The 576716-nt window shown below is 40.6% G+C and overlaps 4 protein-coding genes, 1 long non-coding RNA gene, 2 other non-coding genes and 2 pseudogenes across 22 annotated transcripts; 5 read left to right on the forward strand and 4 right to left on the reverse strand.

The window, feature by feature from the left end:
- Nucleotides 1-8704: 8704 nt before the first annotated feature.
- On the forward strand, nt 8705-450979 carry Erc1 (ELKS/RAB6-interacting/CAST family member 1). Of its 10 annotated transcripts, none has more exons than XM_074076350.1 (19): nt 8705-8826; nt 38239-39062; nt 98945-99361; nt 122590-122664; nt 128635-128790; nt 129915-129998; nt 133558-133725; nt 150325-150492; nt 170328-170465; nt 171536-171676; nt 172508-172648; nt 182634-182827; nt 219577-219712; nt 240067-240198; nt 267957-268117; nt 348165-348309; nt 376522-376620; nt 413282-413470; nt 445801-450979. In XM_074076350.1, the coding sequence occupies exons 2-19, from the start codon at nt 38394-38396 to the stop codon at nt 445936-445938; spliced, it is 3351 nt and encodes a 1116-aa protein (XP_073932451.1). In that variant the 5' UTR covers nt 8705-8826; nt 38239-38393; the 3' UTR covers nt 445939-450979. The 10 variants fall into 10 exon arrangements, with proteins under 10 accessions (XP_073932451.1, XP_073932454.1, XP_073932457.1 ...); XM_074076349.1 differs by having other exon boundaries at nt 8718-8985; XM_074076357.1 differs by lacking the exon at nt 445801-450979 and adding an exon at nt 378500-378566 and having other exon boundaries at nt 8719-8985; nt 413282-413420.
- Nucleotides 30505-36714, reverse strand: LOC109683365 (small ribosomal subunit protein eS24-like). The gene is made up of 2 exons (XM_074077848.1): nt 36704-36714; nt 30505-30944 (listed from the first exon to the last, which is right to left on the reverse strand). The coding sequence occupies exons 1-2, from the start codon at nt 36712-36714 to the stop codon at nt 30560-30562; spliced, it is 396 nt and encodes a 131-aa protein (XP_073933949.1). The 3' UTR covers nt 30505-30559.
- LOC109683377 (small nuclear ribonucleoprotein G pseudogene) lies at nt 103611-103949 on the reverse strand (annotated as a pseudogene).
- Nucleotides 141583-141689, forward strand: LOC141424398 (U6 spliceosomal RNA). Its single transcript, XR_012449335.1, has one exon. It is a non-coding gene; the product is annotated as a U6 spliceosomal RNA (small nuclear RNA).
- On the forward strand, nt 144760-144889 carry LOC141424349 (U1 spliceosomal RNA; annotated as a pseudogene).
- LOC141424430 (U6 spliceosomal RNA) lies at nt 350244-350348 on the reverse strand. The gene has a single exon (XR_012449364.1). It is a non-coding gene; the product is annotated as a U6 spliceosomal RNA (small nuclear RNA).
- Nucleotides 450980-472017: 21038 nt separating the features above from the next.
- Wnt5b (Wnt family member 5B) lies at nt 472018-566529 on the forward strand. 6 transcript variants are annotated; one of them, XM_074076372.1, is made up of 5 exons: nt 472018-472097; nt 552358-552494; nt 554208-554455; nt 558655-558947; nt 564284-566529. In XM_074076372.1, exons 1-5 carry the CDS (start codon nt 472092-472094, stop codon nt 564740-564742), a joined length of 1143 nt encoding a protein of 380 aa, XP_073932473.1. In that variant the 5' UTR covers nt 472018-472091; the 3' UTR covers nt 564743-566529. The 6 variants fall into 6 exon arrangements, with proteins under 6 accessions (XP_073932473.1, XP_073932476.1, XP_073932472.1 ...); XM_074076375.1 differs by lacking the exon at nt 472018-472097 and adding an exon at nt 507534-507729; XM_074076371.1 differs by lacking the exon at nt 472018-472097 and adding an exon at nt 551130-551342.
- Fbxl14 (F-box and leucine rich repeat protein 14) lies at nt 517570-524235 on the reverse strand. Of its 2 annotated transcripts, none has more exons than XM_074076369.1 (2): nt 522697-524235; nt 517570-519625 (listed from the first exon to the last, which is right to left on the reverse strand). In XM_074076369.1, exons 1-2 carry the CDS (start codon nt 523893-523895, stop codon nt 519550-519552), a joined length of 1275 nt encoding a protein of 424 aa, XP_073932470.1. In that variant the 5' UTR covers nt 523896-524235; the 3' UTR covers nt 517570-519549. The 2 variants fall into 2 exon arrangements, with proteins under 2 accessions (XP_073932470.1, XP_020014755.2); XM_020159166.2 differs by lacking the exon at nt 517570-519625 and adding an exon at nt 521155-521367 and having other exon boundaries at nt 522697-524233.
- LOC141424085 (uncharacterized) lies at nt 524660-526587 on the forward strand. The gene is made up of 4 exons (XR_012448921.1): nt 524660-525395; nt 525509-525580; nt 525960-526065; nt 526437-526587. It is a non-coding gene; the product is annotated as an uncharacterized lncRNA (long non-coding RNA).
- Nucleotides 566530-576716: the final 10187 nt, after the last annotated feature.

The following is a 576716-nucleotide window of genomic DNA, read 5'->3' on the forward strand; positions in this document are numbered from 1 at the left end:
CAATGTATATGTCCGTAGTTTATCTAACCATTTTTTCAGTATTTTGCTATTATAAGTAATGCTTCAATGAATAACCTATGTATATGTTGTTTAGTGTTTGTGGAGGTGTCTATTGAGGTAAGTATCTTGCTATAGTTTGGATCATAACTGTCCCCCAAGACCCATGTGTTAAGGGCTTGGTTCCTATGGTGACACTATTGGGAGGTCAAAGAACCTTTAGGAGGTGGGAGCTAGTTGGAGGTTCTTAGGTCATTGAGGTTGTGCCCTCAAAAGGGATTGTGGGATCCCAGCCCCTTCTTTTTTCTCTCTTGCTTCCAACCTCTGAGATGAGCAGTTCTTCTCTGCCACACAGTCCTTGTATTGCCACACAGCACCTTCCACAGAGTCCCAAAAGCAATGGGTCAGTGCAGTCGTGGACTGGAGCCATTAACACCATGAACTAAAATAAACTTTTTATGGCTTTAGAGCCTTCAGTCTATAGTCACTTGGCCCCACGCACTTGGGCAGAACATCATGACAGTGGGAACATGTGGAAGAAGAGAGCTGTTCACTTTATGGCAGACAGGAAGCAGAGAGGGGGATACAGGAAGTGGCCAGGGCACGCCCCCAGGGATGTACTTCCTCCAACTTGACTCCACTTCCCATCTTTCACACTTCCCAATAACGCTATCATATTATGCATCCATGAAGGGATTAATCCATTGATTAGGTTAGAGTGCTCATGACCTAATTTAGAAATCTTCTCTTTACATGCTAACATTGCAGGTTATTTGGTTATAGTGACAGAAAGCTGCCTAACACATCCCTGGGAAGGAAACAGTTGGGCCCAAGGGTACATGTGTATGTGGTTTTGTTAGAAAATGCCTAATAAACCTTCAAAGGAATTGTATTATTCCACACTCTCACCAATGATGTGTGAGAGTGCCAGTTTCCTCACTGCCTCCCTAACAGTGTGTTGTCAAGCTTTTGAATTTTTACCAATCTGATGAGATATTTCATGTAATTTCAATTTGTATTTTATCATAAGTTGAGCATCTTGTCATATGTTTATGAATCATTTATATATCTTTTTCACTGGATATCATTATAAAAATTACACTTTCTAACGAGGATGTACATATGCTTGGCTTTTGTTTATTTATCTTGTATCTACCTTACTTACTAAATTTTTGATTAGTATTTCTGTTTTTTGAGACAGGGTTTTAAAATGTAGTCTAGGCTGGTCTTGAACTCACTGTGTAGCTAAGGCTGGCCACTAACTCACACTCCTCCTGCCTCAAGCCTCTCAAATGCTGGGATTATAGTCATGCACCACCATGTCTGGTTTTGATTATATTTAATTGTTAATAGATTCTTTAATATAGAAAACTCTAAAGATAACAATAACAATCATATCATTTGTGAATAATACCAATTTATTTCTTCTCCTTTTTCTTTTCTTTTCTTTTTTTTTTTTTTGGGGTCTGGAGATTGAATCCAGGGCTTCATGTATGGCAGGCAAGTGCTCTACCCCTTGAGTCACATTTCCAGTCCATTTTGTTCTGGTTATTTTGGAGATAGGGTCTGGTGAACTGTTTGCCTGGTCTGGCTTGGAACTGCGATCCTTCTGATCTCTTCCTCCTGAGTAGCTAGGATTACAGGTGTGAGCTACTGGTGCCTGGCTTTTGTTTTTTTTTTTTTTTTTTTTTTGGTGGTACTGGGGTTTGAACTCTGGGCCTCACGCTTGTTAGCCAGGTGCTCTGCTACCTGAGCCACTCTGCCAATCCTTTTTTGGGTGGGTTTTTTTTGAGACAGGGTCTTGCAAACTATTTGCCCAGGGCTGGATTTGAATCACAATCCTCCTGATCTCTGCCTCTTGAGTAGCTAGGATTACAGGCATGAACCACTGGGCACCTGAACTACTTTTCCTTTTTGATGTATACAAATATGTTTCATATGTTAGTTAGGACAAGAATAGAACACAGAGTGGAAGAGGTAATACTGACTTTGTCTTGTTCCTGATGTAAAAAGGAATACTTTGGAGTTGGGTGTGGGGGTAACATGCTCATAATTCCAGCACTCAGGAAGCTGAGGCAAAAGGATTTCCAGCTCTATGCCAACCTGGGTCACATAGCAAGACTGTCTCAAAACAAAAACAAAAAACCCAACAACAATAAACAAAACAAATACTTTAGCTTTATATCAGATTAAGGAAATTTTCTTCTTTATTTTGCTAAGTTTTTATTATAGATGATACTAAACTTTTATCAAAATTTTTTCCTGTATCTATTGATATGGTTAGATTCTTTCCTTTAACATGTTAATGTGAACTACGTTTTCTTTTTTTTTGTGGGACCGGGATTCAAATTTAAGGCTTTATACTTGCAAAACAGGCGCTCTACCCCTTGAGCCACACCTCCAGTCCATTTTGTTCTGGTTATTTTGGAGATGGTGTCTCGTGAACTATTTGCCTGGGCTGGGCTCAGACTGCAATCCTCCTGATCTGCCTTTCAAGTAGCTAGGATTATAGGTGTGAGTCACTGATGCACAGCTTGATTTTCTAATATTGTCATATTTGTACATCCAAGTAAATCCAATTTAGTTATAATCCACTATCATTTAAATACACTGTTGAATTTGGCTTGCTACCAACTTCATATTTTTGCACCTTTCCTCTGAAGTATGATCATTCTACAATTTAATGTTCTTATACTGTGGTCGTCTAACTTTGGTATCAATATTTTATTAACTTTCACTGAATGGTTTGGAATGGGACTATTCTTTCTCACCCTTTTTCTTTTTTAAAGTTCTCTGCAGGAGTTGCAATAAGTTTAAAGTGAACTATTCCTTCAATATTTTATAGAAGTAATCTGTAAAATCACTTACACTTTAAAAAATGTTTTTCTTTGACCTGGAGTCTTACGATACAACCCAGGCTAGCCTTGAACTTTCCATCTCCTATCTCAGCTTCCCAAGTAGCTGTGCCCAGCTTAAACCTTTTAAAATGGAATATTCTTTTTTGTGTGTTTTGTTTTGACACAGGGTCTTACCTCAAGTTGTGATCCTCCTGTCTTGGCCTCCTGAGCGCTGAGATTACAGGTGTGTGCCATCATGCCCAGCTTTAACAGAATATCTTTTATTATCATTTAAATTTCTTTGTTATAGAACATTCAAATTTACTATTTCTTCCTGGGTCAATTTGGGAAGGTGTAAACAGACAATGTATACTTAGATTTACTTATGTGCTCACTGATTGTCTTGGTCATCTTCGTGTCTTTCACTCCTTCCCTCCTTCTTCCATGTGGTGCTGGGGACCAAACCCAAGGCTTTGCCCATGCTAGGTAACCACTCTATCACTGAGCTACTTTCCAGACCATGGTTTTTTGAGAGGGTCTCACTATGTAGCACAGGCTGACCTTAAACTTGAGATCCTACTATCTCTGCCTCTTGCCTAGCTTTTCACATCATTTTCTAACATTATTTTTCTTTTTCTGAAGCATCATTTAGATTCTTCTTTAATGAAAACCAACTACTAATAAAACTGTGCTTTTGCTTATCTGAACATCTTCATTTGCCCTTTATATGACCTTTCACTGGGTACAGTGAAGATGACAGTTAATTTTCATTCAGTATATGAACATGTTATTTTACTGTCGTGTGGCTTCCCTTGTCTGTTAGTAAGTATGCTGTAGGTGTTATTGCTGTTCCTTTGTAACTAAGCTGACCTGTTATTTGATTGATGTAATGGGTTGAATTGTATCTCTCAAAAAGATAAACTGAAACTGAAAACACACACACACACACACACACACACACACACACACGGGAAAAGAGATCCGGATATGTCTGTGGGAGCATACGACATGATGACAGAGGCAGAACTTAAGTGCTACAAATACCAGTCAAGGAACAGCAAGGACATCCATCAGATCACCAGAAGTCAGGAAGACACAAGACAGGAAGGACCCTCTCTTCCAGGTTTCACAGTGGCATAGCTCTGTGACACCTCTAAAACTGTTTTTTTTTTTTTGAGGGGATGGGTGGGTGGGTGTTGGTCATTGAACCCAGGGCTTCATGCATACTAAGACTATGCTCTACCACTGAGTTACATTCTTAGTCCCAGAACTGTGAGACAAGGCATCCCTATTGGTTTGTGTTATGGTCTGTGGCACTTTGTTATGTCAGCTAATAGAACCGATTTTAAGATGTGGTTTTTGAGGCTGGTGGATTGGCTGAAGCAGTCGAGGGCCTGTCTAGCAAGCATGAGACCCTGAGTTTAAACCCCAGTATTGCCAAAAAAAAAAGTGGTCTTTGTCTTTCATGTTCTATTTTAGTACAACAGATCTAGGCTGGATTTCTTTTCACTTTCCCTGCTTAGTATTCTTAGTGATTCCTGACTGGCAGGAATCAGTTTGGAAAAAACTTTGACAATAAACTCACCTCCATTCTCTTGATTTTTTAGGGTTCTAATTAAATTTAAATTAGGAAACTGTTTTTTTCTGTCCTTATTTTTTTCTTTCTTTTCATTTTCCTTTTTTTGAGACAAGGTCTCACTATGTAGTCCAGGCTGGCTTCGAACTTGTGATCTTCTTGTCTTGTCCTCCCAAGTGCTGGTATTATAGCAGTGTCTCACGATGCCTGGCCTGTCATATTTTTATCTTCACTTTCTTTGTGCTGCATTTTAGGCATTTTCTTCAGTTGAATCTTCTATTTCACTTGTTCTTCAGATGTATCTGAATAGATGTGTATACTGTTTTAAAATTTTAGTAAGTTGTTTTAGAGATAATGGCAGAAGTTTTTCTCCCAATAGCAATTTTCTCCTTCTTTCAGCAATAGATCTTAATTTTTTTTGAGACAGGGTCCCATTATGTAGCCCCTGCTGGTCTCAAACTCAGCCTCCCAAGTGCTGGGATTATTGGTAATGTGCACTGCTGGGCTAGACCTTAATTTTACCTAGGTGTATGACCATCCAGAGTAAAGGCTGTATTTCTAACCTGCCCTCAGGCAAGGAATGATCATATATTAAGTTCTTTCAATGAGATATATGTATTATTGATGTGCTGAATTTGTAGTTTTCCTAAAGGCCCATGTCTTTCTTTTTCTTCTTTTCCTCTACGGGGAAAGTGTTATTTCCCCACACCAGCATGTTAGACCTGACTATATGGCTTGCTTTGGTTAATAAGATGTGAGTATGCAGGACACACACATAACACGTTGGACCAGAGGCTTCTGAGTTTCTGTAGGTTGGCCTCTTGTATGCTTGACGTCTTTCACAAAGGAAATATAACCCAGTGACTACTGCTCCTTTACTCTGGGTCCTTGGTGGGAGACATGTAGTACTGACTTGAATTTGACTTGTATTTAGAGGATAGCCAGGGCAACCATGCCTTGACTCTCACTAGCTTTCAATTTCTAACTTACTGAGAAAAGAAATTTGTTGTTTATAGGTCACTGAGTCTTTGAGGACTGCTCCTTATTTTCTTGGAAGCCAGCAGTGAAGTAAAGACTTTGAGATTTACTCATAATTTAGTTTTCATGGCTTATTTATTATTAATAATGTTTTTATAACATATATGCACCAGTTTTTGTGTGGATCTATGTTTCTCATTCTCTTGGCTATTCACCCAGGAGTGGAATTCCCGGGTCACACAATAACTGACTTTTCAAGGGACTGCCAGATTGTTTTACAAATTGTAGCTCCCACTTTACATTCCTATCAGAAAAGTATGAGAGTTCTACTTCTTTTTTTGGTGGTACTGAGGTTTGAATTCAGGGCCTCATGCTTGCTAGGCAGGCATTCTACCACTTGAGCCAGTTTGCCAGCCAGGGTTCTTGTTATTGTCTCCGATTTTAATCAGCCTCGTGGGTTTGATGTGTTAGATCATTGCAGTTTTGATTTGCATTTTGCTAAAGACTCATGATGTTGAAGAACTTTTCATTTTCTTATTAGCTATTCTTTTGAGATCCCTTCAGATTCCTTTACACAGGTTTATTAATTTTACTTTTTTAAAAAGTTTTATTTTTCAGGTAGGGTCTCATGTGTTTGCCCGGGGCTGTCCTCGGACTGTGATCTTCCTACCTACAGCCTTCTGTGTAGCAAGAATCATAGGTGTGAGCCACCGCACTTGGCTTCTTGGTTGAGATGGGGTCTTGCTAACTTTTTGCCCAGGCTGGCCTGAAACCACAATCCTTCTACCTCAACCTGAATAGCTGAGACGACAGGCGTGAGTCACCACTCCTGGTTCTCCTTTACTCATTTTTAAGGGGGGCTGTCTTTTTATTGCAGAGTTTTGAATTGTCTGTATATTCTAGATAGAATGTAAGAGGCATGGTTTGCCAATTGTTTTCCCTTCTGTGCTGTCTTTTCACTTTCCTGATGGGGTGTACACTAGTTTGCTAGGGCTGCCATGTCAAAGTTGCACAGGCTAGGTATGATCTCATTGGGATTAAAATTTCCAAGGAACCTAATCCAATTCATGCCCCTCTTCCCTCCTGACGTCCAAATTCGCGCCTTTCTCACATGAAGAATACACCCACCTGTCCCCATGCCCCAACTCATGACATGGCTGTGTAACTCTAAATCTCAGCTCTTACCTGAATACAGGTTAAGTGTGGCGCGGCGCCGCACATCTGTGTCCCAGCATTTGGGAGCCTGAGGTGGAACGCCCATATGAGCCTCGGGGTTGAAGACCAGTGTAGGCACCATACTGAATCCCTCCACCTGCATGGCGGCGGAAACCCCCTCCCAAAAGAAACAACCCCAAAACAGGAAAAAATAAAGACAAGTTAAACATCCTTAATCTTAAAATTCAGAAATGTTTTAAAATCTGAAACTTATTTTTTTTGCGGTACTGTGGTTTGAATTCAGGGCTTGCACTTTGAGTCACTTTTTTGTGATGGGATGTTTCCAAGATAGGGTCTCATGAACTATTTGCCTGGGCTGGTTTCGAACTGCAATCTTCCCGATCTCTGCTTCCTGAGTAGCCACGGGCTTAAAATCTGAAACTTTTTGAGCTGATGTAATGTCACGGTAGAAACTATGACATCATGAAACTTCGTTTTATTAAGAATATTGTATAAAATTATCTTTATAAAGTGCGTATGAAACAAACTTCATGTTTAGACGTGGGTCCCATGCCCAAGATCTCATTATGTATATGGAAATATTCCAACCCCCTCAAAACATCTGAAACTTCAAACACTGGTTTGAAATGCTGGTCCCAGTATTTCAGATAAGGGATACTCAACCTGCATTATCTAAATCAAGTATGGGTGAGACTTAAACTGAGTCATCCTGAGGCACAACTGCAGCTGTGACCCAGGCAAGCTATTTGCTCCCAGAACAGAATGGGGGCACACATAGGACAGAAATTTCCCTTCCAAAAGAGAGAAATTGGAAAGAAAGGGAGATAGATCCTAACAAGTCCAAAACCTAGCAATGCAAATTAAATTCCATTAGACTTTGAGGCTCAGATGAGAAATGTCTGGAACAAGTCCAAGAATGGCTTTTCCTGGGTAAGTACCTGCGTGTCCAAGAAATGAGCTATTTTAGGATGCTCGTCTGGCAATGGGTAGTCCTATACTGGAAGTACTGAAGGGGGAAGACTACACAGCAGACCCAGGAGCTGCAATGATCCAAGTGTCTCCTGAGAAAGAACAATTAGAAAACCTGGGCAGAATAAACCAGAATCTGGTGAATGAATGAATGTGAACACTGAGGAGAGGCTGGGAATGTGAATGCGATTCAAGGGGAGGCGGGAACTGGTTTATGATCGTGGGAGGCAAGTCTGAGTAGGATGACGAAATGACGCATCCTAACTCCTCTCATCTCAAAGGCATTTTAAATTATGTTAATAGACACCAGGAGGCTGGGAATAAGTATAATTCGCGCCACTCTTAGTTTCTTGGTTTAGAGATAGCTTATCTACATCCTTAAATTCATGGCTACTGTTATCACCTTTCCGTGTTCCCGACACAAGGAAACCGACTGCGATTGGGCGCAATAACAAGGCAGCCGCTGCCGGGGAGCAAAAGGACCAGGTAGGGCCAGGCGGTCCTCGGCCCCGCGCGTGGCGGCACGTGGCGGAAAGAACGCCCACGCTCTCCTGCCCTGGCCCAGCACCCTGGCGGCCAGGGGTTTCTTTTGCCGTGCCCCTGCGGACGGACCGACGGTCCCTAGCATCACAGCACTACTTCCCCCGGCCACATTTCTCAAAGGCCAAGGGCGAGGGAAAACCCCAACTTCCCTTGGACAAAGGGTGGCCGCTGCAGCCATGACTCAGTGACAATCTGAGCTGCTCCCTTGGGCGCGGCGGTCCCAGGCTTCGGGTAACGGGCCCGCGACAGAGGGGGTGGGGCGACTCCAAGGTTTGGGAAGGAGGCGAGTCCGCGGTCGGGGTTTCCAGCGGTCCACTTCCTACGGCGAGCAGAAGGAGACAAACGCCGCCGCTCTTCGCTCCCACCTACCGCCTCTCGCCACAGTGGCCCTGGCCTTCCCTCCCGTGACCGCAGGGGCCGTGATACGTGTGTTCTCTCCGCGTTGCGACTCTGCCTTGGCGCCGAGTTATCGCCATCTGCCCTGCAGAGGACTGGGAGGTGCTGCCGGGCCCTTGCCGCGTTCCCAGGAGAGCGAAGTGGCCAGGCAGGAGCCGGGGGAGGAGTCCGGGCGTCCTTCGGCCGGCAGGGGGCGGGGCTAGGTGTGAGCGCAGGGGGCGTGGCCCGTGACGTCACGGGCGCCCGCCGTGCTGTGGCTGTGGCGGCGGAGGCTGTGGTAGTGGCGACGGCGGCGGGGGCGCCCGGGCGGCAGCAGCAGCAGCAGCAGCAGCGACAGCAGCAGCCCTGAGGAGGGTGAGACGACCGCGGCGGCGGGAGCTCGGAAGTCGGGCGGGACCTTGGAGTGTCCCGCTTTTTGCTGGCGCCGAGGCGTTTGCTGTTTCCTACCCGGCTCCTTGCTCCCGGCCCTGGCTGGGCAGGGTAGAGCGCCCCCGGGGAGGGGCGGAGCTGTAGGTGAGGCTCGGGACCCCCTCCCCCTCCTCCGCCGGTCGGGGGGATGGGGAGGTCCGGGAGGGCGGACCCCACCCCACCCCACTCCACCCAGCCCACCCCACCCCACCCCAGCCCACCGGCGAGCTCCACCCAGCCGGGCTCCGGGGTTGGGCGGGAGCCGGGGCGGCACGGCGGGGACCTCGGGCTGAAGGTGGGAGGTGGGGGCTCTGGCGCTCGGATGAACCCGGGGTGGCCGGATTGTGAAGCGTGATGTGGCGGGCGAGATACCGGGGACACGGAGGGATTGTAGAGCCCCGAGGCTGGCGTGCAGTCAGGGTGGGTCTGTGCGTGTCGGTGACTGATGTAAAAAATATTGAAGATGAACCTTTTTCCTTCTTTTTTTGGAAGTGCTGAGATAGACGATGAAGGGTTGTATTTCAAAAGGAGGATGAGCTGTGGAGGTTGCTCTCCGGGCGCGTGGAGAAGCTGTGGCACTAGATCTCCCATTCCCACTTTAGGGTTTTGGTTCTGTTTCTTTTTTCTTTCCTGGCTGGGTGAATGCAGGGTCGAGGAGGGAAGAGACTCTGCTTTGGCTCGGGTGGATGAATCTGAAGTTTCACACCCAGTAAGAGAGAAATCTCGGTTTTAGTTAGCCAACTTCATTCTGGCAATAACCATTAGGGAATAGGTCTTACACCAGCTTTTTAAAGGCATTGTTTTCCAGTTTTCTTTTAATTTTCTTTCTGCACCTAAAAGATCTCTTTATGTTATCTTGATATGTATTTTTAACAGGCCCATAAGAGAAGGCTTGAGACTCAGGTGGTTGCTTTGGAAGGTACATTTCTGAGCAGTAGTTGCAAGTGGTTGTGATCCACTGTTTTGGGTGGATAAAATGAACAAATTGAAGAGTATTGTTGGAGTTGTCTGAAAAATAGTTAAATGTTTTAAAGCACAGCTGTTTTTTACATCTCATTTTTTATTGGACCTTGACATCTAGACATTTTGTGTTCAACACTGAATTCTGGGAGGTGATTTTCCTCAATTGCAGATGTATTTATTGCAGTCTTTCAAACACTTTCAAAATGAAGGTTTTTTTTAGGTAGGCCCCTCAATTTCCACGCAGTGTTCCTAGAGTCAAGTGCACTTAAAATGCTTTTAAATAACATTTTGGGAGAATGTGTCTCACTTTGTTGGGAAATGTTACCCAGAGTAAACTGTGTTTCACAGTTTAGCTCAGTAAATCTGTATCTTCTTTTCTGGATTCCTTCTTCTTAGTAGATTATAGTATCCACTGCTACTACCTATCAATGTCTTTTGTCCGTTTGTTTGTTTCTTGGGGTGCTGGGGATCATGCCTGTGGCCTGGAACATGCTAGGCAAGTGCTCTGTCACAGAGTCACATTTCCAGCCCCAGTTAGTGTCTTAATTGAAGCTGTTTCTTGTTCAGCAAATAGGTCCTGTGATGGACATGTGTTATGTAATGGATGGAAGTAGGCATGATTCTCAATAATTCATTATGGAGGAAGAGAAGCTGTCATTAAATGGAATTTAAATAGTAACTTTCTCAAGGCTTACCCAAAATTGATTTGGGAAAATAGCCAGGGGAGTGCTTTCCTGTAACCCGAGAGATAAATAAATAGATTAGTTTCAGTAGTTGTAGAGTATTTCCCTTTTTACATACTTGTTTAATGAGCAAACTATTATCTTCCACAAATGCTTCTGCTTGTAGAACTTAGAGGAAACAGAAGATGTAATATCAAGTGAGACACTGTGCAGGCCGATTTATAGCTACAAATAAAAGATTAAATTAGCTGTATTCAGACATTGAATTATGGGTTGGTACCATGAATAGTTTTGATTTTGGATTTGTTGGAAGGAAAACTAAAAAAGATCTACAGATTTAGTTTTGGCTTTTCTTTTTGCGGTACTAGGGTTTAAACTCAGGGCCTACACTTTGAGCCACTCCACCACCCTTTTTTTTTGTGATGGATTTTTTCAAGATAGGGTCTTGTGAACTGTTTGCTCAGGCTGGCTTTGAACTGTGATCCTTCTGATCTCTGCTTCCTAAGTAGTAGTAAGATTGCCGGCGTGAGCCACTGGTGCCCAGCTAGTTTTGACTTTAACATTATATTTTGATTTAATTAATTCGGACAAATATGAACCAAGATACTGGATGAAATTTGTGCATGTGGACTCCTAAAATGACATTCGCATATTAACAGTGAGATGTGATTCTTATTTATAGGATTGAAGTTGTGTAATTTGGGGGAAAGCTAAGGGAGAAGCAACCTATTTAGAGACCTGGTTAGAATTTCTTGTTCCTGAAAAAACCTCTTATTTTTGAAGAAATGTTGCTTGCTGGTCATTCCTTGTGATATCCTTGTTGAGTGTACCAAGTTATTCTTTTTTTCTTTCTTGCTAAAGTCATAGAGAAATATGAGAGTCTCTTAATTCAGCATTAATACTGGAAACTTACAAGTGAAAGTTCTCAGAAATAGCTACTGTGTTTTACATTACACTTATGTTTTTAGAAGTAGTGTGAGAGCTATTAACTTTGTGTTTTATACAGATTGTATCAGAAACATTGATGGAAAAACATCAGAACAAAGTATTATGGCTAATTAATAATCAGAACATTGATTATCAGTTTTCAGAGCAATACATAATGATATGTGGAAGATAATTTATTCCTATGGCTCTTCATGTCTGACTGCCTTGGAATGTGGGCTCTGGAGTCAGAGTGCCTGAGTTCAAATCCTGGCTTTGCCATTGTATGACTTAGGGCAAACTTAATTTCTTAACCTTAACCTGTACCTTAAGTTCTTTATCTGTAAAATGAGAATAACAACAGTAGTACCTAACTTCTTAAAAATGATTAAATGAGTTAATTCATGTAGTTAACAACAGTTACGGCACATAATTAGCTGGTTTGCTAATATCTGTTGAATTTTTTTTAAGCCATGAACAGTATTTATTCGTTAACTTAATAAATACATATTGGGTATGTACTATGTGCCATGGGTTTTAGGTGCTGGCACATAATAGTGACCAAAGCAGACAAAAATCTATGGAATCCTAGTTGAGGAGACGTACGAAGAAATAAATACATGAATAAATTACACATATATTAGGTGTTGATAAGTATCATGAAGAGAAATGAAATAAGAAGAGGGTAGGGAATGTGGGGATGAGGATGCAGGAGGCTTGTAGATCATTGGAAGGCCTCTGAGTTTTATTGTGAGTAGGGTAGGGGAGCCACTGGAGTTTTTAGCAGAGCATTTCATAATCTGACTTGTGTTTTAAAAGAATGACTCTACTGAGGTCTTAGATCATGGATGCAAGATAGAAATAAGGACACTAAGCAGGAGGTCACATAGCATTGTTCTGAGTGAGGGTGGTTTTTACCAAGTGATAGCAAGGTGAAGTGGTGAGAAGCTGTTGAATTTCATATATATTTAGGGTAGACTTTTTGTTTGCTGATAATTTGATGTGAGATGTAAGCAAAACAAAAGAATAAAGAGTAAAGTTTTTGGCTTGAGTGGCTAGAAGAGTGATGCTGCCTTACTTGAGGTAGAGCAGTGGATGGAGCATATTTGGGGAGAAACCAGTAGTTCTGGGGAGATGTCTAGGAAGAATGAGAAATTTGACTATTTTTAACTGTTATGTAAAGTTATGAGATGATGAGCTCATCAGGGGAGTGAATTTAGGTAGAGAAGAGATCCAAGCATCTGAGCTTTGGGGCACTGATTCATTCATTTATTCATTCAACAGCTATTTAGTAAGTATGGTTCTGGGTACTTTTTTTAGGCATTGGGGATATAGTGGTGAACAAAGCTGACACACATCTCTATCCTCACGGTCCTTCCCTTTCCAAGAAACTGGAAGATACACTGAGGAAATGAACCTGGCAGACTGATAAGAGGCCACTGAGTAAGGAGGAAAACCAGAAGAGCCTGATGTTCTAGAAGTGAAGGAAAGGGAAGTTTAGGAGGAGGGAATGATCAACTGTGGCCATTGTTTAAAGATGTGTCAGAGTGTTGGGTAAGAGAATTCTGTTCAACGATAATGTCTGGTAACAGAGAGATGACTAAATATCTTGGTGTGAGACAGATGAGACAAATGTAAAAATCATTTCAGTTTTTTACCTCCCTGGATTGACTTTTAAAAAATACTTTATTCTTTTTAGAACAAAATAGGCAAATTTGGAGGGTCTACTTGTATGAAGGAGATGTATGTGACCTTTTTTGTTATTAATCTTATGTATATTTACTTTTTTTAAATAGATAATATGTGTACCCAAATCAGAAGGCATAAAAGAATATTCAGGGAAAAGTAAGTCTCTTCTCTCTCATCCTATTTTTTTCTTGAAGACAGTCACTGTTTCCAGTTTTTCATATCAGTGAAATTCTGTGGAATAATCTGGCAGTTAGTTTGTTCTAAAATTGCATACATACAAGAAGTATTTGTATCTTTTAATCTAATGGTGAACTCTGGCACTATTTTAGAATAGATTATTTAAATGATAAGTTTAGAACCCTTTCTAAGAGAAATAGTAATCAGTAGGATCCAATATGGATTCACTAAGTCACATCACAGTAATTCTAGTTTCATAGAATCAACCTGGTCACTTGACTGACAAGTAAAAGCTATTCAGCAGGATTTCATATAGCTAGACTTCAGCTAGATCTTTTCATGCTATCTTTGTGGAAAATATGAAAAATTGTGTCCTAGATTTCATGAGGACAGTGACTGTCATGTTCTCTACTGAACAAATAATAGGTACTTAATAAATAGTTGATGAATGGTTGGATAATAGTACAGTTAAGTGAATTCATAACTGGTTGAATGGCTGGACACGGAAGATAGAGTTGTTAACTGAGGATTAAGAGTTTGAGGAATCAGTGTTAGAGGACGTGTGTGTGTGTGTGTGTGTGTGTGTGTGTGTGTGTGTGTGTATTGAAATGACTAGAATGGTAGCAGGAATGGTGGCAGAGAGGAGAGTGGCAACTCTACACTAGTTGATATATAACCTCACTGAATGTAGGGGTGTCCAGCTTGTTATTAGCTGATAGTGAACAGGGGAGGTAAAGACTGTGCTGTTGAATAGCGGGAGAATCAGAGTAAGGATTTTCATGAGAATTCAGGAATAATGGTCTGGTAGCAGCATTGGGAGAAAGTATAGTACCAGCCTTATTTCCCAATATTTGGTGTAGCTGAGAAACTGAATAGCTTACATTCGAAAGGGGTAAGAGGTGTCCTGACTGAAAAGCCAGTTTTTGGTTAAGGCGAAGAGGTAGGAACATTTCAAGGAAGTTGAGGGTTTCTGTGAAAGTAAATTTTTCTTGGCTTCTTACTATCATCATTTGAACTTAAAAAGTGTCTCTTGTCTTAACAAAGAAAATCTCCCACCTCATACTTTATTGTTCTGAGTTGCTCTCTGCTTTATAGCCAGACCTCTTTGAAAGAGTTGATGTTCATTTCCTTTTCTTCACCTGTGATTTTAATCTCAACCTATTTCTGTCTTGTGTCTGCTTCCACTATTTCACTGAAACTGAAAATAGCCAATGAAAATGAGATATGAAAATAGACAGTGGCTCTTTTTCGGTTCTTTTATTTAGCAGCTCTTCTAGTTGTCTGTTGCTACCTAACAAATGACCCTCAAATTTAGTAAACAGCATTTATTGTTTCATAGTTTCTATGGGCCAGGAATCTAGGTGTGTTTGATGTCTCTGATTCAGGGTCTCTTGTAAGGCTGACAGGTATTGACCAAGACTGTGGTCATCTCAGAGCTCCACTGGAGGAGGCTCTGCTTCCAGGCTTACTCACATGGCTTTTTGGCAGGCCTCAGGTCTTTGTTGGCTTTTGCTGGAGAAATCAGTTCCTTGCAATTTGGGTTGTTGCATAGTTTTACTTATAGCGTGACACCTTTCTTCTCTTGTATCAAGAGCTCTGTGGGGATGAGGGGAGAGTCTTTTTGTAACCTAATCTTGGAAGTGGTGTGCTATTACTTTTGCTGTATTCTGTTCATTAGAAGCTTGTTACTAGATCCAACACACTCTTTGAGATTTCATAATGGTGTGAATACTAGGAGGCAAAGATCATTCAGAGCCTTGTTGAACACTGCCTACCATAGCAGTATTAGACAGTTGATTTCTCCTTCCTTTGTAAAGTTCTTTTTTCTTGGGGGGTTTTACAATAGTATACTTTCTGCTTTTCTTGTTAGTTCTCTGGCCTCTTTCTCAGTTACCTTTTGAATCTGTGTCTGCCCTTTCATTAAATGTTTGAATTTCTCTAGGGCACCTCATCTCCTTCTGGTTAATTTTTCACCTTATGCTGAGTATTTGGTTTTCTGTCTTCTTAGTCTTAAGTACCAATATATCCATTTGGTCCTCAATATTTCCATTTGAATGCTCCCAATCTGAATATATGATTCCAGCTTTTCCTCTGGAGTTTCTTAATTCATTAAATGACATCACCAGTTACTTACACAAGAAATAAGCATGATGTTCTTGATCCTTCCCACTCTTGTATCTTCCATTTTACTCTTCTCTATTGATTTTATAAAAGTCATTACTGTTCAGTGATGGTATCAGTAGTTTTATGAGGTATTGGATCCCCTGCCAGGTTTTAAGCGTTGGATGTATATTTGCTAAGGTTTCTTCCAATCTGTATCTATAGCTTTTGAAGATTTTTGATTAGGAGACATATGATCAGAGGTGTGCTTCAGAAGTATACTGCTTTTGAACCATCTGTTTTAAGTGGTTCACCAAAGAGTAAAATTAAGCAACTATATTCTTTCTAATTTACTATGCTATTCTATGTGATGAATAGACAATTTGCAGCTGACTGCCCTCTTTATATATATTAATTTCATTTTTTCCCTTGATTGCTATTCTTTTTTTACTTGAAAACCCTTTTATTAGGAAGTAAGATAACCAGTGGGGGAAAACTGTGAAGTTCAGTTAAACATCTATGAAATAAATAAACTTTTGGACCCTAAACAAAATAGCTTTTTTTTTTTGGCAGTACTGGGATTGAACTCAGGGACTTGAGCTTGATAGGCAGGCACTCTACCACTTTAGCTACATTTCCTGACCACAAAATAGCTATTTAAGTAGCAAGATATGTAAAACAACAAATTGTTGTGAAATAAACAAGTTAACAAACAAATACTTGTATAGTCATCAAGTAGGTCAAACTTTAGGACCTTGCTAGCATTCTAGAAGCTTTCCTTATTCTTTCCCAATCACAATATACTCCTACCCTAAAAAGATAGTCACTATCCTGACTTGTGGAACCATGTCTTGCTTTTCTTTCTTTTTTTGTGATAGGATCCCGCTATGTAGCTCAGGCTGGCCTTGACTTGCTATGTAGCCCAAAGCTTGTCTAGAACTTGTGATCCTCCTGATTCAGCCTTCAAATAATGGGATTACAGACATGTATCACCCAGTGTGGCAGAGGTTTTTTTTTGGGGGGGAGAGGGGTTAGTAGTGGAGATCAACCCAGGGCTTTGTGCATGCTGGTCAAGAGCTCCGTCACCCCTTGCTTTTCTTTATATAGTAGGTCCCCCTCATCTGGGGAGAATACATTTAAAAATACCTTGTTGGAGTCGAGTGATGGCACCTTCAGGAGGCTGCAGTAGGAAGATCATGACTTGGAGGCCGGCCTTGGCTACATAGTAAGTTCAAGGCTAGCCAGAGCTATGTATTGTGACCTTGTCTCAAAAAAACAAAAACAAGACTACTAAAAAAGAAAAAAGCAAAACAAAACAACGCCCCCCCAAAAACAAACAAACAAAAAGAAGCAACAAACAAACAAAAGCCCTCCGAGAATGTCTTTAATGGCTCATGCCTATAATCCTAGCTACTCAGGAGGCAGAGATCAGAAAGATTGTGGTTCAAAGCCATCCCGGGCAAATTGTTTGCAAGACTCTATCTTGAAAAACCCTTCACAAAAAAAGAGCTGGTGGAGTGGCTCAAGGTGTAGGACCTGAGTTCAAGCCCCAGCACCACACACATACACACAAAAGTTACTTTTTGCTTTTTTGAGACAGGGTCTTGAATTCATGATCCTCTTGCCTCGTGTTCCCCAGTGTGGGATTACAGGTGTGAGCCACCCAAGCCCAGCTCAGTAAGAATGTCTTTTTGACATTAAATGTCTGTCAGTGATTGTCGAGGTTAGTAATCAAGACAGTGTGGAATTGGTATAGGGATAGATATTCAGATCTAAGGGGCAGGAAATCCAGAAATAAACCCACACATTTATAATTGATTGATTTGTGATGGAAGTGCCAAGATAATTAAGTGAGGGAAAAGATAGCCTTTCCAACAAAAGTAATAGAAAATTATATACCCATATGTAAAAAAAATAAATGAACCTCAAGTCTTATAGAGAGATGTTTTCAGTTCTTGGATAAAGAAAAGTTTTATTTGTTGATGAGATGGAATCTCATTATGTTGCCCAGGCTGGTTTCAAAACTCTTGGAGTCAAGTGATTCTCCCCCTACCCCTCTCCGTCTCCTGAGTAGCTAGAATTACAGGTGAGACCCACCATGACCACCTAGGATTTCTTAGATATCATACATAAAAGGGGAGGAAAAAGAGACAGTTTGGCCTTTATCAAAATTAAAAGTTTTGCTCTTCTAATGACATCATTAAGAAATATATACAAACTACAGATGGGAGAAAGTACTTGCAAATCATACAGCTGATGAAGCTCTTGTGTCCAGAGCATGTGAAGAACTCTTGCCAACTGAAAAATAAATCCAAAGAAAATAATGTGCAAAATATTTGAATAGATTACCAACATGGTAAAATGTACTTGAAAAAGTTGCTTACCATCATACTTTGTTAGGTAGGAGATGCCACAGTGAAATACTGCCACACCCACATCCAGTGGCTTGAATCACAAGATTGAAATTGTATTGGCAAGGATGTGCAGAAACTGCATTTATTGTACATTGCTGGTGGAAACATTAAATGTTATAGTCATTATTGAAAATAGTTTGGTTTCTACACTTGATCTTACCTGAAAGGCTGAGAAGCAATAGTTTGATAATTTAAGTTAAACATATGTTTTCTATATGTCCTTAGCCTTTGGACTCAGGTATCTACCAAAGAGAAAATGAAAACGTATCCATACAAAGAATTGTGTACAGCATGATTAGCAGTAATGAAACTGGGGATTAGTTCTGCTGGTGAGCTGATGATAAAAGGAACAAATTACTGATAGATGTAACAACATAAACCAGCCTCAAAAACTTTATGCTAAATGAAAAACTCACTTTTTACAGTTTTATTATGTGAAATTTATAGAAAATGCAAATCATGGTGGGGTGGAATTGAGGATTAACTGAGAATGTGTATAAGAAACATTTTGAGAAAGTTGAAGTATTCTGGATCTGGATTGTGGCAATGGTTGTACAACTGTATCAATCTGTACACTTAAAATGGATAAATTTTATGGTATGTAAATTGTGATTTTAATAAAGCTATTTACAAAAGGAAAAATTTTTGGTTATTAACCTCTTGAATCTTCATATAAATTTTAGAATCAGTTTGCCAATATAAGAACTATTTTGGGGGCTGGAGGTATAGTGTAGCTCAGTGGTAGAGCACTTGCCTAGCATGCATGTGTCCCTGGGTTTGTTCCCCACATTGCCACACGCACAAAAAAGGTTGACTTGTAGATTAAATTGAGTAAAGTTGATTCTTTATAATTTTGAGTGTTTGAATTATTGAATATAGTGTTTCCATTTATGTTGCATTTCATATCTCTCAGCAGCGTTTTATAATTTTTTTTTTTAGTACTGGGTTTGAACTGGGGGCCTTGAGCTTTAGTTATTTTTTAGGTAGAGTCTGGAGTTTTTGCCTGGGGCCTGGCCTCAGACCATGATCCTCCTATCCTATGACTCCCAAGTAGCTAGAATCACAGGTGCACACTGCCATGCTATTTTGTGGTTGAGATGGGGGTCTTGCTAACTTCTTGCCTGCCTGGGTTGGTCTCAATCACAATCCTCATATCTCCACCTTGCTGAATAGTTAGAATTACAGGTATGAGCCACTGCACCAGCTCTTTTTTTTAAGAGACATGGTCTTGTTATGTTGTCCAAGTTGGCCTTGAACTTCTGATCTCAAATGATTCTCCTGTCTTAGTCTCCTGAGTAGTTGGAACTACTGGCACACACAGCTATTCCTGATTTTTAAAAAGTTTTAAAATTTATTGTTGGTATATGGAAATAAAATGAATTTTGAGTATGGAGTATTTTTCTTAATTTTGCCACAGTCTTATTCTAATAACTTTATAGATTCTCTTAGATTTCCAACTTACATAATCATGTCATTTATGAATAATTACTGTTTTGTCTCTTTCTGCTTTTTTTTCTTTTTTTAGTGGTGGTACTGGAGTTTGAACTAGGGCTTCATGCTTATCAGGCAAATGCTCTACCACCTGAGCCCCTCCGCCAGTTTTTTTTTTTTTTGCATGCTGAAGATCAGACTGGCTTTAAAACTTGATCCTCCTGATCTCTGCCTCCTGAGTAGCTAGCATTACAGGTGTGAGCCACCTGCATCTGGCATCTTTGCAGTTCTTGTGCCTTTTTCTTCCCTTACTTCACTGGCCATGATTTCTGGCATGTTGCTGAATAGAGTGGGGTAAGAAGATGTCCTTGTCAGTTTCTCATCTCAAAGGAAATTGTTCAACTTTTCTCTATTAAGTACGACGTTGTCAAGCAAACACGCAAGATAAGGCAAAGCCTAGGCCTGTGTCTGTCTTGATTTGACTGGTAAAGATAAAATGAATCCAGACAGTTCGTCACTTACATAGTCAGCAGAAAGAAGAATAAGCCAAAGGTGCTGGTACCCTGCAGCCTGTCCTACCCTTCAAAAGGGATATCTGAGCCAGACAGAGAGCAGGAAGATCGTTGTTTGAAGCTAGCCCAGGAAGAAGTTCATTAGACCCTATCTCAAAGATACCCAGCTAAAAATAGAGCTGGTGGAGTGGCTCAAGTGGTAAAGCGCCTGCTTAGCAAGTGTGATGCTCTGAGTTCAAATCCCATTACCGCAAAAAAAAAAAAAAGATATCTATTGCATTTTGACCTATTGATCAAATTTAGTTTTTTAACATGTTAAGATGGTTAACTATGCCTGGATATTAAAATTCATTTTTACTAGTTAAATAATTTCTTAACGTTCTTGTTTCTGTGATTGTTTTTTCAAGATAAGGTCTCACAAGGTATTTGCCCAGGGCTGGCTTCGAACCATGATCCTCCTTATCTCTCCCTCCTGAGTAGCTAAGATTATAGCTGTGAGCCACTGGTGCCCAGCTTTAACTTTTTTTTTCCTTTAAAAGTTTTCACTTACTTGAAAAAAATTCATAGATGATTTTTCTTCTTGTTGGCTGCCTGCCTTTTTTCCCCTCGAGTATATATGTAATTTTTTTCCTTGTCTGTATAGAATTTGTTTTTGTTGAATTTCTCAAGGGAGAAAAACTACATTGAACCTTTGATTAATCAGTGACAAGTTATTAAAGATTGAAGAGACTCACGGTTTCTTCTAAAACAAGAAGTACTTGTATTTTACATCTTTAATGCATATCCCTACAGATGTTACATGAGTACATGAGTGTCTTTTCTGCCTTCATGGCAATGTTCATTTTATTTTCATTAATGGCGGGTAATTTTGAGTATTTCAAATAGATTTTTGTCTCTTTTCTGCAAACTTATTAAATTGAGATTGAACCTTAGCTTCACGTTGGTTCTCCCCTGCATTTAAGTGGAAAGTTATTAAGTAGAAAAGTTACTGAAGATAGACAGAGTTACTGTCTATTTCAGTGAGTTTTCTTTTTTCTTTCTGGTGGTACTGGGGTTTGAACTCAGGGCCTTACTCTTGCTAGGCAAGTGTTCTTGACTTTATTTTTAGATAGGGTTTCAAATTTTTGCTTGGACTGGTCTCAGATCTCCATCCTCTAGCCTTTTGAGTAGCTGGGATTACAGGTGAGAACCATCATTCCTTGCTTGTTTTTTTTTTACATAAGGTCTCACTAACTTTTTCCCTGGGCTGACCTTGGAATGAATGCCTGTTTTTCCTGCATCAATCTCCAGAGTGCTGGGGTTATAGGTTGTGTATCAATATATGCCCAGTCTTCTCTGTGATTTTTGTAGTGGTTAGTTGTTAGTCAGTTTTTTTAATGTAGCCAAGTTTTCGAGCCCATTCTGAAATAATTTGTTTTTATCCTTAGGGCCTGATAACTCTTTTTTATTTTCCTTTGTGGTGCTGGGGATTGAAGTCATGACCTTACACATGCCAAACACTCTACCACAGAACCACATCTTCAGCCTGTTTTATTTTATTTATTTATTTTTGAGATGAGGTCTTACTCTGTTGTCCTGGCTGACTTTGAACTCGTGTCCTCAGGTGATCCTTCTGCCTTAGGCTTCCTCATAGCTGGGACTCCCCAGAAGTGGGTGCCACAGGACCTGACTGGTTGATAATTATTAATTTAAATAGAGTGGTAATTTTTATCAGCTTTCCTAGTGGTTACTAAAAATAAGTTAATTGAAAATGAGCATAAACTGTTAGATTTAAACTGACATTTGCCAGTAAAATATAAATATAATGCTATTGTATTTTTATATAGCCAGTATATATGTGTATCTTTTATTAATCATTCAGAATATTTTTCAAAAGTTGAAATTTAGAGATTGATTCTCAACAAATGAACATTAAGATTATTTTAAATACTATATATATATATAAAGGAAAATCAGCTTGACAAAGATTTTATTTTCATAGTTATTCAAGAGTATATACCTGAGCTGAGTGTGGTGGTACACACCTGTAATCTCAACACTACCAGTGCTTCCAAACACTTGGGAGGTTAAAGCAGGAAAATCTTATGTTCAAGGCTAGCCTGGGTTACATAGGAAATCCTGTTTCAAAAATCAAAACAATAAAAAAAAATCTAAAGTGTGCACATGCAAGCCAGGTATGGTGATGCCTGTAGTTCCAGTTCTTTGGGAGGCTGCAGTGGAGAATTGCTTCAATCTATGAGTTCGGAACCAGCCTGGTAACATGGTGAGATCCTATAGTAACACAAATTAAAAAACAAAGTGGCAGTTGTTTCATTAAAAATAAAAATACAGGGTTAGGAATATGGCTCAATGGTGAGCACTTGCCTAGCACGTGTGAGACTCTGGGCTTCATCTCCAGCACCACACACCTATTTCATGTTTTCTTTTTCCCTTACCTCTTCTAAAAACTAGGGAACATCTAAAGTACTTCATTTGTGTGCTGTAACTGTGTATTGTGCTCCAGCTAGGCAACATGCAATGTTTGAGTCATGTCTCTGCCCTCAGGATGCAGGTGACGGGGGAGGGAGGCAAGTAAACAGGCAGTTGTTCTAAGTGTGTGATAAGCCTTAAAGGTGTGAGCAAGAAGTGGAACGAGAGTGATGAAAGGTGAGGCTGGAAAAGGGTTAGGTGAAGAAGAGCTTTGTAAACCATGTGAAATCTGAATTTTTACCTCAAGGCAATGACAAGACTTCAGAGAGACTTCTGAATAAAGGAAATAACAGATTTATCTTTTAATTTTACAAAGAGTGGTAGGAGGAAGCAAACTAGAGGATGTGAACTTATTCCTAGTGAACCCTGAAAACTGAAACAGTGACAACGGGGCAAACAAGCACACAGAATTGAAAGCTTTCTGATGGGTTGTTGCAAACTGTTTGCCCAGGCTGGCCTCAAACCATGATCCTCCTGATCTCAGCCTCCCAAGTAGCTAGGCTTGCAGTTGTGAGCCGTTGGTGCCTGGCTAGAAATGTGTATTTTGAAAGAGGATTGTGTTACTGAGAAGTGCTTATTATGAGCCAGATAGTATGTTAAATGCTTTATATGCTATAAAATATTTTTAAGAAGACAGGACGGTAAGTGAATGTGGCGGTACACATCTGTAAATCCAGCACATGGGAGGCTGAGACAGAAGGATTTCAAGTTCAAGGTCAGTCTGGGCTTTATCGTGAGACCCTGTCTGAAAAAGAAAAACAAAACCTGAAAATTTTCAGTCATAACCAAAAGGCAAAAAACGAATGTGCAGTGTATTTTTGTATCAGTTCACACTGGTTTTGCCACCATATTAGTTACAAAATTTTTGGATTTTCAAAGAGTTTTAGAATTTAGATTTGCAGATAAGAGACAGGGCTTCACTGTTGTAGAGGCTGGTCTTGAATTCCTGGATCCTTCTGCCTCAACTTCCTGAGTAGCTGGGAGTACAAGTGTGTCCCACTATGCCTGGCTTGACCTTTTTATTTTATTTGCTTAGCTTAATTATGTGATAGGATTTGTTGAAGTTTGTGTTGAACTGATCATGATTTAGGATGACGTTTGGTATAAAATATGAGATATTGAAGTTACGATTTAATATTTTAGCATTAAAAAATCAGGATGTCAGTGGGGACTGGAGTCATTGGGAAAGGCAACCCAACCAGAATTTATCTTTCTTGAACTATGTGGCACAGTAGAGAACAACTATGATTTGCAACCTTGTGTTTATTTCTAAGTATCTACTTGACACCGTGAGAACATTTATAGAACTTACAATTAACTTGATTAACCGATTGATAAGAATGATTGAAACCTGCAATTAACTGGATTGTAACTGGGTTTCTTACCCTTCCATAAGAAAGGATGAACTGGTAACTGGGGCATATGTTAAGATTGCTTCTTTAAATTGGCAGTGTAGCTCCTAGCAGAAATGCTGTTTAAGGTAATTGCCAGTGAGACATTTCTGCTTTGGGCACTGTCCTTGTCAGTATTGGGGATTCAGATTAAGATCCTGTAACTAGATGCATGGTATTAGCGCATATGTAGTATTATTCACTTACATGTTGAAGGTGGAGACATCTGTGCTTTCTTTAATATGTAGATTTTTTAGTTTTTTTTCTTAAGCCTTTTACTACTCACAGAAATCTAAGCAAGCAGCATCTGGGGCTTGCCCATTCATTACTGGGTAAGTTAGTGTTGAATGGAGAACCTGACTTAGTTTATAGTGAGGTTTTTTTTTTTTTTTTTTTTTTTTTTGAGACAGTCTCACTATAGCCCATGCTGGCCTGGAGTTCAATATGTGCCCAGACTGGCTTCGAATTCACATTCCTCCTGCCTCAACTTCCTGAGTGCTTTTTTTCCCTTTAGTATATAAGCAACAGAAGAAGTGGCTCTATCTGACCTTTCAGAAATAGCTTGTTACCATCCAAATCATTCCTATGTGTATGCAAACATGTGTATATTGCTTTATATACAAATGATTGTGTTAAGAGCGTTTTTTTGTAACTGGCTTTCTTTTCTACTTCACAATATATTTTAGATGTCTTTGCATGTCAGATATAGATAAACATTGTATTTTATAGTTTGGAGACAACGTAATTTATTTAACCAATCCCTTGTTGGAAATTTAAATTTTCATCTTACTGGTATAAGCAACACAAAAATTGAACATGAGTGCATGTGTATCTTGGAACCAGTGAACAATTATTTGTTATTTATTTGAGGCAGCATCTCATTCTAGCCCAGGCCAATCTCAAATTCAGGATTCTCCTACCTCAGCTTTCTGATTGCTGGGATTACAAGTATGCACTCCCACACCTAGCTTGGGAATATTTTTAAAAAGTGAAAGTTTTACTTCAAATGGTACGTACATTTCAAATTCTGATAGATTTTGCCAGAATGTACTTCAATGTGATTTTTAGATTTTTAGTCTATTGTTAATTTTTTCATGGAGAGCTTAGGATGGCTGCATATTTCTTGCCCTCAGTAATAGAGCTTTTTGAGAAAATGAACAGAATCTTTAAAAAAAGATTGAAATACAGTGTTTAAAACACTTAACTCATTTTCTGGTAATAAATGCTAATTACTGTTGAGTATAACCCCTTAAAGCAGGTTGGACAAGTAATTTTGAGATTTAGGTTAGAATTTTATTTACAATGCTTTAAAAAGCTGGTGAGTGGTGTGTTGCTTCACCTTCTAAATATGTCATAGCACATCTATATCAGTCTGATCAATTATAATTAACTTGAAGTGGGTTGTTGTGTTTTATTAAAGGATTTTCTGGTTTCATTTGTCTTATGGATATTTGGTGCTCCTTTGGAGACTCAGGGTGTAGAAAGCTATTATTATCCTTGTAATCTATGAGGAAAGAGCATGAGGCTGCTGTCTGCAGTTACATATTATGCTTGTGGCTGTTTGTGGGAAGAGTGAGACTAAAGGCTGCATACAATTATTGTGTGTAGAATTATTTTTATTTTTGACCTTTGAGCATACTCCAAGATTCTGACTGGCTGTATAGAGGTGTAGGGGGAATGGGGGCATTTTGTTTCTCAGTATGTATAGAATTATTGGGATCAGTGCTTTTCTTGTAGGGAAAAATGACTGTAGAATTCTTGAGATTCTTGTATTTTTCATGACCTAGCTGGCAAGCTTTGCATAGAATAACAGTGGCTGGGTTTGAACTCAGTTTTGTTGTTCTGTCTTAGGAGTTCATTATTAGGTAATGAATATGAAAAGTGGCATTTAGGGTATTGAGCAACACTCTAGATGGGAAGGAATTGACCCCTTCCTCTTGGTGGAAGCGATTTCTCTTCCACCTTCCATGAAAGGTCACATGCTGTATGATTGCATTTATCTATCATGTCCTGAATAGGCAAACCTGTAAGACAGGAAATATAGTATTGGATGCCAAGGCGTGAGGACTGGGGAATGGTAAGTGGTTGCTTATGGTTCCTGTGGGGTTTTTTTGCAGTGATGAAACTGTTCTGCAGAAGATAGGGGTGATGGCTGTACAGCTTTGTGAATACACTCAACCCTTGGTTCTGCATTTGCTGACTGAACCAACTGCTGATCCAAAATACTCAGAAAAAATGAATTTGTATGGAACATGTACAGAATTTTTCTTTTCATCATTTCCTAAATAATATAGCATCAAAACAGTTTACATAGCATTTACATTGTGTTACTTATTATAAGTAATCTAGACAGGATTTAAAGGAGAATGGGAGTAGGTTATATGCATATGTATCATTTCTATAAGGAACTTGAGCATTGTACACTTACGTATTTTGGTTTCTGCACTCATGTATTTGGTTTCTGAAGACACTGCGGTATGACTGTATACTAAAAGCCACTGAAATATACGTTTTGAAAAGATAAATTTTATGGTATGTGGCATATTTCAAAAATTGCTCAAGCAAAGATAAAAAGACAAAGTAGGCAGAGAAACTAACGCAGAAACTTTAAAGCGACAGAGGCCAATAGGAGAAGGGGACCAGGAACTAGAGAAAAGGTTAGTTCAAGAAGAATTAACCTAAAAGGTAACACACATGCACAGGAAAGCAATGCAAGTCAACTCCCTGTATAGCTATTCTTATCTCAGCTAGCAAAAACCCTTGGTCCTTCCTATTATTGCTTATACTCTCTCTTCAACAAAATTAGAAATAAGGGCAAAATAGTTTCTGCCTGGTAGGGAGAGGGTAGTGGGGAAGAGAGAGGGGGCGGGGGAGAAGGGGGGAGAAATGACCCAAACATTGTATGCACATATGAATGAATAAAGGAAAAAAAAAAGACAAAGTAGGGGGAAGAGAGAATATCAGAAAATGGGGCTTTTTTCAAATTAGAAATATTTCTCTGGAATTTCTAATATGTCCCCAATGTCGCTCTTGAGCTCAAGTGGTCTTTCTTCAACCTCCTGAGTAGCTGGGACTATAGGCATGTGTCTCCATACCTGTCTTAAAATTTCTTTTTTTTTTTTTTTTTTAGCTAGGATTGAATTTAGAACTTTGAGCATGTTAGGCAAGCACTCTGCCACCCAGCTACATTTCTAGCCCCAAATTGTAATTTTTTGGGGGTGGGGGTACTGTACTGGTGTTTAGACTCAGGGCTTTGCACTTGCTAGGCAAGTCTGTTGTGTGAGCCACTGCTCTAGCTCGCAGATTGTAATTTTTTTGTTTTTTGCAGTACTGGGGTTTGAACTTAAACACTCCACCAGCTCTTTCTTCTGAAGGGTTTTATCGAGATAGGGTCTCATGAACTATTTGCCCTGCCTGGCTTTGAACCGCCATCCTCCTAATCTCTGCCTCCTGAGTAGCTAGGAATTACAGGTGTGAGCCACCAGCGCTTGGTTGCAAATTCTAATTTTTAAGTGGGAAGATGGAAGCATGTATTGATGGTAGAGCTAGGTTATTAATAAGTAATTTAAAGTAAATCAGATTTCTGGTAATGTTCTTATTACAATTAGGTGTTAGGAAATTTCTCTAAACAGAAATTCTGAGAACTTTTCAGAGATTACTTATTAGCATATTGTAGTTGTTCCTTGGGTACATTGTGACATTTATGTTCTGATTTTTTTGTAGTATTTTTAAAAACTCCAAATATAGGGTACAAAAACTCATTTTTAAGTACTTGGTGGATTGTTGCCTATAATATTGACAGATAATTTAATAATTATCAGTCTGGGGATGTGGCTCGGTGATAGAGCCTAGTGTGCATGAGACCTTGGGTTCCGTCCCCAGCACCGCAAGTAAACAAACATCTAGAAATATTTCTCTGTTGAGAGAGCTGATTTGTACCCACAGGCACAATATTTTCTGTATATAATTGCTCCGTGTTATGTGTGTGTATATGTATGTTATGTGTACATGTGAAATTTTTATTTCTTCAAAAATGAGACAGCAGTAGTCTATTTTGGCTGAGCCTATGCCATCTTCTTAGATCTAATATTTAACTAAAGACTTTCCTGTTTTTATTCATGTATGCAGAATAGTTTGTTTTTTTAAAAATTGAAATCTTGCCTGTTAAGTAAATTTCTTTACTATTTTCAGAGGAGAATAGAGTACAGAAATAAATAGCACAACTTGTAAAGTAGGAGGTTGAATTTCTCAACATGAGGAAAATACTAACAAATTGCTTCCATTAAACTTGTTTTAGATCAAATTTAGTTGCAGGTTCCATAAGCTAATTAAAAGATTACTACCTTCTTTTTTTCCTTTTTCTTTTTTGAGACATGGTCTTGCTGTATATACCAGGCTGCCCTCAAATTTGCCATCTTCTTGCCTAAGCCTTGAGAGTGCTGGGATTGCAGGTGTGCCCCACCATGCCCAGCTCCCACTTTTTTTTTTGGTGGTACTGGGGGTTTGAATTCAGACCTTTGCACTTGCCAGGCAGGCACTCGGCTGCTTGAGCCACGCCTCCAGCCCAGTACCACTTTTTGAATGTATACAAACTATCCAATGAATTTTACTTGAATTTAGGTTAATTGTGGATTTAGCAAACATTCATTGCCTGCTTGATTTTGTATTATGTATTGTGCTAGGTTTTAGAGATAGAGGTAAGACCTTCGCTTTTAAAGCAGTGGTTTACTCACACACAGTATGTTATCTTAAAGCCCCTGTTACCTAGGAGAAGTGCTTCAATTACACAATTAGCGGGGCTTATGGGTTTTTGTAGGATTATGATTGTTGAGCTTAGTTTGTAGTGAGTAGTAGTTAGCCAGTGGATGGGGAAAAGGAAAGTTTTAGAGCAAGAGAAAGCACATTTCAGAAAATTGCACATATTTGATTATGACTGTCACATGTAGAAGGAGAGTGGTTTAGAGATACAAGGAGGGCCAAATCATGAAAAATGTTACATGCATGACAAGGGAATTTAGATTTTTATTTTGAGAAGCCACCAAAGGTAGTTTTATGTAGTATGTAGGGGTGTGTATGATTATACTTACAAAGTTCTAGAGCAATGGTTGTTAACCTTTTTCCCCTCAGCATCTCCCTACTTTCTCTTCCTCTTCCTCCTCTTCATTGTTGTTGTTGTTGTTATTATTATTAGAGTTTGGGTCCCATTGTGGCACTCAGGCTGGCCCCAAACTCCTGAACTCAAATAATCCTTTTGCTTCAGCCTCTTAAGTAGCTGGGACTTGAGGCACATACCACTATTCCTGGCTACACTTGTAGGATGAATGAAGGAAGAGCCCAGGTAGTGTTTTTTTTTTTTTTTTTGAAGGCTATTACTATTACTATTTACCATATTTGAAATCTGAGAAAATTTTAACATGCCAGCGTCCAAGCACATATTCTATTAGCTTTCTGTGGGATAATATTACATGTCATACATTTGTGAGAGAGCGATAATGGAAAGGTCAGTAATATCATACGATAGCATGGAAATAACTTTGCCTTCATGCAAGGGTCCAAGACCACCTGCAAGAGTCTTGGGTGCCCCTCGGGGTTACTAACCCATTTGGAGATTGGAGGATCATTCTGGCAGTGGTGTTGGTAATTGTTTAGAACCCACAAAAAAAAAAACCACATTGAAATTGTGATCCATTATACAAAGTGTTTCAGAAAACAATACTGTATTAGTTATCTCTTGTATAAAAATCATCTCATAACTTACCTGGATGAAGAAACATCTCAGATTTTATGTAGATGTATCTGGTAGCTTCAGCTCATAGTATCTCATGAGGTTGCAGTCATTCCAAGGCTGGAGGGGTTGGAGGATTCTCTTCTGGCTCTCTCAAACTGCTTTTGGCAGAGGCTTCAGTTCCTGGCTGTGTAACTCTTTGGAGGGTAGTTTGAATAGCCTTATGACATGGCAGCTGACTCCCTAGAGCAAGTAAGGTGAGACAATGATTAAGACAGAAGCTGCAGTGTCTTTTTGAGTTAGTCTTGAAAGTAATGCAATCATTGGAAGCAGGTTGCTGAGTTCAGTCCATATTCAAGAAATTTTGCTCTCTCTCTCTCTCTCTCTTTTTTTTTTTTTTTTTTTTATTTCTTTTTTCCTGAGACAGGGTTTCACTTTGAGCCCAAACTGGCCTCAAACTCGTGATCCTCCTGCCTCACCATCCTGAGTGCTGGGATTACAGGTGTGTGTCATCACACCTGCCTGACTCCCCCACTCCTTTTTTTTTTCAGTGCGGGGGATTGAACCCAGTACCTTGCACATGCTAGGCCAGTGTTCTCCCTATTGAAGGGAGAAGTATCAAAGCATTTACTACCATACTTTAAAACTGCCACACATAATTGTTAATAGAGTGAGTCTTTGACTGGTCTCTTGTTTCTTGCACACCTTGCTGAGTATACCAAGATGAAGGTGTGAAGGTCCTGCATTAACTGAGGCTATTTTTCAGGATTGTGTTTGCAGTGAGATACCTTGATGAGTGATGAGATAATGTCTCTCACTGGGACACAGAGCACTTTGCTTACTACTTTATATAACAAAGTGGTAGATTTCCTAAATTAGGTATTCCTCACTTGTGAGGTAAACCAGGGCATGTGCAGCATCCTTTGAGCCCCTCCACTCACCTTGTGAAGGTTGGGGTAACAGGGCCAGTGCAAACATACTCATGCTCTCTGTGCTTTGATCATCAAGCTTTTGTGTCTCACCGAGGAGACTCAGATTTTGTCAGTATCCACAAATCAGTCATAGGTTAATGTATGAACCCGTAAGTCGGGCAAAATAAAATTCCAGATCCTTCACATTCTTTTTTTCCCCTAGTTTTTACGATTTATTAATCCTCATGAAAAATCTGCAAATCACCGCAGATAAAGTTATTATAGAATCCTTATTCCTTCAGCTTTTTGCCAGCACCAGCATTGGCCTTTGCTATCCCGCTAACTTTCTTCATCCTATTTTTGTGTTCCTTTCGTTGTTTCCATGAGGTCTCTTTTGTCTCATACAGGCCATGTCTTGGAAGACTGTTTTTGGGCTCACTTTTCTTTGCATGATCTAAGGAATCATAAATCATGGCAAAGCCAGTTGTCCTTCCACTACCAAAGTGGGTTCTGAATCCAAGAACAAAGATGACATTTTGTATGGTCTTATACATTTTAGCTAGTTTTTCATAAATTTCTTTCTTAGGTACTGTTGCCTTCCCAGGGTGAAGGACATCCATGACAATTTGCTTTGTCTGAAGTAGTTGGTCATGAATTTCCTGGTCTGCATAGTTACTGTGTCATTCACAATGGTGGCTGATCCTCAGGCAACCAGCTTTTCCCTGGCCAGTTATGTCGCCTTCCTTCCCAGTTCTTGGACATTGCTTATGTTTAGTATGATTCACTCTGAAAATGAGCTATATATTTTATTTTCTATTCTCTTCTCGTTTACATTTGGTCCACTGTATCTGTGGGTTCCACATCTGAGGCTTAATCTAACTGTGAATTAAAAATATTTGGAAATAGGTGGGCGTGCCTGTAATCTCAGCACTCAGGAGACTGAGGCAGGTGGATTGGGAGATGGAGGCCAGCCTGGGCTATGTAGGTAGATACTGTCTAAAAAACAAAACAAAACATAAAAACCAAAACCAAAGCTGGGGGCTTGATTCAGGTGGTAGAGCACCTGCTTGCTTGCCTGGTAAACAGACTGAGTTGAAACTCCTAGTACTGTCAAAAATTAAAACAAACAAACAAACAAACGAGACAGAGGGAAAAGAAATGATATCAGTAATGAAGATGTTTTCCCTTTGTCATTATTTCTAAACAATAAAGTACAACAATTATTTACTCACATAGCATTTGCAGTATGTTAGCTATTATATCTAATGCAGAGGTGATTTAAAGTATATGGGAGACTGGGTACAGGTTATATGCAAACACTATGCCATATTATGTAAGGGACTTGAGTATCTGCAGATTTTGGCATCTGGGAATTTCTGGAACCAATCCCCCATGGATACTGAGGGATGACTATTTTATTTTATTAAAAATGGAAACCAGACTTGGTTGTACTCTACTAAACTGATTTCGTAATCTACTCTTGGGTTAAAACTGAAAGTTTAAATACACTGATTAGAGGACTGTGGCCAGAGGCAGGGTTAGAAAGTCAGGATAGAAAGTTATTATAATTCAGATAGGGCATGATGGTATAAAAATGGAGTGAGAGGATTGATTTAAGAGATAGAAGTCAAATAGGTAGGAATTATATTTTTTTGATTGTATAGTATATGAGGGAGATTCAGGATTTAGGAAGGGCTCTTTTTGGACTTCTGGCTTGAGCACCTAGTATCATGCATTTGAATAGATGTCTTCCACCCATGATGATCTTTTTTATCCTTCAGGAGCAGATTTGGCTATGGAGGGAGGAGACCTAGGTGTGTGCGATGGTTTGGGGTACAACTGAAACTGTCCAGACAGTGGGAGATAGGGTTCTGATTGTTGGAAGATTAGGACTTAAGATGTAAATTTGGAGTCTTCATTGTACCAATGATAGTTTTACCTGGTGAGTATAGGGAGAAGTGATCACCCAAAGATAATGTTGTTGTGTGAGAGTAAAATAGAAATGGAGATCTGAAACATTTAATGGAAAATGAACAGAGGAGGAGGACAGAAAAAAGGAGAGTGATGAGAAGAATGTAAGACAGACATTGTCAAGAAGTTGAGAGTGCTTAAGATGGGAGACTATTTTATATACAGAAGTTAAAAAGGCATTAGAGAAAAGGCAGTCATTAAATAAGGATTCTCTGAGGAAGGAAGGTACACTGAATGGGAACTAAAGGATCCGTGGAAGGACTAGCTATAGCCTTCTTATCAGAGTGGAGGAAAACAGGTTAAGGTTGGGTGTTGATGTAAATTAATGTGTAGTGAGAGGACACCGATAGGTCCTGTTTGATTTCTGTATTTCCCTGTGAAGTAGTAGGTAAGGTGTATTAGTTTCATAGAGCTGCCTTTAGAAAGACTGGATGGCTGAAATAACAGCGATTTATTATCCTACATCCCTGGAGTCTCTAATTCAGGATCCAGTTGTCCGTGGAGTTGGTTTCTTTTGGAGCCTCTGTTGGTAGCCTGTAGATGCCAACTTCCTCTGGTGTGTCTGTTGTCTTCACATGGTTCTTTTTTTTTTTTTTTTTCATTTTTCTTTTATTATTCATATGTGCATACAAGGCTTGGTTCATTTCTCCCCCCTGCCCCCACCCCCCCCTTACCACCCACTCCGCCCCCTCCCTCTCCCCCCCCCTCAATACCCAGCAGAAACTATTTTGCCCTTATTTCTAATTTTGTTGTAGAGAGAGTATAAGCAATAATAGGAAGGAACAAGGGTTTTTGCTGGTTGAGATAAGGATAGCTATACAGGGCATCGACTCACATTGATTTCCTGTGCGTGGGTGTTACCTTCTAGGTTAATTCTTTTTGATCTAACCTTTTCTCTAGTACCTGTTCCCCTTTTCCTATTGGCCTCAGTTGCTTTAAGGTATCTGCTTTAGTTTCTCTGCGTTAAGGGCAACAAATGCTAGCTAGTTTTTTAGGTGTCTTACCTATCCTCACCCCTTACTTGTGTGCTCTCACTTTTATCATGTGCTCATAGTCCAAACCCCTTGTTGTGTTTGCCCTTGATCTAATGTCCACATATGAGGGAGAACATACGATTTTTGGTCTTTTGGGCCAGGCTAACCTCACTCAGAATGATGTTCTGAGGCTGCTATTTCTCCATCATATATTTTTAGCTCCTCTGTCAAAGATAAGTTGCTTATAGTTGTGTGGCTTCATATCTGGGTCCTCTATTCTGTTCCACTGGTCTTCATGTCTGTTTTTGTGCCAGTACCATGCTGTTTTTATTGTTATTGCTTTGTAATATAGTTTGAAGTCAGGTATTGTGATACCTCCTGCATTGTTCTTTTGACTGAGTATTGCCTTGGCTATTCGTGGCCTCATGTGTTTCCATATAAATTTAACAGTAGATTTTTCAATCTCTTTAATGAATGTCATTGGAATTTTGATGGGAATTGCATTAAACATGTAGATTACTTTTGGGAGTATCGACATTTTTACTATGTTGATTCTACCAATCCATGAGCATGGGAGATCTCTCCACTTTCTGTAGTCTTCCTCAATCTCTTTCTTCAGAAGTGTATAGTTTTCCTTGTAGAGGTCTGTCACATCTTTTGTTAGGTTTACACCTAGGTATTTGATTTTTTTTGAGGCTATTGTAAATGGAATTGTTTTCATACATTCTTTTTCCGTTTGCTCATTGTTAGTGTATAGAAATGCTAATGATTTTTCTATGTTGATTTTATATCCTGCTACCTTGCTATAGCTATTGATGATGTCTAGAAGCTTCTGAGTAGAGTTTTTTGGGTCTTTAAGGTATAGGATCATGTCGTCTGCAAATAGGGATATTTTGACAGTTTCTTTACCTATTTGTATTCCTTTTATTCCTTCTTCTTGCCTAATTGCTCTGGCTAGGAATTCCAGTACTATGTTGAATTTCACATGATTCTTTCTGTGTCCTTTCTGGCCTAATCATTTCCTTCTCCTCAACTCTATCACTTGGCCTCAGCCCTTCCTCCCCTCTGTTTTTTTTTTTTTTTGGCAGTATTGGGGTTTGAACTCAGGGCCTTTAGCTTTCTAAGCAGATTCCCTACTACTTGAGCCATGCCCCCGGTCTATTTATTTATTTGTTTGTTTTAGAAATAGGGTCTCTTTTTTTGTCTCCTGCATATCTGGGATGACAGACCTGCACCATGACACCCAGTTTATTAGTTAAGGTGGGATCTCAGTAACTTTTTGCCTGGTCTGGCCTTGAACCACTGGTCTTGAACTGTGATTCTCTTGATATCTACCTTCCAAGTAGCTGGGATTAAAAACATGAGCTATGTCCCCCCAGCCTTGTGTTTTGTTTTTGAGACAGGTGCTACCCTTGGATTTGACAGTTCTCCTGCTTCTGCTTTCTGAGTAGCTAGGATTACAGATGTACACCATCATGGCAAGCTCTTCTTATAAGGACATCAATCCTCTTCTTATAAAGAACCAATTATATTGGATTAGAGCCCATTCCAGTGAATTCACTTAACCTAAAAATCCGCTTTAAAGACCTATGTACAAATGCAGTCACATTCTGAGGTGTGAATTTTGGAGGTGGATACAATTCAGCCCATAACATGCAGTCATTCACTGAAAAAGTAATAGGCAGAAGGCAAAGGTCTGGAATAATGACAAAGGATATTGGCTAGAAAGCTAACTAAGGCACTTGTGGGAGTTGAGAGGAACGTTCTGGAATCATCTGAGGTTGGAAATCAAGCCAAATAGCTGCATTATGATCTCCAGGTATAGAATCTGGAAAGTGGTATCTTTGGATTAACCAAGGGCAAGGGATCTTGGAATGTGAGAAATTATTTTTTCAGACTTTTGTGTTGTAATTTATGTTTAAAGAAATTAGTTTTTAAAAACACTTTTTCGGTCATGAGAAAACGGTCATGAGATTGAAAAGTTAAGTGAGGGCTTCAAACAGAGTGAGTGCGTTTCTTTTCCTTCTGCTATATGTGAATATAGTTCTGGTAACAACAAAGACTCCCTATATATGCCATTTTGGTCTGAAAGGGACTTGAATATTAAGAGTGCTTCTACTAATGTTGAATACTTCTGCGAACTTTGGTTATTGGATCTTACCTTATTTAGTGGGATTTACTTCTTTTACTACATGAGCATAGAGTTTTGCATAGTTGGGAATTTTTCTTTTCTTTTTTTTGAGGCAGCATCTCACTATGTTGCCTAGGCTGGCCTTGAACTTGCCTCTGCCTCCCAGTAATTAATTTTTTTCTTGATTTTTGGCAACCTTAAGTTCTGTTGGCATGGGACTGCTCAGCAGGATAGTGCTTGTCTGGCTTGAGTGAGGCCCTGGTTTTGGTCCCTAGTGCCACAAAAGAAGAACCGAAAAGTTTTGATGGCATGATTGCTGAGATTTAGTCATATGTTGCTTAATGTTGGTGATACATTCTGAGAAACAAATTGTTATCCATTTTGTTGTGCAAACATCAGAGTGTACTCACATAAACTAAGACGACTGTGGCACGGCCAAGTGATAGAATCTTATGGTACCAGCCTTGAATGTGGAGTCTGGCATTGAATGAAATGTCATGTGGCCCATGTCTGTATTACTTCTTATTTTGTTATTTTGTTTTGTTCTTTTGCCTCCCATCTTTTAAAAAAGACTTTCTCTCAGTAGGAAAATAAGTATGATTGATTATTTGAGATTTACACCTGGGAAAACCTAAGATATACTCTAAATGGTAAACACTCAATAAATGTTAGCTTTTGTTTTCATTATAAGGATTCCAGCTAACGAATAGCTCATTTATTTTAAGCAATATTCAGATTACTTAAAATAGAACAAAACATTGTGTGTCTCTTTGATTAAAATGGAATTTATATCCAGTAATAATATGTAGATTATTTTGCATATATGTATGTATGTATTTATTTTGCAGGGCCTCACGCTTGCTAGGAAAGGTGCTCTACCACTTGAGCCACTCCGCCAGCCAGAATCTTTACCACAGAGAGGTTAAGTTACTCTCTCAAAGCCACACAGCTACTAAGCAGAAGCACAGGCTTTGCCTGGGGTTTGAATTCAGGGCCTCCAGCTTGCTAGGCAGGTGCTCTACTGCTTGAGCCACTCCTCCGGCCCTTATTTTGTATTTTAGAACCCAGAATAATCAAGAAAAGAAATTTTACTTCATGATGAGGTTAGTCTTGGAAAAAAATTTTCTAACAGCATTAGCAGAACATTGCTCGTTCTGAGATGGAGGGGGAGTTGGAGTCTTTTTTTACAGTTCAGACGTAGATCCTGGTGTGTGCATTGTTACTCTAGGGCTGTCTTTATTGGCTCTCTAGTGTAGAGATGAGACTGTTAGTGTGTTCACACTTTTGAAAGATTTTAACATGACTTTGACCAGTGTATATAGTCACTTTAAACTTTTATTTTTGACCATATTACTTACTTGGATACCATTTTCAAGGAAGAAACCCATGTAAGCATACATTCTATGATTAAGCCAGTTCTTTGGAAGAGTGATGTTAGGAAGTCAGAGAGCTAGTTTAGATCTGCAAGTGCTCTCAACTTATGATGGGATTGTGCCTGGGTAAAGCCATTGTAAGCTGAAAACATTGTCAGTTGAAATGTGTTGAATGCATGTAACCTAGTTTGTGCACGGTGTACTGCAGACTTTTGGTGGTTTTCTCTCACAGTTGGGGCTAATTGGGAGCTGTGTTGCACTGCCACTGCCCAGAGTTTTGAGAGAGTCTTATCACATATAGCTAGTTTGGGCAAAGAGCAGAATTCAAAGTATGGTTTCTACTGAACGCATACAGTACTTATACCATTGTAAAGGTGAAAAAACTACTAATTGTGTGCGGTGGTGTGTACCTGTGCCCCCTAGCTGCTCAGGAGGTGTGGGAGGCAGAAGGATTGCTTGAGCTCAGGAGTTTTGAGGCCAGCCTGGGCACATAACAGGACCCCCTCTCTAAAAAACAAGAAAAGTATGAAGGAAAAAAATTAAAAAAAAAAAAAGAGGGACCCATTGTAAGTTGGGGACCATTGGTATGTTGATTTATTTGTGAGAGAGGTGTGGAAAGTAATAGGTTTTTAAGTTTTTTAAAATTTTATACTTGTATATTAGGAACATATTTCTTTTTTAAAAAGGTTTAAGCTTTGTGGTAGGTAGAATTAAAAAGCTTTACAAGTGAAGCTAAAGCGTACTAAGACCTTTTCCTCCCAACCTTCTTTTTAATGTTTCCTTCCCTCTAATGTTTGCTCTTTCAAATTGGGTATTTCTCATGTAGGAATTCTGTGTATATTCCATTTATAGATCTTTATGTATATGGTGAGTATATTTTCCATCTAGTTTTTGGTTTATCTTCATTTATGATAGTTTTAGGTGTATTTTACCATCTTAACATTAAGTATAGAGGTGTTTTTCCTTTCTGGTTCTTAAGAGAAATTATTCTCCTGATTTTCTCTTAGTATTTTGAAAATTTATATCTTAAGGCCAGGTGTGGTGATATCATGTGATATCATGATATCATGATATCACATGCCTGTGATACCAGCTACTTGGGAGGCAGAAACCAGAGGATCATGAGTTCTAGGCCAGCAGGGGAAAGTTAGTGAGATCTTACCTCAAAAACAAACTAAAAACAAAAGGGCTGTGGGTTTGGCTTGGGGCCAGTACAATAACAATAATTAAAAAAAAGAAAAGAAAAAATAATATGTTCAAATATTAAGTTATCTCTTCTTAGTTTCTATACCTTTTTTTCTTTTCCAGTTGCATGGTGTATTTTTGGTGTTCCATTTTAAGACATAAGATATTTTTATAATGGTATTTACTGTGAAATGCATTGTGCCATAATCACATTTTAAGTCTATGAGTAAACAGATGATGGAAGGGAGATTTTTCTCCAGTGGGGGTAATGGAAAGTTTCTAAGAAGGGAAATGCTTATTATTGAATAATTTAATGTGTGATCCTTTTATTACAGGTATGGTGTAAGATATTTCTTCAAGATTGGACAGCTGGTGACTTGGTATTTCTGATAGTCTTAAGCTGACCTATAGCCATAGAGAAACCTCACGGAGTTCCGTATTTTGTTTTCTGCTTTACACATTTCCTGACATCGAAGTTCAGCTTGCAACCATGTATGGAAGTGCTCGATCAGTTGGGAAGGTGGAGCCAAGCAGCCAGAGCCCTGGGCGTTCACCTCGACTTCCACGTTCTCCTCGCTTAGGCCATCGTCGAACCAATAGTACAGGAGGGAGTTCTGGAAGCAGTGTTGGAGGTGGCAGTGGGAAAACCCTTTCAATGGAGAATATACAGTCCTTAAATGCTGCTTATGCTACATCTGGCCCTATGTACCTAAGTGACCATGAAAATGTGGGTTCAGAAACACCTAAAAGCACCATGACACTTGGCCGATCTGGGGGACGCCTGCCTTATGGTGTTAGGATGACTGCTATGGGCAGTAGCCCCAATATAGCCAGCAGTGGGGTTGCTAGTGACACCATAGCATTTGGAGAACATCACCTCCCTCCTGTTAGTATGGCATCCACTGTACCTCACTCTCTTCGTCAGGCCAGAGATAACACCATCATGGATCTGCAGACACAGCTGAAGGAAGTGCTAAGGGAAAACGATCTCTTACGGAAAGATGTGGAAGTAAAGGAGAGCAAACTGAGTTCTTCAATGAACAGCATCAAGACCTTCTGGAGCCCAGAGCTGAAGAAGGAGAGGGCCCTGAGGAAGGACGAAGCTTCCAAAATCACCATTTGGAAGGAGCAGTACAGAGTTGTGCAGGAGGAAAACCAGGTCAGTTCTCTATGCACATCTGCTGTTACTGGCTGAATTCACGTGTATATATATAAAGCAAGCCATTCCTTTTCTTAGACTTTTCCCAGCTTAGTTCATTTAGTTTTCTTTGTCTTATTTATTTTAATCTTGTCTCTCAGCCTTTTACAGACTTGGTCCTTTGCCTTATTATTAGTACTTTTTTCTAGTGTTTGCCCTCGTATGTACTTGTTTCTTTTCCCTGGTTTCTCTTTCTCGTCTTATATTTTCTTATAGTATATATATATATATATATTTTTTTTTTTTTTTCAATTTTTTTTTTTTTGTGGCACTAGGGTTTGAACTCAGGGCCTCACTCTTTCTAGGCAGGTGCTCTGTCATTTGAGCCACTCCACTTTCACTCACTATACTTTCAGTTCTTGTGAGAATATGATTTTAGCACAGATTATCACATTTATTATCAAAATTATTTAGAGTATGTAACTTAAGGTAAGGTATACCATTAAGATGTTTCATAATAGCCGGGTGGCAGTGGCTTATGTCTATAATTCTAGCTGCTCAGGAGGCAGAGATCAGGATGATCATGATTTGAAACCAGCCTGGGGAAATAGTTCTTAAGACCCTGTCTTGAAAAAACCCAACACAAAACAGGCCTGGTGGGATGGCTCAAGTGGTAGAGTGCCTGCCTAAAAAGTTAAAAAATCCCAGTACCATCAAGAAAAAGAATAAAAAAAGTATATCACACGGTAAATCAATGTTACTAGCTACATTGTTTTTTCTTATTTAATTTTTTTTGGGGGACTTGAACTCAAGGCCTTGTGCCCTAAGCAAGTGCTCTACTACTTGAGCCATGACCCCAGCCCTTTTTGCTTTTAAGTATTTTCGACTACACAAGACCCTTCTTGTGTTTATGCCTGGGCCGACCTGGACCAGGGTCCTCCTTTTGTGATTCCCACTGAGAAGACAGGCATATGCCACCATGCTCAACTTTTTATGGCTGAGATGGAGTCTCACTTTTGTTGCTTGGGATGGCCTTGAACCATTCTCCAGCTGATCTCTACCTTCCAAATAGTAGGATTACAAGTGTAGTTACCACCTGGCTCAGATATTTACTTAAAATTAGCTAATTTGAATACATAATGGGTTATATATTTATATATGAATTTAAATTACATATTTAGATAATTTCAATATATAATAGATATATTATTTTAAGAAGCTAAAGCTGGGTGTGATGGTACACACCTGCAGTCCCATCACTGGGGAGGGTGAGACAGGAGGATAATGAGTTCAAGGCCAGTGTGGGCTTCATAGTGAATTCCTGGCCAGCCAGGGGTTATATAAAGGCTCTCCACCCCAAAAAAAAAATACCCTCTTAGGAAGTTCTCTGAGTTTGAGTCATTAAGAACTCAATGTGAAAAAATAGGGTGGCTTCCACCCCCCCTTTGGTGGGACTGCAGTTTGAACTCAGGGTTTCATGCTTGCAGAGCAGGCACTTTACCATTCGAGCCACACCTTCAGACTCTCAATGTGAAAAATTAAAACTGAAATAAACCTCAATGATAGATCCTAAGCCATTACATCAGGCTACCTAAGTGGTGACTCAGATACATCAGTATCAATGGGTATATTTGTTTAAAAAATAGATTCCCAGGCCTTGCTTAATACCAACTAAGTAAAAATCTCAAGAGCTGGGGTATAGAACTTACATTTTTAAATAAACTTCTCTGGTAGTTCTAATGATAAACCAGTTTTGGGATCTTTAGAATTTAGTACATTCATCTTGCCTTAAACTTGTCTACTGCCCATCTGGCATAAAGAATTGTGATGGTTTTATATTGTCAGTTTTGAGCTCATATTTTCAGTTTTGCAGTGCTGGGGTTGAACCCAGGGCCTTGTGAATGCAGGGCAAATGCTCTAGCTACATTCCCGGTCCTTGAGCTCAATCATGAAAGAAGGGAAAAAACTCTAGGACCCATTGCTTAGTGCTTCTTGTCCTATTTTCTGCCTTGTTATACCTTACGTATGTGACGTAACTTTTGTTCATTATGATCATTGAGTGTGACAGTGGTCCTCAATAGATACGATATGCCAAGAACAACTGCGTGTTTAAAATCTTAAATATGTTTAGTTCAAAAGAGCCCTCTACATGATTTTGATATAGCCCAATCGTATGAATCATTGATACACAGGTAAATGTTGAAATGATACATGACAGTAGTATGGGGAAATACTTTTAATTGACATTTAGTTATCAGAAAGTGAAGCATAACACCAAAAATATTATTGTTTTGCAGTTACTGGGATTTGAACTCAGGGCCTCATGCTTGCTAGGCATGAATTCTACTCCTTGAGCCACTCCGCCAGCCCCGAAATAGTTTTCTTAAAAATGTAGTACATTGTCAGTTTTTATAGTTTGGTGTTGAATTAAAAATCTCAGAAAAGGAAAACATGAGTTTGTGTTCTTTAGTCTTGTGATGAAATGTGAAGATAGTGTAGGTCCTGGAAACCATGTATGTGTCTTAGAGTATTAGTTCCTGTTCTTTTTTTTGGGGGGTGGGGGGGGTGGACATTATGTAATTTTGGAGTATGTACTGGTGGTATATCAATGACCAAATATAAAGTCCTTTATTTTTATTTCTTTGTTTATTTAGACAGAGTCTCACCATGTAGCACAGGCTGGCTTTTAACTCTTTTTCTTCTTTTTTCTTTTCTTTTTTTGGTGGCATTGGGATTTGAACTCAGGGGGTCATGCTTGCTAAGGCAGGCACTTTTACTGCTTGGGCCACTCTGCCAGCTGGCCTTGAACTTTTAATATTCCTGCTGCAACCTCCTCAATTTTGGACTTCAGATAGGGGCTGGGAATATAGCATTGCTGTCATGCACAGCAGGGATTCCCTTTGTAAGCATCATACTGCATTGTATGTGATTATTCAATCTCAAATGTGTTGTTAGTAAAAATCACAATTCCACTGAACTGTAAAGTGACTAAGACAACTTATTATTAGAAATATCGTGGAAAAATTGTGCACGAGTAAACACTTCCTTTTAATGGCTGTACCTCCCTTCCATCCTCCCTCCCTCCCTCTTTTCCTTCCCATGCTGGCCTTCATTTTTTTTTTTTTTTTTTTTTATGGTACTGGGGTTTGAACTCAGGGCTTCACGCTTGCTTGGCGGGCATTTTACCACTTGAGACACTCTTCCAGCCATTTTTTTGTGCATGTGTTGGATATTTTCAAGGTAGGGTGTTGAGAACTATTTGCCTGGGCTGGCTTCTAACCATGATCTTCTTGATCTCTGCCTCCTGAGTGGCCAGGATGACATGTGTGAGCCACTGGGGTCTTGCTGGCCTCCAGTTCTTGATCCTTCTGCCTGTACTTAAGGGTGCTGGAATTAGCTGGGCATTGGTGGTGCACGTCTGCAATCGTAGCTACTTGGGAAGCTGAGATTGAGAGGATCTAAGGTTCAAGGCTAGCCCAAGCAAATAGTTTGTGACACCCTATCTCCAAAATAACCAGAGCAAGATGGACTGGTACCGTGGTTCAAGCAGTAGAGTATAAAGCCCTGAGTTCAAACCCCAGTCCCACCAAAAACAAATTGCTGGGATTACAGGTGTATCCTACCATGTTCAGCTAAGGCAATACCTTTTAAGAATATGTTGACTCCGTGTGTGTGTGTGTGTGTATAAAAATATATAAAATTTAAAGTGGATTTGGGGTTGCTGGGTATATTATTGAATTAGCTAGCCACCAGTATACCTGTTTTCAGCTAATTATGCTGAAAACATAAGATGTTTTTTAAATTTATTTTTTTAATCAGGTGATTTGGGAATATCCATTTTATTGAGCAAAAAGTTATTAGCATACTTTTTTTTATTTTGAAATAAGTGAGGCATTTGTTTATGTGTGTAGTTTAGAAACTATGTGGAAAAAAACAAATGCAATATCCTTCCAATTATTAAGTTACATTCAAATACAAAATATTTGAAAAGACAATTGTGGGTACTTTTCACTTCAGTAGAAGAGAAACAGTCTATGGGATTTTCTTGCCAAAAAAACCATATGTGCTGAAGAAGGGTGAATACTGCTGTATCTAGATTCCGCCCCTTGCCCTAATTAAACACCAATGCTGGCAGGAATATATTCTTTCTGCACCCACTATAATTACCACACAATCCTAAAATTGTATAACTTTGGTCCAAAAAACAAAGGATGCAATTTTAAAGTAAAGTGAAACACTGCAATGAGATACAGAGACTGAGAATACTAATTAATAGATTATAGTCAGCCAGCAGTGAGCTCTAATTAAACTCTGCATTCATTATGTCCTCCATAGCTTTCAGAGGTCAGACATCTTCCACTTTATGAAGAAGATTGGTTTAATAGGAGTTACAGTAATTAAATAAACTTCTCTATTTCAGTTTGACACTGGGATTTGGGTCCATTCTAAATGTTTGATCTGATTGGACTACAGAGATCTCAGTCTAGAATCCTGTCAAAATGTGAAAATACTCATGCTTAGGATTGCCTGATACGCATTTTTTAAATGGAATGCTTATAGAAGATTGTTTCTAAAATAGAAATACCCATCTGTTTTTATGTCTCACATTCCTTTTGTTACTGAACTTTCAAAGAACTGGTGATTGGATGTATCTGTATATACTTCTCTCTGTTTCTCCCTGTTTCTCTCTCTCTCTCTCTCCTCTATTATAAATACAGAAGGCTTTTCCTTTTTTAAAAATTAAGAATAAGGAAGGCTTTTAGTGTATGTTTGTTAGAGAATAAAAATCTAGTTGTTAGCTTGGTAGAATTGCAGAACTTTGGATAAGTTATGTTTTTTGTTTTATTCTAAATAGCAGCCAACCTGCGATTGTTGTACTTCTTTCCTGATTATGCTTTGCAGCAGTTGTGTATGTTGAATTTAGGTGAATGCTTATTCCAGAGTATATTGGAGGTTTTTTTTTTTCTCTTTTTTTTTTTTTGTGGTGCTAGGGATCAGACTCGGGGGCTTGTACATGCTAGGCAAGTGCTATTTAGGGATCAAGAGAATTTCAAGTTCATAAATTCAAAAACATGAGCTTACCCTGTATAAATCTTTATTTTGTCATTTGTTCTTACTATTTGGAGACTGCTGACAATTACATTTATATAATTTTAGGTTGTTCTTGGATTTGTCACTTGGTAAAAGTCATTCTTTGTGTTATGTCAGCTTTTTCATGAGCTTGCTAATTATTTCACTGTCATTTAAAATATGATCTTAAAGTTTGTGATCTGTATCTTGGCATATTTAATTTTTTGATAATTCTGTTTTAACATTAATTATGATCAATAATAATTAATGTTTAATTAATGATTAAAATTAATAATTAATAATGATCAATAATTAATGATTAATTATGATTGGTCATTAAAAAGTACTATGGCTAAATTGGTATTCTAGTTTATTTTCCAGATAGATTTAAGCTATTCTGTTGCTTCAGAACTTGAATGTGTTAAAAGCATTATTCAGAGGACCCAGAGAAAATGAAATCAAATGGGGAATCAATCATTTTGAGAAGTAAAATTTGTGCATATATGGCTTATGATCTTGTCATATATGAAGGTATATAAATGGGCCTGGGGAATTTGCTTCTTGTAGAGTTTTTAAATTTGTTTACCTGGAATGTAGTGGAAAAATATGTATGAAAAATAATTCAGTGAATAAAATACTTACACAGAGGGGGGCACCTGCATCTCAACTACTTGGGAGGTGAAGATTGGGAGGATTGTGGTTTGAGGCCAGCCTGGGCAAAGAAAAATGTTAGTGAAATCTCTATCTCAACAAAACAGTTGGGGTGGTGGTGTATGCCTGTCTTCCCAGATGTTCAGGAGGCTTAAGTAGGAGAATCACAGTCCAGTCCAGTCTATCCAGCCTAGGGAAAAATGTGAGTCTCTACCTGAAACATAACTAAAAGGGCTAAGAGTATGGCCTAAGTGGCAGAGCACCTGCTTAGCAAGCACTAAGACCTGAATTTAAACCTCAGTACTATCAAAAAAAACCCCAAAAAAGACAGGAAAAATTGAGACTGCCATTCTCTAGAAAATTTTATCCTTATTTCCTCACAAATCATCTGTGTTAGATATGTATCTGTGCAAATTTTTTTTTAAATTTTTTTAATTACTTGAACCATGTCCTCAGCCTCGTTTTTGCTTTAGTTATTTTTCACATAGGGTCTTGTGTTTTTGTCTGGGTCTGGCCTCAGACTGTGATCTTCTTATTTAAGGCCTCCCACATCGCTGGGATGACAGACACATACCACATACCCACCATGACTGGCTTATTTGTTGAGATGGGGTTTTGCTAACTTTTTGTCTGGGCTGGCCTTAAACCTTTGTCCTTCCATTCTCCACCTCCTGAAAAGCTAGAATTATAGGTATGAACCACTGGTTTTTGGGTTTGAGACAGGGTCTTACTATGTTGTTCAAGCTGGTCTGGAAGTCTCTGTATAACCCAGGCTGGCCTTGAATTTGGGATCCTCCTGTCTCTGCCTCCCCAAGTGCTGGGATTATAGGCATGTAGCACTTTAAATTTTATTTAAAAAAATTTTTTTTTTTTGTTTTCTGGAATGGAATCTCACTACCTAGTATAGAATGACCCTGAAATCTTGAGCCTTCTGCTTAAGCCTCTTCAGTGCTGGGCTCTACCACTGAGCTCCCTAGTCCTACTTATAATTTCCTTTCAGTGAAACAGAATTGTTTTTGGAGATTTGCCGATTTACCATAAATTTGCAAACATCAACTTAACTTTGATTTAGGAGACCCATTTTTTATTCTCTTGTGCAAAAGAAACAAGGAAATTAATTTACCAATTTTTAGTTAGAGTAGTTCTTTTTTTTTTTTAATTACAGGTACTGGGGCTTCAATCTAGGGCCTTATTCTTTCTATTCAAGTACTTTGCATTGAGAGCTCCACTCCTAGCCCTAGTTATATTAATCTCCATCAAGGAAGGCTGTAGTTTCATTTTGCCTTTTCAAATCATACCATGTTTGGAACTTGACATTGTTTTATGGGTGCTGTGTGTGCCCAAAAGTATATTAGAATTGTCTAGAAACCATACTTTATAAACAGTGGTTAAAAACACTAAGGAAGAGACTTGTGCCGTTTTTGAATTCTGTGTATTTGCACATTCTGTGCAATGTGGGAGGAGGTTTTTCTTTTCTTTCCTGGTGTTTTTTGGAGGAACAACACTGGAGAAAAAGAGAACAAATATTAGGGTTTTAGATTTTGATTCCCTGGATGAATTATTTTCTAAGAAAGCTTTATCGATTTGATGAGTCAGTTTCGTAATAATGCTTCACCATCATTAGAAGTGGTCACTGGGAGGCTAGATACCATTCTGACAGCTGTGTGTGTTCTCAGACTCATTCAGCTTTTCAGGATGCCTGAGGTGGAATAAAGTGGTACTTACGGAGTTTTTTCCTTTTTCCTGCCTCCTTTCCTTCATGACAGCTTTATTGAGATATAATTGAATTCACCCTTTAATTTTTTTTCTTTCTTAATCTAACTTACTGGAAGAGGAATTTGAGGAAAGTAAGTTGGTCTAGAGAGTTCTGGAACAATGGATTGTCATCAGAAGTGCTATTGAGCAGTACTGGAGTTTGAACTCAGTGACTTGTACTCTACCACTTCAGCCACACCCCCATCCCAAGAAGTACTATTAGGAGCAGCTTTTGTTGCTGTCAGCAGAGGGCATTGAAGGAAGAAAGACTGGAAAAGCTAGTGAGTTTGTTGTAGAAGACTTGGATTAACTTGGGTAATGGGCATGGAGAGGAAGGTACACATCCTTGAGATATTTTCAAAGAAATATTTGAATATAGACTGTGATGGACAGCATGAAGACTGCAATAAACCATGGTTATTGAGATGGAGGGAGTGTTTTTGCCATTGATTAACTAACTATGGAGAGGGATTTGAAAGTTGATTTAGATAAGACAATTTTTAATAATGATTTGCAAACACAAGATTAATGACTGTGACTTTAGGTACAAACATGTGGATGTTACATATGCTTGTTAAGGTTGGAGAATTTACTGTGGTAACTCACTAAGTATCAGAGGCTACATGTCCCTGCTTGTGGCATAAGGAGTAGAGAAGAGTGGAGAGCCATCAGATAGTATGTGCTTTGTATTTTCTCACCCAGCTGTTCTAGTGTTTTGTGTTTGTCTTCTGTATTGTTTTCCTTTTTTTTTGTTGTTGATGGCACATAACTTGAGTTAATTTCTGAAAGTTACTATTCATTAAAAAGGGTTAATAAGTTTATGTGGTGCCAATAAACAAATTGCTGCTAATAGATGCCTTTTACTTTAGTCAACAAGTTCATTGGAGTTCATGTGTCTTTGTATGGTGAATTAGGAGTGAATTTCTGAAAATGAAAAATAATGTAGAAAATGTGCTTTCAGTCTTGAAAATGTTCTGTTCTTCCCTTATGGACAAGATTAGACTGGTTTTTATGAACTATTTGTGCACCCATCTGCATCTGTAAAAATACTCATTTTTTTTCTAGAGTTGGAAAGTTAGTTCTTAACATAGATTAATTCCTTTTACCTTTCCGTATTATTAGCAATAGTACTTTTTGAGGGCCTTCTCCACTCTGTATGTATGTGTATATACACACATATATATATATATATATATATATATGAAGATTATGATATACATAGTATATATGATACAGAGCGTTTTCAAGAGATGAAGCAGATAAAAGATGATCTACTTAAATTTTTGGATTCTCTTAGTATGTTTGATGGCATTAATTTCACAAGATACTCTGCTGGCCCCCAGTTGCTGAAAAGCTGTGAGAACATGGGCCAGTAGACTAACTGTGGGCAAAAGGTGTTTGTAGCATTTATGGTGAGAGGTTTAGGATTCCTAGATATCCTGTCCTGCCTAGGGTAGGTCTTACACACATCCCATAGTTCTTCCACATTCCATGTGATTTTTAAATGTTTTACCAGAAATTTGTGTAGGTGAAAAAAATATGTTCATGGTGATCTAAGCTTAGATCCTGACTACTTAAATGTACGTAAGTACATTACCTTTACTCTCCCTCCCTCCCTCCCTCTTTTTAGTCTGAGACTGTTTCACTATGTAGTCCAGGTTGGCCTCAAACTTGGAACCCTCTTGCTTCAGTCTCTTGAGCACTGAGATAACAGGAGTGTACCACCATGCTTGTCTCATGAGTATTTTTTGAATGACTAATATACATTACTGTGTAAGTTGGTGGAAGATGGTACAAACTAAGTAAGTTTGGAATTTACCTAGCATTGTAATTATTTTGGACAATCACTTCAGCAGCAGTATCATTACATTGTTGTTTGTGCAGTCTCCTGTTGAGCCTTTGTCAGGTTCAGTGTGTTTTGGTGTAGCAGTGCCTCAGTATTTACATAGGAACCTACATATTATTTTGTTATGAAATTCTTTCATAGAGCATTACCTTTTTTTTTTTTATGAGAGTTACATGTGACAGTGGGTTTATTTATACTTTCCAGCATTGAGTCTGATAAGTTTCACTAGCAAAAGATGGAACTCTTAATTTTGACTCAGGAGACCTGCATTCTTTTTTTTGGTTTTTGATGGTACTGGGGTTTGAACTTAGGGCGTTGTTCTTGTTAGGCAGGTGCTCTACTACTTGAGCCATACCTCCAGCCTAGGAGACCTACATTCTTGTTTTGATCCTGGCTCTGCCAGTCAGGGTTAAGCTATGTAACCATGGTACAGTGCTTAATCTTTCTGGACCCCTGTTTCCTCATCTGTAAAACCACAAAGAGTTGGGCAAGATGGTTTCTAGAGATTCTTACGAAATTACCTGATTTTGTTTCTGTTAATTATCCTAGGAGAATTCTTTAAGAGCCTGTTCATTTTGATTGCAGTGCCCAAGAGGAATATTATTGATTCATGTAATCAAATTTGCCCTTTTTGAGAACAGGAACTACATGACTATTGAAGTTCTTTTCAAATAGTTGGCATAAAATCAGAGCTTACATAAAAAGGGCAGAGTCTTCATGTAAGTTCCATCAGTTCTTCAATGGGGATAATAGTGTTTTTGTTGTTACAATAGTTAAATGAGATTAAAGGAGGTAATATGTATGAAATTATGGACAAGACTACTTGATGTAAGTATGCCATGCAATATGAACACCAAGTTAAATATTTCATAAACACAAATACATTTTAGAGCATTTTTTGAAGTATAAATATACTTTATTACTTGCTACCAGAAGGCAAACAGGCGCATAGAACCCATAGGTCTTTTTAGAAAGTGGGTCACGATGAAAAATAAGTTTTATGTGGATAACCAGTGACTACCAGTGCAGTCTTAATATTCCTGAAGGAGTTACCAGGAACTCTTGAGTAGATAATTAGTTTGCAGGATTCTCAGTTACAGTGATACTCAGTATTTAACATTTTTATTTCCATAATGACTCATCTGTGAATTATTGAGTGCTTTCCTAAAAGGAATGCAGTCTAGAAAAAATTTTTTAAACCACTCTATTTTCTTTCTGTGGTAAGGGGTTTTTGGCTGGTTACAGAGGCCAAAAACTCTCTGCAAATAATTTTAACTTTGTATGAGGAGGACTTACATTCATAAGGTAGTGGAGATTTCTTGAGAATGGGCAATGTAGAGTGCTTTTATTTACTGATTCTGCAAATTTAAACTATTATTTTTGTATTGTACTTTCTTCCCTCAGCTGAAATCTTATATATATAAGTGGGTGTCATGTAAAACTACATGATACACATATTACTCCTATTATTTACTCCACTGACATTAAAAATGTAGCATTACATCTTACATTCCCTTTGATTTTTAGGTATCAGCTACTGTTGTACCCATGTAAAAATTTGCAAAAAGGCAGGCGAGGTGGCACACAAAACAAATACAAAAAAAAAAAAGGGTAGCGTGCTTGCCTAACATTGTTGAGGCCCTGGGTTCAATCCCTAGTACCGCTAACAAAACAAAACAATAGTTTTGTCAGTGAAAATGTATAATGACACTGTTAGCACATACATCTCTGAGTGTTAACAATAACTAGTAGAGATTCTAGTAATGACTATTACAGAGCATTTACGAATACCATTCTAGATGCTTTCATATACATTATTTCTGATCCTAACAGCAGTCCTGTAGGTAAGTGATCTATCTTGTCCTCAAATTAAGAAGTTAAGAGAGACACTTGTTCAGGTCTCTTATCTAGCGAGTGACAGATATTTAGTTACAAAGCCAACTAAAATGTCATTGTAGTGTTCTCAACTAAGGATGATTGAGTGAAATGTAGACACTTTTTAAAATATTGATTACAGAACTAATGTTTTTCCAGTACTTATTAAATGTAAATGACTATATTAAAATTCCTCTATGTTTTAGTTGGAGAAGGAAATCCAAGAATAGGAGTATCACAGAATCCCAGGGCTTCTGGGAAGGGGTTAAAATTGAGAGAAGGGCAGAAGAGAGAGGATAGGGGATCAGTTGAGATGATGGTGAAATGTAATTCAATTAGTTTAAATAACCAGTCTATATCAGCAGGGGTCAATAGCACATGAAAATCACGAATGATTTACAGACTTGATTTTACACAACAATAAAATTAAAAAGAAAGGAAGCAAAGGGCTAGGAAGAGGACTGGCATGGGGATTGTCAAATCAAAATAATTAAAAAATAGATTTGTTTGAGAAGAGACATTATAACACCAGAGGAATTAAAATTGCACAACCTCAGAATAAAGGATAGTTCTTTCCAAGAAAATAGCTTGTAACTTTACAGTGCCAATTTTATTTATGGATTGGTAGAAACTTAGTCATGGATCATCTTTGAGAGACATTTGTTTACAATAAGAGTTTATCTTAAAAAAAAGTTTATTTTATTATAGCCTGTGGGTCAAATTCTTCCCATAGAATCTGTACATCTGCAAACTAAGAGTGTTTTTTACATTTACTTGATTGAGAAATGTAATATATTGTGATATAAACAATGAATGAAAATTTCAGTGCCCATAAATAAAGTTTTATTGGAACAAAGCCATGCTTATTCATGGGTTCCTACTACCCTGCTAGAGTTTAGTTGTGATAGTGTGTATGATCTGCTAAAGTTGAACCATTTACTGTCAGGTCCTTTGCAGAGAAAGCTTGTTGATACCTGGTTAGACAACAGGATAAGTACACTTACGCAGTGTTTGCTAAGAGACAGTGTAGTTCTGTGCTCTTCTTATGTTGTTAATCATCCTGACAACTGTATGGGGTAGGTACTACTGTGCTTGTTTTATTAAAGAGGAAATTGAGGCTTTGGGTGATTTGCTTAGGGTCATACAGCTGGTAAGGGGCAGAGGTAGCGTTCCAGTGCAGTGTCCCTGCACAGTTAGTGTTGCACAGACTCAGGACACTGAACATATTCTTTCCCTTTAATTGTTTTAGAAAAGAGGGAAGTGCCTTTATTTTGTACTTGCCCACAATGTTATCATTGAGTACTTGAACTGAAATTATTTACTTCATGATTTATGAACACCTGATATATTTTTTATTTGACCCTGGCTTTTTCCCAGAGACTAGTTGATGGAGATGTCTTCCTTATTGCTGTCCTAATTACTGAACTTTTGAGCAAATAATCTGTCGTTTCTGAACCATTGAGGGCCTCATTTTTGGTATCATTGTAATAATAAGTTAAACTATTAACGTGGTGGAGGATAACCTTATTCTTCACCATCCTTATAATTTATTATATTGTTTTTAGAGTATAGGTATATATAATTTCCATGTTATTGGTTTAATCTAAAAATAAAAACATAAACATTTTAATTAACACATTTTAAGTGGTGATTTTTTTAAATTTTATTTATTTATTTCTTGTAGAATAGGTAGAGGTTTGTGTGCCAAAGTCAGAAGGTAGAATTAGATTACCGTTGGTTGGGTATTTAGATGGATCTATTCAAGAGGAAATCTATTTTCTTTTTAGAGAAGTCTTGGTGTGTGTGTGTGTGTGTGTGTGTGTGTGTGTGTGTGAAAAACTGCTGAATGAAAGAATATTTACAAGTAAGTGAATAAACTAGAATTAGTGTAACCAATTTGAATTTCACAAAAAATGTGTTTGAAAGCAGCTTTCCTACATTCTCATAATTATGTAAATTGCTGATATAAATAACTAGAGATCTACCAGCTTCACTCTTTCTGTATTACACCTCACTGTATTTTGATATTTAAAAATAATAGGAACTAATATTCAGTTAATTGTTGGGTGATTTTACCTTATTAAAGGTGAAATTCCAAAGAAGGACTTGAAGGATGGGTTAGGGTGAGTGCAGGGTGGGGGGAATTGAGATGGTGGTGAAGGCTGATTTTTGATTTGTGGTTCACTTCGTATTGGGAAGTTGCTTTCTTGGTACATTTTGAAACCTTGGGCAAATGTTCAGTGGTTTAGAAACACAATGTGGATGAAACTGCCAGTGGTTTTTCCCTCTCATAGGGAATTTGTCAGTGTTGGTCACTTTCTGATTTTTTTATATTTCTGTGGTTTCTGTTTGCTGCTATGTCTTTGCTTTTCCTAATAGAGAGCTAGGATTACAATACTATTTTCTTCCTTCCTTTTGCCCATTCTACTCATAATTTGACACTAGTAACTTTGAAAACTGTTGCCCATTACAATAGAAATTAAAATCTAAAACTTACCTCTGCTTGGGTTGAGGTGGCATGTTACAGTTCTGGGTAGCTACTGCTACCTCTTTGTCTCGTGACAGATGGCTTCTCCTCCTGGTTGTAATCTGCTGTTTTTTTCAGAGAATGAATACCATGTGTTCCCCCATTTTGGCTCTGGTTGTGTTCTGCCCACTCACTGGCTTCATAGGATCTTGAAATTGGATGTACTTGCTGCTGGCATTTATGGCAGGAAGTGGATACAACTGTGCCTCTTTGTGTCAAGTATTCATTTATGAGAAAAATTGTAGCTTCCTGATATTAAATGTTAATTCTTTGTCACATTTAGAATAAATATAAATTTTATTACTTTTTTAGAACATGCTTTTCAGCTGATATTATATAGTAAATATATTTTGGTGGCATATTTATTACAAAATAGGCTTCTACATCTGAATTTCACATAATCAGAGACTTATAAACCAGGCACCAGTGGCTCTCGCCTATAATCCTAGCTCCTTAGGAGGCAGAGCTCAGGAGGATCACAGTTTGAAGCCAGCCCAGGCAAATGATTTGTAAGACCCTATCTTGAAAAAAAACCCATCACAAAAAAGGGACTGGTGAAGTGGTTCAAGGTGAAGACCCTGAGTTCAAACTCCAGTTCAGCTGAAAAACAACAAAACATAATCAGAGATTTACAATATGTCAGACTACAGTATGTTTGCACAGGATATTGAATGAGTAGGCCTGATTGCACTCACTAATGAGTATAATCACGACAGGGATTTAAACAATATTTTAAGATAAAATTTAGAGACAAGGTATGTAGCTCAGGCTGCTCTCAAACTCATGATCCTCCTCCTGCCTCTCCCAAGTGCTGGGTTACAGATGTGTACCACTATACCCGGCAGTGACAGGGATTTATATCACAGAGACTCCAAAAATTATTGAATTTGTGATGTGTGGAATTAAACTTTGAACTTAAATTCGAGTATGCTTTGCAGTACATATGGACAATAGCATTTGTCTTATCTCCTCCTCCTCTTCTTCCTCCTCCCTATTCTTCTTCCTCCCCCTCCCTCCCTCTTTCCCTCCCTCCCTCCCTCCCTCCCTCCCTCCCTTCCTTCCTTCCTTCCTTCTTCTTTCTTCTCTTTTTTTTTTTTGAGATATTCCTGTAATTGTCCAGGCCAGCTTCAAGTGATATTCCTGCCTCAGGCTCCCGCCTCAGCTTTCCAAGTATATAGGACTGTAGGTGTTTGTCTGGTTGTCTGTCCATCGTAACTTTCTTGCTTATGATCACTCCTGCCCATTGGTGGATATAAATACCATCACCTTAGGCCTTGAAGAAAATTCTGAGTCTCCATCTGCATTAATTTGATTTTGTACAACTACTATACATACCAGAGCTATGCTGTTTGTTTTTTACAAACACCTGTCAGGTCAGAATAACCAAATGTTCTTTATTTTTTTTTGTCATATAATACCCTAATTAAGATAGATGTAAACAAATACTTGCATAGTACCCTCATTTGTTTTAGAATTTGGGATTTCTGTCCTCAGAAATTACTTTCTCTGAAATCTGAGTCTCCTGTATTTGGCTGAGTGAATCTAGTGTAGGAATGGTAAAAATGTTGCCTACACATGACAATCTCCACTAAACCTGTCTGTCTAGCTGAACCCAGGTCAGTGGTTCTCAACCTTGGTTACATGTTGTACCACTGAGAAATGTTTTAAAAATCCAGTGCTTCGCTTCCAATCTCAGGTAATCCAATGTAATTGGGTCTGGGGGTCTGGCCTTCATGTTTGAATTTAGAAAAGCTCTGCAGGTAATTCCAGTGTGCGTCAGGGTTGAGAAGTACTGGTACTGATGGACGAGAGGTGGTATAAACCAAAACCTATTTGCCATCCTCTGTGGTGAGGAGGTTTATAGCTATGCCATAAGATCTGAGCAGTTTGGATTCAGGATAGTTATTGTTGGAATTGGAGATCTCCTGTGTGACCTGGAATGGTTGGGTTGTGCAGTGTTGTGTGTCATTTTAAAAGAATTATCTTAAAAAGGTAGCTGGAAAGGTAAATAAGTATGGGACAGAGGTTGTCATTTTAGGGTGAAAATATTCATGGTATGTGGGGAGCAGATTATGAGAAGCCTATGAGAACTTGACATAAGCACAGCTGTGCCCAATAATCAGCAGGCTGAGTTTGGCATGGCCCCAGCCTCAGAAGAGAGCGAAGTTCGAAATTCAGCACAGCTGCTTTTCCTAAGTTGTTTACCTTCAGAGAAGTAGGAATGCAAGTTTCTCCTATTACAATGTCATGCCCCTCCCTGAGAACTCTTGCTCCACCTTCATGTTTACCACTGGATATGAAAGACTTGCTGAAGGAGGACATAAGGTTTTTTGATGGGGGATTTTGGTTGGCTGCTGCTGATGCTGGCTGTTGTGTCTCCACCAGAGCAGCTTTCTGAACTAAGAACTTTGTACTTAGGCTTTAGAAAAGCTAAGCTAAAGAAAAGCTAAAGAGAACATGGGACAGTGCAAGTCTAAGGACCAAGACTTTAAGAGTTACGCTAATGCAGTTTTTAGACGTTTGTCTGCATGTCTGAGGGCTGAGACTTTAAGAGAGACTAAAGAAAACATGGGGTAGAGCGAGTCTAAGGAGAGACTTTAGAGACTAGAAAAGAAGCCAGGTTTTAATGAAAGACTTTAGAAGTAAGGCCTTAAAGAATAGAGAAGAAAAGAAGCAAAGTAAATTAAGAGAATAATAGAGAAAAGAATTAACGAGGCTGTTGTGCGTCTCCATCCAAGCACCCAACACACCTGGCCCCAGCTTTAGGCATGTTTGTCTTTCGTTCGTCCTTTCTGCATCTCCCATTGCTCCCAGTTAGGTCAGGAGAACCAGGAGTGAGAGAAAGCTTGCTCCAGTGATGTAGGGTTTTATTAAGGGAGATGAGAGGGGCAGAAAGAGCAGGGGTTATAACTCTTGAAGCAAAAGCTGTGCTTGTTCATCATACAGGTGTAGCTGGATTTGCCCTTCCCTGAGATCAGGAAGTGATGGTAGCAAAACTGATGAGATGAAAAGATCCCCTTTATACTAAAAAACTTGCTCTTTGCTTAATGGCAAAAGACTCAAATTCTTCTGTATTAGAACATGTCTCGAGCTTTAGTTTGTAAGAATCACCTTGAATATTGGGGGCCATGTATGGTGATTTATGCCTATAATCTCAGCTACTTGGGAAGCATAGATCAGGAGGATTGCAGTTTGAGGCCATCATGGGCAAAAAGTCAGTGAGACCCTTTTTCATAAAAACAAGCTGGGTATGAGGGTTCATGCCTGTAATCTCAGCTACTTGGGAGACGGAAGTAGGAAGGAAGATTGGGGTCTGAGGCCAGCCCTGGACAAAGTGCAAGAACCTGTCTGAAAAACAAATAAACAAAAACAACTAAAAGTAAAAGGACTAGGGGCTCAAGTAGTAAGGCCCTGAGTTAAATCCCCAGTATTGCCAAAAACAAAACCCAAAAAGAAACGAACTTTGGACCCCACTCCCGGACTTTCTGCTATAGGAATGATAGGGTGGGTAAGGCCATTTGACAACATTAACCAAACGTTTTTTCCTTACCATCTTAATATTTCTCCTATCCTTAGTTCCATTACTTGTTTAGTAATTTTTGTTTACTTGTTTGTTAATTCACTCACTTAAAAAAAACAAAAGGAAAGCTAGACATGGCAGTGCACTCCTGTAATCATAGCATTCAGGAGGCTGAGGTAGGAGGCTCTCAAGTTCCAGGGCAGCCTGGGTTACATAGTGAGACCCTGTCTTAATAAACAGCTGGCTTCCCTGTTAACTGTCCCCTCTCCTAAAAAACAAACATAACTACAAAGGAAAGAAACTTATTATCATATGTAGAAAACTTGTATAACTTGCAATAAAATAAAATATAAAAACTGTAGGACTGCTGGGCACTGGTGACTCACACTTATAATCCTAGCTACTCAGGAGGCAGAGATCAGTAAGAATTGAGGTTCGAAGTCAGCCCAGACAAATAGTTCAAGAGACCCTATCTTAAAAAAGGGCTGGTGGAATGGCTCAAGGTGTAGGCCCTGAGTTCAAACCCCAGTAATACAAAACAAAACAAAACAAAAAACAAAAGCAAAAAACTCCTAAAACAACAACAATAAGAAAAAACAAAAGAAAAACAAACAAAGCTGTAGGACTGGCCTGGTGACTCTGTAGTGGCTAGCTCATGCTTGTAATCCCACTTCTTAGGAGGCTAAGGCAATAGTGTAAAGTTCAAGGCCAACCTTGAGACCCTGTTTCACAAAACCAAAACAGGGCTGGGATAGTTTAGTGGTAGAGCGCTTCTACCACTATAGTGCATGCTATGTGCAAGGCCCCAGGTTTAATCCTCAGCTCTGCCAAAAAAAAAAAAACAAAAACAAAACAACATGAACTGGAGGTATGGCTCAAGCAGTAGAGTGCCTGCTTTGCAAGCCAGGAGCTCTGAGTTCAAACCCCAGTCCTACCAAAAACCAAACCAAAACAAAAAAACCCAAATAAACTTTAAAAGCAAATATGTAGCTATTAAGAAAAAGGTCAACATGTGTACCCCTGAAGATCATTTTGAATATCAGTCTGGGAAATAATGTGATATATCATACTTGAAAGTAGAATGAGTGGAAATATTTACATAGAAAAACTTTCATTTTCTGGTTTCGTTATTGACTTTCAGCTCTGGTTGCACAATAGAATTGCCTAAGGATCTTGTAAGATACTTTGGGATAGTCCCTGGGCATTATTATTTTTAAGATACTCCCAGGTAATTGTATATTCTGGGTTTAAAAATAATATGATTAGATTAAGCATAAATTCATGATTTTTTTTTTTTGAGGCAAGGTCTTGCTTTGTAGCCCAGGTTGTCCTGAACTGTGAGATCCTCATGCCTCAGCCTTCTCAGTGCTGAGATTACAGGAATGTACCATAACACCTGGGTTTCATGAGTGTTAAATGAATTTATTTTGGTAGAATTAAAAATAAAGATGATAGGGACATTAGGGGATGTGAGCAGGAGATGGGGAAAAGAAGGTGAGCTGGCAAAGCACCCAGGTGCTCTCTCAATATGATTCCCTCTTGCTTTAGGGTTTTGGTGAATGCCAAGTCTTTTATCTAGTCGTATAGCCCTCACACTTAAGTGTGTGTCAAGCCCCTAGAGGGCTTGTTAAAGCACGAATTGTCCGGCCATCCTCAGAGTTTTTGAGGGAGCAGACTGGGGGTGGGGCCCAATAATTTGTGTTTCTAACAGTTTCCCAGAGGCTGCTCATGCTGCTGGTCAGCGAATCACACTTGAGGAAACTCCTAATTTGTCAACCAATGTGGGTAATACTGAGTGTCAGGCTAAAATCTGTTTCCTCTATTTTATATTTATAGGTGGGATACTTAGCAAAGGTTAAAGGTGTGTGGAAAAATATATTATGACTAAGTATTCCCTTTTGGTGATAATAGGCTGTGGTAGCTTATTTCACACTTGAGTATAAGTATGGCAGTTTTTCTGGGCTTGGAATCAATGCTCTTTAGGCTAAACTACAATCATTGAAGAGACAACTGTGTTCCATTAGCTTGCTAAACCAGACTTCTAGGCAACAAACTGAAATTTGAAAAGGTAAAAAGATGCATCTAGATTACATGGTCAGTCTTTAAAAAGCATTAAAATATTGTAGATACTTTAAAATGAAATTGTCAGGTTGGGTGCTGTTGCTCACACCTGTAATCCTTGCTGCTAGGAAGGCAGAGGTCAGGAGCATTGTGGTTTGAAGCCAGCCTGGGCAAATAGTTCGTGAGATCCTATCTCAAAAATACCTAACACAAGACAGGGCTGGGACTGGGGCTGGGGTTCAGGTGTTAGAGCTCCTGCCTAACAAGTGTGAGGCCCCGAGTTCAAGTCCCAGTACCACCAAAAAAAATTTTCAGATGCAATTATTTTATCCTGTGTTTTTCTGAATAGTTCATTTGAATAGGTTGTAGGATTAATTAAGCTGTATTTATGCATGTAGAATCCTTTGGGAAGAAAGGGTAAGTTGGTATGTATGATGTTATAAAAATTAGACAATATTGTGAAAACATTTATTCAGTTCTAAAACATTTGTTCAATTATAAAACAACTTGTTTCCTCCCCTCTAAATGTAACTGATACTCTGCACAAATGTATGGGTCATGAAGTAAAAAAAAATTAAATTATCCATTCAACAAGCATTGAGTTTTGTATACAGTTGCAACTTGATTTTGGTACAGTTAATGCAGTTTTGATTAGTGCTTTAAATAGATGCTTCGTTAAGAAAAGACTGCCCCTCCCAAAGTAGGTTTTGTTGTTGTTTTTGGTGTTGGGAATGGAACCAAGGCCTTATGCCTTCGAGGCAGGCAGGTTCTCTACCACTGTGTTATATATCTGGCTCCCATGTTGTTTTTACGTTCTTTTGAAGGTCATTATTAGTAATCTCTATGTGTTTTCAGCCTGGAGTTTAATATCAGAATTCTCTGAACCTGATAGCTTCTGTCAGTTTTCCTGACCATTCTTTTTTTGAAGTGAGAATTTGTACATGACTTTGGAAAATAAGGATTCATTGTTTGTTGAAAATCCTTCTATGGCTTCAGATTGACCTCCCTTTTCCCTCCTTTCCTCCCTATGTTATATATTTCCTGTAATTATCCTACTGACACACTTGTTTTACTTTGAGTTTTGAGACTGTTTTTCCTGTTTGCTTTCCTTCTTTGATTATTTGTTCTCTCTTGCGAGACCTCTTTATCTTTACTCATGAACAAGACTTTTGGAAAAATATTCCTTTCCATTTTTCCTTGAAAAACAGTTCACATAGTGGTAGAAGACAAATCAAAGCAAGGGCTTTGTTAGGCAAGCGCTCTACCACTTGAGTCTTGCCTCCAGCCTTCCAATTACTGATATTGTTTGCATCAGTGTTCATTCTGGGAGTTTGGTATTTTCTTTGGAAAGCCCCTTCTTTTTTGTCTTGCAAATGAGTGTGATTTTTTTCATTTTTTAAACTGCAATGCTGGGGATGAACGTAGTGCTTGTGCATACCTGCAAGGACTCTCCACCAGTGTGGTGTTTAAGCTGGCCTTGCCTAGGGAGCGTGTGCTTGTCTTTCAGGTGTTTGCAGTGATCAGGAGCAGCTTGGCAAAGCACATTTTCTGTTATCTGTATTGTCCTGGTCTTTTCGATTCAGAAAAGTATAGGTTACTATGGGTATTTTTACAACTGGTGTTCTGTATTCATGGATAAGAATCTGAAAACTCACAAAGAGGAAATTATCTTAAAAGTTATATATAAAATTATTTATTTAAACCCCAGTCCCACCAAAAAAAAATTAAAACCATTTATTTAAATTTGAGCTGTCTGGGGGCATGTCTCAAGTGATAGACTGCTTGCTTAGCATGCCCTGGGTTCAGTTCTTGCCTGGTACTGCAAAAAAAACCAAAAAACCCAAAAAACCTGTCACTGTTCTCAATTCATGAGGATTTGCCACACACTCAAAATAGAGACCCAGGAGTGACTGACCTTTCCTTTGTAGAAGGCTATTTTAAGATCAGATGCTTTCCATGGATCTGGGCACATTATGTAGTAGGAACTGTACATAGCCATTCCTCTAGGATTTTTGGTTTTCTTCATCTGTGTTTCACTAGGATTCTTTTTAAAAAAATTTACCTTGTACTTTGCCTGTTTTCATTTACTTGACCTTACAGAGTTCACAGTTCAGCATTTAGGCAAAATGGGTGTCGGTGTTAGTTGGTTTTCTTGTGGCATATCACGGTATTATCTGGGAATGCTTTGTGAGTGTGTGTGTGATTTTCTCATGAGAGTAGCGAGGAGTTCTGGCTGCATTCCCTTTCACACATGACCTTTGCTTCTACATATTCTCTACTTCAGCATAGCATTGTCTAGTCAGTCTATTGATAAATACATATTAGAATGCCTGCTATGAATGTTCAGTGGGATGCTGAGTGTTTTGAGGGACTTAACACAAAAGGGGACAGGAGAAAGAAGCAGAGACATGTATTTGAGGAGTCTGAAATGATGTTAACATGAAATAGACATACCGTGTGGTTTCATAAACATGAAATTTTGAAGGGATGGCATTCTAGAGTGTTTTGGCTCAGACTGGGTTCAAGAATTGAATTATTCGTAAGATCAAGCTGTTTCCTCACTGAGGTGAAACTTGTTCATGTAAGTGAAATATTTAATGTGAAAGATATCCTTAAATTTGGTGGTTTGCATATACATTTACAAAATTAGTGTATCTTAAAATGTGGCTTTCCTTCAGTTTCAGCATTTAAAAATTATTGGAATATGAAGATGTTTGTTATATATTAGGGGAAATACATAGTGTATATATAATCAATTCTTAGAAGCAGTATACACTCTTTCTAGCATCTTGCTGAAAGCATACACTGTGCAGTCAGACTGCTGGGAGCTTTTGCTACTTCTATCCAAGGGACCTAGGAGAGCTTATTTTGCTCTCTGTGTCCTTTTTTGTAAAATGAAGGTAATGTACATCTTGAGGGAGATGTGGGCATTAAATGAGATAATGGAGGGAGCATTTAAGAGCAGGGGCTCGATGTGGTATGTACCCTTGTTAGGTGTTAGCTAGTTTTTCATTGAAGTCTTCTTTTTAAGGTGAATATTAGCATAGGAAAATATTTTAAAAGATACTCACCAAAATTTCTTTCAGTGGTTTTTCTCAGTGTGTAAGATTATTGATTAAAAAAAAATTATCTGTAAATCCGTCTCCCCCATGTAATGAGCATGAATTTCTCATATAATAAAGTAAAAGATAATGAAAAATAAGATTTAGTTTGAATGTTGATACAGATCATTAAATGATAAAATCTAGAATTAGTTGCTAGGAATTAAGTAAATATTTGAGTGATATTGAATGCATTACAGTGTTTACAATCTACTATGGCTAACATGATAAATGGAAAAAGTCTTATAGACTGTTTTGTTCAAATTTACTTCCACCTACTTCATAGTATTTCTGACAGATCATGCAGTAGTAACATTAAATTTGCATTTACTGTGTGTTTACCCTATTTTAAAGAAATCTATTCTTTTTTTTTTTTTTTTTTGTGGGACTAGGGTTTGAACTCAGGGCTTCACAGTGGCAAAGCAGGCACTCTATTGCTTGAGCCACATCACCAGTCCATTTTGCTCTGATTATTTTGGACATGGGGGCTCAAAAACTATAACCTCGAATTGTGATCCTCTCAATCTCAGTTTCCCCAATTGCTAGGATTACAAGCATTAGTCACTGGCACCCAGAGTAGACTTCTAAGTGTTAGAAAACTGTCTTGAATTGAAGTAGACCTGCTTTTGTGTAAGTACTTGACATCTATCCTAGGATTTCAGTATGGTGCGAGGCAGAATAATTTAGCCCTTCTTGCAGAGTGATATTTAACAGAAGGATAGTTTTTGGAATGCTATTTAGTGGTTCAGTGAATTGTTCGTAGGGCTGGAGTTAGGCTTGAGGTTAGCTTCTTAATGCTTGACACAATGAAGCAACATGAACAGAACACTACGGGAAGTACTCCCCTAGTTCTGGTACCACTGGGACACTGCTGCTGTCTCCTTAAGTTGGATTCATTTGTCACCATCAAGATGGTCCATAGTGCTCACGGGATCTGTCTGATGGGCCGAATCTGGATCTCATGTCTGTGTTCCAGGTGTAAGCGAGTGTGGGAACTTGAGTTTTCACTCTTTCATTGGGGAAGTAGGACTCATAATGAGGGATTTCTTCACATACAGAGAAAGCCTACTTAAAAAGATGCTCAATACTATTCACCATTTAGGGAAATGCAAATGACACCTACTGGGATGGTTATTCTAATAATAATGAAAAAGAAAGGGAAACCTGCATGGTGGTGCATACCTGTAATCCTAACACTTGGAAGGTTGAGGTAGGAGCATTGCAAATTTGAGGCCATCCTGAGCTAGAAATCAAGACCCTGCCTAAAAAGACAAAACAAACAAAAAACCTAAAACAGACAAAAGGGAAAGTCAATGTGGGTGAGAATGTAAAATGGTTTAGCTGTTGTGGAGAATGTTAGTTTTTCAAAAAATTAAATCCTACGTAGTTAACCATCTGGTCTTGCAGTTTCTCTCTTCTCCCCAAAACAAAAAAAGGGCACACAAACAAGTACAAGTATAAGCATGTTTATAATGGCATAATTCATGATAAACCCACAGGAAGAAATAGCCCTTATGTTCACCAGTGGATAAATGGGTAGACAAAATGTGTTTTTATATACTATATCATTATTTAGCCCAAAACGAGAATGAAGCTCCAGTAGTGTCTCTAAAGCTTTATGCTGACTGAACTAAGCCAGTGCCTTTTGTTTTAGGTTATTGTTCAGCTGGGTGTGATGGTACAAACCTATAATTCTGGGCCCATGGGACACATAGCAGGAGGGTCAGTCTGAGTCGAGGCTTTTGCCCTGGGCAAAAAAGCATGATGCTCTGTATAAAAATAACTAAAGCAAGAAAAGGACTGGAGTTGTGGCTCAAATGGTAGAGCACCTGCCTAGCAAGTGGAAGACCAAGTTGAAGCCCCCAACCCCAAAAGAAAAAAGATTAGTTTTAGCCAGGTGTGGTGGTGTTCTTACGTAATCCCAGCATTTGAAAATCCCAGCATTAGAAGGCAAAGGCAGGAGAATTACGAGTTTGATGACATCCTGAGCTATACGTGAGACCCTCTCTCACAAAAAAAAAAAAAAAAAGACAATTTAATTATCTTAGTTCTATCTCAATAATTATTTTTAAAAAGTTCTCTTGGTAGCCATTGATAGCAATATGTTCATATTGATGATTAAAATGGTTAGTTGAGTATTTACTTGGGGGAGAGGTTTCACAGGTATTGATTCTAATCCATTCAATAGCATTGCAAAACATAGGTATGGGAAAACAAAGAACTACATTAATGGATTTTAAAAAATATTTAAAGTTTAAATTATTGACTTTAAACTGCTTTGAATGTAATTCACCAATCAATCTGAAGAGTAAGCTGGTGGAATTGCATCAGGGACTGGCCAGTTGTGAGCACGCTTCACTCACGTGCTCTGGTTTTGTTTAGAGTACCTTATGTCATAAATTTCCATTTGTTGTGTCAATTTTTTCTTTGGAAATTGCCAGCTAGACGTACCTTATTATATAAACTTGCAGTTTTTGAATTCTGTGTTTTATCTTCCAGTAAGATTAAAGCTGGGTTTCTTTTTTTTTTTTTTTTCAATTTTATAGTTGAAAAGGTGTTCTTTGTGGGCTGGTGTAGCTCAGCATTAGAGCGCTTATCTAACGTGTGAGCCCCAGCACTGCATAAAAAAAACTAAAAGAATTTGTAACCTATGTACTTGAAATTTGATATTGTTTATTTAAAAGAAACTATGATAGTTATACTTGAAAAAATTTTAAAATGTTATATAGTTTAAATGAGAGACTTCTTTAAAAGAAATAATAAATCAGTTTTTTTTAACTTGGAAAGGAATTTTCTGTTTGATAATCTTTTGATAGCAGAAGCACCTGCATTCTATATTACTAATTTTTCAAACTGTCCTGTTAAATGTGGAAATTTAACTTCTTAAATTTTGAAAAAAATGCTTGGTTAAATAGACTGTTGGGTTTGTTAGATGTTAGTATTCTATAAATTTTAAGATTTCACTGTTGGAAAGTTTAAGAGTTTGGAGGAGACCACTCTCAATATTTGTAACTTTGTAGCCAGAACCCTAACAAAAGATAAATGATACCTCAGTAGATTGCTTGGAAGGTCCTAAGACTGCAGATCATCTGTTGCTGCTGGCTGCTTCCCCAGATGGGGGATAACTCACAAGAAAATCATTGAGTAGAAATGCTTGCTTGCTGTGTGGAGATAGTGTGGTGGATGCGGTTCTCATATTGCAGGAGATCCAGCCTGTCTTGAATAGGGCACCAGGAGGAGTGCTTAGGGGTGTACTCTGTAGGAAGGAAGCCTTGCCTACAGGTGTGTGTTTTTAATTTTCTTAAGATAGAGCTGGAAGTATTTCTGTTTATGCAGCAGCCAAGCTTGAGGGCATTTTCCTTTCTTACCTAGGAAAAATTGCTTATGAACCAACACAGTGGGTTTTTTTCCCCCTCAGCAATGGGGTTTGAACTTAGGGCCTCACATTTGCTAGGTGGACACTCTAGCACTTGAGCCACTCTTCCAGCCCTTTTGTGTGATGCTTTTTTTTCGAGATAGGGTATTGTGAACTATTTGCCCAGGCTGGCTTTGAACCTTGAGCCTCCTGATCTCTGCCTCCTGAATAGCTAGGATTACAAGTATGAGCACAGTTCTGATGTTATGATAGTCTTACATCTACCAGGGTCATGTGTGAATTAATTTTATTTTGAAAACACATCTTAGAGTAAAACTATGTGTGTACCGTTTGGAGTGTGTTGCTTCTGTATTTCATTTTAGCCAGTTTTTTTTTAAGAGTAATTTCCATAGCTGATATGTCAGTTTGACATTTTGATTTCAAAGATCCTATTATAATCATATTCCAAATGTCACACAGTGACTTTGAGTTCCTGAATGATAGGCGTACTCTCTCACTGATGCTTTGTTAGAGTACAAGATGATTTTACAGATTCTTTGTTTTTATGTCTGTATGTAATTCATTTGTCTGTATGAGAGCATTTCTGTTGCCTAATGGAGCTTTTAGGTTATTTCAGGTTATTTGCTGCCTAAGTTAGTGTAAAACTTAGTGAACTTTGAACTTGGTTACAACCTTGATGATAGGGAAAGTGATTTTCAAAGCTGACAGATTTTATGTACTGGGCATATATCAAGGAAAACTATTACTTAATAACTTTTAAAGCCAGACATTGTGGCTCACATCTTAAATCCCGTTGTCTGTGGAGATGGAGATTGGGAGGATTGTGGTTCTAGGCCAGCCTGAGCAAAAAGTTAGCAAACCCCTATGTCAGTCAATAAACTGGGTGTGCTGTTGCATTCCTGTGGTCCCAGCTGCGCCGGAGGCTGTAGTCCAGGAGAAGAGGAGGGAATGCAGAACGCTATCTAAAAAATAATGTAACTTTTGATGCGGATAGCCCTCCGGTAATCATGGTTAAGTTCCTAAAACCCACTGGATTTTCTGTAAAAGTATGATAAGCACCAGCTTCACAAAGTGACACAGTACAAGAAGGACAAGGATTCTCTGTATGCCCAGGGAAAACAGCATTATGACAGGAAGCCGAGTGGCTAAATAAGCCAATTTTCCAGAAAAAAGCTAAAATTTCAAAGAAGAGTGTGCTGAGGTTTGAGTGTGTTGAGATCTGTAGATCTAAGAGAAACTCTGGACGCAACATTTTGAAGTGGGAAGAAGTAAGAGAAAGGGACAAGTGATCTAGTTCTCAGCTCCATCTTTTGTTTTGTTCTAGAGACAGTAAAATCATGAGGTCAGTTTCACCCAAACAAAACACCCGAACAAATTTAAAAGTAAAAAGAGCTTGAGGTGTGGCTCAAGTGGCAGAGCACAAAAAAAAAAACCAAAACTTTAAAATGTCCCTCATTGTATGTTTGAAAGATCAACAAATTTCTAAGTGTTAGTGTGCTAACTCTAGTCCATTTAATTTATGGGATGTTCATGTAGTGGTAACCTGTTTTCTGAGTGAAGACTATTCCCAAGGAACTAGATTTGGAGTGTGTAGAAGAGAGTATTCTTAGAGGAACACTGAGAAGGATGTTGAATATTTTTTTTAATCTTCTTTATTTTATAAGCACACTTATGTCATCTTCAGAATGCAGACATTGTATCCTAGCAAGCACAGTGTATATAATACAATAATTTGTAAAGTCATTTTAGTAACTTTTTTTTCCTCATTGAAAGTTAATAATTACATAGAATAAACTTTTAGGAACACAAAAAAATGTATGTTGGAGGAAAAAAAAACTGTGATTCTGTCTGCCATAGACATACACAATTGGGATTATATTTAGATGTTTATGTGTACACACACACTTTATATGTATATATATACTTATGTATGTATTTGGTAGTGCTGGGAATCCAACCTAGGGCGTTATGCATGTTGTGCTCCCTCCCCAGCCCAGCACACTCTTTTCAACATTCTACTTTTATGTATAATTATGTTATACTTTTAACCTTATATTGTTGGAGGGTAGGACATTTCTGTTTTTTCATATGGAATACTGTTATGGCTGTCTTGGTTGATACAGCTTCACATTTCTGATTATTTTCCTATGGAGGATTGCTAAAAACATGGAATCTATTTACCAAAGATGATCAAAGGAATTTTAGCAGTTTTTCCCCCATCTACATTATGTGTTCTTAAAACGCTTAACCTCTCTATACATGTTATTTTGTAATGAGAAAAAGTTCTGGAAACAAGTCTAAAAATCATTATATTATCTACCTTGTTTTTGAAAAGAGAAGCAACACTGGTAAAACAGAGTACTATCTGCTGAGGGGACCAATTGTGCTTATAAATAAAAAGTATTGGGGCTGGGGTGCAGCTCCATGGTAAAGCACTTGTCTGGCATGCACAAGGTCCTAGGTTCAATCCCCAGTCCTGGGGAAAAAAAAAGTGCAGTGTGTATATGTGTGTGTTGACTTTTTTCCTCCTCCTAATGTCTCTACTTCAGCTGTTCTCAGTTGGGATTTTTTTTTGTGTGTGTGACATTGGGGTTTGAACTTAGCCTCACACTTGCTAGACAGGTGCTCTTACATCTTGAGCCACTCCAACAGCTCAGTTGAGTTTTAATTTGCATTTCTTTATTCATATTTTTTGTTTGTTTATTGGCTATTTGCATATTATCTGTGAATTACATTTTTTTTTTGCTAATTTTTTTTGGGAAGAGAAAGATCTTGGTATTACATTGATTTACATGGACTCTTTCTGTTTTTCTAAATTTTAATTTTTTTTTTTGTTTGTGTTTGAGACCAGATTTTGCTGTGTAGTCCAGGCTGGTCTTGAACTCAGCCTTCTAAGTGCTTTACAGGCAAGTACCACCATGCCTGATGTGAGTTTTCTTGAAGGAGAGATTTTTTTTTTTAACTAATAAATATTTTATTTATTTACTTAATCATTTTTACATTTACTCACATGTGTATACATTGTTTGGGCCACCTACCCCCCCACCTAAAGGAGAGATTTAAAGAAAAATAGCTACACAAGTGTCTTACAAAGCATTCTACTAGCAACTAACAAGGAATTTATTAGGCTATCACTAAAGACAGTGCCTCTCTTGTTTTTTGGTACATGTTATAAATCTCTAGAAAACACTACTTATAAATAGTCCTGGGTAGTTCTGTGCTTGAAGCTATAATGTAGAAAAGGGGCTACCATTTGTTAAGCTCTCATTACCTACCTAGGATCAGTGAGGTCATATTATTTTCTTAGGGACAAGGAAATTCAGACTCTGAAGACATTAATCACTCACCCAGAGTGTTGAAGACTTGTGCTGTTCCAAAGCCTATACAGTTTAGAAGCATATGTAAAATAATGGGTATTGTTCATTGACCTTATCAATCATCCTACTGATAGAATTGCATCTGGTGTTTAAGTGTTCAGATAGGTAAACGTAGGTTGGACTGAAATAGTCTGATCATTTAGCCATTTAAACTCTTGTTGGGGGTAGAAAGAATGTTTTCTGGTTTTGGTGACAACTTTTTTTTTTTAGCAGTAGTAGGGTTTGAACTCAGGGCTTTACACTTGCTAGGCAGGTGTACTTCCACTGTAGCCATACCCCCAACCCCTTTTCCTTGTTATTTTTCAGAAAGGATTTTACTTTTGCCTGGGACTGGCCTTGGACCACAGTCCTCTTATCGCTGCCTCCCAAATAGCTGGGATTATGAAATTCATACTTTTAAAGACCTCCCTTAATATCCTTTCCTTTTGCTTTTTTCTTTTTGGTGGTAGTGGGCACTTTACCACTTAAACTACACCCTTTCTGCTGTGGTTATTTTGAAGATAGAGTCTCACTTTTTGCTTAGGTCAGTCTAGACCACAATTCTGTTTTAAATTTCCTACATAGCTGAGGTGGCAGATGTGTACCACCATGCCCAGCTTTTTGTTAGTTGAGATGGAATCTTGCTACCCCCTCTTTTTCCTTCTCCCCTAACCATGGCCCTCCTGATCTCCACCTCCCCAGTAGCTAGAATTATAGTCATGAGCCACTGTGCTTAGCTACTGTCTTCTTCCTATGCTACTGACTCTGTTTATAGTTAATTACTTTCAGTGTTGTCATTGTGCATGGTCCTCTGTGTGGTCATTATCTGAGGTGTTCTGTAGTTTGTTGAGCAGTTGACCATGTGGTGCAAATGACCCTTCTCAGGGATTCTCATCTTGAAGCTCTGTGGCAAGCATGCCCCAATAGTTCTTGTTAAAATGTGGTAGTTTTCACAAAACCTCACAAATTTTGTGTTCTGAGACACTGACTGTCTTTTTCCATTTAGGTCATAATTAAATATGCACTTCGTAATATCCTTTTTAAAATTATAAGTTGACAAATTATAATTATAAATTTATGGAGTACAAGTGATATGATTTATGAATGTAATGTAGAATAATTACATCAAGATTGTTAGCATATCTGTTACCTCAAATACTTAACATTTTTTGTGGTGAGAACATTTGAAATTTCTCTTAGCAGTTTTGGGATGTACAATATTATTAACTATATTTGCCACACTATGCAATAGAATTTATTTATTTTTTATTGGTGCTCTGGATTGAACCCAAGGTCTATGCATGCTAGGCAAATACTCTCCCATTGGGCTACATCCCCAGTCCTGTGTGATTGATTAAAAAAATTCTTCCTGTCTGACTGAAATTTAATAATAACCTTTATAACTACAAGTATTAAGTCAGTTCTCTTAAATGTTACCATTTGTTGGTACTAAAAATTTATAGTGACAGCAAATACTAAGACAACTTTTAAAAAGGCTTAATGTATCTTCTTTTTAAAAAAAATTTTGGTTTTTTTGAGATAAGCTTTCATAACCCAGACTGGCCTGGAACTTTCTATGTAGCCTCCGCTGGCCTTGATCTCTCAATTCTTCTTATTCCACCTCCCCAGTGCTGAGACTACAGACGTGTGCTGCCATGCTTAGCATGTCTTCTTTTGTATGTTTTAAAATTGCGTGCTTTTGAATTGTATATTGTTAATGCCATATGAAGGAGATTTCGAGCAATTAAATAAGAGCTGATGGTGGATAAATAGCTGTTCTCATTTTAACAACTCAAGAATGAGGAACATGAGATCTGGATTTGGAAGATTTGGAGGATTTGGTATGAAAAAGAAATGACCGCTGAAAAGATGACTTTTTTTTTTGTGCTATACTGGCAAATAAAGAAATATGGTGTTTATAAATACATTTTTTGTGACATCTCACACAGCAAATCCATTAAATTGTGTTTGTATATTTATAGGAAGATGGGCCATGTTGTTTCCCTCCGGCTTCCAATTTTCACTTTTTAGGAGATAAACGGAGCTAATTGATCAATGCCCGTTGTTGTAATAGAATAGTTCTCATAAATCACAATGTTGAGGATTATGTTGTCTATGGATTGCTTTGTCCCTGACTCACAGTTTACTTTGGTGACCAGGTACAAATTTACTCAGATGAATTGAAGGGATATTGAGGTGATCCAGGCTGTGATTTTATTTATTTATTTGTTTTGGTAGTGCTGGAGATGGAAATTGGGGCCTTGTGTGTGCTAGGCAAGTGCTTCAGGACTGAGCCACACCTTAGCCTTCCACTGTGGTTTTTGAAAAAAAATTTAAAGCTGCAAAAGCAAATATTCTGATATATAAGTAAAACTTATTTTGAAAGGTAGAATAAAAAATAAGGCAGGCCTACTGTGGTTAAGATGGGAATGGGGTGACAGGTGTTTTCCAGAATCCATGGGCTTGACAGAGCTTGGTTCCAGAAAGTCAGTGACCATACCTCTTGCTTTATAAATAACAGCCATAGTAACTGCCATTTATTGCTGTTTACAGTGTAATACGTGCTTGTTCATATTATTGCTAATTATTGTAATAGCCTTGTATGTGTAGTTGGATAATGCTCAGATTACAGGTTAATGGTTAAAGGTTGGTGTTTAAGTAACTTTACTAAAGCCATCCTGGTGAAACCAGGAGTTGGATCCAGAGCCAAATCTTTCTTGGTCTGTATTCTCCCCTTTGGTTCGAGAAAGGGTTCTATCCCATCTTTGAGATTCTTTGACACTGTGTTTCCTATTTCTACCCACTTCCTGGCTACTCTTGGGTCTCCTTTGCCAGCCTCTTATCTTTTTCTGTTAGTTCCTGTAGAATGAATCCTGTTACTGTCTTCTCTTTTCCTAGAGAGACCCATTCACTATTGAGGCTTCAGTTAACATCTGTGCATCAAGACCTGCACATTTATATTTTTAGCTCATGCCATTTCTCCAAGCTGCAGGCCCACATGTGGAGCTTCTCACTTGAAATTCTTCCTCAGTGTTTCAGAGCACCTTCCGTTCAGTTGTGGGTCATTCCTTATTTTTTTTCCCATTTTCACTTTTTGACATCACCACCTGTCTAGGACATTAAAATCAGAAGCCTTGGCATTTTTCTTGACTCCTTCCTGTATTTCCCATCCAGCTAATCAATCCTCATAATCATTTTCCTCTTAAATCTTTCTGTAAGCCATCTAATTTTCCATCCCCACTGCAACTCTCATAGTTTGGACATCACCATGGTTAGCTCAGATCACTGCATATCTTCCTGTTGCCTCCAGTCTACTTTTTTTTTTTTTTTGTCTTTTTTTGTTTTGCTTTTTTTTTCTATTTTTTCCTTTTTTTTTTTTCGGTGCTGGGGACCGAACTCAGGGCCTTACACTTGCCAGGCAAGCGCTCTTCCACTGAGCTAAATCCCCAACCCCTCCAGTCTACTTTCTTAATGTGAAGCCACTCCTCAGCCAGCCTCAGTCTTAAAGTGCACATGTGATGTGTGTGGTGGTGATGGTGACAAGACCCTGCTCCAAACTCCTCAGTGTCTCCCACTGCCCTTAAAGTCTGTTAAAACTCTCACCACACTTAAATTCCTGTGCTTCTGCTCATTTAGTTCCTCAAATGTGTCATCATCCCTCTACTCCCCTCTTCAGAGACTTTATATGAGCTGTCTTCTCTTCTTAGAATGATGTTTTTAAATAAGTGTCCCTTCCCCCCCACACATGTTTTTGCATCCTGAGATTTTAGTTACACAGGGTCTGTTGCACTCCAACAGTTATATAGAAAATTCCAGAAACAATTAAGACATTTTAAATAACTTTCATTGCAGTATAGTTATGATTTCTTCTTCTTCTTCCTTCTTCTTTCTTCTTCTTCTCCTTCTTCTTTTATTGTTTGGGTGGGACTGGGGTTTGAACATGGGGCTTCATGCTTGTAAAGCAGGCTCTCTACCACTTCAGCCACATATATCCAGTCTGTTTTTGCTCTGGTTATTTTGGAGATGAGGTCTCAAGAACTATTTTCTGAGGCTGGCCTGGAGCTACAGTCCTGATCTCATCCTCTCAAGTAGTTAGGATTGCAGGTGTGAGCCACTGGTTCCCTGCCTGTTTGATTATTGTTATTATTATTTGTGTACTTGAGATTCAGCTGAGGGTCTACACCAGCCCTTTTTTGTGAATTTTTTTCTTTTTTTCCTGCAAGATAGGGTCTTGCAGACTGTTTGCCTGGGCTGGATTTGAACCTCGATCCTCCTAATATCTGCCTCCTGAGTAGCCAGGATTATAGGCATGAGCCACCAGGCCCTGGCTGCCTATTTGGTTAGTTGCTATTAATTTCTAATGTCTAACTTATAAGTTAAACTTTATCATAGGTATGTATGTATATTAGTTTTTATGTTGCTGTGACCAAATGCCTGAGAGAATAATTTAAAAGGAGGAAAGAGCTCTTTCTCTCTCTCCTCCCACCCCCCATGCTAAGGATTGAACTCAGGGTCGCCAGTTTGTGCCATGCGTCCAGTCCTTTGGCTTTTAGCTTGTTTTTATTGTTATTTTTTATTTTTTAAATTTTTATTTGTTATTATTCATATGTGCATACAATGCTTGGATCATTTCTCCCCCCTGCCCCCACCCCCTCCCTTACCACCCTCTCCGGCCCCTCCCTCTCCCCTCCACCCCCTCGATACCCAGCAGAAACTATTTTGCCCTTATCTCTAATTTTGTTGAAGAGAGAGTATAAGCAATAATAGAAAGGAACAAGGGTTTTTGCTAGTTAAGATAAGGATAGCTATACAGGGAGTTGACTCACATTGATTTCCTGTGCGTGTGTGTTACCTTCTAGGTTAATTCTTTTTGATCTAACCTTTTCTCTAGTTTCTGGTCCCCTTCTCCTATTGGCCTCAGTTGCTTTTAAGATACCTGCTTTAGTTTCTCTGCATTGAGGGCAACAAATGCTAGCTAATTTTTTAGGTGTCTTACCTATCCTCATTATCTCCCTTGTGTGCTCTCGCTTTTATCATGTGCTCAAAGTCCAATCCCCTTGTTGTGTTTGCCCTTGATCTAATGTCCACATATGAGGGAGAACATACGATTTTTGGTCTTTTGGACCAGGCTAACCTCACTCAGAATGATGTTCTCCAATTCCAACCATGCTTTTTAGTTTTATGATGTTCCATTTATCTATGCTATCTCTTTAGCATAGCAGCTGTGCTGCTGGGGTTCCATTGAGAAAGTTCTTACCTATATCTACTAACTCCAGAGTATTTCCTACTCTTTCCTGTATTAACTTTAGAGTTTGTGGTCTGATATTAAGATCCTTGATCCATTTTGAGTTAATCTTGGTATAGGGTGATATACATGAATCTAGTTTCAGTTTTTTGCAGACTGCTAACCAGTTTTCCCAGCAGTTTTTGTTGAAGAGGCTGTCTTTTCTCCATCGTATATTTTTAGCGCCTTTGTCGAAGACAAGTTGGTTATAGTTGTGTGGCTTCATATCTGGGTCCTCTATTCTGTTCCACTGGTCTTCATGTCTGTTTTTGTGCCAGTACCATGCTGTTTTTATTGTTATTGCTTTGTAATATAGTTTGAAGTCAGGTATTGTGATACTTCCAGCATTGTTCTTTTGATTGAGTATTGCCTTGGCTATTCGTGGCCTCTTGTGTTTCCATAAAAAATTCACGGTAGATTTTTCGATCTCTTTAATGAATGTCATTGGAATTTTGATGGGAATTGCGTTAAACATGTAGATTACTTTTGGGAGTATAGACATTTTTACTATGTTGATTCTACCACTCCATGAGCATGGGAGATCTCTCCACTTTCTATAGTGTTCCTCATTCTCTTTCTTCAGAATTTTATAGTTTTCCTTGTAGAGGTCATTCACATCTTTTGTTAGGTTTACACCTAGGTATTTGATTTGTTTTGAAGGTATTGTAAATGAAATTGTTTTCATATATTCTTTTTCAGTTTGTTCATTATTAGTGTATAGAAGTGCTAATGATTTTTCCATGTTGATTTTATATCCTGCTACCTTGATGTAGCTATTGATGGTGTCTGGGAGCTTCTGAGTAGAGTTTTTTGGGTCTTTAAGGTATAGGATCATGTCGTTTGCAAATAGGGATATTTTGACAGTTTCTTTACCTATTTGTATTCCTTTTATTCCTTCTTCTTGCCTAATTGCTCTGGCTAGGAATTCCAGTACTGTGTTGAATAGGAGTGGAGATAGTGGGCATCCTTGTCTGGTTCCTGATTTTAGAGGGAATGGTTTCACTTTTTCTCCGTTAACTATAATGCTGGCTGTAGGTTTGTCATATATAGCTTTTATAATGTTGAGGTACTTTCCTTCTGTTCCCCGTTTTCTAAAAGCTTTTATCATGAAATGGTGTTGGATCTTATCAAAGGCTTTTTCTGCATCTATTGAGATGATCAAGTGGTTTTTGTCTTTGCTTCTGTTAATGTGGTTTATTACGTTTATTGATTTTCGTATGTTGAACCACCCCTGCATTCCTGGGATGAAGCCTACTTGGTCGTGGTGAATAATCTTTTTGATGTGTAGTTGAATTCGGTTTGCCATTATTTTGTTGAGGATTTTTGCATCAGTGTTCATTAAGGAGATTGGCCTATAGTTCTCCTTTTTGGATTTGTCTTTGCCTGGTTTTGGGATAAGTGTAATACTGGCTTCATAAAATGTGTTAGGCAGTTTTCCTTCCCTTTCTATTTTGTGGAACAGTTGAAGGAGGGTTGGTATCAGTTCTTCTTTAAAGGTCTGATAGAATTCAGCAGAGAATCCATCAGATCCTGGACTTTTCTTTTTGGGGAGACTTTTTTTTTTTCAGAGCTGGCATGACTCCCAAGATTGGGGAGACTCTTGATTGCTGCTTCAACTTCATTTTGTGTTATAGATTAGGTGATTAATATCCTCTTGATTCAGTTTTGGATGATCATATGTATTTAGAAATCTGCCCATTTCTTTAAGATTTTCAAATTTATTTGAATATAGATTCTCGAAGTAGTCTCTCATGATTTCCTGGACTTCCGAGGTGTTTGTCGTTATCTTCCCTTTTGCATTCCTGATTCTACTAACTTGGGTTTCTTTCTCTCCTCATTTTAGTCAGGTTTGCCCGGGGTCTGTTGATCTTGTTTATTTTTTCTAAGAACCAACTTTTTGTTTCATTAATTCTTTGTATGGTTTTTTTGGTTTCTATTTCGTTGATTTCAGCTCTTATTTTTAGTATTTCTCTCCTTCTATTTGTTTTGGGATTTGGTTGTTCTTGTTTTTCTAGGAGTTTGAGATGTATCATTAGGTCATTGATTTGGGATCTTTCAGTTTTTTTGATATGTGCACTCATGGCTGTAAACTTTCCTCTCAGGACTGCCTTTGCTGTGTCCCATAGGTTCTGGTAGGTTGTGTTTTCATTTTCATTGACTTCCAGGAACTTTCTTTTATATCATCAATGACCCATTGTTCATTAAGTAATGAGTTATTCAGTTTCCATCTGTTTGCATGTTTTTTGTCTTTACTTTTGTTGTTGAGTTCTAGTTTTATTGCATTGTGATCATATAATACGCCCAGTATAATTTCTGTTTTCTTACATTTGCTGAGGCTTGCTTTGTGCCTTAGGATATGATCTATTTTGGAGAAGGTTCTATGGGCTGCTGAGAAGAATGTATATTGTATAGAAGTTGGATGAAATGTTCTGTGGACATCACCTACGTCCATTTGATCTATTGTATATTTTAGATCTAGGATTTCTTTCTTGATTTTTTGTTTGGATGACCTACCTATTGATGATAAAGGGGTGTTAAAGTCTCCCACAACCACTGTGTTGGAGTTAATATATGCTTTTAAGTCCTTCAGGGTATGTTTGATGAAATTGGGTGCATTGACATTGGGTGCATATAGGTTGATAATTGTTATTTCCTTTTGGTTTATTTCCCCTTCTATTAGTATGGAATGTCCTTCTTTATCTCATTTGATTAATGTAGGTTTGAAGTCTACTTTGTCAGAGATAAGTATTGCTACTCCTGCCTGTTTTCGGGGGCCATTGGCTTGGTAAATCTCCTTCCAGCCTGTGCTTATTTCTGTCGGTGAGATGGGTCTCCTGTAAGCAACAAATTGTTGGATCTTCCTTTTTAATCCATTTAGTCAAACGGTGCCTTTTGATGGGAGAATTAAGTCCGTTAACATTAAGTGTTAATAGTGATAGGTATGTGGTGATTCCTGTCATTTAGTTGTCTTAGTTGTTTGTGTATCTAAGATGAGGTTACTGTCTACTTTCTTGGTTTTTCTTTTCCTGTAGTTTGGTGCTGCCTGGCCTTTCATGGTTATGTTGGGTTTCACTTTGTGTGTGCAGAATCTCTTGAAGAATCTTTTGTAGTGGTGGCTTTGTGGTGACATATTGTTTTAGTTTCTGCTTATCATGGAAGAGTTTTATTGCTCCATCTATTTTGAATGATAGTTTTACTGTGTAGAGTAACCTGGGGTTGAAGTTTTTTCATTCAGTGCCCAGAAGATCTCACCCCATGCTCTTCTTGCTTTTAATGTTTCTGTTGAGAAGTTTGATGTGATTTTGATGGGCTTACCTTTGTATGTTATTTGTGTTTTCTGTCTTACAGTCTTCAATATTCTTTCCCTAGTTTCTGAACTTGTTGTTTTAATGATGGTACATTGTGGGGTAGTTCTATTTTGATCTGGTCTGTTTGGTGTTGTGGAGGCCTCTTGCATCTGTATGGGACTAACTTTATCTAGATTTGGGAAATTTTCTGTTATTATTTTGTTGAATATATTACGCATTCCCTTTGCTTGCACCTCTTCTCCTTCTTTGATGCCCATGATTCTCAACTTTGGTCTTTTGATGGAGTCGGTGAGTTCTTTCATTTTCTTTTCATAGGTCTTGAGTCATTTAATTAATAGTTCTTCTGTTTTCCTTTAATTACCATTTCATTTTCAAGTTCTGAGATTCTGTCTTCTGTTTGTTCTATTCTGCTGGATTGGCCTTCTGTTTTGTTTTGCAGTTCTGTTTCATTCTTTTTTCTGAGGTTTTCCATATCCTGGGTGGTTTCCTCTTTAATGTTGTCTGTTTTTGTCCTGAGTTCATTTATCACTTTATTAATTGTGTTCTGTGTTTCACTTTGGGGTTCATACAGTGCTTCTATTGTTTCCTTTATTTCTTCTTTTGCTTTTTCAAATTCTCTATTTTTGTTGTCTTGGAATTTCTTGAGTGTCTCCTGTACATTTTGGTTGACCCTATCCAGTATCATCTCTATAAAATTCTCATTGAATACCTGTAGTATGTCTTCTTTCAATTTATTCTTGTGGGCCTCATTGGATCCTTTGGCATAGTTTATCTTCATTTTGTTGGAGTCTGGATCTGAGTATCTGTTTTCTTCATTTCCCTCTGGTTCCTGTACTAATTTTTTGCTGTGGGGAAACTTGTTTCCCTGTTTTTTCTGTCTTCCCGTCCTTGCCCTTGGTGTTGTTATTGTCTCTATACTGTGTGCAATTAAGTATTTTCTGTCCGTAATAATAGCACTAGTGATATTTAGAATGGAAGGGTGAGAGGGGATAGAAAGCAAAGAAGTTAAAGGAAAAGGGAAAAACAATCAAGTAGAAAAAAAAAACAAAAAGCAAAACAAAGAAACAAACAAAATAAGTTTCAAAGATATAAACAGGGAGAGACAGTGTACTAATCAACAGTAAGCTGAAAAGGCATTAGAGAGACAGAGAGAGGATTGAAAATAAAAAATAAAAAGAATAAAGATAAGAATGAAAATAAAAAATGTGAATGAAAGAAAAAAATGTATCTATGTAAAAATATAAAGTAAAATATAAAATAAGAAATAAAAATATAAAAAATAGATAAAATAAAAAAAAAAACCAAAACCTCCATGTTCAAATGCAGTGAAGTTTCAGTCTTAATAATTTTGGTGTTCGTCCCTCAGTCTCCAATCCTGGAGATGGTGCCTCAGATGTTGTTCTGTAGTTGTCTCATCAAAGGGGTAACATAAGAAAAACAAAACAAAAACCAAAAAAACAAAATAAAATTAAAAAACCCACAACGTGTTCCAAGTTCAAATGCAATACCGTTTCAATAAGTTTTTCAGCATGCAGGTGTAGTTCGGTTGTTTTCTCATCAAAGGTAGGGAGACAGAAAAAAAAGATTCTGGAGACAGTTCTGAGAGTGGTATCTGCAGCTGTGGTTTGCCTGCCCGCTGCTGTCAGCCTGCTGTTGCTGGAGGCGTTATTTATGCAGATCTGTGGGGTGAGCTTAGCACTCACCTGGCCCAGTAGGCTTTGTTTACTCAGAGTTCTGTGCATGATGCCACTTGTACAGGCTTTTCCCTTTCCAAGCACTGGGGGAGGTGACACTGCACCCGCTTTCTCAGGCCTGCGTGTTTGTTTACAACTCATGTGGGAGGTGGGTCTTACCCCCTCTCCTATGGAGTTTTCCTCCCTCCACCTCCATCCTGGTTTCTGCCCCCTCCCTCCCCACCAGCCAGGCCTGGCTTGTTTATTTACAGTTCCAGGAGGGATTCCCCTCCCCTTCTCCTCGGTGCTCAGGGCGCCCCACCTTCTTTGCTACCTGTCTTTATTGTTCTTATTGCTTATTACTCAGTTTCTCTTTTTTCCCCAGTGGGAGTTGGTCTGTCCAGGGGGCTATGCTGATCTGTCCCAGGGTTGACTGTGGGCGTACCGCATACCACTTAGCTCACCTTGTCTACATCTTCCCAAGCTGTCTGGGTGCAGGCGACTGTCGGTGGCCCCAGGCCCCTCCTGGTTTCTCCATTCAACATGACGTGGAGATGCTCTGTGCAGGTTGGAGGTGTGGAGGGGTCAAAGTTTTGCCTCTTCTCGGTGGCCTTGCCTGCAAGGTGTGTCTCCAGCATCTCTCCAAGATTTCACTTTAGGAGACATGCTTTCTGCTTCCTCCCTCTAGCTGCCATCTTGGAAAATCTCAGTGGCTTGTTTTTAGATAGGGTCTTGAGGGTTTTCCCAGGACTTGGAGCAGAATTCTCCTACCTTTACCTCATGAATAGTTTGGATGACAGGCATGTATCACTAAGTCCAGCCCTAAGAAAGATTTATTTTAACTTATGGTTTCAGAGATTTCAGTCCATAATGCTTGGCTCCGTTGATTCTGGGACCATGGTAAGGTAGAGCATCATGGTGGCGGGAACACGTGGCCGAGGCTACATGCTCATGGTGGATAAGAAACAGAGAGTAAGCATATAGAAAGATCTGCCCTTTGAAAAAAGCCTGCAGTGACCTCATTCCTCCACCCTTCCACTGGCTCCACCGTCTCCCAGTCATCTATTTAGATTTTTTTTATCCATCACTGTATTAAACCAATGAAATCATAGCGTTCATGAACTAATCTTCTTTGGAAACGCCCTCAGAGAAATATCAAGAGGTGTACTTTACCAATCCCACCAGACAGCTTTCAATCCAATCAAGTGGACAATGCATAGAGACAATCACAGCATGTACAGGAAGAATGTTGGTAATGTCTTATAGTGTCCTTTGCAGATGAGGGTTGGATGCTGCAGCTTACAGAAGTGAACTCACTCTTTAAATCTCACCCAGTTCTCACTTTCTCAGGAAAGCTGTCCCTAACCCTCCCACAGTTGGTCAGGTCCTATTGGGACAGTCTCTCTTAGTACCGTGAATTTGTAGCTTTATCATGAGTGTTCGATTAATGATTATCTTATCAACTCTTAATAACCTTTATGTGGAGAGAGGCCATATTTATTTTGCTGTTGTATCTCTAGCTAGGAGCATAATGCCTGTCAGATAGTAGGTATCAAAAATATTTTTTCAGTCAATGTAGGAAAATCCTTCCATTCTTCACCCTTTGATTAAGATTGTTTTTCAGCAGTAGTTCTGTCTGAAATTATTATCTGAAATGAACTCTTTCATATTAATTACTAGTCATTGTCAGTGATGGTGGAACTCCCAGAGTGGCCAGTGTCCTGCCAGAATCTCATTCTCCAGGCTTTAACATAGACTGTGGAGTTAGTTTTTCTCCTCCAGGATAAAGTGAAATTCTCGGGCTGTTCTGTAATTTGGAATTCAAGTTTTCTTTTGCTTACATTTACATTAAATAAAAATGAAATATTTTAGGTTAGGTAAAATTATTAAGTCATTCCTGTGTGAACATCTTATTTAATCTTTCTTATTTATTCACTTTCCTTTGCTGAGGATCATACCCACGGTCTTATCCATGTGAGGCAAACGCTTTACCACTGAGCTATATCCCCAGCCTAAGTTTTCTTGTTAGTGTTTAGGCACCTTTAGGTTAAACAGGAAACTGCATTTAAAATAGTAATTTCTCCTTTAGGATGGGTACTAATAAATTTATTAAAAATTGTCAGAAAAAAAGAATTATGTAACCATGTCTTCCAACTCATATATATTTGGTTTCAAAAACTGTGAACACCAGTAACAACTCAGATATACCTGTATGACTACTGCTTTTTATTCAGATACTTAATACAACAAGGAAATTTTATTTCGTGCAGTAAATACAAAAAGACAGAGGGAAGCTTAGTTATTGTGGCTTTTAAATCTTCAGCGTCCTTAGATATTTTCTAAGGTAATTTTATAGGAATCTTTGAGATCAAAATTTTGGCACCAAGATAGGGAAAAAATGCTGGGCACTGGTGGCTTACATCAGCCCTTAAAGCTGTGATTTTAGTGATAAGTTTTTTCTTTTAAAAATTTTTTAAATTAGCATATTATGCTAATTATGATGATTTTATTTTTTAAATGAACAAAACATCAATATACACCAGCATTATAAATTAATTGATTTCTCTTTCATATGCAATTGCTTTTTTTGGCTCCTTAGTCTAAGAATAATACAATTAGATAGACTAATTTTTTAAATGGAGTTTTCATCTTCTTTTGTACATAGAGGGTGAAGGTGGTCTTTTTATGTACACCTCCTTAAGTAATCTAAAATATTTGAAAATGACATTAAGTAACAAAACACAAAGGATTATTTCTGTTGAGGGGATCTTTGTTTATATGGAGACTCATAAGGTATTGAGAAGGTTTAAAATTCCATGAGTAGTAGTTGTTCTTTTAAGTATCTTTCATTCCTCAGAGCTAGGTGTCAGGGCCGCTGAAGTAGTTCATAATTCACAGCTTTCTTTGAGAACACCTTGCTTTATTTCTTTATTTTTGAGACAGGGTCTCACTCTATAGTCCAGGCTGGCCTCCAACTTGTTGAGGAGCCTCCTGCCTGAGTTTCCTGAGTGCTGGGATTACAGGTGCCACTATGCTGTTCTGCCTTGATTCTTTATTGGTGGAATTAAATGCAGGGTCATTTGGTTTATTATGTTTTATTTTATTTATTATTATTTTTGGCAGTACTGAGGTTTGTGCTTGCTAGGTAGTCACTGTCCTCCTTGAGCCACACCCCTAGTCCCTTTTTCTTTTGTTATTTTTTGGGTAGAGTCTTGTGGTTTTGCCCAGGCTGACCTGAACCACAATTCTTCTTATGCATCCCACATAGTTTGGAATTGTAGGTGTGCACTACCATGCCCAGATTATTGGTTGAGATGAGGTCTTGATAACTTTTTGCTGGGGTTGGCCTCTTGATCTCTGCCTCCCAGTAGCTGGGATTACAGGTGTGCCTTACTGCACCTGGCCCATTTGGCTTATTTTATTTATTTTAAGTTACTGATTAATTTATTTTGCAACAAGGTCTTACTGTGTTGCCCAGGTTGGTCTCGAATTCCTGGGCTCAAATGATTTTCCTTCTTCAACTTCCTGGGTTGCTGGGACTATAGCATTTGGCTTATTTTAATGAAATAGCATCTATATCCTTTTCTACCAAATGTTCATGCTACATGATTAATGCTTCTATAGATAAAAATAAAAGTCCAAAGCTGGATATCTGACCCCATTATGTTGTATTAAATTAAAAAAAATTTAAATGACTGGTAGATTTGAAGATACACTGCTGTCTGTCACTTCCATTTATTTTTATTTTACTATTATTATTATTTGTGGTACTGGGGTTTGAACTCAGGGCCTTCACCTGACCCTTTCCACCAGCCCTTTCTTGTGATGGGTTCTTTCGAGATATGGTCTCATGAACTATTTGCCTGGGTGGCTTTGAACCACGATCTTCCTGATCTCTGTCTCCTGGGTAGCTAAGATTACAGGTGTGAACCACCGGCTGTCCCTTCAATTTCTTTGTGTCTCTTTTTTGAGGTCCTGGAGTTTGAATTTAGGGCCTCAGGCTTCTATAACTTGAGCCATGCTCCCATCTGTTTTGCTTTATTTATTTATTTATTTTCAGATAGGTTCTTGCAGTTTTTGCGGGGGTTGGTCTCAGACCTCCATCCTTCTACCTCTGCTTCCCACTTTATTGGGATTATAGGTTGTACCACCACACGTAGCCTTTTGTTGAGATGGTGTCTCACTAACTTTTTCTTTGTGATGGCATTGAAATATGATCCTCTAAATCTTTCTACTAAATAGCTGGGAGTGCAGGCATGAGCCACTATGCCTGGCTCTTTTCTTTTTAATTATGTTTTGAGGATTTGTTTCTATGTAGAGAAATGGAATTAAATTTTACATGTTGATCTTTTATTCATCAGTCTTTTCAAATGCTTAAGGATTTTGTCCTTAAATTTTGTCCACAATTTCTCCTTATTTTTCATCATATCATCTCTATGTAATGATTGTCTTCCTTTCTAGTTCTTATAGTTTTTATTTCCTTCTCTTATCTTGCCACACTGGTAGAAGAATGTTTAGCATGATGATGATCGCTGATAGCCTTGTTCTATTCCTGATTTTAAAATGGATACTTCTGCTGTGGCTCCACTGGTGGTAGGTCTGGGGTAGGTACTCTTAATTAGGTCAGCGAACTGAACTTGTAGTCCAGTTTGGACAGGGTTTTTTTTGTTGTTTTTTAAACCACAAATAGATGTTGAGAAATTTCCCACTTTTCTGTGTCTTTTGAGATAACTATAGGGTTTTCCTCTTTTATTTTTAATTTTTTGGCAGTACTGGGTTTTGAACTCATGGCCTTGGTGTGGGTTTTCCTCTTTTAATTTAACTTTACATCCCAGGTAGAGGTCTAACATGGTCATGATGCATTTTTTTTTAAACCATTGTATTTTTTCCTCATTTGAGTATGTTACTAAGTCACATTGACATGTATCTGACTCTCTCCTACTTTTCTTTTTTTACCCGTTTGATACAGTGTCTCAGTGTGTAGCTTAGGTAGGTCTCCAACTCACTGTGTAGCTGAGGCTGGTCTCAAACTTGAAATCCTCCTGCCTCAGCCTTCTCAGTGCTGGGATTACAGGCATATACCACCACATACAGCTTCTACTTTACTTTTCTGCCTTAGTATCAAAGTTATTCCAGCCTCATAAAATCTGGTGAGGCTGTTACCTTATGTTTACTTGAAGAGTTTGTATTAACTTGGAATTGTATGTGTGCTGCAGAATTTGCAAGAAAAATTGCCAGTTCCTGGTGATTTCTTTTTTGGGGAAGATTAACTCATCATATAATCTCTAGAGGCTGTATATTTGCTGTTTTTTTTTGTTTTTCTTTAGTCTCTTTTGGTAAATTTTATTTTTCTAGGAATTTGTCTATTTTGTCTAAGTTTTCAAATTAATTGGCATAAAGCCAGTGATTACATTCTTAAAAATGGGCCATGTTTGGTGGTACATGTATATAGTCCCAGCCTCAAAGAGTGACTGAAGCAGGAGGATCTCAAGATCTGGGTTAGCTTGGACTATATAGGGAGACCCTGACATAAAACAAAACAAACAAATGGTATGCTCATTATGAAAATTCAGTCATCACAGAAAAGTACGAAGAATAAAGTAGAAAGCACTCAGTTTCCCATTTCTTGTAGATAGTTACTATAACATTTTGTCTATCAGTATCCCATATGCTGACCTTTTCACACCTTTTCTTCTGTCATATATATGCCCGTTTACCAGAGATGGTGGAGAAAAGTAGGTGAGGATGTGTAGAGTTGGAGATTAAGAGGCTCTATTAAGAGATATTAAAAGGAAAATTCCTTAGCATTAAATTAAATTTAGTAGAGTTTACATGAGCTAAACAAAACAAGAATTGACACATTGGGTAGCCCCCAGAACCAGTGTTCCAACTAACAGTGTGATCCTTACAGCTTAACTCTTTTTTTTTGTGGTGCTGGAGTTTGAACTCAGGGGTTTGAACACATGCTAGGCAGGTGCTCTGTCACTTGAACCATTCCTCCAGCCCACAACTTAACTCGTTAACTGTTTGTTTGAGACAGGGTCTCCCTGTGGAGTCCAGGCTGGCCTCAAATTCATAACCCTCCTGCAGCCTCCCGAGTGCTGTCGTTACATGTGTGTACCACCACACCTACCTATAAACACTTTTTCTCTTTGATGGGACTGGGGTTTGAACTCAGAGCTTCATACTTGCAAAGCAGGTGCTCCACTGCTTGAGCCACACCTCCCGTCCTCAACAGCACTTTTAATGAAAGTATGCGTTGGTTGGAAATTCTTCATAAAATTTTCATGAGTACTAATAAGCTAACAGTTATTCTACACCAGACTTACATTAGAAGAACTAGCTGGCGGTTTATTTTGTGTACTAGTAGACTGCCTCTATTTTACTTATGTAGTGGGAATTCATGCAGTACCATATATTGGCAAGCATGTTTGTACACTATGTACTAATCTGCAATCAGTTCATCTTCTGTAGTGGATTACCTGTTATAGTCTGCTAGTGCCCTACTGAAGTCACTTTCATTGGAATTGTTTTAATAGCTGGATTTAACTTTTATAGAAAGGCATGTTACTAAAAATGCTATCTTGAAAAGTATGCAAATAATTTTGGCCAGCTTATTCTGGTTTACTGATGCTCTTTAATTCTTTATGATAGTTTCTTCCCCAGAGAGAATTATTTTTATAAGTAATTTTGTTTGGCTTCACCCTTATCATTACTATTTTTGGCATAATAGTTATGTGAATGTACTGTAAACACTGCCCTTTGTATGAATGCTTTTCTGTGATACTGTCATGGTCTCTGTATCTTCCCTTAGTATCATGTTTCTTTGTCTCTTTTCAATGGAGGGCTAGGGGTAGGGCAGAACAATTCCATAGCTTCCAATAAGCTCTGAGTCCATAGTGTCTTCAGTGTTGATATACTCTGCTGGGCTCGGCCCTTGTCACCTGCACAACGTGTGCTGCAGCTCAATGTCCCCCCCCAGAAAGTGAACTTCTTGCCTCCAGTCTGTGTTCATTTGCAAAATCCATTCCCAGTAACCTCATTGTCAAGAGATGGGCTGTTAACCCTTTCATAGCAGATTCTTACCACCTAACTCTTCTTTTGCCTCCTTTTCAGATACTATTATTTTAGTGAGCAGATGTGGAACTCGTGTACACCTCTTTTTACCTCTGTTACAGATGCTTGAAACTTTTGAGAATGAAGGGAAAAATAAAACCGAACCCGTTAGAGCCTGAGGATGTAGCCTGTTTGAGGACCACTTGCTTAAGCGTGCATGAAACCTTGGGTTCAATCTCCAGCACCATAAATGAATGAACGAAAGTAAATAAATAAAATGCTGCAGGAAAGAGCATTGTCTTTCTATCCCCTGTAGTTTCTGCCCTTGCTTGTTACTGCTGGGCATCCTGAAGCTAGTACCTATGGAAATGATTGCTATAGGACCTTTATGGAGATTGGTTTTGCTGTTAAGAATTTTTACAAAAGCAATTTCAAGATTATTTTTAGTGGACTGAATCTCATAGATCTTGACCTTGCTTAGAATGAGATTTTTACTATTGTGATTTATGGTTTGGGATAATGTCCTCTTTTGTTTCTAAACTTCTTCCATCAATTCTTTCCTCTCTCTTACTGCCTTTTCCCCCTAGTTTACTCTTGTATTAGCAGGACTCTCCAATGGTTAAATCGAGCTAATTTCTAGGAAGGATATACTAGCAAATTGAATCCTGTTGCTACTCTTGAGAAGACAATGCCTGTGTGGTCATCCTGACTGCCTGATGCTTTCTGTGATTTGTCACAAGATCAGTGTGTTCTTTCTTCTTACTCAGAAATCAGGAAAAAAGATATTCTCAACATACCTCTTGCCTTATGACGCATGAGAACTATGGATGAATGAGCTCAATGTAATAAATTTCCTAGAATCCTAGAAACTGGTTTGAACTGGTTTCCCAGTTCAAGCCTTTTGATAGACGTTAAAGGAAAGGCAACATGTGAAAGGTGATAGGTAGATGCTGTGCATGTGTGAAGAGAATGAAACCCCTAACACATCCTAAATCTAAAAATTTCTTATCAGTGTAGCTAGGAAAGTGGCAAGATGAAACAGGATTAATAAAACAAATTAACTATATTGATTTAGTAAACATTAAAACATTTTTTTGAGGGCCACCTGTGTGCCAGACATGGCGTTGTATGTTGAGGGGTTCAAACGTAAGTAGGAGTTAGTATCCTCACAGGTACATAGTTTGGTGGAGAAGTTAGAGATAAAAGTGATTATGTGATGTAAGTGCAGCAGGAGAGGCATGCTGAGAGCATACGGAGAGGAGTGAGAAGGCTCACCTCATTCAGCATGGGGGTGCAGAGCACACTGCCCCAGGAGGTGATGCCTGATCTGGGAAGGAAGGACTAGGGGATAAGTTAGGAGTGAAAGAAGGAGAGAATTCTCACATTCTTATTTATTCTTTTGCTGGCATAAAGATGAATTATGTCTAAACCTATCTTCCAGATTTTGCTGCTACCCTGGGATATCTTACATGCAGGGTTCTCAGAACACAAAGATAGATACTCTTATTTTTCCTGATTTTAGTAGCAGCGAGTAGTTTCTAGAACTCTAGTATAATTGCTTAGTAATTTTCTTGACTCTGACATCATTTTTTTAGAAGATAATAACTTTTCTCAATAACCTTAAAATACACAGTGAGAATGTTGCATAATTTAATGCATCCATTTGAGCTCTGGTATGGTTCTTGTATGTTCATGTGCCTCTTGTTGACATGTAGGTCAGTCTGAGAACTTTGATTTAGTATTTGAGAGCTGGCAGTGTGCCTTGCTGTGCAGAAAACAAATCCTGTCACCAACTGAAAAAAAGCACTGTTGTAACAATCGCAGAGAGATGAATTATCTTAGAGACACTTCCTCTATTTTAGCTTCTGGGGTTCAGGCTGGCCAAGATGGCCTTGAACTTGTGACCCTCCTACCTCAGCTTCTCCAGTGCTGGGATTCTAGGCCTGTGCAACCATGCCAGCTCACTCCCATTTTTATGTATGTATGTATGTATGTATGTATGTACGTATATATTTATTTATTTATTTATTGCGGTACTGAAGTTTGAATTCAGGGCCTATACCTTGAGCCACTCCACTAACCCTTTTTTTTGTGATGGGTTTTTGCGAGATAAGGTCTCACAAACTATTTGCCTGGGGCTGGCTTTGAACTGTGATCCTCCTGAGTAGCCAGGATTATGACATGAGCCACCAGCACCCTGCTCTTACTCTTTTTACATGTGTTATTTGGTACTAAAAAAATTACTGTTGATGGTTAATTATCTGAGAATGCTTTTCTTTGTGTCAGAGCAAATATTGAATAAACGTGGAATATATGATTAACAATTTTATTAGTATTGTTTTGTATTTTGGCCAGTCTGGATTTAAGATCAAATTACTTCTATTGGCTGGTGTAGAACAAATTGTTGCAGAAGAAGAGTAATTCACTTATTTTTGGTGGGGGGAGCACTACTGAGGTTTGAACCCAGGGCCTTTGCTTGCTAGGCAGGTGCTCTGCCACTTAAGCCATGCCTCCAAGATCTTTTTTGCTCTTAGGTTAATTTTCAGATAGGGTCTTGTATTTTGTCCAAGTTGGCCTGGTACTATGATCCTCATGTCTCTTGCATAGCTGGGATGACAAATGTGCACTACCATGCCCAGCTTGTTTTGAGATGGGGTCTTGCTAACTTTTTGCCTGAGCTGACCTCCAACTGTGATCCTCCCAAGTAGCAGGGATTACAGGCATAAGTCCCTGCACTTGGCTAAGTGAATTTTTTTTTTACAACTAGATAAAATGTTCCAAATATTTGAATTGCAGCTACTTTATAGTAGCTATTTACTTTCAGAAAAATTTTTCAAAATTTGATTTTAGTTGATCTTTGTCAGAAATTTATTGAACACTTTTGTCAAGTACTCTGTTATGCCCAGGATAAAAAGATGATACTCCTAGGTCCTAGAAAGTTAACTGAAGGCAAATACAAAGATAAATTGCAATCATTTGGTAAGTGGTATTTTAGGAATATGCACAGTGCTGTGGCAGCACAAAAGAAAGAATGAAATAAATTGCCTGGTGGCCCAGGCCTGTAATCCCAGCAGAGGCAGGAGGATTGTGAGTTCATAGCTAGCCTTGGGTCAACAAAAAAACTAAACAAAAAGTAAACACAAAATAGCCTGAGGAAGCTGGGAGCTTGACCAGGGTGACTTCAGTAAGTATTATAAACCCTTTTCATCTTGTATTGTTAAAATTCCCTTAATTTGTATGTTTACATGCTTCAGAAGGACTTATTATTAGCCAGGATATTTAAAAAAAAAAAAAAAAAGAGTTAAGGAGTCGGGCAGCCAGTAACGGTTACAGAGTAGCCTACTGGGGACAACTGAAGGAATGGTGATGGTGATGGTGTCGATGACAGGCATCATGAAATGAGGACATAAAGACAGAAAAGCAACATGAATAGGTATTTCCGTGTAGTAAAAAGAATTCCATGCTGAGGATTAGAAGGCTTGGGTTTTCGATTTGGCTTTGCCCCTTAACTTGCTTAGCGATCTGACTACTCATGTGGCTGAAATTAAGATGATCCTCTGAGGCAGAAACTTCTATGATCCTGTAGTCTAAATTTTACACTGATCTTAGAAAAAATGGAGTAACTCAGCCAGATGAGGACCCATGAGGTCAAGATTTGAAGAGATGATTTTTTTTTTAGTTTTGGTAGTACTGGGATTTGAACTCATGCCCTCTCGCTTGCAAAGCAGGTGCTCTACGACTTTGAGCCACACCTCCAGTCCATTTTGCTCTGGTTATTTTGGGAAAGCAGTCTCGAGAACTGTTTGTCCCGGCTGGCCTTGAACTACAATCCTCCCTATCTCAGCTTCCCAAGTAGCTAAGATTATAGGTGTGAACCAGTTGGCGCCTGGTGTAGAGATGAATCTTCAAGAGAGATTTGGCCTGAACTCGGGGCCTCCCACTTGCTGGGCAGGCGCTCTACCACTTGAGCCATGCCCTAATACTTTCTGCTTTTAATTTGTTTTTCAGGACCTTGATCCTCCTACCTGTGCCTCCAGAGTAGCAGGGAATAGAGGTGGCTCTGGTGAAAAGGAAAAGGCCAGGTTTGGGGTAGTAGAGACAGTAGTTTAGGAGTAGGAATGAGAAGTATGATGCTAAGAAGCAGACCTGGACCAAGTTCAATCTAGACAAACCCTTTCTCTATCATAGGTCTCAGCTTCCTCCAACTCTATTTTCAGAGGAGGAAAATGCACAGAGAAAGACAGAAATCAGGCTTTTCTAGCTGAAACAGAGTCTAAGTTGAAGTGTAAAAGAAAAAGTGAGTTGGCGTGAGCTGGTGAGGTTTGTTGACACCTGTGTTAAGGAATTCCCCTCACTTAAAGCAGGACAATTAGTTATTGCCAATAAAATCTGCCTTGTTGTTAGCGCTAAAATTCCAAGATTGCACCCCTCTCTCCCTCTTTGTAAATGGTGGCTCACTTACTGGGCATAACTAGTGTCTGGGGAAAGGAGCCAAGGGTAGAAGAAACCATTCTACACAATGGCAGTCCCAGCAGGTCTGCAAGGTCACTCCAGCAAGTTTATGATCAGGAAGACCGTGCTTCCTGATACAGATGAATTGTGTCAGTCAGTTTTCCATTACTACAATGAGGTTCCTGAGACTGGGCAACTTTATGAAGAAAACAGGTTTAGTTAGCTTATAGTTCTGGAGATTCAAGGGTATGGTGCTGGCATCAGCTTGCCAGCATCATGGCAGGAGCACATGTGGGAATCAGAGAACCTTTTGTAAGACCAGAAGCCAGAGAAAGATTGGGGTCCTACATTCTTTCCAGAGGCACACCCCCAGATGACTTCAAGACCTACTTCTTGTCTGTGCTTTTTTTTTTAATTATTATTATTATTTTGGCAATAGTGGGGTTCGAACTCAGGGCCTCACATTTGCGAGGCAGGCACTCTACCACTTGAGCCACTCTGCGAGCCCTAGGACCCACTTCTTAATGATCCTAGCACCTCCCACCTCCCACCGTGAAGACCAAGCCTCTAACGCGAGGACTTTTGGGGGACACACTCAAATCATATCCAAACCGTAGCAGGAACCCACACAGGCAATTTCAGAGGGGAAAACCCTTCCAACCTGGAGAATTCAGTCTCTGAACACAATAACTGGGCTATGTTTGATTTCATTGTCTGCACAGTCAGGATGAAGGCTGGCAAACTGAGGGCTGCATTCTCCCTTAGCTACATCTGGGTGCTGGGAGGGCTGGGTGGCAGGACCTTGTACTCACCCATTGTTCAGAGAAAACCTTGAAGGCCCCTAACAAGACAAGTGAAAGGAATTCTTAGTTAGTTCCTTGGGAGAAGACACTGTGGAGTAGAAGGCAAACAGGCAGAATGGAACGAGTCCAGAGGACTTGGTTTTTAATTGTATATCAAGATGAAAGAACATAGTGAAATATTCTGAGTTCCTCTTTCAAAGGCATTGGTGTGTTTTGTTCCCTGGAGCTACACGAAGACCAGAGTATTAGCCTTACTTTGTTTTTGGTGGGACTGGGTTTGAACTCAGGCCTTTTTGATTGCAAAGCAGGCGCTCTACCCTGAGCCACACCTCCTGTCCATTTTGCTCTGGTTATTTTGGAGATGGGGTCTTGGGAACTATTTGCCCAGGCTGGCCTCAAACCCAGATCCTTACCCCCTCATCCTCCCAAGTAGCTAGGATTACAGGCATGAGCCACTGGTGCATGGTTCCAGCCTTTCTTATAGGTAGAGAGAGTAATGATGAAACTGATAGTAGTTGTTTCTTCTGGGTTGGCAGTGTGGTGCAGTGGAGAGCCCTCATCTTGCATGTGTGAGGCCATGGGATGGATTCCCAGAACCATAAACAAATAAACAATTTACTCTGAGATAAAACCCTAAATTCTATTCTAAGGGAGAGAAAAAAAGGTCCCTCTAGGATCATGGCCAGCCTGAACAAAAAATTCACCCATGTCAACAAACAAGCCAGGTGTAATGATGTACACCTGCGGTTCCAACTACATGGGAGGCTGCAGGTAGGAGGATGTGAGGCTGCACCTGGGCAAAAAATGAGACCCTATCTAAACAAATAACTGAAGCAAAAGGGCTGGAGGTGTATAGTTCAAATGGTAGACTGCCTGCCTCAAAGCACAGGCCCCTGAGTTTGAACCCCAGTACTGTTAAAAACAAAGCAAACAAAAACCTAGTTTTTCTCCTTCCCTTTCCTATCTTATTCAGTAAGGAATAATGAAAGGGAAAGAAACAAAGGATGCCAGCATTTACTGAGGGCCTTTTGTACACTAGGCACTTTCTCATCACTATTTTTTTCTGTTAATCTGCACATTTTTACAGACAGAAAGTGGAGGGGCAGAGGACTGAAATAACTTAAAGTTTCCTTGTTACAGAAGGCAGGAATGAGATCCTACTGGCTAGCCAGCCTGGCTCTGTCCTCCTGTGGGCCATCAGCCATGGGCGGGACCACCTCAATAGGGTGGCTTTGTGCAGTGTCCTAGACCCTGGGCCTGCACAGGCTGCCCCTCCCCCAGAGTTTCCTGAAGGGCTAGAGTGGGGTTGTGGAGTCTGCATTTCTGACTAGGTGATTCTGATGCCATTGCTCCAATAGGACCAGGCTCAGCGTTAACACACTGTCACCAGGAAGTGCCCTAATGACAGAATGTTGAAGGCTGTCACATCCCAAGGTGCCCTTAGAATAGGGTTCTCCATGTTCTGAGAGCTTACCGAACCATGCTTTCCTTCCTGTTTATTTATTATGGGCACTGGGATTTGAACTCAGGACCTTGTGCTTACAAGACAGATGCTGTACCACTTGAGCCATGCCTCTAACCCTTTTGCTTTGGTTATTTTGGACTAGGGTCTCATGTTTTCCCTGGCTGATCTTTACACTTCATGCTTCACATCTCTTATCTAAGCAGTCAGGAGGCTGAGGCAGGAGGATCAAGAGTTCGAGGCCAACCTGGACTATACTGTGAGTTTCAGGCCAGCCTGGGCTACATGGTGAGATCTTGTCTCAACCTCTTCTCCCAGATGGTCCCCAATTGTAGTGGAAAGGGCACCAGATGTCACATTTTTGAATGGAAAACGACTGATATGCCTAACAGAGAAAACACACGTGTTAAGTAAGCTTCATTTTACTTTAAGTCATCATGCTATGGTACATAAGTCCAATATTAAAGAATCCACATTCTAGCCTGGTGATGGTGACTCACGCCTGTAATCTTAGCTACTCAGGAGGCAGATATCAGGAAGATAGCTGTTTGAGGCCAGCCCAGGCAAATAGTTTGAGTGAACCTATTTTGAAAATACCCAACACACACATACACACACATACACACAAAAGGGCTTGGCAGAGTGGCTCAAGTGGTACAGTGCCTGCCGAGTATACGTGAGGCCTTGAGTTCAAGCTCCAGTGCCCTAACGTTCATAACAGGCTACTACAGTATTGGCACTTTCTCTGAATTTGGTCACTTTAAAATGTTACACTGAGTTGTCTGTGTTTGTGATGACCATTTTCATGTATCCATAATGCTCTTTTCTCTTAAGAATATCTCTAAACTGCATGGCTTAGTTAGTTCTGGAATAGCATAAACAGAATCAAAATATTCTCTTGTTCCAAAAGCTGTAATGATAGTTCATTAGTTCTGCCTCAGAAGAACTTCTCTATTTATCAAAAATATATGAGGGACTGTGATCTAATGTTGTTTTTGCAGATAAATTTTTTTTTTTATCAGGAAACTACTTTTTAAGCCTTTCCAAATCAGGTTCACTGTTGGAGCAAAATGTGGACTTTAGGTTTTGGCATAAAATTTGAAATGTGGGATCATTTTGCAGTGACAGGAGCAGAATTTCACAATAGAAATTTTAGTATTTTGCAACTGAGATCGTTCCACTGAATTCAGGGAATCTTTTTAAATGTACTTGAGGTGTGTAAATATGCTTATTTTTTCTCTTCTCCTTCTTTTTATTTTATCTTTCTAGTTCCAGTGGTTGAACCCAGGGCCTGGGTGCTTGTGGAACAAGCACCTTCCTGCTTGAGCCCTCATTTTACCTTCTGTAAAAATATGCTGGGAAAGAAAAACATTGCTGTTTCTCTGCTTCTTTTTTCCTCTTCCAAGGTCATTGGCCACAATTTTTATAAAATAAAGCTAGCTTGATTGTAATCTAAAGAAGAGGGTAAATTGTTTTCTGTTTCATTGGAAAAAGTAGGCTATCAGAACACTGTTTTAGATCTGTAGTAGCTGGGTGTGAGCAGTACTTCCTTTTTCCACTGGGATAGGAAATGGCCATGGTATTTATTTATTTGTTAGCATTTATTTAGTCATATGTGTCAGTGAAACTATTAGTTTTAACCAACATATACTCCTCCCTACTTCAGTGAGTCAATGACAGTGTTCAAAACAGGAGGAATACTTGCTCCTAGAAATCAGTTTCCCTGTTGAATTTTTCTGATATTTTCCTTTGGGAATAAATTCACTGAACAATGCCTGGAGTTTTTGAATATCAAGGGTGAAAAAGGAAAATAGGTTTCAGAGAATCAGCTTTTTTTTTTCTTTCTTCTTTTAATTTTTTTTAAGACATGGTCTCATGTGGCTCAGACTGACTATGAACTTTTGTGATCTTCCTGCCTCCGCCACCTGAGTGCTGGTATTACAGGGATGCACCACTGTGCCTGGTAGAATCAGCATTTTGGTACATCTATTATTGAATCTTAACAGTTGCTGTTAAAAATCTTAAGATATATTGGCAGTTAAATGGTTTAAAAATCATATTTGTAAATTAAAATACCTGATAATTTTACTATAAGTTTTTTCTTGGTAAGAAAAAACAGTGCTGCCAGGTGCTGGTGACTCATAGCTACTTGGGAGGCTGAGATTAGGAGGATCACATTTCCAGGTCAGCCTGGGCAAATAGATTGAGAACCCTCCATCTACAAAATAACCACAGCAAAATGGACTAAAGTGTGGCTCCAGTGGTAGAGTGTCTGCCTACCAAGTATGAAGCCCTGTGTTCAAATCCCAGTACCATCAAAATTTATAAAAAAAAGAAAAAAAAAACCAAAATCATAGAAAAAGTGGTGCTTTCAAGAGTTTGAAAAGTACCAGAAATAAAAGTTCACTGCTTGCTAAAAGAATAACACTCAAAAGTATAAAGAAAGGGTGTAGATGTCTTTGCATTTAAATAAAAACAGGGACTGGGGTTGCAGCTCAATGGTACAGTGCTTTTGTAGGTTGTACAAGACACTGGGTTCAATATTCAACATTATGAAAAAACATACATGTAAACCCCCAAAACTCTCTTCAAAGCAACTTAAAAGTCATCATAAATGATCCTAAAAGAAAAATGACCAGGTTGGAAAAATATTTGTAACATGTTCAGGAAGTGAAAGATTATTTTCCTAATAGAAAGAATTCTTAACATACATTAAGAAAAAAGTCCCAGTAACAAGAGTCAAAGAACTAGAACAGTGTAGTCACAAAAGGAGGAATACACAGCACTAATTGATACAATAGAAATTGGGCTGAAAATACGTAAAATACCCATAGTTGTCAAGCATATGGGGAAATGGCCTCCCCTAGACATTGTTTGGTGGAAGTTTAAACCTGTACAGACTCTTTTGGAGATAATTTGTATGTCCTAAAATTGTAATTGTGCATACCTTTTGGTCCAGCAAATCATAGTCATCATAAATGATGGTGATAACAGTCATCATTTATGTATTTTCTTAGAAAAAATTGGAGAAATATGCAAATAACGCCTTTTGCAATAGTGAAAAATGAGCACCAACATACGTGGTTCTCAGTAGTATTATGAAGTAAATTATTTAATACCCATAATTAGAATTCTATGGGAGGTACCTTCCCTCTTCCTTAATTTTTTTTTTTCTGGTAGAATACTGATGACAAAATTCACCATCTTAGGCATTTTCAGGTGTACAGTTTAGTGGTTTTGAGTACATTGATGTTGTGAACCTGTCAACACCATCTGTCTGTACAACATGCATAACTGATGTTACACTCATTGAGTAGTAGTGCTCACTCCTCTCAGCCCTTTGCAATACCTGGTCTGCTTTCTCTCTGTACGTTTGTCTAGGTTAAGTGGGATCATGTCATTTTTGTCTGGTATTGTCAGCTCATTTTGCTTAGCTTAATAACCAAAAGGTTCATCCATTATAGCATATGTCAGGGTAGGCAAGCATTCTGTCACTTGAGCCATACCCGTAGCCTTTGGTCCTTTGGTTATTTTTGGTATAGGGTCTCATGTTTATGCCTGGGTTGGCATGGACTATAATCTTTATTTATTTTATTTATTTATGTTTGTTTATGGTTCCCGTGTACCTAAGTTGATAGGTGCAAACCACTATGCCTAGCTTTGTTGTTGCTAGAGATGGAGTCTTACGAGGTTTTGCCTGGTTTGGTGTCAAACCGTGATCCTCCCCATCTCTATTTCTGAGTAGCTAGGATTATAGGTTTAAGCCATTGTACTCAGCTTTTTTTTTTGGTCTTTTCTGTTTTGGTTTTGGGATCAAACCCAGGGTCTCACACATGCTAGGTAAGCGCTCTACCACTGAGCTACATCCCAGCCCTCTTTCTTTCCTTTTTAATGCTGATAAACATTGGCAGGCATTTTTCTTTTAATTTTTTTAATAAGTAATACATCCACATGGCTCAAAATTTAAGAGAGTTGCCAGAGTATCTCTAAGGGCTGATGAAAGTGTTCTAGAATTAGTGGTAATTGATGTACAGCTTATAGTATGTTGAAAGCCACTGAATTGTGTACTTTGAACAGGTGAACTTTGTGGTATGAGTATTATATCTGAAAAACTGTTATTAAAAAAATTCAAGGGTTGGAGTGTGGCTCAGTGGTAGAGTGTTTGCCTAGCATGCACGGGGCCCTGAGTTCCATCCCTAGCTCAGCCAAAAAAGAAAGAAATTCAAAAAGCATCAAAATATTATAATAAAGTCTTTTTACAACCTGCTCCTCAATTATTTGAGTACTTTTTTGTTTTCCTTTGCTTTGTTTTGTGTTTTGAAACAGTCTCAGTATATAGCCTAGGCTAGCTTCTGTAGCCTAGGCTGGCCTCAAACGCATGATCTTCCTGCCTCAGCTTCCTGAGTGCTGGGATTACAGGTGCATACCACCATACATATTTTTATTCTAGTATTTTTAAATGAACTTTACCACTAGCCATTTCCTGTATAACTTTCAAGGAATAGTTTTATTTTTAAAAGAATAAATAGTCTTTCCTCTATTTCTACAGAAGTAGTAGCAAATTGTAGTGTATCTCTGAAGTGTAGTTCTCTTTTTTAGGTGAAAATAAGATTATATGATATTACAAAAGATTATCTGCTTATTGTAGGAGATTTAGGCAGTATAAAAAAACATAAGAAAAATCAGAAGCCACACATACACAGAGATAGCCATTGGTAATTGTTTACATCTTTTCAGGCTTTGTGTGTGTGTACACTTTTAATATCATTATTGCCAACATCCTGTTCTTGCTGCTATATAATGTTCTTTTTTTATACTTACAAATAATATATATGACCATAGTTTTTATGAATAAATATAAGTATGTAATTTTTTGTCTTGTTTTTTAAGTTAGGGTCTCACTATTGTAGCTCTGGCTTGTCATGCCTGAGCCTCAGTGATCCTACTGCACAGCACCACACCTGGCAACAATGAGTATCTTTGTGTATTCATCTTTGTGCATTTGCTAAGTCATTTCCCTGAGACCGTATGTCACTGCTTTCAATTTGCCCAAAATTTTAAGCAGTATATGTTTTTAAACATAAACCACAAAGATTTCCTGATTATCAAGTCTGCGAAAAGGAGGTACAGGTATTTATAATGTGTTTTTAAATAGGAAGAAACAGAAATCCAGAAATATGACTTGCCTTAATTTCAGAGCTAGTTGGTGTGAGTGCTAGAATGTAAACTCATGTCTTTGGATTGTTGTAGGGTTCTTTCCACTATCACACACTGCCAAGGCCTCAAATATTAAGGAGTGAAGGTGTTTTTTTTGTGGTACTGGGTTTTGAACTTAGGGATTTGCCCTGCTAGGCAGGTGCTCTACCACTTGAGCCATGCTTCCATCCTTTTTTGCTCTGGTTATTTTGGAGATAGGATCTCATTTTTTTGCCCAGGTCAGCCTGGACCATGGTCTTCTTAAGATCAGTCTCTTGCATGGAAGAAATGATCTTTTATTGTTCCATTTGCATTCCTAAAAATAATATTCTTAATGTAACAGCCCTTTGGAATTCTTTGTGTAGTATGGTAGAATTTCCTTACTTTACTTGGACTAAAGGTGCACATACCTTCATTAGAGATACAGTGAATTGCCCTCTCCGACATTTAGGTAGTTGAACCAGATCAGCATCTTTGTTTAATTACTCGCTGGTACTGCAGTCTTCACCTGTATAGCACTGTTACATCTTTTTTAGGCCTCATGTTACATTCTCACCTCTTGGTAGTCCTAATGTCAATGGGCTATGAAGATCGCTTTAATTTCAATGTCAGCTCTATCATCTTGTGATCTTGGGCAAGTTACTTCATGTGCTCTGAGCCCAGTGTCCTTGTCCCTAAAATTGAAATTAATAGTACATGTGTTAAGTATCTAAAATATTCAAACTCACAGAATCAGAAGGTGTAATTGTGACTGCCAAGGGCTGGGAGGAAGGGAAGAGGGAGAATTCCTGATCAATGTGCATGAACTTTCAGTTAAGCAGTATAAATAAGCTGTTGTACCTGCAGTCAACAGTAACATGTTATGCACTGAAAGTATGTAGGAAGATAAGAGTTTGTGGTAAGTGATTTTTGTTGTTATTTTTGAGACAGAGTTTCAAAACTTGATTCTCCTGCCTTAGTCCTTTAATTGCAAGGATTATAGGCATGTATCACCACACTCAGATAGTGTTTTGCCACAATATAAAAAAAAGTAGATATTCATAGTGAAGATTAAATGAATTAATTGCACAATTCTTATAATTCTAAATTATAAATTTATATATAATTATATATAAATTATATATAAATCTTATATAATAAGCACTTGGCAAAATGTTTGCAATAATTATGTCGTTTTGTGTGGTGAATTTTTAAAAATGGATTTTGTTCATATCCCTGTAGATGTCTTGTGTCTTCCCCCTTCACACAAGGTACCTTCTGTTAAAATGAAAACACAAAAATTAAAAATGATACCTTACCTTCTGTTAATTTTTTGAACCATCTCTTAAATTTTATTATGGCTTATGCAAGGTGGGGGACTGCCATACTAATCTTGTTTCCTGTTGGGAATAAACACAAGTTAAATTCTGGTATTGTGCAGTGCATCTCAATCATTTCTTAAAAAAACGTTAAGCAGAAAAAGTTCTTCTCAGATGCTCTGTCTTTGCCACTGGAAGGGAGCACTAATGTGTGTTTTGTGTGTTGGTTCTAGCACATGCAGATGACAATCCAGGCTCTTCAGGATGAATTGCGAATCCAGAGGGACCTGAATCAGCTGTTTCAGCAAGATAGTAGCAGCAGGACCGGGGAACCTTGTGTGGCAGAGCTGACGGAAGAGAACTTCCAAAGGCTGCATGCTGAGCATGAGCGGCAGGCCAAAGAGCTATTCCTTCTACGGAAGACCCTGGAGGAAATGGAGTTGCGTATTGAGACTCAGAAGCAAACCCTGAATGCTCGGGATGAGTCAATTAAGAAGCTTCTGGAGATGTTGCAGAGCAAAGGGCTTTCTGCCAAGGCTACCGAGGAGGACCATGAGAGAACAAGACGGCTGGCAGAGGCTGAGATGCATGTCCACCACCTAGAAAGCCTTTTGGAGCAGAAGGAAAAAGAGAACAATATGTTGAGAGAGGTGAGTGACTGCTTTTTTCAACTCCTAGCATTTATTGATCATCTTTTCCATTGTTAATCAGAATCTTGGCCTAGATAAATTTATATATTCTACTGTGCTACTGGATGGGAGTTCTGTCTTTTGTATTTCAGTTCTTCATGGATTTTATTCTGATTTGCTCCCTTGTATGAGATAACATCATCTGGCTTATATGTTGCTTGATAACTGTCCCCCTCTTCCTCTGATTTCTAGGGACTCATTTGTTGGTAGAGGGGCACAGAATTTTCTTGGTTTGTTGCTTGTCTCTTGTTTGTAGAGACAACACAAAAGAATCAGAGTAGCTTACTACTGTGTAATTTTAAAACATTAGTAAGAGAAAGCAAGCCATTACTTCAGTTTATGTGTGTTTATGAAGTCCTTGGAAGCACAGGATGTTTGCCCTGTGGTTCCCTTGGAAACTGTTGCCTTACTATAAAAGATAGATGATAGAAATTGTTGGCTACCATGCAGGTGCAGCTAGGAAAGCTTATATTTTAGAGGAAGCTCTGACTTGAGCTGACCCCTGGGACTTTTCTAGATAATGGCTCATTGTAAGAAAGGAAGAATTCATCTTATTTTGTAATTATGGTCAGACTTTAAGGTAATATTTGTATGGGGGATAATCCTCAAACTATAAGTACAAATCTGAGTAATCCTTTTTTTAAATGATTGTGAAGAAGACTTAAAAAAACTGATATATTCCCAAAGCAGCAAAATAGTAATTGGAAAAAAATACCTCTAAGTTTGTAGTTTGTTCCATAATTTCTCCTTTTGTAAAACAGTCTGAAATATTTAGTTACAGCTGGGGCATTTTTATTTTTGAAGAACTTCATAGTTTTTTTTTTAACATGATTTTATTACACAGGAAATCCATTGTAGTAAACTTAGAAAATAGATGGCAAAACTTAAAACATGCTATTACCTCGTCATTTTTATTTACATATTCTTGTATTATTTCTTTTTTAAATTAATTTTTAATTAAATTTCATTTAATTTAAATTTAAGTGTATTTTGGTAGCTAGTGACTAGTGTTAAGATAGTACAACTATTTTCTCTCTCTCTGTAGCTGGGAATTGAACCCAGGTACTTATACATGCTTGGCAAGTGCTCTACCACTGAGCTACATCCCCAGCCCTGTCACCTACTTTTCTTACTTCATAATTTGCCTTGGCTACCTTTCTTTGTCAGTACTTACAGATTTTTTTTTTGGAGGGGAACAGTACTGGGGTCTGAATTCAGGGCATGATGCTTGCTAGACAAGCGCTTTACCACTTGAACCGTATCTCCCCCAGCCCCATACCCCCAGATTTTGATGATTTTAAATGACCTTATGATATCCCCTGTCATGTATTTGAACATCTCTTACTGTTGAAAATGTAAATCACTGTTAACCTATTTTAGTATTATAAAACTATGCTGCACTGAATATCCTTGATCATATACGCATGTATATTAAGTTTTTTACTTTGCAATAAATTCCTAGAAAGGAATTTGCTCAAAGGCTGTGTGTATTTTTAAAACTTAAATAACCCCTCTAGGAGTGGTTGGACCAGTTTATCCTCCTAGCAGTATATACTGCCATTCGTATGATTAATCTCAGTTGTGTACGCATCACATTCTTCAAATTACCAGTATGTACTGTTTGAAAAATTTTCTGTCAAATGTCATATTACAGGCGCATCCTGACTTTCTTTCAGTTTAAAGAGTTTATTCCGTTTTTTTTTTTTTTTTTTTGGTGGCACCGGGGTTTAAACTTGGCCTCATGTTTGCTAGGCAGGTGCTCTTACTTGCTGGAGCCACTCCGCCAGCCCTTTTTTGTGATGGCTTTTTTTGAGATAGGGTCTTGAGAACTGTTTGCCCAGGGCTGGCTTTGAATTGTGATCCTCCTGATCTCTGCCTCCTGAGTAACTAGGATTACAAACGTGAGTCACTGGTACCCAGCAAAAGACTTTATTTTAATAAGTATCCCAGAGCCTAGCCATGTATCACTGTTGGAGAAGTTCTAATAATCTCAAAGAGCATGCACCATGGAAACCATACCAACGTTATGATGAGCTGTAAATGTTAAATTTTGCTGCTGCTTTTGAATACTTCGACCTATGACAATTCCAGCGTGGAATTAATGAATGCTGCATAGCTAAGGATTGTGGAAAGCCGTAGTATTATTCTGGCAGAGAACAATCAGAAATAAGGTGAACTTGATAAAGTAGAGGGAAAAACCCTAAAAGAATTTAAGGCTGATTTTCAAAAATCAAGAAGCTGTAACGATATCTAGTCTTAACATACACATTGTGTGTGTATGCGTGTGTGTGCATGCATGCGCACAATTCAAGGCTTTCATTAGCAACATAGCATTATTGGAAAGGAAACATAGTCATACTTAAAACTATTTGAGGGCAAGTGGAAATGCTGCTTTCAGAAAAAAAATATTTAGAGTACTTATTCCCCTCTCTGCTTCTCCTACTCATCTTTAAGACTTAGCTCAAATATCAATCCTACTATGGTTTACCTTGTATAGTTTTGTCTGTATGTGTAGATAGCACCAATCATATTATAGTATACTTGCATGTATGTTTCCTCATTGTTCACTTAATATTTTGCATCAAGGATATATATTTTCAGTCTTAGTCTGTTTGAGCTGCTGTAACAAAAATAGATTGGGCAATTTATACAACAAACATTTGTTTCTGTAGTTCTGGAGGCTGGGGAGTTCAAGATCAGGGTACCAGAGCCTAGTAAAGACCTACTTCTTGGTTCATAGATAGCCATGTTCTTGCTGTATCTTCATATGGTAGGAAAGGGAGAGAGAGCTCTCTGGGAACCCTTTTGTAAGAGCCAGAGAATGGGATTACCCTCAAAACCTGATAATTACCCAAAGGTCCCACCTATTGCTACCTCATGTTGGGGATTTAGGATTTCAACAGGAATTTTCAGGGGACATGTTTTATTTGTATATTGCTAGTGTCTAGCAAATATACAATATTTATTAATAAATGTTAGTCAAATAAGTTGAAATGTTGGCAAAGATATTTAAACCTGGAGTTTATAAAAAGAAGGATAATACACAATTCTCTGTCTCTGTCTGTGTCTCTCTCTCCTTCCTCTTCCCCTCCCTGCGCCCTCCTTCCCCAAAAGCTAATGAAGGCAGTGGGGTGTATCTGTAATTCTAGGTACTTGGGAGGATCATCTAAGCCCAGGTTTTTTTTTTCTTTTTTTCTTTTTTTGTAATTATCATATTGTTGTACTGGGGGTACATTGAGACATTTACAAAAATTCTTACAATATATCATAATTGAATTTACTCCTTCCATCATTCTCCTTTATCCCCCTTCCCCATTCCTGGAATAGTTTCAACAGGTCTCATTTTTCCATTTTTATACGTGAGTATGTAATATTTCCTCCATATTCACCTTTCTTTATCCTTTCCTTATATCCTCCCCTGTCCCACTGATACCAACCCCAGAGAAGACCTGTTTTACCTTCCTGTTCTCCATTTTTGAAAAAAAGACTTTTTTTGTTGTTGTTTTAAGAAAGCTACACAGGGAGTTCCATTGTGACATTTTCATGTATATATGTATTATAACCTGAATTGGTTCATTCCCTCACGGTGATTTCAGCAGGTTTAAAAATTCTATGTTCATTCTTGTATAGAAAGTACATCATCCTTACTCATCTTCACTTCCTTCTTTTACCTTCCCCCTCCCATTAGTGACTCCCCTTAGTGTGACCTGTTTTTTGTAATATTGCTTGTATTTGTATTGGGCCTATGTTTCACATATGAGAGAAAACGCTGCCTTTGGCTTTCTGAACCTGGCCTAACTTCACTTAAGATGATGTTCTCCAGTTCCATCCATTTACCTGCAAATGACAAAATTTTATTTTTCTTTATAGCTGAATAAAGTTCCATTGTATAGAAATACCACATTTCTTAATCCATTCATCAGTAGTGGGGCATCTTGGCTGTTTCCATAGCTTGGCTATTGTGAATAATGCTGCAGGAAACTTGGATGTGCAAGTGTCTTTATTGTAGCCTGACTTATATTCCTTCTAGTGTATCCCTAGGAGTGGTATTGCTAGATCTATTTTTAGGGTTTTTTTTTTGACTGTTACAAAAGTTTATTTAACAAAAAGGTTAATGTGAAAGTGTACACGACCCAATTTTTACTTCATAGTAAAATAGGCCCTTTGGAGAGGGGACATGGATTTCTCTGCTGAACTATCATCATTTAACTCATTCCAAAGCTTCTAACATGATGATGCTATTTCCTCGTATTACCACCATTCCAATATTGTTCTGTTGCCCACTAGTTGCCATCTCCACACATTCATCTATCACACATTCATAAAGAGATCAAATCACTACAGCATTCCTTGGACATGTCTGCCACCATTTAATTTCAGTGACAGCTTCTTGTCCATAAATTTTTTTTTTTTAGCTTGAGAGGGTGTACTTTACTCATGGTGTCTACTCGGTGGGCTCACTGATGCTTTGAAATGGAACTTGTAGCCTCCCTCATGCTCCCCTATTTTTAGTTTTTTGAGGAGCCTCCATATTGTTTTCCATAGTGGTTATACTAATTTACATACCTACCAATAGTGTATGAAGATTCCTTTTTCCCCACATCCTCGCCAACTTTTGTTGTTGTTTGTATTCTTGATGATAACTATACTAACAGGAGTAAGATGAATCTTAACGTGGTTTTGATTTGCATTTCCTTTATGGCCAGGGGTGTTGAACATTTCTTAATGTGTTTTTTGGCCATTTGGACTTCTTCCTTTGAAAAAGTTCTTTTCAGTTCATTTGTCTATTTCTTCATTGGGTCATTGATTTTTTTTGGAAGGTTAGTTTTTTGAGCTCCCTGTATGTTCTGGTTATTAATCCCTTGTCAGATGCATAACTGGCAAAGATTTCTCCCATTCTTTGGGTTCCCTCTTCGATCTGGTGACGATTTCTTTTGTTGTGTAGAAGCTTTTTAGTTTCTCATAGTCCCATATGTCAATCCTTTCTTTTAGTTGCTGAGCCATTTGCGTTCTATTTAGGAAGTTACTGCCTTTGCCTATTCCAGTGTATTCCCTGTTCTTTCCTGCACTAGCTTCAAAGTTTCACGTCTTATATTCAGATCCTTAATCCACTTTGAGTTGATAATTGTACAGGGTGAAAGACATGGATCTAATTTCAGTTTTTTGCATTCAGTTTCTCAGCAACATTTGTTGAAGAGACTGTCTTTTCTTCACTGTGTGTTTTGGAGCCCAGGGTTTTTGAGGCTAGCCTGGGCAACATAGAAGATCCTGACTTAAAAAAAATAACTAAAAAGAAAAAAAAAACCAAAAAACAAAAAACAGGGCTGCTGAAGCTGGGCACTAATGGCTCATGCCTATAATGCTAGTTACTCAGGAGGCAGAATCAGGAGAATTGCAGTTCAAAGCCAGCCTGGGTAAATAGTTTGTGACACCTTTTTTCAAAAAAATCCATCACTCACACGAAAAAAGAGCTGGTAGTGTAGGCCCTGAGTTCAAACCCCAGTACTGCAAAAACAAGACAAAACAGGGCTGCTGGGGCTGTAGCTCCGACTTAGGGTGCTTGCCTAGCATGATCAAGGCCATGGATTCAGTCCTCAGTACCAATGGGAAAAAAATTTCTAAAGTAATAAGATGGCAGAGACATTTACTACTCTTTCTTGCCCTTTCTCACTTATTCAACAGTTATTTATTAAGCTTGAAATATATATTTGATCTTGATGTAAGCACTGGGCTCCTATCAGGACACATGGTCTGTGTCCTCCTAGTACTCAAAATTCTGGTGGGAGACAGTCAGGCATAATTATGAGATGAAGTAAAGGAGTTGGGTAGAGTGCTAATTATATTGGAGAAAGGGATATTTTTTTTGCTGTACCAGGGTTCAGACTCAGGGTTTTGAGCTTGCTCTACCACTTGAGCTACACATCCAGCCCTGGAAAGGAGATTTTTTAAGCAGGGTAAGTATATTGAAGGTGGTGCCCTTAAAGTGGTGATCTGAAAAGGTAGAAAAAGGCAGCCTTGGGGAGCATTTGGGTAAAATTGTTTCATGAAGAGAGTAAACAGTTTCAAAGACCTGGTAGGAAGGATTTTTGAGGGAACAGAAGAGAGGCTTGAGGGCAAGAGCATGCTGTGCAAGGGAAGGCATGATGAGATGAGAAGTTGGAGAGGTAGCCAGAGGCAGATTCATTCATTCCCTCCACTGATCAGATACAGGTTGGACACAAGCCATGTGCAAAGCACTGAAGATAGAGCAGTGAGCAAAACAAAAATCCATGCCCTCAGAGGAGACAGAGTTCCTGCCTTCATGATTCTTGCAGATAATGCAACAGTTTTATTGGAAGTGCAGAAGAAAACCATTCAGGAGAATTATATGAGCTGATGTAGCTTTCAAATATTCTTTTGTGTTAAGACTAAATGGAGGTGGAGAGTCAGGAGTGAACTAGAAAGTCTAGTAAGGAACTTAACTTCCTTACCTACAAGTATTGGCTTGAAATGCTGTTGATGTGACTTGTGAAAATGATATTATATCACTAGTGCATCAACAGAGGATAAAAGAATTATATGTTGGCAAACCAGGATATCCATAGATTTTAATATTTATGGAATTGCTTTCATTTAAAAAAGTTCTAAAACTCACAAATTTTCATCACTTTAACAACTTGAAATTGGGTTAATTCTTACACTTGGAATATTTTACAGTCACTGTCAGCAAAGCAGCAGCCCTGGAATATTGGCCTACATTTTCAGAGTTGTGGTTGTCTGTGTTGCCACCACTCCAGTGGAGGTGTGAGCATTGTTAGTATGTGTCACATTGACTTCAGTATCTTCAGAAACATTCTGAGAGTCAGCACTGAAACAAAACTACTGAATGTAGAGAAAGTTAAAACACAGTTCATAATAATATGTGATTTAACCATGTTTAAATAAGTTTTAAAAAGGAACTCTTACAGTGGATATTAAATTAAAAATCTTATTGAAAAAGCTTTGTGTCAGGATTTATTGAAAGTCATTTCTTTCCATTTCTTCCCAGGACTTATAACAATGGTGTATCTTACAGTCAATGACATCTTAGATTTGGTAAAACATTTAAATTACATTTGTATCTAGTAACAGTTGTAGTATTACTCAATTGTTTCCTGTTTTGTTTATGAATGTGATCCTGTAGGTGGAGGAAAAAAATTCCCCCAAAAAAACCAAAGAAGAAAAACTAATATTTCAATTAAGCATTTTTTTTCTGTCTGTACTGGTTACATTGTTAGGTTTCCTATTGTTTTGCTGTAGCACCTTTCCTTTGATAGATGAGTGAGGACATCTGTTGGACAAATGCTGGATTACAGGCTAAATTTAGTGTTTATAATTTGGGCAGATGGAGTTTTGACAAGCTTTGCAGTTGATTCTGTTATACACTAAAGCTTGAGACCCAAACTTTGTGTCGGTCTGTTGGCAGAATCCTAAATTGGGCATGGAATTTTTTGATCTTAGATCTATATGCATACTAAGCATTGTCCGTAGGCAATTCAATGATGTATTTCAATCCTGTATGTATTATTATTTTAAAAAATGTAGACAGATGCCCTTGTGATGAATAAAGAACAAATTTAGTTTAAAGCATTATTATATTTGGCTAGTTTTTTGTTCCTATAATATTTTAATCAACAGCCCTTATAAATATAACTGCTATCTTGTTAGTGTTTGCAAAAATGTTTAAAGTAAAAAGTGCTAATGTTTAAGTAAATTCTAGTCTAGGAATTCTGACTAACTGGCACATCTAAGGAGTGTTTGTTGGTATTATTGGCAGTTTGAAAGTATAAGCATAGGAGATTCGAGAAAAAAATAGGTACAGATAATGAGACAAGTAGACAAAAATGGATTGGAGTAATTAAAAAAAAGAGTTCCTAGGTTAGTTTGATCTTTTGTAGTGATTTCAGAAAATGAAAACAGTTGTATACCTCATTATTTATTCAGCCTCTTTTTGTTGTATCATTTGTTCCTACTTTCTATTTTGGTAAGAAGATAATTTTTCTCAGCATAAAAAGATGGTAAATGATACTATGTTGCTCCTCGTTGACCGAATTAGGATTCTTTCCCCCTATTTCTCCCTTCCTTGTTTCTGTCTCCTCTATTGTGAGTACAGCAAACCCACGACTTGTGTGGAGATTTTTTTTTTTTTTTTTTTTTTGCGGTAGTGGGGCTTGAACTCAGGGCCTCCACCGCTCTATTTTTGTGAAGGGTTTTTTTATGTTTTGTTTTTTTTTTTTGTATTTCATACAATCCCTTATAGCACATTTTATCATTAATTAGGAATCATTCATTACATAGGCAATCCCTCAAACAAAAGAGTCAGACAATGATTTTTAAAATGGAAAAATTGATAAACTTAAATCCCCAATCCAGTAAGAGGATGAATTTTAGCAGATTTTTTCAGGACTATTTTTGTGAAGGGTTTTTTGAGATGGGGTCTCATGGAACTATTTGCCCGGGCGGGCTTCAAACTGTGATCCTCCTGATCACTGCCTCCTGAGTAGCTAGGATTACAGGCGTGAGCCACTGGCATCCAACCTTGTGTGGAGAATTTGATCTGTGAAGGGACTTTACAGACATTTGCAGTTTTTTCCTTACACAAGGGTGCTGAAAGCTAAAATCTGAAACTTGAAAAAAGAAATATCAGACCTAAGAGCTACTTTTCAGCTGCAAATGCTCTTCTCTCTCAGATGTTTAAGTAAAAATTGGCTTATTTTTAAAAAGACTACTGAAGAAAAGGAGAAACATAAAATTTTGTTTCTAACTTGTTTTCTAACTCTAGATTATTCTGTAATAAATTAGTGAGAAAAAATGGACACGTTTTCTGCTGCCTGCAGTAGAAAATATGTTGGCAGTATGACAAAACCCTGATTTTTCTTTTTTCAAACTTTTTTCTTTTCTTTATTTTGAGATAGGGTCTTGCTGTGCAGCCCAGGCTGACCTTGAACTTCTGAGTCTCCTGCCTCAGCCTCCTGAGTGCATAGGCTTGCACCAGCATGCACAGCTAATTTTTTCAAATGAAGATTTTTTAGGCCAATAGGAGTGAAATGAAGTGATAGTATAGAATATTGTTACACTTGTTTAAATAGTACATTCACTTCTCTTTCTAGTCTCTCCCCCATTGTTAACAGTGCATGAGGCAGAGGCATGATGTGTCATCTCATTCACTGCAAGATGTGTTCTTAATGAGCTTCAATGTGCAGTCCTCTGAATAGAAATTTGCTGTGAGTGATAGGTTTTCAGCTGTGTCAATAGGAAAGCTTTATGCCTGTGAGTGGTTTAGAGTGCATATTAGTTCCTTATTATAGGTAGAGAAGAATTTTTAAAATTCAGGTAGTTTCTATTTTCTTTATATTTTGTTTGCATGCTTGTTAGGGTTTAAAAATGAAATTATAGGGGTTGGTGCTGTGGCTCAAGATGGTAATCCTAGCTACTTGGGAGGTGGAGATGGGAAGATTACAGTTCGAGTCCAATATGGGCAAAAAGTTAGTGAGAACTCCCATCTGAACCAATAAGAACTTGGACATGGTGGCACGTGCATGCAATCCCATGAGCCCAAATGATCACCTTGTTTACAGTACGATGAAGATTCAGTGTGGACAAATAGGCTGATGAGTTTGTTTTAATACGGATGAGAGGTTATTATGGTCTGAACTAATGTGTTAGGTATTGGAATGGAAGAAAACATGTATTCAAAAACTTAAAAAAATACAATATAGAATGAGTGTAGAGAATATAGTTTAAAACAGAGTTGGGGATATGGCTCAAAGGTAGAATGCTTGCCTAGGATGCGTGAAGCTCTGGGTTCTGTCGCCAGCATTTCAGAAAAAAAATAGTGCAAATAGACAAGTAGCTTAATTATAAATTGAGCACCCTTATAAACCTACCACCCAGGTCTAGAAAGAGCTTTTAACAGCTACCCTGGAGCTATCCAGGTACACTATCCCAGTTAGAACTCTCTCCTTTCCCTCTAAAAGTAACCATGATTCTGGCTTTTGTGGCAAGCATGATTTTGCTTTTCATTTTATTTGCCATATGTATATCACTAACATTACAATGTTAAGCTGTATATTAAGTTAATATAATTCCTAAGTACAATCCAAAGTATTTGGCTTAGTTTTTCCAAAATGTGCTTTAAATTTTCTTCCTTCCTCCCTCCCTCCCATGTTATTTATTTATTTATTTATTTAGTGGGACTGGAGTTTGAACTCAGGGGTTTTGCACTTGCAAAACAGGTGCTCGACTACTGGAGTCATACCTCCAGTCCATTTTACTCTATAGTTATTTTGGAGATGGGGTTGTTTTGGCTTACAAGTGTTAATTTATTTACAGATTAATTTAGTAGTGATCCTTTCAATTGCTTTTTAATTGTGTTCGGGCTGGTTTTAGAATAGTCTTCCCTCTGGGGCTAAATCAGCTCTACTCCTAAGGCTTGACTTTTCTGTTAAATGCCTTTGGTTTTCTGTCCACTTTGGCTATTTGGAACCTGAATTTTTTTCAGTCCCATTAGAGTTTAGGTAGTCATAACTCCTATTATGGTCAGATTGTGCTGGTCTTACAGAGAGTGAGAAGTATAGTGGAGAATTCATTGAAGAATTTGAAACAGGTTAGTGTCATGATTGGTGATGTTCTGTCAAAATCACCTCAGTGTTCTCTTGAGAATGGACAAAGGAAATGGAAGGAAACTTAAGTAGTCTGTTACAGTTATTTAGGCTTCAACTCAACTAGAAGTGGTTGGATCCAGGAAGTATTTTGGAGATGGACCAATTAGGACCTGCCTTGGAATCGAGAAGGGCAGATTGAGAGGAGTGAAAGGAGATGCTCCAGTGTTTGTTTGAGCCACTGGGATGTCAGTGCAGTTTAATGATGGGAAGACACTCATAACTCCCTGAAGCAGTTATTTGGAGTCTTGCCCTGTGCATGTACAGCTTAGCATTAGCCAAAGATTCAAGAGAACCCATGTCACATTAGATATTGTTGCTTTTCTGGTGAACTTTCTTTTCCGTTGTTCTGCTTTGTAAATTCCCACTGCCCTTAGAAGTATTACTCATTGATTTGTCTTTTGTACTGTGCAAAACTGCTGTTCTGTGTTTGAGCTTCCTCTTCCTGCATCACATCTTGGACAGCAAGCCTGGGCCATCTTTCAAGGATTATAGTCTTGTACTGTTTTCTTCCATTCCAATACTTAACACATTAGTTCAGACCATAATAACCTCTCATCCGTATTAAAACAAACTCATCAGCCTCATTTGTCCACACTGAATCTTCATCGTACTGTAAACAAGGTGATCATTTGGGCTCACGGGATTGCATGCACGCCCCACCATGCCCAAGTTCTTATTGGTTAAGACGGGAGTTCTCACTAACTCTTTGCCCATATTGGACTCGAACTGTAATCTTCCCATCTCCACCTCCCAAGTAGCTAGGATTACCATCTCGAGCCACAGCACCAACCCCTATAATTTCAGGATTTTAGTTTGGGACATAGTAACAGTGTTAACAGTATGAGATGCACTAGATTACACACATAGAGATGCTACCTGTGGTTTGTACAAGTGTATTTTCCATCAGATGGTGAAAATTGGATGGTACTGAAAGTTCTAAGACTGGGTGAGAACACTGAGGGAGTGAGTGAAGATGAAGGAGAGAAGACGACAAAGGACTGATGCCTGGGGTTACTTCCAATGGAACAGAAACCAGTAAGACAGGAAGGAGAGCTTAGGGTGTCATGCTTTGGAAGTCTACAGAAGAGAGTGGGGATTAAAAATCTGTTTTTCCTATTAGACTAAAAGTTCCATGATAAAAGGAATCAAATTAGTTATTATCACAGACCTTAGAGTAGTTCTTGGATGTATAAGTGGGATAAATACGTAGGTTCCAGAACCCCTCAATGGAGTAAAACACTGGGCTCACTAGACACATAGCCAAAAACAGTGCCTTGAGTACATAAGGCTCCTATATTAGTTTAGTGAAGACAGTGCCACTGTTGCTGCATGGCACAGGCCCAGCAGTGTGTTTTGCTGTGTTGATATTGTGGAATTGGGCAAGGGCTACATTAGGTAGCTGTGTGTACAGTTTGTTCATCAAACGAGAGCTTTCTGCTGATGGAGCAAGTGGGACCTAAAATTCAGCACCCCTGCATTATGGGGTGCTTGCATTACCCTAGAGGGACTGCTCTTTTCTAATTCATTTGAAGTTACCCTTTCTTTACCCTAGTGAAGGCCTTGGACTAGGTCATGGAACCAAAAAGTGCTCCAAGGAAAGAAGCCTAGAAAATGCCTGTCTGGGGGTAGGAAATGGAAGGGGCAGATGATAGTATTTAAAGCTTCTTTAATGGGAGTCAGTTGGAAATTTTAAAGATGTTTCCTCCTTTAACTCTTTCAATGATTTAAAAAAACAAAAAGTTGATTACTTGATGGAGTTCAGGATGGACTCCAGTCTGGTTTTACAAGCAAGGCAGTCCTTTGCTATTTTAGAGAGTGGTTCAGTTAGATAGGTGAGGATGAAAACTGGCTGAGCATTCATCCATTCCTTCATCTAAAAAAAGAATAATGGATGTGGAAGAAAAATGATTTGTAATGATTGCTTACATGTCTGATAGCGTCTGAGGAATACACAGACAGTTGCTACCCGTTAAAGAGTTTGTATTCTGATATGTTGGAGAAGAAAATCATTCCAAATGTAATGTACTGAAGGAGGGCTATATAGCATGCAGTATGAGAAATGAGAGGAAGTGCAAATAATTCAGTACAAGAGTTGGAAGGGGTTGAAAGATAACATTTGTATCTAATTCTTGAAAGTTTAGTGGCCCTTCATCATTACCGATTCCTTTAATATCCCTTACCAACTTGTGTTCAAGCACTTTAGAGCCATCAGTGAGTGAATGAAACAAAGCCCCTTGTGAAACTTACATTTTTAATGAGGGAAACAGAAAAACAGTACATGTAATAGATCAGTCATAATACATTAGGATAAGTGCTACTGGAAAATGAAAAAGTAGAGCAAAGTGAAGACAAAGGGACCAATGTATCCTTTTTGGTCAGTCTTAAATTTTAAAGCAGGGTAGATGACATTGAGAAAATTGAAGGTTAATTTACTATGAAAGAACAGTGTAATGAATGTACACAATTATTCAGGTTAAAAAGAAAAAAGTTAAGACTGTTGAATAGGTTTTCTATATACTTATCACTCAAAACCACTTATAAAAGTTCCCCACACTTCCTTAGTGTATCCTTTTTTCTTCTTCATCGGAGATTTTAAAGCACTTTCCTGGCATGATGTCATTTTACCCCTGCAGACTTCAGTATACATCTCTAAAAGACATTTTCTTGCCTAACCACAATGGCATCATCACAGCTAAAAAACTAATAATATAGAAGAGACATTTGAGCCAATACCAGAAGAAGGTGAAGTCTTCCTATAGCAGCTGGGGAAAACGAGTTCAAGCAGCCTGTGCAAAGGTCTTAGGGTGTTGTAGGACAGCTCAGGCAGAGAGACTGGGCACCAAAGTGTTCAGGAAGATTGTTATTAAGTAGGTTGGCGGCAACTCAGTGGATGAATAAAGGGGGCTTTCCTTATATACCATTTAGAGCAGGTTACAGAAATAGGGGGTACAGCTTGTCCCATACATGGTCACATACTGTTTCAGTGCCCATTTTAACCTCTGGGGTGAGGTGACCCTTCTCTGGTCTCACCCCATGTGACATTCCTCAAATCATTTTTTTTGTTTGCTTGTTTCACTGTTGCCCTCATTATCTCCCTTCCCCCTCCCTGCCTTCCTGCCATAAGTGAACTAGAGCCACCCAGTGCATTTGGGGAGCAGCAAGGAGTCCAGTGTAGCTGAAGCATAGTGACTGAGGGAAGTGTGATAATGTTACCAGATGGGAAGTCTCTGGTCAGATTTCAGGTTGTTGCATCCTGCAAGAGAGGAATTCAGGCAAGACGCCCAAGTGTAATAAAGTTTATTGAAGGTGAGGGAAAGGCACTGCAGAAAAAGCAGTGGTGGGCGATGGAAGTGTGCACTGGGCTTTGTTTCAAAGACCTTTATAAATTGAAAGGACAGATTGTAGGAAAAATCTGGGTGTAAGGTACTGCTGAATAAAGACCACGCCATGTGTGGAAAAGAAAGATTAGGAACCAGACCGAAGGCTTCCCCCCCATTGCCAACATTCCTCCCTTTTTTGTTTGTTAAGGAAGGGGGGCATTGTGTTCGCTCTGGCTTCTTTGCACTGGCAAGGGGCGGCGTAGGGGAAGGGAAGGTTAGTTGGCAAATGGCATTGGGGTAGTGAGTCTCATAATGGCATACACCCAGGCTCCAAAGGTGAAAATTTCCTCCTCCCTGAAGTTGATGAAGGTCCCTTGTAGCCACAGGTCGTAAATGGCCTCGAGCCAATCCTCTGAGCCGTGAATGGCAGGTATCAGCCAACTATTCTGGTGTTTCGGAGAGATTGGTACCCCTGGAGGTACAACTGGTTAAATTTTTGATTAGCAATAGCAGACGTGTAGTATGATTCAAGGGAGGAAGCTTAAGAATAGGAGAGCAAGAACACAGGCATTAGGATGGGCATTGGCCAGGAGAACCACTGTGAAATGTTCTTCCCTAGACAATTTCAAGAGTCCTCCAATTCCCTTCTCCATTTTTCTAATTGTTTCTTGAGAGGTATAGCCATTGGGGGAACCCATTGAGCTTGACAGCAGTGGGTGTCATGAGAATGACCAGATGAGGGCTGGTCCATCAGAGTCCCAATGGAGAGGGTAGAATATCCTTTTTGGAGAACAAGATGCCCTGGTTTAACAGAAATTGTTATAGGGTGGGACAGGATCTGGTTTGCATGCTCTCTGAGAAGTTCCCTGAGAAGGCAGGTAGTCAGCCAGAGGAGCAGAGTCTGTTGGAGTCAAGTTTTCTAAGAGAAATGGGTGGCCATACATTACCTAAGACCCAAAACAGAATATTAGGAGGAGCATAAAAAAGTGTCTGTTCAAGAACTACCTACCTAGGGATCTAAATTCTGCAAAATCCTATAACTGCCAGGAAAGTTGTAAGCTGTCTTATGGTATGGGGGTTGGGAAACAGAAGATTGGGTTGATGCATTTATGACTCAGGGAGTGAGTCTGTCCCTTTAAGGCCACACCTAGGTAGGTGACCTGTGGGAGGCAGGGACTGTCAGGATTTAAAGAGAGCTTTAGCTCATTATTCTATATAAATTGACACTTGCAACCTTTTAAATGTTTGTACCATATTTAGATAAAGTATAACATAACACTGTTACAAGGTGGTCATTTAAGACACATAAGCAAATATGTAAATGAACTCTGATTTAGTATACTTAAAGCTTGACAAGATCAGCAGAAAACGCAAATAATTTCTTTGATAAAATCTTTCTCTGTAATGGTTTTTTGTAGATGTTACTCAGAGCAGAACAATGTTAAGATAACCTTGTTATTTCATAGACAGAGGATTTGACTTTAGTTTGACATGACCCTAAAAATCTTTTAGGCAACTCTTAGATTATATTCAACTTTAACTTTATCACACACCGAAACTTTTTTTTTATACACCTTTAAAACTTACTCAGACCTTTATATAACATAATAAATCCTTTGATGGTTTGTCCTTATCCTTCCTATTTGAAACAATCTTTAGGAAAAATCCTTCTTTACAAAATCCCTTCTCATCCAAAAGCCATTCCTTTTTCCTTTAACTTCTCAAAAAATACATTTATTACCTATCTATAGCCTTTCCAGTTGTTTACTTTGTAAATTGTATTTAAAAATTAACCTTTATAAGAATTTTAATATTTATTATAGCCCTTATTGTTTTTAGGAATAGGCATGAGGCCTCATCATCCCTCAGGCTTCAGGGGATATTGTTTTAGGTGTGGAAACTGAGGGATTTTTGAGTTTTATTTGAATAGGGAGGGCCGTCCTGGCTCACCCTAAACTCATCTCATCAGTCCACACTGTGGAATCTTCTTTGTTCCTGAAGGAGGGGGCAGCAGAGATAGCTGCCTGGGGGGAGGAGAATTTGAGCTTTTAGTTGAGCTAGTAAATCCTGTCCAAGCAGGGACACTGGAGGTTCAGGTACTATGAGGAAAGAGTGACAGAAGAGGAGGTCTCCCCAAGAGCAGGCCAGAGGCCAGGTAAACTGGCACTCTAGGGACTAGCCAGATTTGCCCCGAATGATAACTTTTGTCATTGGACCGGGGACCAGGAGAAAAAGGTAAAACAGAGAAACGGGCTCCACTGTCTAGGAGGAAAATGACCTTTTGTTTTTCTGCCATTATGGCTCCTCAACATTGATGCCAAGAAGTGGAGTGTGATCAGGAGGCTGGGACCCATCAATACATAAGAGGTGGCACCTCACTTTCCATCTGGTGATGGGGGCACTTAGACCTCCAGTGGTTACCCTTGCAGAGGGCAGGGTCCCGGTTGGGGGCGGGGCTGTCTCCTGGGCTGTCCCCTCTTAAGCATTCTCTGCAGAAGTGCCCCTCCTGTCCACCACTGTAGCAAGTTCAGGATGCAGGCCCCAGTCGGGTAGGGCCCTCTCTGAGAGCAGCAACGAGGCCATGGTGTCTCTTATTTTTTCTCTCCTGTTAGTAAGGTCCCGGACATACAGACATAGCCATAAATTCAGACATGGCTAGCTGTGTTACTTGGTTCAGTGACTTTTCCCTTCAGCCACAGTACGAATTTCTTACGAACATCTGGGGCTGACTGTTAGAAATTTATCTTTGAGGAGAACCTCTCCCACCTGTGACTCTGAGTCCACCGTGGTATGCTTTCTGATAGGTTGTTGCTGTAAAGTAAAGTTGTTATTTTACACTGACACCTGACACTCTAGAGAGCAAATCTCTGAACTGTTCTGGGCCTCAGTTTCCTCACTTGAAGAATGAGGGATCTGGTTTAGGTTAAACTATGTTTTTCTACTATGAGCTGGCTGAAGTGATATTAATGCCACTTATCTTCTTTACCATTTTTTAATTTTTTTTTTAGTAATGCTGGGGAATTGAACCCAGGGCTTTGCACATGCTGGGCAGACATTCTCCCATTGAGCTACTTCCTCAGCCCCAAATATTATTATTATTATTTTTTTTACTTTGGCTGTACTGGGCTTGAACTCAGGACTTTCTGCTTGTAAAGCAGCACTCTACTGCTTGAGCCATATAATCATTTCCAAACTGAGTGGCCTGGGCCAGAACCCATTGCTTTTATAATGAGAGAAATTTGTATGGGGGACCTCAGTTTACTTTTTTTTTTTTTAACTTTCATAGAAAAGGTCTAATTGGAGTATGGAATTGTAATTTAAGGAACCCTGTGAAGGCCACTTCTCTTGGTCACCCAAGGCATAACTGAGGCCAGGCCTCAGTACAAAGCTTCCAACATCCACCAGCCAGAAGACTGGAAGATGCAGGTCCCATCTAGAAAGAACAAAACGTTAGGATCCTGTCTTTTAGCTAACAGCAGGTAGCCTCTTTAACAAAGGCTACCTTTTTAACAAAGAAATCATTTGTAAAGTTAGAGAAGGGCATTCAGAGGGCATTTCAGGCCAATAACAGTGCCATATGGGACAACTAGTGTTAATATTTGGAGGGAAAAATTATGTTGAGGCCAAAGGTATAGAAAATTCTAAATGAGAAGTTTAGAGACCACAGTAATGTCTATTTAGTTATTTCTGGAACTATAACCTTGAGCTAATAATTGACTTACAAGGGTCTGATGCCCTGAGGTGTGAGGTGGGGCTAGGAGCAGGACTTGTGCAAGGTGCCACTCCCTCCACACACACCTGGGACAAGTGACCCTGACTGCCTAGGCCTGATTCTGCAGCCTGTCGCCCCTCCCCCCTTCCCAGGTACTCTGCACGTGTTTATTCTAGGGGAAGTGGCGGCAGGCCACAGCCATTGCCACGTGTGGCTGGCGGCCCAGGATGTACTGGGTCCTCTCTATGGATTTTCTTAGCTATGGCAGGCATTTTTGCTGTGTCCAGAAGCCGGCATCCTGTGCATAGGTGCACCTGTTTGCTTTCCCTCCTCCCCTTGTGGGGGTGGAGTTAGAGTGTAAGCATGGCAGCTGCAGGTTTTTGCAAGCGCTTTTGTAAAGCAGCTGATTTAAAGTTATGTTAGACTGAGAGGCCTGGCAAACTAGTTGGAATAGCTTAAGTCATAAGGTACCATACTACAGGTTTTTCATGGGAGGCAGGGTCCCAGTAAGCCCACGGAGGGGAAGGCAGACAGAAACAGAGGACACATGGTGAGACCATCAAGGAGGCAGAAAAGGTAAGCTGACATCTTAGGTAAGGGAGGGGAAGGCAGAGCCTGGAGGCATGACACACGCTTTAGGGATTAGCCATCACCTGTGCCTCCAGGTTGCTCCCATTGATTGGTACTTGCAGGCTTTCAGCAAAACGAAACCTCTACTCTCCTTCACGGAATAAAGCATGAGCTCTCCCAGAGCTGGAACCACCTTGAGGTCAGAATTGGCAAGGAGTGGCTTGCTTAACTCCATGATGGGGACAGTTTTTCAGGAAGATAGGAGGAGATAGGTATGGTAAACAGTGCAAGAAGTCTGTTTACATGGGGAAGGAGGAGGTTTGGAGAGGAATTGGTTGATTTAGAAACTGGTTTACATGCTGATAGAATCTGCGCAGGGGAACAGAAAGTACAGAGGGAGGGTTTGAAGTCAGAGAGCCGGATTTAGATGGAGGTATGAAAAGGCTTGGACATAATGGAATCTCTCCCCATTGTCCCGATCGCTCACAGTAGTTATATGTCCCATAAAAGGTTGGGATTTAAAGACCCGAAAAGGGGCCAGTGATTTTGGTTGTCTAAAGGATAAGTGGGCCAGATTTGAGTGCAAAAGTGGATTAAATTTTTTGGTTTTATGTCTGGGGTCAAACCCAAGGTGTCTAAATTATTGAGAAGGCATCTCAATGGGGAGTCAGAGGGTAAAGAGGATGTAGAGGCACTCATTGTATGGGGCCTGGTCCCGTAATGGAGAAGGAGGATATTATGTACTGTGGAGCATCCTCGCGCAGCACAAATACCTGACAACAGCACAAGGCCCATGAGAATCAATCGTCATTGAGTTCTAGTGGCATGCTGGGCCAAATGGCCGAGGGCTGTGGGTCACCTGGGCCCAGGCTTTTTGAGGAGGGGTCTCTGAGACCCATGACAAAATGGATCCAAGCCCGACAACTGAGGGAATCCCTCTACCACCTGAGCTACGCAGAGATAGCCAAACGGGGAGTGCTTGAAAATCCCGGAGACACTGAAGGGGGAGACCACAAAGGGAGCCTGAGAAGGGTATGTGGACTCACCAAAGAATGTCTGGTGTTGGATGCAAGCAGGGTGATCGGGAGGATGAGTCCTGGCCAGTCACGTCCTCAGGGTGGTTGAGGTGAGTTGGAATGGGGGTCCCACCAGGATTAGTGGGGAGCCCCCATCCGAGTCATGGTACCAAGTGTTGGACATGTAGGCCCCAAAAGTGACCACGTGGAGAAGAGTGATCTGGCCAAGAGATTCTTTGTTGCCAGGTGGGAGAGGGAGAGAGTCAAGAGAGAGAAGCAAGAGGGGCAAGGGCTTAAATACCTCTCAGTGAGACTCAGCATGATCTGATTGGTTAGGATCTTATAGTTCATGCTGATTGGAGGTTGGGGCAGAAGGAGGATTCAAGCTAGACTTGAGGCAGGACCGTGGCCCTGGAAAACAGAAGCTTAAGGGTGCAGTAAAAACTGAAACCTATCGGTGCCATTATTGCCAACATTTTTCCTATTTACTAGCTTGCCTCATCAAGATATGAAGTCTTGTAGGCTACCAAGAGGACTTTGACTCTATTTTGAGTCACGTGGGGAGCCATGACAGGGTTTTGAGCAGAGGAGTAACAAGATCAAGTGATGTTTAAATGGTGCTCTGTTGAGAATACATTGTGAGGAGGGAAAGCTCAGTTGTTGACTTGTGTTTAAAAGGTCTGTTGAGACTGTTGTTTAAAACGTTTACTTCAGTGGCTTCTGCTAGGTAGTAGCAGTGGAAATGGGAAGAAGTGCTTGGATTTTTAATGTTTTGAAGGTAGAGTTAACTAGAGCTCCTGATTGTGGCTTGAGAGAGAACAGAAGGCATGAAGATGACTCATAGATTTTTTGGCTTGAATGACTGAAAGGATGGACTGGTGATACCATCAGGAGTTAATTGGTGGTAATGTTTGTTAACCACAGTGGAGTACCTGCAGAGATGGATATCAGAAATTATGCTGGGTATTAATACAGTTTGGGTATTCTTGCTCTGAAGTACTTGGGACCAGCAGTTTTTCAGGTTTTGGAGGTTTTTAAAAAATTTTTTTTATTTTGCACAGACTTCCAATAGTTAAGCATCTCTAATCTAAATGTCTAAAATCAGAAATGCTCCAAAATCTGAAACTTGAGCATTGTGTTGATACTAAAAAGTTTTGGATTTTTCTTTTTTCTTTTTGGTGATACAAAGGGTCTTGAGTTTGCTAGGCAAGCTCTCTACCACTTGAGCCACGCTTTCAACCTTTTTTTTTTTTGCTTTTAATTCATTTTTCAATAAGGTCTCACGCTTTTGCCTGGGTTAATTTCCAACTGGGAGACTACTACTCCCTTTGGTTCCTACATAGATGGGTTATAGGCATGTATCACTGTTGGTGGCAGGGTGGAATCTGTGATCAGACTTGTTAGGTTCAAACTATTTAATGAAGCAAGGATAGATGAGAAAGAAAATGAACGACCTCAACAGACTGGACGGGCCTTTATTAAAAGCTAGAGGGGGCACCAAATACACCCCGATGAATCCGAAAGCAAGTGGCGCACAGTTGTGGTAAAGTGCAGTCCTTAAGTAGGGAGGGAGGAGGGAAAAAAATGTCACTGGGTAGCTGGTTCCAAGAAGGGAGAACAGGTGTCTGGGTGGGTGAAATACGTCATGTTTCAAGTCATGCAGCAGTTCAGGGAAGGAGAAGAATTTTGAGGTAACCTCAAGGCAGGGTTATTTGTTCAAGTCTTTTGTAATCTTCCATCAAGACAAATTCCTTATGTCCCACCAGGAAGAATTAGTGGCAGAATATGTGTGTGTCAATGGAGTTTATTAAAAGTTAAGGAAATACAAAAAGGGGCATGGTTGGAGCCCAGGTGGAGTCTGGAGGCTGAGAGAACCTGCTTCTCTTCTCCAGGTGCATTTAAAACCTACACTAACCAATGGGAAGGGAAAAACCAGGTGATTCCCATCCAATAATCTGTGAGTGGGGAGGGGCCTGGGCAGTTCAGGACCAGGTGAGGGCATTCCTGAGCCAGAACTGTTGTTTATCATTTTAATCACATGTCATTACCTAGTTCCATTGACCTTTGAGTCAGGGGGAGGAGGTGGGTGGACTCCCATATACACCTATGTTAATTCTCAGGTAGGGGGTGCATGAGGGAGGAAGTTCCATTCTTTCTAATTTATTTTAATTAAAATGGAGCTCTTAAGGAAAATCAGGGAGGGATCTTGGTCTCAAACTTTCCCTATTTCTAATCTACCTCACCACCCATGCCTGGTTTGGTTTTGAGTTAGAGGTTTGCTAATATTTTGCGTGGGTTGGCCTTAGACACTATCTTCCTGTCTCTGTCTCCTGAGTAGATGGGATTAGAGGCCAGCCACCATGCCAGTCAAGACTATTCTTTTAAGAAAAGATACCTCAGTTAGATTGCAGTTATATTTTCTGTTTTTCTTGAACAGCTCTTCCTGCTTAGGCATAAGAAATAAGTTAGCCAGACTTAATTTATGCAGTAATCCTAGCTACTTGGGTGGCTGTGATTAGGGGATCATGGCTTGAGGCTAGCCAAGGCAAATAATTTGAGAGATCACCATCTCCAAAGTAACCAGAGCAAAATGGACTGGAGGGATGGCTCAAGCAGTAGAGCACCTGCTTTGTAAGCCTGAAGCCTTGAGTTCGAGCCTCATTTTCACCTCCCCCCCCCAAATGAATAAGTTATGTGAAAGGCATAACCAAAGTCTTGTATTACAATCCCTTCCATTATGTTTAAACATTGTTCGATGGAGTATTTGTCTCTGTAATTTCTCTGTTTATTGGGACTACTAGAGGCTGCCTCAGCATTTTTTGTAAGTACCGACAGATTAATTCAGAGACATTCACAGAATCTGACAAGAGAATGGCCTGAAGTAGTCTTGTTAATGGTGCTGGTGCAGTCTGATCAGAAGGCTTCCACATTCTTTGTGTTCTGTGGGAAGAAGCCATTGCAAGACACGTGGGTATAAATGGAGTTTATTAAAAGTTAGGAAAAGAAAATACAAAGGGGAACATGGGGGGGCCCAGGTGGCATGAGGAGGCCAAGAGAGCATGTTTCTGTACTTCTGGTGCTTTTAAAACCTATGATAACCAATGGGGAAGGGAGAACAAGGAGATTCCCATCTAATAATCAATAAGTGGGAAGGGGCCTGGGTGGTTCTGGCAGGTGAGGCTGGTTCCTGAGCCAAAGCATGGTTGATCTAAGATGTAATATTTTTCTGAGTCTTGAACTTTCCCTGATTTAGCCTGCCTCAGTCTGGTAACTTCAAAGTGACCCTTGAAGATCCTAATATCCTTTCTTTCTATCCTGAACACAATTAAAATTTGCGTTAAAAAAGAGAGCTATGTTTTTCTGACATTTTCTAACCCTAAACTGCCCAGGACACTTACTTGTTCAGTAGTCTCATCCTTTTCTTTCTATCTGTAACCCCACCAGAAATTTTCATCATGGGTAGTACAGGTTGTTGTTACTCTGGGGGAGGATGCTGTGGAGACATATTGCCAACACAAATGCTTTCAGTAGCTTTGTGCAGTGTAGGTTGGTTGTGATGATCTTTATTTGTCCTTTTAAAAAGGGATCTGATTACATGCCATCAACCTGCTGATGGGCTGTAGTGTCCACTGTTGTAGTAACTGGTGTAGTAACTAAATTTTAATTATCTAGGTGTTTAAAGTCAGGGACCCTCCAACACCTGCATGGTTGAATTAGCTGGAATGCTGTCTAGATTCCCTGATCCACAGGAAAGGTTTTGGCATAGAGAAGGGGGCCAGATAGTCACAGAGGTTGGGATCATTATCTTCTGCATACAGTGATGCCTGACCTTTCCTTTCAGATGAGGAGAGTGAGAAGGGCACTGACTCTTCTGCTTCTCTTTTGTTAGGAGATGCACAGGAGGTTTGAGAATGCTCCTGATTCTGCCAAAACAAAAGCTCTTCAAACTGTTATTGAGATGAAGGTAAGTGAGACTCTAAGAATCTTATGAATCGCCTTTCACTTTTGAATGGTAACACACTTTTGAATTTTAGAAGATACTGGGAATAGTATTTAAGACATTTGGGAGATTTAGAGGAAATTGTGAGACTTAATGAAAATTACTGTTAAAAGAATTTTAAATTTCAGCTGGGTACCATAGTTCATGTCTGTAATCCCTAGCTACTTGGGAGGCAGAGATTGGTAGGATTGCCTTGGTAAAAAGTTCCTAGAGACCCCATCTCAATCAGTAAAAGCTGGTCATGGTAGGTACATCTGTCACCCCAGCTTAAGTGGGAAGCATAAATAGGAGGATCAGGGTCCAAGCAGCCCAGGCATAAACATAAGTCCCTATCTCAAAAATAACCAAAGCAGAAAGGGCTGGATGCAGTGCCAGGCCCTGAGTTCAAACCCTACTACTGCCAAAAGGAGAAAAAAAAAAAGAATTTTAAATTTTATTTCCTTGAAGTAGAAGAGGGACTGTTAGAGAAGAGGAAGATTGGGGCAGGGGAAAGGGATAAGAGAGGATCATATTAGATAAATGTGATCACAGTATGTTATATGTGCATATGAAGATGTCACAGTGAAACCCATTATTTTATCAGTTAACAAGTTTCAGAACCATAGTTGTTGTTTGAAGTAAAAACTGTGTTCTACGGAAAAAATAACCAACTCAACTCGTAACTTAAGACAGTGCACAAGTACTGTTTCTGAGGACAACTATCACACTGCAGTATGCAGCAAAGATGTCTCATGCTTGCTTCTCAAGTTCTCTCACAAAATACTAAAATGATTGTGTACTTGAGATTTTTTTCAAAGTAGTACTTTTTTACTGCTTAATCAAGAACTTTTTTTTTTGTCAACACTGAGGTTTGAACTCAGGGCCTTGAACTTGCTAGGCAGAAATGCTTTCACTTGAGCCACACCCCCAGCCCTTTTTGCATTAGTTATTTTTCAGATAGGGTCTTGTGTTTTTTTGCCCTGAGACCTCCATCCTCCTACTTACACCTTCCACCTAGCTGGAATTATGGGCATGAATCACCATGCCCAACTGGTTTGTTGAAGCACCTCAATAATTTTTTGCCTGAGCTGGTCTTGAATGACCATCCTCCCAATCTCTGTATATGCTTGCCCTTAAGGACATTCTTTTGAAACTTTTATTTCTTATTTTTCTTCTCTACAAGTGCCTGATCCTGAAGAATATCATAACTCCTAGTGCTAAGGCACTAATTGTTTCACCAGTTGCTTTTATACCTTTAGAGCAAATGTCAACACAATGAAACCATCAAATGATACCATATATTACTGTGGAAATAGTTTTGATCTTGTGAAAGGGTCCAAATGATCCTTAGGTTTCTAGAGACCATGTTTTGAGAAACTGCTTTAAATGAAAGAGTAGTTAGATATCTCTAGGCTTCATAGTGTGGTCATAAAGAGCTTGCTTTCTGAGTTAAACTGCCTGGATTCAAAATCTCACTGTACTTAATCAGTTTGAGCAAGTTCCCTAACTTCTTTATGCCCTATTTCTCTTTTTTGTGGTTACTGGGGTTTGAACTCAGGGTCTTGTGCTTGCTAGGCAGGTGCTCTAACACTTGAGCCATACCCTTTTAGCTTTAGTTTTTTTTGAGGTAGGATCTCTCAGGTTTTTTTTTGGCCTGGACTAGTCCTTCCTTCTTCCCTCTGTTAATTAATTACAGTGAAGCCAGATCCACTAATGGGAGTTCGGTAACTAGTTCCATGCTACCCTGCAACTCAGTATGTATCCCAAGCTGGCTTCAAACTCCTAGTCCTCCTGCCTCTGCCTTTGGAGTGCTAGGATTATAGGTGTGTATCACCATGCCTGGCTTCATGTTCTTACGAAGGTTCTTATAGAGACCTATTCCCTGCCCTGGTTACTTTTTTCATATCCCCTAAGAAGCTTGACATTGTGTTTTATATTATGGGCCCTTCATTTTGTATTTTTCACTGCAACAAGAATACTTTCTTGTATTCTTACTGGTATATAAATAATTTTATTTAAATAGTTGCTCCTCAAGTACAGTTATGAGAACTGTTCTCTTAATTTGGATGATTTCCTCTTCAAGCTTCATTTATATTGTGTGTATCTTTATTCTCAATGGGGAAAGGAACTCTATTGAACGAATTCTAAATTAGTGGATTCTGGGTTCTGTGTAGTTAGATAATTAGCAGTCTTGAATATACTCCTGTAAGGGCCTTTAGAATGAAGGTTTAATTGCATGGTTTTACCTTATTCACATTCACCACGGGCATATTTGTGCATGTTCTTTCCTGATCCCTGTTGACACCTAAGAATAAAACATGAAGTATACCTGTATCCACGGAATTGTTTTTTTGCTTGTCTTTGACAAAACAGGTATGTATAATCATAATAATTGGCAGTGTATCTATTTGTACTTTTGCTAACCTTCTGCTAAGAAATGAGTCTGGTGGTCCAGATGGGCCAAGTGGATGTTATGTTGAGGTCATGACTGAAATAACTGAGCTGCTGAGGAGTACAAAACTAGTGTGGGTCAGCAGGAAGCTCCAAAACAGCCTTGGGGGAGCAGGAAAAAAGGTGATGGGCGGACAATGAAAAAGCCCAGGAATCTTCAGGGTGGTTCAGTCCTCTCTTCTCTTTCCTTTCTTATTTCCTCCCTCCATTCTTCCCTCCCTCCCTCCCTCTCTTCTTCCCATCCTCCCTTTCATCTTTTCCTCTCTGCCTCCTCTTCCTTTGCTTCTCCCTCTACCAATCTCATTTTTTCCTTTAGCAGTGGAGGAGCAGGGAAGAATTACTGTACTGCTGTAGGATTAGAGTTTCCCTGGGTAGATACAGCAGAATGATAAATAAATTGAGGGGGTGATAACTTAACCATGACCTGTGTGAGGAGCTGCTGAACCTGACTGGGAGCGATGGGGAATGAGAAATAAAGACACACAAAACTGGTGTTGGGAGAGCTGCATGTTCCTGGTGGGATACGTGAGCGCCTACCTGAGCCAGACTGTTTATTTTATAGGCCAATACAAGGAAATGAATCAGGTAAAAATCAGGCTTCAACAATTCTTTGATCTTAGGTAAAAGGAATGGGGTCTGGTGCGCTAATTTTCCTAAGGCTATAGAAGCTTAATTATAACACATCTGTTCTGGAAACTGACAAGGCACACAGGACACCTTATCTATAGGTATTGATTAATCTGGCATCAGGGAGTTTCCTAACAGTTCTGGTACTTTATCTAGTTTTGCATCAGGGAGCCTGTATGTGGTCACAACAGGTTGTTTTCTTCAAGGGAGATTTGGGAACAAAGATCAAGACAGCAGGTGCTGGGAAGAATGAGAGTGGGAGAGACTCTCCTATTCTTCTACCATGAAGAGACTTTACAAGCTCTATCATTTCCCAGTCCAAGGTCCATGTCTAGTCTCCAACAATAACTAAGTAGTTTGGCTGATCAGTCCTGGAATGTACTCTGGAAAGGAGAAGATTTAATTATGCTGACAGGTTGAGAAGAAATGTAAAAGTTAAGGCAAACGGAGTTGTCTATGAAGTTGAAGAACAGAAATAATCAGAGTGAGGTGGGTTAGGCCTGGGAAGAGAGTCCTGGGTGACTCGTTCAGTTGGATAGTTGAAATAGACTGAACTGGAAGATAAAGTCACTGCAATTGAGGATCTCAAGGAATTCTGACATTGAAATCCTAGGGTGATGGCAATAATGGAGACTGAAGGGAAGATTATGAATTGATGCCAAAGACTTCATAAAATGGCAGGAGGGTTTAAGAAGTCCGTAGATGGCAGCAATGTGGAGGGAAGACTGAAAGGATTGTGAACTTTACTACAGGGGAACATAACTGAGGAGTTAAAGGAATGCCAGCCTTTCTCCCTGCCCCTTTGTGGTATTAGAGCACTATTGGAGAGAGTTCAGAGAAATTATATTATCTGGGAAAGCCAAAGGGGCAGGGAGACAGCCTTTGAAAGTTGAGGACTTAGGGGAATTTAACAAGGAGTAGAGGATTTCAGTAGGCTCAGTGGGACTGGTTGATCACTGATGGGGCTGTCAGGGCTGGGGAAGTAAGACACAATGGAACTTAGTTATTGCACATAGGATTGCCAAACCTGGTTGGAAGAACTATCCTCAAATAAACTCAGCCTTGGAACCAGTTGAGTTGATGCTACATCTGGTTAAAAGTATTAAATGTTAATTTTCTAGCCTGATTTCAGTTGCTTGGTAGATCTTTTCTTGGGTAGTCTGGGCCTGCCCCATGCAGGCATGGGAAGAAGCTTTTGTGGTATATGATTTGGTGATGAAAGTGCTGATTTACTCAAGATCTACTTCTGTTAGTGTTGTGAGTAGGAGAGAAGGTGGATAAGGTCTTTTGCAAGGACCTTGTAGAGGCTCTGTTCAGTTTGGGTCTGCCATAGGATGTGCAGAGCTGGAGTTGTCTCATACAGAGTTGAGTTGTGCTAGAAGTAGACTTCTCTGTTTTAGCTGGTCCCCTTTCACTGCCCTTGGCTAAAGGCAGGGGAGAATTTGATATTTCACTTTCTTTTATTCGTATGCATATGCCTAATGTTTCAGTCCTCCTTAAGAGATTGTATACTGATACTTGCAGGAAAATTTATACTAATCTTAAAAGTGAACTTCAGACATCACAAAGCACTCTTCTGGGTCTGGAGATGTTATGAAGCTGACTGATTTTAAATGACTAAATCACAATCCTGGTTTAAGTTTAAAATGTCTCTGTATTAATTTAACATGTTTATTTTTTAATAAAGTAAAAGTTTAATCTGAGTAGATTTCTGAAAGAAAATTTTTGCTGTGATTTTTTTTTTAAAGGTGTGGTTATCAGTGAGAAATGGATACAGTCCCCTTCCTCGCCTCTCTGAACCTGCAGATAGCTAGTTAGTTGTGGTTGTCTAATGGCAGATACTTAAATTCTTTTATCTTTGTACTTTAGGATTATGATAGCAAGGAAAGTTGACCAAGAAATCAGTGCAGTAAAGATGAAAAGAAAGTCCAAAATTGCTTCTTCAAAGAATGTTTCATCTAAAATTCACTTAATTTATATTCTTAATGTCTCTGAAGTAGGTAAATAAGCATGTGCAACTATAGACATGAAATGCTCATTCCATGTATGAGTTTTCTTGTAATTTATGATGTCCCTAAGTAATCTGAGGATAAATTAGGTGCTGTTACAAAGAAAATCAAGAAATTGAACATAGAAGGCTTTAGTACTGGAAGGTGGTATTTGTGGTAATGATAACGAGTTGCAAGAACAGCAGTATTTAATTTTTTTTTTTTTGAGACAGAGATTTCCTCAGGTGATTTTCCTGCCTGAGTCTCCTGAATATCTGGGACTAAAACATGCCACTGAACTCAGAGTTTTTTTTAGAAATTATGAAATATTTCAAATATATAGGCATGTAGAGAACATTATAAAGATTAACTTAGTATAATTATTCATTCCATTGTTTTTCTGCAATGAAACATTAAGAAATTTTTATTACATACTTAACTACACACATTATTGTACAAATCTTTGACATCTTCTTTCTCTTTCTCCCTCCTTTGGGGCAGAAATATGCCCTCTGGGGCCCTTAAGTAAAATAGTGAAATATTAGAATTGGAAAAGGGTTTACTGTTAATAACACAGTTTTTTAAATCAAAAATTTATTGACCATTAAGTGCAAAGAAACTTTAACCATTTTTCCACTGCTTCCACTTCTTTGGTTAATTATCTCAAGTGTGGTCCAAAGGGTCCAGAACTGGAGGAAAGAATGGAGGAAAAACCACATTGTATAGATGTGAGTCTTCTGCCCTGTGTTATACAGGATGTACTATGCTAGGCAGCAATTTTTCTGTGTATTTATTTATCTCTATGAATTTTGAACATTTTGAAAGACCTGGTTAGTCAACCTCTCTGAGTTTTTGTGAATAATTTAATGTGTACTTCTATTGTTCATAGGATTCCAAAATTTCCTCCATGGAGCGTGGGCTCCGAGACCTTGAAGAGGAAATTCAGATGCTGAAATCGAATGGGGCTTTGAGTACTGAGGAACGGGAAGAAGAGATGAAGCAGATGGAGGTGTATCGGAGCCATTCTAAATTTATGAAAAATAAGGTAATTGTGTATGATGCTTTAGTTTTTAGAAGTTTGAAACCTCTTAGTTATGATAAAGATCTGCTTCACTGTTTATCAAGACTTTAGGGAAATATTTTTTCAAATGGAACTTTCCCAGAATTAGTCAGAATTGCTGATGCCATACAATTATTACAAGGTTTTATTTAAAAGAAGATTGCTTGCACTAGACTAAATATGTATTGTCACAGTTTAACTTTTTACTTCTATTAGTACTTTTGAGTTGATTTAATAGAATTATATCAAGACAAGTTTTTTTTTTTTTTTTCCCACTATCTGTAATATCCAGTCTCTACCTCTTGGGAAATATTTTAACCCTGAGAGGGTTAAAATAACCCAGAATGGATTAAGTGAAATAAGGTTTCCTGTTTAACTACAGTTCCATGAAGGAAAGCCCTTTGCTCTGTCCCTTGGGGAAGATCCATTTTGCTGCCCATGTGTGCTTTAGGAGATGTACAATGGGATAGTTACCTCTGAGAGCTTTAGGTTTTAACATGAGTCATTTAGTTTATTATGATGGTCAGTTTATAAGTTTTGTTGTGGTTTAATTAAAAATCATAATTATATTGATAAAATTTTACCACCCAAATAAATATTAGTTAACAGTATTTTCCAAATGTATGTCCCTACTATATTCTTTAATTGTCAGATCTGAAAACTGAAACATTCCCAGTAGTATAAAGGGATGACAGATACAGTTGTGTCTCCTTCCCCCATTTCTGGCATCTTGTTTTTATATGCTGTATCTGGCATATGTCTATTGAATATTCCTGTATTATTTTGAGAATCTGTTATCCATGACTTATGCTAATTTCATAACTTAAAAATTCATATGCCCAATTTTTTGGTAGTCTGGAGCTTTCACCCTGATTTGAGAACAAAATAAACTGTAGTATAATCTCTGTACTTTCCACTTGTTGAGTTAGCACATTCCAGTCCATTAAGAAAAACCTGTGAAAATAGAGAAACCATCTATGTCCCTAGGGGAACAGATTTGATTGTGTTATGTAAGTTGTTATTTCCAGTGGTCACTGTGGCTTAATAGCAGGTAATATGAAGACCTAAAGTTGACATATGAGTGAAAAAGAATAACAATGTCGTGACAGGTAGAGCAACTGAAGGAGGAACTAAGTTCGAAAGAGGCTCAAGGGGAGGAGCTGAAAAAGAGAGCGGCTGGTCTTCAGTCTGAGGTCTTTGCCGTAAGATTTGTCTCTGTGTGTGCAGTGCTCCCACAGTGGGACCCTGCTAGCTCTGGCTTCTGGGTGGCTCACACTTTCATTCTGTACGGTTGGCAGCTTGGCCCATTACTAGAACTAACCAGCCTGCTCTGCTCTTTAACTGACTTCTGTTTACCAGTTTGACCTACATGTCACTCTGTATGCACTGAGCCCTCATGTATTCTGGAAGCCCTATACCTGGTTCTTTATGGTCGCCTTGCCACTCTATGGATGGTATTCAGAGCTTGTAATTCATAACACCTTATTGAACACTTGTTGGTTTATATGAATGGTGATATTTTTTTCTTCTTAGGTACAGGAATAGGCGGGTGTCTTAGGCCTGTCAACTAGAGCTTACTTGAATTTGGAATTCTTGAGTGAAGTGCTTTACCTTCTTATGTAGATACTATGTTGAAGTTCCCATTAGGAGATTTTACAAGAAATGTTATTTTCTTTTGAACAAATGGCATAGAAAATGATTAACCTATATAGAGTTACCTGGCAAATTAGAATTAGAGTGAGATTTATCTGAAGTATAGTCATCTACCTAATAAACCTAAAATTTCATTTGAAACATAATAATGAATAACAAAATAGCTAACACTTGTGTACTTATTTCAAGCCTCTTATAACTTGCTGAGGTTATCAACTCCAATTAATAGTTGAGGAAATGGTGCCTAGGAAACCACAGCTAGTGGAAGTGTTTGATTTTACACAAGAATTTTGTAAATTCTTGTGGCCACATATAGGGTAGAAACTTATCTGCCCTAAATGTGGCCACATACACATTTATCAAAGGACCAGGAAAAACTGTTTTCAGAAGTAATTGTTGACTAAGACTGGAATGCAATGCTTAAAAAAAATTGAGTCAATTTTCTATGCTTTCTGTTTATGGACTACTGTATAGTATAGATAATACATTGAAGTATTGTGTTTGAAAGAGTCTAATTTGGTTCATGGTGTAACCATGTGTTGTCCAGAGAACAAATTGATGTATAACTTTTTTTTTCTAGCTACTGCTTGTTTGTTTATTTATTTATTTTTTTCTGTGTTGTGTCAGGCACCAGGCCAAGTATATTTATTTCATACATTGTTTTATTAAATCCCTAAACAACACAGTGGCATTGCTAACAATTTTTTCATAGTACCAATTAGGAAACCAAGGCCAGAGAGGTAAAATTATTGATCTCAGACACAGAGCTAGTTCAGCTTAGTGTGTGACTGACTGCAAAGACTTGTGCTCCTGATCTTTGTGTTATATTTGCTCCCTGTTTAAAATCTCTCCCCTTCTCATTCTTTAAGGAAAATTTGTGCTTCTAAATTTTGCTTTTTGTTTTAGATTATTTTCTTCCCTTCCTTAGTCTTTAAGGTCAAGTAGGTATTTGTAAAGCTTGTTTAATAGTATAGATAATGAGGAAACACATTATTTTTATTTACTTATTTATTCATTTATTTATGTATATGTGTATATATGTGACAGCATCTCACTATGTAGCCCAGGCTGGCCTGAAACTCTCAGTCCTCCTGCTTGGCCTGTCTAGTGCTGAGGTAACAGGTGTGTCCTGCCCCATCTGGCTTATATTTATTCTTGATCTGATCATTGGAAGTAGCCAGATATTTGCATAATCTGTAAGCCATAGTTGTTTACAGAGGAAGTGGAATACTTCTGCCAAGTAGTCATTCATACAACAAATGCATTTTTAGTATAATCTGTACTTAAAGATGGAAAAATTTTAGTGTGTGTTATTTGTTAATCAGATACCATGAGTACCCTCAGTATTTTCTGCATACAATAAGCATGCAGAAATATGTGTGGGATGAATGATACCTATCTGTAACTAGAGATTCATATATGAGAAAAATGCTTGTTTTCTTGTTGAAACAGAAAACTAAAAGAGAAATTTATTTTTAGTGCTCTTGAAAATCGAATTTTAAAGCACAGTTTATTTCCTCTTGGGATATTGTATTCAATGCCTTTTCCCATCTAAGCTTGTTACAGTAGTACTTTAGATACATTCACTTTTTAAAAGTAAAGGACTTTAGTTTCATCAGTGCTACCAAAATCAACTGACTTCTTGTCAAATTTATACTTTAGATAATTAATCTGACTTGAAGTGCCTTGCTGCATGATGGACTTAATGTAAAAACAGATCCAATTCCCATTTATTTGACTTATACTTAGAATAAAAGAGTGTTTAAAAAATTTAGAAGTAATTGGAATGTAAAGGAGATGTTTGAAAGAACTTATTTTCTCTGTTAAGAGAGATATATATGAGATGAATGGTGCCAGTAATTTGTAGGTTACCTTTTTAGAATAATGAGCTTCCAGTTACACATGTGGTTTCTTACAGAAAGAGATTCTTTATTTAGGTGACATACTTTTAATCATTTATTTGGTATGATTTCTCATAGGTGATAGACCTTTATATGTAGAATATTTCTTTTTAAGTTCAGTACACAAAACTGATCAAAATTATAGCTTTTTTTAAAAAAGGATATGTCTCTACTGCCTTGTATCACTAAAAGTAGCCTTCTAAGAAGGATTTTGTGAAACTTTTGTTTGAGAAAGAAAAATAAAACTTAATAAAGAGGCATAGCACTAATTTTTTAATTCAAATAGCAATACTAGGAGGTTTCTTTTTTCCTTCTGTTTTATATCTATACTAACTCTGCATTTGATCTGTCATCTTCTAGAGAGGTCTGACATAGTAAAATGGAAACTTTTTATCAGTACAGTGGTGTTCAGGTGCTTATTGCTGCCTCATACTCATCTAATTGAATTGGAATTTCCTTCCCCTCTTTCTTTTCTGAGGTGTTTCAAATAATATTTAGAAGACGCTAAATGAAAACTGGAAATTTCTTGAATAAGCTTATTTTTTTGGGGGGGCGATGGGATCTGAGATTAGATGATGCAAAATGATGACTGTGTCCTATTTATTTGCTTACTATTTGCTGTGCTGAGGAATGAACCTAGGGTCTTGGGCATGCTAGACAAGCACACAACCACTAAGGTGTACTCTGAGCCCCTGCCGTGTCATAAAATTAATGTAGAATTCAGTTTCGTATCTGTGACTTTGAATTGTCAAAGGTCCAGATCAGAGGTAGTCCTTCCCTCCCTCTTTTTTTTTTTTTCTTTGTTGTACTGGGGTTGAAACTCAGGACTTCACTGTTGCTACACAGGTGCTCTACCACTTGAGCTGCATCCCCTAGCCCCCTTTGCTTTAATACTTTTCAGGTAGGGTCTTGAATATTTTGCCTCTGCCAGCCTGGACCATAATCCTCCCACTTATGCCTCCTGTGAAGCTTGGAATACACCTGCGCACCACTGTGCCCAGTATATTTGTTGTGATTAGTCTTGCTAACTTTTTGCTCAGGCTGACTTTGAACCTCGATCCTCTCAATCTCTGCCTCCTGAGTAGATTTACTTTCATTTTGTTTTTGTTGATTTTGGGGATTGAACTCAGGGCACTATCACTTGAGCCATGCCCTAGTTTAATTTCTTTTTGCCTTACAGTATTATTTTCTTTTCCAGATTGGCCAAGTGAAACAGGAGTTGTCCAGAAAGGACACAGAATTACTAGCTCTGCAGACAAAGCTTGAAACACTCACGAACCAGTTCTCAGACAGTAAGCAACACATTGAGGTGCTGAAGGAGTCCTTGACTGCTAAGGAACAAAGGGCTGCCATCCTGCAGACTGAGGTAACACATTCCTGGAATTCTGTGCAGTCAGTTCCTTAGCACCTTTTCATACCCTTTCACCTTGCTGTCTTTGTTACATTGGGAGTTAGGAAATGTGACTATTGTTATGATGCATTCATTAGCAATGTGTGATCAGTATTGCACTAAAACATAATCATCTTGTTTCAGTTGTTTTTAGTTCTAACAAATTTAAACTTGTTCCATTAATTTATATTTTTAATTCTTTGGACTTTCACTAAGCCTGTATGTCAAAGAATATTCTAAATTAAGTATTCAGATGAAAGGTTAACTATAAAAAAGAAGTCATTGATTTAGAATTTTTTATTTTCATCCATGATAAATTGTCATGAACGACTATGAGCTTGGCTACTCTGTGTTTTGATTGCATGTAGTGTTTTTGCTTTTATTTATTTATTTGTTTTTGCAGTGCTGGGGCTCGAACTCAGGGCCTGCACCTTGAGCCGCTCCACCAGCCCTTTTCTGTGATGGTTTTTTCTAGATAGGGTCTCTCGAACTATTTGCCGGGGCTAGCTTTGAACCACAAACCTCCTGATCTCTGCCTCCTGAGTAGTTAGGATTATAGGTGTGAACCACGAGTGCCTGGCGTGTTTTTGATGTCATGAATAACTTTATTGTTGGCAAACTGTGGAATCTGTAACTGTTTAGATAGATGTAGTTTTGAGCTATAGATCATTAGACAGTATGTCTTCATTTCCCGTTTGAAAATAAAGTTAGTATTTTCAGAAATCTTGTAAGGTTACCTGTCTGTTGGCCTAACTTCAGGTAGGAATACACAATCCCAGACAAATTCTCATGTGTCATAATTTCAGTGATCAAAGACAAAGAATTGCTATCTGGATTTACTGTCTTCTTATGAATATTTAAAAAATATCTTAGTGAAATAGGTGATTTAGGTAGGAGCAGGTCAATAGTTCTGCTTGATAGAGAAAGATAAAGCATATGCTCTAGATTAGGGTTTTTTTCTCTTTTAAACAAATAGTAGATAAGGACGTAGTTTGATGGCATTTAATTTTTAAAGAAAATCTACGTTTTTATATTTTTATTGGGCTAAATTTGGGCTTGTCTAAGGAATTATATCACCTGGAAAATATGACTCAGTTATTCATTTATGACTCTATGAAAGAGTTCACTTTGGTAACTTGTGTGTGCAATATTGCAAAAGGGTCAGAAGAGGGTGCCAGTGTCCTAGAAGTGGGCTCTACTTCCAAAATTTACTACTGTGATAGCTTTGAATGGAGGCCGCAGATGTGCGAACTAGAGAACCAAGCAATTGGTTAATGATAAATGCAAACAATTAAAAGCTTGTCACATCTAATAAATAACTTTTCCTCTTGGCAATCCATCCTTCTCTTTGTACCCAACTTATATAATGTCTTACTAGCTAGGTCTCACACAGATGGACTTGTGATTGGTTTCTTGTACCATAAAGACTGTATTTATTGTCATTCTTGAATGGTTTTTATATTTGTTTTTAGACATTGTGGAAATAGCTGAGTCTCAGTGATTACCTCTGTAAGTTGCTAGGATAACTGTTGAAATATAACTCTCATATTAAATGATAAAAATATGAAAGTTAATGTCCTTCCAGTTTGCGGGGGGCAATTATGAGAACATAATCTCATTTATTAGCATTTGCTTAAAAATAATTTCTCTGGTGACATTTGACAAGAGTCACTTTTTCCAAAGTAACTTTCCCATGTAGAGCCCACTAAAAGGCAGTTGATACCAGTTCTTTATATTACTATTGATTCTGTCTTCCCTGTAGTTGTTCTAGACTTTAACACTCAAACTACTAAGATGTACTGTACTAAATTACATATCACATTTACTTATATATGAAAAAGAACATGGGTCATGGAACTTTTGTAAATTTTAAAATTCTTGAAGGTAAAAAATGAAAAATATGGGAAAAGGCCTGTTTGGTGCCTTCCTTCCCCATTCCATGTATTTGGAATGATGCCTTCTGGTGTTATGTGTTGCACGATGTACAGAATTGCTTCTGTTTTAGAAACATCTCTTTAATCTGTTGACCTTCACAGAGGTGGTCTGGCTTTAGTAACACAGTGGTTACAAGCATAGGTTTTGAAATTATTCCTGGGCTGAAAGCCCAGTGTTCTGCATTCACTATTGTGTGTCTGTGCATGAGTTACTTTACCTCTAAGCCCCTGTTTCCTCATCTGTAAAATAAGGGTGATGATAATACCAGCCTCCTAAGGTGTTTGTGGCTGAAATAGGTATTTTGTTATATACCTCTCATTTGTATATGGAGGGAAACTTAAATTCAATGGGCTAAATAGTTTTAAATACCTTACAGTTTATAGCACCTCTGTTTTATTTGATCTCTTGTATTATTTGCTCCTTGTAGTAATGACATGGGATAGGCATGATAAACTTTGTTGTCTGGCTTCTCTAACAGGATTAGATGAATTGTTTATTAGCATGCTATGTTGAATTGGCACTTGGGGTTAGTTTCACTAGTAACCCTGGGACTTTTGGTATTGATTATAGTTAATATTCTCAGTAAATTTTCTATCTTATGATTATTTTCTTGTTTTTTTTTTTTTTTTTTGGTTTGGTGGTACTGGGGTTTCTGCACTAGGCAGGTGTTCTACCAATTGAGCCATGCCCTCATCCCGCCCTTTTTTGCTTTAGTTATTTTTCAAATAGGGTCTTCTGCTTTTTGCCTTGGTCTGCCTTTGCATGTGAATCCTCCTCTCTTAGCCTCCCACAGAGCTAGGAGTGCACCACTATGCTCAGTTTGTTTGTTGAGATGAGGTCTCACTAACTTTTTCCGTGGCTGGCCTTGAACCATGATCCTCCTATCTCCTCCTGAGTAGGAGGGTTTAGAGGTGTGGTCCACCATGCCCATCCTCCTGTTCCGAAATCTTGATGTCATACCATAGACCAGTCATTGAATTTATTTACTGGATGACTTCTCAGTGTACAAAGCAGAGCTGATTTTATTGATAAACTAAAATAATGTTGATCTTACTGCTTTAGTGGTAGCATTTTTTGTTCTCCAGGGAGTTGTGTTTGGAGTTGTGTTTATAGGTGAGCATTATTATCCATATCTTAGTGACAGTAGGAGGAACTGGTTCTTTTTTAATGGGCAGATCCTAGGATCAGTATCCAGCACAGAGCTGCTTTAGCTTTGGGGTGTCCAGGCATGGAAGCTGCCCTGGGTGCTTAGCTTGAGACACACCTTCTTCTTGCAGTACCCCAGTGTGCTGCATTTTCAAGCTAGAGTTCTCACTTCCTCAGCAGGGTTGCTAATACATCCTTAGCACTTAAGGGCATGTTTAGAGATTAGTCTTTCCATAAATAAAAATATATTTGCTGATAACCCATACCCAGTACCTTCTGTGTACCAGGTACAGTGGGTATACCTTCATTTATTTTCTCAGTTTATCCTATAGTAGCCTTCTAAGAAATAAGAATTGTAACATTTTATAGACAGGCATGCTGAAGCCTAGCGAGACTGAGTTTTACATAAGTTATTGCCTACTATCTGGGATTTAGAAACGGATCAGTCAAACCTCCAAAACTTAGGTTCTTCACACTGAAGCTTCAGTTTTTCCCCATGAGGAACTGGAGGCATGGAGAGGGTAAGTGGCATTCTGAAGGACTGTATCACTGCTTGGTGTTATTTTTTGGGACCAGAACCCTTCTTTTCTGACTGTGCTAATTATGGTGTGTTGCAGAGACCAAGACTGTTGTTTCATTGGAAGGTTGATGACTAGCCATAAAGAAACAATTCATGTTGGTAAGAGATGAGGGAAGGGTGTTGACTAGAATGTGGGATGATAGGATTATATAACTTCTGAAGGAGATAGGCATCCTTCCTGACATTAATTTATGAAAGAAGAGAAACACTTATTGGTTGATGCCTTCATTCATTCATCAATTATTGGAGGATAATTGTTGAAGACTCTTGTGAGCACTGGGGACATCCCCACTGGTGAGTAAAATAGAAAGACTGATGTGTATCTGTATTTAAATCTACACAAAGCAGCTGCTTGTAATAAAAGACAGCTGGGTCCCATGAACAGAATAGGCTGTGGATCTTTTCCAGGTGACCATGTTTCTGTTTCAAATGTTCTTTGTTACTGTCCTTCCATGACACTGTGTGCAGTCCATAGTCTTCCACCACCACCACCCTCCCCCAAGATGGTGAGTGGCATTGCTCTCAGTGGTAATGGGGTAATGTATTATTTGTGGGGAGATATAAATAATGAAAAGCCTAGGAAATTGACAGGAAAATTTAAGTGTAATATATACCAGGAGAATTAAAAAAAAAAAAAACTAAACAAAACTCAGCTTATCTATAGAAAAGAAAGGGGGCTGAGAGGAAAGAAACATGCTGGTATGTTGACACTGTGAAAAAGATAGCTGAAATAAGTGTAAATAATGGGAAAAGCAGAAAATATAAAAGAGTTAAGCTTACATTAAAATATAAATCTCATTTGGGCTAAAAAGTAATATATAGAAACACACTGTGTTTTTGCCTATTAAATAGGCAAGAAGAAACAGCAAAGTTAAAAACAAAAAAAGAAAACCATTTTTCTTTTGGTGGTGCTGGAGATTGAACCCAAGGGTGCCTGCTAAGCATGTGCTCTTCAAATGAACTATACCCCCAACCCAAGAAAATAATTTTTAAAAACAGTTATATGAGGAAAACATGTGCCTACTAATCTGATTTGCTTTAATATTATCTTTTAAGACAAAGAAGTTGTAAGGCACACAAAACAGTGTCATATGTGTTCAGAGGAATAACAGATCAAGAAAGTATAGTTGTGAACATTTATGCATCACAACACTGCTTTTAAATATCTAGAGCAGCAGTGGGAGAGGTAGATGGCCAATTGCAGTTGACCATTTGGACCTGTGCTTCTCTCAGAATTTGATCAAACAGACAAAGAGAAGCAGCAGTTTAGAAAATTTTAATAAGGACAAGTCAAACTAATAAGTATATATATAGAATCTTATTCTAATAAATAGAAGACAAGCAATATGTGCACAGAAGAAACTTCAAAATTCCTGGGAATCACATTTACACAGACTGTGTTCTTTACTTGTAAGGCAGGAAAATTAGAAATTGCTGATAAAGAATTAGAACACGAATCCCAGTAAAGTCTGACATGACCTGTGGACTAAAAGGGAAATAGGGACATTTTAAAAGTGAGTGATAGTAAAAATGCTATATATCAAAATCTGTGGGACATAAGGTTTAAAAAAAGATATGTGGGGTTTAACTGAAGTGGTATTTAGGGAGAAATGTCTAGTTTTTAACAGATTTACAAAAAAATACAAAAAAGCCAGGTGTAGTGGTATATGCCTATAATCTCAGCACTTGAGAGGCTGAGGTAGGAGTGTCTGAGTTTGAGGCCTGGGCTGTCCAGTGAGTTCAGGGTCAGCTTTGACTACGTAATGAGACCCTGTCTCAAAAAGGAAATGAAGAACAACTAAGATAGGTATTCAAATTTGCACATTCGGAAAAAAGCAGCAGAATTAAATCACAAAACAATCAGAATTATAAACATAAAGTCAGCAATCAGTACAATAGAATCAGTAAAATATCAAGAGGTAGACATTTGAAAAAGATAAATAAGACTCTTACAAAATGATAAAGAAGTAACTACTACTGCCACAGAGCTTATTTTACTTTATTTTATATTATTTTATTTTTTGGTGATGCTAGGGCTTGAACCCAGGGTCATGCAAATGCAAGGCAGGTGCTCTACCCATTGAACTATACCCCCAGTGCCCAGTATGTTTTGGGTTGGGAGGAGTAGCTCAGTGGTAGAGCACTTATGTAACATGCTGGAGGCCCTGGGTTTGATTCTCAGCAATGCAAAAAGTAACAGCTAGGGACTGGAGGTGTGGCTCAAGTGGTAGAGCACCTCTCTGCAAGTGCAGAGCCTTGTGTTCGAACCCTAGTCCCACAAAATCAAAACAAAAGGAACAGCTAAAAGGTAACTTGAAGCAGAAGTCCTCTTGGGAGCATGATAGTCCACATGCTATTTGAATGGTTGTTTGGTAGAAGAGAGAGTGGCCCAAGGGGCTGAACTTGGGGCAATAAATAAAACTACAGAAAAACATTTTAATTTACGTTTTCATTTTCTACTTCAAGATAAGAGAGGACTTCTTAGTACACCTGATTTTAGTAAGCCAGGGTGTGGGCAGCCTGTAGAGAAGTATGAATCTGGTTATTACTGGAAGTGTTCAAATGCTAGAGATACCTTGTATAGGAGATTCAAGCTTTGGGTGGGAGATTGAATCAGGTGGGTTTTTTTTTTTTTTTTAATTAAGTCTACCCACGTTACTATTAATTGCTCTGGGGACAGACAACAGCTTTATTTATTTATGGTAGTACTGGGTTTGAACTCAGGGCCTCATGCTTGCTAGGCAGGTGCTCTACCACTTGAGCCACTCCTCTAGCCAACATGATTTTTTTGAGTCCTTTCGATGCTAAAATTCTCCTTTCTTTGATTCTAAGGGCTTTTACATGGAGAGAGGTTTGAGGCCTAGTTGATCTTGGTTTAGATAACCAGAATGAGGAAGGGTTACTTATATGTTGGAAGAGAAGTGACAATAGAAGAACTAGGTTAGCTGAGCACCTTGCCTGTCAGGTTTGCAGAGACCAAGAGTAGTAACGTTTGAGGCTACATGGCTGAATACAAGTTATTGCAATGTACTTTGTATAACCATTACTGATGTCTTTAAGAACGTTCAAGGGAAAGTGGGTAAAGTTACCAACCTTAATTTTTTTAGGTTATAAATTTGAAAATTTGTAATCTTTTATTTTCGTAATCAAAATACAAAGGAACTACAGAATGGCACAGCTCTATCTTGGCTGCTGTGGTCTGAATGTGGTTCCTTTAAAACACATTAGCGTTCAGTCCCCATTTTGAGGTATTACGAGGGTGGAAATTGAATCTGACTATGGTGTTTAGAAGTGGGGCCTTTGGGAGGTGATTAGTTAGATCAGGTCGTCAGGGTAGATGGAGCCCCATAGTTGAGTCCTGCTGGCTTTATGAGAAAGACCAGAGGACATACATACATGAGCTGCTTGTCTATTGCCATGTGATACCTTTGCTACCTTGGGACTCTTATCAGCTAGAAGGCCATCACCAAATGCATTCTTGTGACGCTGAACCAGAACCATGAGCCAAAACCAATGTCTTTACTTTGTAGCCTACCCAATCTATAGAATCATGTTATTAGCAACAGAAAACAAACTAATGCAGTGGATTTTATTTATTTAGATGCTTTTCTGAACTCTTCACCTTTTTTCAGACATGAGGCTTTAACAAAGCTCAAGACATAAGGGTCCTTATGCAGGGTTTTTACTATGTGGATCCCATGGCCAGTGCCCTTCTTCATTCAGCCTCTTTCAGCCTCCTTTCTAGATAGTAACAATGAGAGATGTGGTCATGCAAATGATACTTAGTGATTTTGGGTAAATCAGCTAATTAGTTTGGACTTTTATTTCCTCAACTTTAAAATAAGAAGTTGTTTTGTTTACTTGATTTTGGTGTTTTGTGGGACTGGGAATTGAACCCAGGACATTGCACATGTTAAACAGATGCTCTACCAATGAGCTATGTCCATAGCCCCTAAAATGACTAGTTTAGATTAGCTAATGTTATTTAAGAACATTTACAAAATACTGCAGAATACAGGAAAAAATACATGAAATAATGCAATAGATACCTACCACTCAATAACATCAGGTGATCATTAAATGTCCTTTAAAAAGTCCCAAAAGAAAAAACACATCTCATTCTGAGCTAAATTGTCAATGAAAGTGCTGGTTTGAATAGAAAATGTTGTTAGGTGCTCGCTTCGGCAGCATATATACTAAAATTGGAATGATACAGAGAAGATTAGCATGGCCCCTGTGCAGGGATGACACACAAATTCGTGAAGCGTTCCATTAAAAAAAAAGAAAAATACTGTTAAAACCTCAGGGTTTTAGAACTGGTTGGGGCTAGGAATGACGATTTGGAAACTGGCACTATGAAGGTGGTGGTTAGAACTTTTGGATTGAGTTGGTTTCCCCAGAGGAAGTTGTATATGAGATGTGAAGAGTGGAAAGGGACATAAGAAGTTAGGAAGGGAGAGTGTCACCTTGGTGAAACCAGAGAAGAATTATAGGAAACAAGTCATTTTTTCATGCAATTATTTAGGTAGATTCATTTACTGATGTAAGACAAGTTAAGATAATTAGTAGTTTTGTGATTACTAGGGAGAGGCCAAAACAGCAGGGCAGAACTTTTTCTGTTCACTTCTATCAGCAGAGAAAACCTTGTTGAGAAAAGCCTTCTGTTTTTATTGAAGTTGGCATAACCTACTTGCCACAGAGCTTAATGTTTGGCAAACCAGGTAGATGTTGTTCCTCTAGCTTAGGTGATGTGAATAAGCAGGGTCTTATTCCTGCTGCCAAGAGTGGTGTTAAGAGGATGACTGTGTGTCTTACTAGTCTTTGACGGGTTTTGCTGCATGTTTTTTGTGGTTTGCAAAATATGGACCTCACACACAATTATACTACAAATTTAGTTCACTCCAAACCCAAAGATCAGTGTAGAATTCAGAGCAATTAATCTAGCAGTAGCAAAGTGGTTTTTGTGGTGGTTTTTATCTCGTTTCCAAACCAGCACATTAAAGTTGTGCATTGCTCGAAAAAGCAGACCAAGACAGTGTATGCAGGTGATGTGAATTGAATAGTAAAGAAAGCATCATTTAGTAATTAGAGCATGGACTTGGGTAATTTCTGTGCCCAATATTTATGATATGAAATATGTTTGATATCAAAACCTGTATTTCCAGACACTCTTACACCAAAGGTTTGTATGTTTATAAAAAGAGTCATTCTTTCACCTTTTTCAGTCACCAATTCCTGTGGGTCTCATACTTGACATTCCCTCATAATGGCATTCCTCAAAATGTGTGTATTTGTGACTGGTTAGCACTGGCGCATTTCCAGCCACTTAACTGAGTTAGGGATCTAATGCAAAAGTGAATCTTGGGCATCTAGGTAGCATTTGAAAAGAGGCAGCATGATGGGGGTCTCATGCATACTGTCCTTTGAGATGCTGGTACCACTGGAATGAGGAACCTTGACAAGTTACAAGGGATGTTTTCTTACTGTGTTTTGATCCACCTGCCAGTGGAAAGCCTTTCATTTTTCTAAAATTAATAGCTAGAAGACCTGGGAGAGAAGTAAATTAGGCAGTTAAGAGTTCTCTATAGGCTTAAATGCCTGAATTTTTTGCCTTTGTAGTAGGAAGTTTATAGTCTATTTAAGAGTAAATACACAATACCAATGTTACAGTGGGTTACATTACTTCTGTAATTGAGTGGCTTTGTATTTTGGTTATGGTTACTGGTTAGACATTTCAGAGCAGGAGTATGTAGGGTACAGCATATAAGTTAGAATATTGATTGCACATGGTTATATGATTTATTTAAAAAATTCTGACATGTATACTGTACTAAGACTTTGACCTCCCTAACTAATTAAGTGTCCCCTTTACTCACCATGACTGATGCCCTGTGATGGATTCAGCTAATAGGAACCAAAACTGATACTACACAGTAGAATTAATAGTGATATAACCTGACTTCAGCTGTGCCTGAATGCCAGTGGATAAGGGGCCATGAGTTCTTTTGGTTGTTGAATTTTATATTTCACAAAGGTCTTTGCCATCCTTTTTTCCTGCTGCAGTATTCATTCAGTCCAGACATTTCTGTTTTTGGCTTTTTATTTTCCTTTGCATAGTGTAGTGTTTCTGATTTTTAATAGGTAGATGAAGGAAAATAGAGGGAAACTTAGGACTTTTGCTTACACCTCAAACAGGGCTGTTAGAGGTCTCTGATAATTATGTAACTCATCTTTGTTTTGCATTGGATTTTTTTTTTCCCCCTGAGACAAGGTCTTGCTGTGTAGTCCAGTCATACTAGAACTCAGATCTTCCTGCCTCAGCATCTTGAATTATGCTGAGGATTATGGGCATGAGTCACCATATCCAGGTATGTACTGGATTTTAATCCTTGCCCTCAGTTGCCTGAATTCAAGGTATCAAGACTGGAAAACTTTAGTGTCACATCTTTTGGATCAATTACTCTTGATTTACTATAGTTCTACTGTGTGTCAATAAGATACAGACTTAGATTATAGGTAAATAAGCTTTCTTACTCCTTGCCCTAAGAAAAATATTAACTAGACTGACCTTCTTGACATGTATTATTAGCCCTTAATTTACATTTCATATAGTGTTCATATTTTCTTAGATTTATACCTAAGTATTAAATTTTTTGAGTGAATGTAAATAGTCATAAATTATGAAAATCTAAGCGAAAGATTGGACTATATTGGCTAATTCACAAAATAATCACACTTTAAAAGCAAATATAAAAATGACTCTAGTTACTATATTCTTATTAATATATTAAGCCTATAGATGTAGATAAAATATAGCCGCACATGGTGGCATATGCCTGTAATCCCAGCTTCTCTGAAAGTAGAGGCAAGAGAATTGTGAATTTGAGGCCAGCCTGGGCGAAATTTGTGAGATCTTGTCTCAGAAACAAAATATAAATAAAAGGGCTGGGTGTGTGACTCAAGTAGTAGAATGCTTGCCTAGGATGTTCAACCTCCCCCCCCAGTAATAAACACACACACACACACACACACACACAAACGCGCACACACACAAACACAAAGATTTAGTATTAAGCACTTTAAAATGACATTATGATGTGCAGAAGTTTTAAATTTTAGCAGTTGATTTTACTAGAATTTCCTTTGTTTTTTGTATTACTTTGTATTTAAAAAAATCCTGTTTCAGTGACTTAAGTGTTTTAGTATATTTCCTTCTAACAGTTGTAAAGATTTGCATCTCATATATAGATCTTTTAAATTCTCCTAGAATTCATTTTTGTATATGATGAGTTAAGGATCTTTTTTTACTCCCCCAACATGGGTAACCAGCTATATAAAAGTAAATTAGTATACTTACCTGGCAGGGGAGATACCATGATCCCGAAGATGGTTTTCCTAGAGTGAGGCTTACCCATTTGCACTCCAAATGTGAAACTGGACTGCATAATTTGTGATAGTGGGGGACTTTGCTCTCTCCTAAAAGGAAAAAAATGTGATTTAGTAAATACTGCATTTTCCTCAAGGATCACAATGTATAGTTTCTGTGGTTGTGTTTTAAGTTCACTAAAATTCTCATCTTACCTGTCATTAATCTCATCCAGCGTATTTTTCACTCAGACCTTGTAGTTTTCATCTTTGTTTGATTTGGGTCTTTTAAATGTTTTTATGTTTCAACTTTGTATTTTCAGTCCTTCTTTTAGCTTCTTCCCCCCTCAGCTTTATGGATAAGTAGTCAACAAAATAAAGTTTTCATATATTTAAGGTATGCACTATGATGCTTGGATAGGTATATATTGTGAAATGATTATGATATCAAGTTACCTAATATATCCACCACTGCTATGTTTTCCCCTTTATGAGAACATATAAGCCTCTCAGCAAATTTCAAGTGTGTATTACAGTGTGATAGCTATTATCATGCTGTAACTCGATCACTAGAATATATTTATTCTTATATCTGAAATTTTTCCTTGTGATCAGCATCTTCCCATTCCTATCCCTGTCCTTACTGCCAGCTCCTGGTAACCTGTCTGTTTCTGTGAGTTCAACCTTTGAGATACCATGTATAAGTGACATCATATGATGATCTGTGTTAATTCTGGGTCAGATTACCTTGAATGATTTTTTTTTCTCACCATGGGTTACATGTTCCTGCATTTTTACATGTCAGGTAATTTTGGATTGGGTGCCAGGCATTGTGAGTTTTACCTTTTTGGGGTCTTCAGTAGCTTTTAAGAATGGCAAGGAGTCCAAGGTCACAGTTTGAGAATGAGTGCTGTAAGGGAGTATCCAGAGCACTGAGATGCCTGAGGGTCACACCCATTGAGTGCAGAAGTCTGCTTTCTGTTCCATCCTCTCTCCATGTTGCCCTGAGACCCAGTTTTCTTTCTTCTGAGTCTTCTTCGAAACTCTGTCCTCTAGGTCACAAAATAAAAGAATAAGCAGGAGTACAGGCATAATTTATCTGTAAGTATTCCATTTTGGACTTTTGGTCTCTCTGTTTTTAGCATTTAGTGATTTTGTATCCCTGTGCATACCTGTGTATGTGTGCATATGTGTGTTCATTTATTAATTTAAAAAGAAGTTTGTTATACTTTGCATTTGGGGGCATTTTGTAGCAATAGGTGTAGTGGGTTTAATAGTGTCCTCCATAAATCCATGTCTACCCAAACCTCAGTATGTGACCCTATTTGGATAGGCTTTTTGCAGACAGGTCTACAGGCCAAAGATTGCCACAAGCCAGGAAGAAGGTAGGAGGAGCAAAGAAAGATTCTCCCTGAGAGCTCTCAGCTGGAGCTGTGCTCTGCTGACACCTTCACTTCAGCCTTCTCGCCTCCAGAACTGTGAGAGAAAAATATTTTCTGTTGTTTTAAGTCACCCTTTGTGTGTGTGATCTTTTATTATGTCAACCCTAAGAAACTGATGTACCACATCAGGTGGTATGTTGAGGTCATTAGCAGGTGTTTTTAGGTCATTAGCAGGCATTTTAGCTATTACCCAGGAGGCTTTTCAGATATATTTCATGTCAGAAATAGAAGTTCTTGCTCTTTTCCAAGTGCTAAAACTCATCAAGTCTTCTTCATCAGGAAGAAGCTCATTGGCTCTTCTCTCTTTTACCCTTTACATTCTATTAGTAAAATCCAAGATCTTGGGCACAACACTTGTGACTTCTCATAATTAGGACTTTGTCTTTAACCTCCCTTTACATAATTTCCTGCCTCTTTTGTGCAGTAGCATTTCTGTGTATAGCTGCCTAGGAAGTTAATATCTGTTCTAATCTTTATTATTTGTGGTGCATCTGCTCAGGGTTCTCCCATTATCTTCCTCACCAGCCGCCTTCTCATCTTTCCTACGTTGTTTAGGCTTCTCCAACCTGAGCAAGCTGAGTTCTTCTGTACTTTACCTCTGTTACAGCACTTCCTATAAATATACTTAAGTGTTCTCCTATGTTACTATCTTGTTTTTTTTGCTGCGGTTTGAACTTAGGGCTTTGCAGTTGCTAGGAACAGGCTCTACAACTTGAGCCACACCCCAACCCTTTTTTGCTTTAGTTATTTTTCAGTATAGGGTCTCATGTTTTCACCTGGGTCTGTCCTCAGACCACAGTTCTCCTACCTGTGCCTCCAACATAGCTGGAATGATAGGCATATGCCATGATGCTCCGCTTTTTGGTTGAGATGGGATCTTGTCACCTTTTTTTTTTTTTTTCCTCCATGGCTTGCTTCAAAACATGATCCTTCCCAGTAGCTGGAATTATAGGCATATCAAGTCTCGTGTTTTAAAAATTTTTTTTATATTTGAGGCAGAGTCTCACTGTATATACCAGGCTGGTCTTGGACTCACGATCCTTTTGTCTTAGTCTCCCGAATATGCTACTTTCTTCTTCATTAGATTGTAACTTCTGTAAAAGAGGGATTATGTACCCAGTGATCAGCCCAGTATAATCTTTGTGGAAGATAAATGTGACCATGAAAAAACTTACTCTTTTTTTTTTTTTTTTGTGGTACTGGGGTTTGAACTCAGATCCTCATACTTGCTAGGCAGGTGCTCTACCACTTGGGCCATACCCCAGCCCTCTCTTTCTTATAGAGCTTCACTGAGTTCTATTTGCAAACAGAATAAAATTCAAGTGCTTTATTTTGGTAATCAAGACCTTTATTATATGCACAGAAAACCCACAGTATTTATGGATTTATTACATGTGGTTTTGACCAAGAAAGGTAAAAAAATAATTTTTAAAACTCAAAAGAAATTTCAAAACCAAAAAATTTTAGGTTCCCACGTGTGTATTACGCAGCTCAGTTGATGAGAGAAGCTTTTGGTTCCATGTTATCTGAGTTATGTTTAATCATTGTGTGATCTGCTGTTTCCCTGCCCTTAATTTTGTGAAACTGTGCTTCCCCCAAAATAAATGGTGTCCCCAAAGGCAAGGTCAAAGTTATGATTATCCTCCCAAATCAAAAAGGGCATGTAGTATGCTTAATTTAAGTCATAAAGTCAAAATTGTAGATTTGTTGAAAGGCAGCATGTCTTTAGTGGAAGATGGGTAGTATTGTGGGAAAAATGAACCAAACATCCTCATTATTCAAGATAAAGAGTGTGAGGCTGGACGCCAGTGGCTCATGCCTGTAACCCTAGCTACTTAGGAGGCAGAGATCAGGAGGATCGCAGTTCAAAGTCCACCCGGGAAAATACTTGGTGAGACCCTGTGTTGAAAAATCCTTCACAAAAAAGAGCTGGTGGAATGGCTCAAGAGCCTCCTAAGTTCAAGCCCCAGTACCGCAAAAAAGATAAAGAACATGAAACAAGTCTAGTTTTTGGCGAACAGTATTAATGTATAGCACAGTAATTTTTGTGACAGTAACGTAACCTACTCTGTGTGGTTTCAAGTTATGGTGCTCAGACCTACTGTACATATGGTATAGATAAATTTGAATAATTAGAGTATTGAACTCTGTGTATCCTGAGCATTCGCAGTTTTTCCTCATTGGTGGTCCCCTTGGAATCATATCCTGTGGATACCAAGGATCTGATGTACTGTCTTTTAAGGCTTATCTCTTGCCTTTCTCTTTCTTCTTTATGCTAAGTAGTACCAAATGAGTTTGCAAACATATGCCGTTTCATGTTTGTGTATTTTTATATATTTCCTTCTCTCTTCCTGGAATATCTATGCTCTTCTCCCCATCTTCCACTGATGTCCTGTTCATCATTTGAAAACCAATCAGATGTTACTTCTTTCAGTAGTCTTTCTGACTGCTTTGTTGTATTGCTCAGAGGAAAGCTGTGTGTTCCTGGGTACTACCTCCATTCCTTTTATGTTGATATCCTTTGATATATGGTAAAGATAATTTTCTCTGGAATTATGTCTAGCCTTTGAGTTCTAGTCATTTTACTTGGTAGTTTTATAATGTGTAAATTATTTTACTCCACTGAATCCCAGTTTTTTAATTGGTGTATATTAAAATTTACATAATAAGGCCTTCATCATGGCATTTCCACAAATGCATATAATGTAATTTGATAATTCTCATTCCCTCTGTTACTTTCTTATCCACCCCCATACTCCTCCTTTTCTCTTCCCCTTAGATCTCCCTAGTAACCCCTTTTTACTTTCACAACCTTGTCTGTTTTTCATTTTATTTTTGCCTAGCTTCCACAAATGAGAGAAAACATGTGATACTTGTCTTGTGGTACTGGCTTATTTTACTTAATGATGATCTCCAGTTCTGTTTATTTTCTAGCAAAGATATAATTTCATTTGTCTTAATGTCTAAGTAAAATGCCATTGTGTATAAATTTCACGTTTTCTTTATCCACCCATCCACTGATGGATACTAGGCTGCTTTAGAATTCAGCTATTGTGAATAGGGCTGCAGTAAACATGAGTATACAGGTATCTCTATAATAAGCTGACTTTGATAGTTTTGGGTATATACCCAGAGATGGTATGACTCGATCATATAGGAGTTCTATTTGTTTAGTTTTTTGAGAACCTCCATACTGATTTCTGTAGTGGCTGAACTAATTTAATATTGCAACCCCCCACCACCCCGCCGCCGTGCCATCCTGGACAGCATTTGTTGTCGTTAAGAGATAATTAGGTTTGAACTCAGGGCCTCAACCTTGCTAGGCAGGCGCTAATATCACTTGAGTCACACCCCCCAACAGCCCTTTTTGTTTTAGTTACTTTTCAGATAGGGTTTTGTGTTTTTCCTTGATTCTCTTACCTGTGGCCTCCCTCATAGCTGGGATCACGGGTGCATGCCACTACACCCCTCTTGTTGATTGAAATAGGGTCTTGCTAACATTTTGTCTATGCTGGATCAAACCACTATCCTCCTGATCTCCTGCCTTCTGAATAGCTGGGGTTATAGGCGTGGACCACCTTTCCTGGCTGTTGTTTTTTTTTGATGGCAGCCATTTTGATTGGGGTGAGGTGGAATCTCATTGTAGTTTTATTTTGCATTTTCCTAACAGCTAAGGATGCTGAACATTTTTATGAACATTTTATTTATTTGGTGGTACTGGGGTTTGAACTCAGGGCCTTATGCTGAACATTTTTTTCATGTATTTATTGGCCATTTGTACTTCATTTGAAAAGTGTCTGTTCAGTTCATTTGCCACTTACTGATTAGATTATTTGTAAATTTTTGTGGTTTTTTTCCTTTTTTTTTGCATTCTTTTCTGATCCCCTCTTGACTATCTGGCAGGTTTTCTCCCATTTTGTATTAGGCTGTCTCTACTTCCTTGTGCAGAAGATTTTTAATTTGCTACAATTCCATTTGTCAACCCCTGTTTTATTATCTTTAAAATAGGGATAAGTCAACTTTTAAATAAACTATAGCACATCTATTCAAAAGTAATTATATTCCTTTCTTTTAAATTAATACCCTTTGAAACTCTTATGTTCTTAGGTGGATGCTCTCCGATTGCGTTTGGAAGAGAAGGAAACCATGCTGAATAAAAAAACAAAACAAATTCAGGATATGGCTGAGGAAAAGGGGACACAAGCTGGAGAGATCCATGACCTTAAGGACATGCTGGATGTAAAGGAACGCAAGGTGAATGTTCTTCAGAAGAAGGTAAGGTGCAGGTGTTCTCAACTCGGAGGCTCCCTTTTCTCATCCCTACCATGGAGTCACACTTGAATGCCATCAGTTTCTTTCTCATCCATCTGTTTGTTTTTGCAGTGAGTGATTGGAATAGTTTTTGCAGTAGGAAGATTGGTAAAACTGCTCTGAATAATCAGTTTTTTAATTTTTAAAGGAAAATACTATTAGTGCCTTTCAGTACTACCTTTCATGCTGTTTCTAAAAATATCTTGCCATAGTGTTTGAACTGACATTTTTCTATCTCTTCTTTTACTGGAACTGTAATGAATTACTATAGTACATAGACCATCCATGTGATTAATAAGGTAACAGTTTTGAATAGAAAAACATGCATACAGCCTTCCTCTTTGACCATAATCATTGGAAAGGGGCTAATATTGGAAAAGTAATAAGACTAATAATTGTTAGCTTAAGTAAAGGGCGCCCTTGAAATAGCAGCTGGAAGATGTGTCATCATTTATTGTTCTTGTCGGTTGAAGTGATAGATTAGAAATATTCAGCATTGTCCCAGCTTAGTTTCAATCTCTCACAATAGCCAAGGAATACCTTTGTTTGCAGAACTTCACATTGAGCTTTTCTTTGATGTACAGAGGATCACATCCTGCAGGTGGAGTCTATATTAGTTTGCTTCCAATAAGTAATCATAAAAATTTGGTCACTGTAAATATTGGTTTACTATATCTTGTAAGTGGAGTACTAAGAAGTAATGTTACTAGCATTTACTACATATGCTTTTTTATAGTTGTGTGTGTGTGTGTGTGTGTGTGTGTGTGTGTGTGTGTGTGTACAGTGACAGCCCTGGTAATGGCACTCCCATGACTGGAATGTCTTGGCTGTGTCTGGTCTGCCACTTCTTACCCATAGTCTTCTTGCTTTCTAGGTAGTTTACATATTTATATGCACTAGAACAACCCTGGACTCAGGATGTAATGGGACAAATAGCAGATGGCTAGGCATGGTGTACAATGGGATTAGTATTGGTCTCCTCCTTCCCAGAATTCTCCCCTATGGTTTGAAGTAGTTTTGTGTTACAGTAAATTTCTTATCTTTATAATAAATCACTGACCTGGAAAATGTAATTGAGCGTTTGAGTCTGAGCTGCATTTAGGATCTGTGTTAAAATTGTACAGCTTCTTGCTTGATTGGTTATAAATGATAATTCAGTCTGCAGTTTAATTTGCTTATGCAGATGCTGTCAGCAGTCCCATCTATGCTTCTCTAGCTTCTGTTTATTTTGCCTTGCTCACTTCTCTAGTTTCCTGGGTTCTGATATTTAGATTTAACAGTAGCAGCAAGCTGATTGACATATAGAACTAAAAGAGGTTTCTGTTCTAGGTTGGTTTGTTAAAAGTCTTTTTAAAAATTTTTTTGGAGTAGGAAGTCAGAACAAATATGTTCTTTGTATGTTCTTGGATAAGGCAGTTGTTTAGTTTCTTTTCCATATCATAATGGAAAGGAGAGTATATTTTTTCATAAAAGCTAACATTTGCTAATTTATTCAGAGAAAATACTTGTTCTTAAAATGGTACCATTTTATTTTTAATAAAGATTAATCTTGATATTTTTAACTTGAGATTTTAAAGTTTCAATCCAGCTATTGACCAAACTAAATTAGAGAAGATCAAATTAGGCCCTAATTGAATTTAAATTGGAAACATTATTTACTTAAACATTTTTCTATTTCTTATAATTGTTTAATGGAATATAAAGTTTTTTGTTGACAGAGAATATGTATACTCAAATTCTTGAAATATTTTATGGAAAAAACTGCATAGTAGATGAAGTCTGCTGATAATTTATTGGTAATTAAAGAATTGTATTCCATATGAACTTGCCTTGCTTCATACAGCTTTCCCCCCTTCTCTTTTGTAAGTAAACCTCAGGCGATAAAGAGTTTAACATATAGTTATATTTAACTTTCAGTTTTTCAACAGATTGCTGCATTTATTTATTTGTTTATTTATTTGTTAGTTACTGGGTTTTGAACTCAGGGCCTTACACTTGCCAGGTAGGTGCTCTACTGCTTGAGCCACTCTCCCATCCTTGGACTGCTGTTTTTAAATGGTACTGGTCTTATACAAGAGGCATTTTATTATGATCAAAGAATTATTCCTTAAGAAAAGAAGGGTCTTAGTTTACCTTGATATAAACTAAATCTTTTAATTATGATATGCACCTTAGTACCGTCATTTTCACTTTCAGAGCACTCCACTTTCCAAAAAGCAAAATAAAAAACCTCAGTCCCCCAAACACCAAAAAACACTCCTCATCCCTACATTTTGCTCATCTAGAAACAACAAATTTCAGATATAAGTGATTAAGACAATAATAGAAAAGCATTGTTTTATAATAGGTAGAGAAAAATCTATTGCTTCACAGTAACTGTCCCTGTCACTTAGGGCACTTTTGCTCACTTATTTGTGAGCTACTCATTTGGTAGTTTGTTTCTGATTTAGGTAGTACCATCTGGGAGTGTCTGAGATTGGTGATCCACCCCAAGATGGCTTCTTTATCTGCATACATTTCTTCCTTGGTTTCTGTTTCCTGTCATCTTTCCTCCCAGGGCTTTTGCACATGCTCTGACCCCTCACAGCATGGCGAGAGTAGTCACACTTCTTATGGAAGCAGCTGCCAGAGTCACAGAAGATACTAGCAAGAAGCTGAGCAGAAGAAGCCAAGGTCATTTCTATTGCATTCTGTTGGTTATACTAGTTATAGGACCTGCCCTGATTCATAGGATGTCTGGAATGTCCCCACTTATTAGTGGGGGAGTGGGCAAGGCACATTTTCAGAGAAGAGCACGTGAGGTGAGAGATTGTTGTAACTGTTTGAAAATATCTGCTTTGATTGAATAGAAACATTGGATAAGGGATGTTAGATTTTGTGTGGAGTTGGTGTGGTGGAGTTAATTCCCTCTCTGTTGTCTTGTGTTGTAATAGCCTTATTAATCAGAGTGGAAGAGGAATTTTTGTTGTACTTGGTGCTTTAGTATGTTATTGTTAGGGTTTCTGCTATTACCCATTCCTCCCAACAGAAGTCCCTCCAAGCCAGAAGAACTCTGAATAGTTCAAAGTTGTTTTGCATGATTTGGAAGTTATCACTGGATACGAGAATAATTCATAGGGAAAGAGTACAGAGGAGATATGGTGTGTGGAAAGGAAGAGTACTAACAGCTGAAGGTGAATTAATGTAGTATATTTATTTTGGAGATTCCCTGTAGGTGAGAAGCCCATGAAAACACTCATCTATTAATGACCTAGCATAGAAAAAACTGTCTTAAGAGTGCCCTTTACAAAATAGTTTCTGCTGGGTATTGAGGGGGGGAGCGGGAGGGAGCGGAGTGGGTGGTAAGGGAGGGGGTGGGGGCAGGGGGGAGAAATGAACCAAGCCTTGTATGCACACATGAATAATAAAAGAAAAATGAAAAAAAAAAAAAAAAAAAAAGAGTGCCCTTTAAAAGACAGTCAGCCTCAGTTTGTTTGTAGATGACATATGGAATGCAGAAGAATTTTTAAGTCCATTAAGAACAAAAAAACTTGGCTACAATTTTTTATGGTATCTGGGGTATATATAGAAAAGGTCTTAGTCTTAGGGTGACTTTGCCTTAAGTTAGCACTGTGGAGATAATTAGATGAATTTTAAAAAGTGAGCTATAATTCATGTATCATAAAATTTACCATTTTAGCCAGTCACTGGTGGCTCATGCCTGTAATCCTACAACTCAGGAGGCAGAGATCAGGAGGATTGCTGTTCAAAGCCAGCCCGGGCAAATAGTTTGTGAGTCCCTATCTCAAAAAATACCATCACAAAAAATGGGCTGGTACAGTGGCTCAAGGTGTAGGCCCTGAGTTCAAACCCCAGTATCTCAAAAAACAAACAAAAAAATTACTATTTTAAACTGTATGTCTTGGGGGAGTGGGATGGGGGTGAGGGGGATGTGGCACAAACAGTAAGTAAATGTAAAAAGGATAAAAGAAAAAAAAAACTACATGCTTCAGTGGTTATTATCATATTCAAAGATTATATAACCATCATCACTCTCTAATTCCAGAACATTCTCATCACCACAGAAAGGAACCCAAACTGGATAGCAGTCAAAACCCCACATCCTCTGGCACTAACCTGCTTTTCACCTCTATGGAAATTTCAGATAAAAGTAATCATACAAAGCTGCCCTTTCATGTCTTCCTACTTTCACTTAACCTGTTTTCAGGGTTCATCTATGTTGTAGCAGACTTAGTTACTACCTAATTACTTTTATGGCTAAATTATAATCCACTGTTTGTTTGTCAGTTTATTGGTTGATGGATGTTTGAGTTGTTTCTACTTTTTAGTTAACTGTGGTTTTTCATAGATGCCCTTTATCAGGTTGAGAAGTTCTCTTCTGTTTCTGAGTTTTTGTTTTGTTTTGTTTTGGTGGTACTGGGGTTTGAACTCAGGGCCTCATGCTTGCTAGGTAGGCACTCTACCACTTAAGTTACTCTGCCAGTCTTGTTTTGAGTTGGGTTGAAATGATCATGCAGTTTTTGTTGTTTATTCTGTTAATATGTGCTTTATGCTGATTTTTCTATGTTGAAAACAACTTTGCAATCTTGGGATAAAGATAGATTTTTTTTTTTAAGCTTTGTTTCATTCAGCTAGTGAAATGTAGAAATGTGTAATGTGTTTTACCAACATTATTATGGGAGTAATAGGAATGGACCTGGGAGAATATAGCCTTTGGATAAATGCTTAATTTTTAAGTTCTAAGGTGTAAAAGGAGCATGCTGTAATCCTTTTTACAGCAGGCAAATAATTTTGACATTTGTTAAAATATAACTTTTTTGGACTTTTAAGTAACTTGGTGAATAATTTGAGGACTTCTGTTTATCCATGTTGTCTTTTCTGTTTGTTGTTAGTGTAGTAGTTTAATGTTCTGAGAGTTTTGCATCTTCTAGTTCAGAGTGCCCTAACCTCTGTTTTTACTGAACACACTTTTACTTGGAATATGGAAATAACAAGTCAGTATGGACAAAGAGTTTGACAACATTGTTCTTACTTGTCTCTCAGGATATCTTGTAAAGCAGGAACTTGTCACAGTGATAAATGCATAGATAAGTATCTAGAATGGGATAAAGGATTTGGAAAAAAGTGCTTGATCAAGTCTTGAAGCATACTCAATATTTTCTTCTACTTAAAAACTGCTTATAAGTTGACATGAGTTATCTTGCATTGCATTCTCATCTGTGGGAATAGTTGTTTGGATAGATGCCCAGGCACCTGTCAACTTTAGTAGAAAAGTTGAGGTAATTATCCATTCAAAGAAGTTATTAAATCAAGCGTTTCTGACATGACTTTTTGTGCACTTCCTTCTTTCTGCCATACACACCTGTATGTATATCCTAACCAGAAGATAGCTTCAAGTATCTGACATGTATTTTGTTCTGTATCATATCTTTTTAAACACTTTTTTTTGTGTTGAAGGAATTTTTTTTTAACTTTTTCATTCTTTATTTTTTTTATTTTTTATTGTTTTATTATTCATATATGCATACAAGGCTTGGGTCATTTCTCCCCCCTGCCCCCACCCCCTCCCTTACCCCCCACTCTGCCCCCTCCCTCTCCTTCCCACCCCCTCAATACCCAGCAGAAACTATTTTGCCCTTATTTCTAATTTTGTTGTAGAGAGAGTATAAGCAATAATAGGAAGGAACAAGGGTTTTTGCTGGTTGAGATAAGGATAGCTGTACAGGGAGTTGACTCACATTAATTTCCTGTGCTTGTGTGTTACCTTCTAGGTTAATTCTTTTTGATCTAACCTTTTCTCTCGTTCCTGGTCCCCTTCTCCTATTGGCCTCAGTTGCTTTTAAGATATCTGCTTTAGTTTCTCTGCATTGAAGGCAACAAATGCTAGCTAATTTTTTAGGTGTCTTACCTATCCTCACCCCTCCCTTGTGTGCTCTTGCTTTTATCATGTGCTCAAAGTCCAATCCCCTTATTGTGTTTGCCCTTGACCTAATGTCCACCTATGAGGGAGAACATACGATTTTTGGTCTTTTGGGCCAGGTAACCTCACTCAGAATGATGTTCTCCAATTCCATCCATTTACCAGAGAATGATAACATTTCGTTCTTCTTCGTGGCTGCATAAAATTCCATTGTGTATAGATACCACATTTTCTTTTTCTTTTTTTCTTTTTTATTTTTTTTTCATTTTTCTTTTATTATTCATATGTGCATACAAGGCGTGGTTCATTTCTCCCCCCTGCCCCCACCCCCTCCCGCTCCCCCCCCTCAATACCCAGCAGAAACTATTTTGCCCTTATCGCTAATTTTGTTGTAGAGAGAGTATAAGCAATAATAGGAAGGAACAAGGGGTTTTGCTGGTTGAGATAAGGATAGCTATACAGGGCATTGACTCACATTGATTTCCTGTGCATGGGTGTTACCTTCTAGGTTAATTCTTTTTGATCTAACCTTTTCTGTAGTTCCTGGTCCCCTTTTCCTATTGGCCTCAGTTGCTTTAAGGTATCTGCTTTAGTTTCTCTGCATTAAGGGCAACAAATGCTAGCTAGTTTTTTAGGTGTCTTACCTATCCTCACCCCTCCCTTGTGTGCTCTCGCTTTTATCATGTGCTCATAGTCCAATCCCCTTGTTGTGTTTGCCCTTGATCTAATGTCCACATATGAGGGAGAACATACGATTTTTGGTCTTTTGGGCCAGGCTAACCTCACTCAGAATGATGTTCTCCAGTTCCATCCATTTACCAGCGAATGATAACATTTCGTTCTTCTTCATGGCTGCATAGAATTCCATTGTGTATAGATACCACATTTTCTTAATCCATTTGTCTGTGCTGGGGCATCTTGGCTGTTTCCATAACTTGGCTATTGTGAATAGTGCCGCAATAAACATGGATGTGCAGGTGCCTCTGGAGTAACAGTCTTTTGGGTATATCCCCAAGAGTGGTATTGCTGGATCAAATGGTAGATCGATGTCCAGCTTTTTAAGTAGCCTCCAAATTTTTTTCCAGAGTGGTTGTACTAGTCTACATTCCCACCAACAGTGTAAGAGGGTTCCTTTTTCCCCACATCCTCGCCAACACCTGTTGTTGGTGGTGTTGCTGATGATGGCTATTCTAACAGGGGTGAGGTGGAATCTTAGTGTGGTTTTAATTTGCATTTCCTTTATTGCTAGAGATGGTGAGCATTTTTTCATGTGTTTTCTGGCCATTTGAATTTCTTCTTTTGAGAAAGTTCTGTTTAGTCCACATGCTCATTTCTTTATTGGTTCATTAGTTTTGGGAGAATTTAGTTTTTTAAGTTCCCTGTATATTCTGGTTATCAGTCCTTTGTCTGATGTATAATTGGCAAATATTTTCTCCCACTCTGTGGGTGTTCTCTTCAGTTTAGAGACCATTTCTTTTGATGAACAGAAGCTTTTTAGTTTTATGAGGTCCCATTTATCTATGCTATCTCTTAGTTGCTGTGCTGCTGGGGTTTCATTGAGGAAGTTCTTACCTATACCTACTAACTCCAGAGTATTTCCTACTCTTTCTTGTATCAACTTAAGAGTTTGGGGTCTGATATTAAGATCCTTGATCCATTTTGAGTTAATCTTGGTATAGGGTGATATACATGGATCTAGTTTCAGTTTTTTGCAGACTGCTAACCAATTTTCCCAGCAGTTTTTGTTGAAGAGGCTGCTATTTCTCCATCGTATATTTTTAGCTCCTTTGTCAAAGATAAGTTGCTCATAGTTGTGTGGCTTCATATCTGGGTCCTCTATTCTGTTCCACTGGTCTTCATGTCTGTTTTTGTGCCAGTACCATGCTGTTTTTATTGTTATTGCTTTGTAATATAGTTTGAAGTCAGGTATTGTGATACCTCCTGCATTGTTCTTTTGACTGAGTATTGCCTTGGCTATTCGTGGCCTCTTGTGTTTCCATATAAATTTAACAGTAGATTTTTCGATCTCTTTAATGAATGTCTTTGGAATTTTGATGGGAATTGCATTAAACATGTAGATTACTTTGGGGAGTATTGACATTTTTACTATGTTGATTCTACCAATCCCACATTTTCTTAATCCATTCATCGGTGGTGGGGCATCTTGGCTGTTTCCATAACTTGGCTATTGTGAATAGTGCCGTTGAAGGAATTTTTAAGGTTAGAGAAATCATCCAATTTTATACAGAAAAAATAGTAAATTTGGTAAGCTCCTTGGGCTTCTATCTATTCCCTATGGGTAAGGAACTGACATTTGGACCTGTTTCTCTGTATCTCACCCAGGCCAAACTCTGCCTTTATACATTGGCAAGCTTGATATTTATATAAGGCAGCTAAGCAAGCCACTTTAAGTGAGGGGCTGGTTGTTTTGAACACTGGGTACTTGAAAAGAATGCCATTGATCAGCGATTTTTAACTTCTACTCTTTTGACAGTCTGATGAAAGCTATGGGCCCTCTCTGTAAAATTGTACACAGCTCATTTATGAGAACTGGAGTGTCATATACATCTTAAAGTTCACCCATGAACTCTTGATTAAAAACACCCGCCATCTGTGGAACCACCAAGTTGGGATACAAGAAAAACTTCTATGTGTGACTCAAATTACAACAGAAGTTGAGAGAACTACAATTTGATGTTAACTATAATTTAACTAGAACGAATATAGCTGTTGGGTATAATGGATTCTGTGATGAGTGACCCTATCCCCCTTAGGGCTGAAGGTCTCACTCCCCTAGATGCTGTAAGTGCTGCTGACAGCACAGTTGTCAACCCTGTGGAGATTGCCTCAGCTAAAGAGACCAGCTTTGCTCCAGAGCATGCCCCTTCCCGTTGGTATCCAGTGACGGATCCTTGTGAGCTGTCAGGCTGCAACCCTTTGCCCTGTTTTGGGACAACAGCTTCTGAGTGCTGTGCAGGGTTGTCTGAATCCTTGGGTTCTTCCAGGCAGCTGAATCTCCCCCTCTGCACAATTCTCATTTCTTCCTTTCTACCAGTGTAGCTCTCAAGAGCACCCTCCAATCACCTTTGTACAGAAGTGTCTGTCTCAAGGTCTGCTTTCTGGGAACCCAGCTTTGGGTAGAATCTAGAGTGGAATATTAGTACAAGTTAGTATCTTTAAGCCATAAAAGTAGGTCAGGCTAAAAGTAAAATTTGGTAAGATGAATTTGAATTTGTATTTTAAAACTTTTCTTTTTTTTGGCAGTACTGGGGTTTGAACTTGGGGCTTCACACTTGCTAAGCAGATGCTCTTCCACTTGAACCACTCCACCAGCTGAATTTGTATTTTAAATCTATGATTTAAAATATGTATTTTAATCTGCTTTTGAAAGTGTTGGTTTCTTTCATTTCTTGACTCCCAGTCCTCCTCTGGCATTGCAGAAAACTCCAAAAATCTTACAGCTTAATTTGTTTGATCTCACAGAATTGGCCCATGAAAGGTATGAGTTAAATAAGGTAGAGCTTACATGTCCCACAGAAACCCCTACAGTGGATAATACAATATAAAATATAAGATAAAACAATATTTCCTAAGATTTTTTGGATAGAATTTAGAAAATTTTTCCTTTTGTCACTATCATTAAAATTACTGGTATCATATGATCCAGAATACCACTCTTGGGGATATACCCAAAAGACTGTGACACAGGTTACTCCACAGGCACCTGCACACCCATGTTTATTGTAGCACTATTCACAATAGCCAAGTTATGGAAACAGCCAAGATGCCCCACCCCTGACAAATGGATTAAGAAAATGTGGTATCTATACACAATGGAATTTTATGCAGCCATGAAGAAGAACGAAATGTTATCATTCGCTGGTAAATGGATGGAATTGGAGAACATCATTCTGAGTGAGGTTAGCCTGGCCCAAAAGACCAAAAATCGTATGTTCTCCCTCATTTGTGGACATTAGATCAAGGGCAAACACAACAAGGGGATTGGACTTTGAGCACATGATAAAAGCGAGAGCACACAAGGGAGGTATGAGGATAGGTAAGACACCTAAAAAATTAGCTAGCATTTGTTGCCTTCAACGCAGAGAAACGAGAGCAGATACTTTAAAGCAACTGAGGCCAATAGGAGAAGGGGACCAGGAACGAGAGAAAAGGTTAGATCAAGAAGAATTAACCTAGAAGGTAACACACACGCACAGGAAATTAATGTGAGTCAACTCCCTGTATAGCTATCCTTATCTCAACCAGCAAAAACCCTTGTTCCTTCCTATTATTGCTTATACTCTCTATTCAACAAAATTAGAGATAAGGGCAAAATAGTTTCTTCCGGGTAGCGGGGCGGGGGCCGGGCAGGGGGGAGAAATGTCCCAAGCTTTGTATGCACATATGAATAAAAAAAAATAATAAAAAAAATTATTGGTATCTACTCTGATTATTTAAAATAAATATGGAAAAGCTATAAAGAGGAAAAAAATCTATGTAAAAATAAACTTTTCCTTATTTTCAGTTGGCAGAATGTTGGACATACTTTTTGGTAACCTTTCATTTAATGTAATAGCATATAATCATGCTTCCATGTCTTTAATTAATCTTCAAGAATATGAGTTGTAATGGTTGTATAATATTCTGCTCAGTGGTATACTGTGTTTAATTTAGCCAACTTCCTATGTGCTCAAATTTCCCCAACTTTGTTTTTTTTTTTTTTTTTGGTACTAAGCATAGGGCATTGCTTTAATTATTTAAAAAGCATACAGGGTTCTGTCATCACTGAAGAGTAGTGAGCTGTTAGGTCTGAGGTGGCCCTATCTGTACAGCCACAATAGTTGTAAAACTTCAAGGGGCAGTATTCACATAGATGATGTGAACTGAGGTGGTGTGTACAGCTCTCCATCACTCCTGCTTCAGAAGGATTGCCAGGATGGATTTATGTGTCCTCTTTGTCTTCTCAACAAGTTCAGCACTATGATGTGTGTCAGTTTTAGTATATGCTCACAGGATATAAGAAGAATTTGAACTATTTCCATAATTGTTTCCTAGGCAGAACTTGACTGCAGTGACTTTGGTCTTGCCAGCTCTTTCTTCATTTTATCCATTTGTTTTAGTATAAGAGGTCCCTAATTTAATATCGATATTATGAACAAGTCTGTCATGGAACATACTTCCCTTCCCAGCAATTGAAAAAATCTCTTTGGAGCAGTGGACTCTGAATGTGTTTTCCTAAGGATTATACGTGCACTTCCTGTATACAATAGTCCTACCTTACCTACAGTTTCACTTTCTGTGGTTTCGGTTGTCTGAAGGAATCTGAAAACATCAAATGGAAAATTCCAGATATAAATAGTTCCTAGTTTTAAATTGTGCAGCTGTACTGAATATGTGATGAAATCTCACATTGCCTTGCTCCATTCCACTTGGGACATGAATCATTCATTTGGCGTATCCACAATATATATATATACTACCCACCTGGTAGTCTCAGTTATCTGATCAAGTGTCTCTCAGATCAGTTGTGGTATTGCAGTTCTTGTATTCACAAAGTCCTTGTTTTGCTTCAGATCATCCCCAAAAGCACAAGAATAGTGATGTAGCAACTTTATTGTAGTATATTGCTACAATATTTTATTTTTAATTTTTGTTATTAATCTCTTATTGTGCTTAATTTATAAATTAAATTTTGTCATAAGTGTATATGTATAAGGAAAGCATAGTACTGTACTGATGCGGAAACCTGACTTGAATTGAAAATTTTGCTTAGACTGTCTTAAGATTGTGGTGTTCTTGTGCCTACTAATCTCTAGAAACATGTCTGGGTAAGTAAAGTTTTGGAGCCAATTTAAACAGCCTGGGCAAAACCTGCTCTTTTCGTAAATTATAGTCGTACCTATTGGTACACTTCATCATACTTTAGGGTGGTAGGCAGACAATTCATCAGAAATTAGGGGTCTGAGAATGTAAAGGAAAAATTCACTGTTCATTTCTGTGGCTCCTTCCTTGCCAGCTTGTGATAAGTTCATACCACTGTACTTCTGCCATTAATACTGAAAAGTATTGACCAAGAAAGTAAAGGTCAGAGCCTTTCTCAATAACTGGGTTCATATAATAAATTTGATGCTACTTAAAATGGCTGTGGAGGTATGATCAAAAATTTCCTTTTCTTTAAGTGATACTTAAGTGAGCCTGGTGATTGCACGAAGTTTTCTGGGATTCTTTTTTAGGAACTGTATCCCAGAGGAAGCCTCTTCTACCTCTACTCACAGGCAGAGTAATCAGTTCCACTTGACTAGAAATAAATCACCCACGTTGAACCATGATAGCTCCACAACTGGGCAATGCTGATAAAAACGAAAACAAAAGACCTCAATGAGGAATAGGTATGCAGATTTGATGAACTCAGCATGTAGCATTTTATTAGTTTCCTTCTGGTCTCCTCAGTTTCTCTCGCTCTCAAATAAAAATTGTATGGAAGAAAGCCTTTGTATAATGTAGTAACTATTTTATTTCTATACTCTTTCTAACTCAGCAAATTGAACTGTCCTAATTGCAACATATTTCTTTTGAATTCACCACTGATCTTTCTCTTTAGAATGAATGCCAGTTCCTTTGATCTCTAAAAAAGTCTGCTCATGCAGAAATTGCATACATGCTAATAGATACTTAATGATTTCTTTCTATATCAGGTAGAGTAAACATAGAGTAGGAAAAAAGCCCATGGGGTTATAAAATGTATCATTTTCTACAACAATCAGTTTCTTAATTTTTCAGTATTAAAAATAAAATTATTTAGCTGGGTGCCAGTGGCTCAGTCCTATAATCCTAGCTACTTAGGAGGCTGGGATCTGGAGGATTGCAGTTCAAGTCCAGCCCAGAAAAATAGTTCAAGAGACTCCATCTTTCAAATAATCAGAACAAAATAGACCAGAGGTGTGGCACAAGCCATGGATTGCCTGCTTTGTAAGCACGAAGCCCTGAGTTCAAACCTCAGTCCCACCCAAAAAAAAAAAAAAAGTTATTCAGGTAACAGAAGAAAAGCCTGTTCCAGGTAAGCAGTTTTCTCTTATCTGCAGGGGTATGCTCCAAGACCCCCAGTGATGCCTGAAAAGACACATAGTACCAAACCTTATGTATACTGTTTTTCCTAAACATGAAAACCTATGACAAAATTTAACTTATGAATTAGGCACAGCAAGAGATTAACATTAACAATAAAACAGTTATAATAGTATCCTATATTAAAAGTTATGTAGTCTTTTTTTGTTGTTTTTCATTACTGGGGTTTGAACTCAGAGATTTGTGCTTGCTAGGCAGGCACTCTAGCACTTGAGCCACATTTTCAGCCCTCAAATTATCTTACTGTATTGTATTCATCTTTCTTCTTGTGATATGAGATGATATAGTGCCTATGTAATAAGTTAAGTTACAACTTAAGCTGTGATACACTGAGGTAGTCCATTGATAACTAAGGTGGCTCCTAAGTGACAAATGGGTGGTAGCATACTCAGGATGAGCATCTACGCAATGGGTTGATTCCTGTCTGTGCAGGACCATATGAGATTTTTTCATACTACTTGAAACAGCATGCAATTGAAAATTTATGAATTGTTCATTTGTAGAATTTTTCTTTTTTTTTTTTTTTGCTTCTGCTAAATTCTTTTTATTTTATTTTATTTTTTTTCATTTTTCTTTTATTATTCATATGTGCATACAAGGCTTGGTTCATTTCTCCCCCCTGCCCCCACCCCCTCCCTTACCACCCACTCCACCCCCTCCCGCTCCCCCCCCTCAATACCCAGCAGAAACTATTTTGCCCTTATCTCTAATTTTGTTGTAGAGAGTATAAGCAATAATAGGAAGGAACAAGGGGTTTTGCTGGTTGAGATAAGGATAGCTATACAGGGCATTGACTCACATTGATTTCCTGTGCGTGGGTGTTACCTTCTAGGTTAAGACTGTGATTAAGCCCCAGTAACTGAAAGTACAGTTGGCCAGACCTTGGGATGGAGGAGGGATATTACACCTTATTGTCAGTGGTTCCTTAGTCCACATGTCACAAATTTAAATCCCTATTTTCCTTTAGCCTTGAAAGTCACAGAAAACATTATTTTAATACCATCATCATACTGAAGTTGTTGTGTATCAAGTGTCTTTGGTTCTCTCTACAAGCTTTAGTATATTGTAATTAGATGCATGTTGCTCCATGAAAGATGTATTTCCATGAAAGGTGCACTAGCTTGCTACCTTTACCTTTCATTCATTGCTTCATTAGGGGGTCTATTTTTAATATCACTGATTATAGTAACTTATCTTAAAATAAGCACCATGATAAGGTATGGTTTATGGAAAAATACTTTGTGAGGTGACTTTTTTTCTCACTATAAAATGTAATACTTGTTTATTATAGTGACTTAAAGCAGGATTCTAGAGCCAGATTGCCACATTATTATTTCATGGTCTTGTGATGGTTAACTATTGTTACATATATCATGTTCAACAGTGCCTGGGCCGTACATAGGCACTCCTTTATAGAGAGGGGACTTGAGACAGGGTCTCACTTTGTAGCCTTGGCTGTTCTCTAACTTGTGATTTTTCCTGCCTTTGCCTCCTGATTGCTGAGATTGTAGGCGCATGCCACTATGCTTTAAGAGTTGGCTATCTGCAGATGCTCAAGTCCCCTATATAAAGTGGCTTGGTTTACACATAACTTGTGCACAACCTCCTGTATACTTTAAATCACCTCTAGGTTGTCTGTAATACTTAATATAATATAAATTCTGTGTAAGAAAAAAAAGAATTGGCTGCTCCTGTTATCACCACTACCTTTTCCTTCCACCACTACTATTATTGGTGTTTTGTTATCATATTGTTGTTTTAGGGATTCAATGGTTTTGCTTCAACAAAATGTGTTTTTAGTAGATATTCTTATAGGGATTACAGGCGTGAACCACTACACCTGGCTCCTGAGCATATTTAAGTGGATATTTTTCCACTAAAAATAATTCCAATCTTTTTTCTTACATTCAAATATGTGCATAATGGATCCATCTTTTCTCCTACCTATTGTATTCAATGCTTTTTGCATTGAATAGTCATATTTGGTATACAGTAGGATCTCAGCTAAATATTTTACGGAAATGGTGTAACAAATGCTGAAATGATATGATGTGGGACTATCAAAGTGAGCAGTTTTTATATCAACATTAGATGAACGAAAAAGAAGAAAGACTAATGACAAGAATAATGTGGCAGTAATCATACACCAGCTGGTTAGTGACACATATAAACCCAGAGAGGTCCTTGATCAAAACAGCACAATTTTGAATGACAACCGAAGTGAGTATATGCACAAGGAGCCTTCAGTAGGGCTCAGCTGTTATCTGTTGTGCTGTTGGATGAAGAAAAGTATTTTTATAGACGCACAACACTCCTACATCTTTTGGATTTGTTCAGTGCTTACGTGCTGGTTTGCACAGGTCTGTGTCTATTTCAGGTCTTCCTCACTAATGGCAGCTTGCCCAAAGGAGGCAATTTTAGTGTCCAGTGTTCTTTTTTTATTTTATGAGATCCTTTCTCTATGGAATGCTTATTCTTTAGAATTAAATAGGAGTCTAAGAATAACCATTGTTTTCCTCCCTTCCATCTCAGCAGTCAATCTGTCGAGACAGGTGGGAAATCAAGAAGAAAGTAGTAGCTTAGGGTTAGCTTGCTAGTGGGTCTTTCATCTGGCTCAGCAACTTTTACACCTGAGTATATCAGCACAATTTAAAAAAAAAGCAAAGAATAATTGTTTTTTTTTAATAGTTTTTAACCCATATATAAATTATAAAAGTAGTTGCTAACATTTTAATTCCTTAAATTCATTTAATTCCTTAATTTCTCTAGATGCTGATGGAGGAAAAAGAAGAGTATTATTCTTAATATGCATGTAGGGCTATTTTATATTAGGTGAGCTCATAAAATAAGTCTGTTTTCTTGACTGTAAAACTGGATTGGGTCTATGAAATTCCATTTTGAATAATGATTATTATACTGCCCTTTCTTGACAAGAAAGCATAGTCAACAGCATAACTGTATGTTTTCTTTGGATAGCTGTACATATTAACAATTGGAATGACCTGCTCGTTAAACTGGCAAACACCAGGTCATTGTGTTCTGTATGGATGCAGAATATGAGTGGTTTTTTTGGTGGTGGGGGTGGGGGTGAGGGGTACTGGGGGGTTGAACTCAGGGCCTCATACTTGCTAGGCATGTGCTTTACCACTTGAGCCACTCCACCAGACCTTTTTTGTTTTGGGTATTTTTGAGATAGGGTCTCTCATGAACTATTTGCCTGAGTTGGCTTCAACCCTTGATTCTCCTAATCTCTGCCTTCTGAATAGAATTGGCATGAGCCACTGGTGCCCAGCAGAATAAAGGATTTTTGAATGGCAGAGTTTTCTGTAGGGGTTGTGAGTTTACCTGAGTTTTGGTCCATAAGAGATTCCGTCTGATTAAATCAAAGGAAGACTAATGATTTCCTTTGTTCTGAGCTGTTCTCTCACAATCAGCTTTGGACTCTTGTTGGCACTGGAAACATTATAGCCTGTTTCAGGTACTTCAGTGAGTGGTTCAACTGTGTGAGTGTTGAAGAATGAAAATTCAAGCCTTAAAGTATTCCTGGTATCCTTTTCTAAATTTATCCAAACTCTGCTCAGCTAATTTGCTTTTGCCTCTGGAGTTCTTGTTGACTCTAGAAAGGGACTTTTCTTTCCAGTGGAATGAAGCAGGTTCTCGAAGAGCTTATACTAAGTTGAATGTAAGAAACTATATCTGAAGGTTGGATTTAGGATTCTGGAGTTCCTGAGTTTATGCGTATGCTAGAATATAGTTTAACAAAGTCCAAACTTAATTTTATTCATTTACTGATTAATACCTTTTTTTTTGTGGTTCCTGGGTTTAAACTCCAAGGCCTATACCTTGAGCTGTTTTCAAGATAGGGCCTCATGCACTCTTTTGCCCTGGCTAACTTCAAACCTCAATCCTCCTGATCTCTGACTCCTGAGTAGCTAGGATTCCGGGTTTGAGCCATTGGCACCCAGCTTTACGGAACCAATCTTTACTTAAAAGCCTGATAGGAAGCACATGATACAAAATTGGGGTAGAGGGGCAGGATCCGTGTTACTTGCAGAGACATGTATAAGACAATTCATGTGGTTGGGGCTTGATGTTGTAACAGATAGATGGAAGAATGGAGAGGTGTGTTATGGGTATTCATATAAAAATATGTACATGTATATGTGTAATGGGGTACAGTCAATGATCATGTTATTCTCAAGAGTTTTTTTCTCATGAGGGGGTAAGAGCAAAAAAGTCTTCCCAAAGGAGATAACATTTATATTGCATTTTGAAAGTCATGTAAAGTAAACTAGCTAGTTCTAGTATTAGGTCAAGAAGAGCCTATAATTTATCCTTCTGCTTCATTTTTCTCCATAGAACTCACCACCATCCTACTTAGTATATTCATTCACAAATTCCTTCATTCGTCTGTCATACTTGAATATATGCTCCACAAGGCACAAATTTTGGTCTATTTTGGTTACTTCTGTGTTTCCAACACCTGGAAAAGTGCCTGAATGATAGCTAGAACTTAACTCAAACATGTGTTGAGTGAATGAACTTTGTGAGTTCTAGAATAGTTGGCTTATTTATAATTTTCCTTTAGCTTATTAAAAATATCCTAGGAAGTGGGTATGGTGGTGCACACTTATAATATTGCACACAGGAGCCTGAGATGGCAGGATCACTGTTGAGTTCAAAGCCAGCTGGGCTTCATAGTGAGACCCTACCTCAAAAAACCCAAAAAGTAAAACTAAAAATATCTCCCTAGAATTTTTATGTGCTAGGGATTGAAGCCAAAGCTTCCTGCATGATAGGCAGGTGCTCTTACCACTGAACTTACATGTACCTCAGTTTTCTCTCATATTTTTGCTTAATATTTTTCTTTCTTGTGTACTTGAATCTCTCTAGTGATAGGACATTTTAAAAATAGTATTTCTTTCTTATTTCTTTTTTGGCAATTCAAACTGAGGTTTGAACCAAAGGCTTCATACTTGCTAGGCGGGCGCTTTACCACTTGAGTCATGCCTGTAGCCTTTTTGCTCTAGTTTGGAGAGAGAGCCTTGCTTTTGCCCAGTCCATTCTGGACTGTGTCAATCCTTGATTCTCCTATTTCACACTTACCTCCATCACTGAGGTGACAGCTTTCTTCTGTGGAAATGGGGTCTTGCAAACATCTTTGCTCAGGGTTATCTAGAACTACAATCCTCCTGATCTCAGCCTCTCACATAGTTTGGGATGACAGGCATATGTCACCACACCAAGCTGTTGAGATGGGGTCTCTAGAACTTTATTTGCATGGATTGGCATCAAACCATAGTCCTTCCTGTTTCAGCCTTCTCAAGTAGCCAGCATCCAGCTTCACAGTGTTTCTTGAATGTGTGTAGCCCATGGTGGAGTGACTCTAGCTGTAAGGGCGCCTGCTTAGCAAGAGTGAGGCCTAAGTTCAAATACCAGTGGGCTCCCCGCCCCACGAAGAAAGAAATCACACAAATGTAGCAGCTTGTTCTCTGTCTTACAGGTTTTCTCTATCTTAACCACTGTTTAACGCTACACCTGCTTGGGCTATTACTCTTTTGCAGGGGGAGGGAGTATAAAGAATAATGATGGGGGGCTAAATTCAGCTATGATATATTGTAAGAACATTTGTAAATGTCACAGTGTACCCTCAGCACAACAACAAAAAGAATACTGGAAAACATTACAGAGAAATAAAGCAGTCAAAAAGTAGCTCAGGCTGACTTTGAATTTATGTAGCCCAAGGCTGCCCTCAGATATCAATCCTTCTGTCTTGCCTCAGCCACCGAGTGATATGATTATAGGTGTGTACCATCACACCTGGTTTGCTTCCCATAATCTCTTTTCTGAACAGATAAAACCCTGGAATTAATTTTCATGTCTGTATGCAAGTTAGTTTAAATTTCCCTCTGCAGCCACCAGAATTATCTAACTAAAACGGCCAGGCCTTTTCTGTGCTTAAAAATCTCTAGATTTTTAAGTGCTTCCCATCCCTCTAGAATAAAATTTCCTTAGATATATAAGCCCATGTGTAGTTTGGCTTCAGATTCATAATGGGGGAGTCTCTTACCATCTCATCATATTATAAAATTGGGTGTCTTCATTTTCACTAGTGCCTGGCATGTAATAAAGAATTCAATAATTTTTTTTGAATAAATGTCCATAAGTGTAAGAGGGAATGAGTAGCTACAATAAGAAATTTCATTGAAAATCCTTGCTGTTTAGGTAAAGGATGATATAAAAAAATCTAACACTAGCATTTAAAAAGTTTTTCCTTTGATACAGATTATTTTGGCAGTACTGGAGTTTGAACTCAGGGCCTTACTCTTGCTAGGCAGGCTCTCTACCACTTGAACCATTTCAAGTTTTCCCTTTGTACAGCTGATTTTTTTGCTATCTAGTTGCTCTGTCCTTTGTCCTCCCACTTTTCTTCATGAAGGAAAATCTCTTGGCATTTACAGTGGCATTTTAGAGGTACTTGCCCTTCTCGTGGCTTTCCTCTCTGTCATTCTCTTCATCCTAGCTCCCATCCTTGTTTTGTTAGGGATTTGTGTATATGTGTGTATGTTTGTAGCCATGTGCACCTTTTTTCAGTTTGGTGCTAAATTGTGGCCTTAAATCTTTGCATATAACTCTGAAACTCTTAGACTAAGTTATTTTCACTGAATACAGACACACAGAAACAACCCTGATCTATTTCTGACTGGGATGATTTTTATTGTGCTTTTTCCATCTTAATGTCTTTTTTTCTCAGATTGAAAATCTTCAGGAGCAGCTTAGAGATAAGGAAAAGCAGATGAGCAGCCTGAAAGAACGGGTCAAATCCTTGCAGGCCGACACCACCAATACTGACACTGCCTTGACGACTTTGGAGGAGGCCCTTGCAGAGAAAGTGAGTGACTGGCCCAGGTTCTTTGCAGAGACTTTTATTCTGCTTTCTTGTCACTTGAAAATTCATTATAAAATACAGAAGAAATCCCTTGCAGGAAAAGAGTTCTTTGCTGTTTGCGACAGAGACTTAATATAAAGAAGAAAGAAAATCCATTTTCTTGCTATTGACTTAAACACCTGCTATTAGGCAAGGTGAAGTCTACAGTAGAGGGCCACGGCTGAAATTTGTAAAGAATCAGTCACATGTTTCCTATTTGCTGTTTTCTGAGGACAAAGAAAATTTCCTTTTATTTATATGGTCAACTAGACAATACCCGCTGCTGAGTATCAGGAGGAATACATAATTAGTACTTCTTTACCTTACTACTTTGGTGCATAATACTCACAAATTTTAATCATTTATGTAGGAATAGTTTTTTCAGGAATAGTTGACTAAAGAAGTGGCCTAACATGACTTGTATTACTGTCTCAATATGTGGTTTAGGAATCTCTTTGGAACATTTTGATTGAATCTTTTTAGAGGGATGGGGGACACTGTTCCTTAACTTTCTTGGATTCAGAATGCTTCAGGTTGCCTACCAGGATCAAGTTTGCTCCCTGAATATATTTAGAAATACCACCTGGAAATACACTGGAATTGTTTCAAATTTTAAACTTTCTGAGCACCTGTCAGTAGAAGTTTTAGTGATTTTTTTCCTTGCCTTTGCTCTTTATACTCTAGGCTTCCTCCCCACCCTCCCTGCTTTTCTTCTGGGTAACTTTTTGTTATTGTCCTAAAGGTTTTTAGTTACTTGGAAACTGAGTTTTAATGGAAATATTCCAAGAGAATACTTCAGTGATATTTAGTCATATTTGAAAAAATAGGAAAAGAAACCTTGATATTTAGAAAAACCAAGCCAGATCTTTGTTACCTCAAGATGGGAAGGATGAATTCTTCAAACGGTAAATTTTTTGAAAACTGGAATGGCTTCTGAACAGAAGATAGACGTGTCAAATGTAATTAGCTGAAGCAGAATTAGGTGTGTAAGCACAAAAAAGAGCTCCTCATGTGTGGATGTGCTTTCTTACCAGGAGCGGACAATTGAACGCTTAAAGGAGCAGCGGGACAGAGATGAGCGCGAGAAGCAAGAGGAAGTGGATAACTACAAAAAAGATCTTAAAGACTTGAGAGAAAAAGTCAGCCTATTGCAAGGCGACCTCTCAGAGAAGGAGGTTAGATCACGAAAATGGAATTACTTGGATTGCTTAGTCATTGCATTGCGTTTATCTGTTATCTTTAAATGCATATAAAAAAGTATTTGGAGGAAGATTTTCTTAATATTCTGATAGCAGGCTTTTTGTGAATATTCCTTAAGGGATATTTCAAGAAGCTTTGCAGAGACATAGATTCATTTCCTAAGTCTTTATTTACCTCTTTTGCTGTTTTTCCCATTGGTTTCTTACTTTTCATAACATTTTTATGGATCCTAAAATAACTGAAGCCCAGTTAAATTTGGAGAAATATTGTGCTAATGGTAAGAAAAGTGACAGATAAAAGGAGTTTGCAAAAAAGAGGAAAACTTATTTATAACAAACTATTAGTAACAACTATTAGCCATTAAATTAGATGACTTGATGTATTTTGGTTTTGCTTTTGAAGGATCCTGTAAATGTGACCTAAATAGCCAAAAAGCCTAATGTTATATGATCAGATAATAATATATTAGGGTCTTTGGTGTCTGTCTCTAATATTGTCAGGAAAATTTATGGAAATAAATTCCTAATAGAATTTCCTTCTAAAAGGGAAAAGTGTTTATTTAAGTTAATGTAGTTACTAAGGTTGACTGCAGTTGCAGAGCTCAGTGTACTACTTTGTGAGAACTCCTTAAGTTACTGTTCAGTTGCTATTGGGAATCCATTGATACTCAAAAGGGAAAGCTAATGTTGTTTATTAGTTCATGAGTGTTCTAGAATCTTTAAGCCACTGTGATAATAAATTAAAATTTTTAGATATGTGTTTTATTTCGTTTAGCATTTACTATAGTTGTACCTTGCTTCTTTTAGGCTTCACTCTTGGATCTGAAAGAGCATGCTTCTTCCCTGGCTTCCTCAGGACTGAAAAAAGATTCACGGCTTAAGACACTAGAGATTGCTCTAGAGCAGAAGAAGGAGGAATGCCTGAAAATGGAATCACAGTTGAAAAAGGTTGAAGGAAATGTTACCGTTTTCTTGCTTTGCTTCAGATGAGAGTACAGTAGATAACTCTAGGTTGTTGATGTAGCTTAACTTATCAATGGAGTAAAAAGTCCTCAGAGTTTGAAATGCCATTTATACCTTCATTAATTTTCTTAGTATTCACAGCCTACTTTGTTTTATTTATTAGCCTCCCCAGTGTCTTAGAAAATCAAGTTTAGAGGAAGATTAAAATATGCAGCTACCCTTATAGGTGAAATGTGAGACCATAATGTAAAAATCTCAATTATATGATATTTTTTTCATGAGACTCAGACTTCCTAGAAGGAGATATTGTAACATACTGGTAATGACCTGATAGAGACATTTACTATCTATTTTCAGAGCACTTTCATCTATCAGCTTAACTGGAACCAAGGCTTTTGAGTATCTAGTTCATGTGGTTACTGACGACAAGGGGATATATATAGCCTAGTCTTGAGACTTCTTGTTTTGTTCTCTTTCCATGAATTAAATTTTGGAAATGCCAAAAATAAAATAATTGTCTGAAGCTACAAAAGGAAGAAAATCTAGTATCTTAAAGTTACTTTTGAATAAGTAAGAAAGTACTTTTTTTTGAAATTAAGGATTCTAATTATAATCAATTCAGATTTGACAGTTGACTTTCATTTTTGTTCTTCATAAGAAGTGGGTTAGTCAATTTTTGTCATTGTAACAAACACCTGAGTAGATAGTTAAGGTAGAAAATACTTACGTGGCTCATAGTTTCAGAGGTTTCAACCCATGCCTGGCTGGCCCCACTGCTTCCAGGTGTGTGCTGAGGCAGAGCATCATGACCACAGGATATGGCTGGGGAAGGCTGCTCACCTCATGGTGGAGAGAGTGTGGAGAGGAAAGGAGACAAGGTGTCCCCTTTAAGGGCACATCCCCACTGACTTACTCCCTGCAAGCAGGCTGCACCTTCTAGTTTCCACCACATCCAGTAATGCATCTAATATTGTGAATCCATCAGTGGATTAGCCAGCCCATAGACTAGGTCAGAGCCCTTGGGATCCAATGATGTCCCAAAAGCCCCACCTTTTGCATTGAGGATCAAGCCATCAACACATGACTTTGGGGGAGGGGGGCATTTCATATCCAGATCATAACTAGATATTTAATACCTAAATATAAGAGATGAAGTTGTTAGATATATTTAAGGTTATAAATCTGAGAGGTAATTATCCAGAGTCATGTTTTTAACATTTTAAACTCCTGTTTGGAACAATTTTGCATTCTCTTTTTGTTTTAGATTTTTTTCTGTATATCTTGATACTTTTATAGTTGGTCATTTATATGTTCTCTTGTATTTTCAGCTTTATATTTAGACTCATGATAAAAACATAAAATTATGTTCAGGTAGAGGAGGTTGGTGGCTTTTTGTCCTTTGATTTATTTCTTGTCATCTATCCATGTCTGGTTTCTCCCATTTTTCTGTTTCATTTTGGATAATTGTTTCATTTCAATTCATTATTGATATTTTCCTATTATATTACTTACACCGTGCTCTATTCCAGGAAGGAAGTTGCCTTTGCTCCTGGTCTCTCCCTCCTCCCCGCCAATTTTCTCTGTTATTTTTCTTTCTTTCTTTTTTTTTTTTTATAATGCTATGGATGGAACCCAGGGAGTAGAGCATGGTAGACAAGAGCTGTACCACTGAGCTACACTCCCCTTCCTTCTCTGCTTTTAATTGAGCATTTTATATGATTCCATTTTTTCTTCTGTTATAGAATATCAATTATACTTCTTAAAAATTTCTTTAACTGGTTGTCCGAGTATTTACAGCATTCATAGTTTGCTAATCTAAGTCCTCTCCCATTGCTATCCTACTTCACAGACAATACAGGTACTGTATTTATAAGAGAAGATCTCCAGTTCCTTCTTCTCTTCCCTTCCCACATCATTACTGTTCATTTCCATGTTCTCTAATTGCTCAATGTCCAGCAAATCCTCAGAATTACCATTTTAAGTGTTTTTGTGAATAGGTGAGCAGATATCATTTCTGACTCTGGATTGGGCTGTCTCTTCAGAATTTTGGTCTGTGGCATCACTTTTCTAGTAGGTGCAGCACATTCATTGATGATAGGTTTATCGAGCTTTTGTGTTGCTATACATTGGGAGTCATGATGCTAGAGGTCTTTGAATGCTGGTGCTGATGTAGTTCCATTGGGAGCACACCTACTCATTCTTATGACAATTATTTGTGAGTTTTGCTATTGTGAATAAAATCTAAAATGCTAATAAAGACGGCTTGGGAAGATGCGGACCACAAGGTGACCTAAGCGGTACGTGGTATTCCCACAGACAACCCTGGGCCAGATCAGCATAGCCCCCTGGACAGACAGACCCCCACCCAGGAAAAAAGAAAAAAAAAAATAAGCAATAACAACAAAAAAGACACGTAACAAAGAGGGCAGGGTGCCCTGAGCGCCGAAGATGGGGGAAGGGGAAATCCCTCACAACAAGCCGGCTGGAGAAGGCAGGAGCGGCAGCACACGTCCAGCAATCAGGAGCAGGAAAGCTTGTAAAAGCGGCAGTGGGAGGAAGACTCCACAGGAGAGTGGGGTAAGACCCACTTCCGACGTGAGCTGTAAATAAACACGCAGACCTGAGAAAGCGGGTGCAATGTCACCTCCCCCAGTGTGCTTGGAAAGGGGAAAGCTTGTAGCAGTGGCGGTCGAGCCCAGGAGAACTCTAAGTAAACAAAGCCTGAGGGGCTAGGTGAGTGTTAAGCTCACTCCTGAGATCTGCATAAATAAAGCCTCCAACACCATCAGGCTGACAGCAGCTGGCAGGTGAGCCACAGCCTCAGACAGCCATTCACAGAACTGTCTCCAGACTCTTTTTTTTTTTTTCCTCCCCACCTTTGATGAGACAACAACCCAACTACACCTGCATGCTGAAAAACTTACTGAAACGGTACTGCATTTGAAAGTGGGACACTTTGTGGGTTTTTTTTGTTTTGTTTTGTGCTGCTTTATTTTGGTTTTTTTTTTTTAGTTTTTTTCCCCTTTGATGAGACAGCGACAGAACTACTTCTGAGACACCATCTCCAGGACTGAAGGCTGAGGAACTAACACCAAAATTATTAAGACTGAAACTTTATTGCATTTGAACTTGGAGATTTTTTTTTCATTTAATTATTTTTTATTTTTATTTATTTTTTATTTTCAATCCTCTCTCTTGTCTCTCTAATGCCTGTTCAGCTTACTGTTGATTAGTACACTATCTTTCCCTGTTTATATCTTTGAAACTTTTGTTTGTTTGTTTTGGTTTTTTTCTACTTGTTTGTTTTTCCCTTTTCCTTTAACTTCTTTGCTTTCCATCTCCTCTCACCCTTCCATTCTAAATATCACCATTGTTAATATTACAAACTAGAAAATAGTTAATTGCACAATGGACAGAGACAATAACAACACCAAGGGCAATGACGGGAAGACAGAAAAAACAGGGAAACCAGTTTTCCCACAGCAAAAAAAATTAGTACAGGAACCAGAGGGAAATGAAGAAAACAGATACTCAGATCCAGACTCAACAAAATGAAGATAAATTATGCCAAAGAACCCAATGAAGCCCACAAGAACAATCTAAAAGAAGAAATACTACAGGTAATCAATGAGAATTTTATAGAGATGATCCTGGATATGGTCAAGTAAAATGTACAGGAGGTACTCAAGGAATTCCAAGACAACAAAACTAGAGAATTTGAAAAAGCACTAAAAGAAACCATAGAAACACTGTATAAACACCAAAGTGAAACAAAGAACATGGTAATAAATAGATAAATGAACTCAGGACAAAAATAGACAACACTAAGATTCCACCTCAGGCCTGTTAGAATAGCCATCATTAGCAACACCACCAACAACAGGTGTTGGCGAGGATGTGGGGAAAAAGGAACCCTCTTACACTGTTGGTTGGAATGTAAACTAGTACAACCACTCTGGAGAAAAATTTGGAGGCTACATAAAAAGCTAAACATTGATCTACCATTTGATCCAGCAATACCACTCTTGGGGATGTACCCAAAAGACTGTGACACAGGTTACTCCAGAGGCACCTGCACCCCCATGTTTATTGCAGCACTATTCACAACAGCCAAGTTATGGAAACAGCCAAGATATGCCCCACTACTGACGAATGGATCAAGAAAATGTGGTATCTATACACAATGGAATTTTATGCAGCCATGAAGAAGAATGAAATGTTATCATTCGCTGGTAAATGGATGGAATTGGAGAACATCATTCTGAGTGAGGTTAGCCTGGCCCAAAAGACTAAAAATCATATGTTCTTCCTCATCTGTGGACGTTAGATCAAGGGCAAACACAACAATGGGATTGGACTTTGAGCACATGATAAAGTGAGAGCACATAAGGGAGGTATGAGGATAGGTAAGACACCTAAAAAATTAGCTAGCATTTGTTGCCCTCAACGCAGAGAAACTAAAGCAGATACCTTAAAGCAACTGAGGCCAGTAGGAGAAGGGGACCAGGAACTAGAGAAAAGATTAGATCAAGAAGAATTAACCTAAAAGGTAACACACATGCACAGGAAATCAATGCGAGTCAACTCCCTGTATAGCTATCCTTATCTCAACCAGCAAAAACCCTTGTTCCTTCCTTTTATTGCTTATACTCTCTATTCAACAAAATTAGAGATAAGGGCAAAATAGTTTCTGCTGGGTATCGAGGGGTTGGGGGGGAGAAAGAGGAAGTGAGGGCTAAGGGAGGGGGTGGGGGAGGGGGGAGAAATGAGCCAAACATTGTATGCACATAGGAATAAAAATAAGTAAATAAATAAAATGCTAATAAAATGAAATACAGTTTATTGCCTATATCTGGGAACCAGATTTTGTTTTCTTAACTAACACATAGGTATTTATGAATCAGTAAGTTAACTATTCCCAGGAATACCTGAACAAATCTTTGGGGTGTGTGAATTAATAATATACCTTTCTCATAAAACTTTCTAGTTCTGTAATATGTCAGATGTACTAGAAAATTTTCCTGCAGTAGTAGTGTCTCTAATTCTCGCTTATATTGGTAATTGCTCCCCTGGAAAGAAAACAAAGCCCTTTGACTTTAATGAGGGTTTTTGTGAGAGTTGGAGCAGATTTTAGATACTCTATTTCAGATTTTACTTCATTCTAGGGAATGCAGTTTCCTAACGTTATTGTATTTAAAAGTAGGGCAAATATCATTATAGAGTTTTAAAATTTGATAGACTTTTAAATCTTCTTAGCAGTTTTTTATGTCTAAAGTTTTGTTGTCTTTGTCTTCTATATTAGTAGGCATTTTTTGCTTTATAGTTTATTTGTAGATACTAGTACAAATCATAGATTTAAATTGTTTGTAATATATTCTTCTTCCTGAAAACCATAACTGGTATACTTTTATATTTATTCAAAATGCTACTATGTTATTAGCATTGACATTTTCAAAGTAAAATATGACTGGCCTGAGGTAATGTTAATGAAGTCATTTTTGACCAAATTATATGTTTACACCTATATCCTATACCTGAATTTTGGTATTCTGTTTTCACCATGAGGTAATAACCTTAGAATTATTAATGAAAGGATTGAAAGTCAACTTTTGAGTTATAAGAATTTTAAGAAATGCTAAATATTTTTCAGTATGTATTTCTTTTTTTCTTTTTTTGAGGTACTGGGGCTTGAACTCAGGACCTATACCTTGAGCCAATTAACCAGACCTTTTTTGTGGATGATTTTTTTGAGATAAAGTCTCTTAAACTATTTGCCTGGCGTGGCTTAGAACTGCAATCCTCGTGATCTGTGCCTCCTGAGTAGCTAGGATTACAGGCATGAGCCAGCCACACCTGGCCCAGTATTTGTTTCTATACTGATTTTTTATTTCTAAGCTTTTAAAAAAAAGTTTTGACTTTTCTTTTTCTTGTTTATCCATTTAAACCTAGGGCCTTAGACTCACTGGACAGACCTCTACCACTTGGGCCATGCCCCCAACTCACTTACCCTATTCTTAAACCATTTTCCATTTCCTTCTTCTTCTCTCTAATTCTTTTCCCTTTAGTATCATGAAATGGTGTTGAACCACTCTTTGAAGACAGTAAGCAACCTGGTAAAGTGGTGTCTTAAAGGCCTGGTTCATGTATTTCTCTGTATTTTTGAATGGATGACCTTTTTCGTTTTTATTTTTCGTTAATTACCCTATGGAAAAGTGAATGTACTTAACCTCATCTCTCCATCAAATCAAAACTAGATTTTTTTAAAATTTTATTTTTTTCTTTTATTCATATGTGCATATAATGTTTGGGTCATTTCTCCCCCCTCCCCCCCAGCCCCTCCCTTACTTCCCCACCTCCTTCCTTTCTCCCCACTACCCCCTTTCTACCAGGCAGAAACTATTTTGCCCTTATCTCTAATTTTGTTGAAGAGAGAGTATAAGCAGTAATAGGAAGGACCAAGGGTTTTTGCTAGTTGAGATAAGGATAGCAGGGAGTTGACTTGCATTGCTTTCCTGTGCATGTGTGTTACCTTCTAAATTAATTCTTCTCAAATTAACCTTTTCTCTAGTTCCTGGTTCCCTTCTGTTGGCCTCGGTTGCTTTAAAGTATCTGCATTAGTTTCTCTGCATTGAGGGCAACAAATGCTATCTAGTTTTTTAGGTGTCTTACCTATCCTCATACCTCCCTTGTGTGTTCTCGCTTTATCATGTGATCAAAGTCCAATCCCCTTGTTGTGTTTGCCGTTGATCTAATGTCCGCCTATGAGGGAGAACATATGATTTTTGGTCTTTTGGGCCAGGGTAACCTCACTCAAAATTATGTTTTCCTGTTCCATCCATTTACTTGTGAAAGATAACATTTCATTCTTCTTCATGGCTGCATAAAATTCCATTGTGTATAAATACCACATTTTCTTAATCCATTCGTCGGTGGTGGGGCATCTTGGCTGTTTCCATAACTTGGCTATTGTGAATAGTACTGCAATAAACATGGGTGTGCAGGTGCCTGTGGAATAACCTGTGTCACATTCTTTTGGGTATATCCCCAAGAGTGGTATTGCTGGATCATATGGTAGATCAATATTTAGATTTTTAAGTAGCCTCCAAATTTTTTTCCAGTCGTTTTACTCAAAAGTAGATTTTTTTGAATGACTTTTTGATGTGAAATGAATGTAGAAAAGTTTCTGTAAGACCAAAAATCTTTCCTAAACTTTGGTAAGATTTGGTTTTCTGTGGTCTTTGCTTTGTTTATTCGGAGCTCCTTCTCTTCTTTCCCTTTGCTATCACTGTATTGTGACTTTTAATGCTCTGATTTAGGGTAGAATTTTGCTACCACATAAAAATCCATGTCTGTCAATAGAATTTTATTTATAGATCATGCTTATTAACTGAACTTTATCATAGCTGAGGAAACTGAAACAAAAGAAATTGGTAAAGAGTTTAATCTTCAGTATGTAGTGTTGCTTCCACCATGTTAGGCTTGGAAATTTTTTAAAAGAAATATTTGTAACCTATTTTGGAAAGTTTCTCTTTTTTATAAAGTTGCAAAGGTCTTTAAAGTAGTTTAATGTTCCTAGAATTCCATTTTAAAGTCCAATTGAATTCAGCAAGAGTTTAGATACAAACTTCTGATATAAAATTTGTTTTTATAGTAGTAAGAGAAGATTCATAATATCTTTGATTTTTTTTTCCTAACTTGAATTCTTTTTATATTTAAAGTTTGTCATTTGATATTCTGAATCATCCTGTGGACTACATTTAACCTTATAATTAATTATTGATTATTTACTCCCTTCCCTTCAGATATTTTTCTTTTCCTGTCTTTAGGCCGATGGGCTGCTGTGAATCAAATGCACACTCTTACCCTACTTTGCGCATATTCATTTGTTCAACAAGTAATTGAGTTTCTACTCTCTGTCAGTTGCCATGGTGGATATTGTGGATAGATATAGTAGCAAACAAGACAGGCGCTGCCCTTGACCTCGTAGATGCCTCATTTGTCAGGGAAAGTAGACACTCACGCAAAGAGTTCTGGTAAATCAGTGTGTTATGAAAGTGCACATCAAAGAACACCAACCTAGGTCAGGGGCGTGGAGGGCTTCCTCATACAAGTGACATTTACTAATGTGGAGACCTCAAAGTTAGGATACCCTGGCATGTATGGAGACCTAGAGCACTGGTGTGCAGCAGTTATATTTGTGGACTTCCAAGTAATACACTCATAATCACTAATCATTAGAGATATTCCAGTGGTGTTGAATAGAATCTGGCCTTCAAGTTTGTTTACATGGTCATTTTTTGTGCCCCCACTCCAAACCTTCTTCTGTTGTCTGTCACCTTTTTTTGTGGAGAGTGGGGATTTTCTGTCATTCCTGCTTTTATTTGCATCTTCAGTATCTTTTTTTAAATTGTTTTTCTTCCTCTTGGTAACATGACCAGATTTCTATAAAGTCACTCCTGATCTTGTTGCTTCTTTCTCTTTCTATTAGACCTAATGTACCTAATGTATTAAAAGAGGATCTTTTTAATCTCTCCTTTCCGTTGAAGGTTAACTGCTATAGAAACTACCCTCCTGCCTTTACATACAAAACTGGCAATACAACGTGAAATAACTGATTTTAGACATTGGACAACACCCAGTTGAGAATAGTGATCTGTTTTTACCTTCTAAACTTACATAGTTTTTGTTTCTTAAAATATACTTCAAAATGCAAGTAAGTTAAAGATTAGGGAAGCCAGTATTTAAGATAGACAAAATATTTTTCACCAAAAGTGAAGCCTGAAAGAAATGAACTCCATAAAAGTTTAGCTATTTCTTCTGTGAAGCATTATCTTAATTTACATAAATATTTATTGTTTACTCAGGGTGCTTTGCACCAGAGATTTCTGAATATTTCTGAAGAATGTATCTTTGCCCCTTGAATATTTTTTCAAAGAATTTTTGACACATTTAATATAAGAAGTATTAAATTGCTTTATTTTTCTTTTTCTTTTCTTCTTTTGCGGGACTGGGACTTGAAATCAGGGCCTGTGCCTTGAGTCACTCCACCAGTCCTTTTTTGTGATGGGTTTCTTTGAGATAGGGTCTCAGATACTATTTACCTGGCTGGCTTTGAACCTAAATCCTCCTGATATCTGCCTCCTGAGTAGCTAGGATTATAGGTGTGAGTCACTGGTGCCCAGTTTAAATTGCTTATTGAATAAGAAAAAAAACCAAAACATCTTAGCTTGCCTTCTCATTAAATACATTATACATGCATGGCTTTAGAGATTTAGCAGGAAAATAAGACTTGAAAATTCATTTTAAATCATTGGAACTTCTTTGTATTCCAAAATGCATTGATGTTATTAGATGCCTTTTACAACAGAATCCTGACTAAAACTTCTCCTAGTTCTTGATTTCTGATTCCATTTGTTTGTCCCATGGTATCTTGTGAATTCTGAATCCTGGGTTTAGGGAGGTGCCCATTGAGGGTAGCCATTTTCTTGCCTAACTCCATTTTCTTGGCATCACATTTGCAGTATCTGTATATTTCTAGATTCTTAGGGCCATGTGATTCACATGTGATTGGTAAAGCAAGATGTAGGGGAAGGAAATGGATGGAGGTGAGGGTCCAATGAGAATTAGGTTTCCGCATTGGTACCAACTGTATAAGATTGGCAATGAGTCCTTGGTGGGCCTTTTTGGTACCACCTTGGCAAGACCAATAGCAGTCTTATACTTTGTTAGTACATCTTTGTTAGTAAACTGTGAAGCCTTAATTGGCTTATTACAATTTTTGGCCTAATAATAAATATTCAGAGATACATTTCTTAAGCAGAGAAAACCGTTATAAATTGAAGAGTAGCTATTAAATATTTGATAATATTCTATTTAAATTGGAATATGAACAGTTCTTTGGCTCATGGTTTACCCAGGTGCCACTGCATGTGTATCTGATAGACTTTGAACACTTGTGTTTTCTTTGTAGGCACACGAGGCAACGTTAGAAGCCAGAGCCAGTCCAGAGATGAGCGACAGAATACAGCAATTGGAGAGAGAGATTGCCAGGTATAAAGATGAATCTAGCAAGGCCCAGGCAGAAGTTGACCGACTCTTAGAAATCTTGAAGGAGGTGGAAAATGAGAAGAATGACAAGGATAAGAAGATAGCCGAGTTGGAAAGGTAAGGAAAGGGAAGCTAAATGGGACTTACTGGGTTAGAGAAACTAAAGTATGGTTTTAAAACTATATACTTTCCAGGATATATTTGTTTCTGTTTTACCTGCCTCTGAATTTAGGTTCTTGAATGCTTACTATTACTTTATTACCTACTTGTTATTCGAAGTCAGTATAACTTCTTCATTGCAGTCTCTAAAATGCAACATAGAATGAGAATAAAGTGATGAAATACAGACTTCAACATCATTGACAAGAGAAAGTATTCATTAATTAAGAAATTAAAGTTTTCTGTTAGCAAGTAAAAAAATCCAAATAGCTACTTTTATTATTTATTTCTCTATAATGAGCAAATGATCCTCAATTATAAAAAATTAATATTTTATCATTGGTTTAAACTTATTTTTTGCTGGACTGATGCTCTTTTGGGCTGTGAATTTTTAGACATTATACTTTGTAGTGTGGAAAAACAAGTTATTAGTTCATAGATAAAAATTAGAAGGAGGTCATTTTAGTGATAATTGAGGAGACTCAGATGTGATTTTTATGAGACTTTGAATTTTTCAAGATGGGCTGTACTTGAACAGGTCCTGCCAGACATCTCCGTTAGGATTTTCTTTGTATTATTATTATTATCGTCATTATCATTTTATACTGAAGATCAGGTAGATAGCCTAGTAACCTCTTCCTTTTTACTTACATTTAACATTAACTCACAAGTCCATAGAAACAGCTATTCCAGTAGAGCGTCATAATTAACCATGTTCTTCTAAACAGCCAAAAGGACTGATAGTGATAGAATCCATGTGAATGTATGGGAACTGAGCCTTAGGAATCATTTATTTTCATGCTTTTGAAAGGCTAAGAAGTATTAAACTACTTCCACAAATTGTTTCCTATGTTTTAAATTTTGTGGGGGATTACTGTTAGGTTCCTTTGAAGTTACTATTTTCTTCTATTCTGTATCTGTAGAAATTTGATTTTCAAGAAACCAAAATAACAAGGTCCAACCCTCATAGTTCTCTACTGTACTGAAAGTGTGAATAGCGTAGGCTCATTACCTGCTCTCATTTTTCTCTCATTTTGAAAGTAACTCTCTTTGTTTTATCTAGTTCTAGATAAGACAAATGGATAAAATCTTTTAAATCAGAATTTAAAAATTACCAAAGTACCAAAACTTCAAAAAGATAGACTGCATTTTTTACTCATCTTAACTCTTTGCCCTGTGCCCTTTTCCTGGGGTGCATGCATGTGCTCGCTCTCTCTCTCTCTCTTTCTCTCTCTCTCTCTCTTCCTTATATATCTACCTACATACACCTCTTTTGGCTTTTATATGGATCTGAAATCAACAGCAGTACTACATAGATTAAAATATAATACCGCTTATTGATTAATGACATCCCACTAAGTATATTTCAGAAAAGAAATTCCTTAATAAAGTTTTTTTCTTTGTTTTTATTTTTTACATTAAAATATCTATATTTGAAGTTACTGCTCCCTATTCCATGGAGCTTGCTTGAAAAAATGTTTTTGATTCACTTTTAGGTCCAACACTGAGTTTGAGAGATGAACATGGTGTGAAGGAGATTAGAAATAGGACTAAGATTGTACCTTGAATCCAGGGTACCACAAGCACCAGCTTTTATTAGCTGCTGTATTTTTCACATATTAAGAAAGACTTGTAAAAAAATGATTTCTTCTCACAAAATGTAATTTTTAATAAGTTGTAAAAGGCTCTGTGCAGTTCTATCCTCTGGTCATGCAGCTTTGTAATTTTGAGGATTTGACACAAGTTTCTTGCATACAAAACAAATACAAAAACAGAAGTACCCCCAGAATAAAACAAAACAAAATCCAGCTTCCCTAACTCAATTTTTTTCTGTAAGTTTTGTCATTTGTTTCTCAATTGCATGGTTTAAGATATTGAATAAGTAACAGTATCATAAAATTTGTAAAAGAGGTTTATCATGAATTTTATGGAAGAAGAAACCAGGATCCAAAGAATTTATTCCTAAAGTTCCACAGGGTTGAGTTAGAGCTAATAGAGTAGGGCATTTAAATTTCAGATCAGTTTTCTTTCTGTTCCACCAAGATTAGTTATGTTCTTTTGGGACTTAACGGGAACCTTTTTTTTGAAGGCTTCCTACCTCTCTGAGATTTATCTTGGCCCAGTGTTGTAAGCAAAAGTGGCCATGTACAGTATTATGGCTTTCTTAGAAATTAGGAAGATTTTCATTTTACTTTGCCTTTGGATGCCGTTTTTATAGACCAAGCTTTGCTTATCGTAGGAGGTAATCAGTACATTCTGTGTTAAAGACAGCTACGATTTTGTCATACCTTTTCTTCTCATATTGAGGCTGAGGTGCATGTGTGTGGCTGCTGTGTTTCTTACTAACCATTTGCTTCTCGTGTTGCCATTCCACTACTTCCTATATGTGGGTGTCTTGTCTCTCTGTAATTAATCATTTTGAATTTCTTCACTTTCCTTTTGATTTGTGTTATCACGGTTCCATTGGGATTTTTTTTTTTTTTTTGTCTCTTTGTGTTCCTTGGCCATGCTGTTTCTCAGAAAGCCCGTCTCCCGCAAATTGTGCCATCCACGCCAGCTTTCTGTCCCTGCACCGTCAGGGTGGTTTGTTTGGGACTTCCTGGGAAAGTGAGTGTCATACAAGGCTACAGTGTCATGCTAGAGTAAATTCTGCTGCTGCTCTTGCTACTGCTGGGGCTTGCCTGGGATTGTGCTTGATCAGAATTAAAGAACAGGCAGTTACGCATCAAGTTGAACTGCACCTCTTAGATTCTCTGCTTTTGGATAAAACCAGCCTGTGTTCTCTCTGGTAAGGTCTGTATTGCTAGTTGTAATTGTTTCAGTCTTTGTTTCTAGTTCATCTTTAACGTGGTTGTTACTATGCTGGAATGTTCTTTAAAGTAGCCCCTTAACTGAAAAAAGTGTAATGCCACACTGTAATTCAGCATTGAAATTCATTTTGGAATCTTCTAAGTGTAGAAAAGAAAACAGACTAGTATAGTCATAAAAATTCTTAATGGTCTTTGCATTTCCTAATACTTATATATAAGGGTCGCTACCATTAAAAGGTTTAAACTCGGTCAGGAAGAATTCCCAGACCTATTTTTTGTAATCTAGAGAAACAAATGAACAGTCCCTTCCCACGTTGGCCCTTGTAGAAAATAGTAGTTCTGATCAGAAGATAATTTAGTGTTACACCATCCTCTTGACTTAGTGTAATTTTCAAAAGAGGATTAGGTAAGCTTACCCATATATCTGCAAATATCAGGTATTTTCCCAATTAAATCTAACTACTTTTAAGTTAATATTCCTTACTGTGGTGCATATCAGTTGGAATTCAACAAGACAAACAGAATGGGGTAGGGACTGAATGAGACAATGATCTTGCATGATTAAGTTTGAGGTCCTTTCAAGATGAAGAAAGATCACAAGCATGATGGAACTTGTGTAGGCACAAGCCAGAGCAGAGGTACACAAGCAGAATTTCTTTTCTCTCCTGGGAAAAACCATAGCCCTGTTTCCAAGACCTTCTAAAGGATTAAGTTATGCCCACTCAGATTATCTAGGATAATTTCCGCTACTTAAGTGATTAGGGTCTTTAAAGCAAATACCTTCACAGCGGCATCTAAGATGAGTGTTTCATTGACTCACTGGACACTGTAGCTTAGCTGAGTTAATACTTAAAGGAATCCATCATCCGGTGGCTTTAGATATTTTGTATGGAAAAAAAAAAAAAAAACAAGAGTTTGAAATGTCCTGATATAAATAGATAGATTAGCCTCAATTACTACTGTAATTGAGAATTTGTCTTCTAAAATGAGCATGTTAGTGTTTCTGTTTAGATTCATAATAGGCTTTTCTCTGGCATAATGTTTAAGATATTTAGAGAGAAGAGTACTATTCGAATTCTGATAGTACTTTTTCCAGAATCTTGAAAGAATTGTTTATTGGCTGCTCTTTCATTCATGCTATCCATTTTAGCTAAATAACCATGTGATGGTAGTAGATGGGGGACATTGTCCCTGTGCCATATATTGCATTTTGACTTTATGTTTGCCTTATTATTTTGCTTTTATGTTTGCTTTATTACCTTGTTTCCAGCAGCAATTCTCAGTTTTCCTCTTGATTGGATTCAGCATGACATTCAGAGACTGGCAGCCATTCTCTCAATGTCACATAATTTAGTTAGCAAGAATTGCCTTTGACTTACTGAAGTTAGGATTCTAAAGAACAATAGAGTCTGTTATTCTGTCATCTAAACAATTAAAGGAAAATGTAGATTTACTGTATTTCCCAATTTGAGGGAATATAAGAACTGAAATTTTTAGTGAATATAGGTCTTGTTTGGATTGTGTTTTAAAATTTAGCACAGGGATTATTTCTGGGATAGTCAGGGAAGGCCTGTGTGGGAAGGGGATGTTTAAAGCCGACACTTGAAGAAGGAGCTCTGTTCTGTAGCAGTCCTTAGGAGCCCTTAAAAAACATCCCAATGACTTTATGCCCATTGTAACCATATTGTTTGAGGTTTGACAAGTATGTACACCTGTCTAACCACTGCCGTCAAAATTCAGAACATTTCCCATTTCCTTCACCCCAGAAATGTATCTTTGCAACCAGTCTCCTCTCACCCCTAGTTCCAGGCACTGCAGATCTGAGAAGCACTTTGTCAATCAATTTTATACATTACACTTCGCTTCCTCCTATTGCCTTAGCTTTAAGTTTGCTTCTGTCTTTTATTTTGGGTTTGGAGTTTAGAATAAAATAGATTATTGCCAATAAAACATCAGTTTCTCTTCTAACAACCCCAACACTATAATTCCCTATGTCCCCACCTCTAAGAGTAGGTCCTGATTCATTTGAGTTAACAAAGGTATTTCTTTTCTGGTGACTAGTTGTGCACTGAGTACATAATGCATGAGTGATTTGAAAAAAAGACCAGAGAGGCTTTGGGGAATAATTTTCTTATAAAAAAGACTTGAAAGAAGAAAGGAGACCCCTTTCTCCTGGACATTCTCATGTCTGGAAGTGATGCTCAGAACTGCTGTTAAGTACCTTCTACCAGTCATCCAGATGATGACAGAGTCAGAGAAAACAGTGATCTGGATAGGCCTCTATACCTGCTCAAACCCAGCAAGAAAGAGAAATGGGACTACAACTCCAAGGTCCTAGCATTTTGTTTTTTTTTCTTACTGGGTCTGGGGTTTGAACTCAGGGCTTTGTGCTTGCAAAGCAGATGCTGTGCTACTTAAGCCACACCTCTAGTCAATTTTGCTGTGGTTATTTTGGAGATGGGGGTCTCAGGAACTATTGCCCAAGCTGGCCTCTAACCTTGATCCTCTCAATCTCAGTTTCCCAAGCAGCTAGGAATATAGGCTTGAGCCACCAGCGCCGGGTGTTCCTTCTTTTATTGTTCAGTACTTTGGCCAGCTTGAGGTTTGTTGTCTACCTTTCATGCCCTTCATCATAATCATAGGTAAGGTCTGGGATCGAGGAAAAAGAGCTTGACTAGCTGCCCAGGTTTAGGTCCTTCCCTGTACATGTGTATACTTATCTTCTAGTAGTTAAAGTCTAATCCCTTTGTCTCACAAGTTAACAGACCAGGTAAAATTGGCAGGACAAAAGTTAGTACTCAGGGCTCCCAGCTTTGTCATGGTGCAGTTCTGAATCTAAAGATTACACATTTTTGGGTGTTTTCTCCCTCAAAAAGGCAGTGTTATCTCTGAAAGAACATACTAGACCTTATACAGTATATCTTGAATCCCTTGAAAGATCCAGGCAGAGGACTGAATAGAGTATATGTTCAGAAAATGAATACTTTTTCTCTTATCTACCTTTTTGTATTCTTTTCTGTTTGTTTAAAAGTTTCTTGGGCCAGATGGCTATTTGTTCCTGTAATACTAATTACTTGGGAGACAGAAATTGGGAAAATAATGGTTCAACATCAGACCAGGCAAAGAGTTAGCAAAACTCCCTCTCAACAAAAGAAACCAGGCATGGTGGTACATGGCTATAATCCAGCTACATGGAGTCATAGATAGTAGAATCTCAGTCCACAGCTGGCCCTAGGTAAAAACTCAGATTCTGTTAAAAAAAAAAAAATAACTGAAGCAACAAAGAACTAGGAGGTGTGGTTCAAGTGGTAGAGCCCTTGCCTAGAAAGCACAGGGCCAAGTTCAAACCCCAGTACCACCAAGAAAAAAAAAAAATCTGTTCCTTATTCATGGGAATTGACCCCTTTTAACTGTTACCTGTTGTGAAGGCTACCCCTTTCAGTAGCAATCTCACCTTCCTTTATTTGTGCTTCCCCTGTGACACCTATTGTAGTCTGACCTGCCACACTATCGAGGAGCGTGTGTGTGTGTTTAAAATAAAGCTGGTGCTTTTCCCTCATCTCCTGTCAAATCACTGCATTTCCTCCCCAAATCTCATTGTTCATAATATTCAGACACTTTAGAAATTAAAAGATAGAGATTCAGTAGTCTATTTTACTTTGATAGTTACATTGAAGATATTTTTAAGTCAGGTGTTTGTGGCTCATGCCTATACTCCTAGCTATTTGGGAGGCGGACGTAAGGAGGATCGTGGTTTGAGGCCAGCCCAGGCAAATAGTTCATGAGGCCCTACCTTGAAAATACCCAACACAAAATAGAGCTGGTGGAGTGGCTCAAGTGGCAGACCACCTGCCTAGCAAGCATGAGGCCCTGAGTTCAAACTCTAATACTGCTCTACCGCCCAAAAGAAAATATTTTTATGTTTGTTTCTTTTTTATGTTCACAATATATTAACACATGATTTTTCCTTTCTGTAAAAGCTTAAGTAAATTCATCTGAACAAAATATGCATAAAATATTCTTATAACATGATCTTATACATCATAATATGGTCATAACATAATCAAATATGTAGAACATGCTTATAGTAGTGGAACTACTCTGGCATTCAGGGGAGGACGGAAAGGAAAAGAGGGTGGTAGAGAGTCAACAGTATTGAAATGCATTACATCTGTGCAGGTAGAGGACAGAATGATACTTACTGAAAGCTGTTAAATAATGGGATCTGGTAGGGAAGGGGTAAGGGAGAATAAGTGGGGGGTTGAACTTACCAAAGTACAGTATATTCACAGCTGGGATACATTGAGAAACCACTTTGAACACTGACCTTGGAATTAAAAAAGAAAGCAGAACTGTAAAATTTGTGTGTGTGTGTGTGTGTGAACAAATGAAGGTGAGGAAATATGGTTGATGGGCTTCATGTATATGAAAAGAAGGATGAAACCTCTTGCAATTGCTTTAAGTGGAGTGAGGAGGAGGTTGCTGGGGTCGGGGAGGGAGTTGGTAGGGGCAGTCTAACCAATGTATAATGTAAGGCTATTGGGAATTGTCATAATGAATCCCCCCTGTACAATGAATATGTGCTAATAAAAATGAAAAAATCTTATATAATGTCATTCAGTGGTGTTGCTTTTAGAGCTACAGGCTAAACAGAAGTACAGATAACTTTCTCTTTCCTCTGTCACAATGAAATACCAGTCCCAATTTTGTTTTAATATCTTAATGTCTCTGAAATTAGTATACGTACATGTAATGGATTGGCATCATTTAATTGGTATAATTTTTTTCTTCCTCAGTGATGTGTAAAGTAATGGTACACCTTCCATCCTTGGTGAATTGATATACACAAAGAGAGTGAATAAAATGTTTTTGTTGAGTTGGTTGTTGGGGCACACCTCTGTAAACCCAGCACTTGGGAGGCTGAGGCTGGAGGATCATGAGTTGAGAATAACCTGGATTACCTAGCAAGTTCAAGGCTAACCTAGGCTCTACAGCAAGACTGTCTCAAAAAAAAAAAAAACAAAAAACAAAAAACTTTGTTGAATGTGGGAGTAGAAGAAAACAGTATGTCTAAATTAACATTATTTTACCATATAATTCATGATTTTTAAATGTATGTGTAACTCCGGAATGTGTTTACTTTTTAAGAGCATATTAATTGTACAAAGGAGGTTCATGTGATATTTGCATATGTGCTTATAATATGCTTTGATAGTATTCACCCTATTACTCTTTCTTATCCCCCCTTTTTATAATTTTAGTGGATTTTCATACATGCATGTAGTGTACTTCAACCATATTCACCCCCATCACCCTCCGCTTTCACCTTCCCTTTGTGTCCCACTCACTCCCCCAAAACAGTCTCACTTTTACATTCATCATCATTTTTTGTTTAGCACTAGATTTTGTATATGTAGAGAAAAAATTATTTACTATTATAATCACATATTTCACTGTTTTATCTGTATCCTATATTTATTTGTTTAGGTTGACCTAAAAATTTAGTTTAAGATCCTCTTGCTGGGTGAATGAGCATTATGTTTCAGGTTATTTTATACTGATACCACATTACATTCAAGTATCTGTGGCATACTGTAGCCTTGAAATATAAACTTAGTTATTTAATGCTCACATTATAAGTATTTTTCCTTAAAGAAATTTTGAATTGATACTCAGTTTACTGTCTTCAAAGTTAAGCTATATAGTCTTGCCATAAATTGTCATATAATTCATGTGGAAAATATTCCTTGGAAAAGAATTTCCTGACTTTGAATTTGTGGCTATGCATCTTTGATCTGTGCAGTACACTGTCGGAGAACATGGTCTTAACATAGTTGGCATAGGAAAGAAATGACTGGTGGTGTTGGTCGTGAGGAATCATATAATGTGTGTTCTGCTTGAGAATGGTCTGTGTTTTAAAAAATGAAAACACCAAAAAGGGAAAGAAAAGTACACAAAGTATCACAGCTGGATGACTGGTTCTTTATCTGATCTGCTTGCTTCAGCATGCTTCCTGGGGAAGCTGCTTGTTTGTTCTTCCTTAATCAATTTCACTGATTTAATAGGAGAATAAATTACACAGCTTTACATAGCCATGTCTATTGGGTCATCTTCCCAAGGTTCCTGTGGGCATAGCATCTTACAGTCTGTTACTTCATAGGAATTTGTGTTTAATGGTTTCCTTAATGTACTTAACAGTGTATACATTAGAATCACATACAGTTATTCTCTGTGCAGATTGTTTTCTCCTATTTGTTCCCCAAGAGTTATAGTTTGGTGCTTGGATGAAATATGGTGCATGAGCAATGAAATCGTTACAGACATGTTTAAAGGTGCTCAATGTTGGCAGAAATAAACTCAGAAATTCCCCCAGAGAGTTACCCATGTCTGCCAATCTTTACTTATTCTTTCTACATAATTTTCAACAAAAACATGAAATGATTTTTCAACAAAAATCATTTATAGATTGGCCTCTTTGCCTTTAAGAGGCAAAGATTGTGTTTGACACTTTTATATATGCTAAAGGTCTATGGATTTTTTTGGGGTGGGGGGGTGCTACTGGTACCTCATGAGCTACTCTACCAGCCCACTGATGTATTTGTATAGTATCATAGCACATATGAAACATGCCTAGGTGAGGTGCCACTAACCCGTGGCATGACTGTGAGCAAGATATTTGTTTCTTTTTATTTGAAATAGGGTCTCACTGTGTAGCCCAGGCTGGCTTTGAATTCATGATTTTCCTGCCTCATTCTCCAGAGTGCTGCAGTTATAGGCATGCACCACACCCAGCTTCTCTGTTTTTTCACCTTTTCATTTTATGTAGTGGGTGATAATAAATCTTACCCTTTTAAAATTCTTAAAATGACTTTATTTTTGGGGGGTGGTGGTACAGGAGTTTGAACTCAGGGCCTTGCACTTGCTAGGCAGGCCACGCTCCCACTTGAGCCATGCTTATTTTTCAGATAAGTTCTTGAGATTTTTGCCTATGTGGGCCTCAGACCAAAATCCTCCTACATATGCCTCCCATCTAGCTGGCATTACAGATGTGTCCTACCATACTTGGCTTCTTTTTTGACATAGGGTCTCTCTAACATTGTTGCCTGGGCTGGCCTCCCACTGCAGGCTGCCTAGATAGCTGGGATTATTGGTGTGATATCCCAATAATCACATGCCCAGTTTGTTTTCAATTCTTAATGTAAAAATTTAGATCATAAAGACAATCCAGATGGCATTGGCTATTGGAAATCTGACTACTGGAGGATAACACTAATTTCAGTGAAATTGATTAAAAAGAAATAGCTGCCTGTTATAAAAGGCAATAATGAACCATAGTGATTTGTGCTGTGTGGGATTATAAAGCATGAGGACTTTGCAGCTTCTACTGCTGAGCACCTTTAGAAATGCATTGATGTTTCTAGAGCCATTCTTGTTCACTGTCTATAGATTGCACCATTTGAGGATTTGGGGAGGTTTGGAGTGAGAAGTATTGCTTATGATTAAGGAATTTTTTTTTAAGATTTTGGAAAATTATTTCAAATTCTTCCAAGTAAATTCGAGTACTGTATTTTGCAGAATAACTGATGTTGTCAGCGTCCTTTTGCTTTTCCTCTTGGATAACTGGGATCCTCTTCATGGGCTGGGGTGCATAAGAGGTAGTCGTAGGTGAAATTGTAAACCACCCTGGCTGAGGTACACCGGTTTGGGCTGCTTGAATAGAAGAGGGTGGTAACCTCCTCTTCTGCTCCTTACTTCTTAAGAAATTCATTTTATTTTTCTGTCCTAGAAAATGGTAAATTTTAGATAATTTTTTTCTCTTAGAAATTTTCACTGATGTTCAATGGTGTAATCTAATAAGTATTTTTGTCGAGAACTCAGTCACAAATCTGAAATTAGTAATTTTTAGTGCTTGTGTAGAATCTGTGTTACTCTGTCATCTTTATTCCTATGCTTTATGTTCTGTGTCCATGTATAATAATATTTCTGAATATTGTCCTTATTAATTCTTTCTAACTTTCTCTTTCACGTTTTCTTCCTGGATTTGCTGTTTACTTCAGTCTCACCTCAAGGTCAGTATGCTTGTAATAAAACAAAGATAATATAATTGAGCATTGTTTACTAACATTCTCTTCCCTTCTAACAGGGAACTAAAATGATATAATTTATCCCAGGAAAGAGATACAGAGAAATCTAGTTATGAGTGTGTAATGTCAGGAGCATAAGGTTTATCAGAAAAGTGGGTACAAAGTTTTGTGTTTTGCAGGATAGTGAGAGTAGTCAGCAAGAATCCATCTGACCAGGTTGTAACTGACAATGGAGATTGTACTGGAGATATAAAGAGTAACCAGAAGAATGAGGATCGAGGAAATTGTAATTTAACATTTCACCAGAAATCTTCTGGCTATTAAGCAGGATAAAATGCAGCAAGAGTGATGGAGAGAAGGTTGGCACTGGATTTCTGTAAAGCACACATACATACCCTTTACACTTTGGTTTTATTTTGTGATTCTGCTAACTGGGTTAGTAGTAACAAAGCCCTTCACTTCTGCCATTCGTGTGTGCCAGAGGCACCATGGGAATAGCTTTACTTAAGTTCTTTCCATCCACTGACCTCTGCACCGATGTAGAGATTATTTCCACTTTCAGCTGAAAAACACAAGTGCCCATCTTCATTAGCAAGTGAACTGTAAGAGAAGCTGCCTAAAATAATCAGAAACCTGCATTTTAAGTTATTTATTTTGTATATGATCTGTAACAACATAAAGTGTGAAATTCTGGTAGGGCTCAGAAGATGAGTTTATTAATACCATATGCATTTTACCTAGCAACTTTCTTTTTATAATAATGAAATCATATGTAGCTGTTGTTCCTAAAAACACCTGTCTCTCTGATTCTTACAGCTAGCACTTGCCTTGAGCAGGGCAGATTCTTACTCCATGGAACTAACCTTAGGGAACATGATTTCTTCAGGTTCAGTCAGCCAGCGATTAATGATACTTAGATTTGATTCTGTGTTGCTGTGTTTCCCAGGTTGGCCTCAAACTACTGATCCTTCTTCTTCAGCCTCCAAAGTACTTCAGTTACAGGTGTACGCCATTATACCTGGCCTGAAGCCAACTCTTCTCATTTCAACCTTAGGACTCTTTATAATAATACAAATAGTGTTAGAACAGTGCATGTGACTGAGTAAGCTTTCATCAACAACAATGTTATAATTGTTCCTTCTTGCCTTTGTAATGGAAGCTACTTGACCCACAACACTATAGCATAATGTCGTGTACTTTGGCTTTTTATAACACTGTATGGTCTATCCTTCTTAATTTGTACTGGTATTAATAGAAGGTACAAATTAGATTTCCAGTGTACCAGGGACCTATTCTGAGAAATGTGTTATTTCTCAGGTAATTTTGTCATTATTCTAACACCAAAGAGTGTACTTACACAAACTAAATATAATCTTACAGACCACTGATGCATATAACGCACGTCATTGACCAAAATGTTATTATGAAGCACACGACTGTATATGTGTAGAAAGCATTAAGACATATTCCATCTGCAGTGATACTTTAAGGCTCCATTTACCTTTTGAGGTACAAAAATTTGTATATAGGTTGGAAGATGAAGTTGAGGTTTTATTGGAAAGAAAGTTCCCCCCCACTTCTACTCTTTGCAACTTCTTCTTAGTGTTAAAGTTGAATACCTAAAGCATTAATTTCTAGAAAGGTTCCCTTACCTTTGCCTTACTTAAAAATAAGCAGTTTACATGGAGTATAAATAAAAATATAAATAACACTCTTGAATTACTTACCCAAATCTTAATTTATAAAAAGAAGAGGGCTTCTTAAGTCAGATCTATACTGTCCTCTTCCCTCTCTCTTAGCCAATAACTTTGTCTACTTTTTAAGGGAAATGGGGGTTTAAATGGTCAACAGTCTCAAAGTTTGTTATCTTTCTTCATTTTTATCTGACTTTGGACTCAGTGAAACTCAGGTTCCAGTTTTTTCATGATTCTGTCTTCTTGCTCTCTTTATTCATTCTTACCGGTTTTCAAAGCCTTGCTCTCTACACCAAATCCTCTTCCTCATTTCCTTTCTCTTCCTTTCCACTGATTCTCCCAAACATGAAATCTTATCCTACTTTCTCTCATCTTTAAGTTAAAATTAAATAATCTTCCTCAATGTTATGTTTTGGCCTCAGTCATACTATTGTATGTTACTTTTATCTTTGATTTTTTTTTCATTTACTTGCATAGTTCTTGAAAGAATTAAGATTCTGTGCTTGCTGCCTCTGCTTTTACACTTCCATTTATTCTACAGACCAATTGAATTTGGTAACTTCTCTCAATGCTGTGCTGAATTGCTTCAACGATGTACTTACTAGTTGCCAAAATCAGTGACCTTGTCGTGGGATTATTTGACTTTTCTGTGCTGTTTGACATTGTTGACTGCCTCCTTCCTTCTGGAAACTCTCATGTTATTTATATGACCTTGTTTTCTGCTGGCTGTGTTACCATCTCGTTATCCCCCCTTCAATCCACCTTGCTTTTCTTCCTCTACATGTTTTTTAACCATTATTGTCTCATGCTCTTGTAAAAAGTTCCTTTTTCATTTGCATTATTGGTATCCTGCCTTGTTACCACCAAGGACTTCTTAGATTTATTTTGTTTTGTGTAAATTTTTATGGGACCTCCATTTCAAATAAGTGTTATTCATAACAGAAAAAAAATCTTATACTCTATGCCATAAAAATAGCAAGCACCAATACTGCACTTAAAAATGATTTTTCTGTGTTCTGCTCTACCTCCATTCCCTGCTTGCTATCTTTTTCTTAATCTCACTTTAACTTACAGCAACTGTGTGGCCTTGATGACATTTTTTGCATCCCACAGATCAAAAAATTGGAGCTCAGAGAAATCTGAGTGTTCACCTGGTGTGGCAGCTGCTCAGGGGCAGAAACTAGTGTGCAGATAGACCCCTGTTCTTGGAGTTGATTTGCTGAAACTTATTTTCTTCTGTTTCTTCTGTTACATCTTGTGACATCCAGAAACAATCTGTAGGCCATAATGCCTTTTAAAGTATATGCTTTTTTAGAAGGTAACACACATGTACAGGAAAGCAATGTGAGTCAACTCCCTGTATAGCTATCCTTATCTCAACTAGCAAAAACCCTTGGTCCTTCCTATTATTGCTTATGCTCTCTCTTCAACAAAACTAGAGATAAGGGCAAAATAGTTTCTGCCTGGTAGCGAGGGATTGGGGGGGTAAGGGAGGGGACACGGGGAAGAGGGGAGAAATGACCCAAACATTGTATGCACATATGAATATAATAAAAAAAGAAAAAGGAAAAAAAAGTGTATGCTTTTTAGGGCTAGGGGTGTAGCTCACGGCTAGAGTACTTGTCATCATTTATGAGGCCCTGAGTTGAAATCCCAATACCACAAGAAATCGTGATACTGCAGTTAGCAGCCAAACTTTTAAAATTAGTCTCCTAGTGGGTTTATTTTCATGGAGGCTGTTGTACCTTATGATTTTCATATCAGTATGTGAGAAAAATGGTTTTTGATGCAGCAAAGTTTGGGATTTTTAAAAAAAATAATGTTACATTTCTCACCTAATCCTTAGGTGAGAATTACTAGTCTTTGAGCATTTGTAGAAGGACCTTTATTATTGACTATTTTGCTAGTTACTTGAGTTGGCCTATTTATTTATCCATATGTTCAGCTTACACATGGAAAGCCCTATGACACAATTTAGATTTCAGCTGTTGGTAATGTGATTATTTGATAAGCTACTTTAGAACAGTACTCCTCAAATAGTATTATCATACAAATTGAACAGGAGTTTATTAAAATTCAGTTCTCATTTGATGGACTTGGGGCAGGGGCTGAACTTCTGCTTTTCTAAAAGCTCTTGCTTTGGTTACTGATGTTGCTGGTCTGTTGAGCTTACTTCAACTCGAAAGACTTCAGTGAGTGAACCTTTATTTTATTTTTTTCTTTTTCTTAAGTACTAGAGATTGAACCAAGTATTTGTCTATTTAATGACTAATGAATATGTACAAAATGCTGCAAGCTGTCAAAGTTTAAACAAATGCATATCCTCTTACACTTAGAGCCCACTTTCTCCTGAGCAATGCCTTTAGCATTTTATTTTTTTTGTTAAGTCAGTTGTTAATTCAGATTCCATCCTTTGATAAGGTTCATTTTCTTTAACTTCTCTCCTTTAACCTAGCATGTATTCTAGTTTCCTGACATTGAGACATTTTCTTATAGATGTAAAATTATTCCTTGATGCTTTCTTCCTAAACCTGGCTTCTGTTTTGGCTGTCTGCATAAAATGAAAAAATTCACAGTGTTCTACCTTTGTTTAGTATCTCCTAGTTTATAGTGTGCTTGCCCATTTATCATCTAAATAAATGAAGAGAGAAATTCTGTGGAAGAACTAAAGGCTCATTCTGTCATACTTGTCATTTCAAGTGGAAAGAAAGTAGTAGCTTTTTAAAGAGCAGAGAAATGGTGTTGACCTTAGAGTTGAAGCTTGCTCTCAGAAGATTTCCATTGGGGGAAGAAATTGAAATGGTAGAGCACTTGCCTATCAAGTGTGAAGCCCTGAGTTTATACTCTAGTGCCACCAAAAAAAAAAAACCAGTATGAGAATGCCAGGAGATTTACTCTTTGGACATGCTTCCATTTTAAAAAGAGATAACACTGAAAGAAGACATTCATTTAACCATGTTAATGGAATTAAGATGATAATTTTGCAGAGCAGTGATCAGTCAATAATTGGTGTCATAGATCTTTACTAATCAATAATTTTTGCTCATAGTTACTATAGCACAGAGGTTAAGGCAATGATAGCTGTAGGCAGATAGACCTGAGTTTGAGTACCAGTTCTATGATGTCTTGAATTATGTTTTTAGGCATTGAGCGTTTACTCTTCTTAATCTATTAAATAATTAATAAGTCCTTGAAAGAATATTTTGAACAAGATGATAAATGAGATGTGCTATGCTAAGTAATAGTACTATGTATATAGTGATAAGTATAGAGTGGTGCTTCATATGAGTACTTTTAATGATTTTTATAAAATTTATGGTGTATCTAACATAACACTAGAGTTAGATATAGACATATAATACATAACATTTAATAGGATCCTGCCTCCCATCCCCCTACACAAAGAACAGAAGAAAAGAATTTGATGATTCTCCAGATTTTAATATATGGTGAATTTAGAGACTTAAATTTGTGTATCAAATGCAATAAGGTATGTTTGTGTTGAGGGGTTGGGTTGGGAGAAAGAATGTGTTAACCTCTTACAATCTGCCTATGTTAAGCATTATCCATGCATTATCTTATTTATTCCTCATAACTCTATAAGGAGAGTTAACCCAGTTAAAGGCTGGGACAGTGGTTCAAACCTGTAGTCCTAGCAACTTGAGAGAATTGTGGTTTGATGCCAGCCCTTGAAGTTTGTGAGACCTTATCTCAACCAATAAAAAGCTGGCCATGGTGGTGTGTGCTTTATCAGGCACCCAGCAATGTTGTAAGCGTACATAGCAGATCCCATCCAGGTCAGTCCCAAGCATAAATGTGAGACCCTATTTGAAAAATAACTAAAGCAAAAAAGTTTGCTGACATGGTTCAAGGGGCAGAGTGGCTGCCAAGCTAGCACAAGGCCCTGAGTTCAAATCTCAGTACCACAAAAACAAAAAAACCAAAACTCAAAACAAAGAAAAACCCCTGTAAGAGGCAAAGATCATAGTTGATAAATAGCAGCCTACTTTTTAACCCAGAGCTCTCCAAATCTTAAAATCTTTGCTATGACTGTCTCAGCCTTTATATTCTTTTTTTTTTCCATTTTTCTTTTATTATTCATATGTGCACACAAGGCTTGGTTTCAGCCTTTATATTCTTAATAGTGGTTCTCACCTCCCTGGGGGACCTTGAACGTATGCTGAGATTTAGAAGTTTACCATGCAGATTTTATTAGTTTGTATTTTCAATTCAGTGACAAATTATATACATATTGTAGATCATCTGGGTAAATATCTTTTCCATATTTTTTATTATATTATTGTTGTGCTGGGGGTACATTGTGATATTCATAAAAGTTCTTACAATATATCATAGTTGAATTTATCCCCTCCATCTTTCTCCTTTATCCCTCTTTCCCCAGGTGAATATCTTAAAACCAAACAGCATAGTAGTTTTACCCATGTTTATGGTTATAATCTTATTCTTCAATTGTCATGAGCCATTGAGAAAAGGAACAGTGGTACACCTAATAAATTATGTTGTTTTCATACCAGCAAAGTTCATAGGAAGCAAAGTTGTTTTTTCTAATTTGACAGAAGTTCTGGGACATTCGAATCTTCTTATGACTCAATAGAGCTTGAACTATAGCAGTAAATACCATAAGGGCATAGCAAGCAGTTGATGAAATGATTAATAATTATTAATCAGTTAAAACAATAAAATAATGTTGCTACTTCCAACTTTATTTTAGTTTTCCTTGTATTTAATTCATAAACTCTAGCTGTAATACCAGGAAATATGCTCCTTGCAATTATTCTCTGTTAGACTATAGTGCAGATACAAACCGTTCACTGCCTGAGGATTAAGCAGTTGATTCTGTTCAGGGGGGGTGCTGGAAAGCTTTACTAAGATACTAGCATTTAAACTTTGTCTTGAAGAATGAGTATGTGTATACTTGGCAAAGACAGGATAAGGGAAAGGATATGGACTAATTTAAGACAGGAAAAAGGGAGGAAAAAAAAAAAAAGGTAGCAAACCCAGCTTGCCCTGTGAGGGGTAGTAGAAGCAGATGAGTGGCTTGGACCTTTTTAAGGGAATTTGGGCTTTATGATGCGGCCAGTTTGAATCCACACAAAAGGAAAAAGCAGGGAATATAAACTGAACTGAAATATTAGTTGTATACACACTGAATTTTTAATAATTAAATCATGTTTTCTATGATATCAGAGCCCTGTTTGTTAATGAACTCTTGGAAGTAGAATATAAATAAACTGCCCTGTAAATTTCAGATGTACGTTTTTTTCTTTTTTGCCTCTTTTTGTCCCACTCCCTCACATTTCCTTCCTTTGTCTAGGCCTATTTTGTATTAAGTCAGAAATGTATAGCTTTATTCTTCCTCCATACTGTAATGAGTTACTGGGCTTCTATATAATTCATTTAATGATTTAATGATTATTGTATTTCAACTAAAATTTGTGCAGAAAACCGCTTATGAGGTTTTCTGACCACTAGTAATTTCTCCCAGGAGTAGAAGTGGTAGTCATTATCTACTTAATAGGTCTGGTTTTATTAACAAGTTTTTAATATCTTGATTTCCTCAGCCTGCAGATACTGTCTTTGTTTTATGCGTGTTACAGTAAAATGTCCAAGTTAAATTGGTTTTTAAACTGAGCCTTGTAAAATCACAAGATTTAAAAAAGTACAGATGGTATACCATTTCTGCATGTGCATGCGCATGTACTGTTGTATGTGCAATGTGATTAAACTGTAGCATTCACAGCACTTGTCATTGAAATAACCGGGGAGGGGGAGTAGATGGAATAATATCTACAAAAGCCCTTTTCTGGTGGGAAGGGGAAATCAAGATAGCAGGAAATAAAAAGCTATATTGTCTTTTCATTCTAGACCCTTACTTTTCCTAGGTTTTGTAGCCAGCAACCTTCATAGGTCTGACTTCCACCAAGAAAGATTGAGTGGATGGTCCTGAGGCACAGAAATAGAAAAACAAACAAACAAAAAAAAACAAAGGTAGATGAAAATTAAATGAAGTAGTAGTGTTAGAGAAGAATAATAAAATTAAGGGAAAAAATAATGAGAGGTCTGGGACAAGAGGTTGTACTTGTTCTTATTCTGAACATTTTACTACAAGTCTAAGGTTGCATGACCTGTTTTATACACTCAAAGAAGTTAAAATGATGCTTAAAATAAATGAATGTCCTCCATAAAAATGCTTGGTGCTTTCCCCTGTCTTTATGAATAAGTCAGGGCAGAATGTGGAAGTGAACAGCATAGATCAGTGATCCCTCCGTTCTCCTTTTTTGAGGAGATTGAGACAAGATCCCAGTATGTAGCTCAGGCTGGCTTCAAACTTGTCATCCTAGCTTTTTTTTTTTTTTTTTTTTAAATCTGGGCTTCATGCTTGCAAAGCAGAAGCTCTGCCACTTGAGCCACACCTCCAGTCCAATTTTGCTGTGGTTATTTTGGAGATGGGGTGTTGTAAAACTATTTGCCCCGACTGGCTTCAACCTTTGAGCCTCCTGATCTCAGCCTCTTATGTAGCTAGGATTATAGGCATGAGCCACCAACATCTGTCTCCCAGCTTTTTTTAATTAAAGGGAAAAGGCTGGTGATATAGTTATTCATTCTATCATAGTTCCAAAATGCCAGGTCAGCATTTTAAGGCAGGGTTTTCTTTTGTTTTTGTCCCGCCCCCCCCCCACCCCTTCAGATTTCTTGGCACACTATAGGCATAGATTTATATCTTATCCTTGATCTATTTTGTCAGACTTTATAAATTGATTTTGATTCTGCAGCAGTGCTGGATTCTTGCCTTTACACAGTTTGGAAAACAGACAATGACTGTTTTAGTAAAACCACTCTACAAATTACACTATGGTGTATGAGAATAAGTTTTCTGCTTTTTTAGCACCCTCTGGGCAGATGGTATTCCTAGGATTTTGTAGCTGTTGTGGCTAGAGTAAAACCTCTCTTTTCTTCCCTTTGTAATAAAGGATGTATACATTGTTACTGTCATAGTTCACCTTGGCTTTCAATACTGAGAAGTCCACTGCAGCCCTGGCTACCATCTTTGCTCTTCCTGGTTCACTTTTCTAGCAGTTCTTCTTCCTGATTAAATTCTTGATACAGTTACCTACTGCTTTTTGTTGTTGTTGTTGTTGTTTTTAGCTTCCTGTGTCCTCCTGCTACTTTCCTTTCCTAACTGAAATTCAAGGTTCACTACTACAATCACTCCCATCTAAATGCCTGTCACTTACTTGCTTCTGTCTCTCTTCTGTCATACTTAACTTGCAAAACCTCAGTCCTGGTTTACAGCAAGTATTTGCCAAGATTCCCTCTGCCTGTTACTGGGGGGATAATCACACAGCTGTGCTCTCTGGCCCCATGTTAGATTTATGGCCGCAGATCTCAAATAGACTTCTAATTTTACTGGTTGTCCTAATAAAATGCCTATTAAATTTGATTTCCTGTTCTCAGAGATGACTATACCACACTTTCCTTTGTCAAATCTGCAAAATCTCTCTCATCCTCCTCAGAGCTGCTGTCTTCACCTCACAGTACATTGAGGAATTAAAATAATCAGGTGCTATGCATTGTGCCTTTCTACCAATCTTCCAGTTTTCTTGTATCTGTACCTGAGTCCTTTGCCTGTTCCTTTGCAGTAATGTCTCTGTTTTAAAATAAAACTTGTCCACTTTTTCCTCTTATTCTGTCCCATTTCTTCAGCCTAAAGATGCTGATGTCTCATAAAAGAGAGACCGTTCTCTCTCTTTTTCTGTTGGTATTTCTGCTGTCTCCTGGTTCATTTATCATAAGCATACTAATGTGTCTTAAAAGTTCCACCTTCCAGCTTTAAAAATCTTTCCTTTGACATGATGCCCCTTCTAGTTGCCAGCATGATTTTCTCTTTTTCCTTTGCAGAAAATCTTAAAGAGAAAATGGAAAGGAAAGGGGAAGGGGCAGGGGAGGGAGGAAAAAGAAAGGAAGTGGGGGGAAAAGAGAGAGAAAAAAAGAGAGACTGTAATTATGATCTGCATTTCCACACCTTTCTTCACGTTTCTCTGACAAGGCTTCTGTTTTTTCCACTCTTCTGAAACTGCTCTTGTCAAGGTTATCAGTAATGTACACACTGCCAGATCCAAAAGTCACTTCTCTCTCTCCATCTTACTTTACATTTCAGCATCATTCTACGTGTTCCCTTCTATGAAATACTTGATTCTTTTAGTATCTCTGACACCAGATTGTCCTCATTTTATCTCTGCTTCATTTGTGATTCCTTTTCTACTGTCATTTCTGGTTCTACCTCATTCCCCTAGACACCAAAGGCCTGCGTTCTCAACCCTCTTCTCTTTTTTATATATACTTTCATAGCAGAGAGCCTGTACTCCTCGGTATTGGCTTTAAAAAACAAACAGAGAGAGGTTTTTCTATCCCCAAATCCTGTGTATTTGTGATTCTCTCTGCCTCTTCTCCCAGGTCTTTACATAGCCCACTCCATAGGGGTTCTTCAGTAGTTTCTTCCTAGATCACTGTAACTAAAATATTCCGTGTTTTTGCACCAGTGTCTCCCATCACACTGCCCATTTTAATTTTTTTGACACATGCCACTGTGCTATGAGATGTTTGCTTGATAGTTTATGTTGTCAGCCTCTCTCCTTTCAAAATTAGTTTGGTAAGCATGGGATGTTGTATTCTGTTCTCGCTTTATTTTTAACATACATTTTGATGATTTCTCTTCTGTGTCCCTTGCCAGAGAAATAGTATTGAAAAGGGTATTAGTGAGTTAAGAAGCTCTTTGAGTGTTTTATCCATTGTAGTTAATTTGTGACTTCATGCTCTGCATGCATCTGTGCTCACCTGTTCATGCTCATACCCACACACATACACATGACAAGGGTAGGGAGGAAGACGACAACAGGAAAGGGATTTAATCCTCACAATTTTCTGTACTTTTCTTGGTTGCCTAATATAGACAAAATCATTTATCATGGTGTTTGGTTATTCTTTAGTCTTTAAAGTGAAATGTGAAAGTAATAGCTGCAAACTAAGAAGTTTGAAAAGAAAGAGGATTAGAAAAAATGAAGAACAAAATAAGAGAAGCATAAATGTGCCATATTCTACTGCTTTCTATCTAGTCTGACATGTGCAAAGACCCTATTTTGAGATGTAAGCATTAATCATTTTTAAAAACAATTTTAAAAAATTGAAAAATTGCAAATTAAGAAACTATAGAATCTCACAGAGAAAAAATAACAATATCCTAATCTCTTTTTCTTTTTATGCTCTGTATTGTTAGCATTTTACCATGTCTTTGGAATTGATGGAGGTAGCTGTTAGAATTGTATGCCCAAAATTTGAAAGGTCAAAACAAGCATTTTTAAAAAAACACATACACACAGGCATGATGGGGGCTGGAGAAGGAGGCAATTTCTTAAATTCTCTTTTCTGAAATTAGGATTTAAAAAGTCACTCACTTTTGGATGTAATTATGATTTAAAATGCTGAGGAATAAATGTGACTTTGATTGGATCAAAAGTTTATCCTATAATATCTGTCTTCTAACCAAAAATAGTGAAATGGTTTTAATTGGGTTCCTTACTTCATGTGTAGCAAGGCTTCAAATAACCAGGCTCCTGCTACAGGCAGGAGTGGTTGCCAGCACCATCTGGAATGATTCACAGATGCAAGGTAAAAGGAATTTATGAGCCATTTAAAGTATTTCTCTCTCTTAAAACAGCAAAATCTTTTCATTTAGTTTACAAATATTGTGAGAAATGAAGTTTGAAAAAGAGCAGTTGGATTCACAAAACCAGAATTTTGTTCTGTTTATTTGCCTTTTCTAATGCAGAAACTCCAGTATGTCTTTTCTGTTAGTTGGTGTGATTGGTAACAGAATATTAAAATTAGCAACATTAGCATGGAAAATTAGGTCTGAGGAGGATCAAATGTAAACACCTCTTTTTATTTCTTCTAGTGGTAATTGTGTTTATTGTATTGTGTGACTGAAATGTGTAAATATTCCAGATGACAAAAGCAGAGATCTTAAGTGTGTCTTTTGATAGTGTGCATACACCTTAGAGAATGGATTTTTATCTTAATGTCAGTGTCATTAGTTCATCATTTCCTCTTGAATATTTTCCCCCAGTTTTACTGAGGTTTTGTTGAAAAATCAAAGTTGTGTTTATTTGAGATGAACAGCATGATTATCTGATATGCATATATCTTGTGAAAGATCGCATCATTATGAATGTACATATTTATCACCTCACATAGTTACCATTTGTGTGTGCTGTAACACTGTGATCTCCTCGGAGCAAATCTCAAGTACCCAACACAGTATTGCAGTACCATGCTATACGCTAGATCTTCAGAGCTTTTCTAAATTAAAAGTGTGTGGTCTTTGACCAGCATCTTCCCTTCCCACTTCCCTTCAGGCCTTGACCACCACCATTCTACTCTGTGCTTCTGTGTATGAGTTCAACTCTTAGATGGTACATAGAAGTGAGGTCATAGACTGGAGGGAGTTTTTTTTTTTTCTCCTCCCTCCCTTGTTGGAGTGAGCTTTCTCTCTTGCTCCTGGTTATTACTGAACCTAACTGGGGCTTAACTAGGGGCGACTGGAGATTCAGAAAAGACACAGGATAGATAGACAGAAAGTGGAGTCAGGTGTGTTGGGTGCTTGGGAGGAGATGCCGCCCCCCCCCATTGCTTCTTTTCTCTATCTTTATTCTTTAAGGCCTTACTCCTTGCAGTTCTTAAACCTTGCTTCAGACCTCTTTCCTGAGACTCACTCTGTCCTATGTTTTCTCTTAGCTTATCTTTAGCTTAATTGCTCTTAAAGTCTTTTGCCTTGAGGCTTGCACTGTTGCCATCTCTGTTTAGGTCTCTCAAAGCCTTGGTGCTCAGACTTGCAAAGTCTCGGTCCTCTATCTTGCACTGTCCCATGTTCTCTTTGGGTTTTCTTTAGCTTCTAAAGCCTGTGTTAAAGTTCTTTCTTTGGGTTAGCTTTCTAAGGCCTATGTTAAAGTTCTCGGTGCAGACTTTCTATCAGCCCCTCTTGAGCCATTCTTTTCCCTTCAGCAATTTCCCTTTAGCAATTCTTTTCCCTTCAGTAATTCTTTTCCCCTCCAAAAGCTTCCCACACCAAAAGGCCAAAGGCAAAAATCAAAAAGCAGAAAGCAGAAAGCCCTCCTTCAGTGCGCCTTTTATAAACAGCAGCAAACTGGTGGAGCTGAGGTTCTTAGGGAGGGGCATGGCATTGTAACTGAAGAAACCTGCATTCCTGCTTCTCTGAATGCAAGCTTAGGAGATGCAGCTGTTCTCCTTTTTTCTGTTTCATGGCTGGGGCTGTGCCTATCTTGGCCTACAGGTAAAAGCAGCTAAACTGCATCTTGCTTTGCTTAAGTCCAGTTCTCATAGGCTTTTCATAATCCGTCTCCACAATAGACTATTTGTCTTCTGTAGGGGGGGTGTTTCATACTGTGTTCCAGGTTCATTGATGTCACAAAAGGCAGGATTTCTTTCTTTTTTATGGCTGAATTGTATGTATATGCCATATTTTCTTTATTCATTTATCTGCCAACACACTCTTGGGTTGTTTCTAAATCTTGACTATTGTGAAGAGCACTGCAGTTGTACATGGGAGTGGGAATGTTTCTCTGAGATCCTGATTTTAGTTCTTTTGGATATATAGCAGGATTGGGAATTGCTGGATCATATCATACTTCTGTTTTTTTTTTTTTTAAGCTTTTATCAGAGTCCTGTACAGATCTTTTTTTTTTTTTTCATTTTTCTTTTATTATTCATATGTGCATACAAGACTTGGGTCATTTCTCCCCCCTACCCCCACCCCCTCCCTTACCACCCACTCCGCCCCCTCCCTCTCCCCCCGCCAATACCCAGCAGAAACTATTTTGCCCTTATTTCTAGTTTTGTTGTAGAGAGAGTATAAGCAATAATAGGAAGGAACAAGGGTTTTTGCTGGTTGAGATAAGGATAGCTATACAGGGCATTGACTCACATTGATTTCCTGTGCGTGGGTGTTACCTTCTAGTTTAATTCTTTTTGATCTAACCTTTTCTCTAGTACCTGTTCCCCTTTTCCTATTGGCCTCAGTTGCTTTAAGGTATCTGCTTTAGTTTCCTCTGCGTTGAGGACAACAAATGCTAGCTAGTTTTTTAGGTGTCTTGCCTATCCTCACCCCTTCCTTGTGTGCTCTCGCTTTTATCATGTGCTCATAGTCCAATCCCCTTGTTGTGTTTGCCCTTGACCTAATGTCCACATATGAGGGGGAACATACGATTTTTGGTCTTTTGGGCCAGGCTAACCTCACTCAGAATGATGTTCTCCAATTCCATCCATTTACCAGCGAATGATAACATTTCGTTCTTCTTCATGGCTGCATAAAATTCCATTGTGTGTAGATACCACATTTTCTTAATCCATTCATCAGTGCTGGGGCATCTTGGCTGTTTCCATAACTTGGCTATTGTGAATAGTGCCGCAATAAACATGGGTGTGCAGGTGCCTCTGGAGTAACAGTCTTTTGGGTATATCCCCAAGAGTGGTATTGCTGGATCAAATGGTAGATCGATGTCCAGCTTTTTAAGTAGCCTCCAAATTTTTTTCCAGAGTGGTTGTACTAGTCTACATTCCCACCAACAGTGTAAGAGGGTTCCTTTTTCCCCCGCATCCTCGCCAACACCTGTTGTTGGTGGTGTTGCTGATGATGGCTATTCTAACAGGGGTGAGGTGGAATCTTAGAGTGGTTTTAATTTGCATTTCCTTTATTGCTAGAGATGGTGAGCATTTTTTCATGTGTTTTCTGGCCATTTGAATTTCTTCTTTTGAGAAAGTTCTGTTTAGTTCACTTGCCCATTTCTTTATTGGTTCATTAGTTTTGGGAGAATTTAGTTTTTTAAGTTCCCTGTATATTCTGGTTATCAGTCCTTTGTCTGATGTATAATTGGCAAATATTTTCTCCCACTCTGTGGGTGGTCTCTTCAGTTTAGAGACCATTTCTTTTGATGAACAGAAGCTTTTTAGTTTTATGAGGTCCCATTTATCTATGCTATCTCTTAGTTGCTGTGCTGCTGGGGTTTCGTTGAGAAAGTTCTTACCTATACCTACTAACTCCAGAGTAGTTCCTATTCTTTCTTGTATCAACTTAAGAGTTTGGGGTCTGATATTAAGATCCTTGATCCATTTTGAGTTAATCTTGGTATAGGGTGATATACATGGATCTAGTTTCAGTTTTTTGCAGACTGCTAACCAGTTTTCCCAGCAGTTTTTGTTGAAGAGGCTGCTATTTCTCCAACGTATATTTTTAGCTCCTTTGTCAAAGACAAGTTGGTTATAGTTGTGTGGCTTCATATCTGGGTCCTCTATTCTGTTCCACTGGTCTTCATGTCTGTTTTTGTGCCAGTACCATGCTGTTTTTATTGTTAATGCTTTGTAATATAGTTTGAAATCAGGTATTGTGATACCTCCTGCATTGTTCTTTTGACTGAGTATTGCCTTGGCTATTCGTGGCCTCTTGTGTTTCCATATAAATTTCACGGTAGATTTTTCAATCTCTTTAATGAATGTCATTGGAATTTTGATGGGAATTGCGTTAAACATGTAGATTACTTTTGGGAGTATCGACTTTTTTACTGTGTTGATTCTACCAATCCATGAGCATGGGAGATCTCTCCACTTTCTATAGTCTTCCTCAATCTCTTTCTTCAGAAGTGTATAGTTTTCCTTGTAGAGGTCGTTCACATCTTTTGTTAGGTTTATACCTAGGTATTTGATTTTTTTTGAGGCTATTGTAAATGGAATTGTTTTAATACATTCTTTTTCAGTTTGCTCATTGTTAGTGTATAGAAATGCTAATGATTTTTCTATGTTGATTTTATATCCTGCTACCTTGCTATAGCTATTGATGATGTCTAGAATCTTCTGAGTAGAGTTTTTTGGGTCTTTAAGGTATAGGATCATGTCGTCTGCAAATAGGGATATTTTGACAGTTTCTTTACCTATTTGTATTCCTTTTATTCCTTCTTCTTGCCTAATTGCTCTGGCTAGGAATTCCAGTACTATGTTGAATAGGAGTGGAGACAGTGGGCATCCTTGTCTGGTTCCTGATTTTAGAGGGAATGGTTTTAGTTTTTCTCCGTTAAGTATAATGCTGGCTGTAGGTTTGTCATATATAGCTTTTATAATGTTGAGGAACTTTCCTTCTATTCCTAGTTTTCTTAGAGCTTTTATCATGAAATGATGCTGGATCTTACATACTTCTGTTTTTAAGTTTGTTTTGGTTGTATGGTTGTAATTTTGAGACAGGGACTTGCTATGTTGCCCATGCTGGCCTTGAACTTGTGATCCTGTTGCCTCAGCCTTCTAGTGCTGGGATTTCATGTGTGTACCACCATGTCTAGCAGCACTGTTTTATGTTGTTGTTTTTTTTTTTTTAAGTTTCTGAGGAGCCATAATAGCTCTGTCAGTTTACATTCCCACCACAGTGTACCAGTATTTCATTCCTGAACATCCTCGCCAATACTTGTTACCTTTTGTCTTTCTGATTATAGCCTTTTTAACGAATGGTGATATCTCATGTGGTTTTGCACTTCTTTATGACGTTGAACATATTTTCTTATGTATCCTTTATTCTTGAGTACTTTTTCCACATACATGTTTGCCTCTTATGTTTTTTTTTTTTAAAGAAGTATATAGCAGGCCATTTACCTATCTGCTCCTTGCCCTCCGCCTTTTGAGATAGGGTCTTACTGTGTTGCCCAGGCTTGGTCTTGAACTCCTAGGCTCAAATGTTCTTTCCTACTCAGCCTCAAAGTAGCTCAGGCTATGCATGTTGCCACCATGCCCAGCATCCTTTGCCTGTTCATTTTTGTTTGTTTGTTTTTGGAATACTGGAGTTTGAACTTGGGGCATTATGCTTACAGGCAGGTGCTCTACCACTTGAGCCCTGCCCCTTAGCTATTTTTGCCTTGGTTAATTTTTTAGATAGGGTCCCACAGTTTATCCAGGCTAGCTTGGACCATAATTCTCTTACTTATGGTCCTTGAGTAGCTGGGATGATAGGGCATACACAGTCACACCCAGATTGTTGCTGTTGTTGAGATGGGGTGTTGGTTAACATTTTGTTTGTATTGGTCTCCAACCACAATCCCCTACTTTCTGCCTCCTGAGTAGCCAGCACTTTACCCATTCTTTAATTAGGTATTTTGTTCCTATTGAATTGAGTGCCTTACATGTTTTGGATGTTAACTCCTTATGGTTTGCAAATATTTTTCCCATTTCATAAGCTGTCTGTTCATTCTGTTAATTGTTTGCTTTGCTGTGTAGAAGCTTTTAAGTCTTTAGTCCATTTTATGTTAATTTTTGTATATGGTGTTAGTTAGGGACCAGGTTCATTCTTTTGCATGTGGATGTCTTACTTTCCCAGCACTGCTTATTCAGGAGACTATCTTTTCCCCATCGTGTGTTCCTGGCACCTTCGTCAAAAGTCAACTTTTAACAGGGATGGGCCTTAATTTTATGTTCTCTGTGCTGTTCTGTTGGTGTGTATGTTTTTTTTAATGCTGAGGCACATAGTATAGTGCTTTGGGTACTATAGATTTGTAGTATAGTTTGAAATAGAAAGTGTGATGCTTCCAGACTTATTCTTATGCAAGATTGTTCTGACTATTTAGAGTCTTTTGTGGTTCCATAAAAATTTGGGGTTTTTTTCCTTATGTTTTATGAAAAATACTCTTGGAATTTTGGTAGGAATTACATTGACTATGTAGATCACTTTGGGTAGCAGGCATTTCAACCATATTAATTCTTCTAATCCACAAACATAGCTATCTTTTGTTTGTATCTTGAAAATTTTCTTTCGTAATGTCTTACAGTGTTCAGTATACATAACTTTTATATTCTTTTTTAAATTTATTCTTAAGTATTTGATATGGGGATAATACTACCTTTTTCTGTTTTGTTTTATTTTGTTCTGTTCTGTTCTGTGACATTGTTTCCTTATGAAGCCCAGACTAGCCTCAAACTTATGATCTTCCTGCCTCAGCCTCCTGCATGCTATATTACAGGCATATGCCATCGTGCCTGACATTGCTGGTCTCTTAAATGAATTTGGAAGTTATTGGCTGCTCCTCTTCAATATTTTGGAAGAGTTTAGCTGTACTTTAAATATTTGGTAGAGTTTGCCTGTTTATTTTTTGGTACTGAGCTTTTCTTTGTTGGGAGGTTTTAGATTGCTGCTTCAGTCTTCTTATTCATAATTTGTCTTTTCAGCTATTATTTTTTCTTTATGGTTCAGTTTGGTAGTTTTTATGTTTCTAGGAATTTATCCATTTCTTTTATGTTTTCCAGTTTGTTGCCAGATGTTTGTTTTGTTTTGCAGTACTGGGGTTTGAACTCAGGACCTACATCTTGAGCCAATCCACCAGCCCTTGATTCCCTTTTTGACTTCTTCAACCTTTTGATTTTTCAAGACTATACTGTTTGATTTACCATTACTTATAAATTTTTCAGTTTTCTCTTACTGTTTTCCTGTTTTCATACTATTGTGGTTTGAAAAGACAGTTGTTATAATTTTTATTTACTCAAATTTAACATTTGTTTTAAGCCCCAGCATATGATACATCCTTCAGAATGGTCTGTGTGCACTTGAGAAAAATATGCCTTCTGCTATTGTTGGATGGTGTATTCTGTATATGTCTGTTAGGTCTATTTGGTCTGTACTGTCAAGTCTGCTGTTTCCTTCTTAATATCCTGCCTGGATGATCTACCCATTGTTGAAGAATTGATGTCCTCTATTATTATTGTACTGTATTGTGTTCTCTCTTTAGTTCAGTTAAAATTTGCTTTATGGATTAAGTACTCCAGTCTTGGATGCATATGTATTTTAAATTGTTACATTTTCTTAATGAATTGGTCCATTTGTTATTATATACTGAACTACTTTGTCCCTTATAAGAGATTTTTCACTCAAAGTCTGTTTTGTCTTATGTATGTATGACCATTCTGTTCTTTTTTGGTTTTCATTTTCATGGATTATCTTTTTAAAGGTCTTGTCTTTTAGCCTAACTAAAGTCAGTCTTTTGCAGGCAACATTGTTGGATTTCATAAAACCCATTTCAACCAATTGATATTTTGGTTGGATAATTGAATCCATTTACATTTAAAGTAGTAATTGATAGGTAAGTCCATTATGTATTCTGACCATTTTGTGTATTTTTTATTCCTTTCCTCCTCTTTTGTGATTTGATGATTTTCTTTTCTGATGGTACTTGAATTTGAACTCAGGACCTCATGCTTGCTAGGCAGGTGCTGTACTCCTTGAGCCACTATGCCAGCTCTTTTTTATGTTGCTTATTTTTGAGATAGGGTCTTGAGAACTATTTGCTCAGGCTGGCCTCCAACCATGATCCTTCTGATACCTGCCCTGGAGTAGCTAGGATTATAGCTGTGAGCCACGGGCACCCTCCTTGATGGTTTTCTATAACACTATGTCTTGATTCATTTTTCTTTTTTATAGTTAATTTTTTTCTTTATGAAAGTTCTGATGGTTATTCAAATTATCTTATAGTTAGAATAGTCTTTTATTAACAACTGAACTTCAGTTGCATATAAATAATATGCCTTTGTTTCTTTCTCCCGCACAGTTATGCTATTCATGTCACACCTTACATCTTTTTATATTGCGTATCCATTAACAAATTGTTGTAGCTATAGGTATTTTTTTTTAACACTTTTATCTTTTAACATTTGTACTAGGGATAGGAGAGACTGTCATACCATCATTACAGTATCATTGTGTTCTCAAATTGACTACATATTTATCTTTACCAGTGAACTTTATGCTTTGGTGTTTTCATGTCATTACTTAGTGTTCATTAATTATAATCTGAAACCTTTCTTTAATTACTTGTGAAACAGGTCTCATAGTGCTTGCCTGAGAATGTGTCTATTTCTCCATTGCTTTGGAAGGAGAACTTTGCTGGGCTGACATTTTTTTCTTTCAGAACTTAGAATGTATTACCCCACTTCCTGCTGGTCTGTGAGCAATCTGCTGAGTAATCTCTGGACATCCTTATTAGTGGTTCTCATGGTGGTGAGGGGAAGAGATTCTCTCATACTCATGAAGTCACTTTTCTTACTGCTTTCAAAATGTCCTCTCTGTCTTTGACTTTTTACAGTTTGATAATGATGTGTTTCAGTGTGGTTTTCTCAGAGGTGATCTTTCAGCATCATGAATGCGGATGTTATATTCTTCCCAAGATTTGGGAAGTTTTTAGACATAATTTTTTAAATAATCTTTCTGCTTATTTCACTTTTCTCCTTTTATAACTCCCATAATGCATCCATTTCTGTTTGGTGCTGTATCATAGGCTCTGCATACATTTGCCATTTTTTGTTGTTGTTGTTGTTCCTCTATTTAGCAAATTACAAATGACTGTAATCATGGTTGCTCATTCTTCCTTCTTATGATGGAATTTGCTGTTGAAGCTCTTATTTGCTTCTTCATTCTTGAGCTTCAGGATTTCTGTTTGGGCTTTAAAAAATGGTTTCTATTTCTTTGTTAAACTATTCAGTTTGCTCATACATTGTTTTCTTGATTTTGTTTATTTCTCTGTATTCTCTCAATGAACTTGAATATGATTAATTTGAATTCTTTTTCAGTAAATTTATAGACCTTCATTTCTATGTGGTCAGTTACAAGAGCTTTATTTGTTTCCTTTGGTGGTTGTTTGTACAATTGTCTACATAGAAAAAAGCAAAATAATTTACAGAAAAAAATAGAATCAGCAAGAGCAGTACCAAGTTTGGTAGACATAATACTTATATACAGAAATCATTTACTTGTCTGTGTGCATGCAAAAAGTCATTAGGAAATGCTTTTTTTTTTTAAACCACTATGGAAAACAATATGGAGGCTTCTTAAAAAGCTAAACATAGATCTGCCATATGATCCAGCAATACGACTCCTAGAGATACACCTGAAGGAATGGGACTCAGATTATTACAAAGGCACTGCACACCCATGTTTATTGCAGCACTATTTACAATAGCCAAGCTATGGAAACAACTAAGATGCCTCACTACTGATGAATGGATTAAGAAAACGTGGTATATTTACACAATGGAATTTTACTCAGCCACAAAGAAGAATGAAATTTTGTCATTCGCAAGTAAATGGATGGAATGGAAGAGCATCATCTTAAGCGGTTAGCCAGGCTCAGAAGGCCAAAAATCATGTTCTCTTTATATGCGGATTATAGACCTAAAACAAATTCAGTGATATTATTGGACATGTGTCATACACTAAGGGGAGATTGCACATGGGAGGAATAAGGAAAGTGAAGGAAACCTAAAACTTGAAAGTGTTTGATATGCTCACTGTAGAAGAGCGAATAAAGTAATCTAAAATTGGCAGAGGCCACTGTGGGAAGGGGACCAGGAAGTAGTGAAGACATCTGGTAGCGATGAACCAATGTGGTTTGCAATACACATGTGCATGGAAGCAATGCTAGGAATCTCTCTGTATAGCTATCTTTGTCTCAAACTAGCAAAAACACTATGTCTTTAATATTATCTCTTATGTTTTTCTCTTCACCAAAGTGGGAGAACAAGGGCAGAACAGGTTCTGCCTGGAAGCGGGGAGGGGCGGGGAGGGTGGCCCAAACAATGTATACACATGTAAGTAAATGTAAAAACAATACAATATGGGTACTGTATTTTTGGCAGTACTGGATGTTGTCTCTGGGCCTTGCACTTGTTAGGCAGGTGCTCCACCACTTGAGCTACACCACCAGCTCTTTTTGCTTCAGTTATTTTTCCAATAGGGTCTTGCTTTTAGCCTCAGTCAGACTGGGACCAAAATCTTCCTATCTATACACCTCCCACATAGCTAGGATCACAAGCATGCACCGCTGTGCACAGCTCATTGGTTGAGATTGGTTTAACCTGCCCTGGGCTCAAACCACAATCCTCCCAGTCTCCACCTCTAGAGTAGCCACCATACCTGTCCACAAAATGCAGCTTTAAAAAAATATTAAATATTTATTCAGGAAAATTTTTTCAGGGCATGGAATCATTAGATGAAAAGTTGGTAAAAGGTGACCCTTATATACGGAAGCAACCATGCTTATCATGACTTTACTCACTAGTGAATCTAGGCCTCACTAAGATTGAGAAAACCAGGCATTGTGTGCTTTCATGTGTTACACAATATTAGGTATGCAGCATTATTATTTATTTTCCTACCTACAAAGTTGAAAGTAAAGGTCTGGTGGAGTGGCTGAAGTGGTAGAGTGTCAGCCTAGCAAGCATTGAAGTCTTGAGTTCAAACTCCAGTACTGCCAAAAAAAAAAAAAAAGTTGAAAGTGAATGTATTCAGGTCTTTATAGGAAATTTTCAGTATCAAAAACCAAACAAAAAAGGCAAGATATAGAGAAATAAATTTTTACCATGAAGAAGCAAGTATCAATCCAGGATATGAGCTTTGTATAGAACAGCTGATACCATTTTCTTACAAACTTAAGTGGTATTACCATGGAAGATGGTAAATTCTAAATTATAATAGAGACATGACCTAAGAAACACTGTAGACTTTTTTTTTTATTTGGATTCAAATAGAGCAGCTGTTTGACAAAAACATTTTGAGGTGACTGAAGAAATCTATATGTGACGCTAAGGAGCTATTGTTAATCTTAATGTGTAAGTTGTCATGAAGTGCAGAGACAGCCACACATAGTCAAGAAAGCCCTGAAGAAGAAGGAGAGAATAGGGAGCCTGGCCGGCTAGTTATTAAGGCTTCTATAAAGATTATATGGATTTGACCCAAAGCATACAAACCTGTCAGAGTACAGAATCTCAACAGATATGTAGAAAATTTGCACATGATACAAGTGGCAATGATTCTAGCTGTTGCTGGAAAATTAGTTATTAATATATATAAAATGCAATTTGGATGTAGGTGTGGCTAGAGTAGTAGAGTGCTTGCCTGGTATGCAAAAGGCTCTGGGTTTAACCCCTAACACTGCAAAATAATAATAATAATAATTATGAAATTTTATTCTTCTATTATACTCCAAAATGAAATTACATCTTTCATTCATATCTACTTAATGTGTTTGAGGTGGATTAATGACTTCAATATGAAAGAAAATATTATAACTTTTTGGGGGAATGTCTTTATGAATTTGGGATGGGCAAGATTATGTGGAAGTCACAGAATTGCATGTCATAACGGAGAAGTTTGGTACATTTGAAGCAATTAAATTTTTAAAATTTTGTAAATGCAAAAGATAACATTAAAGCAATCAAAAAAATAACACAGACTGGAAGAAAATATTTGTGTAACATGCAACAGTTAAAGTATTATTATCTCTAATATCTAAAGGATACCCAAAATTATTGAGAAAAAGATATCCCAATTAAGTGATGGACAAAAGATATAAATAGCTATTTAATGGAAGTGAAAACAGCACTGGCCAAATATCATGTGAAAAGATATTCAGCTCCAGTAGCCAGAAGCATGCATTGTGAAACTGTAGCGAGCAGGGCTGAGGATTCAGCTCAGAGGTAGAGAGTTTTTCCACTATGTGCGAAGCCCTGGCTTTGATCCCAGCCCTGAAAAAACCCCAAGATTCTATTTTATATCTACTCTGCTGGCAAAATTTAGGAGTTCTGATAGTATCAAGTGTTGATGGGTGTGGAAAAGTGTAACAGGCACTATTAGACACTACTAACGAGTATAAATTAATATAACCTCTTGAAAAAGTGATTCGCTGTATGTTCTAGCGATTCAGTATCTAGACCTGTATCTTGGAGAAACTCTTGCACAAGAATATCAGTGCATACCTAGTGGCATTGTTTCTAATACCAAGAAAATGAAAACAACCCAATTGTCTTATCACCTTGGGAATGGGTTGAAATAGTTGCCATATATTGTTTTATATTGCAATGAAAAATCAAGGCTATTAAAAAAAACTATATCACCTTCACCAATACATCTGAGTCTCAAAGCATACATTGAAAGGAAAAAGTCATCTGTTGGTAAGTTTTACAGAGTTCAAAAATATGCTAACTGTAAATGAAGGGTCTATCTATCTATCTATCTATCTATCTGTATAAAACTGTTAATGGCAAAAGGTATTTCCAGAAGATCTTAGTTCTTGCACTCTGCTGTAGAAGAATTCAAGCAGAACATATGGGTATAAATGGGCTTTATTGACTGTTAGGGAAGAAAAATACAAAGGGGAGTATGGTATGGAGTATGTAGAGTCTGCTGGCAGAGTGAGTGAGCTTCTCTTGTTAGGTACTTTTAAAACTTATGCTAATAAAGGAAATGCAAATTAAAACCACACTAAGATTCCACCTCACCCATGTTAGAATAGCCATCATCAGCAACACCACCAACAACAGGTGTTGGCGAGGATGCGGGGGAAAAAGGAACCCTCTTACACTGTTGGTGGGAATGTAGACTAGTACAACCACTCTGGAAAAAAATTTGGAGGCTACTTAAAAATCTAAACATTGATCTACCGTTTGATCCAGCAATACCACTCTTGGGGATATACCCAAAAGACTGTGACACAGGTTACTCCAGAGGCACCTGCACACCCATGTTTATTGCAGCACTAGTCACAATAGCCAAGTTATGGAAACAGCCAAGATGCCCCACCACTGACGAATGGATTAAGAAAATGTGGTATCTATACACAATGGAATTTTATGCAGCCATGAAGAAGAACGAAATGTTATCATTCGCTGGTAAATGGATGGAATTGGAGAACATCATTCTGAGTGAGGTTAGCCTGGCCCAAAAGACCAAAAATCGTATGTTCTCCCTCATATGCGGACATCAGGTCAAGGGCAAACACAACAAGGGGATTGGACTTTGAGCACATGATAAAAGCGGGAGCACACAAGGGAGGGGTGAGGATAGGTAAGACACCTAAAAAAAACTAGCATTTGTTGCCCTTAACACAGAGAAACTAAAGCAGATACCTTAAAAGCAACTGAGGCCAATAGGAGAAGGGGACCAGGAACTAGAGAAAAGGTTAGATCAAAAAGAATTAAACTAGAAGGTAACACACTCGCACAGGAAATCAATGTGAGTCAACTCCCTATATAGCTATCCTTATCTCAACCAGCAAAAACCCTTGTTCCTTCCTATTATGGCTTATACTCTCTCTACAACAAAATTAGAGATAAGGGCAAAATAGTTTCTGCTGGGTATTGAGTGGGGAAAGAGGGAGGGGGCGGAGTGGGTGGTAAGGGAGGGGGTGGGGGCAGGGGGGAGAAATGACCCAAGCCTTGTATGCACATATGAATAGTAAAACAATTTAAAAAAAAACTTATGCTAATCTAGGGGAAGGGAGGAACCAGGTGATTTCCATACAGTAATCAATGGGCTGGGCGGGGCATGGGTGGTTCCAGGGCAGGTGAGGGTGGTTTGGGCAGTCCCTGGGCGACCTACATATGAGCCCTGAGCTTTCCCTACTTCTAGTCTGCCTCAAAACTATAATAACAGCAAGGAGATTTTAAACATAAGATTTAAGATACAGATTGCTCTTCTTGGTGGAAGACAGAGCAATTGTCAGTGGAGAGAGTGAGAGATACAGAGGGAACTTCGAAAGTCTGTTTCTTCAGTGGAGTTAATAGATCTTTATGTCATTATATTCATACACATATACATTATATGTATTCTGTTGAATGTTTGAAATATTTGCCAATGTTAAAATTGGGGTAGTATTTCAAAACCTTTCTTAATCACTTAAACTAATATTCCAGTGCACTGGTATCAGGAGTTTGCTTTCATACTGCCAGCATAAATGTCAGACTTTATTTCTTTTTTGTCATTTCAAACTTCACCATCTTTCTTTTGTTCTGTAATTTCATTGTAATTTATAAAGTGTGTGCTGAAATACATATTCCCTAGAGGAAAACTGGAATATCATTTTATATTTCTTGCCACCCATGATAGGAAACAATTTGGAATTGATAACATTTTGCACCCAGAGTACTCTGTTGATTTGCAACTATTTGTGTAAATAAACAGTCTGGTCTATGCACAGACATGAAAAGCTTGATTTTTGTCCTTCTATCAATAGGCAAGTGAAAGACCAGAATAAGAAAGTAGCAAATCTGAAGCACAAAGAACAGGTGGAAAAAAAGAAGAGCGCGCAAATGCTAGAGGAGGCCCGGCGAAGGGAGGACAATCTCAATGACAGCTCCCAGCAGCTGCAGGTTAGAGCCCTGGAGTCTGAAGGATTGGGTGAAAAGATTTAACCTTAATTGCACATTTTCCTCTTCATCTTTACCCTCTTCTTTTTCTTTCTAACTATACTTGCTGCTTTCCTCTCAGACTAACTGGTTAGCAATAAAGAAATGGCTTTAAATAGAAAGCAAGTTTCATTCCACAGCTCTTCGAGGGCACCTCAGCATAGGAGAAAATTCATCTTGCTCCCAGTTGATCACACTCCATTGGTAAGTTGAACGTCAGTTCAGCCAGTGAGCTATGTTAAACTTGAGGGTTGTCAGTGTAACTGTTCACCAGCTCCATTCATAACAGGGCATTACTAATTTTGGTTTATGTCTGTCTTTCTTTTTTCCCTTCTTTGTTTTCCCACCTTTTTTCCTCTTCTTTTTCTTCCCGCATTTTTCCTTCCTTTCCTCTCTATTTTTTAAGTTGAATTTGGAATATTTCATAGTCATACAGTACATACGTTTTTTTCATTTTAGCAGAGTGATAATTGATATATAAACCTAATTATTTATAGGCAGCTACCATATGACAATGACAGGTTCTTATTATTTAAACTAAGCACTGGTCATTCATTTTCTTCCCCTAACTTTCACAGTTCCATTGGGTTGATGCATTTATGACTCAGGGAGTAAGTCTGTCCCTTTAAGGCCACACCTAGGTGGGTGACCTGTGGGAGGCAGGGACTGTCAGGATTTAAATGTAACACTCTTGGATAAAAGAGAGCTTTAGCTCATTATTTTATATAAATTGACACTTTTAACGTTTTAAATGTTTGTACCATATTCACATAATACTGTTACAAGGTGGTCATTTAAGACACATAAGCAAATATGTAAATGAACTCTGATTTAGTATACTTAAAGCTTGACAAGATCAGCAGAAAACACAAATAATTTCTTTGATAAAATCTTTCTCTGTAATGGTTTTTTGTAGATGTTACTCAGAGCAGAACAATATTAAGATAACCTTGTTATTTTATACACATAGAGGATTTGATTTTAATTTGACATGACCCTAAAAATCTTTTAGGCAACTCTTAGATTATATTCAACTTTATCACACACTGAAGTTTTTTATTATACACTTTTCAAACTTACTCAGACCTCATAAAACATACTAAACCCTTTGATGGTTTGTCCTCATCTTTCCTATTTGAAACAATTTTTAGGAAAAATCCTTCTTTACAAAATCCCTTCTCATCCAAAAAACCATTCCTTTTTCCTTTAACTTCTCAAAAAATACATTTATTACCTATCTATAGCCTTTCCATTTGTTTACTTTGTAACTTGTATTTAAAAATTAACCTTTATAAGAATTTTATATTTATTATAGCCCTTATTGTTTTTTGGAATAGGCATGAGGCCTCATCATCCCTCAGGCTTCAGGGGATATTGTTTTGGGTGTGGAAACTGTGAGGGATTTTTGAGTTTTATTTGAATAGGGAGGGCCGTCCTGGCTCACCCTACACTCATCTCATCAGTCTACACTGTGGAATCTTCTTTGTTCCTGAAGGAGGGGGCAGCAGAGATAGCTGCCTGGGGGGAGGAGAATTTGAGCTTTTAGTTGAGCTAGTAAATCCTGTCCAAGCAGGGACACTGGAGGTTCAGGTACTATGAGGAAAGAGTGACAGAAGAGGAGGTCTCCCCAAGAGCAGGCCAGAGGCCAGGTAAACTAGCACTCTAGGGACTAGCCAGATTTGCCCCAAATGATAACTTTTGTCATTGGACCAGGGACCAGGAGAAAAAGGTAAAACAGAGAAACGGGCTCCACTGTCTAGGAGGAAAATGACCTTTTGTTTTTCTGCCATTATGGCTCCTCAACATTGATGCCAAGAAGTGGAGTGTGATCAGGATGCTGAGACCCATCAATCTATAGGAGGTGGCACCTTGCCTTCCATCTGGTGACGGGGGCACTTAGACCTCCAGTGGTTACCCTTGCAGAGGGCAGGGTCCCGGTTGGGGGCGGGGCTGTCTCCTGGGCTGTCCCCCCTTAAGCATTCTCTGCAGAATTGCCCCTCCTGTCCACCATGGCATCAAGTTCAGAGTTCAGCCCCTAGTTGGATTGGCCCCTCTCTGAGAGCAGCAATGAGGCCATGGTGTCTTTTATCTTTTTCTCTCCTGTTAGTAAGGTCCTGGACATACAGACATAGACATAAATACAGACATGGCTAGCTGTATTACTTGGTTCAATGACTTTTCCCTTCAGCCACAGTCCAGGTTTTCTTTACAAATATCTGGGGCTGACTGTTAGAAATTTATCTTTGAGGAGAACCTCTCCCACCTGTGACTCTGAGTCCACCATGGTATGCTTTCTGATAGCGTCCTTAAGATGCTGTAGAAAGGTAAGAGGATTTTTTCTTTTTAAGTTGTTGCTGTAAAGTAAAGTTGTTATTTTTACATTGACACCTGACACTCTGGAGAGCAAATCTCTGAACTGTTCTGGGCCTCAGTTTTCTCACTTGAAGAATGAGGGATCTGGTCTAGGTTAAACTACGTTTTTCCACTATGAGGTGGCTGAGATGACATTAATGCCACTTGTCTTCTTTACCATTTTTTAATTTTTTTTAGTAATGCTGGGGAATTGAACCCAGGGCTTTGCACATGCTCGGCAGACATTTTCCCACTGAGCTACTTCCTCAGCCCCAAATATTATTATTATTATTATTTTTTTTTTTTTTTTTTTTTTTACTTTGGCTGTACTGGGCTTGAACTCAGGACTTTCTGCTTGTAAAGCGGCACTCTACTGCTTGAGCCACATAATCATTTCCAACCTGAGTGACCTGGGCCAGAACCCATTGCTTTTCTAATGAGATAAGAGTCTGGTCTAGTAGAAGCATAATATCCTTTCATGTCAGTTGAAAGGTTTGGATCACAGAGAAAAAGGCTTGAATGTATTTGTCTGGGCATCAGTACAGCTGTTTAGATGTTTTTAAATTCCCCAGGCCTCAGTACAAAGCTTCCAACATCTACCAGCCAGAAGACTGAAAGATGCAGGTCCCATCTAGAAAGAACAAAACATTAGGATCCTGTCTTTTAGCTAACAGCAGGTAGCCTCTTTAACAAAGGCTACCTTTTTAACAAAGAAATCATTTGTAAAGTTAGAGAAGGGCATTCCAGGCAAATAACAGTGCCATACGGGACAACTAGTGTTAATATTTGGAGGGAAAAATTTATGCTGAGGCCAAAGGTATAGAAAATTCTAAATAAGAACTTTAGAGACCACAGTAATGTCTATTTTGTTATTTCTGGAACTATAACCTTGAGCTAACAATTGGCTTACAAGGGCTGGGTCTGATGCCCTGAGGTGTGAGGTGAGGCTAGGAGCAGGACTGTGCAAAGCACTACTCCCTCCACACACACCTGGGACAAGTGACCCTGACTGCCTAGGCCTGATTCTGCAGCCTGTCGCCCCTCCCCCCTTCCCAGGTACTCTGCACGTGTTTATTCTAGGGGAAGTGGCAGCGGGCCACAGTCATCACCACGTGTGGCTGGCGGCCCAGGATGTGCTGGGTCCTCTCTATGGATTTTCTTATCTATGGCAGGCATTCTTGCTGTGTCCAGAAGCCGGCATCCTGTGCACAGGTGTGCCTGTTTGCTTTCCCTCCTCCCCTTGTGGGGGCGGAGTTACAGCATGAGTGTGGCAGCTGCAGTTTTTTGTAAGCGCTTTTTGTAAAGCAGCTGATTTAAAGTTACTTTAGACTGAGAGGCCTGGCAAACTAGTTGGAATGACTTAAGTCATAAGGTACCATAATACAGGTTTTTCATGGGAAGTAGGATCCCAGTAAGCCCAGGGAGGGGAAGGCAGACAGAGACAAAGGACACATGGTGAGACCATCAAGGAGGCAGAAAAGGTGAGCTGACATCTTAGGTAAGGGAGGGGGAAGACAGAGCCTGGAGGCATGACACCTGTGCCTCCAGGTTGCTCCCATTGATTGTTACTCGCAGGCTTTCAGCAAAAAACGAAACCTCCACTCTCTGGTCACCAAATAAATCTGGGGCTGGTCTCAGCCCACAGGAAGGGAGCATAAGTTCTCCCAGAGCTGGAACCGCCTTGAGGTCAGAATTGGCAAGGAGTGGCTTGCTTAACTCCATGATGGGGACAGTTTTTCAGGAAGATAGGAGGAGATAGGTATGGTAAACAGTGCAAGAAGTCTGTTTACATGGGGAAGGAGGAGGTTTGGGAGAGGAATTGGCTGATTTAGAAACTGGTTTACAGGCTGATAGAATCTGCACAGGGGAACAGAAAGTACAGAGGGAGGGTTTGAGGGTTTGAAGTCAGAGAGCTGGATTTAGATGGAGTTATGAAAAGGCTTGGACGTAATGGAATCTCTCCCCATCGTCCCGATCGCTTACAGTAGTTATATGTCCCGTAAAAGGTTGGGATCTAATGACCCGAAAAGGGGCCAGTGATTTTGATTGTCTAAAATATAAGTGGGCCAGATTTGAGTGTAAAAGCGGATAAAATTTTTGGTTTTATATCTGGGGTCAAACCCAAGGTGTCTAAATTATTGAGGAGGCATCTCAGTGGGTAGGCAGACAGCAAAGAGGAGGTAGAGGCACCTATTGTGTGGGGCCTAGTCCTGTAATGGGAGAGGGAGGTATTTTGAATTGTTGGGCATCCCCGCGCGATTCAAATACCCAGGAACAGCACAAGGCACACAGAATCAATCGTCACTGAATTCTAGTGGTGTGCAAGGCCAAAGGGCCAAGGGCTATGTGTCACCTGGGCCCAGGCTTTTTGATGACGGGTCTCCGAGACCCACGACAAAATGGATCCAAGCCCGACAAGGAAGGGAATCCCTCTGCTGCCTGAGCCACCCAGAGATAGCCAAACGGGAAATGTTTGAAAACCCTGGGGACACCGAAGGGAGAGACCGCAAAGGGAGCCCAAGAAGGGTATGTGGACTCACCAAAGAATGTCCGGGTTGGATGCAAGCAGGGTGATCGGGAGGATGAGTCCTGGCCAGTCATGTCCTCAGGGTGGTCGTGGAGTGAGTTGGAATGTGGGTCCTACCAGGATTAGTGGGGAGCCCCCATCCAAGTCACAGCACCAAAATGTAAGGCAAATGTAGTCCCTAAAGTGACCACGTGGAGAGGAGTGATCTGGCCAAGAGATTCTTTATTGACGGGTGGGAGAGGAAGAGAGCCAAGAGAGAGGGAGAGAGAGAGCGGGGCAGGTGCTTAAATACCCCTTAGTGAGACTCAGCATGATCTGATTGTTTAGGATCTTATGGTTCATGCTGATTGGAGGTTGAGGCAGAAGGAGAATTCAAGCTAGACTTGAGGCAGGACCGTGGCCCTGGAAAACAGAAGCTTAAGGATGCAATAAGAACCGAAACCTATCGGCGCCATTATTGCCAACACCTTTTTTTTTTTTTTTTTGGGTGGTACTGGAATTTGAACTCAGGGTCTCAGGCTTACTAGGCAGGCACTCTACTACTTGAGTCATGCTTCCTGTTCTTTTTTGCTTTAGTTACAGGGTCTCACATTTTTGTCTAGGGCCTGCCTCAGACTACAGTCCTTTTACTTATGGTTCTTGTATAGCTGGGATTATAGTTAGGAGCCCCTGTGTTCTGCCCTATCATTATTTTTAAATTGTTCTGTGCTTCCATATCTTACCTTCACTTTTAAATCTATTTTAGAATGTTTTATGTGGTATGGGAGTTATGTTATGTGGTGTGGGAGTTTTTTCCCCAATAATTTCACTAAAATGTTTATAGGAATTTGAATTAGTCTCTTTTTATTTTAATAATTAGTCTATTCTAGGATTTCAGTTCAACCTCTCTTCCCTTCCCTCTTCCCCTCCCTGCTTTTCCCTCCCCTGGGGTTGAACCCAGGACCTCCTGCATGCTAAGCAATTGCTCTACCACTTGAGCTACTTGTTTGTATTTTTTTTTTTCACATAGAGTCTCACTAACCTTGCCCTGGCTGGCATCAAACTGGAGATCATTCTGCTTCTGCCTCCTGGTTAGCTGGGATTACCAGCAGGTGTGCCTACTATGTCTGGTCAGATTTAAATGTTTTCTATTTCCAGTCTATCTTTGTAAATCAAAAGTATTCTTCTAAGCTTCTGTCAGTTGTTATAACACTACCACAAGTGCTTTCATATGTAAACTCTTAATTCCTGTATTTGTAAGGTGAGAGATAAGTAAGATATTTTGTATTGTTCTTATTTTGCATATGGAGAAAACTATTTTAGAGGGGATGGCTGACTTTTCCAAGGGGTGTCTCAGTAAGTGATAGATATCAAAGTTACATAAATGAAAGCTTCCCACCATATGGAAGTTACATTCAGAGGTAGTGAAAAGAGCACTAAACTGTAATTAGGATACTTGGGATCTGATCTCTGTTCACATAACTGACTACTCAGTTATTTAAGTGCATTTCTTAATTATGTTACTATGAGTGACAATCCAGTGGTAGTGAATATTTCTAGGCTCTAGTCTGTGATCTCTAAACACAATTCCTTACTCCAAAAAGCTTGGAATTCTTGGAAAATGACTGATTCAGGATAGGAGCTGGAAATGTACAACCAGTGGTTCTGAAATTTTAATGTTCATTGAAATCATCTGGTAGAGGATTTTTTAAAAATATGGATTGCTGGATCCTGTCCTTAAAGTTTCTGATTTAGTATATTGGGTTAAGCTCCAAGAATTTGCATTTCTAATAACATCCTAGGTGAGGATGACATTCCTGGTCCAGGGACCACTTTTTGAAATGCAGTGTACTATAACATGTGATAACAAGAATTAAGAAGCTGCCAGAAACTACTGGGGCTATATAAGGAAGACAGAGGAGCAACAGTGGAGGAGCCATTGCTGGTCTTGGATGGATAGGTTGAGCATAGCATGGACTAATGAGTACAGTTGAGTAAAATAAATCATATGCAGTTGAGTCCAGAAAGTTCCATGTTGAGACTGTGGAAATAAATTAGGAACTGCTAGAGCACGTGCTCATTACTTCAAAAACAGGTGAGCAAAGGGAAAGAATCACATAGCTACCCTGCCTTTTGTGCAAAACTGTCTTTTAGGCAAACCAAATAATTGATCATGGTAAGTTCAGTGTTGAAGAATTCCAGCTGATAAATGCTAAAGGAATGGAATCCAATTACCATTTTGTAATGATTGAATAAAAAATGGATTTGTTCAGCACTGACTGCTAAAAACTATTCGATATGTCAAGGGTGAACTTAATAATGGATAGAGCAGTACCCATTGATAAATCAGCTCCTTCAAAAAGAAAGGAAATCACGTATCTTGAGCCTCTGGTTAGAATGTATTTGAGAGGTATATAATACACGTGAGAAGAATCTCTATTTAAATTTTTGTGTGTGTGTGTGGCACTGGGTTTTGAATTCAGTTTGAGCCACTCTTTCAGTCCCTCAATCTAAATCTTATCAAGCCAAATCAAGAGGCAGAGAAGTATGTTAATTACTTACGGAAATGCTGTCAACCAAACTGAGATTAGAACAAGTTCTACATGACAGATAACTTGGTTTCTTAAACTGATATATGGGATTGAGAAAAAAAGGAAGGAAGATGATAATTATTAATTTTTAAAATTAAGGAATATCTCAAATCAGTGTTTAGAATGCTTTTGGGTCCTAACTTGAGTAACTTTAAAAAGACATGAGTCAGTAGGAGACATATGAGCACTTTTAACAAGATATCAAATTTTATTAATGGCATTGTAATTTTTAGATATTGTCATAGTATTTTGTTATTGAGGTACACAGTGAAGTATTTGTAGACAAAAATCATATGATGTCTGGGATTTATTTATTATTTATTCATGTATTTATTTGCAGTACAGGGAATTGAACCCGGGCCTTGTGCATGCTAGGCAAGCACTCTACCACTGGGCTACATCTCCAACCTGGATTTCTTCATTTCAATTATAGTGGGGGGTAATATTGACTGATGTTATGATTGATAGTTATTGAAGCTGACTAATGATTGTAAGGAATTCATTATACTACCTTATTTATACTTTTGTGTTTGTTTCCCTAATAAAAAGCTGAAAAACAAAGATGTCACTTAACTTCTTGATCCTATGTGTTTATCTCTTAAAATGAGTCATAGGGTAGTCAGACTACATGGACTTTAATGTGTTGTTCAGTCTGTTTAAATGTATTTACAGAGTCCTGGAATAGAGTTACTGCTTGATGTGTGTCGGGGGTGTTGAAGCCTGGGTCTTGCACATGTTAGGACCCACTGCCACTGAGCTACACTGCCAGACATATTCCTTATGTTTTCCTCCTTCTGATTATAGTATTTCTAATTATAGTAATTGCTGTATCCAGAACTGACTTTAGATAAATCCCAGCCACAAGAGCCTCCCACATAAATATCACATGGAAACATAATATGTTAGTCAGTTTTTGTTGCTGTGACAAAACACCTGAGAAAGTCATCTTAAAGGAGGAAAGCTATTTTGGCTTATGGTTTCAGTCCATGGTCACTTGGCTCCATGTTTCTGGGCCTTGTGTGAGGCAGCATATCAAAGTAGAAGGGCATGGTGAAGGAAAGCTGATCATCTTACAGTAACCTTGAAGCAGAGAGAAGAGAGAAAAGGGTGAGGGACAAGCTATACCCTTCAAGGACATGCCTTCCAGTGACCTACTTCCTCCAAGTAGGCCCCAACTCTTAATAATCTATTGAACCATGAATTCATCATTGGATGACTCTACTAATAAATTTAGACCCCTCAGGAGCTCATTACCTCTGAGCACTGCTGTGGAACCAAGCCTTCAACACTGAGCTTTTGGGGGACATTTTACATCTGTACCACAGCTCGTCACCTTCGCTGATTTTAGACATAATGCTCCCTATTTGAAACCTTACCTGACTTTTTCTCCTTCTTCCTTTTTTACCCGCAGTGCTGGTCCTTGTGTGGCAAGTGCTCTACCATGTTGAACTACACCCCCAACCTGCCATACATGTTTTAAGGATCAGATTGTCTCTTCCTTGTAAAGCCTTCCTCAATCTCAACAGTTGAAATTAATCATGTCTTCTGATATAATTCCATTAGAGTTTGTTTCTGGTTTGATAGGTTTTCTCTCACTTTGTATTATATGCTAACTGTATGTTACTTCCTTCATATACTGGAGTTTTAGAACCATTACTTGGTACTTTGTATATAACTGGTGCTCCATAAGTGTTTTATTGATTTTAATTGTATTTACAGATGTCAAGAATTCTCAATCACATGTATGTTAGCCTGGCATTTTAGTCATTTGGGACTGCTGTAAGAAAATACAAACAGCTTACAGGCAGTAGAAATTATTTCTCACAGTTTTGGAGGCTGGGAAGTCCATGATCAGATCAAGTCATCAGCAATTTTGGTTGCTTTTGAGGGCCCACTTTCTGGTTCATAATTAGCATCTTGTTGGTATGTCTCACATGGTAAAGGGCTGTTTGGGCTTTCTTTTATGAGAGATCTGCCATCATGACCTAATGACCTCGCAAAGGCCCCATCCCATATCTTAATACCATGACACTGGTGATTAGATTTTACTATAAGAATTGGGGGGCTGGAGGCAGACATTTAGACCATAGTACATGGCATTTGGAGTCTCCCATTGACCAAACCTAAGTGTTTTAAGGCCACTTTTGGGTAAAACACTAGTAGAACTACTATGTCTTAGACAAGCTACGCTGATGTCGTAACCCATCCTTCTGCTTATGCTGAATCTTTTTTCTTGTGGATTTCCAGTTTAACTGCATAAAAGATTCAGCCTGAAAACTAGCCTTTTTGATAAATTCTGTTCTGTTCTTGTATTAGCTTAGTCATTGTTCTTTATTCTGTATGTTTAATTGTGATTTATTATTTTGTACTTTTCCATTCATTGTTTTATAATTGCCCCAATTTTTGTTTCTCTTCTCAATTATTTTATATCTGCCATAAATTAAGGGTTGCTTTTAATTTTTTCTTTTTAGCCTTTCATTAACAGTATTTTACAGAGGTTCATTAATTGCAAGTATAATTATTGTGTTATAAATAATAAAAATCTTAAATTTAGTTATAAAATAAACTTTGGATGATTATATCACATTGAGCATTCTTATAAATACTCTCAAGTTTCATAGGTTTCAGGACCTTGTAGGGCCTTACATATTTTAACAGAAGAAATGCCACGTCCCCTTAGTTGGGAATGTTTACCTTGTTTGTTTTTATTCTTTGACTAATACTCAGATACATCTTTGACAAAGTTATAGGTTTCAGTCACATTCTCATAAGGGCAGAGTGGACTGAAAGAGAGCGCATATCAGTAGTGGTTTGGAGCTTTGTTTTTTATTTAAACACAAAGATAAGTATCTGAATTTAACCTTGAGAGAGGTTACTGTCAGAGATTAATGGGACTGCTGAAAGAATGCTGTGGCTCTTGTTAGTCAGCTCTCCTGAGACCAATGAATATTAAGAATAAAGTTCAAAGAAAGTGAAAACAATGGAGAGAGACCTAAGCATATTCTCTTATAGTGGAACCACTGAAAGAAACATTTACGTTTTTCCCTAAAATTTGATTTGATTTGTTCCATCTACCAAAAGTTTCTTCCATTTTGGTAAGATTTGGTTTGTTTTTTTTTTCTTTCCAAAAAGAAGACTTTCTAGATTGATTATGGGGATAATTATTTAAGAAAATCTTTTTAAAAATTAAGATTAGCTGGCATCTTTCTAGAATCAATATGTAGTGTGTGACATGCTAGCCGTGTCTAGTGTATTATTAATGTTCTTCCCTTTTTGCAAGAATAAATTGATTTTCTGTTTCCAGACCTTCTCCTTCACCTAATTAACTAATCCTATGTATTTCTTCCTTTCAAATTAAATTTTTTTCTTAGTAAATTGGGGCTTTTTCTGTGTAGAATATGGGCTTGGGCAAATTTTTGTAGTTTTACTGTTTTCTTTACAAATATTAAGTGTAGTTAGAGATTATACCAGAATAGAGCACATGCAGTCAGCATCTGTGTTCACAAGCCCATTGGTAGTTACTAAAGATACACATAAAAATTTTCTTTTTACTGCACTGTTCAAATTGTTGGTATGTGCACCTTTTTTTTAAACCATTTGAACAAATGCCTTTTTATTTCTTAAAATAACTCCACAAAGTTTTTAAAATTTAATATATGCCAAAAATAAAACTTCAAATAATATAGAACAGGAATAAGAAATACATATATGTCTTTAAAGTTTGTAGTGGCTTCTGTGCACTCTACCATGTAGGAAAACAAAAACAGGCTCTAAATTTATTTAAGAAATTGCAGTGTTTAAAGTGGACTCTGTAGGTACTTTTCTCTCTGGCCCAAATTCAGGTTCACTTCATATCTAATGAAGTGGATTTAAAGAGTATTTATTGATAGGACTGATGTATTTCCTTACAGTTAGGTTTAACCTTATTGTGTGGGAACATTTGGCCACATTCTTTGAGTTTATTAAAAGAGTGCTTCTCAGAAAATGATGAGTAAAGTTACATTTGGCCCTAAAATTTTTATAGCAGACTTGCTTCAATGAAATGAATATTCCTTTCCCTATGTACGTTATTTTTAAGAGAGAAAAAAATAACTGGATATAGTACATTTATCAAGACCTCAAAGGCAAGGGTCAGCCTGATGAACCACACCAGTTCTTTACTGCTGCTGCTGTTATTTTGGTGCTGCAGATTGAACTCACCTCTCTACCACTGAGCTGTGCCCACAGTCCTTTTTATTATACACAGCAGAGTATCCTTTGCATGTTTTCAAAAACTTCATTTTGAAAATAGATGATCTTTTTGGAAGCATTACACATCTGAGCTCTTTGATCCCAGATGATTAGATAAACTGCATGTCTTTGCCCATGCTTCTCATACCCAATTTCCAGAATTTTCAAGATGAGGACTTAGCCAGTCTATGGGATATGTGTGTACTAGATGCTTTTTTAAACATTATTTATATAAAATTTTTATTTACTTAATAAAAGACATCTGCTTTTGATTTGACTTTGATTTTTAACAGTTGAGGTTATAATAGTTCTAACTAGGGGAAGTATTTAAGGAATTTTAAAGAAAAGTCAGAATGGCAATCATCAACTTTAAAAGAAAACAAAAAACAAATGCCGGCGTGGATGAAGGGGAGATGCCTTGTACACTGTTGGTTGGAATGTAAATTAGTGTAGCCACTATGGAATACAATATGGAGGTTCCTAGAAAATTAAAAAGCAGAAATATTTATGATCCTGCTATACCATTCCGAAGGAATGTAAGTCAGTATACAATAGAGATAACCTGTTTATTGCAGCACTGTTCACAATAACCAAGCTATAGAATCAGCCCAGGTGTCCCATCAACAGATGGATAAATATAATGTGGTATATAAACATATTGGAGTGTTATTTAGCCATAAAGAATGAAATTGGGCTGGTGGAGTGGTTCAAGTGGTAAACAGCCTGCCTAGCAAATGTGAGGCCCTGAGATCAAACCGCAGTGCTGCCAAAAGAAAAAAAAGAAGAGAAGAATGAAATTATGTTGGTTGCAGGAAAGCGGGTGGAACTGAATATCATCACGTTAAGTAAAATAAGCCAGACTGAGAAAGACAAATACCCCATGTTATCTTTCATATGCAGAGTCTAGACCTAAGGGGTGGGGAAGAAATACATGAGTATAAAATGGGGGAGGGGGGCCTTTCTAGGGATGGGAAACAGTGATGGGGGGAGGGACAAAAGGAGCTGATAATGAGGGGGTTGAATATAACTGAAGTACTTCATATACATGTATGAAAATAGAAAAATAAAACCTGCTAAAAATTGGTTAAAGCTGGGCACCAGTAATCGTACCTACTAAGGAGGCAGAGATCAGGAGGACTGAGGTTCTAAGCTAGCTTCGGGCAAATAATTATCAAGACTCTATCGCGAAAATCCCTGACATGTAAAGGACCACCAAGTGGCTCAAGTGGTAGAGCAGCTGCCCAGCAAGTGTGGGTTCAAGCCCCAGTACAACCAAAAATAAAAAGCTCTTTTAGAGGTGGGAGCAGGGATAAGAAAGAGTAATACAGAGGGTGAATTTGGTTAAGGTTATTATATGCATGTATAGAAATAGCACAATGGAAGCCCTTCATACAATTAATATACTAATAAAATAATCATTAAAAAGGACAAAGAGGAAGCACGATAAATATTAAAAAAACAATAAATACATAAATATAAGAAGGAAGATTTTAAAGTTTTACTTAAAACATTTCCTTTGAAAAGTAGTTGGTGTGTATCCAAATTCTGTTTCTGTGTTAGGCTAGCTTTCTTTCCCAACATTGACTTCATCAATACATCTGGCTTCAGTTTTTCCCCCACTAAGCATCTGAGAAGTTAGCAAATGAGTTCTGACATGTTGAATGATTTTAATGAAATCTTGTGAATGTGTATGTATGCTTGGGGGATGGGTAAGAGACAGGCAGACTAAGCAATGGGGTTGAGGTAATAACGAATTACTATCCCTTTACGTTAAGGGTAATGGATAGCAGTTAACATTATTATCTTCGAAACATGTTAAAGTCTATCTGGTAAGTGGTGTTTACTCCAAAGGAAGCAGCTCTTAATATTAACTCAAATAGATGACCTCCATTACCAGTCAGAGCTGAGAATGTATTACCTTGAATAATCTATGTGAAATTTGAGTTGGTCTCCCTCTTCTGAAAATGGGAAAGTTTAATAAAATCTGTCACTATCTAGTGATAGGTTATCATCTTTCTTTTATTTTGAGAGAGATATATTAGTTTTTATGGCTGTTTCTCCTTGTTCTACAGAGTCTTTGCTTTCCTTATTGAATGTTCAATATGAGAGAAAAGCAGCAGAGGCTGGAGTTGTACAGCTGCAGTGGAATGCAGCTTGACATTGACAGAGCAGATGTCAAGAAGCAAAGTTCAGAGGGATGTGCTAGTGTGCTGCATCCATGCTAAAGGATCTAGAGTTCTTATTCATTTGCCAGATGGAAGTTACACTTAGAGCTATCATAGTTTATGCCCTAATCTCCAGTGAATATTGGGGTCTTTTTATTTAAGGAGATGAGGAATTCCTTGGTAACTTCCCTCTTCCTCTACCACACCTCAAAAAGTAGTCACACAAATTCCTTCCTTGAACCTTGTATTTTGTAAGTGAAGTCTTCTCTTTTGGCCTCACTTAATCAGTGTAGTTGGCACAAGTAAGCTTAAATTCCCTAATCCAGTGATAGGAAACTTGTATGTGTTAGTTTTAATAAGTAAGTGTAATCCATAGCAATTGAAGTGTAACTCTACAGATGGTATGAACTATTTAAAATGGTAAGGAATATTGTTTTTACTGTCTTCAGGTAGCTATTAAGCGATTGTGTCATTGACTATGTGTCTGTGACACAGAGTACAGGTCTACATTTCAGGTTGTCTGTCTTGGTTAAACATAGTGCAATGCCCAAGTTAGGGAAGATGAATGAAATTGAAGTCTCCTCACTTGGTCCTATTCTGCTAGACTGCCAATTTAATACTGCTCTTCTAAATAATAAGTATTACTAAATTGATTTATTCCATATAACCCACATAATTCCTACCTTTGTAATTTTCTTATTTCTTTCTTGTGGTACTGTGGCCTTGCACTTATAAGCAAGTACTCTACCACTTGAGCCATCTTTAGTTATTTTTCTAATGGGGTCTTGCATGTATGCCCAGACTGGTCTGGGCTGTGGTCCTCCTATCTATGTATGCTTCCCACATAGTTGGGATGACAGGCATGTGCCACCATGTCTAGCTTTCATTGGTTGAGATGGGGGTTTCGTGAATTTTTTGCCTGGGCTGGCCTCAGATCATGATCCTCTTGACTTTTGCCTCCTGAGTAGCTAGGATTATAGGGTGAGCCTCTGCACCTGGCCTTATTTTTCTTTTTAACTGAGAAATAATAATTGTATATGTTAAGCAGTACAGTGTAATGTTTAATATATGTATATGTTGTAGACTAATCAAATCAGACTAATTGGTGTATCTGTCACTTCATGTCCTTATTTCTTTGGGGTAAGAACATTTAAAATTCACTCAGCAATTTTGGAGCAGTGGGTAGTTATGTACATGTATAATCCCAGTTCTCAGGAAGCTAAGCTAAGGGAATCATAATTTAGGGCACCTTGAGCTACATAGTAAGACTATCTCAAATAAAGAGAAAACCAAGCAATTTTGAAAGTACATAGTTTGTAATTTTACTTTTGACTGTTTGGGGCTAATTCTTTTTTTTTTCTAAGCATGTTAGGTATATTATTAATCTTTATGCCAGCTCAGAAGAATTCTGTTGTTCTTTTCCATCTTACAGATGAATCAGCCAAGGCACAGAAATATATAACCAATAAGATGGAGAATCAGAATCTTAACTGCTATGCTTGCCAACTATGTTTATAACATATACAAATATTTAATTCTATTTACATAACATGAAAGACAAAATGCAAACAAATATAAAGGCTTTTCAAGACAGAAAAAATCATACAAGTTTGCATTCTCATAGGCCAGTATAACGGCTAGTTAAAAAAAAACTAATGGAATTTTTTAAAGTTTCTAAGGGAAAAGCATTTTTTAAACTTTAGTTGTAGAGCATTGTTTATCTGATATTCAGGAGAAAGGAGATAGAAATTAGAAAGTAACAAAAAAAAATCCAAGGAAAACCCATCTTGAGTGTTCGATGTGTTTTTCTTCTTTGAAAATATGTTTAGATCACAATGGAGACACAGATCTTACAGGTGGGCTGATTATTTTTGACTCTTCCTCCTGTCTATGGCAAGAGTAGAGTCAGTTACAGTGAAAGAAGAATCGGTCATTGAAGGAACAGGAGACTAATGAACGTCTTTTACCCATGTTTTGTTCTGAATAATTCCTATCAGCATAGTTTGCCAGTTTACATCCAGTGATGTGGTGATCCATATTCCAGTTTTGTGGTCTCAACTGCCTTTACAGTTTAGGTATGTGAGTTCCATTTTAATAGTCTTATAACAGGCTGTGTACAGCAAAGATCCTGTTTGCTTAACAAGCTATTTTCTCTCAGAATAAATTTTGGCTCATTGATAATTCACTTTTGTTATACTGGAGTTACATCCTCAGATAATATGGTAGTCAACCTCCAGTTTGGTTCCAAGCCATCCTTAACCTCCTGATGCCCTGGTGTAGTCTTCATCCACAGGGTACTGGAGTTGGTTCACACAATTGTTCACAGAATAGAGGAAGGCAGAAGTGATCATGTATGACTTCTGAATCAAGGTCTTAAAAAACATTGACACTTCTGCCTTGCTCTTTTGGAGCCCTTGTTTTGATGGAAGCCAGTCTCCATGTTGAAATGAAACTTAAGCAGCCCTGTGGAGAGGAACAGGAGCTCCTTACCCATAACTGTTTCAGCTTGCGAATCACGTGAGTGGAAGTAGGGGATGGAAGCCTGGTTGACATCTTGAGTCCAACCCCATGAGAGAACCTGGAACCAGAAGTGTTGCATTAAGCTGCTTTTTGAGTTCTAACCCACAGAAACTGTGTGAAATAATAAATGTTCCCTGTTGTGCTTAGCTGCTCAGTTACTGAAAGACATGGAAGTAATTTCTCATCATAATTCTGTCCCTTCTGTGCAAATTAGTGCCATGAAGGAATGTGTAGGACTTTTGAATAAAAAGCTAAAGAGCATAATGACTATAATCACATGGTTTTTTCTCTTCAACTTTCCTTTGCCAATTAGCATTGTCTGGAGATGTATTTGCCCAGGTGTTTTTCTCTTTGCATGGTAAATAGTTTGCAGTATCATACCTGAAGCAATTATATTTGTAACTATTTCTAGAACTTCTTTATGCCCTTATGTCTCAGATCCTTATTAATTTGTTGTTCTTTTATATTTATTTTAATTTCCTTTGGGTTTTATTTTTAGAACACTGTGTATTTATAGTTTAACAATTTGAAATTCCACCAAGGCTTTAAAGTAAGTCAGCTCTGTCATTTTTTTGTCTAACCCTGATTCCTGTGTCTCTGAGACAAAAACTTTAAGAAACTTTTTTTTATTGCTAGTGTTCATGTCCCCATTTCCAAATGACCTTCTTCTGTTCTTATACTATTCTTTTGTCATTTTAGCATTATCTACTGGATAATCATGACTGTGACTAACATTTTTACACAAGCAACCACATAAAACTTCCCCTTCTGATCCTTCCAGTATCATTATACCAAAGTTTACATTATTTTGTCTGAAGCCCATGTTACATTATGGTTTGCATTGAATTTTTCTTGGTGCATTTTAGGGTTTTTTTTCCTTCTTTTTTTGTGGTACTGGAGATTGAACTCAGGGCCTCGCTCTGACCACTTGAACCATTTCCTAGTCCTTTTGGTTTTTCTTTTTCTTTTCTTTTTTTAATGTTTTTTTAATTTGGTTTTTCTCTTTAGTTTTTCCTATTTTGGGTGTTTTGTTTCTTTGACTCATTATTTATTTGTGTACATAACACCAGGTTATTTCCCAGTTCTTTGATAAAACTGTAAAATTTCTCCCAGTGTTGTTGCTTTTATAAGATATACCATCTGTTATTAATTATCTTCAGGTAATCTGTGCATCCATCTTTTTTTTAATTATTATTTATTTATCACAAATCTCTTGGGTTTCCATCCTCTACTCCAGTCTATACTTTATTCTGTAGATGTCCTGTCTCCCTCAGGGTTCTTCTCACCATTCACTTGTGGTGAGTCCTTTCCCCTGGATGCCCATGTCTTCTTTCTAGGCTTACTTCTTCAAGTTGATAGAGGTACCCCAGTAGATGTCCTGAAAGACTGATACATGTTTTTTGAGTTTCCCTTTCACCCCAATACTCCATTGACAGTTTGGATACAGATTTCTATATTGGAAATCATGTTTTCTTGTTTAGAAGATTAAATATATTTTCTGTACTTAGATTATAATACAGTACTCTTTTCATTTTTTAAAGCTTAGAATACTGAAGAAAAGATCTTATAAACTTAGTGTTTTGAAGGTATTAGTTGATAGTCTCGTAGGTTCCTGTGTTACCATTAAAAAGTGGCGTTTTCTGATTTTTTGATAGTATGTAGCTAATCATCTGGCCTTTCTAAGAAAAATTTTTAAGATCTTTTCTTTAGTATTGTAAACTTAAAAAAATTTAAAGGGTACCTGTATTATAATCTAAATACAGAATGAGAAAGAACTGGACTAGTAGAGTAGCTCAAGTGATAAGAGTGCTTGCCTAGCAAGCATGAAACCCTGAGTTCAAACCTCAGTACTGCCCCCAGACCCCCAAAAAGAAAAAGAATAAGAAAGGATTATTATAAATATGACCTTGCATTGTGTTTGATATTCCAGTATTTGTAGAACTAAAAGGTTTTCCTGTTCATAATTGGCATTGGCTCAGTATATTATTAAATTAAGTAAGAGATTCAAGGTGTAGTTCAAAACAATTGAAACTTGAAACCTTTCTGCTAAGGTTTACCTTAGCAGATATATATTAATATTTCAAAACTGAAACTGGAGCCATATTTTACTTACTAGGAGTTACAGTCATTAACAATGAAGTTGAAGGGGAATTTGCTACCTTCAGTCTCTTGTTACTGTCCTATATATAATGTACAAATCAGGGAAACTGGTCCATCCATTACTTCAAACATTTGTCAGTTGTTTGTGTGGGCATATTCAGAATCCTCTCTACTAGTTATTTTGAAATATATAATTGTTGTCAACCATAGTTAGCCTGTAGTGCTATAGAACATTACAAATTATTTCTTCTGTCTATCCGAACCCTTCTACTTTGTCTACCATCTTCTTTCCATCCTCCTTTCCCCAGCCCTTCCCAGCCTGTGTAAGCATCAGTCTTCTATTTTTATGAGATCATCATTTTTTTATATCTACTCATGGATGAGAACATGCAACATTTGTCTTTCTGTGCTTGGCTTATTTCACTTAACCTAATGTCCTCTAGGTTCTACCATGTTTGGTAATGATGTAACTAGGATGAGATAATATCTCAATATCTCATAGCAGTTTTGATTTGCGTTTCCTGATTAGTGATGTTGAGCATTTTTTTCCAAATGCCAGTTGACCATTTGTATCATTTCTTTTAAGAAAGGTTCATGCAGATCTTTTGCCCATTTTTAAAATTTAGGTTTTTTTCTTGCTGTTGAGTTGAGTTCCTTATATATCTTTTGGATATTAACTGCTTGTCACATGTATAGTTTTACGAATATTTTTTCAAATTCTGTAGGTTGTCACCTTTATTCCTTATTCACAGTGTGGTGCCAAAACTTTAGTTCAATATAATCCCATTTGTCTATTTTGCTTTTGTTGCCTGTGCTTTTTAGTTTTTATGCAAAAAAAAATCTTTGCCCAGTGCAGTGTCATGAAGTTTTTCCTCTTTTGTTTTCTTCTATTAGCTTCTGAGTTTTGGGTCTTCCATTTATAAACCTTTATTCCATTTTGAATAGATTGTTGTATACAGTGAGAGATAAGGGCCTAATTTCATTCTTCTGTATGTGGATATTCAGGCAAACCTTGTTCTTTCATTTCATATTTTAACCAAAGGGCAGTCCTTCATTCTCAATCCTGTGATTCTATAAGAATTTAAAAAGGAAATGTTCATACTAATCTGATGAAGTCAGTTCTCCATTCTGTTTGAACTGCTTTTCATTTAACCTATTTTACATCTTTACTGTCTTATATGATGTTGAAGTCTTGTAGGATTTTAAAAGTTACATTTTAAGCTTACATGGCACATCAGGGCTAAAGAGAATCGCTTGGTCAACTAAATTGCTCATTCTTAGCCAGGCCAATTGTTTTCCGTTTTCGTATATGAAATTAAGAAAGAAAAAAAAACTTTACTTTCTTGAAGTTTTTTTGGAAACATCTTTTCAGTCTTCAGTAGCGGTTTGCCAACAATTGTCTATATGAAGAACGCAATCTGAAAGGTCATTAGGCATAACTTTCCAGACAAAGAGAATGTTTTAATATCTGTTCTAAGTAGTAACTGCATCAAAACTGAAAGCTGGCTTTAAGCTCAGTTTAGAGTGTTCAAAAACAGCTTGGTGTTTTAAATAATCAAGCCCCTTACTACCTATGCTATCTAACACAGTTTTATTCTCTCTGTTACAGAGAGCAAATCCATCATGCCTGTCTTGCTTAACTAACTTGATCCTCTAATCTTAATAATAAACTTCAACCTCCCCCACTACTTTTCTTCTCTTGTTTTATTCTTTCCTCTGTGAAGATATCTTTTTGGCCTGGATTTGCCTCCCCAGGAAAGAATATTTAATGAGAAAATAGCCCTTTCTTGATAAGTAGACTCTCTTTGGGTTAACTGATTAGTAGTCTTCACCTAGTCTTCCATCGTTTTCCAGGACAGTCTCCGTAAGAAAGATGACAGGATTGAAGAGCTGGAAGAAGCACTGAGAGAAAGTGTACAGATAACTGCAGAGCGAGAAATGGTGCTGGCACAAGAGGAATCAGCCAGGACCAATGCTGAAAAACAGGTCTGCGATTTTATACAGTTACTAGCAATGCTGCTGGTTAAATACAAGGTAAAACCTAACCAGTGTAGTTTAGGTCTACTCTACATGTTGTGTATTTATAGGGTTTCAAAAATACTTCAAGTGTAAGTACTGACACTTAAATAATAGTTGAAATATAATTGTACAAGAATTAATGTGGAGGTGTTGCATTAATTAAGACTGATTTCATATATGTTATGTAGCATAAGCTAATATGGCTGATGAGATAAAATGGAACTTGGCTGTTTTCTACAAAATTGGGCACAACCCTGGCTTTTAAATTGAATGAGAGAACACCTCTGATTCAAATATGTTAATTTCAAATAGCAAATAGTTTATTTATAACCTGCCATATTCAAAGAGCAATTAAGGTTATAAAAAATTATTCCTGGTGGTAAAATATGAAGGGCATAGATATTGTGCCAGGTCAACATGTCTCAACCTTGAGGTGACTTAATGATGGGCTCTGTGGTTACTGTTTGTACAATTCATTTTAGGACAGCCCAGCTTTGTGTGTGTGTGTGTGTGTGTGTGTTTGGTGGTACAACAGTTTGAACTCTGGGGCTTGTACTTGTTATGTAGGTGCTCTGCCACTTGGGCCATATCCTCAGTCCTTTTCTGCTTATTTTTCTGGCAGGGTCTTATGTTTTTGCCTGGGGCCAATCTTAGACCATGATCATCCTGTGTAGCTGGGATCACAGATGGACACCACCATGCCTGGCTTATTGATTGAAATGGGATCTTGCTAACTCACTTTTCTTTGAGATCTCTGTCTCCTTGCTTTTGACTTTATTAGAAAGAATAACTAAATTTGGGAAGTGTAAATGGAAGAAACAGTTTTAGTAAATAGAAGGCTATAATGTCAGTTTCCATCCTGAGACTGTGATCAGAATTTTATGACTTTAATTTTTACAGTAATTGTTTCCTTTCTATTTCTTTGTGGAGGAGTAAAAAGAGTTTGATGAAAGGGTGACAGAAACCTGTTGGGGAACTTCCTTGATGTGACCACTGGTGTTATTGTGAGAAGGCATGTTGACTGGTAAAGGAGAAGGGTCCATTTCCAGGCAGACATATTGAAGTGTGGACCTCAAGGAGTGTCCTCATAACCATGTTTGCTATAAGGATATTGTTTCATTAGTGCCAAATATAAAAGAAAGAGCAGTTGGTATTTGTTAGCAAAAGTGAGGTAAAATTGATCTTTCTGTAGAATGAATGTCTTTCAGTGCTGTGTTCATAGATACATGGCTCATCTGCTTCCTCTTGAAATAAATAGTTGAGTAGATCTTGAGTAGGGAAGGGCTTCAGAGCGTGGGTAGGCACAACCACTGTTTGGGGTGATGTAGGATTTTTCTTTTATTTTGATTTAGCCCTTTTTATGTTTTCTCCTGTAATTTTCAAGTTCCCCCTCCCCTTTTTTCTTCCTTTCTATAAAGATTTCTTTCTGCTTTGGTCTCAGAAGTTAGTGACAAGTCTTAAACATCAGAGATTTGGGCAATTTAATAGATCATGTCATCTTGGTATGTTGATGTCTGTCACATGTTTTTCTTTTTTAAGCTCTTGTATGAACTTACTGTGATGTGCTATTTTAGAGCATGTTTTACTTATCAGTTTGTTTAAATTAATAGACTTTATTTTAGAGCAGTTTTTAAGTTTGCAGAAAAACTGCATAGATAGTACAGAGTTTCCATGTACTTCTCTGTCTACCTCAATTCCTTATTAATGGATATTGATACCTAAATATTAATTAGTCCATAGTTTGCATTAGGTTCACTCTTTATGATACGCAGTACCATGGGTTTTGCCAAATGTATATTGCCATATATCTTCCATTACAGTAGCATACAGAGTAGTTTTTCCTGTGTTCCACCTGTTTATCTGTCCTCCATCTCATCCCCCCATACTGATCTCTCCACTGTCTCTAGAGTTTTGACTTTCTTTACTGGTGACTGGAATCAGCATATACCTTCTTCAGATTGGCTTCTTTTACTTAACCTCTGCATTTAAGGTTTTGCCTCTGGATTATATTCCACTGTATGGATGTGCCATGGTTTGTTGATTCCTTCACCTGTTGAAGGGCATCTTTGTTTTTCCAACTTTCAGCGATTGTGAATGAAGTTGCTGCAAACATACATGAAAACATAAATTTTCAACTCATTTGGATAGATACCTAGAGTGTGATTGCTAGACCACATGGTAAGACTATATGGTAAGACAGTGTTTAACTTTGTAAGAAACTGCCAAATTGTCTTCCAAAGTATCTATATAATTTGACTTTAGTTGGATTCCTTTAGTTTTCCTTTCTCTCCTGTTCAACTTTTTGTCACCATTCTGCTATTCACTGCCTATCTGAAGCTTCTGAGTGAAATACTGTGTGGTATTAATCATTGAGGCTTTAAGTAGTTCAACATATGAAGAAACTGCTTTGAAGTTTGTACTAATGAAGCTGTACAACCTTCTCCCCTTTCCTCTTCCTCTTCTGTCGTTTTCTGTCTTCTAACTCTACTGTTAATTTTACTTACATCTATTAATTATATGTACTGTAATCTACAAATCAGTTTTTGAAATGCTTTAAATGAGATGAAGCTTTTTTGGTATGACCATTATTCTGATTATCTTTCTCAGGTCCAAAGGTATTTGTTTCTTGTTTAAATTCTTGTTTAAATGGCTCCTTCTGGTAGAGGGAGGATAGCTCTGTCTCCTGATTTCTCCAGGAGCAAAGTAAAACTGTATGAGAACTATGCCTCATACTAAAATATAATCTAGAGCATTCCAAGTTTGAGCAGTAAAAAGCTCCCAAAAGGAAATACAGTTTTTGATGTTTTTCCTATGTTCTCACAGAATCCAATTGCAGTTTCTTTATTCCTAATATAGTTGTGCATTGCTTACCTATGGGAGTACATTCTGAGAAATGCATCATGCAGACATCACAAAGTATACTTAATGAAAACTCAGATAACAAGTCAATTACTTGCTGTGGCCTCTTCTTCTTTTACTCTGAAGATTGAATCCAGGGTCTTGAGCTTGCTTGAGCTATGCCCCCAGTCCTTTTGTTTTTACTTTGTTTTTTTTTTTTGAGATGGGTCTTGCTAACTTTTCCTGAGCTGTCCCCAAATTTGTAGTCCTCCTGTCTCCACGTCTTGAGTAGCTGGAATTGTAGCATGCAGCACATTGCCCCATTCATGTCCTCTTGATGTAAAGGATGCAATAAACACAGGCTGTATGAGTTTGTTGCCTGTGTAACACTGCTGCTTTACAACAAACTTGTATTAAGGAGTAGGAATAGTACCCCAAAATAATAATAAATAGTGCACTAAATAAACCAATAACATAGTCATTTATTCTCATCAGGTATTATGCAGTCAGCATAGTGGCAAGTGCTGTACTTTGTTTGATGTGAACGGCAGCGCTGTCGCTTTGCTTACACAGCATCGAAACTACACAAGCATGCAGTGCAGTATGACATCACTAAGAAATAGGAATTGTTCAGCTCCGCCATTAGAGTTATATATTGGGCTTGTCCTTGATGGAAACATCATTCTGCAGCACCTGACTGTGCATACTGTTCCACACATAGAGAAGTGGTGTGGTGGCCTGCTGAAGGGAGATGCTCATCAACATGTGGTTGACAGTTGGGAGATGAAAGTGAATAGTCCTCAGTGGGGAAGCCAAAGGCTCCTGTATTTTTGTTTTGTCCTGTTCCATGTGGAGATTTTTTCCCCCTAAATTTTATCTGCTCAAGTTTTAGTGAGCTTTGTGTTTTGTGGACTGCAAAAGTCTATTTTCTTAAAATGAGCATAAATAAATTCTAATAAGTCTCAGAATTGCCAGGGGTGAAGGAGCAATATTTTTGGTTCAACCATTCTATTAGGACCTAGCACTTAAAAAAAATATTTTCACTGATAATCTTTTAGGTTAAATCTATTTTTTTGAAGGAGTCATCTTCAACACAGTCTGCTATATAAAGGTTTAAAAATGCCTGCGGTCACTTTTTTTGTACTTCATTGAAGTGGATTTATTTTTTTTTGTTTTTGTTTTTGTTTTTTTTGACAGTACTGGGGCTTAAACTCCAACTTGCTAGGAGGTGCTCTACCGCTTAAGCCACTCCACCAGCCCTTTATATCTGTTCTAAAATAATATTTTAATCTTTCAATTAGTGATAAAGGTGTATTCTCTGAAAATAACATTTGCTCATATGCATTCTGATTTTTATTTTAAAAGTGTACACCTCCCCCCCCCCCAATTTTGGCAGCACTGAGCTTTGAACTTAGGGCCTCATGCTTACTAGGCAGGCATTCTTACCTCTTGAGCTACTGTTCCAGCCCTTTTTTTGTGTTGGGTATTTTTGAGCTAGACTCTCAGGAAATATTTGCCTGGACTGCCTTCAAACTGCAATTCTCCTCATCTCTGCCTCCTGAGCAGTTAGGATTACAGGCATGAATCACTGGCACCTGGCTTAAAACCCATTTTTGCATGTATGGAAATGTCTTGATGGAATCTCTTACTATGTATAATTTAATACATGCCAATAGAAAAGAAGAACTAAAACAGAATTCCATTTATAATAGTTCATTTTTTTGAAATTGTTATCTTAACATCATTTGTATTTATATTTTTAGTATAAATTCTTGACTTTGAAGATAAGAAGGCCATGCATGGTTGTTGGTACATGCTTATAATCCCTGCTTTCAGGAGGCTGAGGCAGGAAGGTCATGACTTTGAGACCAGCCTGAGCTACATAGTGAGACCCTGTCTCTCTCCCTCCCCACCAAAAAAACCTGTGGGTGTATCCACAGTTTGCTGGATAGTTACAGTAGCTCTCTCTGTCTGTGGGCTCCACATGTGCAGATTCAAGCAACCCATTAGAAAATATTTTTATCATGTCTCTTCCGAACATGTGCATTCTTTCCTCTTGTCACTGATCTCTAATACAGCGTAATGACTATTTATATATAATTTATGTTGGTTATGATATTATAGTTAGTCTAGAGTAGATTTAAAGCACACAAAAAGATGTGAGCAGGTTATCTGCAGGTACCCATTTTATAGAAGGGACTTGAGCTTTCACAGGTTTTGGTATCCACAGGGGTCCAGGAACTAGTTGTCCGTGGATACCAAGGAAGGACTTGATAGATTACTTAGTGTTTTGAAGATTTACATCTTTTCTTATCTTTAAAGATTTATGAAACCATCCATTGGCTGCAGATGTACACATTTACACAGCAGTATCCTCACAGCGCTGGTAGCTGGAGCCTATAGAAGGTGAAGCGTGCTGACAGAACTGTAATGGTGCTCCCCATTTTGCCTTTTTACTGTTACCTATTCCCAAAGCATATGATTTGCTCTTTAGTTTTATAATTCCATACTGGTCTGAATATTTTATATTTGTCTTGGTTTATTAAGATGCTTGTAATGCTCTGAAAAGCAAATGATACCTTTTTTTAAACAATTATTCATTTATTCACGTGTACATACACTGATGATACCTTTTTTTATACTAACCTTTCTACAAAGATTTTTTTAAGTTTTTCCAGATACTACACTAACACTGAAAATGTTAGTATGGCCTTTGTGTTTAGGAAGCTTATGGTTTAGATAAAGGTGACACACAACTATAATCCTAGCTCTGGGGAGGCTGAGGCTAGAGGATCTTGAGTTGGAAGCCAGCCTGGACTACATAGCAAGACCTGCCTGAAAACAATAGCGAAAAGAAGCTCACAGCGGGAGACGGGGCTCAAGCGGTAAGCACCTGCCTACCAAGTGCAAGGCCCTGAGTTCAAGCCCCAGAGCCACCAAAAGAAAGAAAGAGAGGATAAAAACCCTGAGTCTTCTGATAAAGACTGAAAAGTGAGCCTATAATTATGGTTCAGTTTAGTAAGTACTGTGGCAGAGATCCAAATAAATGGCTATGCATGAGTCTTACAAAGAAAGGCTTAGTCAGAGAAGTGAATATATTCCTTATAGAGGAACCAGCATAGGCACAAACTGGGAGCATCAAGGAAACTAGCTGGGGGTTAGTAGCAATGTTTCAGGGTAGATACAAATGGCAAGAGCTATGTCAGAGAGGGGAAGAGAGGAAGAGGAGGGACAGAGAAAGTAATTTTATAATCAAGGCAGCAGAGTGCCATTGAAACATTTTAAGCAAAGAACAATATTTATTGATTAGTTTACCTGCTCATTCATTCTTTCACTAGATCTTTATTGAGTGCCATTGAAACATTTTAAGCAAAGAACAATATCTATTGATTGGTTTACTTGCTCATTCATTCTTTCACTAGATCTTTATTGATCATCCAGTAGGTGTTGTGGTAGTCCTGGATAATACACAGTGATGAGCAAATCTGCTGTGGTTTCTCCCTAAGAGACCTTATAGCTCAGAAGGGGACACAGACACTAACCTAACAAATAACTTTTAATTACAGGTTATTACTAAATACTATGAAATAAAAGAGTGAGCTTTCTGTGATAGGCATTAATTTAGTGGAAATTGCATAGATTAGAACATATTTTAGATTGAAAGCCCAGGTCCTCTGAGAGAGGAGCATTTAACCTGAACTCCGCAAACTGAGAAGAAGCTTGCCATGTGAAGGGTGGGGAGGGATCAGTAATTATGATGGCAATACAGTAGGAAAGAACTGGACTAGTTTGGAGAAGGCTAGAATGACTAGTGGCAGGAGCAGTACAAGATATGCAGGGCCTTACAGAAGCCACAGCAACTTGTGCTTGATGGTGGTGATGGTGGGGAGCCATTGATGAGTGTTACAGAGACCATGAAATCATTTGATTTGGGTTTTTGAAAGATCATTCTGGTTCTTGGGCCTTGACTCAAGTGGTAGAGCAAGCATAAGCTCCTAAGTTCAAATCCCAGTACCTCCTCCCTACCCCCCAAGAAAAAAAATGTAAAAGATCACTCTGCTTGCTAGGTGGAGAATGCATGGGGGCAGGGAGGGGGCGAGATGAGTGTATAATTAGAGTAGTCTAGGCCACTTTCCTAAAGGAAGCATAGGTTCAGCTTCTCGGCTTCAAATTTCTCTCAACTTGAACTGCTCAAAAGGCACTGAAGATGTGTAGATTCTCTGTTTTCCCTTACACCTCTCTGCACCCTCACTTTTCAACAGGCACTCACCTCCTGACTTCCTATCATGTGTATCTCTAGGGAGTAAAAGCTCTGGAAAAGTAACAGAGGGGCCGTTCAAAATCTTAGTGTAAAGAAATGTCAGGTTGTTTCTAATTCTTTGTTTTCAAAAGAACTAAAGGAGATCCTAATTAAGTTGCTAGCTGATAGAAGATAGGTAACCATGTGGTTTGGGGCATATGATTCTGAAGGAGTGCAAAGAATTGAATTATTGCTCTTAACAAAAGTCCTTCCATTCCTACCTATTGCTTTGAAAGATTTTCAGTTCTTACACTGATGAAAATGAAACACACCAATAAAATTGATAATGAACCTGTGTCTCTCTAGTGGTAAGTAATATTTATCAGGGATATAATTTTTAGTAGGGGAGGGCACTGGTAGGGATCAAACCCAGAGTCTCACACATGCCAGGAAAGTGTTTTACCACTACAACCCCCATGAAGGGATATCTGAACTAATAAAAACATAAAAGTTCCATTAATTTCAGTAAGATAAATATATTTAATGATAAGATGTTTTCAGTAAAATTTTATTCATGTTTAATAATTTTTTCATGTTGGACATGGCGGCTCACACCTGTAACTCTAGCTACTTGGGAGGCAGAGACTAGACGATCACTGTCTGATGCTAGCCTTTGTCTCATGAATAAGCCAGGTGTGGTGGTACACACCTATGCTCCAAGATGTAGGAGGATCGCGTCTCAGGCCAGCTGGGCAAAAGCACACAAGACCCTATGTGGAAGATAAAGTAAAGTAAAAAGAACTGGGGGCATTGCTCAAGTGCAAGGCCCTTACTTATTTTATCCCCCCAGTACTACAAGAAAGAAAAGAAAAAGAAGAGGCCACAAAATGGAAATAGAATGTCAAGACAAGAGGGACAATGTAAAGAACAGCTTGACCTTATAGTTTTCAAATAGGCAATGATGGCTGGAGATGTGGCTCAAGAAATAGAGTGTCTGCTTTGCAAGCATGAAGCCCTGAGTTCAAACCCCAGTCCCACCAAAAACAGGTAGGTAGGTAGGTAGGTAATGATGGATATCAGTCACTATGATATTTTGTATTTCATTGGATACTTAAAGAATGTATTTTTATTTAAAAAAAAATTTAAGTACCCAAGAAATTATATTATTTGATGCTTTTAAAATAATGATATAAAAATTAGAATATCAATGTATAAATATTGATAATATAATTATATCAAATTACATAATAAGGTATTTATTGATATATATCAAGACATTCATTCTGCAAAAAGATTAATTTTACCTCACTTTTGCTAACAAATACCAGTTGCTCTTTCTTTTATATTTGGCACTAATGAGACCATATCCTTATAGCAAACATGGTTATGAGGACACTCCTTGAGGTCCACACTTCAATATGTCTGCCTGGAAATGGACCCTTCTCCTTTACCAGTCAACATGCCTTCTCACAATAACACCAGTAGTCACATCAAGGGAATTCCCCAACAGGTTTCTGTCACCCTTTCATATATTAATATATAAAAATCAATATATCAGGTAGTGACTTGCAGATGGATAGATTTAGGCTGCTTTTTGGAAATAGAGCTAAATTGATTTGGTGGGTTATAGGTATGGATAAAAGATGAGGAAAAAAAACAAAGATAACCTTCAGATTTTTGCCTTGACAATGGTGAGAATTGTAGTGCCATTTTCTGAAATGAGAAAGCCTGAGGGAAGAACTAGTTTGAGGATCAGAACCAGGACTTTGTACCCAAGAACTTATTAGCTACATTATCACTAATAAAACAGTAAGGTTGTTATCACACCCGGTTTATGATTTTGGCCCAGTTTTCTCTTCTAAGATCTGTTCATTGACATCTCAAGTTAGAAACAGTGTACATACAAAGTCTTGATTTCTACCTTCAAACCAATTTTCTCCTCAAGCTTTTCTGTCTCATCTGTAAAAAACATTCTACTTCTTCAAACCTGAAATTAGGCACGATAATTTTAAGAGAGTCATTCCAAGAAAGGAAGAAGTGGTAGATTAGGAAGAGAGACTTTTATGCCTGGCTCTCTAGATCATTCCACAATTCTAGGGAGGTGGCTCTGGAGTTGGAAGCATTGATTAGAATTGTGGTTCCAGCCACTTAAAAATTGTGTTCTCAGGCATGTTACTTCTTCATCAGCTTCCTGAATTATGGAAGAAAGATGATTATAGCTGCCATATAGAAGAAGTGATATATGCACAAAGCACCTGGCTTGGTTTAGTCTCTTAGTAGACATTAGCCACTACTGGCACTTCTGTAGTTCCAAGGGGAGGGGTTGCTCGTGTCAGTCTAAGGTCCTAGAGCAACTTCACATCTGTAGCCCCTGCCTGGTGGGTTCAGCACCAGTGATGTTTTACTAATTGTTAAAAGTTCTGATTTATATACGCTAATTTTAATTCTTGTGACTCAAGGAAATTCCTCTTTCCTCCTCTTATATAGAATCTGTAGTGGCTGAGAAGAACACAGCCAACTACTAGGTTGATAAGATGGAGATTTCACTTTTAGGTTTAAACTAGAAGTGTATGTTATGAAATCCAGTCCTAATGCTGTCTTTCAATTTTACTAACCATCTATTCTGTAGTTCTTGAAGGAAAGAAGGAAGAGAGGGAGGGGAAAAATACTTTCTTAGCACTGTTCAAAATAAAATATCAGTTTTGAGAACATTATCCTTAGATCTGATTCTTAGAAATGAGAAGATATAGGAAATTTAAGGTTGAAAAAGAAATTTTAAGGGTTGATCTTTATGATCTTAAATAACTATCTGAATTCATGACTCTTTTCTCTTATACACACATAAACACTTTCTCTCTTTCTCTCCCCCACCCCGCCCCCTTGGATAGGGCTCATTATGTAGCATAGGCTGGCTTCAAATTCTGTGTCCTCGTCCCTCATCTTCTTAAGAGCTAGGTGAGCACTGCCACAGATTTCTTACATACTGAAAATATATAGAAAATACTGATGTTCTTAGTAGCAATGCATGCTCCTAATACACTAAGTACTATTCCTTATTAAACAACTTGAATTCCAAGCAGAGCTTACTTTTTTCCCCCCTTTAGGAGTAAAGCAAAGACCGTGAATGTACATTTCTCTTCACAACTGCGTATTGGTTACTAAAGCCTATATAGTCTTTATAGCAGTACTTCCTATGGAAGTGTTTTATATATGTTCTACTACATAGTGGCCTCTAGCCACATTTTTCTGTTGAACACTTAAAATGTGGCTACAGCACCTGAAAAAAATGAGTTTCCCTCTTTATTAATTAAAAAAATTTTGAATGGTCACATCCAGCTAGTCTGTACTGTATTGAGCAGTTCAACTCTATAGTGTTGGATGGATGCATGCATAAAGACACATACATAGTAGCTACTATTTAGTTCTTCCTCCTGAACATGACAGAATTATACTAGTACTAAATATAGAAGTATAAATAGTGATTTAGTTGGTCATTTTTTTTTGTTTTGTTTTTAGAAAAACACTGTTGGTCCAAAGTTAATTTTTCCTGCCAAGTGCCAGTGGCTCATGCCTAATAATCCTAGTTAATCAGGAGGCAGAGATCAGGAGGTTTGCAGTTTGAACCCAGCCCAGGCAAATAGTTAATGAGAACTTCTCTTGAAAAAACCCATCACAGGTAAGGGCTGGTAGAGTTGTTCAAAGTGTAGGCCCTGAGTTCAAACCCTAGAACCTCAAAAAAAAGTAATTTTTCCTTTATAAAATATTGATGAAAGACTAGTATACTAGTAAAGGATTAGGTCACTTTCAAAAGATACCATAATTGTGTATGTTTATATTTTACCCAATATTTATATACTCCTGGACTCTAAACTCATCATATGCGTGACGGAATTAGTGGAGGAAGAAGGAGAAAAACAGTTAGATACAAGGAAGGGTCATCTGCATTAGATGTCTGTACTGAGAATGTGCCACCCGGCAGAATGAATATGGTCCTTTTCCTCATGGAGTTTGTTAGTAGCAGGGATTAATCAGGTGATAATGGATGCAAACATATATTTTAAACTTTTTTAAAGCAGTACTGGGGTTTGAACTCAGGGCCTTGCATTTGCTAGGCAGATGCTCTACCATTTGAGTCACGTCCCCAGCCCTATTGTAAATTTTTGACACATGCAAATAAGTGAAAATATAATACTTTATAAAAGAGTATGACAGGGCTGGGGGTATGGTTTAAGTGGTAGAGTACCTGCGAGCAAGCACAAGGCTCTGAGTTCAAACTGTAGTAAAACCAAAAATATGAAAGAGTATGACAGGTTATTTGACTAAAATTGATTGGTTGGGAGGGGCACATCTCCAAGACATTGATATTTGAATTGAAATATAAAAAATAAGCAGACATTAGTAAGATTAAGAATGACTAGTAGTGCAGCGGGAACCACTTTTGTGGAGAACCTAACCATTGAAAGAGCTTAGCATAGTCAGTGAACCAAACGAAAACCAGAGTTCATGGGGAAATAGGAACAAGTTGGTACCTCCATCGTCTGAAGGTGAGTGGGCTGGTAAGTGAAAGAATAAATGACATAAAATGAAAGTAGAGAGGTCACAAGACCTCAATATGTAGGTCACTCAATATGTAGGGTGGTCATATTAATGACTTTAGGTTTTCTTTTAACCAGAGTAGTTGATTTTAAGTCATTTTGTGCAGAAGAGTGGTAAGATCCATTTCCTGTTTTTGAAAAGATGATTTTGGCTGCTATATGAAGAGTGAGTAGAAGAGCAAGGGAAGAAAGGGTCAGGGACCTGGTGGGAAGATATTTTACCTCAGGGCATGGTGGGATGCTGCAATGGAGATGTAAAGGTCTGTTTGGAAACAGATCCAACAAGTCTTGCTGATGGGTTGCTTATGTAGGATGAGGGATGCGGCCAGCATGATCCCCGGGTTTTTCCTGTGAGGATTTAGGTGGATGGTGGTGATGTTTATTGAACTATGAAGAAAACCTGGAGGAGAAGGGATTTAAGGCAGGGATTCAGCTTTGCAATCATTAATTCTGAGGTGCCTGTGAACTAGGCAGGTAGATATGTGGATTTTGCTCTGAAGCTAAAAGTATTGAAAAATAACTTTGTGTTAAACATTTACCACATACAGTCTTCTTTCATTTAATTTCAAATGCATATAAACTGAAAGTGTGCCTGCACTCACTGACTCTCTCCCCCACCCTCAAACTTTCCTGACTCCTTTGAATATGTGACTATCTTATTGCTGGAAAATGTAGCATACAGGATGTACATATTACTCTTAATATGAACTCAGATGTTTTAATCAGGATCCTTAAGTGGATGGTGTTGGTATTTGTTGAACTGTGAAGAAAACTGGAAGAGTAGGAATTTAGGGTAGGGATTCCTTTAAAGAACACATTCTTAGATGTCTTTAATGTTTTTGAACAGAAAATGAGCATCAGTACTTATTGGGTTCTTTTTCGAAAGAATAAAGAATGGCTTAAACTACATGTTCCCTCTGCATGAAGCAGCCTTTCTGTCCTTACCTTGCCCCTCAGTCCATATGAATCCTACTTCTCCTTCTGTAAAGCCTTCTCTGACCTTTCAAGTCTGAGTCAAGAGGAGTGTCCTTCCCCTTGCTGTTTGTTTCATTGCAATGTGCTGCTTTTTGCTGTTTTTACTTACCTACTACCTGCTGCTTTAAGGAACTACTGCTGCCTCCCTATAGGACCCAAGCTCCTTGAGGATGTGAGACATCTCATTTACTGTTTCATCCTTGGATAAATGAATGAATTTATGAGTGATTAATGAAATTTTATTCTGACCTCCTGAACGTTTTATACACCTGATGACCACATGGCACTTTATTAACTAAGTAACTTAGAGTTTAATGGTAATTTTCTGATTTTTACAGTAGATAGCAAATCAATATTTTGGAATGTTTTTATTCTGTCTTGCAACTGCTTTCCAGTGCACTTGATAAAGTATGTTGTCATCTGAAAGAAAAATGCAATAATTTCAGAATTACAGCTTTCAAGATTTAAAGTAGATAGCACAAAAGTGATTTACATTTTACTTCCTTTTCTTTTTTTTTGTAGTATCAGGGTTTGAACTCAGAGCCTCATACTTGTTAGACAGGTGCTTTAACACTTGAGCCACTCTGCCAGTCTCCATTTATAGTTGTTGATTTTAATGGATTGTAGCCAAGGCTCAAGTGGGAAGAGTGTATGCCTTGCAAGTGTGAGACCCTGAGTTCAAACCACAGTGGCACCAAAAAAAAAAAGGATTGTAGCCAGAATGTAAAACTAAAATTTAGAAATCATTATCATTCCTAACCTATCCTTCAGTCAGAAAATACTTGTCTCAGAGGTTGATTGTGCAAAACTGTAGCCCACTCTTGTTGAACTTTGAGCTTGTGGGAGCTAGAAAGTCTTACCTCACATCGGTCTTCAATGTAGAAATGGTAAGCCATGTTCATAAAAATATGAATAGGTAAATTATGATTTCATTATTATGAAAATTGTTTTTGATCCTACTTTGTTTCCTTTTTAGTAGGACTGGTACGTCTGTCCATCATTAGTAAATTTGACATTAGGTTTTTCAAGCTTTGTCTCATCTTTCCCTGCCTTACAGTTACATATTCTTTCTCTTTTTCTTTGGCAGTACTTAGGTTTGAACTGCTCAGGGCTTTACTCTTGCCCTGATGGTACTCTACTACTTAAGCCACACCTCCAGCCCACCCTGCCTTGTAAATAGGCTTATAATATTTAAGACTATTTACTTTATAGAAGTTTCTTCTTAACATATTTTCAGATCTTTCCTTTTATTTATCTTACTAAGTCATAAACCGATTTCTGTGAGATTCTTGATAAGAGTAGTTTAGCTATCTAAAAGTGTTACAAACATGTTTCTCAGAAATGTATAGAATTAGTCAATCTTATAAGAAAGTCTAATCTTAAGTCAGCAACATAAACTGCTTGTAAAGAAATTTACTGGTTTTCTGCAGAAGTTTCCATTTTTGATCAATGCACAGATCCAAAATACTGTTGCTCAAAAATACTTCATTTTTAAAAAATGTAAGATGTGATTTTGAAACAAGTTATTGATAAACATATGGAATGTATATTTTTAATGGTTCCGGGATCTGAAGAGAGATATGACAGTCAAATTCACAATTATTTCTGTTTGCTGTTGTGTAATCAGTTTAGGAACCTAATAAGTTTCATTACAGACTCTTGATCCAATGTCAAGGAGTTTGAATCTTCTTTGTTATGTTGAATGGTTATGAAATCAGTCACTTCACAGATCCTGAAGTGAGACTAGTAGAAATACGTCATGTCTGCCTTCATGGTGACAGCTGGCTACAAAACAAACCCACCAGAGCCATTCTGCAATTGACAAGGGACTTCAAAGGCCAACAGGGCTGCCACTTCAAAGAGAATTCTGCCATCTCTGGCTTGTTGAAAGAAGTTGTTAAATGACTGTACCCTGCCACAGCAGAAATCTCATGTTTAGACTGCTTCTTTTGATCTGAGAAAGATGTATGAAATGGCCTTAAGTTAGAAGAATGATATAGTCTGTAGTAATGGTAACCAAATATTATACTGCATTTGAATTTATTTATTAGTGGAAATTGCCCAAATATGTTCAGATAACAAGTTTATAAACTCATTCTCAGAGAATGAATGTCAAAAGAAGAGTTGAAACTCTGTACTATTTTGTGGTCACTTTAAAAACTGTAGAATAAGTAAGACGGTGAATAAAATGAAACTTTCAATGCATTTTTGAAACTTTCCGTCCATTTGTCCTTGTAATTTTATAGACTTTAGAATATTCAATCCTGAATGTTGATAGTAAGAATGACAAACAACTCAAACATTTAATCTCAATTTAGATAATTTTAACTGACTGAAATACCTTATGCTGTATTTAAAATCATACTCATCTCCTTATGTTGGAGGCAATTTGATGTAATCAATCTCATCTTTATATTAAGCTACAAAAATGGATCTCAGAGTTTTAATAAAACTTTATAGGAAATATTAAAAATGGTTTATTCTGAACCCAGTATGAGTGATCATGGCCTGGAACACACAATGAAGTTACACCTAGTGACATGTTCCCTGAATAAAATTCTTAATAAGTGATCAGAATACTAATGAGCATCTTCAAGATAAACAGGGGAAAAGGCAGAAATGTGGATTTTCTTTTTAAGAATAGTAATGGACCTTAAAAGATATCCCCTTGCTGGATTCATGTTTAGTAAGCTTGAACAGAAAACATCATAAAAGCTATGGCAGTAAAAATAATGAAGATTTAATGTGATGAGAAGCAGGAATATGAATTGGTTAGAATTTTAATCCTTGTAAGTAAGTCAGTGCTGCGATCTTTCTTAGCTATGTGGCTCATTTCCTCCCATCCTATGTGTCATAGGAGGATAAAGCTGATTGTCTTTGTATTCTTTCACCTGATTTGCAGTTTTCTTATTGCTCTTAAAATTTACCTTTACCTAAAATATAAAAATTGGATTGGCAAAGGCTTTAGCCCTTGTAACTTCCTCTATGATTTTGCCAGCTGGGGTCAGTAGACAGCTACTAAAGAAATTCTGAAGCACAACTGAAGCCCCAAGAAAACAACCACAGGACATGGTGTGATAAAAAAGAGTTATAGAAGCTAAGTGATTTGTAACAGTAATTTTTGAAATAATGCATTTGGATTTATCACCCTAATTTCTTCCTTTTGAAAAACATTTGCTAAAGTAATAAATAATTATGTTGTCCTGAAAGTTCAGGAACTATCTATTCCTCTAAATTTAGGTTTGAATTTTCATTATTCAACAAAAAGGCTACATCTGTAGCCTTTTTTGGGAAAGTTATAACCAAATGAAAAATGATCTACGGTGGAAACAAAATAAAACTTTGGCATACTCCAAAGTTGCACATAACAGGAGTGCCCGAAAGTGTGTGGGCATTGGTTTTCACAGTAGCCATGTTTTATACTTCTATCTCAGTTGCTGAACATCTGCTGCACTAGGAAGCACTTTTGCAGTCCAGGAGCAAACCTGTCCTACATGATAGATACATTGCTTGTAATGAGTTCTGGGGGTGTTTATTCTGTTATCTCCTACTGAGAGCTTTGATAAACCCAGTTATTGATGATAGAGGCAGTCATCCAAGATAGAGCTAGAGGTGAAGCCATGAGAACCAGATGGCTTCCCACTGATTTTTATATGCAGTTTATGTTCTCTTTGACTGCACCTTCCTGGATGTTTTCAATGGAAGATATTTTCCTAGAGAAATGGGCACAGTGGGATTTATCCTACTCAACAGATAGTTTCTGTGTGTGTGTGTTATGTCTGTCCTAAGCTCTGTCTTGGCACTCAGTTATCTCATCTCTACCCTCTTTAATAAACTATTAAAAACACACTAAAGGTGAGTGTAAAGTACATTGGGTCAGAAGTCAAGTGGTGTAGATTCTGTTTCTTATTCTGGTTACTAGCTGTGTGTGAGGATAAGTTCCATAATCACTCCATGCTTCTGTAGCTTCACCTAAATGGAAGAAATTATTAATTACCCCCCACAAGCATCCACTCACTACCTCAAATTAAGATAACTATCTTAATTTAGATAATCTAAATGTATTAGATTCAGTAGTCACACCTGTAATCCCAGCTATTTAAGATGCAGAGAGATTGGGAGGATCAAGGTTCAAGGCCAATCCCAGCAAAAAGGTTAGCAAGAACCCATTTTAACCAATAAAAGCTGAGCATGGTAGCATGTGCCTATTATCCCAACAACATGGGAAGTGTAAATGCTGTTCAGGCTAAGTTGGGCACAAGTGTGAGACTCTATACAAAAAAAACCAAAACAACAAAAGGGCTGGGAGTCTGGTTCAAGTGGTAGAGTCCCCGCCTAGCAAGCACAGAACCCTGAGATCAAACCCCAGTACTGCACTGCACCAGAAAAATTCCTGTGTGTGTATGTGTGTGTACATATATTATGCACACACTTGCATGGTGCTTACAAGTGCCCTCTCAGTATGGATGGGTTTCCAGACATTAGATCTTAAATCTTATCCTTTCCTTTTCTCTTTTGTCTGAGTAAACTTTTTTTTTTTTTTTCCTCTTTTGGTGGCTCTGGAGATTGAACTCAAGGATTCACACTTGCTAGGCAGATGCTCTACCACTTGAGCCAGAATTCTGTTTCTAACCATTGTTCACAGATGACGTTGAAATAATGCCTTTTCTGCACAAAATGTATGTCTAATTAATTAAATACCAACTTTGTTCACTTTTGGGTAGCAGTTTGATATTTTCTTCAGCAAATCAGAAGGATTAACGTTTCCAGTTGAAATGCCAGTAAAATTTTATTCGTATTGTTGAAAACTCAAAGAAATGTTATAAAGCTATTCTACTCAAATCCTTTTAGTTGATCTTTAAAGAAGGACTCAGCCCTAAATGTTCTGTTCCACGTTGCTGACTTTGTATTAGTGAACTGATTGCCGTTTTCCATAATAAAAAGCAATTAGGATCTTTTTCCCACTTGAAATACCCAAATCACTTGAAGTACTAAAGTTCTTTTCAAAACTTGGCTATTTTATATACCCATTCAAAACTTATTCTATCCTGTTGTCTTAACTTCCCAGCAAAGCTGGAAGTTCTGAGAAGAGACTTACCAGAGCTTAAAGTTCAGGGAAGGTATCTTCACCTCTACTTTTACTTCTTTTCCTCGATTACTCATTAATCACAAACCCCGATGAACTCTAAAGAGTCTCAGACACAGATGCAGAAAAAAGTGAAAATGATGGTTGCCACATCTACTTCGTTACTGGTACTAGAGAAAGAAAATTGGTCTGTTATTTAGATTATTTCTACCTTTCTTCAGGAAGATCCTGGAGCTTATGTGAACCAGGAAATTATTGATATTTTTGTTTTACTCCCGTCTGTTGCAACCTGCTTCTGAAATAATCATATGCTTAAAACGAAAACAATAGTTTTTCAGTGTATTAATTCAGATTTTTAGCTGATGTTGCCAAAAGTAACTTAAATTGAATTGGCAGTGATAAAATATTAACCCTTCTTAGGGCCTCCTTCTAACCTCATTGACACAAGTCACAGCAGAAGGGTGATAATTGCTTTGAAAATATATGTGTCCGTGTTTTATTGATGTCTGCTTTTTCAGGCTCCACTTAGGAGTGATGAGTGCTTATTATAGGATTTATCTACCTAAGCCCTCTGAATTTATTTGAAAAAGAAAAGGAAAGCTAACATGACTTGAAAAAGAAGCATTTCTTTTCACACTGACATGTTTTCAATCTCTTTAAAAAATTATCTTCATTTGCAGAAGAGTTGTTACCACAACATAATATTATTGGAAATGTGAACACGGTGCCAGTAAAATAATGTAGCCAAGCAGGGTGAAATTACCTCCCTTATTAGTCAGACTCAACTGTGTGGAGACTTGGAACCCACAGGTTTTTGTAGAACAAGCCAGCATTTTTAAAATATCTAATGGGAATATGAGCTGTATTTTGAGAGATGGCAAAAACATTTTGTAAATTCCCCACTTGGCAAACACATTAATTACTTTAAGTGTGATTTGCTGACTTTTATTTTTGGCAGTGTTGATTTGATGGCAAAATGCAATAATGTATAAAAAGTGAAGGAATCATCTAAGACCCAAACATGAATTGTGGAAACATGATTTCTTCTTCATTGTATGTGTGACTCCTGCTTATACTTGGGTCCTTCATAAGATCAGTAATAAAAGATACTAATACACTGAACAGTTCTTACGTTTCATAAAATGCTGAATTCAGTGGTATCTGTTATTATTAGCTTTTATCAAAAATCACTTAGAGGGCTGGCGAGTGGCTCAAGTGGTTAAGAGTGTCTGCCTAGCAATTGTAAGGGCCTGAGTTCAAACCTCTGTGCTGCCAAAAAAAAACCACTTAGAATTTCTTAAACAGAAATTTCCTTGACAGAATGAGACATAGAAACAATACTCATACAAGTCATTGAAACAGGAAGTATAAAAAAGTAAAATTGTAAGTACTTTGATGACATCTGAGTACTTATTTTGAGGTTATGATCATTGGGACGAGTATCCCCCCTGTTCAAAGAAACTAGTAGAGCAAATTTCACTATGCCTCCCAGCTGGATTTCTTCAGACATTTTCCAAGAAGTAAGCTCCAGTCATTTATGCCCCACTGCTTTGACATCCCTTTTTTGTGCTGTACTTTCTTGCTTTACCCCAACCCTCCATCTCTGATGCCTCCTATGTCTCCATGCTACGCCATCAAAATTCACAAATTTGCCTGTACTTACTCATTCACTCACACATTTAACGGATACTTACTGAGTGTCTACTCTGCTACAGGCCCTGATACTTAGTCTTTTTTTTTTTTTTTTTTTTTTTTGCTGTACTGCAGCTTGAACCCAGGGTCTACACCTTGAGCCACTCCACCAGCCCTTTTTTGTGATGGTTTTTTTTGAGCTAGGATCTTCAAAGTAACTTCCTTCTTAAATCACCTTCTTTACCTAAAGGGTAATCTTATCTCTTCTCTGGCTATTCCCAACAAACCTTTTTGGTGACGTGTTTATTCTTAACCTTAGGTTAGATGAAGTGCTTATTCTTAACCTTAGGGTTTGTTGTAGGATTCTGATTGTTTTTGTTCTCATTATTTCATTATATTCTTATCAGAACCTTTACTCCTTCAAGGCTTATGGCTTTTAGCTATAGGATTAAAGGTTTTCACTGAAGACTTGTGATCTCACTGATTTGTGAATGAGTATTATCCATACCTGTAACCACCTGCTACTTTGTGTTCTGTTTCATGTCCAGTGGCCCTTTGTTTCCAGTGTCTATCTGTATTCCATTGTGGGTGTCCTAGACCTTGTTTTAATCTGGTCTACCTCCCGTGTTCATTCCATAAAGCATTATCTTCTCCAGTCACAATTTCTTGTCATTTTAGCTTTCTTCTTAAGTATTCCTACTATCCCATCTTCCTACACAACTTGGACTTTTAGCTTATTATATCCCTTTGCTTTATCCTAATCCATTAGCTCTGTCTGCTTCTCTCCCTATTCTCCTTAGATTCTTTGCTCTATCATTTTTGTAATTCTGATCTTTTTTTCTCGTGGCACTAGGATTTAAACTCAAGGCTTCATGCTTGCTAGGCAGGCACTCTACCACTTGAACCCCACCTCCACCTCCACCCCTCATTACTTAGGTTTGAATTCATAGTCTTGAGCTTGCTAGGCAAGCACTCTACTGCTTGAGCCATGCCCCCAGTCCTGGCTCATGAGCTTTTGCCCTCTACCTCCCAAGTAGCTGGGGCCACAGGCCTGTGACAACATACCCAACCTGTTTTTGAGATAGGGTCTTGCTAACTTTTGCCCTGACTGGCTTCAAACTGTCATCCTTCTATCTCTGCCTCCCAAGTAGGCCCTGTACTTTCTTGCAGAACCTATTCCCAGTTTATAATTATATAGTCATAAATTTTATTAATTGGTGACTACATCTCTGAGCATAGAGTGTGGATTTTGTGCTCAAGAGCACTAGAGACACGTTTGTCTCGTTTTCCATTATGTCTTCAATGGATAGCACATACTGATACCTGCTAGGAGTTAAATATTTTGAGGGAAAAGAGAGAAAGGAGAAAAAAGGAAGGATTAAAAGATGCAAGAATACATGTAGGAACCCTCCCCATAGTGAGTCATTAGATAGAATTGTGGAAGGCTATTTTGGATTGATTTTGGTGAACTGGATACTTTATTTGACAAAGGAGTCAGACTGTCCTAGGTTGGAACCCTAGCCTGGCTTTTCTCTCTGATTGTATGACCTTAGGCAAAGTACTTTACCCTCTAAACCTATTTCTTCTTCCATAGAAATGAGAATTATAATGATAATAATAATAATAATGCCTTCTTGATAGGATCATTGTGAAGTATCAGTGAGATATATGTACTTGCAACAGTGCCCTTCAAAGCAGTCAAATAATATAAATTATTACTAAATACTGTGATAACATTAATTATTCCATATTAAAAAATATTTGATCTGTTGGTCAAAGAATTAGCATGCATTGGTAAAAAAAAAACATGTCGGGAAAAAAAGACTTAGTGTAAATAGTAGAATCTCTATTTTACTTTGTTAGGAAATGCAAGTTCAAATTCTCATCAGTAGTGATTATGAGACACTTAAAGGAGTTAGGAGAGCTTGGTAGAATTTGTATATGTGTGTATAAATATATGTGTTTGTGTTCTTAGTAATACTTAGGAAATGCTTATCAGCCCAGGAGCTTGTTAACTTTTTATTTTTGTAATTATAAAACAGATTGAGTTTTAACGAGAGTTTTGCCCAAGTCAAGAAAACTAGTGGACATCACAAGTGATAATCTGGTTTATGCAGTGACTGCTTAGACTCTGGATAATCTTCCTTTTTTTTTACCATTCCCCCCCTTTCTCTTCAAATCACTTTCCTTAGAGATTTAGGTTTCTTACTCTCCCAAGAAACTATAGCAAGATTTCCCACAAATCTTGAGTCCTTTACTTTATTGTGGAGCAGAAACCTGAAGATGCAGTTGCCAACACCTGAAGTGCCTCATTGCTTTGCTTTCTTAAGAAAATAGGTGTGTGGTGGAGTCATAATTTATTCCTTCTCATTTTGAGTAACAGTTTATTAGCTTATGATTTAAGCAGACCATCTGGTCTGCTGGCACTGGGCATTGTCAGTCCCGAACTTTCTCCTTAATATGTTACTGCAGGCAGCTCAGTTACATATTTGAATCCCAGCGCTGGCCAGGGCTTTTTAGTGCGAGTGTCTTAAAACTTCTGTTTTTAAAAGTTGTGATGTATCCTGGAGAATTTCTTCACTATTTAGTATAGTTATTTCTTCTTCTTTTTCTCCTCCTGCTTCTGCTTCTTGGCTTTTAATACTTTTGTTTCCCATTGATGCTTCTCAGTACTATCCAACAACTGCTGTGTGGTATGTGTGTATTAGAAGACATTCCCAAATGTGCTAGTCAGACGTATTCTTCTAGATTGCAGAAAAGGGACAGAAAATGAAGTCATTCAAATTGACTTTCAAACTATTTTCCTGACTTGGGGCCAGAGATCAAATCAGGTGATCAGTTGGAAATTCTGGTTTGTGGTACCATTCTTGTATTGTATACCAAAATGCTTTGTAACTCATTTGAATATGTGTGTAATCTGAGGCAGAGATACATGGTGGATCTGGTACTCAAATGCATAGGGAAACTAAGCTTTCAAGAAAACTGCTTTACTAACACAAAACTCTGAAAGCAAAAGTTTCTAATGAAAGGTAAAACATGTCTTTCTTTAAATGAGGTAGTTATAAACAACTACCACAGAAATAGTTGAAGATGGTTGCCATTCCTAAATTGGCAAAAAAAAAAAAAAAATCCTCAGGGGGATGAATAGGCAGGGAATTCAAAGGTAAGTACTTGATAAGCTGTTGAACTTAAATATTGGCAGGGCAGAAGAGGCGATCCAGGGTAGTCCATGATGGAAAGACTAATAATCAACCAAGCCTTCCCCTTTCTCTTTTTAAAAAATGATGCAGTCTGATGTGTTGGCTCATGCCTGTAATCCCAGTGCTGGGGAGACTGAGGGAGGAGTATCGTGAGTTTGAGGTCAGCTTAGGCTCATATAGCAAGACTCTGTCTCAGAAGAAAAGAAAATCTTTAAAGCCCCAATTGGTTCTTTTGAAAACTAAGAAAATTGGCCTTTGGTATAACTAGAAGAAAATGACACACAATGAGTGAACAATACTTAGAATGATTATAGGTTCATAACTACTAGTTTTGCAGGGGTTAAAATGATACAAGGGTAGGACCAAGGGTGTAACTCAAGTGGTAGAAGTCCTGCCTAGCAAGCACAAGGCTCTGAGTTCAAACCCCAGTACTTACTCTCTCTCTCTCTCTCTCTCTCTCTCTCTCTCTCTCTCTCTCTCACACACACACACACACACACACAAAAGATACCAGCTATTGCTAGTAATTTGAAAATTTAGACTAAATGACCAAATGTCAAGAAGAGTGTAACATAGCAAAGCCAGATACATATGAAAAAAATCTGAAAAAAAATGAGTCGGCAATAAAAATTTTTCCCATAAATTTCAAGCCCAGTGATTTATATTGGTTACTTTTAGCAAATTTATAAGGAACAAACAGTTTCAATCTTACAGAAAAAATTCCAAACAATAAAAAAAGAGGTGACTCAGCTCCTCCTGGCTCATTCCAGGTCATAACTGAGAGGCAACAGCTACTTTGTATGTTGTTGTCTTGGCAATAGCAAAAATCAACCCAACTACACAGAAGATAAACTAATATCCCAATGCACAAGCAAGTCACATGGCCTAGCCCAATTCAAGATCCTCTGTGTACCATGCACCCATTGCAAGTGTGTGTATGCTATTACTATAAAAGAATAAGTAATTCAGATCCACCAGTACTTAAGTCTATCAATGAAGCCAAGTAGGAAATATCACGTGATATTGTTTATAAGAAAAGATTTCTTAAATGAGATATGATCACAAACCCTAAAGTAAATCCTTGAAATATTATATTTATATATTTCTTATCAAAAAATACCTAAGATACTGTCCCTAGCTGGGGATGTAGCTCAGTGGTAGAGTGTTAGCCTAGCATGTGCAAGGTCTGTGTTCAATCCCCAGCACCACAAAAAAAAAAAAAAAAAGAAAAGAAAGAAAGAAAGAAACAAGATACTATATTCAAGGGAAGGAAAAGGTAAGCTCTGAACTGTGAGACGGGATTGATTGCACATATCATTGATGAAAGGTTGCTATTTAGAATATGTGCCCATTTGTTTGTTTATAACTCTGTTAAATCAACAAGAATAACAAAAAGAAGCTAAAGATGGTGTGAGGTGATAGATTTGACTATGAATTTCAAAGAAGAAGAAGCATAGATGGTCCCTAAACAAGTAAAATATGTTTAACTTCTCTCTGATTATTATTGAGTGGTAGAAAAATTTGGTAAGAAGATTAAATTGAAAACTAATTGAAGAAAGCAGACTTGTTATCTGAGGACACTAATCAGTGTTATTGCTAAAAGTGCACAGACAGCCAGTATGTGTCTCCTAGTGTGATGTAAAATGAACACAGCCTTCTGTATGAAAGAATACTGTCAGAAGGACAGAAAAAACAACCCAAATCTATTTAAATGTTTAGATGCTTCAGTTTATAGAAAACTTGGAAATGGGAGGAACAGATGAAATGGCATTGTAGAGACAGCCAGTTGAATCCAGAATGTGGTACATGGATAAGTGACTTAGTTTCATTGAGAAATTAATGGGGGATGAGAATGGGAGGATAGTGGTTTGAGGCCAGCCCAGGTAAATAGTTTGTGAGACACCATTTCAAAAGTAACCAGAGCAAAATGGACTAGAGGTGTGAGTAGTACTGAACTGCATGTGTGTATGTACGCCAAGTTTTTTCCTATGCATACGTACATACGTATTGTAAGATTTAATTTATGAATTAGGCATAGTAAGATATTAACAGCAATAACTAATAATAAAACAGAACCATTGCAGTAATATAGTATAATAAATGTTATGTGAATGTGGTTTCTCTCAGAATATTTTACTATACTTTTTTTTTTTTTTTTTGGCATTGCTGGAGTGTGAACTCAGTTCCTTGCACTTGTTAGGCAGGTGCTCTCACTTTACTTTCATTTCACCTTTTTTATTTAAAGAGAGCACCTTATAGTTTCTCTTTGTCATATGCAAATTGCCAACATCACTTTGTACTTTGGGGCTATTACTAAATCAGATAACCACTGTAAGATCAAGACAGTGGCTCCTATAACTGAGATGGCTACAAAATGACCAATAGGCAGGTAGCATGTTCAGTGTGGATACACTGGAACAGGGATAATTTACACCAAAGGACTGTGTGAGATTTCATCAAACTGCTCAGAATGATGCATGATTTCAAACTTAGGAATTGTTTATTGCTTCAATTCTTCATTTATTATTTTCAGACCACAGTAACTCAAACTGTAAAAAGCAAAACCATATATAAGGAGGGACTACTATGTGTATGTGTCTGTCTTATTGTTAGTTCTGGAGTGTATACATAAGCTCTTATCAGCGTTCACTTTGTTTTCATTTATGACAATTTGATGGTTATGTATAGCAAGGCATTGTTGAATTGGTTTCCTACCTTTAAATAATTTCAGCTTTTTTTTGCTGACTATGTGGAGAGTTCTTTATAACTATGGCTGTTGAAGTTCTTGTGCTGTTTATACAGTAGTGCCAAGTCAATTGGATGTCCATACTGATAAAAACTAATTTTGACCATGTACACAAAATGTATACAGAAATCAGATGTAGATATGCTGTAGATCTGAACATGAAACAATAAAGACTTACAAGACAGAACATGCACAAAAATGCTCTGAACATAGAAGTATAAGGGAAAAAAGCAATTAAACTCCATCACTTTTTTATGATAAAATTAAAAATTTCTCTTTATCAAAAGTATCATTTTTTTGGGAGGCAGCACTGGGGTTTGAACTCAGGGCCTTGTACTTGCTAGGCTGGTGCTCTACCACTTGAGCCATACCCTTAGCCCTAAAAGTATCTTAAATACATTTTAGTATTTCACACCACAGGAAATCATACAGTTTTAAGTATACCCATAAACATGGATGAATCTCAAAGATCAAGTTAGTGAAAAAAATCTGTAAAGTTGTATGCAGCAAACAGCATTATAGAAATTCTGTTTCTATTAAATTAAACCAGGCAAAATAATCATGTGTGGGAAAACAGAATCTGGAAGAGGGATACGAATTCAGTTTCTAGGGTACTGGTAATGCTCCGTTTACTGATCTGTATGCTGACTTCATAGATGTGTTGATTTGAAGCAAATTCTTCAAGTTGTACATTTATTGTTTGTTTTTTATATTTATATTGTATTTCAATAAAAAGTTTCCCACAAAGTTTAGCTGCATCACACTGTTACAGGGTTGGCTTTCTTTTGTGCAGATTTGATTATTTACCATGCTTGTTGTATGTGTGTGTAAAATATTTCTCCAAGTTACATAAGAAACTGTTACTATTGGTTACTGGGAGTGGATAAAGACAGGGTGGGAGGGAGACTTTCTGAGGTGTGTTCAGTAAGTCCATAAAAGACATATCCTGCACTCCCTGCTTTAGAGCACCTATCATTGGTGCTTATCCATACTGATTAAGAACCTCTGTAAAACATTTGCACCCCATTGTACACAATATTTTACACAAATTAGACTGATAAAGTGGAATCATCCTATGAGCAGCTCTCAGAAGGGCAGGTATGTCTATCTGTGTAAAATTTGCAGATGTGAGTGTGTGCCCAAGCAGATCTGTATGACAGTGTGAGGATCACATTAGCTTAGGACATCAGCTTGATCATTTCTGAATACATAAAGTGATACAGGTGCCAAAAAAAACCAAATGTATTGGCTTCTGTCTCTGTTTAGCAACTGATACCAGCCAACATGGAGAGGTAGTGATGAGGCACTCATTTCTGATGACTGAGAACAACTCTGCTGTGTTATACTGCCATTTTGTCTCCAGTCGCTCTGGCTTTAAAATATACAAATTGGCTTATGTAGAAGTCAGTGAAAGACAGATACCCTTCCTGCACCTATCCTACCTCTACCTCTACCTCTGAAAAAACTAGCTGTCATCAAGATTATTGACAAGTAGCAGTCATGAGACTTGCCATCAGTGCTCTTGGCTGCTTAAGCTGCTTACCTGGTTTAGGTTACTTTTTGGTGATAACACATTTTCCTCAGCATACTTTTTGCTTCTGAATTAAAGTGAAGATGTTTATTTAAATAATTCTAATTTGGTAAATAACCAGAGTAAGTGGGAATGACTGATAAAGTACACACTTGCTGTTTTAGTCTCCCCCTGGGATTTTTTTTTTTGTTTTTATGTCTGATTCTATCAAGAACTCCCCTTCCCCAGGCCTCCTTTTATCTGGTCCTTTTATATTTTGGGGGTTTTGGATTTTTCTTCTCTATCTTCTTTAAAACAAACAAACAAAAAAATCTGGCTACCTGGCTTTCAAGCAATAAACTGGTTGAGTTCTGGCCATTTCATTAAAAAGAACTTTTTAATTATACCATTAAAAATTTTAGTTGAGGTGAGTAAAAACTACTTTTCTTTGTGTTTGTTGAATCTTTTAGTCAAGTTCATTTCTTTCATTTCCTAAGATCCTTCTATAAATATTATGATTTTGTTCTCTATATTTTTGTTTTTCATGTTATTTTCTGAAAATTTCTAGACCATTTCCATATGACATCCATAAAAGGGGTTGTCTATGGCAGAATGTGACTTCTTGAACTTTGTGCTCTTGCCCAAAAGAAAATTATACATGTGTACATATAAGTACCAAAAAGCAAATTGAGTTCTTTCTGACCTAAACTGAAAATAGTTCTAGCATCAGGACATTGTTATTTCCTCTAACTTTGTAATACCTATGTCTGATTTAGGGAGAGTGCAGAAATTTCTCTATGTTTTTGTATATCCTTAATTGTGTGAGCCCAGGAGTTACCCATGGCCCAACTCTCACTGCATTTGACCAGGATGTTCTCTTTTCCTTCTTGGTTCTTGTGGTAGGTGGAGGAACTGTTGATGGCCATGGAGAAGGTAAAGCAGGAACTGGAGTCCATGAAAGCAAAGCTGTCCTCCACCCAGCAGTCTCTGGCAGAGAAGGAGACTCATTTGACCAATCTTCGGGCGGAGAGAAGGAAACACTTGGAGGAAGTTTTGGAGATGAAGTAAGTGTTTATGACATTTTTCTTCAGGCTCATGCTTGGTTAAAATGCTTCTCCCTGTGGCTTACCCCTAATATAGGAAGCCTAATTGTATTGCTAGATTGTATCTCACTTTCTAGAACAAATTTTGTCAAATGTAGCACAAATCCTGATCCAACAGGATTTTTGCTTCTATTTCACCAAATTTTAAACTATGTATCTGTATCTAATTACATCTCTGGAATTTCTAAATTTTTCTGGAAAGTTTAGGCAAATTGGCTAGCTAATTAGGGGAGAGGATTATTGGTTCTCAGTTCTTAATGAGGACCAGGCAATGTTTAAACATACTTTTTATGAATATGTCCAAAGGTACAAAAAGTAGAGAGTGGCATAATGAATCCCTGTATACCTGTCCTTCAGATGGAATAATTAACATTTTGGCACACTGGAAGCCAGTTTTTACAGAATAGTCAATTCTTTTTTAGATGGAACTAGGATTTGAACTTGGGGTTTTGCACTTGCAAAGCAGGTGCTCTACCACTAGAGCCATGTCTCCAGTCCATTTTGCTCTGGTTATTTTGGAGATGGATTCTCCCAAACTCTTCGCCTAGGCTGGCCTTAAACTGCAATCTTCCCCATCTCAACCTCCCAAGTAGATAAGATTATAGCTACTAGTGCCCCACCAGAATTGTCACTTTTAGCAAAGCGTTGCTACGTATCATTTCCCTTCTTACCTTAAATCTTGTGGATTTTTGAGATTATAATCTTTTGTGAGATCTGTATATATCTGCTAGTACAAAATATATACTTCTTTTTCTCTTCTGTGACCTTCTGTTAAGAAGTATGTCTCTTAGCCAGGTGCCGGTGGCTCAAGCCTGTAATCTTAGCTACTCAGGAGGCAGAGATCAGGAGGATTGTGGTTCAAAGCCAACTCGGGCAAATAGTTCGAGAGACCCTATCTCAAAAATACCTATCACAAAAAAGGACTGGTGGAGTGACTCAAGGTGTAGTCCCTGAGTTGAAACCCCAGTACTGCAAAAAAAAGTATGTCTCTTTTGAAAACCCAGCAATATTAGTTCATTTGCCATTAACAACCTTCACCGTTACCTAAAGACCCTACTCCCATTTTACTGAAACCTGGTCTTCCCTGCACTGTCCTCATTATTTATGTTAGGTCAATATTATCTGTATTTTTGCTGTCTTCTCTTTTGTTTCAGAGGAGATTTCTTTCTCCGTCATTAGGCCAGCTTTCTGTCTGTACCATGGATTTTCTGCACTGACTCCTCCTTTTCACTTGTCCTTCATTTTCTCTCACATAATCCTTGCTTGCCTATTGCTTCCTTCCTCTTTGCGTAAATGCACAGTCTTGCTAGATTAAGATACGGTTTTTTCAGCCTGACTAGTGCTTTATTCTGTCATTGCCTCTGTTTACTTTGAACTCTCGATACATTTGAACAATTGAAAAATAGAGTAGCTGAGGATCTGGCTGTGATCCTCCATTTTAGTTTTCATGAGCGATGATTACTCTGATATTGTGATGGAAACTTGTGGGTTGAGGAAGCACATATGGGGATGTTACTTGTGATTATGGGCTGTTAGGCCACAGTGCAAGATTAAGTGATTTTAACCTTTTCGAAAAGATTACAGATGATATGCTTTTACATTGTAGAGATAATATGCTTTTACAAGTAATGGGTAAGTAAAGCCAGAAGTGGATTGATATGCTGGCACAATAGAGAGAGTTCTGAGCATCACCATGAGAAAAATAATTGCAAATAACCTTGTTAGAAGCAAGTCAGTGAAAGAGGCTTATAACCAGTTTTTATCACTGGAGGGATGGAGTAATAGAGGTAATCCTTTGGCAATAGAGAATAAATTTGAAGATGTTAGGGACTCATTTCTAGAACAAAATATGAGTTAGAGTTGAGAAGAAAATCCTCCATTAAAGTATATAGAGAAATGATGTCTTTTACCCTGGGTTGCCCTGTACCCCAGCCATGTGGTTTTTCCAGGAGTGGAGATACTTTTCTTTTCATCTAGAGCAGTAATTTGAGACTCATACTCTTTCTTAAGTGTAGATTTTTAAAGTTTTATAAAGTAATGATTTATAGAGCCTCTACTAAAAAAACTGTACCGTCAAGCTAGGTATAATTAAGCACAAAATACTCTAAATGACAAGAGTTCAAGGTACAGTAAACATTCAGTCTTACCTCCTGCTATGTTCTGGTCACCCTTCTCTCTGTTTTGTACCAATTCTAATCATCTGAGCTGAGGTGACTCGGTTTCTGAAAATTTGCTCAAAGTATACTTTATTTCATTAATTTATAAAGAGGCTTGCCCCCCTTGAGTAGTATGGCATGAGCCTTTAACAACCTGGTAACCAGCATGAGCACACATCCAAGCAGCAAAGAGTCTGAACCGTTCTGCCACTTATTAGCTCTGTGACCTCACAAATTATTTAACCTCTCCATGTGGTTTGTGTGTGTATGTGTATGTGTGTGCGTGTGTGTGTGTGTATTTGTTGTTATTTTGTTTTTCATGATCCTGGGGTTTGAACTCATGGCCCTGCTTGCCCAGCAGATAGTCTGCTACTTGAGGCCTGCCCCAGCCCTTTTGCTTTAGTTATTTTTCAGGTAGGGACCAAAGTTTTTGTCTGGGGCAAGCTTCAGACTTTTTTCCTTCTACCTAGACCTTCTGCATAGCTGGAGTTACAGCTGTGCTCCACTATACCCAGCTTGTTCTTTGAAATAAGATCACTAACTTTTTATCCAAACTGGCCTCAAACCACAATCCTCCTTTCTCTGCCTCTCAGAATCTTCTCATTTTTCAAATAATGTTAATAACAGTTCCTGCTTCATAAGAATTTTCATAAAAATTAAACAAAAAATTGCTAATATGTACAATTAAGAATGTCTGGCCCAGAAAGCAGATGATAGCTGTTCATTTGCTATAGGTTTTTCCTGATAATGATTTATAGGAAAACAAGATTATTTGAGCAGAATTTAAGAAGAGAAAGGCAATGTCCTGTGGCTGTTGGCAATGACAACCAAATTCTTCACTCTGTAACCATTATAGACTAATCTTATTTTAAACATTTAATAATTACTTAATTATTGGTAATTCAACAAGCAAAGGAGCTTGCTTAGTATAATTAGAGAACTTAAAATATAGACACATAGGGATCACAGGGTGCAGAGAACTTGGAACACACTCGTACAACTTGAGAATAGGAAGCATCTCCCTGAGCAAAGGCAGTTGCCCTTTTGTGTAGGGAATCTTCACCAAAGAAGTAAGTGTAGTTTTCTGAGATAATCCTGACCTTGTCAAATAGAGAGAACCACAATATAGTTCTTGTCAATCCTAGACTTAGGGTTATAATCTCCAAGCGTCTGTTACAGATAAATGGTGGCCATGAGTGTGGGGTTATGTGAGATTGCCCTTGGTGGCTTGCCAGTGCTTTATTAGGAACAGTTGAGTTGATCAGCCAGCCCTTCAGGGAAAGTACCTTTTTTTAGGTTGGGTAGTGTCACTGGGGTTTGAACTCAGGGCTTCACAATTGCTAGGCAGGTACTCTGCCACTTAAGCCACTCCACCAGCTCTTTTTGTTGTGTGTTGAGTATTTTCAAGATAGGGTCTTGAGAGCTGTTTGCCCCAGCTGAATTGTGATCCTCCTGATCTCTGCCTCCTGAATGACAAGGATTACGGGCATGAGTCACCAGCCACTGGCACTAAGGAACCTTTTTATTGGCAGATCCCACAGTGGTTTTTCTTTTTCATATACTGTGGCTTTGTTGTCATTTTTTTTTTATTTCATCTTATTTTTTTTTAATTTGTTTATTTTTGTGGGACGACTGTTTGAATTCAGGGCTTCATGTTTGCAAAGTAGGCACTCTACTGCTCAAGCCATACCTCCAGCCCATTTTGCTCTGGTTATTTTGGAGATGGGGTCTCACAAACCATTTGCCCAGGCTGGCCCTGAACTGTGATCCTCCCAATCTCAGCCTCCCCAGTAGCTAGGATAATAGGTGTAAACCACCAGACCTGACATTTTGTGTTTATGTTTTGAACCAGTTTACTAACCTATAAAATAGGAATAATTTTAGACTTACCTCATGAATTTGTTGCTAGAATCAACTGAGATGACATAATGAAAACACATTAAAATTGGTGAACATGTGTATTTGCAAAGCATGATATTTGCAACTGGAAAAACCACTTAATTCTTCAGTTGCATTTTTCCCCTAAATTCTCAGCTCTCTGAAGATGTAAGCATGATGTAGTTCCTCAACCAGCTGATCTAAAGAGGTCTCTTCATTCTATAGTTGCAAATGCTCTGAGTAAATCGGAAAGTAACTCAGAACAAACAGTTCTGAGTTGGGAGAAGTTGGGGGCCAAGGACTAGGCTGCTCATTCACTGGCTGAGATTACCCAAGGTTTACTAGAAATGAGAACAGAATTGTGACACGGCAGGTGGAGACATGCTGGGGAATCTCAAGCTCTACCCCAGCCAGAGTGGAGAAATCTTCATCTAGCTGTGATAGCAGAAAAACTGGGTTTTAGGAGTAGGGACCATGACCCAATATAAGGACTTCTTTGTTAAGAAGACAAAGCCCCAAGAAAGTCTATGTAAGACAGACAGAATTTGGAGGATGAGTTCTACCAACGTAGAAATGTTGGGACATTCCTAGAACCTTAAGCAGATCAGTCAAAAAGGGGGAAATCCAAACGCATATACACCCATACATGTTCACCAATTTTAATGTGTTTTCATTATGAATTAGGTGCTAGAGTAAAAGTCACTGTTCTTTAGAAGATAGCAGAACTCAGAGCTGTGGCATATCATTTTCAGTGTCCTGTATTTAATTTTTTTTCATGGGACTGGCGTTTGAACTCAGGGCTATGTGCTTACAGAGCAGCTGCTGAAATATTTAGTTTTTTAATTGCCAAAGAAACAGTAACACATGACATGACCCACAGTAAAGAAATTAGGTGATTTCTATCACCTCATGGAAATCCGAAATACTTGATTTAACAGAAAAATACTTTCCTTCCTTCCTTTCTTCCTTTCTTCTTTCCTTCTTTCCTTCTCTCCCTCCCTTGTTACACAGGCACTCTACCATTTGAGCTACTCCACCAACCCATAAAAAGACTTTAATGTCATTCATATAGATAAGTATATCTATGTACTTATATAGATATAAGTATAATATAAGATATAAGTGTGTGTAATATATATGCCAAAAAAATTAAAAGGAATAAAAAGAGAAAAGCAAAAAGAAAAGAAAAGCTATTTGAGAGCTGAAATAGAAGTGTAAAGTTGACTGGTTGGTCTAATGGCAAATAAGAGCTGACAAAGACTCAGTGAATGTCAAAATAGAAATTATCCATGGGGGTGAAGAGGAGGATAAAGGAGAATGATGGAGGGCTGCATTCAACTATTATATATTATAAGAACTTTCGTAAATATCACAATGTACCCCAGTACAATAATAATATAATAAAAATTAACCATTTTAAAAATGTAAAATAAATAAGTTATCCAATCTGAAGAAAAGTAACATGGTCTTCATAAGGTGAAGAGAGCTCAGTGACATGTAGGGCAGTACCAGAATGCTAGCATGCACCAGTGGAGCACTAGAGATCCCTAATGTGAGAATGAGCAGAGATAAGTATTCCAGAAATAATGCCCAAAGTAACTTCTCCAACTTGACTTAAAAGTGTAAGCCTCTGATTTACAGATCCTACACATACAGTGAAACCAGCCCATAACTACAAACATAATCCAATTTCTGGAGACAAAATATGCAGAGAAAAAACCAGCTGAATAAAAAAAGGCACAATACATAATGGAAGCCATTGTAGCTTAGATCTTATCAAAAACATTGGAGGTCTGAAGACAATGAAGTTTCTCTTAAAGTACTGAAAAGACATTGTCGGCCTAAACTTGTATGACCAAAGAAAAACACTCCTTAAAAACTAGGATTGGGCTGGGGACGTAACCCAGTGATAGAGCACTTGCCTGCATGAAGCAGGCCCTGGGTTCAGTCCCCAGCACTGCAGAAAACAAAACTAGGATTAAATGAAAATATTTTCAGGACTGCAGGTATACCTAAAGCATTAGAGCACATGCTTTGCAAGTGCAAAGCCCTGAGTTCAAACCCCAGTTCCAACAAAAAAGTATATATATATTTTTTCAGATAAACATATATTTTTTTCAGATAAACATATCTGATACTCATATTATAAAAAGAATTCATCTCTAGAAAACACACTGTCTAAGAAATGCTGGGAGTTTGGCTCAAGTGGTAGAGCACCTGCCTAGCAAGTGCAAGACCCTGAGTTTAAGCCCCAGTACTGCTAAAAACAAAGAATTTTTAAAAAATGCTAATGAGTGTTCTTCATGCTTAAGGGAAATGAAACCAGGTAAGAGCATGAATCTACAGGAAGAAACAAAGAGCACCAGGCTTGGTAAATAAGTTGATATATATTGTGCACTTCTCACAATTTCCTAAAAAGATAATTGACCAGTTAAAGCAAAAATAAAACCCTGTGAGATGGAGTTTATAATATACGTAAAAGTGAAAGATAGGACAGTAGCACCAAAGATGAAGTAGTGGAATTACAGATGCTCAACAGCTTGTATTGGAGTAACATCTTGATAAACTCAGTGTAATTTGAAAGTATTGTAAGTAAAAAAAAATCATTTAATATACTGGGCCTACTGAACATTGTAGCTTAGCAATACAGTTCACTAGAGTTTGATTGCCTACCCTTGTGATCCCAAGGATGATAGGGAGTTTGGGCTCCCGACCTATTAGCAACTAGGGAAAGATTCAAGTTCAAAATTCTAAGTATAGCTTCTGAATGTGTATTGCTTTTGAACTGTCATAAAATAAAAAGAAATCATAAGTTGAATCATCAGAAGTTGAGGGCCATCTGTTCTGTTGTAAAATTATTATAGTGGTGAAGTAGAAGTGTTCAGCATACAGTACAAGTAGTACTTGTAATCTAAGTAGACTTTGATCAGCTAAAGTGCTTATTGTTAGCTCTACAGCAGCTACCAAAGTAACAAAAGTATAATGCAAAAAGCAAAAACTCAAAAAGCTAACACTTTTAAAAAAAAATCAAGATCTTTATTCATTGTCACAATTTTTGGGTAATAGACAGGTACTAGATTCAAACCATAGTTTCCTCTCCTGTAAGGCGAAATGTAATAAAGTCTCATTTTACTGCTTTCATTTTCTTTTTTCATCTTTGAGAGAGAGCAGCAAATTGAGTAGCTCCGAATTGAATATGAACTGAATAAAAATACCGTAATGACCTTTATAGTACACAGGTATGTTTCAGAACACTTTTTTCTAACAAGACGTTAGAGGAAATAAGTTGCCCTACACATAAATCTCATTATGGAACACAAATCTAATTATGTTACAGATATGTTTAGAAATCTTCAGAAGTTCCATATTTTATTGAGTCCTTCATGATTTTGTCTCTTGATATACTTCTAACTTTATTTCCCTTTATACTTCTTTATCTCCACTTTCCAGAAACATCTGTTCAGAATTATCTTATATTTTCCCTTCTTCATGCTTTTTTGTTACAACTATTCTTCTGTCTTAAGTGGTTTTCCCATAACTTTGCTTTTTAAGATCCCCTTCTAATCTCACAACTCACACCAGGTCATTGCCTATTAAAAACCTGTCTACATCAACCTAGTCAGCACTAGTCTCCCTGTCACTTGCCTCTTTATTTTGTTTTCCTTCATTTTGTTTTTTAGAGCATTTAAAACTATGTGTGCCATAAATCTGTGGAGGACTGTCAATAAAATACTGAGGTGACATGTCCCCTACTTTCATAGAACTCACAGACTTGTATACATATAGTGTTTTGTGAAAATGGTTGTATTATAGAGCAAAGCATAGGGTTCTCTGACTGCATATGAATGTAAACAGCCAACAGGAGTGTGCATATGTTTTGATAAACATCCTAGAGGAGACAATAGGATTTTAATAGTTGCTTATAGCCGGTGCCAGTGGCTCACACCTGTAATCCTAGCTACTCAGGAGGCAGCGATCAGGAGGATTGAGATTCAAAAACCAGCCCAGGCAATGCAGTTCACGAGACCATATCTTGAAAAAAACCATTACAGTAAACGAGCTGGTGAAGTGGCTCAAGGTATAGGCCCTGAATTCAAGTACCACACACCCAGTACCACACACACACACAAAAAAAAGTTGTTTGTATATGTGTTCATGTTTGTACAGGTTTATGTACTTTTATGGAGTTATTTATGTATGCTAGAGTTTGTATATGTAGGTTTTTAATATATCTGAAATGTTTGGTTTGAGAAAAGTGCTTTATTTTAGTTTTCCCAATCATAGTACTACCCACAAAACTATCACGTCCCCCATGTGCCTGAGTGTGTTTTGAGGCTCAGTACAGTTTCCATTCATCTGTTAGAAATGAATGTTCTAATTCATTTTCTTTACTGTTCTAGCTACTGTTTTGAGTTCTGGTATTTTGTAGAGACTATCTCTCCTCAGTGCTCTTTGCCAGAACCTTCTAGACTCTTTACACTTTCATATGATACTAGATAGTTTCTTTGAAGAAATCTTAAGAGATGTCGATAGGGATTTTATAAACTAATTTAGGCCAAATTTGATGTTTTTAACATAAAGTCCTGCTATCCAGTGACATCTGTTTGTGACCTTCATTAACATCTTGTGTGTTTACTCAGCAAAGTTCTTATGCCTCCATGTTAGATCTATTCCTAGATAACATCATTTGCTTCTGGTAAATTTTTCCTGTGAAATTCTCTAATGCTTTACTGCAGGTGTGCAGAAAGGCTGTTTTTAAAAACTTGCTCTTGTAGTCCCCATTGTGCCTTTATTAGTCCAAATAGAAAAATAGTTTTTAAAAAAACTAAAGCAGTGGGAGGGGGAGGAGAGGGGAGGGGATGGAGAATGGTGAAGGGGTGAATTCAAGTATGATTTTAAGAACCTTTATAAATACCACAGTGTACCCCTACCCAGCACAACAGTACAAAATAAATAAATAAAATAAAATTCCAACCAGTGCTATCGTTTAAAAGCAAACAAACAAAAAAACCCTAAGGCCAAGCTTGGTGGCATAGTAGGAATTTTGTTTCTCACTTGCCTATCAGGCCAGTATTCTTACTGTGCTTAGGGAGTGCTTTTTGAATCTCTGCTGTTTGTGCTGTTTTCATTCCTATACTTTGTGTCTTTTATTTCTTTCTTGTTTGATGTTTGCTGGAGGTATTTTCTACTTTGTTTTTCTTTAAAGAGCCAAAGTTGGATGTTCTTGGCTATCTGTGTTGTTTTTCCTCCTTTGATTTCTGTTGTTATGAGCTCCTGTTTTCTTTGATTTACGTTTGCTTTTTACAGTCACTTGAATGTTTTCAGAAATAGTAGAAAACTATAAACTATTCTTTAAAAATTCCATTAGTTGTAGCCAGAGTTTGATACATAGAGTTTTTATTTTTATTTTTATTTTTTGGCAGGACTAAGAGTTGAATTCAGGACCTTGCCCTTGCTAGGAATATCACTATATGACTTCAGCTACTCCACAAGCCCTTTTTATGTTGATTATTTTTGAGATAGGGTCTTGCTTTATGCCTAAGCCAGCCTAGGTTGAGATCCTGCTATTTGTGCTTCCCTGTATAGCAGGGATAGGGATGGCAGATGTGCACCACCATCCCCATCTTATTCATCGAGATGGGGTCTCGTGAACATTTTGCCCATATTTGGCCTTGAACCTCAATTCTCCTTATCTCTGCTTCTGGGTTAGCTAGGATTACAGTTTTGAGCCACTGTGCCCAGCCTGGAGATTTTTTTGTGTGTGCATTATGAAAGTGTTCTGATTTCCGAAGCTTTTCTTTTTAACCAATGTGTTATCTAGGGTTTGGGTGTTTCATTTCCTCAAATTGGGGGTGAGTGTTGGGGAAATGTGTTTATTATTGATTTCACAGTCTTACTGCATGGTGGTGAGAAAATGCAGTCTGTAAAAGGAAAACACAAGAGGCATAAGCTCAACTGCAGTAGAGATATTTTTAATTAACCACTGACCAGGTACACAGACATTAGACTGTATTTTAATTTAATGTCAGGATGATGCCATCATTTCCAAGTGTTCTTAGACGTCCTGCTTTCCTGCCTCTTCCAACATCTCTTCAACATCTGCTTGGCAGGACTGAGTCACATGCCAAGTCATTGGGGAGGAAAAATGAAATCCCCCTTTTTTACTTAAGGCTAATTAGTCTCAAGCATTAATATCAGAAATGGCATAGGAGTCCATTTTTGTGTTTTGTTTTGTTTTTTGTCTTAACATTAATCAGTATCTACCTCTGAGTGTAGAGGCATAGAGCCACACCACACAAGGAGTAAAGTAAACGGACACATGAAAACTATTGAAAGTTCTCATTTCCAACTTTGGAATGTTGGCTAAGTAGCCAGTAGTCTCCTGCAATTTCCTCCTAGTCATTGTCTGTCAATATGCCTATCTCATGGCATTTATTGGAGGGAAAAAGAGGATGTTGGTTAATTTAGAAAGATGGATGCATGATGTTCTGTTAGGAGAACTTCTGTTTTACTTATTTAAAGTCCCTTTAACACATTCTATTATTTCTGGGTTTTATAGTGTGGAATCTTCTGTGTGTTAGAATTCTGCTTTTCTTTTCTTTTTCCAGTGCTGGGTCTGGAACCCAGGCCCTCACACTTGCAATGCAAGCATTCTACCACTGAGCTAGGTCCTCAGCACCTTTAAAATGCTTTTGTTTTTGCTTCTGCTGATGCTGTTGTAACTCTTAAATTTTCCTTATTATGGGGGAAGGGCATTGGGAGGAGGGGTGAGTAATCTCTCTGAGCTCATTTTTGGTGGTGCTACTTTCCTTGGAAGTCCTGTTCCTTCAAGTCAGCTTCTAGTTTATCTCTGGAGACCCAATGATTCTGAACGTTTTTATTTTCCATTTCTGTGCCTGAGACTTTGTGTGTCTTTCACACATCAGTGATTGATGTCTTGTGAGTGAGACAGCCTGTGCTATGGACACCCAAGCTTCATTGGGCTAATAAGAAATTTTTCTAAGGGTCTCAGCTTTTACAGGTGGAGCCAACCTTTGTGGCTTTAACTTTAAACACAAATATTAGTTCCAGTTTTCATTCTGCTTAAACCCTGGAACTTTCTCCCTAGTCCTTATCTGGTAAGGCTTAAAACCTAGTTTATTTTACTCCCCTCCTCCACAAATCATATCTATTTAAATTCCTATCAGTGTTCTTACTCTGAGTTCTTCATTGTCGGCCCTTCTGGTTTAGCTAATGTTTGATAATAATTGTTACTTTCTATTTTATACTATAATATTTTATAGTCCATATTTTATAATATGACTTTATTTTTATACATTTGGAACAAGAGAGGAAAAGTTCGTTTGTTTTTTGCAATACTGGGGTTTGAACATGGGGCCTATACCTTGAGCCACTTCACCAGCCCCTTTTTTGTGAATAGGATGTTTTGAACTGTTTGTCCAGGCTGACTTTGGAACAGCAATCCTCCCAATCTCTGCCTCCTGAGTAGCTGGGATTATAGGCTTGAGGCACTGGCACCCAGCTGAGAGGAAAGTCCTTTCATTCACAATGTTTAACAGAAGTTTAAGTTCCAACTTAAACTAAATTTATTTCTTGTCAGTTTTTTTTTTCCTCCAGCTCTCCTTTCTGAATTTTTGTCAGCCATTTTATACACATTCTTTTCCTTCCTGAAAGTCTTCAAAATCCATCACATGAATTTTGATTGCTGCTTTTTAGAGAGTATCTGTTGCAAAATTTTTATCATTGCTTATGATGGGGATGAGGTAAATTACCCCTCTCTCAAACCACAATTTTATGTGGAAAGCATTAAAAAGGCAGTGATGAAAGATGTGCTTACCGCCCTGTGTCTGTATTTCTCAAATGGTACTTTCTTCTCTAAGTTTTGGTGAGACTGCTGCTTGCAACTTTTGCTTTTACCCAAACTTTACATGTGTCTTGTGGAATAGCTTATTTTTAAAGAAAAAACCCTTTCTGTTCTCAGCCTGTTTGTGGTACCCAGCTCCTGTTGCTTTGGCTCAGAGTTCCATTCTAACCTCATGATAAACACCTTCGTATCTCATTATATCTTAAACGCCATAAGCTCTTGGGGCAGACTTATAGAGGGAGCATGCTGTACTATTTAAATGAGCCATGACAGGCCTAGGAATGGAACTTACTGCTGGGAAGTAGACCAGGTGGTATTAAAGGGCCTTGTTCCATGTGGTAATTGCTCAGCACATTAATATTGAAGTACAAACTGGAGGAGCAAACGTCTTGCAGCTTCTAAGTTCCTGGAGGCATAGGACATAGTATGCTTGTGAATTTTTGTGTCTCCATATGAAAACATAGTGGAGGGCATTCTTTTTGTTGTTTCATTTTTATTTTATTGGCAAGCTTAATGTGATTTAATACTTCAATACTTCAATTCTAAGACACCAGGAGATGAACTTAAAAAACTGTTATACTCTTAAGTAGATCCTATAGTTCTAGTGGCTGACATAAAGCCCTATTATGATGAAATAATATAGTATGGAACTGTCAGTGATTTCCACATGTGAAAAGGGACCTATCAGAAAGGATTTGTTTGTTTGTTTGTGGCACTAGAGGTGGAACTCAGGGCCTCACACTTGCCAGACAGGTTCTGTATCATTTGAGCCACTCCACCAGACCTATTTGTATTGGTTAATTCTGGGATAGGGTCTTGCTTTATGCCTGGACTGGCCTGGAGCACAGTCCTCCTATTTGTCCTTCCCCACATAGCTGGGATGAAAGGCATGTGCCATTACACCCAGCAATTAGTTGAGATGGGGTCTGGTAAACTTTTTGCCCAGACTGGCCTTGAACTGCAGTCCTCCCTATCACCACCTCCTGAGCAGCTGGGCTTACAGGCATGGGTCATTGCCCCTGGCTCTCAGAAAGTTTCCTGACCATGACAGATGTACATGTTACATTGGATCTCTGCTAATTAAGAGTATGCTAATTACTCGATTATTCCATCTGTTAGATGATATCTAAATAATTGCACAAGACACATGAACTATTGTATACAAATATTATACACTATTGTGTATAAGTATTGTACACTATTGTGTACAATAGAGACATTTTGGCATGGCTGTAGTTGGGGATTTTTCTTCTTACCAGGCACTATTCTGGGAGATGCTGATGGGTTACTGAGCAAGAGCAGCTCTAGAGACATTTTATAACATGCTAGTGCTCATTAGTGTCCCATCTCTTACCAAGAAAATCTCAAGGATTATTAGGTTCTGGGATTGATGCCCTACTTTGAACCAATAAATAAAGGAATAGGTGTTGCATAAAATAAGCTTTTTATGATTTTTATCCTAGGTTGAGTCAGCATTTATTTTCTTCTTTCTGTTCAACTCCTGCTCCCCTCCCCCCATTTTATGGTGTTAGGTAGAATGTTTTAATGAGTTCACAGGCCCTGTAACATGTTAGGTAAGATTGTTGTTTTTCAGTAGTTAGGACTGTAGGAGCTGCGTGTTGACTTTTGAATGAGGAGAATTCTCTGTGCTGTGAACTCTGCAGAGCCATCAGTTTACAGGGTTTCTTTGCTCTAGCTGCTTCTTCCCGTCCTATTACCTTTTAGCTTCTGTGCATCCCTGTTGCATCCTGTTGATAACTACATCTCTGTTTTCACTGTTGAAGCATAAGAAAGTCCCAGAACTTGTACTTATTTAAGCTAATACTAGCGCATCCCTCTAGCCACCAGTCACTACTTTGGTAAGCTGGTGATTCCTTTAGATATTTTAAAATTTAAAATTGAGTATTTAACTTACTTTTTAGGTCAGAGGATTCATGTCCTCTGTGGTCTTTCCTCCATGTCGGCTGTTTGAAGAAGTATTATAAAAAGGACCTTTTGGGGCTGGCAGAGAGGCTCAAGCACTGCGTAGCAAGTGTGAGGCCCTGAGTTCAAACCCCAGTTCCACCAAAAAGCTAAAATAAATAAATAAGTAAAAAAAAAGGACATTCAACTTAAAAAGTACTCTGCATTTTATTGACTGAATTGAACTGTAGGCTAATAAGTACACAATGAAAATATTATGGTATCTCCTTGCACTCTATTATGGATGTTATATGAACAGGAGTCACTTTGATTCATTGTAAATCCCATCAGAATACTGAGAACATGGTTTGGAATATCAGATTAAATCCCAAAGGTGAATTTGTGTATGGTCATAGTTTATACATATGACCTTATTTTATTATTTTAAACATAGCAATATTGTTTTTAGTCAGTGTCCTAACCTCTGTCAGGGATAGATGTAAGATGAGAATCAGTGGCAACTGAACTGTAATATTTTTGCAGTTGAGGTTCTGTTTCTTTTTTAGCTGTAATTTTTTTTTCATGAATAGTAATGATTACTTCACAGGCAAATTTCCCTTGGATGCTAGAGTATTGAAGCAAATTAGCAGCAGATAAAGATCTGAGATTTAAGAAAAAAAGGAGCTTACATACAGGTATATTAAAATAAGGAAATTTTATTGAAAAACTAAAGCAGTTTATGTTTTACAAATACAATAAAGGAGTTCTTGAAATTTCTTCAAACTTAAATGATGTCACACTTTTATCACATAACTTTCTTAAAGAAAATCCATTTCTTTATACTAGGACAGAGGTTTCCAAACGCTCTTGGATCCAGCATAGTCAGCAGATTTTTCATGGCTCCTAATTCAAAATAAATACTTAATATTTTTTTATCAGTACTTAGGTTTATGTCCTCACAATTTTATAATCACTTTAAAGATTGATACACATATTAATAATATAATGAAAGAAAAGCAATACTTTAATTTCACTCTTAGATAACTACAGTTACTTGCTGAAAGTATACGTGCTTGTTGGGTACCACACCATTTTCACACCCTTGAGTCAGGTTACCCACTGCCACCTCATTTCTTGTTTCACATTGATATATGTATAGTACTCTCTCTACTTTTTTTTGGGCAGTACTGGAGTTTGAACTCAGGACTTTGCATTTGCTAGATAGGTACTCTTCTGCTTGAGCTGTGCCTCCAGCCCTTTTTTGCTCTGGTTTATTTGAGATGGGGGTTTCACTTTTTGCCCAGGCAGGCCTGGAACCCCTATCTCAGCCTGCAGTATAGCTGGAATGAGAGGTACAAGCCAGGGTCTCATGAACTTTTTGCCCAGACTGGCCTGGAACCATCCTCAAACCATGATCCTTGTTATTTCAGTCTCCAACTAGCTAGGATTATAGGTGTGAGCTACCGTACCCAGTTTGTTCCATATGTTTAATCACAGCTCTATGGTCTCTGTCTGTGTGCTCCCAAAATTCATATATTGGAATCCTAGCCCCTAATATGACAATATTATAAAATGGAACTGGCCCCTAATATGACAATATTATAAAGTGGAACTGGCTGGGGGTGGGGGGTGGGGAGTGATTAGGCCATGCTGGTGGAACCTTCATAAATGGGATTAATCCCTTATAAAAACAACCCAGAGAATTTGTTCACCTCTTCCACCATGAGAGATAAATCTGTGAGTTAGAATGTGCCTGAGGAAGTAGGTTTTTGTTGCCTATAAGCTCCCCAGATTTTGTGGGGTTTGTTTTTGTATTTTGGTGTGGTACTGGGGATTGAACCCAGCACAGACATGCTAGGCAAGTGCTATACCATGGAGCACATCTCCAGCCTCCACACTTCATATTTTGTTATAGCAGCCCAAATTGACTAAAACATGCAGCGACCATTGAATTCTCAATTTTACTGAAATAGAATATCATGGAGAATAATGTTTCATAATCTCATGTGAACTGTGAATAACTTCAGGTTAATAATTTGCATATTGTCTGATAAATCAGTGTGTTTCCCTAAAATTAAAAATTTTTTGCAGTGCCTGTGAGTTCCCTAGTGTACTACAGTGTACAGTTTGGGAACTGGGTAGGAAATGATATTATCCTATCATCAGTCTCCATAGCATCTTAGTTTAGAAATATCAATATGTCAGACTGTAAGAGAAGTGGGTAAACTGTGTATCAATCTATTAGCAAAATAATTACAGATCTGCACTCACTTAATTATGCATAATTAAGGATAATGGCTTTTGATCTTTTTCAACTCTGACTCTTGAGAAACATTTTTACCCACTTTCTTCCCCTCCCCCATGCTTACATACAACAAGAAATAAGCACACAACAAAACAATGCTGTTAGTCAACTTTCCATCACAGTGACAAATCAAATTAAAGGAGGAAAGGTTTATTTTGTCTTGTGGTTTCTGAAATTTCAGTTTGTGGTCATTTGGCCCGGTTCCTTTTAGGACTGCAGCAAGACAGTAGTGTATCATGGCAAGCATGTGGCAGAGGAGAGCTGTTCACCTCCTGGAGGCCAGAAAGCAGAGAGAGAAAGGAGGGACCAACGTCCAGATATCCCTTTCTAGGGCACGCCCTCAGTGACCTCAGTTCCTTCTACCAGTCCCCACCTCCTGAAAGTGCCATTACCTCCCAGCACTGCCATCAACTGGGGACCATCCTTCCACATGTGTGCCTTTGGGGACATTTAAAATTCAAACCATAACAAGGCTCTATGGACATGCACTATGATGTTTTCTTTTTTATATGCTTATATTTTAAAATGTTTTCAAGACCCATGAAAGAAACTATTTAAGGGCACAGACTTTGGACTCCAGCTTGATTTTAAAATGTCCTTCACTTTTCCTCTCCGTGACCACAGCTTCTTCATCTGTAAAATGAGGATTAGTACATAATGTTGGGGGGATTTTCAAGGAGTTAATACATGCAAAACACTTAAAACAATACTTGATCGTTAATTACCGCTGTATTAATGAGTAAATAATCATCAGCCAGGACATTGAAGACAGAGAAACACCAGAGTTCTAAGTTATAAATGGTAGTATGTATGGTGAAAAGACTAATTTTTTCTGAACTTTTACTTCTGGGTAGGTAGATGACATGTCCCTTTGCCAAAGATTTTTTTTTTTTAATTTGTCTTTCTGAATTTGGATCTAGTTGACTAATAAACAGAGGAGTCAGAACAAGGGAGATCAAAATGCTATGTTTATTGCTGAGAAAGCTATTAGAGAACATCAGTATATTTGCAGCCAAATGGCCTTGCTAATATTTCCCTCTGGAATTAACAGATCTACCACTAGCACAGTGGAATACCTTCAGTTTTACTACATGTGGAGCACAGACCAGAATAGACTGTACGTAAACATCTGGGTCTGAAGTGAGGAGAGCAGAAGGGGCTGAAGTGAGCATGCTCACCTCTTTCTTCCAAACCTTCCAGTGAGATAATTCACCGAGGGAGTGGGACTGGAAGCAAGCACAGAAATGTGGAAAATGAGAATGTACCCTAAGGAAAGGAATATTTTATAGGGAAGCAGGAGACCCAAAATCAAGATAACCAAGCTCCTGTTTCCTAATGTTTAGCAGTTAGCTGTCCTTCCTCATGGGATCTTCAAGGGCAGACACACAGAGTTTGGATCCTGCCTGTCTCCTAATTGCATTGGTTTGGACAACCCCAAATCTCCAAGGGTCCCAAAACAGACAAAAAAAAATTGAATGAAAGAAAAATTGACCACTAACTTCTCTTTTATGTTGTAGTGATACATTACATTTATTTTTATTTTATCAAACTTCAGTAGAGTTAGAGGAGTGAGACCAGCTGCCTTTGGCCTTTCTTATTTCTGGGAAAATAATTTATTGATCCTATTTTTATTGTACTTCTAATTCCGTAGTTGCCTTATTAAAAGGAAACTTTCATTTTGCTGTGAGCAACTGAAATGTTGGGGTTTTTTCCCAATGTAGGTGAAATTGTAATGTTTTTTTCTGTCCAGACAACCAAAACTAAACTTGTTTATTTGTTTGTTTGTTTGTGTATAATGGTACTGAGGTTTGAACTCAGGGCCTCACTCTTGCTAGGCTTGCTAGGTAGGCACTGTACTACCTGAGCCATTCCTTCAACCTTCTAAACTTGTGTTAGACCAGAAAATTTGGGAAATGGTAGCTATTCATGGCATAAAATTTGGAATCACTGTTCCATTGTTTGTTCAAAAAAGAGCGATTACCTAATAGAGATATCAGTTATTCCTCTGGCTACTTCATTTGACTAGCCAAACTTGTCTTCCCTTCTTTGGAGATATATTACATGGCAAAACAAATAAGCTGACTGGTATGAAATTTGATTAGGTTTGAGTAATACAAATATTTTTCCATTGGTTCTATATGATTAAATTTCCACTGTGTAAAATTAAACTAATTATTATTTTTGTTACCCAAGATACATAATTTCATTATTCGAAAACTACATGCCTTTCCCCTCTCCCAATAACATCTTTTTTTCTATTACATCTCAGGATAGGCGGTGGGTACCATAATTTCTTCTTCTAGGAAGGCGTTTTCTGCTTTGAGTGGCTACTATTTGCATTATTTCTTTAAAAGCCAGGGGAAGAAGTGGGGCTTGTGATATGTACCTACAATCAAGGGAATGATCCCTGTTTGGAGTTTTTGTCCTGTAGGTAATACTGCTGACTGCCTCTTGGTACCTTGTACTTGACCTTTAGCTTTAAGCAGCAAAGGTGTCCTAAAGAACACTTGCCTGAGAGGAAAGAGTGATGTTTGCTTGTGACCTCCTTAATCAACTAATGTTGACTATGATTCTTTGACAATGTATTTGTTTCCCATAGAAGTAAAGCAGTTTTTTGATTAAACATTTAATATACTGACTTTGGTTGATTATTTCCTCACTTCTGAGATTATTCCCAATGTTAAATTATATTTATTTTCAGGCTTGAATTGTGGGGAGTGAATTAAAGCCTATGAGAACTAGACACAAGCAAGGCAAGATGCAGTTAATTGCTTTTACCTGTAGGTCTAGATAGGGCACAGCCCCTGGCAGAACAGCTGAGTCTCCTAAACTGTGTTCAGAGAAGCAGGAACTCAGGTTTCTCCTGTTACAATGTCACTCCCCTCCTCATGGCGCCACCCTGTTTGCTGCTATAAAAGACCCCTGAAGGAGGACGAGGCGCTTTTGCCTTTTGGGGCTTTATTTCGGGCTTTGGGACTTTTTGCTTGGCTTTTGGCTTTGAATATTGGGAAGAAGCTTTTACTTTGGGCCTTTTGGTTTGGGAAGCTTTTGGAAGGGAAAAGAATTATTGAAGGGAAAATACTAAAGAGAGGTTGATAGAAAGTCTGCACTGAGAACTTTTAACATAGGCTTCAGAAAGCAAAGCGGAGAAAGAATTTCATACATAGGACTTAGGAAGGCGAAAGCGAAAGAAAAACCAAAGAGAACATAGGACAGTGGACAGTGCAAGTCTAAGGACCAAGACTTTAAGAGTTATGCATATGCAGTTTGTAGGCACTGCTGGTTTGCAAGTTTGAGGCTTTAAGAGAGCTAAAGAGAGATGAGACACAAGCCTGGAGGCAAAAGACTTGAAGAGCAGTGAAACTAAAGATAAGCTGAGAGCAAACATGGGACAGTGCGAGCCTAAGGAAAGAGGTTTTAAGCAAGGTTTTAGAGAAGGCTTTAGAAGAATGGTTTTAAAGAACTACAAGGAGTAAGGCCTTAAAGAATGAAGATAGAGAAAAGAAGCAGTAAGGGTTGTGCATCTCCAGCCAAGCATAAAACACACCTGACCCCAACTTTCTGTCTGTTTATCCTGTGTCTCTTCTAAAATCTGCAGTCTCCCCAGTTAAGCCCAGTTAGGTCCAGTAATAACCAAGGAGCTAGAGAGAAAACCCTGCTGCAGCAAGGGAGGGAGCACGAGAAACAGCACCTCCTTCATTGAATCATCCACCATTCTTATGAGCTGGTTGGCTCTTTCACAAGTTGAGTTTGTTTTTGTAAGTTTTATTTTCAGGGCCTCTTTCTACTGCTGCAGGTTCTGCTGCAGCTACTTTAATTTTGACATTTACTGTGTTACCCTTGCGCAAGTGCAACCAATCTTTCAGATCTACACTAGCCAACATATAAAAATGCTGGGAATGACTTTTGTCATTACTTTTAACGGGTTATTTTGGCTATCACTTTAGTATTATCTTTGTTTGGGCTTTTTGTTGTTTTCCTTTTTGTTACTTGTTTCGCTTTGTTTTGAGGTGCTGGGATTTGGCCATGCCCCCAGCTCTTTTCTGCTCGTGTTAATTTTCAAGTAGGGTCTTGCGTTTTTGCCCAGGGCTGGCCTCAGTCTTCCATCCTTCCACTTATACCTCCTGAGTAGCTGGGCTCATAGGCATGTGCCTGCCACCACAAGTGACTTACTGATTTACATAGGGTCTCACTAATATTTTGCCTAGACAGACCTCAAAACTTTGTCTTCCTGATCTCTGCCTCCTAAGTAGCTAATGTGAGTCATTGTACCTGGCTAGTGTTTTGGAGGCAAGGTCTTGCTTTGTAGTTGTAGCCCAGGCTGGCCTCAAGTGTACCATCCTCGTGCCTCAGCATCCTGAGTGCTGGAATTAGAGTTGTGTGCCACCATGCCCAGATTTGTTTTTAATGAAAGTCCAAATGATGTTCCTGTTGCAGTAAAAGCATAAGGATATGTTAACAGAATAATAGTTTCTTTTTCTTACCCAATAATAAATGTAGACTATGTAATTTTGAGCTGCTACAATGACCCAGGTTTGGCTTTGTCTTTGTTTTTCTTGAAGAAAGACAATGAGTGAAAGGTATCTACCAACCTAGTCTAACTGTAAGAAAGGAACACTGGCCGTATCAGAGACCCACTCTAGTCTCCCTCTTACCTCTTATTGCCCAGAACTGCAGGAGAGCTTTGAAAGTCATATGGTTTAGTCACACAATGGCTATTCAGTGCAGAAGACCAGATCTCATTAGTAAACAAGGATGATGGACTGGATATTGAACCAACAACTAGCAGTGTCTGCTGTAGCTTTTCCATTCAGAAACATTAATTCTATAATGCCTAGGATATTAGACTCTTCAGCCTAGCTTCAGCCTAGGTAGAACTATTAGGACTAGAGCCTTCAAAGGCACCTAACACTGAAGAGTCTAATTACCTTCCATAGCAAGTCACATTTATTTTAAAAAATGAACAAAATTTATGTAATAACCAAAAATGTTCTGATTTTTCTCATAACATTTTTCAAAACTATCAAATACTCTAAAATCTTTCATGCCCTCTTTTTCTGTGGCAATGATGAGCTTGGGTGTGGTGAGTCTACCTTGCTAACACTTCTTTTCCCTGGCTTTTCCAGGAAGAGGGTTCATTCACTGTAGAGCTTTAAGGAACTTAATGAACTCACTGGGCCTCTGCTTTCTTCATCTGTGTAACAAGAACACTAGCCCTAACAGAAAAGGAGGCAAAGAACATAAATAATTCACAAAAATATACATGGTAATAAAACTTAAAGAAGTCCAGGCATATGGTGGTACCTATCTATAATCCACACTCTTGGAAGGCTAAGGCAGGAAGATAGTTGGAGACCAGCCTGGTGTACATAATGAGACTCTGTCTCAAAAATAAAAGTCTCAGCTGGGCATGATGGTGCGAGCCTATAAACTCAACACTTGGGAGACAAAGGTAGGAGGATTGTGAGTTCAGGGCTGGCCTGTGTTACATAACAAGTTCTGGGCCTATCTAGGACAGACTGCCTCAAAAAACTAAAACAGAAACTGTAAGAAAGTACTGAGCTTCACTTACAACAAAAGAAAATTAGATTTAATGGTACCAAGGTTTGAACTCAGGGCCTTACACTTGATAAGCAGACGCTCTTACCATTTGAGCCATTCTGCCAGCCCTAAGAAAAGTAAATTTAAGGAAAAAATACCTTTCTAAAAAACTAACAGTAGCAGAGACATAATACCAATCCAAAGAAACAAGTACAGTGGCTCAGTGGTAGAGAGTATGCTTAGCATGCCTGAGGCCCTAAGTTCAATCCTCAGACCAAAAAAATAGACTAAGAAACAAGTATTGTCAGGAACAGTCAGAGAGTCTAAGTAGTGAAGCTTTCTTCAGGGCAATTGTTCGGACTCACCAAAAGTTTTTTAAAGGTACAAAAATTTTGGCCCTGCAATTCTACTTCAAGGAACTCTTCCCTACTGAAATTTTAGACAAATGAGTAGTGGTTGACCCAGTAATTTAATAAGAGGTGTTTTAAAGTATTCCCATTTTTTTTCTGCTGCAATAAATAAATTAATGAAGTTTCTTAAGAAATTAGTATATAATTTTCTGTCAAAGAAATTGCCAGTAAATTCCAAAGAATTTTTCTTTCTAAAGAAAATCTAAATGCTGGATGTTTAGTTTTGTTTGTTTGGGTTTTTTTCTCCTAGATTCTGTTGGGACAATGGTAACTTTTTAAATAGATACATATATGTAAATTTTTTAAAAATAAAAATTGTTATGAGTTTCTTTGTTCATTTATTTTGGCTTTAATCATTTCCCAGCATAACTTGCCTCACAGCCAAGTGCCATAAGATACTTTGATGTCTATCTTCTTTCTCTTCATTGGATTTTAGTCAGTAAACACCATACTCAGAAGTTTTGTTTCCAGAGCTGGGAATTGAACCCAGGGCCTCGTGCATGCTAGGCTGGTACTCTATAACTCAGTTATAGCTGCACCCCTCCCAAATTCACCCTCAGACTTTTTCCTTTCCTAGTACTATTCTACCTATAAAATACTCATTTACATTCTACACTTGGTACATAATGGGGGAGAAGAGACATTTGATACAGTTCAGTTTATGGAAGGACAAAGGAAGCCATGGCTTCTGCCCCATATACTTTATAAAACTGAGAATAATCATATCTTTAGAAACATGGTTCCACAGTTTGCAATGGTAAACATCTTTTTAAAGCTAATAGATACTTTTAGGCTAACTCAGCACTGACTACTGTTAAATATCAAAGAAGCTCTTTGACAAACCTCCACTTAATCTATAGCCTACTTGCCTAATTCATTGAGACTTTTTGTTCTGGTGGCTAACTGTACCAGCTGATGTCCAGAGTATGCTACAGAACACTATTAGATTACTCTCAAATACATCAAGCATGCCTCAATTACCCTATTGAGTTATATTATTACTAAAATTTGGTTGTGTTTTTTCCCAAACTTGTTTATTCCAGTTACTCTTGAAATTATAGTTATGTATTACATATGAACATGCATGAACAAAATATCTTTATAAAATGGTTGCTGAAAGTGTTAGAAAAAGGGTGCAGGTAAGTCATTAGAAAAGTTCTATTTTATTTTATTGTTGTGCTGGGTGGGGGTACATTGTGGCATTTACAAAAGTTTTTCTACTTGAATTTATCCCCTCTATCATTCTCCTTTATTCCTCCCTCTCCCCAATCTGGAATAGTTTCAGCAGGTCTCATTTTTCTATTTACATACATGTATACACAGTATTTGCACTATATTCACACTTCCACACTCTTTCCCCACCTCCTCCCCCCTCCCACTGATACCAGCCATCCCAGGCAGGACCTGTTCTGCCCTCCTGTTCTCCGATTTTGTACATGGAAAAAAAAAAAGACACTTTTGTTTGAGATAGCTACACAGGGAGTTTCCTTGTAACAGTTCCATGTGTACATATATATATATTGTAACCCAAATTGGTTCATCTCCTCTATTATTCTTCTTTCTATTTCAGTCACCTTCTTATGGTGACTTCAGCAGGTTTAAAATTTATATATTCATTCTTATATAGAGAGTACATCAACCATTCACCTTCTTAACTTCCTCCTTTTACCCTCCCCTCTCACATGTGACCTCAAGCCCTTAGCATGACTTATTAGAAAACTTCTATTGCTACAGCCTTGCACAGTGGTGTATGCCTATAGTCCTGGCTGTTGGTAAGCTGAGGCAGGAGGATCAATTGCAAGGAGTTTGAGGCTAACCTGGGCAGCATAGTGAAACCTCATTTCCAAAAGAAGAGTAAAGTACTGCTGTTGAATTAGGTAAGAAGTAAGACAATTTTGAACACAGATGAAATTTAAAAAATTTAAAGTAATTAAAATATCTTTTAAGACATTTGAAAACTAGAACAGCAAAAGATATGAAAAGAACAATGATAAATTTCAGTCACTGAATCTCACCTATCTTAAAAATCAGCAATGTAAATTTATATGTGTAATTTTTTATTCTTCAGTGGACTTTTTAAGCAGCTAGCAGACTCGAGTGTCATATAAAAAGGGCTTTTTCATGTGCGCTTTACTGGGGATTAAACCCAGGGCTTTGAACTTAGTAGGTCAAGTGCCCTGTCACTTGACCTAAGCCTCCAGCCCTTTTGTTTTCATTTCTCTTTGAGATAGGGTGTTGATAACTTTGTCTGGGCTGGCCTCAAACTCTTGTTCCTCCTGCCTCACCTCCAGAGTATCTGGGATTATAGCTGTGAGCCACCCGGCTACTTCTGTAGTTGCTCATAAATAATTTGTTGATTCTGGGAACAAGAAAATATAAAGCTTTTATAGAGCAATTGTGTTTATAAATTATTTATTAAAACCTGTAAAGACCTGATTCTCAGAATAATGAATAATTAAAAGTCAAAACACCTTTTATGTAATGTGATATTGCTAAAAGCAACTAAGTTAAATTAATAGTTATGAATTTAATTTTAGATTCCAAAGAAACATTTATCAAAGAATGTTGTAGTTGGGGCAGAGGTTAAAAACTAGATTTTTTTCCTCCCTACTCTTCACAAAAACTAATGTGAGCTATGGGAAGTCAGGGCAGCTGCATCCTGATGTGACTTGCCTGGTTTGCTGTTTTATGAGATACCTACCATTGGAATTAGAATGCTATGGGCATCACCAGGATAGATTCAGTTATTGCCTAGCCATATTTCAATCAAAATGAAAAGCTCATACAAGATTTTGTACCCATACCCTGAAAAAAAAAAAAAGCGGAGCTGTTTTTGGACTAAAATTTCATAGCTTTTGTGGCTAATGGGGCATGAAATAAATTGGCAAGCTCAAACTGCTCAGAGTACAGTGGTACAGTGTGCGTGTTCTAATTCCCAGCCCTTGGGATTCCAGTAAAGGTCACAAATTAAACAAAGTCAGGATTAATCAAAACTACAATCAAATAAAACCCAATCATTAATCCTCTTCTGAGTTACAATGGAGCGATTGTGTAATTGTGTGAGAAGCACTGGAGAGGGCTCTTTTGTAGTATATAGGAAAATCAACACTAAGGTGTCAAACAGAAAAATGAAACCCTGCAGGTGAAGCTGTCTCCGGAGCCAAGAGAAACTGGCGATTTATGCAGAGTTGCAAGTGAAGCTTTAGAGTACTGAAAGGGGTGTTGGCACTGAGCTATGAATGTGTGGGTCTCCCAGTGGGGCCCTCCACAGAGATTAAGTTTATGGGCCACAGCAGAGCCTGTTTGTTGAGAAGCAGCTTAGTGTTTGGGTGCAGCAGCTCCAAGCAACAGTGTCTCCAAGTTAATTGCCAAAAATGTACTGTGTAATTGTCAGCTCTTTGTAATTTTGAAGAAGAGGTTATAGGAGAGCATTTGGTCTGTGAGAGTAATTCATCTTCAACAAAGAGTGGGCGGGGGAGGGGTTCACAAAGAACCTACCTTTCGGCCCATGTTCCTCCCTCTTCCTGACTTCTGAACTGATTGATGCTTGTCTGATTTTCCCCACCATTTTATATTCCACAGTGATTGTTCTCTTCATTTCTCATCTCTTAGTCTCAAGTCAGAATCAGTTTTATCACCTGTTTTTGAAAGCCAACAGTCATCCCATCCAGCTATGCTAGGGTTACAGGTTGTGTTGTACGTGGACCTGCTTTTGTGAGTGCTTTAAGGGTAGCATTCACCTCTATTTATTAGCTTTCTGCTTTGCTTCATATAGAAAATAGAACAATTCTAAACGACTCATCCCAACTTTAATTTGGTGACTGATTTGCCATCATCAAAACAGACTGCTGATGAGTGACTCAGCCTGAGTTTCAGTTACAGAATTTCTGTTGCTTACCTTGTGTTTTGCTGATTATGTACCAAGCCTTGTGTATATTCAAAACAATTATTCCTGTATGGGACATACATTCTTTTCTTTCAGGTAACTTAACAACTAACATCTATGCATAGCTGGTCAGTGCTATAAACTGACATGTCTAGATATATCACTTGGGTTTTATAATAAGACTTCATTATAAGGAAGTCTTAATTCAGACTTTGCCTTTCCACTTAGATTCTTGTAAATTATGCTTAGTGTTGTTACTGAAATAAATTCATGAGTTAAGTTCATCATAGAAAATTAAGACCTCAGAATTATGACAGCTGTTTCTGTATTTTGGGCCATCACAAAGATATGCTAGGCATGTTTAAATCTTGTATTTCTCTATTTACTTGTAATAAGCTGTCATTTTTTAAGTAGCTAAAGATATGTTAAAAATGTGAAATCAAGGGCTGGTGGAGTGGCTCAAGTGGTAGAGCACCTGCCTAGCAAGTATAAGGCCCTGAGTTCAAACTCCAGTGCTGCAAAAAAAAAAAAAAGAAAGAAATGAAATGTGAAATCATACAAATACTTATGTATATGGGGATTCTTACTATATTTTCATTTTATTTTGTTAGTTTTTTCTGGCTTATATAAATACAATGGTAGATAGGTTGTTTTGCAATTTGTATTTTAACTGAGGTATGTCCATGCGTATTTTTTGTTGTCATCATAAAAATACCTATTTTGTTTAATGTAGATATTGTACTATTTATTTAATCATTTCTCTGCTGAAGGTTATTCAGATTACTTCCAGTTTTGTGATACTGCATACAATAGAGCAGAGAATCTTTTTACATATGTCAGCATGTTCCTCCAGGATAGATTCTTTAATGGAATTGCTAAGTCAAAACACAAGACATGTTTTTTTTTTTATGTCTGTTGTTAAAAGGCTGTATCCAGGCTAGAGGCTCGAGTGGTAGAGTGCATCCCCTGACCTCCAACCCCAGTACAGCCCAAAAGTTAAATAAGTTAATTAATAGGCTCTACCCACAAATGTTCTCACCCACTATGTATATGAATATACATTTTCTCACACTGTTTTATGTACTGGGTAATATCTATCATTTAAATTTTTGCTGACTTATTTTGGTATTTGGACTATCTTTCCCTATCATTACTTACCTCCTTCATTTCAGTGGAAAAGCACTCTATAGTACTGTATTTAATTGGTCCTCCACCAGTGGATAGTTACCTTACTTTTTCTTTTGTTTTTGTTTGCTTATTTGAGACAGGGTCTCACCATGTAGCCCAGGCTGACTCAAATTCTCAATCCCCCTGCCTCAGCCACTTGAATGCTGGGATTATAGTTATACACCATCACACCCAGCTTTTAGGTTATTTCTAACATTTTACATATGGTGCTACAAAATAACAATAAATTTGTAGTAATATAAACTTTTTTATAAATGTAGAAATAGCATTATACAAAAGTCATTTCATATATTATATCTATCTATAGGATAAAGTCCAAGAAGTAGAATTAATAGGATCAGAGGGCATATGCATTTGGAATTCTGTTTGATACTTTTTTTTGGTTGTTGGTTTTTTGAAACAGGCTCTTGATACATAGCCCAAGTTTGGCCTTGAACTCAAATCCTCCTGCCTCGTCCTCATGAGTGTTTGGATCGCAGGTGTGTACCACCACACCTGGCTTCTACTTGATACTAGTAATGATAAAAGCATTACGGAAAACAGTATGCATAGTGTGCTGCCATTTGTTTAAGGGGGAATAAGAATGCATCTATGCAGACATACGTACTGTTATCATAGTCAGTGGGGGTGAAGAACAAGAGTGAGAAGGACATTTTTGGACTCCAGGGTCTCTTTATGCAGCCCAGGTTGGCCTTGAATTTGAAATCCTCCTGTCTCAGCCTCTGGAGTGCTGGGATTAGAGGTGAATGCAATCACATGAGCTCTGTATATGTATATTTTTATAGTTTTTAAAAAGCTATGTCAAGCTAGCGGAGTGGATCAAGTGGTAGAGCACCTGCCTAGCAAGCCTGAGGCCCTGAGTTCAACCAGTACCACCAAAAGTCAGGGAGGGAAAGCTATGTGAATAGGTCTGGGAGTGTTGCTCAGTGGTAGAGTGCTTGCTTAGCATGTATGAGGCCCTGGGTCCAATCCCTAGCACAGCAAACACAAAACAAAATTTTAAAAAGTAAATTTATTACCCACATAGTATTTTATTTTATTTTTTTAATTGTTTTATTATTCATATGTGCATACAAGGCTTGGGTCATTTCTCCCCCCTGCCCCCACCTCCTCCCTTACCACCCACTCCGCCCCCTCCCTCTCTCCCCCGCTCCCTCAATACACAGCAGAAACTATTTTGCCCTTATCTCTAATTTTGTTGAAGAGAGAGTATAAGCAATAATAGGAAGGAACAAGTATTCCTGGTTGAGATAAGGATAGCTATACAGGGAGTTGACTCACATTAATTTCCTATGTGTTGCCTTCTAGGTTAATTCTTTTTGATCTCACCTTTTCTCTAGTTCCTGGTCCCCTTTTCCTATTGGCCTCAGTTGCTTTTAAGGTATCTGTTTTAGTTTCTCTGCATTAAGGGCAACAAATGCTAGCTAATTTTTTAGGTGTCTTACCTATCCTCACCCCTCCCTTGTGTGCTCTCGCTTTTATCATGTGCTCAAAGTCCAATCCCATTGTTGTGTTTGCCCTTGATCTAATGTCCACATATAAGGGAGAACATACGATTTTTGGTCTTTTGGGCCAGGCTAACCTCACTCAGAATGATGTTCTCCAATTCCATCCATTTACCAGCAAATGATAACATTTCGTTCTTCTTCATGGTTGCATAAAATTCCATTGTGTATAGATACCACATTTTCTTAATCCATTCGTCAGTGCTGGGGCATCTTGGCTGTTTCCATAACTTGGCTATTGTGAATAGTGCCGCAATAAACAACCCACATAGTATTTTAAATATTTCTTTAGTTAGTGGCAAAAGCATGAGTTTTCAAGTTAGAACTGTATTTAAATGTCTACTGAATAACATAAACATTTCATTTACTCCTAATTTCATGTGTGTAAATTGAACTTGCAAATGCCTATCTTTCAGAGTTGTGAGAATTAGGTGTCGTATGTGAAAATTGATAACATAGAAGCCATTGGAGATAACAAAGTTCTTTTTTATCCTTTCATTCACTCTGCCAAAGTTATTCCTGTAATATGAAATGCCTGAGAGGTCGTATTTATAGGGGACACCTTATCTATTCCCCGCTCTTTAAATGTGAACATGAAGGCAGAAATAAACTATTTGTTTTACTAGGAAAGAGGCCATTACTCTGACTTGATTTTGTAAGTTGAAGTCATGAAAATGGTAGCAGGCAGTAACTGTGAAACCGATATATCTAAAAATGAATATAGAATAGAGCTGGTGTAATGTTTCAGTGAGTAAAACTCTTATTCAGAAGCTATGACTTGCTGGGCACTGACAGCTCATACCTATAATCCTAGCTACTCAGGAGGCAAAGATCAAGAGAATCACTGTTCAAAGCCAGCCTGGGCAAATAGACTGGAGGTGTGGCTCAAGTAGTAGAGCCTGCCTAGCAAGTGTGAGGCCCTGAATTCAAACCCCAGTACTGCCCACCCTCCCCGCCCAAAAAAAGAAGGTATTACTGAAGAAAGTAGTCCTTAGCCCTTTTGTGTGTCATTTATTCTCTTTGCTTCGTGGCATTCCATTAGCCTTGAGTATTCCCCAGCTTGTCCATTCTCATAAGTAAACATAAGGGTTGTTTCCAATGTGGAGATATTACATATAGTCCACTTTGTATTTTATCTGCCTCTTACAGTCTTTTCCAACAGAGTCTGAGCTTACACTTTCTGTGATTCTGATTTTTAGTGCATTACATGGCATAGAAGTAGTTTTTTTTAAAGAATGGCCAGAAAAGCTGGACGTGATAGTACATGCTGGTAATCCCTACTTAGGAGATGGGAGGATCACAAGTTCCAGATCAACCCAAACAAAGTTAGTGGAGACACTATCTCAGAAACAAAATACAGCTGGGCATGTTTGCTCATGCTTCTAATCCCAGCTCATTGGGAGGTGGAGATTGGGAATATCACAGTTCTAGGCCACTCTGGGAAGAAAAAGTTAGTGAGACCCCAATCTCAAGAAACAAGCTAGGCATGGTGATCCCAGCTACATGGGAGGCATAGGTAGGAGCGTCATAGCTCTAGGCTGACCTAGGCAAAAAGCATGAGACCCTATCTGGAAAATAATCTAAAGCAAAAAGGGGTGGAGATGTGGCTCACATAGTAGGGTGCTTGCCCCTAGAACTTAACTGCAGCAGAAAAACAAAAGGGATGAGGGCCAGGCTCAGGTGATAGAGCACTTGCCTGTGTATGAGGTCTTGGGTTTGTTCACCTGTACCGGGGTTCCCGAGCAGAAGGCAGAGACGTATGTGGCTTACAGGCTTCCATGAACCTGGAATTCCCCCAGCTTTGCTAATTCAGTGTTGTAGCACTTAATACACAGGACCATTGGCCTTCACTTGCTACAGATACTCATCTGACTTTGTCTGAAGTTTAAATTTCCTTTTTTTTTTTTTTTTTTTTTTTGTGGTACTGGGATTTGAACTTGCTAGGCAGGCACTCTACCACTTTATCCACTCCTCAGGATAGGATGTCATGAACTATTTGCCTGGGCTGGCTTCTAATCTAATCATACTGATTTCTGCCTCCTGAATAGCTAAGGATTACAGGCGTGAGCCACCGGCACCTGACTCTTTTTCAGTGCATTCTCAGCTACCTTATGTGGCATAGATGTCTCTTAGAGGTTATGGGTACCTTCTACACCCAAACATACACTTTTGGACCCTGATTGACAATGAGGTTTTTATTTAATCCGTAGTACATTGAGTTGCAGTGTAGAAAGTGCAGCTTCTGCTTTGAATGATCTGTTTTACTTCTGAGTATAATTCCAGGAACTTCACTCCTGGAAACTTGAAATTTCAGAGGCTTGTTCTCTTCCTGAGAAGAGAACATGTTCTCTATCAGCACACAGTTAAAGGATCTTTTCCCCATGGCTTTAGGTGACATAGTATTAAAGCATATATAAAGAACTCAAAAGATTAAGCATGAAAAGAATAAATAATGCAATCAATAAATGGGCAAATAAACTGAACACTTTTCAAATGAAGTACAAATGGCCAGCAAACACATGAGAAAATGTTCAGTGTCCTTAACCATCAGAGAAATACAAACCAAAACTTTATTGAGATTCTACCTCATCCCAGTCAAAATGGCTGTTATCAAGAAAACAAATAACAAATGATAACCAGGGAGGATGGAAGTAGGGTGGAGAGAAGAGCTCTTATTCACTGCTGATAAGAATAGAACTTCCATATTATGATCCAGCCATACCACTTCTGGGTATCCCAAAAGAATCAAAAACAGCTTACTATTTATCACAACACAATTCAGAATAGCCAAATTATGGAATGAACCTAGGTGCCCATCAGTGTATAAGTAGATAAAGAAAATATGGAATATATATACAATGATGTTTTACTCAGCATTTAGAAAGAATAAAATTATGTTGTTTGCTGGAAAAACAGATGGAACTGGAGATCATCATGTTAAATGAAATAAACCACAAATAAACTTTATTTGTGAAAGTTGGGGAGAAAAAACCCAACAAACTAAAACGAGGTCATGAAAACAATGAGGGAAGGGGAAAAGATAAGATGGAGTAATGGAGGGGTGAATATGATCAAGTTACATTGTGTACATATGTGGGAATGTTATAATGAAACCCCTTACTATGTACATTCAGTATATACCTATAAAAAAAAAAGAAAAGAAAAAAACTTAACACACAGAATTTAAGGGTTACTCTGTCATTCCCATTTTATGTCTGAGATTACTGAGGTCTAGAGGATGAATTTACCATATTATAGTGTTAGCAAGAAACAGGCTGTAATCTGAATCCTTCAGATCCTAATCACAAGGCAAGAAATCCTCATAAAACACAAAGGTATTTTCATCTTTTGGAATTATGAAAGTGGATATCCCTGTCTGAGGATAGGGCAGATCTAATGTAGACCAATGAAATGGCAACATATGTTTAAAGAATGTTAAGTTTCATAAGGGAAAATCCAGATACCTAGTTTTGCAGTTGGTGCATAGTAGGCATTCAGTAACTATTTGTGAAATATATTATAAAACTATGTATACATATTATACATGCTGTGCCTAAAACCTGAATAAATCTGATTTTAATGTCAAAGCACTTAATGAATTCAGTTATAAGACTGGTAATAGGAAGAAGAAAAAAAAAAAAAAAGCCTTGCAACGAGCCTGACCTGGGGGAGAGGGAGAAGTTTCTGCCAATATGCCAGTTAGAGAGAGAAGTAATGCTGAGGGTCTGAGAAAGATTTACTCATGTGTTGGCTAGGCAGAGCCAGGAAGAGGGAGGGGAAACATTTTAGCCCATTTTCAGTGTACTGACATGAACTTTAGGTTCAAACAGAGGAAGAGTTGGGGCAGGGGTGAGAGATAAGCATGATTAAGCTGCCCCAGCCAAAGTGCAATCCATTTATCCATTTGACCTTTATGTCAGGATACCTCACATGGGGCCTTGTCATGATAAGAAAGTCATTGCTGCCTGGGGGAGGAGGTGAGGTAGATTCTGCTCCTGTCACAATAGTGGCCTTGAGTCCTGTTATTCCAAAATCCAAGGTGACTGCAGGAGAGAATGGCACAGAGCAAAAAAGACAGATGCAAATCGGAGCCAGAAATTCTGAGTTTTTAATCCTACTTTTTTTATGGTACTGGGATTTGAACTCAGGGCCTCATGTTTGCTAGGTAGGTGCTCTATCACTTGAGCCAGGAGCCACTCCACCAGCCTTTTATTCTGCTTTTATATTTTCTCTTCAGACATTCACAGGCCCAAGTGAAGAGTTAGTTCTTTCAGCAAAAGCTAAGTACCTATTACTGATTCACATTATAATTACTTCTAAGTTGTTCTGCCTTTACTTCAAGTATTAGCTTTCTCTGCAGCTAGCCTGTATAAGATATTAGTTAACTTTGAAATTAACAACCTTTTTCTTTTTTTTTTTTTTTGTAGTACTGGGGTTTGAACTCAGGGCCTACACCTTAAGCCACCCACCAGGCTTTTTGTGTTGAGTTTTGTCCAAATAGGTGTCAGGTCCCGGGCTGGCTTTGAACCTCAGTCCACCTGATCTCTGCCCCCTGAGTAGGTAGGATTACAGGCGTGAGCCACTGGTGCCTGACAAAAATAACTCTTTACATTTATATATTCCAATTTTTCAAAGCACTTTTATGCACATGTGGTGTATATATAAATAAAATTATATTTACAGAGTACAGAAATATTCTCTGGATGCCAGACCATTTGAAAACAGCTTCAAAGATTATTATTCCAGAGTATTGTGAATATTGAAATTCAAATGCCATTGGCATAAGGAAATCACAGTCTTACCTAGAATATATTCTCTTATGTGTTATACCTAGAGTCCATTGTTCACTATTCTTTAAGTTTTCTGTGAATATGAGTATGAGTAGGTAGAAAGTGTAACAAATTAGTGGCAGAGAAATAGCTATGACCATATTTTACCCAGGGAGAAATTAAAGAGTTGAACTCACATTCCAAAATAGGAAAGGCACTGGGAAAATATTTTGCTTAGAAGGAATGATTGCTTTTGTTTTTGTCTTTTCTGTACCGTATTTTAAATATGTAACATAAAACTACTCCTTACTTTGAACCCAGTGTGGTTAGTTGTTTCTACCTCCCAACATACTTTCCCCCTTCTACCAGAATTTTTAAACTTTACCTTCCAAGCTCTGAACCTATGTCAGACTTAACCTGGTTGTTAGCAGTACATCAAAGAGAGCTCCTTGTCTCCTCCCACTTCATATCTTGGCTTTCCTGCTGATAGTCCTGACAATAAGGTGTTTGAACAGTGCCCCTTTTGGCATATCTAGTGTCAGTCATTCCATATCCTGAATTAACTGATCCAATAAATTAGAACAGGCAAATGGATATAGTAGTTTAAAAAGTATCCATCTGTTCTGGATTTCCTTTTACTTCAGAGAAGCCAAAAAGGCCAGGAATTAGTGACTGGTTTAGTCTTCTTTCACCATTGGCAGCTGACAGGCGTACTGATGAGGTGATAATGAACTCAAATGTCGGCCCTGCTGGCTGGGTGGGAAAGGAACCCAGCCAGTAAGACTGCTCACTCTGGAGCCTGCCAAGAGTTTTGCTTTTTAATATGACTCATTTCCAGGAGGTTCACAGGTAGACTTTCCTGGATGCATGTCAGAAGTATGACTTATCATTCATTGATACCAAAGAAGAATACACATGATGTTACTCTCAGTCTACCAAGTCAGAGAGGTCTTAGTCTCAGTCTCAGACGAAGCTTTGGAAGAAGGGCCCACACATCTTTCCTTGTTTCCATTAAAATATTTCTTACATGTAGGATGCCAAATTAGACATTCCAGAATTATTAGCTACTCCTCTTTGTTTGATTTCTAGAATGCTGTCTCAAAGTTAATTGGAAGTGATTTACTTAAAGTAAATTTTCCATTTCAATTTCCTGTTATGCATATTTGTAAATCTCCCATTGTTTTAAACCCAGTTTTTTGGTGGGGAGTACCATAGCAGAGAAGTATTTACAAATTCCTCCTTCATATACTCCATTGGTAGTAGACCTCAACTCTATATATAGCAATCCAAGGAGGTTGGTTCCACACCCCCCTCAGATATTAAAGTCCATGGATGCTGAAGTCTCTTGTATACAATGGCATAATAGTATTTCCGTGTAACCTAACCACATCCCACATATACTTTAAATCATCTGTAGCATACTCATATCTGATACATTGTAAAAGTCTATAAATAGTTACTATACTGTAGTTTAGGAAATACAGACAAACGAGTCTATACTGTTCAGTAGAGACACATTTTTAAAAATAGTTTCCATCTGTGGTTGGTTGACTCTGTTGATGTGGACCCCTTAAATATGGAGAGCCCACTGTACTTTGGTGCCCACACAGAAGGCAACTTACTGTGAATGTGCAAAATGTCTTTTGATTAATAACTGGAAGTATACAAACATGGGATATTAGTGGGTATTGAAAGTCTTTAAACTTCATATAATCATCAGTTATATGAAGAAAAATTTAAAGATTGTTGTAATAGCTGATACTCTGTATTGTTCAGGGGTTCTGTCTTTTTAGTATCCATAAAGAAGCTTTTCAGTGCCTAGCATGGTAGTGCACACCTGTATTCCCAGTACTGGGGAGGCAGAGGCAGGAAAGTTACGAGTTCAAGAATGAAACATAAAACAAAATCCATGAAATTTGGGAAATTGTATTATTGTCCCCATCCAGCTTTCCTTTTGTGTTTAACCTGAAGTAGTTGTCCAGCAGTTTAGGAGGTCTAATAAAGAAGAAGCAGAAACAAACTGTGTTTGTTGGTTGGTTGGTTTGTTTTGGTGGTAATGGGGTTTTGAACTCAGGGCTTCATGCTTGCAAAGCAGATGCTGAGCCACATCACCAGTCTGTTTTGCTGTCCATTTTGGAGATGGGGGTCTTGCAAACTATTTGCCTGGGCTGGTCTCAAACTGTGATTCTTCTGATCTCAGCCTCCTAAGTAGCTAGTATTACTGGCTTAAGCGACAGGCACCATGCTAGAAAACCCATGTTTTTAATAAGCATTAAAAATAACAGCAGAGTGTGCTTTGGGAGTCTACATTAATGAGCACTACCAGGGCTTTCTTGTTTAGCTCCTCCACAAATTCCAAGGAACCTCTATTATGCTGTTTTTAACTAGGTTGTAAGTTGAAAAGGGTTTATGTGTCCAGAGGTTTAGATGAAGTTTGCTAATTTTGCCACATAACCACTGAGTTGGCTTTGTTTCTTACTGTATTTCAACTGGTATTTCCTCTGCCACAGGAAAAAAACTCTTAGAAGCCAAGACAACTGATTGACTGGTAAACAGGAATGAGAATTTACAGTCTCATTAGACTGTAAATTTCACATTAGGAAGACAGAAGTGGGAAAATACTATTTTCAGTTTCTTTCACTCTTGTATTCAAGCTTTATAATTCTTATAATTGAACATGCCAGTCATTTATTCCTCTTTCTTGAGAACAAAAAAAATTAAATATTAAATATAAGTGTGAGGACATTGAAGAATAAGGATTATTGTTAGATGAGCTTTTGGCTTGAGTTTTGGTTTTTTCTTTTTTTTTAATCTTTTTTTTTTGGTGGTATCAAAATTTGAACTCAGGGCCTCACACTTGCTAGGTAGGCACTCTACTACTTGAATCATGCCCTGTCCCTTTTTGCTTTGTTATTTTTTGGATAGAGTCTTACACTTTTGCTCAGTACTAGCCTGAACCACAGTCCCCCTACCTATGCCACCCAGGTAACTGGGACCACAGGTATGCACAACCATGCCCAGCTTTTTGTTTTGTTTAGTTTTGTTTTTTCTGATAAGAGCAAAATTTCATTATTGTTCTAAATGTCTCTTAAGAATTTTTTCCTTTAGTAAAGGGGATGTAGTTATCCCCAGTTTCTATCTTAGATTGACTTCTCAAATCACAAACAGAACATTGAAATATTTTACCATTGGAAAATTAATATAATTTCAGAACTCTCATTATAGGAAAAATATCAGCATTTTTTTTTCATATTTAACCTTTCTTTTTAAAATTTTTTTTATTATATTATTGTGTTGGGGGTACTTACAGTATATCCTTAGTTAAATTCATCGCCTCCATCATTTTCCTTTATTATCCCTCATTTGTTGAGATGGAGTCTGGCCTTGAGCCTTGATCCTACCAATCTGCACCTCCCAAGATAATATAATATATGCATCAATTTGTCTATTCATTCCTTTTTTGCTTTTTCAAACCTGCATTTGTTTGGTTGGGTCTCATTTCTTTATTTTGTTATTACCACTGTGTTCAGTCACTTCAACTCAGTACGTGTTTTCAGTTTCATAATGTGCAAGCTCATACTGAAGTCAGCCCCTACTGGTTCCAGGGATCTACTTCAGTGTGAAACTACCAGTCTCCTACTTCATGTCCATGATCTAAAAACTAATCATTCCTTTGCAAAAAATGAGCCAAGTCAGTGCCAATAGTAGTTCAGGGAATATGTTTTGTTTTCTTTTCCTTAAAGAATGCCAGAACCTTTTTACAACTTTTGTTTCAATTCTTATTTTCTGAAAGTAAGGTAGAAAAAGCCTCGCAATACTGATTTGCAGTCTCTGGTCGAGTGGAACAAGGTTAGAGTCAAGACATTGTACTCAGAGCCACTAATTGAAAAAGGATAAACCAGTCTGGTCTGACAAGCAGTCCTTGACCTCTCAATTTAGATTGCATATCTAACTGCATTAAATCCCATTTTTCCACCTAAATTGCTTGTTTATCAAGTGATAACTCCTCCTCATTCCTGTGATAATCCTGAAGCCTTCATAACAACTGAACTCACCCTTCAAAGCAGAAAAGCAGTTCATCCAAGTCAAAAGGAAGCAAACAGAGTTTGCACTCTGCCTGATGGCATTGTTTCCATAATAGATGTTATCAAAGCCAAAAAGATTATAGGCAAGAAGTACTTGGAGACTGTGTACCGTAATTCTTTGTGTTGGAAAGGTGATGTTTTCAACAAGAGAAAAGTATCCCTTGAGTTTTGATAAGAGCCGAATATAAGGGCAAATGCTTTAGGTTGAAAACTCAGTGTTTTTTAGTTTCCCTATTGATGAATAATTCAAGGCATTTTCTCCATTCATTGTAAATTCACCATTTCTCCATCTTGGAAAGGTTATAGGTTGGCAACAGAAAATAAAACTTCCTGTGTCTAACATGTCTTTTTCTAAAATAAAGAGTGTGATATAATCTCATTACTCCAGATTCAATTTTAGACAAACCTTTACAGTTTTTTAAATAATGTCAAAGTCTATTGATGGTATGTAATAAGTTGTCCAACATCCTGCTAGAGCTAAGATATTCTATATCCTAGTATTTTCCCTCAGTAATAATCAGTGGTCCATAAATATTATTGATACTTAATTTTTTATATCTAATACTGAGAAATCAACACAAATGTAAAATTATTTCATTACCCTTCTTAATGGCTAGCTTTTGCTTCTAAATCTTGTGTTCTAAGTTTATTAATTGCTATATTAATTCAAATTCATAGCCTCCTTAAATTTAAGGGTCAGTTACTCTGGAGAATGTGAGACATTTCTGCTGAGGTCACAAGAGTGATTTTTCACATTTCCTATAGACTCAGCCCAGCCCTCTAGAGCCATTTCTTGTATCTTTATGTTCTAACAATGAAGCTGCTTCTAGCAAAATAAATATGTAGTTACACAAGTATTTTAGAGTTCCTCTGAATAGCATTTAGAGGTCTTTTATCTCTATGAAGAAAATTCTTCACATTGTTTGACAAGACAGTTTTATTGCTCTTTTAAATGTCTCTGTTTTCCTCCTACCTCTTCAGTCATTCTTTAAAAGGCTGCCTTTTCTGTCCCTTAAGGTGGATGGCCCCTACAAGCTCGTTTGCAGCTCTGTTCTCTTATATATGTTCTTCCCAAATAACTTTACCTGATTCCTAGTGACATCAGCTACTATCTGTAAGTGCAACTGGCAAACACACTGCTGCAGCCCACCTCTTCGAGGCTTTGAACGTGTGGATTAGCTGTCAGCTATACGACACCTCTTGAACATTCCACAGTGTCAGCATATCTAAAATTATGCTCATCATTTACAAATAACATTCCTCGGTATTTTCAGCATCAGTAAATGTAATGCACACACTCAGTTGTTCAAGCCAGAAACCAGTAGGTTGTACCTGACTGTGTTCTTTCTCTTGCCTCCTCAGCTTTTTCGATCATATATCCTGTTAATTCAACTTTTGAAGTACATCTTCACATCATTTCATTTCTCTCCCAGTAGAAATTATTCTAATATTAATCACTTTTGTTTTTACAGCATCTTACTTCTATTTTTGCCCTTGACCAGTCTTTTTCTTCTTAGAAGTTAATGCTTTATTTATCTGTCTATTTATTTATTTTGGTGGGGCTGGGATTTGAACTCAGGGCTTTGCTCTTGCAAAGCAAGTTCTCTACCACTTGAGCCACACCTCCAGTCTATGTTGCTCTGCTTATTTTGGAAATGAGTCTCATGAACTATTTGCCCAAGCTGGCCTTAAACCACAGTCCTCCTGATCTCAGCCTCTCGAGTAGCTAGTAATACAGGTGTGAGCCACTGGTGCCTGGCCTAGGTTAATACATTTAAAAAACACTTGCAGTCATATTATTTCCACTTAAAATTTTCCAAAGGCTCTCAGCAAAAATTTCAGTATAAAATTCATTGCTTTCAGAATAAAATCAGACTCCTTGGCATGGCATTGAAGGTTCTTCGTAATGTGGTCTTCCTATTGTTCACCATTCCACATCCCACATTCTTTCTCCTCTCTCTTCTCCCCCCACCCCCGTCCCCTTCACCCCTCAGTCTTTCAGTTCTGATGATACCTCTTCCATGAAGAATGTGGCTACAGTTGGAAGCCACTTCTCAGTTTGCTCTAATCATCTCTTGATTTTTTTTTAACCATGAATTAAAAGTATTTGTATACACATTTTCTTTTCTAGTGAATTAGGACCACTAATGGGGCTGTCCACATCCTGGTAATAAAACCCCAAGGAGACAGGGAGAGGGGCTGGTAGAGTGGCTCAAGTGGTAGAGCTCCTGCCTAACAAGTGTGAGGCACTGAATTCAAACCCCATTACTATCCCTCCCACCCCCAGTAAAAAGGAGACAGGGAGAGTCTTTGTCTTTTTTTCAGTCTTGGAACTCTTTAGACATCATTTGATGAATGATGTCTATTTAGAAGTTAGTTCGTTTTTTCAATCTTGAAAAGGTTATTTTCTCAGTTTTCAAAATAGAGTTATCTCATATCTCAAAAATAGTTTTATATTAGTCTAAACAAAATCAGCCACACAGTATATTTAATGATTTCCTTCTACAAATTAAATTCTATCTAGAATGCAAAATTACATTAAATATAACAATTTTTTTGTATTTTACACTTTCCAAGTCTATATTGCGTTAATTTGCAGAAGCTGCATTGCAGCTCATAAGAGAGCTGCCTTTATTACATTCATTTTATCATGGAGGAAATTGAGGCTGCGGTGAAAGGAGTTGTGTTCCCAGTTCTACTGTTAACTGTCAAGGAATAGATAGCTCTGTTACCTGGATTACCTTTTGCCACCTCATGTTCCTCTTCTAGAACTTACCTAGATGGGACTGGAGAAAATGTGAATAATTAAGATGCTAAAAAAGTGGATGTTAAAGTACTTCAGGGAAGAAATAATGAATGAGGGTGATGTCAGAGGAGGAGGGAGCACTAGGGAGGTAGAATGGACAGGAGATTTAATGACCAAGGAAGGCGTGGGGTTTGCAGGAAAGGGAGGAGTTAGTGATTTAAGCTAAAAGCTCCCAGGACTTTTGACCTCAGTTTTCTAGTATGCTTGTTTTCCTCTTTAAAGAGATTCTGGAGAACAGCTTAACTATTCCCAAAGGAAGAAAATTACAAAAGCTGGGATGGTGATAGTTAAACCCTAGAGCAAGCAGCCACAAATTCAACCCTGAACCTATCTTTTATGTATTTTTATTTTTTTATGTGTCTTTTGTTTTATAACCAGTATCACCAGTTATCCAACTAAGAGCAGCAACTTTACTTTTTATAAGACCAACACTTTCTATTATTTTCTCTTGTGAAATTTATAAGCAACATAACACATGACAAAGATGAGAATTCAAATAGCACGGAAAGACCTGTAGTGAAATGCTGCTCTTCTCACATCTTAGAGTGAGTTACTCTTTTTTAAGGTTAATTTATCATTGTAAACTTTAGACTCATAAAGTTTTTTTCTTACTGATTCCTTGCTACAGAAGGTTAAGATTCTGCTAACTTAAACTACTGCCTGCCTTCCCTCACTCCTTCTCCCAGTTTTCATAGTATTATGTTACTATTTTATTTTTCCTGTTTGGTACCTTTGTACTTTATTTCATACACCAAGACTCTAATTTCAGTTTGGGAGGATAGGTCTGTGATAGAGCACTTGCTTTGCATTTGGAAAACCCTGGATTTGATCACAGACAAACAAATCTGTCTATAATTTCTGTTCTGGCAACTTGTTTAGGCTCTTTAAATAGTTACTGTGTGACATAAGGTTACAAGTACCTCTACCCATTTCTGTTCACCTCCTCACTTGAGTTCCTAACTTATGGACAGTTGAATTTCTGACGTTTTGGTGGTGGTGGTATGGGGTTTGAACTCAGGGCCTCAAGATTGCTTGCCAGACACTCTACCACTTGAGTCATGCTCCTGGCTCTTTTTGCTTTTAGTTATTTTTCAGGTAAGGTCTCGCATTTTTGCCTGGGCCAGCCTGGATCATGCTCCTCCTAGTTACACCTCCTGGGAAGCTGAAATGGCAGGTGCTAATCACCTCATCCAGCGTATTTGTTGGGGTGGGGATCTTACTAACTTTTTGCCCAGGCTACACTCAAACTACAATCCTCCCAAGTACATGGAATTACAGGTGTGAGTTACTGCACCCTGCAAACTTCTGTTTTTAGTATATATGCTGCCAAAGTGAACACGAACTTCCATTTTAATTAATTTACACAGAATATACATAAGTGTGTATGTGTGTGTGTGTGTATATATATATATATAGAGAGAGAGAGAGAGAGAGAGAGACAGAGAGAGAGAGAGAGAAGAGACATACTAAGGGATAATGGAGAAGTTCAGATCATTCCTACCAAATGGTTCAGTTATTTAATTTGATTATTAATTAAGCAAACATTTCATTAAGTATTCCTTATCTCCTGGAAAGTATTCTGATTTATAGAGCTATACAAGTGAGTAAGACATACAAGGTCCCTACCTTATAGAGGTTATGTTTCAGTGGGGAGAAGGGTTGGACATAAAATGAATAAGCATATCGGGCTGGGGTGTGACTTGGTGGTAGATCACTTGCCTGGCATGCATAAAACTCTTGGTTCCATCCCCAGCACTGCAAATAAGTAAACCAGTAAATCCGATACTTTAGCACTGGTGGCTCACAGCTGTAATCCTAGCTGCTCAGGAGGCAGAGACCAAGAGAATTACAGTTCCAAGCCAGCCCTAGGCAAATGTTTGTGAGAACCTATCTCAAAAAAAACCCATCACAAAAAAAAGGGCTGGTCAAGTGGTTCAAGTCATAGAGTGTCTACCTAGCAAGTGTTGAGGCCCTGAGTTCAAACCCCAGTGCTGCAAAAAAAAAAAAAAAAGATGCTTTAGGATAGTGATTAGGTGACTGGGGAAAATATGAGAGTTTTATGATAGAAAGTGACTGCTGGGGATTTTGATGAGGGGGTGGAAACAGTTTTAGAGGAAGAAGTTCAGGAATGCTTCTTCTAGGTCTTTGTGGAGTGTGATCTAATGATGAGCAGGAATTAACCATGTGACCATCTGAGCTAAGAGCGTTCTAGGAAGTAGGTGGTTCAAATACAAAGGGCCTGTTTGAGAAGCAGAAACAAGACCAGTGACTATAAATAAGTGAAGGAATTTGTAGGAAATTAGTCCAGAAAAGCAGGCAAGACTCAGGGCACAGAGGTCAGTGCAGGATCTTAGTAGAGTGGGAAGCCATTAGAGTGTTTCATCAGATTAGCAACAGGATTAAATTAACATGTTTAAATTTTACAGATCTAGAATGTATTTTGTTGGTAGAGCTGTTGGCATTCTGATGGAGTAGATATTGGTGTTGAAGAAAATGGAGGAATTACCCTAGTTTGTTTTGGTTTGAACAATTGGCCCTGCGTTATTCTGTGGATACTTTCACTATGCTGTGTTGATAAGGCTCTTCTAACCCAGATTTCCACGTGGACCATACTGGTGACTTCTATTTAGGTATGTAGTTTACTCTCAGACATTTATTCCTTTATAGCCAGGGCAAGTGAAACCAGAGGAACTTCAGGCTTAGTAACATACTGTGCTGTGATCAGTCCTCTTCCCCTGACTGCTGGTTCTTTGTATTTATTGGGTACCTAAATCTGTAGCAGCTCCCCAGTGTAAGAGGTCACTTTTGAGTCCACAAAAGTGAGTAGCTTTTGCCAGTTTCTTAGTCCAGTTTTTGATCTTTAAGCTGTGGTAGCAAATGCAGATGTATTCAAGGATAAGCAGTTAATATAGACTACTGAAGAAGGATAAACTAAAGGCATTCAAGCTTATTTAACAACCAAACAAAATGTGATGCATACAGAGAAAACATTTGTGTAGAGCAAATTCAGCTGTCAAGAAGCAACTTCTGACACGTCTAATCTTCTCTCCTGTCCTTTGGGGCAGTGCAATTCATTTGTGTTTTTCAAAGTGAATTGATTTATTGATTTTTTTCTTGTTATAAAAGTACTGCATGCTTTTTAAAAATTCATATATTTTGGGGCTGGAGATGTAGTTTAGTGGTAGAACACTTGCCTAGCACGCACTAGGTTCAACTCCTAGTACCACACACAAAAAAAATAAGTCATTTACAAAATACTTAAAGGGAAAAATGAAACTCACTTATAATCCTATCTAACATGATCTTTTGATGTGTGATGACAGAAAGTATTTTATATCCTCACAAACATTTTTTCCTAGTTAGCAATAAGCATGAAAAGTTTTCTAAATCAACTAATGTCGAGTTACACCATTATTTTTAATGATAACATAATATTCCACTGAGTGACATACCACAATTAATTTGGCTGACCCTCTTTTGGTAAGAATATAATGTTTTCTAATTCTTGTTATTTTTACCTTTAAGTGACAGGTTGCCACTTTATTCTACCATTGTCTTAACTGTTATTCTAGAGGAGCAGATATATATTGTTTTAAAACTAAGAATATTAACATTTCTATTTCCCTTCAAATGCCCATTCATTCTACACTGTAGGAAATAAGTGACAGAATGTGGGAAAAGCTGTCAAAGATATTGTGTCCATGACCTGAAGGTGAGGTCCAAGTGTTAGAACGCCTGCCTAGCAAGCACGCTGCCCTGAGTCATAGAAATAGAAATTTCCTACTGAAGAAATTGGGTTTTTCAACATGTTATTCATTAGAATCTACTGTGTGTCTACTACATGTCAGATAGGGCTCCATATTAGACTTCAGGAAGCATTCTCTCTACACACTTATGTATCTACTTGTAACCTGCAATTTTATCTTTAATTTAAATTTATATTTATTGCAAAAAAAGTGTAACAATAACATTTCATTCTGGTCTGAGGATGTAATTTAGTGGGAGTGTGCTTGCCTAGCATGCTCAAGGCCTTGGGTTCAATTCCCAGTGCCCCCAAAAAAAAGTGCCATCCCAACTATCTTAAAATGTATAATTCAGTAGCTTAAATATACTCACATAGTTATGAAACAGAGCTCCAGAACATTTTCTTCTTGAAAACTGAAACTCTATACCACTTAAACAACTTCTTTTCCCCTCCCTCCAGCCTCTGGCAACCACCATTCTACCTTTTGTTTCTGGGAGTATGGCTACAGCAGATGTCTCACATAAGCAGAATCATACAGAACTTGTCTTTTTAGTGACTCACTCATTTTATTTAGCATAATGGTCCATGCCATAGCACATGCTAGTGACCAAACCCAGGTCCTTGCACATGATAGGCAAGCGCTCCACCTCTGAACCATAGCCCCAGCCCTTAGTTTCTTGATATGAAGTCTCACTATTGTAGCTCAGGCTGACCTTGAACTCATGACTCTTCTGCCTCAGCCTACTGACTGCTGAGGCAAACAGACATATGCCACCACACTCAGATATATATCTGTGGTACTGGGGTTTGAACTCAGAGCCTACACCTTGAGCCACTCCACTAGCACTTTTTTGTGAAGGGTTTTTTTTTGAGATAGGATCTCATGAACTATTTGCTCGGGCTGGCTTCGAACCGCAATCCTCTTGATCTCTGCCTCCTGAGTAGCTAGGATTACAGGTGTTAGCCATTGGTACCTGGTCCAGCTATATTTTTTAATAAGCAAGGTATTCAACATTTTGAGATCAACCTGGTAACTTTATGTAAATTTTGCTAACAGTTCTTACTGAATCACTTTTAATAGATAACTCAAAAACTCAAAACCCTGAACTTTGGAAAACTATAAGAATTTCTTCTTTGATTTCATTCAGTAGTAAACAGTTTGTGCCTGTCACTGCTCTGTTCTGGAAATTCATAGATACAAGGATGTGGTTTCTAATGTACAATATGTGCATGTATGAAACACCCTTCTCACAATCAACTTACACTTTTTGCAAAAAGAAAAGGCATGGTTTTTCCCCTTCCCTGGTCTACTGTTGAGGAATACACAGAAACAAGAAATCCTAGTACTATATGATAATAGATGCACAGAATGTCCTAGCAGGTTTATGTAGGAGATTGTACACAGGGAGGGATCCCCGGCCACCTGGGAAAGCAAAGGCCATTTTCATAATTCCATTGCCATCTCTTAAAGGTGAAATCAGAGAAAAGAGCATTGAAAATATTCTGGGTTTTGGTTTTGGTTTGATTTAGTTTGGTGGTACTGGTAATTGAACTCAGGGTCTCACGCCTGCTAGACAATCTAATGCTTGAGCTATACCTGTAGCCTGGGCAACTAAACTAACAGACACATTTTTTTTTCTTCTTTCTTCTTTTTTTCTTTTCTTTTTGTACTGAGTTTTGAAGTAAGGGTCTTGAACTTCCGTAGGCAGGTACTCTACTACTTGAGCCGTGCCCCCAGCCCTGAGAATTGAAAATCTTCTTAGAAGACAAAGTAGCATTTGAAAAGTCACAGAGCTGTGAAATACTAAAGTATATTTGAGGAGCTGTTAGAAATCTAGTATTGCTGGAGCAAAGGATGTTAGAGGAAGATTCTGAGGGATAAAGTTTGAAGGGCCTTGTGTGCCATACCCCTAAATTAAATTTTTATTCTGAAGGCATAGGGAGCAGGGAAGTGACATGCCTCAATCCATATTTCAGGATGGAATGTAAAAGATTACAGCAAAAAACCAGTGATAAATTCATAAATGGATCCAGACAGTACTCTGAAAGTGTCCTAATCAATCACACTCTGTAGGTAGAGCTATAGTGAAATAAACACTAATATCTATGATACCTATCTGTTTTGCCTGTCACATGCTGTCCACACAAATCCTTCCAGCCTCTCAACTGATCAGCTTGGCATTGAACAGCTTTAAAATATTAAGAAAATAGTCCTATTTTGACAGTAGTTAGAGCACCTAGCTGAAAGCCAACTTTACAGCTCTTCTGGGGATCTCTGCTGTAGGCAACATGAGGTCAGCAGAGCCCTCTGTGAACAAATTCCATAAGCAGATGGTCTTTTCTTCCATTACAGAGTGCATCCCTCAAAAGAAAGTGCCACTTGTCATAGCTAGCATTCCCCCCCTTTCTCCTTTCATGGGATACTTACATTAGAGCAGCATTGGTATTATCTTTGTATTTCAGTTTTGGAACTCTGCTGCTGATTTTTTGACATAAAAATATCCCATTCAGTCATCATGCTCCCAGTGAGCTCCGTAATGTCTCTTCTTTCTAGAAGCAGGTTCCCTTTTAACTTGAGAGTTCAGTTATCTTATTACTGATACTGAGTCATTTTTTTAGGGAGTTTTGGGACTATTTGTTCATCACTTTCATCTCTCGGTCACTTTAACTACCCTGCTGAACATCTGTGTTGTGCAACTTCACTCTCTTCATCTCCCGCCAGGCTCAGATGCTTGAATTTCATTCTGTACAGTGCTAGAAAGATTCATGCATCATGTAAGTCTTGTTACTGCAGGACTTTAGTGCTTCTGAACTGCACACTAGGTGCCTCGTTAGCACAGTAGGTAGCGTGTCAGTCTCAAACTGCACACTAATATGCTGAAATAAACTAAAGTCTGAAGGTTCTCATTGAAATTATGGATTTCATGTATAAAAGTATTTTGAGCATGCTCCCTTCATACTCCCATGCACATACACAGAAGGAAGAATGGGGGTGGGAGGCTTAAATGGGATGAGTTTAATTTTAATTTGTTGTAACAAAGTAAGCAAAAGAAATTTCAGGAGAATATTTCTTTACTATTCAAGTAAAATTCATAAGCCATCTTTTCTAAGGTTTTGAAAAATGATAAGAGATCGATCGGGGTCATGTTTTATAACATTTTTTTTTCTGGGCCAGGGATCACACCCTGGGCCTTGTGCATGCTGGGAAGCATTCTACCACTGCGCCACATCTCCAGCCCAGAATATTTTCTTTTAATCAGTATTAACTCGCCATATACTCTGAAAGTTGAAGAAAACAGGACGTCTCCCCAACTTTTAAAGATACATTTTTATTTCTTCTCTGCTAAAGTTTATGACTTTTTATAGTTCCCACATTTACTTAGTCTAGATGATACATTTAAATCCAGTGTTAAACACATATATACATGGAAATGTCAGAATAAAACTCCATGTATAGCTATCTTAAACAAAAATGTCTTTTTTCAAAAATGAAGGACAGGAAGGTAAAACAGGTCCTGTCTGAGGGTTAGTACCCGTGGGGATAGGAAAGGACATAAGAGGGTGATATGGTGGAAATGCTGTATACTCATGCATAAAAATGGAAAAATGAGACCTGTTGAAACTACTCTAAGAATGGGTGAGGGATAAAGGCGATAAAAAAATAAATAAAACCAGTGTTAATCACCTTTTGTGATTCATTTTTTTGTTATTGAATTGTGTCTTTGACTTTTTAAGGAAAGACTCAATATTGAATTCTGCTTTTCATTTTTTTTTTGCCTTTTTTAATAGTTTTATCATCTTTTGAATCAGTATACACTAATAACACTAGGGAACTTCATTATAGTAACTCCATACATACGTACAGTGTACTTTGAACAAGTTCACCCCCTCCATTGTATTCCCATCTTCTCCCTCTCCTCCCCTCTCTTTCAAAGAGTGTTTGGTAGGTTTCGTTGTGCTGTCTTCATGTGTATATATGTAGCATACGTCAATCCTCTTCTCCTTCAGTATCCATTCCTTCCCCCTCCAGACCATTCCCCTTTCACATTCATGTCCCATTATTATGATCACCATTATCATTTTTGGTCTGGGTTCCAGAATTGAGTTCTATTTGGCTTTTTGAGCTTGACTTCTCTTACTCTAATGATCTCCAGTTCCATCCATTTTCCTCCAAATGATCTAATTTCATTTTTTCTTTATGACTGAGTAATATTCCATGGCATGTGTATATAATATATATACATATATATCATTTTCATCACATATATACATATATATGTCATATTCTCTTTATCCATTCATCAATTTTGGGGCACCTAGACTGATACAACAGTTTGGCTATTGTGGGCAGAGTTGTAATAAATACGGGTATGTAGTTGTTTCTCTTGTAAATTGATTAACACTCCCTTCAGTTATACACGCCCAAGAATGATATGCTTTTGCCTTCTTGTCACTATGCTTGAGGATTAACTTAGCTGGTTATGAAATTCTTAAGTGTTTTTCCTCTCATGTAGATTGGGTGACTTTTTCCTCTCCACCATATCTGAGACCCACTTTCTTCCCACTCTGAGTCATGGGAATGACTTGAAGCTGCTTTTCTGTAGTCTTAGGGATGTAGCAAGCAAGGGTACTACTCAGCGGGGTCCATGCACAGTCTTTGTGGAAGGATCCAACTCAGGTTTTCATTTCTGGGGTTCTTCAGATAATTAGAAAACTAGGGCCCTCCTGGTAGTTTTTCTTACCTATACTGAGGCAACTATAGATAAGCATTTTCTCCTTTCACTTTTTTGGTTCTGTTGTTATTGTTCGTTTGTTTGCAGGGGATGAGCTCAGGACCTTGTGCTTACTAGGCAAATACTCTACCACTTGAGCCACTGACTTGAGTCCCTGACTTACCTTTTTTTTTGGTGGTGATAATGGGGTTTGAACTCAAAGAGCTTGAGCTCTTGAGCCATGCCTCCAGCCCTTTTTGTTTGTTTGTTATTTTTTGGATAAGGTCTTACATCTTTGCTCAGGCCAGACTCAGACTGCAGTCCTCCTACTTACATCTCCTACTTGCAGGCGTGTGCTACCATGCTCAGCTTATGTGTGGACATGAGGCCTTGCTAACTTTTTGCCTAGGCTGACCTCAAACCAAGATCCTCCCAATCTCCACCTCCCAAGTAGCTGGGATTACAGGCATGAGGTACTGCTCTCAGTCCTGACTTTGATTTCTTAAACAGTTAACCCTTTTTATCTGTTTTTCTCCAAATTCAAGGATATTACTGGGAATTCATACAATTTCATTACCTCACTTCTGACCCTGATACTGATTCTGGGTTTAGAATAGGGTTAAGAGTACAACTAAAGTTGAGATTGTGGTCTTATCTTGTATGGTTGCTGCAGGTGGATATTTTGCGGTGTTTTAAGTATTAGGGAGGAAATTTTTAAATCTACCATCCTTAGGCAAAATTGCCATATTTAGATTTTTAACGTTTTTATTAGTATCTGATAGTTGTGCAGGGACTTTGCTGAGACATTTCTGTATATGTGTACAGCACACCTTCCCATTTGTCCAGCCTCTCCATTATGCCACGTTTACTTTCGAAGGCAGTGTGGAGCCCATGTATATAAAGAGCCAGGGTGCACACACTCATATGTCACAGATAGGTTTTAGGTGTGGGCCAGGATCAGACTCATCTTTTTATCTCAGTTTACCATACATATCTAGTCATTTTCTACGTGTTGTATGATTTTAAAAGGGTTTAGAAACACTAATGTAAACTCCAGGGTCTAAAATTCACAAGTTTTGTTGTTTTAACAAAATTTGTTTTTGTTAGGGGTTGCTCAGGATAGCTTCTCTGTTTTTCTAAACCCTGTTCCCTTTAGTTTTATCATAACTTCCCTGGAGTTATGATAATTAAAATAGGAGCTGAGAAGTACAGTGGCTGGTGCTATATAATTCTTATTCTTAAAGTATATTTTAGCTGTTTGTGTACCATGGTTATATTGAAGGTTTAGTACAAGTCTGTTCATCCAATAAATGTTTATTGACTACCCATTTTAGGTGCTAAGGAGGAACATATAAACAAATATGTTAAGGCAGGATCAAGTTCAAATATGGGAGCTTATTTATAAAGCTACTTTGTATGGCCTCACTGTACCATTCACATATTGGCTACAATTCAAGTCATGATTTGCAGTTGGTCTTGAAAGCGCTGTGTATAAAGGTAGCACAGAATTTTTGCAGTAGTCAAATTACAATTTGGTGATAAGGACAACTTCTGGGAGGATGTAATATTAAAAACTGATTTTGAAAGCTGGATAGCAGTTGATAAGAATTGAAAGTCACAAGAAACTCGGTAACACATAGACATAGCTAAAACTGAGAATTATAGAATTTAAGACTAAACAAAAAGAGAGATCACCAGACTGGTGATCACTAGGGACCACCATCAAGATTGGCTACCCCATCCTGGAGGTGACAAAAAGCTGCTGCTAAGCATTTGAAACCTGTAAAGTGATGTTCATGTTTGCATTTCAGATGGTGTGGAGAATTAACACAGAAAGGTTAAAGTCAGGGAAAGGTTAAAGTCAGTAGAAATTTAAGAGTTGTTGAGGTCTGTGCTAAAGTGGTACTAATGAGGTTTAAATTTTTGAGACATATTTGAGGCAGGAAAACTATAATTTGTTTGTTGTTAATTGGATGTGGTGGATTAGGAAGGAGAGCAGTGAGAGCTGACTACTAGATGATTGGATGAGAAACCAGGTGGATGGATGTCGATACGCTCCACTGAGAGGTGGCGCATATAGGCAGAAGTACCCAGTAGACAGTTGGGGATTTGTAGTCTGGGAGCTCAAACAAAAGGGACTAGACAAGAGGACCCAAGATGGATCTTAGGAGATTCAAGGAACGAGGGATGGGGACAGCATCCAGCAAAGGAGACAGAATTGAAAGCATGATTTCACAGAAGCTAGGGAGGAACTATGGTCAGCCTATAACCATAAAATGTGAAGCTCAGTGAGGATAGCTCAGAAAGCCTCAGCTAGATGCCTTGATTTACTGAGTTAGAATGGGAACACTAACCCCAGTGTGAAAGCCAGAAGGTGAATAATTTTTCCAAGGTAATATTGCTAGTACCTAATGATGCTGTTTATGTTACATATACTTAACTACAGCTTAATATATTTATATATAATAATTTTAAAAATGAAAACTTCAAAACAAAAAAAAAGCAGGCATTAGAGTAAATTTTGCCCATGAGCCAAAGTTTTCCAAGCCTTGTGCTATAAATTCTTGAGTACAGAGAAAATGTAGTGATATGTTTAATTTTTAATGAACAAAAATTTTATGTGTTTATCATGTACAGCATGATGTTTTTGAAAAATATACTTATTGTTGAATGGATAAATTGAGCTAATATGTACTTTTTTTATGATAAGAACACTTAAAATCTACTCTCTGTTTTTCAAGATGTACTAATTCCTATACAGAGAAATTCTGTACAACTCAAACATTTCTTTTTTTGATGGTTCTTAAGATGTATTTTTTATAAAATACAAGGTAAATTTTGTGATCAGTGTCAATTTTCACTTTGGCCACATAAAGTATCCTTTTTGCTGACAGGTCATGAATTCAAGTTTTATCTAGAAGTGATGAATGCAGGTTTTTCATATTTCTCTTCTCTTGGTTGATTGTCTAGAGTGTGATTTATTTTACAGTGAATCATGGAAGTGTTTATTTATACTGCCTGGTAAGCTACAAAGGTCAATGACATTTCCTAGTGAAGAACAACTCTGTGGCCAATGTAAATGGTCTGCCACTGCCTCCTCCTGGTTTAGATGTCTTCTGTAGCAATACACAATTGCCAGAGTCATTAACAAGGAACACGTCCGCTGCTCTGGTTTCCCGCAATTTTTAATATTTACTCATTAAAGAATCTGTTACTGTATCCCTTTTTGGGGTATTTGTTGGACTATATGGTCAGTGATGAAAAAACAGCTTAAGGAAGAAAATTTACAGTGTTTCAAAATATAATGTGGCAAAATTAGTTTTAGGACTTAAAAATACCTGTGTCCTTTAAGATACATGAGAGTTTACACTGTCATCAAATGTAGTTTTTTGGGAGTTGCTGAGACTTCTCATAGTCATTTCTTTTCTCTGTGATTCACTGGAAAATTTTGAGCCTAAATGTTTATGGGTTTGGTTGTCTCCATTTGCCTTGACTTCGAGGTGCCATGCTCAAATTTCTAAACACTTCATGCATGTATACAGTCCAGGCATGTCAGTGACTTGAGAAGGTGTAAAGAGGCTAATATGCTAGCCTCTCACCTCCTCTTGTCCTGTTTCCTTACTGTAAATGAATATAGTGATTTCACTGTAGCTTTTTGTGTGTTTATTGCACATGCACCTAAAACACAGACATGAAGTCATCTTTATTGAATAAAGTCAGTTTGCATCTGTTGTATCTAAGAAGACCAGCATATTGGGGTCATTTCCTTTGTTATAGAGAGTCCCAACACCACTTCTCTCAGGGCTCTACTAGAAGCATAAAACAGCATTAGTATTGACTCAGTGACACTGATTAGAATTAATAGCTGTTTATTTAGTCAAAAACTGTTAGTGGTCTTGGCTTAAAAGGAGTTCCTTTTGCTACCTAGAAATGTGCTTTTATTTGCATTAGCCACTTTAGCATTTTATTCAAAGAGTTGAGAACATAAAAATAGCTTGGTGACTATTCTTACAGCTTAAAGTAAAAAGTTCTTAGGAGTTCAACAAACTTTACAACTGGTTTTCCTAAACAAGAGTATGCAGCTGTTGATAACCTACATAAATAGCACTGACTGCCCTGCAGGTCTCCAAACTTAGCGATTACCCTGGCATTGGCTCCTTCCTGACTTACCTAGACGGAAAGAGATATGGCGCTTTTCTTTCTTATTTTGACCCCAAAAAAAGAGTTCTAAAGAATCAGAAAAAGTCTGAGAGAAAAATCTGACATGGGGAATATTATTTTCTTCAGTGGGTAAATCAAGGAAAATCAGAAAAGAGTGGAAATAAGGGGATGGGATGCACTAAATTCATTCTGTAGTTCTGTCACCATAATAATTCACTCAGAAGGGACTCATTTTGAATTCAGTATTTAGTGTTAGAAGGAACAGGCCTAGGGCAAGTGCAGGCCAGCCTTGAGAACAAGTGATGGGTTGAGACGTATTGTATTTTTTTAAGTGGTTCCAAGACTATCCAGGTGTCCTGATTTAAAGGCTGCTTCTCAAGTCAGGAAATTGTATCTTGTTCTGAGGTTTACTGTAATAAAGTACACTGTCCTAGGGGATGGTGCTGCAGGCTCCATGAATCACTTTACAGGCTGGCTCTACTGACCCAAACCCCATGATTTATGTACACCATACCACAGTAAGAATGGCAAATATATAAGCCACACATGGTCTCTGGGATGTCCCTGTGACTGGGAAGCTGCCATAAATGCATAAAGGTAGATAGGACAGAGCCCCAGCAGCTCGCGTCAGGCCCAAGAGCTCTCATCTTCCTTTCTGTGACTTACACTCTTAGAGCTGCTGATGTTCAGTGTCCTTCCTGGAATGTAACCTTGGGCTCTTTGCATCCTGCCTTCTTCATCCAGTCTTTGATTCATTGCTAACAAATGTAAACAACAGATCTGAATTGTCATCTAGTACTGTTGTCACTAATATTGTCTCTTGGATTTATTTCTATAAAGTGGAATTGATTTGTTTAGATTGTTGCCCATATGTTTTGGGTTTTTTTGTTTGTTTATTTTGTTGGCTTTTTTATTTAGTTTTGTTTTTCTTATGGTGGTACTGGTGTTTGAATTCAGGACCTTATGCTTGCTACGCAGGTGCTCACTCTACACTTGAGTCACTCCTTTTTTTGTGTTGGTATTTTCATGATAGGGTTCCTGGATCATTTGCCCCAGACTGGCTTTGAACTTCTCTGTTTATTATTTTGTCACTTCAAGTACACACACACACACACATATATATATATGTGCACATATGTACATGTATAAACAGAATCATACAGTGCGTAATCTCTTGAGGTTGACTTATTGAGACTTGTAATTATCAATAATTTATTCTATTTTAATGTTGAGTGATAGTCTATGATATGAATGTTCCACAGTTTAAACCGCTCACCTGTAAATGGACATCTGAATAGTTTCCAGTTTAGGATTATTTGTGATAACCCCGCACTGCTGTAGACGTTTATGTGTAGGTTTTCACACACACTTGATGTCCTTGTGTCTGGAATGACATCCCTGTGTGCAGTTGCTGGGGTGCAGTAGCTGCATGTCTGGTTCTTCAGGAACTGCCAAATTCTTTTCCTTGGTAGATGCACCATACTACACGCCAGCAGCTGTGAGTGATCCTGGTTTCCCACATCTTCACCAGCATCTGGTTGCCACTGCTTTAGTGTGAGTATTGTAACAGGTGATTGTGATTTTCACCTGCACTTCTCTGGTGAAGGGCAGTGTTGAACATCACATGCTTACCTGCCACCTATATTTCCTTCACAGTAAAAGTAGCTCTTTTCCCATTTTCTAGTTGCATTGTTTGATTTTTGGTTTCATTTTTTAAAAATTATGGACTTTTGAGAGTTCTTTATATATTCTATATGTATCCTTTGTCAGATGTGTAGTTTGCAACTTTTTCTCTCGGTCTGTAGCTTATCTTTTCATCCTTTCCATGGAATCTTTAACTAAATGCGACTTCAGTTATTTTTTAATTTTTTAATTAATAAACTTAATTTTTAGAATAGTTCTATGTTCACAGCAAAGCTGAGCAAAAATACAGAGAATTCTCATATATAACCCATCCCCACACACCTACCAGAATGGTATGTTTATGCCAGTGAGTGAGCCTACGTTGACCCACGGTCTATATTTTACATTATGGTTCACTCAGTGTTGTATATTCTGTGAGTTCTCACAAGTGGATAATGATGTATAGCCACTGTTGTGGTATCATACCTAGTAGTTTATTGTCCTAAAATCCTCTGTGTTGTGTTTATTCATCCTCCCTACCCATCTCCAACCCACTAACAACCACTAATCTTTACTATTTCCATATCTTTGCCTTTTCCAGAATGATAATTGATATCATACAGTATGTAGCCTTTTGAAATTGGCTTCTTTCAGTGATTAATATGGCTTAATCATTTCCTTTTAGCACAGAATAATAACCAGTTGTGTGGAGACACCACAGTTTCTTTTTCCATTCATCGACTGAAAGACATCTTGGTTGCTTGCTTCCAAGTTTTGGCAATTATAAATAAAGCTTCTGTGAATATTATGTGCAAGTGTGTACATAAGTTTTCAGCTCCTTTGAATAAATAAATAGCAAGGAGTGTGATTGCTGACTTTTATGGTAAGTTTATTTTTGGTTTTGTACAAAAATGCCAAACTGTCTTCCAAAGTGGCTGCACCATTTTGTATTCACACCAACAGTGGAGGAGAAATTCCTGTTGTGCCACATTCTCACCAACATTTGGTGTTATCAGTGCTCTGGAGTTTGGCCATTCTGATTTTACATTTCTCTGATAACACATGATATGAAACATCTTATCATATGCACATATGTCATCTGTATATACACTTTGCTAAGGTTCTGTCATTTGACCCATTTTCATCAGGTTTTTCATTTCCTTACTGTTGAATTTTAAGAGTTCTTTGTATATTTTGAATAAAAGTCCTTTCCTGGATGTATCTTTGATAAATATTTTCTCATGATCTGTAACTCATCTTCTCATTCTCCTAACATTTGAAATTTTTAACATGCTATTTATAAAATAGCAGAAAACAGCCAGGCACCGGTGGCTCATGCCTGTGATCCTAACTACCCAGGAGGCAGAGATCAAGAGGATCACTGTTCGAAGCCAGCCTGGGCAAATAGTTCAAGAAACCCTATCTTGAAAAAAACCCAACATGAAAAAGGGCTGGCAGAGTGGCTCAAGTAGTAGAGTGCCCGCCTAATAAACATGAGACCCTGAGTTCAAACCCCTATACCACCAAAGAAAAAAGTATCCAGAAAACAAAGATTTTATACGTTTAATTTAAAATTCTTATTTTCACAGAGGGACATTATAAAGGAAAAGAACTTCCAGATATACCTAGTAAGTTGAATAAGAAAGGCTTTATTTTCCAATTTTGCTTTGTGAGTGTCATTCACAAATAACTTCTAGAAGGAAACAGCCAGTTTCCTTTCTTCTCCTGTGGCTCAACAGTTGGGAAATAAATCACTATATACTGCTTTGAATAGCTTCTGGTTTTAACCCAACATAATGTATTGAAACTCCTGATTCTCCCCAAAGCTTCAAAAGGCCTCAGGCCTTACCTACCTTACTGCCTCACTGGTCTCTTGGGGCTCACCAGGCTCCATCCCGTAAAACTTTGTCATACCACCCTATTCCACTTACCTAGAAAGTTTCTCAGGATAACATTTTAAGATTGACTTCATATCTTGGCTTTCTTGGTTCTTACTGTGACCTTGGTCACACAGAAGGCATTTAAGAAATGTATGCTGCACTGAACTGAGCCAGAAAGGGCAAGAAGGATCAGAGGACTGCCATTTTAAGTGAAAAGAATTAAAAAGGTACTGGGAAAGAAAGAGGCAGCATATATTTGGGTACATGAGAAATGTCTAAACAACTGGCGCTTTAGACTAGAAAACTTAATGTTGGAATCAAGCTGACTGCTTTGAATCTCACATGTAGTGTATGTATTTATATACTTATCTTTTTCATAGAATGGTACTTTTTGTAGCTAGAATGTTCTTAGAATTCATCTTAATCCAGAAAACTTCAAATTGAACTCTGTAAGTAGATTCCAAATAATTTCTTGTTCTCATAGTGATGCTTAGCTTTTACAGCAGCTGTCCTGTAGCATGGCACAGAAGGAGGGAAAGGAAGGAGGAAGTACCCCTAAGAATGCACATAGTAATCTCAAGAATTTTGAGAAAATAAAATAATATGCTTAGAGATTATCAGATCTGTTTTTGGAAAGTGTTATACTTGTTTTAACTTATTCTTTCTCTTTTTTTTTTCTTTTTCAACATGCATACAAATAAATATACATTATCTCCTGGGTATTATAATGTGTATTTAGGACTCATTTTTTAAGTGTGGTTTAAGCATCTGTTTACTCCAACATCTTAGTTCTTATTAGGGTGAAATTCTAAGGAATGAGAAGCAATGACATTTTCTTACCAGGAGCATGTTTAGACAAGAAAAAAATAACCAATTTTACAAATTAAGAGATGAGAAGCCTTACTATTTTTGAGCATATTTTCCATAATTGAAAACAGCTAAAAGATCCTGCCTTTCCTTATCCTTTCTTACCTAGCCATGTGCCCCTTGTACTTACATAGGAAAAATAAAAATAGGTGTATAAAGCATTCGTTCTAAGTTGGGTCTGGCATTCGACAAGCAACTAGACCTTATGTGAGGATGCAGAAGGCACTGTTGCCCATCTGATAAGAATAGCAACTTATCTACCTAATGCAAGCACAGTCACCAAATAATTCCCTCACCAGTGTCTCATTCCAGACCTGTGGAGGAAAAGAGTTGTTTCTATAATCCTCGACAAGAAATTGATAGTAGATGAGTGATACAGTTGTTTAGCCATTAATACAAGAAGATTAATTGCAGGTGACCTCCAAGATCTCCCAGCTCCAGTGTCATCAGTCTTCTCTCTGCACATCCCATGCTCTCATGTTGTCCTCTCATAGTGTTCTTGTGCCTCATACGCAGCTTGAGAATATCTTGGATATTTACACACTGAAACAGTCTCCAGTTGTTTGAGTTTTTTTTTAAGGCATTGCTGACTATATTGTGAGATCAAGATACAATCAGCTCTTGATGGTACTGGAAAGTGGAAGGCTAAGTGCTACACCACCACCAGCGTTCTGGCAAGCATTATAGCAAACAGACTTGGAATGCATTGCAAGGTAGAGAAAAGACAAGCAAGCGCCTTCAGTAACATAGTGTGGACAGCTGGCATGGATGTGTTATCCATCTAAGACTGGAAAAGGTTAAATAAACAGTGGGGCAGTGACAGAGTGCAGGGATTAATTGCTGAAAGCATTCAGCAATTCTGAAAGCACACACTGAAGTAAATGGAGATATGTTGGAGTTCGAATTCTGAGAAACAATGTAAAAAGACTTCATTTCCTCTAGAAACAGACTTCTGAAGGACAGAGGACAAGATAAATGGTGTGACCCAAAAGCATGCATATACAATAACAGGTGTACCTTTATTTTAAAGAGACTGTATCTTCTTAGAAGATTGGATTATGAAAATTTTTGTTCATGTCATACTATTAAACATGAGGCAGAAAGGACATAGTGTTATAAAATAGAAAAGAGAAAATGAAAGATAAGGCCATACCCGGCTGTGACTGTGAACCTATCACTTACCATTTATCTCTTGAGGCACATGCTAAGTTTTCCTGCCCCCAGATCTCCAACATAGACCTGTGGGCTTAAGACATAATTCATTGGGGATTTTGATTGAATTTGAGTAAACCTCCAGCAGAAACTCCCTTGGTTTGCAGCTGTTTTTAAAAGCAGATATGTAGAAAAAAGATGATCCTAAGTTTGTCTTCTGATAGCCCTTGTCACAAAGATAGGAGGAAATTTGCCCATGTGTGTAATATAAGATGTTCTCCTAAATGTAATTTCAGATAATATTGTATAGAACCAGACTATGAAATTATGTCTGTATAATGCTTCTTTAGTTCAACAAATAGTATGAGTTCTGCAGCATCAGAATTTAAGAGTGTAAAATAACTAGCCTTTACTGTATAGTCTTCCTATCCTATTTTTTTTTTTTAGTGATGGTGCTGGGTTTGCACTCAGGGCCTTGCCCTTGGCTAGACAGGTGCTCTACCGCTTGAGCCATGCCTTCAGCCCCTATCCTGTTATTCTTTTAAATTAGTCCATCTTCCTATAAAGTGTAAGTGTTAAAATTACCTGGAGAGCTTCTATATAGTATAGATGTCTATCTCAGAAATTCAGATTCAGTAGCTCAGGAGCAGAGTACAGACTTCCATTTTGAATAATTTCCTTCGTATTTCAGAACCACCATTGTAAAGCAAATCTTTACACAATGTAATATAATAAGCTATACTGCTTTCCATAGCTGTTGGCTTAATGGTTCTTGAGCCTTTCTTGGGTTTGGCAAAGTAGTAAATCTACTTCCTTCTCAGAGATGTTTTTTTCTTTAGGCACTCTGGATTGGTTTTCTGTGCTGAGCCATTTATAATTCCCTGATTCATTTTCTTTTTAGATACTATCATTTGGCATAATATACATCTTATGTCCAGAGAGACAGGATTTGTTTCTACTTTTGTTGTCCCAGTATTTGGGAGTGATTTTTCTGGAGGAACTGATGGATCTTTGCTCTGCCACCTTGAAATCAGAAATCCAAAATTGTTATTTATGCTATATTGGAGTCCTTTAAAAAAAAAATGAACAAGAGGAGAAGAAAAAGGCTCCGCTCCAGTGGCTTTGTGGGAAAATCTGTTAAGATGAGGGTCAGCTAGTATAGCATGGTGGTGCCTGAACAGTCAATCATTTTAGATCAAATAAATTATACTATATTTTTATGAGTCCTCTGGAGGTCACATTGAGTAGAATCCTGGAATCATTTTTCGCCCAACAGAGGTACCTCAATGGAAATCTTGACTGTAGAGGACAAAGTCTATTCTGTCTTAGTCCATTTTGTGCTGCTATAACAGAATATCACAGACCAGGCTTTTGTCCCGAGAGTGGGAAGGTTAACAGTCTGGCATCTGGCAAGGCCCTTATTGCTATAGACCAGCAGTCTGGCAAAGAGAAGGAAGGAGAGAGGAGCACAGAAGGTGGTTGAACTCATCTTCTTAGGAGGAGCCCAGAATCACAAACTCACTCTTGATAAAGGCATTAATCCATTCATGAAACGCAGAGCCCTCCTGGCCTAATCTGCTCTTAGACGTCCCATCTCTTAATACTCTTACAATGACAATGAAATTTCACTTGCCTAGCATGTACAAGGCTCTGGTTCTAGCCATAGTACCTATAAATAAATAGTTAGATTGAGGTAAACAGATAAGTAAATAAATTCCACATGAGGAGCTTCTAAATAGCTGAACACATGGAGGCTCCTAGAGCATGAAGTACCCAGAGAGAACATGGAAGCTCCACACCCTTCTCCCTGCCTTGCCCTGTGTCTGTCCTTTGTAAGAAGCCACGACATTAAAAAAAAGAAAGAAAAAATCAATATGAGTTTGGGAGGAAACATTCAAACTATAGCAGACTCTCACTGCATTGGTTTGCCGTCAATTGTGATTTCATTCCTATTAATTGAAGAGATCCACTACATATTTGGGCATCATGAGTCACAACATCATTAATAGTTTTTAACATGGAGAACATGTCTGGACTTCTTTTAAATAAGTCTAATATCTTTTAAATAAAGGTACTATGTGCCATATTTTATAAATTAACGTAGACCCTATAAATTTTTAATAGATCTTATTTTAATCAATAAGGTATACCAAAGGAAATGAGCATATATTGTCTTAACAACCAATTCCTTTCTCCTGGCATTCCCTCCACCACCACCACTACCACCACATATTGTAGGCAAATGCTCTACCACTAAGCTATACCCCAGCCTTTTTTTTTTTCCCCAGTACTGGGGCTTGAACTCAGGGCCTTCACCTTGAACCACCAACCCAATTTTTTGTGATAGAGTTTTTCAAGATAGGGTCTCATGAGCCATTTGCCTGGGCTGACTTCAAACTGCAATCCTCCTGATCTCTGCCTCCTGAGTAACTAGGATTACAGGTGTGAGCCACCATCACCCGCATTTTTTTAAAAAACGTATTCTGAGGCTTATTTTGATCTATGAATTTCTCTTCTAATTTTTAATACACCAGTTATATTGTGTGTTCTGCTACTTGTAGACTTTACCTTGAATACCTGCTAAGCATATATGCTAAGCTGATCTAAAACATTTGACTAAAGCTCGTTAGGATAGGTGCTCTCTGCTTTGACAAAATAACAGGGAGTATGAATGTATGTCTCTTTCACATAAGAGTACAAGCTGTACGAACTTACAGTTCTCTCTTTGCAGTTGTCAGGGGTTCAAGGTCAGCCTCTCTGTTGCTTCACTAACCTTGGTTACTACTCGACTCCTGTGATCTGTGTACTCATTACTACAACAGTGAGTTCACCCCTTAGTGAGGGCAAAGCCTATATAAGCACAACCAGGAGATAAGAGTGAAGTAAGGAGAGCACTGGGGGTTTCTCCCAAAGCAGCATCTCTCCCTCCAGGAGGCAAGGGGATTTATTAGCGTTATAATCAGATTCTGATGAGCAAAGAAGAGTATGACTCGGCAAGTTTGGGCTAGTGCCTTGATTTTTTCCTCTGGTTCCTTATGTTGTTTTCTTACCTGGAGGGCCTTATGTGAAATGTGAAAAAAGTAACCTGCAATTTGAAGAGATGGCAGAAGTCACCTAAATAGAGTAGCAGTTTCTTCCCCCTGCCTAGCAGCTAAAATGAGAACATTGCATCCCAGCCAGCAGAAAGAAGAGACGAGCAGGGCACACTAATTGTATCACCAATAGGCTACTTTGATCAAGTGTAATTCAAAGGAAAAAAACTTACAGTGCCAGAAACAAGAACCAGCAGAAGGAAATCTCTGGAAATACCATTGTATTCAGGAATTTGTGTTCTGATCTAGTCATGAAAAACACATAGTAAGAACATTTCTTTTAAAAAATAAGAATATGGGAACTTAGGATCTGAACAAGTCTCAAAATAGTCACCTAAACAGTTTCACACTTCCTCCATTGGTGCTATGAGTCCTGAAATTGTTTGTAATCTCTTTCTTGGGAATTGCTTTCAGAAGTAGCATATATCCCAAAAAACATGTCATCCTGATTCATTGTCTTTGCACCAGACTTAGTGATAAAACTAAAATTCAGTTTAGCAAAAATAATATTTTTCATAATTCCAAATACTTAAATAATGCAATAAACTTTGAAGCCGATTTCAAAAAAGAAATTTAGCAGTACCATTAAAACAATTGTTTTTATTTTTTTATATCAAAAGGGTTTTTATAAGTTCCCAAAATGAGTTCTCTTAAAAATTTATCTTGCACCTGAAGTTAATACAGGTATTTTTCATAAAGGATGGAACTAAATAACTTTTGACAAAGAAAATACAGGATTTGAATGAACATATTTACATATTAATAATATTAAACTTTCATTAGTCCCAAAGACTCTCTAGAGTTGAGTCCACTTCCTTTGGGGGGGAGCCAGTTTAATCATAAAATACAGAAAGTGCCATATTTATTATTCACATAGACAATTGCATGTCTTTGCAAAGGCCTCCACATTTGCTGCAATCTTAGTAAAGTCAGTCTTTTTCTTGTCCACATTTGAAATTTAGAGTGGAAGCCCCCTGGACTTGTGGTCTTGTTCAGGAGTAAAGTGCTTTCCTACCATGCCTTAAGTCCTGGGTTCCATCCCCTGCACCACAAATACATTAAATAAATACATAAAGTGGGTGCCCCAGTTTTTGTTTGTTTGTTTGTTTTTAAGAAAACTTGGCTAAAGTTTTATTTAATTGGTTTTGTTTATCTGTTTGTTTATGGAAGGTTTTGTTTTCTGTTTTGTTTGGCAGTATCAGGGATTGAGTTCAGAACCTTCTTTTACTAGTGTTCTATGGCTTGAGCCACACCCCAGTCCTTTTGCTGGCAGTTAGTTTGCTTTTCAGATGGGTCTTGTGCTTTTGCCCCGCATAAAGTAGAGTGAGCATGGCAGTAACTCTAGATGTACTCCAGGCATCTCACTCCTTAGTAACTCTAAGGAGTGAGATGCCTGGAGTAGCTCCTGAAGGCTTTATTAGGGAGGTAAATGTAGACTTTAAAAAATGGGCACAGAAGATAAGTGGAGGGTACCCAAGGATAGACCAATTAAATCAAAGAGTTAATTGAGTCTCTGGCCTGAAAAAACATACACCTATTTGTAGTAAGTTAATGTGCAATTTTTAGGAATCTGAGATTCGGTGAAATGAGTTTTTGGATCCACCCTCACCTTTTCTTAATGGTAGCTCCAGACTGAAACTGTACTGAACGTCCAGATTCCACCGCTTCTTAATCTTGACCCCGCAGAGCAAAACCTTGACCTAAAAACCTAGTTTGAACGCAGATGTCACAGTCATGAACTTCAAATGAAAATCTCTCATGAAATGTTTTCATGAACATGCCTCCAAAAGGTATGGGGCATCAGGCACCTGGTGCAGCCTGTGCTCACTAAAAGCTGAGCATAGGCTGGGCGTAGCTCCAGAGCAGAGTTGTTCCTGAGCATGCACAAGCCCCTGGGTTTGATCGGCAGCACCAAAAAAAGCTGTAGTTTTGAAAGGCACTACTTATTGTTAGGAAATCAGCACAGTGTGGAAGGAGGTTTTGTGGGAAGAGTATAATGTCCAGAGCTTATTAGGAACCCTCTTTATAGCCAGTGAGCTGAATTTTAACTTAAAATATTCATGGAAAAAGAATTTGAATTTCATTTTTCCCCCCAGAACTGGAGTTTCAAATCAGAGCCTCCTGCATTCTACCACTTGAGCCACGGCCCCCCATTACAATAATTCTTAAGTTGTTGTTGTTGTTGTCATTCTTTTGTGGTGCTAATAATCAAACCCAGGGCCTCACACATGCTAGGCAAGTACTCTACCATAAAGCTATATCCCAGCCCCCAATAATTCTTAAAAGAAAGCCATTCTGTTTTTCCATGTGTTTTTTTTTTTTAGACCTTTCGTCTCCAAATTGCTTTATTCTGTTGCTAATACTTCTTCAGTGTCATTGACTTACAGTCCTGTACAAGAATAGGCACGTTTGTGTCTTTGAATATTAATCAAATATTGTAACTCCTATAGATATCACCTCTAGTTTCTTGAACTGAGTTTCAATATGATTATAAATGATATGTAACATTAAATGGTAAGAAACAAATCATTCACGGAGATGCTACATTGTACAGTATCTAGTGTATGGACATAGAAGTTATGGTCTTATATTTTTTTAACTAAACTTGATAAGGAAAGTTGTCAGGACTCCAAAGAAACTGCCATCACACTCTTCATTCCTACCAATGCTTCTCCCCTAGACCTTTCCTCATCTGCAAAGTCCCATCTCATTTTGGCTTCTCCTATCCCCTCCTTCTTAGTCCCACAATGACTAGGTAAGAACCATAGATTGCTAGAAAGCTACTTTTTTTTGTCTTTCTTTTTACCTTTTCACCACCTCCTCCTCTTCTTCTTTTTCCTCCTTTTCCTCTTCCTCCTTCTCTTCTTCATATTTTTTTAGAAGGTAGTAAAGAATAAGTGTGAAAAGACTTGGAATAGAATATAAGGTTTTTTTTTTATCTTCACAGCCATTTAAATTTGGAAACATAAAAACACATTGTACTTTAAGATATTATGCTAAGTAAAATAAACTAGGTACAAAAAGACAAATGCTGCATTGTTCCATTTATATGAAGAAATCAGAATAGTAAATTCATCGAGACAGAAAGTGAGATGGAAGTCAGGCCTGGTGGTACTTGCCAGTAATCCCAGCTACTCAGAAGATGCAGGAGAATAGTGAATTTCAGGCCAGGCCAGGCCACGCAAAGGTACTGAGCCCCTATCTCCAAACAAACAAAGGGCTAAAGGGCTGGGAGCATAGCTCAAGTGCTAGAGCACTTGCCTAGCCTGTGCAGAGCCCTGGTTCAATCCTCAGTATGGGAGGGTACAAGGGAGGGAGGGAAGGAGGGAGATTGTTGAGGACTAGGGACAGGGGAGAAAGGGGATGATTGTGTTCAGTAGGTACAGAGTTTTTGTTGGAGAAAATGAAAAGGTTGTGAGAGGGATGGTGGTGATAGTTGCACAATGTAATGCCACTTAACTACTTAAAAATGCTTAAAATGGGTCTGGGGAAACATAGCTCAATGGTAGAACTTTGCCTAGCATGTGTAAGACCTTGAGTTTCATCCTTAGCATTTTTAAAAAATGGTTAATATGGTAAATTTTATATTATCTTTATTTTGCCATGAGAAAAGTATTGTGCTTTTAGTTATCATGTTTGCTGTGTTCAAATACTTCTCATTAAAATTTTTCTGATTTTTAAATTAACTCTATAGTATACATACAATAAATATGTATATTATACATACGCTATTCACATCAGGTATACTATACATACAGTAAGATACATACATTTTAATTTTCATATATTTTTTAACCAATGGAGAAGATAGAAACTTTGTTTTTCTAACAAACATCAGGTTTTTGCCAGTCTGAGAAGCAGGCACAAGCTTTAACAGAAGTGTCAATATCACAATAAAACTAAGTTTTACAAGCTTGCCATAATCTATTGGGCTAGACATATGAACATGCTCATTTGTTCAGCAGAAATGATGGAAAATTAGGAATATTTTCCACACCACATTTTTTCCAGTCTGTTTTATTACTGAGCTATAATTACCAGCAGTTTCTGCTTTATTATGTTAGTTTTGATCCTTTTCAAGGACTTCTGGAAAATGAAAGTCTGTCCTCAATGGGATAACCTCTTCCCATTTTCTGTCAGTTTCTGTCTCACTGTAGACTCGTTCCTTTCCTGTGTTCAGGAGATAGACAAGAGACAAGCAGAAAAAGAGAAGATTCAGAAATTACACTCAGCCAAGGACTTGCTGCTATGTTGCAGGAAAGCACTTTTGGCTCAGTGCTCTATTTGGTGACATTTGAAGGTTTTTTTCCCAGCCTCCAAGCACTAGTGGTACTTCGTATTGCATTTCACTGTGTGGAAAAGCAGTTTTCACTTTCAGTCCTGCCTGTAACTCTTGAATCTGGGAGTCAGGCAGCAACATTTTATTCTTTGTTCTTTAGAAGTCATTTTCTGTGATGAAAGATTTCTATTTATATCACTAGCAGTAGCACCTTCACCTTTCATGTTCCAGAATCTTCTAATGACTCCTCTTTAACTCCAGGTCAGTCTTTCTAAAACCTTGCTTTCCTTCTCTAATGTTTTTTATGCTTTGATTTTGTTCAAAATCTAATCATTGTTTATTCAGTGTTTTTGAGTTTCTCTCTCTCTCTCTCTCTTTTAGGTTCTAGTTAGAACCTTCAAGGATTTCATAGTCTGTGTTTATTCCTTTGCTGCCATTCCAGACCACTTCTATTCAGACTCAAAGATACCTTTTCAGGATCTCTCTGTTTCCCTACAGAATCCCTCTACTCCAGTTACACACTGCGTCCTTACGCATGACATGTGCTTTTATACTTGCTTCTTTTTCTCTCCTCTTTTTTTTTTTTTTTTTTTTTTTTTTGGCAGTGCTAAGGTTTGAACTTAAGACCTTGTGCATGACAAGGCAGACACTCTACCACTCGAGCCACACCTCCAGCCCTTTTTGCTTTTTGTTAGTTTTTGAATAGGGTCTTTTGCTTATACCTCAGCTAGCCTGGACCACAGTCCTCCTACCTGTGCCTTCTGCATAGTTGGAATGACCGGTGCACACCACCATGCCTAGGCTTACTGGTTGAGAAGGGATCTCACTAACTTTTTGCCCAGGCTGGTCTCAAACCACAACCGTCTCAATCTCCACCTCCTGAGTAGCTGGGGTTACAGGTGTGTGCCAACAAGTCTGGCTCCAGAACTTTTCTTGACACTTGGAATACATTACTGAGCAAAACAAGGATCCTGACTTCATAGGACTATACTCTAGCTATGTTTTAAGTAGGACTATACTCTAGCTATGTTTTAAGTAAAGGCTTTGTGCAAACAACAAAGACTGGCAAGTAATATTAGTTTACAGAGTATAGAGAGTAACTACAGCCCTAAGTTTAAAAAAAATTATAAGTAGTTTCACCACATGCAATGCAGAAAGTCAGGAATATTTGAAAGTTCTTGGTTTTCAGAGTCATGACTCATATTCTAGAAGAAAGATATTTTTAAGTATTTTAGCATTATTCACAGTAGCTAAAAGGTGGAAGCAACCGAGTGTCTATGGGGGATAAATGAATAAACACAATGTATTGCATACATACAGTAGAAGAGGTTCTGACACATGCTGCAATGTGGAAGGACCATGAAAACACTATGCTAAGTGAAACAAGCCAGGCACAAACAGAGAGTACCCTCTGACTCCACTTACCTTAGAGTGGTCAAATTCATAGCGACAGAAAGTAGAATAGTGGTTACCAGGAACTAGGGGAGGGGAAATAGGGCATTACTGTTTATTATGGTTTCAATTTTGCCAGATTAAGAGTTTTGGAGGAGACTGGCTATACAACAGCATGAATGTGTTTAACACCACTGAGCCTTTTAAAAATGTTTAAAATACTAAATTGTGGTTTTTTTTAATTTAAAAATCTCTTTAAATGTTTTTAATTTAAAATCTCTTAAAATTTTTTCTTTTAAAATTTTAAAATTTAAAATTTTAATTTAAAATCTCAGGCAGTCCTGAGAGGAAACTTTAGAGCCATGAGTGCATATATTAAAAAGACTGAAAGACCCCAAATCAATGACCTAATGATACATCTCAAACTGCTAGAAAAACAAGAACAAGCAAATCCTAAAACAAATAGAAGGAGAGAAATAATAAAAATAAGAGCTGAAATCAACGAAATAGAAACCAAAAAAACCATACAAAGAATTAATGAAACAAAAAGTTGGTTCTTTGAAAAAATAAACAAGTTCGATAGACCCCTGGCAAACCTGACTAAAATGAGGAGAGAAAAAACCTAAATTAGTAGAATCAGGAATGCAAAATGGGAGATACCAACAGATACCATGGAAGTCCAGGAAATCATCAGAGACTACTTCGAGAACCTATATTCAAATAAATTTGAAAATCTTAAAGAAATGGACAGATTTCTAGATACATATGATTATCCAAAACTGAACCAAGAGGAAATTAATCACCTGAATAGATCTATAACACAAAATGAAATTGAAGCAGCAATCAAGAGTCTCCCCAAAAAGAAAAGTCCAGGACCTGATGGATTCTCTGCTGAATTCTATCAGACCTTTAAAGAAGAACTGATACCAACCCTCCTTAAACTGTTCCACGAAATAGAAAGGGAAGGAAAACTGCCTACCACATTTTATGAAGCAAGTATTACACTTATCCCAAAACCAGGCAAAGACACCTCCAAAAAGGAGAACTATAGGCCAATCTCCTTAATGAACATTGACACAAAAATCCTCAACAAAATAATGGCAAACCGAATTCAACAACACATCAAAAAGATTATTCACCACGACCAAGTAGGCTTCATCCCAGGAATGCAGGGGTGGTTCAACATACGAAAATCAATAAACGTAATAAACCACATTAACAGAAGCAAAGACAAAAACCACTTGATCATCTCAATAGATGCAGAAAAAGCCTTTGATAAGATCCAACATCATTTCATGATAAAAGCTCTAAGAAAACTAGGAATAGAAGGAAAGTACCTCAACATTATAACAGCTATATATGACAAACCTACAGCCAGCATTATACTTAACGGAGAAAAACTGAAACCATTCCCTCTAAAATCAGGAACCAGACAAGGATGCCCACTGTCTCCACTCCTATTCAACATAGTACTGGAATTCCTAGCCAGAGCAATTAGGCAAGAAGAAGGAATAAAAGGAATACAAATAGGTAAAGAAACTGTCAAAATATCCCTATTTGCAGGCGACATGATCCTATACCTTAAAGACCCAAAAAACTCAGAAGCTTCTAGACATCATCAATAGCTATAGCAAGGTAGCAGGATATAAAATCAACATAGAAAAATCATTAGCATTTCTATACACTAACAATGAGCAAACGGAAAAAGAATGTATGAAAACAATTCCATTTACAATAGCCTCAAAAAAAAATCAAATACCTAGGTGTAAACCTAACAAAAGATGTGAAAGACCTCTACAAGGAAAACTATACACTTCTGAAGAAAGAGATTGAGGAAGACTATAGAAAGTGGAGAGATCTCCCATGCTCATGGATTGGTAGAATCAACATAGTAAAAATGTCGATACTCCCCAAAGTAATCTACATGTTTAACGCAATTCCCATCAAAATTCCAATGACATTCATTAAAGAGATTGAAAAATCTACCGTTAAATTTATATGGAAACACAAGAGGCCACAAATAGCCAAGGCAATACTCAGTCAAAAGAACAATGCAGGAGGTATCACAATACCTGACTTCAAACTATATTACAAAGCAATAACAATAAAAACAGCATGGTACTGGCACAAAAACAGACATGAAGACCAGTGGAACAGAATAGAGGACCCAGATATGAAGCCACACAACTATAACCAACTTGTCTTTGACAAAGGAGCTAAAAATATACGATGGAGAAATAGCAGCCTCATCAACAAAAACTGCTGGGAAAACTGGTTAGCAGTCTGCAAAAAACTGAAACTAGATCCATGTATATCACACTATACCAATATTAACTCAAAATGGATCAAGGATCCTAATATCAGACCACAAACTCTAAAGTTGATACAGGAAAGAGTAGGAAATACTCTGGAGTTAGTAGGTATAGGTAAGAACTTTCTCAATGAAACCCCAGCAGCACAGCAACTAAGAGATAGCATAGATAAATGGGACCTCATAAAGCTAAAAAGCTTCTGTTCATCAAAAGAAATGGTCTCTAAACTGAAGAGAACACCCACAGAGTGGGAGAAAATATTTACCAACTATACATCAGACAAAGGACTGATAACCAGAATATATAGGGAACTTAAAAAAGTAAATTCTCCCAAAACTAATGAACCAATAAAGAAATGGGCAAGTGAACTAAACAGAACTTTCTCAAAAGAAGAAATTCAAATGGCCAAAGAACACATGAAAAAATGCTCACCATCTCTAGCAATAAAGGAAATGCAAATTAAAACCACACTAAGATTCCACCTCACCCCTGTTAGAATAGCCATCATTAGCAACACCACCAACAACAGGTGTTGGCAAGGATGTGGGGAAAAAGGAACCCTCTTACACTGTTGGTGGGAATGTAGACTAGTACAACCACTCTGGAAAAAAATTTGGAGGCTACTTAAAAAGCTAACCATTGATCTATCATTTGATCCAGCAATACCACTCTTGGGGATATACCCAAAAGACTGTGACACAGGTTACTCCAGAGGCACCTGCACACCCATGTTTATTGCGGCACTATTCACAATAGCCAAGTTATGGAGACAGCCAAGATGCCCCACCACCGACGACGAATGGATTAAGGAAATGTGGTATCTATACACAATGGAATTTTATGCAACCATGAAGAAGAACGAAATGTTATCATTTGTTGGTAAATGGATGGAATTGGAGAATATCATTCTGAGTGAGGTTAGCCTGGCCCAAAAGACTAAAAATCGTATGTTCTCCCTCATATGCGGACATTAGATCAAGGGCAAACACAACAAGGGGATTGGACTTTGAGCACATGATAAAAGCGAGAGCACATAAGGGAGGGGTGAGGATAGGTAAGACACCTAAAAAATTAGCTAGCATTTGTTGCCCTCAATGCAGAGAAACTAAAGCAGATACCTTAAAAGCACCTGAGACCAATAGGAAAAGGGGACCAGGAACTAGAGAAAAAGTTAGAACAGCAAGAGTTAACCTAGAAGGCAACACACATGCACAGGAAATTAATGTGAGTCAACTCCCTGTATAGCTATCCTTATCTCAACCAGCAAAAACCCTTGTTCCTTCCTATTATGGCTTATACTCTCTCTACAACAAAATTAGAAATAAGGGCAAAATAGTTTCTGCTGGGTATTGAGAGGGTAGAGGGGAGAGGGAGGGAGCGGAGTGGGTGGTAAGGGAGGGGGTGGAGGCAGGGGGGAGAAATGACCCAAGCCTTGTATGCACATATGAATAATAAAATAAAAATAAATAAATAAATAAATAAATAAAAATGTTTAAAATACTAAATTGTGTTTTTTTAATTTAAAATCTCTTATTAATGTGTTTCAATTTTTTTCATGTTTTCTTGACTACAATTAAAAATGAAAAGTTAAAATCAATGAGCAAAACAGTTTAAAAGGCACATAAATTCCTAGAAACATTTAAAAGTTGTAAAAGATAAGCAAACCATAGTGTACCATAGATGGGCAAACAGACCTTGCACGTGTGGGAGAATTGAAGGACATTTACAGAGCAGCTTCCTGTCAGTATCATCTAGTTGTGAAGGTGCTGACAGGGGATGGTCAACAGAGAAACTAGCAATCAGGGAGGACCCAGATCTTGAGGGAGACAACACCAAGGACATTTCCAGTAGAGAGCACAGCATAGACTTATTAAGTGAAAACAAGTAGAAGCTCTTTGACAAAGCAGATGTTGGATGATAATAAGGAAGAAGTGGGTTGAAAATTTGTAGGTGGTTCCTGAATGTTAGGGCAAACCATTTGATGTGGTAAGAGACCTGATGAAAATGACCTCAGAGAAATAGAACTGGGTTGAATGATGGGAAAAATCAGAGAAAAGGCTTTAAGGATAATATAGACAGACCCAAGAGGAAAGGGTGGTAGTGACTGTAATCTTAATTAACAGTGCAGACACAAAGAGGTGGATTTATTAAAAACTGTTAGAAAGGAAGAGCCGGCAAAAGTTGAATGTGGACCATCAAATTCTTTAAATGTTGCTAGGCCATGAACCCAGGAATTTCATGGCTGTATTTACATTGAAAGGGAAAAGTTGGTTTAGTGTTGACTATTTTTATTAAGATATTAAATAAAGGTGACTTATTGAGGACATATACAGGGATCTAAGTTTGAGAGGTTCAGGAGAGGCATTGGGAGTATATTGGTGAGCATAGCTCCCTTCCACATTTTGAGAGGTCAGGCATTTCCATCAAGTTTGCTGCAGCAGCTCACCTGCAACTGTGGTTTCCATAGAGCTTAATTGGAATAGTTACCTACCATACTTTGAAACCTCTGCAAGGGGAGTAAGAGAAGATCGTAATTAGAAGGATTTTTTTTAGGCTATGAGCTAGAAAGAATAGAAGAAATATTTAGGTAATTTACTTCACACTCTGGAAAGCAATTGGCTAACAAATAAAGAAGGCAGCAGAATCAAAGCTTTATTTAATCCATTAATAAAAGAATCTGGATTTCAGATTTAACCTGAATTGGAATAAATAAAACTATGCCTGCATGTCACAGCTGGACAGTAAAATGGCCAGAGCTACTAACCTGATTCTCAATTTCATTAGTCTTTTTCCTAATGCTGTCAGGCTTGTGGCATTTATGGAGCATGATTACGCAGTCATGCAATTTGAAGTCCCTACTTGGAGAAAGGAGGACTAGTAAACCTTGGTAAGACCCGTAATTCATGCTCCATTTTTGCTGTGCATTTCTATAAACATACATACTTAAGACTCACTATTAGATTCTTGATCATTGTCATTCCAACATTGACTACAGTCTCTTATGTACTGATGAGAGAAGGCTAATTTTGTGTTCTCAAGGATTCAGAAATTATAAAAAGATTTTGAGCTCTGTTTGCCTTTGATATTTGTCTCCAGTTTCTGAAATTTGCCCTGAAGGGAGAAGGGGACAGAGGGAAGGTGTTGCTATTTCCTAAAAGCTCAAATGCCACAGCCGAGTACTTGTAGAGACACTAAGATTCTATTAGAATGTATAGGTCAGAGGGCAGGACCAGCTTATATGACAGCAGAGACAGTGAATAGACTCCTGTAATGACATAAAATTGGTGGCCATTACTACCTATTGGTAATGCTCTGATATGACACATTAGTCATGTGCAGGGGTTACTTTGAAGTTTCTTGTCCACATTGTAAAACTGAGGGAAAGACACAAACAGAACAGGGGAGGTAATTGAAAAGCACTGAAGTTTTTACTTTGCTCTGGGCTTGTAGCATACATATATTACTTTTCACATCTTAGGTGCTGGTGTTACTCTCTTGGGGCTCAAGAGGAATAGTCAGTGCTATTTTTTTTGTGTGTGTATAGTCTTAGGACAAGCTACTAGTCAATTGTTAAACCTCTATTGAGGTCCAATTTCTTGCCAGGCACGTATAGCTCACACCTGTAAATCCTAGCTACTTGGGAGGCTGACATTGGGAGGATCAAGGCTCAAGGGCAGCCCTGGCAAATAGTTCAAGGGACCCCATCTCCAAAATAACCATAGGAAAATGGACTGGAGGTGTGGCTCAAGAGATAAAGCATGCCTTCTTTGCAAGCATGAAACCTTTAACTCAGGTTGAACACCTCAGTGTTGCACACATAAATACACACATACCCACATCCACACACAAAGGTCCAATTTCTTTAAAATAGTCCTATCTGAATTAGAATAGGTGACTTATAGATCTCACACCTTTGACTCATTAAAAAGAAATAGCTAGCCAGGCATTGATGGCTCATGCCTGTAATCCTCGCTACTCAGGAGATAGAGATCAGGAGGATCAAGGTTCTAAGCCAGCCCCTGGCAAACAATTTGCAAAACCCTATCTCGAAACTAGTCAACACAAAACAGAACTGGTAGAGTGGCTGGTAGAGTTGCTAGGCAGGCACTCTTACACTTGAGCCACTCTGCCAGCAGGGCTTGTTTTACACTTGTAAAACAAGCGCTCTATGCTTGAGCCATCCTCCAGTCCATTTTGGTCTGGTTATTTTGGACATGGAGTCTCACAAACTATTGTCCAGTCTGGCCTCAAAACTCAATCCTCCCAATCTCAGCCTCCCAAGTAGCTAGGATTATGGGCATGAACCACTGGTGCCCAACTTTATTTTTCCATTCTGAATTCCATTCCCTCTAAAAATCAGAGTGTTCTTAACAGAAGTTTTGAGTTTTAGCTGGTTGTGCCACATGTTCATTATCCCAGCACTCAGGAAGTGGAAGCAGGAGAATCATGATCCAGAGCTACATAGCAGGCTTGAGGCCAGCCAGGGCTACACAGTAAGATCCTGTCCCCAAAAACAAAAGGAAAAGATCCAGGCACTGGTGCTCATTCCTGTAATCCAGCTATTCAGGAGGGTCTTGGTTTGAAGCCAGACCAGGCAAAATAGATTGCAAGACCCTCTCTTGAAAAAAATCCTTCACAAAAAAGGGCTGGTGGAGTGGTTCAAGATGTAGGTCCTGAGTTCAAACACCAGCACCACAGAAGAAAGAAAGAAAAGATTTTAAGTTTAGACACTTTTTTGTTTGTTTGATGTACTGAGGTTTGAACTCAGGGCCTCCCACTTGCTAGGCAAGTGTTCCTGCCCTGAGTTTAAACACTTTTGCGTATACTGTGTTAACACTTAACCACGTAAGTTCAACTATACCATAGGGTTGTTTCTATCAGATATTAGAGAAAAAACAATTTTTTTGTTTGTGTTATTATCCATATGTGCATACAAGGCTTGGGTCATTTCTCCCCCCTGCCCCCACCCCCTCCCTTACCACCCACTCCGCCCCCTCCCTCTCCTCCCTACCCCCTCAATACCCAGTAGAAACTATTTTGCCCTTATCTCTAATTTTGTTGAAGAGAGAGTATAGGCAATAATAGGAAGGAACAAGTGTTCCTGGTTGAGATAAGGACAGCTAACAGGGAGTTGACTCACATTAATTTCTTGTACGTGTGTGTTGCCTTCTAGGTTAATTCTTGTTGATCTAACTTTTTCTCTAGTTCCTGGTCCCCTTTTCCTGTTGGTCTCAGGTGCTTTTGAGGTATCTGCTTTAGTTTCTCTGCATTGAGGGCAACAAATGCTAGCTAATTTTTTAGGTGTCTTACCTATCCTCACCCCTCTCTTGTGTGCTCCCGCTTTTATCATGTGCTCAAAGTCCAATCCCCTTGTTGTGTTTGCCCTTGATCTAATGTCCGCATATGAGGGAGAACATACGATTTTTGGTCTTTTGGGCCAGGCTAACCTCACTCAGAACGATATTCTCCAATTCCATCCATTTACCAACGAATGATAACATTTCGTTCTTCCTCATGGTTGCATAAAATTCCATTGTGTATAGATACCACATTTTCTTAATCCATTCGTAGGTGGTTGGCATCTTGGCTGTTTCCATAACTTGGCTATTGTGAATAGTGCTGCAATAAACATGGGTGTGCAGGTGCCTCTGGAGTAACCTGTGTCACAGTCTTTAAACGGTAGATCAATGTTTAGCTTTTTAAGTAGCCTCCAAATTTTTTTCCAGAGTGGTTGTACTAGTTTACATTCCCACCAACAGTGTAAGAGGGTTCCTTTTTCCCCACATCCTCGCCAACACCTGTTGTTGGTGGTGTTGCTAATGATGGCTATTCTAACAGGGGTGAGGTGGAATCTTAGTGTGGTTTTAATTTGCATTTCCTTTATTGCTAGAGATGGTGAGCATTTTTTTCATGTGTTTTTTGGCCATTTGAATTTCTTCTTTTGAGAAAGTTCTGTTTAGTTCACTTGCCCATTTCTTTATTGGTTCATTAGTTTTGGGAGAATTTGGTTTTTTAAGTTAACAATTTTTTCCCCAAGAGTTATTTCTGTCACTGTTTACAAGCTACCATATACTTGCCTGTCTTCCAAAATGTTTGCAAAAGGTCGTTTCCCCCAATAAAGTTATCAGGTGAGGCCCATTTTGCCCCCCTGTGCAGGATGCCTGTCACTAAAGGGAGAAGTTTTACAAAATAGAGTTTATTCATGAGGCATTGAAACGAGACATCAGGCGCTCCAAATCTCAAATCCACCTCTCCAGGATAGGGCTGGGGGTATGGGACAAAGTGAAGTAATGGGCAGTCTGCACATTAAGCTCAAGTTCCAAGGCTCTTCAGAGGACACGCATACAAAACAGCAGGAGTGTTCTCTGGGGTAGAGTTTGAGGTCTTCTGACATCATAAGGCACTTGCACAGGCCCAGCTAACATGTCAGTAGTTTCAACTGGGTTTCAGAAAAACAACTGAGACAACTATTACCATTGCGACCATGTTACAGAGGTGTTATATATAGCAAAGATAGCAGGAGTAGATTGGTTGGCTCTGTGACCTCAAAACTTGTGATTGAAGCAAGTGAAGGTAAAGGATTTATTCAGTTTTTTCCTGGGTATCAATAGTATCCATATCAAACTTATCCAAACCGTAACCGAGAGAACAGTATTCTTTTTTTTTTTTTTTTTTTTTTTCATTTTTCTTTTATTATTCATATGTGCATACAAGGCTTGGTTTATTTCTCCCCCCTGCCCCCACCCCCTCCCTTACCACCCACTCCACCCCCTCCCGCTCCCCCCCTCAATACCCAGCAGAAACTATTTTGCCCTTATCTCTAATTTTGTTGTAGAGAGAGTATAAGCAATAATAGGAAGGAACAAGGGGTTTTGCTGGTTGAGATAAGGATAGCTATACAGGGCATTGACTCACATTGATTTCCTGTGCGTGGGTGTTACCTTCTAGGTTAATTCTTTTTGATCTAACCTTTTCTCTAGTTCCTGGTCCCCTTTTCCTATTGGCCTCAGTTGCTTTAAGGTATCTGCTTTAGTTTCTCTGCATTAAGGGCAACAAATGCTAGCTAGTTTTTTAGGTGTCTTACCTATCCTCACCCCTCCCTTGTGTGTTCTCACTTTTATCATGTGCTCATAGTCCAATCCCCTTGTTGTGTTTGCCCTTGATCTAATGTCCACATATGAGGGAGAACATACGATTTTTGGTCTTTTGAGCCAGGCTAACCTCACTCAGAATGATGGAGAGAACAGTATTCTTTCCAACCCTTTCCAAAAGTAAAAGAATACTTAAAAGGTAACATGCCCTTAAGAGATACTGACATTACCCAGAATTTATATGATTATGTGTGTAACTGGTATTCTAGGCCAGAGGCCCAGCTCCAGGGGTTCTAACATGTCAGGCATGACCACTCACCCCAATATGCCAAATAAAGAGAGAGTAGTGGTGACAAATAGAGAAAAGAAATTTACTACATGGCATGAGCACACTACAGGAAGAGACAAAGTAGCCATTTCAACCCATCTCCAATGTATAGATATGAGTGCTAGGTTTAAATAGAGAAGAACTGGGGCAGGTAGAGGTATGCATAATTAAACCGTGCCAGGCATTGTATGACCTAGTTGGTAATTATCTCAGTTCTGGTTCTGAAGAAGGTGTTATTCCTGTCATGACTTGAGGGGAGCAATCTGATTCCCATGAGATGATTACTCCTGTTCCAGCGTGCACCCTCATTTTTGTAGATAATTGTCCTGTGAGACTGTACTGTTCCTGTCCTTGGTGGTAGTTTTGGTCCCTTGTCATAAAGATGTTATTGATTTGTGCAATCCTTCCTGGAACCCAAGGTGACTGTAGAAGAGAGACACTCAAAGTAAAGAAGATAGATGCAGAGTAGAAGCAGGGATGCCAAGCTTTTACACTGCTAAGTACCTGTTACATACATGAAATGCATAATCAAAACACTTTACTTAAGTGGCATGTGCCTGTAGTATTAACTACTTGGGAGGCTAAGGCGAGAGAATCAGGACAGCCTGAGCAACATGAGGCCCCATCACAAAAAAACATATTCTTCTGAATGTAATTTGCCCTTTTTTTAGACACTTATACATGTAAATGTCAATCTCAAGAGTATAATTTCAAATGGAAGGACAGAAGTATGATCATCTGTTAGGGAAGTGTGAGAGCACGAGAGCCATGGAATGGGAGCAGGGGTTGATACTGTACAGTGCACCATAAGTCCTCAGTAAAAGATAAATCACATCAGGGGCATGATAAAATTTCTACTTGAATAACATAAAATGACTTCTCATTATGTAGATTATTAAAACATCATTATTCCAAAGGCTCATACTCCAGTGGCATGTCCTTTATATTTTTGAAATTTAAAATCTAAATTGTCACCGTTATATCATATTACGATTTGGGAATATGACATTTGCCCAAGAGATTAACTGTACCATACTAGCTGGCAAGCATACTATTTATGAAAGAATTTGGAGTTCAGTCAAGCTGGCCCAACAGTATAGAATGTTTTCACTGTTTCATATTATACTTTCCTTAAGCACAAAATAGAACTCAAATCTGTTCGCCTTTATATTTCACATTCAGAAAAGTGCTGATGACTCAGCCTAGTGACATAGAGTAGTTTATGTTTCATTCACCTTTTGCTATTTGCCCACTAAGTATGCGATTCTGACTGTTGGTGCACAGAAGTTATTGAGAAACGAAGCTTCTCGTTCCAGCGTTTCATGTCCTAGAAGGGAACAGATGACAGCAGTCAACAGGAAACTGCATAGTTAGACCATCTTGAACTCCTTCACCTTTAAGCTCGTTTCACCACTTAACATATTTTTTTAAAGTGGTCAGTGGATATATTTAGACTGTCATTATTCCTTTCCTGCTGACTAGACCCTGATGGTGAAAGCCATCTGCTATTTCTTAGAGTCGCATAGTGTGGAGACAGTGGAAAGTGATACTGGGATCCATGAGGATATTCTCTTTCAACAGCAAAGACAAGTTACACAGATCTTCATTTCCATAATATAAACTGATCTGTACTTCCATTGGTTAGCACTGCTTGTTCAGAATTCAGCACACCATCCAGAATAAAGAATATCTCTTAGAATATTCAGATGATACTTTTCCAGTTGGTTTAACTAAACCTCTTCCATATGACTGCTATTGAAGCTTAATTGTCTTAACAAATAACAGAAGCAAAGTTAAACTTGGGCAGTGCATTCTCAGATTCAGCATTTCCTCAGGTCAAAAGCTCAGGCCACTTGTATAGTTCCTGAGGATCAAATCTGTCTTCTCACAAGAAAGATGGGCTACTAAAAAATACATCTTGGACTGTGAAACCAATTATTCTCCAAGTTCATTCTGATTGTTTTGTAAATTTCTTATGTCCACCTCCCTACTCACCTACCTTTTCCTTCTGGACATGAACCAGTAAGTTAGCCAAACCACTAGGAATCTGTAAAGTTTAAGTATTTCAAAGTGTACAGACCATTGCCAATAAAGTCACAACTCTAAAATTATTTGCATTAATGAGATAAAATAACCTATGTTCAGTATGGCTGTATTTCTAAATTTACTGAAGTTTAGAAATTATTGTATGCCGTGAACATGAAGATGATGTGTTCAATGTCAGCTTCCAGTGCCTGGAAGCTACAGTTACTTATCATAAAGAATGAAGCAGATAAGTGACAGGGTTATTCTTACCAAGCATAAGAAAGTCACTAACTTTGTTTACTTTCAAGTTTGCAACTATAGGAACGATTTTTTAAAAATTACCTAAACAGTGAAATAGTAAGTTGTTACTGTTGGACGTGGGTGTGTAGCCTAGAGTAGAGTAGCGTAGTGTGTGTGTAGAGTGCTTACCTAGTGTACATGGAGTCCTGGGTTTTGGTTGGGATTGAGGTTTGAACTCAGGGCTTTGCATTTGCAAAGTAGGTGCTCCACTGTTTGAGCCACATCTCTAGTCTAGGGTCCTGGGTTTGATTCCCACTGCTTCCCAGCACTGCAAAATTTTTTTTAAATTTGTGATCAGAATAAGTTTCCATGTACAGTACAGTACTGTGAACTACAGGGAGAATGTAGTACAGCACAGGCTAGCTCTTACCCATCTTTCATAATAGAGACATTATGCCTCCCACCTGACCCATTGCCCTTGTCCCCATTCCCTGGCAACCACTCTTCTAGCTTGATTCCATGAGTTTGACTAATTACAATACCTCATGTAGGTCAAACTATGCAGTGTGTTGTCTTTCTTTGATCAACATATTTTATCTAACATTGTGTAGGAATTCCTTATTAAGGTAAAGACATTTAGAGGGAGAAAAACCTGAATGGGTTCCCTACTGCACCATTTACTCCAGGTATAAACTTGGGCAAGCTGTATAAAATCTAAGCTTCAGGTTTCATCACCCTTCAAATTAGGTCATAGTAACTTAAAGAATTGTTATGAGAGTTAAATTAGAGTGTTGTCATTTTCCTTCTTTTGCAGACAAGAAGCTCTGCTGGCTGCCATTAGTGAAAAAGATGCCAATATAGCTCTTTTGGAGCTTTCATCCTCAAAGAAAAAGACCCAGGAGGAAGTGGCTGCGTTAAAACGGGAGAAGGATCGCCTGGTGCAGCAGCTCAAACAACAGGTATTGGTAATTCCAGGGCACGCCCATCCCCACATGCCTCTGCCAGTGTCCGTGTTAGGACCTCATGTTTCATGTTAGAAATCTGGAATGGTATCCAGTCAATTTTCATAATTAAGGACATTTAGCTTCACAAATGTGCGGCTATGTCTAGGAAATGCAGAGAATTTTCGGAGTTAGGGTTGATTTAGAAGATATCACAGGTCTTCTGTGAGAACATTTTTTAACTTTGTACAATGACTGGTAGAAATTAGTGTAATTCAGCTCGTTTGAAATTAAAAAGATTTCTAGTTTTTACATCCAACTGGATTCCTATTAATAGGCATTAAGTATATTTTCATTAAAAGATGTATAGTTTTTCAGGGTTTTGAGGGCTGTAAAGAGAAGAACAGTTTTGCCCTTTTCCACCTTTAACCCTCCCAAAATTTATTGCTTGATATTCACGTAAGGTGTTTGTGAAGATAAAAAGCAAAAATTGTCCCCTTTGATGATGATTGTACAACAATGTGAATGTACTTTATCTATACACTTAAAAACAGGTGAGAGGGAAAATTTTTATATTATGCATATCACAATTTACAAGTGAGGAAAAGATTCCCTTTTGAAAATACGGAGAAAGCTGAATTTTTAAATTAGTTTCCTGCCTTAGCTTTAATGTTCTCCGACCATTCCTGTAGTATTTACAGCAGCATCTACAATCCTGTCTTCCTGTGTCATATTCTCCATTCTCAGACACATTTTCTGTACCTGTTAACGCTTAAATGTGCTCTTCTGCCTCAAGTAATAAGACTAGAAAAAAGCTTTCCAAATGAAGAAATTTCTGTTTTGGAAGATCAGTTATTAGTCAATAGCATTTAGGCATAATATTTAATGTTCAAGTTAATAAAAAATCAGTGTTTGCACACTAAAGATATTTTCTCTGTATGTCAGTACTAAAACAGCTTAGAAATAGATTTTATATTTAGTTATGTAGTTGATTTTACTGAGAAAAATACCAAAAAATGTCATCTTGTTTGTCCCTGTCTCCTGTTGAACCCAGGACCAACTGCATGCTAGGCAAGCACTCTACCACTTGAACCACACCTCCAGCCCTTTTGTTTTGTATTTTGTTTTTGAAATTGGTTCTCCATACCTTTGGGCTTCCCTCAAATTTAGGATCCTCCTGCTTCCACCTCCAAATACCTATGAGTGCAGATCACAGGTATATGCCACCACACCCAGCAAGATGTCCCTTTTCTGCATGATATACAGTAAGCTAGCAGAATAGGAACCCATTGTTCATTAACAAGTGAAAGAAAATGTTTCAACTTTCCTACAGTAATTTTTAATAAGATGAGCACACCATCTCATCTGAATGCCTGTTAAGTCAAATAGGAAGAGTGCGCTTATTGCTTAGCATCATCTTTTTTTATTTTTTGGTGGGACTGCGGTTTGAACTCAGATGCTCTACCACTTGAGCCATGCCTCCAGTGCATTTTGCTCTGATTATTTTGGAGATGGGGTCTCTCAAACTATTTGCACAGGCTGGCCTTGAACCTTGATCCACCCAGTCTCAACCTGAAATAAGTAGTGCCCACCTTATCATTATTATTAAAGCAATGAAAAATTGAAATTTGATCCGGGTGCCAGTGGCTCACTCCTGTAATCCTAGCTACTCAGGAGGCAGAGATCAGGACAATCGTGGTTCGAAGGCAGCCCAGGCAAAGCGTCCTGTGAGACCATATCTCAAAAAACCCTTCACAAAAATAGGGCTAGTGGAGTGACTCAAGGTGAAGGCCCTGAGTTTAAGCCCCAGGACTGCAACCAAAAAAAAATTTTTTTTTTAATTTAAAAAATTAAAAAAACTGAAATTTGGCCATCCAGAGATGCTAGTCTGAAGTGGCAGGAAGTTCACTGGGTCGAAGGTGTATGTGCTTAGCAGACTAGAGTACCATCTCATCACAGTGGCTTTTGTTTGTTTGGGTTTTTTTCATCCTTGCACAGGGGCCATGCTAATCTCTGTATCATTCCAATTTTAGTATATGTGCTGCCGAAGCAAGCACTCACAGTGGCTTTTGATTATTTAGATCTCAAGACCATCTGTCTTCAGTAGGTGAAAATTAAAGAAATTAATCCATGAACTGATAACCTTAGAAAAGAATAACTAAAAAAATTTTAGGAGCAGCCAGTGCTGGTGGCTCCCACCTGTAATCCTAGGTACTTGGGAGGCTAAGATGAGGAAGATCACTCTTTGAGGACAGTCCAGGCATGGTGGTACATGCTTTTCATCCCAGAGACAGCAAGAAGCATAAAATATGAGGATCACATCCAGGCCAACTTGGGGAAAAAAAAAATATAAGACCCTATATCTAAAATAAACGGAGTGAAAAAGGCTGGAGGCTGGCTCACTCGGTAGAGCACTAAGCACTAAGCCTGGAATTAAAACCCTAGAACCTCAAAAAAAAAAAAAAAAATCTCAGGGGCTAGGGCTATAGCTCAGTGGTACAGTGCCAGTTAGCTGCGTGAGGCCCTGGATTCATTTCCCAGCACTGCAGTACATATGTATATGTGTGTGTTACATATGCATATGTTCTCAACATCTTTTTATCCTACTGTATACCCTGAATATTTTGTAGTGATGTGGCCTATGTAAAGTGAAAAATAATGAAGTTCTCAGGACTCCCTCCTGTAGGCTTTCTCTGTCTCCCTCCACGGAAAGTTCTACAATCCTGCCTTCTCAAAATGTGTTTGGGATGCTATGAACAAGAAGGAAGGAGTCATGCCAAAGACATTTCGGTTCTTTAATTCCTCTTAAGTGTGTGCACTAACTCTTGGACAGGGAGAGGCTTTGGAGAGAGGATATGGCATCAATGTTGTTTTAATTTAAAGCTTCTAGTCCTTGAATAGCTGGAATGTGCCTCACTCCAAAGGCCATTTCCTAGCAGAGAAGAAGTCAGCATTGACCAGGCTTTCCAGTAAATGGAGCTGCCCTCGCCAGTAGGCTCTTGGTTTCCACTGCAGTTCCTCTACTCAGAATGAGGCGAAGCAATGAAGTATATGCAGATTCTTGGGGTCACCCTCTAATATGGTCCCAATTCACTTAACCACCTCAACCCCAAGGTAACTTTGTCTCCTCAACTCATTCATGGCAAAGCAGCAGCACTTAGGCTGCATCGGAGGAAAGAGCCAGGGCTGATGAAAAAAATAAGAACTTAAGATTACCTAACAAACTCCAGATGTGCTGTGGTGGGTGCCAGCCATTTCGTTCAGACTGCAAGTAATGAGGAAGCCCCTGCTGACACTACGTTTAACGTAAACTCAGAACCCTGGAAAGCAGTAACGCAGCGTGTTTAGCCCAAGTGGCTGTGTAGTCTCACTGATGACTTTCACAAGATGGCTTTTTTCACATCATTATTTTCTTCTTTTCACTTCCAGAGTTTTACTGCCTCCAAACTGTATTTACTGTTAGTGTGACACTGGTTTTGTCCCTGTGTGCTCTATACAGAGGCAAATTGCACTTTTCAAGATAGCCCAGTTTTGTTTTGTTTTTCTGTTTTTAATAGTAATATGAGTAAAGACTACATACTTAAGCTGATTTGGTTTAAATCTAGACAGTCTCATTCTCAGCTGTAACTTTGTAATGTTCTGCATTAAACCTGGTTGTCAGACAACATGTTCTGAGCTTACATTAGAAATCTTACAGTCAGGAAAGACTGTTTTAAGCTGACACTGACTGAGGTTTTACCCTTCCCCACACACACAATCTGTCATTTCATTGCCTTAATTTCCTTCTTTTAATAGTGTATATTCCTTAACATCTGTTGTAGCCATGGTTGTCATTGAACATTTTGATTTTTAATCGTCTTACTAGAGATTCATAAGTGTGTGTCACCAATACATTAATAGAGTGTTCTAAATTTCATTGTGAACTCTCTTTACCAGTGACTTTAGTAAGTACTTTCCTGTTTCCATGATACTAGCTACCATTCTTTTATTTTAGATTGAAGCATTCTTTTAAGAATTTCTTCTAAGACCAAACTGGTAGTGATGAATTCCCACAGCTTTTGCTTCTCAAGGAAGGGCTTTATTTCTCCTTCATTTCCGAAGGATACCTTTGCTAGGTAGAGTATATTGCACTGATTTCAAACTCCATTGCCAACAAAAACTAATAAAACTGCAGAAAGAAAACTAGAATTATTTTATATGCTACAAGAGAACAATGGCAAAGGTGCAGAGTTCCTGAGTTATAAGTGGATAAAGGAATCAAAGCTGCTGTAGGGCTACAGAGCTGCTCATCTGTCTACTTCCCTAAGCCACTTAAATTCTTGATAATGATAGGAGCCCCAGAAAGCATTCTATATGCAGTTGTTTCGTGTGTAAATCTGTGCACTCATAGTTGCATGATGATTCCCTGCAGGACACATCATATTAGGCACCGCAGGAAGTTCTCTTCTGTAAGTCGTACTTGGCAGTGCCTGCTTTGTCCTGTATTTGTTGTATACTTGAGCCTGGGCCTCTCTTGTAGGCTACCCATTATTTTATCATAGAGAGTGATAGTTAGAATATTCAATATTCAGAAGTTGACAGAAGATTATGATTCAATCTGTGTCTACTAATTCAACAGCCATTACTAACTTGGTCAGAAAATTGTGTTTAATCTTGTAAAATTACTCTGTCTTCAATTCCAGGTTTTTAAATTTTTTGAATATTAAATATATATACTTTTTCCTATAAACCACAACAAATATTAGCTTCATCTAGATTGTTCTTTCTACTGATATCCATATTTATTCAAAAGAAACTAACTGGAAAGCATTTTCCATTCATTGTCCTCACTTCTGGAAATATCCTCTTACCTGCTCAGCTTAATCGCTAATGTTTGTTTCAAGAGTCTTCTTTGTAGTTTGGAACTTCTTGGGGAGAGGTTTTGATTTTTTTTTTTTTTTTGTCTTTTTTGGTGCTGGGATCGAACCCAGGGCCTCACGCATGCTAGGCAAGCGCTGTACCACCGAGCTACATCCCAGCCCTGTAGTTTGGAACTTCTTAACCACAAAGTCAGTTTTGTTTGTTGGCAGTGCTGAGGGTCAAACCCAGGGCCTTGGGCATGCTAGGCAAGCACTCTGCCACTGATTTATACGCTAAGCCCTTATTTTTTCTCATCATTAGCAGAGCCTTATTGTGCTTTTGTTTTCCTTCATGCGTTTGTCCTCCTGTCGGAATAAGCTGCAATAAATGAGAAGTGAGAGGCAAGGGGAGATGCTGAGAAAAGAAAAGAGAAATTGTTCACAACTTCTTGCTTGTCCTGCAGTTGTCCATCTTACTTATTCTTTAATTGGAGCCAACATATTTTCATTGGCATAGTTATTTCTTTAAATGGAAGTGTTCCCATTCTGTAACTGTTGTCTTGTTTTCTTTTTTTTTCTTTTTTTCACTTTTATTAGTATATATTTGTTGTGCAGGGAGGATTCGTTGTGACAATTCCAAATAGGCTTACTTTGTACATTGGCTAGGTTGCCCCTCCACCATCTCTCTTGTTTTCAAGATTGCACAAGAAACAGTGTGAAACAATAGAAAGCAACAAAGTGTTAGGAGACCTGGGCTCTATGTCCTCCCATTCTGTTGACAAGTATATAACCTTAGACAGTAATAACGCCATTGACTAATACTCAACACTTCACAATGTACTATTCACTTACTCCTAGCTCTGTACACGACAAGTGGATATCATAAAAGAAATGAGTGAAGTGATGTAAGACAGTAGTAAAGACGGTAAGCTAGGTGCCATATGCTTTGTCTCTAGACAGAGCTTGTTAATTCTAACTGGTTGTGACCATGCATGATGTGAGCCCTGTGTCATCAAAGCTTCCATTATTTTTGTTGGGAACTAATTTATGTTTTGTTTTTTATAAATCAGTCCACAAGCTGCTTAGCTTGCCCATCTGGGCTTCCTTTTCCTCCTCTATAATATTGGATAGATAGGTCAGATTAATTTTGGAATCTAAAGTTCTTTATTTCTCATATTTTGATAAATCAACACATTTACCTTTATCTGTATTGTCTTCTGGTTGCCGACATTAGTAATAATTCGAAAAGAAGCAATCATAAAGCATGAGAAAAGATAAATGATATTGTTTCAATCTGCCTAGAATATGATTATTTTATGAAAGTATTATTACTTTCATTTAATAATATTTCATTTTTAAGTTGAAAAAAGTTTTGGTGACTCACTATCCCCTTGAAGCCTTTTTTGAACTCTACAAAGAACTGTCATGTTTTGATGAATTCTCATTGATTGTGGGTTAGGTGAGGTCCAGAGATGAGGACATGTGGTGAAATTCAGATTCATCCCAGTCTCCTTTCATCCATCTGTTCCTTTTTTATTTTTTTGCTCATCAATTCCAGATGTAAGAAAATTTTTCACAATTTGATAAGACTCTTTGTTCTCATCTTTTTTTGTCCTTGTTTTTCTTGCTTCTAAATTTAATTTGGTTTTTAATTAGTATACAGTGTGCATTGAATACGCTTACCCCTGCTTCATATGCCCACTGTCCTTCCCTCCCCCTTTTCCAGACAGTGTTTGGTGCATTTCCTTGTGTCTTCCCTTCTTACCTAGCATCAAACCCAGATTGCTCTTCCTGTTGTCAGACTGCTGCCTTTTATGACGCCACAGAGAATTAACTCATAAATCTTCTGAGTTTCCTGGTCCGTCTTGAATTTGTCTTCATGCAGATAAATCAACTGAGGTTTCCTGCCCATATGCTAGTGCCCTCCTGTCCCAGTATCTTGTGTGCCTGTCAGGTGGCATGATTTATAGCTGCCTTTCCTGGTCTCACTGTCCATAGTCTGAGGATCTCATTAAACATAAGCAAAACTGGACAGATTGGCTGGCGGGTAGTTCCCCTGACCCCCAGCAGACTTACCTGGGTAGGAATCAAATCACTATATTCCACAGAAATCTATTCCTGTTGCCTTTCTTGGTCTCTCTTGCTTTTGTAAAAGTGAATATGGAATTAAGTATTTGCATTCAAAGACAAGGGAAATGATGTTTAATAAACTAAAGGGTCACAGAGCACCCTTTTCAGAAGCCCTAGATTACATGACAGATTAAATCTTATGTCCTGCTACATGGCTTTCTAGAAAACAGTATTCATGCCATTAGTCATCAAAGATAATAATGCCTAACATTTACTCAGCCAAGCCCTATTTGAGTGCCTAACTTGATTTAACTTAGTCTTCACTGCAGGCTTGTGAAGTAGTTGTCCTCACTGCTGAGAGAAGTGTTAGTATTGCCCTAAGTCACTCACAATAAGCGAATGATCTAGAAGTCACAATAAACTATATCACTCTAGAGCTGACACTCCAAATCACTATACCAAAACATGTTACCAATGCTATGTGCTTTTGGCAAGAGATTTCAGTACCTTTAGTCTTATTAATGACTCATAATACTTTGTTGTAATAAATAGTACTCTACCCATATTTAAATTACAGTGAATATATATTATTACAAAACACTATCCCAATTTTTAAAAATTAATTCAGAATATTCACAGGTAGGGCTAGTGGAGTGGCTCAGGGGATAAGAGTGACTGCCTAGCAGGCATGAAGCCTGAGTTCAAACACCAGTGCTGCCAAAAAAAAAAAGAATCTTCACAGGTACAAATATCTTCCCCAACCTATATTAAAAGAAGTCTTCTCATTTCAGCAATTATCTTAGAAAATGTTTACTGGAACAATGAACAGCTATAGATCAGAGGGGAAGGTGAAATCAGAGGCTAATTTTTAAGCAGCCAAACTTGAAAATCCATTGCTAGTAACCTAAATTACCATCACAAATAATTCTGTTATTAAAATACTGTTACTGTCACTTAGACAGATACATGCAAATCTGGCCCCAGAATATTGCACATTAGGTTAGCTTTTTGCTACCAGCATTTTTTTTAATTGTTGTACTGTGAAGCATTTATTTTTTAAGAAACAATGAATTTTTATTCTTAAGAGCTGATAGAGCCAGATGTAGTGGCTAATGCCAGTAATCCTAGCTACTCAGCAGAGATAGAGGATTGTGGTTTGAGGCCAGCCTCAGCAAAAAGTCAGCAAGATTCCCATACAACCAATAAAAAGCCAGGCTGGGTGCAGTGGTACCCATCTGTCATCTTAGCTATGCAGGTAGTATAAATTGAAGGATCACAATCCAGGCTGGCTTAGGCATAAAAGAGATACCCTATTCAAAATAATAAAGCAAAAAGGGCTTGGGGGTGTGGCTCGAATGGTAGAGGACCTGCCTGGCAAGCACAAGGCCCTGAGTTCAAAAAACCTCATAGAGATGAGATTGGAAAGTTGTTGAAAATCTCCTAGAAAACAGCAACTGTCAAAGGATGACCATCTGTTATGCCTGAGTTTCAAGATTATTCTCCCTATAATTCATAAGTTTTATAAAAATATAAGGTGTAAATTAAACCAATCATAGAGGTTTAATACTAAAATATTGTGTGTAGTAGTTGGTTTTCGAGAGAGAGAATATTTAAAATACAGTTTAAATTTATTGTCAGTCTTGTTCCTGAACTGGGCATTCTGAATTGGGTATGATGTTTTTTTCTGGGCTTGTATAAAATTACAACTTGATGATCAAGTCTAAAATTATGTGTTCCCTGAAAATAATTTTTGAATATGTCATTCTGAGGGTACCTAGCTTTCAACTGGCTGACTCATCAGAAATAGGCACTGAGATTGAATGAATGTTATTATGTTTAACTAAGCATGTGTTCTTCATGAGTGTACCTGATGGTACTGCCAGTACCAAGGCCCAGATTACAAAAAGCACTTAGAAGCCCGTAGTAGATTCTTCACTGGTTCTCAGTCATTGGCCTAAATCTTGTGAAAAGGACACATTTGCCTCTGATCCTTCTAGAACATTTCTTAATTTCAGTGTCTGCCAGATGGAAGATTCTTAAAATCATGTTTCTTTTTTAACTTTGCCTCAGTTGTCTGCTTGCCTTATTATTTAGAAGCAATGGCCAGGAGGAACTACATGCTGTAGACAGTCAGTTGTCATGACTGGTTCTCATGGAACGGATTGCCACCTAGAACTCTGATGTATTTAGACATCACACAGTGGCCACTTTGTGACTTGGTGTGTTTACTCTCACTGACTGTATATTCACTCTATGAAGAAGATCAAGAAGCTGAGACCTGAGATGTTAAGGAACTGGAATCACACAGAAAATAAAAGATATATTATGCCAGCCTCATTAAGAACTTCAGCACATGATTTCATTAATTACATTATCCGTGCACTCTTCCAGACCTGAATAGCTGGGTGGTAATTAACAACTGAGAGAGGTAGTTAAGAGCATATAGAATGAGAAAATGCTTCATCTCTTGATAATTTACAAACGGGAGTTGATTTTATGTTTAAAGGAAACAAACACACCCTGCCAACACCTTACTTCTGGACTCTGCCTCCAGAACTATGAGAGAATAAATTTTCCTTGCTTTAAGGTGCAGAGTTTGTGGTAATTTATTACTGCAGCTATAAGAAATTAGTACATGGATGTAGGTGTTAAAACTTCTCAAGTCCTTTCATGTTAGCAGGCTCACTGTCCTACACCTTCAGGGTTCTGTAATATGTAACTAAAACAGATTAGGAAAGTATATTGTTTTTAATGCTTATATTCTGAATTTTTTTTTTACCTCTGGTTTATTCTGGAAAGGGGCAGGAATTCAGTTTAAGTGGCACATGTGCACATACCAAACATTTTTCTAAATATAGGAACACAAAGATGAACATGGCAGGTTGTTGTCCTTGAGTGTGTTAGCCTTACCCCTGTTTATTTATTTTTAATTTCTTTTATTAGGATATATTCATTGTACAAGAGGGATTCATTGTGACAATTTCAATTAGACTTATATTGTACATTGGTTAGATTGCTCCCACCATCTCTTCCTTCAACCTCCTCCCTGCCCCTCTTCAAGCAATTTCAAGAGGTTTCATTGTTCTATTTCATATATGTATATGAAGTTCATCAACCATATTCCCTCACCTTCATTCACCCTCCCCCTCCCACAAGTACCCCATACACACACTGTACCAATTTTACAGTCCTATCTTTCACTATTAATTTCTAAGTCAATTTTTAAAGGGGTTTTTCAATGTATCCCCACCATGAGTATACTTTACTTTGATCCGTTTAACCCCTTCCATTGCTGTCCCTTACCCCTTCTCTCCCATCCCCCATTTTTCAACAGCTTTCAATGCATATCGTTATATCCTCTACCATCACATATGTTACATTTTACAATATTGTTGACATGCTATCATTCTCTTTTATTTACTTATTTTTGGTGGGACTGGGGTTTGAACTCAGGGCTTCACGCTTGCAAAGCAAGTGCACTAGTCCATTTTTCTCTAGTTATTTTAGAGATGGGGTTATGAGAACTATTTGCCTGGGCTTGCCTCAAATCTTTTGTTTTTTTTTAATGGTACTGGGGTTTGAACTCAGGGCCTTCACCTTGAGCTCATCCACCAGCCCTTTTTTTCTAATGGGCCTTTTCGAGATAGAATCTTGCAAACTATTTGCTTAGGCTGGCTTTGAACTGAGATCCTCCTGATCTCTGCCTCCTGAGTAGTAGTATGACAGGTGTGATACTAGCCTGTGATACAGCACCCAGCTTTGCCTCAAATCTTGATCCTCCTGATCTGAGATTCTGAAGAAGCTATGATTTCAGGTGTGAGCCACTGGTACCCTGCCTCCCTCTTTATTCAAAAGAGAATGCTGGCTGGGGGCAACTCGGGGCTAAAGGCTCTGAGTTGAAACCCCAGTACTACAAAATAAATAATAAAATGCTAAATAAGTTATTTCTGGGTAATGTAGATGGATGCATGCAGGACATTATAAAAACAGCCTCAGGAACTGGTGGAGTGGCTCAAGTGATAGAGCACCTGCCTGGAAACACAAGGCTGAGTTCAAACCCCAGTACCACCAAAAAAAAAAAAAAAAAAATCCTTCAGCCTGTGGGTAGAAGAGGTCAGATTTTTCCAAGAAAGGGGAATGCCTCATGAGCAAACTAGAAAAAGAGCTTTTCTAGCAGAAGGATAACTATGATCAGGATTGCTGAAGCAGGGCATCATGAGATCATACCACTACAAGAAACTCATTACCAAGTTTATGCCACTCTTGGGTGGTTACATGAGACTCAAGCTGGAAAGGGACAAGACCAGGGATGCTGAGGTGACCTTAGACTTGACCCTATAGGGAGGTAATGCCAAGCCTTGAAGAGAGTTTTAGACTCTGTGATGTTTTCAGAGGTTTTTGTTATAAGTAAATCTGGCAGTTAATGGAGGAAAGTTTATGGGGTGCTGATGTGAGAAGAGAGTGGTATGGTTAAAAACAGGGAAACCATTTGTAAGTCTATTCCAGCTCTACAAATATGAAATAAAAAGGCAAGCGTACAGGGCAGTTAAGACAGAAGGCAGTGCAAGTGCTAGGCTGTTCTCTATCACTGACCACTACCTGATCAGGGTGACTTAACACAGTCACCGTTTATTTCTGTTATACAAAGCCCACTGCAGATCTTGCAGACTGGGAAGCAGTTGGCCTTCAATGCAGCAGCAGTTCAGTGGTCCAGCTCCACTCAAGCTTTGATAGCGTGTCTCTGTCAGGATGATGCCTCCTTGGTCACTGTGGCAAATGAAGAAACATCTTGGGGTGGGGGCACTGTTGTATCTTCTGTGCTTGGGCCCCAAGGTTATTTCAACCTGCAGACCAATGGCCAGAGTCAAATGTCAGGTAAGTGGGAGGTGGCCTCATTTTTAATGTGAATAATGCAGAACAAAGGCATCTGTGGAAGACAATATGTTTCTTTCCTTCCTTCATTCCTTCCTTCTGTCCATCCTTCCTTCCATCTGCCCTTCCATCCATCCATCCTTCCTTCCTTGGATTTGAACTGAGGGGTTTTGTGCTTGCTTAGGTAGGCATTCTACCACTTGAGCCATACCCCTAGCCCAATATGTTTCTTTATAGAGTTGAAGTTAGGTATCTGTGGTTTATTCCCAGGTAGATTGCCAAGTAAACCTTAGCTAGAGAATTAATGATGCTCCAGATAAACATAAAAGCCAGAATAGCAATATTGGACCCATCAGAACACAGTGCTAGTTAAAATCATGAAAATGGAATAGCAAACACAAATATAAGCAAGTTGTATTTACTTCTTACTATTTTCTGACACAATAAAATAGTAACACGTCATTCTTTTCTTCCTTACAGAATAATTCTAGTATATGCCCTCTGTGTAGCCTATTGTAAACTAATTTCAGAATTGCCTTTATTAGATATGTATTGCTAGGAGTTCTTACGGGGTCATAGGGCTTTTAAGATTTTTTTTTCACGTTTGACATGTTGAAAATTATAACAGTATATCATAGGCTACTATACATTTTTCTTTTTTGATATATAAGTTAACAAAGTCTTGTTTCTGGAAACAAGAGCTAGATAAGGTATAAATGCTACACTAGTACTCTGGAGAAGTAAAATAAATGTAAACTTTAAAAAAAAAATCTTTAAAGAAAAGAATTCTAGTGTGGCTCAAGCAGTAGAGACCCTGCTTTGCAAGCACAAAGCCCTAAATTCAAACTCCAGCCCCACCAAAAAAAAAAAAAAAATTCTGCTCAAATCCTAACAGTTCCTTTTTTTTTGTATATTTCCCTTTAAAGCATCTTAAATTCTACATTCAGTCTTACAGTAAAACTATATAATGCCTTTGAAAGGGGAAAAAAAAAACTTAGGTTAATCTCTTCATTTTTAGTGCCACATTTATTTCATGATCTAATTTTTAAATATTTGGATATTAAAGTATCCTTCAAAATACAAGTAGACATTTGATTTAAAATTTATCTTTTGGTAAATTCGTTCCTTCTAATAATAATACATGGATATGCTGAGATTAGCATAGCAATTCGCTTATAATAGACATCTACAGAGAGATAAGTCTACCTACGTAGTGATAAACCTGTCTCTTGATATAATTAGAACTGATCATTAGTAAATTTCTATATTAACTGTAGGACAGTATAACCCTTTGGCAGTAGGACACAAATTAAGATTTTTTTTAAAAAATGAGCAATACGGTAAATACCAATCCATTAATATTGATTAGTAAGTCAGAAGTTTAAAATTCACAGCTTATTTTTCAGATGTATAATGTAAAAAACACTAAACTGATAAACTACTGAGTTGATAAAATTAACGTTTATTATTATTGTTAATGGAGAGGATTTCACACACCTGTAATCCTCAGCATTCGAAACACTTGAGCCAAGAGGCAAGATCCTATACCAAAAAATAAAGAGCTGCAGGTGATTTGAGTTGAGCTCATCTTCAGCAATTCACAACCTTCCACTTCCCACCCACTTGCAGCCCAGGATGGGAGGGCTGAATAAAGCCTGGAGGATGGCTTGACTAGAAGAACACTTAAAGGCAGGTCCTCCAGAGGAATTTTGACTTCTCTCCCAACAGCAATCTACCTATTATGGTAGCTAGTCAGCTGCCCCATTACTCAGTCTTTGTACCAGATGAGTGTTTCATGCCCTGTTCTGCTGTCCCTTTAATTGTAATTGTCTTATTTTCATTCAGTTTGAAATCTTCCCAGTTCTTTATGACAAGTGATTTTCAGTTAAAGCCTGGACATTTGAGGTATGATGTCAATGACTCTGGAGCATAATTAAGTCTTCTAATTTAGCTGATTTTCCTTGATACCACCCCAGCAGGAGAAGAGGGCATTGCCCAAAAGGAGCAGAAGGCCAAATTTGCCAATTGGCCTCTGCTAACAGCCGGAGGTGGGGCCTCCTTGTCACTCCTGGGCAGAGGTGTGTCACCACATGTCACTGGCTCCCCTGATGAGTCCTGCCTGCAGGGGCAGTCTTGGCTCCACTGGCCCCATGGGGTGAAGGATGGGGTCACCTCATTACTGCTGCTTAGTAGTGGGACTCCTCACTCTCCATTCGGCCTTCTCTGACAATTGCCAAGAGGGGCACACTTTGTCACCACCCAGTGGGAGTGGCATTTTAGGGTCTTCACCTGGTCTCCAGTGACACTTAATACTGCCTCATAGGGATGAATGCCCTACCTCCCTCCTTGACTTTCCTTGACACCTTCCTATGGACATAGGGAAGCTGATGAGGGTAGAGGTCCAAGCTCACCACTTGGCCTTTGCTCGCATAGGTGGCAGTGGGACCACAACTTCTTCTGTGGTCTATAGAGTAGAGTGATTATCATGCCAAAGTTTTCAGCCTCACTGCACCACCCCGTTTCCTTTCTAGATTTTTGCAGCCAGAAATAGCAGGCTTTGGTTGGGGTTTTTTGTCTAGCCTGTTGGCATTTCCAGGTTGCTAGGTGTGTACCAAAGGCAAAAAGGAAACCGGGGAATTTAACAATTAGATCACTCTGTGGGTTGCAGTGTCACCAACTGATTCATCTTCTCTCCACCCTTTTTACCTTTCTCTTTGTGTATGTAGTTTTTAATTGTACTTTGATACTTAAAAAAGTATTCCTGGTACTTATTCAAGACTATAAGGCAGATTTTCTTCAGGGGGACTACTAAAATGGGGTTTTGTATTGAGAAATTGGGCTCTGAATGCAATAAGGACAAGCAGATTGATAGAGCCAAGGAGCAAAGGGTGGTTCAATAAATGGAAAATTACTCAGAGGAGACATCAGGGTCGGGGATTCTTGCTAGACTGATTCAACAGGACTGACTGCTCAGGAAAGACCATAGAGATAACAAATGGATAGTGGGGGATGAAGAATTTGATCAGTTATCAAGAACGACCAGATATCACGGGTCTGGAATTTCCCACCCGACTGACTCAATAAGACTCTTGCTAAAATTGGACTAAATGAGCCAGTGCCTTAAGGGTCTGACTAGAGTTAGGTCAAGTAGAGAGTTTGTCTACTCTTGCTTCCCAAAATAAAAGTTAAAAATACTTGTTTTTGAAGAAAAACAGGCAGAAGTACACTTTCTCTTCAGGAAAACAAAAAGTAGGCTTAAAGCTTAGATAGCTTGGTAATCAGCAGATTGAATTTTAATACATACATCCAGATAACCCGATATTTTTTGGTCATGATTTCTTCTCCTTTTTTTTTTTTAATATGTAGCCCATGCTGAAACTCCCTGTCTTCCTGCGTCCACATCCTGAGTGCTGGGATTACTGGGGTTGGCCACCACCATGCCCAGTAATAACTCTCAAGTCCATATTTATATGTTTTAGGAAATCATACCTCTAGGAGCAAACAAGTTTGATGGCTGGTATCATTCCTTTGTTCAACTTCCAGTTCCTTTTAAATGGTTGTTATTGGGTATTCATTCCTTACCCATCAGGTTTCTTTTCACCTCATACAGTTTTGTTTTTTTTTTCTTTTTGTGGGACTGGGTTTGAACTCAGGACTTTGCACTTGCAACTATATACATTGAGTGTATAATTTATAGTCAGCTTATAGTTCAAGTTTCTTCCGTTCTTTCCACACATGGATCATGGTTTTGTGAAAAGAAAAGATAAAATGCTCTCAGAACTTCTTAAGAATTTTTATTCTGGAGCTGATGATGTTAGTTCAGGGGTAGAACACTTGCTTTGCATGTGGGAGGTCCTGGGCTCTATCTACAGCCATACCAAAAAAAATTATTCTTGTGATGTAAAGTGCTCTTCTTTTCCCTTTAGATTAAGAGAAAGGGCAGAGAGGGGAGGTTGAAGTGCTTAGAAGTTTTTGAAGATCAACTTCCTGTCTGCTTGGCTCCCCCAAGCAAGGGGAAAATGACTTTTTTTTTTTAATCTTTACAAAAAGCATTAAACAATTTAATTTCTCTCTATCTTTTTTTTGTTTTGTTTTGTGTTTTTGTTTTTTTTTTTTCCTGAGGTAGGATCTCATTATATAACCCAGGCTATTCTCAGATTCTCAATTCTCCTGCCTCAGCCTCTGGAAGTACATGCATGTGTTACCAGGTCTGCGTCAAATATATTCTGTTTTTTTCCTTGTTGGGTTTTGTTGTTGTTTTTAAACTTAGGGCCTCATGCTTTCTAGGCAGACACCCTGCCACTTGAACTACTCTACCAGCCTTTTTTTGTGTTATTTTCGAGATAGGGTCTCTTGAACTATTTGCCTAGACAGGCTTCAAACCATGATTCTCCTAGTCTCTGCCTCTTGACTAGCTAGGATTTCAGGCATGAACCACTGGCACTTTGCTTTTTATGCTACTTTCTCTTCTTTTCTTTAGATAGGGTGTGAGTCTCCCTTGACCCAGCTAAGAGTCCCCTTAAGCATTCTGTTTTCTTTGAGAATGGATATGGCTAGGAGAAATTATCCTTACGCATTAAAACTAGAATTGGGTCACTTTAGGTTTGTTGTAGAGCTGGGGGATCTGTACTGCAAAGCAGGCCAAGAGCAGGAATAGTCTGAATTGCACTTCGTTTCCAACAGTCTCACTTCAGACCTTGCACTGGGATAGTACAGGTAGGTTAACCTACACGATGTTTCAGTCCTGGAACTTAAGTTCATGACCTAATTTTAAAAATGACTTTGTGGATCTGGCACTGACTTTATCGCTAGAGTACACTGCAGTTATATACCAAGGCTTTGCCAGAAAATAGAACGGCTCTCCAAAATTAGGAGTGGTGTAGAAATTCTTAAAAAAATTTTTTTTCAGTTTAAAAGTGCTGAAATGTGTTTTTTATCCTTGCATTGATATGTGTTTAAAGACACAAAATGTAGGCTGCTGTCCTCAAATGTTCAAAGTTCCAGTCTGCTTGGCATGTAGGAAATTCCAATAATTGAAACTAGCCATCAACATATTCTCTCTAGCAGCTGAGAAAGCATATCATCAGCTCAGGAAAATCCTCCCAGCTATGTTCTATGTCTCTGTGAGAAGGAAGCAAGGAATTTGCACAAGCCATCCTGAGAACTAAGGACCCGTCAGTCTAGAAAGTAAGCACATAGGCAGTTTGCTATGCATTTGTTTTTTGCTTTTTGGTTTTTTTTTCTTTGCTTTCTACTAAGAAAAATAAAGTAGGATCTTGGTGGGAAATTCAGAATATATCAAAAGAACAGACATCCTGTGAGGTCAATGCCATAAATGGTGATGTATCCAAGAATATGCTATATAAAATAAAAGGGAAGAATTACATGGAACCTTAAAAAAAAAATCCACTGAGTCCTAAAATAATGGATATTTGTAATCTATTTTGGTGTAAGAATATCAAAGAAAAAACTTTAGAAATACTTAAAAACTGGAATCCCTGGATTCTAGGATTTTTTTTTGAAATAGTATAAATAACAAACTGCCATTATCTGAAATAAAACTGTACTAGTTAGTTAAAATGTCTATTTTTTATTTGCTTTTGACTGGATTATGGTAACACTGGATTTTAAGTTCTCATGAGTAAATATACCTATTTTTAATTAATGTAAATGGAAAATGAATTATTTAGTAAAGGAAAAAACCTTCAAACAGAAAGCTCTTTACTAGATACTGAGTAATACAAAGGTGAACAAGACTGCCCCAGCCCTCACAGACTTGCAGTCTATTGGAAGAGTGGATATGTAAACAAATTATTGAAATCTGACAATGGTTCCAGATAGCCTTGAAACCCTTTTGTTCCAAACCTAAAAAGTCTGGATAAGCTTTAGCCACTGCTCAAATCTGTGATGTGTGGTTGAGCTCATGCGAGAGAAAGGAAAATATTGAGATGTCAGAAGCAGTGGGAGCTGGAGACTGAAATGAGGGTGTTCACTAATGCAGCAGTGGCCCAGGTGCTGTCAGGCCAAGTTGGGACCAGGACCTTGGGTTTTAATGCCTACATAAAGGAGGTAAGGCACTAGGCTACATCAGGTAGGGCATTGGAACTGGACCTCTACTGAACATAGGACAATCAGAAGGTTGTGTAGTCCTAGGGAAAGCATGACTAGTTCAAACTTCTACCACCAGTAGATGGCAAAGAAGCTTTCTCTGATGCGTTTCTGAGAATGAACCCAAAGTCCACTCCAGGAAATCAAGATTCTGAAACCTATACCTTCTGTAGGTTTAGAGTACAATTTGTATTGCTGCATGATGTAGGACATTCCTACGACCATACGGAAGGAAATGTAGGAAAAGGTGCCCAGCTTCACTGGCAGTAAGATAAAAGCAGACTGCAGTGCCATTAAGCCAAGTCAAATATTTGACAACATACTCAGTTGACAAGGTTATGCCGATCAGGGAGGCTAATACTTCAATGATGGGAATGCAAAACGTATATCTGCTATCCAGAGAATTTGGCAGTATCTATTAAAATTGGTCATCTGCCCACTGAGTTTTTGACCCAGAAACTTCACTTTGAACTGGCAAAATGGCTCAAGTGGTAGTGTCTGTCTTGCAAGCAAGAGGCCCTGAGTTCAAACCCCAGTGCTGCCAAAAAAAAAAAAAAAGAAAGAAGAAGCTTTACTTCTAGGAATGTGTCTCAAAGATGCATCTTCAAAAAGAAATAAATAACCCAGATGTGGGGTATTGACCATCATTTGTAATATGTCCAACAGAGTCGGCTAATGTGCAGCTGTAGAAAGTAATGAGAATATCTCTATTGCCATGAAGTGACTTCTAGAATACACTGTTAGATGGAAAAGTAAGGTCCAGAATAGAGTATATAACATGCTGTTCTTTACATAAGAAGAGGTGTAAAATATATAAATTTGTGTGGCTGTGTGTTTGCTTATCATTGTGAGAAGAAGCAATTGAAGAATAACTTACAAACTTGCCCAAAAAGGAGGGAACAGTAGAGTATACAGGGATAGAAGCAAGTCTCTTAGTGTACCTACTTGTTTTGGCTCTAGAATCAAATGTGTGTATTAAACAGTCAAAAATAAAGTTAGATCAGAAAGGGGAAAAAGCAGTCCTTAAAATTTGAAAACAGATAAATTAATTATGTATTAAATTATTAACATAATCTTAAAGAGCAAAGAACTATTTCAACTAACCTTACAACACAGATTTTTTTCTCTATATAGTCAGTGAGAAAAATACCAAAGAGAAGAAAAAAGTGCAAAGAATTTTTAAAGTTCATTCTGAACCTTCCTTTTATTTATTTTATTTTTTTCTTTTTTGTGGTGTTTGCTGGGGTTTGAACTCAGGGCCTGTACCTTGAACCACTCCACCAGTCTAAAGTTCATTCTGAAGGCATATTATAAGGGTATTGTTGCAAATGGCCCAAACAATGTATGCACATATGATAAATGAATAAACAAACAAAGAAAAGGGTATTGTTGCTACTTTGAAAGTGCTATATTGGTAGGTAAAACAAATGACAATTATGCTGTTATTGTAGGAACCAAGATTTTTCAGTGTAAAAGAAAAAATGTAAGCCATGGGTGATTGCATATGCCTGTAATCCCAGCACTTGGGAGGCTGAGGCAGGTGGCTATTGAGTTCGAGGCCATTCTGGGCTGCATAATGAGTTTAGGACCAGCCTGAGCTACATAGTGAGACCCATCTCAAAAGACCTTGGGGAGGTAGCTCAGTGGTAAAGTACTTGTCTCGCATACATAAAACCATAACAATTAAGTAAAAACTTAGGCTTTAAGATTATGATCTATAATCCTTTCTTAAATTTTTAAAAAATTTTATTTATTTATTTTGTAGTGCTAGGTATTGAACCAGGGTCTCATGTGTGCTAGATAAGTGCTCTACAACTGAGCCAGAATCTACTCCCAGCCCCAGAATCTGCTATCTTAAATCTGAACTTAAAATAACTGTTAACTCATCATTTTGCCCCCTTTTTTTTTTTAAAGAAAAAAAGTTGTCCTAGTTACTGCTAAAATAGCCCAGAAGCAGTGAACTCAGCCACAATAAGCACCTGAGTACACAGTATGGTTTCCTACTGTCTTAATCTGTTTTTGTTGCTGTAACAAAGTACCATAAACTGCGTACTCAATAAGGAACAGAAATTCATTTTCTCAAAGTTGTGGATGGTGAGACATCCAACTGCAAGACCCTGACAGGTAAATCTGTCTAGTGAGGCTGCTTTCTGCCTCCAAGATGGTGCCTATTTGCTTCCTTCTACACAGAAGAGGAACCCCGAGACCTCTCAGGGCAGAAAATAGAAAGGCAAGGAAACCCAATGCTACACAGAGCCTCTTTTATAAGAATCTTAATTCCACTGGGCAATAGTTGCTCACGCCTGTAATCCTAGCTACTCAGGAGGCAGAGATCAGAAGGATTGCAGTTTGAAGCCAGCCTGGGCAAATAGTTCACCAGACCCTACTATCTCGAAGACTGTCCAACCAATAAAGGACTGGCATAGTGGCTCAAGTGTTACAGTGCTGCTTAACAAGCATGAGAGTGAATTCAAAACCCCAGTACTACCAAAAAAGTGTTTAAAAACAATTTTAATCCATTCATTAGAGGAGGAACCTTCATGAACTAATCACCTCTTAAAGTTTCCACCTCTTACTACCATCACGTTTGTCATTAAGTTTCAGCTTCTGAACTTTGAGCAAGACACATTCAAGTCACATTGAGTTCAATAGTGGGATGGCTGATTCCACATCTAGGACCATAAATATACAAGATGAACTCATTCTTTTGCCAGAGAGAAATAACAGGGGTCATTCCAACAGGATACAGAAACCCTGGTATCATTGAAAACCCCTACAGGGTGAAAATTCCCTCCTCATTTATTGAAACCATTTATTTAACTTTCCCCCACCTATTAAAGCTATTCCACTACCACAAAATTCCTTTCCTAAAAGGCAAAAAGAGCTATAAACACATGCAGATACACATTACTTACTTATTTATTTATTTGCTGATTTGATACCCTAACAAACTTCAGCTTTTGTTTTCCTTTATCCATTTTAAGAGCAAACGCACAAGACTGCATAATAAGTTATTATTTATTTATTTATTTTAAACACCTTTATTAAATTCTTATTCATGGGCTGGGAGTATGGCTCCAGTGGTAGAGCTCCTGCCTCACAAGCACAATGCCCTGAGTCCAAACTGCAGTACCACAAAAAAAAAAAAAAATTCTTACTCATATCCCATACGACTTAACCCATTTTAGGTATACAGTTTCATGTTTTTTAGTAAATTACAGTGATCACCAGTCCCCCCCCTTTTTTTTTTTTTTTTTGAGACATGCTTTTACTATGTAGCCCAGGCTGGCCTCAAACTTTTAATCCTTCTGCATCAGCCTCCCGAGTACTGGTATTATAGGTATGTACCACCACACCTGGCTTTACCTCGTTTTTGAAAATGTCTTTTTCTTTAATGCCACTCCATATCATAGCTTTTGTATATTAAATGTTTAATAAATTAAAAACATTTAATAAATTTAAATGTTACTGATATTAGTACTCCGGTTGCTCACATTTTGTCACTGTCCCTTTCTCCCAGGCCTGGCTACCATTAACCTATTTTCTGTCTCTGAATTTGCCTGTTCTGGACATTTCATATAAACTAAATCATATTATATGTTGCCTTCTCTGTGACTTAGTTCACTTACCATAATGGTTTCCAGGTTCATCCATGTTTGTCAAATATCACATTGATGCATTTTGGACTAATCCTTTTAGATGTTGTGGGCTAAGAGTCCAACAACATTTTTTTCTTTTTTGGCAGCACTGGGGTTTGAACTCAGGCCCTTGAGCTTGCCAGACAGGCACTTTACCTCTACAGCCATGCTCCCAGCCCTTTTTCTTTTTTTTCTTTCTTTCTTTTTTTTTTTTTTCCCCTGGTACTGGGTTTCAAAATTGAACTCCCAGCCTCATACTTGCTAGATAGATACACTGCCACTTAAGCCATTATGCCAGCCCCAGTTTCATTGTTTTTTTACTTATGCCTAGGCAGCCTGGACTGTGGTCCTCCTACTTATGTTTTCTGCATAGCTGGGGTGACAGGCACATGCCACCACACCTAGCTTTTTGGTTGAGATGGGGATCTTACAGACTTTTTGCCCTGATGGCCTTGAACCATCCTCTGCCTCCTGAGTAGCTAGGATGACAGATGTGAGTCACCACGTCCAGGGCTTTTTTTTTTCTTTCAAATGTGGGCGTCCATTTGTCCCAGCACCACTTGTTATAAAGAATATTCTTTCTCCATTGAATTATCTTGGTGCCCTTCTCAAAAATAAGATATAAAATTAATGTTTGTTTCTGAACTCTCAAATTTTTTCCATTTATCTATTTGTCTATCCATATGCTTATATCACACTGTGATAACTGCTTACCATAGTTTTGTAGTGGGTTTTGAAATCAGAAATATGAGTCCTATTTTAGCTACTTTTTTGTACTCCTTACGACTACATGTGAGTCTTCAACTAACTCAAAATAAAAAGTTAAAGAAGAAATACTCCTGCAAATAAAGGGAAAATAAAAAGAGCAGAGTAATGATGGTTTGTATTAGAGCTTCATTCCTGCAATGTCTTCACTGTATGAACTGCACTAAAGTTATTTAGGCTGTCTGTACCTGTTTGTTCCTCTGTACAGTTGAGATGAGAATTGTGTCTACTTGGTATTGTTCCTACGAGACTGTTATCTAAAACTCTTAGAACAATGGCTGTACATCGTATTTAGTCAGTGTTGGTTTGAAAAGAAAGACTTTTTTTTTAAAAGTACATGTAGATTTGCCAAAAATAAGTCTAGTTATTAAGTTAACAACTTAAATGGCAACCTAGCACATCTGAATGAGCTGGAAGGTAACACTGCAGAAATTACCCAAAATGAAGAACAGGAATAAAATAGGATAGAAAAGATGAATGTGAAGTTAGGAGATGTGGAAAGTAGCAGGTTTTTGGTTGTTTTTTGTTTTTTGTTTGGTTTGGTTTGGTTTGGTTTGGTTTAATTTGGTTTTGGCAGTAAGTACTGTGGTTTGAACTTTAAGGCCTTGAACCTGACAGCAGTTTTGAGAAAGATCATAGAGAAAGTTCAGAAGGGAAAATACAGCAAAACAAGGAAATTGCAGATAGGACAAGTGGAAATAGCAAAATATTTAGAATGATAGTAAAAGTGGTACAATCAAGATTTGTGTGGTAGAGCATTTCTTAGAGGAAAACTTAAAATTTTAGCATATGTGAGATTGAAAATTAGTGAGCTAAGCAAAAGCTCAAGAAATTAGAAAAGGAGTCTCAGAGTAAATCACCTCCCAAAAGAAGAAAAGAAAGGGAACAGTAGAAATGAGAAAAATGGAAGGGTGAACCAATTTGGGATATATACATATATACATGGAAATGTCATATTGAAACTCTCCTATAGATAGTTTAAAGAAAAGTGTCTTTTTTTTTTTCTCAAAAATGGAGGAAAGGAATGTAAGTCAGATCCTTTCTGCGTTTGGTACCAGTGGGAGGGGGAGGATGTAAGGAAAAGGTGTAGGAAGTGAATATGGTGGAAGAATTGTGCACTCATGTATGAAGTTGGAAAAACGAGACCTGTTGAAACTATTCCAGGAATGGGAGGAGGCAAGATAAAGAATGATGGAGGGGTGAATTTAAGGATAAATTTAAGGAAGATATTATAAGCACTTTTGTAAATGTTACAGTGTACCCCAGTACAGCAATACTATGATAATTTAAAAAAAAAAAGCTAAAAGAAAAGAAAGAAAAGCAAAATTTAAACTAGGAAGCTATAGAAAAGATCAGTGAAACTGGTTCTTGGAGAATTTAGATGTGAGAGATAATGGGTCAGACAGGTCATTTGGTATAGGGAAAGAGCACTTGGGAAAGGAAATAGGCACATGTACAGCTGCTAAAGAGATTTTTAAATCACAGGAAAATATGATAAAGACCCCACCAATATATAACTTACCAAGCTCAAGTAGTCCTTGAAACCAGAAAATTAAATCAGTTTAACACAAAGCCTAGTTGTTTTTAGAGGTAAGTTCTACCAAATATCAGACAGCAAATAATTCTTACCTTTGTAAGAACTGTTTGAGAAAATATAGTAAAAAGAAAGTTCCTGATTCATCAAAAACTTTGATGCTAACACTACTACCAAAAAAAATCCCTAGAATATTACCTATGAAATTAGGCACAAGTATTTTAAATAAAATGTGAGCTAATTGAGCAATGTATAAAAATATTACATTAAGTACAGTTTTCTTCAGAAGTTTAGGGATGGTTTAATATGTATATTCAGTGTAAAGGAGAAAAATAGAATGATCTCTGTATGTTAAGAAAAAGGATTGGAGGTGCAGCTCAGTGATAGAGCACTTGCTTAATACGTACAAGGCTCTGGAACCCCCAAGACTGCCAAAACAGGAAAGAAAAGTAAAGAGAAAGAAAAGGCCTTTGGGAACATGAGGCTGGTATTGTAAGGTTATGGACAGTGTTCACGGTGAAGGTTGGACTCTAGTGGCCACCTGCTGCCACTGGATAGTAGTGTCGATCAGATTTTTTTATTGGGACTTAGTAACTGAGGCAGGATAGAGAAGCAATAAGATAGTACACAGTGGTGATATGGGTTAAACAATAATTACTAGATAAAATTTTGGAAAGTGAACAGGATGTTTTAGCCCATTGGGTATAGTCATGAATGGAAAAGGGATCAAGAATGATTCTGATGCATCTTGAGCTGAACATACATGGGAACGTTCCTGCTGAAAGTGCTTTCCCTGTGCATCTGCATAGGCTGCCCTAATACAGCCCATTCTTCCTTTGTTCAAGAGGGCATTGCTTTAGAAATGATTCTGACGCCTTCCTTACCTGCTACAGGTAATAAATTCTTTTTTCGCTCAAAAAAATGATTCTGAGAGTTTTAGATTGAACAACTTGGCTAATGACTGTGCCCATTGGGCATTGTACCTGGAATGATGAGACCTGGAGGAGGAAGGAGCTCACAGTACCCTCTGTCTTGTGAAGTATTTGACATCATGCTCTGCTCTGTGTCTCTTCATTACAACAGTGACTCTGATGAGAAGAACCAAGGCTAAGGAAATGGGACAGTTTGGAAGAACAACTTATGATTCACAAGGAGACTCGCCAACTGTGCCTCTCATTTTCCTATTTGCCAGAAGTATAATAATTTAATCCGATGTCTCTTCAAGTTTGTACTGAAGGATTAATAAATCTCTTTTAGTCTGGTAGACAGAGCTTACAACTATAACTCTCATGGTTTTGCCAATAATGGGAACATAAATTTGGCTGGAATTCAGCCTTTTCTTTTAAAACTCAGACTTAGATAACTAACCTATCCTATTTCTTGACTTAAGTACTTTTCAATGAAATACAGTTTCTATAACGCCTTGTTTGGGCATTAGATTTTAGTTTTGAAAGAAAAGATAAACAGCATAAATATTGAACTCCTTTTCTTGGTGAAGAAGTTTATTTCAGCTAGTTTCTTCCTTCTTCCTTTCTTTTCTCCTTCCTTCCCTTAGGCAATCTTTCTCTTTATGTTATTGGGAGTAGGGGATTTCACCTATCTGCACATGGTGTGATTCAAGAGGGAAGACACTATCTGTAAAGTGCCTTTCATGTCAGTAAAACATAAAGAGTTTACTCCTTTTGCTCTTTCGTCTTATCTTGAGAAGAACTTAGGACAAAAGCTCCTGAAGAGCAGAGTCATTTACATGATCTGTATAATTCGTCATACTCTGTGAGCTGTCACTATTTAGTGCTCAAAATCATGACTGTGCAAGGAATGGACTTCACACCCAACTTCTGAATATTAGACCTAGGAACAGTGAACTTTGATCATTCTCATGTCTTAGAGAAGAAGTGAGTTCTTGGGACTTTTTCTTCATTTGTTTATATGGATCAAGCAAGTTAATCCTTGGTTTTAGCTTTCTACTGTGACCAGTTTCTTTGGACTTCCATTCTTACTCCTAAGAAGTACTTGAAATGCTTTCTGCCTTGAAGATGGATTTGTGTATGCTTTATTAGGATTTCTTCTTAAGTTTTTTAACTTATGTTAGATACCAGGAATTAAAGGTTAAGTGTCTTACATTCTAAGACAATAACTAGCCGTGTTTACTTTTGCCCATACTCCTACTAAAGTCAGTGTGAAAAGGTTTCAGAACTAAATGACTGATGTGCAGATGTTTTGTTCATTTTCCAGGTATTTCTCTGTTGTTTCTTCTGTCCTTCCTCCTCTCTTGACAGCTGCATTGCAGAAAAGTATCATGCAGTACCACATGACTTAAGAAAAATTATTTATTTTCAAGGTTATCTTACTCTGTTCAGGCTGCTATAACAAAATATCTTAGGCTGAGTAACTTATGAGCAACCCACTCTACTTTGTAGCTAGTACCTTCTTGCTGCATCCTCACATGGCAAAAAGGATGGACAAGCAGGACTAATCCATGACTTAATCACCTACCAAAGGCCTCGCCTCTCAGTACTACCACATTGCTTGTTAGGTTTCAAAGTATTTATTTACTTATTTATTTGGGGGGGGCGGCGGCGCACTGAGGTCTGAACTCAAGGCCTCACACTTGCTAGGCAGGCCCTCTTACTGATTGAGCCATGCCACCAGTGGGGTTAGGTTTCAGTATATTAATTTTGAGTGGACACCAACATTCAGACCACAGTAAAGGTCATTGGGGCCATTCCAGAAAAAAGAAATTTAGTGTCACAATTTGTTGATAGGTGCATTCTTTGCCATCAGTATGCACTAAGGAGGAACTACCTTAAAAATATATTAGACAGAATGTTTTTAATTTATCTAGAAAAGAAAATGTTTTAAAGAGAACTAGTCAAATTTAGACAAAACCGAATTGGTGGCAGAGAGGCAGCATGTCCTGCCAGATCAAAATATCCTATAAAAGAGAATGATTTTAAAGTACCATTGTGCAGAAGAGACAGTAAATCGGAAGAGCATGACCTTTTTATGTTCCCGGGAGGGAGACTGAAAGGATTGACAAGGATTATTTCAGTAGAGGAGTCGCATGTGGCTTTTCTTTCTTTAACATTATTTTTCAGGCTACCTGTAGTGAACATTTTTCATTTGTACAGTATTAGCAAACTTTTTTAATGCTTTAAAACTTCAAGTTTCAACAACATTTTATTAAGGTGATACAGATAACTGTTGATTTTATGTGTAGTGTGCACTGCATTTTCTGAATTGCTTACTCTGCAAAGTGTAAAATGTTCGATGTAATACTCATTTATCCAGGACTTAAACTGACCAGGCACATTGCCTCACCAATATAGTCCTCCTTTTGGTAAAGATGGAGGAAAGGCAGTGGGAGAGTAATCTTCTGGCTTAGGATTGATAAAAAGGATTTCAGAACCTTTATTTTCAATACCTGAATTGTTCACTGATGATATAAAGAAAAGCTATTGACTACTGAAGAAGTCTACCATGTCCTTGCCACTTCTCCCTCCCACTATAATAAAACATTTCTGTGTTGTTGTTTTTTTAAAAAATTAGAAAAGCTATTGAACTTTATATATGTAGCTTCTATCTTTATCACCCTCCTCCTTACTAAACTCTATAGTAAATTATCATAGTTTTGAACTGATTCTCTTTGATTTCCTCATTTACTATCATTTCATTTATAAATAATAACTTTTCCTCCAATATTTATGGTCTGTATGTTATGGGAAACCCACCCAAAAATCAAATAGTTGTTTAAAAAGTTGAATGGATACTTACAATAGTTGGCATGGAAATTATGAGTCCTGTGTATCATAAAGTAAATCAATAAAGTTAGTCATAGGCATAGTATAACCCAACTTTATTTTAAAATGTGAAAACAAACTGTGTAAAGTGCTTGCTTTGCCTGTCCTCCAAAAATTCTGGTAACCAATTTACATACCTGTTTTAGTCAGCTCAGGCTGCCATAGCAAAATGCCATAGACTGGGTGGCTTAAACAACAGAAATTTATTTGCTCACAGTATTAGAGGCTTGGAAGGTCCAAGGTCTCAGCTGATTCAGTTCCTGGTAGGGGTTTCCTTCCTCACTTGCAGAGCTGTCTTCTGTCTTGCATGGCAGAGAACTAGAGAGAGATGTACTTCTCTCTTGCTCTTAGAGAAGAGCCACAGTGTGTTGATTAGAGCTTAACCCTTACGATTTGTTGGACCTTAATAACCTCTGAAAGATCCTGTCCCTAGTCACACTGACATCGAGGGGAATTCGGAGTTATACAGTTCAGCTCATAGCAGTAACTAAACACTTTGCAGCATCCTCAGAAGTACTATGTCTAACTGATTTTATTGTGTGTTGCTTTGCTGTGTGTCGTAGGAATTTTGTCTAGATTTGACCTTATGAATCATTTCCACTTAGACACAAAATCGAATGAAGCTGATGGCAGACAACTATGAGGATGACCACTTCAGGCCCTCCCATTCCAATCAGACGAATCATAAGCCCTCCCCAGACCAGGTGAGACTTCTCTCGAATGTTTATCTTGAAAAATGTGTACACATTTATTTTGATGTATTTCGTGCTAACGTGGCAAATTCTGGGGGTTTAGTTAGAAGAAAAGTAAATAGCTATTTCAGCTTCTGGAAACTCCTTCAATGTTTTTTATAAACATGATTAATTTTCTATATAGGAAGTTGGGCATTCTGAGTATTTTTAAGCAGATACTTGAAAATTTTGGAAATGATATAGAATCATTGAATTGAATTGAAAAAAATTAGTCTTAGGGCCAGGTATGATGTACATGCCTATAATCCTGATACTCTAGAGGCATAGATCGGAGGATCAAGATTTGAGGCTGACCCAGCCAAAAAGTTAGCAAAATCCCATCTCAACCAATAAGCCAGATGTGGTGGAGCACATCTGTATATGTGGGAAGTATAGATAGAAGGATCATGAAAATGTGAGGCGCTATCTGAAAACTAACTAAACCAAAAAAGAACTGGGAGTGTGACTCAAGTGGCAGAGCCCCTGCCTCACAAACACAGAGTCTGGAGTTCAAACCCCAGTACTGCCAAAAAAAAATCCTACTTTCTTTTTAAAGAAGCACTGGTGATGCACATCTGTAATCCAGCATCCAGGAGGCTGAGGCAGAAAGATGGTGAATTCTACGCCACCTGGATTACATAATGAGACTGGGGGGAAATAAAAAATGAGAAAGAAGGAAGAAAAGGAAGGAAGGACAGAAAGGAAAGAGGGAAGAAAAGGAAGGGAGGGAGGAGTAACTTATAGAAAAAGAAGACAGTGAGACCCAACTCAGCCTAGAGGTTTCTTCTATTTAATTGCAAATTAGAAAGTCTCTGTTCATCCATCACCTATTTAAAGTGAAGATTGCAACTTAGTTCCTGGTGGATCCATTTCCTGGTGGATCCCTCCACTGTGTCATTCTCAAGGAAAATGCTTGCCTTCCACTTCTCATCAATGCAAAAGAGACATTGATGAGTCTGAAGGGAGCCATATTCAATTCCAGTTTTTTAGAAGGAGGGAACTCTCCCAAGATCTTGAAAGTGATGGATGGGGGAGAGTGGTGAACAGATTACCTCATATCCCATTGCCAAACATCAGATTTCAACATCTCCATTACACCCAGCCTTAAAATATATAAAAATATATAGCTAAGGGGAAAAATAATAGCCAAATAATTGTATCCATATGACTGAAAAGTCAGGGATGACTCCCTGCTAAACATCTCCACTAAATGACAGCTATGGCATTGTCCCAGGAGAAGTAGCAGCAGTGCAGATGAAAGTAGCAGTGATACCCAAATTGCCATTTTTCCTAAGATTCGGAAGGTGTACCTAGTATGATGACATTTACTAAGCCAACTGAGACATACTTTATATTTTAGAGGAAAATAGCCAATCTTAGTGTAGGCAAATCTTTAGTGTAGTGTAATGAAGAGCTGTCTGTCTGGTGTTGGCAGTCCTTCCCTGCCAAGAAATCATTTTAGTTTCTCTGCCCACTTTCTGATACCTGGAATTAAATTTATGTCAGTGTATATAAGAGGTGTGTTAGATCCTTTCCATGAAACAGGTTTTGATATGAGAGTGGAGGGAGGCAAACAGATGGAGAAGGCAAGATATAAAGAAGAGTCCCCTGCTTGAGAATTTTGCCCACATCCCACTCTGGGATAGAAACATTTCAGAAAGGCAGAAAGAGTAGATTGTAATGATAAACTGATTATGATTTTGGTTGTTTAGGGAATTGGAATCTAATAGAGAAAGAGCCAAGAATTTCTTTTCTGCTACATTATGCCTGTGTCTTTGTTTTAATACTAACCAACTCTTTTTCATTCCCATGCTGCCCTGGGGCATTGGTCCCTTGTCATCTCTCCCCGTAGGATGAGGAGGAGGGTATATGGGCATAGCCAATCAGATGCTCTTAGTTCAGCCATTTTGTTCAGAACGGTGAGAAACAGTTTTCCTTAACTATCAAAATGATTCTTGTTTGTTTTCATTTTTCTTTTTACACAATCACTCTCATGTCTTGCTTCTGTGTAATTCATGAAATCCCTTGGTGTGCTTTTTGTTTTCATTTTCACATGATTCTTGTGTGCATTGCTGTGCTTTTGACATAGTGGGGTTTGGGTTTTGTGGCTTTTTCTTTTTTTCTCATTATATGTTAATAGTCACTTTTGTAATTTCTTTCTATACATTTTGGGGAGAACTTCCAGGGCATATAACAAATTACCCTATCTCAAATGATTCTACAGTGTCCTGGTAAAGATTAGTGACTTACATAAAACTGGCAGTAGAAAGCTAATCGAATATGCTGCCATTAGCCTAGGTTTGTCATGTACTTTTTATGATTAATTATAAGTGCATAGTCTACACATGTAAACCATACTGTGCCTCCTTTTGTTCCTGTCTACACAAGAGTACTCTGAATTCTCAGGGTCAGTACCTAGCATATCCCTGGGTTACTCTCAAAAATTACTTAAAAATTAAGGAGGAATGAGAAGTAAAGGAAGACTATTTTAGAAGTCAGGCTAAAGAACTTTTCACTCTCTTTTCATAGATTGCTGCTGTGTTAAACAGTTGCCAGGACACTGTCTAGATTCTACTTTCCAGGCCACTTGGCTAGAAAATGCAGTCCAGCTGTGGCAGTATCTCCCTTTGATCTGATGCCCTTGAGGTTTGACTAAGGAAATCCTTTTCTTAAGAAAGTAATAATTATAATTAATACGTTCACACATACTGGTGGCCTTGCACTCACTAGATTCACTGCCCATGCTTAAATGGTGATCTCACTTTTGGAGTCAGTTCTTATTGAAATGTCTGTGTCTTGGTGTTAAACTGCTTAACATGATACAGACATGTGTTGACCTCTCACTGTCCAACACAGCAAAGAAGGATGTAAAGGTAAGTTTTGAAAGGGGCCATATGCTGTGAGATGGACAGCTTTCCAAATGACTTTTCCCTGCAGATGTGAATGAAGGTGAAATGCAGGCTGGGCAGCATGGTGGTTCACTTCCGTAATCCTAGCACTTGGTAGACTGAGGCAGGAGGATCATGTATTCAAGGCCAGCCTGCACTAAATAAGTGACACCCTGTCTCAGAAAAACAAACAAATAAACAAAAAAAAGTGAAATGGCCAGTATTAACCAGAAAGTTCTTAGGGTTAGAGGCTGTGTGTCAAAGAAAATCAGTGTGATATTTCTCTTTATCACACTCTTCAGGAGTTTGTATTTAACATCATGAGGCATATAGGGCCACACAGTCATTGAATGTGGTTTTCTAGCCCTTAGAAATGAACATGAGGGGCTGGCGGAGTGGCTCAGGCAGTAAGAGCACCTGCCTTGCAAGCATGAGGCCCTAGTGCCACCACAAAAAAAAAAAAAAAAAAAAAAGAAAGAAAGAAATGAACATGATTCTGCTTTCTCCATTTTGGCAAAACACAGGAGCAGGAAGCACCTTCCCGGCATGAGCAGGATTGTACCTTACTTGCAAACCCTCTTTCTGACCAACCAGAACAGACACATTAGTGTCCTGAAAAGAAGGCCCCTAGGTAACTTCAGTAAGAGACTGGAAAGTGAACATGCCATCACATACACTTGTTCCATAAGTCTCTGTTTTCCTTTGTCTTCTATTATAGAATAACGCCTAGAAAGAGTTCAAATGCTGTTGTTTTATTTTCTCACTATTAAGCTTGTTGCATTATACTTTTTTGTTGTTTATTTTTGAAACAGCATCTCTCTACATAGCCTAGGCTGATTTCAAATTCACAATCCTCCTCCCTCAGCCTCCCAAGTGCTGGGATTACAGGCATGTGCCATGACAACCAGCCCTCGTGCTAAACTATTAACTGTCGTTGGTTTAGCATAGTGCAATTACAGGTAGCTGGCCATAGTCACTTTCATGTTTCAAACTTTCTAAAGTGTGCCATAAACATCATCATATCATAAAAATCTTACCTAGAAAGAAATGCACGTATGATGTCACATGTGGGTGCATTCCTGTAATCCCAACACTTGGGAGGCTGAAGTAGGTGGATCTCAAGTTAAAGGCTAGCCTGTACTACATACTGAGACCCTGTCTCAAAAAAAAAAGAGCAACCCCAAAAAGACTGTAGAAGTTTTTTGTTTTTTTTTTTTTAATGAGTATTTTCTTTTTTTTTTTTTTTTTTTTTTTTTTTTTTTTCATTTTTCTTTTATTATTCATATGTGCATACAAGGCTTGGTTCATTTCTCCCCCCTGCCCCCACCCCCTCCCTTACCACCCACTCCGCCCCCTCCCGCTCCCCCCCTCAATACCCAGCAGAAACTATTTTGCCCTTATCTCTAATTTTGTTGTAGAGAGAGTATAAGCAATAATAGGAAGGAACAAGGGGTTTTGCTGGTTGAGAAGTTTTGACTTACTATCCAATTTCCTTCACTTGTTTCCTTGCTACTTCTACTGAGAACAGATTTTCTTAACAAAATTTCAAAGTTGAAATTAATATCCTTATCAAACTTAAGAGTTTAGTGTTTTGTATATGAAACATAATTGGTATTATAAGATACCGATTACTGGCAAAGTATGAACCTAAGCTAATCATTAGTTAGGTGGGAAGAGAATCCTAGTGGACAGACCTGAAAGGGGCTTTGGAGTTGGGCCACTTCAGGCAAGGTGATAAAGCATAAAGGATCAGAGTGTAAGTTTTAGAAAAGAACTCCTGTGTGTTCAAGTCCTGACATCACTACCTATTCACTATAGCTTTGAACAAGGTCTCTGTACTTTTGATTTCTTCATCTTTAACACTGGTGGTGGTTATTAAGAGTAGATACATTGAGACAAATGACACTGGAGCTAGATTGCCTGGATTTGATCTGGACTCATCCTCCTGCTGTATGACCTTGAGAAAGTAATTTAAGCTCTCTGAACCCCAGCTTCTTTATCCAAAAGATACATTTATTAATGCCTGCCACATAGGATTGCTGAATAAATTAATTAGTGGATGTAATATGCTTTGAACAGTACCTGACATACCATGCACTGTATCTTGTGCCTGCCATTACTATTTGTGTTACTGGTGGTATTGCCATTAATTTAGATCTAGTTCTAGGAAATAGTAAATTTTAGGTAATTCTTAGTTTTTATTATTTTTAATAATGATCGTCAAAGCCAAATGCCTTCATTTTATAGGTAAAAGTGTAAAACAAGGATTTGAAAGTTCTGACCCATGGTCCCCAAGCATTTATTTCTCTGTTCTAAAAACATATCAATTAGATCTTCCTTTTGGCACCAAAAATTTGAGCTCCTGTGTATTGAGGAATTTTTCCCTCAGGAAAACACCTTGAATTTTTATTTTAAAAAAAAAAAATCCCTATGAAAAGTCAGTGACACTTTTTTTTTTTTTTTTTTTTGGGCAGCACTGGGGTTTGAACTCAGACTTCATGCTTGCTAAGCCGGTGCTCCAGCTCCACTTGAGCCATGCCTCCAGCCCAAGTCAGTGGTGTTTTCTTTTAAAAAAAAAAAATTGACTATAAGAAACCCTCATGAGAATTGGTGGAGTGGCTGAAGAGGTAGGGCACCTGCTTAGCAAGCATGAGGCCCTGAGTTCAAACCCCAATATCACCAAAAAAAATTTTTTTTAATACCATAAAAGAAATCCTCCTGAGGTGCACAGACAAGGATTACCTCTACTTAGAAAGAGTCGGAGTCCCTTTTAGCTGCTCTCAGTCTATGGAAAATTCAAGTGAAATGTAGTCAGTTTCCTTCCATGCATTTCTCTGTGCTCTTTTCAGATATCCCTCTTAGGTATTCTGAATTCGGTGACTAAGTAGAATTTGAGTACGTTTTGATAATGATTATATAATACTTCAGCAAATCGGTCAAATAAGTTTCTGTATTATAATGTGTTTAAATCACATGAAGTAAAACTACCATCAGGTCTATGTGGCTGACTTTGCTTGGGCTGCTACTACAAATACCATAAGACTGAGTGGCTTGAACATCCTATTTCTCATAGTTCTGAAGGCCAGAAGTCTGAGATCAGGTTAACAGCATGGTGAGGCTCTTGGTGAGGGCCCCCTTCTTGGTTTGCAGATGGCCAGCTTCTTGATGACAGAAAGAAGACTCAAGCTCTCTTGTGTCTCCTCTTATAAAGGCACTGATTCCATCATTAGGGCTCCTCATGGCCTTATCTCCAAATTCATTGGAGATTGGGATTTCAGCATCTGAATGGGGGCCGTGGGGAGCTTAAAATGTTCAGTCAACAACAATGGCATTATTGCTGACTCCTAGACCTGGAGCTCCAGAGCAAAGATGTCATATCCAAATCAGCTTACATGTGCCACTCTTTCCCTTTGAGGTTTCTTCCTTCTGCTTTTTCCTTAACATACAGTAAAATGTAGGCCCCATGAGGACAGGACTTTTAATATGATTACATCTAGAATAATGCTTGTATAGCATAGGCCTGCAGTTTAATATATATACACATATATCAGAAAGCTTTTCCCTTCACTAACTGAACATTCTTCAGGTAGAACCTTCTCTTCTAGAAATCTGTGGTTCATAACCATCAAGAGAAACAGCCATGTGTTCTTTCTGGACTTCATCTTGTGGAAACTCTTAGCGTAAACTGGTGCCAGATACCTCAAATGAACAATATACCTACCACAAGGTGTAAAAGTTGGTTTTGGTATAAGAACATTCCATTCCTAAAATCTGGAAAGAGTTGTATGCCTACCAAATCATCACTGCAGCATTTCAAAAAAGATTTGGACTAGTGTATTACTTTTTTTTTTTTTTTTTAGTAACAAGTTATGTAAATGTTAGCATACTTTTAAGCCAAGTGTTTTAAAACAAGGGTCCCTTTCTCTTTTGACATTTCCTTTTTGTCTGTCCTAGTTGGGTTGTCCACATAGTTTCTTTATCTGTTTGAAGCATCCCAAAATTATTCTTATCACAGTAGTGCTATAACGAAATCTCTCTCTCTCTAACTGGGTTTGCAATTCAGGGCTTCACACTTGAAAACAGATGCTCTACCACTTGAGCCACACCTCTGGTCCATTTTGCTCTGGTTATTTTGGTTTTCCTGTTTTTCCTCTTGCTCTGGTTATTTTGGAGCTAGGGTCTAGTGAACTATTTGCCTGGGCTAACCTTGAACTGTGATCCTTCCCATCTCAGCCTGGAAAGTAGTTTCAGTTACAGGCGTAAACCACCCAGCCTACATCAGAAGTCTCTTAAATCTCTACAGAATTTATCTGTAGAAAGGAGGTGTTAAATCATCTTTCAGAATTGAGTGGTGTGGTGAATCACAACATTTTGTCAGCATGGAAAAACAGTTGGCCCCATAACCAATTTGGCCCAATATGAAGACTGATTTTTTGATACAACAAAGAATCTGGTCCTGTATTTTCTGAAGTGGATCAGAAATTTTAGCAGGAGTGTTTTCTCCTGAGAAGAATTCAAGTCAGCAGAATTCAAAGGATCTTAGTTGCAGAGACCTGGAGGGAGGAAATGAGCATTTATTAAATACTTATTATGGGCTTCATATCTCTAATCATGTAATTTTCACAGTCACCCTAAGAAGAGCATGCAAGTTAAATGTTTCCATGATTACACAACTAACAAAGGGTAGACATTTAAACCCAGCCAGGACAGGGGTCTGAGAGTGTAACTCAGTGGGAGAGCACTTGCCTAGCATGTATGATGTTTTCCATTTAATTTCTAGTACTGCAAAATGTAAAGAAATAAGCAAACCCAGGACAGAGTACAGATCCTATGCTTTTTCCACTGTACTATACACAAAAGAGAAGGATCTCCCACTTCCATGTCTAGTTCCTGGGGCACTACTCAATAAGGGCATGATGAATTGAATTGAATTGTATTCCTAATTAAAGACATGATAAAATTTACCAGTAAGGTCACCCAAGATAGCCCTAAGGGGCTATCCAGTAAGCTGGAAGGAACTTAAGTGGTTTTTGATATTACTTCCCTGATTTTTCTTTTTCTTATAACTGCGACTGCCAAGACCTGAGTGAGGAATTTGGAGCCATGGGAATTAGGAAGAGAGAATAATTGAAAAATTGGGTCTTAGAAGTTGGGTTAAATCTCAGTGGCTAGAGGGGGAAAAGGAAATTATTTTACATAGGAACCATCTTAAAAAAGATTCCAATATAAGAACAAGAGATTTGCAGGGACCAGTAAGGAAACTAGCCCAAGCAAAAAAGAGGATGGCTTCCCTTGTCTTTTCATTGACTCTCTAATTATCTCCCACCCACACTTCTGTCTTAACAGAGGGCACCCATAATTTAAATAGACACAGTACAAATGTGAGGGGTTCACAGGAGCAGTTACGTATTGAGCTTTACAGAGAAGTAAAATAGTAACCAGCTTCCCTTGGACACTGTCTGAGCCAGTTTCCTTTCAGCTTAGCTTCTTCTGAAGCTTGGACTTTAGAACCAGAAAGCCTGGGTCCAAACTCTTCATTTGTGAAAGCAGAATAATAATACGCCAGCCTAGTAGGGCCATGTGATGATTAAATAAGGTAGTAGAAAGTGTTTACAAGCATAGTTGCTCCATGTTAAATACTTTAATCCAAAGACACAACCATGATGTCCTTCCTTCCCCTGTTCGCTTGTTCTTCTTGGCTATTTTGAAATAGGATTGGATGAGAGCTCCTTGATCTTCATCTCTGGATTCAGAGTAAAGTATCCTTGTCCTGCCTGAACTCTACTTTAAAGCATTTCTTATGTATTCTCCTCAGAAATGTCTTTGCCCAGTTTCATCTCTGTCCTAGGCACACAGCCTACATCTGCCTTTCAGGTTTGTCCTCCTCACTCATCCACCCAAATGAATTTTAAATCCTCCTTTATTTCTGTTTTTCATGATTTCCAGAGGGTTCCACTCCCCCATTCCTAATCGTTCCATCCTGGGCTTTCACTGGCTGTCTCAAAACCCTGTCCTCTACTGTGATGATGCCAAGCTTCCCACTGTTGTCTATAGCACAGCATGTTCTGCAAGTCCCTGTGGTGAGCCCTCCTTCTTAGAGGCCCCCTCTCTTCTTAGCATTCACTGAAACACCAACAGTGTAGATGCTGATGCAGCTTCAGTTACTTTTTCTGCTCCCAAGGGACTTGAACCTATGTCAAATCAAAAAAGATTTTGGACTAAATGAGTCATTTTTGACAAGAACATTGGAGAATGGAAACTAAATGATGGGTGATGTGAATAGTTACCTGAGCAATGAGCTTGTCAGTGTCCAGTCCAATACAGTAAGCCTAGGAGATGGACACCATTCTCATTATTTTACTTCTGAGGAAACTGAATGACAGAGAAGTTATCTAATTTATCCAGTTCACATGGCCAGTAAGTAAGAAAAGCCAGATTTGAACCCAGTCACATCTGATTAAGCCACAGCTTAACCCACCTCTCATAAGGAAACATAGCTAGAAGCATTGCTTGGGGGATTTGTTTGTTTGTTTTATTCCACGTTATCTTTGTTTGGCTCTCACAGACCATATAAGCTCCCTGGGACTGCAGCTGTGTTTCTGTTTGCTCATAACTACCTCTGGGGCCTTGCCCAGGGCCTGGCACTCAGCAGCTCTGTGTAGTGATGGGGGAATCCATATGGGTTTGGGGGACCAGATGGCCTGGAGGCATGATGACTAGAGAACAGCATCAGGCCTCAAGGACCAAGGTGCCAAGGCAGATAGGATCCAGGTATAAAGGATCTCAAGGAAAAGTCCATAATGAGCTGTAGAAGAAATGGGGTGAATTCATTTTCTAGGGCTGCTTTAACAAAGAACCATGAACTTGGAGGTTAAAAACAACAGAAATGGGGACTGGTAGAATGGCTCAAGCAATAGAGCGCTTACCTAGCAAGTGTGAAGCCCTGAATTCAAACCCCAGTACCACACCCCCTAACCCCCCAAAAAATGAAACACATAAAAACAACAAAAATGGTCTCGTGGGGGTGGGGGAAAATTTTTTAAAAATCTATTTTCTACCAGTGCTGGAGGCTGAAAGTCTAAAACCACAGTGTTAGTAGGGCTGCACTCCCTCCGAAGCCTCCATTGCCTCTCTCAGCTTCTGGGGGCTTGCCAATTAGAAGCATTGATAAAAGAAGTTACAATGCCTTTGCGCTCATGCTAATTACAAGAGAAGAGTTAGGATGTGCCACCACAAAATATGGCACCTTGGCATCTGAGGAAACAGCAAACACACTCCTCTCTCCTGAAGTAGGCCACAAAAGAACTCTCGGCCTTCTCTTGCAGTAGGTTATAAAACCTACCTGCTGGGGTGCACCCTGCCTGGAGGAAAGAAATGTCCTCATCTCAGACACAGATAAGAAGAAACAAAGTTTGCCAAGTCCCTCCCCCCACCCCAATTTATTACCATTAGAACGTTCACTAATCACTCTATCACTGACCACTCTTCCTCAAGCAAGCATAAAAATACACAGATTTTGGAGGGAGGGGGTTGGGAAAAAGGAGGGGAAGGAAATGTCTTTCTGATGGCTCCTACCCAATATCGGGTAAAATTTACTTTCTTTTTTTTTTCCTTTTTTTTTTTTTTTTTTTTTTTGCAGATTTGGGTTTGAGCTCCCGGGCTAGGCAGGTGCTTTACCACTTGAGCCACTTTGCCAGTCCATTTTTGTGATGGGGTTTTTTGAGATAGGGTCTGTGAACTATTTACCCAGCTGTCTTCAAAACACGATCCTCCTGATCTCTGTCTCCCAAGTAGCTAGGATTACAGGTGTGAGCCACCTGGCACGTAAAATTTATTTTCAATAAATGTGAATGCTTTTCTGTTGCCAGTCTGCCTTTTGTTGCAAGGATCTCCACCAGGAACCTAGAGATAGATGAGAAATCTCTTCTCCCTAAGAGTTATATCCATAAGAATATCCGATTTAAAGACAGTGAAGAAAAGGAAACTCCTCTTAAAACTCAGCTAAAGGGCTAGGGAAATGGTTCAAATGGGAATGGGACTTCGAAGTGCAAGGCCCTAGGTTCAAACCCCCAGTACCACTGATAGATAGGTAGGTACTGCATGCATACCCGCATTTCTTTATATAGCTATGACATGTCATTCTTGCTATAAATACAGTAACATACAGTATAAGAAGACTGGTCTTTTTAAAACTGGCACTCACATCCTTCATTTATTCTGTCTAGTCAGTCAACCCTGTCTCACAGTAGGGGAAGAGTCCTTTCTTGAGAAAAGAAAGTTGACTATAAAATTTCTGCATTGGAATGTATTTTCATATCAAAGTGGAAGCCGTATTTTTAATCATTCTGTTCAAGGCACAAAACCTTTTTAAAAAACAAGTAATGGAGGGAATAAGTAGTTGCTTAGTGGATATGGTTTGTTTTGCAAAATGAAAAAGTTCCAGGGATGATTGCATAATAGTGTGCTGATCTGCCGTTAGAAATGGTTAAGATAATAAGCTTTATGTTTATATGTATTTTACTGCAATTAAAATTTTTTGATTTAAAATAAACTAGAAGTAATATGATTTTCTGGCAAATATGTATTCAAACTATGCATTGAATACTATTTGAAACACTTTCCTCAGTCAAGTAAGGGGAGCATCCGTCCTCTTTTTGTCAAGTAAATATTTCAAGATTTTAAAATGGAAAAACTGCCATGTCACCTTTTTCCTCCCTCCCCGCCCCCCATCCTTTTTGTTTTCTGCTTTGGAACTAGGAAATGATTTGTTTCTTTAACTGATTGCTTTATTAGCATATAAAAGGATTTGTGCTGTTTATATAGGCTTCCTTGATTTGAACTGTTTGGGACAAAAGTCTTTTAAAAAGAAGCATTTACATAATTTATTATTTTTAAATATGTTCACCTTTGGGGTTTCCTTTAACAACCTATACTGGATGCAAAGGCTTTGAATATTTAATAACTATTGAAGTAAGTTAATGAATGGAAACACTTGTCAGAGGTACAAGTTTGTCAGCCACCTCTAAGAAATAAGATCTACAAAAGCACTGTGAAAGAGGGCATGATTTTTAAATAATTATCCAGCTTCAATTAAGTTGGACCTTTATCTTTAAAAAAAAAAACAGGGTTTAGTTTTGGGTTTTTTTGTTTTTGGTTTTTGCCTTATTTTTGAGGTCAGTTAGCCTTTTAAGCAAAATTCTAGGAGGAACAGTTATTTACACCACTTTGCAAAATTGGTGTGTTTCTTTTTTTCTTTTTTTTTTTTTTTTTTTTTGCAGTACTGGGGCTTGAACTCCAGTACTGGGGCATACACTTTAAGCCACTCCACCATCCCATTTCTGTGATGGGGTTTTTCGAGATAGGGTCTTGCGGACTGTTTTCCTGGGCTGGCTTTGAACTGTGATCCTCCTGATCTTTGCCTCCTGAGTAGCTAAGATTACAGGCATGAGCCACTGGTGCCTGATGGGTGTGTTTCTTGTTTATAGGAAGAACAGTGCCTACTGGGGACAGGTGTGCATTGCAGGTCACTTTCCCCTAGTCCAGTGCCTTGATGGTGGGATGAGAGCGCTTAGCTGCTCTGAACTATTTATTCTGCAAATATGAACTGCTCCTTCTTGGTGGCAGAGTTTGATCCAGAAGTATCAAGTTAGTTTTAAAATTGTGGGGTTTTACTTAGGTATTGTATTGTTACTGATTTCTAATATTTAAAAAAAAAAAAGTTAATTGGGAGGGCGTTAGACTGAGGCAGCTCCAGGTGGCCTGGATCCCAGCATAAGCAAATTGAAACCCACCTCTAAAAGATCGTGCTCTAGGCCTATCAGAAACCACCAACTACTAACTCACAACCAGGGATATTACAGCAAGCTCGACTAATCAGAAACTTCCCAACTAACCTCTTAACTAGGGACCTTCCACTGCAGTGATCCAAATCAAGGGCTGAGGGTTGCCCAGAGGCATAGCCATTACCTAGCATGTGTGACGCCCTGGCTGCCATCTTAAGCATCACAAAAGACTTTCACCAGCCACTTACTTTCTTTGCCTCACTTCTGCTTCTACCTTACAAAAGCCTTCCCTGCAGCCCTTTCATCAGAGCCCCACTGCTTGCAATCTGATGCATGACTAACTGTTCAAATAAACCCTTTTTAATTTTAATGTGTTTCAGTTCATCTTTTAACACCCATTTAATGCCACTGTCATCAGAAAATATACATTTTTATTTTAATTAATATGCATTTTTGAGATTTGTTTCTTGACCCAGAATATGATCTGTAAATATCAGTTAATTCAGGAGTGGTTTGTAGAGTTTTTCAGATCTTCCATGATTTACTAAATTTTTATGGAGTGAGAATTTTTGGGTTTTTTCTGTGGATTCTGTTTTTGCTTCTTGTATTTTGAAGCTCTAGGTTGCATACCCATTTGTGATTGCTATGTACTACCAATAAGCTGGCTTTCACATCTTTAATGACCCTTAGCTACAGTTTTATTACTTTCTTACTGTTTGTTTAAGCTACAAGTATTCTCTATATACCAACATTCTGAATTTTGTAGTATCAAGCACAACAATTGCATTCTTTTTGGTGGGACTGTGGTTTGAACTCAAGGCTTTACACTTGCAAAGCAGGCACTCTACCACTTAAGCCACACCTCCAGTCCATTTTGTTCTGGTTATTTTGGAGATGGGGGTCTTGTGACTGTTTGCCTGATCTGGCCTTGAACCAAGATCCTCCCACTCTCAACCTCCCAAATAGCTAGAATTACAGGCATGAGCCACCAGTACCCAGCTCATTATGTTTTTTCTTTGTTTAAAACAACATAGTTTATTTCATCAGGGTTTGTAAAGAGTAGACAGTTGTTCTGCATTCTACACAACCTCAAGGTATCCACCTGGGTGTCAATAGGCAGAAAATTAGGAGAGCCTACCTATACACTCTGAAGAAAGCTTACTATCTAGCTGGGGGCCAGGAGCTCAACACCTGTAATCCTAGCTACTTGGGAGGCTGAGATCTGGAAGATCATAGTGCAAGGCCAGCCAGGGCAAAAAGTTCACAAGACCCCCATCTCAACCAATATTGGGGCAGTACATGCCTGTCATTCCAGCAGTGGCAGGAAGTTTAAAATAGGAGGATCGGGGTCCAGGCCAGCCTTGTGCAAAAGTAAGACTTAATCTCCAAAATAACCAGAGCAAAAATGTTTGGAGGCATGGCTCAAGCAGTCACACACCTCCTAGCAAGTGGAAAGTTCTGAGTTCAAACTCCAGTACTACCAAAAAAAAAAAAAAAACCTTTACTCCTCTCTCTTATTTTTTTTAATCCAGAGTAGATAAACCATGGTTATGACATTTTAAAGAGAAGAAATATTGAAGTACTTCTCCAGCATTCTGCTGAAATAGTGTGTTTTAAGTAGAACTGGTTTTATATATGTATGTATTTATATGTATGTATGTATACACACATATATACTCCACAGGGCAACAGCTCACAAGCATATAGCCAAGGAAGTACCAGAGTGACTTCGGGCCTCAGAAAGCTTTTCTTTTGATCTTTAAAACTAAAAACACTTTCTTACAGTTTGGTTGACTAGGTTTATTTTATTTGTGGAATAGGATGCTGCTGCTTAGATTAGCACAGAGTTAGAATTCCTTACTGCCAAGAATATGATTTCTCAAAGATGTTTATTTCTGTTTTGTAAAGAAAAGAACCTCCCTGGGGCTGTAGGATACCTGCAGAATTTTGGTAGGGTAACTGTGCTGATATGTATCTGATGGCTGGCAGTGAGGCAGCCTCATCTCCTGTGGGGATAGTGATCTTGCCCTGCTATCATGGATGGAAACCCCTTGCAGTTTCTGCTTCCCTCTCTTTCCTCCAAAACTATAAACAGAGCCAAAGAACAACTTTCTCTGCGTTGTACTCACCAGCCCAGAATCCAGAATGAATCTCTGACTCAACTAAGAAGTTGTGCCAGCTCTCTGCAACTCTCCAGTTGCCTTGTAGCAAGGGATGGAATAGAAAGGAATTGGTTTCAAAAATATCCCTCCTTGAAAAAAAAAAAAAGCCTGGCAGAGTGGCTGAAGTGGTAAGAATGTCTGCCTAACAAGTGAGGTCCTGAGTTCAAACCCCAGTGCAGCCAAAATAATAAAAGATATGAATATCCCTCCTCTGTGGATACCCTATTTCTTCTCATTGTTATCTATTTACATAACTTTTAGTACAACCTTTGAACTATAAAAGTTGTTTTTCTCTGACAGACTACATATTAAGTTAACTGTCTTTTCTTAGACTAAATACTAAATTCCTTGAGGTTTAAGAAAGTCCATTTTTTTAACATGAATTATCCAAGAAAAATGTAGATACTTAGTTAATATGATAGAAAAAGCATTGAAAGAAGGTCAGTGATTTCAATAATTCATTAACCTCTTGAAACCTTATTTTATTCATGTCTAAAATGGGTTTGCTAATAACTCTCCTACTTTTCTTAAGGCTCTGATATAATGAACATGAAAGTAATTTATAAATCCATATTTGCTATACAAATAATAGGTGCTGTTTGCTAGTCTTCATACAGTCAACATTCACTTCTGTAGTCTTTGTATGCTATCTAAAGTCTTAAGAATGGGGTCTCAGTTTTTAAAATCTTATAGGTAAGTCAGAAGTTTTGGCAGGAGTAGGGTGTGGTTGGTCCTGTATTAACATTGGTGGAAGACACCAAATTTCTGTGCTTTTATCGTTGGGCTGTAACGTCAGCACTCTGTAGAGCCCAAATACAGACAATTTGCAGAAATTCCCAGAGTTCTAGGATCTTCATTCCAACCTACAGCTTTTGCCAAACTTAGACTAGATACTATTATATGCTTTGTGAGCTAAAATAATTCATATAGCCACATGGAGTTATGCTTGCTAGTTCAAATTTGAATGTTTTCTCAATATTAGCATAAGAATGGGGTACTGCTCTTTTGTCTGTTTATAATCTTTTTTTGTGTGTGTGCTGGGAGTACCTTATGGCATTTTCAAAGGCTCTCACAATATATCAAATATATCATACTTGAATACACCCCCTCCATCATCCTCCCTCCCCATTTATAATCTTGTATAAAATATATTTGCCCCGATTTTTTCCTCATCTTTGTACTTACTCTGCCCACCTTTGTACATCTAAATTCAGTTTATCATTTTTTCTTCATAATTCAGAACATTTTGTGACTGGGCCAGATTCGATCTTCCACATTTTTTTTTACGAAACACTCTTCTGCTGCACAGGTGTTAGAACGGTTTGATCTAATGTCCACATATGAGGGAGAACATACGATTTTTGGTCTTTTGAGCCAGGCTAACCTCACTCAGAATGATGTTCTCCAATTCCAAGGGGATTGGACTATAAGCACATGATAAAAGCGAGAGCACACAAGGGAGGGGTGAGGATAGGTAAGACACCTAAAAAACTAGCTAGCATTTGTTGCCCTTAATGCAGAGAAACTAAAGCAGATACCTTAAAGCAACTGAGGCCAATAGGAAAAGGAGACCAGGAACTAGAGAAAAGGTTAGATTAAAAACAATTAACCTAGAAGGTAACACCCACGCACAGGAAATCAATGTGAGTCAATGCCCTGTATAGCTATCCTTATCTCAACCAGCAAAACCCCTTGTTCCTTCCTATTATTGCTTATACTCTCTCTACAACAAAATTAGAGATAAGGGCAAAATAGTTTCTGCTGGATATTGAGGGGGGGGAGCGGGAGGGGGTGGAGTGGGTGGTAAGGGAGGGGGTGGGGTCAGGGGGGAGAAATAAACCAAGCCTTGTATGCACATATGAATAATAAAAGAAAAATGAAAAAAAAAAAAAAAAAGAAAACAGAGGGATCTAAACTAAATCTGTCATGTTTCATTACTTTAAAATAAAAAGAGTAAGCAGAAAAAAAAAAAAAAAAAAGAACGGTTTGAACTCCTTTCACATAGCTGCCTCCAACCTCCAAAAGGCCAATAGGAAAGACATCTAAGCCCCCAGAGCTGCAGCACTGGGTACCCCAGGCAAATGTACATTTTATTCCCACACAAGGTTTCTCTGATCATGTTCTTTCATCAACCTGGAACTCCTTTCTCCTGCCCTTTCTCCTAAATCCCAGACAGAGCCTCCAGACCCAGGCCATCAAGAGAGGTACATTCAGTCTCATTTTCCATTCCATTAGCTAAGAAGAGTGAAGGAGACCTCACCATGTGTCCTAGATGTATCACCTCTCTCCTCTGTCAGAAGTTAAACAGACTGTGTAAACTACTTTGGGGGCCTCTCTGTGTAAGGCCTGGGTGTCTCCTTGCACATTTGAACTTGCACACCTGGAACTTGGGTTGCAAGGAGGGAGGATTTGTCACAACACTAACCACTTCACTTGGAAAATGGAAAAGAAAAAGAATTCTCCTTAGTCCTGTTATCTTGATGCAGTCTCAGTTAATATTTTGGTATATCACAGTGCAGTGGTATTATTGTTTTGTATTGTTATAATCATGATGTATGCATAATCATGTATCTGTAAGTCTCTGCCTCTCTTAATGTAATATTATATCACATTTGAAACTGAACAAATATCCTTCCTGTACCTTCCCTTATAGTACACTTACCTTATTTTTATGACCTTTTTAGCCTGGTGCTAAGGAGTAATGTGCTGCCTTTAGACCTAATGTGAATCCCTTCAGTATCTGTGTACCTGTCCACAAATCACTTAGCCTCTTCTCTAAGCATCAGGTCCCTCATTTACTAAATAACAATAATAAAACTACATTAAAGATTATTGTAAGGATTACATGTAATAACATATTCAGCACACTTTGCCCTTTGCCTGTCAGACAGAGGTGATAATGACAAGGAGGATGACACTGGTAGTGCTCACACAACCATAGGATATTGCTGGAGTCCGTTTTGTAGACTTCTATTACAGAAACATTCTTCACATTACACAGAAAACCCAGTCCTAGAAACCAGTTTTCCTACAGTAAAACTGCAGGCTCTTTTCTGAGCCTCTGATTGAATCACCAGAGCTCACTGATATTGCCCGACCAGCATGGTAGCTTCCTCCCGGATGCACCCATGGAAGTTGGCCACCAACCTAAGTCCAGCCTCATTACTCCATGCTAGCAAGAGACTCTTTGTCTTCTGGAGCTTTCTGAGCTAAGGCTAATTGTCAGGCAATAGAAACACACACACATGCACACAGAGAAAAGCTCTGACCTCTACACTGTGGTTCTAAGCAATTCAGGAAGGCTCTGTGATTATGGCTTCCTAGGTCCCATGCAGTTGTAAGTTATTTGGGATAGGGAACCTTTCTCCTAATGTGTATTTTCTGTTGTCATCATTGTTTTGTGGTGCTAGAGATTTTACCCAGGACCTTGTCCATGCTGAGCACATGGTCTACCACTGAGCTATGCCCCCAGCCCATTCTTAATGTTTGTAAGACAGCATTTACAGTGGTCCACAAGTACATCCTGCATTTTTTGTGGTCTCTGCTGAATGAATTAAGATGACATTGTCCTTTGACTCACTTGATTTATTTCTTAGACTGAAAGTTAGAGTGTTTTAAGCATCTCTGGAACATATTGCTGTTAGACCCATGGATTCACATGTTAATACGAATGAGTGTTTGACTGATGAGGAAGAGTTGTTTCTGTTACTATTTGTGATTTGGACATTCTCTCTGAACAATTAAATAATCCTTGCACATTGTGAAAAGTAAAAATCATATCTTTCTCATTTTTTATAGTCATCTGAAAATGTCCAGCACTGTGGTAGAGCTCTTGCCTCGCATGCACAAGACCCACAAAAGAAAAAAAAAGTGACTTTTTGCCCTAAAGGAAAGTTGTATATATTTTACTTATGCTTCTATGCAGTACTAGTAATTATTTTTAATGTCTTAGTTTCTCCCTTCATCCTAATAAATTATCCTCTAATCTCACCACCCTTGTGTAAATGTCCTAGTCAATGTCTGCTGTACTTTGTAGAATATTATAAAGTTCATTATTCAGCCACCTCAGTTAACATATAGTGGGACACCTTTTTAATGCCAGTTTGGGATGTGGAAGACAGGCCTCTCACACTTTTTACTTTTACAGCATGAGGCGGTGGAGGGTGTGCTCTAACTTGTGCTATTAAACAGCAGTCTTGTTACGGTGGGGTTCTGCAGTACTGCTTTCACTAACTTGGCCTTGATTCCTTATTAATTTCTGTACATTTTCTCTGCCTTTAGAATTATGATCCATTTTGGGTTAAAGGAACATTTTTTTTTTAACACAAAACTGCATCGTCAACCAAAACAAAAGAGCTATTCTCCTGTTGGTGTGTCTTCCTCCTTCCTGATGGTAGGAGGGGGAGACTGATGTTTCCAGCTGGATCTGACAGTCAGCATTTCTGGGATAAATTAAATGAGCACACTTGATTGAGGTGTAGCTGGACTGTATCACTGGCTTCCCATTATGCCAGGAGATCAAAGCAGTGCACAAATAGGGGCTTAGTCTATAAATATTCAAAACAGATGGCCTTTTCTTTTTGGTAAAATTTCAGGTTTTAAGGCAAAACACTTGTTAGCAAGGCTGCATTTCATTTCATTGAAATACAGTCAACACTGAACATATAATACTGTTTTTTCCTAAATTACAAGAGTAGAATCACAAATTTTTAGTATGAGGAGGAATTTGGCAAGCCTAGAAAGCTCTTAGGCTGTCTGAGTTTTTTTTTCATGGGAATAAGAAATAAGTTACTCAGATTCTGCTTTTGGCACTCTGGATTTCAAATGAAAACATCTTAAATTTGGTCACATGGTCATTAAGTTGGTGGGTCATTATTTTAAAATATAATATTCACATTGTTATCTTCCATGAATTGAACCAGGATGTTTATCACTGACTTCATTTTTTAACGATCTGAAAAACAAATTCTCCACACTGCTTTATCATTCACATGTGGGTTCTCAAGTTCACATAGAATGCTTCCATTAGTGTGGTTTGGAGCTTTTATTTTGGCTTAAATCTGGCTGAAATGAGAAAATTAACTCACAAATAATTACTGGCATCTCCTGTGTAACTACACTGTACCAGGTACATGAGAAGAAAACATGTTTCAAAACCATGAAACAAATGATAAATAACAGATTTTCACTAATCAAAAGTTATGTAAGATGCAGAAGGAAAATCCAGGTTTACACAAGAGACTTGGTAGTTCACAAGGATATGACACTTGAGTTGACCCTTGAAGAGCAGTAGACATTTATTAGACAGATACAACTTTAGACAGGGACATAGCATTTGCAAAGGTATAGAAGCATAAATAGCATAACAAACTTAGATTTCTCTTGGCAGTTCACCATGTACAGTGTTATGGGTACATAGTAATTATCTGTTGCTGTACATCACATTACACCAGAACTTGACAACATAAAATTACCACTAAACATATATCAATGGTTTCTGTAGATAAGGAGCTCAGGAGTGGTTTAACTGGGTAGTTCTTACTTGGGGTCTCTCACCATGTGGAATTTTCTCTACGGCTATTGGAGTATATATATATATATATATGTGGGGGAGGAGGACTCAAGGATTCAAGCTTGCGAAGCAAAAATTCTGTTTCTTCGCACAGGAAATCAATGTGAGTCAATGCCCTGTATAGCTATCCTTATCTCAACCAGCAAAAACCCTTGTTCCTTCCTATTATTGCTTATAGTCTCTCTACAACAAAATTAGAAATAAGGGCAAAATAGTTTCTGCTGGGTATTGAGGGGGTGGGGAGGAGAGGGAAGGGGCGGAGGGGGTGGGGACAGGGGGGAGAAGTGACCCAAGCCTTGTATGCACATATGAATAATAAAAGAAAAAAAATCTGTTTCTTGAGCCACGCCTCCTAGAATCAAAACTTTACCATCATTTCTACCATGTTCTGTTCCTTAGAATTGAGTCACTAAGCCCATCCCAGAGATGGACTTGGGCACCACTTTTTGGAGGGAAGAATTTCAAAGAATTTGTGGGCTTATTTTTAAGTTGCCACATGGTGTTGGAGAAAAAAAATAAGCCCTAAGCCTGGTGTAGCCAGCAGCGGATGGATGGTGAAGACCTTAGCTGCCACCATGGACTGTAGAGGAGACAGGGGGACAAATGCTACAAGAGCAGTAAAGAGCATCCTGCATTCCCCTGGAGAGTGATGCTGAAGGCCTGAGTGGGCTTGGTAATGGAAGAGTTTGAGAAGTGGGGATATATTCATTATCAAGAACCTTTGGTTCTTCCAAGAAATGTCCCAAAATATTTCTAGTCTTTGTGATTTCAAAAGTAGAGAACACAAACTGCAAGTCCAGTTACAGTTTAGAAAGTTTACAACCACAAGCAAACCCAAGGCCCTGAGTTCAAACCCAGGACCAACAACAGATAAAAGCACTGAAAAAAGGCTGCATCATAGTCTATAATTAGTCGAGACAAAACGCATTCAAGTAGTGATTCCCTGACACTGAGCTTCTAACCATCTTTACAGGTCAGGCTACCCCTTGGGGTCTTATATTTTTCACTTAGAAGGTTGATGACCTAGATGATCTCTAAAATGTCTTCCATCTCTTACAGTCCACACTCAAAATGAGTATGAGTACAGATTACTGTTTTGATCTAATGAAGGTTTTAAATATGCCCAACCTTGGGAATGTGTGACTGAATGGACACATGTACAACCTACTCACTAGTATTTAATTCAGGTTATACCAGCAGACATCAAGGAGTTTGCATTGAGTATTTTCTGGAGCTGCTAAGTCAGTTCAGTTTAATTTCTTCAAAAATTTTCTATATATTTAAATTTTCTGGTTTTATAGACTTATTAGTATCAGTTCTTTTTCATATGTAAAGTATATCATGATTTTATATCAATCAGGGTTTTTCTGAACATCTGATTTTATTTACCATAACTTACATTTTTCTTCACAAGGATAGGCATTATTATTCCCATTTTACAGATGGTGAAACAGATACATGAAAAGAATAATAGTTGATGATTGAAGAAGTTTACTATGTAACAGACACATGGATTATTATAACTCCAAAAGGGACATTGTTGCCAAAGTAACTTGTTCTAGGTCTTCTTGCTAAAATGTGGCCATCCCTAGAATTAAGCCAGACAGTTTATTTCCAGAGCTTGTGCTCTTAACCATTACTCTTTAGTGCTCTGTACTTCTGCACTGTTTCAGAGAGCATAAGATTTCACAGCATGTGACATAGGTGATACAGATCTGTCTTTGGTGAGGGCAGCTTCTGTGAAATAAAAAAAAAATCTCTTTTTTGAAACCTCGGTCTCTGAAATTGTATACCCAGCAATTAACGTGATGTCACCAGCCAAGGTCCTGTATTCTTCTGGCTACAGTATTTGAATAGGTCATGTTTCTGGTCATAACCACAATAAATATATTGCCTTCCTTCTCTGGCACTAAAGAATGGAGACTCTTGCTGGGTGGAGTGATTCACACCTATAATCCTAGCTACTCCAGAGGTAGAGATTGAGAGGATCATGCTTTGAGTCAGTCCATGCAAAAAGTTCACAAGACCCCATCTCAACTAATGGCTGGGCATGGTGGTAGATGCCTGTCATCCTGGTTATATGGAGAAGTACAAATAGGAGGACCACAGTCCAGGTGGCACGGACATTAAGCAAGTGATAGAGTACCTGCCTACCAAGCATGAGGCCAAGTTCAACCCCCAGTACCTCCTCAAAAAAGATTCCTTTGCTAGGTGGTACGTTCCTGCATTCCCAGCACTTGGGAGGCTGAGGCATGAGGAGACCCTGGCTCAGGAAAAAAAAAAAAAATGAGACTACTGTGTGTGCATTAAATGTAACGGTTGTTCCTTGCTGGGATGCAGCAGTGGTTACCAGAACAGTGTTCATGAACACACAGTTCTTTATTAAGATCACAAGATGCAACTCCAGGCTAACTAATAAAAATTTCACGAGGGCAACAATGGACGTGAGAGCAGATAAAGGCAAGCAGCCAGGCAGACAGCTGTGCTTTCCTGAAAGGTACAAGTTGTCATCCACCCAAGAGATGCCAGGATGCCAGGATGCAGGAGGAGTTCCAGCTCAGAGGAGCCCAGCTCAGCCAATCAGATCGTGTGTGTGTGTGTGTGTGTGTGTGTGTGTGTGTGTGTGTGTGTGTGTGTGTGTGTGTGTGTGTTTAGCAGCACATGAGCCTGGTGCTTTACTGTCACATACAGAAATCATAGAAAACAGCAGGGGTAACTGAAGACCGTCAGGTACCTCACATATAGCACTGAACTCAGAGGGTGTGGGAGGCACACCTTCACCCTTAGAATGGCTTTGCAGTGTTCATTTTTGTGATAAGTATACTCACGAAGAATGCTTAAAGCATGCTCATAGCAAGTCCTCCAATTACTTGCTGTTAAAGTCCATGAAAGCAAAAGTATCCTTAGAGCCAGGGAGATGCTGCTACTCAAACAGTGGATTAACACGGCAGGAAGAGGTGGATTTCTGCATTCTCTGGTCCCTTTTCTCCTTTGAACTGTCGAGTTGGGGCTTTTTTCATTCTTTCATTCTGTGTCCTGTTTTCTAGGTATTTAGAAAATACCTATAAAATCAGGTACTCTAATTATAGAAAAAACATGATCTCTGTCCTTTGAATTTTCTCAGTAAAATTGCCATGAAATATGGATATGGTTGCCTGTGTATAGTCAATTTTGTGAGTACTGAAAAGTGGGGCCTAGTAGATAGAACATGAAGATTTTGCACAAACTTATAATGTTTCTCTTTGTCTCTCTCTCTCTTTTTCTCTCTCTCTCTCTCTCACTCTCTCCCGCTCTCCCTTCCCTTCCAGCCTGCTTTTTGTTAGATCATGTAGCTTCCAATTCTTCAGTCTGGGTGTACCCCATTTCTAGGTCCTTGAACCCTCTCCTGTGGCCCGCCTGCACCCCATTTTCTCACTTTCTCTGGTGTTCTGCTGTTTTCCTGTGAGCACCTGTGAGTTTGCCCCTTTTTTGTCCATTCTGTTTTTCACATTTCATAGGGACTGTCCCCTCTACCACTAACTACACTGCAGCATTGATCTGCAGTCTGCACTTCATGAGGCTGTGCGGAGCAGAGAGAATCCAGGCCGTGGGCTCTTCTTCCAAAGATGGGGCTGGGTGTGATTTCATAGCTGAAATCACAGACTGTTCTTCACTCTGCAATGTGTTGACGTCAGCCACAATTTGTAGGATTTCTGGTGTTTGCTGTGCTGAACCTCTTTTGCCACTCACTTTTACATTCTCAAATAATAGAGGTTTTTTTTAAGCATCAAAATCTAGTAACATTGAAATTGTGATGTCCATTAAACGTTTTCAGAGGTTTAAGAAATTTGGGGAGGATTTATTCTCAAATAAAGGAAATTGGTAGAGAAAGCAGTCTTTCTAATTCTTGTTTTTCCCAAACCTTTTTTTTCTACCCAAAGCCTGGATTACTCCCAAGGTGAAAGGGTGATGTCTGGAAATCGTTAATCCATGGGATTTGTTCATGGAATATAAAATTTTCAGAAAGAATTTGTTTTTTAAGTATGATTTCCTTATTGACTACGGCAGACATAAATCCAGAAAGGACAACTCTGTCAGGGCAGCCAAGATCCTTCCTAGCTTTTCAGATGTATGGGAGTTTTGTTTTGGTTCTCCCCCATTCCCCCCCACCCCCCGCCCCCCTGAGAGGGGATGCTGTCTGTGTATGTATGTCTGTATGGAGTTGAAATAAAGATTCTTTACTTGGGCAGGGTGGGAAAAAAGATAGGAAGGGAATAACAGTTCATGGAAACAAAGCAAAATGGCTGAAGTAGAGGTAAGAAGGTGTATACCTAGGGCTTTTCTGGAATTCACCTCTGTCTCACAGGAAACCTAGCTTTATTTCAGTTTATAGTAATGAGAGGAATGGGTTAGAGAGACACCCATTGTGCTGCCTGCCTGTCCTAGGGCTGTTTTCTGTTCTTGAGTGTTCTTTTGTAATAGAACAAATATTTTTGTAATATCTGTTCTCTCAGATATTCAGAGTTCTTGTGGCACTTTTCAGAGAAAACGACCCTGTACTAAGGTTGAAAATGCTGGCTCAGGGCCATTTTGCTCAGATCCTTCTTCCCAGATCTTTCTGCCCATCTGGCCCTCTTACTCCCTTGCCAGTGCAAGCTGCCCATGGTGTGATCCTTAAACACTAAGTCACAGGGTTTCTAACCTGCACAGTTCATTTCCTGTCTGTTTCCAACTTTAGCACAATGGATCAGACTTCTATATGAAATTTCCCTGTATCCAAATAGAAAGGTACTCTTTTCTGATACTTATACACTACTACAGATACATTTATATTGTCTTCTGGATTCCAGATGGTAGCTAAACTCTTTCCCTGCTACCAGTATCCTCTTAGGCTGAAATCAGGAGCTGTGTCTAACAAAAGCTGCAGACCCAGAATGTGACTCTGAGTGACCACAGCCTGTCTGTGAACATTCAGCATAGAATTCTAAATATCTAGTTTATGTGTTTTAGTTGATGCTGGAGCCGAAATAATAATGTGACTCAAGGCAAATAGTCTCGCTCTATTCCTCCAACTCTTGGGTGTACACACACCCACCTTTAACCTGACTTGGAAGTAAATGCTACTCGCAGGAGAATCTCTTCCAGACACTGGCCCATGTTTGGGAGCCTTTGTACATATAAGCTATCAAACCTTACCATTTGTAGACAACCATCTTTGTGGTCCTATAGACTTTTTGAAGTCAAAAGGGAGAAGGGGTTACAGGCGGAGGTCTCTGCCAGGTGAGATGGAGGCACTGTGTGCAGGAAAAAGAATTTTTACTTTAGGTCATTTTTATATTACCCTTAACTTGGAGGTGGGGTGAAAACCTGCGTCTCTCATCTCTCCTGTCTCCAGTGGCCTTCAGGTGTGTGTGTGGGGAGGAGGGTACCCTAAGCCCATGCAGAAGGAAATTTCCACACTCTCTAACTTAACAGATTAGCAATTGAAAAGGAGCTTTCTGGGCTCAGAGGGAATGGGTGAGAAAGTGGGAGAAGGGGGCTGAAGTGCTATAAATCAGGCTGTACAGTTTTTAAGTCCCGAGCTATCCCAGCCTCAGTCTGAGTGAAAGAGCCAGTGGATGTGTCCTTCATAATCTAGATTGATATCCTTTGTTACTCTGTACCTTGTTTATTGAGATCCTGTGAAGGTCATCAGGTTCCTTTTGTTTATCCTGGGCAGCTCCTCCTAGTGCATCTCTTTCACTCCAAATGGAGCTATACCATAGAGAAGGAAGGAAATGAAATGCTGTGTGTGATAAGGTTGTTTGTGTGTTTTTCCAGCAGGCAAGAAGCATGTTGCTGTTTTTCAGATCCATTTGTCTGGCAGACATGTAGTAATGCCGAGAAGGTCTGGCTTGACCACCACAAAGCATTACATAGGGGTCTCTTGGCATCAGACCTTGGAGAGTCAGACAGGAGTGTGAGTTATCAGTCATCAATCACAGCTCTTGGGTATGTGCACGGGTATGCAAACAGATGAAGGCAACTGCCTACCTCAGTTTTCCTTTTAAATACAGATCAGTCTTCACTTGGTTTGCCTTCTCAAACAATGCAAACCTCTCTTCTCCCTTCTTTGCCTTATTTTCCCCTGTTTTTCATTCATCAATATGTAGACCTGAAGCTTTAAGCACAGCAGGGAGGTCATTCACAACATACATACATGCTTGCTACGTTTAAGTCCTCATCCACCTCTTACTAAGACACAATAAATGGTCTATAGTAGAAAGGCAAGCCTCAAGCCAAGGGCTGAATTAAAGTTTTTCCCATCTCTATTAGATCTTGACAGCAAGGAAGAATTTTAGAGCATATCTCTACTCCTGGCATTTTTCAATCCAGCAGATTAGGTGGCTTCCTTGACTTCTTTGATCCTTGTTATCTTTCATTGTTTCTCAACTGACCATCCCTTCAGGATGCAAACTCTTGCTTTGTTAGCTTATAATAGCTTCTGTGCACTTAAGTGGGGGCATTCTTTCTGTGTAATGCCTGTCTTTCTGTGCCATCTTCATGTTGGAGAATACCCTCATTTCCATGTATGTTACAAGTTTGCAAGTGTTAAAGAAAGTACTTGAGATACCTGGAACCATAACTCCTCATCAGCACACGAATAGATCATTGCTGACAGCAATGATCTATTCCTCGTACGCAAGCCTGGGCACTTCCCTTGGGTTTAATTTGGGCAGCATTTTTATTACAGTTCAGGTAACTGAAGGAAGAATGTGTAGGTAGAGTGCAATTAGTGGCTCTGTGGTGATGGTTTCAAGACTCATTTTATCCTAAACTCTGTTTCCTATCTCCTCACAGCTTTGAGGACAGACTGTTTCTTGCCATGTCTGAGTCAACAAATAGGGACTGCTGTGTTTTGTTTTGCTGGAGTGATAATGCCTTCTTAAAGAAAAATTGGCTGATTTCTGTAAAACTAAGAGGAAATACCACTTGTTTCCAGAAATGTTCCCTACATTTCACTGTATTTCATAACCTGTTGTCTTTTACAGTTTTCATAGACTTGCTTTTACTTTAAAAAACTATAAAGCCTTTTAAATCTGAAACCTTTGGAGAGCATTTCTACTTTTAAAAACATATGTTTGTGTTAGTAGTAAGAATTCTACTAAGCATTTATACATCTAGTATCCCACATGAAAAAAAGAATGAGAAAGTTACTGAGCCTAAGTAAAAGTTACCGAGCCAGGTCCAAAAGAATTCATTGTTAAACAAGGAATAATAGTCGGTTAGCTCTAAGGGGCGCTGAGCAAAGGGTCCTGGTTATTGAGACATAATAGTTTAAGTACTTAGTAAATATTTACACAATGGATAACATTATTATGGAGGGGGGGGTTGCTTATTTTGTTAGGCTTAAATCAAGGCAAAGAGATTTATTTAATAATTTAATGGTTTCTGGAATTTATTTTTTAATTTTGGAAAATAAATGTAAGACAGTCACAGCCTATAAAATCTGTGAGGGAGTCAGCCAGAAACACATGAGAAGCAGTCAAAGTGGAGGTTGGAGTTTGGAACGCTGGAGTTCCTTGCCTAAAGTTCACTTCAGTGAAGTTGGATTTTAAGTTTTCCTGAAATGTTAGTGTTTTGAGTTAGCCAAAAAGAAAGGCAGCAGTGGTATCCTTCCAGCTAAGAACAGACACAGTATAGAGCTCCTCAAACTCCAGATTCTCAATTCACCAAACAAGGTTTGCATGTTGATCAGGGTTATATAGTGGTACTTTATAAACTTTCCTAGGTGCACGCCTGTTAATTGTGTTTTGGCCAGAGCATTTCTTGCAGAAAAAGTGTAAGGTAGGGCTATTCTACATTTATTTTTCTATTTGTTAGGATTAACAATGAGGAAGGACCATAACACCAAAAACATGTAGAGAATCCATTTTCATCCTGCTTGTGCCTCACTTGGGAAGGCTGCTTGTCTGAGAGACTCTAGAAGCCATGGAGGATCAAACCTGGTGAAGTCCTAAGCATACATTTGACTTAAGTCACGTTAAACCTCAAATCAAGGCAAAGAGATTTATTTAGTAGTGTAAGGGTTCCCAAAAGTCAATTTAAAAATTAAAGATAAATCATTTATAGGATTTAAAATCTTCACAAATTTAAATATTACATATACCCAACACATTAATTATATTATATTGCAATTTACTTTTATCTAGAGTAGGCCTACATCTTCTTAATTTTCCCATCAGTTAAACCTGAAGATGAAATGCCACAAAGGCATTCACTAAATGCTTAACTGAATTACAACTGTTTAGTTTCATTAATTGTGGTTTGGAATGGGGTTTACCTCATTTGTGTAATGAAAATATTATAGGGTTTTTAAAGAACCCTAAACTTTCACAAAATAGCTGCCTTTAAGGGAGAATATAACACATAGCTCCAAACCTTTGCAAAGATATTTTGACACACTGTCCTTCATCTTCCTGATTCTGAAGTACCCTGTTGACCAGAAAGATAAATTTAGTAATTAAGGATAAAAGATTTTGAGGCAAAATGAATGAATTTTATTCTCTTGCCTCCTTTTTTACTTTTCAGAGTTTAGCTCTCTGCTGGAGACCTCATTCAAGACTGCCATTAAGACAGTAGTGTTCTGGGATGTTTGTTTGTTAGTTAATTCTGGTACTTTCTTAATGCACTCTACATTGAAAGATGGCAGTAGAATGTTAGCCAACAAGAAATCAAACTACCACTAACACTTGTACAATTAATCTATGAGCTGTACCTGCCTCTGAAGACTTCAGCAAGTAAGGATTTTGTAGCCAGTTTAGGACTGTGAGTCCTAAACACAAGAATTATAGTAGATATATAAAAGTAACTTGCTAGGAATGCAGTAAGTGATCAACACACATTAACTTTAAAAAATACTGCCTTCTAAGCTGGGTACCAGTGGCTCACACCTGTAATCCTATCTCCCTGGGAGGTTGAGATTGGGAGGATTGTGATTCCAGACCAGACCAGGCAAAAAGTTTGTGAGACCCCTTCTCAACAGAAAAAAACTGGATGGGTGGAACACACCTGTTACCACAGCTACAATGGTAATCCTAAAATAGGGGTGTCATTTTCCAGGCCAGCCTGGGCAAAAAGCAAGATCCTGTTTCCAAAATAACCTGAAGAAAAAGGGCTGGAGACATGGCTTAGGTTGTAGAGTGTCTGCCTAGCAAGCATGAATCCTTGAGTTCAAACCCCAGTACTGCCAAAAAAAAAAAAAAGTATCTTCTAAAATGTTAGTTCCTCAAAGGCAAATGCCTGAAGTCCAAATAATATTCAGTACCTATCCATGCAGTCTTTATGAAGAGGATATGCTATATCCATCAAAATAACTTTTTAAAGTTTGTTGCAACAAACTGACCTGTAGTTAGAGTGAATATCTGACAGAAGAGTAGAGTGAAGATAGATGAGGTAACACACACCTGTCTACAGGAGAGTGAGACAGGAGGATTGTGAGTTTTAAGGCCAGCCTGGGCTATAAGCTATAGGCCCCATCTTCAAAACAAAAGAATATCCCTCTAAAATCAGGAACCAGAAAAGGATACCCAATATCCCCACTCCTATTCAACATAGTACTGGAATTCCTAGCCAGAGCAATTAGGCAAGAAGAAGGAATAAAAGGAATACAAATAGGTAAAGAAACTGTCAAAATATACCTATTTGCAGACGACATGATCTTATACCTTAAAGACCCAAAAAACTCTACTCAGAAGATTCTAGACATCATCAATAGCAATAGCAAGGTAGCAGGATATAAAATCAACATAGGAAAATCATTAGCATTTCTGTACATTAACAGTGACAGTGAGCAAACTGAAAAAGAATGTATGAAAACAATTCCATTTACAATAGCCTCAGAAAAATCAAATACCTAGGTGTAAACCTAACAAAAGATGTGAAAGATCTCTACAAGGAAAACTATACTCTTCTGAAGAAAGAGATTGAGAAAGACTATAGAAAGTGGAGAGATCTCCCATGCTCATGGATTGGTAGAATCAACATAGTAAAAATGTCGATACTCCCCAAAGTAATCTACATGTTTAATGCAATTCCCATCAAAATTCCAATGACATTCAATAAAGAGACTGAAAAATCTACCGTTAAATTTATATGGAAATACAAGAGGCCACGAATAGCCAAGGCAATACTCAGTCAAAAGAACAATGCAGGAGGTATCACAATACCTGACTTCAAACTATATTACAAAGCAATAGCAATAAAAACAGCATGGTACTGGCACAAAAACAGACATGAAGACCAGTGGAACAGAATAGAGGACCCAGATATGAAGCCACACAACTATAACCAACTTGTCTTTGACAAAGGAGCTAAAAATATACGATGGAGAAATAGCAGCCTCATCAACAAAAACTGCTGGGAAAACTGGTTAGCAGTCTGCAAAAAACTGAAACTAGATCCATGTATATCACCCTATATCAAGATTAACTCAAAATGGCTCAAGGATCTTAATATCAGACCCCAAACTCTAAAGTTGATACAGGAAAGAGTAGGAAATACTCTGGAGTTAGTAGGTATAGGTAAGAACTTTCTCAACGAAACCCCAGCAGCACAGCAACTAAGAGATAGCATAGATAAATGGGACCTCATAAAGCTAAAAAGCTTCTGTTCATCAAAAGAAATGGTCTCTAAACTGAAGAGAACACCCACAGAGTGGGAGAAAATATTTACCAACTATACATCAGACAAAGGACTGATAACCAGAATATATAGGGAACTTAAAAAACTAAATTCTCCCAAAACTAAAGAAATGGGCAAGTGAACTAAACAGAACTTTCTCAAAAGAAGAAATTCAGATGGCCAAAAGACACATGAAAAAATGCTCACCATCTCTAGCAATAAAGGAAATGCAAATTAAAACCGCACTAAGATTCCACCTCACCCCTGTTAGAATAGCCATCATTAGCAACACCAACAACAACAGGTGTTGGTGAGCATGCAGGGAAAAAGGAACCCTCTTACACTGTTGGTGGGAATGTAAACTAGTACAACCACTCTGGAAAAAAATTTGGAAGCTACTTAAAAAGCTAAACATTGATCTACCATTTGATCCAGCAATACCACTCTTGGGGATATACCCAAAAGACTGTTACTCCAGAGGCACCTGCACATCCATGTTTATTGCGGCACTATTCACAATAGCCAAGTTATGGAAACAGCCAAGGTGCCCCAGCACTGACGAATGGATTAAGAAAATGTGGTATCTATACACAATGGAATTTTATGCAGCCATGAAGAAGAACGAAATGTTATCATTCGCTGGTAAATGGATGGAATTGGAGAACATCATTCTGAGTGAGGTTAGCCTGGCCCAAAAGACCAAAAATCGTATGTTCTCCCTCATATGTGGACATTAGATCAAGGGCAAACACAACAAGGGGATTGGACTTTGAGCACATGATAAAAGCGGGAGCACACAAGGGAGGGGTGAGGATAGGTAAGACACCTAAAAAACTAGCTAGCATTTGTTGCCCTTAATGCAGAGAAACTAAAGCAGATACCTTAAAAGCAACTGAGGCCAATAGGAAAAGGGGACCAGGAACTAGAGAAAAGGTTAGATCAAAAAGAATTAACCTAGAAGGTAACACCCACGCACAGGAAATCAATGCGAGTCAACTCCCTGTATAGCTATCCTTATCTCAACCAGCAAAAACCCTTGTTCCTTCCTATTATTGCTTATACTCTCTCTACAACAAAATTAGAAATAAGGGCAAAATAGTTTCTGCTGGGTATTGAGGGGGTGGGGGGGAGAGGGAGGGGGCGGAGTGGGTGGTAAGGGAGGGGGTGGGGGAAGGGAGGAGAAATGACCCAAGCCTTGTATGCACATATGAATAATAAAATAAAATAAAACAAAAACAAACAAAAAAACCAAACGAATAGAGCAGGCCACTTAATTAGCTGGGGAGCAAGCCTTCTGTTCTGGACAATCCTTCCTGGTATTAAGAAGTCAGATGGGAGTCTGGTGAAGTGACTCAAGTGGTAGAGTGCCTGCTTTGCAAGCATAAAGCTGTGAGTTCAAACCCCAGACCTACCAAAAACAAACAAAAGTTCAAAAAGTCAAATAGTCTGAGAAAGTATGTTTAGATCTCACAGATAGTGAAGTACAGGGGAGAGGGAAAAGGATGGAAGGTATGCTACATATATACCTAAAGACAGCGTAGTGAACCCATCACTATTTGACAAGCAGGGAGACCGGAAGAGAATGGAATATAGTGAAGATGTGAACTTGTTCAAGGTACACTGTGCACATGTATGGAATTATCACAACAAAATCCCCTGTATTGTTAATGTATGATAATACAAAAATCAATAAAATGCAGACTTAGAATACTATAAAACTTTCACTGTTTGTATCAAACAATATGAGAACAATTCTGTCTTTCAAAAGCCCTTTAGCCATTTTATCTTACCTAAGTGGGAATGAGGTTAAAGTAAACACCTTCATACTACTGTCCCCTGTCTCCAAATGTCATCAAATGCTGGCCTCTGAAACTTGTTTCAGAATCTGACACCTCAGCAAATCCTTGTAAGAAGAAACAAAGTTCTCGATATGAACCAGAAACTTAGCTTTTTATAATTTATTTCCCAGCTATTTTCCTTATCAGTTGGTAAGTATGGAATTGGGGAAATACTGACTTTATGGCATGTTGATACCAAAAGTTATCTTGACAAGTTCATTTTGTAACTTTTTCCTACCAGTGCAAAGGAAAAAAAAAAGGATGTAAAACTACAACTCTGCAAGCAATAGAAGCCATTTTTCCTGACTGCATTTCTAATGTTTTTGGTAGGACTGCTTGCCAGTGCGCTGGTGGTATGTGAACAATTCTTTGTGGATTCCTCAGGGCTTCCTTTTTCTACTTGGCAAGTGTCTTTCCCTCTTGAGATTAGGCAGTGGCATTTCCACCTGTGGGAATCCTAATTTCTTTTCTAAGTGGGCTGCTCAAATTAGATAGGGGGAAAAGGGAACGATAAGGGCATTTCCCACATGACTGACATGGCTAATGTGTTCCAGAGGCCAAAGTGACTTTTTATGGGCACATTTGGGGACTATGCTGGGTAAGCAGTTTCTTATACTTTCACCTAGGAAGCTGTACTGTTTTGTGTGTTTTTTTGTTTTCCTTTTGCTTTTTAAGCATTTCCTTAAAAGAACAGACATTCTGGCCTTTTCATAGAATGAGTTTTTAACCTGAAAAGTAATTAAAATTCCATTATTTTTTAAGTTTTCAGTTGGACTTTGAAATTTTTTTCAGTGTGCAAAAATAGTCACATTTATTTAATCAACTAGCAATTCCACATCAAATGCATTTAAATTAGTTTCATTAAGAAGAGGGACCTAGGACTAGGAATGTGAATAAATAGTAGAGTGCCTGCCTCGCAAGTGTGAACCCCTGAGTTCAAACCCGTCCCACAAAAAAAACCAAAAGAGGTATCTAAAAATATCAGCCTCCCAGTCACAGTGGTGGCAAGCTAGTATTGCCTGCATTGCATTTTACATAAGAATATGGCTTTTCCATTGTCACCCTTGATCACTTTGACCTTCCTCAGTGGTAACATTTTTTTATTCCAATTTCCAGTACAAAGTGGTAATTACCCAAGATACTAGCCTTTTCAGCCTTGCAGACCAGATGTGACATTTTTGCAATGGGAGTTACACACATACACAGGGAAGGGAATGAAAATAAATTGCACGCACCTGGTGAAAAATCCTGAAAGAGAGTTTTTATCAATGTATCTCTAGAGACAGAAAAGTAAAAAAAAAAAAAAAAGAACAGTGCCTGCCTAGCAAGCGTGAGGCTCTGAGTTCAAACCCCAGTGCAGCCCCAAAAAAAGAAAAAGCAAAGGGAAGGAAAGTGAGATAGGGCTGGATTACTTGGAATCACAGCAATGTGAGAGTAGGCCCATGATTAGCCTATACATTTATTGGGAGTAAAGGCAGCAGTTAATGAAGAAATAGCCAGGTGCTGGTGGTTTGTGTCTATAATCCTAACTACTTGGGAAGCAGAAATTGGGAGGATCACAGTTAAGGGACCAGCCTGGGCAAAAAGTTTGTTAAACCCCATCTCAGCCGATAAAAACCTGGGTGGGGGGAGGGGGAGGTTGTACCTCTCATCCTAACTACAGAAGGAAGCATAAATAGTAGGATTACGGTCCAGACTAGCCCAGGCAAAAACACAAGACCCTACTGAAAAAAATCACTAAAGCATGCTGGTGGTGTGGCTCAAGTGTACAGAAAAATGAATGAACTGGAGGTCATCATGTTAAGCAAAATAAGCCAGACTCAGAAAGACAAGTGTTGCATGTTTCATGTGGAATGATGAAAGTAGAAGGGAAACTATTAGAGGAGGGGGGAGGGTATTGGGGGACGCAGTGTGATCAAATGTATCATAATGAAACCCACTGCTCTGAATAAGTAACTTGCAGAAGGAATGAATATTAAAAAAAAAAATCGCCCTTAAATGCTACACTTTGCAATGCTTGTTCAATTGTTTTTTGTTTTCTGGGGGTTTTTTTGTTTTGTTTTGTTTTGTTTTTTCAGTCAAAGTGATAGTGAAGTTTATTAAGAAAGGAACAAACTTTCATAGACTGCAGGCAGGTCATCTCTAGAGAGAATGACAAGTGACCTCTTGTTCATTTTCTAAGCTTTCTGTCGTGAGTACACATTGGTGGTTAGAAATAAAATAGTTCTTTGGAGAGGTTGGTGTCAACTGTGAAGAGCTGTGTGAATTCCCCACTCTCCAAGCCCTCTTCTTACTGAGACCCTCTCTTCCTTCTGTGACTGCCTGTGTTGTTAGACCTTTGCAGAACTGGTCCAGGAGCCTAGTGACTAGGGGGTCTCAAATTGCCAAGAGTCTCATCTAGTAGCACTTTACTGTTTAGCTGTTATCCTTACACGTGTGTGTGTGTGTGTGCAGTAATGCTCTGGGTTGTCTATCCAGGCCCAGATGTCTGTATTTTACTCTACCCTGTAGGCCTAAACTCTGAACTCAGGCATTTAAATAAAGATCATTGTCTCTGGGGTCCACATTGAAATTAGTGTCACTTTGAAAGCAATACCAGGTATCATTTCTGTTGACTTGAAGGTTATTGAGCATCTTATTCATGAAGTGGGGTGCAGGTGTCTTATTAATGAAAAAATGCCAGCTTTAGTGACATGCAACAGGTACAGACCTCTGCGCCGTAAGCCCTGGGAACGTGGAGAGTGGCCAGCTCTGGGTAGTGCATTGCAGCTCACAGCTGCCTTGCATCAAGCACTTGATGTTGTAGTACTGCAGCATGCTAAGATTCAAGACCCAGCCCGACCCTCTTCCTGAACACACAGGCTGTGGCCCACTAGCAGCACCTGGCCAGAGTATCAAGTGAAATTCTGGTGCAGAAATCATCAGTCAGTCAATGTGCTCCCAAAAGGAGTCCAAAATAGTGACTCATGGGGTATAGGGAATAGAAAAGAAGAAATTTAGAGCAGATCTGTTATTTAAGAAAAACACAGAGTGGTAAGGTGCCTGCCTTGCAAGCATGAGGCTCTGAGTTCAAATCCCAGTACTGATCGCCAAAAAAAGGAGCAAAAAAGAAAAAAACACCAGAGCCAGTGTTCAAGTGAGAGAATTCCAGAGTCCGTGGCTGTGAGTCAGGTGCTTGGTGTTTTGTAAGGATTTATCAGTTGCTGCTTGAAAAGAATATCTGACAGCCCCTGTGAAATGAGGGAAGGAGCTGAGGCAGATTTAGTAACTACTCTCCCATCACTTCTCTGGCCAAGAAAATCACACACCTCCTCCAAAGGCTGACTTCTTCTTCCATTCCAGGAGGTGAAGGAACACATGAAGTATTTTTACTCCAGGCTTTCAAATGAGCAATTTTCACCAGCACATTTTGTAACCTACTCAGAGATGCAAAAAGAGAAATTATGAGTGAGGTCTCTGGGAACTTTATATACCAGGAATAGCATCTCTGCCCTGCCTCAGTACAGAATTCTGTCTGATGTTCATATACTCAGCTAGCATGCCCTGCTCACTTCCCAGAATGGTGGCTGGGTGTGACCATATAAATATGCAACACTTTGTGGAGCTATTTCTGTTTATAATTCTGAAGGTTGCAATAGTGATTAGAAGAGCTGTAATCTTTGGTCAGTTTTCTTTGACTTGGGATGCATAAAGAATATTTGAACGTCTCATTGCAGATTGACCTTAACTTTCCTCATCTTTTTCATCTCAGATCATCCAGCCCCTCTTAGAACTTGACCAAAATAGAAGCAAGTTAAAGTTGTATATTGGACATCTGACAGCCCTCTGCCATGACCGAGACCCCTTAATCCTTCGTGGACTCACTCCACCAGCTTCCTATAACCTAGATGATGACCAGGCAGCTTGGGAGAATGAGCTGCAGAAGATGACCCAAGAGCAGGTGAGTCTCTAATCTGACCTGACCAGCGCCTCAGCTGATACAGTGCAGATGCCATTGGGAGTTCCAGGTGGGGACTCAGGATTCTTTGCGGGAAGGAAATGGTTCCAGATACCATTTTTAAATTGAGTTATGATTTTACTTACTTTTTAAACTGACAAAAAACATTTATCATGTGCAGCATGTCATTTTGAAATATGTGCATACCGTGGAATGACTAAATTGAGCTCACATAATTTCTCTTTTTTCTTTTTTTCTGGTAGTGAAAACAGTAAAAACTCTCAACAGCTTTCAAGAATACAGTACAGTGTTATCAGCAACAGTCAGCATGTTGCATGATAGGTCTCTTGGACTTATTCCTTCTATCTGAACTGAAATTCTGAATTGTTACCATCATCTCCGAACATCACTCCTAACAACTACCAATTCTGTTAGATTCAGATTATTGGCCAGGAGTCATCTTCAAAAGATGCTTGGAATTACCTTTTGAAGGAATACCACTTGACCCAGAGTAACTGGCTCGTATCACAAAGGGCTGACTTAGAAAGGAGTCTGTTGCATGCTTTCACTTCTCACAGGGAAGTGATGGCCACTGAAGAGAGAGCTGAGGTAAGGACTCTTGGGAAGAACAGCTGTAGATTTCAAATATGTTAGTTAGGAGCCATTAGAAAGACTCGGTAAAAAACCTCAGTGAGGCCAGCAGAAGAGCTGGATGGCAAGCATCTGGCAAGCACTCCAGGGATTCTGCTCTGTCAGCATGGCCCACATCCCAACTCTTTTTTTCCCTGTGATACTGGTTTTTATTGTTGTTGTTTTAACATTTTTATGAGCCTAGATTAGTTGTATGGGGGGTGGTTCATTGTCACATGGTACTTGGGTTTGAACTCAAGGTCTCCTGCTTGCTAGGCAGGCACTCTACCACTTCAGTCACACCCCCAGCCCTTTTTTGCTTTTGTTATTTTTCAGTTGAGGTCTCACATTTTTGCCCTGGTCGGTCTCACACCTCAATCCTCCTGAGCTCTGCCTCCCAAGTAGCTGGGATTTTAGCTGTGAGCCACAGTGCCTGGCCTCCATGTTTTGACTTTAAGAACTTGTTTAAATTGTAGTTGTTTCCTTCCTACCCACTTTTATGGCTGCCATAAAAGTGAATTCAGCTTACTAGTTATCTTGGTACCTCTTACTCTCTGTGGACTCCAAAAATGAAGAGCCTATGGATTATCCAGCCCGTCTTGTTAGGGTGGGAGTAATCTTAGGACTTTCTACATTCTGATCAGAATTGGAACTCCTTATAAACTTGAGTTATTGTTTGTTTAGAAGGTAAAAGATGAAACTGCACAAAGGACATTATTTTAAGCCTTCCAGCATCATCTGGTCCTTACACGAAGTTTGCACATGTTTACACAATCTTTCTTTATCTGTGACCCTCAAATCCTGCCTATGTACAAGCTGTCATCTTGATTTGTTTTCTGTTCATTTCTGTACAGACTACATGGAAAAGAGAGATTATGATGGCAGCTCATTGCATATTCATTCTTCAGCTTTGGGTACTTAACTGCTACCTCAGTTTGTGCTTATTTACATTGTGGATGTGGACTCTTTGAAAAGTCCAGGGAAAAAAAACAAAGTATCTTCTCATGTCCTTGAAGAATAGCAGCACAAAAATTATGCTCTCAAATATGATTCAAGAGAATCAGAAGGGAAACAAGGTGTTTTTCTTAGTTCATTTTTTGTTGCTAAAAACACAATACCACAGACTGAATGAATCATGAAGCTGGTCCAGGGTGAAGGGCCTGCATCTGATGGTGGCCTTCTTGCTGACAGAGTCTCTAGGCAGCGCAGGCATCATCTGGAAAGATACAGGGATCATACAAGATATGTAGCCCAAACTGGCTACATCTGGAAGTAACCCATTAATCTATTAACCCATTAGTAATTGGATTAATCCAGGCATCTGAGAACAGAGCCCTACTTGCCTCTTAAAGGCCTCACCTTTTATAGTGTTGCTTAAATTTCAGCCTGAGACCAGGTGCAAGCCTATAATTCCAGCTACTCAGTAAAGCTGAGATTGTGTGGTTCAAGGTCAGTCTGGTCAGAAAGTTAGCCAGACACCAGCTCAACAAAAAAAAGATGGGCATGGTGGTGCATGCCTGTAGTCCTAGCTATATGTGAGGCATAAGTAGGAGGATTTGCAGGACCAAGTCAAAAATGCAAGATTCTATCCAAAAAGTAACTAAAGCAATAAAGGGCTGGGGTCGTAGCTCAAGTAGTAGAGTGCCTGCCTAGCAAGTGTGAGGCACTAAGTGCAAACTCCAGTACTGCCCCCCCCCAAAATAAATAAATAAAAAATAAAATAATTTCAGCCTGAGTTTCAGAGAGAACAAAGTGTATTCAAACTATAACAATGTTCTTCCTGCTAAACCATTTTGGAAAAACCTCTTTTGATGGAGTAGATATAAAACCTAATAAACACATTCCAGGTAATGGTCCCTGCACCTTAATACACACATACACACACACACACACACACACACACACACACACACACACGCAGCCACTGTAGAAAAAATAATGACACTAGAGTCAAACAAATCTGGGTCCAAAATCAAGCTGTGTCACTTTCTAGCTTTGGGATATTGAACAACTCTTAACCTTTCTGAGCCCATTTTCTTCCAGCTGCTACAGTTACTAGCGTAGCTGTAGAGAGGCACAGTTGGAGGCTAAGGGAAGTGACCAAGCACCAGGCTGCACCTCACCACCAGCTCTCATGGTGCACTGTTAAGCTTTCTCACTTCCATGGCTTTTTTCATTTGCCACTTGTTCTTTATTTATTTATTTTAAATGTTTTAATTTTTTTTTCTCTTGTGGTTCTGGGGTTTGAACTTGGGGGCCTTGTGCTTGCTAGGCTTTTGCTCTACCAATTAAACCACTCCTACCAGCCAGGCTCTTTTCTGTTTTGTGTGTAGTTATGTCACATTATTATTATTATTATTATTATCATTATTATTATTAGGCAGCACTGGAGTTTGAACTCAGGGCCAAACATTTGTTAGGCAGGCGCTTGAGCCATTCCACCAGCCCTAGTTATGTCAGTTATTTTTAATGAAATCTTTCAAGCATTCTGAAAAGTATAACATTACTTTTGTACCCAGAATTAACTAATACTACTTTGTCACATCTAAATATAGTGTGATTTGTGACATAATAAGAAGTATGTATTTGGGTTCTGCTTCTGGTTCCTTGCACACAGCTCCTAAAACCTTTGGAATCTCTGAAGTGGTGTCTTCTGCATGCTAATGAGATGACTGGAGCCTGGTCTTCTGACAGCCTCCAGGTGGAGGCTGGTTGTCAGGCAGCCAAGTAGGTGATTAGAACAGTGGGACTTTTGGGTCCCACCCCTCCAGCCTCTAGGGACAGGATGAGGACTGAAGGTTGAAGTGATCTCCTGTGGCCAGTGAAGCCTGCGTGAAGAGTGGGAGGAGCTTCCTAGGGGGTGGCACTCAGCTCCTCTTCCCACACCTTGCCCTCTGTATATCTTCCTCTGGTGATAAAACACTATTGCTTATAAACCAGCAATAGTGAGTACTTCCTTGAGTTCTGTGAGCTGTTCTGGCTAATTACCAAAACCTGAGGAAGAAATCCTGGGAATCCTATTATAGCTAGTCATTCAGAAGCAGGGCTCACAACCTGGGGCGTGCCACTGGCATCTGAAGCAAGGGTGCTACTGAGCCCTTGTGCTGTGGGATCTGATGCTATCCCCTAGGTACAGTGTCAGAATTGTATTATATTATACAACATCCATTTGGTGTCTTTCTGATACCAGAAGCTGGTATTAGAAGTGTTGTATTGTGTGAGAGAATAAGAAAAAAAATTAGTTTTTCCTGTCTCTAATATTAAAGTCTTCTTTGAACCCCTTCTCAAGTTCATTTTTCTTTTTCCATCTGCAGTGGCAACCACTGTCCTAAATTATTATGTATTTTTGCCATTTTAACATGAATGTATGTGTCCATAAACAATATATAGTATTGTTTAGGTGTGAGGTAAATTTGAAATACATAGTGTCATGTTACTCAGGCTGTTTCTGTTCATTATTATTTACTGAACGAACTCAGGTCTACTAGGTACTTGACATTGGAAGAAGAGACATTGTTGAAATTTTTCACAGTAGTGTATCTTATACCATTTTATGTGATCCTGGGACCCCAAGCTTTCTTTTCTTTTTTTTTTTTTTTTCCTTGCGATACTGGGGTTGAGCACAGAGCCTTGCACTTGCTAGGCAGCTACTCTACCACTTGAGCCACTCTGCCAGCCTCACCCCATGCTTTCTTTACAGAAAGAGATGGAGGCACTATCAAGGTAAAACACTGTTAGGATACAAAGTGATTTAATACAGTATTAAGAAAAAATTTTTTATTAAGTTTAGTTATAAATGTAAGCATCTTCTCAGTTTGAACACTCCCGTGTGACCACTCTCTCACCTGTCAGAATCTTTGCTCTTAATCCTAATTCCAGATCTAGGTTCTCTACCCTGCACTTCTGACTTGCCATCTCTGATTAGTGCAGTGGTGGATCCATCGCTAACACCAGGGAACATTCAGCTGGCACCTACTCACAGAGTTGAGTTAGTGGTTCTAAAGTTGAGCATTATAAAATCCATGAAATTGATAGGAAATTTTCAGCTAAAACTTTTTTGACAAACAGCTTTTCCCTCCAATATTAATGTAAACAGGTTTTGGATTTTAAATTTTCAAAGTGATTTTCATAGAGCTCAAGGGTTTTGGTCCTAAGCATTGAGGAGGAGTAGCAGTAGGTTTAACATAAACATTGTGTAAGATTTTTAAAGTCTATACTGAACACAGGCCACATCAGTTCCTTAGATTCAGAGAGATACAAGAGGTGGGACAAGAGATGCAGAGATTGGAAAACCACACTCACATACAGTCCTTCTTATAGCTACAAGTGGTGTGTTCAACTTTTGAATGAAGTGAGGAAACATTTACAAGTCCCTGGTGTCTCTCTTACTCATGCACTGCTGTACTATATAGCATGGTTTCCCTGCAACAACGAACTTCAACTTGTCACCAGTGCAATGGCTCATATAGCCATAAAGTGACTGTAGTAACCAACTTGGAACATAATATTGTTCTTGAGTCAGAATATCCTGGCTTGCAGAAATTTTATGTATTCTGACTTTTGCACACATTGGCCAGAGACAAATGATCTAAGTAGGTATAATTTTGGCTACACATACTTAATTGTATGAACTTTTGGTTCATACAGATATTTTGGTTTGCATTTTAGTGACTGGTTATGTGCAAATTACCTATCTCTAGACTCTACCAGGTGTATGTTGTCCAAAGAATGAACTTGGGGCCACTTTAACTTTAACTGCAGTCTTATCAAGTTCCAACAAGTAAACCTGGACCAGATCAGATTTGACACACTCTGTGGCCAAGAAAAGATTGTTTTTTACAATACATTGCATATTTGAAAGAACATTCATTATTTTATCTCTTTGAGACAGTTTTTTTTCTAGTTCACATCCTAGTATTTTACTTCTTTCAAGTCACGTAAAATTAGAAGTTGGGGCTCAAAGTGTAGCTTAGTTGCTTGAGATCCCCAGCCCCCCCAAGTCAGATGTATAGTCACAATATTATATTATTCCAGCTTTAAGGCTACAGGGCAGCATGTTTCAGTATAGAGGAATGAGGGAGCAGACACTAGGCTCTCACTCCTCCTATCCCAAGGTCAAGCAAATGATTCTGCAGCAGAGCTTCTTGGAGAGAATGGGGCCTCAGAACCCCCTAAGGAGCTTTCTTCCTCTGCATTCCCATTACTGGAACACAAATAACCGGGAGAAAACGAGACAGAAAAAACTAAAGATGAAGCCAGCAGTGAGCTGTCAGGCACTGTCAAGAGGGAATTTGATTAGTTATACAGTGTATAATATCCCAGAGGATCAAACATACCAGTAGTTCAGCAAAGACATGATTATCTGCACTCCTAGCATCTGAAAGAAACTTCTCCCCTGTGGGTCCTCATGAAGAATCAAGCTGTGTGCCACACCTTCCTCATCTTTCCACCATGTGCAGCAGTGTCAGGGCATCAAAGTTCATTTCAGTAAAAACCACTCTGTAGGAGAAACTGAATACGGCAGCCCAAACACTCAGATATCTAATGCATTCTTTCCTGCAAGGAATACATTTCAAACGTCTCAGAAAGAATGAGGCAACACCTAAATATTTCTAGTCTCACCCAAAATTTTTATATGTTAAGCAACACACCTTCAAGGATATATAGTACCTGACAGATACCAGAATGTAAATACTTGGGCTGGCAGAGTGGCTCAAGTGGTAAGAGTGCCTGCCTAGCAAGGATGAGGCCCTGAGTTCAAACCCCAGTGCTGCTCCCCCTCAAAAAGAATGTAAATGCTCAGTATTTCTACATGCAGGTTACAAATTTCAGGGGGTTTTATTGTTTGTTTGTTTTTTTGAGACAGCATCTCACGCTAGGTAGCCTAGGCTGTCCTTGAACTCACAATCCTTCTGCCTGTGCCACCAAGTGCTAGGATTACAGGCATGTACCACCATGTCCGGCCAGAGTCATACACTTTAAAGATCAGCCTATGCCTTCCCATTTATTGTAGCCAAGGACTCAGCTGGCTTGGTCAGTGTGCTGGGGCCAAGGATTCAGCTGATGCAGCCAAAGACGCCAGCAGGATCAAGCCCAGGGATTTGATGAACATGGCTGGCGTACTTGGCAGTGAAGCTGGATCAGAGCACTGGGTCTAGGTATTCAGTGGAGCCACATATTCTACCAACACAGCTGGTGTGGGTGGCAGGCCAGGGATTCAACCCCCAGGGCCAGGACCAAAGATCAGCTGGCATGGGTGGGATAGTAGGCTGGAGCCAAGAAGGTGGCCCATGTAGTTGGGAAATTGGATACATCCCAGGAGATTGAGCAAATGAGGACAGCGTGAGTCAGTTTGTCATAGAAGTAAGCCAAAAACAGAAAGAGGAAAGGAGAACCCTGAGGTGTTGGATTGCTGTTAGATATTGACATGAACACATGGTTTTAACAGATGGATTTAGATTCTTTATGTACGTGTGTTCATCTGTCTGCATAGATGTAGGTACTTCTGAACTTTGCCTCCCACGGGAACCTAGGAGCACTGACGCCTAGTGACAAGGAGCTTGCTTAGCACCCAGCAGCTTGGCTTTTAAATGCCTTTTTTCCACCAAAAGAAACTAGGGCTTCTTGAAGAAATGACTAAGTCTAGGGCTGAGTGTGGGAAGGTGCAAGACAATACCAAGCTTCTTGTTACAACAGAGGAAGAAGTGTTCCAAGAGTAATAGGGATATAGCAGAAGGACATGGCAAAATATTGAAGAATTTGAGCATCAAAGTTAGTAACAGATTATAACCCCATGAATATAATAGAAATTTATGAGTCTATGGTGGTACAAAGAAATAAATGAATAAATTAGTAGGTGTAGGGAAAAAGGAAAACTACCATATAGTAGAATTCCAGCTAATAAATGTAGATGGAATTGAATTAAAGAGTCACCTTTTGAGGCCAGGTGTAGTAGTCCATGCCTATAATCCCAGCTACTCTAAAGGCAGAAATTGGCCAATCCAAGCAAAAAGTTAACAAAACCCCATCAGCAATTAAGCTGGGTATGGTGATGTGGGCATGTAATCCCAGCTACTCAGGTTTAAGTAGGAGGATCATGATCTGAGGCTATTTGGACAAAAAGACAAGAACCTAGCCAAAAAACAATTAAAGCACAAAGAGCTGGGGTTGGGCATGACTCAAGTGATAAAATGTCTGCCTAGCAAGCACAGGACCCTGAGTTCAAACCCAATACCACCACTGAAGGAGAAAGAGAGAGACAGACAGACAGTGTCTCACTTTATTGCCCAGCCTGGCCTCAAGGGCTCAGCAGGCATAGAGAGAGATAAAGCACTACACTTCAGAGAATAAAATGGAGCCAAGCATGGTGTTATACACCTATAATCCTAGCATTCAGGAGGCTGAGACAGGAGGATCAGGAGTTCAAGGGCAGTTGGGCTACATAGCGAGACCTTGTCTTAAAAAGAAACAAAATAATAAATGGGACTTCAACAGAACTTTAAATTTTGTGTGTGTGTGTGTGTGTGTGTGTGTGTGTGTGTGACTGGGGTTTGAACCTGGGGCTCTACCACCAGTCCATTTTGCTCTGGTTATTTTGGAAATGAGGTCTTGCAGTCTGTTTGCCCAGACTGGTCTTGAACCTCGATCCTCCCAATCTGAGCTTCCTAAGTAGTAAGTAGCTAGGCATGAACCACTGGTGCCCAGCAGAACTTTAAACTAATCAACAAAAATCACTCTGTGTGTGTGTGTGTGTGTGTGTGTGTGTGTGTGTGTGTGTGTTATTTTAAAAATCAGTAACAAAAGACAAAATGGTTTGTTTTGGTTTTTTTTTATTTTTGACGGTACTGGTTTTGTTTTTTTTTTAACTCAGGGTCTCACACTTGCTAGTCACGCACTTCGCCACTTGAGCACTCTGCCTGCCCAATAAAACAGCATATTTTTTTTAAATGGCCAGAGGATTTGAACAGATTCTTTACAAAAGAAGATAAATAAGCAAACACATGAAAATGCTCACACAAATGAAAACTACAACTAGAGTACTGTCCTGTCACTAAAATGGATACAATTAACAAGACTGTTGATAGCAGTTGTTGGTGAGGATAAGGAGCTACTGGAACTCTGATACATTGCTAGTAAGCAGATGGCACAGTGTCAAACTCAAATTCGATATACATGTACCCTATAACCCAGAAATTCCATTATTTTCATATATACTCAGGAGAAATTAAAACATACATCCGCAAAAAGATGCATGAACCAAGATTATTCATAAAGCTTTATTTGTAAGAGCTCAAAACTGGACTCATCCAAATGTCCACTTACAGAATATATAGTAATTTCTTAATTACTACATATGGTATAATGGAATATTACTCAGCAATAAAAAGAATGAACTTCTAGTTCAAGCAGCTTTATGAGTGAATCTCCAGAACACTATGTCAAGCAAAAGAAGCAAACTACAAAAGAACACGACTGCATTTATATGACATGCAAGCCCAGAATAAGCTGATCAAGAGTGGTAAAAATTAGAACAGTGGCCAGCTGTACAATTGCCTGAAAGGGAGGTACGAGGAAAACTTCTGGGGTGATGGAAATTTCTATATTTTGACTAGGGAGATGGACATGTGGATGGATATGTTTATCAAGCTTCATCAAATTGTACATTTAAAGATCTGCATTTTGCTGTATGTCAATGTTAACCTAAAATAAAAAAAATCATACCCATCTCCAGTCTCCTTCTGAACTGCATAAGGCAGTTCAACTGACAGATCCTACTAGAAACCAAGTAGGTTCCTTAGAGTTCAAACTCTTGTTCGATTTGCCTCCCATCGGCTGAGCCTTACTGGAATGATCTTGTGTCAGCCAGCCTCTTCTGCGGTCACTGAGCTTAGATTCCAAGTCCTTTCTCAGCACTTAGTCCCATTTTTAATTTTCAGAAAGTATTGTTCCAAAACTTGGCTGAGACTGTGTTCCTTTCTTGGATTCTGTTCTCCATTTGTTTCCTCCGTGTTTGATCAATTGCTCTTTGGCTTGCACCCCTCTCTTTTGAGAGCAGTGGATTAATGGGTGTTAAGCCAGGGCAGAACTGGGCACAGAACCTAGAAGCCATCTCCCTCCCTTGGGGAATGCCTCAGTCATTGGTCACAGGCACGGCATTCCATTCTTCCTGTTGGATGCATTTGCCTGGTTGCTGTGCTACCCAAGTGACTGGATGAGCACAAGAGCTGGTGCAGGGCAGACTGTAAGGGACAGCAGGGAGAGAAGAAGAAAGAAGAATGCTTCCTGGTGGGGCAACAAACTTTGTACTGGTTCCCAGCCTGAATGTTTCTGATCTGGTTTTCTTCTTTTTGTGATGTTTTAACTTGCTTCCTCAGCTACATGCTGAATTCTTGGCCAGAACACAAAGAGCAGCGTGTGAGAGGCTGCAGGAGGCAAGACCAGCAGTTCAACAAAAAGAATAGCAGAGCCATGAAGATAAATGTGCGTCTGTATCAGGACTGGCATGAGAGTGTATGTCGGTGTATGCATGTCTATGTGTGCACGTGCATCGGCGTGTGTGCGTGCATGCATGTGTGTGTAGGTGTGATAAATTTACAAGAGGTACACTGTGGAGTAGACTAACCTCTCCACTGTTCTGTCACTCTGGCACTTTCTTCTTCCTCTGACAGCTGCCATTAACCATTTTATGCAAAGACTAGGGTATCTTGCCAATTGGATGTTGAAATCTCTGGCAAAGAAAAGCATGTTTTTCAAAAAATAAACAGATGAAAACAAGGAAGAAACAGAGAGCAGGGCAGACCCAACACAGAAGGGGTATGGAATTGGGAATGGATCCCTGGACCCCACACCACTCCCCTCCTTCTGGTAATACCCCCAACTGTAAGCTGGGGAAGAAAGAGGAAATGGGAATTTGACTGTAGGGAAGATAAGGGACTGCTACATAGCTGAAATTATAACAGTGAGCATTATTTGCAGTTCATTCCCAGTGTAAGGGCAGTTTGTAGCGTTTGGTTTATATATGGAATGAAGCACTTAGGTATAAAACTATAGGCTTGTACTAAATACAGTGTAATGTCACTTGTGAAGAGGGAGGGAGAGAAAGAGAGAAAAATGAGAATCGGGACCTGGGTAAAGCAAAACTTTTTGATGCAAAAGTTCCTTCCAGTGAGGCACCTGTGGTGCCAGCTACTGGAAGGCTGAGGCAGAATGACAACTTGAGCCAAGGAGCTCAGCACCAGTGAGACCCCATCTCTTAAATAAATAAACAAGTAGACCTTCCTACCCCTCCCTCCCTATCTGTCTTGAAGAAGGGGAGTTTTGTCATTCCTGTCTTGTCTATCTAGTCTTTCTCTCCACTTCTTGATTAGGGAAGCTCTTCATCCTTGTTTCTAGTGTTGCCCAAAACTCACCAGGACTAAATAAAATTAAATATAATGACACTTATTCTTAATTCAGCTTTGCAGCAAAGAATGCTAGCTAGGGTCATTTTTTTTTTTAAAGATAGAATCTGGCTATGTAGCCTAGGCTGACCTCAATTCATAAGCCTCCTGCCTCCTGAGTGCTAGAATTACAGTCAAGTTACACCAAGCCTGCCTGCTAAGGCCTTTTAAAATCTAGTTTAAAATTCCTTTTATTTTTCCTTTTTGTTACTTTTTTTTCTCTTTTTAAATCTAGTTTTCATTAGCTTGGCCTTGTACTGGACTCTTTAGAGCTCTAAAATCTGAATGTGGAATATTTTGTAAATGACTGCAAATATAGAAATGGTAGGTAATACTTAGCTGGGTATGGTGGCTCGCACTTGTAGCCCTGGCTACTCTAGAGGCAGAGATCAAGAGGATCACAGTTTGAGACCAGCCCAGGCAAAAAGTTAACGAGATCCCAAATCAGCCCTAGCTCCCCAAAAAAAGAAGAAAGAAAAAACTGGGCATGGTGGCGTGTGCCTGTTATCCTAGCTAGGCAGGGAGCATAAAGAGGAGGTCCAGGCCAGCCCAGGCATAATTGAAACACTCTATTCAAAAAATAACTAAAGCAGAAAGGACTGGGGTGTGGCTCAAGTAGTAGAGCACTTGCTTAGCAAGTGCAAGCCCTGAGTTCAAAAGCCTAGGACCACCAAAAAAAGAGACATGCTTTTATAGCTCCCCTGATAGCGTTATTTTCCTTTGTGTTCCCCACTGAGAAGATCAGCACTCCTGAGGTCCTGGACTTTCCATAAAGGCAATTATTTACCATCTTGGAACTTGAATGAGTCATGACTGTGACTACCTTAACTACCTTCAACACAGGTCTGTCATCTGCAGTGGTCTCCAATGGCATCTCCCAGAGATAAGATTCCCCCAGCTGAGCACAAAGAAAAAGCATTCCAGTGAATACTGAAACAACCCGAGTATGACCCATGCAGGCATTGCAGTCCTGCAGCCAGTGGGCCATAGTAACTTTGTAGATGAAAGCTTTCTAGTCCAGTCAGTCTTTGAAATAAATTGTCCTTAATTCACTTCTAAAGTTTCACATTTTCTATAGAAGCTTTGGTGTTATCAGTCTCACTGGGACAGTCTAGAAATGGAAGTAATTTAAATTTCTTCTAAAGGTTATAGGGTCCAATCTAAGGCCTCATTTTAACCTTAATCACCCTTTTTTAAAGCACAGTCTCCAAATACAGTTATATCCTGAGGTTCTGGGGATTAAGGCTTCAACCTGTGTTGAAACCGAACTACTTCTTGGGTCATTGTTTCAGAGTTTCACACAATTGACTTCCAGGACCCACTCTGGAAACTGGTTTCCAAATAAACCGTGGGGCCTTGCCTGCCCAAAGGTAGGGGGTGCTGCAGAATTGTTACATCCACAAATTTCACAACACTCCCTCAGGGGAGATACAGGGCCTGCTGGTTACTCCACCGAGCTCTCTTAGTAACTGAGCCTTTCTAAAACAGCTTTGTCGTAGACATTAAGCCATAAAATGAAGCAAATGAATGCAATCAGAAATTTTCTGGGGAGAAGATTACAGTATTCCTCTGCACTATGTAAATGCTGCCTTCCTGCTCACGTCCCTCTTGACACAAAACACCACCCAGGCACAAAGGAAAATGCCCACCTAACACATGCTCCCAGGGTGAATGGGCCTTTCATTTGAACACCAAAGATACCATCCTGCTGGAGATTGCAGTGATGCTTAGTAGCCCTAAGGATCAGGTTTTGATTGATGGGGTTCTTAGAAATAGTTATCAAAGACTAAACAAATCTTAGTCTTTTCTAATGGAAACCCTAAGCCAAACTTCAAATACTGACATCTTATTACCAGCTTAGCAGGAAAAGTATGACGTGATAGTGGCTTCAAACTAGTGTGGTGGGCTGAGCGTGTAGTGCACATCTGTAATCCCCGCACTCGGGAGGAAGATCATGTGTTTGAGGGTTAGCCTGTTCTATCTAGTGATGCTTATTCAGTGTTTCAAAAAAGCAAGAGCTGGGGGTGTAGTTCAGTAACTGAGTGCTTGCCTAGCATGTGCAAGGCCCTGAATTTGAACCCCAGCATCATACACACACAAATACACACACCAAAAAACTAGTGAGAGATATTTCATAAGGCTCCTGTCTATATCTAGCACCTGCATTACTGAAATTTCATGATTCATTTTGTTCCTTTGAATTAAGCATCTCTCTGAGAACCCTCCCTTTTCAAATGCAGATACTCTTAGGGAGGGTAGTACCTTGTCAGTATCCCCTTCATATTCCTTGGGTGCCCAGGATGATGAGGACAGTGCGTGATTGGGGAAAGAAGAGCTCAAAAAAGGACAAAATTATGACTTGGTGTGGTGTGCATGCCTGCATCCCCAGTATTAGTGAGCCTGAACAGGAGGATGATGAGTTTAAAGCCAGCCTAGGCTACATAGCAAGTGACTGTCTCAAAAAAATAAGAAAGAAAAAAATCCCAAAACAAAAAGGACAAAATTGCTGGATTGAAAACAGATTAGGGCTAGGGGTATACCTCAGCGGTACAGCACTTGCCTTACATATACAAGTTCCTGGGTTCCATCCCCAGCACTACCAAAAAAAAAAAAATTAATCTCTTCATTGTAGCCTAGGCCTGATGATAAAGCAGAATTATTCTCTTAGGATTTCCTGACTTGAGGCTATTGGATATACCTAGAGTCTATGGGGAATCACTCAACCTTACCCAGGGCTTTAGCAAAACTAAATCTGAGTCAGTAGACATTTATTCCTAAAAGTAAGTGTGGTGCAGGTAAATGACAGAATGCAGCTAGCAGGAAGGTAGGGAATCATGGGAAGGATAAAGTACTGGCCCCAGAGGAGACACAGAGCAGGTGCGGTGGGAAGCCTTCATGAGAGCCAAAATCTCTTAACTAGAAATAGCCTGCAGCTCTCAGTTGGGGATTGCAATTGGAATCACTTGATAAGGCGAACCAGAGATGGGCTGTGTTTAGTCATATGTTGTTGAGCCTGGAAGGAATTTTGAGATCACCTATCTCCCCTTTTCTTTTTATGCAGAAGACAGCTGAGGCCAGAGAGGGTGGAGTGCCTCACCCAAAATGATAAAGCTAAGTGGCAGAATGAGGCCCAGACATCCATTTCTGTTTCAAACCTTTGCTCACTGCTTCCCCTTGCAGCCTGTGAAAAAAATCCTACTAGCCTGTCAGAGGACCCTCTAGCAGAGACTGGGTACTGCCAGGGCACTTGCTGCCTACTCAGGTCTAGCGTGTTTCAGGATAGTTGCTGTTCATGATAGGTCTTCTAGGCACTGCACTGCCCAAACCCTGTTGGTTTCTCTGTAGGGCGGCAGCTTGCTCCTGCTGTGGTCAGTGGAACCGGTAGTGTTTGCCCTTGAGCACTGTCCTTGTACCGCAGCCCACAGGCAGCAGTCCTGTGGGCATTGGGGAGAATTGGACAGATCCACATGCAGCAGTAGCTGGGTTCTTGCTTGTTTGGATTGGCCCCTTGGGCTGTGTGCACAGGGATGACTCCAGGACCCCTTCATCTCCTGTTGCCTGTGTGTCAAGCTCATTTCCTCCCTCTGCTTCTGGCAAGGGGTGAGCCCACTATCTTCTGCAAGAAGTACTTGCTTTGAATGGGCTTGCCCATTTCCTCCATGTGCGGCCAAAGCTGTGGGATGCCATTTGAAGCCTGGAGTGCCATAGCTTTGTCACACTTTCTGGGGAAACTGTACTCAAAAGTGTGGCAAGCCTGGAGCAGTCGTTGAGCCAGATTGGACTGGAAATCTCCCTGAAGTCTTATCAGTCCCACCCTGTTCACCTACATAGACACTGACCGCAGAAATCTCTGAGCTTTGAGGGGCTCAAAAAAGTATTATTCTTTCACCCTAGCCTTCCCCAAGAGCTTTCCAGTCATATCATGTACTTTCTTCCTTTCAGTAATCCAAAAAGTAGTTAATGTGCAACCCTGTGTCCCAGCCCACCTCATCTTTCCCCATGCCAGGCAGATTAGACATGCATGCCATATCATTGTGGGATGCTTGCCCCTTACTACACGTGGTCACCAAAAGCAACCCATGTTACCCCAGAGCTCTGGTCAGTACAGACAGACCCCTTCCATAGTCCTTCTGAGTTACTAGGACAGGAAGGAGTGTCACCCTGCAGGATCATTTTGTCCTTTGTGGAGTCAAGAGACACCAGCCAGAGAATATATGGGGTTTGTACTTTAGAAAAAAACGAGAAAGAAAATCTATCAAGATCTGTAGCTCTGTACAATCTCCACAGAGGAAACTCTCCAGTCTCCCTGTCACACTGGCTTTACAGTGGGATGCCCTGTACCGGGAACAGCAGAGAGCAGTCCTGGACACAGAGGCTGTGTGAAGCATGGGCCACAGTGGCTGGACGCGGATTGGGCCTTGTACTGGGTTAGCACTTGAATCTCAGCTACAACAAAGCCTTGTTATTACCACCCTGACAGTTTCAGCATTAGATTTCTAATTCCATGTTTGGGTTTGTTTGGCTTGATGGGGTTTTTTTTTTGAGGGGGGGTGTTTTGTTTTGTTTTTTAATCTTCTCCCTTTTGACCCTTTTCATTTCTGTAAGCCAAACCAAACACATTGGCTGGCCAGCTAACCTGGCTATGTCTGTGTTTCCCAGAGCTCCTCTGCTGTTCTAATGAATCTCTTTGTCCAGGAGGAGAATTTTTCTCCATTTTGATAACGATGGGCCCTTTATTTGGATGTCTCTATTTGTGAGAGATAACGTGAGATAGTATGAAGTCAGCTTAGACAACCATTTCAAAATTCTGCCCAGCTGGGAAATCTGCTTCTTTGTTTAGAACACTTTCTCAAGCCCACAGAGGCAAATCTCTGGCTGGCCTGGTATTTCCTAGGGACCATCCCATCCAGTCCTTGCCTTGGAGGTAGATCATCTAAGAAGTCCACCTAACTTGTGCCTGAGTGTGATGCTCCACCACAGTCCTTTGGTGTTCCAGGGACATTTCTGCACAAGTCACGATTCCCCATTTTGGCTCTTGAAATTTAGAATATAAGGGGCAAATCATACCAATGTAAATCTCCTGCTGAATTTTGTGGAGGTTTTTTTTTTTTTTTTCTATTCTGCCTTTTATACTCATGTTGTCTTGCCATATTTCTCTGTCTTCCCTGCTCCCACCCTGTTCAGAGAAGGTATAACATCTGTACTAAATCTAGCTGGTCGTGGTTGTACACATCTGTTATTCTTAGTATACCTAGGAGGTAGAGGCAGGAGGACTGTGATTTCAAGGCCAGCTCGGGAAAAGTTAGCAAGACCCTATCTCAAAAACAAAATACAAACAGAATGGCTGGGGTGTGACTCAGTTGTAGACCTTTTGCCTAGCATGCACAAGTCCTGGATTCATAGTACCACAAGAAAAAAAGAGGGGAAGGAGGAAAGAAAAAAAAGAAAAAGATGCAGCCCTTCGGGAAAGGATTATCTGGGAAGTTGTTATGGGCCACAGTATCACAGAGAAGAAACTCACATTATCTCAGCTAGGGAAGAATGCTTTAGATAGAAAAGCAGCCAGCATTTTAGAAGTATCTAGACATAAGTAGGTTAGAAATTAAGACATTAGTATCTTAGCGACATCCACAAATACAAACTAGAATTACCAATAAAAGTTTGTGCTTGTTTATGTTCAGATAACTGAAACTAGATCGTTGCATCCTTTGTGTCCGCTTGGTCACATCTCCTGCTATAGATAAGATTAGTTGGAGTGACAGGTGTCAACAAGTTGGTTTTGGTCCTGTAGATCACTACTGACCCCAGTGTATTTGAGTTGTTTTGTTTTGTTTGTTTTGCCCCTGAGTTGTTGACTTTCACAAGATAAAGGCTGACTATAGTTTCAAGAGGATGATACAACAGTGATAAGACAACTTGGCCTAGGCTAGCAAGACAGGGTTCCCGGTGGAGCCTTCCTCTGAGGAGAGGAAGATGTCCTCTTTCTCTGCAGAATGCTGTGTTTCTGAAGGCACCAGGTCTGACCCCTGGCCCCAGGCTGGGCTGTGGATGGTGCATGTGAAGTTTCTTGAAGCCCCATCCACTGCTGTGCCTCTTTAGGCCTCACTGTTTTACATGTAAGGTAGAGACTGGACCTGGTGGTTCTCCAGGTCAAAATTTCAGAATTGGCTTTTTTTGGGTCCAGTGCATGTAGGTTCTGTGGTTGGTTGTTTGCCTGGGCTGGGGGGACAGTGTGGAAAACAAAATGATGAGCTTGGTGTTTGTATAGCTACTAGAGAGCTTAGCTGTTTGGTTCCTTCCAAGGCTGGGGAGCTTCTAGTATCAACTGCTATGTTTTCAGTGCAAAGGCTGGAAAGCAGAGAAGTTCGTTTGGGTTTTGGTGTTTTTTTGTTTTCGAAGGAGTTTTTTTGTGGTGCTGGGGATCAATCCCATGGCCTTGCACATACTAGGCAAATGTTCTGCCACATAACTACTCTCCCAGCCCTTTATTTGTTTTTAACCTTTGAAAACTAGTGATAAGAATACATGATGATCTCACATTGAAGTCTAGCTACCTTAAGACATAGTTAGCGTTCATTCAGTAAATATTTAATAAGCACCTACTGTGTTCCAAAAACAGTATAATATATAATTACATGATTTTCGTGCTTTGGTACTTAAAGTACTTAGGGTTCCCTCCCACCCTACTGTTTCTGTTAAGGAAGACAAAGTCTCCTTATATCAGCATATGAGCCTCGAGGAGATGCCATGGAGTGCCACACTGCTCAGTAGTGGCACTTGGCATATAGGCCCCAGTGGAGCTAACCTTCTGTTTTTATTATGCCACCTTGTTCAGAATTAGTCATGGGAGAGCAGTAACTTTGTATTTGCTTTGTGCCTAGCCAAAAATAGCCTTTCTTTATAAAAACAAATTCTTCCATTGCAATGGAAGCAGAAGAGGAAAGGGATGGCCTCACCATCACCACCACTTCACTCAGGCTTGCACAGGGACACCATGGTGGCAGTTGCCACAGGCAGTGGGAGCAGGGGAGTAGAGACAAGAGAAAGAAAGTGGAAGATTGGCCTGCAAGCTTGGACTTGAAGTTGTTTTTAATCTGTGGGAAGAAACTGAAGGGCAGATTCTTCAAGAGCAACCAGTTTTCCCTGGCATCATCAAGTGCTAGAGGGATTCTACAGAGTAGAATTGATGGCCAAATGCCTGTAGAACCAGCATCTGAGTAAGCGGTGTCTCCTGCTTTCAGATCCCCTCAGACGATGTACATTTTATATTTTGTTCCACAGATACTGTGGCAGAATACATTGCTGTTTATTCCAGATATTTGAAGATCCAAACTAGGAAGTTCTTTCATGTCTTTGTATGTCCCAAACAGCATTTTGATGTGTGTTACGGGGGTGTAGACCAAACTTGGCCAGGATGGGGCCATTTCCACTCCATCCCTCATCTCCAGGGCTCCACAATCTCATGCCAGTTTTACAACTCACACCCCAGGGCCTTTGTCCTGGACCTTACCTGTTAAAAATCTGAAGTTCGGATTCTTGTCCGCTTAAGCCAGACTTGGCCTGCCACTAACCATCTGCACAGAGGACTTACTGAGCCACTGCCAGTCACAACAGAGTTTATCCAGTGACCTTTTATAGCCATCACTTCCTTATACCCATCAGAACGTCCTTTCACCTCCTCTTTGTGACAAGGCATGGAGAGTGCTTTGCCCTGAAACAAGGACAAGTCTACAGAATACTTAGCTATTTTCTTTCTTTTAAGAATTTTGTGCATCCTGGGTTTCTAGCTCTCTCTAACACCTTTTCTTGGCTACGGAGAGGAGATGTAGTTCCTATTCTCAAATCATGACCTGTGCTGAGCTGTAGATGGTCTGGGGTAATTTCTTCATTCAGCCAGCTCTTCACCCAGCTGTGCTTCTACTCCTCCTTGAAGCCCAGACAGGTTCCTTGTCACACTTTGTGCTGTCGCTGTCGGTGTCAGCTGTATTCTCTGATAGTTGCCCTAACAATGAAAGCAGGAAGTGGGCTGGGTGGGGTGCATTCCCTCAAAGCCAGTTCTTCTCAACAATGCCTTTGTTTGGTGTCAGGTTGTAGAACCTAATCTCTGAACCTCAGTTTTCCATTTTTTTCTTTTCTTTTCTTTTTTTCTTTTTTCGTTTGGTTGGCTAAGGAATTCATTTTTTAAAATTGTACAACAGGGTTTCTTGCTATTTCCTCACATGTGATGTGCTTTGATCACATTCACCCTTCCATTACTCTTCCCGAGTTTCCTCTGTCTATGCCTGTGCTGAGAAGCTGAGGTTGTCTCCTCCCTTCTGCTGCACACACTTGAAGGCATGTTGCTTTGAGCCTTCAGATGGAGTTGATGTTGCGTTTGTGATTCTTGGCTTAAGTCCCTCTAGAAATCATATAACTATTCTGACTTCAAGGAGGGCTGAAAGAGCTACTAAGAAGAGAATACATTACAATAACATTTGCAGACAAAAGCCAGAAAATTCCTGCCAGAGGCCACCTTCATCTCCCTTCTTCTCTCTTTTAAGAACTCTAAGCAGAATGGGCTGCCTTGTGTAATGTGTATGTCCTGCTAGCTCCCAAAAGCCTGTTTCAGCACTGCAGGTGGAACAGCCCTGTCACAGTGGGAAGGTTAAGGTGGATTGCTTGCTTGGTTGAGTGGTTGTTTGATTCTCCAATAGATTATAAGGGTGGGGAAATGGAAATGGTTTTTCTGTTTTGTTTCATTTTGTTTGTTTGCTTGTTGTTTTGTTATTTTTGTGGCACTAGGAATTGAACCCAGGGCCTTGCACATGCGAGACAAGTGCTCCTACCACTGAGCTACAGCCCAGCCCATCAAGACAGTTTTAACCTGGAAATGCTTCAGATGTGATTTTAAAAATCTCTTCAGGGCTGGCAATATAGCCCAGTGGACTTGCCTGGAATGAGTGATGCCCTGGGTTCGATTCCCAGCATCAGAAAAAAATAAAATAAAAGGTCTTCAAAAAGTCACCAACATTTTCCCCCAGGATTAGTATCTATTCCTGTATTTCACTCACTCGTCATTTTTAGATTGTCTGCTGTATGCAGGTTATAAAACAAAATTCCTCAAGGAGTGTGCAGAAGAGATTTGGGGAATTAGACATAGGATCAGCTTTTGAAATAGAAGACAAAACCAATACTGTAGCAGTGTTCACTGCTGACTAGGGAAGGCTACACAGAGAAAAGGCACAATTGAGCTTAGCCACAAAGGATGAGAGACGAACAGCATGCAGGAGGAAAGGCTGTCCTCATTCTAGGGAGAGAACCACCTAAAGGAAAAGTAGAAACAGAATGGGAAGGATGTTCTAGGAGCTGCCATTGGCACAATGGCCGCCATACCAAAAAATGTGGACTTGACTTTGTAGGTAGGAAGTCATCACGCTGGGGGCAGAGCTCAGGCAGTAGAAGGCCTATCTAGCAAGCCGAAGGCCTGGAGTTCAACCCCCAGCACTACAAAAAGGAGGAAGGAAGGGAGAAAAGGGTGGGAGAATGGCTTGAAGGTAGTGGAAGAGGAGGAGGAAGCCTATTCCAGCCTGTTTTGGGAAGATTGCTCTTAGATCGTGTTGATGTGACTACAAAGCTATTGCAACAAACAAAAGAGAGAGCTTGTATTAGGGTTGCGATAGAGATCATACATGAAGAAACTGCTCAGAAAAAACAATCTGCAAGGCATTACAGGAAAATTCACAGAAAAAAAATGGCCAGTGAGTACATTTGCTTCAGTACTGAATGCTAGAGAACTGCAGGTGGAACAGCCCTGTCACAGTGGGAAGGTTAAGGTGGATTGCTTGCTTGGTTGAGTGGTTCTTTGATTCCCCAATAGATTATAAGGGTGGGGAAATGGAAACAGGCACCCTTATTTGTTTCTTCCTTGTTGTTTTTTGTTTATTTATTTGGGCAGTACAGGAGGTGGAGGGGTTGGACTCGGGGCCTTGCTAGGCGGGCACTTTACCGTTTGAGCCATGCCTTCAGTGCCCTTATCTGTTCTTGTAGGGGCTGAAAGTTAGTATTACTATTCTAAAACAGTTTGGTCATATGTCACAAGCTTTAAAGAAATGCATACTTCTTTGACCAAGGAATTTTAAGAAAACAATCATAGACATGGGAAGACTTAATGTACAGAAAAACTAAATACATAAATATTTACAGTAGCTAAAAATTAGCAAACAATTTCTAATAGCGGGAATTAGTATTGTGCTCTATCATTAAATGGATTACAGCACGGACCATTAAAAATTGTATTTTAAAAGGATACTTAATCCCTTGAAAAACCGCTTATAGTAATTAGTAGGTGAAAAAAATAGCTTGTTAGATAGTATGAATAGTATGATTTGATGTGTAACTGGAATAATCACAAGGATGTTTACCAAGCTCTTAGGAAAGTGTACATCAAAACGAGAAGAGAGGCCAGGCACCATGGCTCACACCTGTAATCCCAACTATGTGGGAGGCAGAGATGAAGAGGATCTTGGTTCAAGGCTGACCCAAGCAAGAAAGTTAGCGAGATCCTATCTCAACCAATAGCTGGGCATAGTGGTGCGCATCTGTCTTCCTAGCTATTCAGGAAACACAAACAGAAGGATGGCAATCCAGGTCAACCCTAGCAAAAATGCAAGGCCCTATCCCAAAAATAAAGAAAGCAAAATGAGCTGGGAGTGTGGCTCAAGTGGTAGAGCATCTGCCTAGCAAGCACAAGGTTCTGAATTCAAACCCCAGTACCTCCAAAAAAAAAAAAAAATCAGGAGCGAGAAGGGAGTCAGAGTTGTCACTACGTTGGCATGCCTGCTCAGTTGTTACACTCAGCTGTTGGGCCTATAAGCAAAACATTACCAAAACCCCAGAAGCCCTTCCTCAGCCTCTCTAGTTACTCTCCTGTCTTCTCTGAGTGGCCTGGCATAGAGCACCACAGCGCACCTCCCGCCTGTTCTTTGACTTTGTGTGCCTGTATTTTTACACAGTAGGGACTCTTTTTTTTTTTTTTTCCATTGTCCATTTCTTTATTGTTCAGACTCTAAAACTCCTCATGATACAATATATGGCTGCTGATTCCAGCCTCTTCATTTATTGGAACCTCTTTCTGGTTTGCTAGCAAACTTTTTTTACATGTGTTTTATTATGAGCTGGACATGGTTGGCCCATGCCTGTGATCCCAGCACTCGAGAGGCTGAGGCAGAAGGACCAAGAGTTCCAGGCCAAACTGGGCTGCTACTATGGCCTGAATTGCATCTGGCTTCTTTCATTCCAGATCATGTCAATGAATTTCTTTTGTTATACACGCAGTCTATTCATTCTCTTTACTGTAGGAATGTTTATTATTCGGTTACTGATTGATATTGGGGTTGCTACCAGTTTGGGCTATTACAAGTAGTGCTGCCATGAATACTGTTATCCATGTCTTCCTCAGAATGTACACATGTTCACAGGCCCAGCTGTTTGGTCATAGGGAATATATACATTCAACTTGAGTAGGTGCAGATAGCCACTGTGCACTTGTACACCGCACAGGAATATAGGAGAGGTTGCATCGTGCACAGCCCTGTCAGCACTTGCTGTTATCTGTCCTTTAAAATTTAGCCATGTGGCAGGTATTCAGTGGTATCTCACTGCAGTTTTAACTTGCTTTCTCTTTTTCTCTTTTCATGTTTGCTAGCCATTCCAATACACACTTAGCTCTCCAGATCCACAGGCTCTTCATCTTCAGATACAACCAATCACAGTTCACAAATACTTGAGGGATAAATTCCAGAAAGTTCCAGAAAGCAAAACTTGAATTTGCAGTGCATGAGCACCATGCTGAGTCCATGGGAACGAGGTGTGGTGAGTAGGCCTGCCCTGCTGCAGACTCCCACCACGCCACAGTTCCCAGTGTCTCTCCCATACTTTCTGTTCGAGCATCGTTTACCGCGGGTCATTTGTGTACTCTGTAGTTAGGCCTATGATGATTGCACCTGTACTGAGCATGTATGAACTTTTTTCCCTTGTCACTATTCTCTACACAGTACACTATAGCAGCTATTCACCTAGCAGTATTTACATTGTACTAGGTATCATAAGTAATCTATAGAGATGATGTAAAGTGTAGGGGAAGATGTATGTAGGCTACATGTAAAAACGATACCATTCTCAACAAGGGACTTCAACATCAGTGAACTTTGGTATCCACAGGGTGTCCTAGAGCCAGTCCCCTGCAGGCACTAAAGAACAGTTGCGCTTTTGAAAAGTGTCTGTTGGAGTCTCTTGCCCAGTGTTCATTGTTGACTTCTAGGAGTTTGTTGTATGTCACATGTGCACATTGCGAATACCTTCTCCCATCTGTGAGCTGCCTTTCTTCCCTCAACACTGTCTTTCAAGAGAAAGGAGCTCTTAATTTTAATATAAATTCAATTATATATATAAATATATAGGTATTTATATATTTATTTATGTTTTAAACATAAATCAAAAATTTTCCCTTCATGGTTAGTGCTCTTTTATGTTCTAAGAAGTACTTGCGTTCCTGAAAGATGATCTGTGTTCTCTTATAAGTGCTTTATTGTTTTACTGTTCATTTGTATCTACTATTTATCAGGAACTGATTTTGTGTCTGGTATGAGGTAAGGATCAAAATATTTTTTTCAGGGCTGGCAGAGTGGCTTAAGTTGTAGAGAGCGCCTGCCTAGGAAGTGTGAGGCCCTGAGTTCAAACTCCAGTACTGCCAAAATATATATGTATTTTTTTTCATATAGCCCACCACAGATGAGAAAGTTCATCCTTCGTCCACTGCACAGCATGCCACCTTTGTCACAAAGTCAAGTGACCGTACATGTATTAGGTTTCTGGATTCTCTTGTTCTGCACGTCTGTTCTTGTCCCAGTATTATACATGTTAATGACGCAGTAAATTCCCCTTCAAGAAAACATCTTATAACTTTGTTCTTTAAGGTCAACTTGGCTATCTGTGGCTCCTTGCATTCCCACTTACATTTTGGAATGGGCGTGTCATTTTCAGACACAGCTGGCAAGATTTTGATTTATATAGCACTGAATCTATCCCTCCATTTAAGACATTTTTAATTTTTATAAATAACGTTTTATATTTTTCAATGACGAGGTCTTCAGTAATCCTTTGAGAGAATAATTTCAATGCAGTAGCAAACATTTAATTCCTAGTTATTAGAAGGGAAATGAGAAACACAAGCAACTGTAGACTACTTTATTAAGGAGTTTGAAGGTGAAAGAGAAAAATGCAACCAGCTTAAGAGAGATGCACATGCAAAGGTCTTTTCAGGATGGGAAGGAGTTAAGTGTCCTCAGAAGCTGTAGTGAAAGACTGGCAGGAGAGAGGTTAGAAGCACACAGTTAATTGAAGGGACATGGACGGGTAGCCCACAAGCACTGTTGGCCTGCAAAAGAGAAACAAGGAGCATTGTGGGATCATTTCAGGTGGGGTGTTTTGTATACAGTGTTACCTTAGTAACAATTTCCCCAGATTGGTGCAGGATATTCGGAGCAGCCACACTTGCTATCCTCTTTGTCGTCCTAGTCTGCATTTTGATTCCTTTTAACAGAAACTAACAGTATATAGTATATATCTCCAGTACATCTGTTAACTCCTCTAGTCCCTTCTTCCAGAGTGTCTGGAGTTAGATTAAAGTTTTGGTGAAAGGAACTCTTCCACTTTTTTTTTTTTTTTTTTTTTAAGAACCAGGATCTTAGGGGTATCACTCAGTTGTAGACACTTCCTAGTATATGCAAGGTTCGATCTTCAGCACCATAAAAAAGAGAAAGAGAAATAGAGGGGTAAGGGTCTCACTGTGTTGCACAGGCTGGTCTTGAACTCCTGGGTTCAAGTGATCCTCTGCTTCAGCCTCCCAAGTAACTGGGACTGTAGGCACACACTACCACACCTGGCTTTCTTCCACAAAATTTAAGGTGCCCAAGAAGCTGGAGGAATAGTTTTGTAGTAGATATTTTATATACGGAGGAAACTGAGGTGCTGAGATTTGGGACTTCCTGCTTCAGCTATAGAAAAAAATGGCTGACTCATGGCAGCAAACTTTTAGGTGCTTTGCTGTCTTTAGATGCAAAGCCTTCAGTATGTGCTCTTTATCTCTTGAGGGGGCAGGGAGGTTGTATGAACTTATGTGCTGTCTACAAATTACTGTGTATTCCAGAAAGTAAACAGATAACTGTGTTTTTCAGTATCGTACTGGAGGGATGGGGTTAGCCTAGTATAGCAAAGTGGAGAGCAGCTATGTTGGCCAGCATTATATTACCATAGCAAAGACCTGAGATAATCAACTTACAAGGAGAGGTTTATTTTGGCTCACAGTTTGGAGGTCTCAGCCTGGGATTGATTGACCCTATTTCTTTTGGACCTATAACAAGGCAGCACATCATGGTAGGAGCCCATGAAAGGAAAGTCACTTACCTCAAGTCTGGGACACACACACACAAAAAAAAAAAAAAAAGAAGAAGAAGAGGAAGGACAGGGTCCCTCAATCCTGTTCAAGGGCACATACCCCCTTGGTACTACTCCTAATAGGTCCCACCTCTTAAAGGTTCCACCATCTCCCAGTACTGCCCACTGGCTGAGGACCAAGCCTTTACACATGGGCCTGTAACAGATTCCAGATCCAAACTGTAGCAGCAGAAAATGGAAGATCTTTTTTGATTATTCAGTCATGTCCATTAAGTTTACATTTAACAAGAAAAGGAAGGAGAAAGAAATGAATTCATCATAACTGAGATGTAAGAAGCATTTTCATTGAGTTTCAAATGTTACGTGTTTGTACCCTTTGGGAAACTGTAAGCCCAAGAGGCCTTTCTTGTGGGAGAGGTCAGAGAAGGACAGGCAGTACAGGAGGGATCGTGGCAGCAAGAATGCATTCAGTGAGGTCTGCTGAGTTCAGTATCCAGAGCTCCAGTACACCTTTCCTGGCATATCTGCAGATCCTGCGGCATTCCAGAACAACGCAAAAATTTCCACTTTGACGCGTGACACACATTAGCAAAATATTTTAAAATAATGAGGTACAAACCACCTCAGGAATTCTTCCACACCTATGCTGTATGATACATCTGTCCACATTTTTACTTTGCTTACTTCACAAAGCATCTTTCCAAGCAATCTAAACATTGCATTCCTGTGCTCCTTTGACTGCATTGCATTTCAAAGTCTGCAAAATAAAAATCCTCATTTTAAAGTAATTCCAATCACAGAGGTTGAACTCTGAGAATTTTTTTTTTTTCACTTCAAATAATTTTAGCACGTAATGGTCAGGTGCCAGCAAAGTCTCCCTGCTCAGCTGTGCTCACATTTAAAACTGCTCTCAGGTAAGATTGGAACCATGCAGAATCCCTAAAGAACAGAGAAGGGCTCACCAAATGGAAAGCAGCTAGTGAAGGAACACTTCCTTTTCTACACTTATTCATCCTTCTGATTCTCCTCTACTTTTCTAATTTATTTTTTTTGGTGGTACTAGGGTTTGAACTCAGGGCCCTGCGCTTGCCAGAAAGGTGCTCTACCAATGTGCCAGCCCATCCCACCTGTTTTTAAACACCTTTCCCAAGCAAACCATTCATTAGACTTTGGGAAAAGCCTGACAGTCTACCCCAGGCTTTCCGTGTCCTGTTAGCTGTATTCCATCGCTTCTCCTCTTTGCTGATCTCTCTTCCCTTTCTTGTTGACACCCTCTTGACACTCAGGGTAATGATCACATTCCCCGCCCTTCGTTTTCACTTAGTTATTCTAACCCTGCTTCACAGAATGATCCTTTCAGCTTCCTAGTCATGCCTGTCATTTTTTCTTTGAACCCGTTCCAGTTTGTCTCCATTTTTGTGGTAATGAGGTGTCTGAAATGGAACACAGAGCCCTAGGTGTAGCTTTGCTGAAACCAGGTAATGAAAGGGGGGTTCTCTGAGTCAAAGTGCCCAGGTCAGGCCAGCCCGGGGGCCTTTTGTAACTTTCCCAGAGCTGGGATTATTCTGTCAAGATCCAATAATTCCTGTGTTCCTGAACTGCCTGTGGCAACCAACTACATTTCCTACTCCCTACTTAGCTCAGCCTGTCTTTCCACTTGGTCCTCTTTTTGTCCTTCACTCTTAGCTGCCACATTCATTCTCTCTCTCTCTCTCTCTCTCTCTCTCTCTCTCTCTCTCTCTCTCTCTCTCTTTTGAGATAGGATCTATGTAGCCCAGACTGGCCTTAAACCTGTGATTCTTCTGCCTCAGCCTCAGCCTCTTGACTGCTGAGATTACAGGTATGTGCCATCATGCCCACCTCAGCTGCCACATCTTTCTTATTTATTTGTTTGTTTGTTTTGTTTGAACTCAGGGCTCTGCACCTCCTGAGCCACACCTCCAATACAAAGCTACCACATCTTTAAGAAACTTCCCCTCCCTTTCCTTCTTTTTGCTCAAACTCAGTGCATCAGCACTTCTCTCTACCTCTGTGTGAGCATTTGCTGTGCACTCCATGTGGTTTCATTCAGGTAGAACTCACACTCCGTACAGATTACCCATTTCAAGTGCTCTGAGCTGTGCAATCATTGCCATAATCAGTTTTCAAACATTTTTATCACCCCAAAAGAAACCTGTACCTGTTAGCAGCCACTTGCAATTCTGCCGTCATGCTGCAGGCCCAGGTGACCACTTGCCTATTCTCTGACTCTGGATTTGCCTAACCTGGACATTGCATAAAAAGGGAGTTATGCAACACCTGCATCTTATGTCTGCTGCTTTCACTAGCAGGATGTTCTGTGTGCACTGTGAAGCACTAATGTAGCATCAGAGCTTCATTCCTTTTTATTGACCAATTAAACTTTATGAACAAATATTTTCTTTACTTCTATTCGTTTCTTCTCAAGGTCTTAGAATATCAGAATTATACCTTTAATTATGTAGCTTTGAAGTATATTTACATTTTTACTTATATTTCTTACTATAAAATTGGTATGAAATCAAATGGCACAGAAGTATAGTGAGTGAAATTAAAAATCCTTCCATCCACTCAACTATCCATGAGTGTTAGCCTTCTATCACTATAGCACAAAGTACCTGCGATTATTAACTTATAAAGAGAAAGGATTGGTTTTGGAGTTTCCAGTCCAAGACCAGGCAGACCCATTGCTTTGGGCCTCTGATGGGGGTATCAGATGGCAGTGGCAGAGAGCACTGTGAGCAAACTGACCAGGAAGCAAAAGAGAGTGAGAAGGGGGCCAAGGCCCACGGTCCCCTTCAAGACAACACCCCCAAATGACTCAGATCTCATTTCACAAAGGTTCCACCTCCTCCCAGCAGCACCACCAGGGGACCAAGGCTTTAACATGGGCTTTTTGGGGGAGGACACTCATTCAAACCATGAAAATGCTCTTTGTAGCCTTGTGCTCCTCCACACATACCCTATTCTCTTAATCTCTTTAGGCCCAAATGTATAGATCTCCCTTGCTTCTTGGGGGACACTGAATTTGTTACAAGTTTTTACCATTGCAAATTGTTGTCATAAATGTACTAATAGTATACACTCTTTAATTTATTTATTTTTTGGTGGTACTGCAGGTGGAACTCAGAGCCTCACACGTGCTAGGCAAGCACTGCACCCCCAGCCCTTTTGTTTGTATTTTGTTTCTTGGATAGAATCTTGCTTTCTTTGCCCAGCTGGCGTCAAAGTCTCAATCCTTCTGTCTCTGCCTCCAAAGTAGCTGGAATTCCAAGCATGTACCACTATACAGCTCATATATGCTTCAGTTTCTTACTGGTATTTCTATAAAACATATTCTTAACAGTAGAATTGTCTGATCAAATAATATATACAATTAAATTTTGTTGATCACACCAAACCACTCACCAATCTGTACTACTACCAGTAATAATTCAGAGTAGCCTTTCTCCAAATCCTTACCAACACTGGTTGTTAGAAACTTCTTTCAAAAACTTTTTCTTACCAATGTGATGGAAGGACATGCCCATCTTGTTTAATTTGTGTTTCTTTATTAATGAGGTTAAAGGTCTTTTGTGTGCTTGTTAGTCACTCATACTGTGTTTGTCTCGTTGGAGCTCCCAGACAGACTCCTTCAGCTCTCAAATCCCAGCATAATGAAAATATCACAGTGAAACCCCCACGCTGTACAGTTAACATGCACTAATCTAAAATGTGAAGAAAAAACAAAGACCCAGATAAATCCCTGACACCTTCTCAGACTCCTAGGATGAAACAGTCATTACGTCTCTTCCCTCTCATCACATGCTTATGCCTCTGTCATGGGCCGTCTGTTCTGGTTGATGTCTCTGCCTAACCTAAACAGGGTCTCGGGACGAGGACCAAGTCCATTCATCTCTCAGTACTTCATACTTGGTGGATATACAATAAATGGCAGCTAAATGCTTCAAGGAATGGGGAGCGGGGTGAGTGGGAAATGTGCTGTCTTCTACAGTGGACTGTCATAATCTTCTTAGCCATATGAGCAGGGCCTGGCATACTGAATCAAAGTAGTGCACAGATAATAAGTTTCCCTCGGGCAGGGGACACCATGAGGGGTTAAGAGCCTCTCAGGTCGCCCATGGGCCTCCCATGCCTCTCATCCTCTGAGATTGGCACAGTGAAGAGCATTCCACCTAGAGTGAGCGCATAGGATGGAAGTCTTGGCTGTGCAAGTTACTGGCTTTGGGCCTTGTCTAGTTGCTCACTTCTTCTGGCTTTATTTTCATGAAACGGCATTTGATGCTTCCTTTTGTGAATTTTCATGCAGAGACCTCACATACAAAGTGTCTCTTTTTGTCTTGTTTTCTTCACTGATTAACCACACTTCCTTTTTTTTTTTTATTCATATGTGCATACAATGTTTGGGTTATTTCTCCCCCCTTCCCCCAACCCCTCTGTCTTCCCCTACCCCCTCACTACCTGGCAGAAACTATTTAGCCCTTATCTCTAATTTTATTGAAGAGAGAGTATAAGCAATAATAGGAAGGACCAAGGGTTTTTGCTAGTTGAGATAAGAATAGCTGCACAGGGAGTTGACTCACGTTGATTTCCTGTGCGTGTTTGTTACCTTCTAGGTTAATTCTTCTTGATCTAAACTTTTCTCTAGTTCTTGGTCCCCTTCTCCTATTGGCCTCAGTTGCTTTTAAGGTATCTGCTTTAGTTTCTCTGCATTGAGGACAACAAATGCTAGCTAGTTTTTTAGGTGTCTTACCTATCCTCGTATCTCCCTTGTGTGCTCTTGTTTTTATCTTGTGCTCAAAGTCCAATCCCCTTGTGTTTGCCTTTGATCTAATGTCTGCATATGAGGGAGAACATACGATTTTTGGTCTTTTGGGCCAGGCTAACCTCACTCAGAATGATGTTCTCCAATTCCATCTATTTACCAGCAAATGATAACATTTCGTTCTTCTTTATGGCTGCATAAAATTCCATTGTGTATAGATACCACATTTTCTTGATCCATTCCTCATCAGTAGTGGGGCATCTTGGCTGTTTCCATAACTTGGCTATTGTGAATAGTGCTGCAATAAACATGGGTGTGCAGGTGCCTCTGGAGTAACCTGTGTCACAGTCTTTTGGGTATATCCCCAAGAGTGGTATTGCTGGATCATATGGTAGATCAATGTTTAGCTTTTTAAGTAGCCTCCGAATTTTTTTCCAGAGTGGTTGTACTAGTTTACATTCCCACCAACAGTCTAAGAGGGTTCCTTTTTCCCCCTGCATCCTTGTTGGTGGTGTTGCTAATGATGGCTATTCTAACAGGGGTGAGGTGGAATCTTAGTGTGGTTTTAATTTGCATTTCCTTTATTGCTAGAGATGGTGAGCATTTTTTCAAGTGTTTTTTGGTCATTTGAATTTCTTCTTTTGAGAAAGTTCTGTTTAGTTCACTTGCTCATTTCTTTATTGGTTCATTAATTTTGAGAGAATTTAGTTTTTTAAGTTCCCTATATATTCTGGTTATCAGTCCTTTGTCTGATGTGTAGCTGGCAAATATTTTCTCCCACTCTGTGGGTGTTCTCTTCAGTTTAGAGACCATTTCTTTTGATGAGCAGAAGCTTTTTAGTTTTATGAAGTCCCATTTATCTATGTTATCTCTTAGTTGCTGTGCTGCTGGGATTCCACTGAGAAAGTTCTTATCTATACCTACTAACTCCAGAGTATTTCCCACTCTTTCCTGTACCAACTTTAGAGTTTGTGGTCTGATGTTAAGATCCTTGATCCATTTTGAGATAATATTGGTATAGGTGATATACATGGATCTAGTTTCAGTTTTTTGCAGAATGCTAACCAGTTTTCCCAGCAGTTTTTGTTGAAGAGGCTGCTATTTCTCCGTCGTATATTTTTAGCTCCTTTGTCAAAGACGAGTTGGTTATAGTTGTGTGGCTTCATATCTGGGTCCTCTATTCTGTTCCACTGGTCTTCATGTCTGTTTTTGTGCCAGTACCATGCTGTTTTTATTGCTATTGCTTTGTAATATGGTTTGAAGTCAGGTATTGTGATACCTCCTGCATTGTTCTTTTGACTGAGTATTGCCTTGGCTATTCGTGGCCTCTTGTATTTCCATATAAATTTAACGGTAGATTTTTCAGTCTCTTTATTGAATGTCATTGGAATTTTGATGGGAATTGCATTAAACATGTAGATTACTTTGGGGAGTATCGACATTTTTACTATGTTGATTCTACCAATCCATGAGCATGGGAGATCTCTCCACTTTCTATAGTCTTTCTCAATCTCTTTCTTCAGAAGTGTATAGTTTTCCTTGTAGAGGTCTTTCACATCTTTTGTTAGGTTTACACCTAGGTATTTGATTTTTTTTTGAGGCTAATGTAAATGGAATTGTTTTCATATATTCTTTCTCAGTTTGTTCATTGTTAGTATATAGAAATGCTAATGATTTTCCTATGTTGATTTTATATCCTGCTACCTTGCTATAGCTATTGATGGTGTCTAGGAGTTTTTGAGTAGAGTTTTTTGGGTCTTTAAGGTATAGGATCATGTCATCTGCAAATAGGGATATTTTGACAGTTTCTTTACCTATTTGTATTCCTTTTATTCCTTCTTCTTGCCTAATTGCTCTGGCTAGGAATCCCAGTAGTATGCTGAATAGGAGTGGAGATAGTGGGCATCCTTGTCTAGTTCCTGATTTAGAGGGGATGGTTTTAATTTTTCTCCGTTAAGTATAATGCTGGCTGTAGTTAACCACACTTCTTAACTCAGTGGACTAGGATGGCTGTCCTGTGTCTGATTCCACCTCTCCTTTCCCTGCAGCTTCAGAATGAGCTGGAAAAAGGCGAACGGGACAATGCCGAGCTGCAGGAGTTTGCCAACGCCATCCTCCAGCAGATCGCAGACCATTGCCCTGACATCCTGGAGCAAGTAGTCAATGCTCTGGAGGAGTCGTCCTGACCCTGCAATCCAAGAGACACACTCGAGGAGCCAAGAAAGGAGAACTGGAGGCTCAGGAATCAGAAACCGCATAGACTGCATCCTGTCTTGCTCACTTGAAGAGGCGTGAGCCCAGCCCGTTTCTACATCCGTCATCTTACTCTGCCTTTCTGCTTTCAATGTTGTCTCTGCGTGAACTTCCTCGGCATCCAAGGTGTGTCAGTGGCCATGTCTCCGTGAAGAACTGCCCTCTAGTCATCAGCAGTGGAGAGCTGTGGATGCCAGTTCTCTGCCCTGACAGGGACGTAAAGTAGAGAGCCCACTCGCCTCTGTCCCTGTCGAGAGAGCCACATCTGGACAGTGCAGTGAGAGAATCCTGACAGTGAACCAGAGAGCTGAGTATTCTAATGCCCCAATGGTACATTCTCCTAAAAGGGCAAAAAAAAAAAAAATCTCAACAAAAAGGAGAAAGGGAGGAAGAGAATGGTTATCGGGGACAAAGAGAAAAGCAGCTCCTTTTCGTACTGGCCTCCTTTTTCACCTTTGTGATATTTTGTACAGAGGGTGCTGGCTGCCTGGGTACTCAGCCAAGGTGAGCCCTCAGCCCTCTGTCCCACTTTCCCTGCTCTGCCTCGGTTACTGGGATGATGTGCACAGCTTTGCCCTCACCTCGCTTCATTGCTAGGTCACATGTCTCTAATTGAAAGAGAAGAGGGTTTACCTATGGGGCCCTGGTGTCACCATCTGCAGGTTTGCTCCTCGAGAAGATAGGGTTCCTTGGTCAGATAGGCTCCTCCTGAACATCCCCCAGAGTCCTGTCTGCTCCCCACCCCTGCCCCAAGCTCCTGCAGAGCAGTGACAGCTGGGTGTGTGATCCACCTTCCACCCCTGAGCTTTACTCCTGACCTGATGCTCAGAACCTCCACTTTATGCCATGCCCAGATCCTTCTTTTGGCCAAAAGAATCTGTCTTTATCCCACACATTCCTTTCTCCATTCTTTCATTCAGAGGATAGCAATGAAATACCTGCTGTGTGAAGCCAGTGTGTTAGGCACCCATCCTTGACAAAGTCTCTTCCGCAAGGGAGAGGCGTGTGAGTGCTTTGGAACATACTTAGTTGAGTCAAAGCAGTAAGAAGCCCCCACCCCCATCTTAACAGATGGCGTCTTTTCTAGAAAAGTCTTTCACAAACCAGCATTTCTCATGTCTCATTATAATGGACTTGATGGGTTTGAGGGGCTGAGTCACCCATGTGCCTTCAGGGTCCCATGTAGTGGTTCAGGAATTTGCTGTCATTTGTAGTCACCCTTAAAGAGTGTTCCATTTAGGAAGTTATGAATACCCATTTGTGAATAGTGATTTCCCCACACATCTATATGCACCCTGTGGAACTCAGCCAGCTCCATGTTGAAATCAGAAAGTTGCAAGTGCAAGTGAAGCTTTAGGCATCTTGGAGGTCATTTTTCCTGAGCATAGACAAGGACAGTCATAAATAATCAGGCACCAAGAACTAGATCACCTCTACCACCAGAAGCCAGTGTTTGTGTCTTCTGGTAAGAACTGCTGGAGTAAACACTTCTGTCTCACACTTTCCCGCCTCCCTTTCCCCAGTCACTCAGAAAATTAAATGCCACCTGTGAAGTCCTCATGACCCTCAGTGCAGGACATTCTGTAGAAGCCTTTGACTGGACTGTCCCATTGATATACACAGTCACTTCTTCAGCTGCTTCTTCCCCTGCTGTAAAATGACCATTTGCGCTGTGAGGAGCTGTGGAGTGTCCCCAACAGGGGTTTAAATGGCCTCTGCTATAAACCTCTTGCTGAGAAGCTCCCTGAGAGCCGTGCTGACCAGAGGGGTGAGTGGAGTTAGGAGTAAATGGTGGTTATTAGTGGTTAGTTACCTCAGTTCGTGTATTTATTACATTGCCTGTAAATCTTGTAGAAAGCCCCCAGTATTTCAGGACTGGAGTGTTAGAATCTCACTTTTCCCACCATAACGAAAGACCTGGGAGATGGGAGCACTGTTCGTCCACGGAGAGGAACAGAGAAAGCAAAAGAAGCCGTGCCAGGGGCACCGTCTGGCACTGGCATTGGCACTGTTCTCTGGCTGGTCTGGCAGGGATGGCATCAGGCAGGCCTCCCTGGACACACCCATTTGATCTCTCTCACCAAATGCTAGAGTCTGCTGCCATTGCCCACTTGGCATGTGACACTCACCGAACCTCCTTCTCATTAAACCTTCCCCTTCATTTCCCCTCCAGAAAGAATTGTGGCAGCCTCTGTGACAGGTGCTTACAAGGAGAAAGTTTCCTGGGACAGGCCTCATCTGGTCTCTGGGCACCCAGCAGGAAGTCTTGGTGATCTGGCAACTTAAATGATTCTGTGGAGTATTTAGCTAAATAAACATGGCTGCCTTTAGATTGTAGGGGCAAAGTTAATTTGGTTTCTAGCATTGAGAATAAACTGAGTTTAGATCATATTTTGAGCCAACATTTACCAAGTGCACAACTCCCACCATACTGGGCCTTGTCATTCCATGACCCTCTTCATGGGGGGGTCATGGAACAACCTCTTCATCCCTTATGAAGCTGTTGATGGCTTCACAAGGCTACACATCTACTCCTAAGTGTGTCCAGCCCTGAAAACTCACTGCAGGTTGCCCATGATCTTCCCCAAGTGCATCCCTTCCATTGGCAAGCCTCATACCCCAAGTCAAGGTCATCATGAAGAGAATGATGGAAGAAGAGGAGAGGGGTAGAGTCCAAGCTCTGTGAGCTTCTCATCTCGTCAACATTCCTTTATTCCAGATTGTCTCTGAGTTATTGACATGTCTGGATTAAGATCCACAAGGATTTGGATACTGTTTGAGCAGGAGATTAAGTGGGCTTCAATATACTGAGAAATAGGAAGGGAATCCCCAAACCTGTCTCAACCCTGACCTCTGCCCTTGCATCTTACAATCAAAAGGTCTCAGCATGTCTGTCCTTACAGGTGGGCTTTAGAAACACTAGGAGAGCAAACTGGACCAAGACCACCATCAGTGTTGCTCATGGAGATGTGACTTGCTACTTTTTGTCAGTTGGTGTGTTCAGTTTCCCATGAGGAGCTCGTTAACTCACCCCTCCCCAGAATGAGAGCAGGGGGAGGAGAAGTCACTGCAGACCGTTTTAGCCCACTGCTGTCCTAATCCGCCTCTGCTGATGTCAGGAGTCTCGCTGGGACCTGCTGCCGGGAAGCCCACTGATCCCAGCATCATCGAGCCCTTCTGTTAGACTGTGTTACTTAAGCACAGGCCCGCTGGCTTCTTCGGGGTCCTTAAGGAAAGAGCCGTATAGAATGGGGCGCTCACATGGCCTTCCCTAAGTCCCAGTGGACCCTGTGCCAGCAGTATCAGTTCCCAGCTCACCTCCCATCTGCAGGAGTTCAGGGCTGTGCACAATGGGTCAGAAGAGCAAGGTGACCTGCCCTCCCTCCACAAAGCCTGCAGGGTCACCTCCATCACTGCCAGTCCCAGCTTCTCAGGAAGTGACTTTACCCATTCAAAGAAACCGTCTCAAAAGAATTGTTTCCCCACCTGAAGCAACAGAGCATTTAGGCAAGACGGAAATGTGCATTACAAGGGGATCCTTCTGAACAAAATGGCTGTCTTTACTTACTCTTTTTAAACAAAAACTGTTTCAGACTTTTTAGTGTCAAAACTGTAACCAAGTGTCTCCTGATTCTTTCCAATGTGTTTGGCGAGTGCCGTGACCTTGTGGTAGGTATTTCTCCTCCTGCCCCTTTTGGGGGAGAAGTGGTTTTAGGGGTTGATTTGGGAGAGTGGATATCTGTCCCATCCCACCTTCTCTTTTGTTTCTCTGCTTGTCGATATTGTCTGTGTGGTTCAGAGAATTGGGGCAGTTACACTGTGTCCATTGTTGAGAATATTAAAATATTAAAAAGTAGTTGTAGAACTGAAAAATTAAGAGCTGTGTTTTTAAAATGCAACCCAATAAATATGTTGATAAAGGAATTCAAGCTATGAGGCAGCCAGACTTCTCCCCCCCCTTCTCCTCGTTGGCCCTAGGGGCAGCCAGGCCAGCCCTTGGGAAGCAGTGATCACACTCCAGGTGGGCACTGCCTGGGTGGCAGAGCAGCTGCTGAGTGAGTTGAGTGAGGCTCTGGGGCTCAGAGACTCAGTCGTGCCAGGAACTTCCTATACCTTCTCAGGACCTCTGGGGTCTCGGAGCTGGTGAGCCCAGAACCACCCCCACTCCACGGTGGTCCTAGCCCAGTGTGCCTAATACTGTGTGGTAGCCTGGGCTCACCTCCAGAGCCCCCACCTGGCCCACCACAGGACCTCTTTCCTGCCCACTTGGTGCTATCTCATCCAGTGACCACCTAACAGGCAGACTGGCCAGCCTGGAACCTGCCGTCCAGGTGTCGTGAGCTGTCCGCAGAACTCACTTCCTTCTGGCTTCAGACCCTAGATTCCCTCCCTCGATGCTTTCCAGACCCTAGACCCCTGGGCCCTGGCTCGCTCTCTTAGCCCCAGAGATGCCATGTCAGGAAAGGAAGAGAACCCTGCCGAGGCTCAAGAATACCCTCTGGCTGAAGCGAGCATCTGGCCCAGCCCTTCTTTCCATGCCACGCCAGTATTGCATCCACCCTTCAAAGCAGCTAGACCTACCCAGGGCTGGCCTGCCCCACGCGGGACCAGGAACCTGCCACACACAGTAGGATGTCCAGTGTGGGGACTTGGGATTCGCTCCCGGCTTCAGAAGAGGCATGTTGCACTTTAGTCAGGAGCTAGGGAGCGCGGGGCACTGGCTCCTCGTAGCTTGAGTCCTTTGTGGTTAACAGTGGCGGCAGCCGGGTGGTGGTGGTGTGCGTGCAGCATGGCAGCCGCTGCCTCCAACTGCGCATGACCGTGATCGTGATGGCTGGAGTCAGGCTGCCCACGATAACATTACAGAGACATGTTCAACTTTGCCTTGATAATTATTGTAAACACTATGTTCGTCTTTTCTTTTTTATTCACAAACTAAATCCATCAGGAAATTATAAAGTTATTTAAAAACTGTGTGCCGCATCCTTCTTTGACTGTCACCCCATCTGTTCATCCCAGCCCAGCAAAACTTGTCCTGCAGTGCAAGAAGAGGCCATCATCCTTTAGAGGTCAGGTCCAGTGCTAGGCAACCCGAGCGCCAGCACCCTCCGTGGCCTTCCCCACAGAGGAAGCACCTTTAGGTTCCCCCTTGAACTCTGATCAGCTCACAACTCCCTTTTCCTTTCTCCACACCCCAAGCCTGAGCCCTGCTCTCCATTTCAGACCCGATCTGTGCTCAGCCTGGGCCGGTGGAGCTGCTCACGCCAAGATGGCAAAGCAGCAGGTGCGCTCACATCAAGAGAGGGTTTTGCACTTCGGCGGGCATCTCCTGATAGGTTAACTCGGATGTGTGGGCCGGGTCAGCGAGCACACTGTGAACACCCAGAGCAAGGGAAGTCAGGAGATCCCGTGCGTTGAACATGGCTGTCCCTGGCACCTCTCATATTTTCTGTGCCTGAGAAGAACTTGTTCTAGGGAATGTCTTTTATGAGAATTAGTTTTCTGCTTAGCTTCATTTCTGTGTCTCTCCTGTATAAATGACGATGCTCCTGTGCCAGCCATAGCAGCTGCAGAGTGAGAGTCCAATGTTCTCCTGGCGGGCGGCCCCAGCCAGGGCAACTGCTCAAATGTTCTCCAGGTGAAGGAGCCCCAGGCACATTTACACACCGGAAACGGATGCTCCCAGTCATGGAGCCAGGCAGCAGTGGTGCTGCAGGATGTGTATTGTAGCACACGACATCCACAGAAAGCTGTTTGACTGCCCATCAGCCGTTCCCAGGGGCCTCCTTGCACCTTTTCATCACGAATTGTTCACTCTGGTCTGCCTGCACTCAGGTATAGATGAACGCATGCAGAGGTCATGGAATTAGAGAATTCCTCCCATCAACTTGATTTTTTCTCTGAATTAGGAAAAGACCTCTATTACACAATTTTTGAGGTGGAATATCTCACTTAGGCTGCCTCAAAGATGACTAAGGCACTGGGGAGAGGAAGCAGATCTGAAATTTGTAGCTCCCAGGTATCCTGGGGTTGCCCTGTGGACCTCTCAGGCTCTCTTTCCCCATCTGTGTCACAAGCTACAAGTCACAGCCGGGCGTGGTGGCACATATCTGTAATGTCAGCACTCAGAAGGCTGAGGCAGGAGGATTGGGTGTTCAAGGCCAGCCTGGCTTCACACACAGTGAGCCCGTCTCAAAAAAAAAAAAAGAAAGTCATAGTGACAAGAGAATAGGGTTATGTTTTTGTTTCATGGTTTTTTTCCCTTTCGGAAAGCTCCTTTACAGCGAAAATTTGCTTTTTGCACGTCTGGGAACTGCTTTAAAATAACCTAGCCTGTGTGCTGGGGAGGACTGAGGACATAGCTACAAAAACACTGACCAATGAGCCAATACTTTGCTGTGCCTGGGGTGCGTGAGATTCACTTTACCATTCTCCTAGCGCGCACGCGCGCGTGCGTGTGTGTGTGTGTGTGTGTGTGTGTGTGTGTTTTCCTGACTAATCGCGTTCTGCTACTGGATTGTCCACTCAGCACACAGGGACCTCCTCCCTCAGCATCTGGGCAGTCGCATTCACAAGCTGCCACCATAGTCCCCGGCGCCCAGTCCACTGTTGCCCTCCCCACCTCCACTGCCATCACACGAGGGAGGGCCTCTTACCCATTTTACAGACGAGGCCCCAATGGCTTGATCAACTGCCCCAAGGACAGCCATCTCCATAGCGGGTTCTTCACACACAGGACGGGAGTCGGTCACTCCATGAGGTCACTGTCCACTGCTTTTCTGAGACAGAAATGGAAAATCAAAGATTTAGTTGCCTGGGGAGGATCTTCCAGGCCTTTCTTCAGCTCCTTGTAGACCCCTGGCCCAACAAGCGGGTGCAATCTGGGCCGAGAAAACTGCCAGCCCTAAGAGGCTTGCAGCATCAGGACCACATGGCACCTGGGACTTGAGAGGAAAGAGAGAAGTAATGCCTGCCTGGCTTGCTTGCCATGGGGCCTGAGTCACGCCAGGACTCTGTCTCTGTTAGGCTCTGGGCACATTTATCTTCTAGCAATCGGGCAACTAATCAGTCTGAATGCTCAGGGCATTTGAGGGGAAAAGAATGAAGTTTTCAAACTTGGTGATGCTACATTGGCACTCCTCGTCCACCCGCTGGTCCTTTACTGCGTCTGAGGAAGAAGCAAGTCCCCTGCCGGGGCCATGGTTTAAAAGAGTCCCCATTCATGTGTTGGAAACTTAACCCCCAAGCTCGGATGGCACCTGGAGGCAGGCCCTTTGAGATCCCGAGGGTGGGGCTGGCAGCTTTACAAGAGGAACAGAAGCCCCAGCTAGCGCCCTGCTCCACTCGCCATGTGTGGCCTCCCCCGTCATGCTACAGCAGGACGCACTCAGGTGCCACAGCCATGCTGTCAGACTTCCCAGCCAAATGAACTTTTTATTCTTTGTAACTTACCGGGTCTCAGATATTTTGTTACAGCAACAAAAAATGGACCTGTGACACAGGATGTTCACAGCCACATGCTGGTCACAGCTGTGGCATTCTGTCTCCTTCCAGCCATTTCCACAGTAGCATGCTGACAGGTCAGATGGCATCCCTGGACATCCCCTGGGGACCAGCTTTCTAGAAGAGGCCTGGCAGGAGGGGCTGTGCCCCAGGCAAGGCTGTTTCCAGGGTTGAGGGAAATGGGGCTGATCCTGCTAAGTGGGCAAGGAATCAACCTCCTGAGGTCACACAAAGTAAGGCGTGGACTGTGTGAACTTTGGCCTTGAACACGAAAGCTGGTGGGCAAGGAATTAGGAGATCTGCCTCCTGTCCTGGCGTTGCCGCTGACTAGGCACGTAACCTTGGAAAAGCCACCTACTTCTTTGATCTTTAGCGTTCTAATTTTTAAGATGGAGATAGTGACACCCACTTTACAGATGCATGCTGTCATATACCAACAGAGCACACAGGTGCCGGGGACGTAGCTCGGTGACAGTGTGAGGCCCTGGCTTCCAGGATACACAGGAGTAAATCCAGCCCCATGGCGGCCCACAGTCGCTCGTCAGGCGAACCAATGCTTGCCGTGGAAACTGGGTGGCATCCCCCAGCCATGGGGTAAGATCGCCCCGCAGCTGGGAGGAAGGGCCACGCGTCACTTTGCCTAAAGCCCGGATTCCTGAAAATGGGATCCGGACTTTATAGAAAGAAGGTCACCCTGCTCTGACCGGACCTACTGCACAGCCATTTCCTGCTGTCTGAACTCCACAGATACAGAAATTGTCTACGGATGTGATGCTGAGACCTGGAAGGCGAAGTGTCCCGGTCCCGCAGAGCTGGGGAGTGCCCCTCCTGCCACACTCGCCTCCCAGGGGAGTTGTGTGCCAACGATCTTTGTTTCTCCTTCAGGAGGGAAAAGGCCCAGATGCTGGTAGGGATGGGGACGGGCTCCTGAATGGGAGCTTTGTCTGCCCTGGCTCTCGGTCTCTGTGACAGAAGAGTCCTGGGGAGACTGGAGGCCAGCGTGGGGTTCTGTGGCCAGGACATCACGTCACGTTTTGAGGCCGCAGTGTACAAACAAACGCCAGTTCCAGTATTGCTAAACTGTCTTCGCGGTGCTCTCTCCGGCCTCCAGAGCGAGCAGGCACCTTAATCTTCACTTTTCCCAACCCAGACCGTGTGGTCTGCTTTGCTCCTCCTGTCCCCTCTTTGTCACAAGACCCTTGAGGGCGGGGACTGTGTTTTTCCTCCTCCTGCGCCCTCCGAAGACCTGTGCACAGACCCAAGCTTACCAAGTAGCCCTAGCTTCTTACTCCAACAGGCTTTCCCACAGCCGGCCCAGTCCTAGCTCGTGTCACTGGAAATGGGTCTGTCGGTGAGACAATAACAAGGACGTCTGTTAGGACCCACACTTCCTCTGTTGGCAGCACAGGCTGGGACAAGCTTGAGCCACAGCTACTCATTGTCATGGGAAATCCCAGTCCTCCACTGCCTGGGCTATCAGGCCCTGGTTTCCAGGCCCTGGTCCCAGCGCCTTTGGCCCTCCCCTGTTGGGCCTGACTGCACCCTCCTGGGCAAGCAGTGGGGAGGGAAGCAGCTGGGCTTTGACCCTGGAGCCTCAAGACCCTGCTGGCCTCCCCCTGCGCCCCGTCCTCTGTGAACACTTAGTTCCTCCCGGCAGCCCTCTGGGACTCCAGTAAAGCGCCTTCCATACCGTCAGGGAGGCCCAGCTATCCTTGGGTGAGGGAGCAAGGGTGGGAATCCAGAGCAGGTGGCAGCTCTTCCCAGGAGACACTAGCTGACCGGCTCGTTTGATGACCCGGGAACTTGCCAGGGACTGAAGTGCAGCCAGTCTTCCCACAGACGCCTCCTCTCCTCTGAGCATGTGCACACACGTGTGTGCACAGCCATGCCATCCCTGTGTTCACACACGCACGCACACAGGCGCTGGCCGAGAGGGAGGGTCTCCATCCGTGTCGTGAGGGAAATGAGTAAACAACCTCAACATTCTTGTTTCCCTCTGAGGCTTGCAAAGGAGGTGTTAAGCGCAGAAGATTTAAATCATAAACTTTAATAAAAGCCAACAGCCCAATGTGTGACTCTTGCCAACTCGGATGGCGTCTATGGGGTAATGCTATGCTGAGCTGATCCAGAAGGAATTGCAAGGAGGAAGACGGTGGAGGGAAGGGCCCAGCCTCTGCCACCCACGCTGCCGCTGCCACCAGGCTGGAGGGGCGGGTCACAGCACCTTTCCTTGTGTGACTTCTTTAACTAATGGAGCCCAGTCCATGCCTAAGGGACTCAGAGCGAGGGGTGAGTGTACTCCTGCAAGACCCAAAATAGCCCACGGAGCCTTTGCTAGACAACAGGAGACGCAGCTAGGCCCTCCCACCATGAGGACCCCGGTCCCACCCACCCCAGGGTCCCTCATCCTGCATGCCATGCCTTTTCCACAGGGCAGTGATGATGCCACCTGGAAGTAAGACCCCTGGCTGGCGGGGGGCTCTGCATCTAAAACTCAAATGAAAATATGAATCCATGGTGAGCAGTGGACATTGAGGGGACCAACCGGAAAAGCCTTTGCAGCACGAAGAGAACTCCTTCCCTCCAGCTGAATTGTGCCCATGGTCCTCCTGCGATGGCCCCGCCTGGCTCAGGTACCTCCCGTAGCAGCAGCCCAGGGCCCCAGGGCTCAGAATTCACAGGGTCACCTCTGCCCCACTGGGTTCTCTTCTGATCTTTGTCATCGAGCTGGCAAGTGCCTCACCTCCCCTGCCCTGGCCCAAGCTTGCTAGGACAGGAGCCCCTCTTGCTCTGTGGCGCTAGGGGCAGGATGCATCCCATTCTCCATGTGACAGGCATTCCCTCCACTGACCTCAAGATAATGAGGACAAGGGGTGGAGCCTTGGCCCACGGACATGTCCCCGTGCTCGTTCTGGGCAATTCATTAACCCTTGGTGGCTGAGGGACTCTGGGAAGCCCACTGACCTTTCCTGTTCTCATGAAAGTAGCGTTTTTATCCTGAGCTGTTAAGACCATCCGCCCAGAGCAGCCACCAAATTCTAAATCTGAGGGTGCCCTCCTGGGGACGCAGAGGCCCCTGCCTGGACCCTGCAGCCTTGAAGAGCTATTTGCGGCCTGTGGTGGCTCTGAGTGACACCCTGGGACACTTTGCTTCCCAGCCACGTGTGTTTGTAGGTGACTGTAAACAGCCATGAAACAGCTTTGGCTGCGGCTCTGTGTCTCCTCGCGTGGCTGTGGGTTCCTCTCCTAAGTGCACTTGGGAGGGAAGAGGTGGTCACAGCGCGTGGGGACCGCTCACACGTGCACTTGACAACCAGAGAAGAAATGCTCAGGTTTGAAGCAGGGCCTGTCCCATTCCCCACCTCGGCCTGCCCACTGTGCCGGCTCCTGGGGACAGCATCTCTGTCCTGTGTGTGGCCAGCCCTTGCCTGGCCACTGCCCTCACTTTCTCTGGCTCCCATTTTTCCTTTCACTTGCAAGGATTCCACCACAACAATGTTTTCTCCTCCTCCGCCTCCGCCTCCGCAGCCACCAGCGAGCGGGAATGGCGTTGCTCTGCCCGGCAGGCCGAGCTGTCCTCATTCCCGATGGTCTCGAGGTCAGATCTGTTCCCAACAGGGCCACCAAGGAGTGTGTCCCGGGTCTCCAGGACTCAGATCCCAGCTGCCTGAAGTTGGGCTGGGCTGCTGGAGCAGTTTCCTGACCCAAACCCACGACTTGTGTTCCGTGTCTCACCAGCTTGCCCGGCGGTGCCTTTTAAGGTTTGCTGAGATGCCTAAGCCTCCAGGTTGTCACTGCTGACTGCTGGGAACCCTGGCAGCCCGCACACGCCACCTCCCTCCCTGCTGCCGTGGTGTTCACCACTGTCACACCAAGCACCCTTGGATTTGTTTTAGTTTTTTTTGCAATGTTTCTTTTTGGGTTTTAAAAATGAGGATGGGGCAGGGAGTGGCAGGCAGTTCACTCCTATAATCCCAGTTACTGGGGATATGGAGATTGGGAGGATCATGGTTCCAGGCCAGCCCAGGCAAACACTTAGTGAGACCTCATCCCAACAAACAAGCTTGGCACTTGTCATTTCTTCTCTGGTTCCAGCGACTTGGGAAACATCAACAGGGGGCTCGTGGTCCAGACCAGCCCAGTAAGTAATTTAGTCCTTTGAAAAATAATTAAAGCAGAAAGAGCTGTGGGCGTGGCTCAAGTGGTAGAGCACCTGCCATGCAAGCCTGGGTCCCTGAGTTCAAACCCCAATACTGCAAAAAAAAAAAAAAAAAAGAGTGAGAGAGAGAAAATCTGATCCCCTGAATGTGAGATTGTTGCTACGACAGCATGCAGTGCCCCAGATCAACCCACACCCCAGCTTCAGGGCGAGGGGACACGGGACTTACAGGTGCTAGTGAAGAGGCAGCTGCTGAGTGAGCCCCTCCCTGCCATGGCTGGGATCAGTGACATCGTTTTGTCCTTGGCAAATCCCTGCGTGTGGGGACATGGCTGGAGGATCCTGGCGACCCATACACATGTGAAGGAAGCCTTGGCTCAGGACAGCAGTGTCCCTCTTGTGGCAGCTCTTCCTCTCCTGCCTTCCACAGCTTTCGCATCTTCTCAGGGTTCTGCTCTGGCTCTTTTACAGTCCTCCCCCAAGCGGTACTGTGGCTCCCCAAAAGCAAACAGATCCTCCCTGAGCCAGTCACCTCTCCTCTATGCAGGTACCCGAAAGAATGAAAAGCAGGCTTTGGGTGACAGAGGCACATGTGGTTCCCAGCAGGCGCTCATGTGTCCGTGAATGGATGAACAAATTGTGTTATGTACATTCAGTGGAGTCTCAGTCAGCCTTGAAAAAGGATTGCAATTCTGGCACATGTGACAACTTGGATGAAGCTCGGTGACATAAGCCAAATGCAAAAGGACAAATATTGTCTGACTCCATTCACATGAGGTACCCAGAATGGGCAAATTCCTAGAAACAGGAAGTAACTTTTAGACACCTGAGGTCTGGGGGAGAGAGAATGAGAAGTTAGTGGTTAGCGGAAGATAAAAAAGTTCTGGAGATGGATGGTGGCGATGGTAGCACAAAACATGGGGGTAATTAATGCCTCTGAATTGTACACTTTTTTAAGTGCTTAAAATAGGTTGGGTGTGGTGGTACCCGCCTTTAATCCCAGTATTTGAGAGGTTGAGGCAGGAGGATTGTAAATTCCAGGCCAGGCTGGGCTACATAGTGAGAATCCATCTCAAAAAAAAAAAAAAAAATCGCACATGCACACACAAGAAGAAATAGTAACTTTAATATTATATAAATTTTATCACAAAAGAATTAAATTTAAAAATTTAACGTGGGCTGGGGTGTAGCTCAGTGATAAGCATTGTGAGGCTCTAGGTTCCATCCCCAACACCTAATAATTATTATAATAATGGTAGCTAAAGGAGGAGGTGGGGGAGGGGAGGAGGGTGAGTTAATGGCAGGGGTTGGGTTGGGGTTGGTTGGGAGCACAGATTGTGGGGACGGATGGATTGAGTTTCACCATACTGCATCGTTAGGAGTGGCTAAGATGATAAATGTATTATTAATTATGTATATATTACCACTATTAAAAATTAATAAAAATAATTTGTATAACAGCTCACCTGCTTGGCACCAAGGCCTCTCTTAGGGGACTGTCGCTGACCCCCCACTCAGAGCTGTGCCTCTGGCTCAGGCACTGTGGCTGCTCCATGTCATCCCCCAGCAGCCAGGCCTCCCTCCCTCCCTCTCTGTCCTGTTGACCAGGTGTCTGGCCTAAAAGTCAGCTCTGAAAGTCCCCTTGCCTGATGGGGACAAGGTGGAGGAGGTGGAGCGGCACCTGTGGCTCCTAGGTCTGCTTGGCTTAGGGCGGGGACTCCCTGAGGAGTCACAGGGAGCTATGGAGAGATCGGGAGAGGCCCCTGGCTAGTGAGGGCATCACACGAGGGCAGTGGGGTCCCCCAGCTTCCTCTTACTGGAAGAACCCCTCAACTGCAGACGTGTGTGCTAGAAACTTCTTCCTCCTAGATTCACAGATGAAGAAGAGCTGGGGAGGTCTTTGAATTAATCCTGCCCCATCTCTTCATTTGATGGCCTGCGTGGGCCAAATTCATGAGTGCATCTGACAGAAAGCTGATGTGCATTTGACTCACGCACACCTCCGCAAATGCTTCAGAAAAAGCCCAAATAACTTGGAAATGACCTTCAAACACAACTCTCAACTTGGCTCTGAGGCCTAAACCAAAGAGTACTTTCTTTTTCTGCAGTACTGGTGTTTGAACTCAGTACTTTGCTAGGCAGGTGCTCTACCACCTAAGCTACACCCCAAGTACCTTTAGTTTTCAGTTTTTGAGATAGCGTCTTGTTCCTATCTTTGCCCGGGCTGGCCTTGAACTAGAGATCCTCCTCCTCCACCTCCCAAGCAGCCGGGACTGTAGGTGTGTGCCACTACGCCCATCCTTTCTTAGGAGTACCTTCAAATGAGCTAGTATGGTCAGTGAGAAGTAAGACTCAGAAATATTTGCACTTTTTGTGCTGGGCTGTAACTCAGTGGTAGAGTTGCTTACCTAGCACGCACCAGGCCCTGGGTTCAATCCCAGCACTGAAAAGCAAAAAAAAACCCCAAAACCTTAAGCCTTTAAATGAAGAAAATGTCATGTTTTCCCTGACATTCTGATATAAATGTGGCCTGGCTGTCTGAATTGAAGAACTAATGTGTGTTCTGCAGCTCTCCCAGGCTCTCTGCGCCCTGCACCCCATGGATAATTCTGGAAGGAAAGAAAGTGCACCACATTTGGAATGAGTTACTTTTAATGAACCCATACTGGGGCCTAATAGTCCATCATGTATTTTCAAAAATACCCAGAGGCACTTTAGTATTTCCCCCAAAGTTTTGCTGGACATGCGTGACCTGCTGGTGTTCGAACCTCTCCGGCAGAGGTGACCGTTTCCTGCAGGTAGAGAGGTAGACAGCAGTGTTCCAGTCAGGACCACGCTCGGGTTACAGTCAGGGCAGAGGGCTCACGCTCGCTTTAGTGCGCGACTGCAGCCCTCGTGAAATCTTGACTCTTGACCATTGAGCCTTGCCATCGGTCTTGATTTTAGGCTGAGTGGCACTGGAGCAACCATAGTCACCACGCAAAGAGGTGTGTGTTCCAGGAAAAAAAAGATTTGGGAACACTGACATTTGAGTTTCATATAATTTTCACGTTTTGGATTATTATTCCTGCAAAAATTATTTTCCGGCCACTTTAAAATGTCGGTCATCCAGCTGAGCGCTGGTGGCTCATGCCTGCGATCCTCCCACTGAGGAGGTGGAGATCAGGAAGCATCACTTGAAGTCAGCCCAGGCAGCCACATGGTGGCACGCACCTGTCATCCCAGCTACTGGGGGGAGTCACAATAGGAGGATTGCAGCCTGGGCAAAAAGTGAGGCCCCACTCCCAAAATAACCAGAGCAAAGAAAGTTGGTGGAGTGACTAAGCGATAGTCACTGGCAAGTGCAAGGCTTTGAGTTCAAACTCCAGCGCTGCCACCAAAACAAAAAAGTAGGTCATCTGAGGTTGTGTGCCCTGGGAATTCACCCCTTCCTCACACCTGGGCCTGACCCAATCGATGAAAGCAAGGCTGCCAGTTCAGCCACTTCAGTCTCTACTCCCTCACCACACCAAGTCACTTTCAGCTCCCAGATGCTGCCCCGAGACCTGCTTTCTTCTGTGGATGGAAAACGGCAGAGCAAGGGGAGCACCACAGAAGACACAGGTGGCTGCACCCTCCCTGGGGCCTCTGCTGCCCCCCGTGCTCCTCCAGGACTTGAGGGTGGGGGGGACGCTATCTGAGTCCAGAACACCCGGGGCCTCCTGTGAGGGCCTGAGCAGGTACCCTCAGCAGCCCCCAGGCTCAGGAAGATTCTGGGGTCCCCAGTTGTTGGTTCAGAAGACGCTGGGGAGTGAGCCAGATTTCTCTCCTTGCTGTCTCCCACCCAAGCTTGAGAAGGAGTTATTTATGAAAGGCCAGGAGGTCAGGCCACTCAGGCGACAGCCCAGCCTTTCCCTGGTCATGAGCTAATTCCTCTTCCCTCACACCTCCCCAGCCCCGTCCCAATTTACTCATCCCTGGGGATAGATGACCATGGCTGGAGCACTAGCTTATTCCAGATGTGAGCTTGAAACTGTAGGAGCCAAGTCAGCCCCCCAAGGAAGGTTGTCATCGCTGAAGGAATCGATGTGTGGAGGGAGGGAGGGAGGGAGGGAGGGAGGGAGGGAAGGAGGGAGAGTGGGCCTGCGCTAAGTATTGCACATTGCAGGACCTTTGCACAGCAAACTTCTCCACAGAAGAAGAGGAACAAGAGAAAGAAAGAGGCCAGGCACAGTGGTGCGTGCCTATAATCCCAGCCACTCAGGAGATGGGGTTAGGAGGATCGTGTTTCAGGGTGAGCCCAAGTGAAAAATTAGTAAGACCCCATCTCAACAAATAAGCTAGGTGTGGTGACACATGCCCGTCATTCCAGAGATGTAGGTAGGAGGACCATAGTCCAAGGCTGGCCTAGGCAAAAAGCACGAAACCCTATCTGAAAAATAGCTAAAGCAAAAGGGCCTGGAGGTGTGGCTCAAGTGGTAGAGCACTTGCTTAGTAAGTGTGGGCCTTGAGTTCAAATCCCAGTCTGTAAAAGCAAACAAACAAAAAGATCTGAGGTGTGAAACCGGGCTCTCTGTGTGCGTGGCAGTTTTAAAATCAACTGCGAAGTGTGCCGATACACAAACGGGATCAAGCGGAGGAGTCCACCATCGGGTCAGAAAGGAAAAGCTGGCACACAGGCGACGTCAACACGAGGTCGCACGTGACAAGTCCACATGAAGGAGCTCCCTCGGCAGACCCGGGCTGAGTGCCTGCTGTGTGCACAGAGACCCGAGGTTCTGTTGGTGCCTGGGCCCCCTCACCGGGCAAGAGCTCTACAGCCAGGCCACCCCAGTGCCAGACCTACGTTTTTGTGTGTGACACCTGGGGAACTCCTTGGAGTAGCCAGGGGACTTGTGGACAGTTAAGCAGATGGTGAAGACAGTGACCACGTCCTGGAGAGAGTCCAGATGGGCTTAATGGAATCATTAGCTGTCTGTCCTCTGGTGACAGGCTTATTTCCTTAGCATTCATCCCCAGAGGTCATCCTTGGTGTAACCTGTGCTGGCATTTCTTCTTTTTGAAGACTGACTAATATTCCATGGCACGTCCATGCCTCATTTTGCTTAACCATCGGCCAAGGGACATGGGTGGCTTCTGCTTCTTGGCTGTGGTAAGCTGTGCTTCTGTGGACACGGGTGTGCACATGCTTCTTTGCATCCCTGCCTTGCTTTTCGGGTGTACACCTACAAGTGGACCATTCTCCCTTATGTCCAGTTGCCTTTCAAACACCTGCCTTCTTGCCTTCTTCCCTTCTTCCATGCAGATCCCAGCGCTGTCACCAAGTGGGTCCCCTGGGCCACTAGGGGGAGCTCCCCACCCTGGGATTTGGTGGGGTCTTCTGGCATTTCCTAGCAGCCTCTAGTTTGGGGACAGTGATAAAGGTCGCAGTGAGACTAACAGGGAGGGGTAGCAGCCCTCAGAGGCCTTTCTTATGACTTTGGCCCATCACAGCCTCCAGGGCTTTGTTCTCTGGGGCTCCCAGCATCTGTGGAAATTTCATTATTAATGTGGCCAGCCCTGGCCCCGGGGGTGAGAGATGGAGGTCACAATCAAAGGACAGCTCTTCCTCCATCCTTAGTTTGGGGAAAATTAGTTTCCTGCCTCACTGTGAACTTGAACAGATTACATATAAAAAGCATTTTATCTTCCACCCTTCTTCCAGGGTTTGCAGCCAGTTTTCTGGCTCCCATAATGTATAGAATCAGAGCCAGAGTAACTGTAGGAGTGGAGAGACCTCGGGGTCTCTGGAGATCCTGGGGAGAGCTGGTCATGAGTAGCAGCAAGGACCCCCTTGTCTCTCAGGACAGGCTCTTCCATGCTGCCTGTTAGTCTAAGCTCATGCCTGCCAGCTGTGTGACTGGGGGGAGAGAGCTGGACCCCAAGCCTCAGTGTTTACTCCTGTCAAATGGGGTCATAACAGGCCCAGCTCATGGTGAGGTTGTAAGGATGAAATCCCTTCTCGTTCTTACTGTATCCTGAGGGGGTTGCCACTGTCCCAAAGCAGTCGCCCTCAGGGAGGTGACACCACGCACCAGTGCAGAAGGTGTAAAACTGACACTGCTGCCCAGCGCTGAGCCCAGGAGGTTGTACCTGGCCTGGATAGCATAGCAAGATCCCATCTCAAAAAAACAGCCCCTGACATTTCTGTCACAGTGGATCTGAGAAAGCCCCTGTATCAGGTAGCCACAGAAACCATTGCACCCTTTCAGCCCCTGGGCCCAGCCCATTGCCATGGCAGGGGCCCAGAGTGGCCAGGCCTCTGGCGGGAGAGCAGACATAGACAGAAATGGCTAGGGACTGGTTTTGTGGAACAAGGACCAAACAGGGTCCCTTCCACTGCCTTCCCTCTTTTCTCTCAGCTGTACTCTTAGCAGAGAAGAATTACATGGACTTGGTGAGTTAGGGATCTCCTTGAGGGGGAGGGGCAGGCTAAGGATGTCAGAGTTGGTGGCCAGGGATGGCCAGCGGGAGCTGTCCCAGCCCAAGGAGCCACTGGTCACCAGTAGCTCCCTGACCCACTGAGATGGAAGAGTAAAATTGCAGCGGGGTTCTGTGGCCCAAACGGTCTGGGGGCTGAGGTGCCCTACCTGTGGGAGACGCCAGCACAGTCCACACCAGGGCCACCCTCTTCTGATGGCTTCTGGAACCCAGTCCTCTCAGGGTGGAATGGTAGGCCTGTAACAGCTGAGGGTTCCTCACTGTGGCCCCAGCCCTACCAGCTGCTTTCCCCTCCCCTCTGCCAACCTGGGCCTTTCATGGGTCAAGTCCACCCCCAGTGGGCATGTGTGGGCAGAGAGCCACCCAAGTCTCCAGGTCTGGTCCTTTGGGAGTGCTCTCTTGGGACACCTGAAGGGCCCCTGACCGTCCCTCCAACTCTGGCAGCTCTCAGACAGTGTGCCCCAGAGATGGAACTCCTCCCCCACCCCCCACCCCAGCCTGCATGACTCAGTGACCCACCCAGTCCTCTCATGCAGCCACGTGAACGACCCAGCCATTGCTTGTACCTAAGTCAATATTTATGCTCTCAGCACGTGCCACAGGTGAATGTCCTCCATCTACCTGGGTTGCTGCCACCAGTCGTCACTGCAAGGCGGGGCAGGGTGGGCAGTGATGGGGGGCCTTGCCTGGGGTCCTCCAAGCACAAAGCAAGAAGGTTTAAAATACTGATTGTGGCTGGGTTTTTCTGATCCTTTAATTGCTGTAAGGAAGGCAGCTTTAAAACCCACAATCAAAACCCCACTGCCCTGCAGATTCTGGCTTGGGGACACTGTCAGCTCCCAGAGACCCTTGTCCCTGTAGCTACTACAAACCCATGTGGGCATTTCATTTTAGGAGACCAGCAGCTCACTCCTGGCACCTGCTGCTGTCTGGGGTGGAGAGGATTCCTCCAAGCTGCTCCTGGGTAGGACGATCTGCGGGTACCAGAAGGCCCTGGAGCCTCCCCACCTTCCCAGGGCCCTGAGCCCTCCCCTCTACTCACAGGCTGGGGGCCTTGAACTCCACCCCTGGATGTGCTAGGTTTTGCTGTGAGACTGGTAGTTTTGTTTCCACAAATTCTTACTTAAAACACACCACAGAGAGCAGCAGAATAAATAGGCAGGCGGGAGGCAGGTATGTCACCAGGCTGTGAGAAAGGCAAGGTGAAATTAAAAGGCGAGCAGGAGTCTGCTTCAGCACTTTACAGCAGGGCGAGGCTACCGGCGGGCCTCCCCGCCTCCCCATGGGCCAGCTGCCTCTTGCCCCGGCTTTCCTACACACTGCCCTCCCATCCACTCAAGTCAGCACCTCCAGGAGCTTCTAAGCCTGTAAAAGCCAGAGTACTTGTCTGTTCATCGTTCTCGAATCCAAGGTGTTCAAGGTGCACATTTGAAACTTGAAAGGAAAATTACTGGATGTAATTTCCGTCTCTTTGCTAATAATCGTCTTTATCTCAACTTCCTTATTATGGTCAGTGCCTGGAGTCTCAGGAAGGGTTTCTAGGAAGGAAGGAATGTTGGTGTCTAATTAACCTTGTAGCTGATTGCTTTTTTTGGTACTGGGGATTGAACCTAGAGTCTTACATTTGCCAGGCAAGCACTGTAACACTTGAGCCATGCCCCAACCTCTCCTTCCCCTTTTTTTTGTATTTTCTTTTTGAGATGGTTTTGCTGACTTTTGCCTCAGCTGATCTCAAACTCACAGTCTTCCTGCTTCTACCTTCCAAGTAGGTGGGATTATAGGCATGTACCACCACTCTTGGCCAGATTGCTATTTTCTATGAATTAAAAAAAAAAATTTTTTTTAGATAAGGTCTCCCTATGTAACCTAGCTTGATGTTGAACTCCTAGACTCAAGCAGTCCTCCTACCCCAGCCTCCCAAGTAGCTGGCACTACAAGTGTTTGCTAACATATTTTAAAACTTCAAGGATTAACGAAGACTGCTGAAGTTATTTATGTAGTAGGACCCAGAGTGAAAACTATTAGAGAATAAGGGCAGTGATGGGCAAAATGCCCTCAACTTAAAATTGAATGGTCAACAATTGGGGTGGCCTGTTTTAATGACAGTCTCACTTAGCTCACTCATCTCTCTCGGGATAGAACCCTTTTTTCTCCAGCTCCACACAGGGGCTGTTCAGCAAAGGTTCCTAGGTCACAGAAGGGAATTTAGTTTATAAATGAGAACTATCCCTTCTCTTGAGATGCTTGGGTCACTTGTGGGTTTCCTTTGTTGCCCTTGTTAGGACCATTTAGCTTTCGTTCCCTGTGGCAGAAACTGAAATCTAGTCTGGGTACAGGAAGACAAAGGAGGAAGAGAGCAGGCCAGTGGTGCCTCAGGGCTTCACCCACCTGCTACGTCACTGCAGAGCACTGGGAGCAAATCTGCCAGAGCCCCTGGTCCTCCCGGGGAGGGGGAGAGGGTGGCTCTCCCAAGGTTCCATTGGAGAACAGCTCAGACAGACACTCTGTGGGTAGCTGGAATCCCATAGCTGAGTCTCAACCTGAGGATCAGAAGGACAGGTAAGTAATTAAAAGTCACAGATAGCAGCTGCACCGGAAGGTTGAAGGTGTCCCCTAAGAGACGGCATCTATTTATCTATCTATCTATCATCTATCATCTATCTATCTATGTGGCACTGGGATTCGAACAGGGCTTTGCACTTGAGCCACACCTCCAGCTCTTTTTGCTCTAGTTATTTTGGAGATGGGGTCTGACTTTTTGCCCAAGCTGCCTGGACCACGAACTTCCCATTTTATACTCCTGCATAGTCTGAATGACAGGAATGCACCACCACACCCAGCTTTTTTCTGTTGCAATGGGGTGCTGCTAAGTTTATGCCCAGCTAGCCTCAAACCGAGATCCTCCATCTGGAGTATCCCAAGTAACTAGGATTACAGGCATGAGCTACCAGTACCCAGCTAAGAAACTGTATTTAAAATCCAATCCATTGGTGCCCTATGAAACATACCCCCCATCCCGCAAATGGAGCTGTCTGTACATACATGACCTTGAGACACCTGCTGGTCCCCTGGCATAGGTGTGATGTGTCTTCCATGAGGGCCTGGGAGTCTGGTTACTCCTGATAGCTGCTGAGCTGCTGGGGCAGTCAGCTCACTGACTGCTTCCCCAACCTCCCTAAAGGCCTCCCCTCTGTGGTCCTCATGGGCCCTGGAAAGGGAGGCAGGAGGCCCCACACTGGAATGCTGGAGCCCAGCAAGCGAGCTGCAGCCTCCCTTCCTCCCTACTTCAGGGAGGGGAGATGCTTAGCCAGGCCTACAGACTGACTAACTGCCTACCCCACTCTGTGGCCTCAAGTGTGCCCCAGTGACCCTCCTGTGCTCTCAAATCCCTTCTCCCTTTTCCTTAAACTTGGAGGTGTTATCTTCATCATCTCTCCTGGCCCTGACCCCTGACCCTGGCAGCCTGGCTTTCATGTTTATCAGCTTACTTCCCTGAACCTGGATCTCTAGCCACCTGACCTCTAACCCCCTTCCAGGTCCCTATTTCTTGCTGTCAACACTTGAACTCCCCGCTGACATTCAAAACTGAATGTACATGAAGTCAAAGTCATTGTCTTCCACTCACAACTCCATCTTGGACTCAATCATAGATTGCTGAGCTCTACAAAGAGCACAGAGAGTGGAAGTGGCCTGATGGAGGTAAACCAGCTCCTCAGGATGGGTGGGAGGAGAACCTCGCCAGGGTCTTAGCACCAGGGACATCAGTTTTATTTCTACTTGCTCCTGCTATTTGGGCCCTACCATGACAGCAAGCTCCTTGGAATCGGGCATTCAGGTCAGGTCTCTACTTCCTCCTTACTATCCCTCTGTATAGACACACAGGGATGTTAGAACCTCAAAAGAAAGATGATGTTTCTTGCTGATCACAATGCCAAACAGCCAAGTGGCAGTCAGCTTCTGAGCAGGACCATATTTGGTCACACATCCTCATCTTTTCCTTATGGAACCTCGACAAGTGATGAAATGATGAAACCCAGTCAGCTGCAGTCTCTAGTTTTGCACCCCCCCTTTTTTTTTTTTTAAACAAAGTCTCCCTATATAGCCTAGGCTGGCCTCAAACTCCTGCTTCAGCTTTCCTAGTGCTGGAACTATAGGCAAGTGCTGGGATTATAGGCACGAACCACCATACCTGACTAGTTTTGTCAATTTTTAATGATACCTTCAGCTACATATCCTAGGTATGTGTGAAGCAGCAATTCATTAAAGGAGTAATTTAGGACTCTGTCTTCTCTTAAGGAAAAAAAAAAACAGGCATTAAAATTCAAGAGTCAAAGGATGGAGAGCCAAGGGAAAAGCAAGTCATGTCTAAATAGTAATAATAATACAGTTATTTAAAGACATCACATTTCTACTATCCTTAAGAGACAGGTGCTTGGTTTCTTTACCTAAATTACAGGACTCAGTCCTCCCATTCCACAAGGTAGGTGGTTTGACCACCCCAGTCTTTCAGATGAGAAAACCGAAACGTAGCAAGATGAGTGACTTGCTGTCATCACACAGGCTGTGGGTACGGATTTCCCCTGCAGGCTGTCTTGGGCTGGCCAGCCCAGCAAGCACCCTAGGTCTCCTCCCTGGAGGGGACTAGCCTTTCGGGGGAGAGGTGGTCAGAGAGCCCTTCTAGCCAGACCATTTTGATGGATCTCAGTGAAGATGCAAATGGAAAAGCAGCCCACGCAACAGCTAAGCCCAAGGTAGACACTGGGTGCTCAGAACAGACTCGTTTCTCTCTCTGCTTTTATAAAAATTCCTTCTTGCTGCTAGCATCTTAGAATGAGCAAACTGCAGAGCCAGGTTAAAAAAAAGTCCTGCTAATGGAGTTTTCCTCAGCAGAACTCCCTTGATCCAGGCATCCCCAATTATCTGAGCTGTTGGGAGTCTGTGGGGTAATTTCTGGGTAGTGTCTGGACAGTGGGTCAGATTCTGACAGTGTTTGAAAGCCCTTGTTCTTAGAAAAACAGTGATTTCTATGGACCAGCCACAGAACCAGAAGAAAATGAGCACGGGATACCAAGGGCGCTAGAGGTCAAGTGTCTGTGAAATCGCTGCGGGCTGAGGCCTTGTTCTGGGCTTTGAAGGTTTATCAGGCTGCTTGCCCAGGAACTTTTCTGTGTATCCTAAACAAACTCTTTGCAAGGGGGTAGAGAAGCAGCCAGGGGTGACGTAGAGGACTGTCCACAGCAGGGTGCTTTTCTCCTCCCACCAGGACCACAATGCTGGCCAAAGCTCTTCCTTCTGGTCTTGGAAACAGAGTGACTGATCTAAGAACGCACTGCCTGGGGGCCTAAGAAGGCCACCAAGAGCTAAGGACATAGAGGAGTCTCCATCTCTTCTATAGACTTTCCAGCTTGGAAGGGACCCTGTGTGTGGCTGGTGGCCTAGAAGGCATGACCAGGAGGCAGGGGCAGTGTCTCCGGTAAACAGAAAAGGAATCATTAAACATTCCTATAGGGACCAATATTTTTTTCCTTTCTCTTTTCCTTTCTCCTTTCCTTTCCTCCCTCCCCTCTTTTTAACCACACACACTAACTTGGGATATGTTTAATTTGGGAAGGAAGGCCAGAGACCCCATCCGGCACTGATGGACACAGTACGGGTAAGGTCTCAGCTCCCTGTGGGGTGCAGACTCCCTAGCAGCACCGTGACTCAAGCAATGGGGCCTTCGCCCCTCGGCTTGGGTCCAGGGCCCAGGCTGTGTTCTTTGCTCAGTGCTTCCCACAGGTGCCGCTGTTTGGCTCATCTTGGACGAGGGAGGGAGGTTGGGAACTTGCTGGACATTGAGCTGGGATTGCTGTCATCTGTCACTTGCTCTCATTGTGGGTTGCCAGTTTAGGGCCAGGCAAAGTCACCCCTGTGTTTCATTCTAGGCTTCAAGTTAGAGGTTTTCCTCCTCACACACTATTTCTCTAGACTTTAAGCTTCCTCAGAGTGGGAACTGACTTCAGTTACCCTGGTGCAGTGAATCCCCAGATTGCCCCAGGCTGTATTCTGGAGCTATCGGGGTCTCTTTTCCTTGACCTCCCACGAAGACCCTAACCCCAGAACCAATGCTTCACTCAAGGAAGACAGGAACTGAGCCTATGAGGAATTTCACAAAGTGGACTCAAATCTTTTATGCATTAGACAGCTCTCCGTGTCCCATCTGTCCCCAAAGACAAAGCCTTAAACTGGCTTTCTCAGTGAGGGCGACCCCCACAACAATCATAGGCCATTCTTTTATGCTTGCTGGACAAGGTCTCATAAACCCCATTCCCTCCAGAGTGCGAAAAGTCACAGTGCATCTCCGGCCCACAGCAGCACAAACCTAAAGGGGACTTTCCTGCTAATTAGTGGGGCATTCACTGAAACAGACCTTTCCGTCCTTATTGTAAAACTCCAGGACAATGCCTCCAATATGGTGGGCTCCAGGTCCCCTCCATTCTCTGACACTCGCTGCTGCCCCTGCCCCCTGCCCCCCTGAAAGGGGAGGGGCGCTGTCAACTTCTACCTTTACTAATTAAGAAAAGGCACAGCCTGTGGTGATTACTATTGTCCTTTACCCCTTACTGTACTGCATGCAAAGATTTCTTTAGGAGGACAACCTCCACCTCACTCAGGGAGGACACTGGGGTTTGCAGAATGTAAAAGAAAAGACAGTTGGAAGGGGGCTTCAAATCATGCTGGCTGCACTTGGTTGGCACTAGGGTCCAGCCTAGAGTTTGACTCCTGCCTCCTGGCACGTCTGCTAACTCCTTCACCTCCTGAGGCTGTGTGGCAGCTTACCCACACGAACTGGTAGGTGATCTTCTAACAGGACGTGGGGACCTCAGTAGCAGTATTTAAACTTGGCTCTGAGCAGAGGTCAAACATTGGACTCTAGTGACCTTTACAGGCTAGGACCGTGGGCTGGTCACGGCGCTGTTATGTGCCTCAGTTTCCCCATGAAAGTCGGGGGAATAATTCAGCTTTAAATCCACGACAGAAGCCTTTCCCAGCGGAAACCTCCCCACATCGGCTTTCCCAGTGTGTGCCCGGGACCTGGGTTTTGGAGAGTTCCCGCGTCATTCTGCATCTTTAGGGTCTCAAGGGAGGATAAATGGCCTGACCGCGCTCCACGGAAACAGGAGATGTTGACGTGGTCTCCGCTCGCAGAGCCTCCAGGAGCTCGGTGGCCCGGGGTGGGCGCTCGGTCAGGGCTGCTGACCCATGAGGACAGGTCCCCTGGGTCCCTTCGGAGGACCGGGTGGCGGGCCGGGCTCCGGGGTGCGCAGCCCCGCGTCGGGGCCGGGGCGGCGGGAGGCAGGTGCGGAGGTCACGGTCCCAGCGCGGGGAGGCGCCCTCGGGAGGGGTGTCGCGGGCTCGGCGGGGCCGGCGCGGCTGCGGGGGGCGGGGAGGCGGCGCGGGAGGCGGGGCGGAGGGCGCGGCGGAGCCCCCGGGGTCCGCTCGCCCGCGCCGGCCGCCGCACTGTTTCGGAGCCGCCGCCCGCGCCGCCCGCAGCCAAGTCGGGGCCGAAACTCGCCCGGGTCCCGCGCTTCGGAGGACAGCGCGCGGCGCAGCGGCGACCCACGGCGGCGGCCCGAGCGGGCGCCCAGGGCGCAGGGCCTCCCCGCGGCTCGGCCCCCCTCCGCACCTCCACTCGTCCCGCCCGCCCAGCCGAGCCCGGCGCCCCCCAGGCGACAGGAGGGAGCGCGCGCGCCCGGGGCCGGGACCGTCCGGGCCGGCGACTCCGGCATCCCGGGGCCTCGGCGGGACCCCCGAGCGGGGCGCGCCCGGCGGCGGATGAGGAGTCGGGGGCGGCTGCCCGAGCGGCCCGCACGCTGAGAGGAGCGGCCAGGGCTCCCGGCCGCCCCCTCCCCCCCCTCGGGTCCCCGCGACCAGCCACGCGCGGCGCGACGAGCCGGAGCCCGCGGGCCTGACGAGCGGCGGGACATGCAGGTAAGCGCCGCTGCCCCGCCGCCCACCAAACTTCCGCGCGCTGGGTCCGCGGCGTGGGCTCAGGTGGCGGGAAGGGAGCGCGAAGGCCGGGGAGAGTCGCCCGGGCCGGCTAGCGAACAAAGCTGGGGCCGCCGGGCTGTCGCCGCGCCGTGCCGCGGAGGGCGCGCTCCCGGCGCGGGCAGGTAGGGCGCGGGGCCGCTTCGGCGTCGCGGAGACGCGGCGACCCCCGGCGTGCGCTGCCCGCGGTTTCTCGCTCCCTTTCGCGGGCTTGGCCCGGCCCCGCGCGACTCGGGCGGGGACTGCAGATGGATCGCTTTAAACGCCCCCCCCCCACCGCCCCCCCCCGCGACGAGCGTCGCTTTGGTGCCTGAGATCCTGCCTGGGGCCCAGCAGGTCCAGCCCTGGAGGTGATGGTGCTGTCTGCTCTCTTGGATTTCACCCCTGCGCCCCGGAGAGCTGAGAAGCCACCGCTTTCTCTCTCCATCCTCTCGGGAAGCTGGGCTGGGCTGGGGCGATGTCTTCTTGGCTAAGCTACTTGGTCAGAGCCAAGGTTCCTGGATGTTGCATCCTGCGAATCACTGAGACAGACGATTCCTTGTGATTGGTTTTGTTCTGCACGGAGGGAAACTGAGGTAGCTCAAGCCCTGGTGGTTACTCGGGGAGAGGACAGTTTGCCCTCCCCCTTATCAGGATCCTTCTTAACTGCGTTGGCCACCTGGCCATGTTGGCAAGGCTTTCAGCGATTGTCACCCTGGGCAGTTTCATTCTGGTACCTAAAGGAGAGAGGCTCAGGGTCATGTTACCAATCCCCTGAACTGCTACAGTCGCCACCAAGGAATGTGCCCACTTGCCACAGCAGCAAAGGGACATCTGTGCAGGGGCGGAAGACTCAGCAGGGTAGAGTCAGGCTCCTAGCCAAATACTAGCACTCACCAGACCCAGGGGAAGCTTTGGGTGTCTCCTTCTGTGGTTGGCCCCTGAGGCAGCACAGGGCCCCAGAAGCAGGGACACCTCCTCAGAAAGCCTGAGAACCCTTCCCTGCACCCAGCCCCTCCTGAGGTCGGCTTCACTCCTTCAGTGGGGGAGTTTACTTATCAAAGGCAAGACTGGTCTCAGGCACAGAGGGTAGATACCAGGCCCAGAGCCTGCACCCGCAGGCTTGTCCAGGCCCTCACACAAGTTCTGGCAAACACACTGATCCATTAGAGGTGAAAGGCTGGGTGGTGGTTTTCTTCCATTTCAAAATAGTGTCTGTTCCATCCATGACACAGACCATTTGTAGTTTTAAATAGCAAGGAGGAGGACTTCCTTGGGGCACTGTGAGGAGGGATGTGGCACTGTGAGGAGGGATGTAGCGCTGAGGGGGTCTTCATGGTGTCAAGTGCAAGAGCCCAAGCAAAGAGTAGTAGCCAAAGCCAAGGTGTCTTAGCAACAATGCTATTAGGTGGCCCTGACAGCAGGGCGGGTAAGAAAGGAAGTAAGGGACCTAAAGTGACAGTATCTGGATAAATCCCTAAGGTTAGTTGAGAGCTGTGCCCTCCCTCCTTTTTTCTCTGTTCTTAAAAGACAGAGAGTGGACTGTGTGGTCTGCCTGAGGGGGAAGCTGGAGCCAGGCTTGGAGGAGTGTGCTGGCCTTTTTCTACCCATAGGTTTCCCACTTTCCCAGGCTCTGGTATTTGAGTAAGAGAGTGATGGTGTAGGTGTGTGTGTGTGTGTTTGGGGTGTGTGTGTGTGTGTGTTTGGGGTGTGTGTCCAGGGTGTATGAAACCAGTTCCTACTTCAGTGAATTTGATTTTAATGTCTCTGGTTGGTTTGAAACAATCCTGTCCTAACTTTTTTCTATCCAAGAAGCATGAATGAAAGGGATAGTGCTGGGGTGTAGCTCAGTGGTAGAGTGTGTGCTTAGTGTGCTCAAAGCCCTGGGTTTGATCCCTAGCACCAATAATATAATAATAATAATAACAATAATATAATAAGGTTCAATTTCCTGTTCAATAACAATAATGATAATAGGATATTCCCCAAATTGCTGGGTGCCATATACCGTGAAAAGAAAAAAAATCTGGGATTGTTCTTCACCTGTGTGTTCCACTTTCCTTTTACTCTAGTGACAACTGGAAGGTTTTTGTTTGTCTGCAGTGCTGGGGATCAAACCCAGTGCCTCATGCACTCACACTAGTGAGTGACTCACACGCTAGTCAAGAGCTCCATGGCTGAGCTGCAGCTCCAGTCCAAACACATTTTTTTATTTTAAAGATTTTGTTATTTGCTCTTCTTCGAGAGGGGCAGAGGGCCAGGCTGGTGTGTTCTGATTTTTTACTTCTAGGCTAGTTCTACTGGTCCCTGGATTGCCACAGCTGGGCATCTGAGGCATGGGGGGGGGGGCGGACATTACATGATGTGACAGTCCTCCCCTTCTCTGAAACAGAAACCAGCAAGAACAAGAAAGTTTTACATCCACAGTTCTGATTTTGTTTTCTCTGGCTCCTTTTCACACCACCTGTCATTTATCTAATCTCCCAAACAGTTCCTTAGACTTCGCCTTTGTTCCAGCCCCATACCTGAATACAGTTCTTGGAGTTGTTGTGCTGTATTTTTTTGTTGTAACTCCATCAGGTCTCTTGTGACAGCAGTAGGTATAAAAATCCCCAAGTGACAGTGGCAAGAGCATATGGGAACTCCTTTCCGTGTCAGGGCATCCTTGGCTGTTTTCTATGGAGCATCTTCAGCCTATATCCAGGAGTCCACAAGAATTCAGAACATAGGTTCTGTGATAAACATGACCAGGCCTGATCCTTTCTTATCTGAGTACTTGTTAAAGTAAAAATAACCCTCTGTCCTCTCTGAGGTGTAGCCTGTGTGCTCCCCTGGCAAGATGCTGGTGGAGCCCTGAAAATGGATGTTCTGGCTGGACTTTTCCCTTTAGCAAGAAATGCCCCTGACACCACAGAGCAGGTGGTTGCTCTACTCCTACTAAGCCCTCTGCACTCCTGGGCAGCTGTTTACCTGGCTAAATTTAATCTTCCACCCCCTGCATCCCAGCTTGACCCACTGGCTCGCCGTCTGGTCTGGCCACTGGGCTGGCTGCTGTGGCTGTGTTTCCTGACTTCTTCTCCCCTGTGGTTGCAGTTTGGACTTTTTGTGCAGCCTGAATCCTCTTCCAGACTTTCTAAAGTTGGTCTCTCCTCCTGACTTCTCCACCCATGCATGTGGCTTTCTTCCCAACTCTTCGCTCTAGGGTGATTCAGAACCTGGTTCTGTGCTGGTGAGAGCCTCTCTCCCTTGACCCTTCCTGATGTCAGGCAGGTTTTAGAAAAACTGTACTCAGGTTGCTATTCCATGGGTCCTGAGGCTGTCATCGTTACCCAGCCTCTGCTAGGCTCGGGGTCCCCTCTGCTTGCAGAGTGCTGTGGCCCAGGCCTGGGCAGAAGGCAGACTGTGGAAGGCCAGAGGTGTGTCCCATGGAGGGAAGGGGAGAGGAGGCCTGTCACTTTCACAGTTACTGTTTCACCAAGCGTGGTCTCGCAGGCAGGCTTTGTGGTCACACTGGAGGCTCAGGTTAGACTCCTCTCTTTGGACTCGGGCCTGGCAAGGGCCTCTGCGGTTAGCTGGCATCCCGAGGATTATGAGGCTCTGTCTGCAGCTTCGGCTGACTCGGGGGCTGTCCTAGCGGTCCTGGAGGGGAAGCACCAAGTCTATTCTTATAGTGTGCAGTTCTCTCTCCTCTGTCGCTTCTTTGAACCCCAGAAATGCAGGCTCCTAAATGGTTGCCTTGTCCGTATAAAGGGCCAGAAGTAGATTTAGTGAGGCTGGGCTTGGGTTGAGGAAGGCAGTGACTTAGAAAGTTCTTGGTTTACAAACCGCAGCCCCCAAAAGTCACTTGAAAGTTATCTGCAAATGTTCAGTTGTTAGATTTGCTCTGAGGGAAGGCGAGGGGGTGAAAATAGACAGTAATGCAACATAGAAAGTAGCAGTTTTTCTGCCAGGAGCTGGTGGCTCTTCCACTCACTGAGGAGCCTCACTCTGCCCTCCCACTTCCAGAGGGAGGCTCAGGATTAAAGGTAAGAAGCCATGGCAGTCCCAAGCTTCTGGGCTCTTACTGTCACTCCTGCATGTGTGGTCTCTCCTGAGCCAGGGGACAGACTGGGGCAAGAGGCCAGTGCACCCCACCTGTTTCTCTTACTCGCAGATGGCAGGAGGCGGTTGTTGCTGGGGGAGGTTGGAGCTGCTGTCCTAGAGTCATCTCAAAGGTTATCTACTTCACCATATTTGTTAAGAAGTTTCTCCTGGGAAAATTTAAGCAATGAATTACTAAATACTTTGTGGAAATCTTGTTTGGAGTTGAGACCTGCAATCAAGGGAAAGAAACCCTCAAGGAAGATTGTAGGAAAGTTTAGAAGATGGACAGGCAGAACAGGAGCTGGTACGCCATGGATGAAGGGGTGCTCTGAACTATACCAGCAGGACGTGCCCTGCGGCAAAGTCTGGTCAGGTGGTTGGCCCAGGTGTGAATCCCAACACTTGCCAGCTGTGTGTCCTTAGGCCACGCAGGACATCTGACCCCTCTGTGCCTCACTTTCCTTACTTGTGAGCTGCAAACAGAACCTTTAGACCTACCCCGTGTTGCTGAGGCCTGTGGTGTGGGGGATGCCCGGAGACCATGCTTTGCGGGACTCCACCACGGCCATGACGATGGGGAGAACTCCCTTGCCGACTTGCTTTGCACTAAAGATGGAGGCAGCTGGGGCTGGGGTGAGGCAGCGGTAGCAGAGCACTGGCTCGAGGTCCTGTGTTCCATTCTCAGCATAGGCAAACAAACAAAAAAAAAAGATAGTGGCTGCTTTATGTGGTCACCACTATGTTGGCATGTGTTACCAGTTCTCAAAGGAAATGACCTTCACGGACATCAACTATGTCCAGTCAGGTGTAGAAGTCATTTTGATCATTATAGGGGCGTGAACAGAGGTTTGGAGAATGACAGGGAGAGGACAGATGCTCACAGTAGCTGTCATGAGGGAAAAAAGAGCTTTCAACAGGAGAGCTGGATTCTGATGGGATCCTGGATGACTGAGAATGGATCAAGTCCCTGGGAGAGAAGGAAGGGGTCCTGTGGCCCCATCTCAGATACAGCTGTTGTTTTAAGTAAGCCATTGCTGAGACATTCCTTATGTTTGCAAATCACTCCAAATCTGAACATGTTGAGCCAGGTATGGTGGTGTACACCTGTAGTCCAGCTACTTGGGAGGCTTAGGCAGGAGCACAGGAGTTTGAGGCCAGCCTGGGCAACAGAGTGAGACTCCATGTCCAAAACAAAACAAAACAAAATAAAACTTACCTCGAGTTTTCTAATTTGTAAGAAGGTGATTTCTGTGAAGTCCCATCTGAAATCAGCTTCAAATACACAGAGGTGGATCGGGTTGGATTGTTCTGCTTCCTCCAGGCTGGGGTCTGCCTGCTGCTGTGAGATGGACAGCATGTTGTGGGAAGAAAAATTGAGGGTGTGTGCTCAGGTGCCCCAGGAGCCAAGCCGGTAGCTGAGGGAAAGCAGGGGCCTTCAGGTACAATTGGGAAGAGCTGGGCTGTAGATCATTATAGAGTGCTTGCCTAGCATGCACAAGGCTCTAGGTTCCACCCCCAGCATTGCCTGTGTGTACACACATGCACACACACACACACACACACAAAACTGGGAAGGGGGGAGCATGCCCTATAGCTGACCTAGGAGTACAACCTCCCCATACCCAGAAGCACTTGAACTCATATACTCAAACTTCACTGAGTCAGCCCTACCTGTGGGTGTCAGGCTGGATGCTGTTGGGGTCCTTCCATCAGTGACCATGTAGCATCCTTGAAGCTGGGGAGGCAGGGGACCTGCAGTTGACAAGTGCTCAGTAATACCTGTTCTTGTGACCTTAGGGCAATGAACTTTGTAGATTGTATAGCATGTTCCTTGCTAGGAATGACGCCTTTGCCTAGTAGGTATGCCATCCTCATTGGTTTTCTGTTGATGATTGAATTATTCACACAACAAATATTGATTCAGGTATCTCCCAGGTACCGGGGAGATAAGTGTCCCTTGAACTCTGGCTGTAGTCACTTCTGCTACACACAAACCCCTGAGCCTGGCACCCTCCCACACACTGAGCCTCACACCCATCTTGTGACCCTGCACTTTGAAGGTGGTTTGGGACATAGTAGAGAGCAGGATTGCAGACAGAAGGGGAAGCCAGAGGAAGCTGGCCAGGCACCGGTGAGAGGCCCAGAGGCATCGGTGCCATGACAGAGGGGTACACTTCACCATGTGTGGGATCAGACTGAGAAATGGTGGAGGAACCAGACTTGGAGTCCCCGGGAGCTCAGGCTTCAGTCACTGCTGACTGAGATGGGTTGTCATTCCAGGCGGCTAGCACTATCACCTGCTTGTCTTTGTGGTCCCAGTTTGCCCAGCACCAGTCTCCAGTAGAGCTTATTGAGTATACTTTGGAAAAGTTCTGCAGTTGCCAAGGCAGGCACCCAGTCACTTCCTCTTCCCATGGTCTTCCCTGGTCTTCCCAGGTACCTCATTCTTCTTCCCTTCCCTGACCCTGGTGTAGTTTCCTGGTTTCCTTTCTGCGGAGTGTGATGGCCTTATTCTAAAGCCAGGCTTCTAAGCCTCTGTGCCGTGGATATTTGGGGCCTGACAGTTCATCGTTGAGGAGGCCATCCTGTGCACTGTAGGGTGTCTGCTAACTTCCCCAGCCTCTACCAGATGTTTGTAGAAGCCTCATCCCACTGGTGGCAACCAGAGATGTCTCTAGACTCTACCAAATGTCCCCTGGAGTGGAAAGGAGGCAAGACCCCTTGTGGTTAAGGACTACTGTTCTGAACTGTCTCTAATTCTTTCCTGACAACCTTTCCTTATTTTCAGTTCCCCCCACTTTGCATCCTAACTCTGAGTGGCTGCCTGAGTGTGGGTGCCATGGAGGAGCTGGGAATGATGGCAGCAGCATTCTCGCCAGCTGCTTGTGCTTGGTCCACCTGCCAGGGTCCCTCCCACCATATTTCCAGATGAATTCACCAACAGCCATCCTGCTGTTTAAACCGGGTCCCCAGTGAGGGAGGTGTCTGGAAGTTTTGTCACTTACTGTGCAGTTGTTTGATTAGAACACTGGCCTTGATGACGTAGTCTAGCGGTGGTTTTTAAGCTTTAAAAAGTCTCCATCCTCCATCTTACTGTCCCCTGTCCAGGAGAGAGCATGTGGCTTTTTGGGTCAAATGGGCCTGGGTTTGAGTATCGGCTCAGCCATTTGTAACTGACTAACTTACCCTGGCTTTTCTGAAGTCTGGTTTCCTTATCTTTTACGCAGGGATAATAATGCTCCACTCACAAGATTACTCTGAGAATTAAATGTGATAATTTATGTGAATCAGAGTGGTGTCCACACCACTGGTGCACACAGGGCCCAGTTGAGAAGTTGTCCACAGATCTGCTCAAACGCCTACTCAGTGCTTTATGGGAAAGAATTGAGGGTTTTGTTTTGTTTTTTTTTTTTTTTGATGCTACTGATGTTTGAATTCAGGGCCCTGTACTTGCAAGGCAGGTGCTCTATCACTTGAACTTTGTCCCCAGCCCTTTTTGCTTTGGTTATTTTTGAGATAGGCTCTCATGTTTATACCCAGTCATGTTTGAACTGTGATCCTCTTACTTATGCTTCCTGCAGCAGCTGTGATGACAGGATGGGTGGTCACCGTGCTCAGATTTTATTGGTTGAGATGGGGGTCTCATGATCTTTTTGCCCAGGCTGGCCTGGAACTCCCATCATCCTGATCTCCTCCTGAGTAGCCATGCCTGGCTAAGATTTGAGTGTTTGTTTATTTATTTATTTATTTTTTGCAGTGCTGGGGTTTGAACTCAGCCTACACCTTTAGTCACTCCGTCAGCCCTTTTTTGTGATGGTTTTTTTTTTTTTTTTTTTTTTTGAGATAAGGTCTTGTGAACTACTGCTTAGAATCACAATCCTCTTGATCTCTGCCTCCTGAGTAGCTAGGATTACAGACAGGCATGAGCCACCAGCACCCGGCCTTGACTGTTTTATAATTTGAGCTATTCACTGATATGACAGCTTCTTTTACTAGGCTCCTGGGGATTCCTGGAAAGACCTCCCACACTGAAGGTTGGCACTGGGATGGCAGAAATGATACTTTTGTCACCTGTGATGCTTTCCCCAGGGACAGTCCTAGTGCTCAGTCTTGTTGCTACTTGATGAACTGAAAAGGTTTCGATTGCCAGCGTGTGAAAGCTGGTCTTGAATTACCCTCTGCATCAGTGCCAGTGCACATTTAATATATCAGAGATCAGCATGCATCTTCAAGTCAGTGTGGTTTAATTGGGAGTACTTATCTTTCTTAGAGGTAGAAAATAATGATGCATTTTGGAAGCAGTAGTGTCTCATATTCGGTGAAATACGGTAATGTCCTTGATCACTGTTTACTAAGGTGGCTTGATATCATTTCCTGATGCCTACCTTGATGCTTCCTTGGAAATGTGCTTCCGACTTTGCTGGCTGAAATATTTAGAGTGTCACCTCGAGGCTGAGCATCTATTGACTAAGAGTTAAAACTGGGGCAGGAGGTTCTAGGCCAACTAGATGCTCCCAGAACCTGCTCCCTGATGCTCGAGGACCCTGGCCTCCTTGCAGCTACCTGGGAATCAGAAGCCTAGGATTTCCACCCTGCCTTGATAGCATCTCAGGCAAGTGAATGAACCACTACAAGTCTCTCCTGCGTAGCCTTTGCCCCACTCTGACCTCACGGATATTAGGATCAAGCGAGACGGCTGGTGAACGTTGTTTACAACAGTGCACAGCACGGTTCCCCGTAGGATGTGCAGAGTGAAACATGACCCAGAGGTTTTTCTAAATCCCCTGACAAAACACAGCCTCAGGTGACTCAGAAGTGATTCATACCTGGCACTTGTCTTCTGATTTGCTCCTAGGAGACAGTCTTTGAAAGCGGTAGAAGCTTGTCTGGTGAGGTGAAATTGTAACCCCAAGCCCCTAGGGATCAAAAAGAAGTTACATTCTATAGACAGAGTACAAGCTTTTTTTTTTTTTCATTTGATACTTCTCTGTTTCACTGTCCGGCCATCAGAAAATATGTCAGATAAACTATTAATGTCAACACAAATGTCATTATCATGAAAGAGAAGGTCTAATCTCTTTACATGTAGAGATTGGCACTGGGTGTAAAGTGCCAGTGCCATCCCAGCTCCCGGGACCGGAGGGCTACGTGACCGCCACACACTGGTGACCTTGGGCAAGTTACCCCAAGGTCTCCTGACCTCAGTTTCCTCACCTGCTCAGACTCTTCAAGGTCTCTTGTAAGGACGAAATGAAACGTGTCCTACAAAAGGACTGAGGTCAAGTGAACTCAGAGCCTCGCACATAACAAGCACCTAGGAGATGTTCTGATTATGCTTCTGAGCAACCGGAAAAAAAATGCTGTCGTACAAATGCCACGCTGGCATGACCAATGGCTTGGTTATGTTTTGGTTACGTAGAGCTGGTGTTATTTTCAAGCTTAAATGTGGCTTTAATAAGTGACACTGGCATGTCAATCCAATAGTAATCTGATTTGAGTAACACTTCAATTTCCAATTGAATTGTTACACTGTAAGTTAAGAAGCGAGGTCAGACCTTACCAGACAGTTCTTCCATATTTCCTTTCAAGTGAGATTCTCCAAGTGGACTGTTAAGGATTCCGTGGGTGGAGGGAGAGTCTTGACAGGCATCCTACGGTTATGCTTTCAAGGGGGCAAAACTGAATTGTGGGAGGTGGTGTCCCATTGCTGTCCCTGGCTCAGTGTGGAGCACAGGCCTCTGAGAAGATGGATGGAAACTTCCCACAGTGTGGGGATCACAAGCTTCTTACTCTCTACACTTTCTGCTTATTTCTTCACCCCTTTACCTTTTGCCACAACTGAATGGCCAGGTTGCTGCTTATTGTTTTGTTTTGTTTTGTTTTTGGCGACACATGCATGCCAGGCAAGTGCTCTTCCTGTGCTCTGCCAATAAGGTACATCCCCCCAGCCCACTTTTTCTTTCTTTCTTTCTTTCTTTCTTTCTTTCTTTCTTTCTTTCTTTCTTTCTTTCTTTCTTTCTTTCTTTTCTTTCTTTCTTTCTTTTTCTTTCTTTCTTTCTTTCTTTCTTTCTTTCTTTTCTTTCTTTCTTTCTTTTTCTTTCTTTCTTTCTTTCTTTCTTTCTTTCTTTCTTTCCTTTCTTTCTTTCTTTTTTCTTTCTCTCTCTCTCTCTCTCTCTCTCTCTCTCTCTCTCTCTCTCTCTCTCTCTCTTTCTTTCTTTTTTGCAGTACTGGGGCTTGAACTCAAGGCCTACACCTTGAGCCACTCCACCAGCCCTTTTTTTTGTAATTTTTTTTTCCGGATAGGGTCTCAAGAAGTATCTGTTCCGGATGGCTTTGGGCCTCGATCCTCCTGATCTCTGTCCCCTGAGTAGCTAGGATTACAGCCGTGAGCCACCAGCACCCAGCCTACTTTCTCTTTTTAATGAACTTTATTTGAAGTGTAACTTACATGCAATAAAACTCACACATGGGAAGTATACAGGTCCATAAATTGGGACAAGTATATAAGCACCTAACACACTGATCCCGTCAAGATATTTCTGCTTCCCCAGAAGCACCCTTGTCCTTAACAACACAGCCACAGGTCAGCACCCCACCAAGCCAGGAACCACTGATCTGATTTGTGACGCTCAGATTAGTTTTACCTGTTCTAGAATTTCACATCAATGGTATTAGACCAGAATTATGGTTCTTTCTTTTTCCTTTTTTTCCTGGTGCACTTGCTAAGGGTGCTCTACCACTTGAGCCATTCCCCTAGCTTTTTTTTTTTTTTCCCTCATGTGGGACTAGAGTTTGAACTCAGGGCTTTGCACTTGAACAGCAGATGCTCTACTGTTTGAACCACACCTCTAAGTTTGTTTTGCTCTTGTTATTTTGGCAATGGGGTCTCGCAGACTTATTTCCTCGGGCTGGCTTTGAACCTCCATCCTCCTGAGCTCAGCCTCCCAAGTAGCTAGGATTACAGGCGTGAGCCATTGGCACACAGCCTTGCTAACTTTTCCTGAGCTACCTGAAACTCATGATCATCCTGCCTCTGCCTCCTGAGTTGCTGGGATTACTGGTATGTCCCCCCACACCTGGTTAACTCGTTTTTCTTTCACCCATTTGTACAGCTTCTTTGGAGAAAGGCCTCTTAGGATTCTTTTCCCATTGCTTTAAAGCTGAGTTTTTGTGTTTTTATTATAGAGATATCAGACACAAGGTTTACAGATTCTTTCTCTTGTTTTGTGGGTGCACTGTTTGTGCCATTAAAGAATGAAGTTTGAAACATTGAGCAGCTAATATAGGCATCGTGCATTAATTATTGATTGAGGAGCTATCCTGGACATATTTGGAAAATCCCATTAAATCATGACAGATTGGCAAAATGTGAATTTTCATGCGTTTGTATACTTTAATCTTTTCTCCTGGAAGTAGAAAATACTGTAAATTGTCTCTGACAGATATCCTTGGGGTTTCTAGTAGCTCAGATGTCCTGTGCCCACAAGCCCCGTCTCACCATTGGCGAGTGGAATGGGGACATTGACCGAACGGGTAGGTCAGGGATTTTCATTGCTTGAGCTTATGCCCACAGTCTTTCTACAGTTTTAGAAGCGAGGGGGGTGAGAGAAAGTCCTCCAAAGATAAAAGTAAACTTTTTTTGGAATGGAAACATTCACCATTATATATGGTGATAAATCTCTTCATTCTCCCAAGATATTCTGTGGGATGTATATATATATACATATATATTGTTTTTTTTTTCAGCACTGAGGATGGAATCCAAGGCTTTGTGCATGCCAAACAACACTCTGCCACTGAGCTACACTCCCACCATTGCCCTTGGTGAATGTCTTCTGAATAAACGTGAATGGAAATTAATTTACTCTTGCATTTCGTGACCCCTCTTAAGATAACTGGAGCTGACCTGTGATCACACAGCTGTCTAATTTGATGCTGGTATCATGTTGAACATTCTGGAAAGCACTCCTGGGAGTCCCGTTTTGGTGACTTGTCTGTCACTGGGGGTGAATCACGTCTCCTGTGCCAGGCTGCTCTTTTCCCCAGCCAGCGACCTTTCGGTTTCTGGGATTCATTTTTTTAGAGCCAGTGATGTGCGATAATGCTGTGTCTGTGTGTGTGTGACTCATGCAAGTTGCTTTGCTCTGCCGTTTGCCCAGTTGTGTGTTGTGTGGTGGTTAGAATGCTTTGAGGAGCTCGGATGAAAGATAGGCGGACGAGCCCCAACTTGAGGAGACCTGGACTTGAACGAGCTGTGTGACCTTAGGCTAATGCCAGCCTGGTGAGCCAGCTCACTGAGGTGGTGTGAGATTCAAACCAAGTACTGTATCTTAGAGCACCTGGCACCATGCTCATTTCTGCACACGAAGTCCCTGGGGAAGGACTTGTGGGTCTCTTCTGCCACCTCTTTGCCTTCTGGAGGTGACCATGACATTGCAAATCAGAATTTGAGAAGACTCACCAGCCCAGGAGTGGCTTGTAAGTGCAGTACCTGGGCGGCCTGGGAGAAGAAACGAGGGGACTAACTTCTTTCTCTTTTGAGGTTTCTGCAAATGTCTCCGGCTGCCAGACTCTGGCCCCAGATTGTTTCTGTGCAGTCCTGTTTACTGGACTCTGTCTCACATGTAACTTCCACCGGATGCCTCCTGTGGTCTCCAGAGATGTGTGAGTCCTGTGTTCTTGACTTGCTGTCGTTTCAGAGCTGCAGGGCCTGTCAGCATTTCAGCATGGCAGATCCTTTTAATCCTTTCGGAGTTTCTCCTTGGCTGTTTCCCTGAGGACACTTTTTCTGTCAGCCACCACATAGGAAACATCCATACATAACCTCAGGTTCAGGATTTAGGAGGGTACGCGAGGTGAAGCGAATGAAATGAATTCCTGTGGGGAGCCGTGTTCCCTCCAGCATACTCTGCACTTTCTTCAGAGGAGAAATAAAAGCCCTTTTTAGGACAGATAACTGGGCAGCGTGGCTCACACCCCGTGTAGAAGATGGAGCTTTTACTGTGTTTGGTTGTGAGGGCAGAAATGAAGCCGGGTGTTCTGAAATGCAGCTGGAGCCTCTCCACGATGCTGCTTGGACCAAGAGCCCCTGCTGTTGAGGTGCATGTGCGATTAGAATTATTTACACAACCGAAGGGACTTTACCCATCGCCTTCAGGAAGACCCTGGCCAGGGACCTCACCTCGGAGAGCCAATATCAGACACTGACTCTGGCCTTTGGCCGTCACCTTTGTCCTTTGGTGTGCACATGAGTTAGCCCCTTGAAGGTCACGTGGACTTAGCTTTACAGTGAGGGCTCATGCTTGGGTGGTTGAGGACCAGAGTCCTCCCTGAAGTTCATCTGGAGTGTGAGCAGCATTGCACATCAGAACCAGGAGTGGTTTGTATGCTGGCATGTCCCCAAGCATACTGGGTGATAGCAAGAAGGGTCACCACTTGGGTGTCTTTCACCACCTCTGTCCAGGCTGCTATAATCAACCGTCCTTTTTCTTTCCCTTTTTCCTTGGTGTCTTTTTTTCTGCCATCCTTTTCAACACAGCAAGTGCAGAGTTAGCTACTAAAAATGCCAAGATGCTGTAATGAGAGGGGCAGTTTTAGATTTTTAATCCAATAACTACTCTCCATTTTGTGGCAAGATGTTCTAACATGACTGAGGCATGATCTCCGTTCTTAGGAAGCTTATGCTATACAGGGAAATTTAAAAAGTATGCACTGTATTCTTGTAAGGTGTTACCGGCTCCAATCTTGGGGAAGTTGCTAAACTTCTCGGTGCTTCCAAACCTCACCTCTAAAGGGGATTATGAGAATTCACCTCCAAGGGCTTGTGAGGTTACTTAAGAATGGAATAAGAATGTTTTTCTTGCAATTTAATGTGTATCAGCTTTTTGAATGGCTACTAAGTCACTGGGGCATGAGTCATAAGTACTTTTTGTTTCAGTGCTGGGGATGGAATCAGAGCCTCATGCACACTGGGCAAGTGTTCTACCACTGGCCTACCCCCCCAGCCCTCATCAACACTTACTGAGTTGTTTGGACTTAACTCCTTCATAAATGAAACTGCTAGGTATTCTTTTGGCCTTGAGACTCCATGTAAAATTTACTGAGCCCCTAAAAGCAGCATGAACCAAGCGTTCATTGGCTGTAAGCTGCCTTTGACTTTATACGATACTTTTATCTATCTATCTAGAACCATGAGCTCGATATATTGCCCAGACTTGTCTCAAACCTGTGGGTTCAAGGAATCCTTCCATCTTAGTCTCCCAAATATCTGGGAGCCTTTCATTTTCTGTATTACAAAGAAAGAAAAATAGTACCAATTACCTGTAAGACAATGCCTGGAAGGTAGTGCCTAGGAACACATGGATTACTCATGCAGTAACTCATGCTTTGCATTTCCTTGTATCTCTTCAAGGGTTCTCCATTTCTCTTGCACGTTGTTTGGTCTGTGATAAGCATATCTTAATAAGAGAGGACCCAGCTTTATCTACCTGGTGGCATTGTCCTGTCCAAGGTCCCATGAGGCTTTGCTTTGCTAGAAAATCTGGAGTTTTGAACATTCTCCCCATGAATACTTGAGTCACTAATATAAATTTTATACTCTGTATTCTGTGTCCATCCCTTCTGTGTACCATTTCAGTGCCAACTTGTGTTGTTATCTTTTTGAAGAAGTGGCAAATAAAGCCAGCAAATATAGTACCAACAATGCACATTGCTCAATTGAAGTGACAACAATTCAAGTGAACAACTGTGATCAAGTTCTGTCATTGAGAGAACATAACAATTCTGCTGCTGGGCACAGTGGCTCACGCCTGTAATCCTAGCTACTCAGGAGGCAGAGATTAGGCGGACTGCGGTTTGAAGTCAGCCTGGGCAAATAGTTCGAGAGATCCTACCTCAAAAAACCCTTCATAAAAATAGGGCTGGTGGAGTGGCTCAAGGTGAAGGCCCTGAGTTCAAGCCCCAGTACCACAAAAAAAACAATTCTGCCACAACTGCCTTTTGGCTGGCAGCATTGAAATCTGCATTCTACTTTCAAAGTGAACTGTGGTAAGACGTGCACTGGAGTGTCAGCGTGGGTGTCAGCTGGGGTTGACTGACAGTGGCCTACGAGGATAAGTGCTTTGTTAAGGACCACTGGGGGTTCTGTGGAGAAGAGTGTCACACCCCATCACAGGTGGGAGAGGATCTACCCTCCCAGGCTTAGAGCACCAGGTTCTGCGGAACATATGGGGTGTCATAGGCACTGGGTGGTGTGTGAGCTGACAGAGTGGCCACAGGTAAAAGCGTTGCCGTGGCAGAGGGTGAAGGCTTGTCCTCTGAGTAGGCATGGGAAGTAGCTGACTGGAATAGGGTTGTGGCACTTGTGTGAATGACTAGGCTAGCAGCTGGATTGAAGGGGAATGGGCGAAGTTATTTTTGGACATGTTGAATTGGATGTAGCTAGCCTATCCAGGAAGTTGAACTTTTGGAAGAAGTTTGGCAGTGGAGGATAGAAATTGGGGCCACTTGAGAGGTAGCAGAGTTGGAGGAGGTGGGCTGGAAAGGGCCTAGCTAGAGGTGTGAGGAGGATCGTGAATGCTGGAGGAGGCCCAGGGCCTCGGGAGGGGAAGCATTGAGAGAACAGATGAGGAGGTTGCCAGCAGTCATTCATACTAAGTGAGTGGACTGTAGGTGACCAACTTCTGGCTATTCCCTCAGCCTGAGGTGTTCATTAGCTCTTTTTTCTTCCTTCCTGTCACCCCAAGGCTGCTCTGGTCCTGAGGTTATGCTTTGCTTTCTTTTAAGTTGTTTTCTTTCTATTTTTTTTTTTTTTAGTTCTTAAATTTTTTATTATTAGACAATTATTCTTATAAATTATTCTCTTGGGCTTATTGGAATAAATTGTTTTATTTCTGGTGAGCAGGTATTAATTGCACCTATTAGTCGAGTCGAGTGTGATATTTACAGACCTGCATACAACATGCCCTCTTCTCTAGAAACCCTCCCCCGCCACTAGTCACCACTATTCTGTATTCGGATTCCACACGCGACACTTGTGAGAGAGGACATGTGGCACTTGTCTTATATGTCTGACTTATTTCACTTAGCATGATGTCCTCCAGTCCTCCATTTTGCTGCAGGTGACAGGATTTCACTCTTCTTGGTGGCTGCATAACTCTAGACCCTCCTCCTTGCTTTAACCTCTTCACTGCCAAATCCCTGAGGGCCCCGAGGACCTGAGAGCAGGTTTCTTGCACTATAAGGTGGAGGCTGTTTTCCTTATGACCTCCTGATCCCCATCTCAGCCTTTCTTAGTGTCCAAGAATTTCTGTGAAGCTTTCTCCTGGTTCCCACATTCACTCCATCCTTCCTTTTCTTCTGGTCAGTGTTTCCTAGCGTTATCTGACAGGCAATTTGGTTTTCTTCTAGGGCTTTTTCTTTGTCCTGCTTTCTGTATGATTTCTCTAGGCCTCCCGTCATTGACCCCTCGTCGTTATCACCCACAAAGCCGTGCTCCATCACACCTTGATTATCTCGCTAGAATGAAAGTTAGGATATCTGAAGCCTGGTTACCTTTTTGATTATTAGTCGTAGCCTGATGACTTATTCTCCATCCATAAAGCAATGGACTTTTGCAGCTGAGATGTGGCCTGGGAAGTATCTCAGCCAGCACATTCCAGCATGGGTTCCTTCCTTGAGGCTAACAAGTTGAAAAAAAAAAAGATTGAGTGATCAAAAAGTCTGAGAAATGCTGGTTTCCAACAAATTAAACCTACATTTTTTTTTCCACTACAGAATCTTAATGTGTTTACATGTAGTGTAAATTCCTCAGGACAGGGAGTGTTTCCCATGCTTATTTGAATATGGAACCCTCTTTTGTCAGAACAAGTTGTTGCTCTAACCTACTGTCAGATTGGTAGATGAGCTAATTTGCAAACACTGAAGATCTGGCATCCAGAGGCCGCTCACCTTAAATACATCCCAGTGCCTGCACTGAGGCTCCAACAGGAACCGTGATGGCAGGGCCACTTGCTATGATGTGATGACTTTAGCTCCGCTGTAAACCAATGCCTAGAGAAAACCATTCTGAACTTTCCAATTGAAAAATAAGAATTGGATACACAACCTGGTGAGGTCATAGCCAGCTTCAGCCTGTTTGTTACCAGGGACCACAAGCAGAACAAGGAGGCCTCCCTCTGGCTCTGAGCGAGGCGTCCCAAGCCCTTCCTAATTCAGCTCCATCTGCATCGTCTGTCCCAGATGGACTGGGCACCACAGCCTTGCAGAGTGTTTTCATGAGCAAAATACCCTGCCTGGATTGGCATACTTGTGGGCCTTTGCTCATGGCCTGCCCACTGTTTGTAGTGACCTCTACATCTATGGCCCTGTGGCACTGCCATGTCTACTGTAGTTCCTGCCTTCGTGCCTCCTGCTCTCCCAGGAAGCATGGCTCTCTCCTCCAAGCTCCCAATGACACTTGCACACAAAAATTCTCATAGAACACCTTGCACATTCCTTTAACAGGTTTGCGTTTGTCCCAGTCAACAGACCCAGGCCCTTTTGGCAGGAATCTCCACCCCCCCCCCCCACACACACATAATTGTCACTGTGCCTGTGGCAGGTCTAAGGTGGCTCTGTCAGGTAAACCACCCTGGGCAAGGGGAGAGGGCTAGTGGGCCTGTGTGAGAAATCCATGAAAGCCTTTCAGGACAGATGGCCTTTGAGGAAGGGCTCAGAGGAAACTATCATCCTGACAAGCTAGAGAGAGAAACTCTCCTAGGAGCAGGGGGCAGGAAGAGAGGAGAACAAAGATGACAGGGAAAATGCATTGAAGGGCCAAGACTTTTTATCCTGGGCAGAGCTGGAAGCCAGGCAGGACAGTGGGGCGATGTGGAGGACAGGGCTGCCAGGAAGGCTTTGAAAGCATGGAGGAGGGGGCTTGGCAGGCTCAGGTACAGTGCCCATCTGGCCTGCAGCTGCCCAGGGTGCTGGGGCCAAGTCCTCACCCAGATGTCTGCACTGTGCCCAGGCCCAATGCTGGCCAGTTCTCAAACATGCAGATAACTAAAGCACCGCCGGGGGGCTGTGCTTCCAATCAGGGGCTCTGATCGCCCGATAGCGATTTGAGTTGGCAGGGCTGCCTGGGTAGCAGGGCAGATTTAGATTCTAACTCTGATTTCCTTCCTGACAGACTGGATGCTGGGAAAACCACCTGACCCTTCTAGGTCCCACCCAGGAAGAATGGGAAATTCCTAGACACAGGACTGAACACTGGAAAGTGAATTTAGGATATTTTCCAATTGAAAATGCTGTATAAAGTGGCTTTCCCTGGGTAGTGGAGTTTTAAGTGCTGTTTCTTCTCTTTGTTTATTCCTATTTTCTAAAATTTCTGCAAATGAACATGTAACAAAGTAAAACCCAAAATATGACTTTTAAAGATGCAAATACTAGTTAATTATAATGAAAACTTTAAAATCTGTAGCGTGTAAGGAACAGCAGCTAACACCCAATGTTTTTATTTGAATTTGACGTTGACTTATTACTTGGCAAAGTGTTAGTCACATAATTTTTCTGCACCTTCTCTGTGTATAAAAAGGAAATTTAGAATGCCAGCTATTAAGACAAATTTTAACCGTTAATGCCACTTGTGACATACCATTTGTATTAAGTTGTAAGGACTGGGGCATGGCTCAAATGTAGGCCCCCATGTTCACACTTCTGTACCACCAAAACCAAAACGAAATGAAAAACAATGTACATTAAATTACAGAGCTGGCAGTGTGGGTCAGTGGTTGAGTGCTTGCTCAGTACATGTGAAACCCTGGGCTCCATCTGCAGTACTGTAAAAATATTTTTTTAATTAAATTGGGCTGGTGGAGTGTCTCAAGTAGTTGAGTGCCTGCCCAGCAAGCATGAAGCTCTGAGTTCAAAACTGCCAGTACTGCCAAAAAATTAATAAATTATATTATTTCATTGATTTGGATATATAACCAGGAGTGGAACTGCTGAATCATATGGTGATTTTACTTTTAGGTTTTTTTTATTCTTAATTTATAAACAATATAAATTTATTTATCACAGCCTCCTCTTCTGGAGGCTGGGAAGTCTAAGATCAAAGCGCTAGCAGATTAACTGTCTGGAGAGACCTTCCAAGATAGCGCTTTCTTGCTGTGTTCTCACATACAGAAGGGATGAAAAGGGGAAGAAAAGGGCTAGAGCCTCCCCCCCGCTTTTTTTTAGTGGTACTGGGGTTTGAATTTAGGACCTCATGCTTGCTAGGCAAGGTTACTCTGTACCATTTGAGCCACTCCACCAACCCTCCTATTCACATGGACGGAGCCCTCATGACAGTCCCTTTTCCAAAGCTTCCACCTTTTAAAACTCTCACCTTGGGGACAAAGTTCCAGCATATAAAGTTTTAAGGGGCACACATAACACATTCAGACTCTGATCCCCCTCAAACTCCTGTCATTCTTATATACAACGTGCATTTGTTCCATCCCAATGGCCACAAAAGTCTTAGCTTGTTCCAGCATCAAAGTCTAAAGACCAGAGTTTCACCTAAGTATCATATAAATCAGATTGGATAGGACTCAGAGCAATGCTTTATCCTCAGGCAAGTTCCGCTCCAGCTGTAAACTTACAAAGTCAAGCAAGTTATTTGCTTCAAAAATATAATGATGAAGCTGGGCGCCAGTGGCTCACGCCTGTAATCCCAGCTACTCAGGAGGCAGAGACCAGGAGGGTCTCAGTGACCAAGATTTTAATACTTGGGCCTTTGGGAAACATTTCAGATCCAAATGATAGCAGCCTGCCTTTAAGTTTTGTCTTTTTCCATATAATTTTTTCTCACTCTGTGTAACCCATTATCTCCATAAGAACAACTTCTAAAACTTAATCTCTGGCCTGAATTTTGCTCCCAAGTTTCCCTCTTCTTTCTAGCTGCCTGTGGATGGCTCCATCTGGAGCCGTTCATATTGCCTGGGACGGTTCTGCATTTCCTCCCACATCCTACCATTTTGCCTACAAATCCATCTTTCTCCTTTTCCTGCCAGTATCCCATTAATTACTCAGAAAATACTTATTGGGCTCTTGCTGTGTTCAGCTAGCTGGCTAATCCAGTTATCCAGAAATCCGCTGTGAAGCCTCTCACACAGGGTCTTCAGAACCCTCGCCCCTGTGATTTTACATTTGGCAGCAGCAACAAAGTACAGCAAACGGGTGACTTGAGGAATTTATTGCCTCACAGCCCTGGAGGCTGGAAGTCCAGGATCAAGGTGGCAGCAGGGTTGGCTCCTTTGGAGTCTCCAGGCCTCTCTCCTGGCCACTGATGATGCTTGGCCATCGTGGGTATTGTTTGGCCTGTGGGTTACTGATTCCAGTCTTCTGCCTTTACTTGGCTTTCTTCCTGTGTCTCTCCCATCGTACTCCTGTGTGCATGTCTGTCTCTGCGTTCTAACGTCCTCTTTTTATAAGAACATCAGTCATACTGAATTAGGGCCTAGCCAATAACCTCATTTTAACCTCATCTCCTGTAGGACACATCCTTGCTATGTCCAAACAAGATTCACATCTGAGGTACTGGAAGTTAAGCTGTCATCATGTCATTTTGGTGAGACATAATCTAACTCATGGCATCTGTTGTCTCTCCCCTGCTCTCAGGGTCCAGTCCTCCAGGTTTGGCTTGTCCTCAGGGCCCTTTTGTGCTAGCTCTTCTTTCTGCACCCCACCTGGTTAATCTGCTTTGCCAGAGCTGTCGTCTTATCCCTCAGGGCTTTAGGGGAGTATTGGAACTGCCAGGCATTCCCTGGTTGAATGAATGAATGAATGAATGAATGAAATTCCCTTCCCAGTGTCCTCCAGTCAATGTTTGGCTTCTGTTCTCCACACTGTTCCCTTTCTCAGTCCCTTCAAGTTCAGGCTTCAGCTGTCATCCAAGGCCCAGCTAGAGTCCCACTTCCTTGCCAATCCTCCCAGTGACACCTGCCTTTTCCTGATTCTCCTAACATTACTTAGGCTTTTCTTACCTCAGCTCTGGATTTTCGCAGCTTATCACAGAACATTTTCATTGAAAAACATCTTACAGCCAAACGAAGATAAAGACACCTGCATTTGACAATGTGAGGACATAAAAAAAAAATCATCATCATGATGACAGATCCCTGAGCTTACACTTAGAGATTCTGATCAGCAGGCCTGGGGTGGCTCCCTGGAGTGCATTGTGGATATCTTGCCCAGGCAATTCTGGTATACGGCCATGTTTGGGAGCCATTAATCCTTCCAGCCTCCTAGTTTTGCTTATGGGGAAACTGAGGTTCAACATTGTTAATGATTTTCCCATGATTACGTGGTTAGTGGCCACCCATCCGGTTGTGTGGTTCTCTTAGCTTCTCAGTCAGGTTTCAGTAGGTTAAGACAAGTACCTTGGCTATCTTGGTGACTTGTGTAAGAACCACATGAACCATGGGGCACAACTGTGGCCATCCTGAAGTCAGGCAAGTGACAAGCCTGCCTTCTTCACTAACCTTACTTCCAGCTCCTGGCACAGTGTAGGCAGATAGTGAGGAGCGCCATGAGTGTTGGTTGAACGAATGACGCATCCACTATGTGCCAGGCACTGTCTGGATGCTTGATGTATGACATCTCACCTCATTTATTCCAACTGCGACCCTCTGAAGCAGGTTTTAATATTCCCATTTCAGAGATCAGGGAACAGGTCCAGAGGTTAATAGTCTGCTCAGTGTCATGTCACAAATCTTTGACATAACTGATTTTTTTTTTTAAGTGCTGAGGATCAAATCCAGGGCCTCACATCCTGGCTAGCATGACTGAGTCCTAAAGCCAGTGCTCTTCCCTTGGAGCTGGAGAATACATGTGCCGCTTGGTTCTGTCCAGAGAGCTGTAGGTCACTCCAAAAGAATACACGACCAAAGCATTTAAAAGTCCCAAACGTTTCAAAGCCTCAGTGTGGTTCTCCACTGGAACGTAGCCTCGCCACTCCAGGAGGTAACATGAAGGGTCGTGCCACTGCAGGTTTTATAGCGTGCGCTGGAGAACATTCAGCACGCTCACCACGCACGCTGACATGCGTGTGACTGCACACCATCAAAAGCTTTACAAGTGTTCATCCTTGTTCTCTTGCTTCGATGCTCTTTAACACCCCCCGCCCCCACCCTCTGCTGGGAAGAAGGGCCAGACCCCAGGCAGCAGGGTTCAGAGTGTCCTCGCATGAACTGTTCTAATACCAGGTTTCCAGTCTGAGCTAATGGTTGAGAAACCCGATAGAGGGGGTGAGTTGGCCCCACACACCTGGTCCCCTGCCCAGATGACTTGCTCTGTAAATGGGTTCCATGACACCACGGGCTTTGCGTGTCAGGGACCCAGTCTCTGAGAAATGACGGGCTGTGATTCCAGCTGTCAGGCATGAGAAGAGACTGAGCGGCCACATCCCAGGGTCGGAGTTTCAGTTTTGTCATCTGAAATGTTTTCTTTCCAGTTCGATGTTTTACTTGGATCTTGGCCTTGAGTTCATTCTCCATGTGCCTGGTTTCCTCGTTCCTGTGGTCTCTCTCTCTCATTGCTGCTCCTTGATCCATCCTTATGAAATTGCAACAGCCCCCTCCCCAGCTCTGTGGTGTGGGGTCCTGTCATAGGGATGCTGGCTCCTGACCCGATGCTCCGCCTGCCCCTGAATTTTTGAAATATGTTCTTATGTTTCCTTCAAGTTCCCACTTATCTTTCCTTCTGACAGAATGACTTTGACAAGAAACTTTGTCTTATAAATAACCCCAAGACTCCTGAATGACAAAACACACTGGCCTACTGTGTGTTGACCACTCTTTCCCTCTTCCCTGTAACATGTAGCAAATTCTATGTCAGGTCTAACTACCTGAAAGGTAACTAACTGGGGTGGGAATACACCCCGTAGGGGTCCTACTGTTTGATTTTGTAATATGCAACCACTTTCTGATGAGCAGTTTGGAAGCCAGCTGTCATCTGAATTATTGAATACACCAACATGAGGCCAATATATAAAATACACACTAATTCTTCTTATGGTAAAATCTCATTGGAGTTTGTAGACCATGCACTGGATTTGAATTCTTAAAAAAACAATAAAAACAGACTTTCATTATAGTGATATATGCTTAATGGAATCTGACCTATATTACTTCTGCCAGGAGGAATTCAAAATTACTGATTGGAGTTAATGTGGCACAAAGAACCAAAACCTCTCCTTCTCAGGAAATGGATGGAGGCCATCTTTAATGAAAGCACTGAGTCACTCATTTTTGTGGCTTACTATTGCCACATGTAGGTCTGTGGACTCAGAGAGATTCTCAGGGGCAGGGTGTTATAGTAAAGAGAACAAAAGATTAAGCATTAGGAAAGTGGGCTTGTCCCCAGCCTTGTGACCTCTCTGTGCACCTATAAAATAGAGGGGTTGGACTAGGTATGGTTTCTTTGGGATGGGGGTCTCACCATGTATCTCAGGCTGGTCTGGAACTCACGATCCTCCTATGTGCATCATCATACCTGGCTGGCTTTGAGACAGTTCTTACTTAGGGCCAGTGGAGACCCCTTCCCTTCTCCAACATTCAGCTACATAAATGTTTTTGCTTTTTTGACTTTAGTGGGAAAACAGAGTTCCACTTCTTAAAAAAAGTTGAAATCCACTGGACTAGACAGTCCTCCCAACTAGATTTCATGAGCCGAGAAGAAAGGATTCAGTCTCTGTGCTACGAAGTGTAGTCTGAGAGAGTTTGAGTCATCACACTGACAAGGTGATTTTGCGATGGCAACATGAACCATAATTGTGGGGTAGCAGCAGCTGCTTATCGGCTTGGCCTCTGTGTGACATGTGCTCTTTCTGACCCAGGGATTCTTCCCCAGTCCCAACATAAGCGTGTCCTGTCCTCCAGTCCAGACGGATGGGTTCACTTCCAGGAATTTTCTCCTCGCGTGAAGGTGCTGGCTGCTCAGCAGTGTCATTGCCTTCTGATCTGCATCCTTCCATTGATCATGCCCTGAGTCACAGAAGTGAGGAGATCTAACAGTTCATAAAACCAGAGAGAGAGAGAGAGAGAGAAACAAGAGCAAGCACAAACAGAATATGGAAAAGGAAGACATACATACTCTATTGTTTCCATTAAAGTGGAAGGAGCCCCCCGGGGAAGGAATTGCATCTGTGGAATGTGTGGTGAATTTCTTCTACATCTGGGCACTCAGTAAACATTATTAATGAGCGATAATGATTTGTCGAGTGAGTGAATTGTTTCAGGGAAGGAACAGGGAATGAAATACAGAGACATTCCTGTGTCTCCTGGGGACGTCACAAGGCAGGTCATGCGGATGTATTTCCTTTGAGGAGTTGTGGATCCCTCGTGTGTCCAGCTATCCCTGTGTAATATTTTACTTTCTCAGAGAAACAGAGCACTGTTGTGTATATACACATACACATATACATATACATATACATATACATATACATATACATATACATATACATACACATATACATATACATACACATATACATATACATATACATACACATATACATATACATACACATACACATACACATATATATACATACACATATACATATACATACACATATACATATACATATGCACACATACATATACATACACATACACATATACATATACATATACATATGCACACATACACATATACATACACATATACATATACATACACATACACATATACATATACACATACATACACATACACATATACATATACATACACATACACATATACATACACATATACATATACATACACATATACATATACATACACATATACATACACATATACATATACATATACATACACATATACATATACATATGCACACATACACATATACATACACAGACACAGACACAGACAATTAAAGTGTACAACTTCCAGTTCCCCGTCTGGCATGTAGGGAGCTCGGAAGTTGCAACTCCATCCTCACAACAAGGGCTGTGAAGCATCTGTGAAGTTCACAGTCCAGGGCCCAGACTCACTAAAACATGGAGACCTGATCATAAGCCATGAAGCACTTTCCCTCCCCCTTCTTACCATCACATTGCTAATGGCCTGTTCACAGCAGTTCCTTTTCCAGTTAGGGCAGTTTGAGTGTGTACTCCAAAACTTCATATATTGGGATCTTAATTCCTCATTGTAGCAGTGTTGGGAGGTGGGGCTCTGAGAGGCGTATGGGTCATGGAAGTGAAACTTCATGACATGGATTGAAACAGTATTTGTGTGTGTGTGGTACTGGGGCTTGAACTCAGGACCTACACCTTGAGTCACTCCACTGGTCCTATTTGTGTGATGGGTTTTTTCGAGATAGGGGCTCGAAAACTGTTTGTTTGCCCAGGCTAACTTCGAACTTAATCCTCCTGATCTCTGCCTCCTAGTAGCCAAGATTACAGGCGTGAGCCACAGGTACCTGGCCAGAGCAAAGCTTTTTTTGGTCTACTGGAGCTTGAACTCGGGATCTCACACTTGCTAGGCAGGCACTCTACCTCTTGAGCCACTCCACCAGCCCATGACATGATTCATGCCTTTCTCAGTGAGTTCTTACTCTAGCAGGACTGGATTAGTTACCATGAGAGCAGCTTGTATAACCAAATACAGTGGGTTTTATCTTGGTGAATGCAAAGCAAAAAGCAGAAGCAGGAGATGAAGGAATAGAGGAAGACTTGTGACCTGTGGCAGGCAGAGAGACCACTGGGGTTGTTCCCAAAGCAATGATTTCCCCAAGGAGAGGAAGCATGGGGCTCTTATTTAGGGGAGCTTATACATAGTCATATAGGAAAGCTCATTGCAGGTAGGCAGTCATGCTCAGTTTAAAATCATAGTCCAAGAAGGAACGACTTCTCACATTTCTGGGCATGCTCAGCTCAAGGTCATAGTGCAGTGTTAGAAAGGAAAGATGGCAGACACGAATGCTTCTGGGCATGCTCAATCCAGTATTACAATGAGCCAGGTTTACTCAGTGTCACCTAAAAGAATGAATCAGAGTGGCTTGGTGACCTTACCTGGTTCTCAGCAAGTTTTTCAAAGAACCTTAGCTGAAACAAAAAGAAAGGAGAGCTCTGTAAGTGCATTAGTGCAGCACTTTAGGTGTCTGCCCCATTTAGTGGCTGACAGTTCTTATGAGTCAAGTCCTTTCCTCCTGTTCTGTCTCTTCTCCACCTGCCCACATGCTCTTCTGCTTTCTACTCACAGAAGCAGCACAAGGCCCTTACCAGATCAGCTGCCCAGCCTCCAGAAGAGTGAGCCAAAATAAACCTTTTTCTATGAAGTTATTCAGTGTCGGTATTCTGTTATAGCAACAACAAAAACAACATGGATTAAATACCAGTCATATCTGGCTCTGAATAAAAAAATTATAAGACATACTAAAAGGCAAATGACACAGTTTGAAGAGACAGAGTAAGTATCAGTACCAGGCTTGTATATGACAGGGATGTTGGCTTATCAGACCAGGAATTTAAAACAGCTGTGATCAATATGGCAGTGGTGCTAATGGATAAAGTAGATGGCGGATGGCAGTGTAAGCTGAGAGATGGAAGTTCTGAGAAATAACCAAAAAGAAATGCTAGCGATCGACCATTGCAACAGAAATGAAGACCAGCTTTGATGGACTTACTAGTAGAGTGAACGCAGCTGGGGAAAGAATCTCTGTGCTTAAGGGTACACCAGTGAAAACCTCCAAACCTGAAGAGCAAAGACAAAAAGACTTGGGAAAAAGAAAACAGAACAGAATATCCAGAACCATGGAACAGCTGCAAAAGGTGTCATAACAACAAGCATGCGGCCCTGAGTTCAAATTCCAGTACCACCAACAAAAAACTTTTTTAAAAGGTGAAATAACAAGTGCAATGGGAATACCAGAAAGAGAGAAAGAAATAGAAGAAATATTTAAACAATAAGATTCGAGTATTTCTCCAAATTAATGTCAGATGCCAAACCATAGATCCAGGAGGCTAAGAGAATTCCAAGCAGGATAAATACCAGAAAAACTACACTTAGACATATCATTTTCAAACAACAATAAATCAAAGATAAAGAAAATATCCTGGAAGAAGCCAAAATTACATCTGACTTCTCCTCAGAAACCATACAAGCAAGAAAAGAGCAAAACCATACAAACAACCATACATTTAAAGGGCTAAGAGAGCAAATCCATCATCTTGGAGCTTGTGTACCTTGTGAAGTTATCCTTCCAACGCAAAGGAGAAATGAAGTCTTTCCTGGCCCCACCGCCCCCCCAAAAATGAGGGAATTTGCTGCTGGTCAACCTACCTTGCAAAAATGTTCACAGACGTGCTGTAGAAAGAAAGACGGAAGAAAGAGGTTGTGCTGGACTGGAGATGTAGCTCACTGGTAGAAAGCTTCCCTAGCAGGCACAAGGTCCTGGGTTTGATTCCCAGCACCGCAAAAAAGAAAAGGAAAAAACCCACAAGACCTAACTATATTTTGTGTACAAACCTACTTTAAATTAAAATATGCCTTTTTGGAGGTCACTTTGGGCTGGGCAGCAAAAGGTATTGCCCTGAGATACTACAAGTAACCCAGAATAATTATCTTTAAAAATGCAATCATAATAATAACCTTAAAATATTTTCATTGGTTTGGGATGTGAAGAATACATTCAAGTTCTTATATCAGCTAGATGTGATGGTACACAGCTATAATTCCAGCACTCAGAAGGCTGAGGTTTTTTAACCAACTTGGTTAAAAAAAAATCTCACAGAACAAAAAAGGAAATATGGGTCACTTTTATCTCTATACATGCTTATATATGTAATTGATATGCTTATGAGTTTAATATTTTATATTCATGTGCATTTGTACAGGCATACTGAGACTGTGAAAGTCAAAAAAGCGAGCTGCCAATCCTGTCCTCGCCCTTTATTTTGCTTTTCCTTTTTTCTTCTTTTCATTTTGCTTTCTGAGCTGAAGAAAGTTATTGGTTGTTTGCGAAGGGCCATTTACTTTAAATATCTCTTATTCCATTCTCATTCTCTCTCTCTCCCTCTCTTTCTCTTGCTGTCTCTCACTCTCTCGTTCTCTCCCTCCCTTTCTTCTCATTTCCTCTTCCTCCTCCTCATCTCTCCTGCACTCCACAGATTTTCATGTACTAGATAAGAAAATAAACCTCTTGATCGTTACAGCTGCAGAACATAGCTCTTTCCTAGGAGCTCTGCCCAGGGGCAGAGCTACTTTCCCTGAAATTGTGTCCTCCCCGAGAGTCCCCCCGTAACAAACGGGGAGCCCACACAAAGCAAAGGGAGGGTCAGAGCCATGTTGTCCACCCCAGACTTTCCTGAAGAGCTGGACCCTTTCTCTCAGACCCACAGAGCTGTGTGTGGAAGGAAGGGTTTCAGGCATTCAAGACAGTTTTATGAGGTTGAGACTCTAGAGAACCAGCCTTGCTGTTGTTTTATGTTTAATTGAAGATAAAGTTCTTTTTCCTGTCTGGTAAACCCGACCCAGCTTTGGCAAGTATGGCGTCCAAATAGAGAAAGCCTGTCATCGTAGTTTGATTTTCTCCAGAAGCTGACCTTGACCATGACTCAAGGGCAAGTAGATGACTTGGCGAGTTAAAGGAGCGAGTGGTTAGCGGGTGGGAACATGAGACAGTGGAGGGAAGGCAACCAGTGAAGAGAGGCTTGCTAAGCCCGCTGAGGAGTTTGAGTAGATGGACCCATGGTAGATGGACAGTGGGACTGACAAAGAAGTGTAGGGTGGTGGGAGTATGGGCCCTGGTGGCCTGAGGTGGGAAGGTGGAGGGGGTGGGCATCTGGCACACCTGTGTGCTGAGTCCAGGCGCATGCGCTCATGGCAGGTGTTAGGTCTAGATTTTTGTCCGGCTTGAGAAGGGCAGGCAAGTGAAGGACTGTGTGCGCGATGCAGAACAGAACTCAAGTCTTGGTCTCTTTTGCTGGTGCTAACCTGAGCGTGCAGTACATGTTCATTAGGTCTTTGAGACTGTGATCACGGATACTCAGTGATGTTCATTCTTCTCTCTCTGTCTCTCTCAATTTGTGTCCCTTTGGTACTGTCCCAGGTGATTGTGGTAATGGTGGGAGGAGCCGTGAAGGCATGGGCAAAGTACAGGCTTCCTGGTGTTACCTTAGAATTCAGCTCCTTCCACCCTCTGCTGCAGCATCCCCGGAGTGGGCAGGAGGTTGCTGCAGGTCAGCAGCAAATTAAATAGCCTCAGTTGACAGAAAGCTTTCTCTCTGTAACGTTGTTTCAACAGTAATTAATAGACATTGCTATAACTGTTTGATTGGAATCTTGATTTAGAGTCTTGTGTATAGCTTACATTTTAGACATTTTAATTAAAAAAAATTTTTTTATTCATTTGTGCATACATTGTTTGGGCCATTTCTTCCCCCCCTGCCCCTGCCCTCTCCCTCTCCCCCCATCCCCCTAGACATTTTAGATATGTATGCTTTGATATGCATAAAACACTCTTCTCTCCCCCCTTCTTTTTTTTTTTTGGTAGTACTGGGGTTTGAACTCAGGACTTCATGCTTGCTAGGCAAGCACTCTATCACTTGAGCCAATACTTTTTTAATCAATAGAGCTTAAGCAACATAGCTCATCAATTGTATGAACCTAAACAGTGCTTTTAAAAAAGAGATATTTGAAAACCAGATGTGGTAGTACTTGTCTGTAGTCCCAGCTACTCTGGAGGCTGAAGCAGAAGGGTTGCTGGAGCCTTGGAGGTTGTGTGTGTGTGTGTGTTGCAGTATTGGGGTTTGAACTCAGGGCTGCCCGCCTGCTAGCCAGGTGCTCTACCACTTGAACTATGCCCTCAGCTGGAGCCCAGGAGTTTGAGGCCAGCATAGGAATCAAAAAACAAAACAACTACAACAAAAAAACCCAAACAAACAAACAAAAAACAAAGATACTTGCAATATCCTAGTTGTATATGTTGTTTATTTAACCTTAAAATGGTTACCATAGGACAGGGACACAGCAATGATCAGAGTGACTTTTGAGTAAATGATTTCCATTACCTGAGACCTCACCATCCCAAGCCTATTATTTCTGTAAAGTCTTAAGTTCTCCAACTGCAAATTCTATAAGGGAATTTCAGAGACCTAGCCATCAAGGATGGAGAGGGGTGACTGAAACTATGGGAGATGAGAAAAATGGCACCAAGTTTTCCGCAGGAGTAGGGAAAGTCTTCAAATGGTATGAAAAGAAAGGATTTTCTGGTGGTTGAGCAGGGATAAGAGCATCTAAGGTGAGAGAATGAGAATTCAAGTGAGTTTTGATGGAGGGAAATTTTTTATAACAATTTATGCATTCATTTAAAATATATGATATAAACTGGGAACGTAGCTCAGTGGTAGGGCACTTGGTTACCTACCCTGGGTTCCATCCCCAACACCACGAACAAATAAATGAAATAGAGTGAGTTGTGACAGATGCATGCCCTTGTCTCAGTCTGTTTCCTGGTGCTATAAAGGAATACCTGAGACTGGGTAATTTATAGAGAAAGAGTTTATTTGACTCAAAGTTGTGGAAGCCCAAGATCAGCCACCACATCTGGCAAGGCATCCCAACCTGGTGCAAAGGTGGAGAGCCTGATGGGCCTGGGGGAGGGAGTGCGGCAGGAGAGGCAGCCTCACTTTATGCATCCTGCTTTCACCATGACTAATCCAGTTATTCAAGACTAGGACTCATTCACTTCTGTGAGAATTAACCTAGTCCTGTGAGGGGCCTTAATCTGCTTCCTAGGGCGGAGCCTTCATGACCAAAAACCTCTGAGAGATCTCATCACCTCTCAGCACGGTTGCACTGGGAATTGGATTCCAAGGTGAGCTATTGGGGGAACGAACCAGAGCAGCCCCCATGAAATCAAGATACAGGACACTTCTTTACCCCAGAGTTTCCTCCTGCACCTTTGCAATCTGGTGCAGAGTATATTTTAATGCAAATAATGGGTCTCTTCCAACACAAGAACATTCTGAACGGATCAAAACACTGCTCGTTACACTTTTTGCTTTTGTGGTTATTAAATAAGATGTACCAGGTGTCTCAACTGTCCTTAGTCTTAACCCATACAGTACCTCACAAAGTCCCTTGACCATCACGGGTGCCCCATTCCCCTCTGGGCATGGCATGCTGAGGATCAAGACTGTAGGGTCTTGGTGCTGTACATACAGGTGTAGGTTGGGGAGCAGTGGAGAGGAAGATGGGGCAGCTGTCAAAGGCCTTGGATGATATGCAGCAATTGACATTTTACCCTATAGGCAAGAAGGAACCATTGGAGAATTGTGACCAAGTGAGTGATAGAATCAGATCAGCACATTTGAAAATTGGGTAGTGGGAGTGGGAGGGAATGAAGAGTGGGAAAAAGCACGCAGAGTTGAGAAAGCAGGAGTGACAGGACACATGTTCTGTGCTGTTGAGTGTCCCCCAAAGTCTCCTAGGCTGGAAGCTTGGTCTTCAGTATGGTAATATTGAGAGGCAGTAGTATCTTTAAGAAGTGGGGCCTAGTGCCTGGTAATTGGGGTGGATTATCACCTTCAGAAGGGGTTGATGCTGATATGGTAGAGTGAGTCAGTTCTCTGGAGAATGAGTTGTTACAAAAAAAGCAAGCCCTGGTCCCTGACTCCTGTGGCTTCCTGCTTTGTCATGTGAACTCTGCACTCTCTTCTACCATTGTGATCCATCAGGACACAGCACTCAACAGAGCAGAAAAGTAGCTGGCACCAGTTCTTGAGCCTCAGAATTGTGAGCTAAATAAACTGCCTTCCTTTATACATGGCCCAGCTTTGAGCATATTGTTATAGCAACAGAAGACAGACTAATGGGGGCACAAAGTTTAATGAGAGAAAGAAAGGAGTCGTTCTGTCATTCTTTCCAGGTTTGTTGTTTGGACATTCAGGTGGTCTTTTATGGAGGCTATAAATTTGTGCAAGTGGGGTATGGGGTAGTTGGCTTAGTACTCATGAGGCCCTGGGTTCCAGTCCTGGAATTGGAGGATAAGCAAAACAGGAAGAAAAAAGCTTTTTGATTTGCTTTAGTGTTTTGTTTTCCAATAGAAGAAAAGTTTGTTTTCAGTTGGGGCTGTGTATAACAGCAGTTTGATAATGATATTCTTTAAACGCAATAATTAAGGGTTGCTGGAGTGAGCCAAGTGGTCCCGTGCCTGCCTAGCAAGCAGGAGGCCTTGAGTTCAAACCTCAGTACCATGAAAACAAAACAAAAAATAAGAAGAAGATAAAAGAAATCAGATTTGGGCTGGAGGCAACAGTTCAAAGGAGCAGCTGAACAGCTTACTGCTGTTAGCAATAACTTTTCTGGAGAGAAACAGCCATCCAAATCTAAAACATTTGTGGTTCACGCCTGTAATCCAAGCACTAGAGGACCTTCAATATGGTATGCATCTCAAGAACAAGGCCACTACAATCTAGGGTAGTATTAAAGGCATGGGTAAAGTGGCCGTATTAAGATAGCACGTCATTATCAGTACTATTGCTCGTGTAGTTTTTAAACAGATGATTTCAAATAATAAACTTACTTTGCTAAATTCTGAAGGCAAATGGGCCGAAAGATGAAATACTAAACGTTCACACTTAAACTACTGGTAGATTTTATTTTATTTATTTTTATTTGCTTATTTATTTATTTTGCGGTACTGGGGTTTGAACTCAGGGCCTACACCGTGAGCCACTCCACCAGCCCATTTTTGTGATGGGTTTTTTCAAGATAGGGTCTCCCAAACTGTTTTCCTGGGCTGGCTTTGAACCAGGATCTTCCTGATCTCTGTCTCCTGAGTAGCTAGGATTATAGGCATGAGCCACTATCATCTGGCAGATCTGATTTTAAAAAAGAAAAAGAAGGGTTGGAGTTGTGGCTCCAGTGGTAGCACACCTGCTTTGCAAGTGAGAAGCTCTTGAGTTTAAACTCCAGGAGAAAAAAAAAAAAGGTAGATTGTAATTACTTTCCAAATAAGGAATGTCAAGTACCTTTTATTCCTAAAGAAATGCTGACAAATAGTTCACACCCCAGAACAAAAAATAGATAGTAAATTAATAAAATAGAAGAATTACGGGCATACCAAGAAATATTAAGAAGCTGCAGACTGAATTATTGTCATACTTGCAACCTACTCTATTGCAGTTACATGTTTTGTAATGGGAAAACAGAGAGTAGGTGTTGTTTCCCTGTTTCAAAGATTAGAAAAATTAGTGTAAACAAGTGAAGTACTATAGAGGAATACCCTTTATAGAAACTACTGGCTCTCAGAGCTGGGTGTGTCATTCTGTACCTGGAATGATAGTTTTAAAATAAATAAATAAATAAAAATGAATGATTCTGGGATGGAGGCATGGCTCAAGTGACAGAGCATCTGCCTAGGGAGCAGGAGGCCCTGAGCTCAACCACCACTATTGCCAAAAAGAAGCAAGTCCAAGGCCCTGAGTTCAAATTCCAGTCCCACCAAAAAATAAATATAAACAAGTAAACAATTTGTACAAATGGAGTAGTTTGGGAGGAAAGACTGTTAGTTTAGGATGTGTTGGATTGAGATGTCTGAATACACCAGTGAAGGTATCTAGCAGATGGGTCTGTGGATGCAGAGGTCCAGGCTGAACATTCAAGGGTGATCAGCATTTGGTGACACTTCACAAAAGAACATTGACCAGAACCTTCCAGAGGGCAAGCAATAGTGGCAGGAATACAAAGGCAAGCCCTGCACTGTCCAGGAGGCATTGTCTGACACCTGGACCAGGTTATGGATTCCTGATTTGGGATAAGGTACTTGCCTTATCAAGCCACCATCATACATTCCAGGAGTTACTAATTGTCTCTCTTCCCCACCAAGACTTTAAGCCTGTGAGACTGGAACCCAGGTTGGTTCACTGTTGCCTCCTGCACCCTTGCCCAGAGCTGGGCTTCTGGTAGAAGCTTAATGCAAATTTTCATAGTTGTTGACCACTCATGATAATTAAGGAGACCCTTCTGGGGAGAGAGAAGAATGCAAAGATGTTAAAATGCAGTGCAGAAGCACCAAGACAACACCGGGTGGGGCCTCTGATGTGTGGGGCTCAGAGGAGGAAGTCGGGGAGCTTTGGCAGAGTTGACCTGAACCAGGTCTTGGCCAGGGAGGAAATGTTCCCACTCAGGGAGGGAGGAATATTCTAGGCCCGAGGTGCGGCAAGCACAAGGGCACAGAAGGGTGAAATGATTGCGTGTGATCAGAATAAAAGGCAGGAGGATGCAGCCTGGCGGGAGGTGGGGACCACTGGTAGCTTATAGTCCTGAGTGAGGGATTGGGACTTTGTTGTATGAAACAGGAAGCTAAGGGGAGTTTTAAAACAGGGTAGAGATATGATCTGATTACAGTTTTAGAATTTATTTGTTATTTATTTATTTTGGCAGTACTGGGATTTGAACTCAGAGCCTTGTGCTTGCTAGGCAGGTGCTCTACCATTGAGCCTTGCCCCAGCTAGGGCTTTGAGCGTGCACACTGTTGCAGCCCTGCCTCGTGCCTGCTTGAACAATTGTGTGGGCAGAAAGCCTTGGGGGCATGGCCCGGCCAGTGCACCATCAGCAGAAGCTGCCCTGCCTGGGAGACTCGGTCTGGTCCCAGCTGCTGGTGCCCCGGGGACCATGTAGTGTAACAGTATAAAGTGAGTATTCTCCTGAAGGTTTCTGTAGGGGCGGGCAAGAAAAGTTATAGGGCTTTTTCTCTTTTTCTTTCTTTTTTCCTTTTCTTTCGAGTTTTCCTTTATGAACTTAATAGTGTATTTCAAAGGGACTTTTTGGCTGGTAGCAAATAAACAAGTTGCTCCTGAGCTAGCGGGGCGGGGGGGGCGGAGATCTAAGCATGTCCTCCAAACACAGCAGCGAGTCCTCAGCCTATCTCTGCGTGCCTTTTGCTTGCCTTTTAAAGTCTGTGCAAACACGTGAGCACACTTGGACTCTAAGAATAATATTTTACTGTAGACATATATGGGCAGATAAACAAAACCCCAAGAAGGAAAAACTTGCATTAGAATAAAAATAAAGATCTCCCACAGCGGTTATGCAACTTTTTTGCTTGCTAGGGTTTTTCTGTGGCACTTTGAGATAAAAGTAGTTTGATGTCTCAGATGATATAAAGAGTTGAACAAAAAGAAAATAATTATATTTTCTGACTGTCTATCTACCTGGTCCTAAAGTTCCCAGGGGTAAGTTGTGGATTGTGCTGCCCACCTGGTATTTATGCCACTTTGAGTGGCACTGAGCCACTCGGGAAGTCCTCCTCACTGGTTGGTGTAACACAGAGCTCCCAGCCCCTGCTCCTCCGAAGCGCCGGTCTGGAGTTCATGCAGGGATCTGGGTTCCTGGGTTCGCAGCAAGCCTCCCGGCCGCACACCATCCCCCTCGCAGCTGCAGGTTGCTGTTGCCTTCTGTCCATGTCGTGTGTGCTGCACTCTGCAGCTGACAGTCGTGGGAGCTCCTGGAGGCACCTGGTACTTTCTCGGTAGGAAATCACCTTGTGGAGAGGGGGTGTGTGTGTAGGGGGGTGGTGCTGTTGTGAGGGTGGCTGTCCCTCAGTAGTGACTTCAGGAGCTGCCCACTCTTGGCTTCTGGGAAATGGTCATATGGTGGCGTGCCGGCTTGGCATGAGCTCTGAACTGCCTCCCTGGGCAGCATCTTCAGTAGAAAGGCTCTGTTCTAAGGAAACTTCCCTTGTTTGTGAAGCATGCTTGTTTGTGTCAATGCCAAGATGCATAGCCAAGATGCATATGACAAGTTGTATGCAGGGCCCAACAGGTTTTTTCTGTTTGCACTAAAGTAGCTGAGAACAGCAGAGAAAATCTTAACTCTTCCCCTTTCTTCTCACAAGCCCTTTATCAAATAAAACAAAATTACTGGAGACAAAGGAGGAGCAGTTTGAATAATCACTGGAGTCAGGACCTGGTGTGGCGTGTGGTGTGTGGCCTCTGTTGGAGGTTTTCAGCTGGTGGTGTGCAGATGAGACTGGACAGGCTAAAATGACCTGTGAGACAGGCAGAGTGGCTGTCCGTCCCAGCGATGGTGGCAGAGAGGAGCTCAGTGGAGGCATTTCGTGCTTATTTAGCCCTTTACTGCTCAGTATTTTTGTATCAGTGAAACTGGATGGAAACTGACATGGGGACAGCCTCAAGGAGGTGAAAGAGGCCAGAGGGCAGCAGTTCAGGGCACTGTCACTTCTGGAGTGGCTACCTGAGAAGGCAAGCACATATGACAGATTGTATGTAGTGCTCACCAGGAGCCTCTCCATCACTGGTTGGCTACATCCTGCTCTGAAACTGTGTTCCCAAAACACACAGGAGGCAAGACACACTCCCCTGGCCATGTCCAGAATGCAGGCTGGGAAGCAGCTCCCAGGGCAGCCCCGTGCCCCACCCCCGCCACACACACTCCAGGAAGCAGACGTCTGCCCACCTGGGTAGGTGTGAGGTGCTTGGCACAGGATGCACCTGTGATTGCTGCCAAGTAAATATTGACTAAGTGAAAGATAGCCTTGAGTCTACACTTGTTTCGGTTTTTAAAAAGTCATTCATAAACTTCAGCGTTTTCATGTAGTTAGTAAGGAATCCAAGCAAGCCAGCCTGGCTTTGTGATGGGGAGAGTGCTGGGGCAGGTGGGTCAGGAGTATTTTCAAGCACTTTTCTAGACTCTTAAAAGTAGCCCCAGCTCTATAACCAAGAAAGCCACGCCACCAGCTTTATCATCAGTCTTGCGACTGTCAGCAGATGTGGATGAACGCCTCATTGTTCCCAGAGAGATTCTTACGAAGGAGACTAGGACAGAGATTCTGAATGTGGCTTGATTGCCATAGACACAGTGTCGACTCAACCTCTGTGGGCAAATGCTTACTCATAAGATCTCATACAAATTAAGTGTCAAATAAAGGGGGCCAGACATGGCAATACACGTCTGTAATCCCAGCTACTCAGGAGGTAGAGGTTAGGAAGATTGTGGTTTTAGGCCAGCCTGTGCAAACAGGCCTCAAGATCCCATCTCAATAAGCCAGGCATAGTGGTATATAAGTAGGGGCATTGAGGTCTGAGGCTGGCCCTGGGCAAAACTTGAGACCCTCTCCAAAAAGTAACCTAAAACAAAAATGACTGGCTGGAGGTGTGGTTCAAGTGGTAGAGTAGCCTGCCTAGCAAGCTTGGGGCTCTGAGTTCAGACCTTGGTAACAAAAAGGGGGGGGCACTGGGTGCCAATGTCTCACTCCTGTGATCCTAGCTACTCAGTAGGCAGCAATCAGGAGTATCATGGTTCCAAGCCAGTCCAGGCAAATAGTTCACGAGACCCTATTGCGATAAAACCCGTTACTCAAAAAGGGCTGGTGGAGTGGCTCAAGGTGTAGGCTCTGAGTTCAAATCCCGTACCACACACACAAAAAAGAGGGGGCACTGGCCACCTCACTGCTGTCAGAATTCTAAAAGATGGAGGAACGTCCGAAGAGTACAGAGACCCCCTTACTTGGGCACCTCAGGCCTTCCACATGCTAGACAAGTTCTCTGCCAGTGAGCGACTTCCCCAGCCTTGGATGGTGGTTTTTGTTTGTTTGGTTTTTTTTTTTGGCAGTACTGGGGTTTGAACTCAGGGCCTCTAGCTTGTTAGACAGGTGCCCAAGGATTTTTTAAAAATAAGGATTTATCATTGGCTGTAGTAGCACACACCTGTAATCCCTGTACTCAGGAGGCTGAAGCAGGAGAGTGCAAGACTGGTCTGGCCTTTTTGAGACACTATCTCAAAACCAAAAGACCCAGCCTGGCCATAGGCAGGCATGTTTACATAACTATGGTGTGGGAGCTGAGGTTGTAACTCAGTGGTACACTGCTTGCCTAGCATGCACAAGGCCTTGGGGTTCCATCTCCAGCACTGGAACAAAATTTAAAATAAATTAATAAAATCCGTGGTATGAGCTTGCCAGTCAAATCCGGTAAGGGTGATGACCCCTCCTTTGGCCCCTGTAAGCTGCAGAAAATAGAATGTGGCTTGTGGGTGGCTTGGGAGTGTTCCGAGGCAGTTGGAGGTATCTGAGATGGAGCTGGAGGGCAGAGCAGGGTTTGTTGAGTCAGAAGCACCAGCAGGTCTCCGGGTGCTGCACTGGGTTTTCAGGAGTGGGGATGATCGCTGAGAGCTAGGTGAAGCTGAGGACTAGTGCACCCAGAAATGATGGGGATGCAGGAAGCAATCCCAGACTCAAACTCTGTGAGCAGGAGTCACATGTGGACCGTGGTGGTCAAGAGCATGGAGCGTAGTGAGAGGAAGCTGGCAGTGAGTGCCACCTGGAGAAGCTGCATTCCCCAGACATTTGAGGTACCAGTTTGACATAATGGCTTTGCAGCGATAACATTTCAACATCAAGATAATAATTTCCTTCTCTCTTTAGACCTGGAACAAAACTTCCATTCATTTGAAAGTCCACACTTGGTGGCTGCTTTTCGTTGGTTGGTTGGTGTTGGGGATGGAAGCCAGGTCCTCGTGAGCAAGATGAGAATGTGCTGTATTCCTGAGCTGCACCGTACTTTGCATTTCTTAATTCTAACATGTTCATCTTGTGTTTTGAATTATGTGGATACCTTCGTACTGAAGGTTTTCCAATGCCCTGAAAAATCTGAGATGCATTGTTGCTGCTATTTTATCAAAATATCGTTTCTAAGTTGCCATTTTACTCTTTCCCTGGGCTGGTTTTGGAAGAAGAGTGACTTTATTTTGCTCAGCACAGTCTACAAAGGGCAGGGGAGCTGAAAAATAATGGTAAGCACAGAAATAATGGTGGTACACACTAGAGAGTGGTTCAGGGAGCGAGCGAGGGAGGAAGGTTTAAGACAACTCCTGGTTTAGGGTAGGGCTGTGCACGTATGTTCCCTAGTCAGAGTCAGAGCCCCTTATGCTTTACTTTAGAGAATCCCACTGGCTCCCTTGATGCCTGTGAAGGGATCACATCTCCCTTCTAAGGAAATTCCTTTTCGTCTAAGGTAGGGTCATTCCGGTACAGCCAGCAGATGTAATTGAGCAACCCTATCTGTCATTATTTGGGGAGGGGGCTCAGAGTCCTCTCGGCTGGGGGTGTGGCTCGGTGGTAGCTAGGTTCCATCCCCAGCGTCACCAACAAAAATCATAGCCTACTCTTATTGGCTTTCATGTCAAAGTCAACATAAAAAACTAACATGATATTTGCATTAAATAATAAGCATAATATATTAAATGTAATATTTCTGCTTCTACCATCTAACTCTCAATTGCTGAGAGTTCTTCCGGGAGAAAGAAAGCCAAGATTAGTAAGGCAAAATAGATCAACAAGGCATTTATTCTGAAGAAAACAAACTGGCAATTTTCTTTTGATCGCTAGTTATCATTTCGCTTTTGACCAAAGGTTTGGAGAAAGGACCTGCAAATTATTACTCAGGCTAGTGTTTGGTTTGAAATATACGCTGACTTTTAACTCTCAGAGCTGAACGGTCTAATCCTTGATGGTTCCAGAATTAATTTAGGAATTTGTACTCATTTCCTTTTTGCTGGGCATTTGCACAGCTCGCTAACCAGCCAGGATTAGAAGGATGCACGGCCTCTCTCTGCTGAAATGGAACAGGGCGAACTTTGGGCCAAACTGAAATGTTCGTCTTTATCAACGAGTCCTTAATGATTCATTCGCGGACCAATGCCATACGAGAAGCTTCTTTTCCATGTAGACAAACTCCCCAGTGAACTCTAGCAATGGCTGCCGTTGGCTGTTTTTATACCCGTCTTGCCCTGAAATGAAGCACTGGGAGGACAGTGACTGTTTGCTCAGCTTTGAGGGAAAGGGTAGTGAGCATGAATAAGAAGGGTATCTGGCAAGGTTGGGGACATGACCTCCTGCCCTCCCGAGCCTGGGAAGCCCGGATGAATGCTCCCGCTCTCCTTGGTGCCTGGGCACGGTGCGAGCACTCCCCTCTGCACACAGAGCAGGGGTCAGAGGTTAATGAACGAGGGCTCTCGCCTCACTTGGGACCCCGCTTAATAGTGGCTTTCCACACAGGGCTTAAGTGGGGTCAAACAGGACCTATGTGTCACTCCCAAACTCTCAATCTCTTTGAAGCCATGTGTTCAAGATGATGACACCCTCCCAAGAGAGAAGAGAGAGGCGAGGCTGGAGGGCTGGACCACTGCCCCCTGGGCTCAGTGTGTCTGCAGCAGGACCAAGTGGAAAACAAGTGGGGGGAGGTCCTTGCTGTCCCATTCTTCTCCAGTAATCCCTTAAAAATAATTGCAGACCCAAACCTCTGGCCTCCAGCACATTTTCCACTTGATTAGCGGCCTTTGTGAGGTGGGCAAAGGGACCTGCAGACTTGTACATTGTGCTGAGGCCTGAAATGTCCAGCTGGGATTTTTTTCCATCAAAAGAGGATTTTAGTAAAACTATTATCAGGGGCTTAGAGGAGAAAAGCTGTTGAGCTGCAAGTGCGGGGGCAGATTAGTGTTGGCGGGCTTGCCCCTGGCCTGTGGAAGGGTGGGAAGGTGCTGCAGCCGCTTGCTCCCAAGTTCCTCAGTTTCCCCTGAGCCCTTGGCAGGTGCAGAAGTGGAATCAACACAGGAGCAATCCCAGGAGACTGCAGGCTAGCAGTGATCATGGCTGTGGGGCTGGCATCACTGGTTCTGCACATGCTTATCACCTGGCACCCTCCACTGGTCCCTCTTGACAGTGTCCACAGGCTACAAGGAGAAATCAGGAACCAGCAAGTAGACTTGCTGGAGTCCTTTAAAGGGTAAATGGATCCGTTTATTTGGGGTGGTGGTGGTGATGGAGTAATGGCTGTCCAGAGGAGGGAGAAGCCAGCTGTCCAGTCACAGTGGGTGGGGCTGCGTGGATTTGCACACTGAGTGATGGGGGCTCTCTGGTAAGAGTCCAGGGATCGTTGCTAATAGAAACATCTGCCTATGGGGTTACTGGAGCCCTCAGCTCTACCTTCTTTGAGGAAGTGTGGAAGCCTGAGTGGTGGGTTGGAGGGGAATGTGCAGGCCACCGGTGCCAGCTGCAGCTTGAAGGGCCCATATGGAGACTGTCGCAGGCATTTGCCCTGGAGACGCTTCTGTTTCTCCCTGTGTGTGCCGTCATTCTGGCTGCTTTCCCTGGCAAAGTGGGGTGCTGGATGAAGCAGCTGTGAACACCTGAGGACATGTTCAGACTTGAGGTGCTGTTTTCTTGAGGCCTTAGGTACAGGTCAGCCTGGTGGCCGTGTTAATGGACATTTTTGTCTCAGGTCAAATCAAACCACCACAGAAAGAGGACAGGGTCCTCCTTTCTTGAAAACATGTATTAGTGAAGGAAAACTGTTTTCAGAGGCTACAAATCAAAGAGTGACCTCCTCAGTCATCCTCAGGACCCTGCTGAAGAGCTGCTGCTAGTTCAAGCTCACACCCTCCTCCCTTACTTGCACAAAACGCGTCTGTGTCCTTCTGCCTCCTGTTTTCTCCTTCTTGGCTTTGTGTGGAGCGATCCACATCCTTTTTTTTCCTCTGCAACCTCTTGTCTTCGTCGGGGTTGTTTGCTCTGAATTTGTACTCATCTGATGAGGTCACTCCCAAGAGCTCATTTCAGCTGTGGATTCCGTGAAGTCTCAGGAATAGAGGGCTTTTTACCCAAGCCCGAGAGCCAGACACTTTTCTTCCTTCACGCTAACCAAAAATGACCTCTGCATCACCAGGCTAACAGCCGGGGCTTACCTGGCTAACACAGTTTGACAGCAGTATCCCCAGGGGGTGTCCGTTTTACACCTTTGTATTCTACTTTGTACCAGCTGCCTTCAGAGCCATTCTTTGATTCCCTGGGGCAATCAGATGCCAAGAGGGCAGGACCTAGAGGCCTCTCCTACCCTCAGCCTGTCCTTCATGGTGACATTTTATGGAATCTGGCCAAATTGGCTCAGAGGTTCTTTTTCATTTCTGCTACCTGTTTTCTGAATTTGGGTTGTACAAGGCGGCTTCTTTGTCAAGGCTCCTGCCAGTTTTCTGTCTCACAGACTTCTTTAGATTTTGTGACTATGTCTGGGAAAGGAACATACTGTATGCCTTTTGTAATTAAAAAAAAAATAGATACTCCTAAAATTAAACAATTGTGTTTTTCTTCAAAGGATCTCCACAATTTTTCATCAGAATGTTTGTTTGCCCCAAATACGGCATCCTACAAAAATCTGTGCAGATAGATAGTATAGTCCTGAAGAATTAGAGGTGCTAGATAACTCAGACACTTTGTGAGCACTTACATCTGTGACCTTGCTCCAAAAACAAATGCTATGCACCTGGCTCCTGCAGCTACTTCGCTGGTTATTTAAAACTTCATTTTCTGAAAGAAGTGAGATTCCTCTCCTCAACTCTTGGGGCGTGGGGAAGCAAGAAAGAGATGTCAGGTAGGAGGAGGTCTGAGTTCTGCTGAAGTGGCCTCCAATTCACAGACAATGCTGCCACCTGCTTGCAAAATACAGGCACTGCAGACTGTGGATAAATTTCCCTCCCATGGTGGAAAACAAGTATTTTAGAGTCTGCATAACCACACTTGATCTCCCTGCCTTATGTTGGATCCTAAAATCATCTTCAAAACCTGGGACAAAAAGGACCTGGGGCAAGGAAAAAACACATAGTTTGTCATTCAGCTGCCTCTGATACTGTTTGGACTAATTCATAGCTTTATCACAGTGGGGCAGGGAAATCGAAATCCTGGGTGAACGTTTCTGTTTTGTTGGGCAATGGGGAAGGTCAAGGAACAGCCCACAAAAATACAAGGACAGTTTCTACCCTTATCTTTCAGTAACTTGTAGTGCTTGACTTCTGCCTCTTAGCTGACATAAACACATTTTTATTTTTAAAGTGAGCCATGATGAAACTGTTTGCTGCCTGTCATACTTACGGTCATGAAATCCTGCAGTTCCTCTTCTGATTCCACTGGAAATCAGACCCTTCTGTATAGGAAAAAGGGAGACCAGCTGCCTTCCTGTGACAATATGGTTCTGTCATCATTTGACTCAGAGGACAACGGCAGGGCTTGTGTGTCAAGTGTACAGACCTCAGCCAGGGCTGGGAGCCACTCACCTATTTTCCTGGCGGTGTTCCCTGGTCCCTGCAGCAGCCAGTGGGGGCCTCACAGAATTCAGGGGGCCATAAAATGCAGTTGGCTTTTACAGATAACTAACTGCAAGGCTGGCAAGATTTGTGCATTTGAGATGAGCTGAAAGAGCTAGGAATTGTTGCTTTCATCCTGTCATCATATTTGCTTAAGACACACCTACTGGTCATCTTTGTTTTAGGTGTGGGTTTTTTTGTTGTTGTTGTTTTGTTTTTGATGTGGGGAGTTGGGTGGTCAACAGCAGTGGGTTTTTGAGCAATGAAGTTGAGGTTTAAAATATTGGCAGTAGAAATGGAAGGCCCTAACTAGGTTGTTTGTCATCTAGGATGTAAGAAGTTGACCGCTTAACTGTGGCTGATTCTCCCTTGTCTAATTCTAGCTTCAGTGGTTTTTTTCCTGAAGAGCCTATGGAACATTAGGAATGGTTTTTGGCTCTTACCTACTTATAGAGTGCTTCTCAGAAAGCCCTGCCTGGGCTGGAAAATGACAGCAGGCATGTACATAAGGAATGCCGGTTTGGGGTTGTGCTTTCCTAACGGGACACATCACGGAATATCTGGGGTAAATACTTTCTCATATCCTTTTACATGAGGAAAAACAGTGCTTCCTGAGCCAATGCTGATCAACTGCATACTACTTATGAAAAGTGTGTCTGGCCTTAAAGAACTATTTTCCCACAATCCAATTCCAGCATCCTGGGTCCATGATAGGAGCAGTAATTACTGGCAGGCTGCTGTGTGGCAGGTCTGTCTGATCCTTCTGAAGTGTGGATTACATGAATGGAGGAGGAATGAATATAAGAGGGTGCCTGCTATTAACAAATTGTACTTGTACTCTTGTATTCTTTCTAGACCAGAGGGGTTGTAACTAAAACATCTGTGAAGCCAGGCTTTTTTTTTTTTCTCTTCAGCACTGGGGTTTGAACTCAGGACCTCACACACTAGCTAAGCAGGCGTTCTTACCGCTTGAGCCTCTCCACCAGCCTGGTCAGGCCTTCTTACCTTTGAAACTAGTGAGAGTTCCTGCAGCCAACTGTGTTATCAGGGATCAGGACAGGTGTTGGTGGTTGCTCACAGTGCATACCTGCACAGCTTTGAGGCTGTCACAAGCCATTTATGCTACCTTGAACTGGCTCAGGGGCAGCGGGCAACATAACCGACACGACTAGCTACTTGAGCACCTTCCAGGCTGTTTGCCAACCTGCACTGGCCTTTCAGCCTCTGCAAAGGCCTGGACATGATGACTGCAGAAAGTGTCTACATTTGCAGACCGTAATCATATTAAACAGCATTGGTAACTTTCAGCGTTCCTTTTCTCCTTGAAAATAATATGCTGGAGTGCAGGACCTTTCTGAGCGGGGCAGGGTGGGTATTCTATGGTGTCTCAGAGCCACCTGCACCTGGAGACCTTCTGAAGTTCATTAGACTCTGGGGCAGCTTTGGCTCTGAGACTGAGTCCTCATGTCACCTACACAAAACCTTTCCAACTGTGTCAAGCTTCTCACCCTATTTATAAAATTAAATGTACTGTACCTGCCAGATTTGGGATGGCAAAAATCTCAAGGCAGAGAAATTGAGCATCCTGTCATGACTGAATTCTCCCAGCATTTTCTCACACACACACACACCCTTTTTTTTTTTTTCTTTTTTAAAGAAATCAGGGCTCATGCTTGCTAGGTAGGACTCCACTACGAGGCAGGCCTCCAGCCTCACCTGCACATATCATTTCACCTTTGTAATTGACACACTGCTTTCCACTGTCACAGATACAAGAATCCTTGTAAGTTTTGTTTGTTTGTTTGTTTCATGCTGGGAATGGAACCCAGGGCCTTAAACATGCTAGGCATGTGCTCTTCCCACTCCCTAATAGGTTTCTTATAAGAGTATGTGTGTGGCATTTGTTCCTCACACAACTCAAGTAGAAGAGTTGTGAGATAAGAACTTTTGGCCTCTGTAGGAAATGTCTACTTTTATGGGTTCACAAACAGCAGGCAAAAAATTCCGCTTCTGTTGTTTTACTGGGAGTAGGTATTGAAGTACCCTGGGTGGCAAGCTTACTTTCTCTGCACCTCAACTGGAAGTGTTGGCTTTACATAGTACCAAACATTCTGAGTTGATAAAGGCAAAATCAGAGCCATTGCTGGAAAAGAGGAAGACTGAAACTGACCATTTGTGGACATTTAAAAACATTTACTAATTGTCTAGAAACATTGTCTGAGAATACCCAGCTGTGAATATACCCTTGATCAGCTGTAAATTTTGAACAGTTGCCACTCATTCAAATAGGAATTTCTCATCTGCTGATTTTTTTTATTTTTTGGTGGAGGTGGCGGCCGTGGTACTGGGATTTGAACTCAGGGGTTCACACTTGCTAGGCAGGCTCTCTTGGGCCTCGCCTCTAGGTCTCATCTGCTTTATGACATTTGCTTTTTAAATTTTTTAACTTGCTACTTAATGTTGGATCAAGTGTGTTGACAAAAAATGAGGTGGCCGTGTGGCCCAACCTTGAGCTCAGGTTCGAGTACAGTTTCCCAACATCTAATCCTGTGCTTGCCTCACGATACACATTTTTATCAAAGTCTTCCCCTCTGGCTCCTCGGGGTTCATAGTGGCACAAAATTTAGGTCTTGCCCTCTACTAACTGGATAGTATTAACTTCAGAAGGGGTGGTGTTTGATACAGGGAAGAGAAGGAGAACAGAGAGAAGGGACCACTACATGACGTACCTGATCCCTCCCCTCTCCCCAGCATAACAGAGCAGGTCAGAGCCAGGGCTTTCCTTTCAAGGGGCTGGGAAGAGAGTGTTGTCAGAAACTGCATGAGGTCTTGGTTTTGTTTTACAAATCTGATCTTTTAATCAAGAGGTTCTTAATCTTTGGAAACACATTGGTCCCTGGGGGCCACAACCCTTTCCACTCTGAAAACCTTGAGTTTTCAGTCAAAAGTGAAAGGTGCAACTTGTATTCACAGAGCAGCTACTATCTAGTAACCACCACAGGAACACTCAGGATTTGGGGGACAGCTTATGCTTCAATTGGATACCCCTACTTGATAAGACAGTCCTTACCTTTCAAAAGAAACTCCAATAAAAGGAACATTGGCTTCTTTCAGATGTGTTGATTTGAATCAAGAAAAAAAAAAAAAAGACTACTTTGCGTTTTCTTCACTCTGTAAGGACGTCCTTGTACCAGTTTTGAGTTTTGGTAAATGTAGGTTAGACAAGTATCCTTGCCACTGTTGTCAAATGTGAATTAAATCAGGTGGCTCCCCCTCCTCATAGCCAGTTAGGACTGAGGAATTCAGCAGGCTGGGTGAACTACACAACACCACCCAGCACTCTCAGAGCCCCGGGGAGGGGGTGGGGGGTTCTGAACCCACAGCTTCATTCATAGGTACTAACATGCAAGGTACCAACATACTCACTTAGAAAAAGAAGGCACGTGGAGCCCAGTTTCTGTGGAGGCTTAGTACCACTGCGTAAGGTTCACACTGAGTTTACGTACTTTTTTCAGTTAAGTTTCAGCAAATACCTGCAGTATGTTTCTATTGTCTAAAAATTGGCCTGAAGTACCTTTTCGCTTTTGTGCCGCCCAAAAAAAGTACAGCAACTCACTTTCTTCACTGCTTCTAGTCTCTACTTGTGTGTGTGTGGTACTGGGGATCAAATCCAGGGCCTTGCACATGCTCAGTGAGGGCTCTACCACTGAGCTACCCAGCCCCTCTGTTCTTATTCCTGCCCTGTTAGGCATGGTGGAAATCAACCCCCAGACAAACCTGAATCTACCCAGGTCCTCTTTGAAGACACCTGTGGCATAAGCTTGTCTAAGTGTTCACCCAGCTCCACTGGCTCATCTGAGGGTCATCTTACTGAAAACCAAGGTATGATCAACAACAGAACCTTCTGGGAACAAAAGGAGCTGGACTCTAGAAGTGTACCTGGTTCCAGTGCTGGCTTCCTCACTGGGTAACTTAAGGCAGGGATATGCCTTACCTGGGAAACATGGAGACCTCTTTCATCAGATCACTTTGATTAAAATTTACAGGTAGCATGCAAAGCCCTCATGGGTTCTCAACACATTTTCTTTCCATTCAGAAAGGTTACAGGTGGCTCACACCTGTAACCCTAGCTACTCAGGAGGTAGAGATCAGGAGGATTGCAGTTTGAAGCCAGCCCAGACGAATAATTCTTGAGATCCTATCTTGAAAAACCCATCACAAAAATAGGTCTGGTGGAGTGGCTCAAGGTGTAGGCCCTAAGTTCAAGCCCAGTACTGCAAAAAAAAAAAAAAAAAAAAAAAGTTTGAGGTAAGCGGTTGAATGGTAAGTGTGGCTTCTCCATCTTTTCCAGAAGCTTGATATATCACATATCCCTCACTGAGGACACTAGACCTGTGATCTTAACTTAGCAATCTTTAGTCAGGCTTATATTTAGCCTTTAACTTAAAAAAATGAAAGCAGAAAGTGCTTCAGATTATAGGGGGAGGATTATTTTATGTATTAAAATGAAGAACATGAGCAGACTGACTTGGAAGTCTTTATTGACTGAATCTGTACATCCATGAAGTCTCTTGGAAGAAAGACAGGCTGGGAACCCTGAGTTGTGTCAAATGATAAATTAGAAAGCTGGCCCTAATTCAAAGTCCCTACTTCTTCCTTGGGTTCACATTTTTTTTTCCCCCTTTAGGCAATAAGCAGTGTAACTTAACCAGGAAGAAAGAGATCCACACCTTCCTCAAAAAAGGGAAGATGGATCTGATGTCAGGCTTAATTAGATGTAATTGAGATGACTCTCCAAAAAAGAAAAGTGCAGCTTTTGTGATAGGCAAAACCTACGTCAACAGAGCCCGAGAAAGAGAACTAGATCCAGGATAGTTGTGCTTCTCTTATCAGCTTTTTGTGTAGTTTTTTGTATAATAAAAAGTGATTTGGAAACAAGGTAGACCTATGTGAAACCAGGAAAGTGAATTGCTCCACTGTTAGAGCTGTCATACTCACAGGTTTCCACAACCCAACCACAGGCTATCAGATTATTTATTGTCTACCAAAGGGAACTCTTTGCTACAACTGTTGGAATTCATTTATCTGCTCTGAATTCTGCCTAAGAACCCTCATCAGAGTGGCCAGCCTGAACACTGGAAGTGCTTAAAATGCAAATGAGCCAGGACTCCTGGCCAGCCTCCCCAGCCCCTAGCAAAGGGCTTCAATGCAGCCAGGCCTGGAGGGGAATGTTAAAGAGACACTGCACTGCCTCCTTCCCACTGCACCCGCTCAGAGACCCAGTATGCTCCACTGAGTCAGCCCCAGCAACGACTGGCTTTCACCTTTTCTCAACAATGGCCCAGCTCCCTCCACAGCCTCCCCACGCCACTGACAGCAGACACACCCACTTTTCTCCCACCTCCACATCTCATCACCCACTTTTCCAGGACTGCCCACTAGAGCTCATTTCCACCCAAAGAAAAACTGGCCACTTGGGGAAACTGGGACTCTTACAAGTCTGGTTTTTTTTTTAAAGTTTCATTTTCTGTAGTTTGTTTAAATATGTATGTTGACAGTTTAAAAAAACAAAAATTATAGAAATCTCCAGGCTAGTCACATTTCTAGAAACGTCACATCGGGAAATCAGTAGTAAACCTTGCACACAAGGAATGTCCAGCCATGCGCAAACTCACACCACAGCACAGGACGCACAAGCACTGGGCCTGGCTTCCTTTCCCTTCCCAACAGTACAAACAGTACCTCCTACTTTGGCATGTACCCAAACACACAATGCCTCAAAAATAATTCACAGATACAAGGGTTTGGTTGGGTTTTTTTGTGTTTTTTTTTTTCAAAAACATACTTCATATTTCCTCTTTTATTATATAAATATCAGTTTAACCTTTTACTGTAAGAATATAAACGTTTTAAGAGGATCTTTGTTATTTATACAAATTCACAAACAGTACAATTAATTGATAAAGGTCTCTGGGTTTCTTTAACTCCATGGTCTTGAATGTTGCTGAGGAGGACTCTAAAAAATAAACAAAATCCAACAAAAATATACATCCCACTCAAAAGCGGGTTTAAAGCCACAGACCCAACCCCCACCAAAATAAAGTCATCTACCCCTCCATGTAGAAACAGAAGTTTTAAAAGCCACAAGCTCCCATTTTATTAACAGAACACAGATAAGTGGGAATGTCAGTCTCCTCCCTCACATTACAGCCCCAGGGTCTCTGCAGGCCCACTCTGCTCTCTCCTTCCAATGGGAAGCCTCACTGGGTGGCTTTGTATGGAAAGTTGGAGAACGGTGAAGGTAGGGCAAATTTGCATATATAATAATCATCTCCAAGACACAATCTGCATCTCAAACAAACAAAAAGGCAGTTCAACTCCCATTTCTCCCACACATTTGTGCTATAAATTAAGTCAAGGTTTAGAAACAAGGTTGGGTCCTCAAATCCCAGTGGACAAGGAGAAAGAGGAAATTAGAGCCAGCATGTGGAAGTGGGGAACACTAGGTGGATGCAGGTTGGTTAGAAGCCAAAACAAAAAAGACGCACAAACCCAATGGGCATCTTTCCAGTCTAGGCACAAAAATGTTCAGTCTCAAAATAGCTCTCTTGTAGAATTCCAGAGCTTCAGAGAAAAAAGTATAAACTAAAACGAGGTAGCCAGACACATACGTGTATATATATATATATATATATATATATATATATATACACGTATATATATAACACAAAATACAGAATATATTCAGCAGAAAAAAAGGACCATGATTTCAAATTTCTTCAAAAAATAAAAGAAGGCAGATAAAAATGAAATGAGCATGATAGCAGAGTGCTGTAACAGTGATGAGAAGAGACTGGGATTGGTTACAAAGTGGAAGAAGGGTGAAAAGGCCGTTGTAGTTGGGTTTGCTTTTTATACATTTCAAAATAAAAACCAGATCACAGTATTCAAATGAAAGCTTAAGTGAAGGCAGACATTTTCCTCAACTCGTGGTTGAAAGGACTAGTCGCTCCCCGCCCCCACCCCGTTTCAAAATGCGAAGCCACCAAGGGGCGCAATCAGTCCCCCACCCGCTGCAGGTTGGGTGGGTGTGTAGCAGAGTCTGTCTCTCCATCCGCAGGGAAAGGAGAGGCGTAAAGCGGGGAAGCAAAGGGACAAGAGGCGTAGGGAACGGGCTGGTGGTGGGGACGGCGCTGGAGGAGGAGAGAATGCGCCTGGCTCCTGGCCTGGGCCCCATGGCAGCCACTGGCATCATCTGTGTGTAAGTGTGCTCCCCAGGGTGAGGGCCGGTGGTGAAGGGAGGATGAACAGGGCGGGACAAGGGGAACTGCGCTGCTGCCCTCACCTGACCTTCTCACTGTCCGTCATCTGCCAGAGTCCCAGGTTGAGTACCTTGAGGCAGGGCAGCTGCGTGATGCGCTCCAGGCCGCGCTTGGTGATCCGGGTGCAGCCGTACAGGTCTATGCCCGTGAGCTGGCTCAGGTGCTCAGCAATCAGCTCCAGGCCCTTGTCCGTGATGCGCACACACTGGCCAATGTTGAGCGTGCGCAGCCCGTGCATTTGCCGCACCATGCGGTTGATGCCATCGTCACTGATGTGGCAGGAGCAGAGGGAGAGGGATTTGAGGCCGTCCAGCCCCTGGGCTATGTAAGCCAGACTCTGGTCCCCCACCTTGTCGCAGAACGACACATCCAGCCCTGAGAGGCGCAGGCTGCCCATGGCCAGATGCATGATGCCCGTGTCACTGATGTTGTCGCAGGAGCGCAGATTAAGGCTGCGCAGGCTGCCCATGTGCGACAGGTGCAGGAGGCCCGCGTCCGAGATGCCCCCGCAGAAACTAAGGTTGAGGAGCCTCAGGCCCGCCAGCCCTCGGGAGATGTGCTTTAGAGAAAGATCCGTGAGCTTCTGGCAGTCCTGCAGCGTGAGCTGCTCCAGGCCCAGGCAGCCCTCGGCCGCGCTGCGCGTCATGCCGGCCAGGTGCCCAATGCCCACGTCCGAGAGGTGGCGGCAGCTGCGGAGGTTAAGGCTCTTGAGGCGCTGCAGACCCCAGGCGATGAGCAGAAGGCCGGTGTTGGTGATGTTGCTGCAGCCCCCCAACTCCAGCACCTCCAGGCCCTTGAGGTACTGGGCGATGCGGCCCAGGCTGCTGTCGGTGATCTGCTTGCAGAGGCTCAGGTTGAGGGCGCGCAGCGAGCCGATCTCCTGCACAAACGCGTGGCCCAGCCCGTTGTCGGTGAGGTTGTAACAGCCGCTGAGGTTGAGGCTCTCGATGTTGGCCATGCCCTGGATCACGTAGCTGAGGCTGCGGCGAAGACTCAGGATCTGCACGCGGCGGATGCCCCGGGCCTGCAGGCTGGGGAACAGCGACGGGTTGGCCCGGCGCAGGTGCAGCTTGGCCTCCACCCCCCGCCACACCGACTTGTGGTAGGCGGCGTCCCGCCAGGCCGTGCACACCTGCGCCGCGCGCCCCTTGTCCCGGACGTCCAGGTAGCCGAAGATCATGGCCAGCAGCTCCGGGAACAAGCATGAGATGTGGGTCTCCATCTTCCTCCTCCCCCCTCCGCGGCGCCGGGGGGAGGAGGTTGGGGTCCCGCCGCTCCTGCCCCGCAGAGGCGCCGAGAGCGGGCCGCCCGGCCGCCGCCTCGGGCCCAACGGCCGGCCCCTCCCCGCCTTCCGGCTCCGGCCGCCGCCGCCGCTCCTCCTCCTGGTGCGTCCGTCCTTCCTTCCTTCCTCCCTTCCTTCCTGCCTGCTTGCCTGCCGGCCGGCCGGCGCGCTCCCTGCCCTTCCCTCCCCCCGCCCCGTCCGCTCGGTCCTACATCCCGGGCCGGGAAGGCGTCTCACTCACTCCCGGAGCCCGGCCACCGCCGCTGCCGCCGCCGCCACCACCGCCGCCTCGGCCCTATCCGCGCCGCGCTCGGGCCGCGCCGCGCCGCCCGCTCGGCCGGCGCCGCTCCCACGCCCCCTGCCGCATCCTCCGCCCCCGGCTGCGCCGCTGCTGCGCGGGCCGGCTAGGGCCCGGGCCGGGCGCTCGGGCTCCGGGCACGGAGGAGGCTTGCTGCTGCCTTTGTCTCTCGCCCGCTTTTCAAACCTCCCAGCCCCGGGCCGCCCGCACTCGGACGCCCAGGCGGGGGGACCAGCAGGCCAATCCGGGCCACCGGGCGGGCGCGCCGCGGTTCCTCCTCCCCCGCCGTCCGCGGGCACTTGGGAGCTGCCGGCGCGGCCCGGAGGACGCGGCGCGGCCGGCGGCCGGAGCGCGGCTGGCGCAGACCCGGGGCGAGCGGGCGGGCCGCGCGCTTGGTAGAGTCCGGCCCGGGCCCCGCCGCTCGACTGCGACTCGGCGCGTCCCCTCCTCCCTCGCCGGCTCCCCCCGCGCGCACCCGCGGAATGGTACGCGCCCGCGCTGCCGGAACTGTCGGAGCCGTTACCCTGGAAACCGAGTTCTTCCTAGTCTCGGCGCCCCTGCGCTTTAACCCTGTCGGCGCCGAGCGCCTCCAGCTGTCAGCGAGGCGCCTCTCCGCGCGGCTGGCGGGCGCGCACCCCGTTACGCGGCCGCCCTCTCTGGCCACGCCCCAACGCCGCTCCTTCTCTGCGGTGACGTCCGCACAGCCCCTTCCCATGCTTACTTAGCACTACAATTCCTGGCCTTTGGTTTACACCCTCCTCCCTTTATTTTCCCTGAAGACTCCTCCTCCCAGTAGCAGAACTCAATAATCATCACCCCAACGCTTCCTTTATAGACTGTCCCTAATGCCCCTTAACACTTCTGTGTCTTCACACCCCTGGTCTCCCCCTCCACTTCAGGGGCTTAAAAATAATTTCCTTGCTTTCCAGGCTTGTGCCTTATACTGGAGAAAACTGGGTTTTATTCAGTTGAGTTTAACACTGACCCGCTCCACTCCTCGTTCTAGAATCTTCTAGAATGACCCATTGCGACTGCCAACTCCTGGTCATTTCCAGGCGCCGCAGTGCGTTTTTCTGGGTACTTTGTGGATGAAAACTTCCCTCCACTTGCGCACTCTGCTGCTGGAAAGGAGCACCTTCCCCGTAAGCCTGTTGTATCTTCTTTTTCATCGGCCTCTTAAACTAAATTGCGTGGCCAAGCTGTACTGACAGTATGTTTCTGTGTGCTGATACAAATGTACTTTTTCATAAAACAGAGCAACTATTCGACTTGCTTGAAGATGCGGCAGACGGCACTTGGTTTATGAACTGTGTTTTATGGAACCAAGGTAATCCTCCTTTCTACAATGTAGCCCTGGGCCTTAAATACCCACACAGGACAGGAGTTTCGTTTTAATTACCCCCAGACTAAGAAAGAAGTTATGAAGCCACACAAGTCGATACAAGACCGTCTGATTAATCTATTGGAAAAGGAAAACGGATTCTTTAGGGACTTAAACAGATTTTGAATGGCTTCCATATTTAGTACATATGGATTGTTAGCTTTTGGTCCCTCCTCTTTTCCCCAAGTGATCAATGCTAGACCAAGTATGTACAGATTCACTAGTGGGCGTAAAGTACTTTTTTTTTTTTTTGCTCTGTGTTACTGGGGTATGAACTCAAGGCCTACACTTTGAGCCACTCCACCAGCCCCTTTTTTTGTGATAGGTTTTTTTCAAGATTGGGTCTCTCCAACTGTTTGCCCAGGCTGGCTGCGAACAGTGATCTCTGCCTCCTAAGTAACCAGGATGACAGACGTGAGCCACAGGCGCTGGTAATGTACATTCTATACCTCACCTGCCCCTCCTTCCTCAATCAGGAAATGCAGATGCAAAAAAATTCTTGCAAGCTTGTTATCACACCCACATTACACGCTGCGTGAGGTCCATAAACTTGGAGGGAGGGTGCCCTGGAGGCTTGCTAGGCAGGCACCTTGCCACTGAGCCACGCCCCTAGCCCATTTTGCTTTAGTTATTTTTTAGATTAGGGTCTCATGTTTTTGCCCTGGACAGACCTCAGACAGGGATCCTCTAGGACCATGGGCATAAGTCCAGCTCATTTTTTAAGATGGGATCTTGCTAACTTTTGCCCAGGCTGTAGGCCCATAGACTTTTATTACTTTCCTGAAATACTGTTTGTCATCAGATGATTCCAGAGGCTTGAAGGCTGAGCGTCCCAATTCTGAGGCATACCTGGGCTTTTACTCTTCTCCCAGGAGGATCTAGGCCTATATTCTCCATCACTTGTGCTTAAACTTTTATCTTAAACTCTACATAAAACCCACTTTTTGATGTGCGGTGTTGATGGATTTGTGTTGATCCAAAGCGCCTTAGTGTATACCTTAATCCTCCTCCACACAAAATAGTATTCCAGACCACACATTTTGGGGGTGGGGGGGATTTACAGAAGGTGCACGTCTATACAGAGGAGCTTTGTGGTTTTCCTTGTCTGCAAAGACCATTGTTCTCTGAAAAGTCATTCAGAGGCCCCTGGAAGCACTTTCACTAGAAGGCAAGTGGTCCCAGGTCTAGCAAAACTGTTTCTTGAGTTGAACTCTAGAATTTTATTCACACACAGCCTTTTTAAAAGTATTCAAGTACAAATTCTAAGAAGCTTCAGCAATATGATTATTTTTACATTTAGTAAACAGGAAGACCTTTCAGCAACAAACTTCTCAGGGGAGACAGAAGTGTGGCATTGTGTGAGCCCTATGCTAGTCACCTGGTGGTGACCCTTTCAGGGTTTTAGTTTCCTCATCGAACACTAGTATGGTTTCACTAGAAAATCTTTAGGCACATCCCAGTGGAAGCACTCTGAGAGCAGAAGTCTGGGATGATTCCTGCCGTCACTTTTACCCTGGGATTTTCCTTCATTTCTAGTGCAGGCTGCATGTTAATATTTTCAAACTGGGTGGGGGTAGTGGTGCACACCTGTAAACCCAATGCTCTGGAAGCTGAGGGAGGAGAATTGAGAGTCAGAGGCCAGCCTGGGCTATATAGCAAGACCCTGTTGTTAAAAAAAAAAAAGAAAAGAAAAGAAAGGAAGGAAGGAGGGAGAGAGAAGAAAAGATCAGGTTAAGATTTTTGTATATGATTCAGCAAGTTGTGATCAGAAATCTTTCTGAATGAATTATAAACTTTTGCTTAGAAGCAGAAATGATAGTCTTTTGTAGGGAATCTCTTCAAAATGATACCAAGAATTTTAAAGAAATGTGGATCTTTAGATGAAGTGTGTTTTCGGCCTGGGTGGGACCTGGGAAAATTGAGAGGCCCAGCCCAAAGAGCAGGCCTCCTGAAAGACTCGTAGTTCCTCATTCAGAGAGAAAGCTCTGGAAAGAAAGATCAGAAGAGATTCATAGCTCTTTTCTCTCTCTCTCTCTCTCCCTCCCTCCCTCCAAAAGTTGAGTCAAGGAGTTAAACTACCTTGTCTCCTTTTCCTACAGTGTGTCTGTGACGCCATGCCTGTCAAGTAACAGGTGCTTTGTTAATGTCATTGAACTGAATTGAATTAGTGGCATCATAATAATAACACCTGTATGAAAGGCTCCAGGCATGTTGAAACTTCTTCAAGACTTCTGGGTAACCCGTAGCAGTGGATACCTGAGGATTATAGAATGCTGAGTTTCTGACCTGCTGGCTTCTTTCCACAGTGTGCTCTCCAATCCTAAATATTTCTAACCATCAACAAAGCGGCTTTGCCAGAAATTTAAAAGATCCTAAATATTTCTAACCAGGAGTGTGTCTTGGGACACCTCTTGATTCTAGTATATGAAAGATAAGAGAAGGTGAAGACTCGATTCGCTGATCAAGTTTTTTATCTGCAGATACAAAAACTTAAGCAGAAACGACAACAAAACCCCTAACAACCCTACTAATAAATGCATGAGTGACTTGAATAGACTTATCTCAAGAAGCTAAACAAAAAAAAGGAGGGGGCCATTGGGCGCTGGTGGCTCACACCTGTAATCCTAGCTCCTCAGGAGGCAGAGATCAAGAGAATCATGGTTCTAAGCCAGCTGCGCAAATAGTTCAGGAGACCTTATCTTGAAAAAAAAAAAATCACAAAAAATGGCTGGTGGAGTGGCTCAAGTGGTAGAGCACCTGCCAAGCAAGCATGAGGCCCTGAGTTCAAGCCCCAGTACCACCAAAAAGAAAAGAAACCTGCAAAAATTATACATGAGAAAAGTAACAAGATAAAAAAAATAAAAATACTTTAGCAGGTCAAAAAATTTTGGAGTAAAGATAGAAATAAATAGGTGAAAAATGTTCTATCATCAACAGATTGCCAGAAACATCCCTGAAATATTTGTTTATTTTTCCCCAAATTATTAGTTTGCTGTATCCTGTAAACATAGGCTACACATCATCTCTCTCCACCTCTATAGAAAAGGGTCTTGAGCTCTGGGCAACCAGAGCCTCTCATTAGCACGGCTGTACACTCACCATGTTGTCTACACTGAAACTCATGACAGTGGACTGAGCTGTGGCCTAGGGTGTGGTCAGCAGTAATTAGTGTGTGTGAGGCCCAGGGGCCAGCACTGCCAAATAAATAAATACATGAATAAATAAGGGGATGAGAAGAGGAAGAAGATGAAGAGGGGGAGGAGGAGGGGATCACACCCAGATGGATGAAGGTCACGCCTTCCTACTTGTGAAATGAGATTTCTTTTTCTAATTTGTAATTTGCAACTTTTGAGTGTTTCCTTAATTCTCAAGCACCCAGTCAGAGGATTAGAAATAACAGTGATAGGGGCTGGTAGAATGGTTCAAGCAGTAGCCAAGCAAGTGCAAGTTCCTGAGTTCAAACCTTAGTACCACCAAAAAAATAAAAAAAAAAAAAGAATGAAATACAGTAATAGGATAATCCCAAGTATCAGTTATTACTTGGTAATTCTCGTGACCCTATCTGGAAAAAAAGCCATCATAACAAAGGGCTGGTGGATTAGCTCAAGGTGAAGACCCTGAGTTCAAACCCCAGTACCAAAAAAACAAAAATGAGAAATCTTTATGGTTTATGTGAAATTGGTATTCCATGTCTGAAGTCAGAAAATTTTAGTTCATGGTTTAAACTTTGTTATTGTTTTTACAACCAAGATCGAGTTGGGGAGAAAAATAGTTTTAATTGGCTTTTTCCTCCTTTGCACAATCCTCCCGCCCCTTTCTGATAACAGCTTGATGAGAGAGGAGAGGCAGCCCTCAGTGTCCTGCCTGCCTTGTGGAAGCCCACGTGCATTGATGACCTCCCTGTATCTCCCTGATATGCCTGTGACATGGAGGGCTCCTCGGCACCAGTCCATCCCCAGGCAGCACTGGAGTTAAATTCACTCCACATTTGGCACTGAATCTGTGTGTTCATCCCAGCTCTCCAGAACAGCTCATTGCCTGTCCTGTGGCAAAGTGACTCCAGTTTCCCACTAATTTCTGTTCTCAGAACTATTGTGAGAATTCATTTAGAAAAGAAAATCCATGAGAAAGGAAGAGCCTAGTGCAGAGTCCAGCACACAGTAGGGACCTAATAAATGTCATTTTTATTTTCTCTTTTATAAATGCATGGTGTGTGTGTGGGATCCTTGCACAGATGTATCTGAATTGTACACATGTACGTTTGTCGACAGTTAGGCCTTTCTTAAACTTTTATTTCCTGTTTTGAAGAACTGTGCAGGTCAGAGCTTACCGCAGTGATCTTTGGTTTAGAGCGAGTCGTCGCCTGTCCCTGCCCTCGTTCCTTTGTAAGCAGGAAGAGTGGCCTGTTCCATTCACCCACAAGAAACAGTCCAGAATCCCTGCTTTGCTGGACAGACAGCCACACTGGAGCCACTGACAGGGTTTCCACTGTTTCTCCTGCGTGGAGTAGGGTAACTCACACTTGCCAGGCACCCAGATAAGCTTGGCACTTCTGGTTCTGGGTGTCTGGGTGGGGCCAGGAGAGAGCTTTCCTGCCAGGTCCATGTGCTGCTGCTGGTGGTGGCCCAGGAGATGACCCTCCTAGTGCCCAGCATGCTTCTTCTGCTTCCAGTTTTTTGTTAAATGATACCTCTTGGCAGAGCGTGTGCATATTAGCCTGTGTGAGGCCCTGGGTTCAACCTCCCACACCAAAGCAAACAAACGCTTCTTAAAGAATCTCCCTCTCTGGCAAAATAGTTTCTGCTGGGTATCTGGGTATCTGGCAGGAGAGGGAGAGGGTGGGGTGGGTGGTAAGGGAGGGGGTGGGGGAGGGGGGAGAAATGACCCAAACATTGTATGCACATATGAATAATAAAAAAAAAGAATCTCCCTTTCTATAAAATGAAAATAAATAGAAAAAAAGCCTATGGTTCTCCCTTTGCCCCCCTTTGCCCCCCTTTGCCCCCCTTCCCCATCTCTGTCTTTTCAATCATAATCTTCTTTGGTGCAAAGACTGGATTTTTCCCCAGTGGTGTTAGTGAAAAGAACATAGGTTTTGTAGTCAGATGACTATCAGGCTAAAGTCTTGCTTCTTTCACTTCATATCACTATGACTAGTCAAGGAGCCTTGGTTTTCTTATCTGTAAAATGAGAGTTTTGTGAGGGTTGGGTGGGGTCATGCATGGAACCTCGCCCAGCTCCAGACTGAGCACACAAACTTGAAGGAAGGTTCATTATCGTCCCCCACATTACAGACAAGGTAACTATGGCACAGAGAAGTAGATGGCTGGCAGAGCTGGGCTTCCAACTGGGAACGGATTAGAGCCCACCTTCTAAACCAGCCTGCTTTGCTACGCTAATGGTAGAAGCTTGGCCTCCCGGCTTGCTGAGATGCAGAGGGGTCTGTGCATTAGTGGTCAGCACCAAACAAGATACTGACTGTACTGCGAGCAGATGTGGGCGGTGTGGCTTTCATGACACACACTTGAAGGCTCTGGTTGGGTTGCTAGCTGAAGTAGGTCAGCGTGCATGTGTGTGTGTGTGTGTGTGTGTGTGTGAGAGAGAGAGAGAGAGAGAGAGAGATTGAGAGAGAGATGTGCCTGTATGAGTGTGCATACAGCCTTTGGGGAAGGAAGCTGCTGCTCTCCATCCTGGCTGGATGTGTGGCTGGCCCTGGCAATGAGTGAAAGGCCTTGCATGGGCTTGTGTGTAATCTTGTCACCCTCTAGTGGTTGCTTCCCTCTTAGCCCTGGACTCTTGAGAGCCCACTCTGGGATCTTTTTCAGAGAGTGAGCAGGCACTGAGGGACAGCATGGGAAGTGTGACCAGGCCAGAAGCCAGTCTGGAATCTGAGCAGAGTAAAAGACCTCTAGAGATGACTGTCACTCTCCTTCTGGCAGAAAGCGGGGAGAGGCCTCATTTGAGGCAATCCTAGTTCCTTTTTTTTCTTCTTTGTGGACTGGGACAGCACCCAGAGTCACATACTCCAGGCAGTCGTGCTACCACTGAGCCACAGCCCAGCCTTGCGTATCCATCTGTATCAAGTGACATTTTCTCCTTGCGGGTGGGACCATTTTTACATCCAGAGCTCCTTTTAGACACTCAGCACTGAGGGCTGCAGTGGGAGCAGCAAGCACTATTTTCAAGCAGTCTCAGTTAGGTGCAGAGAGAAACCCACACCACCCCGGGTGAACAGCTGACCCAGCTGCTCCTCTGTCGCCTGAGGCTGTGTTCTCTCTGCTGGCAAAGGTCATTTGTACCAGGATCCTCCTGGGCTTGTCATATCCTGATAAATATTTCAAAAGGCAGGCAGGGGGAGGGGAGGTCAAGATCAGTCTGTCTGAGACTTGTTTGTGGCTCTGCTGATGCTGATGACCTGGGACCCTGCCGTCTAGAGGGAGCCTGGCTGTGGCGAGCTTCAAGGTTGTTCCCTTTTTGAAAGGGGCTGGCGTGGGGCCAGGGCTTGCTGGAAAGTCCTATTTGGATGAATCAGAATATTTGCATTTCTTACACAATGTCAGACCCAGAGGATTTTGGGGATCTGGCCCTGGTGCAGAGTTCATAGCCAGGTCCCCTTCTCTGCCAAGAAGAGAGGGTTCAAGGTCTAAAAAAATAATAGCATCTCAAAGGTAGCAAAGTCTCAGCCTTGTTGCTGTTAACCCCACACAGCCCAGGAAGGATGGCACGGAGATCCATACCACAGCTTTCTTTTTTTTCAGTACTGGGACTTGAACTCAGGGTCTACAACTTGAGCCACTCCAAGTAGCTCAAGATAGGGACTCTCCAACTGTTTGCCCAGGCTGGCTGCAAACAGCGATCCGCCTAATCTCTGCCTCCTGAGTAGCTAGGATTACAGGTGTGAGTCACCGGTACCTGGCTACCATGGCTTTCTTGATGTCAGGTGTTGCTGTGCTCTCTTGAACCCAGTGAGTTGCAATTTTGTACAAAGACCCTGCCCAAGTTTTTCTAAAGTCAGTTAGGTTCTTATTTGTTTGTGTTTTTATTATTTATTTATTTATTTTGGTGGTACTGGTGCCTTTTATTTTTAAGCTTATCATTTAAATACAAGTAATTTACCCAGCATTAGTGCTAATGTTGTAACTATTAAGAATTCCTCAGTTAGCTAGGTGCCAGTGGCTCACACCTGTAATCCTAGCTACTCAGGAGGCTAGCGGTTCAGAACCAGCCCGGGGAAATAGTACCCTATCTTGAAAAATACCCAGCACTTTGAATGGCCCTGAGTTCAAACCTAGTACCAGGGGGGGAAAAAAAAAACCTCAGTGACTGGGGTGGGGATGGGGTGTGTTCAATCCCCAGCACCACAAAAGAAAAAAAAAAAAAAAGAAAATCCTCATCGAGTTCAAGGTCATCCTGGCTAGACCCTGTCTCAAAAAAAAAAAAAATTTCCTAAGATTCTGGGCTCTTCTTTGCGGGGGCGGGGGCGGGGGCGTGGGGGGCGGGGATGGAACTCAGGGTCTTATTCAAGTTTTGCAGGCGCTCTACCGTTGAGCCACACCCGCAGTCAGAGAACTCCTCTGTTTTACCTGACGAGGGAGCCAAAATTAGACTTGTCAACTGCTGGCAGAATAAATCTTAGCAATTAGGTGATACCTTCTTGGTAAAGCTCTGGAAGCACTGTGTAGATATTTAATGACAACAATTCTTGTTGTTGTTTACAAATGAGGAAATAAGTCGTGGAGTAAGAAGTGACTTTCTCAAGGTCAGGAGCGCGGTCCTGACCTGCAGGGCACCCTTGAGTCTCCTCACACAGGTGCGCGCTCAGGATTGTGGACACCTGCTCTCTTGCCTCTGTGCTCAACGTTTAATAAACTCCTCTGCAAATCTGAATGGTAATTAGACATTGGTCACTTCTGCTGCTGGAGGATTAGAAAGGTTTGTTAGTATAAAGGCAGTCATGGAGGACAAGTCACAGAAGCACGTCAGTGGCTGTTCTGGTGCTGTGGGAAAATGGAAACCAGTGTTTAGGATCTTCTTCCAGTCAAGATCTCCATTTTCCTGATTTAGAAACTTGAAAAAGAATGTTGGGGCTGGGGGATGTGGCTCAAGTGGTAGAGCATCTGCCTCGCAAGCACAGGGTGGTGTACTTTGCAAAAACAGTATATAAACTAAGAAACTGTCACTGCTGGCAGAGCTCAAATTGAACTAGCTGAGCTTGTGATTTTTTTATCAGCTATGTGTCTTAGTGTGCAGGGCTTCCCGTAGAGAATGCATTGCAGCTGCTAACAAAGTTTAATACACATTTGCTTCCCAGCACTGCATATGAGATTATGACCATGAAAATTTTTTCCTCCCTCCCTCCCTCCCTCCCTCCCTCCCTTCCTTCCTTCCCTCCTTCCCTCCTTCCTTCCTTCCTTTCTTTTTTTTGTGTATGGTGCTGGGTATGGATAGAAGCCAGAGTCTTGTATATAGTAGGCAGACACTCTCCTACTGAGGTACATCTTCAGCACACAGTTTTCATTATAAACCTAGCACTCAATTTTTTTAGGGGGTTTGAACTCAGAGCCTCACACTTGCTAGGCAGGTGTTCTTACCACTTGTGCCTCCTGAGTAGCTAGGATTATAGGCGTGAACCACCGGTGTCCAGCTAAACCAAGCACTTAGTAAAAACAGTCTGTAAGGTGTAATAAACAGAAGTGTGACAACTTCGTGAGTCAATGTGTTAAGTAATGCTTTTCAGTGTTATAGAACATAACATAGTAAGTTCTGATGACTTGGCCATCTGAAAATCCTTGACCAGCATAACCTGATAAATATTAGATCATCTTAAATAACCCATGTCTCTGGGAGAGAGCTTCTTGTCCAACTCCAATGCATATGTCATGTTCCAAACTTAGAGTTTTATTTATTTTGGCTTTTTCCTTTACAGATGTCAAGTTTTGCCCAGTCATGGGGGTGTGCGGCTATAATCCCAGCCCTCAGGAGGCTGAGGCAGGATGTTGAATTTGAGGCCAGCCTGGGCTACATAGGGACACACCCTGTCTCAAAGAACCAAGAAAAGAAAAGAAAAATGATTTGTTTTTTAACCCATTCATTTGGACTCTAAGACAAAGCTGGAAAGGGAGAGATGAAGACCATTTCCCCCATGGAAAAGAAGCGTCCTGAACAGGAAAAAGAAAAAACAGTGGAAGAAAGGGAGTGAGAAGTTTGGGGTGTTGTGCAAGAGAAAACCCCCAGATCACACATGAGCTGCCTCTTGCCCTGTTCCTAACCACTGGGGATCAGTGGGTGGCAGCATGGCGGAGCCTGAGTGCTTCTTACAGTTAGAGATCCCCGAGCACATTGCTCCCTTCCTTCTTCCTCCTTGATCTCCTTTCCCCAAGCCCCCCAAAAGAGCAAGATATCTCTAAGTATCAGAACCCAATCCACAACATAACAATTTTTTTTTTTTTGGTACTGGTTATGACACCCAGGACCTCATGTATGCCAAGCACTCATTCTACCACCCAGCCCTAAACAACTTTTGCAAGGCTTATTAGAGATCCGTGTGGATCCCATTCCTGCCTTTTTCTGCAGCATAGCAGTTTGGTTTGCCCCATGGTCATGGTTCTTGATCTGGGTGGTGGTTTCACGGGTATATGCTTATGTGAAAACCCATCAAGCTTGTGTACTTAAAGATTTGTGAATTTAACTCTATGTGCCTTCTGTTTCCATAAAAAAAGTTGTTTGCTTCTGTGTTTTCTTAAGTCAGAGGGGTTTAACGGGTCAAGGAAAGTTTACTTCTATGCATACAAATTATCTCGAGTTCTGTTTGTTCAAACAGGGTAACCAAACGGGTACAGATTCTGTGGCCGCTGCTGCTCAGAATTTAATAGGAGTGGTAACTTGGCCCTACCCCTCGGCCCCATGGCTCTTTGCCTATGATTACGGCTCTGTCCCTGGGTATTTCTGGCATGGCTGCTCTCCCTGCTGAACTAGGTCAAGGATTTTTCTCTTTCTTTTCTTTGTTATTTTTCACCTGTCCAGGCTCACCACCGGCCTTCATTCCCTGGTACAGCGTTATGCAGTTGGCACTCAATAAATAGTGACTCTAAGTCGGGTGTGGTGCGTGCCTGAAATAGCAGGTACTGGGGAGGCTGAGGGAGGAGAAACCTTTGAGCCCTGGAATTTGAGGCCAGGCTGGACAACACAGACCTTGTCTTTAAAAAAAAAAAAAATTGTATATGTGTATAGTGAGTCTGATTCTGATCATTTTTCTTGGTTAATGTGTGATGGGGGTAGGGATGGGAAGTGAGTGACAAGCTGGGCACCAGAGTCTCACACCTCTGATCCTGACTACTTGGGAGGCTGAGATGGGGAGGATCGTGGTTCGAGGCCAGGCCGGGCAAATAATGTGTGAGACCCTATCTTGAAAATACCCAGCACAAAACAGAGCTGGAGGAGTGGCTCAAGTGGTAGAGCGCCTGCCTAGCAAGTGTGAGGCCCTGAGTTCAAACCCCAGTATATATATAGATCCAGGCGCCTGTGCATGGGAGCTACCTGGAACTGTGTGGGAGCCGTGGGAGAGACTACACAGCATTTCCACTTTTGCTTCAATCTTTGACCGTGCTCTTTTTTCCTTCCTTCCCTCCTTTCTTTCTTTCTTTCTTTCTTGTGGGGACCCGGGTTTGAACTCAGGTCTTCACACTTGCAGAGCTGGTGCTCTATTGATTGAACCACACCATTTTGCTCTCATTATTTTTGAGATTGAAGTCTCTCGAATTGTTTGCCTGGGCTGACCTCAAACCACAATCCTCGCCATCTCAGCCTCCCAAGTAGCTGTGATTATAGGCGTGAGCCACAGCACCTGGCTTACAATGTTTTCTTAAAGCTGGAAGAATGTGATCCCTTTCTCCTTTGTTGCACACCATCCGCCTGAACCAGATCAGGTCACATTATACTTGCTGCTCGAGGCTGTGCTATTTTCCATGGACTTTCTGGTTGTTGATATTGGCTTTCACTGTTGGGTGTGTGGTTTCTCTCAACACAAACAGGAACACATTTCTTACCACTGACATTTTCCTAGGGGCACAGGCATTTCAGGCCATGGTCCTGGGGGTGCTTTTAATTCCCATTTCTGCCTTCATCTGTGAGCACCACCCACCGCCCAGGCTTTCTGTGGTGTGGTGAGTAGGCCATGTGTGCGTAGAAAAAATGAGGCCACTCGTACATAGCCGGGGAGACAAGGAAACCGTGGTAACGCTGGGTGACGTTGGCATATGTTCGCGTGTGGGCCTCAGAACCCAAATTTAGCCTTCCCAGACAGTACGTCCCCAAGGTTGCAGCCCCTGGGGGTAAGATCCAGTACCCTGCTTCCTCCCTGTGCTCTGGGCTACTTCTGCTCACATCCCAGACTCGAACTCCGGGGCACTGGTCCTCCGTGTGTTTGGTAGAGGACCCCTTATTAGAATCTTGAAGGTATTTTTTTTTTTTAAACTGAATTTCGAAATGCTTTGGAAACCAACAGTGTGGTTTTACTTTGCTTATAGAACCCAGATGGCAAGAGAGGGTTGGTTTTTCCCTGTCATTGTAATCACCGCACAAGCACCGTGTCACCTGGACACAAGAGGGTGAGGGTGACTTCAGGACAGTGCTGTGGCCACAGAGCATCGTTAAGTTTGGAAAAGCAAAAGGGCAAAAAAAAAACCAACAAACCTTCTGATTCAACACTTCCCCTCTTTCCATGTGATTCAGGCGCCTATCTGGGTACAGGGTTTCTTTGGCAAAAACAAACTTTTGCTGGAGTTAGGCCGGCAGAGCCAGTGTTCTTGGCCCGGTGGAGTTTGAGGATCCATCTGCCCCACACGTCTTTAGCAGGATTGTTTGTTTAGGGTGCCTCTGTAGAATCCTTATTCGTGGAGAAGCAGAAAGAAACTCAAATGGCCCAGCTGGATTTCCAGGTTCTGGGTAGAATTTGTAACCTCTTTGACTTCTCAACTGAGAAAATGGGTTGCGGCTGTCACAGAGAGAATAAATATGGAATCCCACAATGCTGTGCTCGCGGTCACTTTTATCCCATTGAACTTGCACATAATGAAAGGCAGGCATGCTTGGGGAGACCCAGGGCTGCACCAGGGCCAGGAGGCCTGTGATGGATTCCAAGTAGGCCGAGCTGACCACAGCCCGGAGATGAGACTTCAACCACACAGCTAGTGATGTGCCCTCCTGTGATCCTACTGCAGTGTCCTACTTTTAAAAGTAAATGACCTATGAAAGAGGTAATATCCATGGCTAATAGCCACTAACACACAGATGCCCCTCTGATAATCTGAGAAACACACTTTAAAATGGGCCGGCAATTTTGAACCTGTCACGAGTGAGGATTTTTAAGAAAAATGATTGTAGCCAAACAAGTCAATTAGCTTTGTCATTTTAAATGAAAACCCAGCTTAGTGTGTGTTTCATTAGGCTTTACTTTCATTAAAGGTTGGAAATTCTAAGAATAAGTTATTTTGAAAGCGTAACGAATTGCCCAATAAACCTAATGATGCAATTGAACCAGATCAGTTGACTGATCAATAGAGGGTCAGAGATACTAAAACTAGAGACGACTTTAGAGATTAATCTGGTTTATCTCCTTTTATTATTTGTTTGTTTCTTTTATTTAATTTTTGCCATGCTAGGGATGCAACCCAGGGCCTCACACATGCTAGGCAAGCGCTCTACCACTGGGCCATATCCCCAGCCCTCTTTGTTTTCTGATTGAGAAGTCTGGGACTGGAGAAGTTGGGTGGCACGTCTAGGGCCACACAGTTCGGTAGAACTGGAATTGCATGAGTAAAATGTGCCAGTGCTTAAGTATTACTATCAGTAAATAGCTCCATGGAGAATTCAGCTTTTAATACATCAGGGTTTCGTGCCGTCTTGTCTTTTCAGACAGACAAAATGTCATAAACCTCAAAGAATAATAATATAGACACTGTGCCCTTATTTATGCTCTGTCCTTAGAGGAACAAGTGACTGGAAACCTGTCTTTTTAATGGGGACAGTAATCCTTGCAATTGGTAGTTTTAAAAGCCACTAGAACAACTACAAAAAAAAAAAAAGGTGTTTATGTTCTAAAAAGGGCATTTAAAAAAATGTGTAATGCCAGGTATGGTGGCACACCGCTGTAATCCCAGCTACTTGGGAGGCTGAGGCAGGAGGATAGCAAGTTCAAGCTTGAGCAACTTAGCAAGACCCTGTCTCAAAATAAAGCAAAAAAGGTACTTTGGATGTAATTTGATGGTAGAACAGTTGCCTCGGATGCACAAGACCTAGGGTTTAATCTCCAACAATGGAAATAAAAAGCACGTAGGTAGGTCTAATACAAAATTTGTAAGGTAAATGTAAGAGTCTGTGCTAGTTAAAGTCATGTTGGCTTTAACCCTTGTATACCCTCCAAGTATAGACTGGCTCTAGAGTCTATTTCTAGCCCATGTAAAACCATACTGGGTGTTCCTACCTTCAGGCAGTTATCCAAGTGGTCATTTTTGGACCTGGGCAAATTTGTGTCTTAAGACTCTATCTTTGGCCTGGCCAACTTTCCATCACTGTGACAGAATACCTCAGAGAAACAATTTATGAAGAGCAAATGTTTGCTTTGACTCAAGGTTTCAGAGGTTTAAGTTTATGATTGGTTGGCTGTTTGGATTTTGGGCTTGTGGCAAGGCAGCACATTCTAGCAGGAACACATGCCAGAGGCAGCTGTTCACCTCACCACTGGAATGTGAAAGAGGGAGACAGGAAGAGGCCTGGGTCCCAGTGCCCCCTTCAAAACGCCCCCAGTGATCTGATGTCCTCACAATCGGCTCCACCTCCTAAAGGGTCCACCACTTCCCTGTAGCACCACAGGCTGGGGACAAAGCCTTTATCACACCAGCATTTGGGAACCTTTGAAGATTCAAACTATAGCAACCTCCTTGCTTGCCTGCATGAAAGAAGAGAGCTTGGAGATTGCTCTCGGAGGTTTTTATGGGCCTTTGTGTTCTTCCAAAGTTTCATTGGGTAGAACTTAGTCACATGACCACATCTGAGAGCAGTGAACGCTGGGAAATGCAGTCAAGCTGTGTGCAGTTGTGACCGTTAAGTGCTCTCTACCAAACATAGCTTTGAGTACCAAAGCAGGAAGACATCACGTGAGGGAGAAGTAATTTCTCAGACATACACTTGTAGTTCCAGGAATGTAGAAATGATTATTTCTGCTATTAGCTGTCATTTTTGTGAATTTTAATTAGGGGTTTCTAGGAGTCTCATCCTAGGAAACATATACTTCAAGCTATGTGTTTTTCAGAGTGATGACTTTCTGATCTGTGTCATATGTCTGCAAGATGGAGTTGCCACAGATATCAAATGTGCTCCAGAATTCTAATGCAAGCTTGGAGATGACCACAAACTAGCGGGCTCTCCTTAAAGCCACTTGCAGGTAGAAAACACAGTTGGTACGCACTTCTTTCCTTCCTTCCTTCCCTCGCTCTCTTCCATGTCCCTCCCTCCCTCCTTCCTTTCTTCCTTCCTTCTTTTCTGTCTATCACTGAGCTATAGGCCAGCTGCATACTTTTTTTGGGGGTACTAAGGATTATACCCAGGGTTTTGCACTTGCCAGGTGTAGGCACACTTCCACTTGAGCCATGCCCCAACCTTTTTTTTTTTTTTTAATTTTGTTTTTGAGGTATCCCAGGCTAGCCTTGAACTCAAGATTTTTCTGTCTCTGCCTCCTGAATAGCTGGAGTCACAGGGGTGCACCACCGTGCCTGGCTGAAAGACTTTTTTTTTGCAGTACTGGGGATTGAACTCAGGGCACACTTGAGCCTGGCCTCCAGCCCTCTTGCCCCATACTTTTTATTTCAATTCAGTAATGACCAAAGGCAAATAGTCTGAACGTCTGCACCGGGGAGGGTAATCCTGTCCTGGTTTAGGGCTAACATTTGTCATTGCCATGGCTGCATGACGCAGAGCTCATCCCTCCCTTCTTCTCAGCCAAATGTGCCTTTGTTCTGCATCTTATCTTGTGTCTACTGACTCAGACCTCCCAGCTGAGCTCCCAACCCCTGGCCTCTCAGTCGCTACACTCTGTCAATCATTATTGCCAGCAAACAATTATCATTTTTTCTAAATGCAGGTCTGATGATGCCTGTGCCTCTAAAGGCACGGATCCTGCAAGTTACAGAACACAGCTCAAACTCCTTGGCATGGCCTCCACGTACCCTGGGAGGAAACCCTGGATGAAGGTCACCAATAATGAATAATGAATGACTTCCATTTGTCTTTTCATTTAGAGTTTGAATTTGGTATCTATCTATCTGTCTGTCTGTCTATCCATCTATCCATCTATCCATCCATCCATCCATCTGTCATCCATCTGTCCATCCATCTATCTGTCATCTATCCATCTATCATTTGTCTATCAATCTATGCATCTATCATCTATTTTTCTATCATTTATTTATCATCTATCCATCTATGCATCTATCTATCATCTATCTTTCTCTCTTTGCTAAAGTTGAATTTCGTACATGGAAGTGTGTGTACGGTGTGGTCCTAAAAATGTGTCATGCACTTTTCAGACCTCTGTGCCTGTGCTCGTTGTGGGTGTCATTCTCCTAGCCCTCCTTGTGGGAGTGCTGCATATCATCTTAGGGACAAGTTAAATACCATCTCCTCATCTCCTCTCTCTTTGGAATTATTTAGCCCTCCTTGGGTGTTTTGGATAGTGCCTGCATTGTAACGTTTGTCTGCTGGGGATCATGATCTTATACACGCTTGCCTTAGCGCTGTAAGATTATGAAACTTCCTGTTACCCTTGAGTAAGACCTCGTAGATGTCACAATACTAGTTGATTTGAATTAGAGTCACAGAAAGAGTTGCATTTAAATTACTTTCCAGCATTTTCACTGGCTCTCAACTTTTTCGGTTATCCTAGATTGCAAATACAAAATAGCGCTGATTTAGTTGTGATAATGGAAATTGCTGTCACTTCATTGCAGAGTTTCTGCTTTCCCTAGTGACAATCTACAAAGATGAGAAGAAGGAAGATCATCTCCATGGCTGGGGGAAGCATTGCCCAGGACTGTGGGCTGTGGTTAGGGGTCCCCACCCTTCACTTCTTGGTGCTTGCCATGCACTTGCACTTTGTACTTACAGTGCCAAATTGATTTTTTATTGCATCATAATGGGACAGATTTAATGCTAAGAATAAAAGATCCAGTTAAACTGCCTGTGAGACCCCCATGCATAAGAACCCATTCTTCATAACCTGTTGACCATGTGCCACCTTGCCTGGTGTGATTCCATTTTTTTAGTCTGACAGCTTTCCTGTTGTCTCTGGAGACATTCTGTTGACCCACCACTCTGGTTTGACTCTCTTTTTTTCTCGATGCCAGGACGGGATAAGACGAAAGTCCTCTGTGGTCTGGCATTCATTTTTAAGTAAATTTAATTTTGTATGCTTGGCAGGTGATGTCCTGGCATCTTTAAAAATGCTGTTCAGGTTGCTGATGTTAAAAGTTGTATCTTAGAGTCATTTTCCATGAGTTTGATTGTAAACACCTTAGAAAAAGAATACAAACTCTTCCTGACATCTCCGTCCCTAGGGGAGTGGCGAGGGGGTCCCTCAGCGTCCCCGTCGTCACACGAAATCTCAGGAACTTGAGATCCACGCATGAAAAGAATTTCAAGGTGTCTCACAGGTGGAGATTTTAGCAAGGATTTCTTTTAGTATGACAGGATTAAAGTAAGGTGGGGGGGACATTGCCTGCTCCCCAGGAAGTGTGAGTAAAGTCTCCCCAGATCGAAATAACAGATTTCAAGTGAGTGTTAGGTTTTTAAGGGATAGACCAGCTCTGTCCACAAACTGTGGTGATAGAAATGTCATCTGCACTGTCCCAAAAGACAGCCACGGGCCACGAGTGCCTGCTGAGCACCAGAAATGTGGTTCCTGCAACTGAGGAACTGACATTTAGCTTTAACTCATTTTAAATTTGAACAGCCACTGTGGCCAGTGGCTGCCATACTGTACAGTGGCTTTTAGTTCTAGCAGAGTGATATCTAATTACTTTTTGATAATCTAGTTCGTAGTACTAGGTACTCACAGGCCCTCAACAAACATTTGTTAAATGATAAACAGTCACATTTATTGAGCGCCTGCTGAATGTTAGGTGCTTATCGGGGTGGTCCTTGTTTTACCCTCATTTTGTTGTTGGCAGTCCTGGTTTGAATTCAGGACCTCGTACTTGCATAGCAAACACTCTTGAGCCACACTGTCAGCCCTGTTTGCTTTGGTTATTTTTCAGATAAGATCTTGCACTTTTTGCCCAGGCCGGCATCCCAATCTCTCTCTTGAGTAGCCGGGATTACAGGCATGAATGACCATACTCAGCTTGTTGCCCTTCATTTTGTGGACCCCATTGCTGGGGCAGCACAGACTGCAAGGCCTGACTCCATCACCTCAGTCTTTTCCATGAAAACAGGCAGCCCAGGGAGAAGTGTGGCAAGAGGGCTGGGAACTTGCTGAAGAGAAACCTGTTTAAGTCCTAAAGTATCTTCATGGTGAACCAAAATTCTCTTTCACCTGCCCAGACCTGAACTGGGTGATTGTACTTTTCCTGAGGCAGCCACAGGAATAATTTAATTCCAAAATCTGGAGCCTGTAGACCCCATGAACCTGGTCTGAAGATCCCTGGCCATGGCTCCGGTTTTGTTGAAGGAAGTGTGGGCTGCTTGGTGGTGGAGGGAGATGTGAGAAGTGACCTGCTTGCTTGGCTGTGACTGTTCCTGTCCAGTGAGGAGGAACTGGTACTGGGCCTGAGAGGAGCGGCACATTTTTTTGCCTGAGATTTTTATTAGCAAGTTGCTTCCCGTGAGAAGGTCTTCCACAGCATGGTTGAAGATGGGCTGGACATGCAGGGCAGTGGTTGGGGCCAGCATTTAGGAAGATCCATGCTCTCGGAGCTACTGGACTTCTCAGGTGTCCTGTGTGTGTGAGCACCGAGTTCCCAGGAAATCAGTTTGCAGTCTGTCCTTCCCCACTCTGTGCTTATAGTACACCCACCCAGTTCTTCCTACGCTGTCTTCCCATGTGTCTGACTGGTGAGGGCTGCAGACTGTGCCAGGCTCCTCAGTCAGGGCACTGTGGACCCAGGACTGCTCTCCAACGCTGTTCCTTTCACTGCCACATTCATCTCCCATTAATTCACAAACATAAATAACTATGCTATTTTTTTTTCAAATGGAAATTGCTGTTTTATGCCAACCAAGTGCAGTGGCTCACATCTGTAATCCCAGATACTCGGAGGGCAGAAATGGGGAAGGTCAAGGTTCAAGGCTAAACTGGGCAAAAAATTAGTAAGAACCCATCTCCATCAACAAAGTGGGCATAGTTGTGTGCTTGTAATCCCAGCTACATGGGAGCCAGAGGTAGGAGGATCACAGTCCAGGGCCAACCCAGGCAAAAAACAGGAGATCTTGTCTGAAAAATAACCTGAAGCAAAAAGGGCTGGTGGAGAGGCTCAAGTGGTGGAGCACCTGCCTCTCAAGTGGATGGCCCTGAGCTCAAAATCCATTAGCACCAAAAAAAAAGTGTTTTTTAAACCAGAAGGTCAGCAGCTACAGGAAGATTTCCACAGAGCAAGAAAACTAGACAAGGTGAGACAATATCTTTTTATTCGAATTTAGTCTCTAGGGGAGAATTGAATTGTAGAATTGTTAGACTGGGGCTGTAGTTCATTGCTAAGATGTGTGTCTAGTAGGTGCAAGGTCCTGGATTCCATCCCTAGCATGGCAAAAACAGATAGATAGATGATAGATAGATAAAAAAATAGGTAGGTAGATAGATAGATGAATGGTTAGATAGATAGACAGAGTTGTCAGAAAAAAGAATCAGTATAACTACTTTCATAAAATGCCTTATTTAGAGTTAAGAGCAAGTGTACATATAGAAAAATGGCTGTCCTATCTGTTTTATATACATAAAGTAATAATATATAATACATATGTTGAGGCTCCATTAAATCAGAGCGACAAACTTGAAAGCCTTTGGGATCCTACCAAGCAAAATGGATGTGTGAGCAGCAGCAGGGAGAGCTGTGACAGTGACAGAGCCATGGGCTTTGGGGAACCATGTGCTCCCTCTCCTGCCCACCATGGCATTCATGTTCCCAAAATTTAGAAACATTGTGCTTGTCAAAGAGATTTGGCTGTCTGCCAATTGGTTATCTCTGCTTTTTAAAATTGCACGATATCCCCAGGTCCTTTTCAATGATGCTCCAGTTTGCAGAGTCAGGAACACAGCCCCTTGCTCGAACAAGATGCTCCTTTATTCCAATTATTCTGTGGTGTGGCGGCTGTCAGCCTGCCTGCCCTGATGGTGAGCCAGAACTCCATCTGCACACTCCCTTCCCTCTATCTAGACTGGGAGTCTGCAATGCTTGGATAAATTTTTCTCCTTGTAGTCCGAGACTCCAAAACTCAAGATTGGGTAAAAATAGGTGACTTGTGAGATCCCAGCCTCCACCTCTTGAAGCTGCAGTGCACCTCCCCGACCTTGGGCACATTTCTGCCTTTTGTAGCGTGTCTTTAAAACTACTGTGATTTTTAATGTGCGTCAACTCCCTGTATAGCTATCCTTATCTCAACTAGCAAAAACCCTTGTTCCTTCCTATTATTGCTTATACTCTCTCTACAACAAAATTAGAAATAAGGGCAAAATAGTTTCTGCTGGGTATCGAGGGGGTGGGGGGGAGATGGAGGGGGTGGAGTGGGTGGTAAGGGCAGGGGTGGGGGCAGGGGGGAGAAATGACCCAAGCCTTGTATGCACATATGAATAATAAAAAAATAAAAATTAAAAAAAAGAAAACTACTGTGATTTTATCAGGACTCAGAAGAAGGAAGGTACCTCTTTCTTTTCTTTTGCACAGAGTAAGACTTCTGTGGAGTACATGGGGAGAAAGAGGTGCTTTTCCAAGTAAGGTGGGAGCCAGCAGGGATCTGCTTAGGGCCCTGGAGTCTGGGGGGCTTTGCTTTGCTGGCTTCTTGGCATTGACTCTGGCAGTACAGTTGTGTGAATAGGTCATGTTCACACTTATGGAGACACCAGGAGCTGGAGGCCTGGGAATCTCAATTCTCAAAAATGTCAAGCACTGGATTTTAGGCCAGATCTGGTGACTCAGGCCTGTAATCTACCGATTCGTGAGGGTGAGAGCTGGAGGATCACAGTTCAAGGTCAGCTCGGAGAAATATTTCACAAGACCCCCTATCTCCAAAATAACCCAAGCAAAATGGACTAGAAATGTGACCAAGCTGGTACAGAGCTCAGACAGAGATCCTCCTACTTACCCCTCCCACACAGCTGGAATTACAGGTGTGATCCACCATACCCAGCTAAATGGATAGATACTTTTTTTTTTTTTTTTTGGCCATACTGGGGATTGAATTCAAGGCCTCCAGCTTGTGCTATACCATTGTGCTACACATGCCCCAGTCCTGGTTTAGCATATTTCTCAGGGCCAGAATTTAAATCTCATCACTTCTATCTGTCCTTTGTCCCTCCCCTGATCCCTAAGACATTACCTCTTCAAGATAGAAAAACCAAGAGAAGAGACAGTATTTGAGAAAGACTGCTGTAAAATAGGAGGTAGGGCGGTCCTCCCTCCCCTCTCATTTTAAATTTTTCTTTCTACCACTGTGCAGAAAGATCAGACAAAAGAATGCCATGCCTAGGTCAGGAGGCTGCCCTGAGCAGTGCTGCAGGAACAGAGATCTGGAAGCAGAGTGGCCCTTGGGGGAAATAATTAAGGCTGGCAGGGAAAGACTGTGTTAATTGAGCTGAGCAGAAAGACGAGCATCTGGGGATTCTTTGAAGAGGCTGTGGAATTTTTCGATGAAGCCTTCAGTACATCATTGCGCTAATCTTGGGTCACTGTAAGAACTGTTCTTTTAAGGGAGAGATAGCTATGAAAAAAGTCACGTGAGAAAAACAACTGGATACTGTACTAAATAAAAATTGTTGGGGGGGAAAAAAAAAAAAGTGAACCAGAACGTGGTTTTGTCAAATCCTGGTCTCCACCCTCCGCCCCCAACTGCAGTGAGAAAAACCAGCAACAAAATACCCAGGCCTGGTGCCTGCCTCCCCAAGCGTGTAGACCCAGGCCCTGAACGCTGAACTCTGTGCAGGAGTGACTTCGGGGTCCCATAGAAGCCCCTCCCCACCTAAATCCCCAGCCCTTGTTTAAGGGACAAGTTTCTTTTTGAGTATGAAGATGCTTTTTGTAGCATAACGCAATTGGGACAGCATAACATGCCTGCATAATAGTTGTTACAAAGTAAACGCCACACCCATTACCAGGATGAGCAGCAGAGTGTTGCTGGCTGGCACCCAGGTCTCCCGCAAGTCCCCTCCTCCTCATCGTCCTCTCCTGCCACCATGGAGGAAGCCTTTCCCCATGTTCACAGTGATCAGCTCCATGCTCTCCTTTATGGCTTATGCATCTATGAGCAGGCCCCTAATCCAGATCGTTTTGCTATGAATGAAATCATAGATGATGTATTCTTTGTGACCTGCTTCTTTTTTTTTTTTTTTTTGTGGTACTGGGTTTTGAACTTAGTGCTTCACACTTGCTAGGCGGGTGTTCTGCCCCTAGTGTTCTGCCAGCCCTGTTTTATATTGGGTATTTTGCAGAAAGGGTCTCACAAACTATTTGCCTGAACTTCGATCTTCCAGCACTCGGCTGTGACGTGCTTCTTAACATTCTGTTGGTAAGATGCAGGCTTATCGTTGCATAGAATTATAGCGCATCCGTTTTCATTCCTGCATAATATTCCATTGTAATAATAGACCACACTTAATTGGTCTCTCCATTCTACTGGAGTGCCGTTTTTAGTCGGAAGCTAATAGTGCTGCTATTCTTATTTCTTTGTGCTGGCGATGTAGCCCGTAGCCTCTTGCATGCCAAGCACTCGCTTTACCGCTGAGCTACACCCCCAGCCCAAGAGCTGCCATTCCTGCTGACTTCTGGAGTATAAATATCTTTAGGGGAGGGGAGTGGCTTCATGGTCGGCGACATGTTTTTAAACTGTAACAGCTCATTGAGACATACTTCACGTACCATATAGTCCACCCTTAAAGTGTGCAGTTCAGTGGTTTTCAGTATAGGCACAGAGTTTGACAACCATCACCACGATCATCAGTAATACTTATATGCGCTCGGCTTGCATGTGTTCTGTGGTTCGCTCCCCTCCCCGCCCTCCCCAGTCTTTAGTTCCCAGACTGAGAGCCATTGGCTGAAGACATGGACATGTAGAAAATTAAAATACATATGTTCACTTGTAAGGCTTGGTGCAGCCATTCATTGCATGTTACTGTGGATGGCTTTATAAAGTGACTTTCAAACTTTCAGCAGGGGCATCAGAATCGCCCGGAGGGCTTGTTAAAACAGAGTGCTAGACCCAAGGTTCACTGTGGGTAGGGCGTGGGGATTTGTATTTCTAACAGGTTTCCAAGTGATGGGGAGACCTGGAAGCGCACTGTTACCTTGGAAATTGGAGAACTGGATGTCAGGGGTGCATTCGGCCACTCAGTAGATAAGAGAGGGGATGTAGCTCAATGAACCCCCTTTGTACAACTAATATGCTAATACAAATGTGAAAAAGCAAAAGAATGGGATGTAAGACACAATTTGTTGGAGGGAAAAAGAGGTCAGTTAGCTCTTGTGGTTGCTCAGAGTATGGCAGTACTAACGGAGAGGAGGGAACAAATTTTAAAAATACTCTGGGAACACAGTCAGGAGGCCTTGGCAATGAATTTGACATGCAGGGGAAAGGAGAGGGAGGAGTCCAGAAGGTTTGGAAGACAGGAATGTTTTGGAGGGAGGAAACCAAGCTTTCAGGCCTGGGTCCAGGAAGAGAATTAGTTGGAGGGCAGAGAGCAAGGTAGATGGGAAGGAAAAAACGGAATCCCTACTTCTAGGCTCTTGGAAAAGTCACTCTGTCATGGGTTCATGGTCAAAAGGGCGGTACCCAGGGTGACCGAGTGCCTAAGTCCTTGGTCCCATTGCAGAGTGTTGACCCTGGGAACTGTGTCATCATGGGAATTTTCTAGATAATTGCTCCATGGGAATTAGTATCTGATTTTGGAAGATGGCATAAGTTTTCAAAGTGGCCCCCAAAACTTTGGAAATGGCTGATGTCCTTTATTTCTGTATAGCTCTTACCCTTCCAAAACACCTTAAAATATCCTCTGTTTGACCAAACCTCACCATGTGAAATCTTTCTGCTTTTCCTTCTGCTTAAAGCCCACACATTCTTCAAGGCCCTTCTCACATCCTACAACCTGGCTGCAATTGCTCCCATCTGTGTGCTGCCTCTCAGAGTGGGTCCACAGTTTTTCCCAGAGGGACAAAGCACCTCAGAGATCAGCATCTTAGCCATCTCCATGTTATCTCACCAAGCAGTGCGCCACTCTACCCAGCAGCTGAAAGTTACCTGTGTCTCTGAGGAAAGGATAGAGAGGGCATGGGGACCTGGAATGTCCATTAGCAGCATACTCTAAATAAGGGACCCACAGGTAAGAGCCACCTTCTCACTGGTGAATGGATGGGTCTTATGGAAGCCAGAAGGACTGTCTGTCTCCGTGAGAGGCTGGCCTTCCCGGCCTCTTTTCTATTCCCTTGAGAGCTAAAAGAGGACTTTTCTCTTCTTTCAGTCAACAGACATTTAAACAGCACCTCTGAGATGGGGCATTATCCTAACCACAGGAGAGACAATGGTGAACAAGACCATTTCCAGGGCTGAAGGGGAAAGGAACAGATTGGCAAATGATTGCACATTGGATTGCACACACTTTTATGATGTCAACATGGAGGGCGCGTCCCCTGGGTCAGTTTCACTCCGAAGCCTGATGTGAAGTTCCTCTCCACTTTCTTCCTGAGCCATAACCTCTCTCCCCTCCCTCTGCCAGTGTCTTTGTTCTGCAAAAAGGAAGAGAACCGGAATTCCTGGAATTCGAATATGCTGCCCTGTGGTTTCAATGGTAAAGCTCAGTGGTAGTGTACCTGCTTGGTCTGAATGCGTGCATGAGCCCCAGTTTGGTGTGCTTAAAATGATGCGCATCTCTTCAGAAAGCAGAGCTTCTTAGATCTTAAAGAAAGTCTAGTTATGACAAAGGCCGCAGAAGAAGCTCGGCTTCCTTGCCTATGGGTATTTCACAGATTTGTCCTCTATACAAAGAAGACCCTTCTGCACACTGAGCCCTGCTGCAAATCTCACCAGCGACCTCTACTCGGGCTTTCCATCTGTCTAAACCATCAGTCTCCACACAGCTTCCTTCCTCCCCGGGTGCCTTGAGGCAAGAAGTCCCCATTCTGCCAGGCTCATGAAACCAATCAGCAGCATCTACCTTTCTAAGACACCCCTTCCTCTCCATGCCCACAGGGGCAAACAGTTGGCCAGCTTCAGCTCTGGCACCACTGGAGGAGTGGCTCACATCTTGTGGCCCAGGACCCAACATCGTGAGGGCATTGGGGTGTGTGTGTGTGTGTGTGTGTGTGTGTGTGTGTGTGTGTGTGTGTTTTCAATTGTAGGTACCACACATCTGGAAGACAGAGTAAGAAGTCACGGCATACACTAGAGCCTTTTTCTTTTTTTTTTTTGTAATTTAAAAAATACAGTTTGTGATGGGCTGAGCTTGCTGGAGCACAGGGTGGTGGGAATGCCCCAGGAGCATTTGTAAGGCATGTGGAGAGTAGTAGTCCTTGGGATGTCTGGCCCTAGCTGGCCTGTCAGCCTGTCACCTGGATAATTAGACCCCCAGTGACACTGGTTCCAGCCTTGACTCAGAAACCATGGGCCCCCAATGTGGCCTGGGTTAGACCTAGGGCTTGCAAGACCAGGATTTCACTGGAGCCTGCTGGAGGGTGAGACCTAGGTGACAGACCTGGGGAGACGATAGGAAATGTCACCACTTGGAAGAAAACTGAGCTATCTGGTGGTGGGAAAATGTGAGGCTAGATGCTGCAGGAGCCTTGGTGGTGGGGATGGGCATGCCAGTGGGCAAGAAGGGGCAAGAAAGGATAGGAGGGCTGGAGAAGCTGGAGGGGATGGTCCCCTGGAAGGACTGGTAGGTGGAGCTGGGGATGTTTGGACAAGGAAACTCTTTGAAGCTTTTCAATCGTCCTCCCCACCCAGGACCTGGTCCCCTCCCCTCCATAAAGCCATTAGCTCCTGGTGCCAGCCCTATCTCTGCTCCATCTCTCTTGGTTCCAGTCGGTGCATTCACAGACCTCCTGCCCTGAGGGACCGAGGAGGATTTATGGGGGGTCATGGAGGGGGAGGGGCATCCTTTAGAGGAGGCCTGAGAGGTCTGTTAGGAAAGTCGGGTGTGGGGAGCTGTTAGTGGCTAGAGGCCGGATCATTTCCGAGCTGGCTCTGCATGACAAAGGCGAAGGAGCAAGTCTCTTCTTTGATCTGTCCCCTGCCGGCCCCACACACCTGCCTGTTGGTACCCCCGTCCCAGCTGAGACCTCAAGAAGATCAACCAAAAGGGGGTGGGGAAGAGGCTGTGTCCCAACTCTCCTCCATCCTTCTCTGGACACCTTCCTCTCTTGGTGGCCCCAGGACAAAAACATTTCGTAGGCTGATGACCCAAAACACCTACCGCCCCCTCCCGGAGAGGTTGGAGAGCCAGAACCTCGGGACCGGCGCGGTGAGCTGGGGTGGGGCGACTGGAGCAGCGCGCGCCGGGTTTGCGGGTGCAGGGTTGGAGGTGCCAGGGGGTCCTGGAGAGAGGACCCATTGGAGATGTGGGATCCCGCCCAGAAGGACGCTGAGGGAGAACCGAGGCGGGGGACCTGAAGCATGGATTTGCCTGTGTATCCAAGGGTTCAATGAAAGGTGCGCTTTGGGGACAAGGAGCAGGTGTTAATTACAAATCGCATAAGGCAAAGGTGGGGAGCTCTGGTGCTACAAGGGAGGGGTCATAGCTTCCGGGAGCTGCGTCCTCAGCACAGCCACTGGAGAAGCTAGGGCTGTCGCCAGCTGCTGCAGCGGGAGGGACAGCTCCATTGCGGAGGAGAGGACAAGGAGACAGGTCACTAAAGCTGTGATTCCCAAATGGCTTTTAGGTTTGTTGGAGAAGTTTCCTGGAGAAAGTGAAACGCCCCCACCCTTCTCCCTGCTAGCATTTCTTAAGGATAACCAAGGGTGGGGATTTGGAAAACTGGCTTAGAGAGGACAGGATACAGATGAAGACTCCTGTTTGAGTGTAGATAAATCCAGTTCACTACAAAGAGGAGCCTGAAGGTCAGAGAAGTAAACCCCTGGGCTGGAGTGAGGTTAGGAAGGGGTGGTCCTCTTGTCTCTAGATGTTCTAGAGAAAGAACATGTGTGCTTCCCCAATGGGCAAAGCAGCCCAAATGCTGCACCTAGCACGCTCTGTTCTCAAAAGGATTTGCCTTCTTTTCTGGCTTCTCAGCTTGCTGTTTGCTCCCTTTGGAATTTGGTTTTGAGTAGAGTTTCTCCAGTTTGGGGTAAAAGACCTAAAAGCCCTACAATGAGGGACTGGCACTAAGGAGTGAAGGTTGGAAAGGGCTGAATTTCCTTGAGAGGCAGAATTTCAGGTCCCCACTGCATACCCTTTGAGCTTTCCTGCACACTCCCTCGCCTGGACTCCCGGATCTCTTATATTTGCACACTGATTCTCTGCATTTCTCTCCCTCCAGGGAGCCCTGCTGTGGACGGTGCCGGTCCCAGGGAACTGGGGCGGGCTGAGGCCGACCATGCCCAGTCTGTTGCTGCTGTTCACTGCGGCTCTGCTCTCCAGCTGGGCCCAGCTGCTGACCGAAGCCAACTCCTGGTGGTGAGTGAGAGGTGTGGAGAGGGGCACCATGGGTGTGATCAGACCCTTATCCAAGGATGGGGAGGGCCTCTTCTTCCCAGGAAAACTGGGGGAGTTCCTTTCTCTCTTCAGCCCCTAGAGGTAAGGGTTCCACGAGGAGAATAAAGGATTTCTTTATTTGATTTTTCTTTGATCCTGCCTGGACCTTTTCCTGTGAATAGTTAGAAATAGCTCTTTTATTATTATTGGGAAAATCAGAATATTGATAGTATGAACAAGGTCCTGGGTTCCATCACATTACTACACACACACACACACACACACACACACACACACACAGTCATCATGGCCCACACATGTAATTCAGTGACTCAGGAGGCTGCACCAGATGAATTGTCTGAGCCCAGGAGCTGAAAGCCAGCCTGGGCGATACACTCTTTCTCAAAAATATATACCTACACACGCATGTATACATGTGCACTTTTGGCTGGCAGAGGCTGAGAGTGAAATTCCTTCTTGATGAGTTTGAACAGCAGACAAGACATTTGCAGGACCACGTGTGTGGCTTCCTTTTTGTTTTTAAGGTTGCTGTCACTGCCGAGTCAACATGGAAATGCCAGGCCACGGTCTGTGACCAGCTTGCATGCTTATTTACTCAGATGGCAGCTATAGCTTGCTCATCTAATTTAGCACTTTTTTAGGTCTGGGAGATGACTAGTAAAAGAGAGATCCCCTGATCTGATCAACGGTGGGAGAGGGAGGGGATGCGGGGTGTGAAAACAGTTGGGTTGGGTTATGTGAGGGGGGAACTCCCTGCCAGGGAGTTGGTGGCTTTCCATCCTGTACTGCGCCCTTGGGCTGCACTGACACTTGTCCTTGAACAACGCTTGTGCGCTCCTGTTGACATTTGGCTCTTCTTTGTCCTCTGGCTCAAATGAATAGCTGCCCCCCACAGTCCACCTCTCTCTCCCCCACCCCCAGGACAAGTTCAGATTCTCACTATGTAGCCCAGGCTGGCCTTGAACTCATGCTCCTCCTGCCTCCACCTGGGCTTACAGGTTATGCCATCGTGCCCAGGCCCAGCTTGGCCATCTCCTTATAAAGGTTTTTCCTCATCCTAAGAATTTTCCCAATCTGATTGTGATGGATTCAGAAGCTGTTTTCATTTTTGACGTTATGGGGGTTTTGAACTCAGGACCTCACACTTGCTAGACAGGAACTCTACACTTGAGCCATGTCTCCAGCCCTTTTTTGCTTTTAGTTCTTTTTCAGATATGATCTCACATTTTTTGCTGGGGGCCAGCCTCAGACCAGGCTTATCCTACCTATGCTTTCTTTGCAGTTGGGATTACAGGTGTACACCACTATGCTCAGCTTGTTGGTTGAAATGGAATCTTGGCAACTTTTTGCCTGGGTGGCCTTGAAACTGCAAGCCTCACAGTCTCTGCCTCATGAGTAGCTGGGATTACAGGCATGTGTCACCACATGCAACCCTAAAGAAGCTGTCGGTTTTAAGCATTTGGCATCTCACATATCATTTGTGATCATACCTTAGTTTCCCTTGGTATTTCCTTTGAAGGCATGTACACTATTTTATTAATTTTTCCTTTAAGTTCTTAGTCCAGGGCCTTGGGCACAGAAACACTCAACAGCTGTTGAATGAATGGCTTAACACTGTGCATAGGCACACACTCACTGCTCGGTCTTTTCCCTCTCTCTGGCTTGCTGTTGTAGGTCATTAGCTATGAACCCAGTGCAAAGACCTGAGATGTTTATCATCGGTGCACAACCTGTGTGCAGCCAGCTTCCTGGGCTCTCCCCCGGCCAGAGAAAGCTGTGTCAATTATACCAGGAGCACATGGCCTACATTGGCGAGGGAGCCAAGACGGGCATCAAGGAATGCCAGTACCAGTTCCGACAGAGGCGCTGGAACTGCAGCACCGTGGACAACACGTCTGTCTTTGGCAGAGTCATGCAGATTGGTAAGAAGCTGTTGGAATGTGACTGGCCAGGGACCTATGTCCAGTTCTTCTCTCCCAGGCCCTGCACGCTGAGATCCTTGGAGCTTCCCTGGGCTCTCTCTAGTCTTAGAAGCAGTGGGCAAGAAGGGAGAGGAAGGTACACAGAAGAGGAGGTACCAGAGTAATATGGTAATACCCATACTGTGTCCTGCAGCCTCTACTTTCCAGTCTCATTGGGGGGCTAGCTGTGCGACTCATCCCGGGAGGGGAGGAACATCTGAGTCAAGTCAAGAGTGAATTAGAAGACTGTCACCGCCTCTCAGTCCCTCCTTTTAAGAGTCTTGGGGAGAGAACCCAAAGCTGCAGCCCTAAATGTCTGTAAGATTTTTTTTTTTGCCTCTTCCACTTGGACCCTTGAAAGACAGAAACTCAGGGCCAAATTGGTGCTGTCATCCAGATCCAGAGCTGTCTTTTTCGTTAGAAAGGATGTGTGTGTGTGTGTGTGTGTGTGTGTGTGTGTGTGTGTGTAAGTGGGGGAAGGGAACAGGCTAAAGGAGGAAGATAACAGGGCCACTCTTCAGCATTCCAGTCCCTTCCCCTCTCCCACTCCTGCTCTAGGATTCTTTGGCTGTCCTATTGCCTAGAAGGAGGTGTGATCTGAGGTCTAATTGTTTTAGATCCTTTTGAAATGCAATCCTGCCTCCCTGGCAAGAAATTGAGAAATCCGGCGCTATTCTACTGGGTCTTATCCCCAGGGCCATAAAAGAAAGGTGTTGGAGGCAGCATTGGTCCCTGTCCTCATTCTCCCAGGACAACTTACCATCTGAAGACCACATTGTAGAGTTACCTGGGGCTGGGATTTTCCCAAAGAAGCCCTCAGGGGGGCTGGAGAGCGAAGAGATTTTGAAATCCTTTATTACGAAGGATACTCAAAAGTTCCCCACCACCACCACCACCACCAAGGGATTCCAGGCCTCTTTCTCCTGCCTCAGACGGAAAAATAAAACTTGAGGGAAAGTACTCCTTGAACCCTGTCCGCCAGAAACATAACCCAATGTTCCTGAAACCCTTAGGGCAACTTTCCCAAAAAGTGGAGGGTTAGGTGGAGTTTACTCAGCTTCTTCTGGAATCCACCTGGTATTTGTGTCTCCCCAGCATCACTTGTCCTGTGTTCAGTGTGAAGCTGACCCAAGTAGAGGGAGAACCATCTGCTACTCACTTTGAAGGAGCTCATATTTGGGGACCTAATGTGTGTCTGACCTTGGCTTCAGGGCAGGATGGAGGTGGGGAGTTAGACAGCAGGCTTGCCTTTGGAAGGGAAAGATAGATGACAGGATGGCTGCACACCTCTCTACCTGGCTCTCTTACAAACTGGAGCCCTTCTGTCTGCTAACTTTCCCTTTCCTTTTTGTAGCTTCCCTAAGGCTGTTACTACCTGGAAAGCTGTCCTTTCTTTCTCCCCCCCCCCCCCCCCCCCCCGGTCCCCCTTCCAGAGTAGCTCTTGGCAAGAAATCTCTATTTCAGTGTAGGACATCCAAAAAAGTTCCTTCCTTCTTGGAAGGCACTGCAAAAGTCTGTCACCAGAGGGCAGCAGAGCAGCTCCAAGGAGCGCTGGCCTCTCCTGGCCTGGGCCTGGGGAACTGGAGGCAGCTTCCAGGCTGCTATGGAATGAGAGAGCACAGTACTCCTTGGAGCCGGAAGACTCAGCTCCATTTGTGCTGGTTTACTCATTAACCTTTTATCCTTGAGAAGGCTTGAGTTTCAATTCTAAAGTTTCACATATAGCTAAAACCTCACGTGGCTATCCATCCTGAAACCCTAGTCCTGAACCCTCTTTCTTCCTGAGGGTAGTTGTAGTGGTCTGTAATTCCCATGCTTACCCAAGACCCAAATTCTGCCCTATGCAGGCAGACATAGCCACTTTGTCTAAAGATGCCCCTCACCCCAACAAAGGCAGAACGTGATTGCACCCCAGGGCATGTTCAGGTCCCAAACCATCAAGATAAAACAGAGCTGTCAGAGAACAAAACATCTGGCACATGACGATCAGCTGTGCGTACATTGTTTCAGAAGGCAATTGGGAGAAGGCTGATTCAAGTCTGAAAAGCTAAAGAATTAGTCAGTTGCTAAAGAATGGTAGAAGAAATCAGACATATGCAGCTTAGAAAAAGAACCCATAAAAGGCATATTACTTGTTTTCAAACACTGAAGAGCTGTCAAATGGAAAAGGAATTAGGCAGTGTAGCGCCAGCAGGCGGAAGTTGTAGGGAGGCATATTTTGGTTTAATATGAGAAAGAACATTCTGGCAATTAGAGTCATTTAAAAAAAGATGGAATGACTTTCTTTGGAAGCCCAGCGCACCTCCGTGGGATGCTATGGGGGCATGTTCCCAGTGGGTGGACAGGGGCTTCAGAGTCTCCTTCCTGTTCCAGGATGCCACGTCAGGGGCTTGAGCCATGTTTAAGGAACACTTCTCAGGCATGAGTTTCTCAGAATGGGACCTAGTCCATCTCCCTTAGAGATTCCTAGGCCATCTTACTATCTCAGATGGTCACTGTCACAGTCTGGCTCCCCTAAACCAGATCCCTCAACTCTGGCTGTGATTCATTCCTGGGTCAAACGCAGAACTGATGACTGAACCGTGAGTGAAACTTCCTGCCTGCCATCATTTGGGTTTTTCTTGGGGCATTCCTATTCCACAACTGACCAGAAGCCGACTCTTGGTTAACTGAGAAAAGCTGACTCAGCAAGCATACTCTGGTTTGGAACATTGTGATGCCGTCACTGTGTGGTGCAGAGTAACCAAGAAGCAGGGAGAGGTCACGCCAGGCCCTTTAACTGACTGCAGGCTGCTGTCCCACCGATGTCTGCTGCAGACTGTGGAAACTCGGGAGAGCAGAAGGTGTCCCCTGATGTAGTCTCTGAGATCAAGATTGAATCTGTTTTCTGCGAAGAACACACACCCCTTACTGTTGGTCCATTCCCCTACCCCCAGCCTGAGCATCTACAAATCTGTCTCTGTGAAGTTGTGGAAATGGGGTCCTGCAACATGTGGCCTTTGGGGACCAGCTTCTTTCACTTAGCATGATTATAAGGCTCGTCCATGCTGTAGTGTGTTTCTGTTCTTTTTCTATTATCCCATTGTGTGGATAATATCACATTTTGTTTATCTGTTCATCCACTGGTGAACAACTGAGTTGTTTCCACTTTGGGGCTATTGTGAACGTCTCAGCGATGAGCATTTGCGTGGGCGTGTCTGTGTGGACTTCTCTGGGACGTGTTCTTAGGCGTGGAATTGCTGGATCATCTGGAACTCCATGTAACCTTTTGGTGAACTGCCAGGTACTTTTCCAAAGCAGCTGTAGCTTGTAACGTTCCCATCAATAGCAGAGTAGGTTCCCTATCTTTACCAGTGTGCTATTACCTGGCTCTTTTATTGTGGCCATCCTGGCGGATGGAGAGTGGGAGCTCATCGTGATTTGCATTTCCCTGAAGGCTGAGTATTATTTTTATAAATGTTTTCATCATGTCATGTGAGTTTTTAAGTGGGTTGTTACAGCAATAAAAGGGAACATAGCTGGGATTTCCTACTGGAAAATGATCTGGACAGTTAGAGGAATGGTTCTGGGTGTTGGAAATTGTAGGTACTGTCCGTCCATTGGCTCCCCAGTGCTCTTGAGCTAGGAGGCAGAATGGGGCCTGTGGAAGAGAGAGAGAGAGAGAGAGAGAGAGAGAGCTTGGATAATTCTAGACCTTGTTAAGTCTATTCCTGGTCTCTGCCACTATCTAGCTAAATAACAGCAGCAATAAAAAAGACACATGGCTCAGAGTCACCTCCTCAGCCTTGTTCTGTGAGTCCCACTGACCCATAAATTTCCCTATGCCCATTCTCCTTCCATGTAAGTCTCCCTCCTAGGCCTATAGGTCCTGTGAACTCTGTTGTGGAAATAAGCGGGGGGCCAGGCCTGGAGGGGTTCATCTGGTTCTGTGTGGCATCATAGTGCAGAGCGAGGGCCAAGAGGCTGGGGTAAGGAAGGCAACTTCAGTCCTTGGGAAGGGGAGGCAAAGCCAGGCCAGGCACCCCTAGACATCGGTTCCCGTCCTGGGACTGTTGCATGGGGGCTGAGGCAGGAAGGCAGGAGGAGGTGGAGAGAAGGAACAGGCCTCCAGCAAGGATGGTGGCCTTGCTGGCACTGCACCCCTCTTGTCTCCCTTGCAGGCAGCCGGGAGACAGCCTTTACCTACGCTGTGAGCGCTGCGGGAGTAGTCAACGCCATCAGCCGAGCTTGCCGCGAGGGTGAGCTTTCTACATGTGGCTGCAGTCGGACCACGCGGCCCAAGGACCTGCCCCGGGACTGGCTGTGGGGTGGCTGCGGGGACAACGTGGAGTATGGCTACCGCTTTGCTAAGGAGTTTGTAGATGCCCGAGAGCGGGAGAAGAACTTTGCCAAGGGATCAGAGGAGCAGGGCCGAATGCTCATGAACCTGCAGAACAACGAGGCAGGTCGCAGGGTAAGATGGCCCTCGCCCGCCCTCCCCGACCCCTTTCAGATGCCCCATCCCCAGCGGGCACACGTATTGTCACTTGTCTCGGTTGCTGTCTGTTTGTTGAGACAGGGTCTCTCTCATCCAGGCTGACCTTGGAATTCCTGGGCTCAACAATCCTTCTGCTCCATTCTCCTTGAGTGGCTGGGACTGCAGGCTTGATGCCACTGCACCTGGCTCCTGAGTGTCACTTTTCTAACTTTAGTTATCACATCAGAGGCCATCTGTCCCTATAGGACGTACATGCAATGTTTGGATATGAATTCCAGACACATAGAGTGGAGTTCTCGTCTCCACCCACTCCCTTTTGTAATTGGAACAGATGAGATGACTGGAAGTGTAGGCCATTAGACCTGGCCTCGGATTTATGATTTGTGAAAGGCTCAGGTGAGCCAGAGCTGACGTTTAAGAGCTGCTGTCGTACATATCCAGAGCTCCAGTCCAGAAGCACATGTCGGTGCTAATGGCAAACCACTCTATGCTAGGTTTTAAACAGAAGTGGAAGTGTGAAAAGACAGCCCGCTCTTGAAGGCTTAAGCAAACATTCTCCCCAATGTAAGATGTGACTGTGTGTGTGGTTTTGGTTTTTTTTAATGATGATACTGGGGTTTGAACTCAGGGCCTTTTGCTTGCTAGGCAGGCACTCTACCCACTGAACCACACCCCTAGCCCTTTTTAGTTTAGTTATTTTTTGAATAGGGTCTTGCGTTTTTTTCCCAGGCTGGCTTGCCCTGTGATCCTCCTATTTACTGCTCCCTGGTAGCTGGGATGACAGGCATGAGGCTGGCCTATGTTACCATCTTCTCAGCCTCAATTTCAGCAGAACCTAAAACGCAGTTTGGGGCAACTTAGTTTCTTGTGTATGCTGAGCGTACCTGGGCATGGTTTCCCCCTTGCAGGTACCAAAGAGTGTGTTCTTTTTCTGCTTGCACCTTGGTCAGGAAGACCCCCTCTAAGCATGTCTGTACTCCCACCCACTTCCTCTGTCATAGGAAACTGGAGGGCCTGCCTGCAGGAAGCTTTACCTCATGCTGGCTCAGCGGAGCCAGTGTGGACAGGAACTGGAAAGTGTTGAGGTCTGAGCACTAGCAAAGAGCACCTCATGAAACAAAGCAGACTTCTTCCTTGGAGTGTTGTCCCCATTCAAGTCAATGTCCAGCTGGCTTGCTCTGGGACCCTGGTGAGGTGCCCTAGTGGAACCAAAGGTGAACTAATGTAAGAACCAGTTTCTTCAGAAGAAGCAAGGTCAGGGATTCAATACTCGCTCACTGGTGATTCAGGAACAGGATATAGATATATTTCTAAAAATGTCTTCATATATACAGCGTTTAAAACGGGACATGTGCAGTGGCTTATGCCTGCAATCCCAGCTACTCAGGAGGCAGAGGTCAGGAAGATTGCAACTCAAGGCCGGCCCAGGCAAATAGTTCATAAGACTCCATCTCAATCAATCAGCTGGGCACAGAAGCATGTGCCTGTCATCCCAGCCATATGGGAGGTATAAATAGGAGGAATGAGGTCCAGACTGGCCCATGCCAAAAATGTGAGGTTTATTAGAAAAATAAGTAAAGCAATAAAGGCTGAGGGTATGACTCAAACGGTAGTGTACCTGCCTAGCAAGTGTTCAAACCCCAGTACTGCAAAAAAAAAAAAAAGCTTTAAAACATCAACCCACATTTCGGAAATGGAATTGAACATGTCTCTTGTATAAAATCAAGATCTTGTACTATTGGCTTAACAGAACTCAGTACACCTTCGTGGACTTGGTATCAACCATAGTGTATCACTGAGTAGGAATTACAACTGGTTGTTCACTGTCTTCCTTACATATAACAAGTGGGAGGCAGGGTGCAGGGCTGTGTGAGGCTGGTTTTGGCACGTGGCTATTATGGTGTAGGCCAGGACAGAAAGACCAGAATCAGTTTAGATGACTTCCACTCTAGGCCTCTGTGGGGCTGCCCACTGTCCAGGCCACCTCTGTTTAGCAGTCCATGTGGAGTCTGACTTGAGGGACAGAGAAGGATCAGCAAGAAGGGTTATGTTTGCCACTTTATCACTTTATCTCCTGGATGCCTACCTTCTATTCTTTCTCAAAATTGGACCTGCAGTCCCAGCTACTGAGAGGTTGAGGCACAAGGATGGCATGGGGCTAGGAGTTCAGCCTGGGCAGCGTAGTGTCTTTACAAGGAAACAAAACAAAACACAAAAAAGATGTCAAATACCATCTAGTCCTTAGCATGTTTTCTCCTTCCTCACAGTCCCTCTTGCACCTGAACGGCAGTGTGGCATTTGTACTTTTCTGTACTTTCCCTCTACTTTGATCTGATCTTCTCTCTAATAACCTCCAGCCATGCTGTACATGGGTGGGCACATGTGACTATTCTGCCTCCTAATAAGAGGTCAAATTCACAGGGGGAGGAAGAGGCAACCTGTGGAATTGTGGCAGATAGCAAAGGGGACCTGGTCTGCATCCTAAAATGCAGCCCTGGAGGCAGAGAAGGAGACACCAGCTCCTCCCTCTTCCCTTAGAGTTTGACCCCACTTCTGCTGGCTCCTCTCTTTATTGCCCTTAATTGTTTGTTTGTTTGTTCTGGGTCCTTATCTGGGCAGCGCCTTTCCTTCCATCTGCCTTGTTCTCCCTCACACACCTCCCCTGGCTTCCTCTGTCTATCTCCCAGCCTTCAGGTCCCACCTTCCTCCAGACGCCACACCTCTTCAGTAGCCCTTTATCTCTCCCTCTGCCTCTTTCTGCTCCATGTTGGGAATTCTTGTCCCTCTGTATTTTTTAATCCCTCTCCAAGGAACAGGCTCTAGCCATCAATCACCAAAGGTATTCATATCTCACCTTCTCACACCTACACAGAATTCTGCAACGAGGATTCAGGTGACAGGGATGATTTTAACAATCTAGAATCTGACATGTTAACTACAGAGTCAATCTCAGGCATAAGCTGCCAGAAGTTTCTCTTAGCCTTTAAGAGCCTCTGGTAGCTCTCTCTTAGACAGGGAAGGCAAGACCTGCGTTTTGGTATTGCTTGGCCACTCAAGGGTTTCTAAGCATTGTCCAGATAAAAGCCTTGTACCTAATCCTTGTGACATTCCTGCCAGATACCAAGCTGTCACACCAGGAGATAAAGGGAGAAGACATAGGGCTAAAACATTTTTACAAGTATTTTACTTTTTTTGAGGAGGGGGTGCTGAGGATCAAACCCAGGACCTTACATGTTAGGCAAGTACTTTGTCCTTTGCACTCCACCCCCGCCCCCCTTTTTTTTTTTGAGTCAGCGGGAAGGGTCCACAATTGAGATTTTTCACCCTCTTCCTACAGAAGTAGCCTTAAATATTTATATAAATTATTTTTAAAATATTTTTTAAACCCACAAATATTATAGCCTCTGCCATACCTTCATAGTGGAAGAAGGGCAGAATGGATGAAATAGTGAAGGGGAGTGACACTCTATGTGTCTCGGGCTTATTTTGCTGAAATTTCTGTCCTCGCCCATGTTGCCTGGCTGTGACTGTCCTTCCCCAAGTCTCATTAGAGATGCTTATCCTGCTCCCAGGTGCTTAGTGGTAAGGTACACAGTTTTAGACCCTAATGCTTCCTCCTTCAGCAGCGCCAGACGCCAGCCATCTCTCTAAACCAAGGACCAATTCCAAAGGAATGTCAGGTTGTAGCTCTGGGCTGGGGGATTTGAGCCAGAAGGGTAATTGCAGGCCTTGTCTTTGAAGTTCTTGTTGGGATGTCATGTCAATTCCTCTGTATTCAGGCCTGGAATTGCCAGGCCAACTCCTGGTGCCTTTAACCTTGGGGAAGAGTCTCCCTTCCTTCTCTGCCCTATGTCACCTTAAGCCAAAAGATTGAAGTGCAGGAGTGATTGCCATTCCGGCTCCCTTCTGGGTGGTCCTGAACAGGTCTCCAAAACACCCTAGAGCTTCAGTTTCTCTCCTGAAAAATAGTAAGAGTAATTCCTTACCAGGAAAAAGAAATCAGGAAGTTTTGACGGTGGTCCTATGAGCTATGGTGGTTAGGCATTTCTTGCACCTATAGTCTTTCTGTTTAGCATTGAATAAAGACACAATCTGGAGCCTCCTGAAAAGAAATCTAAGAGAAATCCTTGAAAAATGAGTCCCAACTCAGCTGGGGACAATAGCTGTGTCACAGGAAAATGTGCCAAGGCAGATGTGTATTCTTACCCCGCCATCTGCACTTCTGGGCCTGCTGCCAGCATGATTTGATGCAGGATGCGTTCATTGAAAGGCACTTTGTAAGCAGCTTTCAGATCGTCTCTTGCTTTTACATTTTGATTTGTGATAACCAAAGTTCAAATCCACTTTGCTTTGTCCGGATTCGTGATTTCCGGGGTAGATTTGTTTTTGAATGAATTCCCCCATAGGTAGGCCCACCAACTTGCTCTCCCACTGCCCTGGGTCCCATCTCCTTCCTCCATACTCTCCCAGGCGAGAAGTCTTGCTTACAAATATGATAGCTTATGGGAGACTCCTGATGACTGCAGAGCTGGTGAGCAAATGGCAACACAGGAAAAGAGACCATTCAGTTCTTGGGGATTTAGTAGGATCTTGGAGAAGTGTTGCTTTTGATGAACTGGCCCTGTTACAGGATAGTGGGACAACTGGATTCTTTCTTTTCTGACTTGTGCTCAATAGTATGCAACAGCTGACATCTTTTTGTTGGAGTTTTAGTTCGTTGCTTGAGATTTGTTCAAGATTTTGAGCCAGCCACCATGGTATACACCTTTAGTCCGAGCACTTGGAAAGACTGAGGCAAGAGGGTCACTTGAGTGAACCTAGACGTTTGAGGTAGCCTGGGCAGTATTACAAGACTCATCTCAAAAACAAATACACAAAAAGGTGGAATTTTAGGGGACTGAGAATGTAGCTCCATGGTTAGAGTGTGCCTAGCAAGCACGAGGCCCTGAGTTTGATCCCCACTCAGCACCACACACACACACACACACACACACACACACACACACACATATGAGCGCGCACACAAAAAAAGATGAACTTTTTTTCTGATTATAAAATGACACATTTCTCGTAATCCATTTCACAAAATGTGAAATGCATGAAGTAGACAGAGAAAGAGTCCCGATTACTATCCCTTGCAGTGGATGAGAACATTTTCCCTGCCTCCCCAGTGATCTAGGCAGTTCTTTAATATGCTTTTCATCTGAGTAGCCAAGGAGCCTGGAAGAATCTCCACCTTCGTCCCCTGCCCCTGCCCATCAGCCCCTCTCTGTACTTGGACTCTCTTCCTATCCCCTTCTTTCTCCTCTTAGGCTGTGTACAAGATGGCAGATGTAGCCTGCAAATGCCACGGCGTCTCAGGGTCCTGCAGCCTCAAGACCTGCTGGCTCCAGCTGGCTGAGTTCCGCAAGGTGGGGGACCAGCTGAAGGAGAAGTATGACAGCGCGGCTGCCATGCGGATCTCCCGCAAAGGCAAGCTGGAACTGGTCAACAGCCGCTTCAACCAGCCCACCCCGGAGGACCTGGTCTATGTGGACCCCAGCCCCGACTACTGCCTGCGCAACGAGAGCACAGGCTCGCTGGGCACCCAGGGCCGCCTGTGCAACAAGACCTCGGAGGGCATGGACGGCTGTGAGCTCATGTGCTGTGGCCGGGGCTACGACCAGTTCAAGAGCGTGCAGGTGGAGCGCTGCCATTGCAAGTTCCACTGGTGCTGCTACGTCAAGTGCAAGAAGTGCACTGAGATCGTGGACCAGTATGTCTGTAAATAACCAGGCCTCCACTCTGCCTTACAGAAGTCTATATTATATAAATCTATAGAAATATATTTTATATTTGTATAATAAATGAACGGGTGATAAAATAATTGAGAAGAAAATGGAAAGGCAAAGCTTATTTAAGAGATGCTAGAAATCGTTTGAGGACTGGGCTGTGCTGGTTCTCTGCTCCCAGTGGGAGGGAGAAGGGGGTTTTCCCTCTCTCAGGACTTATGTGTGCGGGGACTTGGCCTCTAGGAGATGTGGTCTCCAGGAGAGAGGCAGTAGTCAGATGGACGGAACGATCTTGACAGAAGGCTGGAGTCTTTTTTTGGGGGTAGATGAATGTCCTATGGCCCTGTGGAAGGTGGCATGGTGACCACAAAGCGACCTCTGCCTCCCCTGATTCTTAGGGCTGTCTCCTTACGGGCCTCCTCCACAGTTCCTAAGCTCCTGCACCACTAGGAGAAGGGTCCTTTCAGTGACCATATCATGAACTGAGCGTTGTGCCTGTGCTGCAGAAGCCTGGTACAACCTGAGTAAACATTGCACTGTCCTCCCACCCAGGGGGACGAGGCTGCCACTGCTGCTGTCACTGCCCCCGTCAACACCGGCCTCATGAGCAACAGGACAAAGTGGGCAGGTCAGGCCTGGCCAGCCTGGCGTGTGCTCTGCATCTCTGTCCAGGTGTACAGTTGTTCTCTGACATTAAACATCCTTCACTGAGGTATCTTTCTTCCTTCTCCTTATTTGGACATACAGTTATCTTTCATGAATCTCTTTTGATGTTCTCTTTATTTTTGGTGCTGAGGATGGACCCCAGGGCCTTGTGCATGTTAAGTAAGCCACTGAGCTACACCCCCTGCCGTCCAAGTTTTGATCTGCTCTTTATAACTCTGCTACATGGTGTGGTGGAGGGTAAGGAAATTGAGACTGTTACTGCTCTAGTCTGGTCAATACAGAAGACAGGACTATTACAAAAATTTAATAAGGCAATGCATTTAAGGTCTCTCCCCAAGGGCTAGCATAAAGTTAAGCATTCAGTCAATGGTAGCCATTAATGTTGCTTTAGTGAACAAGAGTCTGAGATTCAAGTGTAAGCCTCAGATGCACCTGTCCCTTTCACTCCTTGCTTCATCTTGTACCCTCCCGAGGTGACGCTGATGTGTAATTGCTGGTTGGTGCAAAAGTGCAGACAGAGGAAAGCTTTCTGCACCTTCGCTGTTACCACCTGCAGTGATGGATCACAGGACCTGGGGACAGGAGAGAGAAAGGCAGAGCGCAGATCCTGGAAGGGAGAGGTTATTATTCTATAAAGGGAGGGATCCGAAGGGTGTAGCTTAATAGTGGAATGCTTGCCTAGCACGTGCAAGGCCCGGGGCTCCATCCCCAGCACTGCTAAGTAAATGGATGGGTGGATGGATGGATAGATAGATTGACTGATAGATAGATGATAGATGGGGAAGGAAGGGAGGAGTTGATGGAGAGACGCAGAGCCAGGCTGCACTGGAGTAAGCTGGAAATTACATAAAGGCATTGTATTTCAGAAAAGTTCATTAACTGGGGAATAATGGAATTACAGAATTAAACTGGGTTGTAGAATGAGCAAGTGGTATGACAAAAGATTCCACCTGAGCGTCTGTGTGTTTGTCTAGGCCACCCGTATCTGTAGTAGCTAAAGGAGGATCTTCTGACAGAGCTAGGATTATTTTACCAGGAAATACTCACACTGTTACTTAGATTCCTTTGCTCTACGTGTTCAAGGTGAATGTCCATGTACGAAAGTGACTGATAAAAATAAATAAGGAAAAAGATTTTTTTTTGAAAAACAAAAAGGTGATTGAGGTCAATTTGTCTTGTACAAAAGATCAAAATTATGCCCTTGGTTTCATTAGTAGCCATGTAGCTATCTTAAACTTAACTGAACTAGCTAGCCACATACATCAACCACAATAATAAGGGTTTTGAAACACTGGCTAGCATTATTTTTTTGTGGTGCTGGGGATGGAGCCCAGACCCTTTAAATGCTAAGTGCATGCTCTGCCCTGGACTGCACATGCTTTCCTACACACTGTTCTAGAGGTCCAAGGAGTTGTTTATGTCAGATGTTCAAGGTATTAGAAGTTGCAATTCCACCTCAGAAACCCCGGGAAATTCATTGAGAATGACTTGTTCACAATCCCTCAAAACCACTTCCATGTTCCTGAAGGAGACGGAATCCCCTCTGCATGGAGCAGTCAGGGCAAGTGGGTGGAGTAATCAGTGTCCTCCTTCCAGACGGGAGGAAGCCACATGTTCAAGTGCCATTGTGATGTACATACCCTGACCAATGAATTGATAGTTGGTGTCATGTGCAGGTTGAATCCTGGTAGGTTGGAAGCTGTCTGAAGTGACCAGGAATGCTGTAGGAATGTGAATAGAGTGCAGAAACCAAGCTGAGGGAAAAGAAAATGAGTTCTGCCCAGACTTTGGGAAGGGAGGTCATGGCAGTCAGAGCTCCGAACCAGGAGTCCTAATAAGGCCCCACAGATCTTCAGCAGGGCCCAAGCCTTGGGGCATGTATAAAAACCCAAAACCAGAAAGTTTTATTCAGTCTGTCTGGGGCAGAGGCTACCTTCCACAGGGACCTGAGGTGACGGCACTGTACTTCTGGCACAAAACCAAGACCTGCAGGTAGATTGCAAGCCTGGTCCTAATTCTCAATCTAATGGTTCTTGGTGGTCCTGTACAGGTCATCACAATATCTGAAATTTATGACCAACGTGGAGTCTATGGAGTCTAATCAGCAGCTTATAAGCCGGGCACCAGTAGCTCCCACCTGTAATCCTAGCTACTTGGGAGGCTGAGATGGGAAGAATCACAGTTAAAGGCCAGGCTGGACAAATAGTTTTCAAGACCTCATCTCAATATAACCAGATCCAAATGGGCTCAAGCTGTAGAGCGGCTGCTAGTTCAAACCCCAATCCCAGCAAAAAAAAAAAGATGAATGGGTGCTTCCATTGCCTGACTAGTCCCTGGACCAAGCAGGCCTAGCCATCCAGAACATTTTTTTTGAGACACAGTCTCGCCATGTAGCTCAGATTGGTTTGGACTTGAGATCCTCCTGCCTCAGCCTCCCAAGTAGTGGGATTCCAGGCATGGGCCACCACACCTAGCCTGAGAACTTTTTTTTTTTTTTTGCATACTGGGATTTGAACTCATGGCCTACACCTTTAGCTACCAGCCCTTTTTTGTGAAGAGTTTTTTTTCTTTTTTTTCCTATTTTTTAAATTTTTATTTTTTTTTTATTCATATGTGCATACAATGCTTGGGTCATTTCTCCCTCCGGCCCCCATCCCCTCCCTTACCACCCTCTCCGCCCCTTCCCTCTACCCCCATCCCCTCAATACCCAGCAGAAACTATTTTGCCCTTATCTCTAATTTTGTTGTAGAGAGAGTATAAGCAATAATAGGAAGGAACAAGGGTTTTTGCTGGTTGAGATAAGGATAGCTATATAGGGAGTTGACTCACATTGATTTCCTGTGCGTGTGTGTTACCTTCTAGGTTAATTCTTTTTGATCTAACCTTTTCTCTAGTTCCTGGTCCCCTTCTCCTATTGGCCTCAGTTGCTTTTAAGGTATCTGCTTTAGTTTCTCTGCGTTGAGGGCAACAAATGCTAACTAATTTTTTAGGTGTCTTACCTATCCTCTTATCTCCCTTGTGTGCTCTCGCTTTTATCTTGTGCTCAAAGTCCAATCCCATTGTTGTGTTTGCCCTTGATCTACTGTCCGCATATGAGGGAGAACATACGATTTTTGGTCTTTTGGGCCAGGCTAACCTCACTCAGAATGATGTTCTCCAGTTCCATCCATTTGCCAGCGAAAGATAACATTTCGTTCTTCTTCATGGCTGCATAAAATTCCATTGTGTATAGATACCACATTTTCTTGATCCATTCGTCAGTAGTGGGGCATCTTGGCTGTTTCCATAACTTGGCTATTATGAATAGTGCTGCAATAAACATGGGTGTACAGGTGCCTCTGGAGTAACCTGTGTCACAGTCTTTTGGGTATATCCTGAAGAGTGGTATTGCTGGATCAAATGATAGATCAATGGTTAGCTTTTTAAGTAGCCTCCAAATTTTTTTCCAGAGTGGTTGTACTAGTTTACATTCCCACCAACAGTGTAAGAGGGTTCCTTTTTCCCCGCATCCTCGCCAACAACTGTTGGTGGTGGTGTTGCTGATGATGGCTATTCTAACAGGGGTGAGGTGGAATCTTAGTGTGGTTTTAATTTGCATTTCTGTATTGCTAGAGATGGTGAGCATTTTTTCATGTGGTTTTGGCCATTTGAATTTCTTCTTTAGAGAAAGTTCTGTTTAGTTCACTTGCCCATTTCTTTATTGGTTCATTAGTTTTGAGAGAATTTAGTTTTTTAAGTTTCCTATAAGAAACCATTGGCAAAAAAAAAAAAGTTTCCTATATATTCTGGTTATCAGTCCTTTGTCTGATGTGTAGCTGGCAAATATTTTCTCCCACTCTGTGGGTGGTCTCTTCAGTTTAGAGACCATTTCTTTTGATGAGCAGAAGCTTTTTAGTTTTATGAAGTCCCGTTTATCTATGCTATCTCTTAGTTGCTGTGCTGCTGGGATTCCATTGAGAAAGTTCTTACCTATACCTACTAACTCCAGAGTATTTCCTACTCTTTCCTGTATCAACTTTAGAGTTTGGGGTCTGATATTAAGATCCTTGAGCCATTTTGAGTTAATCTTGATATAGGGTGATATACATGGATCTAGTTTCAGTTTTTTGCAGACTGCTAACCAGTTTTCCCAGCAGTTTTTGTTGATGAGGCTGCTATTTCTCCATCGTATATTTTTAGCTCCTTTGTCAAAGACAAGTTGGTTATAGTTGTGTGGCTTCATATCTGGGTCCTCTATTCTGTTCCACTGGTCTTCATGTCTGTTTTTGTGCCAGTACCATGCTGTTTTTATTGCTATTGCTTTGTAATATAGTTTGAAGTCAGGTATTGTGATACCTCCTGCATTGTTCTTTTGACTGAGTACTGCCTTGGCTATTCGTGGCCTCTTGTGTTTCCATATAAATTTCACGGTAGATTTTTCAATCTCTTTCATGAATGTCATTGGAATTTTGATGGGAATTGCATTAAACATGGAGATTACTTTTGAGAGTATCGACATTTTTACTATGTTGATTCTACCAATCCATGAGCATGGAGATCTCTCCACTTTCTATAGTCTTCCTCAATCTCTTTCTTCAGAAGTTTATAGTTTTCCTTATAGAGGTCGTTCACATATTTTGTTAGGTTTACACCTAGGTATTTGATTTTTTTGAGGCTATTGTAAATGGAATTGTTTTCATATATTCTTTTTCAGTTTGCTCATTGTTAGTGTATAGAAATGCTAATGATTTTTCTATGTTGATTTTATATCCTGCTACCTTGCTATAGCTATTGATGGTGTCTAGGAGCTTCTAAGTAGAGTTTTTTGGGTCTTTAAGGTATAGGATCATATCGTTTGCAAATAGGGATATTTTGACAGTTTCTTTACCTATTTGTATTCCTTTTATTCCTTCTTCTTGCCTAATTGCTCTGGCTAGGAATTCCAGTACTATGTTGAATAGGAGTGGAGATAGTGGGCATCCTTGTCTGGTTCCTGATTTTAGAGGGAATGGTTTCAGTTTTTCTCCGTTAAGTATAATGCTGGCTGTAGGTTTGTCGTATATAGCTTTTATGATGTTGAGGTACTTTCCTTCTATTCCCAGTTTTCTAAGAGCTTTTATCATGAAATGGTGTTGGATCTTATCAAAGGCTTTTTCTGCATCTATTCAGATGATCAAGTCGTTTTTGTCTTTGCTTCTGTTAATGTGGTTTATTACGTTTATTGATTTTCGTATGTTGAACCACCCCTGCATTCCTGGGATGAAGCCTACTTGGTCGTGGTGAATAATCTTTTTGATGTGTTGTTGAATTCAGCTTGCCATTATTTTATTGAGGATTTTTGCATCAATGTTCATTAAGGAGATTGGCCTATAGTTCTCCTTTTTGGAGGTGCCTTTGCCTGGTTTTGGGATAAGTGTAATACTGGCTTCATAAAATGTGTTAGGCAGTTTTCCTTCCCTTTCTATTTCGTGGAACAGTTTAAGGAGGGTTGGTATCAGTTCTTCTTTAAAGGTCTGATAGAATTCAGCAGAGAATCCATTAGGTCCTGGACTTTTCTTTTTGGGGAGACTCTTGATTGCTGCTTCAAAATTTCATTTTGTGTTATTGATCTATTCAGGTGATTAATTTCCTCTTGATTCAGTTTTGGATGATCATATGTATTTAGAAATCTGTCCATTTCTTTAAGATTTTCGAATTTATTTGAATATAGGTTCTTAAAGTAGTCTCTGATGATTTCCTGGACTTCCATGGTGTTTGTTGTTATCTCCCCTTTTGCATTCCTGATTCTACTAATTTGGGTTTTTTCTCTCCCATTTTAGTCAGGTTTGCCAGGGTCTGTCAATCTTGTTTATTTTTTTCAAAGAACCAACTTTTTGTTTCACTGATTCTTTGTATGGTTTTTTTTGGTTTCTTTTTAATTGATTTCAGCTCTTATTTTTATTATTTCTCTCCTATTTGTTTTGGGATTTTCTTGTTCTTGTTTTTCTAGGAGTTTGAGATGTATCATTAGGTCATTGATTTGGGATCTTTCAGTCTTTTAAGGGTTTTTTTTCGAGATAGGATCTCGCCAACTATTTTCCTGGGCTGGCTTTGAACCAAGATCCTCCTGATCTCTGCCTCCTGAGTAGCTAAGATTACAGGTCTGAGTCACTGGTACCTGACTCCAAGAAGTTTTTTTGGTGAGAGGAAAAGAGCATCCTGCATGGACAGAACTGATTGACCAGGGATGGGCACCCCCTGCCTCTGGTTACGACTGGCAGGGAAGCATACCCGTCATTTCCCACGTGAGCATAATAGGGTGATAGCCACCTAGCTTTTGTCTTTCCCATGCCTTCAAGATAAGATTAGGAGAAATGTAAACCTGACAGCTTCCATTTGTGATTATGCCTATTATCCCAGCTACTCTAGAGGATCACGTTTACAGGCCAACCTGGGCAAGAAGTTAGTAAGACAACCCGTCTCTATAAGGCAGGCATGGCGATGTCTGCCTGTGATTCTAGCTACCAAGGAGGCATTAAACAGGAAGATTGAGGTCTGAGGTTTAGTCCCAGGCCAAAACTCCAGACCCTATCCGGAAAATAACTAAAACAAAAAGGGCTAGTGGCAAGTGCCACACAAGGACCAGAGTTCAAACCCCAGTACTACCAAAAAAAAAAAAAAAAAAGATAGGATAGGCAAGTGGTAGATGGAAGGATCAGAAGGCAAACTCAGCCAGGGTTAAGGCTCTGCTCATGAAGGCATCCAGAACAAATCTTTGTCTGAACTTGAATTCTAAGCCCTCCTTTGGAGAGCGCTCTTAGTTCTCATCCACCCTCCATTCTTTGAGGTGAGAAACAAAACCTGCTACTTGTATTGAACCCCAAGTCGGTTATTGAGCCTTTGAAATTCTGCTCCACTTCCTCTCATTAGTCATCAGTGTCTTATTTAAGCCCCTGGAGTTTTCACAGCTAGCAAGACATCCTGTGGTTGAGATGGCTCCATGTATAGAACCTTACAGCTGCAGTCACTTATCAAGAAAGAAGTTTTATTCTTGGGCAGAAAGCCACATCACTCCAGAAGGGTGGAAACAAATCACTGTTTCAGTCTTCATACAGGCTCTGGTATGTTGCCAGACACCACTGCCACTGCTGCTGGGTATGTACACTTTGGGAGAACCTCAGAGTGTACACACACGTGTACATGTTCACACACGTGTACATGTTCACACACTCATGCACACACAAATAATTTTGTTGTTTTTTGGAGGTACTGGTATTTGAACTCAGGGCTTCCTGCTTCCTGGGCAGGAGTTTTACTGCTTGAGTCACACCTCCAGCCTTAGGAATGAATGTTTCTCATTAATTTTAAAACACAGGAGGCCTGGAATTTGTAAAAAATTAAACATAACTCATTCCTTGTGGCCAAGATGCTGCCCAGTACAGACGGTCTGTCTTTGTGGGAAACCTTTGTCCTATGTAGGCTGGTGATGACAGACTTCATATCTCTAGAAAGAATGCTGGGGAGCATTCCTTTGCTATGTAATGCTTCATTGTACATATCCTAAAAGAAGAGGGGTAGTGGCTTTGATTTCTGGTTTTGCATAAGAAATCTGGTTGTTTTTTATTTCTGGCCCAGCTGAGGGCTGGGCACATCAGGAATGTGGAGTGTGGGCTGTGTCACAGTACTGTTCTTGGGTTTTCCCAAAATTTGGGCATTTATCATGTAGATTGGCTGCCTCCTGCTGCTTGCCCTTTTGGTCTTCTGTTCATTTGCAATTTCACCAGATGCAACAACAGAAGATAGAACCAATCGGTTCATCAAGGCTTCCTGAGACGTTTGATAAATAACTGGGCGGGAGACGGGATAGTTAAATGAGATTTTTAAAAGCATCTGTGAGGGTTGAGGGTGTAGCTCATTGGTAGAGACCTTGCTTAGAAGGACCCAGGTTCGATCCTCAGCACCACAAAAATCACAACAAAAGTGAATTTAATGTGTTATCTGTATCATCTACTCCCCTCATTCTAACTGAATATAGACTGAAGGCTGCTCATAGCTAAAGAAAGAGTGGAAGTATGCAGTCCTACCTACCACGAGGGGAAAAAGAGGGGTTGCTAAAATGTGTAAAGGTGGGTGCCTATTGGCAGAGAATCAGGGAGCCTTCAGCTACTTCAGAGTAAAGCCAAGAAAAGACACTATAGAAGGGGTGGACCCCTCATCCAATCTTAGATTAAATTCAAAAGGAATGTGTATTGCTTTGAGTGGCCCTGGCTCTGTGGTCCATGTCCTAAGACTTGGAACTTGGGCTCCATTAGTTGGGTCAGCCAGCAATTCTGCTGGTACCTGATTTGAAAGTTATGTCTTTCATATACTTACTTTACTTACAGAGACCTTTTTAGTAGAAGTTAAATTTATAAAAAGAATATTAACCTAGTATGGTAGCTTATGCCTATAAGCCTAGTTATTTGGGAGGTGGAGAATGGTGGTTCAAGGCCAGCGGAGTGGGGGGGGGGGGAACGGGGAGGGAAATAGTTAGCAAGACCCCATCTCAATCAACAAGCCAGGTGGTCATGGTAGTACACGCCTGTCATCCCAACAATATGGGAAGCATAAATAGGAGGATCACAGTCCAGGCAAGCCTGGGAAAAATGCTAGACCCTATCTGAAAAATAACTAAAGCAAAAAGGGCTAGAAGCATGTCTCAAGTTGAAGAGTGCCTGAGTTCAAAACCTGCGTTCTGAAAAAAAAAAAAAAATATATATATATATAATTTTTATTATATATATAATTTATCCATATATATTTTTTATTATATATAATATATAATATAATATATATATGCATATAATCTCTTACATTCCAAACTATGTCTCCCAGAACCTAAGGGGCCTACCCCAGAAAAAGCACCCAATAAATATTTGCTGAGTGAATGAATGATTCTTATGGAAGAGATGAAGAAGCTGAATTATGAGATTAAAGGCCCTTACCACTGTGTAATTTGCTCTCTCAGAGTTGTAAGCAACAGAAATCAGTTTGAACCAGATTAAAAGAAGAGAGGTCTAAAAGCGTTTGAAAGTCTCATAGACTCCAAGCTCTTCGGGAGCTAACCTCTCTCCTCTCTCTTCTCTGAGGTCTGCTTCTCTCAATCTGTCATCTCCATCTCCATCATCTCCCTCTCTACCTTTCTCTTCCTCTGCAGACAAGCTTCCTCTGTTTTTCACGGTGGGAAACATGGCAGCTGGCAGCCTCTGAGTTTACAGGCTGCAGTTCCAGCTGTGGGAAGTGTCTGAGCCTCTCCTGATCCTTGTTCAAGTTCCCAGGGAGTGTCCTGGGCCAGGGCTCCTCTACCATCCCATATTTGAAATGGAGCATAGGGATTTATTCAGGGAAGGCGTAGCCACTTCTGTTCTCATTAATTTCCCTGGCGATGGTTAGATGCAGAGAACGTGTGATCCAGCTTGTGGGTGGGAATGGGGGCCCTAAGTATTCGCTGTAGGAATGCTCGTGATGTTTTCACTGTGGGGTTCTTGATCTGTGAAAGTGCATACCTATAGGACAAGTTCTGGGACTTTTTGAAAAGAATTATAAATCTGAGCCCACTAGTGTAGGGAGGAAGGCCCTGCTTCCTAATTAAATTTGAGGGTGGGATAAATCCTATAGATATGTTAATTTTTTACATTGAGGTCTATTTGAAGGGCCACTCATTCTTGTCAATGATTTAAAAATATTTTCCCTTTGACAGTATAACTCTGCAGTATTAATTACTTCTTTTGTACTTTGCCTGGTTCCTCAAGCTCTCAGCCCACCAAAAAGAAATACCTTCAAAAAAAGAAAGGGGCACCCTCTCTTGGGACCCCTCCCAGCTCTGGGACTGTACTCTTTGCTACTTTTCTATCTCGATAAATTCTCCTACTTTACTAAGATAAGAAAAAAGGAAGGAAGGAAAGAAAACAGGAAGAAAGACCTAAGACAGGTAAAAATGCTAAGACTGTTCAGTAGATCTTTTGCTGCTCTCTTTTTTTTTGGTGGGACTGGCATTTGAATTCAGAGTTTCATGCTTACAAAGCAGATTGTGCTACTGTTTGAGCCACACCTCCACCTCCAGTCCATTTTGCTCTAGTATTTTTGGAGATGGAGTCTCAAGAACTATTTGCCCAGGCTGGCCTCAAACCTTGATCCTCCCTATCTCAACTTCCCAGTAGCTAGGATGAAAGTTATGGACCACCTGTGTCTGGCTCTTTCACAGCTCTTGGTGATGCCCTCTGGCTAGCCTTCATTTGTCTTTTCTATTTGAAGGTACAAGTCACCCAGCTTGTACCTTAGGCTATGGACAGGAAGGACACATCTGTAAAGTAGGAAATAATTGCACTCACACTTTTCAGATGCTGTGTTTCCTTCCTCAGTTTATTTTCTGACTTGAAAATGGCCTAGCCCAAGCCAAATAATCATCCCGATACTCACATGGGACTAGTTTGCATTTCTCCCTCTGACCACACAGTGTCGCTGTGTCATCAGTTCTAGCCAAATGTTTGTGGTTCACATCTTGGTTCAAAAGTTGGGCAGAGAGGTCCTTGTGGATTGATGGTAGAAAACAGAATCTGAACAGCAGCAAAGCTGAATTCTAGATCTTTCATTTGGATGGTTTGGGAAAAGTTAGGTCAACCTTATTTTACTTATTTTAAAAGATTAGTTGTGGAGGGTAACACAGAGGAATGCTTTTTCCTGTTGGGCTGACTACCAAGACATCAAAAATGACAGTGGAATAAGCAAGAATTGGTGGTACACCCCTATAATCCCAGCATTCAAGAGGTCAAGGCCCGACGACAGAGTGAGACCTTGTCTCAAAAAACAAACAAACAAAAATCACAGTGGAGAACCTGCCAGAGAAGTAGCTGTGTTTTAGGCACATACATGCTTAGCCATGGGTAGATTCTTTCTGTGTCCCTAAGTCACTTCTAGACAGCTGGATATTTGCATACTTGAAGGCTGTCATTGAGAAAGTGGGGGAAATTATAGCTGCCACTTACTAAGTTCCTACTGTATACCAGCTGCTTTACACACATCCTAAATAATTCTCTCACCACCTCTGCAAGGAAGCCACGGTTAGCCATATACTTTGGATGAGAAAACTAAGAGTCAGAGAGACGGAGGAACACCCTGTGCCTTGCACAGCTAATAGTTACACAGACCCCTGCTGGTCCCTCCGTGGGCTTCTGGGTAATTAAAGAATGTAGCCACCTGCCATCAGAGGTGCCTGTTTCCTGCTAAGTCTCCAGATTCGTTTGTTTAGTCATTTTCCCCATCTGGTCACCATGGATTCTGAATGGGGTGAGTGACAGAGAAGTTTCACTG

This window comes from Castor canadensis, chromosome 6 (genome assembly GCF_047511655.1).
Source record: "Castor canadensis chromosome 6, mCasCan1.hap1v2, whole genome shotgun sequence".
Lineage (NCBI taxonomy): Eukaryota > Metazoa > Chordata > Mammalia > Rodentia > Castoridae > Castor > Castor canadensis.

Coding starts and splice junctions, on each gene's coding strand:
- Erc1 (XM_074076350.1), top strand. CDS start 38,394: ATGTATGGAAGTGCTCGATCAGTTGGGAAGGTGGAGCCAAGCAGCCAG. Junction 128,791..129,914: donor CTAAATTTATGAAAAATAAG/GTAATTGTGTAT, acceptor ATGTCGTGACAG/GTAGAGCAACTGAAGGAGGA. Junction 348,310..376,521: donor TGCAGCAGCTCAAACAACAG/GTATTGGTAATT, acceptor ATTTCCACTTAG/ACACAAAATCGAATGAAGCT.
- Fbxl14 (XM_020159166.2), bottom strand. CDS start 523,895: ATGGAGACCCACATCTCATGCTTGTTCCCGGAGCTGCTGGCCATGATC. Junction 521,368..522,696: donor ACGGACAGTGAGAAGGTCAG/GTGAGGGCAGCA, acceptor TTTATTTTTTAG/AGTCCTCCTCAGCAACATTC.
- Wnt5b (XM_074076371.1), top strand. CDS start 551,277: ATGACCCAAAACACCTACCGCCCCCTCCCGGAGAGGTTGGAGAGCCAG. Junction 552,495..554,207: donor ACCGAAGCCAACTCCTGGTG/GTGAGTGAGAGG, acceptor TTGCTGTTGTAG/GTCATTAGCTATGAACCCAG. Junction 558,948..564,283: donor ACAACGAGGCAGGTCGCAGG/GTAAGATGGCCC, acceptor TTCTCCTCTTAG/GCTGTGTACAAGATGGCAGA.